Source organism: Bufo bufo, chromosome 9 (genome assembly GCF_905171765.1).
Source record: "Bufo bufo chromosome 9, aBufBuf1.1, whole genome shotgun sequence".
NCBI lineage: Eukaryota > Metazoa > Chordata > Amphibia > Anura > Bufonidae > Bufo > Bufo bufo.
The window spans coordinates 115,993,862-116,514,886 of record NC_053397.1 but is presented as its reverse complement, the minus strand read 5'-3'; the positions used below and the strand labels follow the sequence as shown (position 1 = coordinate 116,514,886).

The following is a 521,025-nucleotide window of genomic DNA, read 5'->3' as shown; positions in this document are numbered from 1 at the left end:
CCCTGACTTCTCTCCCTATGCTGCTAAGCCCACTTTCAGACCTTAATGGTAGGAATGAAGTGTCCACGTGCCTGGACTGCAAACACCCTAGAATCCCTGAGATGGTGAGAGGGGAGAAGGGGCAGAAGACACACAAATAGCCTAGACCGCAAACAACACAAACAGAAATCAAACTTATCTGAGCTGGAACAGACAATCCTTCCTTCCTTGAATCCAAGGCCAGACAGAAAGCTATAACACGCACGGCCCTCTGGGATTGAAGGCAATTTAAGCCAATGACCCCACCCAGAGCACCTGAAGGAAGGCGGATCCAGCATGATTCCAAAACAAACAAAAGGTTAGACACGTGCTGCCAATCTGACAGACCTCAGCACACCATCAGAGCCGGGCATGACAGTAACCCCCTTCTACGGGTGACCTCCGGGCACCCTGGACCAACCTTATCCGGAAGGGCTCTGTGAAAAGCCCTAACCAGTCGGCTGGCGTTGACCTCCAGTGCCGGAACCCGCATCCTCTCCTCAGGGCCGTATCCCCTCCAGTGTACCAGATACTGAAGGGAACCCCGAAGAACTCTAGAGGCAAGAATCCTGGAGATCTTCCCATCGACCAGAACAGGAGGAGGGGGCAATGGCGATGGTTCCACTGGTCTCACATATTTTTTCAATAAAGATCTATGGAACACATCATGGATCTTTCAAGTCTGCGGAAGATCCAGTCGAAACGCTACTGGATTGATCAGCGCAGATATTTTGTACGGGCCGATAAATCTTGGACCCAGTTTCCAAGATGCCACTCTCAATTTAATGTTTTTAGTGGACAACCACACCAGATCACCCACACACAGATCCGGACCAGTCACACGTCTCCTGTCAGCCATTCGCTTATATCTCTCACCCATCGTCTCCAAATTCACTTGTATCCTCCGCCAGATAGAGGATAAGGTGGAAGAAAACCTTTCCTCCTCTGGCATCCCAGAGGAACTAGTCCCAGAAAAGGTACCAAACTGAGGATGAAAACCATATGCGCCAAAAAATGGCGACTTAACCGTGGATTCCTGTCTACGGTTATTCAAAGCAAACTCCGCTAAGGGCAGGAATGAGGACCAGTCCTCCTGATTTTCCGCCACAAAGGACCTCAAGTAGGTCTCCAGGTTCTGATTAGTACGCTCCGTCTGAACATTCGACTGTGGATGGAAAGCCGAAGAGAACGAAAGTTAAATGCCAAGCCGAGAGCAGACGCCCTCTAGAACCTGGAGACAAACTGCGTGCCCCTATCAGAAACCACATCCGAAGGAATACCATGCAATCTCACGATATTGTCAACAAGAATTTGCGCAAGAGTCTTGGCATTAGGCAGACCAGTTAACGATATAAAATGAGTCATCTTGCTAAAACGATCAACTACCACCAAAATTACTGTTTTCCCCGAGGAACTCGGCAGATCCGTAATAAAGTCCATGGACAAGTGCGTCCAAGGACGAGACGGAATAGATAAAGGAAGGAGTGACCCAGCCGGTCGAGTATGAGCAACCTTAGATCGTGCACAGGTCTCACAGGCTGCCACGTAATCCTCAATGCTCCTACGTAACCCGGGCCACCAGAACCTCCGGGACACAAGGTCACAGGTGGACTTACCACCAGGATGTCCGGCAAGGACAGTATTGTGATGTTCCTTGAAAACCTTGTATCGCAGTTCTTCGGGAACAAATAACCTCCCTGGGGGACAGGAACCAGGAGCCCCCTCCTGAGCTCCCAACACCTCTATCTCCAATTCGGGATACACGGCGGAAACCACAGCCCCGTCGGCCAAAATCGGAGCAGGATCCTCTGAATCACCTCCCCCAGGAAAACTGCGAGACAACGCATCTGCCTTGATATTTTTGACCCAACAAAACAACAAAATTGAACCTGGTAAAAAACAGTGACCATCTAGCCTGTCTAGGGTTCAGACGCTTGGCAGATTGCAGGTAAGCCAAATTCTTATGATCCGTATAAACAGTAACGGGGTGAGAAGCCCCCTCCAACCAGTGACGCCATTCCTCAAAGACCAATTTTATAGCCAGCAACTCTGTATCTCCCACATCATAGTTCCTCTCGGCGACCGAGAGCTTCTTGGAAAAGAAAGCACACGGGACCCATTTGCCAGGAGATGAACCCTGCGACAGCACCACTCCCACCCCCACTTCTGATGCATCCACCTCCACCACGAATGGTTGAGACACATCGGGCTGCACCAGAATGGGAGCAGACGCAAAACACTCCTTAATAGTCGAAAAGGCCTGCAATGCCTCCTGTGACCAAACAGAGACGTCAGTGCCCTTCTTTGTCATATCAGTCAGAGGTTTAACAATGGTGGAATAGTTTAGAATAAATTTTCTATAACAGTTAGTAAACCCCAAAAATCGCATCAAAGCTTTCTGATTCTCTGGACGGTCCCATTCCAGAACCGCCCAGACTTTTTCGGGGTCCATACGAAAACCAGAGTCGGAAAGCAGATATCCCAAAAACGGAAGCTCCTGCACAGAAAACACACATTTTTCCAATTTGGCATATAACTTATTCTCCTGAAGGATCGTCAAAACCTGTCTCGCATGATCCTGATGGGTCTTCAGATCAGGAGAGTAAATTAAAATGTCATCCAAGTAAACCACCACGAACCTCCCCACCAAGTGATGAAAAATGTCATTGACGAATCGCTGAAATACCGCTGGCGCGTTCGTGAACCCAAAAGTCATAACCAGATTCTCAAAATGACCCTCGTGCATGTTGAAGGCCGTCCTCCACTCATCCCCTTCCTTGATTCTGATCAGATTGTAGGCCCCTCTCAAATCCAACTTGGAGAACACCCTGGCACCAACAATCTGATCAAAAAGATCGGAGATCAAAGGAAGTGGATACGGATCCCGGACCGTAATACGGTTCAATTCCCGAAAATCCAAACACGGTCTCAGTGATCCATCCTTTTTCTTGACAAAGAAGCAACCTACTGCCACCGGAGACTTAGATGGCCTAATATGACCTTTTGCCAAACTCTCGGCAATATACTTTCGCATGACCTCTCTTTCAGGTTGGGAAAGATTGTAAAGGCGAGACTTTGGCAACTTAGCTCCTGGGATGAGATTAACTGGACAATCATAGTCACGATGAGGGGGCAATTCCTGGGTCCCACCCTCCGAAAAGACATCCGCAAAGTCTGAGAGATATTGAGGTAGAACTGCAGTGGACACCCCTGAGATAGATGTGCCAAGACAATTCTCTGCACAAAACTCTCCCCAACAAATAATTTGTCTTGCCTGACAATCAATAATTGGATTATGTTTTGTCAACCAAGGCAAACCTAGGACCAAAGGAGCAGGCAAATTCCTCATGACAAAACAAGAAATAAGCTCTACATGTGAATCACCCAACCTCAACTGAATATTATGTGCAATATGAGTGAGACTCCTTTGAGAAAGAGGTGAAGAATCTATTGCAAACACCGGAATCTCCCTTTCCAAAGTGCACGTACTTAGACCCAGATTTTGAAGGAAAAGAAAGTCAATAAGGTTTAGCCCAGCACCACAGTCAATGAATACCTCAACAAAGAATTTTCTTGAGTCTAGAGCCACCATGGCTGGAAGGAGAAAACAAGAATTACAGGGAGCTTGCATATTTGCTTGTTCCACTACTCCATTCACGCTTCCAAGAGTCAGGACGGTTTCTCTTTCTTTCATATCATCACGTGATTTAACAAAAGGACAAGCAAAAACAAGATGGTCACTTTTACCACATTAGTAACATAGCTTATGTAATCTCCTAAAGTTTCTCCTACCAGAACGAAAAGATATCTGACCCAACTGCATGGGTTGCTCCCCTACCCAAGAGTTATAAGTAATATCACCCTGGGCAGCAGGTGAGACAAAACCACATGCAGAAGGGATACCTTGCAGGTACCCTTACACCTCTCTCTGATACGTCTATCCAACCGTATAGCCAAAGACATTGCATTCTCTAGAGTATCCGGGTACTCATGAAAAGCCAGGGCATCTTTCAACCTTTCAGATAACCCCTGACAAAACTGACTACGTAAGGCGGGGTCGTTCCACCCCGACTCAGTAGCCCACCTCCTAAACTCTGTGCAGTAAACCTCAGCAGTATGTTTACCCTGTAGTAAGTTACGCAATTTAGATTCTGCCATCGAGACCCGATCTGGGTCATCGTAAATCAATCCCAGGGCTTTGAAAAATTCCTCCACCGACCGGAGGGCCAGAGAACCAGGCGGCAGAGAAAAAGCCCAGGATTGCGCTTCCCCTTTAGGCAGAGACATGATGATACCAACCCTCTGACTTTCATCACCTGACGACAATGGACGCAGTCAAAAATACAGTTTGCATGACTCTTTAAAGCAGACAAAATCATCCGCACCCCCTGTAAATTTCTCGGGAAGAGCGACTTTAGGCTCCCCACCAATTTGACCTGCACCTGATGCCAGAACCCTCTGACACTGTGTGACCGAACCACACAGATCCGCAACCTCCAGGGACAATCCCTGCATGCGGTCAACCAGTGCATCAATTGACGCCATCACAAAATCGCTGAGTGATGGCAGTCACAGTATGGCGTGTTATAATGTCACGGCGGACAGGAACTCAGATACACAAACAAGCAAATACACAAGTGTCTAGGCTAGATGCTGGGGACAGGTCACCTCCTAGCACATCCCTGACTTCTCTCCCTATGCTGCTAAGCCCACTTTCAGACCTTAATGGTAGGAATGAAGTGTCCACGTGCCTGGACTGCAAACACCCTAGAATCCCTGAGATGGTGAGAGGGGAGAAGGGGCAGAAGACACACAAATAGCCTAGACCGCAAACAACACAAACAGAAATCAAACTTATCTGAGCTGGAACAGACAATTCTTCCTTCCTTGAATCCAAGGCCAGACAGAAAGCTATAACACGCACGGCCCTCTAGGATTGAAGGCAATTTAAGCCAATGACCCCACCCAGAGCACCTGAAGGAAGGCGGATCCAGCATGATTCCAAAACAAACAAAAGGTTAGACACGTGCTGCCAATCTGACAGACCTCCGCACACCGTCAGAGCCGGGCATGACAGGGATTGGACCACTCACTTTGCGACTCTTCAATCACCCCAAGTTCTAACATCTTTTTTACTTCTTCAGATATAGCTTGTCTCCGAGCTTCAGGTCCCCTATATGGTTTCAAGTGAACTCGTACCTGCGGCTCAATAACTAGGTCATGTTTGATAACTGAAGTGCGCCCAGGCAAATCTGAGAACACATCAGTGTTTCTTGAGACAAATTATTTTGTCTCCTGCATTTGAAACCTGGACAAGGACTCTGAAATATGCACACCTACAGTATTATTACAAGGGTTGTTTATCTTATTTGCCGACAACTCTGGGGCAACCCTGCAAGGGGAACTCACTGCTGACAGAGTCTCTCTGTCCTTCCAGGGTTTGAGCAAATTTATATGATACAACTGTTCAGGCTTTCTTTTACCAGGCTGGTAAACTTTATAATTTACCTCTCCCACTTTTTCTATTACCTCGTATGGCCCTTGCCACTTAGCTAGGAATTTACTTTCTACAGTGGGCACTAGCACCAACACTCGGTCACCGGGGTTAAAGGTTCTAACTTTAGCTGACCGGTTGTAGACACAACTTTGTGCCTCTTGAGCCTGCTCTAAGTCTTCTTTGACGATGGGCATGACAGCAGCTATTCTGTCTTGCATGAGAGCAATATGCTCTATTACACTTCGGTAAGGTTCCTGTTCCCAAGTTTCCTTAGCAATGTCAAGGAGACCACGTGGGTGTCTGCCATATAAGAGCTCAAATGGGGAGAAACCTGTTGAGGACTGCAGTACTTGCCGAACTGCAAACATCAAATAAGGTAATAAACAATCCCAGTCCTTTCCATCCTTGCTAACCACTTTTTTTTAACATGCCCTTCAGTGTCTTGTTGAATCTTTCAACTAGGCCATCAGTTTGAGGGTGATACACGGAAGTACGCAGTTGTTTAATCTTCAAGAGCTTACACATTTCTTTAGTGACCTTGGACATGAAAGGAGTCCCCTGATCCGTAAGGATCTGCTTTGGTATGCCTGTGCGAGAAAACATGTAAAAAAGCTCTTTGGCAATAAGCTTAGCAGAGGTGTTTCGTAAAGGCACTGCCTCAGGATAACGTGTGGCGTAATCTAACACTACAAGTGTATGTTGATGTCCCCGTGCAGACTTTACAACAGGGCCTACCAAATCCATGGCCACCCTTTTAAATGGTACTTCTATAATGGGCAAGGGTACCAAAGGACTTCTAAAATGTGACACAGGAGAGGTTAGTTGACACTCTAGGCAGGATTCACAAAACCTCTGTACCTCAGAAAAAATCCCTGGCCAAAAAAAACGCTGGAGGGTGCGTTCTCTGGTCTTTTCAGACCCAAGATGACCTCCCAGCACATGCTTGTGTGCTAGATCCAATATCAGTCTGCGATATGGTTGGGGAACCACCAGCTGCTCAACAATTACCCCACGTATTTTATCTACTCTGTATAATAGATCCTGGTGAACAGCCATATGGGGAAACTCACCATCAGCACCTGGATACTGTGGTACACCATTCAACACCTTCACATTTTCCCTTGATCGTGTCAAAGTGGGGTCTCTGAGCTGAGCAGTCCCAAAATTGTCATGAGACACCTCTAAATTAGGCATATCAGGAACCCCTCCCACATCTTCAGTATCACCAGCTAGAACGGCTAGAGGAAAATTATCAACTTCATCAGTGGTCACCCCTACTGCAGGAACCTCAGAATCTGGGTCATATGGTTCAGGGGTAACCTCAGTACATCCATTATCAGTCAGATTTTCTCCACAGGTTACATTTCTGCTCTGCCATAAGTCCCAGAATAGGGAAAAGTCTCTTCCCAGTATCACACTATGCATTCGTGATTTAACCACACCCACTTCATGACATGATACACCACATGGAGTTTCTATTGTGACCCGTGCAGTTGGGTACTCTCTGGTTTCTCCATGTATGCATAGTACCCCAACAGTATGTCCACTTTATGTCCCAGGGTTTACCTGAGAGCCGTGTACCAAGGTCACCAAGCTCCCAGAGTCCAACAGCGCCTCAGCTGTACAACCTCCTATGGACACAGTACACATTTGAGGTTCTAACTTAGACACAGTTTCTGCAGAATACACGGGCTGTGCAAACAGAGAAATTTGCTGGACATATTGCAATCCATTGGCTCAGTTGTGAGGGGGCAATTAGCAACCACATGTCCAAATTCATGACACCACCAGCACTGTACACGGCACTGTTCCCCATTTTGGGACCCTGGCCTGGACCTCCAGGTCCCAGCGGAATGTGGCACAGCTGGCTCCCCCTTTGAGCCATCTCTCCTTAAAGCATTTCTCATGTCTCTAGCAATTGGTACAGTCTTACCAGTAGACTTCGGTGACCTGCTGTCCCTGGGGCTGGCATACCTGGAAGATGCTTGGAGTAGGTCCTCTGTTGCACTGTACTGCTCCACGAGACTCACCAATTGGTCAGCAGTTGTAGGTCCTCCTTGTCCAACCCAGCGCTGGATCTTGGGGGGTACTGACCTGATGAACTTATCCACGACAACTTTCTCTACAATTTGACCTGGGGTACTTTCCTCAGGCTGCAGCCATTTCCTCACAAGATGGATCAGATCGTGCATCTGTGAACGGGGTGGCAAGCTCTCAGAGAAAGTCCAGTTGTGCATACGGCCTTCACGCACATGCATGTTTACTCCAAGTCGAGCAAGTATCTCACCCTTAAGTTTTGCATAATTTTTCGCATCAGGCTCACCCAAATCGTAGTAGGCCTTCTGCGGTTCCCCAGTTAAGAAAGGCGCCACCACATCCGCCCACTGGTCGACTGGTAACTTTTCACGCTCGGCTACTCTCTCAAAGACCATGAGATAGGCTTCCACGTCATCTATGGGTGTCATCTTTTGGAGTAAACTTTGTACCGCAGACCATGCTGTTGGCAACGCTCCCCGGCTTCCTGAAACGGCAACATTTTCACCGGTAAGTCGCAAAGCCGCCATTGCCTCACTCAGCACTGACATTTTCTCCATTAATTGGCGATTCATCTCATCCTGCCTGGCCTGTGCCTGGTGCTGTCGTTTGTCAGCCTGTGCAAAGGTTTGCTGCTGCTGCAAAATCAGCTGTTGCTGTTGAAGAATGGCTTGTCCAAACTGTTTGCCAAAGTCCTCCATTACACCAGCCGTGAAGTGAACTGGCAGGTCTGTGTAAAAAACTTTTTAGGTGTTTGTCTCTTTAAGACTGCATTTTTAGATCCAACTGCCCGCATCCGACACCATATGTGGGGGTCAGCTCAATAGTAGTAGGCACAGCAGTCAGAGACAGTGACACAATGGCACAGTTCACACAGGGGTTTGCCTGTTTTCTTTTATTCTCATCCACAAACAAAATATATGGCCTTTACATTCAGGCAAAGATACAAAATAAACTCCTGCTTGGCTGAGCACTAACTAAACATAAAATCACCCTTTCTATACGGGCGGCCTACTACCAGCCACACGACACAATTCAAAATAAACTCAGTGTCCTTTTTGTTGCTTTAGCAGACTTCTGTAGCAAATGGTGAAAGCCAGTCAGTTCAACCAGTCCCCACCCAGACATGCTCATAGTGCAAACCTTTATAGCCCAGAAATGAGCTGAGCTCCATCACCTGGCTGAGAGCTCTATATGAAACCTGTTCTGGACAAAAGGGAATGAGGAGCCCCGCTACCAACCTGCATCCTCATTCCATTAAAATCCAGGCCCGACAACACAATTTACCAAAGTCCTCAGCAAACTATGATTTGCTAAGGCAGATCATCTTTTCCTGGATTTCTAATATCTCACCAAGGTTTACTAGTTGAGATATCCACCTCCTGTAGCATAGTACATGGTATATGAAAGAAACCTAGGGGAAATATAACGATTCTCTACTACTTTTCCAGTCACTCTCTCACACCATGTATTCATCAACCTGCTGACAAAGAAAATATAAGTGGTTTTACATGCTAAACATTGGGAATACTATCTGAAAAGATCGTTAAAAGTCATCTAAAGCTTCTGTGGTTGTTGCTGCTTCTCCAGTATTCTTTGCGGCCTTTTTTAAATAATCGATACTCTTGAGACTTTTCAAATAGTCGATGCCTTCAAGATCGATTCTTTTGAACATTCCAACATTCTAATTGACTAATTCACATTAGTCCTAAGAGTCTATTATTATATCGATTTATACCATCAAAGTCGACTATATTATCGATTGAAAATGTATTGAATTTTGTTTTTACATAAATATGTTTTAATGTTATTTTTAAATGTTATTTTAAATGTATAATGTTAATATAAACTTTTCCGATGCAACAACTTATGATCTGAGTGCCCGTTTTCACATATATTCACTTTTTGTTCGTTTTTTAGGGTAAACATTTACGTGAGCACCTAATTCCATTCGGATTGGAGGTGAGCCGCCTTGTTCCTATTTTCCTACCTTTATGAGTTTAGTTGCTCTCCTTTGCACTTTTTCTAACTCCAGGGCATCCTTTTTCTGGATTGGTGCCCAGAACTGAACCGCGTATTCCAGGTGAGGCCGTACCAATGCTTTGTGGTAGTGGCAATATTACACCCCTGTCCCACAAGTTCATACCTTCTTTAATACAAGACAAAATTCTGTTAGAATTGCTCCTTAGAGGCTCATTTAACTAGCTCATTTAAACTAGTTAAAAACATTGGATCTAAAAGCTCACACTCCAAATGCATCACCCATTTAATCAAAATTCCCTGTGACTGCATCCATAGCTCTTTACATATGCTGTTCATATTCAGCGTTATATTGTCATGAAGCTGAACCAGTATTTAAATGGGTTGTCCACTTAGAATGCCTTAAAGGGGTTGGTCACTCTTTAAATACTTTCCACTTTTGTGTGGCAGGCAGGGAAAAAATGAAGTTTCTAATATACTTCATTAAACACATCTGCCTGCTTTTCTTTCAATTATAAGCCACGCCCCCTTAGTCCTGCTCTAGCTTGCAGCTGAGTTCGTCCATGGCTGCGACAAGGAGGAGCTTGGTCTGTAAGACCAAAAAATCCCTTTAGGGGTCTCTAACTAGTAATAAAATATATCTTTATTTCATCCAATTAAAATGTATACTCAATAAGGAAACTCTTAATATTAAAAATATCAGGGTTCCAGTGAAATATCAAAGTTTGTGAATTCCTATCTGCTGATAGTTGCTAATAGCAACTTATGGAACTAGTCCAAGATCAGCTCTTATTTTAAATAAATGTACCTCACATATGCATTAGCTATGAGCGTGTTGGGATTGGGAGACTGATAGGTGTATGGTTTATACCACTTTACAGAGCAATTTTACTCAGCCAACGTGGAATATTTCTGAGATGTAGATTTTGGTTCCTATTTTATTTTTATTTCTTATTTATTTTTTATTTCTTATTTTTATATTTTATTATTTATTTGTTTGTATGTTCATCTCATATTTATATATTTATATATTGATCGCGCGCTTCTAATGACCTCTATTTCTATGCCGCTTGTTCCCTCCCATCTTACATTCCTAGCCAATTAACACTATGCTATCCTTTGATCGACTGCTTCTTTACCTATACCTATAGAAGCAGTCGATCATATGAGAGCATAGTGTTAATTGCCTAGGAATGTAAGATGGGAGGGGACAAGCGGCATAGAAATAGAGGTCATTAGAAGCGCGCGCACGCCTAATACCCCACTACCTCTGACGAAGACACGCCAGTGGCGAAACATGTCGGGAGGGGTGCATTAGTTTAGCGCTCACCATTTTACACAGTGGCCAGTGATAGAAACCCACAAGCATTAGGAGCGATCATCAGCAGGCTACAGGCAGTGTGACTGGTGGTGTATAAGCGGATAGCTCATCCACAATGAGTTAAATAGAAATCTTACAGAGAATAGAGCGATTCTCATAGGGAACAGAGCAATTCGAAAGTAGCGCACTCACAGTGATTTGTATCGACTTGCAGAGTGTGCGTACATGAGGAGATAAGAATTGTTATTCTTGCAACATTTTGTTTATTAAATTTTTTCTTTAAAAAGGTCAGATACAACATAACAAGCTTTCCCATGATACATAAAAAAAAAAAGAGGCAAATAGTAAATTTAGACTTGAATTGTTATTCTGTTGCTCAAGTTGCAACCTCCTCAGGACACAGGCATATCAAGAGTTATTGAATGCCCTGAAAAGCTGTTACATTTGGATTGTGTGCAAGCTGCTATGTAAAATCAGCTGGTGAGATCAATATATAAATATGAGCTGAACATACATACAAACAAATAAATAATAAAATATAAAAATAATAGATAAAAAATAAGAAATAAATAAGAAATAAAAATAAAATAAGAACCAAAATCTACATCTCAGAAATATTCCACGTTGGCTGAGTAAAATTGCTCTGTAAAGTGGTATAAACCATACACCTATCAGTCTCCCAATCCCAACACGCTCATAGCTAATGCATATGTGAGGTACATTTATTTAAAATAAGGGCTGATCTTGGACTAGTTCAATGAGTTGCTATTAGCAACTATCAGCAGATAGGAATTCACAAACTTTGATATTTCACTGGAACCCTGATATTTTTAATATTAAGAGTTTCCTTATTGAGTATACATTTTAATTGGATGAAATAAAGATATATTTTATTACAAGTTAGAGACCCCTAAAGGTATTTTTTGGTCTGACAGACCATTGAGTAAATTGAATATTATATCCCGAGGTTCTCTAAAGGGACTTCAGTTTTGATTCTATAAAGGAGCTTGAGAGCAAGCTCGTTCATGCGCATGTGCAGTCTGCTCCTTTCAGTGGTGAGCTTCCTGCTTTCCGCTCCAACTCTGACAGCAATCAGCTGCTTGTTTCCTCTCTACAAACAGCTGATTCCTGTCAGAAGTTGGCTGTAATAAAAACCTTCAGAGTTCCTACTGCAGTAGCCAATCCCCATCCCCCCCTGCACTACCACCACACAGCTGACCCGCTAACAGCGATACAGATGAACGGTGTGGAGGAGCAGGGGAGAGACGTCTCCCTTGGCCCTTCCTCTGGAAGGCTACAGGCTTAGTGCGCCTGAGCCGTCATCGCGCCGCCTGAGCCATACAGAGCGGGACACAGGCCGGAAGAGGCCTGCATCGCATCGCTAAGCAGCATAAGGTAAGTATAAGCGTTTATTTTTTTTAATACAGTACAGTATGGCAAGAAGGGGGGTGGGGGCCCTATATACTGGCACAATATGGAGGGGGACTATGGGGGCCCTATATACTGACACAATATGGAGGGGGCACTATGGAGAAGAGGGAAAGCACTATGGGGCCCTATTTACTGGCACAATATGGGGGGCACTATGGAGAAGAGGGGACGCATCTACTGGGGCCCTATATACTGGCACAATATGGGGGGGACTATAGAGAAAAGGGGACGCATCTACTGGGGGCCCTATATACTGGCACAATATGGGGGGGCACTATGGAGAAGAGGGGAAGCACTATGGGGGCCCAATATACTGGCATAATATGGGGGGGCACTATGGAGAAGAGGGGAAGTACTATGGGGGCCCAATATACTGGCACAATAGGGGGGGCACTATGGAGAAGAGGGGACGCATCTACTGGGGGCTCTATATACTGGCTTTCATTATGGGGGGCTCTATGGAGAAGTGAGGGGGTAAAGGAGCACTATGGGGGCATTTACTGGGGGCCCTATTTACTGGCACGCATTATGGGGGGCACTATGGAGAAGTGGGGGAGAAGGGCACTATGGGGGCATTATATAGGGACATTTAATACTGGCAACCATTTTGGTGCCACTATAGGGAAGGGGGAGAGGAGCATTATGGGGGCATCTATGTGGGGCTGTCTATAGGGGCATTTTATACTGGCACATTATGGAGGACACTATGGGGACAGGGGAGGAGCACTATGGGGCATCTTCTGGAGGCACTATATAGGAGTATTTTATACTGTCACAAATTATAGGGGCACTATGGGCACCTAAGCTCAACTGGGGGCACTAAGTGTTTTTTCTAGTGGCACACAGTACGGGTCATTGGAACACATGAGGGCATTCTGGGAACATTGGCTCTACTGGGGGCACTAAGATGTATTTTTTTTTTTTCTTGTCTTTTTTTACTGACACACAGCTGGGCATTTTTTGCACTGGCGCACACTATAAATAGAATTATTACTACCAGGAGCATTATGGTGGGCTTTATTACAACTGGGAAACTATGGGAGCATTATTACCGTACTTCTGGGACACAATTACTGTTGGGGGCACTGTAGGAGCACTATTACTACTAAGTGCACTCTGGCACAGTATTATCACTATTGTTGGGATTTTTGGGAGCACTATTACTGTGGGGGCACCATGGCACAGTATCAGCTTAGCACAGTTGTTTTTGGGGGACATTATGGTTACACTATTAGTGTCAGGGACACTATTTGCTGGGTGCAGTTATTTTTTAGAGCATTGTGTTCCAATAATTATTGAAGGGGGCGCTATTTGTGTGTAACTAGTATTTTCAGGTGGTTTATCAGTTTATGCAGTATAGTTTTGGGGGTGCATGATGGGATGTTCAGAAGGTGGGAGGATGATGGAAAAGTAGGAAACTAAGATGTCTGTCAAACTCTGCAGAGAGAAGAGATGGCTGAAATAAATCATCATGGCAGTCTGGTCTGAATGAAGAAGATAAAGAAAGAGAACATTTACATCAAAGGAGACATCACTGGATGTAAGAGGTATGTGGGGCTGTATTAGGCTATGTCTGTGAAGGTTCTAATTTATTCTTGTACAGTCACTCAGAATTGAGAAAGCTCGTTGGAAGAACGAGTGAAACGTTTTCAAGAAATCTACAGTAAGACCAGTTGCCTTGATTTATTCTTTACAGATGTATTAGGCTACTTTCACAACTGCGTTAGTGATTCTGGCAGACTGTTCCAGCTGAGAGCAGCCTGCCGGAATTCACTGGATCCGTCACTGCAGACTGAATGCACGCCGCCCCCTTCAACTACAATGAGGTACAGCAGAGATCAGCCCACAATCGGGGAGGGACGACACTTTTTTGATGTTCGTCCTGTTGGTAAATTTCCCTAGAAACTGCCCTGTATATATATATTAGTGCTCGGATCGACTATCAGAGTGATAGTAACCTAAAATAGCAGTAGAGTAGTGGCGAAACTGCTGTAAAGGGTAGCCTAAGGGGGGTACCCTGTAAGTAAGGATGATATGAGGGTTGGGTGGGAGGGGCACAACGCTACTGCGAACGTGGTGCAATGTAGATGACAGGGGGAGGGTGAAGCAGCGCTATAAAAACGATGTGCGGGAGCCTCCCCTCCCACAAATACGGCAACTGCGTTGCATACACTTGTGCTCGGATCGACTATCAGAGTGATAGTAACCTAAAATAGCAGTAGAGTAGTGGCGAAACTGCTGTAAAGGGTAGCCTAAAGGGGCCAAAAATACCAGACACATTAGTAGAGGAAAACAAAGGAACTGTATTACAATAATTTTATAACAGCAAATTCTGAAAAGCCAATGACATCTCTAGACGAGGGTTGGGTATGTAACGAGTGTAACATAACGATTTCCAACGACCCAGTTTCTTAATAATGCAGACCGATAAATTGTTCTTTGACGTGGCGGAGGCGGCGCCTATTCTGAATGAGTGGCCGGTTATGCTTAACGGATCGACACCTAACTTGGGCAATAAAACACGTATGTACTTCAGGGATATTTGAATACATAGGGGGCCGGAGTTGCATGCTAAAAGAGGGGAATAAGGTGGAGCACATTTGATCAATTCCAACCATTCATTAAAGACTGCCACTGGACACCACTTGTTACCCGTAGGGAAGTATTTTACCTTGACAATTTCACCTGGTCGTGTGGTTTTTGTATGATCAAGTGTAAGGACGTAGTGGGAAACTGGGCATTTCAGTTGTTGTTTTTGCACGAAGGTACTACCAGCGATAGGGCACGTAAATTCCCCAGGTCGCAGGAACCCGTAGAAACATAAATAAAGGGCTGTCTTGATCAATGTGCTTGTCTTTATACCGAAGGGGTTTGCACTTAACATTACCGATATGGATTTAAACATTTCACCTGAGAATGATTTCCTGGAAATCTTACTCGCAGTTGATGTATTTTGTATTCCTTTTAGGATTGCTTTAATAGGGTGTGCTAAGTAGAGTTGAGCGAACACCTGGATGTTCGGGTTCGAGAAGTTCGGCCGAACTTCCCGAAAATGTTTGGGTGCGGGATCCGAACTCGACCCGAACTTCGCCCCGAACCCGAACCCCATTGAAGTCAATGTGGACCCGAACTTTTCTGTACTCAAAAGGCTGTAAAATAGCCCAGGAAAGGGGTAGAGGGCTGCAAAAGGCAGCAAAATGTAGGTAAATCCCCTGCAAACAAATGTGGATAGGGAAATTAATATAAAAAAAATAATAATAATTAACCAATATCAATTGGAGAGAGGTCCCATAGCAGAGAATCAGGCTTCATGTCATCCACCACTGGAACAGGCCTCTGTGAGATATTTATGCCCCGGCACCCAGACAGAGGAGAGAGGTCCCATAGCAGAGATTCAGGCTTCATGTCATAGCAGAGAATCAGGCTTCATGTCACCCACCACTGGAACAGGCCACTGTGAGATATTTAGGCCCTGGTACCCAGACAGAGGAGAGAGGTCCCATAGCAGAGAATCAGGCTTCATGTCACCCACCACTGGAGCAGGCCACTGTGAGATATTTAGGCCCCGGCACCCAGACAGAGCAGAGAGGTCCCATAGCAGAGAATCAGGCTTCATGTCATAGCAGAGAATCAGGCTTCATGTCACCCAACACTGGAACAGGCCCCGGCACCCAGACAGAGGAGAGGTTCATTCAACTTTGGGTTGCCCCGCAATATAATGGTAAAATGAAGAGGATTGAATGAGGAAGTGCCCTGGAGTACAAGAATATATGGTTAAGGGGAGGTAGTTATAAATGTCTAATCTGCACAAGGGATGGACAGGTCCTGTGGGATCCATGCCTGGTTAATTTTTATGAACGTCAGCTTGTCCACATTGGCTGTAGACAGGCGTCTGCGTTTGTCTGTAATGACGCCCCCTGCCGTGCTGAATATACGTTCAGACAAAACGCTGGCCGCCAGGCAGGCCAGCACCTCCAAGGCATAAAAGGCTAGCTCTGGCCACGTGAACAATTTGGAGACCCAGAAGTTTAATGGGGCCGAACCATCAGTCAGTACGTGGAGGGGTGTGCGCACATACTGTTCCACCATGTTAGTGAAATGTTGTGTCCTGCTAACACGTTCCGTTTCAGGTGGTGGTGCAGTTAGCTGTGGCGTGGTGACAAAACCTTTCCACATCTCTGCCATGCTAACCCTGCCCTCAGAGGAGCTGGCCGTGACACAGCTGCGTTGGCGACCTCTTGGTCCTCCTCTGCCTTCGCCTTGGGCTTCCACTTGTTCCCCTGTGACATTTGGGAATGCTCTCAGTAGCGCGTCTACTAACGTGCGCTTGTACTCGAGCATCTTCCTATCACGCTCCAGTGCAGAAAGTAAGGTGGGCACATTGTCTTTGTACCGGGGATCCAGCAGGGTGGCAACCCAGTAGTCCGCACACGTTAAAATGTGAGCAACTCTGCTGTTGTTGCGCAGGCACTGCAGCATGTAGTCGCTCATGTGTGCCAGGCTGCCCAGAGGTAAGGACAAGCTGTCCTCTGTGGGAGGCGTATCGTCATCGTCCTGCGTTTCCCCCCAGCCACGCACCAGTGATGGGCCCGAGCTGCGTTGGGTGCCACCCCGCTGTGAACATGCTTCATCCTCATCCTCCTCCACCTCCTCCTCATCCTCGTTCTCCTCGTCCTCCAGTAGTGGGCCCTGTCTGGCCACATTTGTACCTGGCCTCTGAGTCACTTCTAAGAGACTGGCCTGAAAGTGCTAAAAATGACCCCTCTTCCTCCTCCTCCTGGGCCACCTCCCCTTCCATTATCGCCCTAAGTGTTTTCTCAAAGAGACATAGAAGTGGTATTGTAACGCTGATAACGGCATCATCGCCACTGGCCATGTTGGTGGAGTACTCGAAACAGCGCAACAGGGCACACAGGTCTCGCATGGAGGCCCAGTCATTGGTGGTGAAGTGGTGCTGTTCCGCAGTGCGACTGACCCGTGCGTGCTGCAGCTGAAACTCCACTATGGCCTGCTGCTGCTCGCACAGTCTGTCCAGCATGTGCAAGGTGGAGTTCCACCTGGTGGGCACGTCGCATATGAGGCGGTGAGCGGAAAGGCCGAAGTTACGCTGTAGCGCAGACAGGCGAGCAGCGGCAGGATGTGAACGCCGGAAGCGCGCACAGACGGCCCGCACTTTATGCAGCAGCTCTGACATGTCGGGGTAGTTGTGAATGAACTTGTCACGAGGGTGTCAAGAGCCACGCCTGACTCCGTTATACCCGGGGTCAGGAAGTCGCAGCGGGTGGCTGCGCGCTCGATGTACAAAGACAGTGCTGTTTCGTAATGGTAGCTTTCTGGGTTTGCCTTGCAACCCTTTTTGGCTCACTCAGGGATCCGTAGCTTCTCCTCCTCAGCTGTTTCTTGTCCAGCAATCCCAACCTCCTTATATTCCCATCTCCCACTTCTCTGGTTGCCAGATATAGAGCTTCCTGCCTGGACTTCTATACTGACCCACTGGAGCTGTGTAGTTGTGTTCCCTGGTTGTTGTTCCAGAACATTACCCTCCGGATCCCTGTTGGGCCTTGGTGGTCTGTTGTTGTCGCCCACCTGGGATTATACACTGCTCAAAAAAATAAAGGGAACACAAAAATAACACATCCTAGATCTGAATTAATTAAATATTCTTCTGAAATACTTTGTTCTTTACATAGTTGAATGTGCTGACAACAAAATCACACAAAAATAATAAAATGGAAATCAAATTTTTCAACCCATGGAGGTCTGGATTTGGAGTCACACTCAAAATTAAAGTGGAAAAACACACTTCAGGCTGATCCAACTTTGATGTAATGTCCTTAAAACAAGTCAAAATGAGGCTCAGTAGTGTGTGTGGCCTCCACATGCCTGTATGACCTCCCTACAATGCCTGTGCATGCTCCTGATGAGGTGGCGGACGGTCTCCGGAGGGATCTCCTCCCAGACTTGGACTAAAGCATCTGCCAACTCCTGGACAGTCTGTGGTGCAACGTGACGTTGGTGGATAGAGCGAGACATGATGTCCCAGATGTGCTCAATTGGATTCAGGTCTGGGGAACGGGCGGGCAAGTCCTTAGCATCAATGCCTTCATCTTGCAGGAACTGCTGACACACTCCAGCCACATGAGGTCTAGCATTGTCTTGCATTAGGAGGAACCCAGGGCCAACCGCACCAGCATATGGTCTCACAAGGGGTCTGAGGATCTCATCTCGGTACGTAATGGCAGTCAGGCTACCTCTGGCGAGCACATGGAGGGCTGTGCGGCCCTCCAAAGAAATTCCACCCCACACCATTACTGACCCAATGCCAAACCAGTCATGCTGGAGGATGTTGCAGGCAGCAGAACGTTCTCCATGGCGTCTCCAGACTCTGTCACGTCTGTCACATGTGCTCAGTGTGAACCTGCTTTCATCTGTGAAGAGCACAGGGCGCCAGTGGCGAATTTGCCAATCTTGGTGTTCTCTGGAAAATGCCAAACGTCCTGCACGGTGTTGGGCTGTAAGCACAACCCCCACCTGTGGACGTCGGGCCCTCATATCACCCTCATGGAGTCTGTTTCTGACCGTTTGAGCAGACACATGCACATTTGTGGCCTGCTGGAGGTCATTTTGCAGGGCTCTGGCAGTGCTCCTCCTGTTCCTCCTTGCACAAAGGCGGAGGTAGTGGTCCTGATGCTGGGTTGTTGCCCTCCAACGGCCTCCTCCACGTCTCCTGATGTACTGGCCTGTCTCCTGGTAGCGCCTCCATGCTCTGGACACTACGCTGACAGACACAGCAAATCTTCTTGCCACAGCTCGCATTGATGTGCCATCCTGGATAAGCTGCACTACCTGAGCCACTTGTGTGGGTTGTAGATTCCGTCTCATGCTACCACTAGAGTGAAAGCACCGCCAGCATTCAAAAGTGACCAAAACATCAGCCAGGAAGCATAGGAACTGAGAAGTGGTCTGTGGTGACCACCTGCAGAACCACTCCTTTATTGGGGGTGTCTTGCTAATTGCCTATAATTTCCACCTGTTGTCTATCCCATTTGCACAACAGCATGTGAAATTGATTGTCACTCAGTGTTGCTTCCTAAGTGGACAGTTTGATTTCACAGAAGTGTGATTGACTTGGAGTTACATTGTGTTGTTTAAGTGTTCCCTTTATTTTTTTGAGCAGTGTATGTTTGTCTGTATTGTCTGTCCTCTCCTTGGTGTTTTCCTCTTAGTGTCAGTGGTGCGGACTAGTGATCCCACCGCCCTGTTCACTACTCAGGGCTCATCCTAGGGAAAGCCAGGGTTTAGGCACGTGATCGGCGTACGGGTGAGGAACCCGTCTAGGGACGTCAGGGCAGTCAGGTGCCAGCCGTAAGGTGAGTCAGGGGTCACCACCTTTCCCTCTCCCTTGGACAGGGCCTTCCCATTTCCCTCCCTTTGCGTGACGCCGGTCATTACAGAACTTCTGCACCACCAAATTCAGCACATGCGCCAGGCAAGAGATGTGCGTCAAACTGGCTAGTCCCAGAGCTGCGACGAGATGTCGCCCATTATCGCACACACCACCAGGCCGGGCTTGAGGCTCACCGGCAGCAACCACTCGTCGGTCTGTTGTTCAATACCCCGCCACAACTCCTGTGCGGTCTGGGGCCTGTCCCCCAAACATATGAGTTTCAGAATGGCCTGCTGACGTTTACCCCGGGCTGTGCTGAAGTTGGTGGTGAAGGTGTGTGGCTGACTGGATGAGCAGGTGGAAGAAGATGAGGAGGAAGCCGAGTAGGAGGAGGAGGCTACAGGAGGCAAAGAATGTTGCCCTGCGATCCTTGGCGGCGGAAGGACGTGCTCCAAACAGCTCTCCGCCTGGGGCCCAGCCGCCACTACATTTACCAAGTGTGCAGTTAAGGAGATATAGCGTCCCTGGTTGTGCTTACTGGTCCACGTATCTGTGGTTAGGTGGACCTTGCCACAGATGGCGTTGCGCAGTGCACACTTGATTTTATCGGATACTTCGTTGTGCAGGGAAGGCACGGCTCTCTTGGAGAAGTGTTGGCGGCTGGGAACAACATACTGTGGGATATCCTCTGTTTCATATGCCAGTAGTTTAGAAATGCTGGCATTCAGGGCCAGGGATCGAGGGTGGCTAGGTGGGAATTTACGCTTTCTCTCAAATGTTTGTGAGATAGAGAGCTGAACGCTGCCGTGTGACATGGTGGAGATGCTTGGCGACGGAGGTGGTGGTGTTGGTGGTACATCCTCTGTTTGCTGGGCGGCATGTGCCAACGTTCCTCCCGAGGCGGAGGAAGAGGCCGAGGCGGCAGCAGCAGAAGAGTTAGCAGGGGGAGCCTGAGTGAGTTCCTTGTTTTTAAGGTGTTTACTCCACTGCAGTTCATGCTTTGCATGCAGATGCCTGGTCATGCAGGTTGTGCTAAGGTTCAGAACGTTAATGCCTCTCTTCAGGCTCTGATGGCACAACGTGCAAACCACTCAGGTCTTGTCGTCAGCACATTGTTTGAAGAACTGCTACGCCAGGGAACTCCTTGAAGCTGCCTTTGGGGTGCTCGGTCCCAGGTGGCGGTGGGCAGTAGCAGGCGAACTCTCTTGGCGGCGGGTGTTCTGCTTTTGCCCCCTGCTCCCTCTTTTGCTACGCTGTTGGCTCGGTCTCACCACTGCCTCTTCCTCCAAACTCTGAAAGTCAGTGGCACGACCTTCATTCCATGTGGGGTCTAGGACCTCATCATCCCCTGCATCGTCTTCCACCCAGTCTTCCTCCCTGACCTCCTGTTCAGTCTGCACACTGCAGAAAGACACAGCAGTTGGCACCTGTGTTTCGTCATCATCAGAGACCTGCTGAGGTGGTATTCCCATGTCCTCATCATCAGGAAACATAAGTGGTTGTGCGTCAGTGCATTCTATGTCTTCCATCGCTGGGGAAGGGCTAGGTGGATGCCCTTGGGAAACCCTGCCAGCAGAGTCTTCAAACAGCATAAGAGACGGCTGCATAACTTGAGGCTCAGATAGTTTCCCTGATATGCATGGGGGTGATGTGACAGACTGATGGGCTTGGTTTTCAGGCGCCATCTGTGCGCTTTCTGCACAAGACTGGGTGGGAGATAATGTGAACGTGCTGGATCCACTGTCGGCCACCCAATTGACTAATGCCTGTACCTGATCAGGCCTTACCATCCTTAGAACGGCATTGGGCCCCACCAAATATCGCTGTAAATTCTGGCGGCTACTAGGACCTGAGGTAGTTGGTTCAGTAGGACGTGTGGCTGTGGCAGAACGGCCACGTCCTCTCACAGCACCAGAGGGTCCACTAACACCACCACGACCATGTCCGCGTCCCTTACTAGATGTTTTCCTCATTGTTACCGTTCACCACAATAAGAAAAAAATTATTTGGCCCAATGTATTGAATTCAAATTCAGGCCTTTTTTACAGGCACCTAAAACTATCTGGCTATTTATTTAGGTACCGTATTACACTAATACAGGCACAGCAGTAACCACAGATTTAGCTGAATATAAATTGTAGGCCTAATATTTAATCCCTGGATGACAGGTATCCCTTTTACGGACAGAATTAGACTTGGAAATGCACAGTAGCGTGTGAAGTTATTGAGGATGACCCTATCAGCACCTTCAATGTAATATACCCTTTTATGGATAGATTTAAACTTGGCCTGCTACAGCAATAACCACTGATTTATGGAATTGCTAATTTGGCAATTGAATTTCAACCCAGAACAAAATATATCCTTTGTCAGACAGCAGACAGTATTACAATTGGCTAGCCACAGCTGAAACACCAGATTTAGGGTACTGCTATTTTGGCAATTGTATTTCACCCCTCAATAAAATAGCAAGCACAGCCAAGCCCCTGATGTAGGATATAGCAAAAAAAAAACACACTATTGATGCGCACCACAAGACACAAAATGGCCGCCGATCACCCCAGAAAGAAGTAACAGAAAAACGGTCTGGGCAGCCTAAAAACAATGAGCAATTAACTAGTAGAAGTTGAATAATACACAGCTGTAGATCGATCACTTCATTAAGTGTTTTTGATATGTAAATCCCTGCCTAATCTCGCCCTAACAGCAGCAGCTGCATCCTCTCCCTACACTGATCAGAGCAGAGTGACGTGTGACGCTACGTGACTCCAGCTTAAATAGAGGCTGGGTCACATGCTGCACTGGCCAATCACAGCCATGCCAATAATAGGCATGGCTGTGATGGCCTCTTGGGGCAAGTAGCTTGACGCTTGTTGATTGGCTGCTTTGCAGCCTTTCAAAAAGCGCCAAGAAAGCGCCAAACACCGAACCCGAACCCGGACTTTTACGTTAATGTTCGGGTTCGCTCATCCCTAGTGATCAGAATAAAGACGACCTGTCTGGATGGAAAATATGCCAATAGTGTTGTATGCCAGCTAAATATAACTTGATCGTTCCGTGGGAAAGTTTAAGATCTGAGTGGCAAAATGCTATGAATGCTAATAGGTATGTGATGTGACCCAAACCCCGCTGCGGAAAAGACTGTTGAAACCTAGTAAAATGGGACCAAGCCGTCTCGTAAGTTTTTGCAGTGTTCCTGGATAACGACTTCTGAATAAGAAACCCTGGCTGTATCCAGGTGCCCCCTCAATCCATGACTAACAGGTTGTGCGATGATGTTGGAGTTGGTGTTGGGTCCGCTTCCGGTGAGATCTGAAAGAAAAACTGAAACTTACACCTAGACAGTGCATCTGCTGCTAAATTCACCTTCCCAGGAATGTGTACACATTCAAAATGGAATTGGTGCTCCAAAGCCAACCAGATTAACCGCCTCATGAATGACATGATTTCTCTGGACGCTGATCTACCTTTATTTAGAAGGGCGGCCAGTCCTGCATTATGAGTTAATATTAATACTGTGTGCTTCCTCCAATGAGCTCCCCATGCCTGTGCTGCTGTGACAATAGGGTACATCTCGAATAATGAGGAAGATCGGGAAAACCCAGGAATGGTCGTGACTTTAGACGGCCAAGGGCTGGCTAGCCAGTGACTGCCGTAAATGACCGCGAACCCTATTGCCGAAGAAGCATCAGAATGGAGTATCGGAGACTCGCTAGATACTGCAGGAGTGAAAAACGAAATGCTGTTCCAATTGGAAAGGAACTAGTCCCATATGATCAAATCGGCCAAAGCCTGTTGATCTAAACGCACCTGGCTATCTTGGTCTGTTGTTAATGGAAGCAGGCTAAGAAGTCTAGAGATAAAAGCCCTGCCCTGCAGGATAATCCTCATGGCGAAATTGAGCATCCCCAGCAAACTCTGAAGATCTGCTCTGGAAGAAATACCTGCTTGGGCTAACTTATGATCCGTGTCTCTAACGCTCTGTAATTTGTCTTGAGGCAAACTAATCTGTCATGTTTCTGTGTCTAGCTGGATGCCTAAGAAGGTCAATCTAGTATGAGGGCCGTCGAGTTTGTGATCAGCTACCGGTACTCTGAGATTTCTAAAGACTTCAGTTAATACCCCTAGATCCCTAGGAGGGCGAGATGGAGGTTCGATCAACAGAAAGTCGTCTAAATGATGTATTACGTGATAGGCACTGAAGGTCGTTCCGAGTGTCCAGTGCAGACTTTTGGCAAATTGATCGAACAGCCATGGGCTACATTTGGAACCGAATGTGAGACTATTAGCAAAATAGTACAGACCATACCATTTAATGCCATGCCACTGCCACAGTTGGGGGTGAATAGGTAAAAGTTTGAAAGCATCTGTGATGTCTGCCTTTGACAGCTATGAACGTTTGCCCAAAGACAGTATCATTTGGATTGCCTCGTCTATGGATGAATATATCATACCAAATTCCTCTGAGGGAATTAGAGCGTTGAGGCTTGGAATGTCTGAAGAATGTGGAGCTGACAGGTCATAAATAAGGCGTTTTTTATTTGAAAATTTCCCAACGACCATTCCTATTGGATTGATTCTCCAGCATTTGAATGGGGGCTGACGCAAAGGTCCTATCAGATACCCTTTCTCCAACTCCGACTGAATGAGACTACTAACTGCCTCTGGGTTCCTAATGTCTGACAGTAAATTCCTGCATTCATATGTAGTTTGTGGTAAGGATACCTGACCTGTATGGAAGCCTTCGGTATGACCACTGATGAGGAATTGCACCAATTGTTTGTCTGGATGGTCTGCCAAATAGGTAGCTAGCGCTTACACATTAACTCTGCCTAGTCATGCCGTATTATGGCCTTTTTGGGGGCATGCTGTCTTGGGGTGACCCCTGAAACAATTAGCACACAGATGCAATAACCGACATTGGCTATAAAAGCACCCTGCAGAGTTAAAGATATAAAAAAATCTGCGACCTAGGTATTTGATTGGCCTGCCTAACTTATCCACCCCTATCATGGACTTGGGCAATGTGCTATCGGATGAATACTTAGGCAGGGAACTGCTTTCTGGAGGGTTGTTAGTGGAACACCATTCTGCGGTATGGGAGTGGGAACCACAGGTGGAACAAGCAGGGGCTTTTAACCCAGCAAAATGGCGACAGAATAGCTCGGTGTCGATAACTGACCAGTCAACCGTGTGCCGGAACTGTGCGAGTAACGCCGCTGCCTTTGCGGAGAAAGATCTATGGTAATCATAGAATGCTGTTCCCCCGTATTTAAGGCCTAGATCCACTACTTTATACAGGTATAAATCCAATTCTTCGTGACGATTGGGAGACACGGAACAAACTACGTCCCGGTACAAGCTAAATGCCAGAATAAACTCTGTGATGCTGAGCTTGCGGTTTAACCTGACATCCCGTGACTTTAGAATAACTGATACCTCGCCACAGGCGATGGTTTTATTATCCGGTACCTCGTGTGTAGCGATGAGCAAAGAGGCTAGGTTCACATCCTTACCGTCTAGGATATCCTGCCTAATATTGGCCGGTATGAAGTGTGATGGCGCAATATTGGGGAAGTTTGGGGGAAGAGTTGCGGAGGTGGTTTCAGGGACTGACGGAGTCAGTGGTCTCTGAACTGCGGCGCTGGAGGTGGTGGCTCTGTTCTGTATGGCCTCAAGTCTAGATTGGAAACTAGACATGGAAGAAGTGATATTGTTGATCGCAGCATGTAACTGCGTAATAGATGTTTGTATAGTGTTCGTAGAAAATAATTCTTGGCTGGGCCCAGGTTCAGACTTTAACAGACGAAATAGTTCAGCTTTCCTGGCGGATGCTGGGAATGTTATCCCTCTGCGTAATAGCTCTGTCGTGATCTTAGATACAGTTAAAGACCTTAATGATGGGGCGGCATCTCTATCCGACTGAAGGTCCCCGCTTGCTTGGGACGAAGCTGATCCCAGTGGATCCTAATCTTGTGGCAGATCCATCTAAAATGACATGACCCATGTGAATCTTGTCCTAATCTATGTAGGTCAAGTGACTACTTCCCGTGCACTCAGGTGACACCTAGCATGGACGGAACTCAAGCACCGCGCCCAAGGTGACAATAAGTGCTACCTAAAAGGACAACCACCCGGTGTAACCCTTACACACCTCGTGAAGTCCTGTGTAACACTTGGGAACGAAAAGTTCAGCCATAATAGCTAACACTCTACCGTGGGGAGGTGCAACTACCTGCCCGTGGACTGACTTCTAAATGGCCATGTTTACTATGACTGAAGGAATATACCCCCGGACTGCAGACGGCCGTGACTAGCGTATTCGTGCGACAGATTGAAGCTGGGCCTAGTAATGGTGAACTAATAACGACACTGAGAATGTAGTGACTTGAATCGCCAGACAGACGTGACGTCCTTGCTTGAGACTGGAGTCGTGATGATCTATTGAACTTTCCTGAGTTCGTGATGGGACCTAAATCGAGTCTGAGGACGTGACAGACTTATCGAGTGTGCCTGAAGTCGTGACAGGACTAATCAAGTCAGCACACACGCCGGACCTACTGGTCAAGCCATCCGTTGTGGTATGTGTGCTGAGACGATTAGTCGTTGCTAACTTGCTGTGAACTGAATCTATGAGGTATATCTGCCACTAACGTGGCAAGCGACCTGATAAACTGGACCTATTGCCGAGTGTCCTTGATGTATGTATGTGTGTGCATGTAAGCGTGTATTTATACATCAATGTATACACACAGGTATACCTTGTATATGATAAGATTTATCTTCTTTTTTTTTTTTTTGGACAAGGCTTAGTGATATCTAATTATGGCTGCACCCTGTTCCCATGGTGACTGAAAGTTTTTTATTATTTTTTTTTATTATTATTACCAGATCCTAAAGGATGGTAACCTCTTGGCACTGCACTAAAACACCAAAATATATAAAGCCTGGTCAAAATCCTATTAAAAGCACAGACCTGACATGAACACAGCACCTATGTGTACCTTGCAGGGACTTTAGTGGAAGACAGAAATACAGAACCAGGCTGAACCCCAGTCCGCAGGCTGACACCTGTTTGGAACAAATAAATGAACATTTACACCTGGATAACTTAATACCAACATCACATTCTGCTCCCCCTTTTTTTTTTTTTTTTTCATCTGACTAAGCAACAACATTATGCCACCCATACTGATAAACATAAAACCAGCGCTGGTATCCCGCCGTTTGACACGTGATTAACAAAGGGAAGAGCTGCTCAGAGAGCTGAATGTGCCGAGCCGCATGTAGCGGCGCTGACCGCTGCCCAGACGTGGCGCTCAGCTGTAAGAGGGTAGAGCACCCTAACCCGATCCAGACTCACGCGCCGATGAACCGGGAATACTGCAGGCTGTGCGTCGGAGTGCTGATGACGGCGACCCCGCTCGAAACCCGGAAGTAAACCTGCGCCTGCGCACACCGCTGCTGCGAATGTGGTGCGATGTAGATGACAGGGGGAGGGTGAAGCAGAGCTATAAATACGATGTGCGGGAGCCTCCCCTCCCACAAATACGGCAACTGCGTTGCCTACACACACATATATATATCTATATACACACACTAGCAGAAGGACCCAGCTTCGCACGGGTATATTTCATCTATAGTGCCTCCAGAAGATGCCCCATAGTGCTCCTCCCCTGTCCCCATAGTGTCTATTTCATTAACAGTGACAGCTACAGCACCCCGCCCCACTGTCTGCTGAGCTGTGTATCTAATCCTATCCCGTGTGATACTGTCTGCTGAGCTGTGTATCTAATCCTATCCCGTGTGATACTGTCTGCTGAGCTGTGTATCTAATCCTTGCTGAGCTGTGTATCTAATTTTATCCTGTGTGATACTGTCTGCTGAGCGGTGTATCTAATCCTATCCTGTGTGATACTGTCTGCTGAGCTGTGTATCTAATCCTATCCTGTGTGATACTGTCTGCTGAGCTGTGTATCTAATCCTATCATGTGTGATACTGTCTGCTGAGCTGTGTATCTAATCTTATGTTGTGTGATTCTGACTGCTGAGCTGTGTATCTAATCCTATCCTGTGTGATACTGCCTGCTGAGCTGTGTATCTAATCCTATCCTGTGTGATACTGCCTGCTGAGCTGTGTATCTAATCCTATCCTGTGTGATACTGTCTGCTGAGCTGTGTACCTAATCCTATCCTGTGTGATACTGTCTGCTGAGCTGTGTATCTAATCCTATCCTGTGTGATACTGTCTGCTGAGCTGTGTATCTAATCTTATCCTGTGTGATACTGTCTGCTGAGCTGTGTATCTAATCCTATCCTGTGTGATACTGTCTGCTGAGCTGTGTACCTAATCCTATCCTGTGTGATACTGCCTGCTGAGCTGTGTATCTAATCCTATCCTGTGTGATACTGTTTGCGGAGCTGTGTATCTAATCTTATGTTGTGTGATACTGCCTGCTGAGCTGTGTATCTAATCCTATCATGTGTGATACTGTCTGCTGAGCTATGTATCTAATCCTTTCCTGTGTGATACTGTCTACTGAGCTGTGTATCTAATCCTATCCAGTGTGATACTGTTTGCTGAGCTGTGTATCTAATCTTATGTTGTGTGATACTGCCTGCTGAGCTGTGTATCTAATCCTATCCTGTGTGATACTGTCTGCTGAGCTGTGTATCTAATCTTATGTTGTGTGATACTGTCTGCCTAGCTGTGTATTTAATCTTATGTTGTGTGATACTGTCTGCTGAGCTGTGTAGCTAATCCTATCCTGTGTGATAATGTCTGCTGAGCTATGTATCTAATCCTATGTTGTGATACTGTCTGCTGAGCTGTATATCTAATCCTATCCTGTTTCATACTGTCTGCTGAGCTGTGTATCTAATCCTTGCTGAGCTGTGTATCTAATCCTATCATGTTTGATACTGTCTGCTGAACTGTGTATCTAATCCTATCCTGTGTGATACTGTTTGCTGAGCTGTGTACCTAATCCTATCCTGTGTGATACTGTCTTCTGAGCTGTGTATCTAATCTGATCCTGTGTGATACTGTATGCTGAGCTGTGTATCTAATTCTATCCTGTGTGACACTGTCTGCTGAGCTGTGTGTCTAATATCCTAGCCTGTGTAATACTGCCTGATGAGCTGTGTATCTAATCCTATCATGTGTGATACTGTCTGTTGAGCTGTGTATCTAATCCTATCATGTGTGATACTGTCTGTTGAGCTGTGTATCTAATCATATCATGTGTAATACTGTCTGCTGTGTATCTAATCATATCATGTGTAATACTGTCTGCTGTGTATCTAAGTTTATTGTGTGATACTGTCTGCTGAGCTGTGCATGTCGTCGTGTATCCCTAGCCTAAAGTTGACTTATAGCAGTGAAGAAAAATGCCTGGGTTGTTATGAAAACCTGGGGAAAAAAACTGTGTGTAAGTGGAGACTAAGAGCCTGCGAGCTTCTATTGGCTGATAAGGGACATGTGACAGTGTGCATGGCAGTTGGGGGCTTGTATTGGCTAATGCAGGTCATTTTTTGGGAACATCTCAGGAACAGTATGTCCTAGACAGCTGAGACCCGGTCTAAAACCTTCCCGGACACCTAATGTACCTGTGTGCCAAATTTGGTTAAGATCAGTCCAGTTGTTTGGTCTCGCATCCAGACAGACGTCAAGACAGACAGAAACAAATTTTTAGAATATAATATATACAGTACAGACCAAAAGTTTGGACACACCTTCTCATTCAAAGAGTTTTCTTTATTTTCATGACTATGAAAATTGTAGATTCACACTGAAGGCATCAAAACTATGAATTAACACATGTGGAATTATATACATAACAAACAAGTGTGAAACAACTGAAAATATGTCATATTCTAGGTTCTTCAAAGTAGCCAACTTTTGCTTTGATTACTGCTTTGCACACTCTTGGCATTCTCTTGATAAGCTTCAAGAGGTAGTCCCCTGAAATGGTTTTCACTTCACAGATGTGCCCTGTCAGGTTTAATAAGTGTGATTTCTTGCCTTATAAATGGGGTTGGGACCATCAGTTGCGTTGAGGAGAAGTCAGGTGGATACACAGCTGATAGTCCTACTGAATAGACTGTTAGAATTTGTATAATGGCAAGAAAAAAGCAGCTAAGTAAAGAAAAAAACGAGTGGCTATCATTACTTTAAGAAATGAAGGTCAGTCAATCAGCCGAAAAATTGGGAAAACTTTGAAAGTAAGGGCTATTTGACCATGAAGGAGAGTGAAAGGGTGCTGCGCCAGATGACCTGGCCTCCACAGTCACCGGATCTGAACCCAATCGAGATGGTTTGGGGTGAGCTAGACCGCAGAGTGAAGGCAAAAGGGCCAACAAGTGCTAAGCATCTCTGGGAACTCCTTCAAGACTGTTGGAAGACCATTTCAGGGGACTACCTCTTGAAGCTCATCAAGAGAATGCCAAGAGTGTGCAAAGCACCTAGAATATGACATATTTTCAGTTGTTTCACACTTGTTTGTTATGTATATAATTCCACATGTGTTAATTTATAGTTTTGATGCCTTCCTAGTCATGAAAATAAAGAAAACTCTTTGAATGAGAAGGTGTGTCCAAACTTTTGGTCTGTACTGTATATATTTATATATAATTATTTATACATGAATATACATACACATATGTATATATACATATTTATATACATATATTTACACACACGTGTGTGTGTATATATATATATATATATATATATATATGTGTGTGTGTGTGTGTGTGTGTGTGTGTATATACACATTGCAATGAGCAATTCATGGGCACCGAGAGCGTGTCCACTATCTACAGACGTGAAACGATTCACTTATATGGGGTCTGCAATCTGCATCCGACAGTAATTTTTCGCGGTGCAGAGGCATGGACAGAAAACCCATGGATGCACTCCATAGGTTTCCGATCTGTGCTTCCGTTCTGCTCCAAACCATATCTTTCGGATTTTAGACCCATTCACTTGATACGGTGCGCACACGGCTGGTGCCTGTATATTGCGGACCCCCTGTTTGCGGGCCACAATACAGGCACAGGCAGACTATGGTCATGTGCATGATGCTTAAAGCCTTACCTCCTTCCAGTATCCGGCAGGACAGTCCTGGATTTCAGTGGCGGTCCTGGTACGGGGGAGATATGTCCAAAAGGGATCAGTTTTGCCCTAATGCATTCTGAATGGAAAAGGATCCCCTCAGAATGCATCAGTTTACCTCCGATCAGTCACCATTCCGATTTGGAGGCGGACACTAAAACGCTGCTTGCAGCGTTTTTGTTTCCACCTGATGAAACTGAGCCAAACGGATCCGTCCTGACAAACAATGTAAGTCAATCGGGACGGATCCGTTTTCTCTGGCACAATAGAAAATGGATCCGTCCCCCATTGACTTTCAATGGTGTTCAAGGTTTTAGACCGGGTCTCAGCTGTCTAGGACATACCGTTCCTGAGATGTTCCCAAAAAATGACCTGCATTAGCCAATACAAGCCCCCAACTGCCATGCACACTGTCACATGTCCCTTATCAGCCAATAGAAGCTCGCAGGCTCTTAGTCTCCACTTACACACAGTTTTTTCCCCAGGTTTTCATAACAACCCAGGCATTTTTCTTCACTGCTATAAGTCAGCTTTAGGCTAGGGATACACGACATGCACAGCTCAGCAGACAGTATCACACAATAAACTTAGATACACAGCAGACAGTATTACACATGATATGATTAGATACACAGCAGACAGTATTACACATGATATGATTAGATACACAGCTCAACAGACAGTATCACACATGATAGGATTAGATACACAGCTCAACAGACAGTATCACACATGATAGGATTAGATACACAGCTCATCAGGCAGTATTACACAGGCTAGGATATTAGACACACAGCTCAGCAGACAGTGTCACACAGGATAGAATTAGATACACAGCTCAGCATACAGTATCACACAGGATCAGATTAGATACACAGCTCAGAAGACAGTATCACACAGGATAGGATTAGGTACACAGCTCAGCAAACAGTATCACACAGGATAGGATTAGATACACAGTTCAGCAGACAGTATCAAACATGATAGGATTAGATACACAGCTCAGCAAGGATTAGATACACAGCTCAGCAGACAGTATGAAACAGGATAGGATTAGATATACAGCTCAGCAGACAGTATCACAACATAGGATTAGATACATAGCTCAGCAGACATTATCACACAGGATAGGATTAGCTACACAGCTCAGCAGACAGTATCACACAACATAAGATTAAATACACAGCTAGGCAGACAGTATCACACAACATAAGATTAGATACACAGCTCAGCAGACAGTATCACACAGGATAGGATTAGATACACAGCTCAGCAGGCAGTATCACACAACATAAGATTAGATACACAGCTCAGCAAACAGTATCACACTGGATAGGATTAGATACACAGCTCAGTAGACAGTATCACACAGGAAAGGATTAGATACATAGCTCAGCAGACAGTATCACACATGATAGGATTAGATACACAGCTCAGCAGGCAGTATCACACAACATAAGATTAGATACACAGCTCCGCAAACAGTATCACACAGGATAGGATTAGATACACAGCTCAGCAGGCAGTATCACACAGGATAGGATTAGGTACACAGCTCAGCAGACAGTATCACACAGGATAGGATTAGATACACAGCTCAGCAGACAGTATCACATAGTGATGGGGACGCTTCAAGTTAGAATATACTACGAACTGTGTACATGACTGCCCCCTGCTGCCTGGCAGCACCCGATCTCTTACAGGGGGCTGTGATCCGCACAATTAACCCCTCAGGTGCCACACCTGAGGGGTTAATTGTGCGTATCAGAGCCCCCTGTAAGAGATCAGGTGCTGCCAGGCAGGAGGGGGCAGACCCCCCTCCCTCCCCTGTATTACATTCATTGGTGGCCAGTGCGGCCCCCCTCCCTCCCCTGTATTACATTCATTGGTGGCCAGTGCGGCCCCCTTCTCCCTCCCTCCACTGTATTACATTCATTGGTGGCCAGTGCAGCCCCCCCTCCCTCCCCTGTATTACATTCATTGGTGGCCAGTGCGGCCCCCCTCCCTCCCCTGTATTACATTCATTGGTGGCCAGTGCAGCCCCTCCTCACTCCCTCCCTCCCCTGTATTACATTCATTGGTGGCCAGTGCGGCCTCCCCTCTCTCCCCCCTCCTAATTAAAATCCCCCCCCATCATTGGTGGCAGCGGAGAGTTCTGATCGGAGTCCCAGTTTAATCACTGGGACTCCGATCGGTAACCATGGCAACCAGGACACTACTGCCACCAATGAATGTAATACAGGGGAGGGAGGGAGGAGGGGCCGCACTGGCCACCAATGAATTTAAAACTGGGGAGGGAGGGGGTCTGCCCCCTCCCGCCTGGCAGCACCTGATCTCTTACAGGGGGCTATGATACGCACAATTAACCCCTCAGGTGTGGCACCTGAGGGGTTAATTGTGCAGATCACAGCCCCCTGTAAGAGATCGAGTGCTGCCAGGCAGCAGGGGGCATGGTGATGGGGACGCTTCAAGTTAAAATATACCATCGGATTGGAGAAAACTCAGATCCGATGGTATATTAATAGGGACTCCTGACTTTACATTGAAAGTCAATGGGGGACGGATCCATTTGCAATTGCACCATATTGTGTCAATGTCAAACGGATCCGTCCCCATTGACTTGCATTGTAAGTTAGGACGGATCCGTTTGGCTCCGCACGGCCAGGCGGACACCAAAATGACTTTTTCCTTCATGTCCGTGGATCCTTCAAAAATCAAGGAAGACCCACGGAAGAAAAAACGGACACGGACCACGGAACTACAGAACCCGTTTTTGCGGACTGCAAAAAAAAAACGGTCGTGTGCATGAGGCCTTAGGCACATAGTGTCCCTCTTCCTTCTATTCTAAAGTTGGGAGGTATGCTAAAGCACTAATGAAATGACACCTAAGGTGCTGTTGTTACTATTGTATCTCAGTTGGCCAGGGATGTCATGTGAAGATTTGTTTTCCACCCTTTCTTTTAGGAATACAAAGACGTCTTGCATTATCAGCCAAATTTAGAAAGAGTCCAAGGAGGTATTGAGCATATGATACAAAAACTACAGCAGAGAATCAAGGAGAGAGATGCTGCCTTGGAGGTACATCATACGCACATTTTGGAAAATTATATATAAAATGGTTTATCTATCTCCCATGTTGAATAATATAATACCCAGTATTTACACTTAGTGAGAATTTTCTGTTATGTGTCATTATATTATATGAAACTTACTAATTTTGTGTCATCGGTACTTCCACTTCACGCCACAGTTTTTTATTATTAATGTTTTAGCAAACCTTATAGAATTTAGTCTAATTCTATTAGAAGCACAATATTCCTTTCTGCTAAGTAGGACTGAACTAAATGAGGCACATTTACTAATGTGTTGGGGGCGTTTGGGTACGACCACGTGGTCTGGTTTCTGCATGCAGTTTTGGAAGCCAAAACCAGGAGCAAATTCAGAAAAAAGGTGACAAGGTGAAGTTATATATACATCTTTGAAAACTGCGCGCAGAAACCTGACCATGTAGCCGTACCCGTTATCATGAGTCGAGATATCAGATTAATTATGTAAGTGCGCATATCAAAGTGATTCACATTCTTAATACTCCAAAGTGAAGAGGATGAAGGGGCTCCTTCAGCCAGCATACATTTATATTATGACGGAATGCAATACGGAATGCCTATTATAGAATTCCGTTATGGTCCTTGGTAACGGAATCTATTACGGAATTCTTAGATAACCCAAACACCAAACTTGCAAACTACAAGTTCGCTCAACACTAATTATGACCCATACTGATATTCTTTATGAAAGGAGACACTTGACAGATTATAAAACTGCAACCTAGTATTTTGCAGTCATAAGCAAAAAAAAAATTAAAACACACATGTGGCTCAAAGACTTTCCCCTATATTGTTTGTCCCTGTCCAATCTGTCACTGCTGTGTTTTATTTTACCCCCTTCCCATGTGTCCATATTAGCCCATTTCCTTTTCTGTCTTGGGGCTGCGTCCAAAAGTGTATTTTGTATTTCGTACCCCTTGTAGTTTTGGAGATCTGGATGTAAGAGCAGTGTCGGGTGGCTCCAGCATTTTGCATATATAGTGCAACATTGGAGATATTAAATAATAAGTTTAAAGGGACTATGTCACATGACCATAAGACATGATACCACTATGACTATAGATTATACATCATCCTAAGGCCGAATGCACACGGCCGTGTTTCACAGCCGTGAGCGGTCCGTGATAACACTGGCTGGATTCCTGCTGAGAGCAGGAGCGCACAGCATCATTGGTTGCTATGACGCCGTGCGCTTCCTGCTGCCGCCGCAGTACAGTGATACACTGGTATGATCTATACCAGTGTATTACTGTACTGCGGCGGCAGCAGGAAGCGCATGGCGTCATAGCAACCAATGACGCCGTACGCTCCTGCTCTCAGCAGGAATCCAGCCCGTGTTACCACGGACTGCTCACGGCTGTGAAACACGGCCGTGTGCATTCGGCCTTAGCTAGATCATTTAGATAAGCTGAAATTGACTGCCAACAGTCAGTTGCTCTATGTGTTCCTATGGGAGTCTCAATTTCAGTCTCATAGGAATGAATAGAGAAGAAACTGGCTTTCTGTCCTGTTTCAGTTGGAGATCAGTGTTGGTCACATGGCACAGCCAAAAATTAGAAGGGAGGTTATAACTCACAAATACAGTCACTGATTTGATTGTAGTTACATACAGTCACTGAGAACATTACATTCACTACAGATTACATCATGCGCCTTTCTAGCAGGTCAGAGAATAAGATTTTTTGGGGAGTTCTTTAAATTATTGTGGGGTTTCGCTCTGGTAGACAGGCTGGCGGACGCAGTATAGAGGCAATCATAAAGTCTTTAACTTAAACAGTTTGGTGTTTATTCACACATAAGGAAAAAACAAAATGACCGTTCACAGTCTTGGTGTTTGTTCACACCATGCAATGTCCATAGAACAAAATCTTCACCTGGTTAGCAGTTTTCCACTCGCAGTCCACAGCAGGCTTTAGGGGCCTGTTTCCCGGCATGCGGCTCTCAGCCCTTGAGCACAGCACAAATTCACAGGTCCCAAAACACAGAGACTCCCCAGCTTCTGAGTCAGATGGAGGATAAACCCCACCCACCTGAGACTGCTGGCTGGGTTTTATATAGGCCAAAAAAGACCCGGCCTGGAACGTAGGGAGAAGCCACCCACCCAGCACTTTGGCTACTCCCAGTAAGAGCCAGCCCGGATCGTCCCCTTGCGCCTTCCTACATTATGAATTAGGCTACTTTCACACTCGCGTTTGGTGCGGATCTGTCATGGATCTGCACAGACGGATCCGTTCAGATAATACAAACGTCTGTATCCGTTCAGAATGGATCCGTTTGTATTATCTTTAACATGGCCAAGACGGAACCGTCTTAACCACTACAGGACCGCCATACGCAGGATTGCGTCTTTGCGGCGGCCCTGTTTTCCTCCTGGACGCGCCGGCGCGTCCTCTCGCGAGACGCGAGATTTCGGGCAGAGCCTGCCCGCGCATGCGCATTGCGGGCCGGCAAAAGTTAAAGGAGCGTTTCGTCACCAGCCTGCCAGCCAATGATCATCGCTGGCAGGCTGGCGATTTTCAAAAAATCAAATCAGAAGCCATCTAACACCTTATATTTATAAATATAAGGTGTTAAATGGCTTCTGTGCTCCTCTGCTGGTCCTTTTCGTCGGTTGGTCCCAGCAGAGGAGCAGACATCACAGTGAGTACACCAAACAGTACACTTAGCCCCCAGATCACCCCCCATCACCCCAATTAACCCCTTGATCACCCCTTGATCGCCCCTGTCAATCACTTAGTGAAAGGGAAAAAAGTGATCAGTGTAAACTGTCACATTTTTTTTTCACTAGTATTGACGGTTAGGTTTTAGGATAGTTTAGGCCCCTTTGTTAGGTAGTTAGCGTCGGTTAGCGCCCAGCCCACCGCACCGCAGTCACTGATTCGCTGATTAGCGTATCGCTAATCAGCATTTGTACTTTTATAGTATCTGTAAGTGATCAGAACTGATCACAGTCAGAACTATAATAGTATTAGTGTCACCTTAGTTCGCCCTCCACCCAAAACGCAGTGTTTGCCCGATCAGGCCTGATCGGTCGCCCACACGTGCGTTCACCAACGCCCGCCCCGCTGCAGTGACAAAAATTATTATTTTTTTGATCACTGCACAATCACTTCACAAGCGCTGCGGCGATAAAAAAAATCTGTTTTGATATTTTTTATCAATCGCAGCGGCTTCCGGTACTTCGCTAGCCTCCCATTTGTAAGACAGGCTTGCTTTTTTTCTTGGGTAGTCTCAGGGAATACACCCTAAATTTAGTTGACCAAATGGCAAATAAGGGGTATTCTTCTGAAGAGGCCTACAGGATTCTGATCCAGTCGGATGAGGAATGGGAACCCTCATCTGACGAATCCAGCAGGTCAGAATATGAACCTGTAGAAAGCAGTGGCAGTCTGACCCAAAGTTCGGACGAGGAGGTTGAGGTCACTGATACCACCAGGCGTATCCGGCCCCGTGTTGCTAGACCACAGGTTGCGCAGGATCCGCTTCAAGGGCAGCAGAGTGGGGCTGGTGCTGTCGGATTACGTGGTAAAGCAAACACCAGCAGCGCAGCCCATCCTGGACCTAGTACCAGCACTGCCGTACAACATGGTGAAGTGGCGAGCACCAGATGGGCAGTTGAAGCTGGTACGGTGGCACGTGCATTAGTTCCCCCGTCGCAGCCACCGCACAGACAGGCCCCTAGAGTCCCTGAGGTGCTGGCAAACCCTGATTGGCAGCCCCCAACTTCAGCCGCACCAATAGTTCCCCCTTTCACCGCCCAGTCTGGAGTTCGGGTTGAGACAGCTCAGATCGGTTCGGCGCTGTTTATTTTTTAGCTGTTCTTGACTGCGGAGCTCTTGGACTTAGTCATGGCAGAAACAAACCGATATGCCACTGAATTTATAGCCGCCAACCCGGGAAGCTTTTATGCCCAGTCTTTCCGGTGGAAACCCGTCCAAGTTTCCGAATTTAAAATTTTTCTGGGACTTCTTCTCAACATGGGCCTAACAAAAAAGCATGAATTGCGGTCATATTGGTCCACGAACCCAATTCATCACATGCCCATGTTCTCTGCTGCCATGTCCAGGACACGATTTGAGACCATCCTGCGTTTCCTGCACTTTAGCGACAACAGCACCTCTCGTCCCAATGGCCACCCAGCTTTTGACCGGCTCCACAAAATTCGGCCCCTCATAGACCACCTTAACACCAAATTTGCAGATTTGTATACCCCTGAGCAAAACATCTGCGTAGACGAGTCCCTTATACATTTTACCGGGCGCCTTGGGTTCAAACAATACATCCCAAGCAAGCGCGCCCGGTATGGGGTCAAATTGTATAAGCTCTGTGAAAGGGCCACAGGCTATACGCACAAATTTAGTGTCTATGAGGGTAAAGATCAGACCCTGGAGCCAGTCGGTTGCCCTGATTACCTGGGGAGCAGTGGGAAGACAGTCTGGGACTTGGTGTCACCCTTATTTGGCAAGGGGTACCATCTTTATGTGGACAATTTTTACACAAGTGTGCCCCTCTTCAGGCATTTGTTTTTAGAACAGATTGGCTGCTGTGGCACCGCGCGACCTAGTCGCCGGGGCTTCCCCCAACGGCTCGTTACCACCCGTCTTGCAAGGGGGGAGAGGGCTGCCTTGTGTAACGAAGAACTGCTCGCAGTGAAATGTAGAGACAAGCGTGACGTTTACATGCTCTCCTCCATTCACGCAGACATGACAATACAAATTGAACGAGCAACCAGTGTAATTGAAAAGCCCCTCTGTGTCCACGACTATAATTTGCTCATGGGAGGGGTGGACTTCAATGACCAGATGTTGGCTTCTTATTTACTTTCCCGACGCACCAGAGGCTGGTATAAGAAGGTGTCTGTATATTTGATTCAATTGGCTGTATATAATAGTTTTGTTCTCTACAGTAAGGCTGGGAAAACAGGATCCTTCCTCAAATTTCAGGAAGAGATCATTGAGAACCTCCTGTATCCAGGAGGTTCCGTGGCCCCATCCACCAGTGTAGTGAGCCGTCTACACGAGCGACATTTCCCCAGTGTCGTTGCTGGTACCTCAAACCGACCGCCACCCGAAATTTTTTTTGTGTTTGTAGCAGGAGTGGAATAAGGCGTGACACCCGCTATTTCTGTCCTGACTGCCCTGACCACCCTGCCCTATGCTTAGGGGAGTGTTTCCGGAAGTACCACACACAGGTACACTTAGCATAGGGATTGTGTTACACAGGTCAGGCACACAGGGCTATTAGGGCCCTTTCACTCACAGCTGCTGCAAACCTCTCCTTTCACCTGGGACAAAGTGCATAATGTACTTCGCCACATCTCTGGGCGATTTGCGCTTTGCACATTGTCCCATGGGGAAGGAGAGGTTTGTCCTATAAAGGTAAAAAACAAAAAACAAAAAATAAATCACCGGTAAGCAAAAAAGTTAATGTTCTGTTCAAAAAGTTAAAGTTTATAAAAGTTTATGTTCCGTTCAAATGGGTATATGTAAAAATACACCCCAAAACACATTGCCTTACTTCTTCTGAGTACGGAGATACCACATGTGTGACACTTTTTTGCAGCCTAGGTGGGCAAAGGGGCCCAAATTCTAAAGAGCATCCTTAGGATTTCACAGGGCATTTTTAACACATTTGGATTTTAAAATACTTCTCACGCATTAGGGCCCCTAAAATGCCAGGGCAGTATAACTACCCCACAAGTGACCCCATTTTGGAAAGAAGACACCCCAAGGTATTTGGTGATGGGCATAGTGAGTTCATGAAAGTCTTTCTTTTTTGTCACAAGTTAGTGGAATATGAGACTTTGTAAGAAAAAAATAAATAAAAATATCATCATTTTCCGCTAACTTGTGACAGAAAATAAAAAGTTCTATGAACTCACTATGCCCATCAGCGAATACCTTAGGGTGTCTACTTTTCTACTTTCCGAAATGGGGTCATTTGTGGGATGTTTCTACTTTCTGGCCATTGTAGAACCTCAGGAAACATGACAGGTGCTCAGAAAGTCAGAGCTGCTTCAAAATGCGGAAATTCACATTTTTGTACCATAGTTTGTAAACGCTATAACTTTTGGGCAAACCAATAAATATACACTTATTGCATTTATTTTTATCAAAGACATGTAGAACAATAAATTTAGAGAAAAATTTATATATAAATGTAGTTTTATTTGAAAAATTTTACAACTGAAAGTGAAAAATGTAATTTTTTTTCAAAACATTTTGTAAATTTCGATTAATAACAAAAAGTTAAAATTCCAGCAGCAATGAAATACCACCAAATGAAAGCTCTATTAGTGAGAAGAAAAGGAGGTAAAATTCATTTGGGTGGTAAGTTGTTTGACCGAGCAATAAACCGTGAAAGTAGTGTAGTGCAGAATTGTAAAAAGTGGTCTGGTCATTAAGGGTGTTTAAGCTAGGGGAGCTGAGGTGGTTAAACACCATTGGAAGTCAATGGAGGACGGATCCGTTTTCTATTGTGTCATATAAAACTGATCTGTCCCCATTGACTTACATTGTGTGTCAGAACGGATTTGTTTGGCTCAGTTTCGACCAAGCAGCGTTTTGGTGTCTGCCTTCAAAGCGGAATGGAAACAGAACGGAGGCAAACTGATGGATTCTTAGCTGATCCATTTCCATTCAGAATGCATTAGGGCCAAACTGATCCGTTTTGGACCGCTTATGAGAGCCCTGAACGGATTTCACAAACTGAAAGCCAAAACGCCAGTGTGAAAGTAGCCTTAAAGGGAACCTGTCATGTGGATATTTGATTATAATCTAACTAATTATATACAATCATTAACTACTAAAAAGTGCCTTACATGTATTCACTTACTGGTGTGACAGATGGTTACCTCATAATATACACACAAAGATGCCACATGCTGCATGCTAATGAGCTGATTGGAGTCCAGCGTGATGTCATTGAGTCCAGCGTATATTTAATTCAGAGCTATAGCCACTCCCCTGCCCACCTGCTGCTGATTCATATGGAAACAAACTGTCATTCAGCAGCAGGTGGGCGGGGAGAGTCAGGAGCTCATGAATATTCATGACTCATCATTATCAGCTGGAGCTTTTCAATACAAGATGTTGGCAGATTGACTGGGTCAATTAAAGAAAGTGACCCAGCATTGTGCTAAGAGAATCACTTATTTATGTTGCCCTTAGTTAGGACACCATAAAACTGGTGACAGGTTCCCTTTAATGCAAATATCATAATCATGTCATAAAATATCATCATTGAAACACAAAAGTGTTGCTGCAAAGAAGGCTATAGAAGTAAATTGGTATGCATAAAAACATTGAAATGCTGAACTACTAATGAAATACGATTGGCACAGAGGAAGAGGTAAAATCTGTCTTTACACAGCCATATTTGTTGTCCATGTTACAAAAAAAGTAAACTGACTGGATCTATAGGAACTTTTAAATTGTAAGAAGAATGTATTGATCAAGAATTAAATTCCTTACTAATTATTAAAGGTAATGATTGATATATACTATCACTACAACCGGAAAACAGTTCATCAAACGGTATGTAAACTATCACTGTACTGGAAATCCCCCTTTTGATAAAATATAACTTTTATTCAAATGATTAAAAATGTACAAGAAACCACCAATAAATGATAAAGTTTAAAGTATAGCCACATAAAAATCATGTGTTGAAGTAATGGTGGTCACCATACATCTTAAGGCAGGTATGAGGCTCATGCAGAAGAAACCCAGTACCACTATGTACCTAGTTCGTCTTATTCACAGTTTGTTGAATCTGTGGCGGTCAGTAAAAGATTCACTATTGGGATTAACCTCTTCTTTCCCTGTGGTATCTCTTTGCTACCTCTGCCTACAGGCAGAGCACTTTCCCTGACATGGGCAACCCCACCTCTCGGTGGCTAAGCCCTATATCCGTCCTGCGGTGACCCTTTTTCCATACAAAATATCTAATGTCCCGAAGATATGCGTTTCTCCAACAAAAAGGCTGGTTCATCAGGGGACCAAGTAGATATTGGTGCATACGCTAAATAGTGCTACCATCCAAAGATATTTACATCTATGGATGTAAGGTTCTAAAATATTTGATAGATGCTGGCACTGAAGATGTGAGGCCTATCCTTGATACAGTATATACTTAATATGTCAATCTGTCAGGTCAAGAAGAGGGAGAACTGTGAGTATCACTGAACACATTGCTAAAAATGTTGTTATGGACAGTGGGTGTAGACCCATTGTGCCAACTAACCAGTTTGGATTTGGGCTAAGCCTAAGGGATGTTACGGATCAGGGGATGTGAACCCACTGTGCTACTCACTGGCTGTATGCTGGAGGGGCATGACTTAGCAGCTACCTGGTCTTCGCTAGAGCCTCTGATTGTGAGGATAGACTTGGGCCGTTAGGGTAGTTGCCAGGTGCCATTACAGAGCAGTCCTAGAGTCAGTAGAGTCCCAGAGTCAGTAGCAGCTGGTCCAAGTGGACCAGAAGATACAGTCCTGATCAAAAGTTTAAGACCACTTGAAAAATGGCAAAAAATCTTATTTTACATTGTTGGATCTTAACAAGGTTCCAAGTAGAGCTTCAACATGCAACAAGAAGAAATGAGAGTGAGACAAAACATTTTTTGAGCATTCAATTGTTTGAAAATAACGATTAAACTGAAACAGGCTGTTTTTCAGCTGATCCAAATTTTAGGACCACATGCCTTTAAAAGGCCAAATCTGTGCAAAGATGTGGATTCATTGTCATTTTCTGTCAGGTAGTCACACGTTGTGATGGCAAAGGCAATAAAACTCTCCCTTTCTGAACGTGGTCGGGTTGTTGAATTGCATAAGCAGGGTCTCTCACACCCATCGCTGCTGAGGTGGGACGCAGTAAGACAGTCATTTGGAATTTCTTAAATGATCCTGAGGGTTATGGAACAAAAAAGTCAAGTGGAAGACCCTAAAAAATTTCACCAGCACTGAGCCGGAGGATCCAATTGGCTGTCCATCAAGACACTGGGCGATCTTCGACCCAAATTAAGGCCCTTACTGAAGGGCTTCAAAAACAAAAAACGTCTTCAAAGACCTTGTCTCCTTGAACGCCACAGAACTGCTCGTTTGGACTTTGCAAGAGAGCACCAAACATGGGACATTCAAAGGTGGAAGAAAGTTTTATTCTCCGATGAAAAAAATATTAACCTTGATGGTCCTGATGGTTTCCAACGTTACTGGCATGACAAGCAGATCTCACCTGAGATGTTTTCTACGCGCCACAGTGGAGGGGGCGCCATAATGGTCTGGGGTGCTTTTTCCTTCAGTGGAACAACGGAGCTTCAGGAAGTGCAGGGTGTCAAACGGCCGCTGGCTATGTCCAGATGTTGCAGAGAGCATTCCTCATGACTGAGGGCCCTCGTCTGTGTGGTAACGACTTGGTTTTTTAACAGGACAACACTACAGTACACAATGCCCGCAGGACAAGGGACTTCTTCCAGGAGAATAACATCACTCTTTTGGCCCATCCTGCGTGTTCCCCTGGTCTAAATCCAATTGAGAACCTTTGGGGATGGATGGCAAGGGAAGTTTACAATAATGGACAACAGTTCCAGACAGTAGATGGCCTTCGTGCGGCCGTCTTCACCACTTGGAGAAATGTTCCCACTCACCTCATGAAAATGCTTGCATCAAGCATGCCGAAACAATTTTTTGAATTGATCAACAATAACGGCAGAGCTACTCATTACTTAGTTCATGTTTGGAAGATGGATTTCAGTTTTGGGTGGGGGTTTCGTTTTTTTGGGAGGTGTGGTCCTAATCTTTTGACCAGCTGAAAAACAGCCTGTTAGAGTTTATTCGTTGTTTTTCATTAAATTGAATGCTCAAAAAATGTTTTGTCTCACTCCCATTTCTTCTTGTTGCATGTTGAAGCTCTACTTGGAACCTTGTTAAGATCCAGCCATGCTAAATAAGATGTTTTGCCATTTTTCAAGTGGTCTTAAACTTTTGATCAGGACTGTACCTGAGATAGGTACCAGCAGTACAGGCATGGTAGATAGGCAGGGTCGTTACCAGGAGCAACAAAGCAGGAACCGAAGGAGGCAGAGGCGTAGTCAGACAGACAGAAGGTCAGGGCAGGTGGCACAGGAACAGGTCAGGTAATCCGGGTTGGCAACCGGAGAGACAAAGCAAGCAGGCAGGGATCAGACGATAAGCGGAGTCCAGGGACGAAGTATAGGTCAGGAACACAAGTGGTTATCAAGCTCTTTAGCAACAGACTAGGACCTTGACAGTCAGGCATCTGGGAAAAGGACTGAGCCCCTTAAGTATGTGTAGGAGAGCCAGGGTTGGTCAATGAGGTCACCTGACCCAACCCAGCCTAGCTCAGCAAGTGATGCGTATCTCCCTTAGAGCAGTGACACATGAAACCAGCTGAACTCATGCTGTTTCCAGGGCTGAATGGAAGCTGTGGAGCGGAATCCTCAGAAGCAACATCACTCACACAAACAGAGTGTCCCGGACTGCAGCGGTAACTGGGAAGCACTGGCCACCAAACACAGAAGAACACGGCGCCCGGGACCACGGCGGTAAGCAGGGGAACAGCGTCGCACACAAGTCACTGTTACAGTACCTCCTCCTTACGCCCCCTCTTCTTAAGTCCACGATGAGACAGAAAGCTCTTTATCAGATCGGGAGCATGAATGTTCTCCTGCGGCTCCCAAGATCTCTCCTCAGGACCAAATCCCTTCCAGTCCACAAGATAGTAGGTCTTCCTACCACATTTCTTGATGACCAGGATGTCCTTGACTTCAAATACCTCGTCAGCATTCTCTGATACCGAAGTTGGAGTAGAAGGAGCCGTTGAGAAACGATTAAGGACCACTGGTTTCAGTAAGGAGACATGAAAGTCATTGGGAATATACAGAGAGGGAGGTAGATGTAGCTTGTATGTCACTTCGTTGATCCTCCTCAATACTTCAAAGGGTCCAAGGAACCTGGGAGAAAACTTAAACTGAGGACCCTTAAGCGGATGTTTTTGGAGGAAAGCCATATCTTATCCCCAGATGAAAACTGAGGTGGTCTCCTTCTTCTGTTGTCTGCATTTGTCTTCATGCGGGTCACCGCTTTGTTGATGCAGATCTTGGTGTCACACCAAATCTTCAAAACATCTCTAAAAAAGGAATCTGCAGCTGGTACCTCGGAAGATGCAGGAACAGGAAGAGAAATATGAGGATGTTGACCAAAAACGACATAGAATGGAGAAGATCCAGAAGACTTACTAGTGTGGTTGTTATAGGAGAACTGTGTCCAAGGTAGCAGTTGTACCTAGTTGTTGTGTTGAGCAGAAACAAAATGCCGAAGATAGTTCTCCAATATCTGATTGACCCGCTCTACTTGCCCGTTGGTTTGAGTGTGACAACCGGAAGTCCAGGTCAATTTCTAGCAGTCGGCAGAGAGCTCTCTAGAGCTTGGATGTAAACTGGACTCCTCGATCAGAAAGATTGTGCCCAGGTAAACCATGCAGATGAAAGATATGTTTAACGAACAGTTTAGCAAGTTCCGCAGCCGAGGGCAATCCAGTCAAAGGAACGAAGTGCGCTATCTTGGAGAAGCAGTCCATGACTAGAGATGTCGCGAACATAAAATTTTCCGTTCGCGAACGGCAAACGCGAATTTCTGCAAATGTTCGCGAACGGGCGAACCGCCATAGACTTTCTGGCCACAATAGTGATGGAAAAGTTCTTTCAAGGGGACTAACACCTGGACTGTGGCATGCCGGGGGGGGATCCATGGCAAAACTCCCATAGAAAATTACATAGTTGACGCAGAGTTGGATTTTAATCCATAAAGGGCATAAATCACCTAACAATCCAATTTTTTTTTTGAACAACGTGGTTTAAAACATCCAGTGTGTGTATACAATCAGGTATAATGTTGTATCGATCAGGTAGTGTAAGGGTTACGCCCGCTTCACAGACATTGACAGACCAAACTCCCCTTTTAATGCAGCGCAAACAACCGCAAACAGTCCATTTGCCCAACCGCAAACTCCCCATTTGTACAAGGTTGGATACCAAGCTAGCCATGTCCCGTTGATGTCATTGAAGGTTTCTTCCTCCACCCAGCCACGTACAACACTAAGGGCAAGTCAACTATTTTCTCAGAATTTTTTGGGTTCAGGGTAGTTGGCCTCTGAACACTGGGCATTATTCCAGGGCCAGTGGAAATCACAGCACCACGAACACGACGGCGCCTGCGGCGTGGCCTGCCTCTGCCTGTCATTTTTTATTAGATAAGTGTTACTATGCGTGCAAGGTACTGTGCCACCCTATATAAGTGGTGGGCAGTGGCCACAGTACAGTCTGTGTGGGCCTGGCACACACTGGCTTGCAAATGTGATAATATCACAGAAAAATATTAAATAGAATTTTTATTTATCTGCGAGGTATTTGTGAGTGAGTGACACCCTGTAACGGTATAAGTGGAGGCCTAGCCAGTGGCCACAATACAGTCTGTGTGGGCCTGACACACACTGGCTTGCAACTGTGATTATATCACAGAAAAATATTAAATAGAATTTTTATTTATCTGCAAGGTATTTGTGAGTGAGTGACACCCTGTAACGGTATAAGTGGAGGCCTAGCCACTAGCCAGTGGCCACAATACAGTCTGTGTGGGCCTGACACACACTGGCTTGCAACTGTGATTAGATCACAGAAAAAGATTAAATAGAATTTTTTTTTATCTGCGAGGTATTTTCTTTCACACCCTGTATGAATGGTGTGCACACAGTACTGTCTGTGACTGATCCTGCAGCCTCTCACACACGGGCAGGCAACTGCAATATATATATATATAAAATTAAAAAAAAGCAGACTGATGTACCAGCCCTGAAATGGGCTTTTTGGGGTGCTGTCAGGACGCTGTCCTTACAGCAGATGAGTCTGTGGACACAGAACACTGCCCTAGCTAACGCTTTCCCTATTGAATCAGCAGCAGCACTGTCCCTCCTCTCACTGAGAATGCAGATTCTGAATGAATCTAAAATGGATGCTGTCCAGGAGGTGGGAGGGTCTGCTGCTGATTGGCTGGAATGTGTCTGCTGACTGTGAGGTACAGGGTCAAAGTTTACTCCATGATGATGTATAGGGGGCGGACCGAACATGGCATATGTTCGCCCGCCGCGGCGAACGCGAACAAGCTATGTTCGCCGGCGAACTATTCGGGCCATCACTATCCATGACCACCCAAATAATGGTACATCCTGCCCATCCATATATGTCCATATATGCAGTGCTTGTATTTCAGAAAAGGTTTCTGCTGGGATTCAAACCCACGACCTTCTGTATCAGAGGCAAAGCATCTAACTACAAGACCATAAGAGCTGCCTTGCTGCTGACTGAAAAATTATGAGACTTCTACTGTTATAGCTGGCTAAGTGTACATCTATACACATGACAGGTGCTCATATATAGAGATATAGCAGAGCTGAGTGTGCTGGGATAGCTGTCATATAGAGATATAGCAGTGCTGGGTGTGTTGGGGCAGCTGTCATATGTATAGATGTACACTTAGCCAGCTATAACAGTACAAGTCTCATATATTTTCAATCAGTTGCAATGCCTCCTTTATGGCTGTGAGGGTTAATGCTTTGCCTCTGATACACTCAGACATTGGAGGTTGTGGGTTCGAATCCCAGACACATCAGGAGACTTTAGAATACAGTGAGATTAGATCACATTAGCGAGGGGGCCTGAACATTAAGACATCGATATTTAACTAACTTGAAAATAAACTGTCGGGCCCCGAAGCAGCTGCTTCCCCGGTAGTTACGCCACCTCCTGGCTGTATGTGTGTGTTAATAAAAAATTTAAAAAAAAAAACTGAATGCGGTAGGACGGGGCCCCATAGCCGTTGCTATGGTGATCCCTACGCCACTGTATATATACATATGCACGGACTCAGTGAAAAATCCGAAATCTATGGAAATTGGGAGGATCTATTCCAGGCCAGGTTTTCATGTGAACTGTGAACCCTATAAAAGAGGGGCACTAACAGGGGGGAAATTATCCACTGATGAAGGGGTTATTTCTTTAAACCCCGAAATGCATTTGGTACTATCCCTGTCACGAGGGTGTCAAGAGCCACGTCTGACTCCGTTATACCCGGAAGTCGCAGCGGTTGGCTGCACGCTCTATGTCTAAAGACAGTGCTGTTTATTAATGGTAGCTTTCTGGGTTTGCCTTGCAATCCTTTTTGGCTCACTCAGGGATCCGTAGCTTCTTCTCCTCAGCTGTTTCTTGTCCAGCAATCCCAACCTCCTTATATTTCCCTCTCCCTTGGACAGGGCCTTCCCATTTCCCTCCCTTTGCGTTACGTATGTGATCGGCACGCCGGTCATGACATTATATATATTATTTTGTGTAGGTAGAAAGAAAAAACAAACAAAAAAAAAAAAAAACTTTTTCTTTCTGCCTACTTAGAATCCAGTATGGATCCTATTGCTGCTTTGACAAAGCAACTTCAAGGCCTGTCTTTGGTGGTGGCAGGATTGAAGGCGTCGGTCCTCCAGCAACAGCGGCAATTGCAACAGACCGCAAGCCCAGCTGTTGCTATGGGTAACCAGGTTGCTGCGGAACCCAAGGTTGTTTTTCCTGTCAGATTTTCTGGGGGAAGGGACAAATTTGTGACGTTCCGTGAGGCCTGTAAGTTATATTTTAAGCTGCGCCCTTACTCCTCTGGTAATGAAGAACAGCGGGTGGGGATTGTTACTTCCCTGCTTCAGGGGGACCCGCAATCCTGGGCGTTCTCTTTACCCACTGATTCCCAGGCTCTCCGGTCAGTGGATGAATTTTTTGGGGCCTTGGGTCTCATATATAATGACCCTGACCGAGTCACCCTGGCTGAGTCAAAATTACGTAGACTCCTACAGGGAGAGCGGCCAACAGAGGAGTATTGCTCAGAGTTTCGTAGGTGGGCTACGGATACCCAGTGGAACGACCCAGCTCTCAGGAGTCAGTTCTGCGCTGGGTTATCCGAAAGGGTTAAGGATGGTATACATGCCGGGGGGTATACATTTCCTCCATACGAACATCTCAATTTGTGTTGCCAGCGGTTGTTGTTTTTGGTGTTAAGACGGAGACTATTTCTTTCTTTCTAGAAAGTGGAGCAGGGGTACATTTGATAGATGCCCATTTTGCCCGCACTATGGGTTTGTCTCTCTGTACACTACAGAGACCTATTCCCATATTTGCTATTGATTCTGCTCCTCTGTCTCAGAGAAACCTCACTCACATTATTCATAACTTACACCTTCGGGTAGGGGACCACCATAACGAGTGTCTATCATGTTATGTTCTGGAGGGCCTTCCCACTCCTGTGGTATTGGGTCTTCCCTGGTTGGTAGCGCACAATCCAGTGGTGGATTGGCAGGCCAGGGAGATATTGGAGTGGAGTGAGCATTGCAGAGAAAATAGCTTAAATAGCAATTGCTTAGTCGCCTCCATAGCTACTCTACCTACATTTGTTTCAGACTTTGAGGACGTTTTTTCTGAAAAGGGTTGTCAGAAGTTACCACCTCACCGTCCTTATGATTGCCCGGTTAACCTGATTCCCGGGGCAAAATTACCCAAGACCAGGTTATATAATCTTTCGGGTCCCAGAGAGACAAGCCATGAAAGATTATATCTCCGAGAGTCTGGTTAAGGGACACATCAGACCCTCTTCATCACCCGTGGCTGCAGCTTTTTTCTTTGTTAAAAAGAAAGATGGGGGCCTGCGTCTTTGCCTAGATTTTCGCGAATTAAACCGGATAACCATCCGAGACCCATACCCTCTTCCTCTCATTCCTGACCTGTTTAATCAGATTGCGGGTGCTAGGTGGTTCTCCAAACTTGATCTTAGGGGGGCCTACAATCTGATTCGTATCAAGGAAGGGGATGAGTGGAAGACAGCTTTTAACACCCCTGAGGGGCATTATGAAAATCTAGTCATGCCTTTCGGTCTGACCAATGCTCCTTTTAGTCATCTTATCGGCAGGTTTGTGGTGATATACCTAGATGATATTTTAATTTATTCGTCTGATCTGAAAACACATGAGGTACATGTCAGACAGGTACTGCAGGTACTACGGACGAATAAATTATATGCGAAAATTGAAAAGTGTGTCTTCGCCGTTCAGGAAATACAGTTCCTGGGATATCTATTATCTGCTTCAGGTTTCCGTATGGATCCTAGGAAGGTCCAGGCAATTTTAGATTGGGATCTTCCTGAGAACCTTAAAGCACTGCAACGGTTCTTGGGATTTGCAAATTTCTATAGAAAGTTCATTAAAAATTATTCGGTGATTGTCAAACCCCTTACTGGCATGACTAGGAAGGGGACTGATTTTTCTAAATGGTCTGACGCCGCTAAAATTGCATTTTCCTCTCTAAAAGAGAGGTTTACCTCGGCACCTGTACTAATCCAACCTGATGTCTCCCAGCCTTTTATTGTTGAAGTAGATGCGTCAGAGGTAAGAGTAGGGGCTGTACTGTCTCAGGGTCCATCTCCTGGCAAATGGCATCCTTGCGCTTTCTTTTCTAAAAAACTATCTGCAGCGGAGAAGAACTATGATATTGGCAATAGCGAACTATTAGCTATTAAACTAGTGTTTGAAGAATGGCGTCACTTTTTAGAGGGGGCAATCCACCCCGTCACGGTGATTACGGACCACAAAAACCTTCTGTACCTCGAATCAGCTAAGTGTCTCACCCCTAGACAAGCTAGGTGGTTGCTATTTTTTACCAGGTTTAACTTTTTCATCACCTATCGTCCTGGGGCAAAAAATACCAAGGCAGATGCATTATCTCGTAGTTTCCCTGGAGGGGGTAATGTGGGTGATCCGGTACCCATTTTACAAAGAGGAGTGGTTGTCTCTGCTGTACACTCTGTTCTGGAGGGGAAGGTGTTAGAGGCCCAGGGGGACACCCCGGTCTCTTGCCCCTCAGAGAAATTGTTTGTACCGTTAAACCTGCGTCTCAAATTATTAAAGGAACATCATAATTCGCCACTTGCTGGGCACCCGGGTAGTAAAGCAACCTTGGAGCTATTGTCTCGTCGTTTTTGGTGGCCAAGGTTGCGTCAGGATGTAATGGATTTTGTGTCTACTTGTTCTACTTGTGCACACGCGAAAGTCTCTCATACACGTCCCGCAGGGTCTTTATTGGCACTTGTCATTCCCAATAGGCCATGGACACATCTGTCAATGGATTTCATCACTGACTTACCTTTGTCTGTGGGTAAAACAGTTATCTTGGTAGTAGTAGACAGGTTTAGCAAAATGGTACACTTCATTGCGTTACCCGCACTACCTAATGCTAAGACTCTTGCTCAGGTATTCATCAGTGAAATCGTGAAGCTTCACGGGGTCCCTTCCGATGTTGTTTCGGATTGGGGAACCCAGTTTATTTCTAAGTTTTGGAAAGCTTTTTGTTCCCGTTTCGGGGTACACTTGTCCTTTTCCTCAGCTTTCCATCCTCAGTCGAATGGACAGACTGAGCGTACCAACAAAAACCTTGAGACATATCTAAGGTGTTTTGTGTCTTAAAACCAAGAGGTGTGGTCATCATATTTACCGTTAGCCGAGTTTTCTATAAATAATCGCCGTCAGGAATCCACTGGCAAGTCACCATTTCTTGGTGCATATGGTTTTCATCCCCAATTCTGTACTTTCAAAGAGGGGGGGGGTCTTCTGTGGTTCCCGAAGAGGAACGGTTTTCATCATCTCTTTCATCTGTATGGCAGAAGGTGCAAGCTAACTTGAAAAATATGGGAGGTAAATATAAATGCATGGCTGATAAGAGACGGTCGCCAGGTCCGGACCTAGGAGTGATTGACTATGTGTGGCTATCTACTAGGAATATTAAGTTAAAGGTTCCCTCTTGGAAACTGGGTCCTAGGTTCATTGGTCCTTACAAAATAGTAGCCATCATTAACCCCGTGGCTTTTCGCCTGGAGCTACCTCAAACTAAAATCCATAACGTCTTCCATAAGTCGTTACTCAAAAAGTATGTTCCACCTCTAGAACCGTCACCGCTGCCACCCCCTCCTGTTGTCGTGGATGGTAATCTAGAGTTTCAAATATCCAAAATTGTTGATTCTCGTCGGGTCTGCCGCTCTCTTCAATATCTGGTGCATTGGAGGGGTTACGGTCCCGAGGAAAGAATGTGGGTTCCAGCGTCTGAGGTAAACGCCGACAGGTTAGTTCGGGCTTTTCATACCTCTCATCCTGAGATACCTAGTCCTGAGTGTCCAGAGGCCCCTCGTGGAAAGGGGGGTACTGTCACGAGGGTGTCAAGAGCCACGTCTGACTCCATTATACCCGGGGTCAGGAAGTCGCAGCGGGTGGCTGCGCGCTCTATGTCTAAAGATAGTGCTGTTTCTTAATGGTAGCTTTCTGGGTTTGCCTTGCAATCCTTTTTGGCCCACTCAGGGATCCGTAGCTTCTTCTCCTCAGCTGTTTCTTGTCCAGCAATCCCAACCTCCTTATATTTCCCTCTCTTTTGGACAGGGCCTTCCCATTTCCCTCCCTTTGCGTCACGTATGTGATCGGCACGCCGGTCATGACAATCCCCCAGTATTGGAACAAAGACAAACGTACATCGATTACCTGAGGAGGAGTGGAATTTACTATTCAGCAACATCCAGTCTCACGAACTACGCCTGCTGTACGGAGGAAATCCTCATTCATTGCGGGGCCACGTGCATAACCAGCGTTGGCGCGATATTTTCTGTTAAGCAACAGCCCTTGAGACCGGAGCGCCCAACCACACAGGAGGCACACCCTTTCGAGGGCAAGAGAAATCCACCGAAGTCCTCCCGATAACATTGTATCAGTTTGTTAAGCAAGCGATCGCATCATCTGACTAATACAGCGGGACGCCGCTGCCTCATACAAGTGAGCGGGACGCCGCTCTGTATACTACCAGCGCTTGAATGTGCTTTAGACTGGAGATAACCTGGTATATTGATCAGATTTTTAGAAGATATTTGGATGCTATTTATCGTATCCGACATATTTTTCACATTTTTTCACATTGTAGACAATTCTATACCCCTGTAGGTCTGCATGACCAGTATCTCATCTAGCCATTGGATTCTATTGATGGATTTTTGATAAAGATATTCTTTAGGAATACTGTGATGCGACATTCCATGTAATACATGGAATGTCGCATCACAGTATTCCTAAAGAATATCTTTATCAAAAATCCATCAATAGAATCCAATGGCTAGATGAGATACTGGTCATGCAGACCTACAGGGGTATAGAATTGTCTACAATGTGAAAAAATGTGAAAAATATGTCGGATGTTATACTGCTGTTAAACTATTAGTATTATCAATTATTTGGATTTTACCTACTTTTTAGATATTATCAATAAATTCTACTGTTTCCAATACTTTAGAGAGTGCCCCACTACAACTTATTCATTATTATATATTACTAGCAGAAGGACCCGGCTTCGCACAGGTATAATTCATCTATTTCATTTTATGTTTCCGTGTGTCGTAAAAAGATATCGACAGTTTCCCCCATAACAGTGACCTCTACAGTACTCGCCCCTTTAACAATGACCTTCACAGTGCCCGCTTCTTAAACAGTGCCTGCCCCTTTAACAGTGACCTCCACAGTGCCCACCCCTTTAACAGTGACCGCCCCTTTAGCATTGACCACTCCTTTAAATTATATTTTCTCTGTATCTGTAGGCACCAGATAGGTGCAGGAGCGCAACAATACTGTGCTGATATATTGAGAATGCATAAAAAAATATATATTATTTTGTGTTTTTTTCTTGTTTTTTTAATACCCATTTTTATTATTTAGGTGAACCATCAATTTTTTTGTCTTTTAAAAAACTGCATCCTAGTGTCAGAACTGCACTGTGTGCCAGCACCCTTACATGATCATTACCCCACAGGATTATTCCACTTGATCCTCACAATCTACCGGCTATACAACTTAATCACACTACTACATCACACACATTACATTCTATTGTCAGATAGCATGAGTGCCAGCTATATAGTTTATATTTGATTCTTACCTTTACTGTAAATTTTTACATACAGTTACAGTGTGTCAATATAATACTGGTATATACACTCTGCAGTACATTATATTTGATATGTACACTGATTGTGGCTCTGTACTGTGACACAGTACATATATATGTGTATATATATATATATATATATATTATATATAATATATATATATATATATATATATACACTGCTCAAAAAAATAAAGGGAACACAAAAATAACACATCCTAGATCTGAATTAATTAAATATTCTTCTGAAATACTTTGTTCTTTACATAGTTGAATGTGCTGACAACAAAATCACACAAAAAAAAAAAAATGGAAATCAAATTTTTCAACCCATGGAGGTCTGGATTTGGAGTCACACTCAAAATTAAAGTGGAAAAACACACTACAGGCTGATCCAACTTTGATGTAATGTCCTTAAAACAAGTCAAAATGAGGCTCAGTAGTGTGTGTGGCCTCCACGTGCCTGTATGACCTCTCTACAACGCCTGTGCCTGCTCCTGATGAGGTGGCGGACGGTCTCCTGAGGGATCTCCTCCCAGACCTGGACTAAAGCATCTGCCAACTCCTGGACAGTCTGTGGTGCAACGTGACGTTGGTGGATAGAGCGAGACATGATGTCCCAGATGTGCTCAATTGGATTCAGGTCTGGGGAACGGGTGGGCCAGTCCATAGCATCAATGCCTTCGTCTTGCAGGAACTGCTGACACACTCCAGCCACATGAGGTCTAGCATTGTCTTGCATTAGGAGGAACCCAGGGCCAACCGCACCAGCATATGGTCTCACAAGGGGTCTGAGTATCTCATCTCTGTACGTAATGGCAGTCAGGCTACCTCTGGCGAGCACATGGAGGGCTGTGCGGCCCTCCAAAGAAATGCCACCCCACACCATTACTGACCCAATGCCAAACCGGTCATGCTGGAGGATGTTGCAGGCAGCAGAACGTTCTCCACGGCGTCTCCAGACTCTGTCACGTCTGTCACATGTGCCCAGTGTGAACCTGCTTTCATCTGTGAAGAGCACAGGGCGCCAGTGGCGAATTTGACAATCTTGGTGTTCTCTGGCAAATGCCAAATGTCCTGCACGGTGTTGGGCTGTAAGCACAACCCCCACCTATGGACGTCGGGCCCTCATATCACCCTCATGGAGTCTGTTTCTGACCGTTTGAGCAGACACATGCACATTTGTGGCCTGCTGGAGGTTATTTTGCAGGGCTCTGGCAGTGCTCCTCCTGTTCCTCCTTGCACAAAGGCGGAGGTAGCGGTCCTGCTGATGGGTTGTTGCCCTCCTACGGCCTCCTCCACGTCTCCTGATGTACTGGCCTGTCTCCTGGTAGTGCCTCCATGCTCTGGACACTAAGCTGACAGACACAGCAAACCTTCTTGCCACAGCTCGCATTGATGTGCCATCCTGGATAAGCTGCACTACCTGAGCCACTTGTGCAGGTTGTAGACTCCGTCTCATGCTACCACTAGAGTGGAAGCACTGCCAGCATTCAAAAGTGACCAAAACATCAGCCAGGAAGCATAGGAACTGAGAAGTGGCCTGTGGTCCCCACCTGCAGAACCACTCCTTTATTGGGGGTGTCTTGCTAATTGCCTATAATTTCCACCTGTTGTCTATTCCATTTGCACAACAGCATGTGAAATTGATTGTCACTCAATGTTGCTTCCTAAGTGGACAGTTTGATTTCACAGAAGTGTTATTGACTTGGAGTTACATTGTGTTGTTTAAGTGTTCCCTTTATTTTTTCGAGCAGTGTATATATATATATATATATATATATATATATATACACAAACCTTCACTTGGCTTGATAATGGCTCTGTGAGAGAGCTGAAACGTTGCCTGTATCAACATGTGTTAAATACATTTTTTATTTTTTCACTTCTTATCTAAGGAGTGCTGCGTTACATTTATTTGGATTGTGTTTGGACCCTAGGACCCAGGGGAAAACGCGAGCACCTGAATCATTTGCATCACTTGAAGTGAGGAGTGCTGCCCTGCCATCTTTTGGATATATATATATATATATATATATATATATGTACTGTATCAGATTATAGAACCGCAGCCAGTGTATATATCAAATATAATGTACTTCAAGAGATCCGAGGTGGCAGGGCAGGGGAGGGTATGCACACGAGTCTATGCGTGCTCTCCCGTGAACCCGACCACAATAAAGGCCAGGGTTTTTTGTGTTTAGTGCGCAAGGACAACCACCGCTGCTGCATTGCAGTGGTGGCTGTAACCCCTAGAAATGAGCAGGGTATAAGCTAAGACAGTATACATTATTGAAAATTAAAGTAAGTTAGTAAGTTACTTGTTTTACCATTTTACACAAAATAAAAGCGACATGATGAGGTGAGACAACCCCTTTAAAGGGAACCTGACATCGGATATGCAGTTTTAGCTGACCACAGTACCTTATTCATGCGCTCCCTCTTGCAGTATTTTAACTATTAAATGCACTGAAAATGCACTCTTAAATTTCCCACTGTAGGGAAAAAAGTTTGATGGTTTCCCCACCCACCCTCGCCTCCTGTAGCTTGATTGACAGAGCCTGCATAAAATCTAATGGGAAATGAGGATGAAGTACCCTGCCTGAGAGAACATCAATCAAGATGTCAGTGTCCCTTTAAACAGTTGCTTCAATAAATCTGCCCCATTTTGTGTTCCTGCAGTGCAGCTGCAGTGGTGAATTTCATATTTTTATTGTGGACTACTTATCACCAAGATTAATGGAAATTCCACTTTTTCTGTATTTACTATGAGCTACCATTACCTTCATTACTTGTGATATTTATTAATATTATTTACATATTACTTATAAATACAAGAATTTTATGTCAACTCTAAACACTACACAACTTTGTAGTACGGATCCAGCTAGTGTGAAAGAAGCCTTAGCTCATTGTGGCCAAAGAGTTCTATATTAACCTCATTGGTCCACACAACTTGTTTCCAAAATGTATAAGACTTGATTAGATATTCTTTTGCAAACTTATGATGCTGAATTTTGTATAGGAGCGATCTGTACCATTGAAATGAATGGGACGGCTTGGGTGTAATTACACCTGCTCACCGCTGCAGATGCAACGGCTAGAAGGTAAACAGTGAAGGGGAGGCAGCGCTGGCACAGTGTGCTCCTTTCTCTTCGAACAGCTGATCGGCCGGGGTGTCGGACCCCAGCCGATCTAATATTGATGACCTATCCTGAGGATAGGTCATCAATAAATATAACTTGGACAACCCCTTTAAGGTATGCTCAGAAAAAAAGGGCACATAATTTCATGAAAAGAACACCTCTCCAACCATGGGGGTGAATGGATCATGCATTGATGTTGTGATGCAGCCAGTGGCACAGTTCCCTGGGTAGAAGGAAGAATGGATTCAATGAAATTCCAGCAAATTCTGGAAACAGGCACCAACTGTAAAATTGAATGGCTTCTACAAATGGATAATGATCCCACACACACCTCAAAATCCACAACTCCCTCAAAAGGTGCAAGCTGAAGGTATTACAATGGCCCCCACAGTCCCCTGATCTAAACAACATTGAAAATCTTTGGACCTCAAAAGAGCAGCTCACGAAAGACTCTTGGCTGGCTACAAAAATGTTTATAAGCTGTAATACTTGCCAAAGAGTGTGCTACTAGTTACTAGTAACTGGAGTTTTTCTTCAAACCATTTTCCTTGTTTGTTATTTAGAAAATTTGGAAAAAAAAAAAATATATACAAAGGGGATGTGTTATCTTTAATTTTATGCCTTTTGGAGATCATTTCATCTTCAACTTGCTTAAAGGGGTATTCAGGTTATGTAATTTTTTTTCCAACTCCTGTAGTGTTGTTGTGTATGTGGTGCACTTAAAGGGTTTCTGTCATCAGAAATTACGTTATGTAGCTGACTGACATTAGCGATGGGCTAATGTCAGCAGTACAGTCGTGGCCAAAAGTTTTGAGAATGACACCAATATTCGTTTTCACAAAGTTTGCTGCTAAACTGCTTTTAGATCTATGTTTCAGTTGTTTCTGTGATGTAGTGAAATATAATTACACACACTTCATACGTTTCAAAGGCTTTTATCGACAATTACATGACATTTATGCAGTGTCAGTATTTGCAGTGTTGGCCATTCTTTTTCAGGACCTCTGCAATTCGACTGGGCATGCTCTCAATCAACTTCTGGGCCAATTCCTGACTGATAGCAACCCATTCTTTCATAATCACTTCTTGGAGTTTGTCAGAATTAGTGGGTTTTTGTTTGTCCACCCGCCTCTTGAGAATTGAACACAAGTTCTCAATGGGATTAAGATCTGGGGAGTTTCCAGGCCATGGACCCAAAATGTCAACGTTTTGGTCCCCGAGCCACTTAGTTATCACTTTTTCCTTATGGTACAGTGCTCCATCGTACTGGAAAATGGATTGTTCTTCACCAAACTGTTGTTGGATTATTGGAAGAAGTTGCTGTTGGAGGGTGTTTTGGTACCATTCTTTATTCATGGCTGTGTTTTTGGGCAAAATTGTGAGTGAGTCCACTCCATTGGATAAGAAGCAACCCCACACATGAATGGTCTCAGGATGCTTTACTGTTGGCATGACACAGGACTGATGGTAGCGCTCACCTTTTCTTCTCCTGACAAGCCTTTTTCCAGATGCCCCAAACAATCGGAAAGAGGCTTCATCGGAGAATATGACTCTGCCCCAGTCCTCAGCAGTCCATTCACCATACTTTATGCAGATCAATCTGTCCCTGATGTTTTTTTTGGAGAGAAGTGGCTTCTTTGCTGCCCTTCTTGACACCAGGCCATCTTCCAAAAGTCTTCGCCTCACTGTGCGTGCAGATGCGCTCACACCTGCCTGCTGCCATTCCTGAGCAAGCTCTGCACTGGTGGCACTCCGATCCCGCAGCTGAATCCTCTTTAGGAGACGATCCTGGCGCTTGCTAGACTTTCTTGGACGCCCTGAAGCCTTCTTAACAAGAATTGAACCTCTTTCCTTGAAGTTCTTGATGATCCTATAAATTGTTGATTGAGGTGCAATCTTAGTAGCCACAATATCCTTGCCTGTGAAGCCATTTTTATGCAACGCAATGATGGCTGCACGCGTTTCTTTGCAGGTCACCATGGTTAACAATGGAAGAACAATGATTTCAAGCATCACCCTCCTTTTAACATGTCAAGTCTGCCATTTTAACCCAATCAGCCTGACATAATGATCTCCAGCCTTGTGCTCGTCAACATTGTCACCTGAGTTCATAAGATGATTACTGAAATGATCTCAGCAGGTCCTTTAATGACAGCAGTGAAATGCAGTGAAAAGTTTTTTTTGGGATTAAGTTAATTTTCATGGCAAAGAAGGACTATGCAATTCATCTGAATACTCTTCATAACATTCTGGAGTATATGCAAATTGCTATTATAAAAACTTAAGCAGCAACTTTTCCAATTTCCAATATTTATGTAATTCTCAAAACTTTTGGCCACGACTGTACATAACAGTATGCTGAATAAGTCTCTGCCTAGTAACATAGTAACATAGTAACATAGTAACATAGTAATATAGTAACATAGTACATAAGGCCGAAAAAAAACATTTGTCCATCCAGTTCGGCCTGTTATCCTGCAAGTTGATTCAGAGGAAGGCAAAAAACCCTGTGAGGTAGAAGCCAATTTTCTCCACTTTAGGGGAAAAAAAAATTCCTTCCCGACTCCAATCATGCAATCAGAATAACTCCCTGGATCAACGACCCCTCTCTAGTAGCTATAGCCTGTAATATTATTAAGCTCCAGAAATACGTCCAGGCCCCTCTTGAATTCCTTTATTGTACTCACCATCACCACCTCCTCAGGCAGAGAGTTCCATAGTCTCACTGCTCTTACCGTAAAGAATCCTCTTCTATGTTTGTGTACAAACCTTCTTTCCTCCAGACGCAGAGGATGTCCCCTCATCACAGTCACAGTCCTGGGGATAAATAGCTGATGGGATAGATCTCTGTACTGACCCCTGATATATTTATACATATTAATTAGATCTCCCCTCAGTCGTCTTTTTTCTAAAGTGAATAACCCTAATTTTGATAATCTTTCAGGGTACTGTAGTTGCCCCATTCCAGTTATTACTTTAGTTGCCCTCCTCTGAACCCTCTCCAGCTCTGCTATGTCTCCCTTGTTTACAGGAGCCCAGAACTGTACACAGTACTCCATGTGTGGTCTGACTAGCGATTTGTAAAGTGGTAGGACTATGTTCATATCACGGGAATCTATGCCCCTTCTGATGCAACCCATTATCTTGTTGGCCTTGGCAGCAGCTGCCTGACACTGGTTTTTGCTGCTTAGTTTGCTGTTTATTAAAATTCCTAGATCCTTTTCCATGTCAGTGTTACCGAGTGTTTTACCATTTAGTATGTACGGGTGACTTGCATTTTTCCTTCCCATGTGCATAACCTTACATTTGTCAGTGTTAAACCTCATCTGCCACTTATCTGCCCAAGCCTCCAATCTATCCAGATCCCTCTGTAGTAGTATACTGTCCTCATCAGTGTAAATTACTTTACACAGTTTAGTGTCATCTGCGAAAATTGATACTTTACTATGCAAGCCTTCTACAAGATCATTAATAAATATATTGAAGAGAATAGGGCCCAATACTGACCCCTGAGGTACTCCACTAGTGACAGTGACCCAATCTGAGTGTGTACCGTTAATAACCACCCTCTGTTTTCTATCACTCAGCCAGTTACTTACCCACATACAGATGTTTTCTCCCAGTCCGAGCATTCTCATTTTATATACTAACCTTTTATGTGGTACAGTGTCAAATGCTTTGGAGAAGTCCAGATATACGACATCCATTGATTCGCCGCTGTCAAGTCTAGAACTTACCTCCTCATAGAAACTGATTAAATTAGTCTGACATGACTGATCCCTCACAAAGCCATGCTGATATGGCGTTATTTGCTTATTTTCGTTGAGATGCTCTAATATAGCATCTCTCAGAAAACCTTCAAACAGTTTACCCACAACAGATGTTAAACTTACCGGCCTATAGTTTCCAGGCTCTGTTTTTGGCCCCTTTTTAAATATTGGCACCACATATGCCACGCGCCAATCCTGTGGGACATTCCCTGTCAATATAGAGTCTGCAAATATCAGAAATAAGGGTCTGGCTATGACATTACTTAATTCCTTTAGGATACGGGGGTGTATGTCATCCGGTCCTGGCGATTTGTCTATTTTAATCTTTTTAAGTCGCTGATGTACTTCTTCCTGGGTCAGACAGGACACTTTTAATGGGGAATTTATTTTTGCATTCTGCATGTCATCTGACAATTTATTTTCCTCAGTGAATACATTGGAGAAAATAATATTTAACAGCTTTGCTTTCTCCTCGTCGCTCTCTGCGACTCCCCCCTCATTACTCTTTAAAGGGCCAACACCTTCAGATTTATACTTTTTAACATTTATATAATTGAAGAACATTTTAGGGTTAGTTTTACTATCTTTGGCAATTAATCTCTCGGTCTCTAGTTTGGCCGCTTTTATTTGTTTTTTACATGTTCTATTTTTTTCCTTATAGTTTTTCAGTGCTTCCGTGCTATCCTCCTGTTTTAGTGTTTTATATGCTTTCTTTTTGTCATTTATTGCTTTCTTTACAGTTCTATTTATCCACATTGGTTTCTTTTTGTTCCTTAACCTTTTATTACCATACGGTATGTACCTCTCACAATGAGTTTTTAGGATGTTTTTAAAGATATCCCATTTTGTGTCTGTATTTGTGAGGACTTTGTCCCAGTTAGTTTGGCCTATGGCCTCTCTTAGTTGGCTAAATTTAGCTTTTTTGAAGTTTGGTATTTTTGTTCCTCCCTGTAGAAACGCTCTTTTGAATGATAATTGGAAGGTTATTACTTTATGGTCACTATTTCCCAGGTGTCCCCCAACCTGCACGTCTGTTGTTCTGTCAGGTCTATTGGTTAATACTAAGTCCAGTATGGCCGTCCCTCTAGTCGGGTCCTGAACCAGTTGGGAGAGGTAATTGTCTTTGGTTATTGCCACGAACCTGTTTCCCTTATGAGATATACAAGTTTCAGTTTCCCAGTCCATATCTGGGTAGTTGAAGTCCCCCATAATAACCACCTCATTATGATTTGCCACCTCGTCTATCTCGTTTAGTAGTAGATTTTCTGTGGACTCTGGTATATTTGGTGGTTTATAGTAAACTCCTATTAGTAATTTATTGTTGTTTTTAGCTCCATGTATCTCTACCCACAGTGACTCCACATGTTCATGTTCCTCACTTATAGCTTCTCGGACTGTGGGCTTTAGACAGGACTTTATATAAAGGCAGACCCCTCCCCCTCTCCGGTTTTGACGATCCTTTCTAAACAGACTGTAACCTTGTACATTAACTGCCCAGTCATAGCTATCATCCAGCCATGTCTCAGTTATTCCCACTATGTCATAGTCCTCCTCACACATCACTAATTCCAGTTCACCAGTTTTATTAGTCAGGCTTCTGGCATTAGTATACATACATTTGAGAGGTTTATGTATATTTTTTACCCTACACCTTAACTTCTGAACTGTTCTAGTCTCTCCTTCCATTCCTCCCCCATTCTTATTACCTTGCCCCCGGTCTCTATCTGCACTATCTTCCCCTCCTATAACGTAATTACCCTCCCCCCCAGTCCCTAGTTTAAACACTCCTCCAACCTTCTAGCCATCTTTCTCCCCAGCACAGCTGCCCCTTCCCCATTGAGGTGCAGCCCGTCCCTACGATAGAGCCTGTAGCCGATAGAAAAATCGGCCCAGTTCTCCAGGAACCCAAACCCCTCCTACCTACACCAGTTCTTGAGCCACTTGTTAATCTCCCTAATCTCCCATTGCCTTTCTTGTGTGGCTCGTGGTACAGGCAGTATTTCGGAAAATACTACCTTTGAGGTCCTTGCCCTCAGCTTTTGACCTAAATCCCTGAAATCATTTTTAAAGGACTCTCCACCTACCTCTAACTTTGTCATTGGTTCCGATATGGACCATGACCGCTGGATCATCTCCAGCCCCTCCCAGTAATCTGTCAACCCGATCCGCGATGTGTCGAACTCTAGCGCCAGGAAGACAGCACACTGTTCGGCGATCACGGTCTTTGTGACAGATTTCCCTATCTGTTCCCCTAATAATGGAGTCTCCCACTACCAGCACCTGTCTGGCCTGCCCTGCTCTACTGGAGCTGACATTCCCCTGACTGGCAGAGGAAGTGTCTGGCTGCAGCAGTGCCGTCCCCGGACTGACATCCCCCTCATCTGCCAAACGTGCAAACTTGTTGGGGTGTGTCAGATCAGGGCTAGCCTCCCTGGCACTCTTCCCTCTACCCCGCTTTCTAACTGTTACCCAGCTAGCTACCTCACTTTCCTCAGCCTCCTCTCTGTCACCCTCCCCCTCATCTACCCCAAAGAGTGCTTGCTCGGTGAGAAGCAAACTCTTTTGCAAATTATCAATGCCTCTCAGTGTTGCAACTTGCCCATTTAGAGACTCGATCTGCGATTCCAAACGGGTAATTTGCTCACATCTAGAACAAAGATATACACCCTTGAACTCCTGTTCCAGGACTGCATACATCATGCAAGATGTGCACTGGACTGCGTTGTAAATTGTGCAACACATACTAAATGGGGATTACAACAGTAAAAAAGTAAAACAGTATAAATGATTTAGATCCTGTCTGCTGTAGTCGAAAGACCACGTAAAATTAAGCTAACAACACACAAGGAAATTATATCCCACCTTAGTTTCCAAACTCCTTTTCTTAAACTCCTTGTTTTTTAACTCCACTTAATAAGAAGCCACTTAGTACAGCAAGCCTCAGAAAGAGCAGGCTCTGAAGAGTGTAAGTGGTTCAATTTATAGCACCTGGTTGCCCCGGGCACTCGCCTTAATTAAGCAGAGAGAAAAAAAAAAACTATTTTAAATGCAAGTACTAGAATACAAACACTGCAGCCTTTCTCTTAAAATAAACACTTTAAAATATGCTAATGAACCTCTAGGTGCTATGAGGGCGTTGCTTCAGCACCTAGAGGCTTGGTCTACTCACCTTTTGGCACGCCCAGGTTCAGTTGATTGACTGGCGAGTTCTCCTCTTCGTCCAGTGAATCCCGCGCCTGTGCCATTTAGTATTTGGTGCAGGCGCAGTGAGTGAAGGATGCGCTCCTGCTTCTGGCCTCACTCACTGCGCCTGTGCTGGCTTCACTCACTGCGCAGGTGCCCTTCCTTCACTCAATGCTCCTGCGCCGAATACTAAACGGGACGGCACCTGCGCAGTGAGTGAAGCCAGCGCAGGCGCAGTGAGTGAGGCCGGCAGCAGGAGCGCGTCCTTCACTCACTGCGCCTGCATACTAAACAGGATGGCGCAGGCGCGGGATTTACTGGACAAAGAGGAGAACTCGCCAGTCAATCAACTGAACCTGGGCGTGCCAAAGGGTGAGCAGACCAAGCCTCTAGGTACTGAAGCAACGCCCTCATAGCACCTTGAGGCTTATTAGCATATTTTTTAAGTGTTTATTTTAAGAGAACGGCATCAGGCAGGGAGTTCTAAAGCACATTGTTATGTACTGCTGAGATTAGCCCATCGCTAATGTCAGTCAGCTACATAACGTAATTTCTGATGACAGAAACCCTTTAAACTAACCTAATACATATTAGCCTCAGGTATGACTATTTTTAAATTTTGCACCCCACTTCTTCCAGGTCTACTTCTATTTCTTGAAACCCACAGTGGAGAGCGCATCCTCTGTCATGTGATGTTTGTGAGAAAGACAGAAAAATATATACATAAAGAGATATCGAAAATAGTCAAAACATACAGACAGGCTCAGGCTACTTTCACACTAGCGTTCAGAGCGGATCCGTTTGGTGTCTGCACAGACGGATCCGCTCCTATAATGCAGACGTTTGGATCCGTTCAGAACGGATCCGTCTGCATTATAGCTTAGAAAAAATTCTAAGTGTGAAAGTAGTTCAGAGGGATCCGTCCAGACTTTACATTGAAAGTCAATGGGGGACGGATCCGTTTGAAGATTGAGCCATATTGTGTCATCTTCAAACGGATCCGTCCCCATTGACTTACATTGTAAGTCTGGAAGGATCCGTTTGCCTCCGCACGGCCAGGCGGACACCCGAACGCTGCAAGCAGTGTTCGGGTGTCCGCTTGCTGAGCGGAGCGGAGGCTGAACGCTGCCAGACTGATGCATTCTGAGCGGATCCGCATCCACTCAGAATGCATTGGGGCAGTACGGATGCGTTCGGGGCCGCTTGTGAGCACCTTCAAACGGAGCTCACAAGCGGAGCCCCGAACGCTAGTGTGAAAGTAGCCTCAGGGTACTTACACATCAACGTTTTTTGTTCAGGTTTTGAAATCCGGCACAGGATTGCAAAAACTGAATAAAACACTTCCCTTTCATTTAATACATCTGGATACATCCTCTCTGTCCCGATCCAGTTGTATTATGCCTCATTCATATGTCAGTATTTAGTCAGTGATTTCCATCAGTGATTTTTGAGCCAAAACCAGGTATTGCTCTAAACACAGATCAGGAGCAGATCTTTCCTTAACCTTATGTCTTTATGTCTGTGTAACCTACACTCCTGGTTTGGGCTCATAATAACTGATGGGAATCACTGACCAAAACACTGACGTGTGAATGAGGCTTTAAATAGGAACTGAACAAACCAGAAAACGAAAAAAACTGATCCGTCACCATTGATTTTACATTGATTTGCATGCCGGGTCTAGTTTGTTCAGTTTTGCTGACCGGACACAAAACGCAACAAAACTGAACTTATGCATCCTGATCAGTTTTGTCCCCATTGACAATGAATGGGGACAAAACTGCCAGATCTCAAAACCAGAAACCAAAAACGCTGATGTGAAAAGTAGCCATTGCCAGATACACAGTAATTCAGAATCAGACAAATACAGACAGCTATGTAAAAGGTAGAAACATATCAGCTAGGGATGAGCGAATCGACTTCGGATGAAACATCCAAAGTCGATTCGCATAAAACTTTTTTCAATACTGTACGGAGCTCCTGTACAGTATTAGAATGTATTGGCTCCGATGAGCGAAAGTTATTGCTTTGCAAAGTCTCGTGAGACTTTGCATAATAACTTTATAAATTAATTTGTATTGTAAAAAACCATTTCCCGAACTCGGATTCGGTTCCAAGTGGTATCAAGACACAGAAAGCAGTTTGAAACAGCAAGTAACAGATGAAGCGGATGGGGAAAGGCCAAGTGACACTGAGCAAGATCTATACAGCCAAGCTGAAAAAAGAAACAGAAAAAGCTTACTGTTACATGACAGGATTATTCAGCAAGGCAGCTTCAGGTGATGTAGAGCACAGCTCCCTTACATGCCTTGTGGAATCAGCTGACAGCTCCCTCTCTCAGCAGACAGGAAGTTCAGAGCTGAGAAGCTCCAACCAGAGCTACTCCCAGGTGCAAGAGACTGCACATTCACAAAGCTGGGACTAGAGACAGAGCAGAGAAACTAAGCATGATTGACCAGCAGCACGAGAGAGCAGACAGGTCGTAACTAAGGAATGCAGGAGTGTAGACAAGGCAGAGGGAGACTAAGAAGTACAGTGCTGCCCATAATTATTCATACCCCTAGCAAATTTGGACTTAAAGTTACTTTTATTCAACCAGCAAGTCATTTTTTGACGGGAAATTACATATTGTAGGTGTCTCCCAAAAGATAATAAGACGATGTACAAGAGGCATTATTGTGTGAAAAAAAAAAACATTTCTCAGCTTTTATTTACATTTGAGCAAAAAGTGTCCAGTTGGCGTAAAAAAGGAGAAGCCTTCAACCCAGAGAACACCATCCCCACTGTCAAACATGGTGGTGGGAACCTAATGCTTTGGGGGTGTTTTTCAGCCAGTGGACCAGGGAACCTAATCACAGTAAACGGCACCATGAAAAAGGAGCAATACAGGAGGATTCTCAATGACCACATCAAGCAGTCTGCAGAGAAACTTGGCCTTGGGCACTAGTGGACATTTCAGCATGACAATGACCCAAAACATACAGCAAAAGTGGTGAAGAAATGGTTAGCAGACAACAACATTAACGTTTTGGAGTGGCCCAGCCAGAGTCCAGACTTGAATCCAATTGAGAATCTGTGGAGGGAGCTAAACATCAGCGTGATGGAAAGAAGACCCTCCAACCTGAAAGATTTGGAGCTCATTGCTAAAGATGAATGGGGAAAAATACCTGTGGAGACATGCAAAAAGCTGGTCTGCGATTATAGGAAGCGTTTGATTGCTGTAATAGCCAATAAAGGCTTTTCTATTGATTATTGAGAAGGGTATGAATAATTTTGGACTGGACACTTTTTGCTCAAATGTAAATAAAAGCTCCACAATAATGCCTCTTGTACATCGTCTTATTATCTTTTGGGAGACACCTATGTCATTTCCCGTCAAAAAATTACTTGCTGGTTGAATAAAAGTAACTTTAAGTCAAAATTTGCCAGGGGTATGAATAATTATGGGCAGCACTGTAAGTAGATATTATTAGAGAACAGTACAAAAACGTTTATTACAGTATATTAGACATTTGTAAAACCTGCACAATAGGGGTGGGCGATATGGCCTAAAATCTATATTGCGATATAATTTTAAGCATGTGCGATATGTGATATATATTGCGATATATTGTTTTCTATATTGGGGGGGTGTTTAAACTTTTTTTTTTTTTACTTTTTATTTAATAACTATTAGCCTCCTTAAAACCTTTCACCGATTATTACACTATGAACTGAGTATACAGACATGGAGAGCGGCGCCCGGGGATCTCACTGCACTTACTATTATCCCCGGGCGCCGCTCCGTTCTCCCATTATGCCCTCCGGTATCTCCGCTCAGTAAGTTATAGAAGGCAGAGATTTCAGTCACTAAGTTATGGTAGGAGGAGTCTGCCCTTGTTCTGCTCCAGCGCTGGCCAATCGCAGCGCAGAGCTCACAGCCTGGGAGGTTATTTTCTCCCAGGCTGTGAGCTCTGCAATGCGATTGGCCAGCACTACAGAAGAACAAGGGCAGACTCCGCCTACCATAACTTAGTGAATGGAGATACCGGAGGGCATAGCGGGAGAACGGAGCGGCGCCCGGGGATAATAGGAGAGAGGACCTTTGACCGATTATTACACTATGAACTAACTATACAGACATGTAGAGCGGCCCCTGGGGATCTCACTGCACTTACTATTATCCCGGGGCGCCGCTCCGTTCTCCTGCTATGCCCTCTGGTATCTCCGTTCACTAAGTTATGGTAGGCGGAGTCTGCCCTTGTTCTTCTGTAGCGCTGGCCAATCGCATTGCAGAGCTCACAGCCTGGGAGAAAATAACCTCCCAGGATGTGAGCTCTGCGCTGCGATTGGCCAGCGCTAGAGCAGAACAAGGGCAGACTCCGCCTACCATAACTTAGTGACTGGAATCTCTGCCTACTATAACTTAGTGAGCGGAGATACCGGTGGGCATAACGGGAGAACGGAGCGGCGCCCAGGGATAATAGTAAGTGCAGTGAGATCCCCGGGCGCCGCTCTACATGTGTGTATAGTTAGTTCATAGGGTAATAATCGGTGAAAGGTGCTCTTTAAGGGCTAGAACCCTTGTCATATTCACTCTAATAGAGCTCTATTAGGGTGAATAGGACTTTACACTCTCCCTGCTGCCCTGTGCTTTGTGCACACAACAGCAGGGAGCTGACCATGGCAGCCAGCCTCTCATGTGCCCCCCAGCCTCTCATGTGCCCCCCCAGCCTCTCATGTGCCCCCCAGCCTCTCATGTGCCGCCCCAGCCTCTGATCTGCCCCCCCAGCCTCTGATCTGCCCCCGCAGCCTCTGATCCGCCCCTCTGGTAACTCAAACCCACTCCCCTCTCTCCCTCCCCAGTATTAATCATTGATGGCAGTGGCCACAGGGTCCCCCTCCTCCACCTCCATCATTGGTGGCAGTGGGCAGTTCCGATCGGAGTCCCAGCAGTGTAATGCTAGGGCTCCGATCGGTTACCATGGCAGCCAGGAGTCACGCTACTGAAGTCCTGGCTGCCATGGTATGTTAGTGAGCAGCATTATACTCGCGTGCGCCATGGCCGCCGGTCGCTCCTTCTTCTCATAGGTCTGTGCGGCGCATTGCTAATCCTATAAGCATTAGCAATCTGCCACACAGACAGAAGAAGGAGCGCCCGGCGGCCACGGCGCACGTGAATATAATGCTGCTCACTAACATACCATCGCAGCCAGGACTTCAGTAGCGTGACTCCTGGCTGCCATGGTAACCGATCGGAGCCCCAGCATTACACTGCTGGGACTCCGATCGGAACTGCCCACTGCCACCAATGATAGGGGGGAGGAGGGGGACCCTGTGGGATATGGCCGGCACATTAATTGGTGGCGCAGTGGCCACAGTCCCTCCCCTCCTCCTCCTACTCTGTCCTCATTGGTGTTCAGCGGCAGCCGCACACAGTGGGGAGGGACTCCCTCCTTCTCCACTGTGCCGGCTCAGGAGAAAATGGTGCGTGCAGAGAGCGCAATCATATCGCGGTCCGGCGATATAGGCGATATGGCGAAAATCCATATCGTGGCCTAAATTTATATCGCATATCGCCTATATCGCCTATACCGCCCACCCCTACTGCACAATGCTGTCAAAGCAGAACCAATTAAGGGAACCGGAATACCCCTTTAACTGTTTACAGTAACAGTAATTTTGACCAGGGGTACCCAAACTTTTGCATGCCACTATAAATGCAATATAATATGATGTGACATTTTAAAGAAATACAGAATAAGAATTTCTTTCATTTTCTTCAATAAAAAATAGAAAGCAGTGGACGATAAATTCTGTGCTCTAGAAGAGAAAGAAAAGGATATTCAGCGGTTAAGGATGATTATCCGGGAGAGAGAACACGATTTAGAGAGGCTGAGTAATGTTCTTTCCGGCAATGAGGAGACGATAAACGTATGTTTTTGTGTTTTCTAAATATTGGAGGTACTCATGCCTGTTCCTTTATTCCCCAGTAGTAGATATTTCAGTAATATTACAATTCCTGTCCATACTTATGCAAAAGTCTAAAAAGCTTTTGAAATGTGTTTTTTGTAAGAATTTATAGGTACTATTTGCCATGTTGCCACAATAATTTAGTCATTTCTTTTATGTAACCATCATTTACAAACCATTTTAAATGTTCATCATAGCCGAGAGTAAGAAAAGAAGGCGTGGATGGGTTGGGAGTCCTGGCTCATTTATCATATTCCACCCTGTTTTTTGACATGGAAAATGGCAAGCAACAGAGCTGGCGTAGAGTTATGTCTGATGCATGGCGTGCTGGAGGAATCCCCAAACTTTGTCATATCCTTTGACAACTAGAGATGAGTGAATTCCTGCTTATTAAATTTGTTCACACTTCGTTTGGTGGTAAAAGGTGAATTGCGTTATGGATTCCGTTACCACAGACAATAACACAATTCTATCATGGAATGCATAACGGAATGCCTCTAGAGGCATTCCGTTATTCATTCCATCATAACAGAAGTCGATGGGCTGCAAAATAGATCCATTCCATTTCCGTTATGCAGGGGAGTCCACTTCTGCATAACGGAAACGGGACGGATCCATTTTGCATCCCATAGACTTCTGTGGTCCATGGTAACGGAATCCATAACGCAATTCACCTTTTACCACCAAACGAAGTGTGAATGAATTTCAAAATATTCGCTCATCTCTATTGATAATGCGGAGGGACTTGAGAATGACATAAATTAATGTCCCCCATAATGTACAGTACAGACCAAAAGTTTGGACACACCTTCTCATTCAAAGAGTTTTCTTTATTTTCATGACTATGAAAATTGTAGATTCACACTGAAGGCATCAAAACTATGAATTAACACATGTGGAATTATATACATAACAAACAAGTGTGAAACAACTGAAAATATGTCATATTCTAGGTTCTTCAAAGTAGCCACCTTTTGCTTTGATTACTGCTTTGCACACTCTTGGCATTCTCTTGATGAGCTTCAAGAGGTAGTCCCCTGAAATGGTTTTCACTTCACAGGTGTGCCCTGTCAAGTTTATTAAGTGGGATTTCTTGCCTTATAAATGGGGTTGGGACCATCAGTTGCGTTGAGGAGAAGTCAGGTGGATACACAGCTGATAGTCCTACTGAATAGACTGTTAGAATTTGTATTATGGCAAGAAAAAAGCAGCTAAGTAAAGAAAAACGAGTGGCCATCATTACTTTAAGAAATGAAGGTCAGTCAGTCAGCTGAAAAATTGGGAAAACTTTGAAAGTAAGGGCTATTTGACCATGAAGGAGAGTGATGGGGTGCTGCGCCAGATGACCTGGCCTCCACAGTCACCGGACCTGAACCCAATCGAGATGGTTTGGGGTGAGCTGGACCGCAGAGTGAAGGCAAAAGGGCCAACAAGTGCTAAGCATCTCTGGGAACTCCTTCAAGACTGTTGGAAGACCATTTCAGGTGACTACCTCTTGAAGCTCATCAAGAGAATGCCAAGAGTGTGCAAAGCAGTAATCAAAGCAAAAGGTGGCTACTTTGAAGAACCTAGAATGTGACATATTTTCAGTTGTTTCACACTTGTTTGTTATGTATATAATTCCACATGTGTTAATTCATAGTTTTGATGCCTTCATAGTCATGAAAATAAAGAAAACTCTTTGAATGAGAAGGTGTGTCCAAACTTTTGGTCTGTACTGTATATTGTTGCTGTTTCTGTGAAAATCATGGTTCGTAATTATTGTAATTTTTATATACGATGTTTTTTTTTTTTTTGCTTTTTCGTTTTCTCGCTCCCTGCCTTCCCAGAGCCATAACTTTTTTATTTTTCTGTTCACATAGCCATATGAGGGCTTGATTTCTGCAGGACAAATTGTACTTTCCAATGCCACTATTTATTATTGCATATGATTTAGCGGGTTTTTTATTTACGATGTTCGATGTACGATAAAACTGACTGGTTACTTTTATTCTACAGGTCAGTACGAATCCGGCTATACCTTATATGTATAGTTTTTCTTGCGTTTTGATAGTGATAAAAAAAATTGTCGCCATATTTTGACCCCTATAACTTTTTTGTAATTATGTGTACGGAGCTGTTTGTGGGCCCATTTTTTGCGGGGCGATCAGAACTTTCATTGATACCATTCTGGGGTGTGCATGACTTTTTGCTCACTTTTTAAAAAAAAAATTTGTAGAAAATGAAGCAACCAAAAACAGCAAATTGGCCATTCGGACGCTTTTTTCCATTTTGCTGTTTGCTGTATGGGGAATATATTTTTATATTTTTATACTATGGGCGTTTCGCACATTGCAACACCCATCATGTGTATTTTTTCATTTTTTTTTATTTTTTTTATTTTGGGAAAAGGAGGGTGATTTTGAATTTTATTTTTTTATTTATTTTTTATTTTAAAAACGTTTTTTTACACTTTTTTATAGTTCCCATAGGGAACTATAACATGCAATCATTAGATTGCTATTCTCATAGACTCCAATGCACTAGCATTGGAGTCTATGAGAAAATTGCTTTTTTCTTATGGAGCCCTATTACAGGCAAGGGCTCCATAGGAAATACTATGCAGCAGCCTCCTGTCATTCACAAAGACAGGGGCAGCTGCACACAAGCTCCGGCTTCTCCGATCGCCGCACGGGGGAGCCGGAGCACCACAGGAAGCGCGCTTTCGGTTTTCAGCGTGCTCAGATGCCGTGGTCAGGATTGACCACGGTGTCTGAGGGGTTAAATGTCCGCAATCGGCATTACTGCCAGTTGCAGACATGAGCTGTGGGTGTTTGCGATAAGAAGCAGGCGGCCAACCGCGGCTATGGCGCCCGCAGTGCTCAGGAGCAGGCGCCATCTTTAAAGACCTGGCCAGCGCAGTACTATTACGGAGCTGGTCGGGAAGGGGTTTTAAACAAAGTGAGTGGGATCTGTCAGGATTCAGTTAGAACTCTCAGATCCATCAAAACAGTCTTAGCATGATGAACAGTCCTAGTCCTAGCAATAAACCAAAGGCATTTAGTATGTACAGACCCTGAATATACTGTAACTTAGTGGGCACTGATGGGGTCATTTATTAAGACCAGAGTTTTAGACGTTGGTCTTAATACCCCTGCTCTGGCTCTTGATGCGCTTAAGTTATGTAGAGGTGCTGGCCTCTACAACTTTAGGAGCATCTGCAAACGGCGCCTAACAGCCCTAAATCTACACCCGGTCCCTTGCTGGCGTAGATTTAGATAATTTGACGCCAAAAACTGGTGTAGAAAATGATAAATGAGATGGGCCTGGCGGTCCGCCCTCTTCCCTGCCCACACCTCCTTTTTTAGAACTTGCGTGGAAGAGGAAGACGCAGCAGATACGGCCGCAAATCCCTTTTGCGACTGATTCTGCAACAGATCTACGACAAAAAGTGCCATATATCTATTCATATATGACCCCCAAATGTTCACTATGATTTGTTGAATTCAATCTTTAGATAAGCAAATACATCCTTCTTTGCTGCTTTTGTTGCAGTCAGTCCCAAATTGCAGCTATCTGTCTTGCAGAGTAAGGGCGCATGCACACTGCAGTGTAGTTTCTGTGGATTTTCCACATTAATTTTTCTGCAGATTTTGCTGTGTTTCCACACCAAAATCTGCTTGTGTTACCTGCTGCTTTTGTTGTGGATTTACCCAGAACTCATCCTTTGCATTGCAAGGGGTGAAATCTGCACTGAAAATCCACACAAATAATTGACATGCTGTGAATGTCAAAATTCGCACTGCAGGTCAATTTCCACGCAGAAAATTTCCACACAGTATAGATAAAATAAACTTGTCTGATATTGTATTACCCTGTTGATTATCTGTATAAAATACCGGTGAAAAATCCATGTGTAATACTCACCGTGTGCATGTAGTCTAAAGGTCTGAGCCTCAATAAAACAAACGTATTGCTTCTTACTGCTCACATAGAGGTCATGGACTGCAGAATAGTAGCAATTGTGCAAAAAATGTAAATGTCCATGTGCCCTTAACAAATTATACAGAATGCATGCATTTTAGAGTTTGGACAGCCTGGTGAAGGCCAAAGACATGGAACTGGACCAGATATCTGCTGCTTACAAAAATCTTCAGTGGTTAAAAGAAGAAACAGAGGAAAAGTACAGATGCTCACTGATAGAGAGAGAATCCATTATACTACAGCTGCAGAAAAATCTTCAAGAAAGGAACAAAGAAATGGAGGTGAGAACATTGCTTCACTTTTAGAAATCTGTTAGATTTTGTGATAGGGTACTTATCATTTTAACGAACTTCTGACTTAGTGATATGTCCGATGTATTAGTTGTTGGTGGTCCAGGTGCTGAGACCCCCACCAATTGCTAAAACAAAGGTATTCAGTTGAATGCTGTAGCCTGTCATTTCCATTTGCCTCTTTTGGACTTTCCTTGGAGAGTGGTGCTTTTCTGAAAGTGAGTGTGGCGAGGGCAGGGAGGGGGCGTGCTTAGCCACGCCGACAAATTTATCTTCGTTTATGGCAGTTTTCTGGTGTAAATGAAGCCAGAAACCTACAGAATCTCTAAGCTGTTGCAGATTACTGATTAGGCTCATGGACTGCAGGCAGTGGTTTATCTAGCCTTTCTACTGCCTGAGGCGCACACTGAAATGACGTCCCCCCTTTCCCCATGCCAAATTCTCAGCCCAACCCTTCCCTCCAGCCCTACTGTTAAAGCATATTTGGAAAACATTACATATACTGTAGCGCTACAAAACATACATGTTAATATAGTGCAACATATCTCTTACATCCAGTGACGTCTCCTCTGATGTAGACGTTTCCTTTTCTTATCTTCTCCATTCAGACTAGACCGCCATGATGCTATCTTTCAGCCATCACTTGTCTCTGCAGATTTGGTACACAAACATCTTAGCTTCCTACTTTTCCATCCTCCTTCTGAACATCCCATCCTGCCACCCCTAATACTATGCCAACTGTGCTCCCCAATACTATACTGCAGAAACAATCTCCCTGAAAATACTAGTACCACACAGATAATGCTCCCTTCAATAATTATTGGCACACAGTGCCTTAAAAAATAATGCCCAGCAAATACTGCACCTGACACTTATAGTGCTATAAACGGTGTCCTCCAAAAATAGTTATGCTAAGCTGATACTGTGCCAGGGCACCCCCTACTGTAACAGACCTCTAATAGTAATAATTCCCTACCAGAGTGCACTATGTGACAACAGTGCCCCCAATAGTAATAATGCCATTTATTATGCCCCAGAAGTATTAATGCCCCATAGTGCTCATACTAGTAATAATGTTCCTCGTAGTCCCCCCGTAGTAATAAAGCCAACAATAATACCCCATTAGTAACAATTCCCCCTATAATGTGTGCTTGTACAAAAAATACCCCCTTACAATTTGTGGCAGTACCAAAATGCTATAACAAAAACAAATACAGGTGCACTCTGCGGTCTTACTAACCCTCGTACTGGTGTAAAATTGAGAATTAGCCAACATATCCTACTTGGAGGACATGTCTGTACCAAAATGCTCCCTTATAATGTGTGCCAGTTAAAAAAAAAACTCCCTTATATGTGCCAGTAAAAAACATGCTCCCTTATAACTTGTGCCAGTACAAAAAAGTACCCTTTTTTAGTGCCCCTAGTAGAACGAATGTCCCCACAGTGGCCCCCTAATAATGTGTTTAAGTACAAATATGCCCCTTTTTAAATCCCCCAATGTGCTTCCCTCAATTACAAAAAATGACACATCCCCCCCCCCATTGTGGCCCAACAGCATGCTTCCAAATAAAAATAATAAACTCAAATACTGTACTTATCTCTTAGGCTCCATTCAGACGTCCGTAAAATGTGTCCGCACCCATTCTGCAATTATCCGGAACGGAGCGGGACCCATTTATGCTCTATGGGGCAGGAATGGATGCGGACAGCACACAGTGTGCTGTACGCATCCTAATTTCCGAAACACGGCCCCGAACTTCCGATCCGCGGCTCCGTAAAAAAATAGAACATGTCCCTTGTATTGCAATAGCGGACAAGAATAGGCAGTTCTATGGGGGTGCTGGCCAGGTGTATTGCGGATCCGCAATTTGCAGATTACTGATTAAATCCCCCAATGTGCTTCCCTCAATTACAAAAAATGACACATCCCCCCCCCCATTGTGGCCCAACAGCATGCTTCCAAATAAAAATAATAAACTCAAATACTGTACTTATCTCTTAGGCTCCATTCAGACGTCCGTAAAATGTGTCCGCACCCATTCTGCAATTATCCGGAACGGAGCGGGACCCATTTATGCTCTATGGGGCAGGAATGGATGCGGACAGCACACAGTGTGCTGTACGCATCCTCATTTCCGAAACACGGCCCCGAACTTCCGATCCGCGGCTCCGTAAAAAAATAGAACATGTCCCTTGTATTGCAATAGCGGACAAGAATAGGCAGTTCTATGGGGGTGCTGGCCAGGTGTATTGCGGATCCGCAATTTGCGGATCCACAATACACTACAGACGTGTGAATGGACTCTTATTCTGCTGTCAGAAATATGGTGCAGGATACAGACTCAGGCTCAGGCAGCGCGATGATGAAGACACAAACTCTAATAGGCTACAGGGACTAACACTAAATCCCATTAGAGTGAATGGCAGGGAGACATCATTCATCTGTATCACAGTCCTGAGAACAGCGATACAGTTGAATATGCAGAGATGAACACTTCCACAATGAAAGCACCTATTCCCCAAGGCCTTCCTACCTCCCCATCCCCTCTTCTTCTTCCTTACCTGATGTTGCCTGAGCTGATTGGTGGTGCACCCCTGACCGCAGGAGGATGCGCCTTATTTATCACGAGGCCTGCACCTTGTCATACATTTGGTGCATTCTCTGGCAGCGCTGGGGAAATCGAGACTGGCGTAGAAAGCACCAGTCTTGATAAATCTCCCCCTTTACTCTCCAGGAGATACTCAGTACTGAATAGTGCATTTCTAAGGACTTAGGGGGAGATTTATCATCCCCCTTCCTCTAGAAAAGTGGCTATTAAAAGGGGCAAGCTGTGTTTTTGTGACTTTTTAAATAAGACTTTGAAAGAAAAAAAGTCGCAAGTGCCTCTTTTTACGCTACTCTTGGCACTTTTCTGAAAGGGGCGTGGCAAGGGTGGGAAAAGGGGCATGGCCAACAGCAGAGACAAATTTATCTTCATTTACGCAGCGCCTCGTCATAAATGTGGTGCACCCTTCGGTAGTGCATGGGATATTAGGACTGGCACCGAAAGCACCTGTCTTGATAAATCTCCCCCTTAGTCTTCAAAAGACCTCAGTTCACTACGGTCAGAACCGTATTAGCAATTCTGATGGAATTTCAGTCCATCTCCCACCCAGCATTCTCTACTTCGTCTAAATTTGCATGGAACTTTCCCTTTTAATTTGCATTCTAGTGTAAATATGTTTTAAGGCCGATTTATTGGCCTGTATTTGTGGGAGGGGCTCTGCCCCGCTATTTAGGCTCATTTCCCCCTCCCCTGCATCCTACGTCTGCTCAACACAGATCGTGGCCATATCCGTGTGCGTCTGAACTAGTTGCCTTACTGCTCCGAAGTCTACACCGTGCGTTGAGTCTACCCCGTTTTCTCACCTCTCAGGTAAGATGCCGCCTCAGTCAGCAGCCCCCGTTGCTTATAAGTCCGGTCGGCAGCACCGGCTCCCCAGGTAAGGGGGAGTCACGCTGCACTGGAGCGAACTGCCTGGATGCATAGGCTCCCACGCGGCAGTATAGGCAGGGTGCAGGGGTCAGCGTGGTCCTGAACTCGTTCGCAAATGTCTGGCATGGGCCGCTGTGCCATTAGTGGGGCAGGGTAGTGTTTAACTACCCAACCACACACCGCTGGTGCCCTGTTAAAGTGCTACACCAATTGTTAAAAAGTATTGACAATACAACACCCCACAGGCCACTGTTGCCTTTCAACGCAGCGCATCTCACAAGCTCCCAGTTTGTTTCGCATGTTCGCTCCCTGGTGGCCAACCTAGGTTTAGACCCGGCATCTGTCTCTGGCCACTCCTTTCGGATTGGCGCCGCTTCCGCAGCATCCAAGAACCGAGTTCCTGCTCACGTCATCAGGAAATTAGGGTGATGGCACTGTTATTCCAGATACATACCTCACCCAAACATTGAGATGTCTCTCGCCTGTCAGAACCTTGTACTGTAAGTGCGATTTGTAAATAAAGTTTTCTGAATGCATATGGTCTCTTTTTGGCCTCCTTCAGTCATCCCTACGACATTGCGGTTACGGCACAAATAAAACCGTTTAGCTAACTCCTAGTTAGGGTCCCGGTTCAGGTGTAGCCCCGACCACAAGTTTTAAGGCCGATTTATTGGGCTGTATTTGTGGGAGGGGCTCTGCCCCGCTATTCAGGCTCATTTCCCCCTCCCCTGCATCCTACTTCTGCTCAACACACCCACCCTTCCCACCCTCCATTTCATCGTCACACCAGGGGATGGCCTCTTTCAGTCATCCCTACGACGTTGCGGTTACGGCACAATTCAAACCGTTTAGCTAACTACTAGTTAGGGTCCCGATTCAGGTGTAGCCCCGACCACAAATATATATATATATATATACACTGCTCAAAAAAATAAAGGGAACACAAAAATAACACTTCCTAGATCTGAATTAATTAAATATTTTTCTGAAATACTTTGTTCTTTACATAGTTGAATGTGCTGACAACAAAATCACACAAAAAAAAAATGGAAATCAAATTTTTTAACCCATGGAGGTCTGGATTTGGAGTCACACTCAAAATTAAAGTGGAAAAACACACTACAGGCTGATCCAACTTTGATGTAATGTCCTTAAAACAAGTCAAAATGAGGCTCAGTAGTGTGTGTGGCCTCCACGTGCCTGTATGACTTCCCTACAACGCCTGTGCATGCTCCTGATGAGGTGGCAGATGGTCTCCTGAGGGATCTCCTCCCAGACCTGGACTAAAGCATCTGCCAACTTCTGGACAGTCTGTGGTGCAACGTGATGTTGGTGGATAGAGCGAGACGTGATGTCCCAGATGTGCTCAATTGGATTCAGGTCTGGGGAACGGGCGGGCCAGTCCATAGCATCAATGCCTTCGTCTTGCAGGAACTGCTGACACACTCCAGCCACATGAGGTCTAGCATTGTCTTGCATTAGGAGGAACCCAGGGCCAACCGCACCAGCATATGGTCTCACAAGGGGTCTGAGGATCTCATCTCGGTACCTAATAGCAGTCAGGCTACCTCTGGCGAGCACATGGAGGGCTGTGCGGCCCTCCAAAGAAATGCCACCCCACACCATTACTGACCTAATGCCAAACCGGTCATGCTGGAGGATGTTTCAGGCAGCAGAACGTTCTCCACGGCGTCTCCAGACTCTGTCACGTCTGTCACATGTGCTCAGTGTGAACCTGCTTTCATCTGTGAAGAGCACAGGGCACCAGTGGTGAATTTGCCAATCTTGGTGTTTTCTGGCAAATGCCAAATGTCCTGCACGGTGTTGGGCTGTAAGCACAACCCCCACCTGTGGACGTCGGGCCCTCATATCACCCTCATGGAGTCTGTTTCTGACCGTTTGAGCAGACACATGCACATTTGTGGCCTGTTGGAGGTCATTTTGCAGGGCTCTGGCAGTGCTCCTCCTGTTCCTCCTTGCACAAAGGCGGAGGTAGCGGTCCTGCTGCTGGGTTGTTGCCCTCCTACGGCCTCCTCCATGTCTCCTGATGTACTGGTCTGTCTCCTGGTAGCGCCTCCATACTCTGGACACTACGCTGACAGACACAGCAAACCTTCTTGCCACAGCTCGCATTGATGTGCCATCCTAGATAAGCTGCAATACCTGAGCCACTTGTGTGGGTTTTAGACTCCGTCTCATGCTACCACTAGAGTGAAAGCACCGGCAGCATTCAAAAGTGACCAAAACATCAGCCAGGAAGCATAGGAACTGAGAAGTGGTCAGGTCACCACCTGCAGAACCACTCCTTTATTGGGGGTGTCTTGCTAATTGCCTATAATTTCCACCTGTTGTCTATCCCATTTGCACAGCAGCATGTGAAATTGATTGTCACTCAGTGTTGCTTCCTAAGTGGACAGTTTGATTTCACAGAAGTGTGATTGACTTGGAGTTACATTGTGTTGTTTAAGTGTTCCCTTTATTTTTTTGAGCAGTGTATATATATGTATATATACAGTACAGACCAAAAGTTTGGACACACCTTCTCATTCAAAGAGTTTTCTTTATTTTCATGACTATGAAGGCATCAAAACTATGAATTAACACATGTGGAATTATATACATAACAAACAAGTGTGAAACAACTGAAAATATGTCATATTCTAGGTTCTTCAAAGTAGCCACCTTTTGCTTTGATTACTGCTTTGCACACTCTTGGCATTCTCTTGATGAGCTTCAAGAGGTAGTCCCCTGAAATGGTCTTCCAACAGTCTTGAAGGAGTTCCCAGAGATGCTTAGCACTTGTTGGCCCTTTTGCCTTCACTCTGCGGTCCAGCTCACCCCAAACCATCTCGATTGGGTTCAGGTCCGGTGACTGTGGAGGCCAGGTCATCTGGCACAGCACCCCATCACTCTCCTTCATGGTAAAATAGCCCTTACTTTCAAAGTTTTCCCAATTTTTCAGCTGACTGACTGACCTTCATTTCTTAAAGTAATGATGGCCCCTCGTTTTTCTTTACTTAGCTGCTTTTTTCTTGCCATAATACAAATTCTAACAGTCTATTCAGTAGGACTATCAGCGGTGTATTCTCCTGACTTCTCCTCAACGCAACTGATGGTCCCAACCCCATTTATAAGGCAAGAAATCCCACTTATTAAACCTGACAGGGAACACCTGTGAAGTGAAAACCAAAGAGAATGCCAAGAGTGTACAAAGCAGTAATCAAAGCAAAAGGTGGCTACTTTGAAGAACCTAGAATATGACATATTTTCAGTTGTTTCACACTTGTTTGTTATGTATATAATTCCACATGTGGTCATTCATAGTTTTGATGCCTTCAGTGTGAATCTACAATTTTCATAGTCATGAAAATAAAGAAAACTCTTTGAGAAGGTGTGTCCAAACTTTTGGTCTGTACTGTGTATATATATATATATATATATATATATATATATATATATATATAATTATACCAGAAATGTTACCATAAGATTTCAGAAATCAAGTACTTGAAGTGAGTATCCTGGACACCCAATAAAAGCCTTAATTTAATACACACAGAACAGCTTTAATATCAACTGTTGTGAGACAGCTTCACTCACAATGTTTTTTACTCTGTGTATTTAGATTAACATGGAAATCACAATATATATGATACTTTCCATGACTCTACATAGATTTATTTTTAGATTTACACTTGTGATCCAAACATTTCTACATAGTAATGTATTTATTGCGTATACTCGTACCATAGGAGATCAGGACTAATTTTCTTGGGAAGTTTGACATCTGCAGTGGACATATGATCGAAGAGCTTAAAATGTCTCTTCAGCGGAAAGAGAAGATGTTGCAAGATGCTGTCTTTGCAAGAAACCAACAGGCTGAAGAGCACATGAAAGAGGTCATGGATCTCCTAGCAATGGTGAGCAATAAGTGCACAAAATTGCTACCAGCAAAATAGCAATGAACATATGACAATTTTTGGAATGTTTCATAATTTAAAGGGGTCTTCTATATTGAAGGCCTATCCTGGATCATCAATATCTGATCGGTGGAGATCAGACTCCCTGCACCTCTGCCAACTGGCTGTTTTAAGATGCCACAGTACTCCTTTTCTTAGGCCAGTGACATCGGTCACATGACCTACTGTACTTGCAGCTCAGTCCCAGTCAAGTAAATGTGCCTGAGTTCTAATACTGAGCACAGCCACTATGCAGTGGACGGCGCTGTGCTTGGTATGCTGCAAGGAGGCTGCAGCGCTCCTTTGGGTGCTTCTTCAAACAGCTGTTTGGTAGTCAGACCTCCTCCAAACGATTCTGAGAATAGCTCTTCAATATAGAAGACCTGGAAAACCCCTTTAACTTGCAATATATAAACAACAGCAAATAAACTTTTGCACCACTGCAGAAGTACAAATAATATATTGCATTTTGCTACTTTTCTTTATTGTCCCTAGCTCAAGACACCTTCCTATTAGCCAAAGTGGAGAAATGCTGCAAATAGATACTCCAGCTATGGAGAACTAGGCACTAGGACTAGGCATACATTGTATCCTAGGCATACATCGTAAATTCTTTCCTAACTATAAATATGGCCAGCAGAATAAATCCGGGACAAATTTATTAAAACCAGTGTTTTAGATGCTGGTCTTATTAAAGCCCTAAATTGGTGGTGGATCCGCCGAAGTTATGAAGAGGCGCCAGCCTCTCCGTGACTTCAGCGCATCCAGTGCCAGCTTCTGAGCGGTCTTATATTTAGACCCTTTTCTACGCCTAAAACAGGCATAGAAAATGGGGAATGAGAAGGTCCTACCAGCCTGTCCCATTGTCCACCCACGCCACGCCCACAATTTTAGACCTGGTGTGAGCTATCTGCACCTGAAATACACCTAATTTAGGTGTATTTCAACATAGTAAATGACCCCCTCCATCTCCAGAAATATAGAGGATATATCTTATTTCTAGATCATATTACTACTTTCCAGAAAGGCATCCCAGCCTCTTTTGAACTTGTTTAGTGAATCACCCACCATGACATCATTTGTCAGAGAGCTCCATAGTCTCGCTGCTCTTATGGTAAAGAATCCCTGTCTATGTTTATGGTGAAAACTTCTTTGTTCTGGACGCAGAGGATTCCTTGTAATTGTAATTGTATAAAAATATTAAAAAGATCTGTATATTGTCCAGTCATGTATTTGTACATTGTAATTAGATCTCCCCTAACCCAAGTCCGTTAATCTGTCTTTCTTCCCTTTCCCTAAATTATCTTTGTTGCCTTTGATATCGCCGTTTGCTCCTTTGTCTCGTTCTCACAACCGAAAACGGCCGCCAGAAGTACAATCGGGAAATCCTTGGTGTAGTGTGCGTCGATTTGTGCGCAGTTCCTCCGAAATAACATCACAGAGACATTCTCAAGTAGGTTCCAATAATGTGCCTCCTTACACGGCTAGGCGTGGTTTATTTATACCAGAAGATGGGAGGCGGTCTTACAATCATGGCCAATAGGGAGACAGGTTATAGTATGAAGTGATTGGCTGGAAGGCGGTCTTACAATCATGACCAATAGGGAGACAGCTTATGGTATGAAGTGATTGGCTGGCGAAGATGTGAATGATCGCGCAAATTTATGTTCGCGCGTTCGCACACTTATTCGCGCCTTTTCCGTTGCCGCGCTTATCCTCGTGGATGAAGAAACCTTTGTCCGACGGTCCCCATCCCTCCCGCCTCAGCCGGCACCATGACACTGGTATCCTGCAGTAATACTGTCACGGCTGAGGATGGAGAAAATCCTCAGCCGTGCGATGCCACGTGATGTTATGGCTGCTCGGCCAGGACAACAGGATTAGGGAGCAGGTCACCTTCTAAAGCGTCCCTAACCTGACCATAACTCCTAACTGCATGGGCCGACCTTTAAGGTAGGAGGACCCATGCTCCGGAACCTCGGATCCCTAACTCACCCTCCGACCGGTCCCTGGACTAGGAGTCAAGGTAAGACGGCCTGTTCCTACTAGACACGGAGGAACAGGGGTCTCACTGGCCAAGCTGCAGGGAAAAGGGGAACACAAACAGACTTACGGATATGGCAGGTGAACTATCAGAGTTCCACCTACCTGCCACAGCCTTGCTGACTGGATCCCTGTGCAAACAGGAATCCAGATCCATAAGCTGCACCAAACAACATAGGAAAATCCCAACAGACCATCACATAGACTTCAACATGAACATAAACTTAATGTGACATAATATTTATGAACCACAAGGGTGCTCTCACTGGCAGTTGGTAAACACAGGAGGCTGCTCCAGCTAAGCATGGCTGAAGCAACCCACATACATATGCTAACAGTGAGGCTTTATAGGCCAAGAAGCCACACCCAGCAGTCAGACACACCCAGTGAGTCACACACACACTGGGAAGGGAGTTAACCCTTTCAGCACCAGGGAAGGGAAACACAAACTTAAAGGGAAAGTGTCCAACACAACAAACACACTGTGGTTGTTGCCGCAGGCAACGACATGGGTGGCAACCGTGTCCTGGGAGTCAGCCCCAAGGCCGGGACACTGCCACCACATGTACACAACAACAAACGTTGCCACGGGCAACCACAGTGCAGGGAAGGTGTCCGTGCACACCACACACTACAGAGTGCACACAGACAAACGACAGTGCATACATACACGCACACAAACTCCAAAGGGACCGCACACATACCTGTTGTCCGCGGCAACCGCACTTGAGGCAAACAGCATCAAGCCTCAAGCTGCGGTTGAAACAACAACCCAAACCGCGGGCAACTGTATGCGGCTCCCAAGGAGTCACGGCCAAAAACCGTGGCCGTGACAAATACCAGGCCGGGCACAAATCAGCTACAAGTCGGGACGACCAGACCATTGTGCGAAAGTCTCTGCGCAGATGTGAACGCGAATGCGAACGAATCTGTGCAAATCCATAGGATAGATGGCGACCATACGGCAAACAATAATTTTTCCACAACACCTTCTTCTGCACTAGCTGTAGTTCATCTGTGTCTTTTTTATACACAGGCTCCCAAAATTGTACAGAATTTAATGAGTGGTCTGTATAGAAAAATAACTATGTTCTTATCATGAATATCTATGCCTATTTTGATATATCTCATGATCTTACTTGCTTTGGCAGCAGCTGTCTGGCATTACAGTTGTGTTCAAAATTATTCAACCCCCACTGAAATTGAGTGTTTTGGCCAGTTTGACATTGATTTTGATCATTTCAGTCATCTTGTTTACAATTAAATGAAAGAGGCACTTCTAAGTCAGACAAATATAACATAACATTTATAATGAAATAACCACAAATGTCTTTTATGTGCTCACATCATTATCAGTTTTATTCAACCCCTAAGTGACATTCAATCTTAGTACTTGGTACAACATCCTTTTCCAGTTATAACAGCTTTTAAACGTGAAGCATAGCTTGACACAAGTGTCTTGCAGCGATCTACGGGTATCTTCGCCCATTCTTCATGGGCAAAAGCCTCCAGTTCAGTCACATTCTTAGGCTTGCGCGCTGCAACTGCTTTCTTTAAGTCCCACCAGAGGTTCTCAATCGGATTTAAGTCTGGTGAATGCGATGGCCACTTCAAAATGTTCCAGCCTTTAATCTGCAACCATGCTCTAGTGGACTTGGAGGTATGCTTGGGATCATTGTCCTGTTGAAAGGTCCAACGTCTCCCAAGCCTCAGGTTTGTGACGGACTGCATCACATTTTCATCCAATATCTCCTGGTACTAAAGAGAATTCATGGTACCTTGCACACTCTGAAGCTTCCCTGTACCTATAGAAGCAAAACAGCCCCAAAGCATGATTGACCCCCCGCCATGCTTCACAGTAGGCAAGGTTTTCTTTTCTTCATAGGCCTTGTTCTTCCTCCTCCAAACATAGCGTTGATCCATGGGCCCAAACAGTTCTAATTTTGTTTCATCAGTCCACAGAACACTATCCCAAAACTTTTGTGGTTTGTCCACATGACTTTTGGCATACTGCAGTCGACTCTTCTTATTCTTTGGAGACAGCAAGGGGGTGCGCCTGGGAGTTCTGGCATTGAGGCCTTCATTACGCAGTGTGCGCCTTATTGTCTGAGCTGAAACTTCAGTACCCACATCTGACAAATCTTTTTTCAGTTCCTCAGCAGTCACACGGGGACTTTTTTCCACTTTGCACTTCAGGTAGCGCACAGCAGTCAAAGTCAGCATCTTCTTTCTGCCACGACCAGGTAGCATTTCAACAGTGCCCTTTGCCTTAAATTTGCGAATGATGCTTCCTATGGTGTCTCTTGGTATGTTTACCATTGCCCTTCCTGTGAAGAGAAATCACCTCTTCTCTTGTCTTCCTGGACCATTCTCTTGACTTCACCATGTTTGTAAACACACCAGTAAATGTCTAGAAGGAGCTGAGTATCACAGTCCTTTTAAATCTGCCTAATTGGTGCTTATTATGCTTGATTGCTGCTCCTTGACATCCACAGGTGTTTTCAATACCTGATCGAAAACACTTGAATGAACCTCTGTTCTTAAGAGTGGTAGTCTTTAAGGGGTTGAATAATTGTGTCAATGAAGAAATCACAAAAAAAACATTTAATACTGTATTACAAAAACAATTGATGTCATTTTAGTTGCATTTGGTTCTTTAAAAAGTCCTTGTAAGATTTCATTCTGAACACAATTACAAATGTACACTAAATTCCTTAAAATCCTTTACAGCATTGGGGGTTGAATAATTTTGAACACAACTGTAGTTACTAAACTTAAAGGGGTTGTCCAGGATCAAACTTAAAAAAAAAAAAAAAAACATCTTACTCACCTTTAGTAGCCGAGTCTATGTTCGTACAATGGTTTTAGGTAGCTTTTACACTGGAGCATGGCTCCTATAGTCCCCAACAGATTGTTTAAATATCTGTTTATCTGTGCGATCACTTCCTGACGCACTGCACTGTGGGTACCAGTGCAGGGCGGCATCTTCTGGTTTCTACTGTCTAACATCACGTTCCTGCACCCACCCCCCTCATACATATTCATGCCTCCTGCTGTCACACCCTGCCCTGTGGGTGTTCTGAGGAGATCTGTCAGAGTTGCTGCACGTGACTCGATCTGACAGTTTGTTTTGTTGTGGGTTTGAACAGAATCCCACCTCCTCCCAGGTGTTGTTCTTTAGGTAATTGGTGAGGCTATTCATTCCTCCCTCTCCCTATAGCCTTTTGCGGGTTATAGTCCTGCCTTGTGTGAGCTCTGGAAGTTTGGTGGATCGTCTTCTCCAACATATCTCTAGATAAGTCCTTTTCCTTCTGTGTCTGTTTTTACTAGGCCTCTTGGGTGACTCCAGCTCATTCGGTTGTTGAAGGAGCAGGGTGTCTCTTTCCCTCTTCCCTACAGATGAGGGTTTGGTACAGTGTGTTATAGTCTTAGGTACGTGGGCATGTGCATATCTACCATCAAGATATGCACATGGGCATAGCAGCTTAGTGAAAGTGTTTTAGGGATTGCTAGGAGGTGACCCCTTTGTTCCCTAGCATTTGGGGCCTAGTCAGTTGTTTTGTTTTCTTTGCCGTGTTCTGTTTCCTTCCCTTATCTTACCTACCGTGACACCTGCACATCGTCCACTCCTTCATCGATCCGCCCCCCCTCATACATATTCATCCTCCTGCCTCCATTCATTATAAAGCTCCATGCCCGGTGACGTCACCGGACTGGAGGGGTGGGGCTTAGCGTGATGTCGGCCGGCCTAGTTACCGCTCCTCCATCCTCTCTGCATAATTACCTAGGCTGACAGTGACGTCACCGGGCTCCCTGAGCAGAGGAAGAGGAGGCTTTGCTCGCCTGTCAGGGACCCAGTACGTCACTGAAGACAAGAAAATACTCACTTCCGGCCAAGAATTTACTGGATGAAAACGGGGCTTGAGAAATATGTTCAAAAGGTAGTACATGCATGTTTGTAATGTGTATGTCAATATCCCCAATCCCGGAAAACCCCTTTAAGTTTAATGACCATGACCAATTCTTTTTGCATTGGCAGTTTTACTGTTTAGTTCATAATTGTAGAACTTGTTTCCTCAGACTAAGTGCATAACCTTATATTTATCCACATTTAACTTTACTTGCAATCTTTTCGCCCAAACCTACAGCTTCCCCAAATCCCTCTATTATAATATAAATGGTCAAGTTATCATTATGAGGGGCGGAGCCTGACCTTGGAGCTGAATGGCTGCTTGTTACTGAGCTCCTCTTCCCGGCAGCCATTGTAACCTCTATTATATGCAATTTTCCTCGCCCAAATGGGGAAGACTAACAAGGAACGTCACACAGACGCAGTAGAACCGACCGTGGTTCGCTCCAAACAGGCAGATATGGAGAGGTTCCTAAAGAAACAGCCCAAGACTCCCGCCTTGGATCTGGCCAAGATGGTGCCGCGGCACTCTGAAGCAGAGGACGGCTCGGAAACAGGCAGCGCTTCGGATGTTTCGGACCGCAGACCACCGGGCAGAAACACTTCTTTCTCCAAAGCTACCCTCAGGGACCTGCTGGAAACTGCCCTTGCGCCTCTAAAGAGAGACCTCGAGGCGATAAAAGAGGACCTCCGCCATATTGGGCACTGAGTAGTGTCGCTGGAGAACGCGCAGGAAGCCATCATGAAACATGAAGGCCTGACTTGCGATGCCTTACGGGCGCACAGAGACCTGCTGAATGATGCCCTACTTCGCATTGAGGACCAGGAGAACCAGGGCCGGCGTAGAAATCTCCGCATATGCGGCCTACCTGAGTCTATAGCAGCCCGGAACGGGCAGCCTCTATCACGGTGGAACGCATTCATCGGGCCTTGCGACCTAAACCCAAACCTAACGAGCCGCTACAAGATGTGGTGTGTGGCATCCTCAGCTATGTGGACACTGCCGCTCTATTGAAAGCTGGAAGGGAATCGGAGAAGATCCTGTATGGTGAGACACCCATCTTATTTTTTCAAGACCTGGCCCTGTCTACCCTAGCTAAAAGACGCATTATACGTCCACTACTAGAAGCACTCAAGGCCTCAGCCATCCCATTCAGATGGTTATACCCTTTCGGCCTGGCCATACTAAAAAATGGCAGGCAACTGACAGTGCGCACTCTGGAGGATTTAAAAGCCATCTAGGGCCCCCTTGGTATTGCCCCTGTGGATGTACCTTCATGGATGCCAGCGGACCAAGGAGACCCACTACCAACGGCCCCAAGCGTCGAGACATGGCATCGGGTCTCTCCTAGCAAGTCAGAGAAGCAAGGGAAAGGTCGCCCTCAAGCCTGCAAGACCTGACTTTGCCATGTGAGGAGTTAAACCTTCTCTGGTCCACTACTAGGCTGATTGCCATACGGCCTCGGCCGATTCCAAGTCGGATTGTTCCTATCTGCCAGGGGCAGAACGTATCCGGCTTTTTCTGATTCCTTGCCCTTTATTACATCATTATGGGCTTTAGGTTCAGGTTTAAATCAATATGGCTGTTTCTAATGCAGATTCAGGAATTGTTTAGTTGTCTTGTTAGACATGTTCATTATGCAGGGGTTACACATATGCCCTCATGTTGGTTTTAACACCAATTTCTCACTCCACCCACTTCTTGCTGGTCCCACAGGAGCCCCCCTTCCCCCTGACAGATCCCGGCTGGTAGCCGTAATGAGAAAGGATCTAAGATGTTTCAGGTGCTGGGTGGGACCAGATGTTTTGTTTTATTGTATGTCTACTTCGTTTTTTGATTTTCCTTTTTCTATCCCTCTGTTTCATTCCTCCCCCTCTACCCTTCTACTCTTTGCTCAGATTCCCAGATCTGATTCCAGCATGTGACCAGCTAAAAGGTCTTACCCACTTCTGTTATGGCATCTATTGTAATTGCATCATTAAATGCCAGGGGTCTGAATGAGCCATGTAAGAGATCTCAAGTGTTATCTCTACTCCAAAGAGACGATGTTTCAATTGCGCTCCTGCAGGAGACTCATTTTAAAACAGGGAGGCTACCGACTTTGCACTCTAAATTGATCACGCAATGGTTTCATAGCACAAACAACACAGCTAGCAGAGGTGTCAGCGTGGCAATCCATAAACGTCTACCCTTTAAGCACTCCGCAGTGTCCTCGGACCCGGAGGGTCGCTTTTTATTCGTGAAGGGATCCATCACTGACACACCTGTCGCCCTAGCCAACCTCTACGCTCTCAATAGGGGACAGATCCCTTGGCTTGTTCAGACTCTGGCACAACTATCTGCTTTTAGAGAAGGTATGGTGAGATATTGGGTGAGGATTTTAATGTGACTTTAGAACCAGCCCTTGACTCATCCGCCCAGAGGTCAGAAACTTCTCATAGGCTTCTTCGCCGCTTGCAAACTGCGTTGAAGAAATTACAGGTTATTGATGTTTGGCGTACTATGCATCCCTCTAGCAGGGACTATACCTTCTATTCTAACACTAAGGCTTCCTTCCACAGGTTTGATTACATATTTTTATCATCCCCCCAGGTTCCCCAGGTGCTAGATACTAGGATAGGTAACAATACACTGTCAGACCACGCCCCTGTGTTTCTACGCTTATCTCTATCCTCCCTACCCAGAAAAGAACGGATTTGGCGTCTCAATGAGACTCTGATCTCTGACCCCGTAAACGTAACGAAAATATCTTGACTTATGTCAGAATTCTTCTCACTTAACACAATAGGAGATCCTCCCCCTTCTCCCTCAGTTCTGTGGGAAACACATAAGGCAGTAATCAGAGGTGAGCTAATAGCCCTGGGCTCCCATATAAAAAAAAAAGACGCTCCCAGGCAGTGAATGACCTGCCGTCACGTCTAGCACGTCTGGAACTGACCCATAAACAATCACAGGCTAAAGCTGTGGCTGCGGAATTGGTAGAGGCTAGGACGGAATTGAAAAATATGCTTAATACCAAATCTGTTAAACTTATATTCTTCTCCAAATTTAAGGCATATGCTCATGGGAACAAAGGGAATAAGCTGCTGTCCGCTATGGCCAAACAGCGCCACGCGGACTCCTTTATCCTGGCAATTAGAGATGCAAATGGCAATAAGCACAAATCAACCCACGACATAGTGAAGACCTTTAGTGCTTATTATGCTGATCTTTATAATCTTCCCACACCTAGCCGTCCTGGTCCCAAGACAATTGAGCAGGCCACAGATGAATTCCTCTCTACTCTCAAGCTGCCTTCTGTAAATCCCCTCCAGGCTTCCCAATTAGTAGCCCCTGTCTCAGAACTAGAGATTACTAAAGTTCTCTCCTCCATACCCTCCGGCAAAAGCCCAGGCCCAGATGGCCTCCCAATTTCCTATTATAAGACCTTTAAGGAAGTTCTGATCCCACATTTCCAATCACTTTGTAACTCTCTTATGTCTGGAGGCGCACTGCCCTCTCAGTCATTGGAAGCGCATATAACCATAATCCACAAAGAGAATAAAGACCCGCTGCAATGTGGCAGTTATCGCCCTATTTCCCTGCTAAATGCGGATGTTAAGTGGTGGGCAAAAATATTGGCTCAGCGTATCCAGCTGATCTTGCCGGATCTTATTGATAGTGAACAAGTGGGATTTGTGCAAGGCAGACAGGGCTGTGAAAACACGATACGCTTGCTTCATATTATGGAGTGGGCTAAGAAGAAGTCAATACCCCTGGCTTTACTGAGCACAGATGCGGAGAAGGCCTTCGAGGTTTGGTTTTCCAGCTCCGTTTATCGCTGCTATCTTTACTCTGTATTCAGCCCCGTCCCTCTAGGATTGCATGTTCAGTATTGGTCAGGGAGAAGAGATTTGGCTGCTTTGGCCTACCCGATCTGTGTCTATATTATACAGCTTTCCAATTATTTCGTGGGATATCCCTTCTTAATGATCAATATGATGCACCTTACGTGCGCTTAGAACGCTCCTTGATTACTGCCAAAGAAAGTCAGATCCTTTGGGGTATTTCCCCTTGTGCAACAGGTGGCTCTTCCTTCACACCCATATGGAAAGGTATGCTAATGGAGTGGGCTAGACAATACAAGTCCAAAGTGATTAAATTCCCAAACTCTCGTATGCCACTCCCCTCCTTACAGTTCTACATACATCCAGAGTCACGGGAACCCTCAGGGTTATGGCCTCTTTTAAGTGATATTCAGACCCCTGAGGGTAACCTTGACTGGAATATGATCTGGAATAACTCCAGAGTCAAGAATGCCTCTTTCCTCCAGGTCTTTGCCTTACAAAAAGATATCAAAATACTCAAACTACCTACTTCAGATAATTCTGGCCCTCTCTCCTGGTTAGATAACCGGATTGCGGAAACGCAGACACTTACTAAACCGCTTTCCACGATATACAAGGAGTTACTCTCATCCTCACCCCCTGATCTCCACTTCCTTAAAGCTTGGGAGGGTGAACTCTCCACCCGCCTCTCTGATCCAGAAAAAGCATTCATACTCTCTAACTCACATGGTTTTAGCCGTTGTATTAGAATCCAGGAAAATTCGTACAAGCTGCTTACTAGATGGTATAAGTCCCCCGAATTTATGCATAAACTTAACCCTGAGATTTCGAGCTTGTGTTGGAGATGTGGAAAGGATGTGGGCTCGCTCTCACACATCTGGTGGCATTGTGAGAAAATCAATCTGTTCTGGTCACACATTGAAAAATTAATAAATGAGGTCTGTAATACTCGGGTCAAACTGGACTCTAAATTAATCCTGTTATGGTGTCCCAATGAGTCGCTAACTCCCTCTAAATCTGACCTCCCCACCATGCTTATCACAGCGGCAAGATTGCTTATCCCGCTGCTCTGGAAAAACACTGAGCCTCCATCAGTACTGATGTGGAGAGTAGAGATGTCCCGAACTATTCGCCGGTGAACAGTTCCCGGCGAACATCGCTTGTTCGCGTTCGCCGCGGCGGGCGAACATATGCGATGTTCGGTCCGCCCCCTATTTGTCATCATTGAGCAAAATTTGACCCTGTACATCACAGTCAGCAGACACATTCCAGCCAATCAGCAGCATACCCTCCCTCCCAGACCCTCCCATCTCCTAGCAAAAAGCAAGGACAGCATCCATCTTAGATCATTCGGAAGCAGCTGCTGCTGATTTAATAGGGAAATCGATAGCTAGGCCAGTGTATTCAGTGTCCACTCCAGTCCTGAAAGACACATCTGATCTGCTGTATGGACAGCGTCCTGACAGCACCCCAAAAAGCCCTTTTTAGGGCTAGTGCATCAGTCTGCTTTTTTTTTTTTTTTTTTATTGCAGTTGCCTGCCAGCGTGTGTGTCAGGCCCACAGCGTATAATGTGCGCACTTGCCCAGTGCCACCACTCATATCTGGTGTCAAATTTTTTTTTTTTTCCAGTTACAAAGCAAGGGTTAACAGCCAAACAAAACTCATTATTTATGGCCCTGATTCTGTAGTTTACAGAAACATCCCATATGTGGTTGTAAACTGCTGTACGGGCACATGGCAGGGCGCAGAAGGAAAGGAATGCCATACGGTTTTTGGAAGGCAGATTTTGCTATACAGTTTTTTTGGACACATGTCCCATTTGAAGCCCCCCTGATGCACCCCGAGAGTAGAAACTCCAAAAAAGTGACCCTATTTTAGAAACTACGGGATAGGGTGGAAGTTTTGCTGGTACTAGTTTAGGGTACATATGATTTTTGGTTGCTCTATATTACACTTTTTGTGAGGCAAGGTAACAAGAAATAGCTTTTTTGGCACCGTTTTTTTTATTTTTTGTTATTTACAACATTCATCTGACAGGTTAGATCATGTGGTATTTTTATAGAGCAGGTTGTCACGGACGCGGCAATACCTAATATGTATACAATTTTTTTATTTATGTAAGTTTTACACAATGATTTCATTTTTGAAACAAAAAAAATCATGTTTTAGTGTCTCCATAGTCTGAGAGCCATAGTTTTTTCAGTTTTTGGGCGATTATCTTAGGTAGGGTCTCATTTTTTGTGGGATGAGATGACGGTTTGATTGGCACTATTTTGGGGGTGCATATGACTTTGATCGCTTGCTATTACACTTTTTGTGACGTAAGATGACAAAAATTGGCCTTTTTTTACACTGATTTTATTTTTATTTTTTTACGGTGTTCACCTTAAGGGGTTAGGTCATGTGATATTTTAATAGAGCCAGTCGATACGGACGCGGAGATACCTAATATGTATACTTTTTTTTTATTTATGTAAGTTTTACACAATGATTTCATTTTTGAAACAAAAAAAATCATGTTTTAGTGTTTCCATAGTCTAAGAGCCATAGTTTTTTCAGTTTTTGGGCGATTATCTTGGGTAGGGTATGATTTTTGCGGGATTAGATGACGGTTTGATTGGTACTATTTTGGCGTACATGCGACTTTTTTGATCACTTTTATTACCTTTTTTGGGAAGTAAGGTGGGCAAAATTTCAATTTCCTCATAGTTTTTATTTTATTATTTTTATGGCGTTCACCGTGCGGGGAAAGTAACATGACCGTTTTATAGATCAGGTCGTTACAGACGCGGCGATACCTAATATGTGTAGTATATTTTTTATTTTATTTTTTTATTCAGTGATAAATACTTTTTTCACTTTTTTTTAACATTTTTTTGACCCAGACCCACTTGGTTCTTGAAGATCCAGTGGGTCTGATGTCTGTATAATACAGTACAGTACACTATATAGGGTATTGTACTGTATTTTACTTACACTTTGTCTGAACAGATCTATGCCTTTAGCACAGATCTGTTCAGCACCATGGACAGCAGGATGCCTGAGAAGGCATCCTGTTGCCATGGGAACCTTCCCCATCTGCTCAGTTGTGACCACAACTGCGCAGACGGGGAAGGGTAAGGAGGGGGGCTCCCTTCCTCTGTCACCCCATTGTCACGGAACCATGAACCAGACGTACAACAAGAGATAAGTGAAAATAAGAAGGCTTTATTGAAAATAAAGCTGTAAAGCAAAAGTCCAAACGGATGGTGAAACCGAGCAGAGTCTTTGCGAAGCCAGAGGTCAGGAACCAGAAGGGTAGTCAGACGAAGCCAGGATCAGGAACCAGCAGGGTAGTCAGACGAAGCCAGGATCAGGAACCAGCAGGGTAGTCAGACGAAGCCAGGATCAGGAACCAGCAGGGTAGTCAGACGAAGCCAGGATCAGGAACCAGAAGCAGCAGCAGTCTTAGAAGCATGTGAACACAAGAGGACCAAGCAAGGAACTGAAGCCACAGACCTCCTATATATATGAGCTAGGCATCCAGCTCCTCCCAGGGGAAGGAGGAGCCGCAGGGTGGAAGGCTACAAGAAACCCAGAAACCAAGATGGCCACCAGCACATGTCAAACGAAGGAGAGCAGCAAGCAGGTAAGACCATGACAGTACCTCCCCCTCAAGGGCCCCTCCTCCGCGGAGCCCAAAACGGTTTCTGAGGGAAGCGTGCGTGGAAGGCTCGGAGCAAGGCAGGAGCATGGACATCTGCGGAGGGAACCCAGGAACGCTCCTCTGGACCATAACCACGCCAATGGACCAAAAACTGCAACCGACCGTGGACCAGGCGTGAGTCCAGGATATTGCTCACCTCATATTCCTCACGATTGCCCACTTGGACCGGACGAGGCCGAGGAACCGAGGAAGTGAAACGATTACACACCAGTGGCTTCAACAGGGAGACATGAAACACGTTGGAGATCCGCATGCCAGGAGGAAGCGCAAGGGCATAGGCTACCGGGTTTACCCTGCGAAGCACTCGGAAGGGACCAACAAAGCGAGGCGCCAGCTTGGGAGTGGGCACTCGAAGGTTGAGGTTGCGGGTGGACAACCATACACGGTCTCCGACCTGGTAGGAAGGAGCAGGCGCTCGTCTGCGATCAGCCTAGAGTCTCTGGCGCTGCGCAGAGACCTCAAGGGACTTCTGGATCTGTACCCAAGAAGCACGTAGGACGGAAAGGTGATCCTCCACAGCCGGAATATCCTGGGGAGAGAATACCTCCGGTAACACGGCAGGTTGGAACCCATAATTGGCCATGAAGGGAGACGTCCCAGAGGAAGAGTTCACCGCCGTGTTCCTGGCAAACTCAGCCCAAGGCAGGAGGTCAACCCAATTGTCTTGGTGATCGGAGACATAGCAACGAAGGAATTGCTCCAAGGCCTGATTGGATCGTTCTGCGGCCCCATTGGACTGAGGGTGGTAGGCCGAGGAGAAGGAGAGATGAATCCCCAACTGGGAGCAAAAGGCGCGCCAGAACCTGGACACAAACTGACTCCCCCGATCCGACACAATCTCCTTAGGCAAACCGTGCAACCGGAAGACCTCCCTGGCAAAAATCGTGGCCAACTCTTGTGCAGAGGGTAACTTCTTGAGAGGAACACAGTGGCACATTTTGGAAAAGCGATCCACAATCATGAGAATGACCGTATGGCCTCGGGATGCAGGGAGGTCCACAATGAAATCCATCCCCAGGTGTGACCATGGGCGCTCCCCGGTGGCTATGGGTTGCAGAAGGCCCAACGGAAGGTGCCGAGGGGACTTACTCTGGGCACAAACGGAGCATGCCGCTACATATGCGGCGATGTCGGAACGTAGGGAAGGCCACCAGAACAGACGTGAAACAGCCCAGGACAGCTGATTCTTTCCAGGATGCCCCGCGGTCTTGGAGTTATGGTAGGTTCGCAACAACCGAGTGCGCAACTCCTCAGGCACAAAACATCTGCCGTTGGGTCTCCCAGAGGGAGCACCAGATTGAGCCGCCAAAATCTGCTCACCCAGGGGAGAGGTCAGGCTGGTGCGAATGGCGGCCAGGATCTGATTCGGAGGTATGACCGAAGTCGGAATCGACTCCTCCCTGGACAGCTCGGAGTACTGCCGTGATAAGGCATCCGCCCTGATGTTCTTGGAACCGGGTAGGTAGGAGACCACGTAATTAAAACGTGACAAGAACAGAGCCCATCTGGCCTGACGTGGTGTCAATCTCTTGGCCTCAGAAAGGTAGGTCAGATTCTTGTGGTCCGTCAGGATGAGAACCGGAACCACCGAACCCTCGAGCAAGTGCCTCCATTCTTTAAGGGCCTGCACGATGGCCAATAACTCCCTGTCACCAATCTGATAGTTGCACTCCGCGGAAGACAGTTTCCGGGAGTAAAACCCACAAGGAAGCAGAGGACCCTCTGGTGTTCTACGCTGAGACAGAAGGGCGCCTACTCCCGTCTCAGACGCGTCCACCTCGAGGACAAAGGGCAACCCAGGGTTGGGATGCGACAGAATCGGAGCCGACACAAAGGCGGACTTTAGGGCCTCAAAAGCTCGGATGGCCTCGAGCGGCCAGACCTGGGAATTACTGCCCTTCCTGGTCAGATCCGTGAGAGGCTTGGCCAGCATGGAAAAGTCCCTGATGAACTTCCGATAATAATTGGCGAAGCCCAAAAAGCGCTGCAGGGAACGAAGACCACTGGGCTGGGGCCACTGTAAGACAGCCGAAACCTTCTCAGGATCCATGGAGAACCCCTCAGCGGAAATGATGTAACCTAAGAAGGTTACCTGGGATCGGTGAAATTCGCATTTCTCAAGCTTACCGAACAGCTTGTTCTCTCGTAACCGTTGCAACACTCGTCTGACATCCAGAATGTGGGCCTCCATGGATTCAGAATATACCAAGATGTCATCCAAATAGACTACCACACACTGCTGCAACAGGTCACGGAAAACATCGTTGATGAATTCCTGAAAGACTGCGGGCGCATTGCACAACCCAAAGGGCATAACCAAGGATTCGTAATGACCGGTCCTGGTGTTAAACGCGGTCTTCCACTCATCGCCCGCCTTGATCCTTACCAGGTTATATGCCGCCCTCAGGTCGAGTTTGGTAAAGACCGTGGCCCCTTTAAGGCGATCGAACAGCTCGGAAATCAAGGGTATCGGGTAAGCGTTCTTGATCGTGATGCGATTGAGACCCCTGTAATCGATGCAAGGCCTCAACTCACCGCCCTTCTTTTTCACAAAGAAAAATCCAGCCCCTGCCGGGGACGAAGATTTGCGAATGTGTCCGCGTGAAAGCGCCTCCCTCACGTACTCCTCCATGGCCTCATTCTCCGCTACCGACAGTGGATAGACTTTGCCACGAGGAGGAACGGCACCAGATTGTAACTCTATGGCACAATCGTATGGGCGGTGCGGAGGTAGGGCAACCGCGCGCACCTTATCGAATACATCCCGGTACTCCTCGTATTCAGGAGGCAACAGAGAGTCCGAGGAAGTACACAGCAACTTGACAGACCCATGGATGCAACTAGCCCCACACTGCGGTGACCACGAGAGGATCTCGACCGATCTCCAATCGAAAGTCGGATTATGCTTCTGGAGCCAGGGGTACCCCAAGACCACCGAGTAGTGTGGAGACGAAATAACCTGGAGGCAGACCGACTCTCTGTGAACGGCACCAATGGCTATCCCCACTGGAAGGGTCTCATGAGTCACGTGTGGCGGCAGAAGGGGTCTGCCGTCTATCGCCTCAAGAGCCAGTGGGGAACCTCGAGCCTGCAGAGGAATGGAATTGGCGGCAGCGAACACACTATCAATGAACAAACCACCAGCACCAGAGTCCACCAACGCCTGGGTCGTCACCGAGCCCCCGACCCAGGAGAGGACAACAGTGATCAGTGGTTTGTCAACACGGGAAACCGGGGACGAGGAGACTCCACCCAAGATCTGCCCCCGACAGGATCTCAGGGTACGAGCGTTTCCCGGACGGTTCGGACATGCCAACCGAAAATGCCCACCGAGACCACAGTACATGCATCGGCCCTCGTGTCTCCGGAGTGCCCTCTCCCCCTCGGACAGGCGAGCAAACCCCAGCTGCATGGGTTCACCCCCAGACAAGTCATCCCCAGGAGGCGTGGGAGGAGAGGGAGGCACGGGTGGGACAGCAAACGTAGGCACCAATCTGTTAGAAGACCTCCGCAGGTTCTCCTTAAAGGAAGGTCTCTCCCTGAGTCTGGTGTCAATCAAAATCAGGAAAGAAATAAGAGACTCGAGCTCAACTGGTAGGTCCTTAGCTGCAACCTCATCCTTCAAGGCATCCGAGAGACCATGAGAGAAAGCAGCGACCAGAGCCTCATTATTCCAGCCCACCTCTGCTGCCAGGGTACGAAACTCAATGGCGTATTCAGCTACGGATCGTGAACCCTGTCTGATGGACATAAGGAGCTTCGCAGCAGAGGCAGCACGAGCCGGCACATCGAATACCTTCCGAAGAGAAGCAACAAAACCGGAAAACTCGGCAATCACCGGATTGTTGTTCTCCCATAAAGGGCTGGCCCAGGCCAAGGCCTTGTCCGAGAGCAGCGAGATCAAGAAGCCCACCTTTGATCTCTCAGTAGGAAAGGCATGTGGCAGCAACTCAAAATAAATGCCCACCTGGTTAAGGAAACCTCGGCACTGAGTTGGCTCTCCCCCAAAGCGCTGTGGAAGAGGGGCAGAACCGGTCATACCCCGAAACACCGCAGGCGCAACAACAGGTGTCGGGGTAGACTCTGGCGCAACAACCGGAGCGGCAGTAGGAGCGAGCCCAGGAGCGACAACCGACCCATCGGCAACGGGAGCGAAATGAGCCGTGCGTTCAAGCAGGGTTTGCAACGCCACAGCGAACCGACCCAACAGGTGATCCTGCTGATCAAGTCTGGCAACCAGCGTGGGTAGCGAGGATGGCCCTGTACCGTCAGAATTCATGGCTTGGTCCTAATGTCACGGAACCATGAACCAGACGTACAACAAGAGATAAGTGAAAATAAGAAGGCTTTATTGAAAATAAAGCTGTAAAGCAAAAGTCCAAACGGATGGTGAAACCGAGCAGAGTCTTTGCGAAGCCAGAGGTCAGGAACCAGAAGGGTAGTCAGACGAAGCCAGGATCAGGAACCAGCAGGGTAGTCAGACGAAGCCAGGATCAGGAACCAGCAGGGTAGTCAGACGAAGCCAGGATCAGGAACCAGCAGGGTAGTCAGACGAAGCCAGGATCATGCTAATGAGCCTCTAGGTGCTATGGGGGCGTCATTAGCACCTAGAGGCTCCGTCTACCTTCCTAAACTGCCGCCGCCCAGCGCGTCCCTCCAGCCCGCCCATCTCCTGCTGAATGCGATCCTCTCCGTGCGCGTCTCTGTTCTGCGCATGCGCAGTGAATGTCTGACCGCTTCCCTGCTCAGACATCTCCACTGTGCCTGTTCCTTGGAGCACTATGATGTCATCGGCGCAGGCGCAGTGGAGATGTCTGAGCAGGGAAGCGGTCAGACATTCACTGCGCATGCGCAGAACAGAGACGCGCACGGAGAGGATCGCATTCAGCAGGAGATGGGCGGGCTGGAGGGACGCGCTGGGCGGCGGCAGTTTAGGAAGGTAGACGGAGCCTCTAGGTGCTAATGACGCCCCCATAGCACCTAGAGGCTCATTAGCATATAGATATAAGTTGTTATTTTAGCAAAACGGCTGCCCCAAAACCTACCATATTAGGATGGTTTGTTAGAGCAGACACTAGAGGATCGCTAGTGTCTGACACCTAAATATGTCAAACGAAGTGATAGAAACCCTTTAAGATTACAGGTCTCCATTTTTCCCCGGCGTCTCCACAACAGCACTCATAGTATGGTTACCTCGCCTCCCGGGACAGGAAACAATGTAGAAGCATCAAAAAAGGCCTCCTTTTCTTTATCTGCCTGTTGTTTCCTGTCCCTTGGGAAATGTAGAAGCATTCCTGTTCGACAGACTTATACAGCCTCTTCTTTTGTCTGGCATTCGGAAGGGATGTTGCAGGGAATGGAGGCTTGTGGGCAGTATGATAATCTCTTCCTCATTTGTGGCATAAGTCCTCCATATGGAGGCAGCCCCAGGCTTTCAGAGATGTTCCACTTCAGGAACATCTCTTCCCGAAACCCGTCACATGACCTGGTGAATTTGCAGTCTAGGGATTCCCTTAGGGCTTGGGAACTACTGGTGATATACTTCTGGTCCTGAACTTCCAGTCTCAGCGTACCATGTGCGGCTAGGAGGCAGGCTGGAGCATTTGTTTTAAAGTGGTTATCCGAAGTCTAAAAGATTTCCCCCAACGCCCAGGCACCTCGTATACATTATACTTACCTTCTCCCCAGCAGCCGCGTTGTTCTGGATCACTGCACGGGCGCCGCTGCATCTCCCAGTCACGCAGATCAAAACATCTGGCGACGGGAGGTGCTGTCTTCTTACCCTATCTCTTATGGTTATGGTATTGTATTACAGGACTTGGATGCTAAAGAGTCATCTCGCAAAAAGTGCGCTTAGTGCAGACTGTAGAAAAGTACAAGAAGCCATTATGTTCTGAGAGAGTGGTAAATGAAGAAGCCCCTTCCATTTTAGATAATCAAAGATCAATAATTAAAGAGGAAGTTAACTCTGCCATTGATAACAGACTAGCCACTTTTCCTCAAACATCTGGTTATAAAACCCAGACCCATGATCAACCTAGTCTACGGATTGATTTATAGTGAAATGTTACCCGATGAGGAGTCTGGTTTATCAGATGACAGTTCAGGAAGGCCATTGTGTTTTCTTGAGGACAGTGACTTTCTTCTAAAGACTATAAGAGCAAATATGAAAATTGAACACCATAGAGAACCTCTAACTGTTCAGGACTAGATGTTCCAGGGGCTAAGTGAAAGGAGAAAAAAAGGGTGTTCCCTACCATAAATATGTAAAGACAAGATCAGGGATTTCTACAGCCTTTAAAGGGGTTGTCAGGGTTCAGAGTTGAACCTGGACATATCCCCATTTTCACCCAGGCAGACTCTCTGATATGAACATTGGAGCATTTCATGCTCTGATGCTCTCCCTTGCCCTGCACTATGTTGCGCAGGTGAAGGGCTGTTTGTTTATGTTTTTTACACTGCTAGGCAGAGGCTTCCCGGATGAGCTTTAGTGCTGCCCTAGCCGTTTTACAGGCAAGGGCAGCATTAAAGCCCGCCCATTAGTGCTGTTGATGTCACCAGGCTCCCTGCTAGGCAGAAGCCTCCACCTAGCTTTAGCTATGAAGAACCTGATAGGTCAGGTGAGCTCCAGAAAAAGCCTTTGCTCTGCATGATTCAGCGCAGGGCAAAGGAGAGCATCAGAGCATGAAATATTCTGATGCTCATGTCAGAAGGCCTGTCTGAGTGAAAACGGGGATATGTCTGGGTTCAGCTCTGAACCCAGACAACCCCTTTAAAAGGAAATATCCCTTTGCAGAAGAGGATACAGAATTGTGGGATAAACTCCCTAAAGTTGATACACCAGTGGCCCATATGTTCAAGAAATATGTCCTTCCATTTAAAGACATGTTATTACTTAAAGACCAACTGACAAAATATGTGAGTTCGTTCTGAAGCGTGCTTGACAAACAAATACTAATGTGTTTTTTCCCAGCATTTCAGCTACCTCTACTGCTAGGTCTTCTTTTGGTATTGCTTAATAGGCTAGAAGGCCTCAAATTTTTTAGCAGATGACTCTGCTGATTTAGTTAGATAGTTTGCTTCCTTGGCCAATGTCTCCTCTGGTGAGCAATTTGGCTAAGGTCCTGGTCTTGTGAAGCTGCATCTAAAAATCATCTATGTTCCATTCCATGTGAAGAGGACAGACTTTTTGGCGCTACTCTTGATGGCATTTTGGATACATCCTCAGATAGTAATAAAAAAGTTCTCGATGCCAGTTGTCCTGTGGGAAGAAGACTAGAAGGTTGGATAAATTTGTCTCCCTGGATTCTCAACACCATAAATTTAGGATACTGTCACGGCTGAGGATGGGGGAAATCCTCAGCCGTGCGATGCCACGTGATGTTATGGCTGCTCGGCCAGGACAACAGGATTAAGGAGCTGGTCACCTCCTAAAGTGTCCCTAACCTGACCCTAACTCCTAGCTGCATGGGCCGACCTTTAAGGTAGGAGGACCCATGCTCCGGAACCTCGGATCCCTAACTCACCCTCCGACCGGTCCCTGGACTAGGAGTCAAGGTAAGACGGCCTGTTTCTACTGGACACGGAGGAACAGGGGTCTCACTGGCCAAGCTGCAGGGAAAAGGGGAACACAAACAGACTTACGGATATGGCAGGTGAACTATCCGAGTTCCACCTACCTGCCACAGCCTTGCTGACTGGATCCCTGTGCAAACAGGAATCCAGATCCATAAGCTGCACTAAACAACATAGGAAAATCCCAACAGACCATCACATAGACATCACACATAAAGATGAACATAAACTTAATGTGACATAATATTTATGAACCACAAGGGTGGCTTTCACTGGCAGTTGGTAAACACAGGAGGCTGCTCCAGCTAAGCATGGCTGAAGCAACCTACTGAGCCATGCCAAACACCAAGGCTATATAGGCCTAAGTGGCCACACCCACACAATCAGACACACCCCGTGACTCATACACACAGAAAGGGAGTTAACCCTTCCAAAACCACGGGGAAGGGAAAACACCAACTTAAAGGGGAAGTGTCAAAACGAAAGTCACACTCTGGCTGTTGCCGCAGGCAACGACATGGGTGGCTACCATGTCCTGGGAGTCAGCCCGAAGGCCGGGACGCTGCCACCACATGTACACACTAAACAAAACGTTGCTGCGAGCAGCCACAGTGAAGGGAAAGGTCTCAGTGCACACGTAACATAAACACAGTGCACACCATACATACATACACACACACCTAACAAAGCGGTAGCTAGGTGTAAGCGCATGAAGATGCCGCAAGCTGCCTAGCACCAGCTCAGGCTGCTATCTGCGACAATCTCCAACCATTTGTTGCCCGCGGCAACCACAAGTGAGGCAACACACAAGCAGCCCTCACCTGTGGTTGAACAACCAAAAACAAACTGCAGGCAACCGCATGCGGTTAAGGAGTCACGGTCATAGCCATGGCCGTGAGAGATATAGGCCAGAATTTGTCTCACTTCCTCCCAGCAGGTTTGTAGTTAATAGAGGTTTGTCTCCCTTGTAGAGTAAGCTTACTCTAGAATCCAAAATTTCTATTCTATTAAAAAAAGCAAGTTCTGATTCCAGTTCTCACATACCACAAAAGTCAGGGGTATTATTCTCAGATTTTCTTAGTTCAGAAGCTGATTGGGTCTTTCAGACTGTTGATAAATCTCAGAAAATTCTGATTAAAATCCAGGACAACTCAAAGTATTTTTGAGAGTCCTACTAGACTTCTGTCTGCGCTCATCTTATCTCCCTCTAGGAAAGCAACACACTATAGTACAAAAAATTTGCTCATTCTGGGATCTCAATCAGACTACCATAAAGAATGTATTGACTATTCTAGGACTATTAATTACCACTATTCCTTCAGTCACATGGGCTCGGGCCCACACAAGAACACTTCAAACTTTCTACTATCTTCATGGGACAAGAGCCAATGCTCTTTAGACTAAAAAGTGGGACTTCCTTACCCGGTAAAGTGCTCCCTTAGCTTGTTAATGACCAAAGGGAATCTTCAACAAGGTATTTCCTGGTGTCTCGAAAATCAGATTATAATAACTTACAGATGCCAGTTACCATGGTTGGGGGGCTCACATAATGCAGACTGTGGTTCAGGGAGTCTGGAGTCAGGAAGAAAATGAATTGTCAGCGGTTCTTCAGGCCTTAACTGTGCTTCAGGACACTCAGAAACCAACACGTAAAAATATTGTTAGACTATGTGACAACTGTGGCCTGCGTCAACGAACGGGGGCACAAGGAGCTTAGGTCAGAAAATCTTTGCTTGGGGGGAAAAGGATCCTCCATCTCAGCAGTTTATCTAAGAGGGAGACAATCAAGTGGCTGACTACCTGAGCAGAGTAACTCTAAAAGAGGTAGAATAGAGATTAAATAATAATATTTAATAAGATTCAGCCCTTAGCAACCAGTCTGCATAAAACTGCAATTTCACTATTCAGTTAAGATGTCCGCCACTGCCCTCACCCTGAGGCTAATCTCGCCTGCCCTCACTACCCACAATGCATTGAGCTCCTCACATGCACTAGCCAGTAACAATAGCCCCCAAAAGTGTCAGTAACCAGAGCCCTCCCCCTAAAGGGTTAATCTCCTGCAGCACAAAGGGGTCCTCTTACCACATGTTGCTTTCATTTATACACTGAGCAGATGGCAGATCTCCCTTCCCTGGTCTGCGCTGCTCCAACACTGCATTCTCCAGCTCTGCTGAGTGAGGGAGCGTCTGCCAAGCGCAGGGACAGGGAGAAGTGCACACAGCCTAGGCACTGTTATCAGCTGCTGAGGAGGACCTGGCTTTAATCATTTACTTACAGTCCCTGGCTGTCAGTAATATGAGCCTGCACGCTGCGTGCTCCGTCTATCTGTTGATGCCTAGCAACCCTATTTTAAGCATAGGTAAAAATAGGCAGTACAGGGAACAAAAATGTGGAATTAAGGGGTAATTGAATACACAGTGAAAAGTTGAAATAGGGCCACCAAGGTGATATCACCACAATCCAATACTCCCAAAAAATATATATGACAGTTATCCTTTAATTAAATGATTTTTGAAAGGAGCTACTAGGTTAGCTCCAACTCTTCGCTCCACCTTGGGATTTGAACTTAGTCATATCCATCCTTTCAGACTGCCCTTTTGAAACAATTACTGACATATCACTTAGTCTTCTGAAATTTAAAGCTGTTTTTCTTCTAGCCCTCTCGACTTACAAAATAGAGATCCAAGCTTTTTCCTGCAGAGCTCCGTATTCGGTTATTCATGAGGACAAAATTGTTTTGAAACACTCAGTTGCTTTTTTACCAAAAGACATTTCAAGTTTTACTGCCAACAAGAGGTCTGCCTTCCCTCTTTTTTGCTGATTGTCTAATTCTAAGAGGGAAAAAAGTTTAACTCTCTGGATGTTCCCAGATGTATTCTAACTTACTCGCAAGCTCCCAAAGACAGAAGTAAATAGTCTACAGCTTCTAAAACTACATTGCTCAGTGTATAAAAATTACTCCCTATGCTATACCCAAATGTCGCCCTATACCAGTGATGGTGAACCTCTTAGAGACCGAGTGCCCAAACTGCAACCCAAAACCCACTTATTTATAGTGATGTCCCGAACTATTCGCCGGCGAACAGTTCACGGCGAACATGGCTTGTTCGCATTCGCCGCGGCGGGCGAACATATGCAATGTTCGGTCCGCCCCCTATACATCATCATTGAGCAAATTTTGACCCTGTACCTCACAGTCAGTAGACACATTCCAGCCAATCAGCAGCAGACCCTCCCTCCCAGACCCTCCCACCTCCTGGACAGCATCCATTTTAGATTCATTCGGAAGCTGCATTCTTAGTGAGAGGAGGGACAGTGCTGCTGCTGATTTAATAGGGAAAGCGTTAGCTAGGGCAGTGTTCTGTGTCCACAGACTCATCTGCTGTAAGGACAGCGTCCTGACAGCACCCCAAAAAGCCCTTTTTAGGGCTGGTACATCAGTCTGCTTTTTTATATATATATACACTCACCTAAAGAATTATTAGGAACACCTGTTCTATTTCTCATTAATGCAATTATCTAGTCAACCAATCACATGGCAGTTGTTTCAATGCATTTAGGGGTGTAGTCCTGGTCAAGACAATCTCCTGAACTCCAAAGTGAATGTCAGAATGGGAAAGAAAGGTGATTTAAGCAATTTTGAGCGTGGCATGGTTGTTGGTGCCAGACGGGCCGGTCTGAGTATTTCACAATCTGCTCAGTTACTGGGATTTTCACGCACAACCATTTCTAGGGTTTACAAAGAATGGTGTGAAAAGGGAAAAACATCCAGTATGCGGCAGTCCTGTGGGCAAAAATGCCTTGTGGATGCTAGAGGTCAGAGGAGAATGGGCCGACTGATTCAAGCTGATAGAAGAGCAACGTTGACTGAAATAACCACTCGTTATAATCGAGGTATTCAGCAAAGCATTTGTGAAGCCACAACACGCACAACCTTGAGGCGGATGGGCTACAACAGCAGAAGACCCCACCGGGTACCACTCATCTCCACTACAAATGGGAAAAAGAGGCTACAATTTGCACGAGCTCACCAAAATTGGACTGTTGAAGACTGGAAAAATGTTGCCTGGTCTGATGAGTCTCGATTTCTGTTGAGACATTCAAATGGTAGAGTCCGAATTTGGCGTAAACAGAATGAGAACATGTATCCATCCTCTGATGGCTACTTCCAGCAGGATAATGCACCATGTCACAAAGCTCGAAGCATTTCAAATTGGTTTCTTGAACATGACAATGAGTTCACTGTACTAAAATGGCCCCCACAGTCACCAGATCTCAACCCAATAGAGCATCTTTGGGATGTGGTGGAACGGGAGCTTTCGTGCCCTGGATGTGAATCCCTCAAATCTCCATCAACTGCAAGATGCTATCCTATCAATATGGGCCAACATTTCTAAAGAATGCTATCAGCACCTTGTTAAATCAATGCCACGTAGAATTAAGGCAGTTCTGAAGGCAAAAGGGGGTCCAACACCGTATTAGTATGGTGTTCCTAATAATTCTTTAGGTGAGTGTATATATAAATATATATATATATTGCAGTTGCCTGCCCGTGTGTGAGAGGTTGCAGGCCCACAGACTGTACTGTGTGCACACCACTCATATAGGGTGTCACAGTACCTTGCAGATAAAAAAAGGTCAATTTTATTTTATTTTTTTATATAATCGCAGTTGCCAGACAGTGAGAGGCTGCAGGCTCACAGACTGTACTGTGTGCACACCAATCATACAGGGTGTCACAATACCTTGCAGATAAAACTAAAGTCAATTCATTATTTCTCTGTAATAAATATAATCGCAGATGCAAGCCAGTGAGTGTCTGGCCCACAGACTGTACTGTGGCCACTGGCCAGGCCACCACTCATACCGTTACAGGGTGTCACAATACCTTGCAGATAAAACTAAAGTCAATTTATTATTTCTCTGTAATAAATATAATCGCAGTTGCAAGCCAGTGAGTGTCTGGCCCACAGACTGTACTGTGGCCACTGGCTAGGCCACCACTCATACCGTTACAGGGTGTCACAATACCTTGCAGATAAAACTAAAGTCAATTTATTATTTCTCTGTAATAAATATAATCGCAGTTGCAAGCCAGTGAGTGTCTGGCCCACAGACTATACTGTGGCCACTGGCCAGGCCACCACTCATACCGTTACAGGGTGTCACAATACCTTGCAGATAAAACTAAAGTAAATTTATTTTTTCTCTGTAATAAATATAATCGCAGTTGCAAGCCAGTGAGTGTCTGGCCCACAGACTGTACTGTGGCCACTGGCCAGGTGTCACGAGGGTGTCGAGGACCACGCCTGACTCCGTTATACCCGGGGTCAGGAAGTCGCAGCGGTTGGCTGCACGCTCTATTTAAGATAGGGCTGTTTTCCTTATGGTAGCTTTCTGGGTTTGCTTAGCAAACCCTTTTGGCTCACTCAGGGATCCGTAGCTCCTTCTCCTCAGCTGTTCCTTGTCCAGCACTCCCAGACCTCCTTATATTTCTCTCTCACACTTCTCTGGTTGCCAGAGATAGAGCTTCCTGCCTGGACATCTATTCTGACCTTCTGGAGCTGTGTTGCTGCGTTCGCTGGTAGTTGGTCCAGTACGCTACCCTCCAGATCCCTGTTGGACCTTTTTGGTTTATTGTGGTCACCCACCTGGGTGTATGTGTTTGTATGTTTTGTCTGTCCTCTCCCTGGTGTTTCCCTCTTAGTGATAGTGGTGTGGACTAGCGATCCCACCGGCCTGTTCACTATCCAGGGCTCATATTAGGGAAAGCCAGGGTTTAGGCACGCGATCGCCGCACGGGTGAGGAACCCGTCTAGGGACGTCAGGGCAGTCAGGTGCCAGCCGCAAGGTGAGTTAGGGGTCACCACCTTTCCCTCTCCCTTGGGCAGGGCTTTCCCTGTTTTCCTCCCTCTGCGTGTCGTCGGTCATTACATTATCTCTGGCCATTATTTTGTGTAGGTAAAAAAAAAAAAATAAATTTTTTTTACCTACATAGAATCCAGTATGGATCAAATTGCTGCTCTGTCCAAACAATTTCATGGCCCGTCTTTGGAGGTGGTAGGATTGGAGGCGTCGGTCCTCCAGCAACAGCAGCAATTACAACTGACTGCAAGCCCAGCGGTTGCTACTGGTAACCAGGTTGTTGCGGAACCCAAGGTCCCTCTCCCTGACAGATTTTCTGGGGGAAGGGACAAGTTTTTGACATTCCGTGAGGCCTGTAAGTTATATTTTAAACTGCGCCCTTACTCCTCTGGTAATGAAGATCAGCGGGTGGGGGTTGTTATTTCCCTGCTGCAGGGGGACCCGCAGTCCTGGGCGTTCTCTTTACCTACTGATTCCCAGGCTCTTCGGTCAGTGGATGAGTTTTTTGGGGCCTTGGGTCTCATATATGATGACCCTGACCGAGTCGCCCTGGCTGAATCAAGATTATGGAGACTCTTACAAGGAGAGCGGCCGGTAGAGGAGTATTGCTCTGAATTCCGTAGGTGGGCTACGGATACCCAATGGAACGACCCGGCTCTCAGGAGTCAGTTCTGCTCTGGGTTATCCGAAAGGGTTAAGGATGCGCTTGCATTATATGAGACCCCCTTTTCCCTTGATGCGGTTATGTCCCTTTCTATCCGAATAGATAGACGCCTTAGGGTCAGGTTGAAAAAACCGGAGCAATTGGTAACCCCTCCCAAGCAGCAGTTAGTCTGTACGGACTTAGACGAGCCTATGCAGCTAGGAGCAACTACTCGTCAGGTCCGTCCTCCTGAGGCTCGCCGTAGGCGTGGGGTTTGTTTTTTTTGTGGGGAGAGGGGTCATTTCATTAATGTCTGTCCTTCTTTCCTCAGAAACAAAAGACCGTCGGAAAAACTATTAACCCCAGGCTGTGTGGAGGATGTCAGCCGGGGGGTATACGTTTCCTCCATACGTACATCGCAATTTGTGTTGCCAGCGGTTATTATTTTTGGTGATAAGACGGAGACTATTTCTTTCTTTCTAGACAGTGGAGCAGGGGTAAATTTGATAGATGCCCATTTTGCCCGCACTTTGGGTTTGTCTCTCTGTACTTTACAGAGACCCATTCCCATATTCGCTATTGATTCTGCTCCCCTGTCTCAGAGAAACCTCACGCACATGGTTCATAATTTACACCTTCGGGTAGGGGACCACCATAACGAGATGCTTTCAGGTTATGTTCTGGAGGGGCTTCCCACTCCGGTAGTGCTGGGTCTTCCCTGGTTGGTAGCGCACAATCCAGTGGTGGATTGGCAGGCCAGGGAGATATTGGAGTGGAGTGAGCAGTGCAGAGAAAATTGCTTAAATAGCAATTGCTTAGTCGCCTCCATAACTACCCTACCTACATTTATTTCGTTTCGGACTTTGAGGATGTTTTTTCTGAAAAGGGTTGTCAGAAGTTACCACCTCATCGTCCTTATGATTGCCCGGTTAACCTTATTCCCGGCGCAAAATTACCCAAGACCAGGTTATATAATCTTTCGGGTCCAGAGAGACAAGCCATGAAAGATTATATCTCCGAGAGCTTGGCTAAGGGACACATCAGACCCTCTTCTTCACCCGTGGCTGCAGGGTTTTTCTTCGTTAAAAAGAAAGATGGGGGCCTGCGTCCTTGCTTAGATTTTCGCGAATTAAATCAGATAACCATCCGAGACCCATACCCTCTTCCTCTCATTCCTGACCTGTTTAATCAGATTGCGGGTGCTAGGTGGTTCTCCAAACTTGATCTTAGGGGTGCCTACAATCTGATTCGTATTAAGGAGGGGGATGAGTGGAAGACAGCGTTTAACACCCCTGAGGGGCATTATGAAAATCTAGTTATGCCTTTCGGTCTGACCAATGCTCCTGCCATCTTTCAACATTTCGTTAATGACATTTTTAGTCATCTAATCGGCAGGTTTGTGGTAATATACCTAGATGATATTTTAATTTATTCGTCCGATCTGAAAACACATGAGGTGCATGTCAGACAAGTACTGCAGGTCCTACGGACGAATGAATTATATGCTAAAATTGAAAAATGTGTCTTCGCCGTTCAGGAGATACAATTCCTGGGTTATTTTTTATCTGCGTCAGGTTTCCGTATGGATCCTAGGAAGGTCCAGGCAATTTTAGATTGGGATCTTCCTGAGAACCTCAAAGCACTACAACGGTTCTTGGGCTTCGCGAATTTCTATAGGAAATTCATTAAAAATTATTCACTTATTGTAAAACCGCTTACTGACATGACTAGGAAGGGGACTGATTTTTCTAAATGGTCTGACGCCGCTAAAGTTGCTTTTTCCTCTCTAAAAGAGAGGTTTACCTCAGCACCTGTACTGGTCCAACCTGATGTCTCTCAGCCTTTTATTGTTGAAGTCGATGCGTCAGAGGTGGGAGTGGGGGCGGTGCTGTCTCAGGGTCCGTCTCCTGGCAAATGGCGTCCTTGTGCTTTCTTTTCTAAAAAATTATCTGCAGCAGAAAAGAACTACGATATTGGCAATAGGGAACTATTAGCTATTAAACTTGCGTTTGAGGAGTGGCGTCATTTCTTAGAGGGGGCAGTCCACCCCGTCACGGTGATTACGGACCACAAAAATCTTCTGTACCTCGAATCAGCTAAGCGTCTCACCCCTAGACAGGCTAGGTGGTCGCTATTTTTTACCAGGTTTAACTTTGTGATTACCTATCGTCCTGGGGCAAAGAACACCAAGGCTGATGCACTATCTCGTTGTTTCCCTGGAGGGGGTAATGTGAGTGATCCGGTACCCATTCTTCAAAGAGGAGTGGTTGTTTCTGCGGTACACTCTGTTTTGGAGGGGAAGGTGTTAGAGGCCCAGGGGGACGCCCCGGTCTCTTGCCCCTCAGAGAAATTGTTTGTACCGTTGAATTTACGTTTCGAATTATTAAAGGAACATCATAATTCGGCACTTGCTGGGCACCCGGGTAGTAAAGCAACCTTGGAACTATTGTCTCGTCGTTTTTGGTGGCCAAGGTTGCGTCAGGATGTATTGGATTTTGTGTCTTCTTGTTCTACCTGTGCGCGCGCAAAAGTTTCACATACACGTCCTGCAGGGTCTCTATTACCACTCGTCATTCCCAATAGACCGTGGACACATCTGTCAATGGATTTTATCACTGACTTACCTTTGTCTGCGGGTAAAACAGTTATTTTGGTAGTAGTGGACAGGTTTAGCAAAATGGTACACTTCATTGCGTTACCCGCACTACCTAATGCTAAGACTCTTGCTCAGGTATTCGTCAGTGAAATCATGAAGCTTCACGGGGTCCCCTCCGATGTTGTTTCGGATCGGGGTACCCAGTTTATTTCTAAATTTTGGAAAGCTTTTTGTTCTCGTTTGGGGGTACACTTGTCCTTTTCCTCTGCTTTCCATCCTCAGTCGAATGGACAGACTGAGCGTACCAACCAAAACCTTGAGACATATCTAAGATGTTTTGTGTCTGAAAACCAAGAGTTGTGGTCATCATATTTACCGTTAGCTGAGTTTGCCATAAATAATCGTCGTCAGGAATCCACTGGCAAGTCACCATTTCTTGGTGCATATGGTTTTCATCCCCAATTCTGTACTTTCAAAGAGGGGGGGTCTTCTGGGGTTCCCGAAGAGGAACGGTTTTCGTCATCTCTTTCATCGGTATGGCAGAAGGTGCAAGCTAACTTGAAAAATATGGGAGGTAAATACAAATGCATGGCTGATAAGAGACGGTCGCCAGGTCCGGACCTAGGAGTGAATGACTATGTGTGGTTGTCTACTAGGAATATTAAATTGAAGGTTCCCTCTTGGAAACTGGGTCCTAGGTTTATTGGCCCTTACAAAATTGTAGCCATCATCAACCCCGTGGCTTTTCGCCTGGAGATACCTCAGACTTTTAAAATTCATAATGTTTTTCATAAGTCGTTACTCAAAAAATATGTTCCACCTCTAGAACCATCACCGCTGCCACCCCCTCCTGTTGTCGTGGATGGTAACCTAGAATTTCAGATATCCAAAATTGTTAATTCTCGTCGGGTCCGCCGCTCTCTTCAATATCTGGTGCATTGGAGAGGTTACGGTCCCGAGGAAAGAATGTGGGTTCCTGCATCTGAGGTAAACGCCGAAAGGTTAGTTCGGGTTTTTCATGCCTCTCATCCTGGGAGACCTGGTCCTGAGTGTCCGGAGGCCCCTCGTAGAGAGGGGGGTACTGTCACGAGGGTGTCGAGGACCACGCCTGACTCCGTTATACCCGGGGTCAGGAAGTCGCAGCGGTTGGCTGCACGCTCTATTTAAGATAGGGCTGTTTTCCTTATGGTAGCTTTCTGGGTTTGCTTAGCAAACCCTTTTGGCTCACTCAGGGATCCGTAGCTCCTTCTCCTCAGCTGTTCCTTGTCCAGCACTCCCAGACCTCCTTATATTTCTCTCTCACACTTCTCTGGTTGCCAGAGATAGAGCTTCCTGCCTGGACATCTATTCTGACCTTCTGGAGCTGTGTTGCTGCGTTCGCTGGTAGTTGGTCCAGTACGCTACCCTCCAGATCCCTGTTGGACCTTTTTGGTTTATTGTGGTCACCCACCTGGGTGTATGTGTTTGTATGTTTTGTCTGTCCTCTCCCTGGTGTTTCCCTCTTAGTGATAGTGGTGTGGACTAGCGATCCCACCGGCCTGTTCACTATCCAGGGCTCATATTAGGGAAAGCCAGGGTTTAGGCACGCGATCGCCGCACGGGTGAGGAACCCGTCTAGGGACGTCAGGGCAGTCAGGTGCCAGCCGCAAGGTGAGTTAGGGGTCACCACCTTTCCCTCTCCCTTGGGCAGGGCTTTCCCTGTTTTCCTCCCTCTGCGTGTCGTCGGTCATTACACCAGGCCACCACTCATACCGTTACAGGGTGTCACAATACCTTGCAGATAAAATTAAAGTCAATTTATTTTTTTCTCTGTAATAAATATAATCGCAGTTGCAAGCCAGTGAGTGTCTGGCCCACACAGACTGTACTGTGGCCACTGGCCAGGCCACCACTCATACCGTTACAGGGTGTCACAATACCTTGCAGATAAAACTAAAGTCAATTTTTTTTTTCTCTGTGATATAATCGCAGTTGCATGCCAGTGTGTGTCAGGCCCACACAGACTGTACTGTGCCCACTGCCCACCACTTATATAGGGTGGCACAGTACCTTGCACGCATAGTACCACTTATCTAAAAATCACTTAGCTGTGATTTCCACTGGCCCTGGAATAATGCCCAGTGTTCAGAGGCCACGTACCCTGAACCCGAAAAATTCTTGACTGGCTTACACAGGACACCCAATCTTCAACAGCTTCCGCTAAGAACCTTGACGCACCATCCTCCTCCAGCTCAGCTTCGGTCACCTGCTCTCAAGTTACCACTCGCCCGCCCGCCGCCACCACCACCACTACCACCACTACCACCACAGCCGCTTCACTTGATCCGTCAGACTAGTTATTTACACATCAGTTGTATGAAATTAGTGATGTGCAACCATTATTGCCAGAGGATGTAGATAACAGGGATATGTCTCAGTCAGGCAGGATTACACACATGGACGTACAGTGTGATGATGATGATGTTGTACCCGCTGCTGCTTCCTTTGCTGAGGTGTCAGATACAAGTGAAGTGGTTGATGATGACGATGTGTCCATGGATGCCACGTGGGTGCCTGCTCGAAGAGAAGAAGAAGAGGGGGAAAGTTCAGAAGGGGAGACAGAGAGAAGGAGGTGACGAGTTGGAAGCAGGGGGATGTCGTCGCAAGGAGCTAGTGGCACAGTCAGATAGCATGTATCGGCACCCGGGGTCAGCCAGACAGCACACCAATCAACGCATGCTGTTGCCACCACCAGAATGCCGTCATTGCAAAGCTCAGCAGTGTGGCATTTTTTTTGTGTGTCTGCCTCTGATAACAGCGATGCCATTTGCAACCTGTGCCAAAAGAAACTGAGTCGTGGGAAGTCCAACACCCACCTCGATACAACTGCTTTGCGAAGGCACATGATCTCACATCACAAACGCCAATGGGATTAACACATGAGTACAAGCAGCACACAAACTCAAAGCCACCATCCTCCTCCTGGTCCAGCATCTTCAGCCACGTCAACCACTGCTGTCCTCCTTGACCCCTCTCAACCACCTGCCACTCCGCCTCTCACCTTCAGCAGTTCCATCTCATCTGCCCACAGTCAGGTGTCTGTCAAGGAAATGTTTGAGCGTAAGAAGCCAATGTCACAGAGTCACCCCCTTGCCCGGCGTCTGACAGCTTGCTTGACGGAACTCTTAGCCAGACAGCTTTTACCATACCAGCTGGTGGAGTCTGAGGCCTTCAAAAAATTTGTCGCCATTGGGACACCACAGTGGAAGGTACCCGGACAAAATATTTTTTCAAAAAAGGCAATCGCAAACCTCTACTCTGTTATTGAAAAGGAAGTCATTGCATCTCTGGCATACAGTGTTGGGGCAAGGGTCCATCTGACCACTGATACCTGGTCTGCAAAGCACGGTCAGGGCAGGTATATCACCTACACTGCGCATTGGGTCAACCTGCTGACAGCTGACAAGCATGGAATGCGTGGCACTGCAGCGGAGTTGGTGACACCGCCACGACTTGCAGGCAGGCCTACTGCCACCTCCTCTACTCCTCCTACTCCATCCTCTTCGATAACCTCCTCGGCTGAGTCCTCTTCTGCTGCGGCGTCTGGCTGCACATCAACTGAATCCCCCCAGCTCCCCAGGGGCTATTCCACATCCCGGATACGACAGTGTCACGCTGTCTTGGGGTTGACTTGCCTGAAAGCAGAGAGCCACACCAGACCAGCACTCCTGTCTGCCCTGAATGCACAGGTGGATCAGTGGCTGATCCCGCACCAACTGGAGATCGGCAAAGTGGTGTGTGACAATGGAAGCAATTTGTTGGCGGCATTGAATTTGGGCAAGTTGTCACATGTGCCGTGCATGGCACATGTGTTGAATCTCATCGTACAACGCTTTGTGTCTAAGTACCCAGGCTTACAGGACGTCCTCAAGCAGGCCAGGAAGGTGTGTGGCTATTTAAGGCGTTCCTACACGGCCATGGCGCACTTTTCCGATATTCAGCGGCAAAACAACATGCCAGTGAGGCGCTTGATTTGCGACAGCCCGACACGTTGGAATTCAACACTCCTAATGTTCGACCGCCTGCTCCAACAAGAAAAAGCAGTCAACGAGTATTTGTATGACCGGGGTGCTAGGACATCCTCTGTGGAGCTAGGATTTTTTTTGCCACGTTACTGGACGCTCATGCGCAATGCCTGTAGGCTCATGCGTCCTCTTGAGGAGTTGACAAACCTAGTCAGTCGCACTGAAGGCACCATCAGTGACCTCATCCCATTTGTTTTCTTCCTGGAGCGTGCCCTGCGAATAGTGCTGGATCAGGCTGTAGATGAGTGTGAAGAGGAAGAGGAAGAGTTGTGGTCACCATCACCACCAGAAACGGCCTTGTCATCATCGCTTGCCGGACCTGCGGCAATGCTGGAAGAGGAGTATGAAGAAGAGGAGTCAGAGGAGGAATGTGGATTTGAGGAGGAGGAAGACCAACCACAGCAGGCATCCCAGGGTGCTCGTTGTTGTCACCTATCTGGGACCCATGGTGTTGTACGTGGCTGGGGGGAAGAACAGACCGTCAATGACATCAGTGAGGACGAGGAACGGGAAATGAGTAGCTCGGCATCCAACCTTGTGCAAATGGTGTCTTTCATGCTGTCATGTCTGTTGAGGGACCCTCGTATAAAAAGGATGAAGGAGAACGACCTGTACTGGGTGGCCACGCTACTAGACCCCCGGTATAAGCAGAAAGTGGCGGAAATGTTACCAAATTACCAAAAGTCGGAAAGGATGCAGCAGTTCAAAACCAAACAAAAAAAATATGCTTTACACAGCTTATAAGGGGGATGTCACAGCACAACGGGAATCTAACTGGGGAAGAGGTGAAAGTAATCCTCCTCCTACCATGACCACAGCGGCAAGGACAGGACGCTTTACAGATGTGTTGTTGATGAAGGACATGCAGAGCTTTTTCAGTCCTACACATCGCCACAGCCCTTCGGGATCCAGCCTTAGAGAATGACCCGACCGACAGGTAGCAGACTACCTCGCCTTAACTGCAGATATCGACACTCTGAGGAGCGATGAACTCCTTGACTACTGGGTGTGCAGGCTTGACCTGTGGCCTGAGCTATCCCAGTTTGCGATAGAACTTCTGGCCTGCCCCGCTTCAAGTGTCTTGTCAGAAAGGACCTTCAGTGCAGCAGGAGGCATTGTCACTGACAAGAGAAGTCACCTCTTTCAAAAAAGTGTTGATTACCTCACCTTCATTAAGATGAATGAGGCATGGATCCCGAAGGGACTGACAGTGGGGGATACGTTTGACTAACAAAAGGCCTGATGACATGCCTTGGCCTCAAAATGGTCCCCACTCTGCTGTATTTAATGTCTGCATACCGGATGACTTTCGTGAATTCTCCGCCACCAACTAGGGTTCAAGCCGCAATGTTTTAGTCACCTTTCTGCCTGGAAAACATCTATTTTTCCGGCCGCTGCTACAACAGCGGCTGAAACAATACCATTATTTTTCAGGCATGTGTACATGCCTAATTTTTCTGTCCTCTGGTGCTGCACTGTGGCTGCAAAAAAATGTATGACAATGAAGCGATCATCACTTCTATGAGTGTGTTGGCAATGTTGCCACACCCCAGATGATAAGGCCGTTGCTTCATTATGATCAGACCAAAAACGATCGGCTGGATAATTTTTCATAGAAAAAACATTAATTATTTTTTTTTTTTTTTTTAAAGTTGTATGGGTTTTTAACCCCTTAGTGACCAAGCCTGTTTGGGCCTTTATGACCAAGCGTTTTTCTTCCTTTTTTTATGGTCTCGTTCCAAGAGCTATAACTTTTTTATTTTTTCATCTATATAGCTTTATGAGGGCTTGTTTTTTACGGGACAAGTTGTAGTTTTTAATGGCGCCATTTTGGGGTACACATAACTTTCTGATTAACTTTTATTAACTCTTTCTGGGAGGAAGATGGGGAAAAATAGCAATACTGCCACTGCGTTTTTACATTATACATTTTTTGGCGTTCATTTTTCGGTACAAATAACATAATATCTTTATTCTCTGGGTCAGTACGATTACAGTGATACTAAATACTTATAATTTTGTTTACATTTTACTACTTTTTTTGCAATAAAACACCTTTTATTAACCCCAAAAATTATTTTGCATTGCCACTTCACAAGACCCATAACTTTTTTTTATTTCTTTATATGGAATTGTGTGAGGGCTTGATTTTTGAAAGACAACTTGTTTTTTTCATGGGTATGATTTTGGAGTAAATGCCGCTTTTTGATCGCTTGTTATTACGTTTTTTTTCGGTGGAAACTAAGAATACATTCGAAATTCTGTCTTTTTTTATTTTTTACGGCGTTCACCATAGGGGATAATTTATGTAATATTTATGTAGTCCCGGTCGTTACGGACGCGGCAATACCAAACATATGGTCGATATTTTCTTTTTGCAATTTTTTTCATTGAAAAGCGTATTTTCAATGGAAAAAAAGGCATATTTTTTTATTTTATGGAATTTTTTTTATTTAATAAATGTGTATTTTTTTTCTATTTTTTTTACTACTTAATAGTCCCACAAGGGGACTATAATATACAGTATTTTGATTGCTTTTAAAATGTAATGCATTATCTCTATAATGCATTGCATTTCAATAGCAATGCTATTCAAACATTGACCAGCAGGCTGCGCCAGAGAGGCACAGCCTGCTGGAAGTAACTGAAGACAGGCTCGGGCCCTCATCGGAAGCAAGGTAAGCTTCCCAGCACATCAGCACCCCGCGATCGCATTTTCGGGGTGCTGATGGGAGACAGAGGTAGTCCGCTCCCTCTGTCACCACTTTACATGCAGCGGGCGCCATTGCGCCCGGCATGTAAAGGGTTAAACAGCCCGGATCGGCACTCCTGCCGTTCCGGGCTGTTAGAGCAGGGACCCGGCTCTCATATGAGAGCCAGGTCCGCGCTCCCCGCTGCACGGGGGAGCCGCGCGGCGCTTAAACTGGGCCGCCGTAAAAACGCGGCGGCCCAGCCTAAGGCCCCTTGGTGACCGCCGTAAAAACACGTATGGGTGGTCACTAAGGGGTTAATACGTAAAATAAAAAATATCATAATAAAGTCTCATAATAGTTTATTAGAAATAATGCAGACAATTTAAAAAATCCCCATCAATTCCAATACAAAGCAAGTACAGAGCTCAGAACAAAATTATTTCAGGATGTCGTAATGGTTCGTTAATTCGACAATGGTTAATCAATTCGACACACGTCCCCGCATAGGGGACGTAACAGGGATTAAACTGATAGGAATAGTACTACTTAACACACCACTCATAAAGGGTGTCACAGCACATTGCTCCGTGCACGCGCAGTGCCCCAACTTGGGAGTAAGAGGACCGACCAAGCTACTTTTTCCATCTCCCGGTTCCTAAAATCAATTCAGTTTGGTGTATCAGAGTTTCGTTTGTCACTGTGAAGGCAGTCAAAGGTACTAATTTTTTTCACAAAAGGCAATCCCTGATATGGGACGTAACAGGGATTAAACTGATAGGAATAGTACTAGTTAAGACACCACTCATATAGGGTGTCACAGCACATTGCTCTGTGCACGTGCAGTGCCCCAACTTGGCAGTAAGAGGACCAACCAAGCTGCTTTTTCCATTTCCCGGTTCCTAAAATCAATTCAACACAAGTCCCCAGATAGGGGACGTAACAGGGATTAAACTGATAAGAATAGTACTAGTTAACACACCACTCATACTGTGTGGCAGAGTACATTGCACGGCGCACGCGCAGTGCCCAAATTGGAAGTAACAAGAAGGACGCACACAGATAAATCATATTTCTGCAAGGAGTTTGTCAACTTTTGACAACTGTTTGCGGTTGTCTAAAATCCATTCAATACACGTCCTGATAGGGGACGTAACAGGGATTAAACTGATGAGAAGAGAACTACAGAAAATAACACTCATATCGGGTTTGAGAGTAAATTGCACGGTGCAGACGCAGTGACCGTGGATTCAAACAAAGGAGAGGGAACCAGCGTTTTTTTAACCATCTCCCCGTTCGAAAAATCTATTCAATAAATGGACCCCAGATTGGGGACGTAACAGGGATTAAACTGATGAGAAGAGAACTACATAAAATAACACTCATATCGGGTGTGACAGTAAATTGCACGGCGCAGACGCAGTGACCGTGGATTCAAACAAAGGGGGGGGTACAGCATGGTGGTTAGTACTGTTAGAAATTGTATTACTGCAAGTAACAGTATATATACACAAAGGTGTTACCTAACCCTACTACAACCCCCGCCATCTGCATGGACAACAGCTGTGGTTTACAACCCTTTGACACCCATCATTATCATACTGGTCATTCAACAAACAGAAGTCCCTAGACTCTTCCTTTTAGTTTGCTGGAATGAATATCTGGAGGATTCTAGATTGGTTAGCCAGGAAATTTCTGGAACTTTCCTTCACTGTTATCTGACTCCATTTTGTCTGCATTAAACCTCACATCTCTTCCTCTTACATAAGGTACCTGGGCAAACTCAATGACCTTTTTTTGAACATTATAAGTTTAATGTATTGGCAAATCAGGATCTTGATTTTAGGTAAGGTCTTGTCTGTTATAGTCTCCTCCTAATATATTCTTCTCTGAAAATCCTCCTATGAGTTCCATTGTGGAAGTGTGGGGGAAAAGAGAAAATTACAATTACAGGTAATTAGGTTTTCAAATAGCCTCCACAAAAACGCTGGGGATTCCCTCCCAGTATATTTTTCTTTTGTATAATTGCTATGTTTTCTCTGTGTTTTGTATAATATGGAATCTTTTTTTTTATTTTTTATTTGCCTGATATCCGATGTCCAATGCCATTAACTGAAACAGGTAAAGCGGAGAATACTTTTATTTGCTGCTTTTATTTTGTTTCTTGTCCCAGGGAGCTGGGGAAACCTTCCTATGGGTCCTCTTGTGGAGGCTATTGGGAAACCAAATTACCAGTCATAGTAATTTAATCTTTTGGTTTACCTACTGTCCCCGATTTCCCCATTGTCAGCCTTTAAAGCTGCAGTCAGCTAACGCAATGAAAAGGACTCCCGTTCACATGCACAGTAGTCCCAACAATGTATTTCAGTGCAGCCTTAAACACTGGCAGCTGCGTAATGGGAAGGGGGGATGGGCAGTAGGAAAATAGAAAGTAGTGATCTAAACGTCCGGTGATTCATACTGTAGATTAATGATTTATATGCGTATACATGTCTGGATCAGAAATCTGGATATTTCTGAAAAATAAATGACACTTTAATTGCATAATAACACTGGAGTGCACTGGTTTCTCTTAAATATCCTCAGATAGGTGATCAATATCAGATCAATACCGATCAGCTGTTTTAAGAGACCGCAGCAATACAAATAGAGAAGTGAGGCGGCACTGCCGGCGTCTCCGGCCAACTCAGAGGTGGGAACTGCGCAACTCAATCAAAAGGCGCCCTTCAGTGGTGCTCTGCTATCAGCAAAAGAGTTCACGGTATTAATGTAGGAATGAAGAAGAAATGATAGCGGCACTCACCCAGGTGTAGCAAAAAGTATCTTTAATCCAGGAAAGACAAGTACAAAGTAACAGCAGGTTGGGGCGGATACAGGCGTGTATGCGACGAGTGATCAGCTGGCGACGGCCGTTTTGCGCACCTTGCGCTTCCTCTGGCCTCTGATCACATCACGCTACCTGTATGTTCCCTTTATAACAAGTCTCCAGCTGTCCAGAAAATCTCTGACCCTGGAGCAAATCAGTAATCAAGCTAAGAAATAATGGCTGAAACACTAAATACAGGTACCGGACTAATACCATCCCTAACAAACATAAACAGTCACTACCTAGGCTAAATACGTGTTTACTACAGATACACACTTAACTCATTACGGTCATTTAACCCTAGAGGTCCCATTGCATCAGTGCGGATGATCCAATCAGCCTCCCTTTGCATTAAGAGGCGATCCCTGTCCCCACCAGCAGGTGGAGCCGGTACATGTTCCAGAGCTGCAAACTTCAGGCATTCCACATTACCACCATGCATGTTCAACACATGCTTGATCAATCTGGGACATCCTTTTCCTGATTTAACAGAATTCATGTGCTGCCTAAATCTCTCATACATAGGGCGAATTGTCTTCCCTATGTAGAAAGAGCCACAGGCGCACAACACCAGATATACTACATATTTAGTTCTGCATGTGGTGAACTGCACGAGTCCATGCTGCATGCCAGCAAAAAAGACAAACCTGCCTTTTATTATATATTTGCAGAAAGAACAATTGCCACATCTGTGGCTGCCTGTTGGGATGTTCTCAGTCAGCCAATTTTTTGTTCTCATATTCCTCAACCTTCTCCTCACTAATTTATCCCTGACATTTATCCATGGCATCTTTTGAAGGTGACAAGTGGTTTATTTCCCGTTAAGTCCTGTAATCCTTCGTCGTTTTTGAGGATCTCCCAGTTTTTGAATATAGCCTGTCTAATAGTGTCTGCTACAGGACTATACTTGAAGGCAAAAGCAAATCTCTCATTTTTACTTTTATTTTTGCCTTCAAGCAACTCCTTCTGGGTAAAGCGGCCTGCCTTTGTTAATGCCACGTCTAGAATGCTTTCAGGGTATCCCCTCCGTAACAATCTATTCTTGAGTTCTAGGGCTTGTTGTCTATAGCCTACCTCTGTACTGTTTATGCGCTTAAGCCTAATAAATTGGCCATAAGGCACTGCACGTTTTACGCTACGTGGATGATAGCTGTCATAGTGCAGCAGGGAATTTGTGGCTGTGGGCTTACGATAGCCCTTGGTGATTAATGTGCTGTTCTCAATAGTGACTCATCAAGGAATTCTAGTGATTAATCTTTTGGTTTACCTACTGTCCCCGATTTCCCCATTGTCAGCCTTTAAAGCTGCAGTCAGCTAACGCAATGAAAAGGACTCCCGTTCACATGCACAGTAGTCCCAACAATGTATTTCAGTGCAGCCTTAAACACTGGCAGCTGCGTAATGGGAAGGGGGGATGGGCAGTAGGAAAATAGAAAGTAGTGATCTAAACGTCCGGTGATTCATACTGTAGATTAATGATTTATATGCGTATACATGTCTGGATCAGAAATCTGGATATTTCTGAAAAATAAATGACACTTTAATTGCATAATAACACTGGAGTGCACTGGTTTCTCTTAAATATCCTCAGATAGGTGATCAATATCAGATCAATACCGATCAGCTGTTTTAAGAGACTGCAGCACTTGTACATGTGCCTTGTCTTCATTGTTTAACTGCTTGCAACCACAGCAGTAAGCAGGTATAATTACAACTCCACCATCCTATTCATTTCAATGGTGAGATGGCTTACTTGTAATTACACCTGTACACTGCTGCAGTTGCGACGGCGAGCAGGTATACAATGAAGAGACAGCAGCATCCTCCGCCGATCTGATATTGATGACCTATCCCGAGGTTTCCAGTCTGTAAGTTTTCAGTCTGCCTGTTTCCAGTCTGCCTATGGCATCTGCCTCTTAATAAATTAGTGTCATGCCCTGCTCTGACTATGTGCGGAGGTGCACAGGTGCAGATTAGCAGCACATGTTTAGTTTTTTGTTTTGTTTTGGAGTCGTGCTAGATCCGCCTTCCTTCAGGTGCACTGGGTGGGGTCATTGGTTTAAATCACACTCAATCCCAGTGCGGGTTATAGAAATCAGTCTGGCCTTGGAAGCAAGGAAGGAAGGATTGTCTGTTCCGGCTCAGATAAGATAAGTTTGGTTTCTGTTTTTGTGGTTTGCTGTCTAGGCTGTTTGTGTTACGTCTGTCCCCTCCATGTTCTGAGGGAGCAGGCTGCCCTATTCCCCTTTCACCATCTCAGGGATTCTAGGGTATTTGCAGCCCAGGCACGAGGACACATTCCCACCTTAAGGGTCTGAATGTGGGCTGAGCAGTATAGGGAGAGCTGTTAGGGATTTGCTAGGAGGTGACCTTACCCCAGCTTCTCGCCTAGAAACTTGTTGCTTGGTTTATCTGTGTATCGGAGATCCTGTCCGCCGTGACAATTAGCAAATAGTGGCCAAAAGGATAGAGAAAGGCGCTCATAGAGTATGTTATCAATTTTCGCAGATGACACTAAACTGTGTAAAGTAATTAACACTGAAGAGGACAGTATACTACTACAGAGGGATCTGGATAGATTGGAGGCTTCGGTAGAAAAGTGGCAGATGAGGTTTAACACTGACAAATGTAAAGTTATGCACATGGGAAAGAATAATGCAAGTCACCCGTACATACTAAATGGTAAAACACTCTGTAACACTGACATGGAAAAGGATCTAGGAATTTTAGTAAACAGCAAACTAAGCTGCAAAAACCAGTGTCAGGCAGCTGCTGCCAAGGCCAATAAGATAATGGGTTGCATCAGAAGGGGCATAGATGCCCGTGATAAGAACATAGTCCTACCACTTTATAAATCGCTAGTCAGACTACACATGGAGTACTGTGTACAGTTCTGGGCTCCTGTAAACAAGGCAGACATAGCAGAGCTGGAGAGGGTCCAGAGGAGGGCAACTAAAGTAATAACTGGAATGGGGCAACTACAGTACCCTGAAAGATTATCAAAATTAGGGTTATTCACGTTAGAAAAAAGACGACTGAGGGGAGATCTAATTAATATGTATAAATATATCAGGGGTCAGTACAGAGATCTATCCCATCATCTATTTATCCCCAGGACTGTGACTGTGACAAGGGGACATCCTCTGCGTCTGGAGGAAAGAAGGTTTGTACACAAACATAGAAAAGGATTCTTTACGGTAAGAGCAGTGAGACTATGGAACTCTCTGCCTGAGGAGGTGGTGATGGTGAGTACAATAAAGGAATTCAAGAGGGGCCTGGACGTATTTCTGGAGCGTAATAATATTACAGGCTATAGCTACTAGAGAGGGGTCGTTGATCCAGGGAGTTATTCTGATTGCCTGATTGGAGTCGGGAAGGAATTTTTTATTCCCCTAAAGTGGGGAAAATTGGCTTCTACCTCAAAGTTTTTTTTTTGCCTTCCTCTGGATCAACTTGCAGGATGACAGGCCGAACTGGATGCACAAATGTCTTTTTTCGGCCTTATGTACTATGTTACTATGTTACTATGTTCAGCAAATCAAATTTCTACTGTAAGAAATAGTTTGCTTACCTATTGAGGTTGCACCAATTGGGCGCAACCAAAATGAAGGCCAAGTAAAGAAAATCAACGGTTGGCTGCAACAGTTGGTGCAGCCTAAATTCATCCGATCACCTTTTGCAGGAGCCACCCCACCACTTGGGTAACAGTAGGAAAGAAGAAACTCTGGACTTTGCGTCAAGCATATGGAACGCAGACGGCACACTAACACAACCAGTAGTTTAAGCAATTTTTCAGTTTATTCAAGAACCCCTTTATCAAGTCTGAGGCGGGACAGCAGAGCGGGTGCCGCGGCTGTTTCTCAGCTGCACGTGAAAGACGCTGACCTGTCTTTCTTAATAAATTAGGCACATCACACCAGTGCAGCGAGATCAAGAGTGGCATATGGGTATGTCCCTCATTTTGTAAATTTTGGGGGAGATTTATCAAACTGGTGTAAAGAAAAAGTTTCCCATAACAACTAATGAGATTCCACCTTTCATTTTCCAGAGCAGCTTTGGAAAATTAAAGGTGAAATCTGATTGGTTGCTTTGGGCACACCAGTTTGATAAATATTCTTCTTTTTTTTTAACTTAAAATCCTTGTAAATAAAAAAGAAATTAAATGTAAAACATGGCTCGATGTCTATGGCTTTTAAGCCTCATACACACGGCAGAGCATTGATCATAGAGCCTGTGAAACTATATGGTCGCCCCATTGCAGCATTGATGATGGTACACAGCATTGATTTTTAAATTACAGTATGGGCCTATAAGTTTGTATTTGGGGAATTTGTAAAGTGTTATAATACATTCTAGAGATATGCCACCATTGTCTATGCTGAAAACCCCTTATTGTAGTAAGTTTCTTACCATTGCCACATTTTGAGTACGGTACAGAATAATGATTTTGTGTAGTGTTTAAAGGGGTATTCCAGTTGTGTATGTTTTTTTTTAAAACTGCACTGTTGCGCTGCAATGTGTGTCAGAGTCTTAACCCATACAGAAACAGTTTCCAGGAGTCCAGCGTTACCTTTCTATCCTACTGCTGTTCTCCTGTTTTCATCTGTAATCCGCTCTTACCTTTATGGCTCCTTTCCTTACATCACATTCTGAATGCATTGCCCATGATTCTGTTGCGTTGCCCTGGATGAAATGAGCAGGGCTAACACTTCCCCTGCTTAAGAGGAAATAAGCTTGGCAGAGAATAACTGTACATGCTCGACCATGCTGCACAGAAAACTATTGGTCGTATCCATGGAAAACTTTGAATAAACAAAAGGCGGGCTGCCCCCAAAAAAGTACTTTTATTACAGATAAAGGCAGCAAAACTGGTAATAACAGTAAATTTGTGATCCATTTGCATGGTAAAACATAGATACTACTTTGTGTAACTGGAATACCCTTTTAAATTTGTTTTTCTGAATAGGTCTCATCAGAAAAGATGGATCAAACGTCAAGCTGCCAAAACTGCTTACTGAAAGAACATAATACAGGTGTCAATCAGTATGTTGGAAATTTGTCTAACTTCATTCATCTCCAAAAACTTGTGCAAGAAAAAGAGAAAATAATTCAGGTATTTCGTTTTGTTCTTTAGAGGTTTTACTGTCATAAGATCATGATGAATTGTACATTATATACATTTTCATATTTGTTGTTTATATTTGTAATATTTCATAGTATCTCAACGTTAAAGAATTCATATTTTTACTCTGTATTTCATAGTTTTACAGTTGCTGTAGACCTATAGACCAAATCCAACAGGACTTCCAACATCTTTAGAAGGGTTGTCTAGTGGTATTAATGATTCTCTAGAGATTAAAAGTAAAAAAAAACAAGAAACAAAAGAAAAGAAAAAAGAAGTCATCCTCACCGATCCTCTGCTGTTTCATTGCTGCTTCAGTCTCTGCTGCTCCTCACTTTCTGGTCCCAGCTCAATATACCAGAAATGCCAGAATATGGCTGCTCAGCCAAACATTGGCTGAATCAAGCCACTACTATGGCCAGTGATTAGCATAACAAACATCTCCCGGCAGTCTGACAGTTTTAACCCCTCCACGACCTCCAGCATATATATGTAAGGCTACTTTCACACTTGCGTTCGGGGTTCAGCTTGTGAGCTCCGTTTGAAGGCTCTCACAAGCGGCCCCGAACGGATCCGTACGGCCCCAATGCATTCTGAGTGGATGCGGATCCGCTCAGAATGCATCAGTTTGGCACCGTTTGGCACTGTTTGGCCTCCGTTCCGCTCAGCAGGCGGACACCCGAACGCAGCTTGCAGCGTTTTGGTGTCCGCCTGGCCGTGCGGAGCCAAACTGATCCATCCAGACTTACAATGCAAGTCAATGGGGACGGATCCGTTTGACGTTGACACAATATGGTGCAATTTCAAACGGATCCATCCCCCATTGACTTTCAATGTAAAGTCAGGAGTCCCCTATTAATATACCATCAGATCGGAGTTTTCTCCAATTTGGTATATTTTAACTTGAAGCGTCCCCATCACCATGGGAACGCCTCTATGTTAGAATATACCATCGGATTTAGATCGTGAAACTCAAATCCGACAGTATATTCTAACACAGAGGCGTTCCCATGGTGATGGGGGCGCTTCAAGTTAGAATATACTGAGAACTGTGTACATGACTGCCCCCTGTATTTAACTCATTGGTGGCCAGTGCGGCCCCCCTCCCTCCCTCCACAGTATTAAATGTGACCAGTGCGGCCCCCCTCCCTCTATATTCATTGCTGGTCAGTGCGGTCCCCCCTCCCTCCCTCCCCAGTATTAATTGTGACCAGTGCGGCCCCCCTCCCTCTATATTCATTAGTGGCCAGTGCGGCCCCCCCTCCCTCCCTCCCCAGTATTAATTGTGACCAGTGCGGCCCCCTCCCTCTATATTCATTGGTGGCCCGTGCGGATTCCCAGTATTAAATATGACCAGTGTGGCCCCCCTCCCTCTATATTCATTGGTGGCCAGTGCGGATTCTCAGTATTAAATGTGACCAGTTCGGCCTCCCCTCTTCGCCCCCCCCCCTAATTAAAATCACCCCCCCCCATCATTGGTGGCAGCGGAGAGTTCCGATCTGAGTCCCAGTTTAATCGCTGGGGCTCGGATCGGTTACCATGGCAGCCAAGACGCTATTGCAGTCTTGGCTGCCATGGTTACTTAGCAATAAATAGAAGCATTATACTTACCTGCAAGCTGCGATGTCTGTGACCGGCCGGGAGCTCCTCCTACTGGTAAGTGAAAGACCAGTCACTGCACGGGCCCCGCTGTCATTATAAAAGCAGATGCCGGCCCCCAGCCTCTCCTCCCTCTCAGCTGATACACCCGTCGCGCGGCGTATCATTGAAAATTCGGAAAAATGCAGTATTCGCCACATGAGACGCACTGCTATTTTCCCCCCACTTTGGGGGGGGGGAGTAAGTCTTATAGGGCGAAAAATATGGTATATTAATGCCATACGGCAACTGGCATAATGGAAACTACATTGTATGCAACCATAAATAGTGCCATTAGAAAGTACAACTTGTCCTGCAAAAAATAAGCCTTCATAAGGCCATGTTAACAGAAAAATAAAAAAAAGTTAGGGAATGCGGGGAGTGAAAAACAAAAACACAAAAATGGAAAAATTGCAAGGTCCTCTAAGGGTTAACCCCCACTGATCACGAGAAAAACATTACCAAGCAAAGCTCCATCTAAGCTCATGCACTGTGTCTGCAGTTGCTACTTATTTTCAGCTCAACCCTTTTTACTGCAATACAGCACTAGGAGTAATAAATACATGACCAAACATGGACATTTGTCTGGTAAATACCAGATGGTCAGACACACACTGATCACATATTAATGACTAGCTTCATTATTATTATTTGCCCCGAACCCTTTTAAACAAAATATATTTGAACTTTAATATTCATTTATATTAAGGGTACTTTCACACTCGCGTTGTGAAGATCCGGCAGGCAGTTCCGTCGGCGCAACTGCCTGCCGGATCTGGAAATCCATGTGCGAACGAATAGCATTTGTAGACAGATCCGGATGCGGATCCGTCTAACAAATGCATTGAAACACTGGATCCATCTCTCCGGTGCCATCCGGAAAAACGGATCCGGTATTTTTTTTGCATTTTTAAAGGTCTGCGCATGCATTTTGAACGGAGAAAATACCCCAGCATGCTACGGTATTTTCTCCGGCCAAATACCGTAAGAGTGACTGAACTGAAGACATCCTGATGCATCCTGAACGGATTGCTCTGCATTCAGAATGCATTAGGATAAAACTGATCAGCTTTTTTCCGGTATTGAGCCTCTAGGACGGAACTTAATACCGGAAAACTTTAACGCAAGTGTGAAAGTACCCTAACACAACTACTTTCAATTAATCAAATACTCCTAAATTGTTATGTCTGTGATGGAAAGACCCTTTTAACGGTCTGGCTTAATGGTTGTTTTTAACATAATGCAGTAAAAATACCAGCCTCCAATTTTTAATATGTAAACATTTGTATTTGCTTTTCAAGACATTGACCCAAAGTTGCTCAGTTCAGCCAATGGTTATCAGCATGAAATCTGAAGATTTGGACGCTAAAGGTGAATTTCTACATTATTTCTGATTTCCTAATTATCATTGTACATAAAACAATAATTCATTAAACGTAAGTGATCTGTCAACTATTTTAGAGATTCTCCAGCATATTTTGACTAGTAATATGACCCTATGCCTATCATTTCTTTTGCTGTTTCTAAGCAGTTGCTTGGTAATGTAACCCAAACACATGTACAGTTGTGTCATCGCTAGTGCTCCTTTTTTTCGCATAACGTTACTACTGAAGCGGGAGTTCTCATCCTTCGCTATGAACGAAACAACCACTGTAACTGCAATACACAACAAAGCCAGTAGATGGCAGTGTTAACCTAAACTAGGTAATTACACTACACAATACACTATTCCTAATCCTCCTCTGCAACCTTACCGGCTACCCTCATCCCTACACTGTTATTCTTCTGATATAATGAAAATTGAAAGAAAAAAATTGCTTTGTTAAAAATTAAGAATGTAGGGTATAAAATAGTTAATCGGCAGTACGGTTCCTGGTTACATAAGTGAACTAATGTGAACCTAAGGGCAGGGCTGGTTCTAGGTGAAATGGGGCCCTGGGGCGGAAAACAATAAGGCCCCCCCCCCCCCACACACACACTGGGACGGGTGAGATGGTGCCTGGGATGGATCCGATACAGTTTAATCAACCAACCTACCAGTAACTGGCCCCCTCCCCCCCAAATGCACATTTCTCCAGTCCAACTGACTCCAAACAGAACCAGGGCGGGCTAGTACACTGGCACAGGTGAGATGATGCCTGGGATGGATCCGATCCAGTTTAATCAACCAACCTACCAGACTGGGATGGATCACGATCCAGTTTAATCAACCAACCAGTTACTGGTAGGTTGGTTGATTAAACTGGATCGGATCCATCCCAGGCACCATCTCACCCATGCCAGTGTACTAGCCCGCCCTGGTTCTGTTTGGACAGTTGGACTGGAGAAATGTGCATTTGGGGGGTGTGAGGGGGCCAGTTACTGGTAGGTTGGTTGATTAAACTGGGTCGGATCTCACCTGTCCCAGTGCCAGTATACTAGCCCGCCCTGGTTCTGATTGGACAGTTGGACTGGAGAAATGTGCATTTGGGGGGGGGGGACAGTTACTGGTAGTACCAGTAACTGCCCCCCCCCCCCCCCATGCACATTTCTCCAGTCCAACTGACTCCAAACTCAAACAGAACCAGGGCCACAGGGCGGGCTAGTAGTACACTGGGACGGCCCGGACGGGTGAGATGGTGCCGGACTAAGTAAGTCAGTGAGTGGGAAACACTGGGGATGGATGGATCATGGATCCGATCCAGTTTAATTAACAACAGCAAAACAATATAACCAACGAATTATGAACCTACCAGACTGGAACTTGGCTGGGGGCTGGCTGCCTTCTGACTGTGGGCGTCGGGCCTTCCCTGGCGCTGCTGGCAGAGTGTGAGACTGGGCTCTCTGGGCTGGGCTGTGGCTGGCTGGCTGCCAAATGCCAATGGTATCCGCTTGCTTGCTTGCTTTGCTAGTTGCTCCTTGCCTCATGCCTCCTTAAGTAGTAGTACAATCCTCCAAGTTCTCTGCTCTGGGTGGGGGGGGGGGCGGAGCCTGTGGCAACGTACGTCAGCCAGACGCTAGACGTGCCTGCCTGTGCCGTGCATGCCGCTGCTGCTCCAGTCTTGAATCTCTTAAAGAGACAAGCAGCGGCAGCGCAGGCACAGTCAGTGACCGGCTCTGTCTTTTCTGCTGCTGTTCTGTGCCTGCCCAATTCTAAACTATTATAGCACTTTCCCCTATATTTATTTTAAAGGAAAGGGGGTAAAAGGGGGTAAAAGGGTTAATGTGCAGTCGGACTGGAGGTCAGGGTTAGGGTTACTTTCAGCAGGCGTGTCAATAGCTTTCTGCTGTAACAATTGACACTGTAAAGCAGGGGTGCACAACCTTTTCTGGTTGGGGGCCACATTGTCAGCCTAAACAAATTCCAAGGGCCGAAAATAAAACTTAAAGAGGTACTACCAACTGATATACTATATTTTTTGCATATTGAACATACAGTAGATATCATAAATGTCTAGTTACACTTCTAGTGCTCCCATCTAATGGGAGAATACATGAAAAATACATGTGAGCAGCCACAAAACATAAACATACAGATCTGTTACCAGATGGTTGGGACAGCATCGAGAATGGTATTGAGGGCCACATGTGGCCCCTGGGCCGCAGGTTGTGCACCCCTGCTGTAAAGGTAATAATTCTCCGCTCTGGCAATTACAGCAGCCTGTATCTATATACTGTATCTCCACTATACTGTACCTGTAGCAGTTAAGACAAAATGTGTCCATAAATCTCCACTGTGACAACAGCATACTGTATATTTTCAAATCTCTGCTATAGCAGTTATGTCAGCAAGTATTTATAAATCTCTGCGCTTCAAGGGGTTAAAGAGCCATATACCTATTTATTTATACCTATTTTATTGCTGTTTACTACACTATAATTATGAATTAGAAATATACTATATATAATTATATTATATAACATTATAATTGTAAAAAGTCAACCTGTTAAATTACATGAATGGCATATTATACAATACCATACATGATTCAATAAGGAAATACTGTACAAGGGGAACACATATCCATGAAACATTCATTACATCGTGTATATACTGTATATTTTTATTGCACATCAGACACATCATAGATCAAATGACACATATTATAATAAAAAAAAAAAAAAAATAACATGATCACAATTAATTATATTTTATAACTATAAAAAAGGATTATAATTTTATATTGCTTAATTTAGTATATATTACATAGAGCATCATGCACTGTTATTTACAGAAATAAACTATTTTATGCTGAAAAAATCATACAAATAAAAACAAATTTACAAAATTATACTATATATACAGTATATATATATATATATTTCTGTTGCTATTATCTCACTTCATATTAATTATACTACAGTACAGTACTGTAATGTACTTCTATTTCTTTAAAAAACAAAAACATCAAAGACACAGCTCCCACAACATGTTTCTTGGAAAATGCGACATCCTCTGGGATAACAAGTGCTTGTTCCAATTTATTGTAAATAAATAATAGATATATATGAGCCAGGAAGCGGTAGTTGCGGCTGCCGAGCGGCATATACTGTATCCACAGTATACAGTATGGACAGAGTCTTACATTTACTGTACAGTAGATTCTTCAATGCGATAAGCTGCAGGGACTTCCTAAAAAATCACTGAACATGTGTTAATGTCACCTTTCTCCAGGGCACCATTGCTCACCATCTCCCTGTACCGTACTACTGTATATAAAGACCCCAGTTTAGAACTTGATGAGCGCACAATGTACCGTAGAAAGGAACAGTGCAGTAGCTGTCCATATATTACTGTACAGTAATCTACTGTACAAAGTACCAGGACTGGGGCTCACACTACAAGGGGAGGAATACTGTATGGACACCCTGAGAATTGTACAGTAGGTTCTCCCACGATGCACAATTCTCAGGGTGTCCATACAGTTTTATCCAGTGTGTGTCAATTCCAAACAGTGGGTTAGGTGTACTGTAAGTATCGTCTCTCACACCGGTTGAGAGATGAGAAACCATACAAACAGCACTTTTCGTTTTATGTTCAGTGTACTGTATATTTATATGCATGGATGAAAGGGTTAATGGGATGAAATAATGAAGAAAGGGGATAGAAGGGTTACTGTACTGTAGTATAACTAATAAGAAAGGAGATAATAGCAATGGAAATATATATATATACTGTATAATTTAGTAAATTTGTTTTTATTTTTATGATATTTTTTTTTAGCATAAAATAGTTTATTGCTGTAAATAACAGTGCATGATGTTGTATATCATATATACCAAATCAAGCAATATAGGATTATAATCCTTTTTCATAGTTTATGTAAAATATAATTAATTGTGATGGTTATTTTATTATTTTTTGCGACGCTACCGCAGCTGCTGTGGGACTTATCTGTTCTAGTGAAATGTGTGTGTATACAGTATATATATATATATATATATATATATGTGTGTAAAAAAGGCCAAGGCAGCACTCAAATATCCGTGAAAAAGGGGTATTTTAATGACCCATGTGGAAACAGCAACGTTTCAGCTCACTCCATGGAGCCTTTGTCAAGCCATAATACATAGTGCAAAGTCAAGTGCTTATATAGCATACATAATTAACAAAAGTGATTACATGATTATACATCAATTTTTACAAAAACACTATTAAAAACAGTAAATATCAAGTGTATATGATTACATAACAATAAAAACAGACCATATAACATAAAGTGCTATGTGCCAAAAAGTTCTAACCATAAATTCATCTTGTTACAGTGCATAACATCATTAATCAATATTACAAATCAGGTTTACATGATTGTGCTAATTAAAAACAAATAATTCATCTAATATAGAACTCTCACATGTAGCTTGAGACGGCAGGACTCAGTCGGCGTCCGGAATTGAGTAGGGCGTAGGCGTGGGAAGCTCCTCATCCCGCGAGACTATCTATCACATAGGACACATAGACTCCCACATCCAAGATGGCGACCCAGCACCAAACAGAGACTGAGCATGCTCGTTCCCGGAACAAGATGGAAACAGTCTGACACACACAAATCATGTGACAAAGTCACATGACCGCCATTCATAACAATGGACCGATTATACTACACCATTTCCTTAATAATAGCTCAAAAAAAGGGAGTCCAGCAGTGCAAAACGGGCCAATGGCATACCGCCACTATCACCCTTGTTCACCTGTTCCCTCATATTTATATATCAATGGTTATATCTCTAATGGTCCACAAATCATGGGCAGTCACAATTTATCTCAAATGGTGTGGCATATATATAAATCACATAAAATGTATACTTTATTTATATGTTAAAACATCAGGCTATACGGATAAAATGCACCATCCTGTAAATAGGCAGACTGTCTGTATATTGCGGTAGGGTGTGTCAATGTACACTGAATACACAAATTATAGGGGCCAGGCCGAATGTAAATCAGTTTTTGTAAAGAGCTTCTGTTTAGCTATTGTTCCGATTACACACTACTGTCGGTTTGTTGGCCCATTGCCCGCTAATAAAAGTACAGCAGTACGCCCTTTGTTAGAATTTTTCATAGAATTACATTGCTGTAGATGGATAATATGGGGGTCTGCAGCGCTTGCTGTAAACCAAAAAAAAATGTAAATAACAAACAACAGAGCCACTGTAAGTCCCAGCGTTAACTAATGTACTGTATGGGCAAATAAAAGCATGTCATTCTGGCATTAACACTGAGCTCCCCAACGCTTACAGTTCCCACGCTCACGCATTCTACTCTGCTGCATGTATACCATACCTCCCGTATCTGACAATCCCAGCTCAGCTACATCTGAAAACCTGAACAGCTAGGTCCTATAGCGGCAGCTCTGCTGCCATTCAAACAGTTCTGTGTTACAGCTGAGAAACTCAGCCACACTGTACCTGAAAACCCTGACTATGCTACATCTGATAACTTCTGACTGCTGTAAGAATGGGAATATTGTGGGAAGAAGCAGCGTTATCGCAGCATACATATACATCAGCTACACTCAAAGCCTCTACTACTGTAGGATCAGTTTGCTCAGCGCTGCAGTAAGAGGGGGAGGGGGTAAGTGCCCGACCCCCATACACCTCGACCTCCGGCTCACTCCAGCATTATCTTTGGCATTATCTAACTTGCTGTTGAAAGATATGGAGTTGTGGCTGTGATATCTATTTAGTTATACATAGTAACTAGAGACCATGCACAATTAGACTGCCTGTCCAAAAAAAAAGTCGCCACTAAAAATAAATAAAATAAAATAAGGTTTCTCAATGGGGTTAAGGTGTGGTGGCCAATTCATGTGTGAAAATAATGTCTCATGCTCCCTGAACCACTCTTTCACAATTTGAGCCCAATGAATCCTGGCATTGTCATCTTGGAATATGCCCGTGCCATCAGGGAAGAAAAAAATCCATTGCTGGAATAACCTGGTCATTCAGTATGTTCAGGTAGTCAGCTGACCTCATTCTTGGAGCACATACTGTTGCTGAACCTAGACCTGACCAACTGCAGCAACCCCAGATCATAGCACTGCCCCACAGGCTTGTACAGTAGGCACTAGGCATGATGGGTGCATCACTTCATCTGCCTCTCTTCTTACCCTGATGTGCCCATCACTCTGGAACAGGGTAAATCTGGACTCATCAGACAACATGACCTTCTTCCATTACTTCAGAGTCCAATCTTTATGCTCCCTAGAAAATTGAAACCTTTTTTACTGGTTTGCCTCACTGATTAGTGGTTTTCTTACGGCTACACAGCTGTTCAGTCCCAATCCCTTGAGATCCCTTCGCATTGTGCGTGTGGAAATGTTCTTACTTTTACTATTAAACATAGCCCTGAGTTCTACTGTTGTTTTAATTCAATTTGATTTCACCAAACGTTTAAGTGATCGCCGATCACGATCATTCAGGATTTTTTTCCGAGCACATTTCTTCCTCGAATACGATGGGTCCCCACTATCCTTCCAGTTTTTAATAATGCGTTGACAGTTCTTAACCCAATTTTAGTAGTTTCTACAATCTCCTTAGATGTTTTCTCTGCTTGATGCATGCCAATGATTTGACCCTTCTCAAACAGACTAACATCTTTTCCACGACCACGAGATGTGTCTTTCGACATGGTTGTTTAAGAAATGAGAAGCAACACATTGCACCAGTTGGGGTTAAATAACTTATTGCCAGCTGAAAGATAATCGCCCATGCACTAATTATCCAATAGGAGGCTTATAACTATTAGCATAGTTAAATCCAGGTGGCGACTTTTTTTTTGGACAGGCAGTTTATATCTTCATGTTTTTCATGTAATTTGGCAGGTAGATTTTTAAAATATATTATAATGTTATATTACATAATTATATATAGTATATTTCTAATTCATAATTATAGTGTAGTAAACAACAATAAAATAGGTAGAAATAAATAGGTATATGGCTCTTTAACTCCTTGAACGCAGAGTCTATATGTATGTATATATATATATATATATATATATATATACCAAATTAAGCAATATAAAATTATAATCATTTTATGACTTTTTATAAAATATAATTGTGATGCTGTTATTTTTTAAATTTTTATTATATGTGTCATTTGTAGAGTTGAGCGAACCCGGACTATAACGTTCGGGTTCGTACCAAACTTTTTTCGGCACCCGGACCCGAACCCGAACAATTACGTAAAAGTTCGGGTTCGGTGTTCAGCGCTTTCTTGGTGCTTTTTGAAAGGCTGCACGGCAGCCAATCAACAAGCGTCATACTACTTGCCCCAAAAGGCCATCACAGCCATGCCAATAGTAGGCATGGCTGTGATTGGCCAACTGCAGCATGTGTCCCAGCCTCTATTTGAGCTGGAGTCACGTAGCGCCGCCCGTCACTCTGCTCGGATTAGTGTAGGGATAGGCTGCAACTGCTGTGAGGGAGAGATCAGGAAGAAATCTTATGAAGAACTGCTTTTTTACTCAGCGATCTACAGCAAATGTGTTTTGCGGGTGCAGTGCACAATTTTATTAAGCCTGCCCTGTGCCAACTACTACTAAAAAAGGTAAATTTTTTACTTCAGTTTGTCAATATCAATACATAATCGGCAGCCATTTTATGCAACGATAGTGCACCAGCACAAGATATCTGCATGTCTGCAAGCCCAGAAATACAGCTTTTTGCTTACTGGGATAAAAAATATAGTGCACATCTAGGATTAGACGTGCATAAGTGAGTGTCACATTTAGGCCAGAAATACAGCTTTTTGATTACTGGGGTGAAAAAAAAAACATCTGTTTCCTATAGTGCACATCTAGGATTAGACGTGCATAAGTGAGTGTCACATTTAGGCCAGAAATACAGCTTTTTGATTACTGGGGTGAAAAAAAAACTTCTGTTTCCTATAGTGCACATCTAGGATTAGACGTGCATAAGTGAGTGTCACATTTAGGCCAGAAATACAGCTTTTTGCTTGGTGGGGTGAAAAAACCCTCTGATATACTGCACATCTGGGATTAGACATGCATAAGTGACTGTGAAATTTAGGCCACAAATACGGCTTTCGCATACTGGGGTAAAAAAAAACCATCTGTTTCATACAGTGCACATCTAGGATTAGACGTGCATAAGTGTGTGTCACATTTAGGCCAGAAATACAGCTTTTTGCTTACTGGGGTGAAAAAACCCTCTGATGTACTGCACATCTGGGATTATACATGCATAAGTGTGTGTCACATTTAGGCCAGAAATACACCTTTTTGCTTACTGGGGTGAAAAAAAAACCATCCTGTTTTATATAGTGCACATCAGGGATTAGACATTCATAAGTGTATGTCACATTTAGGCCAGAAATACAGCTTTTTGCTTACTGGGGTGAAAAAAAAACCATCTGTTTCATATAGTGCACATCTGGGATTAAACATTCATAAGTGTATGTCAAATTTAGCCCAGAAATACAGCTTTTTGCTTACTGGGGTGAAAAAAACCCTCTGATATACTGCACATCTGGGATTAGACTTGCATAAGTGAGTGTCACATTTAGGCCACAAATGCGGCTTTCTCATACTGGGGCATACTGGGGTGAAAAAAAAACATCTGTTTCATGTAGTGCACATCTAGTATTAGACGTGCATAAGCGAGTGTCACATTTAGGCCAGAAATACGTTTTTTTGGTTACTGGGGTTATAAAAACCCTCTGATATACTGCATATCTGGGATTAGACGTGCATAAGTGAGTGTCACATTTAGGCCAGAAATACAGCTTTTTGCTTACTGGGGTGAAAAAACCCTCTGATATACGGCACATCTGGGATTAGACGTGCATAAGTGAGTGTCACATTTAGGCCAGAAATACAGCTTTTTGCTTACTGGGGTGAAAAAAACCCTCTGATATGCTGCACATCTGGGATTAGACGTGCATAAGTGAGTGTCACATTTAGGCCAAAAATACGGCTTTTTGCTTACTGGGGTGAAAAAAACCCTCTGATATGCTGCACATCTGGGATTAGACGTGCATAAGTGAGTGTCACATTTAGGCCAAAAATACGGCTTTTTGCTTACTGAGGTTATAAAAACCCTCTGATATGCTGCACATCTGGGATTAGACGTGCATAAGTGAGTGTCACATTTAGGCCAGAAATACAGCTTTTTGCTTACTGGGGTGAAAAAAACCCTCTGATATGCTGCACATCTGGGATTAGACGTGCATAAGTGAGTGTCACATTTAGGCCAAAAATACGGCTTTTTGTATACTAGGGTGAAAAAACCCTCTGATATACTGCACATCTGGGATTAGACGTGCATAAGTGAGTGTCACATTTAGGCCAGAAATACGGCTTTTTGCTTACTGGGGTGAAAAAAACCTCTAATATACTGCACATATGGGATTAGACGTGCATAAGTGAGTGTCACATTTAGACCAGAAATACGGCTTTTTGGTTACTGGGGTTATAAAAACCCTCTGATATACTGCACATCTGGGATTAGACATGCAATATTGAGTGTCATATTTAGGCCAGAAATACTGCTTTCGCATACTGGGGTAAAAAAAAACATCTGTTTCATATAGTGCACATTTAGGATTAGACGTGCATAAGTGAGTGTCACATTTAGGCCAGAAATACGGATTTTTGCTTACTGGGGTGAAAAAAAAACATCTATTTCATATAGTGCACATCTGTTATGCCCTGCTCAGGTTATGTGCGGAGCTCTGCCAGGTTAGCTGCACGTGTGTAGCCTTTTGTTTTTGTTTTGGAGTTGAGCTGGATCCGCCTCCCTGTGTTCACCTTGTAATAAAATATGCAATTTAGATTCCGCCTTCGAGACCCAATCTGGATCATCATAAATTAATCCCAAGGATTTAAAAAATTCTTCCACTGACCTGAGGGCCAGAGAACCGGACAGCAGAGAAAAGGCCCAGGATTGCGCGTCCCCTTTAAGCAGGGATATGATTATCCCTACCCTCTGACTCTCATCACCAGGCGAAGATGGACGCAGCCAAAAATACAGCTGGGTGGGGTCGTTGGTATGATTTTAAATTACGCCCACTCTGTGTCCTGTGCGGGTTATAGCTTTTGTTTTGCTCAGTGGAAGGAAGGAAGGATTTGCTGTTCCTGCTCAGTAACAAGATAAGTTTGTTTTGTTTTTCTTGTGGTTGTCTGTCTAGGCTGTTAGAGAGACGCCTGCCCCCTCCAGGTCCTGAGGGAGCAGGCTGCCTCTTTCCCCCTTTCGCCATCTTAGGGATTTTAGGGAATCTTCAGCCTAGGCACGGGGACACGCTCATTCCCACCTTCAGGGTCTGAACTTTGGCATAAAAGTTTAGGGAGAGCTGGTAGGGATTTGTCAGGAGGTGACCTTTATCCCCAGCTTCTTGCCTAGACACTTGTTTGGTGGTATTCAGTTTATCTTGTACCCTGTCCAGCGTGACATTATAACCCGCCAATACTTTGACTGCTGTTTTGAGATGGAGTCAATTAATGTGCTAGTTGATCGCATGCAGGAAATATCCTTAGAGGTTGCTGATCTGCGTAATTCGGTCACACGGTGTCAGAATGCTCTGGCATCAGGTGCAATAGGAAGAAGGCAAATTTATGGGGAGCCCAAAGTCGCTCTGCCTGATAGATTTGCAGGGGGTGTGGATGACTTTATCCGCTTTAAAGAGTCATGCAAGCTGTATTTTCGGCTGCGTCTATCTACGCCTGGTGATGAGAGTCAGAGGGTAGGGATAATCATATCCCTGCTTAAAGGGGACACGCAATCCTAGGCCTTTTCTCTGCCGTCCGGTTCTCTGTCTCTCCGGTCAGTGGCTTACTGCGTTGAGTTTAGGAGATGGGCTACTGAGTCAGAGTAGAATGACCCCGCGTTACGTAGTCAGTTTTGTCAGGGGTTATCTGAGAGATTGAAAGATGCCCTTGGTTTTCATGAGTACCCGGATACATTGGAGAATGCTATGTCTTTGGCAGTACGGTTAGATAGACGTATTAGAGAGAGGTGTAAGGTTCCCTCCGCGCAAGGGATCCCTTCTGTGATTGGTTTCGTCTCACCTGCTCCCCAGGGTAATATGACATATAACTCTGGGATAGGGGAGGAACCCATGCAGATGGGTCAGGTGTCTATCCGTTCTGGTAGTAGGAACTTGAGGAGGTTGCATAAACTATGTTATTACTGTGGGAAAAGTGGTCATTTTATTTTTGCTTGTCCTTTTGTTAAACCGCATGTTGATGAGAAAGAATCACAAAGAGGTTTACTTAACCGCCTCCTGAGCGCCGAACGCAGGATTGCGGTCCGCAGGCGGTCGATTCAGGCTCCTTCACGCGCCGGCGCGTTATCTCGCGAGAGGCGAGATTTCCTGGGAATGCGCGCACACAGGCACTGCAGGTAATCTAGTGGATCTGCAGCCTGCCAGCGGCGATCATTTGCTGGCAGGCTGTAGATCCGATTTTATTTTAACCCCTTAAAGGTATATTAGACGCTGTTTTGATAACAGCATCTAATATACCTGCTACCTGGTTCTCTGGTGGTCCCTTTTGCTTGGATCGACCACCAGAGGACACAGGCAGCTCTGTAAAGTAGCACCAAACACCACTACACTACACCCCCCACGTCACTTATTAACCCCTGATCACCCCATATAGACTCCCTGATCACCCCCCTGTCACTGATCACCCCCCTGTCATTGATCACCCCCCTGTAAGGCTCCATTCAGACGTCCGTATGTGTTTTGCGGATCCGCAAAACACATACGGACGTCTGAATGTAGTCTTACAGGGGGGTGATCACCCCATATAGACTTCCTGATCACCCCCCTGTCATTGATCACTTCCCTGTAAGGCTCCATTCAGACGTCCGTATGTGTTTTGCGGATCCGATCCGCGGATCCGCAAAACACATACGGACGTCTGAATGGAGCCTTACAGGGGGGTGATCAATGACAGGAGGGTGATCACTCCATATAGACTCCCTGATCACCCCCCTGTCATTGATCACCCCCCTGTAAGGCTCCATTCAGACGTCCGTATGTGTTTCGCGGATCCGCAAAAATCACGGACACCGCGGATCCGCAAATCACGGACACCGCGGATCCGCAAAACACGGACACCGGCAATGTACTTTCCGCATTTTGCGGATCCGCACATTGCCAGATCTATTCCGATTGCGGACATGTTCTATAGGCTCAACAAAAAACGCAGTGTTCGCTCAATCAGGCCTGATCTTGTGCGCACACTTGCGTTCAGTCCACCCCACCGCAGTGACAGAATTTTTTTTTTTCTGATCACTGCAAAAACACAGTAAAATCGCTGCGGCGCTATAAAAAGATCACTTTTGAGGGGCATGGCGAGTTCATAGATTTTTTTTTTTTTGGCACAAGTTAGCGGAAATAGATTTTTTGTTTTTTTTGTTTTTTCTTACAAAGTCTCTGTCACGGCTGTAGGTGAGCAACAAGAGTGTACACAGTAAAAAGAGCTACTGACCGGACCCAAACTAGGGAGAATAAAGGGTGACCCCTGTCAGACCCTCAAAGCTCTCCCTATGCTGCTAAAGCACATGCCCGGATCCAAATGGCGGAACGAGGCATGCCCGCGTACCTAAGACTGATGACGACTGTAACCCCTACAATAGTGGAAGGGGCACGGCCACCGGTGCCCTGCTCAGTATATGGAGGGAACCGTGGCCACCTCAGATCCAGTCAGAAAATAACCAGGTACACAACAATGTCTGCACACTTAGCTGAAGGAGCTGCAGCCGCAGAGAAGACGGATCCAAGGACAGCTGGCAATATCCGGAGTGCTTGCTGCAGCAGAACACAGGTCCAGTGAACTGATAGCTACAAGTGAAGATACTCAAGCAAGAGCTACAACTGAAATGAGAAATATAATCCACGCCCTACAATAGGAGGAGGGGTGATTTAAAGGCAGGGAAATCAAACGCAGGAGGAACAGCTGGGAGGAAGGAAACAGAAAGTAAAGACTTCATCACAGGGGCGAAAAAACAGAGCAGTGAGAACTCCTCCAAGCTCTAGTAGTGACAGTCTCATATTCCACTAACTTGTGACAAAAAATAAAATCTCACATGAGCTCACCATATCCCACAACCAAATGCGTAAATTTGTCACACTTTAGGGCCCCTAAAATGCCAGGGCAGTATAAATACCCCACATGTGACCCCATTTCGGAAAGAAGACACCCCAAGGTATTCGCTGATGGGCATATTGAGTCCATGGGAGATTTTATTTTTTTGTCACAAGTTAGCGGAAAGGGAGACTTTGTGAGAAAAAAAATAATAATAATTTTCCGCTAACTTGTGGCAAAAAAAATAATCTTCCATGAACTCGCCATGCCCCTCACGGAATATCTTGGAGTGTCTTCTTTCAAAAATGGGGTCACATGTGGGGTATTTATACTGCCCTGGCATTTTAGGGGCCCTAAAGCGTGAGAAGAAGTCTGGAATCCAAATGTCTAAAAATGCCCTCCTAAAATGAATTTGGGCCCCTTTGCGCACCTAGGCTGCAAAAAAAGTGTCACACATGTGGTATCGCCGTACTCAGGAGAAGTTGGGCAATGTGTTTTGGGGTGTCTTTTTACATATACCCATACTGTGTGTGAGAAATATCTCTGTCAAATGACAACTTTGTATAAAAAAATTGGAAAAGTTGTCTTTTAGAGAGATATTTCTCTCACCCAGCATGGGAACATGTAAAAAGACACACCAAAACACATTGCCCAACTTCTCCTGAGTACGGCGATACCACATGTGTGACACTTTTTTGCAGCCTAGGTGGGCAAAGGGGCCCAAATTCTAAAGAGCACCTTTAGGATTTCACACAACATTTATTACACATTTGAATTTCAAACTACTTCTCATGCTTTAGGGCCCCTAAAATGCCAGGGCAGTATAACTACCCCACAAGTGACCCCATTTTGGAAAGAAGACACCCCAAGGTATTTCGTGATGGGCATAGTGAGTTCATGGAAGTTTTTATTTTTTGTCACAAGTTAGTGGAATATGAGACTTTGTAAGAAAAAAAAAATCAGCATTTTCCGCAAACTTTTGACAAAAGTTCTATGAACTCACTATGCCCATCAGCAAATACCTTAGGGTGTCTACTTTCTGAAATGGGGTCATTTGTGGGGTTTTTCTACTGTCTGGGCTTTGTAGAACCTCAGGAAACATGACAGGTGCTCAGAAAGTCAGAGCTGCTTCAAAAAGCGGAAATTCACATTTTTGTACCATAGTTTGTAAACGCTCTAACTTTTACCCAAACCAATAAATATACACTTATTGCATTTTTTTTTTATCAAAGACATGTAGAACAATAAATTTATAGAAAAATTTATATAGAAATTTAGTTTAAAAAAAAAGAATTACAACTGAAAGGGAAAAATCTCATTTTTTTGCAAAAATTTCGGTAAATTTCGATTAATAACAAAAAAAGTAAAAAGGTCAGCAGGAATGAAATACCACCAAATGAAAGCTGTATAAGTGAGAAGAAAAGGAGGTAAAATTCATTTGGGTGGTAAGTTGTATGACCGAGCAATAAACCGTAAAAGTAGTGTAGTGCATAATTGTAAAAAGTCGTTTGGTCAATAAGGGTGTTTAGCTAGGGGAGCTGAGGTGGTTAAAGAAGAAAAAAAACATCTCTGACTCTTGGTAGTGTGAATAGGGTGGTGGAGCAAGCAGGTATGCAAGCTCCCTGTAATACTCATTTTTTTCCTTCCAGCTATGGTGGCTCTAGACTCAAGAATTTTTTTTTGTTGAAGTATTCATTGACTGTGGTGCTGGGGTAAACCTTATTGATTTTCTTTTTCTTCAAAATCTGGGTCTAAGTACTTGCACTTTAGAAAGAGAGATTCCGGTTTTCGCAATTGATTCTTCCCCTCTTTCTCAAAGGAGTCTCACTCATATTGCTCATGGTTTTCAGTTAAGGGTGGGTGATTCACATGTTGAGATCATGTCTTGTTTTGTCATGAAGGACTTGCCCGCTCCTATAGTCTTAGGTTTACCGTGGTTGACAAAACATAACCCAATTATAGATTGGCAAGCAAGACAGATCATTGGTTGGAGTGAATTTTGTTCGGACAGTTGTCTTGGCACATTTATCTCTGGTGTGTCTACTATGGCTTTACCTCAGTATCTCTCAGATTTTGCGGATGTCTTTTCGGAGGGTGGGGCTCAGGAATTGCCCCCTCATCATGACTATGATTGTCGGCTTTACAATCTTTCTCAACCTGAAAGAGAGGTCATGTTGAAGTATATTGCCGAGAGTTTGGCAAAAGGTCATATTAGGCCATCTAAGTCTCCGGTTGCAGTTGGTTAATTCTTTGTAAAGAAAAAGGATGGATCGCTGAGACCTTGTTTGGATTTCCGGGAATTGAACCGTATTACGGTCCATGATCCATAGCCCCTTTTTTTGATCTTCGATCTTTTTGATCAAATTGTTGGAGCCAAGGTGTTCTCCAAGTTGGATTTAAGAGGGGCCTACAATCTGATCAGAATCAAGGAAGGGGATGAGTGGAAAACGGCCTTTAACACGCACGAGGGTCATTTAGAGAATCTGGTTATGCCTTTTGGGTTAACTAACGCGCCAGTGGTATTTCAGCAATTCGTCAATGACATTTTTCATCATATTGTGGGGAGGTTCGTGGTAGTTTACTTGGATGACATTCTAATTTACTCTCCTGATCTGAAGACCTATCAGGATCACGTGAGACAGGTTTTGTCGATCCTTCGGGAGAATAAATTATATGCCAAATTGGAGAAATGTGTGTTTTCTGTGCAGGAGCTTCCGTTTCTGGGATATCTGCTTTCTGACTCTGGTTTTCGTATGGACCCCGAAAAGGTCCGGGCTGTTCTGGAATGGGACCGACCAGAGAATCAGAAGGCTTTGATGCGGTTTTTGGGGTTTACTAATTATTATAGAAAATTTATCTTGAACTATTCAACCATTGTAAAACCTCTGACCGATATGACTAAGAAGGGCGTCGACGTCTCTGTCTGGTCGGATGAGGCATTGCAGGCCTTTTCGGCTATTAAGGAATGTTTTGCGTCTGCACCCATTCTGGTGCAGCCCGATGTGTCTCAGCAATTCATGGTGGAGGTTCATGCATCAGAAGTGGGGGTTGGAGCAGTGCTGTCGCAGGGTTCATCTCCAGGCAAATGGGTTCCGTGTGCTTTTTTTCTAAGAAGCTCTCGGTCGCCGAGAGGAATTATGATGTAGGAGATAGGGAATTGCTGGCCATCAAATTGGCTTTTGAGGAATGGCGTCACTGGTTGGAGGGGGCGTCTCATCCCGTTACGGTATATACTGATCATAAGAATTTGGCTTACCTGCAAAATGTCTGAATCCTAGACAGGCTAGATGGTCACTGTTCTTTACCAGGTTCAATTTTGGGGTTACTTTTCGCCCAGGGGTTAAAAACGTCAAGGCGGATGCGTTGTCTCTCAGTTTTCCTGGGGGATGTGATTCAGAGGATCCTGCTCCGATTTTGGCTAATGGGGTGGTGGTTTCCGCTCTGTACCCCGAATTGGAGATGGAGGTGTTGGGAGCCCAGGAGGGGGCTCCTGGTTCTTGTCCCCCAGGGAGGTTGTTTGTTCCTGATGGACTGTGATACAAGGTATTCAAGGAACATCACGATACTGTCCTTGCTGGACATCCTGGTGGTAAATCCACTTTTGATCTTGTGTCCCGAGGTTCTGGTGGCCTGGGTTACATAAGAGTGTTGAGGATTACGTAGCAGCTTGTGAAACTTGTGCATGGTCAAAGGTTGCTCACACTCGACCTTCTGGTTCACTTCTTCCTTTGTCTATTCTGTCTCGTCCTTGGACTTTATTACGGATCTGCCGAGTTCCTCCGGGAAAACAGTAATTTTGGTGGTTGTTGACCGTTTTAGTAAAATGGCTCACTTTGTATCGTTAGCTAGTTTGCCCAATGCCAAGACTCTTGCTCAGATTTTTGTTGATAATATTGTGAAATTACATGGCATTCCCTCGGATGTGGTTTATGATAGGGGCACGCAGTTTGTCTCCAGGTTTTGGAGGGCGTTCTGCTCTCGGCTTGGATTCAACTTTCGTTCTCTTCGGCTTTTCATCCGCAGTCGAATGGGCAGACAGAGCGTACGAATCAAAACCTGGAGACCTACTTGAGGTGCTTTGTGGCTGAGAATTAGGAGGACTGGTCCTCATTCTTATCCCTAGCAGAGTTTGCTTTGAATAATCGTAGGCAGGAGTCCACGGGTAAGTCGTCATTTTTTGGCGCATACGGTTTTCATCCTCAGTTTGGTACCTTTTCTGGGACTAGTTCCTCTGGGATGCCAGAGGAGGAGAGATTTTCTTCTGCCTTGTCTTCTATCTGGCGGAGGATCCAAGTGAATTTGGAGAAGATGGGTGAGAGGTATAAGCGAATGGCTGACAAGAGATGTATGACTGGTCTGGACCTGTGTGTGGGTGATCTGGTGTGGTTATCTACTAAAAATATTAAACTGAGAGTACCATCTTGGAAACTGGGTCCAAGATTTATTGGACCTTATAAAATATCTGCGGTGGTCAATCCAGTAGCATTTTGTAATGACCGGCGTCACGCAAAGGGAGGGAAATGGGAAGGCCCTGTCCAAGGGAGAGGGAAAGATGGTGACCCCTGACTCACCTTGCGGCTGGCACCTGACTGCTCTGACGTCCCTAGACGGTTTCCTCACCCGTACGCCGATCACGTGCCTAAACCCTGGCTTTCCCTAAGATGAGCCCTATGTAGTGAACGGGGCGGTGGGATCACTAGTCCGCACCACTGACACTAAGAGGAAAACACCAAGGAGAGGACAGACAATACAGACAAACATATAATCCCAGGTGGGTGACAACAGCAGACCACCAAGGCCCAACAGGGATCCGGAGGGTAACGTTCTGGAACAACAGCTGAGGAGGAGAAGCTACAGATCCCTGAGTGAGCCAAAAAGGATTGCAAGGCAAACCCAGAAAGCTACCATTAATAAACAGCACTGTCTTTAGATATAGAGCGCGCAGCCACCCGCTGCGACTTCCTGACCCCGGGTATAACGGAGTCAGGCGTGGCTCTTGACACCCTCGTGACAGTACCCCCCTCTCTACGAGGGGCCTCCGGACACTCAGGACTAGGTCTCTCAGGATGAGAGGCATGAAAAGCCCGAACTATCCTGTCGGCGTTTACCTCAGACGCTGGAACCCACATTCTTTCCTCGGGACCGTAACCCCTCCAATGCACCAGATATTGAAGAGAGCGGCGGACCCGACGAGAATCAACAATTTTGGATATTTGAAACTCTAGATTATCATCCACAACAACAGGAGGAGGTGGCAGCAGTGACGGTTCTAGAGGTGGAACATACTTCTTGAGTAACGACTTATGGAAGACGTTATGGATTTTAAAAGTCTGAGGTAGCTCCAGGCGAAAAGCCACGGGGTTAATGATGGCTACTATTTTGTAAGGGCCAATGAACCTAGGACCCAGTTTTCAAGAGGGAACCTTTAATTTAATATTCCTAGTAGACAAGCACACATAGTCATTCACTCCTAGGTCCGGACCTGGCGACCGTCTCTTATCAGCCATGCATTTATATTTACCTCCCATATTTTTCAAATTAGCTTGCACTTTCTGCAATACAGAAGAAAGAGATGACGAAAACCGTTCCTCTTCGGGAACCCCAGAAGACCCCCCCTCTTTGAAAGTACAGAATTGGGGATGAAAACCATATGCACCAAGAAATGGTGACTTGCCAGTAGATTCCTGAGAGACTTGCGCGCGCGCACAAGTAGAACAGGAAGACACAAAATCCATTACATCCTGACGCAAGCTTGGCCACCAAAAACGACGAGACAATAGCTCCAAGGTTGCTTTACTACCCGGGTGCCCAGCAAGTGCCGAATTATGATGTTCCTTTAATAATTCGAGACGCAGGTTTAACGGTACAAACAATTTCTCTGAGGGGCAAGAGACCGGGGCGTCCCCCTGGGCCTCTAACACCTTCCCCTCCAGAACAGAGTGTACCGCAGAGACAACCACTCCTCTTTGTAGAATGGGTACCGGATCACTCACATTACCCCCTCCAGGGAAACAACGAGATAGTGCATCTGCCTGGGTATTTTTTATGCCCCAGGACGATAGGTAATAACAAAGTTAAACCTGGTAAAAAATAGTGACCACCTAGCTTGTCTAGGGGTGAGACGCTTAGCTGATTCGAGGTACAGAAGGTTTTTTGTGGTCCGTAATCACAGTGATGGGGTGGATTGCCCCCTCTAAAAAGTGACGCCATTCTTCAAATGCTAGTTTAATAGCTAATAGTTCCCTATTGCCAATATCATAGTTCTTCTCTGCTGCAGATAGTTTTTTAGAAAAGAAAGCACAAGGACGCCATTTGCCAGGAGACGGACCCTGAGACAGCACAGCCCCCACTCCCACCTCTGACACATCAACTTCAACAATAAAAGGCTGGGAGACATCAGGTTGGATTAGTACAGGTGCCGAGGTAAACCTCTCTTTTAGAGAGGAAAAAGCAATTTTAGCGGCGTCAGACCATTTAGAAAAATCAGTCCCCTTCCTAGTCATGTCAGTAAGGGGTTTTACAATCACCGAAGAATTTTTAATGAACTTTCTATAGAAATTTGCGAAGCCCAAGAACCGTTGCAGTGCTTTGAGGTTCTCAGGAAGATCCCAATCTAAAATTGCCTGGACCTTCCTAGGATCCATACGGAAACCTGAAGCAGATAATAAATAACCTAGGAACTGTATTTCCTGAATGGCGAAGACACACTTTTCAATTTTAGCATATAATTTATTCGTCCGTAGGACCTGCAGTACCTGTCTGACATGCACCTCATGTGTTTTCAGATCAGACAAATAAATTAAAATATCAGACTAGTATCAAATAATTAGAAAAGGCTCCCAGCATGTAATTTTTATTGTATTTATTTTTATTGTATTTTTTATTGTATTTATTTATTATTTATTATTTATTATTTATTACCTATAATTTTTTATTCACAATCTTTTATTCACAATTTATCTATTTTTATCTGATTGTATTTACAATGTGAGTATTTATTTTAAATATATGTTTTTATGGAGTAATATTGTAAAACGTATGCAGCAATGTACTGGAGTACACTGACTATTTATGTACCATGGGGTAAAGGTTGAGACTGTGGGATCGGTCCAGTCTAAAATCCGACCCATATTTTCCATCAAACCTTTCTATGTTAAAACCCAGTCATTCCAGCATGTGTCATATTTGAAATGTTATTTTATTTTATTTTAACATGTAACTTACACATGTATAAATATAATGTATCAAGTAAGACACACACTGTGATACGTTTGTAGTCAAGTAATTGATTATACCATTAAAGGTGATGATTGCGGCTGTGCAGTAAGCCCAGTCCGCAATCCAACCCATATTTTATAATGAACCCAAACAGGGTATATAAAGCAACAACTTGTGTCTGTATCTAGCATTATACAACTATCTACTGAGGAAGGAACTTGTTTCCGAAACGCGTCTAGTGTGTATTGAGACCAGGCTACCGGTGCGTTTTTTTCCCAAAAACGCAAGAGGACTTTTCTTCAAACATATACCGCTGCAAAGATCTGTTCACCAAGAATCTACCAAGTGGACTGAAACTGTGCTGTTGCATCTGACACTGCCACAAACACAAGGTAAATCCTGCTGTGTTCACTCTCCCTGGCCTGACAAGCTCAGGCAATCACAGGCTCGGCTCAGCTATACCAGCTTCCGTCTGGCCTGACGGTGCAGGCGCCTACGTCACAAACCAGCGATCGACTGCTTGGCTGGACACGTGGGACGCTGAGCGAGCGGGTCTGATGGTTTGCTCCGCAAGGAACAAGTAAGTGGAGCCCCACAGATCGGAGAAAGTGTGGTAACTATCTGTCAGACGACATTTAAACACAGAGTCCCCCTTGTGGGAAATTTCAAGAAGGACAATCTTGAACTTTTGGTTCCAACTATTTGGCAAAACTGGTATTTATAATCATGGACATTTGAGCGGTTCATTAGATTATCCCTTGCAGCCTAACTCTAGCCATTAGGTATCATTCCTAGGAGTACTCCGGTTATATAGGTTTGTGCGAGAGCTCCGCACTGTTATACCTATCTACACATTCTGTTATGTTTGTATGCTGATACTGACACCAAGTCAGTTTGTATTTATTTAGTGTATTAATAAATTTTATGCAAAAATACTGTGAGTCAGCCTATATTATTATTATTAAATTAAAATATCATCTAGGTATATCACCACAAACCTGCCGATAAGATGACAAAAAATGTCATTAACGAAATGTTGGAAGACAGCAGGAGCATTGGTCAGACCGAAAGGCATGATTAGATTTTCATAATGCCCCTCAGGGGTGTTAAAAGCTGTCTTCCACTCATCCCCTTCCTTGATACGAATCAGATTGTAGGCCCCCCTAAGATCAAGTTTGGAGAACCACCTAGGCCCAACAGGGATCCGGAGGGTAATGTTCTGGAGCAACAACCAGGGAACACAGCTGCACAGCTCCAGTGGGTCAGTATAGAAGTCCAGGCAGGAAGCTCTATATCTGGCAACCAGAGAAGTGAGAGATGGGAATATAAGGAGGTTGGGATTGCTGGACAAGAAACAGCTGAGGAGGGGAAGCTACGGATCCCTGAGTGAGCCAAAAAGGATTGCAAGGCAAACCCAGAAAGCTACCATTAATAAACAGCACTGTCTTTAGACATAGAGCACGCAGCCACCCGCTGCGACTTCCTGACCCCGGGTATAACGGAGTCAGGTGTGGCTCTTGACACCCTCGTGACATGTTTCGTCTGGATCTTATGCAGACTTGGAAGATCCATGATGTGTTCCACAGGTCTTTACTGAAGAAATATGTGAAACCAGTGGAACCATCGCCATTGCCTCCTCCCCCTGTTCTGGTTGATGGAAATTTAGAGTTTGAGATCTCTAGGGTTCTCGACTCAAGAGGTCTTCGTGGTTCCCTTCAGTACCTGGTACACTGGAGGGGATACGGCCCTGAGGAGAGGATGTGAGTTCCGGCTGTGGATGTTAGTGCCAGCCAACTGGTGAGGGCTTTTCACAGATCCCACCCGGCGATGACGCCGTTATCAGCGTTACAATACCACTTCTATGTCTCCTTGAGAAAACACTTAGGGCGATGATGGAAGAGGAGGTGGCCCAGGAGGAGGAGGAGGAAGAGGGGTCATTTTTAGCACTTTCAGGCCAGTCTCTTAGAAGTGACTCAGAGGGAGGTTTTTTGCAACAGCAGAGGCCAGGTACAAATGTGGCCAGACTACTGGAGGACGAGGAGGACGAGGATGAGGAGGAGGTGGAGGAGGATGAGGATGAGGATGAAGCATGTTCACAGCAGGGTGGCACCCAACGCAGCTCGGGCCCATCACTGGTGCGTGGCTGGGGGGAAACGCAGGACGATGAAGATACGCCTCCCACAGAGGACAGCTTGTCCTTACCTCTGGGCAGCCTGGCACACATGAGCGACTACATGCTGCAGTGCCTGCGCAACGACAGCAGAGTTGCCCACATTTTAACGTGTGCGGACTACTGGGTTGCCACCCTGCTGGATCCCCGGTACAAAGACAATGTGCCCACCTTACTTCCTTCACTGGAGCGTGATAGGAAGATGCGCGAGTACAAGCGCACGTTGGTAGACGCGCTACTGAGAGCATTCCCAAATGTCACAGGGGAACAAGTGGAAGCCCAAGGCGAAGGCAGAGGAGGAGCAAGAGGTTGCCAACACAGCTGTGTCACGGCCAGCTCCTCTGAGGGCAGGGTTAGCATGGAAGACATGTGGAAAAGTTTTGTCACCACACCACAGCTAACTGCACCACCACCTGATACGGAACGTGTTAGCAGGAGGCAACATTTCACTAACATGGTGGAACAGTACGTGTGCACACCCCTCCACGTACTGACTGATGGTTCGGCCCCATTCAACTTCTGGGTCTCCAAATTGTCCACGTGGCCAGAGCTAGCTGTAACGGACCGTTTCAGCAGACAAGGGGTTAAAAATCTGTTTAGGCGATATGCCCCTTTTCTAAAAGACAGGCTCAGCTACTGCAGAACACCAAACTCCCGAACTGGATACAAAATAGCACTCCAAACTGGAACCTCACGAATAGCTGCTAGCAGACGAACAAGAATCAGCTTACACTCCTGGCAATCAGTCTCTAAGAGCATACAGGGGATCCCCCCAATAACGAAACAAGGCTCTGTGTTGAGGGTCAAGCAGTGGTCTGAGGTGCTGGCACACCCAGCCTGGTTTTTATTACAGTTGTTTGCAAATACAGGTCCGCCCACAGGGAGGTATAAAACAACCAAGCCCATCTGGTGTACAGGCCCCTAGGGGACCAGAATGAAGACTTGTGACATAGGACAGATATGCAGCACTGTAGGATACACAGAGACAATACATCCCCACAATGCATCATGGTTTCCTCCTCTCTGCCCTGGAGACACCCGAGGCGTAATCCAATTATCTCTCAAGACAAAGAGAAATCACCAATACACATGTGCAGACAACAGAACAGACATCACCCTTTAAACACACAATGGGACAATGGCACAATAGAAACACACCCAGCATTTTCCTCCCAAGCTGACAAGTTACACTTATTAGAAATTGTTACAACTTTGTGAGTTTACATTGGCCATACATATAACTTACATCAATTTAAACAGTATAACTTGGGGACAAACCTATCCAAAATTCACTTGAATCGGTTCAGGGGTTTAAAAGTTAGTATGGGCCATAATCCTGAGGCAAGAGGCCAGCAGCCATGCCCCTCCAAAACCCAGTGGCGAGGTTGGTTTCGCCACACTAGCCTTTTATGCCTTGGAGGTGCTGGCCTGCCCGGCGGCCAGCGTTTTGTCTGAACGTGTATTCAGCACGGCAGGGGGCGAAATTACAGACAAATGCAGGCGCCTGTCTACAGCCAATGTGGACAAGCTGACGTTCATAAAAATGAACCAAGCATGGATCCCGCCGGACCTGTCCATCCTTTGTGCAGATTAGACATTTATAACTACCTCCCCTTAACCATATATTATTGTACTCCAGGGCACTTCCTCATTCAATCCTTTTTTTTATTTTCATTTTAGCATTATATTGCGGGGCAACCCAAAGTTGAATGAACCTCTCCTCTGTCTGGGTGCCGGGGCGTAAATATCTGACAATGGCCTGTTCCAGTGTTGGGTGACGTGAAGCCTGATTCTCTGCTATGACATGAAGCCTGATTCTCTGCTATGACATGAAGCCTGATTCTCTGCTATGACATGAAGCCTGATTCTCTGCTATGGGACCTCTCTCCTCTGTCTGGGTGCCGATGCCTAAATATCTGACAATGGCCTGTTCCAGTGGTGGGTGACGTGAAGCCTGATTCTCTGCTATGCCATGAAGCCTGATTCTCTGCTATGGGACCTCTCTCCTCTGTCTGGGTGCCGTGGCCTAAATATCTTACAATGGCCTGTTCCAGTGTTGGGTGACATGAAGCCTGATTCTCTGCTATGACATGAAGCCTGATTCTCTGCTATGACTTGAAGCCTGATTCTCTGCTATGACTTGAAGCCTGATTCTCTGCTATGACATGAAGCCTGATTCTCTGCTATAGGACCTCTCTCCTCTGTCTGGGTGGCGGGGCCTAAATATATGACAATGGCCTGTTCCAGTGGTGGGTGACGTGAAGCCTGATTCTCTGCTATGCCATGAAGCCTGATTCTCTGCTATGGGACCTCTCTCCTCTGTCTGGGTGTCGGGGCCTAAATATCTGACAATGGCCTGTTCCAGTGTTGGGTGACGTGAAGCCTGATTCTCTGCTATGACTTGAAGCCTGATTCTCTGCTATGACTTGAAGCCTGATTCTCTGCTATGACATGAAGCCTGATTCTCTGCTATGGGACCTCTCTCCTCTGTCTGGGTGTCGGGGCCTAAATATCTGACAATGGCCTGTTCCAGTGGTGGGTGACGTGAAGCCTGATTCTCTGCTATGACATGAAGCCTGATTCTCTGCCATGAGACCTCTCTCCAATTGATATTTTTAATTTTAATTTATTTTATTTTTATTCATTTCCCTATCCACATTTGTTTGCAGGGGATTTACCTACATTTTGCTGCCTTTTGCAGCCCTCTGGCTCTTTCCTGGGCTATTTTACAGCCTTTTTAGTGCCGAAAAGTTCGGGTCCCCATTGACTTCAATTGGGTTCGGGGCGAAGTTCGGGTCGAGTTCGGATCCCGAACCCGAACATTTCCGGGAAGTTTGGCCGAACTTCTTGAACCCGAACATCCAGGTGTTCGCTCAACTCTAGTTCTGAACCTTAGCACAACCTGCATGACCAGGCATCTACATGCAAGACACGGGCTGCAGTGGAGTAAGCACATTCAAAACCAAGAAAGGGCTCATGCCCCTCTTGCTCCCTCTTCTGCTGCTGCCTCGGCCTCTTCCTCCGACTCTGAAGGAACGTTGGCACCTGCCGCCCAGCAAACAGAGGATGTGCCACCAACAACACCACCTTAGTCACCAAGCATCTCCACCATGTCACACGGAAGCGTTCAGCTCTCCATCTCACAAACCTTTGAGAGAAAGCGTAAATTCCCACCTAGCCACCCTCGATCCCTGGCCCTGAATGCCAGGATTTCTAAACTACTGGCCTTTGAAATGCTGTCATTCAGGCTGGTGGAGACGGACAGCTTCAAACAGCTCATGCCGCTTGCTGTCCCACAATACGTCGTTCCCAGCCGCCACTACTTCTCCAGGAGAGCCGTGCCCTCCCTGCACAACCAAGTATCGGATAAAATCAAGTGTGCACTGCGCAACGCCATCTGTGGCAAGGTCCACCTAACCAGAGATACGTGGACCAGAAAGCACGGCCAGGGACGCTATATCTCCCTAACTGCACACTGGGTAAATGTAGTGGCGGCTGGGCCCCAGGCGGAGAGCTGTTTGGCGCACGTCCTTCCGCCGCCAAGGATCGCAGGGCATCATTCTTTGCCTCCTGTTGCCTCCTCTTCCTACTCGGTTTCCTGGGACTAGCCGGTTTGACGCACATCCCTTTCCTGACGCATGTGCTGAATTTGGTGGTGCAGGAATTCATTCACAACTACCCCGACATGTCAGAGCTGCTGCATAAAGTGCGGGCCGTCTGTGCGCGCTTCCGGCGTTCTCTTCCTGCCGCCGATCGGCTGTCTGCTCTACAGCGTAACTTCGGCCTTCTCGCTCACCACCTCATATGCGACGTGCCTACCAGGTGGAACTCCACCTTGCACATGCTGGAGAGACTGTGCGAGCAGCAGCAGGCCATAGTGGAGTTTCAGCTGCAGCACGCACGGGTGAGTCGCACTGTGGAACAGCACCACTTCAGCACCAATGACTGGGCCTCCATGCGAGACCTGTGTGCCCTGTTGCGCTGTTTTGATTACTTCACCAACATGGCCAGTGGCGATGACACCGTTATCAGCGTTACAATACCACTTCTATGTCTCCTTGAGAAAACACTTAGGGCAATGATAGAAGAGGATGTGGCCGAGGACGAGGAGGGGGAAGAGGGATCATCTCTAACACTTTCAGGCCAGTCTTTTAGAAGTGGCTCAGAAAGAGGATTTTTGTAACAGCAGAGGCCATGTACAAATTTGGCCAGCCAGGGCCCACTACTGGATGACGAGGAGGAGTATGATGAGGAGGAGGATGGGGATGAAGCATGTTCACAGGGGTGGCATCCAACGCAGCTCGGGCCCATCACTGGTGCGTGGCTGGGGGGATACGGAGGACGCAGACGATACGCCTCCCACAGAGGACAGCTTGTCCTTACCTCTGGGCAGCCTGGCACACGGGTGCAACTACATGCTGCAGTGCCTGCGCCCACATTTTAACGTGTGCTGACTACTGGGTGGCCACCCTGCTGGATCCCCGTTACAAAGACAATGTGCCGTCCTTAATTCCCTCACTGGAGCGTGATCGGAAGATGCGCGACTACAGGCGCACACTGGTAGACTCGATCCTGAGAGCATTCCCGACTGACGCCGGGGGACAAGTGGAAGCACAAGGCAAAGGCAGGGGAGGAGGAAGAGGTCGCCAACGCAGCTGTGTCAGCGCCAGCACCTCAGAAGGCAGGGTTAGCATGGCCGACATGTGGAAAAGCTTTGTCACCTCGCCGCAACAACAGGCCCCAACTGCTGATATGGAGCGTGTTAGCAGGAGGCAGCATTTGAACAACATGGTGGAACAGTACCTGTGCATACGCCTACACGTGCTGACTGATGGTTCTCCCCCATTCAACTTCTGGGTCTCCAAATTGTCCACATGGCCAGAGCTTGCCCTGTATGCCTTGGAGGTGCTGGACTGCCCTGCAGCCAGTGTTCTCTCTGAACGTGTATTTAGCACGGCAGGAGGCGTCATTACAGACAGATGCAATCGCCTGTCCACAGCCAACGTGGACAAGCTCACGTTCATTAAAATGATCAAGGCTTGGATCCCTCAGGAACTGTCTGTACCTTGTGCAGAATAGACAGTTCTAACAGCCTCAACCATCCATCCTTGTACTCAAGTGCACTTATTCCTTTTTTTTTTTTATATGTCCCAATATTTTGTGGGATACCCCTATGTAAAAATGCAAAATAACACACATCTGTGTTGACTACCTATTCCTCCTTCGCCGCCGCTTCTACCTAGACCGCCACGTGAGCATACACGGCCACATCCACCCATTCACCGCCTCCTCAACCTCTTCCTCCTACATCATTCCTAATTATTATTTTTTTAAGGTCTTTTATGTTTTTTTTTATTCATGTCCCTATCCACATTTGTTTGCAGAGCATTTGCCGTGCTCTTAAGCACATTTTGCTACCTTTTGCAGCCCTCTAGCTGTTTCCAGGGCTATTTTAGAGCCATTTTAGTGTCTAAAAGTTCGGGTCTCCATTGACTTTAATGTGGTTCGGGTTCAGGGTCATGTTCGGGTCCCGAACCCAAACTTTTTTTTTTTAAGTTCGGCCGAACCTGCTGAACCCGAATATCCAGGTGTCCGCTCAACTCTAGTCATTTGATCTATGATTTGTCTGATGTGCAATAAAATATACAGTATATACACAATGTAATGAATGTTTCATGGATATGTGTTCCTCGTGTACAGTATTTCCTTATTAAATCATGTATGGTATTGTTTAATATGCCATTCATGTAATTTAACAGGTTGACTTTTTACAATTATAATGTTATATAATATAATTATATATAGTATATTTCTAATTCATAATTATAGTGTAGTAAACAGCAATAAAATAGGTATAAATAAATAGGTATATGGCTCTTTAACCCCTTGAAGCGCAGAGATTTATAAATACATTCTGACATAACTGCTATAGCAGAGATTTGAAAATATACAGTATGCTGTTGTCACAGTGGAGATTTATGGACACATTTTGTCTTAACTGCTACAGGTACAGTATAGTGGAGATACAGTATATAGATACAGGCTGCTGTAATTGCCAGAGCGGAGAATTATTACCTTTACAGTGTCAATTCTTACAACAGAAAGTTATTGACACGCCTGCTGAAAGTAACCCTAACCCTGACCTCCAGTCCGACTGCACATTAACCCTTTCACCCCTTTTCCTTTAAAATAAATATAGGGGAAAGTGCTATAATAGTTTAGATTTGGGCAGGCACAGAACCGGTCTCTCCGTAGATTGTTCCCCTTAGGTTCACTTTAGTTCACTTATGTACTATGCGCTCACGCGAGTCTGATGGGAGCGCTAGCGATGCTACGTCTGTATATTAGTAAAGAATTTCTATAGTGTTCTACTGGTCCTAGCAAAGTAGCCTACAAAATAGATAACTAAAATTACATACTTTGTGACAGGCCTAGATGAACAGATTTCCATATTTTCTTCCCTTGTAATCATTGATGGAAAGCACTAACCAAGCACTGACTGTGTAAATAAGTCCTTAGTCTTTTTCTTGAGGAAAATGATCAAATATGACGTCTGCGAGAGGCAAAATTTTACATCAAATTTTAGGATTAAAATATAATTTGAAGGTGATATTAGAGTCAGGTGTTTTCAATCAATGGAATAACAATCAGGTGTGAGTGGGCAACCTGTTTTATTTAAAGAACATAGATCTATATGATCTGATCTTCACAACACATGTTTGTGGAAGTGTTTCATGGCACAAACTCAGAAGAAGAGTTGTTGATGCTTATCAGGCTGGAAAAGATTACAAAACCATCTCTACAGCGTTTTGGACTTCACAGACAGATTGTGTAGAAATTAAGAAAATGCAAGACCATTACTAGCCTCCCCACGATTAGTTGACTAACAAAAATCATGCCAAAAGCAAGTTGTGTAATAGACTGCAAGGTCACAAAGAACCTAAGGTATCCTCTAAGGAACTAAAGGCCTTTCTCACATTAACTAATGTTAATGTTTATGAGCTCACCATCAGGAGGACACTGAACAACAATGGTGTGCATGGCAGGATTTCAAGGAGAAAGCCACTGGTTTCCAAATGAAACATTGCTGCCTGTCTGCAATTTGCTGAAGATCACCCGGGACAATGTTTTGTGGATGGATGGGACCAATAATATAACTTTTTGGATTAAATGTGAAGTGTTACGTTTGGAGAAAGGAAAATACCACATTCCAGCATAAAATCCTAATACAATCTGTGGTATTTGGGCCTGTTTTGCTGCATCTGGGCCAGGCCATTCTGCCATCATTGGAACAATGATTTCTGAATAATACCAGCAAATTCTAAAGGAAATGTTAGGACATCTATCCATCAGCTGAATCTCAATAGAATGCTGGTCATGCAGCAGGGCAACGAACCTAAGCCTACAAGTCATTCTGCTAACGGATGACTTTAATCCAATAGAAATGCTGTGGAAGGAACTGAAGCAAAAAGTTCATGGGAGGAAACCCATAAGCCTATCAACATAACAGAGTTTAAGCTTTTTTTGTTCAGCTGTTTTGTGAATCATTTGTTCAATTTAGTTCAATCTTTATTTACTTTTAGAACTTGTGTGAAAATCTGATGTAGTTTTAGATCAAATGTTTGCAGAAATATGACAATTCTGAAGGGTTCAGAAACTGTCAAAAACCCCTGTATAGACCCAAAGCATGCAAATGCTTTACTTAAAGTATAACTTAATTCTTAAGCATTTTACTAAGACCAAAATATGCCTGTAACAAGTCAGATAGGCAGGGTGATGGATAGTGCTCATTAGGTCACATGTCCATAGTCAGGTATGAGTTAATGACAAGAGGCGGCTGGAAGCCTCTGCATGTTACACACAGGCATCTTCTGCAGACTGAAGACAGATTCTGCTTAGCAACCCTGTTAGAACTTTGCTAAGAAGACTCTTTTGCACTGTTATCTAGTATAGAGAAACATATTTCCCTAATAAAACACATTACAAAAATGTCTATATTAAAAATAAATTGAAACAGTTACTAACAGTACTGTATTTTAATTGGGCATTTTCCATTCTATTTATGCTTGTCACATCATAATCTGGTTATTCTATGCATGGGAGGCTATAGGGGTGCAGAGGTAGCAGTTGCATCTGGGCACTAGTCTCTCTGCCACATAAGACATGGCACATGGTATGTAATTAGAGGAGATGTTACAAAGTTTGTATTAAAGCCCCAAAGCTTAAATTTACACCTTTCATCATGTCTAATTTGTGAGCATTATTTTACTCTTATTCAATAGCAGAAGTCAATCTACTCAATAAATTCCACACATATATTTAGAGGTGCATGTACATGAAGTTTACCTTTTGTAACATATTACTGGTCTGTATAAATAAACATGTACTGTATAGAATGCCTCATTCACACGGCCGTTGTTTTGGTCTGCATTCACTTCCATAAGGCTTCAAAAGATGCGTACAGCACACGCCATTCGTGGCCCTGCAAAAAATATAGAACATGTCCTATTCTTGTCCGTTTTGCAGACAAGAATAGGCATTTATATTATGGGCGGCCCGTTCTGCAAATTGCGGCAAGCACGTGTTTTGTGGATCCGCAATTTGCGGACCTTAAAACACGGTGTGGCCGTGTTTATGAGGCCTAATTGTTTTACCAGTTTTCTTTTGTAGGGTTGACTTTCTTTATATTGTAATTATAAGTATGCTTTCCACATAAAACTCATGCATGTATTTATTTATTATATTTAACTATAAAGGTGAAGAAACTGAAAAAAATAAAACTTTGAAAAGTGATCTTGCTAAAGCCAAAGAAGATCTGAGACTTGTTTTGAGGAAAATGAGGGAATATCAGGTACTAATTTAATCTCTTAATCTTAGAATTACTGTATTTGTAGTGTTAACTAGAGATGAGCGAATTTCTAAAATATTTCATTCGACCGTTTGCCAAATTTTCTGAAAAGATTTGATTCGATTTGAATTTATTTGTGGCGAATCGCATAAAAAAAAAAACAGCTATTTCGTGGCTGCAGAGAGCCTGTACAGTGGTGTAGAACACTGTTCCTTGCAGTAACATGCATAGGGAGTCTTCTGTGGTAGTGAAACAATACTGTAAGTCAGTATGACACACAGATGACAGGCGTCGCTCATAGAATCACTGCACACTTCACTTATTTGGGCAGTTATGGGGCCAAAACTGACCAAATAACTCAATTGTGAACTCAGCCTTACAGGTCAATGTTAGCGTCAAAAAGAAGCGCACTGCTTTTACACCATCGGCAGCTGATTCCACATAGATGTCTACAGAACCTGTTCTAGTAAACACTTATACAAGTAGAGCCCCCTGACAGAGTGGAGAGGGTGTCAGCAGTAAGTTTGTTTTGACATCACAGATTATTTTGCCCTTCCTCTAAACCGTCAGAACAATTACCCCCCAAAATACAGATCCTGTCTGCTGAGAATCCGCCTTCACTTGGTCAGCATTTGGTCAGCAATCCATCAGTATTGCTAAAGCCAAAAAAAAAAACAGGAGTGAGATCCAAAACAGAGGACACATAAATGGCACATTTGCAAGTCTTCTGTGTTTTGTACCCACTCCTGCTTTACCAAATAATAAGCCAATTCTGATGCAAAATAGGGACCATGTCATACAGGCCTTACAGCTACTACATAGACAGGATCCGTTGTGCGTCTAATTTTTCCTTACTTTTGACAGATCAGAAGGGTCAAATGAATGATGATGTCAACCAGGCCAAAAATGACAAAATAGTGGCCCAGTCATGGAGTGGGGAGGGTGGGAACAGCATTAAAAGTCCACATAGTGTCCCAATGACATAGTGGTGAGGTGGAAGCAGCATGAGGAGACCACAGAGTGGCCCAGTGACATAGTAGTGAGGTGGCAGCAGCATGAAGAGACCATATAGTGGCCCAGTGACATAGTGGAGAGGTGGAAGCGGCATGAGGAGACCACATAGTGGCCCAGTGACATAGTGTTGAGGTAGCAGCAGCATGAGGAGACCACAGTGTGGCCCGGTGACATAGTGGTGAGGTGGCAGCAGCATGAGGAGACCACAGAGTGGTGATTTGGCAGCAGCATGAGGAGACCACAGAGTGGTGAAGTTACAGCAGCATGGGGAGACCACAGAGTGGCCCAGAGACAGAGTCGTGACTTGGCAGTAGTATGACGAGACCAGAGTGGCAAGATGACACAATGTGGAGGTGGCAGCAGCATGAAGAGACCACAAAGTGGCACAATGACATAGTGTGGAGGTGGCAACAGCAGCATGAGGAGACCTGAGTGATGAGGTGGCAGCAGCATCAGGAGACCACAGTGACCCGATGACAGAGTGAGGAGGTGGGTTGCAATAACAGTACCCGCTGACAATGGTGGGTGTAATAAGGAGCACTTGGCATCAGATGTGTGGCATCAGGCGGGTGGCAGTATCAGAATAGTAGCTGACACAGCTACCCAGAATAAACCGGTCTCTTTTGTCAAGGTTTGGGTGAGGCAGCATGGATGATCTAATCTGATGCATCAGGCATTGGTGGGTGAAAATCCTGGCTGATCAATGCCCGATTCATCTTGACAGTCTCTCCACATTTTGGGTGGACAAGAGAGTTCTCCTTGGGGTAACTATGGCCCCTGCCGCACTAAACACCCGCTCTGATGCCACACTACTGGCTGGGCAGGACAGCTTTTCCAGGGCAAACTCGGCCAGTTGCGGCCACAAATTGAGTTTGGCTGCCCAGTAGTCCAGAGGATTTTCGATGTGGGGTGGCAGGGTGCCTGTCCAAGTATGCTACCACCTGCTGGTTCAGGTTCTGCTCCAGGTCTAGCTGCTGGTGAGTAGTTTCTTCACTAGGCGGCTGAAGAAAGCTGCTCATCAGCGACTCTAGACACAAGCTGCTACTGATAGAGCTGGTACTGCTTCTACCCCCCATCCCGCTACAGTGTAGCGGTTAGGGGAGGAAAAGACCGCAGGGCAGGATTCAAATACAGTACAGCAAACAAGGAGGCTTAAGCAGATACCGGCTTTATTAAACGGTAAAATATAATGGCCAGAACATCGGATTAACAGTATTGTGCCGATGCACCAGAGGCACAATCGACAAATGACAGAAACAGAATAAACAGGTTTACATAAATTTACAGGAAGGATAACTGAACTTTGCATCCAAACAAAATGTGCTCTAAACAGCAAACACATAAAAAATGAAAGCTACTCTCCTCTAATTTTCTGCTGTCTGCCCCTGCTAACCAAGGCACGTTTCTAAAACACACTGACTAAGTCTCCTGCTCTATTTCCTACCACAGATTAGCACCGGAGCACACTCACAGTTCTGCAGGTAGCTGCTTGTCTTGGTCTGGCATGTGAAGGCAGGTGCAGTCTGGCTCCTGATCCGGTCACTTGCTTGTCCCAGCACAGTCTTTTCCTCTCTCTCTCTAGATTGCAGGTGCAGGCATCCACCTAGTTCAGCTCTTACAGGAGTAACCCGTCCTGTCACTGGTCTCTGAATTGAACACTTTGCTCCTCTGGAACACACTTTGCAGTCTCTGATCTTTCCCACAGCAGCCATGAAAAATCACTTTATAGTCCCTGTAGCTCTGTCCCACAACAGCAGACTCTCTCTGTATACCTCAGCAAGGACACAGCACTCCAGCTCCCTCTGCCCAGGAACTTCAACTCCTCCTACATCCTCTGGAACAAACAACTTTCATTTCTCACTTACTCAACGACACAGTGGCCTCCTGTGGCCGGAGGAAGACATCACAATCTGTGTGAAACCTTATCATTAGCAGTACAGCACAATGTAAATTGGTGCTTCTAGGGGCTGACCCTTACATGCCTCCCCACTTAAAGGTGGCCGTCTTTGGCCTTGCTATATACAGTTGCAAGAAAAAGTATGTGAACCCTTTGGAATGATATGGATTTCTGCACAAATTAGTCATAAAATGTGATCTGATGTTCATCTAAGTCACAACAATAGACAATCACAGTCTGCTTAAACTAATAACACACAAAGAATTAACCACCTCCCGTCACACTGCGGCGCTCCCAGGTCATACTAACGCCAATAGGCGTCATCTCGCGTGAGCCGAGATTTCATGTGAACGCGCGCATACAGGCGTGCGCGTTCACAGGATCGGAAGGTGAGCGAATGGATCTACAGCCTGCCAGCGGCGATCGTTCGCTGGCAGGCTGTAGATGCGATATTTTTTTTAACCCCTAACAGGTATATTAGACGCTGTTTTGATAACAGTGTCTAATATACCTGCTACCTGGTCCTCTGGTGGTCCCTTTTGCTTGGATCGACCACCAGAGGACACAGGCAGCTCAGTAATAAGTAGCACCAAACACCACTACACTACACTACACCCCCCCTGTCACTTATTAACCCCTTATTAACCCCTGATCACCCCATATAGACTCCCTGGTCACCCCCCTGTCATTGATCACCCCCCTGTAAGGCTCCATTCAGACGTCCGTATGTTTTTTACAGTTCCACGGATACATGGATCGGATCCGCAAAACACATACGGACATCTGAATGGAGCCTTACAGGGGGGTGATCAATGACAAGAGGGTGATCACCCCATATAGACTCGCTGATCACCCCCCTGTCATTGATCACCCCCCTGTCATTGATCACCCCCCTGTAAGGCTCCATTCAGACGGCCATATGTTTTTTATGTATCCACGGATACATGGATCGGATCCGAAAAACACATACGGACATCTGAATGGAGCCTTACAGGGGGGTGATCACCCCATATAGACTCCCTGATCACTCCCCTGTCATTGATCACCCCCCTGTCATTGATCACCCCCCTGTAAGGCTCCATTCAGACGTCCGTATGTGTTTTGCGGATCCGATCCATGTATCCGTGGATCCGTAAAAAACATATGGACGTCTGAATGGAGCCTTTCAGGGGGGTGATCAATGACAGGGGGGTGATCACCCCATATACACTCCCTGATCACCCCCCTGTCATTGATCACCCCCCTGTAAGGCTCCATTCAGACGGCCAAATGTTTTTTACGTATCCACGGATACATGGATCGGATCCGCAAAACACATACGGACGTCTGAATGGAGCCTTACAGGGGGGTGATCAATGACAGGGGGGGTAATCACCCCATATAGACTCCCAGATCAGCCCCCTGTCATTGATCACCCCCCTGTAAGGCTCCATTCAGACGTCCGTATGTGTGTTGCGGATCCGATCTATGTATCCGTGGATCCGTAAAAAACATATGGACGTCTGAATGGAGCCTTTCAGGGGGGTGATCACCCCATATACACTCCCTGATCACCCCCCTGTCATTGATCACCCCCCTGTAAGGCTCCATTAAGAATTTTTTTTGGCACAAGTTAGCGGAAATTTATTTTTTGTTTTTTTCTTACAAAGTCTCATATTCCACTAACTTGTGTCAAAAAATAAAATCTCACATGAACTCACCATTCCCCTCACGGAATCCAAATGCATAAAATTTTTTAGACATTTATATTCCAGACTTCTTCTCACGCTTTAGGGCCCCTAAAATGCATGGGCAGTATAAATACCCCACATGTGACCCCATTTCGGAAAGAAGACACCCCAAGGTATTCCGTGAGGGGCATATTGAGTCCATGAAAGATAGAAATTTTTGTCCCAAATTACCGGAAAGGGAGACTTTGTGAGATAAAACAAAAAAAATCAATTTCCGCTAACTAAAAAAATTCTATAAACTCGCCATGCCCCTCATTTAATAACTTTGGGTGTCTTCTTTCCAAAATGGGGTCACATGTGGGGTATTTATACTGCCCTGGCATTTTAGTGGCCCTAAAGCGTGAGAAAAAGTCTGGGATCCAAATGTCTAAAAATGCCCTCCTAAAAGGAATTTGGGCCCCTTTGCGCATCTAGGCTGCAAAAAAGTGTCACACCTCTGGTATCGCCGTACTCAGGAGAAGTTGGGCAATGTGTTTTGGGGTGTCATTTTACATATACCCATGCTGGGTGAGATAAATATCTTGGTCAAATGCCAACTTTGTATAAATAAATGGGAAAAGTTGTCTTTTGCCGAGATATTTCTCTCACCCAGCATGGGTATATGTAAAATGACACCCCAAAACACATTCCCCAACTTCTCCTGAGTACGACGATACCAGATGTGTGACACTTTTTTTCAGCCTAGATGGGCAAAGGGGCCCACATTCCAAAGAGCACCTTTAGGATTTCACAGGTCATTTTTTACACATTTTGATTTCAACCTACTTCCCACACATTAGGGCCCCTAAATTGCCAGGGCAGTATAACTACCCCACAAGTGACCCCATTTTGGAAAGAAGACACCCTAAGGTATTCCGTGAGGGGCATGGCGAGTTCCTAGAATTTTTTTTTTTTGTCACCTAGGCTGCAAAAAAGTGTCACACATCTGGTATCGCCATACTCAGGAGAAGTTGGGCAATGTGTTTTGGGATGTCATTTTACATATACCCATGCTGGGTGAGATAAATATCTCGGCAAAAGACAACTTTTCCCATTTTTTTATACAAAGTTGGCATTTGACCGAGATATTTATCTCACCCAGCATGGGTATATGTAAAATGACACCCCAAAACACATTGCCCAACTTCTCCTGAGTACGGCGATACCAGATGTGACACTTTTTTGCAGCCTAGGTGGGCAAAGGGGCCCACATTCCAAAGAGCACCTTTAGGATTTCACAGGTCATTTTTTACACATTTTGATTTCAAACTACTTACCACACAATAGGGCCCCTAAAATGCCAGGGCAGTATAACTACCCCACAAGTGACCCCATTTTGGAAAGAAGACACCCCAAGGTATTTCGTGATGGGCATAGTGAGTTCATGGAAGTTTTTATTTTTTGTCACAAGTTAGTGGAATATGAGACTTTGTAAGAAAAAAAAAATCAGCATTTTCCGCAAACTTTTGACAAAAGTTCTATGAACTCACTATGCCCATCAGCAAATACCTTAGGGTGTCTACTTTCCGAAATGGGGTAATTTGTGGGGTTTTTCTACTGTCTGGGCATTGTAGAACCTCAGGAAACATGACAGGTGCTCAGAAAGTCAGAGCTGCTTCAAAAAGCGGAAATTCACATTTTTGTACCATAGTTTGTAAACGCTATAGCTTTTACTCAAACCATTTTTTTTTTATCAAAGACATGTAGAACAATAAATTTTGAGAAAAATTTATATATGGATGTCGTTTTTTTTAAAAATATTTACAACTGAAAGTGAAAAATGTTATTTTTTTGCAAAAAAATCGGTAAATTTCGATTAATAACAAAAAAAGTAAAAATGTCAGCAGCAATGAAATACCAGCAAATAAAAGCTCTATTAGTGAGAAGAAAAGGAGGTAAAATTCATGTGGGTGGTAAGTTGCATGACCGAGCAATAAACCGTTAAAGTTGTGGAGTGCCGATTTGTAAAAAAGGGCCTGGTCACTAGGGGGGTATAAACCTGTGGTCCTTAAGTGGTTAAATGTGACCATGTTTGAAGTTTACATATGCTTTACACTTTACCCCTGTAACGGGGTTCCGAAGGTACACTCGGTCCCCCATTAGCCGCAGATCTGCTGCTTAGCTTCGGGAACGAGGATCTGTGTTTTACCTCGTTCCCAGGGCGGCTTTACTAGCTGGGTGGCTCCCTGCTCCTAAGTCTGCCTTGAGCGCCGAGCTGATCACTCTGTGCTCGACTGGTTGGTCTGTCGGTCATGTGACGCTGGCCACGTCACATGACCCTCACTCCCCACTATAAATACAGGCAGCCTGCTGGCCACAGGTTGCCTGTTAATTTAGGTTCCACCTGTGATTTGGTCTTTCCTGGCGTTCTTACCTCCTGCTGAATTCCTGACGATCCTCTGCCTGCTCCTTGTGTACTTTGCTGCTCTCCTGGTATTCTGACCCCGGCCTCCTCCTGACGATCCTCTGCTGACTCCTTTGGTACTTCACGTCTTTCCTGGTATTTATGACCCCGGCTTCTCCTGACAATTCTCTGCTTGCTCCATTTGTACTTTGTAGCTTTCCTGGTATTGACTCGGTCCGTTCACGTCCTGTTGTTTGTCTGTCTGTCATCCCTGCACGTATTCCAAGTTAGGGATTGACGTCCAGTTGTCCCCTGTCATTAGGACTCGCGAGGCAAGTAGGCAGGGCCAGGGGGTAAGGGTGGAGCGCAGTGGTCACTTCCCTCCCCCTGTGTGTGTGTACGCGACCGTTACAACCCCTCTTTGGGACAACACATTTTTAAACGAGTTTTTGGCTTTCAACGAAAACAATTACTGGAGTCAGAGAGGTATCATTATGGTGTCACACATCTGCACAATAGGTAAATAAAAACTCATACTGGAATTATTTCACGATACCCCAATCACGGCTTTAAATTGTTTTAGATATGCTCAACTTAAGCACGCATTTGAACACACGAGTAATAAAACCCTTTATAAAATTGCCACGCAATCACTTCTAGATTTTTGTTACACGTCATTGGGCAATAAACTTAAAGTCTCACAAATATATGCTAGATTACAAAAGGAATTAGTTACGGTTACGAAATTCAAAAGTGTGGGAAAATGGGAAGCGGATCTAGGGACACGGAATTCACTTCAGTGTGGAGAAGCATATCAAAATATTAAAAAAGCCTCCCTCTGCAGTCAACATAGGCTGATACAGTTTAAAATTGTACATCGGCTATACTATACTACGGCGCTCCTTTCTAGAATGTACAAGAATAAAGAGAAATTTGTTGCCTGGAATGTCTAAGTCCGGAAGCCGGATATATTCATACGGTCCTGATCAAAAGTTTAAGACAACTTGAAAAATGGCAAAAAATCCTATTTTACATTGTTGGATCTTAACAAGGTTTCAAGTAGAGCTTCAACATGCAACAAGAAGAAATGAGAGTGAGACAAAACATTTTTTGAGCATTCAATTAATTGAAAATAACGATTAAACTGAAACAGGCTGTTTTTCAGCTGATCCAAATTTTAGGACCACATGCCTTTAAAAGGCCAAATCTGTGCAAAGATGTGGATTCATTGTCATTTTCTGTCAGGTAGTCACACGTTGTGATGGCAAAGGCAAAAACAATCTCCCTTTTTAAACGTGGTCGGGTTATTGAACTGCATAAGCAGGGTCTCTCACAGCGCGCCATCGCTGCTGAGGTGGGACGCAGTAAGACTGTCATTTTGGAATTTCTTAAATGGTCCTGAGGGTTATGGAACAAAAAAGTCAAGTGGAAGACCCTAAAAAATTTCACCAGCACTGAGCCGGAGGAACCAATTGGCTGTCCGTCAAGACACTGGACGATCCTCGACCCAAATTAAGGCCCTTACTTGTTCTGACTGCAGCCCCATAACCATCAGATGGCATCTGAGACTGAAGGGCTTCAAAAACAAAAAACGTCTTTAAAGACCTTGTCTCCTTGAACGCCACAGAACTGCTCGTTTGGACTTTGCAAGAGAGCACCACACATGGGACTTTCAAAGGTGGAAGAAAGTTTTATTCTCTGATTTAACCTTGATGGTCCTGATGGTTTCCAACATTACTGGCATGACAAGCAGATCCCACCTGAGATGTTTTCTACGCGCCACAGTGGAGGGGGCGCCATAATGGTCTGGGTGCTTTTTCCTTCAGTGGAACAATGGAGCTTTAGGAAGTGCAGGGGCGTCAAACGGCCGCTGGCTATGTCCAGATGTTGCAGAGAGCATTCCTCATAACTGAGGACCCTCGTCTGTGTGGTAACGACTGGGTTTTTCAACAGGACAACGCTACAGTACACAATGCCCGCAGGACAAGGGACTTCTTCCAGGAGAATAACATCACTCTTTTGGCCCATCCTGCGTGTTCCCCTGATCTAAATCCAATTGAGAACCTTTGGGGATGGATGGCAAGGGAAGTTTACAAAAATGGACAACAGTTGCAGACAGTAGATGGCCTTCATGTGACCGTCTTCACCACTTGGAGTAATGTTCCCACTCACCTCATGGAAACAAGCATGCCGAAATGAATTTTGCATCAAGCATGCCGAAACGAATTTTTGAAGTGATAAACAATAACGGCGGAGCTACTCATTACTGAGTTCATGTTTGGAAGTTGGATTTCTGTTTTGGGGGGGTTTAGTTTTTTTTTTGGAGGTGTAGTCCTAAACTTTTGATCAGCTAAAAAACAGCCTGTTTCAGTTTATTCGTTGTTTTCATTAAATTGAATGCTCAAAAAATGTTTTATCTCACTCCCATTTCTTCTTGCATGTTGAAGCTCTACTTGGAACCTTGTTAATATCCAGCCATGCTAAATATGATTTTTTGCCATTTTTCAAGTGGTCTTAAACTTTTGATCAGGACTGTATGTTATGGAGCTGTCCGGCTATTAACAGCTTTTGGCAAAGTATATTTCAGGCAATAAGGTTAAGATGTACTACAAAATTTGCACCCACGATTGAGTTTACCATATTAGGTATACTCCCCCAGGATAGTAAAAACAAGATCTCAAAAAGTGAACACTTTTGGTGGTTGAAGGGGTTATTATTGGCCAAGGTCTTAATTCTCAGGAACTGGGGTCTGGATAAGGCCCCAGTCCTGGAAGAATGTAAAAGATATACAGTACAGACCAAAAGTTTGGACACACCTTCTCATTCAAAGAGTTTTCTTTATTTTCATGACTATGACTGAAAATTGTAGATTCACACTGAAGGCATCAAAACTATGAATTAACACATGTGGAATTATATGCATAACAAACAAGTGTGAAACTGAAAATATATCATATTCTAGGTTCTTCAAAGTAGCCACCTTTTGCTTTGATTACTGCTTTGCACACTCTTGGCATTCTCTTGATGAGCTTCAAGAGGTAGTCCCCTGAAATGGTTTTCACTTCACAGGTGTGCCCTGTCAGGTTTAATAAGTGGGATTTCTTGCCTTATAAATGGGGTTGGGACCATCAGTTGCGTTGAGGAGAAGTCAGGTGGATACACAGCTGATAGTCCTCCTGAATAGACTGTTAGAATTGGTATTATGGCAAGAAAAAAGCAGCTAAGTAACGAAAAACGAGTGGCCATCATTACTTTAATAAATGAAGGTCAGTCAGTCAGCCGAAAAATTGGGAAAACTTTGAAAGTAAGGGCTATTTGACCATGAAGGAGAGGGATGGGGTGCTGCGCCAGATGACCTGGCCTCCACAGTCACCGGACCTGAACCCAATCAAGATGGTTTGGGGTGAGCTGGACCGCAGAGTGAAGGCAAAAGGGCCAACAAGTGCTAAGCATCTCTGGGAAATCCTTCAAGACTGTTGGAAGACCATTTCAGGGGACTACCTCTTGAAGCTCATCAAAAGAATGCCAAGAGTGTGAAAGCAGTAATCAAAGCAAAAGGTGGCTACTTTGAAGAACCTAGAATATGACATATTTTCAGTTGTTTCACACTTGTTAGTTATGTATATAATTCCACATGTGTTAATTCATAGTTTTGATGCCTTCATAGTCATGAAAAGAAAGAAAACTCTTTGAATGAGAAGGTGTGTCCAAACTTTTGGTCTGTACTGTATGTGCAGAATAAAGGAATTTAAACGCATTAAATATAAAGAGGGAAAGCAACGGAATCTATGGGAAAAGATTTGGTTGGGGTGGGATTGATAAGGTCGTCATGAATGAAGTACCCTCGTGCGGATTAGACTATAAAATATGGTTGGAATCGCCCAGTACCCTGACTACAACCGTGGTGGGGTGGGGGGTCGAGTAGGGCGGGATTACGGGGGGGGGGGGGGGTATAAGTATTATTATTTTTTATCTATTTTTTTTCTATGTACCTGAGATTTAAATGTTTTAGCTTTGTGTGTTTCTCGCTTTTTGATGTTTTTTTTTCTTTTTGTTTCCTCTTTGGTTGTTTTTTTGTCTTTATTTGTCAGGGTTTTGTGATATATACATGTAGACATCGAGATGTCCTGTACTTTTATATGTTATTGTCCCCTTCTTTTTTTGTAGAAAACAATAAAGAAATATAAAAAAATTAAAATAAAATGTTACCATGTTTTTATTGAACACACCATGTAAACATTCACAGTGCAGGTGGAAAAAGTATGTGAACCCCTAGACTAATGACCTCTCCAAGAGCTAATTGGAGTGAGGTGTCAGCCAACTGAAGTCCAATCAATGAGATGAGATTGGAGGTGTTGGTTACAGCTGCCCTGCCCTATAAAAAACACATACCAGTTCTGGGTTTGCTTTTCACAAGAAGCATTGCCTGATGTGAATGATGCCTCGCACAAAAGAGCTCTCAGGAGACCTACGATTAAGAATTCAGGTAAACCAGAAGACCCCTCTCCAGAGAATGTCCCAAACTGCGGATGAAACCCATATGCACCAAAAAATGGTGACTTATCCGAGGACTCCTGGCGACGGTTATTTAAAGCAAACTCAGCAAGGGACAAAAAAGAACACCAATCCTCCTGATTCTCTGCCACAAACCAGCGCAGATATGTCTCCATATTCTGATTGACGCGTTCGGTCTGGCCATTCGACTGCGGGTGAAAAGCAGAAGAGAACGACAACCGAACCCCCAAGCGAGAACAGAAGGCCTTTCCGAATCAGGAAACAAACTGCGTGCCCCTATCAGAAACTATGTCTGAAGGAATGCCATGCAATTTGACAATGTGATCAACAAATGCTTGCGCCAGCGTTTTAGCATTGGGTAACCCAGGAAAGGGAATATAATGCGCCATTTTGCTAAAACGGTCCACTACTACCAGAATCACAGTCTTCCCCGAGGAACGAGGCAGGTCCGTAATGATGTCCATGGACAGATGCGTCCAAGGACGGGAAGGAATGGGTAACGGGAGGAGAGAACCCGATGGCCGTGAATGAGGGACCTTGGCACGAGCGCAGGTCTCTCAGGCTGCCACAAAACCCTCAACCGTCTTACAAAGAGCCAGCCACCAGAATCTCCGAGCAATGAGATCCACTATGGCTCTACTCCCCGGGTGCCCAGCAAGGACAGTATCGTGGTGCTCCTTAAAAACCTTGTGTCGCAAAGCGAGAGGCACAAACAACCTCCCAGGAGGACAAAGATCAGGAGCCTCTGCCTGGGCTGTCTGAACCTCTGCCTCCAAATCAGGATAAAGAGCAGAGACGACCACCCCTTCAGCAAAAATGGGACCCGGGTCTTCAAAGTTCCCCCCTCCAGGAAAACAACGTGACAGGGCATCAGCTTTCAGATTTTTAACCCCAGGGCGGAACGTGACAACAAAATTAAACCTAGAAAAGAATAAAGACCATCTGGCCTGTCTCGGGTTCAGACGCTTGGCTGATTCCAAGTAGGCCAGATTCTTATGGTCAGTAAACACGGTAATCGGGTGTCTGGCTCCCTCTAACCAATGGCGCCATTCCTCAAAAGCGAATTTGATGGCCAACAACTGCCTATCTCCCACATCGTAATTTCTCTCTGCGGAGGAGAATTTCCTTGAGAAAAAGGCACACGGTCGCCATTTGGCAGGAGAGGGACCCTGAGACAAGACCGCACCCACACCCACCTCAGAAGCGTCCACCTCAACAATGAAAGGCAGAGAGACATCAGGTTGTACCAAGATGGGAGCGGAAGCAAAACACTCTTTGATACTAGGGTAGCCCCAACACTAGAGGAGTAGGTAATCCGCTTAGGACGAAACATGGCATATCCTCAACATGAGCATCACCCACAGTCAAATGGATATTGTGAACTATGCCCTTTAACGATTTTTGAGAAAGTGGAGCGGAATCGATAGCAAAAACACGTATATCCTTTCCCAAAGTGCATACCTGGAAACCATGTGTTATAGCAAATTGATTGTCAATGATATTGACAGCTGCTCCACTATCTACAAAAATCTCACAAACAATGTTCTTGTTATCTAGCGCCACCCTGGCAGGTAGGACAAAACGGGAACTACAAGCAAACGGCAAACCTTCAATTTCCGCATCAACCTTGCCAATAGTAACAGATGGAACGTTTTTAGAGGGTTTTTTTCTTTTTGTTTCTTTATTACCCTAAGAAAACTCCCTGAATCTCCTAGAGGGGCAAACATTTGCCAAATGATATATACCTCCACAACAGAAACAAACCCTCCTCTGAGAGCTGAATCCTCTACTATCAGAGGCAAGCAAACCCAGCTGCATGGCCTCCTCCTCAGAGGGGATTGAGAGAGACTGAGGCCCCTGCGCACTGAATGAGACCGCCCCACTGTCCTTGCACTGAATATGACAGGAAGGAGTGATCTCTCCTCTCTCTCTAAGATGCCTGTAAATACGAACAGCTCGAGACATGGCAGACTCCAATGAGGCAGGTCTCTCATGAAAGGCAAATGCATCTTTCAATCCCTCCGAAAGACCATGGCAAAATTGACTTCGGAGTGCAGTATCATTCCAACCAGTATCAGCTGCCCATCTCCGAAATTCTGAACAATATATCTCTGCGGACTGTTTACCCTGGCATAAAAGACGCAGTTTAGATTCAGCCAGAGCAATACGATCCGGGTCATCATATATCTGCCCCAGGGCTACAAAAAATTCATCCACCTATCGGAGGGGCCGTGCCCCCACCGGCAGCGAAAAGGCCCAAGACTGAGCGTTATCCCTGAGCAGCAAGATGATGATCCCCACCCTCTGCTCCTCATCAACAGAGGAATGGGGAAGTAGGCAAAAATGGAGTTTGCAAGCCTCTCTAAAACGAACAAAATTCTCACTACCCCTGGAGAACGTATCCGGAAGCGAGATCTTAGGCTCGGAACAAACTCCATGAACGCAAGCAGAACCGGTCACCTGAAACTGAGACACAGTTTTACGGAGATCTGCTACCTCCAGTGAAAGACCCTGCATGCGGTCAATGAAGGCTGAAACCGGATCCATGCTTAAGACGGTTTTGGCGGTTTATAATGTCACGGATGGTGTAGCAGAAAACTGGAAGTTATAAATAAACATCCGACTGACTTGATCCCAAACTAAGGAACATATGGGGGAGCTCTATAAAACCCCTAGAGCTCTCCCTGACTGCTATGCCCATGCAAAGACCTTTATGATAGATAATTGCATGCCCTCTTACCTAGACTGTGTGACACCTGAAAACCCTATAATAGTGAGGGGACACGACCACTGGCTCCCTGCACTTAATACGGAGGGAGTCAGGGTCACCTAGAATCAAGCCAGCACGGAAACACAAATAAAGGAAAAGACTTATCTGAGGAACCAGCAGTTGCAGCCTCTAGCAGTGAACACAATCCAGGAAGTAGTATAAACCGCAAAGTGAGGCAGTATGGGAGGGAATATAAAGGGAGGCAATCAGTATAAATAGATGATAGCTGGGAGAAGGAAAAGAGATGACAAAGTGAAACCAAAACAAAGAACATCATGCAAGAGGTACAGAAGAACGTCTGCCATAGCTTCTCAGAGAGCTGGCGGTGACAACAGTTCTGTAAAGAGGAATGGTCAAGAATTACTCCTGACCGTGGTACACGTCTGATCTGCAACTACAGGAAACGTTTGGTTGAAGTTATTGCTGCCAAAGGAGATTCAACCAGTTATTAAATCCAAGGGTTCACATACTTTTTCCACCTGCACTGTGAATGTTTACATGGTGTGTTCAATAAAAACATGGTAACATTTAATTATTTGTGTGTTATTAGTTTAAGCAGACTATGATTGTCTATTGTTGTGACTTAGATGAAGATCAGATCACATTTTATGACCAATTTGTGCAGAAATCCATATCATTCCAAAGGGTTCACATACTTTTTTTTGCAACTGTAATCTATGAGAAAGGAATGGTTAATACAACTTTTAAATGGCAGTACAACGTTGTCCACAATACATACAAGTGGACCAAATGAACTGATCGGCAGCATACCTGTTTTGTGGAACCCCTGCAGTAAGCCTACTGTATCTCCAGAGGTCTTTTACTATCTATTAAGACCAGACTTTCCCCACTGGGAGCTGCCAACCTAGATTCATTCACTGCAGTAGGATATTCAGTGGTGGTCGAGGGTTCCTCCTCATTGCAAGCCGGTACTGGTTCTGTGGCAGGAGCTTCATTACCTGCGGCCTGGGAACTTTCCTCAGTGTTAGGAACGGCCCACCAGTCTTCACTATCGTTTTCATCGGGGATAATAAAGTCTGAGGACAGGACAGAAGGAGGTGTCCTCTGAGCAGGTTTGGGATCTTCAGACTGGCATGGCCATAGTATATTCCTATGTAGAGTCCTTGAGGCAAACTCCTAATTTTCAACCTGTACTTCGTAGACCGGACCATTGGGGTACACTCTCTTGATCACTTTGTTTGGCTGTACTTCCCAACGCTCGCTCAACTTGCCTCTGGGCCATTTCTCTCGCACCAGTAACCGGTCACCAGGCTGCAATGGAACCTCCTGGATTGGAGGATGGTCATTATGAGTTTTCTCTTGTAACCGCTGACCTGCTAATCGGCAGATGGTTTGGAGCCATCGACTATGTTCTTTCACCCATGAGGGGGTCGATCCTTCTATTAGGTCTTCTGGTTGTTCTAAATTCAATTCAACGATTTCCCGACCAGCTTTCCCGGTTTAGCCGGTGATACTGTGGACCCGATTATTGTAAGCCCAGACCAATTCAGGTAGATAGTCAGGCCAGTGTGTCTTCTTGTCTTCTTCTAGCTCCCTCAGCATTTGAAGCAGTGTCCGGTTAAAGCTCTCGCAGGCCCAATTCCCTTGGGGATGATATGGGGTTGTCGTGCATTTTTCAATGCCATACAGTCGTGTAGCTCCTCCATCACTTTCCCTTGAAAACACGCTCCTTGATCTGAGTGAATCCGCTTCGGACACCCGTAGACCCAGATGAAGTACTGACAGACAGCCCAAGCTGCAGACTCAACTGTCTGGTCCCAAGTTGGGGTGACCACTGCAAACTTGGAGAAGTGGTCAATAATGACCAGGTAGTAGTGTAGGCCTCTGACTGATTGTCCCACGAGGAAATAGTCTATCATTAATACTTCCAGCGTTTCTTTGGTCTGTATGGCCTATAGAGGTGCCCTCTGTTCCGTGCTTTTAGTGAGTTCACACACTTGACACTGTCTGCAAACTTTTCCAACCGTGGCCTCCAGTCGCGGACAATATACATAACACTGCAGGCACTGGTAGGTCTTGACTGGCCCAAAGTGAGCTCCAAATTCATGGGCTTCTTTGGCTATCTCCTGTGCCACGCTTCTGGGAATTTCTCCTTGCCACCTCGCCTCTAGGTCAGCAGGCTGCTGCCACTTTTGGTACAAAACAGCTCCGTGAACTTCCAGTCTGTCCCATTGATGTAAAATGGACTTCATCTCGACATCTAGGTCAGTCCTTTCTTCTCTATTGGGTTTCCTTTGCTGGTTTACCCAGCCTTTCATTTGCCGCAGTCCAACATCTTCATCTTGTATTCTGCCTCATTCTTCATTAGTCCTGCCTAATGCCTTGGGTAGAGCACGGACCTCCCCACTTGTCTGCACCGTGACTGCTGGGGATATGAACTTGTGGAAGTTTGGAGTTTTATCCTCTTCTTTTTGATCATTGAGATCCCCTACCGGAGTTTCAAAAGTAACCCTCGACAGACCATCGGCATTAGTGTTCTCTGTAATGGAGTGGTAGCGAATCGAGAAATCATACTTTGCAAGGCGAGCTGCCTAACGTTGTTCCAGGGCTCCCAGCTTGGCAGTGTCGAGATGAGCCAGGGGGTTGTTGTCAGTCTGTACAAAGATCTTAGCCCCTGTCAGATATCCCGCAAACCTCTCAGTCATGGCCCACACCAGGGCAAGGAGTTCCAGCTGAAAGGAACTGTAGTTATGGGGGTTTCGCTCTGTATCCCGCAGGGACCCACTGGCATAGGCGATAAACTCTTTTGTGTCCATCTTGTTTGTACCTGCGACAGGACTGCCCCGAGTCCGTAGAGGCTGCCATCAGTAGTCAAGAGGAATGGTTTGTCGAAGTCGGCATAAGCCAAGATGGGGGCCGATGTCAGGGCTTTTTTCAGGGTCTGGAAGGCCTTCTCCTGCTCCTGTCCCCAGGGAATACTTTTGCCCTTTGGTCTTCCAGCCGTTCCTCTCATCAACTCATTCAGAGGGCCCGCTATCTTTGCGTAGTCTTTGATGAACCACCGGTAATACCTGGTCAGTCCAAGGAAGGCCTTCAACTCCCACAGTGTTCTGGGCACTAGCCATTGTCGTATTGCAGCCACTTTGTCTTTGGACGGCAGCACTCCGTTTTGGGACACCGTATGGCCCAAGTACTTGATCTCCCTCTTGAAAAGATAACACTTCTTTGGCTTTACCTTCAGGCCATGGGATTGCAGTCGCTTGAGTACCTACCCTAGTCGATTCAGGTGTTCTTGAAAAGTAGTGGAGTACACAATAATATTGTCCAGGTATATCAGAGTGGCTTCAAAATTCAGGTCTCCCAGACATCTCTCCATCAGCCGCTGGAAGGTGCCAGGAGCATTTGACAGCCCGAATGGCATCCTGTTGAATTCAAATGGTCCAATGGGGAGTATGAATGCTGTATTTGCCTTGTCCCACTTTGCCACCGGTACCTGTCAGTACCCGCTTTCTAGATCCAGGGTGGAGAAGTATTTTGCCCGTCCTAGAGCCGTCAGAGACTCCTCGATGCGAGGCAGAGGGTATGAGTTCACGCGTTCAACCGCCGGTAATCCACACAAAATCAAATAGTGCAGTCCTTCTTCTTGACAAGCACCACTGGGGCTGCCAAAGGGCTCTGGCTACCCCGCACCACTCCGGAATCTATCATCTGTTTCAACAACGTCGTCACTTCTTGGTACAACTCTTCGAATTGAAGGCGTGTCCCCCGTCGGTATCTCATGCCTGATAGCATCTGTGCAGCCAAAGTCATCGGCATACTGGGCAAACGCCATCTGGTTCTCCCACAGCATGGTTGCAACTGCTCGCAAGCAGTCGGAACTCAGAGCCTTCACATCTATCTCCATTTGGTCCAAGATGGTTATCCTGTTCCATTCTGGGGTCAGCGCCTCTTCTGTGCTGGCAGTAACTGCCAGGGTCCAAACAGTGTCACCTACCGGAGCCAGAATCACTTCTCTCCGATACATTTTTATACCCTCCACTATGTATAAGGATCACCTTATCATTCACAACAACTTTATACTAGTACTGCACTCAATTTATCTGTGCCCAAAACATTTTATCACAACAAAGGTTTCTGAAATTAGCCTAATACAAGCACCGTTTGTTTTATACTTCATTTTGTAGCACTTACAAGGTCACTACAGTATAAAATAAATCTCACTGATCCAGCTCTCTCTCTAACTGTACAATATGAATGAACGGACTGCCCTCCTGCAAGCCGATTTCACACTCCCCCTCTCTGACGTGGCATCAGCGTTCGGTTGCCGAGAGACGGGGTGTGACGCTTGCAGCTGCCAGACCTCGTGACCGGCCGTTGGATCATGTGACCGGCCGTTGGATCATGTGACCGGCCGTCTCCTTATGCGGCCGCACTTCCACTGCGCTCGCTGCCTCCCTCTGACGGCGGTCACATGTTACAGGTCATGTGATCACATGACTCCCCAAGGTCCTGCGCTTACACAGGTTCCTTGAATCACTATACTTACGTTTCACCTAGAATTAGAAATCGCATCGCTGTAAAGGTGGATCCTATGAATAGGGACTATAGAAGACTGATTAAAAGCAATTTTGCCAGTCAGCTAACGATTTCCCCCTTCTGTTTGCTGAGCTCTGAGAGCTCACCCAGTACCGCCCACTGACCCGCCCCCTTCCCGCCCCCTTTGATTTTGGCGGTTTTTTACATTGTATTTAAATGTATGTAATTTTACTTTTGTGTATGCAAGTCAATTGTACCTGAAGAAGGGGTAAATCCCCGAAACGCATTGTACCACTTGCTTAAATAAAAAAGAACCCTCATCATTCCAACCACTGGGTGGTTTTTGTGCCGTGGGATATTCCTTTCTTTTGCTGAAATTTTAGTGCATAGCACTCAGGGAGCTCTGCAAGTCTTGTACCACCCTTACCAAGGACCTCTTCATTCTTTGTAACCCCGAGGGGTGTGACGGTCTGGGTCCGTATCACTCCGAAAGCATAACTTTCTTCTTTGCTTCGTGCCTCAGCCTCTGTCAATATTTGTTGAAAGGTTAGGGTAGAGTCCACCCTGACTCGTTCCTGCAGGGCCTGTTTCAGGGGAGTGCTGTAGAGCTCGAGAATGAATTGTTACCGCAGTATCTGATCCACAGGTCCCATGCCGGTTACTCCATCTGACTCTTTTTTCTGTACCTCGGCCAATACTTCCTGTAGCGGCATCGCATATTGGGAGACCCCTTCGTCTTCACGCTGAATCCGGTAAAATAATTTTGCCCGGAGGGACCCTGCACTAGCTGTTTCACCTTTATAATTCCTCCAGAAATCACACAATCTCTTTCAACGTATTGCGTGTGGCTTCTGGTTGTAGGAACACATTTCTTCGGGCCTCACCCTCTAGAGCGGCCAAAGCGATTTCTACTTGTAGTTCTGAGCTGACATTGTAAATCCTAGCAGCGCTCTGTAACCTTGTCACCCAGTCTGACAGTGACATGTTCTGGCTATCAAATTTGGGCAGCAAGTTAAATAGCATGCCCATAGGGAGGGCTCTTGCAGGGGTTCCACCATTGCCTAAGGTACTCACATTAATATCATGCACATTGCCTTCAGCCGCCTCCATCTCTGTGACTGTACCCTGTTTGCAGCGCCTCTTGTAGTGGTCAGGGGAGGAAAAGACCGCAGGGCAGGATTCAAATACAGTACAGCAGCCAAGGAAGCAGATACCAGCTTTAGAGAGTGCTAGCACTATTAGTTTTCCATGTAGTATTAACCAGGAAAACTGCTCAGCAGTATTAACTATATTCTATTGACTAGACCTCTTGTAGATTATAATATTATTGGAATGCAACCAGGTCACCGGTGCACACGCTGCTTAAAACATTTCACAAACTGCCCCTTGACATGTTTCGCCAACTCATTGGCGTCTTCAGGGGTTGCAGGCAGTCATGGCTCAGCCCTCCTTGATGAAGCGCCGACTCCATGTTCTTCCCGTTGTCGGTCACCATGGTTCTGATTTTTAGTTGTTGAGGAGAAAGCCAGGATTTGATTTCTGGATGAAGGACGCAGAGAAGTTCCTCCCCTGTGTGACTCAGGTGCAGAACAGCGTGACACCACCGTGCCCTGCACATGTGGTATGCTGGAGGGGCACTGTGAATTGTCCCTGCAGTGGAGGCTGAGGACACTGTGGAGGATAAGGAGGCAGAGGCGGACATTGTTGCAGGACCAACAGCGTGAGAAAGTGGAGGCGGAAGCAGCGTCATCTGGCCAAGTTGCTGGTGTGGCTGGCAGGAACCACATTCATCCAGTGGGCCGTAAAGGACATGTATTGTCCCTGACCTTAGTTACAGCCCAACATATCGGCACTGCCGTGCTCTTTGGCAGACACCGACAGGCTCAAGGACTGGCCCACCCTCTGTTCTACATATTTGTGCAGGGCTGGTACTGCCATTTTCGCAAAGAAATGATGGCTTAGGACTCTCAACCTCTGCTCGGCACAAGCCATCATTTCTCTGAAAGGTGCAGAATCCACCACTTGGAAAGGGATGGACTGCAGTACTAGCAACTTGGCCAGGAGCACGTTCAGTTTCTGTGCCATAGGATGACCACACGTGTATTGCTGTCTATTGGCAATCGTTCGGTGATTGACTGCTGATTAAATGAGTGACGAGGAGTAGGAGGACAAGGAGCATCAGGACCAGTAGATGATGGGAAGGACAGACCGCTCCTCTAGGCTGAAGTGGTGGAGCCTTGACTGCCTCAGGGTGCGTGTCACTGGGTGATGCATCGGTTGCTGCGGCAGGCTGGACCACCACATCGGAGCCACGGTTATCCCAGGCCACTTTATGGTGATGCTGCATATGTTGATGCAGGGCTGTGGTGCCAAAATTGACACCCTGGCCATGCTTTACCTTCTGCCCAAAGATTCAGCAAATGGCCATGTCCACCTCCTCTGGCGGCTTAACAAAAAACTGCCACACCACTGAGTAGATGATTTTACCCCCAACACTCCGCACTGACTGACTGCTACGGCCGCTGCCTCCGTGAACCCCTGCACCACTTCTTTCTGGGCAGGTAGACTCCTGTGAAGCAGGTGTTCTACCCCGGGCACGTTTGGCTCCCAACCTCCCACTGCTGACTCCCGACCATGCTACCGACTTGCTGGCTTCACCGCTGCTTCACGAGCAAGCTGCCACCCTCTTCTATCGATCGGCTACATCATCATCGAGTACAGTCTGCACATCGCTGATGTCCTCCTCAACTGTTTCTGAGCCAGGATCCTGACCGCTCGCAACACCCGCTTCCACGCCACTCTCCTCATCACTACTTGCCAGCCTACAGGATGAAGTGGTGGATGTCTCCTCCAAATCTTGGCTGGGCAGTAGCTGCTATCTGTCCTCTAGTAGCTTGTCCTCACTGTTAAGGACATATGAGAGCACAGGGCCTGCTCCCGGCCCATGCCAACTAAGGGTTGTGTCTGACGAATCCACTGACTCTTGGCTGGGGGTGTCTGTCACTTGGGACGAAGTGGAAGACAGAGTCAATCATTCAAGAACCGCTGAGTTGCTGGTCAAGACGCGACTGCTAGATGACACCAGGAGCTCAGGCCTCTCGAAGTGACCCCTGCTGCCACGCCCCCTTACTCTGGCCACCCTAGCGCCAAGACCGCCGCCTCACGACATGGGGTGGGTGGCATATTTATTTGTTTGTCTATGTGTACTACACCCACTACCCCTGATGAGCTTATTTACAAAGCGAAATGCGTAGAGTAGATTCCAGGGTATAGCTAGTTGTACACAGCAAGCTAGGTTTATGTAACTATTGCGGCGCAAGTTGTATTTTCCACAATGTTGTGTGAAGGCAAATATAAGCAAGGGCGATTTGATACTATGGGCAGAACCGCCCAGAAATAGAATTTGCAATATAGTCTCCATAACAGCTTCATTAACTGCAACATTGTAGCGTTTGCCACTACTGAGCATTTGTGTGATACAGCGGCTGAGTAGCTTGAGGGCTATAATGCGCTACAGCAGATAACTGAAAAGACTGCATTCTACAGCCGACCGCTTTACACAGCAGTACATGTTGTTCAGCAGTTAGTAATTATTTACCTGGTTACTTGTATGAGGGGTGTGGGGATTCGCTCTGGTAGCAAGGGTGTGCGGACACTGTACACGCTGTAAACTTCCGTGTTTATTCACACATAAAGCAAAAAAAAAAGTCAATTTGCAGTCTTGGTGTTAGTTCACACACAATGAAAAGTCCACATAGCAAAAATCACCTTGTTGACAGTTCTGCCTCCAGCAGTCCATAGCAGGCTTTTAGGGGGCCCATTTCCCCTACACGGGTCTCATCCCTCCAGCACGGCACAAGCCTCAGAACCCAGCACACGCACAGCTCCAGTGTCGGAGAGAAGTAATTCACCCACCTGACCATGCTGGCTGTTTTTTATAGGCCTGTCAAAACCCGGCCTGGACCGTGGGGAGTAGTCACCCACACAGCACTTTGACTACTCCCATTAAGAGCCATCCCGGATCAACTATTTACAGCCATACTATATAGCAAGGTGTCAAATAGCAACTGCTGCTAACACAGAAAACTGGCTCTTACTCCACCGAGGCCAGGAACCTTGGTGATGCATACCTATCATCTATGATGATTCCTTAAAGGGCTTCTGTCACCCCACTAAAGTGATTTTTTTTTTTTGGGCTAGTTAAATTAGTTATATAGCGATATATGAAAATATAATTGTGTTCCTTACTTTGATCCAGCAGTTTATTCAAAAAACGAAGTTTTATCATATGCAAATTCGGTCTCTACCAGCAAGTAGGGCGGCTACTTGCTGGTAGCTGCTGCAGAAATCCACCCCCTCCTCTTGTTGATAGACAGGGCCAGCCGGGACCTCCTCCTCCGGCCAGCCCTGTCGGCGTTTCAAAAATCGCGCGCCTGTGTTGAATCGGCGCAGGCGCTCTGAGATGAGGAGGCTCGTCTCCTCAGAACTCCCTCAGTGCGCCTGCGCCGATGAAATCACCGAAATAGAAGACGTCATCGGCGCAGGCGCGCGATTTTTGAAACGCCGACAGGGCTGGCCGGAGGAGGAGATCCCGGCTGGCCCTGTCAATCAACAAGAGGAGGGGGCGGATTTCTGCAGCAGCTACCAGCAAGTAGCCGCCCTACTTGCTGGTAGAGACCGAATTTGCATATGATAAAACTTCGTTTTTTGAATAAACTGCTGGATCAAAGTAAGGAACACAATTATATTTTCATATATCGCTATATAACTAATTTAACTAGCCCCAAAAAAAAAAATCACTTTAGTGGGGTGACAGAAGCCCTTTAACAATGATAGAAATGGCTGCAGCTCTCACCTCTGACTTTAATCCACAAAGCACGGAAAAAAGGCCAGAACTGGGCCTAATAGAATAACTAATAGAAAGAGAGAATCCAGCATCTTGTGGAGTAAAAAATAGTTATTTATTGGCTCATCATATAAAATCCACCAAAATCACAGGAAAAAGGTGTAGTAACATGTTTCGGGCTACAGAATCCAGCCCTTCATCATGATGATTCCTTGTACCTTCTTACATACCTCCCCCCTTTGTTCAACCCTGAGGGGGTGAACACACGCCAGACAGTGCACTCGGGTCAGGGCATCCGCGTTTCCCTGCAAGCGGCCTGCCCTGTGTTCTACGGAGAACTTAAAGTTCTGTAAGGACAGGAACCACCTGGTGACTCAGGCATTTCTCTCTCTTTGGCCCGGCTCATCCACTTGAGAGGGGAGTGGTCAGTCACCTGGCAGAACTTTCTCCCTAACAAATAGTAGTGGAGAGACTTGAGTGCCCACTTGATAGCCAGGCACTCTCTCTCCACTATACTGTACCTGGTTTCGGCTGGGGTAAGCTTGCAGCTTAGAAATACAACAAGATGCTGCTCCCCGTTAACTTCCTGAGACAGTACAGCACCGAGGCCTACTTTGGAGGCGTCCGTTTGTACTCTGAATTCCCACTTGAAGTCGGGCATCAACAAAACCGGGGACCGACACAGGGCTGACTTCAAAGTGGAGAACACCTCTTCCGCCCGATCATCCCAGCAAACCATCACCGACCTGCGTCCTTTTAAGAGCCCTGTCAATGGTGCGGCCACTGTAGCAAAGTGGGGAACAAACCTCATGTAATAGCCTACCATTTCCAGGAATGACTTTACTTGCCTAGTGGTGACAGGTCGGGGGCCAATTCTGAATCCCCTCTATTTTGTTCACTTAAGGTCTGATAACTCTGCACCCAATTACATACCCCATGTACTTGGTCTCTTCTAACCCTATCGCAGATTTTTTGGGATTAGCAGATAGCCCAGCCTTCCTAAGGGAGTCCACTACAGCCTGTACTTTGGGTAGGTGACTTTCCCAGTCGGTACTGTGGATGACAATAACATTCGCTCATTTGCATACCAAGATGGCCACCGATGCCTCCCGATGTGTAACACAGCTGCGTAACAGAATTAAACAGTTCCAATGGAATTCATGTGATCTCTACTCCCAACGCAATGGTCTGGACATGCGCCGGTGATTACAGCGCGCGTTCCAAGCGCGAGGATAGGAGCGGTCATGTGACCCCTTATCACATGACTCTGAGGGATCTTGCGAGATTGGGGGCGCGGAATCGCGGCCCGTTGGGCACTGTTTAATGCTATTACGCAAAGGAGCGAACACCCAGCACACAGGTGTGGAGCATTGAGGACCCCATGATCGGAATCTATTTTAGTGGGTGTGGGGTATATATATGACTGTTTGGTGAGGAGAAGGGACACGCCCCCTGAAGAAGCGAGGCGAAACGCGCGTTGGGTTGGTGCCATCATCCTCTCTCCTCTCCTGGCCAGTATTTGCTTGCTTTATGCCTATTCTTATCAATTGCCCTTTGTTTTATGGTTGCATCTATGTTAGCACACTTGTGATGCACTGGGAGATTCCTACGCAGACTCCATCTAACTTGTATGCAATGACATTACAATGGGCAGGATTGGGCATTACGGCATAAGGTCTAGGTCTTAGACTTTCTCACTACTTACCTGTATATGTGATTTCCACAAAACTATTGAGTTAACTGTAGATGTGCAATCTTTCCATTGACTGCGCAAAACATACCATAGGAGTTATTATTGTTGGAGGGATGGTGGTTTTATACTTGTTGCAGTACATTCCTGTACTGCTACCACTATATGCAATTCTTTTTTTCTGTATTATGTATTTAATTGTTCTCTTTTAAACAATAACATTTCAGTTGTACTATATGTGTGCAATATTAATTGGTTATCTGTCTGAGTTACACACATATTCTACCATTGACATCAACGTATTGGCTGAAATTTTCTTAGTCGCATCCCACAGCAAAAGCCATGGTCCACAGAGCGCTTCCAAAGCATCAGAGGGATCTCATTGTTAAAAGGTATCAGTCAGGAGAAGGGTAAAAAAGAATTTTCAAGGCATTAGATATACCATGGAACACAGTGAAGACAGTCATCATCAAGTGGAGAAAATATGGCACAACAGTTACATTACCAAGAACTGAACGTCCCTCCAAAATTGATGAGAAGACAAGAAGAAAACTGGTCTGGGAGGCTACCACGAGGCCTACAGCAACATTAAAGTAACTGCAGGAATATCTGGCAAGTACTGGCTGTGTGGTACATTTGACAACAATCTCTTGTATTCTTCATATGTCTGGGCTATGGGGTAGAGTGGCAAGACGAAAGCCTTTTCTTACGAAGAAAAACATCCAAGCCAGGCTACATTTTGAAAAACACATCTGAAGTCTCATGTGGGAAACAGTCATCTGAAGCATGTGGGAAAAGGTGTTATGGTCTAATGAATGATAAAAAAAAGTTACAGGATTTTATCCTGTGACCCATCACTGGTGTTTTTCTCACAACTTAAATCCCTCCTCCAACAGGGTCTTGAGCAAAAGGTAATCAGCAAATCCGAATATTCCTTCTTACTCCCGAATACCCCGCAACTGGGCTACCAAAGGTCCATAAGGGACTAAATCTCCTTAAAAGCTGTCCAATTGTCTCCGGAATAGGCTCCCTTACCCACCACTGTGGAGAATACCTGGACAAAGTATTACGGGATTTTGTGTCATGCTTACCCTCATTCACCCGAGACACAATGGATTTCTTGCGCAAAATAGAGACCATTCCGATTGATCTGGATGTCTTTTTGGCTACTATCGAATCATTATATACGTCGATAACATATGATAAGGGATTGGCAGCAACTATGCATTTTCTCTCGTCTAGGGGAATACAATTTCAAAATCACAACCAATTCATTATAGGCCTGTTGGAGTACACACTCACACATAATTTCTTCTTATTTAATAGTTCCTTCTATCACCAGCTCAGGGAGACAGCGATGGGGAGCCCCTGTGCCCCGACAATCTCCTCCTGGGCTGGTGGGAAGATAAGTTTGTGTTCCCGGATCATGAGGTATGGTGGAATAACAATATCGTGTTTTGGACCAGATATATCGACGATATATTCTTGATATGCAGCGGCAGTAGAGATGACGTTGGCAAATTTATTAACATCCTTAACCATAATGATGTCACGGATGGTGTACAGGAAACAAGACAATGCAATACAATAATGACCCACTGGATCCACAACTAAGGAACAAAAGGGAGACCCCTACATGAGACCTGCCACTCTCCCTAATTGCTCAGCCTATGCGAACACCCCAAAGGTGGATGGGCGCATATCCACGTACCTCGGCTATCTAATACCTGAAGACCCTACAATAGTGAGGGGACACGACCACCGGCTCCCTACACTAGACACGGAGGGAGTCAGGGTCACCTGAAAATCCAGCAGACAGAAAATCACAAATAAAGGAACAGCACTTATCTTGCAGAGGACTGGGAAATAGAAACAGCAAGCACACACACTCCAGGAAGTTGTATAAGCCGCAACCTAATGCATCATGGGGAGGAACTTAAAGGGAAGCAATCAGTCCAACTGCATGACAGCTGAGATAGACTAACGAGATGAGGAACTTAACCAAAACAAAGAAACTCAAGGAGGAGGATCTGGAAAGCTCCTGTCAGAGCTTCTCAACTGTCTGGTTGTGACAGTACCCCTCCCTCTACGAGTGGACTCTGGACACTCAGGGCCCACCTTCTCAGGATGGGACCTATGGAAAGCCCTGATGAGACGAGTGGCCTTAATGTCCGTCACTGGGACCCACATCCTCTCCTCAGGACCATAACCCTCCCAATGAACGAGGTACTGGAGGGAACCGCGGACAAGACGAGAATCCACAATCCTAGAGACCTGAAATTCAAGATTTCCATCAACCATAATCGGAGGAGGAGGCAAAGGCGAGGGTACAATAGGTTGAACATAAGGTTTCAATAAGGACTTATGAAAAACATTATGGATCTTCCAAGTCTGAGGAAGATCAAGACGGTAGGCAACAGGATTGATGACAGACAGGATCTTGTAAGGCCCAATAAACCTAGGACCCAACTTCCAGGAGGGAACCTTCAATTTGATATTCCTGGTAGACAACCACACCAGATCACCAACATTCAGGTCCGGACCAGGCACACGTCTCTTATCTGCCACACGCTTATATCTCTCACTCATGCTCTTTAGATTATCCTGAATCTTTTGCCAGATAGATGACTAAGACGAGGAGAATCTGTCCTCATCAGGTAAACCAGAAGACCCCTCTCCCGAGAAAGTCCCAAACTGCGGATGAAACCCATATGCACCAAAAAATGGTGACTTATCAGAGGACTCCTGATGACGGTTATTTAAAGCAAACTCAGCAAGGGACAAAAAAGAACACCAATCCTCCTGATTCTCCGCCACAAAACAGCGCAGATATGTCTCCAGATTCTGATTGACGCGCTCTGTCTGGCCATTCGACTGCGGGTGGAAAGCAGAAGAGAATGACAACCGAACCCCCAAGCGAGAACAGAAAGCCTTCCAGAATCTGGAAACAAACTGCGTGCCCCTATCAGAGACTATGTCTGAAGGAATACCATGCAATTTGACAATGTGGTCAACAAATGCCTGCGCCAGCGTCTTAGCATTGGGCAAACCAGGAAAAGGGATGAAAAGCACCATTTTGCTAAAACGGTCCACCACCACCAGAATCACAGTCTTCCCCGAGGAACGAGGCAAGTCCGTTATGAAGTCCATGGACAGATGTGTCCAAGGACGGGAAGGAATGGGTAACGGAAGGAGAGGACCTGATGGCCGTGAATGAGGGACTTTGGCACGAGCGCAAGTCTCGCAAGCTGCCACAAAACCCTCAACCGACTTATAAAGCGCAGGCCACCAGAATCTCCGAGCGATGAGATCCAGTGTGGCTCTTGCCCCCGGGTGCCCAGCAAGGACCGTATCGTGGTGTTCCTTAAAAATCTTGTGTCTCAAAGCGAGAGGCACAAACAACCTCCCAGGAGGACAAAGATCCGGAGCCTCTGACTGGGCTACCTGCACCTCTGCCTCCAATTCAGGAAAAAGAGCAGAGACCACCACACCTTCAGCGAAAATGGGACCCGGGTCTTCAAAATTCCCACCTCCCGGAAAACAACGTGACAGGGCATCTGCCTTCACATTCTTAACCCCAGGGCGGAACGTGACAACAAAATTAAACCTTGAAAAGAACAAAGACCATCTGGCCTGTCTCGGGTTCAGACGCTTGGCTGACTCCAAGTAGGCCAGGTTTTTATGGTCAGTAAACACGGTAATAGGGTGTCTGGCTCCCTCTAGCCAATGGCGCCATTCCTCAAAAGCCAACTTGATGGCCAACAATTCCCTATCTCCCACATAATAATTTCTCTCTGCGGAGGAGAGTTTCTTCGAGAAAAAGGCACATGGTTGCCATTTGGCAGGAGAGGAACCCTGAGACAAGACCGCACCCACCCCTACCTCAGAAGCATCAACCTCAACTATGAAGGGTAACGAAATATCAGGTTGTACCAGGATGGGAGCGAAGCAAAACTCTCCTTGATATTAGAAAAGGCCTTACGCGCCTCTACCGACCAGGAAGAAAAATCTACCCCCTTTCTGGTCATATCAGTGAGTGGTTTAACAACAGAGGAATAATTCAAAATAAATTTCCTGTAATTGGCAAAGCCCAAAAAACGCATCAGCGCCTTCTGATTCTCAGGAAGCTCCCACTCAAGCACAGCGCGGACCTTCTCGGTGTCCATGCGAAAACCAGAAGCGGAGAGAAGAAACCCCAGAAATTGAATTTCTGGAACCGCAAACACAAATTTTTCCAGTTTCGCATATAATTTATTCTCCCGCAGGATGAGCAAGACCTGACGTAAATGTTCCTTATGAGTCTTGAAATCAGGAGAAAAAATCAAAATGTCATCCAAATACACTAATACAAATTTTCCCATTAAATGATAAAAAATGCTGTTCACGAAATGCTGAAAAACGGCTGGGGCATTCATCAAACCAAAAGGCATAACCAAATTCTCAAAATGGCCCTCAGGGGTATTGAAAGCCGTCTTCCATTCGTCTCCTTCTCTGATCCTGACCAGGTTGTATGCCCCTCTTAGGTCTAATTTGGAAAAGACTTTAGCCCCAACAACCTAGTTAAACAGGTCCGGGATCAGAGGAAGCGGATAAGGGTCACGAATAGTGATACTGTTCAGCTCCCTGAAATCCAGACAAGGTCTTAAAGAACCATCTTTTTTCTTAACAAAGAAAAAACCAGCGGCAACAGGTGACTTCGAGGGTCGTATGTGTCCTTTTCTCATACTCTCAGAGATATAAGCACGCATAGCGACCCTCTCAGGTTGGGAAAGATTGTATAAACGAGATTTAGGCAGCTTGGCGCCTGGGATGAGATTAATAGGGCAATCGTACTCCCTGTGAGGGGGCAAATCCTGAACTCCACTCTCAGAGAAGACATCCGAAAATTCAGAGAGGAAAGGTGGTACAGTCTTAGTAGAAACCTCAGAAACAGATGTCATGAGGCAATTCTCTCTGCAAAAGTCACTCCAACCATTTATTTGCCTCGCTTGCCAATCAATGGTGGGGTTATGTTTAGTGAGCCAGGGTAGCCCCAACACTAGAGGAGTAGGCAAACCGCTAAGGACGAAACATGACACATCCTCAACATGAGCATCACTCACAATTAAATGGATATTGTGAACTATGCCCTTTAATGATTTCTGAGAAAGTGGAGCGGAATCAATAGCAAAAACAGGAATATCCTTTCCCAAAGTGCATACCTGGAAACCATGAGTTATTGCAAATTGATTATCAATGAGATTGACAGCTGCTCCACTATCCACAAAAATCTCGCAAAAAATGCTCTTGCTCTCTAGCGCCACCCTAGCAGGCAGGACAAAACGGGAACTACAAGCAAACGGAAAACCTTCAATTTCCGCCTCAACCCTGCCAATAGTAACAGACGGAACATTTTTAAAAGATTTTTTCCTTTTTGTTTCTTTATTACTCCCAGAAAACTGCCTGAATCTCCTAGAGGGAAAAACATTTGCCAAATGATTTATACCTCCACAACAAAAACAAACCCTCCCATGCGGGCTGAATCTTCTATTGTCAGAGGCAATCAACCCCAGCTGCATGGGCTCCTGCTCAGAAGGGGCTGACAGCGACTGAGACCCCTGCGCACAGAAAGAGACCGCTGCACTGTCCCGGGACTGAGTATGACAGGAAAGAGAGATCTCTCCTCTCTCTCTAAGACGCCTGTCAATACGAACGGCCTGAGACATAGCAGAATCCAAGGAGGTAGGTCTCTCATGAAAGGCAAATGCATCTTTCAATCCCTCTGAAAGACCATGGCAAAATTGACTTCGGAGTGCAGCATCATTCCAACCAGTATCAGCTGCCCATCTCCGAAATTCTGAGCAGTATATCTCTGCGGATTGTTTACCCTGGCATAACAGACGTAGTCTAGACTCAGCCAGAGCAATACGATCCGGATCATCATATATCTGACCCAGGGCTAAAAAGAATTCATCCACTGAACGGAGGGGCCGTGCCCCCTCTGGCAGCGAAAAGGCCCAGGATTGAGCGTTACCCCTGAGCAGCGATATAATGATCCCCACCCTCCATCCTTCATCACCAGAGGAATGGGGAAGAAGGCGAAAATGGAGTTTGCAAGCCTCTCTAAAATGCACAAAATACTCACTACCCCCGGAGAACGTATCCGGGAGCGAGATCTTAGGCTCAGAACAAACTCCATGAACGCAAGCTGAACCGGTCACTTGAAACTGAGAAAAAGTCTTACGGAGATCAGCTACCTCCAATGAAAGACCCTGGAAGCGCTCAGCCAAAAGTGAAACCGGATCCATGCTTGAGACGGTTTTGGCGGCTTATAATGTCACGGATGGTGTACAGGAAACAAGACAATGCAATACAATAATGACTCACTGGATCCACAACTAAGGAACAAAAGGGAGACCCCTACATGAGACCTGCCACTCTCCCTAATTGCTCAGCCTATGCGAACACCCCAAAGGTGGATGGGCGCATATCCACGTACCTCGGCTATCTAATACCTGAAGACCCTACAATAGTGAGGGGACACGACCACCAGCTCCCTACACTAGACACGGAGGGGGTCAGGGTCACCTGAAAATCCAGCAGACAGAAAATCACAAATAAAGGAACAGCACTTATCTTGCAGAGGACTGGGAAATAGAAACAGCAAGCACACACACTCCAGGAAGTTGTATAAGCCGCAACCTAATGCATCATGGGGAGGAACTTAAAGGGAAGCAATCAGTCCAACTGCATGACAGCTGAGATAGACTAACGAGATGAGGAACTTAAACAAAACAAAGAAACTCAAGGAGGAGGATCTGGAAAGCTCCTGTCAGAGCTTCTCAACTGTCTGGTTGTGACAAATGATGTGGGGCTTGGGTTCACCTATGACCTACAGCCAGTGTCCATTACATTCTTAGATGTGGAAGTTAAAAAGCAAGGTGGGAATCTTACCACCACGGTTTTCACAGATTGAACATAGTCCTGTTCAGGGAATTCTATAGTAGAATGTGATCATAGACATAAGGATTCACAGTAATACCATCATTCTAAAATATAACTTTTAATATTTACGTATAATATAGTCAATACACCCTTCAAATATATAGATGATAAATAATAAGAAGAAAAAAGAAAATAATAGTCTAGGGACAGATTGATGTTAACTTGTACGATGTTTATAATCTGGTTAGTAAATGTTAATAAAACCTGCTAGGGGCAGTAGCCCTAGTCCTGACCCTAGTGTAGGAGCCCTGCCTAATTACGAAATGGCCGCCCCGATAGGGGCGATCCCGTCTCACATGCCTCCTGGTGTCCCTGGTTAGCCCTCTCACGGGGTATATATCTATCTAATGGGGGACCCTATAGGTACGCCTGGGCTATTCTACACAAGAAAAAATAATAAATGTATATAAATACCCAAGATAGGTGACAATCAGCACCCAATTACTATATGTGATATATATAAGAAAAAAGATAATAGTTAGAGAAGTCAATTGTCCAATAGCGTCCCTACGCGTTTCGCCTGGTTGGTGTCAGGCTCATCAGGGGACATATTTGACAAGGAATACCTATCACCATGAAAAATTACAAATATTATTAAACATATATAAATTTATTTTCTTTTTATATTTTATATATTTTTTCTCTATAAAGATATTCAGAGAAATATTGGAACATGTAGTAAAATAGGCCAGTAACTAGAAAATACTGATCAATCAATTTGATAAAATGATCAGGTCAGATAGTGTTAGCAAAGGATGATAAATGAGTAAATGAACGAAACAGGTCTCAATACTCTTGGAAGAAACCCAAAAACATTCACATATCTCCTGCTAATACGTTATGGCCAGACTGGGATATACCACAACATATATCTAGGTATATAGCCCTCAGTTTATTATAGTAGGACTGTGCCTAAATATTCATACCAAGCCAGAAGTTATGCCAGTAAGCGTATCAAATATGGGATACAAGTCCATATTTATGATATAACAATATTGACTGTTCAAATCATAACTACCGATCCACATCACAAGAATATAACATCACTGATAAATATGCGATGATGAGTGGTATCAGATAGTTTCCATCGCTACTACTTGCGTGCCCATTAGAAGTTAAATAGGTCGGTGGTGGTCTCCACAACTCAAGATGTTAGTAGCAGTGGTAGCATCGTGAATGACCGGCGTCCGGTGGAGAAGCGGCGAGGTACTGCCGGCGTTCCTACCTTTTAAAATGCTACTTCCGGTTGTCGGGTCACATGGGGAACCCACGTGGTGACGATGCGTCTGACGTCAGACGCTGACACATAGTCCTCAGTGGGAGGTGAAATAACTAGCGTCTGTCGTCAGACGCACACACGTGACCACTGTGCCGGTCATGTGATTGATCTTACCAACCCGGTCACATGATTCTTGGATCAGGCCGATGACAAGATGTTAAAGCCATCAGAGAGAGGCAGAGCAGACGCATAGGGGACACTGGCTGTGAGGCTTTAATATAGATGTCCTACTATATATTTTTTACAGCCACATTTGAATGAAAATATGCAACAGTAGCCAACCAAGGTACCTGAATCGGCATCTATTGTGATATATTGAACTAGTGACTTAGTGTTTCTGTAACCAATTTAAGTAATTAAAGGGTGATTGGCAATAATGTATATTCGGGGTACATTATAATAAAATTAGTCCCCTGATTGATATTGATTATGATATAAGGAATATAATAATCCCAAAAGATAGATCGAACGTCTTAAATGAAGCACGCAAAGTCTATGGACTCATTTAAACCAGCTGGTGTAACAGTATTTAACCTAAAAATCCACCTTGATTCTTTCTGTTTTAACAATTTATCCAAATCGCCACCTCTTTTGGACATTTTTACAACCTCAATCATCAAGAAATGTCTGCTCCACACATGTCTAGAGATAGGTTTATCCCGTTTATTACGAATATCGCCGATGTGTTCAAGGATTCGTTTTTTTTTTAATCCTTTTGTTCTTGCCTATATATTTAAGTCCACAGTCACATTGAGCCATGTATATAACGCCAGAGGTATTACAATCGGCAAAATTACGGGAATGAAATGTCTGATCTCCCGTGCTGTTGGAAAAGGTGTTTCCTAGAGCTATAAATGTACAGGCTTTACATTTGCCACATTTAAATGTGCCCATCTGTCTATTGGATAACCACGTGTTCCTTTGTGGGGGCTCAAAGTGACTGTGGACTAACGTGTCTTGTGATGTGGATCGGTAGTTATGATTTGAACAGTTAATATTGTTATATCATAAATATGGACTTGTATCCCATATTTGATACGCTTACTGGCATAACTTCTGGCTTGGTATGAATATTTAGGCACAGTCCTACTATAATAGACTGAGGGCTATATACCTAGATATATGTTGTGGTATATCCCAGTCTGGCCATAACGTATTAGCAGGAGATATGTGAATGTTTTTGGGTTTCTTCCAAGAGTATTGAGACCTGTTTCATTCATTTACTCATTTATCATCCTTTGCTAACACTAACTGACCTGATCATTTTATCAAATTGATTGATCAGTATTTTCTAGTTACTGGCCTATTTTACTACATGTTCCAATATTTCTCTGAATATCTTTATAGAGAAAAAATATATAAAATATAAAAAGAAAATAAATTTATATATGTTTAATAATATTTATAATTTTTCATGGTGATAGGTATTCCTTGTCAAATATGTCCCCTGATGAGCCTGACACCAACCAGGCGAAACGCGTAGGGACGCTATTGGACAATTGACTTCTCTAACTATTATCTTTTTTCTTATATATATCACATATGGTAATTGGGTGCTGATTGTCAACTATCTTGGGTATTTATATACATTTATTATTTTTTCTTGTGTAGAATAGCCCAGGCGTACCTATAGGGTCCCCCATTAGATAGATATATACCCCGTGAGAGGGCTAACCAGGGACACCAGGAGGCACGTGAGACGGGATCGCCCCTATCGGGGCGGCCATTCCGTAATTAGGCAGGGCTCCTACACTAGGGTCAGGACTAGGGCTACTGCCCCTAGCAGGTTTTATTAACATCTACTAACCAGATTATAAACATCGTACAAGTTAACATCAATCTGTCCCTAGACTATTATTTTCTTTTTTCTTATTATTATTTATCATCTATATATTTAAAGGGTGTATTGACTATATTATACGTAAATATTAAAAGTTATATTTTAGAATGATGGTATTACTGTGAATCCACCACGGTTTTCAGAAAACCCACAGCTACGAACAACATCCTCCATTGGACCAGCCATCACCCTCCAGCTGTCAAAAGAGGGATCCCTAAGGGTCAGTACCTGCGCATGCGCAGGAACTGCTCTAACAACGAGTCATTCCACCATGAATCCAAAAAGCTCCAGAATAGGCTCCTACAAAGAGGATATCCCCAAACAATTCTGAGAGATGCTTTTAAAGTAGCTGCACAAAGAAATAGAAGCGATCTACTGGTACCTAGACAAAAATAGCCAAATGACAACCTTATTCTGATCATTTTGACTTACGATGCCGCAAACAAAGACGTAAGAGCTATACTTAAGACCTACTGGCCCATCCTTACGATGGATACTGATCTCTCCAAGGCTATAGCTCCCTATTCACTTATTACATATTGTATAGGGAGAAGCCTTAAGGATAGATTAGCACATATATACATAGCCACTATACCGGTCCTGCAAAAGAAGGCACTTGGCTTGATAGAAAACCGATGGGTGTTTTTAAGTGCGGTACCTGTAAGGCATGTAACTATATCCATACCACCAAGACGGTGACCTGTTCAGCAACTAACCATACTCATACAGTGAGAGATTTTATCAATTGTAAAATCAAGGGTGTAATCTATATAGGACAATGTACTTGTCCTAAGGATTACATTGGTAAAACTTTCAGAGAGATGTGCGAGCACATAACCGATATAGCCAAGCGCAAGGACACACCCATCGCCAACCATATTAATGAGCATCATAATGCCGATCTGAAATCCATTGTTTTCTCTGCACTTGAGACTGTTCCTCTACCTCTGAGGAAAGGCGACTGTAAAGGGGGAATATTACTCACCAATATTTATGTAAATATCGATAATTAATATTCATAAATGGGAGGAGCCATCTATTGATGACTCCGCCTATTTATGCCTTTATATAATAATAACACACAATACCTTTGCTATACTTTACACTGATCACTATGCTAGCTGCATGCGCCTTACTAAACTGTCGCCAATAACCACACGCCACACAGATAGTTATAAACCAAACACAGTATTTATTACTAACAATACACTACGCACGCAATACTAACAATACAGCACTAAATATACAATCCTAAACTACACTACACATTCCCAATTCCACCCATCAACTAACTACACAGTTCACACATACAAGTAATATTAACAATATCCCACCCATCTGTACTCACTGCCCCTACGGGGTTAACGGTGGCACTGCAAGGGAGTGCAGGCCACAGACACTATAGATTCAGCACTGCAAGGGTTACTTGCAAGTGAGTGCTGAGGTTTACCAGGGGTACAGCAGGGATCAGGGACACAGCAGGGAGTGGGGGTAATCAGGGGTACTAATAGGGCCACAGGATCAGGGGTACAACAGGGGAATACAATAAGGCAAGGGTTTGGGGGATCACAGGATCAGGGGTACAAACAAGGATACAATAAGGCAAGGGTTTGGGGGATCAGGGTGTCCAGTAACCAGTGGCACAGGATCAGGGGTACAAACAAGGATACAATAAGGCAAGGGTTTGGGGGATCAGGGTGTCCAGTCACAGGATCAGGGGTACAAACAAGGATACAATCAAGGGTTTGGGGGATCAGGGTGTCCAGTAACATGGCAAGGGTAAACCAGGGCCCAGGGTCACATCACATCAAGGACACAAATATAGGGGTTACAGGACCAGGGGTTATACTTAGGCCTTATCCAGGTGGTCATCATGGAGCTCCTCTCTCCTATGCGTCTCTGAATCTAGTCTGGTTGCAAGAGAGGGCACCTCTGGCCGGTTCGGGGTTTTATAGCCCAAAAGCAACCCCCTCCTCCTTCCTCAGGCATGTGACATCATAGTGTGCCTTAGTCCCCCCTCCTAGTCCCAAAAATGCTGGGAGTAATGAGCATGGCCATGGGGCAGAGGTGTGGAAAAACAGGTCTTTGATGTCTCTGATTAGAAGGTCCCCTCACAACGGTGCCACAGAGTCTGATTGCTTTGGGCCTGAACAAAAGGGGACTAGATGCTAATCAGCTGTTATCCTACAGGCTATCAGCACAAGTTTTCCTCTAAACAACTCTGCTGATAACAGTTGGAATTGCATATATGCATATATATATCCACAGATGCTTGGGGGCTCATCTATAAACACATACAAAACCGGGGGTATGAATGGGCAGCAATAAGCCCACATACATACTGTCATGCTGACATAAGTGTATATACATAGACACGTGTGCAAATACATACACACATATCTATATATACACACACCCTCGCATATATCTGGGGCATCACATACAGGGGACATATATAAGGGGGCACATATATATACTAATATAAGGGGGATTATAAGGGGGCACAGCTTCCAGGGACCACATATTTCCCACAGGGGCCACCATGAGCCCCTGGGTATCACCATGGGCATCACCCCATGATGCGGTGGTTAATGTATGCATATATATACCATACATGCCCGCACGTGTTTGCAGGCATGCATGGATATATATGCACACGTCTCAACCGTTCCTCAACAGCGACTGGGAATGAAAAATCTTGCAAAAAGAAACAGAATGGATATACCGCTTTCGGTCCCAGTCGCCAATTGGTCTCAATGAGAGATTAACGTACACCTGTTTTTTATGACCTGTTCCCTCTCCCTATCTTTCAATCCTGCCTCGACCTCTAGTATTAAGATGAGTCCAAAGCTGTACCGACTGGCACATGAAGCACCGTATTTTTTGTGATGGCATATACCAGTCATCATTTATCCTTTTTTGGGCTTGACCCGGTCATCCACTATAATGTGGAGGGCCCGCTCCTCTCCCACCACCAATGTTTATATATAACAGTACTTATCACCTTCTTGTTTAACTATTTTCACAAAAATACAAAAAATATATTCGGCTGTTACCTAAATTAACGTTTGGTGCGCCTCAGCAATAAGTTTATTTCTCTATGTTTATATGCATGCATGAATGCATGAATCGTCTCACACCTTTATATGTAATACATGCACTTTAAATCTCGAAAGGCATGTATTTACCTCTGATCGTATCTACATAGCGACATGTGCGCTCCAAATTCCGGATGTGACGTAACTATGCGTCCCAAATCACCGGAAGCGACGTTTCTATGCGTTCCAAATCCCGGATGTGACGTCTTCTTGATCGTCACATTACCGGAAATGACGCCGGGCAGGTATCTAAGGCGCCAGTCTTTAAATAAGAAGCGCACCTAAACCAACATCAGCCGTGTTAGCTCCCTCACCTGGCGGCGTACGCTCGGTCCAAGTTCCCATCAGTAAGTAAACATGTTTAAGATGGATGTATTTAACTGTGAGGAGTATACTGTGGGTGATGTTTATTTTATACTGTGACCTTCAGGTATATATCACTCTGATGTGGAAACGTGTATCTGGACCATAATCATATGGGAGCTAAGTATTCTCTTTTTCTTTGACTATTATCCACTATCTATGTTACACATCTTTATTACTACCCCCTGATGAGCCGCTGTTGCGGTAGAAACGCGTCGGGTTCTGTGTGTTTCTCTATATATATATATATTTAGTATCCTCCATAGGCATCGTCAGAGACTAATTTATTAGTCTAACCTATAATATGGGATATAGGGCTGCTCTAGGTGTGCAATAGGTTTAGGTACGAGGACAGGGCACTCCCACCACTAGGAGGTGTCCCTGGGCTGAGCAAGCCATAGGGTCGTAACTAGGGACAAATTTCTTGATCCCTTTTACATCAATGACCCACATGCCTGCACCCGCATTGCCTATATATCTCCTCTTGTAATCCGGCCCTCGATAGGAAAAACCTCTTTATTATTTTTTGTTTTTTTGTGGAGTTAACTAGCACGGTATTAGTCTGTGTAAGTGATTTTCACTAGGGCTATTTTAACCTATTACCCATTTATGAAATTAAAGGTATTTTTAACTGAGCACGTTTAATTAAGAGATTCTGATGAAACCAAGGTTGAACTTTTTGGCCATAATTCCAAAAGATATGTTTGGTGCAAAAACAACACTGTACATCACAAAAAGAACACCATACCCACAGTGAAGCATGGTGGTGGCAGCATCATGCTTTGGGGCTGTTTTTATTCAGCTGGAACTGGGGCCTTAGTTAAAGAGGACCTTTCACAGATTATGACATTGTGAACTAAGTATACAGACATGGAGTGTGGTGCCCGGGGATCTCACTGCACTTACTATTATCCCTGGGCGCCGCTCCGTTCTCCCGCTATGCCCTCCGGTATCTTCGGTCACAAAGTTATGGTAAGCAGAGATTTCAGTCACTAAGTTATGGTAGGCGGAGTCTGCCCTTGTTCTGCTGTAGCGCTGGCCAATCGCAGCGCAGAGCTCACAGCCTGGGAGGTTATTTTCTCCCAGGCTGTGAGCTCTGCAATGCGATTGGCCAGCGCTACAGCAGAACAAGGGCAGACTCTGCCTACCATAACTTAGTGACTGAAATCTCCGCTTACCATAACTTTGTGACCGAAGATACCGGAGGGCATAGCAGGAGAACGGATCCGCGCCCAGGGATAATAGTAAGTGCAGTGAGATCCCCGGGCACCGCTCTCCATGTCAGTATACTTAGTTCACAATGTCATAATCCGTGAAAGGTCCTCTTTAAGCTAGAGAGAATTATGATCAGTTCCAAATACCAGTCAATATTGGCACAAAACCTTCAGGCTTCTGCTAGAAAGCTGAACATGAAGAGGAACTTCATCTTTCAGCATTACAACGGCCCAAAACCAAATCAACAAAGGAATGGCTTCACCAGAAGAAGATTAATGTTTTGGAATGGCCCAACCAGAGTCCAAACTTGAATCTCATTTGTGGGGTGATCTGAAGAGGGCTGTGCACAGGAGATGCCCTCGCAATCTGACAGAGTTGGAGTGTTTTTGCAAAGAAGAGTGGGCAAATCTTGCCAAGTCAAAATGTGCCATGCTGATAGACTCATACCCAAAAAGACTGAGTGCTGTAATAAAATCAAAAGGTGCTTCAACAAAGTATTAGTTTAAGGATTTGCACACCTATGCAACCATATTATTTTATTTTTATATTTTTTCTTCCCTCTATCTAAAAGATTTCAGTTTGTTTTTCAATTGAGTTGTACAGTTTATATGTCACAATAAATGTGGAAAAAGTTATGAAATTTTTTATCTTTGTCTCATTTTTTTTACATCACAGAAACCTGACATTTTAACAGGGGTGTGTAGACTTTTTATATCCACTGTATGTAATTTTCGAAAGACACTATTACCCTTCCTCATGAGTTTTAATCTAAATATTTTATAAAGAGTTAGTCTTTTAGCCTTCAACATTCCTAATTGCAGTGATTAGTAGTTTTTCAGTGGAGTGTAAATCATACCAGTACCCTTCACAGTGATTTGTTCCTTTTTTTCCCCACTAATACACCCCATAAAAGGCTTTAGAACATATAACTGCACCACTGAACGGCAAATAAGCCCTTTTTTCCCCTAATACACCCCAAAAAGGTTTTAGAACATATAACTGCACAGCTGAACGGCTAATAAGACTTTTTTTTTTCTACTAATACACCACAAAAAAGGCTTTAAAACATATACCTGCACCGCTGAACGGCTAATAAGACTTTTTTCCACTAATACACCCCAAAACAGGCTGTAATTTTGTCACTTCACCGCACCAAGGCTAATAAGTCCTTTTTTTCCTAATACACCCCCAAAAAGGCTTTATTATTCTTGAATTACAGAGGTATTATCTATTGCAAACCTAAAAGCAGCAGTATAATGGCATTTTGGATCCCCAGTCAGTGCTGCAAGGTGTGATAGAATTGCTCCTATTACCCAGGCTGTACACTCCCCTATTGAACCCTGTTCTCCTTTTATAGTGTGGAATAATTCCTCCCTATCCTTCCCTACACTTGTAATGATCTTTACCTGAACTTTTATTCAGCCCCCCAAAAGTTTTATAGTCTTTTCTACCACTTTCCTTAGCGCCCTGTCACGTCTTTCCCTGCACTAAGTACACTGGAAAATGGCTGAATCCAAGATGACTGAGGCTATTTATAGGGCTGTGACATCACAGAGGACCATGCCTCCAGCTTTCCCTGCAGCACTCATTCGCTGAAAAATGATGATTGCTAGTGAACCTCAAAAACATTTTGAGCAAGGTCCTGCTGATCTGACCATCTAAAACTTTAGGGGCTAGGGACTGCTGCCACATTAGTGACTCTAGATAACCTCTGGGCGATTGCATGTCCCCGTGACAATCCATTTGGATGTCTGCCCTATCAACTTTCGATGTTCTTTTCTGCGCCTACCATGGTGATCACGGGTAACTGGGAATCAGGGTTCAATGCCGGAGAGGGAGTTTGAAAAAAGGAATACCACATCAAAAGGAGGTCAATGGCTGAAATCTGATTGGGTGATGTTGCCTTGCCCCTTTTTTTTCCTAATTGTGAACCGCCCAGAGAGGGTGGGTCAAGTTATTAAAGCTCAAGCATCCAAGGAAGGCAGCAGGCACGTGGCAATTATCCACTCCCGACTCGGGGAGCTAGTGACGATAAATAACAATACAGCGGCCCTGGTATTGGAATGAGTACACTTTCAATTAAAGAGGATCTATTGGAGGGCAAGTCTGGTGCCAGCAGTCAACTTTATCCCAGCCTCCACAACGTTCACCCAGTGTGCCATCATGGTGAGGATTGTGTTGATCAGACTCTTGGCTACTGAGATTGAACTTGTAGGTGATGGCCTTCTGCTGCTTTGTTGACTCTAGATAACTTAGAAACATAGAATGTGTCGGCAGATAAGAACCATTTGGCCCATCTAGTCTGCCCAATATACTGAATACTATGAATAGCCCTTGGCCCTATCTTTTATGAAGGATGGCCTTATGCCTATCCCATGCATGCTTAAACTCCTTCACTGTATTTGCAGCTACCACTTCTGCAGGAAGGCTATTCCATGCATCCACTACTCTCTCAGTAAAGTAATACTTCCTGATATTATTTTTAAACCTTTGCCCCTCTAATTTAAAACTATGTCCTCTTGTATCAGTTTTTTCTTCTTTTAAATATTCTCTCCTCTTTTACCTTGTTAATTCCCTTTATTTAAAAGTTTCTATCATATCCCCTCTGTCTCGTCTTTCTTCCAAGCTATACATGTTAAGGTCCTTTAATCTTTCCTGGTAAGATTTATCCTGCAATCCATGTACTAGTTTAGTAGCTCTTCTCTGAACTCTCTCCAATATCCTTCTGGAGATATGGTCTCCAGTACTGAGAACAATACTCCAAATGCAGTGGCGTAACTACCAGGGGGCCCGGGCTGACAAGGGGCCCGGAGCAGTAGTAAACAGTCAGACTGGCCACACCCCCTCTACACTCACTTCACTGCTGCTTTAGAATGTCCTCGGAGCAGAGTAGGGAGCTAAGCCCCGCCCATCAGCACGGACCATTAATAGAGGAGCCTGGCTGCTTAATAGTGCAGCCAGGGCTCAGTACAGTGTGCTACAGGGAGATCCTGTCTCCCCTCCCTCTCCTAACTATTAGTACAGCCCAGCTTCTGCTACAGAGACTGCTCTGTAGTCGGCAGTAACAGGAGGGAGAGGGGAGACGGGAAGTGCTGCAGAAAGAAGATGCTGTGCCTGTCACTATAGGAGCCATACATTCCAGGCTTATCCCTGCCAACCCTAGCTGTCCTGCAGCATCTCATGTAGCCCCCCCCAGCTGCATTCATCTGCTGTCCTTTCAGAAGCCCCCCCCCAGTCCTGTCCTGTGGGCCCCCTACTTATCTGATGCCATGCCCTCTGGGCCCCCTATCCATCTGATGCCACTCCTCTGGGCGCCCATGTGCAGCTTGGGGACACAAGTATGAGGCCAGAATGGGGACTGGAAGATCACGGAGCGGCGAGGAGCAGGCGAGTATGGTACAACTGTACAATGCACTGCTAGTCCACATCACATTTTTGTCCCACATTTAAGGCTGGGTTCACATCACGTTTTTCCCATCCGTTTAATATATACAAAAAAAAATTATTCGGATGCCTCATACTGATGCCATGACGGTGACATCCGTTCACCATAGAGTTTCATTGCAAAAAAAAAAAAGTATCCATTTTTTTTTACCGGATTGTGCAGGATACAAGAACGTGGAGTACTGCATTTTTGTATCGTGTACGTCATAGTCCAGTAAAGACACATGTATGTTAAAGAATCAAATGCCACTGTATGAAGCCTGCCTGCCCGTTTAAAAATTTGCTGTGGAGCCCAGTCATTTCTAGCTACTCCACTGGTTACCAGGGGCTCAGACCATGGGGATAGACTACAGTCGGTGTCAGCCCAGCAATACATAGAATGGGCGCCTCTCCTACAGCAGGGGTCATACTGTGCTGTACATACAGTGTAGTGTGATGTGTTAAAGCAGCCCTAAATTAGGGCATTTTAGATACACTCTGGTGTTCCAGATCATTGTACCCCCCCCAGGGGTTAATATCCACGCGTGGCTGAGAGACTGAACACTGACACAGAAGTTGGTCAAAGCAATCTCTAACTTTATTTAAATCAGGTAAGCCGTATTATACATCTTCAGAAGAGGGCAGTCCTCACTGAGGCTTAAACATTGTTTCATTGGTCAAAAAGGAAGAAGAGATAAGAGAGAGGCGATAATACCCTGGCATTTGCGCAGTGAATACCACTTTGGAATGTGAACTAATGTAAACATCTCGTTACCATCGCCATTTTGTAATGGCGGACAATCTAACAATAATACTGCATACGTCATATGTGACACTTCAAAGAGGTGCTTCTCTATAGGCAGTGAATAATATATATATCATCAAGCCATATGATTGGTCTATGCATCTCCACCACACTCTATGGGACACCTGCAAGAAGATGAGAAATCAGACACTGCCCGCAGCACTTTGCCCCCCCCTCTCTTCTACAGTCTTGAAACAAAGAGAGGGGTGGGAGGGAGGCACTTGGAGAAGAAAAAGTTTAACTCATTACAGTCCTAGATATACAAATATAGAATAAAATTCACACATCTTTAACAGATGTCATGTTCACCTCTCCGGATATATTACCCAGGAAAGCACAATTCTGCAAAAAGGACATGTTCTATCTTTTGGTGGAACGGAAGTGCGGAATGGAACCCCACGGAAACACTGCGTAGTGCTTATGTAGTGTTCTGTTCCGTGATTCCGTTTCGCACCCTTCCACATCTCCGGATTTGCGGACACATTGAAGTGAATGGGTCCACATCCGTGATGCGGAATGCACACGGAAGGGTGCCCATTTATTGCTGATCCGCATATGCAGTCCGCAATACGGGAATGGCTGGCCCCTTTCACACAAACGATACGGGTTGGCTCCAGATGCGTTCAGGGTGCATTCAGTGAAACTCGCACCTTTTTTCAAGCAAGTTCAGTCAGTTGATTGCGTTCAGTTTTTTCTGCGCAGGTGCAATGCGTTTTGATGCGTTTTTCATGCACGTGATAAAAAACTAAAAGTTTACAAACAACATCTCCTAGCAACCTGGTGGTGAGCGTGGTGACGTCGGCGCAGGTCCTGCTGAATGAAGATAGAAGATTTCTATCTTCATTCAGCAGGACCTGCTCCGACGTCCCCACGCTCACCACGTTGTGAGCGCGGTGACGTCACCAAAGGTACTTTTCCTGCCAGGTCCTGAAAGAAGACGAGCCGGGCTGCGCGATCAAGTGGATGAGGTGAATAATTAAATATTTTATTATTTTTTAACCCCTCAAGCCACATGTTACTTAGCGTTCTGTATTAAGAATGCTATTATTTTCCCTTATAACCATGTTATAAGGGAAAATAATAAAGTTCGGGTCCCTATCATCTCCTAGCAACCATCCATGAAAATCACATTGCATCCGCAATGCTTGCGGATGCAATGCGATTTTCAAGCAGCCCCATTCACTTCTATGGGGCCTGCGCTACGTGAAAAACGCAGAATATAGAGCATGCTGCGATTTTCACGCAACGCACAACTGATGCGTGAAAATCACTGATCATGTACACAGCCCCATTGAAGTGAATGTGTCCGGATTCAGTGCGGGTGCAATGCGTTCACATCACGCATTGCACCCGTGCGGAAAAGTCGCCCGTGTCAAAGGGGCCTAAGACTTTGACACGGCCCCCACATCAGTATGATAGAATGACACTAGATGACAGATAGAGTGTGTGTGTATGTATATAATATATATAATAGGAAAAGGATGGCGTGGCAGCCTGTTCTGGTCTAGATCGTGCTGAAGGAGCGAGGTTTACACGGGGAAGGGGGGGGGGGGGGGGTGGAGGGTGTCTATACAAAAATTTGCTGTGGGGCCCAGTCACCTCTAGTTACGCCCCTGTCCAAATGAGGTCTCACTAGTGCTCTGTAGAGTATCTCCCTCTCCCTATACACCCAAGCAGTCTGCTAGCATTTCCTGCTGCTCTAGGACATTGTCTGCCTATCTTTAAGTCTTCTAAAACAATGACCCCTAAATCCCTTTACTCAGATACTGAGGTTAAGACTGTATCACTAATTTTATATTCTGCTCTTGGATTTTTATCCCCCAGGTGCATTATCTTGCACTTATCAACATTAAATTTTAGTTGCCAGATTTTTGACCATTCCTCTAGTTTTCCTAAATCCTTTTCCATTCGGTGTTTCCCTCCAGGAACATCAACCCTGTTACAAATCTTTGTGTCATCAGCAAAAAGACACACCTTACCATCGAGGCCTTCTGCAATTTCGCTGATAAAGATATTAAGCAATATGGGTCCCAGAACAGATCCCTGAGGTACCCCACTGGTAACAAGACCATGGTCTGAATGTACTCCATTGACTACAACCCTCTGTTGTCTGCCTCTCAGCCATTGCCTAATCCATTCAACAATATGGGAGTCAAAGCACAAAGACTGCAATTTATTGATAAGCCTTCTATGGCTATCAAAGGCCTTACTAAAATCTAGATAAGTGATGTCTACTTCACCATCGCCATCTATTATTTTAGTCACCCAATCAAAAAAATCTATAAGATTAGTTTGACATGATCTCCCCGAAGTAAACCCATGATGTTTTCCCATATCATCACCATGACGGCCACAAGGAGATTGACCCATGACCTCTGTGGGGGCAGGAAACAGAGAAGAGGTTAAATTGCCCCCTCCCACCACCACACCTCAGTGATTTTAGGAACCAGGAGATGGGAAAAGATGCTTGGTCGTTGCTCTTACTTCCAATTTGGGGCACTGTGCGTGCGCCATGCAATGTACTGTGCAATCCCAATATGAGTGGTATGTTAAGTAGTACTATTCCTATCAGTTTAATCCCTGTTACGTCCCCTATCAGGGGCCGGTGTATGGAATAGATTTTAGGAACCGGGAGATGGAAAAAGATGCTTGGTCGGTCCTCTTACTTCCAATTTGGGGCACTGTGAGTACGCCTTGCAATGTACTGTGCCACCAGATATGAGTGGTGTATTAAGTAGTACTATTCCTATTAGTTTAATCCCTGTAACGTCCCCTATCAGGGGACGTGTATGGAATAGATTTTAGGAACCGGGAGATGGAAAAAGATGCTTGGTTGGTCCTCTTACTTCCAATTTGGGGTACTGCGCGTGCGCCGTGCAATGTACTGTGCAATCCCAATATGAGTGGTGTAGAATGTGCTCTGCTTTGCGGGTACCTTAAATTACTGAAGAACAACTGTATCTTAACTCAGTGTTGCATTTATTTACAAATAGGGATATACCTACATTCTAAATACAATTAAGGGAATGGGAGAGGGGATTGGAGGGGGTCAGGATCCTTGAGCTAGCTACACCATTCTCACTCTCAGTCACACATGCCATGTGTTTTACTATGTACTCAGAACACTCTCTCCAGCAGGTCTCAGCGAATCACATTCTTGATTGTAGAGGTCCAGAAAGACTTGTCTTGTCCAGAGGTCACCAAGGTCACCATTGCTCCTACTTGTGAGCTAGGTTAGTGCATATAATTACACAGGAAGAAAGTTCTATCATATACCCCTGCCCCCATCCCAGCATGTATGTCCTTGCTGACACAGGTGTGGGCAGTAAATACCAGCAGGGGGTCGGGCTTTTCCCAGGATGTGATAGTCCTGGCAGACCTTCCTTTCTTTGATGGTCCTCATTTGCATATCAAGCAGACCCGGGCTGATTCAGTTCAAGATATCAAGGAACATCTTTGCATCAAAGCTGTATCATAGATGTCAATTTTATCGGTTCCAACATTCCCTGGTCTTGTGCCTATTGGCACACAGAATCAAAAAAATAAACCACAGAAAATTGATATCTGCATTACTCCAGTCCTGCGAACTTTCCGGCATTGCGGCCTTTCTTCTGAGACAGTTTCTTCGTCAACATGGGCAGGCATAGACAGAACAGGAACCCATTCATTCAACAGTCACACGCTATTAATTATGGATATTAATAAATAAATAACAAGTCACCAATATCCCTCATGATAATCACAGGAAAATCTACTTATCCTACATTGATATCACATACAGTATATAACATTACACCATGCTAATTGACTCGATCCCTTAACCAGATTGCCATTTCACTACCAACTAGTCATGCTCGTCAGCTGCCTTGTATAACTGGAATATGGGCAAGCCCACTTTAGCAATATGTGACAGTCTGTGCATTGCAAAAATCCAATCCAGCTGAATTCTACTTCTCACAAGATCTCATAAAATAAAAATAAAAAAATAAAAAGATACATGATAGATGTATATATATCTAATACAGGTGAATCTAATGTACGTTGTTCTCTATATTGGCCAATAAGCATAAAGTGAAACCTTGGACTGTTACCCATAATGCCCTACTCTGCATGATTTTAAACTAAACATGTGAAAATTCAGGCCTCATTCATGATAATCGAGTACACCATTTGAGTAAATTAATCACCAACCACATGCTACAAATGTCTGGCATACACATTAACAATTTCCAGAAGGCTGAATAATTTTTCTTCTTGGTCATTCTGCCTTCTTACCCCTGTATAATAGGTGCTGCAAGAGACCTATTATCTGGCAATTCAAGAAGATTGAATAGACATGGCCATATCAGACTACGGACAATAAGTTTTTAGAACTTCAATATGGCTTATATATTGATAGGAACTTCTGCTTCCTTCATTTTCCACTCACTGATTTAATGGTGCAAGTAAGAGGAAACAAGAAAAAAAAAAAAAGAACTCAGCAATATAGTGAATTTATGCAAAACAACCACGTGTTCTTCTATTGTCCATGGCAGATCTTCCCCCATGCAGACTTCTAGCTGATGTCTGTGCGCATTTAAATGGGGCACTGTCATCTTGTTTCAAAAAATCCCTGTCACTCTTTTTTGCTAAGCAGTGTCTAAGATCTATCAATAACTATGTGCAAGATGAACGCTACGAATGTAGTCCAATTGCCACCACAATATTGGGCTGCTGCTACTTCTCCAGTCGACGCTACAGTGTTTGGGGTTTGAGCAGTTCCCCCATATTTGCCACTATATTTCTGTGATTTTGTTTTATATGTAGTGTATGTGTCTTTACCTGGCATTTAAACATTCTTTTGCACCTGGTAACCTCCATCACATGGTCTGATATGGGTGTGGCTTACAGTCTGGCTTTGTTCACATTGCACTAGTTGTCCTGCTAGGCGGTTGTGTGTAAGCTTGGCTGTGAGCTGGATTTCATCACCTTCAGACCGTGTTCACACCATGGTTAGCGTAGTGGTAGGACCCCTTGCCATGCTGAGTGACCGTGACGTGGTGCATGATGGGCTCCGATATTTTCCTGACAGGAATATATTGGCAAAAGTCTCAGCTCTTAATATCTGCTTGTATGACTAGCTAGTATAGTCGGTGGCATATCCGTTTGGTGCATTTTTCTGTGATTTATACTTCTCCAGGGTCCCAAATTTGGATATGTAATTTCACCTCATTATGGATCCTGGAAATAAAAATCAAGAGCAGTATCATTATTCTTAGCAGTCAATACCTTTCTACACTACATGTAACATCACTAATATGTCTAGGTTCAGACCAGGCGGTAATCTAAATCCATCCTAGCTAGGGGGGTATTTGTAAACCACACAAAAACAAATAAAAACAAACAAAAAAACATGGCTTCTTAGTGTAACTATAATTCTTTTAAACACATTCCCCCAATTGGTACCATACTACACTAGTACCATACTAACTAGAAAATGAACAATCTGGTAAACAACTTTGAAGTTTAGTGCCTACCCAAGCAGTAGGGTCTGTATATATATATATATATATATATATATATATATATAAAAAAAAAATACAAAATACTTAAAAAAAAACTTGTTAATTTAAAAATGTTAACAAGGAAAACCAAATGCACAGGTAGGAAAAAAAAAATCACATATGAAAAAAAAATTCTGCTGGCCCTTAAACACATCGCACACAGACAGACAGACACATACTAACACCATCTCCAACTCAACTTTGTTCTGGTGTGTGAACAAAGACATCTTCCTGTGAGGTCCATTGAAAGAGCAAATGCTATTTACACCTAAAACACAAAAGGTCATGGGGGGGGCGACAAAAAATACATTCACATCACAAAGGTACAGTATACGATTGTTTTAACCAACAAATGCCTGACTGTTATTTAATTGTTTGCAAAAAATTACTAATTATTGAGCTCCTGATACTACGTGGTAACTATGAAGACCTTTTTAAATTGATCTAACTAATGCTTGACTAAATGTAGTCAGTACCACTCCACTAAACCCTGTGAACAAAACAAAAACATTAGTGTTTAGCCAGCTTGACTAAGCTGCCTTTAGTGGCTCCTGAAAAAGAAACACAAAGACAATTATTACACACAATTATTATTACAGTCAAATCCTTATTCTCTAAGCCTTGCCCTGTTATCTGTATGGCTAGAATATAAGTCCCATATTCTTCCTAAACTAAGCAGGCATTGCTCACAAAGTTTGCCATATTTTTTATGAAAAATGGTAATGCTATTTGGGACCAACTGCATACCAGCCAAAATGGAAGATTAGCCCAGGGTGCAAACATTGGTATGCTCGTCCCCCATGGCTATTGGCTATTCGGAGGGTGGGGGCCATTGTTATCTGTAATCTCCTCCTTTTGCCCCTCAGCATTTCCTGACTCCCCAAGGCTGTTATCCATTACATCAGGCGCCTGTATTATGCTTTCCTTGTCCTGGGTGGATATACTTTTATCATCCGGTATCAGGCTGGAAATATCGGGGGTTCTACAAAATCTCTAAATGTGCCCTGGTCTGTGACATTTGTAACACCTGATGAATTTCTTCCTTCTTGTACCTCTGCTCACTACTGATATATCTGCATCTGATCTATAACCATCACTGGATTCTTCACACCAGTCTCTAAGTATATTGATAAAGCTCTGGTATGAATTGGCATTTCTGAGGGCAATCCTATTAGGATAGTTCACATAACATATATTGGCCATTGAGTATATGAAGCTTGAATCATCAGCAGACATACCAGGACAGTTATACACGCATTTGTACAGTGAAAGATATTGGTTACAGAACAATATAGGGTCATCTCCTCTTCTAAATCTCATTCTTTGTAACGCATTTATCCCTCTATCATCACGACTCTTTAACACACGCTGCAGTTCTTTCATCCTTCCCTCTGCATATAAGTTGTCATTCTCATATGCAGATACCTGGGCTGCTAGAGGTGCTGGCACCCAAGCCCTTAGAAGAGAACATGCATCTTTATCAGTCAAAGTGTATTTCTGTACAATAGCCTCAAATTTATTAGACAGGCACACGGGTGACTCCAGTGTATTAAACTCACCCAGAATCTGGCACAATGTAAGTTTTTCATTAATTGTGAGTACACTAGTGCCCTCCCCTAAATATCCAGGAGCATTTGCTAATGCCACCTCATTGGATGTATTCACATCAGTAACAATACAGATATTGGCTGATGGACACTTTTTCTTCTGTTCATTGAGGGATAATATCCATTGCTCCTTTCTAAGTAGCTGGGAGTTTGCATCTTCCAATTTCCTCTCCAAAGACATTACCAGTTCCTCCATATGAGATAATTTTAGTTGCAATGAACCAACAAGCCTACTCTTCATATCAAAGTTTGCATTGCATTGTTCCAATTTTTCTTGGAGCTCACAATTTCTTTCGGATAAATTGCACACCGTAGCCCTCAAGTCATTCATTTCAACACTGGAGGCAGTTGCAATGCTCCTAAGATTATCTCCAATTTTCTCTATCTGCTCTCCAAGTTGACTCCTTTCTGCTCTCCATTGCTCCCCCATTTGCTCAGAAATTTCTGTGATTCTGAGCAATACCGCAATTTCGTTACCCAATTTCTGTTTGTTACCTTTTTTTGTAAGCGGTCTACTCTGCAGCTTGTCATTATGTTGCTGACACTGAGACAACAACACATTAACTTGACTCTTAAGAGGTTCATCTGCGCATGAATGATACTTGGCAGAGGCATATTTCTTAACATAACTATAGGCCAGTTCCATTTCACCAATGTACACTCAACACAAGCTACGACTATTAATATAAAAGCTATTGTACTGCCAATACACACTCACATGTGAACAAAACAAAGAACTAAACTTTTCGGTGTTCCCACAATGTCTTTACATATATGCACACACTCCGTCTGAAATCGTCAAGATTCAAAACAATCACAAATTGTTCCTCTACAGAAAATCCACACTTTCCTCTGCTTTAACGCTCATTAACATACAGAATTCAATACTTTATCCACTATTACAACTCCACATACACTCAAGGACAACAAACAATTAGAACTTTTGCATATCCAATGAATAACTCACCACACTTACAATCCTTCTACGAAGTCCAAGATCCAGCTAACTTCACCACGGAATCTGTGCAACAGGTCTGGTCTGTTCTTTCAGCAATTTGAATTAGAGCAATTCCGTCTTATAGGTTCTATGTGGTTTTAGGAATTTCCACACTCTTTCTGGGGTGCCAAATGTAGAATGTGCTCTGCTTTGCGGGTACCTTAAATTACTGAAGAACAACTGTATCTTAACTCAGTGTTGGATTTATTTACAAATAGGGATATACCTACATTCTAAATACAATTAATGGAATGGGAGAGGGGATTGGAGGGGGTCAGGATCCTTGAGCTAGCTACACCATTCTCTCTCTGTCACACATGCCATGGGTTTTACTGTGTACTCAGAACACTCCTCTCCAGCAGGTCTCAGCGAATCACATTCTTGATTGTAGAGTCCAGAAAGACTTGTCTTGTCCCAGAGGTCACCAAGGTCACCATTGCTCCTACTTGTGAGCTAGGTTAGTGCATATAATTACACAGGAAGAAAGTTCTATCATATACCCCTGCCCCCAGCCCAGCATGTATGTCCTTGCTGACACAGGTGTGGGCAGTAAATACCAGCAGGGGGCCGGGCTTTTCCCAGGATGTGATAGGCCTGGCAGATCTTCCTTTCTTTGATGGTCCTCATTTGTATATCAAGCAGACCCGGGCTGATTCAGTTCAAGATATCAAGGAACATCTTTGCATCAAAGCTGTATCATAGATGTCAATTTTATCGGTTCCAACAAGTGTTATGTTAAGTAGTACTATTCCTATCAGTTCAATCCCTGTTACGTCCCCTGTCAGGGGACGTGTATGGATTCGATTTTAGGAACCGGGAGATGGAAAAAGATGCTTGGTTGGTCCTGCTACTTCCAATTTGGGGCACTGCGCGTGTGCCGTGCAATGTACTGTGCCACCAGATATGAGTGGTGTGTTAAGTAGTACTATTCCTATCAGTTTAATCCCTGTTATGTCCCCTATCAGGGGACGTGTATCGAATAGATTGAAGACAACCGCAAAGAGTTGTCAATAGTTGACACACTCATGACATAAATATTATTCCTCTATGCGTCAATCTTGGTGTAGTGATGACTGTGCTCGTGCGCATGTTTGGGAGATTGCAGGCGATGGCAGTTTTTCAAAGCCTATGGTCGTGCTGAGCTAGTTCAGTGACAGTTAAGTGACCCAGAAAACAATGTTTCTGCATTGTGGGACCATTGTTGGCCTAGTAGGCTTTAATGATCACCTTAGATGATCACAAAAAAAATTAATGTTTTTTCTATGCAAAATTATCCAGCTGATCGCTTTTGGTCTGTTCACAATGAAGCAACGACCTTATCATCTGGGGTGTGCCAACATTGGCATTGCCAACACACTCATAGAGGTGATCGCTTCATTGTGATACGCAAGCCCCTTCACCACAACAAGGTAACGATCACGAAGGGGAATTGACACATGTATGTGCCTTTTTTTTGTTTTGTTTTTGCAGCCACAGTGCAGCACCAGAGGCCAGAAAAATTAGGCATGTACACATGCCTGAAAAATCAGGTATTGTTGCAGCCGGTGTGACTCTCTGCTTTCAGGCAAGTCAACCCCAAGACGGCGTGACACTATCGTATCCGGGATGTGGAATAGCCCCTGGGGAGCTGGGGGGGTGCAGTTGATGTGGAGCAAGACGCAGCAGCAGAAGAGGACTCAGCCGAGGAGGTTAGCGAAGAGGATGGAGTAGGAGGAGTAGAGGAGGTGGCAGCAGGCCTGCCTGCAAGTCGTGGCGGTGTCACCAACTCCTCTGCAGAGCCACGCATTCCATGCTTGGCAGCCGTCAGCAGGTTTACCCAATGCGCAGTGTAGGTGATATACCTGCCCTGACCGTGCTTTGCAGACCAGGTATCAGTGGTCAGATGGACCCTTGCCCCAACACTGTGTGCCAGACATGCCATGACTTCATTTGCACAATAGAGTACAGGTTGGGGATTGCCTTTTGTGAAAATAAATTTCAGCCGGGTACCTTCCACTGAGGTGTCCCAATAGCTAAAATTTTTTTGAAGGCCTCAGACTCCACCAGCTAAGAGTTCCGACAAGCCACCTGTCAGACGTTGGGAAAGGGGGTGACTCTGTGACATTGGCTTCTTACGTTCAAACATGTCCTTGACAGACACCTGACTGTGGGCAGATGAGCAGGAACTGCTTAAGGCGAGAGGCGGAGTGGCGGATGGTTGAGAGGGGGCAAGGAGGACAGCAGTGGTTGACGTGGCTGAAGATGCTGGACCAGGAGGAGGATGGTGGCTTTGAGTTTGTCTGCTGCTTGTACTCGTCATCATGTGTGGATCCCATAGGCGTTTGTGATGTGAGATCATGTGCCTTCGCAAAGCAGTTGTACCTAGGTGGGTGTTGGACTTCCCATGACTCAGTTTCTTTTGGCACAGGTTGCAAATGGCATCGCTGTTATCAGAGGCAGACACACAAAAAAAATGCCACACTGCTGAGCTTTGCAATGACGGCATTCTGGTGGTGGCAACAGCATGCGTTGATTGGCGTGCTGTCTGGCTAACCCCGGGTGCCGATACATGCTGTCTGACTGTGCCACTAGCTCCTTGAGATGACCTCCCCCTGCTTCCAACTCGTCTCCTCCTCCTCTCTGTCTCCCCATCTGAACTTTCCCCCTGTTCTTCTTCTCTTCGAGCAGGCACCCACGTGACATCCACGGACACATCGTCATCATCAACCGCTTCACTTGTATCTGTCAACTCAGCAAAGGAAGCAGCAGCGGGTACATCATCATCATCACACCATACGTCCATGTGTGTAATGCTGCCTGACTGAGACATATCCCTGTTATCTACATCCTCTGGCAATAATGGTTGCGCATCACTCATTTCTTCCAACTGATGTGTAAATAACTCCTCTGACAGATCAATTGAAGCAGCTGTGGTGCTAGTGTTGGTGGTGGCGGCAGGCGGGCGAGTGGTAACTTGAGAGGTGCCCGAAGCTGAGCTGGAGGAGGATGGTGCGTCAAGGTTCCGAGCGGAAGCTGTAGAAGATTGGGTGTCCTGTGTTAACCAGTCAACTATGTCCTAAGAACTTTTCGAGTTCAGGGTACGTGGCCTCTGAACACTGGGCATTATTCTAGGGCCAAAGGAAATCACAGCACCACGACCACGACGGCCCCTGCGGGGTGGCCTGCCTCTTCCTGTCATTTTTTTTAGATTAGTTATACTATGAGTGCAAGCTACTGTGACACCAGATATGAGTGGTGGCACTGTGCACTGGCAGTAGTTGGCACAGTACACGCTGACGCTGTAGGCCTGACACACACGCTTGCAGCCAAGTAACTGCAATTATATTACGGTCAAAATTGCATTTTTTTTTTTTAAATGTAATCTACTGTAACACCAGATATGAGTGGTGTCACTGTGCACTGGCAGTAGTTGGCACAGTACACGCTGAAGCTGTAGGCCTGACACACATGCTTGCAGCCAAGTAACTGCAATTATATTACAGTCAAAATTGTAGTTTTTTAAAAAAAATGTAATCTACTGTGTCACCAGATATGAGTGGTGGCACTGTGCACTGGCAGTAGTTGGCACAGTACACGCTGACGCTGTAGGCCTGACACACGCTTGCAGGCAACTAACTGCAATTATATTAAAGTCAAAAAAGTTTTTTGTTTTTTTAATGTAATCTACTGTGACACCAGATATGAGTGGCACTGGTGGCTCTGTGCACTGGCAGTAGTTGGCACAGTACACGCTGACGCTAAAGGCCTGACACACACACTTGCAGGCAACTAACTGCAATTATATTACAGTCAAAAAATTATTATTTTTTTTTTAATGCAAGCTACTGTGACACCAGATATGAGTGGTGGCACTGGGCAAGTGGGCACAGTATACGCTGTGGGCCTGACACACACTCTGGCAGGCAACTGCAATTAGATTACAGAGGAAAAAAATAAATAAAAATAAGACTGATGTACTAGCCCTAAAAAGGGCTTTTTGGGGTGCTGTCAGGACGCTGTCCTTACAGCAGATCAGATGAGTTTTTCAGGACTGGAGTGGACACTGAATACACTGGCCTAGCTATCGATTTCCCTATTAAATCAGCAGCAGCTGCACTGTCCCTCCTCTCACTAAGACTGCAGCTTCCGAATGAATCTAAGATGGATGCTGTCCTTGCTTTTTGCTAGGAGGTGGGAGGGTCTGGGAGGGAGGGTATGCTGCTGATTGGCTGGAATGTGTCTGCTGACTGTGATGTACAGGGTCAAAGTTTGCTCAATGATGACAAATAGGGGGCGGACCGAACATCGCATATGTTCGCCTGCCGCGGCGAACGCGAACAAGCGATGTTCGCCGGGAACTGTTCGCCGGCGAATAGTTCGGGACATCTCTATTGAGGGCCTGCAGTTGATCTGACCTTATAAAAATATTTTAGTTGAGGGCCTGCAGTTGAGCTGACTCTATTAAAAAAAAATTAGAGTGGAGGGAGTATATACAATCTGGATAAGGAGGAAGAGGAGGAGGAGAAAACAAGATTCAACCATATACTCTTTTATTGTGGTGGAAAATGTGCATGGGAATACACTACAGTAGATTGAGTACATTATAAATGATAGATTGAAATTGCCTTTATGTTCATCATCAGCTCAGCTCTCCTTTGGTGGAGTTCAGAAGTCAGGGGCAATCCAGGCCTTGTTCATTTTTATCTGAGACAACCTGTCAGCATTGCCAGTGGACAAACGTATACGCTTATCTGTTATAATACCACCAGCAGCACTAAATACAGGCTCAAACAAAACGCTGGTGGCAGGGCAGGCCAGCACGTCTAAGGCGTAGAGCGCAAGTTCGTGCCACGTGTCCAGCTTGTACAAACAGTAGTTGTAAGGCACTGAGGGATCATTTAGGATCGCTGACACAGTCTGCTATGTATTCCTTCACCATCTTCCAAAACTTTTCCCTCCTTGTACCACTAGGCCACGCTTTAGGGTGAGGTTGCTGGCAGGGTGTCATGAAAGTGTCCCATGCCTTGGAGAGTGTTGCCTTGCCTTTGTTGGAACTGCTGTGTGTTCCCCTTGTCTCCCTTCCTCAGTTGCCTAAGGAAGTACGGACTCTGCCGGCCGCGTTGTCAGATGGAAAATTTTGGAGCAATCCCTCAACAAGGACCTTCTGGTATTGCACCGTTTTAATCGTCCTCTCCACCACAGGAATGAGGATGCCATGTGGCGGATCCTGCTGGTGGTGGTGAGGTTGCTAGTGTTCACGTCCCGGCTCATTTTGGTCCGGCACAGGTTGCAAACTACCACTCTTTTGTCGTCTGCACTTTTCTAAAAAAAGCGCCAAACTGCAGAACACCTACCCCTTGGCAAGGTAGATTTATGCATGGGGGTGCTCGGTGTAACGGTTGCGGGCCTGTTTAGTGTGGGCCGACCTCTCCCTTTTGCAACCCCACTACCTCTTCCAGCCTGTTGCGGTGCTGCGGGACCCTCCCCTTCTGTACTGCTGTCCTCACTTGGCTTTTCACCTCCCATGTTGGGTCAGTGACCTCATCGTCCACCACTTCCTCTTCCACTTCCTCACTCTGCTCATTCTCCTGACTTAACCTAACCACAACCTCAGTGATTGACAACTGTGTCTCATCATCATCCACCTCGTGAAGGAATGATTGCCGTTCACCACCATCATCTTCTTGAGACTGTGAAGGCTCAAGAGGTTAGGAATCAAGGCACAATATCTCATGTCCCTTTTCAAGCATGCTGGGCGCGAGGGCCAAATGTAATAGTGGCGCTGGAAAGAGCTCCTCAGAATATCCGAGTGTGGGATCACTTGTTTGCCAAGCCTCTCCATGGTGGGAGGAAGGATGATCAGAGTGAGGATTCGGTTGACCAGACACTTGCTACAGAGACTGGACTTGGGGGAAGAGAGGGTGGTGCTTAACCCCTTAAGGCAGTGTTTCCCAACCAGTGTGCCTCCAGCTGTTGCAAAACTACAACACCCAGCATGCCCGCACAGCCAAAGGCTGTCCGGGCATGCTGGGAGTTGTAGTTTTGCAACAGCTGGAGGCACACTGGTTGGGAAACACTGCCTTAAGGACACGGCCATATATCACCTTAAAGGGAGTCTGTCACCAGATTTTGACCTAATAGACCGCTTACATAGCGCTCTAGCATAGCAGTCTATGATTCTAATGGTACCTTTGATGTTTGCTTGTGAAGTTCCCCCAAGGCAAAAACGTACTTTTATTCATATGTAAATTAGGGCTCGCAAGTGCCAGGTTCACCTCGTTGGAGCCCAGGCTGTTCTGCCTCTTTTCGTCATATCCCCGCCCCAGCCTCTTCCTCTGCCCGCCCCGCTCTTCCTTTGCGTCCTTCTTCTCTGCAGCGAGATCCCGCACCTGCGCTATCCATTGCTTGGCTGGGGCATGCGCACTGCGATGCCCATTGTGGGTGTCTCTGGTCCACCTCCTCGCCGCTGTTTCTCGCCGTTGGCCGGCGCATGCGTAGTAGCTACTGCGATGCCGTGCCCACAAGGCCAAGCAATGGATAGTGCAGACGCGGGATCTCGCTGCAGAGAAGGAGGACGCAAAGGAAGAGCGGGGCGGGCAGAGGAAGAGGCTGGGGCGGGGATATGACGAAAAGAGGCAGAACAGCCTGGGCTCCAACGAGGTGAACGCCACCCTGGGCACTTGCGAGCCCTAATTTACATATGAATAAAAGTACGTTTTTGCCTTGGGGGAACTTCACAAGCAAACATCAAAGGTACCATTACAATCATAGACTGCTATGCTAGAGCGCTATGTAAGCGGTCTATAAGGTCACAATCTGGTGACAGACTCCCTTTAAGGACCAGGCCATTTTTAGCAAATCTGACTAGTGTCACTTTATGTGGTGATAACTTTAAAAAGCTTTGACTTATCCAAGCCATTCTGAGATTGTTTTTTCGTCGCATATTGTACTTCATGACACTGGTAAAATGGAGTAAAAAAAAATACCAAATTTGCAAATTTCCAAGTTTCAATTTCTCTACTTCTATAATACATAGTAATACCTACAAAAATAGTTATTACTTTACATTCCCCATATGTCTACTTCATGTTTGGATCATTTTGGGAATGACATTTTATTTTTTGGGGATGTTACAAGGCTTAGAATTTTAGATGCTAATCTTGAGATTTTTCTGAAATTTTCAAAAACCCACTTTTTAAGGACCAGTTCAGGTCTGAAGTCACTTTGTGAGGCTTACATAATAGAAAGCACCCACAAATTACCGCATTCTAGAAACTACCCCCCTCAAGGTATTCAAAACGGATTTTACAAACGTCGTTCGCTCTGTGGTTTTTAGAAGGCAGATTTTGCTGGACTGGTTTATTTACACCATGTCCCATTTGAAGCCCCCCTGGTGCACCCCTAGAGTACAAACTCCATAAAAGTGACCCCATCTAAGAAACTACACCCCTCAAGGTATTCAAAACTGATTTTACAAACTTTGTTAACCCTTTAGTTGTTGCACAAGACTTATTGGCAAATGGAGATAAAATTTGAGAATTTCAATTTTTTTACAAATTTTCCATTTTAATAAATTTTTTCCAGTAACAAAGCAAGGGTTAACAGCCAAACAAAATTCTATATTTATTGCCCTGATTCTGTAGTTTGCAGAAAAACTACTGTTCGGGCACACGGTAGGGCGTTGAGGGAAAGGTGCGCCGTGTGGTTTTTGGAAGGCAGATTTTGCAGGACTGGTTTATTTACACCACGTCCCATTTGAAGCCCCCCTGATGCACCCCTAGAGTAAAAACTCCATAAAAGTGACCCAATTTTGGAAACTACAGGATAAGGTGGCAGTTTTATTGGGAATATTTTTAGGGTACATATGATGTATTTGTTGATCATTTTTGTTTTCTCTATATTACATTTTTGTGAAGCAAGGTTACCAAAAATAGAAATTCTGAAATTTCATCTCCATTTGCCATAAACTGTTGAGGAACACCTAAAGATTAATAAAGTTTGTAAAATCAGTTTTGAATAACTTGAGGGGTGTAGTTTCTTAGATGATGTCACTTTTATGGAGTTTCTACTCTGGGGGTGCATCAGGGGTTCTTCAAATGGGACATGGTGCCCAAAAAAAAGGCAATCAAAATCTGCCTTCCAGAAACCATACGGCGTTCCTTTCCTTCTGCGCCCTGCCGTTTGGTCATACAGCAGTTTACGACCACATATTGGGTGTTTCTGTAAACTGCAGAATCAGGGTAATAAATATTAAGTTTTGTTTGGCTGTTAACCCTTGCTTTGTTACTGGAAAAAACTGTTTAAAATTGAAAATTTGCCAAAAAATAGCTTTTTTTTTTTGACCGTGTTCATCTGAGGGGTTAGGTATTTTTATAGAGCAGAGTCTTACAGATGAGGCGATACCTAATATGTCTACTTTTTTAATTTTATTTAGGTTTTACACTATATTATCCTTTTATAAACAAAAAAAAAACATTTTAGTATCTCCATAGTCTAAGAGTCAGTTTTTTTTTGTTTTTAGCTGAGAGGACGGTTTTATTGGCACTATTTTGGGGGGCATATGACTTTTTGATCGCTTGCTATTACAATTTTTGTGCTGTAAGGTGACTAAAAAATACCTTTTTTTTGCACCGTTTTTTTGTTTTGTTTTTGACCGTGTTCATCTAAGGAGTTAGGTCATGGGGTATTTTTTATAGAGCAGATTCTTACAGACATGGCGATACCTAATATGTCTACTTTTTTTATTTATTTTAGTTTTACTAAATAATATTTTTGAAAAAATAATATTTTTTGTTTTAGTGTCTCAAGTCTGAGAACCATAGTTTTTTTTCCGATTGTCAGTGGCTAAATTGGGGAAGGGGAATATAAATTTAGTACTCCATGGAAGTGTGGTACTCCCTGAAGCAACCGTCAATGCAGAGGCCCGGATGATCGGGGTACGTGTCACGCTGAGTGGTGGTGTCCTTCCGTATCCCCCTCCTGTGACACACTCTGCACTTCTTTCCAGTATGGGGGACCACACCTGGAAAGTGTTAGCCAGGGACGATCCGGGCACCTCCAGTTCCTGAGGTACTCCGGCCTGCTCTTTCCCGGTCAGAAAAGATCAGGGCCTTGAGGACTGCCTCATAGAACTGAAGGAATATCCCTGTGTTGCCAGCACTCTGAGACAGCACAAAAGAGTTGTACATGGCAACCTGTACCAAGTAGACCACAACTTTTTTTTGTACCATGCCCGGGTTTTGCGCATGGCATTATATGGCGTGAGGACTTGATCAGAGAGATCAACTCCTCCCATATACCGATTGTAGTCGACGATACAATCGGGCTTGAGGACCGTTGCCGCGGTACCTCGCACAGGGACAGGGGTGATGCCGTTACTGTAAATTGTGGACAGTACAAGGACATCCCTCTTGCCCTTATATCTGACCAGCAACAGGTTTCCACTGGTAAGGGCACGGGTCGCACCCCTGGGGATAGATACCTGGAGAAGGTGGGTAGGGAGGCCGCGTAGATTTTTCCGCACGGTCCCACAAGCGGACGTGGATCTGGGACTGGAACAAGGGTTTACTATTATAAAAGTTATCCACGTACAGGTGGTAACCCTTATCTAGCAGTCGATCCACTGTGTGAATCTGGATTCCTGGTTGGCCTACAAAATCAGGAATCGCAGGCTCAAAATTCTCTGGGGTACACCATGCAAGTTCACCGGTAGGGGGGTTCGGTGGACTTAACTGGAGGGTCGGAAAACTAGTACGAGCCCCAGAGCTTCTCGTACTAGTGTGGGCCACAGGGTCCCTAGCATGGCGGTCCCCTTGCTCCGCCTGGCGGCATCTCTGCCGCTTTGGGGGCTCATCATCATCGCTAGATGATGAGGAGGACGCGGATGACAAAAGGAAAGTGGGTCATCTTCGTTCCCACTGGGACTCTCTGAGTCGGAAGCAAGCTGGGCGTATGCCTTCTCGGCCGAGAACATCCGGCGGCCATAGGGGAGAGTGTGTGTGCGTGTTTGTGTGAGTGTGAAATCTTTATTTGGTGTGCGTGTGTGTGGGGGCACGGGTGTTCACGTACTTACCCTAAACCTAACAGAAAAATAAATAAATAAATTTAAAAAAGGGCAAAAAATGTGAAAAAAATTAAAATAAAAAATTCAAAATCGCTGATCAGCTGTCCGAAGCTGATCAGCGGTGGGGTGTGCAATGCGCTAACAGTGGTCGGACGCTAAGAGTGCCGGCCACAGTTAGCGTACGCCAAAAAAAAACAACTGCTTGCACCCCACAAGAAGTTGTGGGGGGGGGGGGGCATGGGGGCAAGCTGCAGCACCCCTGGGGGGGTCTAGGGTCACACAGCTGTGCTGTGGACTCCAGACACCCGATTTAAGGTGATGCAACCAAAAACTATTTATTTATATTTTTTTTCAACTAAACTTTCCCTGAATATCCCTGCTTAGCCTAACCTAACCTGTTCCTAACCTTTCCCTAAATACCTTTTAGTGAAGGTGAAGGGGGTGCTGGGCACAGATGGGGGTGCTGGCTCTGGAGATCCATGCAGCGCTCCTCTCTCCTCGGCTCCCGGACACAAAAGGAGGAGGGGAGGAGAGCTGCACTAATTTGAACTGCCCGCCCCTGTAGCCAATCAGAGCCGATCCTGAGAGGTGATGTTACCATCACCACTCAGGATTGCAGGATGGTGATTGGTGGTGTGTTATCACACCACCGATCACCATCCTGTTCCGGGTTATCGGGGCCCCAGAGACCCGAATAACCCGGAAACGCAGCAAACCGCAGGTCTGAATTGACCTGCAGCTTGCTGCGATCGCCGACACGGGGGAAGGGTCACAGGACCCCCCTGCGCATTGTCCCAGGGTGCGGTGATCGGAACTACACAGTACGTACAGGTATGCCCTGTGTCCTTAAGTACCAGGACATCAGGGCGTACCTGCACACCCTGTGTCCTTAAGAGGTTAACCGACTGGAAGCATTATCTTCAGCAATCCAACCGACCAACTGTTCGCACTAGTCCGACTTGGACAGTGTTGTCCTGTGCCGCCCAGCTAAGTTGAACATGAAGCTGGGTAAGGTGGATGTTTTTTTTTTTTTTTCTGGTGCTCTGGCAGCAGGCACAGTTTCATTGCTCCCAGTTCCACGGCCTCTGCGTGCACCATTAGCATCACGCCCACTTCCCCGTCCCTTAGTGCTCACCGTCTTCATATTAATGGTTTTGTCACTAGATGTGGTGCAGATTGTGTTACTTTCCACTAAGGACACAGTTTTCGGAAGCAGGACAGTATATGTCACAGAAACCCACAGATTATGGACACTATATTAGGCCTAGATTATTGGAATTTGCAATACAGAAACAGTTTTTGGATGCAGGATAGTATATGTCACAGAACACCACAGAATATGGACACTATATTAGGCCCAGATTATTGGAATTTGCAATACAGGCATTGTTTTCTGATGTAGTACAGTATTAGTTACAGAACACCACAGATTATAGACACTATATTAGGCCTAGATTATTGGAATTTGCAATATGGACAGTTTTTGGATGCAGGACAGTATATGTCACAGAAAGCGACACACTATGGACACTAGATTAGGCCTATGCCCAAACTACCGCCCGATTTCCCTCTTGAACAACGACCTCATAATTTATGCTAAAATACTGGCCAATAGACTGCAAAAAGTACTTACCGAAATTATTAACCCAGAACAGGTGGGATTCACCCCTGGCAGGGAGGCCAAGGACAATATAATGAAAACTTTATTTGCCATAGAATACAGCAAAAAACATCATATACCAACAGTATTGATTTCCACTGACGCTGAGAAGGCGTTTGATTGCCTCAACTGGAAGTTCCTTATGGCCTCTCTGGACAGGTTTGGTCTTCCTGCTCCATTCATACAAAAAAATCAAAGCTATGTATACTAACCCTTCCGCATCTGTATTGACAAATGGCCTCACCTCCAAACCTTTTCAAATTTGAAATGGAACAAGACAATGTTGCCTCTTGTCACCCCTCCTATTCATACTTTCTCTTGAGCCCTTCCATGCAAAAATTAGACAAAACACACACATAACTGGCATAAAAACAACAAACATAACCCATAAAATCGCAGCTTATGCCGATGATATACTTTTTCTGGTCACTGACCCATTTTCCTCAATCACCCCAATATTAAAAGAACTGGAGATTTATGGCAAGCTATCCTCTTTCAAAGTCAATTTTACTAAATCCACTATATTCAATGTAAATGTAGACAACCACACATGGAATAACATAACGACTTTAACCGCTTGCCGTCACACTAACGTCGAAAGGCGTCAGTGCGGCGGCTCTCTCAGGTCTCGATGATGCCAATAGGCGTCATCTCGTGAGACCCGAGATTTCCTGTGAACGTGCGCTCACAGGAGCGCACGTTCCCAGGATCGCGCAGTTCAGAAGTTCAACTACAGCCTGCTGGCAGCCATCATTGGCTGGCAGGCTGTAGATTTTTAAAAGATCCAATGAAATGGGTATGTCAGACGCTATTTTGTAAATAGCGTCTGATATACCTGCTACCTGGTCCTCTGGTGGTCCCTTTTGCTTGGATCGACCACCAGAGGACACGGGCAGATCTGTAAGTAGCACCAATCACCACACATACACTACACCCCCCCGTCACTTATTAACCCCTTATTAACCCCTGATCACCCCATATAGACTCCCTGATCACCTCCCTGTCACCCCCCCTGTCATTGATCACCCCCCTGTAAGGGTCCCTCATCACCGTCAGGTAGTTAGCTACATGTTAGGTAGTTAGCGCCCAGCCCACCGCACCGCAGTCACTGATTAGTCGCTGATTAGCGCCATCACTGTCGTTAATCAGCACTAGTACTATATAGTATCTGTAAGTGATCAAGACTGATCGCAATCAGATCTATATAAGTACATTAGGGTCACCTTAGGCTCTACAAAAAACACAGTGTTCGCCCGATCAGGCCTGATCTTGTGCGCACACTTGCGTTCAGTCCGCCCCACCGCAGTGACAGAATAAATTTTTTTCTGATCACTGCAAAAACACCGTAAAATCGCTGCGGCGCTATATAGATCACTTTTGAGCTTTTTGGATCTTTATTAGCGATCGCAGCTTTACTTCACAAGCACTCCTTTTTACTAGGCAGGTTTGCTCTTTTTCCTGGGTAGTCTCAGAGGAATACCCCCTAAATTTAGTTAGTCCAAAATGTCAAACAAGGGGTATTCCGCTGAAGAGGCCTACAGGATTCTGGCCGTGATGGATGAAAGCGATGGGGACGCCTCACCCGCTGAATCCAGTGGTTCAGAATATAAACCTGTATACAGCAGTGGCACTCTATGACGAGGCAGTGGCACTCTATGCACCTCGATGACGAGGTTGAGGTCCCTGCTAAGGTCAGGCGTACCCGATCCCATACCCCGCATGATGAGCCTCATTTTCAGCAGAGTGGTGCTAGCGCTGATCTTTTTTATGGTGCGGCATACACCAGCAGCGCAGCACATCCTGGACCTTCTACCAGCACTGTCGTATTCCCTGGTGAAGTGGCGAGCACCAGAAGGGCAGTTCAAGCTGGTACGGTGGCACATGCAGTAACTCCCCCGTCGCAGCCACCACGTTCACAGGCCCGTAGAGCCCTTAGTCTCCCAGAGGTGCTGGCAAACCGTAATTGGCACTCCCCTGCTTCCGCCGCACCCGTATTGCCCCCTTTCACCGCCCAGTCTGGAGTTCGCATGGAAACAGCTCATTTAGGATCGGCCCTTGAGTTTTTTGAGCTGTTCTTCACCGTGGATCTCTATGACTTAGTTGTGGCAGAAACTAACCGCTACGCCACAGACTATATAACCGCCAATCCGGAAAGCTTCTATGCCCAGCCTTTCCGGTGGAAACCAGTCCCAGTTTCCGAATTTCAAATTTTTTGGGGACTTATCCTCAGCATGGGTCTAACAAAAAATTTTTTTTTGCGGTCCTATTGGTCTAAAGACCCAATACATTACATGCCCATGTTCTCTGCTGCAATGTCCAGGGCACGTTTTGAGGTCATCATGTGACCTGTCACTTACCAGTAGGAGGAGCTCCCGGCCGGACCTGTCACTTACCAGTAGGAGGAGCTCCCGACCGGACGCAGACATCGCAGCTCGCAGGTAAGTATAATGGTTCTACAAATTGCTAAGTAACCATGGCAACCGGGACTGCAGTAGCGTCCCGGTTGCCATGGTTACCGATCGGAGCCCCAGCGATTAAACTGGGACTCCGTTCGGTACTCTCCGCTGCCACCAATGATAGGGGGGAGATTTTAATTAGGAGGGGGAGGGAGGGGAGAAGGCCCACTGGCCACCAACGAGTTAACTACAGGGGAGGGAGGGGGGCCGGCCGCACTGGCCACCAATGAGTTAACTACAGGGGGGGGGGGGGCCCACTGGCCACCAATAAGTTAACTACAGGGGAGGGGGGGGCCGGCCGCACTGGCCACCAATGAGTTAACTACAGGGGAGGGAGGGGGGGGGGGGCGGCCACACTGGCCACCAATGTGTTAACTACAGGGGGGGGGGCTGCCCCCTGCTGCCTGGCAGCACCTGCCAGGCAGCAGGGGCAGTCATGTACACAGTTCTTTTAGTATATTCTAACCTGAAGCGTCCTCATCACCATGGGAACGCCTCTGTGTTAGAATATACTGTTGGATTTGAGTTTCACGATGTAACTCAAATCCGACGGTATATTCTAACATAGAGGCGTTCCCATGGTGATGGGGACGCTTCAAGTTAAAATATACCATCGGATTGGAGAAAACTCCGATCCGATGGTATATTAACTCCTGACTTTACATTGAAAGTCAATGGGGGACGGATCCGTTTGAAATTTCACCATATTGTGTCAACGTCAAACGGATCCGTCCCCATTGACTTGCATTGTAATTCAGGACGGATCCGTTTGGCTCCGCACGGCCAGGCGGACACCAAAACGACTTTTTTTTCATGTCCGTTGATCCTCCAAAAATCAAGAAAGACCCATGGACGAAAAAACGGTCACGGATCACGGAAAAACGGAACCCCGTTTTGCGGACCGCAAAAAAATACGGTCGTGTGCATGAGGCCTAAGGAGAATAGCAGAAACTCCAAATGCTGGCCATACATGTAATGATTGTGGAGACCCTCAAATGCCAGGGCAGTACAAACACCCCACAAATGACCCCATTTTGGAAAGAAGACATCCCAAGGTATTCGCTGAGGGGCATATTGAGTCCATGAAAGATTGAACTTTTTGTCCCAAGTTAGCAGAAAGGGAGACTTTGTGAGAAAAAAATAAAATAATCATTTTCCGCTAACTTGTGCCCAAAAAAATATATTCTAGGAACTCGCCATGCCCCCTCACAGAATACCTTGGGGTGTCTTCTTTCCAAAATGGGGTCACTTGTGGGGTATTTATACTGCCCTGGCATTTTAGGGGCCCTAAAGCGTGAGAAGTAGTTTGGAATCCAAATGCGTAAAAAATGCCCTGTGAAATCCTAAAGGTACTCATTGGAATTTTGGCCCCTTTGTGCACCTAGGCTGCAAAAAAGTGTCACACATGTGGTATCACCGTACTCAGGAGATGTAGGGCAATGTGTTTTGGGGTAACTTTTTACATATACCCATGCTGGGTGAGAGAAATATCTCTGTAAATTGACAACTTTGTATAAAAAAAATGGGAAAAGTTGTCATTTACAGAGATATTTCTCGCACACAGTATGGGTATATGTAAAAATACACCCCAAAACACATTGCCCAACTTCTCCTGAGTACGGCGATAACACATGTGTGACACTTTTCTGCAGCCTAGGTGCGCCAAGGGGCCCAAATTCCAATAAGTACCGAGAGGATTTCACAGGGCATTTTTTACGCATTTGGATTCCAAACTACTTCTCATGCTTTAGGGCCCCTAAAATGCAAGGGCAGTATAAATACCCCACAAGTGACCCCATTTTGGAAAGAAGACACCCCAAGGTATTTCGTGAGGGGCATGGCGAGTTCATGTCAAATTTTATTTTTTGTCACAAGTTAGTGGAATATGAGACTTTGTAAGAGAAAAAAATAAATAAAATCATATTCCGCTAACTTGTGCCAAAAAAAATATATTCTAGGAACTCGCCATGCCCCTCACGGAATACCTTGGGGTGTCTTCTTTCCAAAATGGGGTCACTTGTGGGGTATTTATACTTTCCTGGTATTTTAGGGGCCCTAAAGCGTGAGAAGTAGTTTGGAATCCAAATGCGTAAACAATGCCCTATGAAATCCTAAAGGTACTCATTGGAATTTTGGCCCCTTTGTGCACCTAGGCTGCAAAAAAGTGTCACACATGTGGTATCGCCGTACTCAGAAGAAGTAGGGCAATGTGTTTTGGGGTGTATTTTTACATATACCCATACTGTATGTGAGAAATATCTCTGTAAATGACAACTTTTTACATTTTTTTATACAAAGTTGTCAATTTACAGAGATATTTCTCTCACCCAAATACACCCCAAAACACATTGCCCTACTTCTCTTGAGTACGACGATACCACATGTGTGACACTTTTTTGCAGCCTAGGTGCGTAAAGGGGCCAAAAGTCCAACAAGTACCTTTAGGCTTTACAGGATGGCTCACAATTTAGCCCCGCCCAAAATGCCAGAACAGTAAACACACCCCACAAATGACCCCATTTCGGAAAGTAGACACCCCAAGGTATTCACTGAGGGGCATACTGAGTCCGTGGGAGATTTTTTATTTTTTTGCCAGAAGTTAGCAGAAATGGAAACTTAATTTTTTTTTTTTCTCAGAAAGTGTAATTTTCCGCTAACTTGTGAAAAAATATTAAATCATACATGAACTCACCATGCCCCTCCGCGAATACTTTGGTGTGTCTTTTTTCTAAAATGGGGTCATTTGGGGGGTATTTATACTATCCTGGCATTCTAGCACCTCAAGAAACATGACAGGTGCTCAGAAAGTCAGAGCTGCTTCAAAATGCGGAAATTCACATTTTTGTACCATAGTTTGTAAACGCTATAACTTTTGCGCAAACCAATAAATATACACTTATTGGATTTTTTTTTATCAAAGACATGTAGCACAATAAATTCTGACACAAACTTGTATAGAAATGTAATTATATTTGAACAATTTAACCAGAGAAATTAAAAAATAAACTTTTTTGAGAAAATTGCGGCCTATTTTGATTGTAATTTTTTCCAATATTAATCTCTGACATGAGCTCGCAAGTAATGTGCACTTCTCATTTATGTTCCCAATGTAATCACCCACGAGTTTGGCTTATTCTTGTACTTTTGGGATCTCTTATCGCTGTACAGAACCTTCAACTGCACTGTTTTGTAACAATTATTACCTATTTCTATGAAAAATTTAATAAAAACAGAATTTACTCAGATTGGTAAATTTGCCCTAAAGAAACTGTTTTTCGGATGGCGTACTGTATATGTCATAGAAAACATCACACTATGGACACTAGATTAGGCCCAGATTATTTTAATTTACGCTAAAGAAACAGTTTTCGGATGGAGTACTGTATATGTCACGGATGTGTATTAAACGCACACTATAGACAATAAATGTGGCGCAGATTATTTGAATTTACGCAAAAAGACACAGTCTGCGGATGATGTACAGTATATGTCACTAATAGGTATTAAAGAAAAATATCTTGCTGCTGTCAAACACACACACACAGTAGTCCTTAAAAGGACTTTGGGGTATTTGAAAAGCTTTTGGTAGTAAAAACAGCAAATTTCTCTCCCTGCACTATTTGTCCCTTCCTCAGCACGGATGTCCCTGAGACTGATCAATTTAGGGCAAGTAAAAATATATTGCTGCTCTAAAACACACACTAACACACAGTAGTCCTTAAAAAGACTGTTGGGTCTTTGAAAAGCTTTCTTAGAATAATAACTGTGAATTTTGCCCGCCGCACTGCCTTTCCCTTCCTACGCTCGGCTCTCCCTGACTATGACTGATCCGAGCTATATAGTACCCGATGACACATTCCGGCCAGCCAATCACTGTAATGCCAGCAGCCAACATGGATACTGGCATTACAGTGAGGCCAGTACTTACCTGTACCTGGCGCTCGAGCACATACGGTACTCAGACGAGTACCGCCATATGCCAAGCATAGCGATGCTCGAGCCGAACCGGTATTCGGCTGAGCATGCTCGCTCAACACTAATAATATGTCATTAGTTGGCATCACACTAGCTTGTGTCACAAAAAGATGCCAATGCACGGCAGAGAGTGATGTAAGAATAATCTATTCTAATATCCTTAGTGTATGGCCACTATTAAAAGCAGCTGCAGAGCTGAAATTGTTGTATCAAGCAAATGTATTAAAATGAATAGGAACATTCCTGACCACATGTAAATTTATTATTTTGGCTAATCGTTAAAAATCTGCTTTTTTTTCTTTTTAACAGCTTGAAGTTTCTGTTCTGCAGTCTATTATTATGAAACAGAATGAGCAGTTGCGTGAACAAGCTACAGACATCGATACTCTCACTAGAAAAAATCTGATGAAAGAAGAATTAATTAAGGTAATTGATAATTTACCATAGTTAATATCAGAATTATTTTTTACTTTCTTGATTCAATCATCTAAAAACCTTGTAAACCCCTTATCAGTCATATAATAAAGTCAAGGCTTGCAGGTTGTTCCCAGTGCAACATCAGTGGTCTCTGTCCCTCGAAGGTACTGCCTCAAGAATGTGCTCACCCGGTCCAATGCTCAATGGTCCCAGTGGTTGGCACACCAGTAACCCTTTTTTCATTCCCAGCGGACACCTCCGTAGCGCTGCTGCCTACTCCTTCCTGTTGTGCCTTCCTCTGCCCATAAGGGGCATTCATGCACACTCTCTGGCTCTGGAAGGGCCAGTGTGCTCACTTCCTAATCAGTTTTAGTCAATGGTAGACCTCCTCAGTGTAGGGCATCTTCACCTGTGGGAAGATACATGAGTAATAGTGTTTCTAGTTAGCTAGTGTCCTGTGAAAGTGCACTATATATGTTCCTGACCTCTGCCTACCAGATTTTGCTGCATGACCCGACATCAGTCTGACTCTTGTACTGACTCTGTGTTGCCTTCCCTGACCTTTAGCCGATTATCATATTGAACATACTCTGCCTACCCTGAACTTCGCTTCTTCCTTGACTACAATTTGACCTGATCCCTTGGTGCTCTCCTGACCCCATGGGTCAGCAGTCACTTTAACAGAGACTACTCTATAGATGTAGCGACCTGGTACAGTAGTTCTCCTGCAGCAGAGTCCAGATCCCTGTACATGGGGCTAAACGGTGAAAACCAGGAGGCCTAATTTGACAATGCCCTTAGGAGTAGCCCGAAGTCAGATTTGTTCAGGTGACACAGCAGATCCACATCCGTTTCCGTTACACTCCGTATACAATAGTTTGTATCTGCCAAGATTGGTCAAAAGAAGGACAATCAAAAATCCCACAACATGGTCATGGCCAGTGGTGTACCTTCTGTGGAGACAGACAATGTGACTGCTATGGGGCGAGGGGGAAGGTGGACCCAGCAATTAGATTTTATGGATTTAATTGCAGTCATTGGTAACTGTTTAAATTCTGGTGCACAAAGGCACCCCTAGTGGTAGCTTCAGTCGGATAGTTTCATAATACACATATGAAGTAACATAGTGACATAGTTTATAAGGCTGAACAAAAACATCTGTCCATCCAGTTAAGCCTGTTATCCTGCAAGATAATGCAGATGAAGGCAAAAAAAAAACCTATGAGGTAGAAGCCAATTTTCCCCACTTAAGGGGAAATAAATTCCTTCCCGACTCCAATCAGGCATTTAGAATAACTCCTTGGATCAATGACCCATCTCTAGTAGCTATAGCCTGTAATATTATTACACTCCAGAAATACATCCAGGCCCCTCTTGAACTCTTTTAGTAAACTCACCATCACCACCTCCTCAGGCAGAGAGTTCCATAGTCTCACTGCTCTTACCATAAAGAATCCTCTTTTATGTTTGTGTACAAACCTTCTTTCCTCCAGACGCAGAGGATGTCCCCTCGTCACAGTCACAGTCCTGGGGATAAATAGATGATGGGATAGATCTCTGTACTGACCCCTGATATATTTATACATACTTACTAGTCCTCCCCTTAGTTGTCTTTTCTCTAAAGGGAATAACCCTAATTTTAAAATCTTTCTGGGTACTGTAGTCCACCCATTCCAGTTATTACTTTAGTTGCCCTTCTCTGAACCCTCTTCAGATCTACTACTGTATGACCTTGTTCACAGGAGCCCAGAACTGTACACAGTACTCCATTTGTGGTCTGACTAGTGATTTGTAAAGTGGCAGGACTACAGTATGTTATCATGGGCATCTGTACCCCTTTTGATGCAACCCATTATCTTATTGGCCTTGGCAGCAGCTGCCTGACACTGGTTTCTGATGTCCACTAAGTCCTTTTCCATGTCCGTGTTACCCAGTGTTCTACCATTTAGTATGTACGGGTGACTTGCATTATTCCTTCCCATGTGCATAACCTTACATTTGTCAGTGTTAAACCTCATCTGCCACTTTTCTGCCCAAGCCTCCAATTTTTCCAGATCCATCTGTAGCCGTATACTGTCCACCTTCCGTCATCAGCAAAAATTTATATTTTATCGTTAATAAATATATTAGAGAATAGGACCCAATACTGACCCCTGTGGTACCCCACTAGTGACAGTGACTCAATCTGAGTGTGTACCGTTAATAACCATCCCTGTTTTCTATCACTGAGCAAGTTACTTACCCACAAGTACGTTTCAGACACATTGCTGTATGAGGGGGATTTATCAGTAGTATTTAGCCCAGTAGTGTGGTATAAATGTATTGAAAAATGGTGTTCAAAATGAGTGCGATATTTATGAAGCACCTTTTCTACTTTTTCCGACATAGAAATCGGAAAAAGAAGGCAAGACATTTTTTTTTTTAATTACAGTTATTTTCTCTAATTAAAATTTCTTCCGCTAAATAAAAAAAATACAGTATTTTTTCGCCCTATAAGATGCACCTAAGTTTTTGAGGAGGACAATAGACCCCAATAAGACCTCAGATCAGACCCCTAATCAGATCTCAGCTCAGACCCCAAATTGAACTCATAAGAGTCCCAATATAAATGAGACCCCCATTCAGACCTCAGATCAGCCCCCATGTCTCTCATCAGCCCCCTAGCCTCTCATCAGCCCCCATGCCTCTTATCAGTCCCCCTAGCCTCTTCTAAGCCCCCTAGCCTCTCATCAACCCCCAGCCTCTCATCCTCTCATCAGCCCCCCAGCCTCTCATCAGCTTCCAGCCTCACATCAGCCCTCATGCCTTGTACACAGGAGCAAGTAGTAGAATGGAGAACCGCACTAAATTCAGTAGTCTCTGGTGCCAATCAAGGGCTGGGAACAGAGGCACACAGATTTAAAGTGTTGCAATCAAACTATTTTTATTTTTAAGTTTTGCAGTAGTTTGCATGTGTAGGAAAGCCTGCTCTGCCCCCTCATCTGCCTGCTCCCACCAGCATTCTCACTGCAAATCTGCCGGCCGGTCCCTATCAACCAGCACCACACAGGGCCAGCTGGTCTCTACCACCCAGTGCCCACTGCAGCAGACCTTTCCCTACCACCCAGCGCACGCCGTGGCCAGACCCCATCAGCAAGCACACGCTGCAGCTGCTGGGCTCTTCCTCTTCAGGTAACTCATATGTGATGTCTAGTACATCGCAGGCTGCTGTTCCTATGCAGCGCAGCCTGCTATGTACTGAGCATAATCAATGCGCCGCACATTTTATATTTCTTTTCCCTGTATTCACCCTATAAGACGCACTAGCAGTTTCCCCCCATTTTAGGAGAAAAAGTGCTTTGCCTGAGAGTGTTTGATGCATGCATACTAGGAAACTGGATTGGCTGGGGTTGTCATACTAAATGTTGCTATGGAGCCCTATGTGACCTCTGTACAACCCTTGTCATGGTGGCCAAGGCACACCTGATTTGTGGATGTCCCACCTTGTAACTTACAAGATTTACAGGTTCTGTTGCTAATATCTTGGTGCTGGATCCCAGAGTGCACCTTCAGAAGCTTTATGGAGTTCATGCCTCCCTCTACGGGTCAGAGCTGATTTATTGGCACTAGTGGGACCTATACAATATTATAGTTTTAACCCTTTTTAATTTTTGCGTTTTCATCTTGTGCTCCCTGCCTTACAGGAGCCATAACTTTTTTATTTTTCGATTCACATAGCCATATGAGGGTGTATTATTTGTAATGCCACCATTTAATATTGCATAGGATATAGTGTAAAGTGGGGAAAAAAATCCAAAATGGTGATTCGGCTATTTTGACACTTTTTTTGTTTCACTTTTTTCCATATGGGATAAATACTTTTATGTTTTGATAGTTGATGATTTTCACACATAGCTATTCCCATGTTGTGTATTTTTTTTTATTTTTTTATTCTCATTTTGGTGAAATTATTATATATTTTTTTTATTTTTAAATCATTAGATTGCTATTCTCATAGACTCCAGTGCATTAGCATTGGAGTCTATGATGATTTTACTATATTCCTATGGAGCCCTGCTACACTCTGTATGATAGGGGCTGCTGCATACAAGCGCCGGCTCCTCTAATTGCCATACAGGGGAGCCGGAGCATTCCCGGATGGACGATCTTCTTGTAATACACGCACTCAGATACTGTGGTCAGGTTTGACCATGGCATCTGAGAGATTAAATATCCACGATCAGCGTTACTGCCGGTCACGGACTTTAGCTGCTGGTGCCTGCTGTATGAAACAGAGAGTCTGGAACAGAGCGGGCGCCATCTTTAAAGACCTGACATGTGATGTTCTATTACATGTCGCTGACCAAACATTACTCTGTGGTTACTTCCCTGTCGTTGTTCAGAATGGTCTTATGCAGGACAGATAAATCCTTCACAGCCAGGTTTTGTCTTACGTTTAATGTATTAAAACTATGTCTACATTAAACTGATTATTCCGACATATGCAATACAATGGCATCAGTGCTACGCATTTGTATCCTATAGCCAAATTTTCTCAATTGGCAGTGAGTATTTCTGTGACTTTTGAATGATATAAATATGGCATGGACACATACCTCCAGTATTTCACAAATGTGACAGACTTACACACATAATTTAGCTTTTGTTGCGAATCAAAGTTTTCCTAAACATCAGACAGAATTCTGCTTCAAATGCTTATCTTAGCTCAAAACTAACTTTGTCAAAGCGATTCTGAGATTGTTTTCTCGTGACAGACCATGGTAAACTTGGGTCATTATTGTCACCTTTATTTATTTAACCCTTTCGCTACCAGCACCGTACAAGTATGGTGCTGAAGCAGTGGGTGCCATGGCTGGCGGGTCTCCGCTGTTTTAAATATCAGAGTAAATGTACTCCATGTCAGTGGTAAATTTGAGTCAATATGTTTTACTAGAGTTGAGCGAACACTTGGATGTTCGGGTTCGAGAAGTTCGGCCGAATTTCCCGAAAATGTTCGAGTTCGGGATCCGAACTCGACCCGAACCCGAACCCCATTGAAGTCAATTGGGACCCAAACTTTTCGGCACTAAAAAGGCTGTAAAATAGCCCAGGAAAGGGCTAGAGGGCTGCAAAAGGCAGCAAAATGTAGGTAAATCCCCTGCAAACAAATGTGGATAGGGAAATTAATAAAAAATAATAATTACCAATATCAATTGGAGAGAGGTCCCATAGCAGAGAATCAGGCTTCATGTCATAGCAGAGAATCAGGCTTCATGTCACCCACCACTGGAACAGGCCACTGTTCAGATATTTTTAGGCCACGGAACCCAGACAGAGGAGAGAGGCCCCATAGCAGAGATTCAGGCTTCATGTCATAGCAGAGAATCAGGCTTCGTGTCACCCACCACTGGAACAGGCCACTGTCAGATATTTTTAGGCCCCGGCACCCAGACAGAGGAGAGATGTCCCATAGCAGAGAATCAGACTTCATGTCATAGCAGAGAATCAGGCTTCACGTCACCCACCACTGGAACAGGCCACTGTTCAGATATTTTTAGGCCACGGAACCCAGACAGAGGAGAGAGGCCCCATAGCAGAGATTCAGGCTTCATGTCATAGCAGAGAATCAGGCTTCATGTCACCCACCACTGGAACAGGCCACTGTTCAGATATTTTTAGGCCCCGGAACCCAGACAGAGGATAGAGGCCCCATAGCAGAGATTCAGGCTTTATATCATAGCAGAGAATCAGGCTTCATGTCACCCACCACTGGAACAGGCCACTGTGAGATATTTTTAGGCCCCGGCACCCAGACAGAGGATAGAGGTCCCATAGCAGAGAATCAGGCTTCATGTCACCCACCACTGGAACAGGCCACTGTTAGATATTTTTAGGCCCCGGCACCCAGACAGAGGCGAGAGGTCCCATAGCAGAGATTCAGGCTTCATGTCATAGCAGAGAATCAGGCTTCATGTCACCCACCACTGGAACAGGCCATTGTCAGATATTTTTAGGCCCCGGCACCCCGACAGAAAAGAGAGGTCCCATAGCAGAGATTCAGGCTTCATGTCATAGCAGAGAATCAGGCTTCGTGTCACCCACCACTGGAACAGGCCACTGTCAGATATTTTTAGGCCCCGGCACCCAGACAGAGGAGAGATGTCCCATAGCAGAGAATCAGACTTCATGTCATAGCAGAGAATCAGGCTTCACGTCACCCACCACTGGAACAGGCCATTGTCAGATATTTTTAGGCCCCGACACCCAGACAGAGGAGAGGTTCATTCAACTTTGGGTTGCCCCGCAATATAATGGTAAAATTAAAAAAAAGAGGGTTAAATGAGGAAGTGCCCTGGAGTACAAGAATATATGGTTAAGGGGAGGTAGTTATAAATGTCTAATCTGCACAAGGGATGGACAGGTCCTGTGGGATACATGCCTGGTTCATTTTTATGAACGTCAGCTTGTCCACATTGGCTGTAGACAGGCGGCTGTGTTTGTCTGTAATGACGCCCCGTTCCGTGGTGAATACACGTTCAGACAAAACGCTGGCCGCCGGGCAGGCCAGCACCTCTAAGGCATAAAAGGCTAGCTCTGGCCACGTGGACAATTTGGAGACCCAGAAGTTAAATGGGGCCGAACCATCAGTCAGTACGTGGAGGGGTGTGCATACGTACTGTTCCACCATGTTAGTCAAATGTTGCCTCCTGCTAACACGTTCTGTATCAGGTGGTGGTGCAGTTAGCTGTGGCGTGGTGACAAAACTTTTCCACATCTCTGCCATGCTAACCCTGCCCTCAGATGAGCTGGCCGTGACACAGCTGCGTTGGCGACCTCTTGCTCCTCCTCTGCCTTCGCCTTGGGCTTCCACTTGTTCCCCTGTGACATTTGGGAATGCTCTCAGTAGCGCGTCTACTAACGTGCGCTTGTACTCGCGCATCTTCCTATCACGCTCCAGTGCAGGAAGTAAGGTGGGCACATTGTCTTTGTACCGGGGATCCAGCAGGGTGGCAACCCAGTAGTCCGCACACGTTAAAATGTGGGCAACTCTGCTGTCGTTGCGCAGGCACTGCAGCATGTAGTCGCTCATGTGTGCCAGGCTGCCCAGAGGTAAGGACAAGCTGTCCTCTGTGGGAGGCGTATCGTCATCGTCCTGCGTTTCCCCCCAGCCACGCACCAGTGATGGGCCCGATCTGCATTGGGTGCCACCCCGCTGTGAACATGCTTCATCCTCCTCCTCCTCATCCTCGTCCTCCTCGTCCTCCAGTAGTGGGCCCTGTCTGGCCACATTTGTACCCGGCCTCTGCTGTTGCAAAAAAACTCCCTCTGAGTCACTTCTAAAATGACCCCTCTTCCTCCTCCTCCTCCTCCTGGGCCCCCTCCTCTTCCATCATCGCCCTGTGTTTTCTCAAGGAGACATAGAAGTGGTATTGTAACACTGATAACGGCGTCATCTCCACTGGCAATGTTGGTGGAGTACTCGAAACAGCGCAACAGGGCACACAGGTCTCACATGGAGGCCCAGTCATTGGTGGGGAAGTGGTGCTGTTCCGCAGTGCGACTGACCCGTGCGTGCTGACCCGTCTGTCCAGCATGTGCAAGGTGGAGTTCCACCTGGTGGGCACGTCGCATATGAGGCGGTGAGCGGGAAGGCCGAAGTTACGCTGTAGCGCAGACAGGCGAGCAGCGGCAGGATGTGAACGCCGGAAGCGCGCGCAGACGGCCCGCACTTTATGCAGCAGCTCTGACATGTCGGGGTAGTTGTGAATTAACTTCTGCACCACCAAATTCAGCACATGCGCCAGGCAAGGGATGTGCGTCAAACCGGCTAGTCCCAGAGCTGCGACGAGATTTCCCACATTATCGCACACCACCAGGCCAGGCTTGAGGCTCACCAGCAGCAACCACTCGTCGGTCTGTTGTTCAATACCCCACCACAACTCCTGTGCGGTGTGGGGCCTGTCCCCCAAACATATGAGTTTCAGAATGGCCTGCTGACTTTTACCCCGGGCTGTACTGAAGTTGGTGGTGAAGGTGTGTGGCTGACTGAATGAGCAGGTGGAAGAAGAGGAGGAGGAGGCTACAGGAGGCAAAGAATGTTGCCCTGCGATCCTTGGCGGCGGAAGGACGTGCGCCAAACAGCTCTCCGCCTGGGGCCCAGGCGCCACTACATTTACCCAGTGTGCAGTTAGGGAGATATAGCGTCCCTGGCCGTGCTTACTGGTCCACGTATCTGTGGTTAGGTGGACCTTGCCACAGATGGCGTTGCGCAGTGCACACTTGATTTTATCGGATACTTGGTTGTGCAGGGAAGGCACGGCTCTCTTGGAGAAGTAGTGGCGGCTGGGAACAACATACTGTGGGACAGCAAGCGACATAAGCTGTTTGAAGCTGTCTGTGTCCACCAGCCTGAATGACAGCATTTCATAGGCCAGTAGTTTAGAAATGCTGGCATTCAGGGCCAGGGATCGAGGGTGGCTAGGTGGGAATTTACGCTTTCTCTCAAATGTTTGTGAGATGGAGAGCTGAACGCTGCCGTGTGACATGGTGGAGATGCTTGGTGACGGAGGTGGTGGTGTTGGTGGTACATCCTCTGTTTGCTGGGCGGCAGGTGCCAACCTTCCTCCCGAGGCGGAGGAAGAGGCCGAGGCGGCAGCAGCAGAAGAGGTAGCAGGGGGAGCCTGAGTGAGTTCCTTGTTTTTAAGGCGTTTACTCCACTGCAGTTCATGCTTTGCATGCAGATGCCCGGTCATGCAGATTGTGCTAAGGTTCAGAATGTTAATGCCTCGCTTCAGGCTCTGATGGCACAGCGTGCAAACCACTCGGGTCTTGTCGTCAGCACATTGTTTGAAGAACTGCCACGCCAGGAAACTCCTTGAAGCTGCCTTTGGGGTGCTCGGTCCCAGGTGGCAGTGGCCAGTAGCAGGCGAACTCTCTTGGCGGCAGATGTTCTGCTTTTGCCCCCTGCTCCCTCTTTTGATACGCTGTTGGCTCGGTCTCACCACTGCCTCTTCCTCTGAACTCTGAAAGTCAGTGGCACAACCTTCATTCCATGTGGGGTCTATGACCTCATCGTCCCCTGCATCGTCTTCCACCCAGTCTTCCTCCCTGACCTCCTGTTCAGTCTGCACACTGCAGAAATACGCAGCAGTTGGCACCTGTGTTTCGTCATCATCAGAGACGTGCTGAGGTGGTATTCCCATGTCCTCATCATCAGGAAACATAAGTGGTTGTGCGTCAGTGCATTCTATGTCTTTCACCGCTGGGGAAGGGCTAGGTGGATGCCCTTGGGAAACCCTGCCAGCAGAGTCTTCAAACAGCATAAGAGACTGCTGCATAACTTGAGGCTCAGACAGTTTCCCTGATATGCATGGGGGTGATGTGACAGACTGATGGGCTTGGTTTTCATGCGCCATCTGTGCGCTTTCTGCAGAAGACTGGGTGGGAGATAATGTGAATGTGCTGGATCCACTGTCGGCCACCCAATTGACTAATGCCTGTACCTGCTCAGGCCTTGCCATCCTTAGAACGGCATTGGGCCCCACCAAATATCGCTGTAAATTCTGGCGGCTACTGGGACCTGAGGTAGTTGGTTCACAAGGACGTGTGGCTGTGGCAGAACGGCCACATCCTCTCCCAGCACCAGAGGGTCCACTAACACCACCACGACCATGTACGCGTCCGCGTCCCTTATTAGATGTTTTCCTCATTGTTACCGTTCACCACAATAAGAAAAAAATTATTTGGCCCAATGTATTGAATTCAAATTCAGGCCTTTTTTTTACAGGCACCTAACACTATCTGGCTATCTATTTAGGTACCGTATTACACTAATACAGGCACAGCAGTAACCACAGATTTAGCTGAATATAAATTGTAGGCCTAGTATTTAGGCCCTGGATGACAGGTATCCCTTTTACGGACAGAATTAGACTTGGAAATGCACGGTAGCGTGTGAAGTTATTGAGGATGACCCTATCAGCACCTTCAATGTAATATACTCTTTTATGGATAGATTTAAACTTGGCCTGCTACAGCAGAAACCACTGATTTAGTGGATTGCTAATTTGGGAATTGAATTTTTGCCCAGAAAAAAATATATCCTTTGCCAGACAGCAGACAGTATTACAATTGGCTAGCCACAGCTGAAACACCAGATTTAGGGTACTGCTATTTTGGCAATTGTATTTCACCCCTCAATAAAATAGCAAGCTAAGCCAAGCCCCTGATGTAGGATATAGCAAAAAAAACAACACACTATTGATGGTTAGATGGGACTTGGTGGCAGCTTGTGCTGGCGCACCACAAGACACAAAATGGCCGCCGATCACCCCAGAAAAAAGTGACAGAAAAACGGTCTGGGCAGCCTAAAAACATTGAGCAATTAACTAGCAGAAGTTGAATGATACACAGCTGTAGATCGATCACTTCATTAAGTGTTTTTGATGAGTAAATCCCTGCCTAATCTGGCCCTAACAGCAGCAGCTGCATCCTCTCCCTAAGGGTGCCTACCCGAAACGCGTCAATGTCATGTCATGTGGAAGGTGGTGATGTCTGTCAATCTTATGTGATTATTAAAGTAAAGCTGATAGAGGAACCTCATGTGTCTCTAGGACCGTCTCTCTTCATTTACCTGCAGCCTGCTACGGGAACACTCCCCAAGGGCCTCTGGAGCCGGGACTATATATTCCATTACGGAGGTGAGCTGGATAAAGTGTTTCTATGCATCCTCTCCCTACACTGATCAGAGCAGAGTGACGTGCGGCGCTACATGACTCCAGCTTAAATAGAGGCTGGGTCACATGCTGCACTGGCCAATCACAGCCATGCCAATAGTAGGCATGGCTGTGATGGCCTCTTGGGGCAAGTAGTATGACGCTTGTTGATTGGCAGCCTTTTAAAAAGCGCCAAGAAAGCGCCGAACAACGAACCCGAACCCGGACTTTTACGTAAATGTTCGGGTCCGTGTCACGAACACCCCAAAATTCGGTACGAACCCGAACTATACAGTTCGGGTTCGCTCATCTTTATGTTTTACCTTTAAAAAAAAATTCACAATTTTTAAAATTTAACCCCTTAGGGACGCATGACGTACCGGTACGGCATGTTTCCCGAGTCCTTAAGGACCCATGACGTACCGATACGTCATGAGTTTAAAATAAGATTACGGCGCCCCGGGGGTTAATCCGAACGGGATGCCGGCTGAAATCATTCAGCCGGCATCCTGTCACAACGCCGGGGGGGGTCATGTGACCCCCCCGTATCGGCGATCGCAGCAAACCGCAGGTCAATTCAGACCTGCGGTTTGCTGCGCTTTTAGCCGATTCTGATCCCCGCGGTCTCTGACCGCGGGATCAAACTTTAAAATGCCCGAAATAAATATTTATTAACCCCCCTGCACACCTGAATGATATTATGTGGGCGGGTGATGCAGGGGGGGTGTCGCGGGAGGTGCGATCCCCCGCCCGCCTCCCCTTGAATAATCGTTGGTGGACAGTGGTTATACCAGGGTGTCAGCACATTGCTGACACCCTGGTATAAACGGCTGACATCGGTGATGCGATGTCAGCCATTTAACCCCTTTCCATACAGCGGTCCGTACGGATCGTTGTATGGAAAAGGTTAACAGCTCAGGGAGCACCCTCCCTCTCCCATCAGGGGGCTGCTGTGCTTTTGCAGCCCCCCGATGGGAGAGGGAGAGAGCCCCCAGACAGCCCCCCGACAGCCCCGTCTTTACCCTTCCCCGTCTGCGCAGTTGTGGCTACAACTGAACAGACAGGGAAGGTTCCCATGGCAACAGGACGCCTTCTCAGGCATCCTGCTGTCCATGGTGCTGAACAGATCTATGCTAAAGGCATAGATCTGTTCAGACAAAGTGTAAGTAAAATACAGTACAGTACCCTATATAGTGTACTGTACTGTATTATACAGACATCAGACCCACTGGATCTTCAAGAACCAAGTGGATCTGGGTCCAAAAAAATAAAAAAAAAGTGAAAAAATACATTTATCACTGAATAAAAAAAAAATACACTACACATATTAGGTATCGCCACGTCCGTAACGACCTGATCTATAAAACGGTCATGTTACTTTCCCCGCATGGTGAACGCCATAAAAAAAAATAAAAAAATATGAGAAAATTGAAATTTTTCCCAGCTTACTTCCCAACAAAGGTAATAAAAGTGATCAAAAAAGTCGCATGTACGCCAAAATAGTACCAATCAAACCGTCATCTCATTCCGCAAAAATCATACCCTACCTTACCCAAGATAATCGCCCAAAAACTGAAAAAACCATGGCTCTTAGACTATGGAAACACTAAAACATGATTTTTTTTGTTTCAAAAAGGAAATAATTGTGTAAAACTTAAATAAATAAAAAAAGTATACATATTAGGTATCTCGCGTCCGTATCGACTGGCTCTATAAAAATATCACATGACCTAACCCTTCAGGTGACCACCGTAAAAAAAGCAATTTTTTGTCATCTTACATCACAAAAAGTGTAATAACAAGTGATCAAAAAGTCATATGCACCCCAAAATACGGCCAATCAAACCGGCATCTCATCCCGCAAAAAATGAGACCCTACTTAAGATAATCGCCCAAAAACTGAAAAAACTATGGCTCTTAGACTATGGAGACTATCATTGTGTAAAACTTACATAAATAAAAAAATTGTATACATATTAGGTATCGCCACGTCCGTGACAACCTGCTCTATAAAATTACCACATGATCTAACCTGTCAGATGAATGTTGTAAATAACAAAAAAAAACGTGCCAAAAAAGCTATTTCTTGTTACCTTGCCGCACAAAAAGTGTAATATAGAGCAACCAAAAATCATATGTACCCTAAACTAGTACCAAAAAAACTGCCACCCTATCCCGTAGTTTCTAAAATGGGGTCACTTTTTTGGAGTTTCTACTCTAGAGGTGCATCAGGGGGGCTTCAAATGGGACATGGTGTCAAAAAAAACCAGTCCAGCAAAATCTGCCTTCCAAAAACCGTATGGCATTCCTTTCCTTCTGCGCCCTGCCGTGTGCCCGTACAGCAGTTTACGACCACATATGGGGTGCTTCTGTAAACTACAGAATCAGGGCCATAAATAATGAGTTTTGTTTGGCTGTTAACCCTTGCTTTGTAACTGGAAAAAAAATATTAAAATGGAAAATCTGCCAAAAAAGTGAAATTTTGAAATTGTATCTCTATTTTCCATTAAATCTTGTGCAACACCTAAAGGGTTAACAAGGTTTGTAAAATCAGTTTTAAATACCTTGAGGGGTGTTTCTTAGATGGGGTCACTTTTATGGAGTTTCTACTCTAGGGGTGCATCAGGGGGGCTTCAAATGGGACATGGTGTCAAAAAACCAGTCCTGCAAAATCTGGCTTCCAAAAACCATACGGCGCACCTTTCCCTCTACGCCCCGCTGTGTGGCCGTACAGTAGTTTACAGCCACATATGGGGTGTTTCTGTAAACGGCAGAGTCAGGGCAATAAAGATACAGTCTCGTTTGGCTGTTAACCCTTGCTTTGTAAGTGGAAAAAATGGGTTAAAATGGAAAATTAGGCAAAAAAATGAAATTCTCAAATTTCATCCCCATTTGCCAATAACTCTTGTGCAACATCTAAAGGGTTAACAAAGTTTGTAAAATCAGTTTTGAATACCTTGAGGGGTGTAGTTTTTAGAATGGGGTCATTTTTGGGCGGTTTCTATCATGTAAGCCTCACAAAGTGACTTCAGACCTGTAGTGGTCCCTAAAAATTGGGTTTTTGTAAATTTCTGAAAAATTTCAAGATTTGCTTCTAAACTTCTAAGCCTTGTAACATCCCCAAAAAATAAAATATCATTCCCAAAATAATTCAAACATGAAGTAGACATATGGGGGATGTAAAGTCATCGCAATTTTTGGGGGTAGTACTATGTATTACAGAAGTAGAGAAACTGAAACTTTGAAATTTGAAAATTTTTCAAAATTTTGGGTAAATGAGGTATTTTTTTATGCAAAAAAATTATTATTTTTTACTTCATTTTACCAGTGTCATGGAGTACAATATGTTACGAAAAAACAATCTCAGAGTGGCCTGGATAAGTCAAAGTGTTTTAAAGTTATCAGCACTTAAAGGGACACTGTTCAGATTTGCAAAAAATGGCCAAGTCCTTAAGGTGAAATAGGGCTGAGTCCTTAAGGGGTTAAATGTCTCTTCTTTTAATGCAGATTGTGATCCCTCATAAAATAGTTGTTACTGTACATTTCCCAGATGTCTACTTTATGTTTGCATCCTTTTGAAAATGTCATTTTTTTAGGACTTTAGAAGGCTTAGAATTTTAAAAGCAATTAGTAACATAGTAACATAGTATATAAGGCCGAAAAAAGACATCTGTCCATCCAGTTCGGCTAGTTATCCTACAAGTAGGGTTGAGCGAACCCGAACTTTAGGATTTTTGGACCCCGGACCCGAACCCGAATATTTCCGTAAAAGTTCGGGTTCAGTGTTCGGCGCTCTCTTGGCGCTTTTTGAAAGGCTGCAGAGCAGCCAATCAACAAGCGGTTAACTGTCTGACCTTAGAAGCCATTACAGTCATGCCTACTAATGGCATGGCTGTGATTGGCCAGAGTAGCATATGACCCAGGCTCTATATAAGCGCTGCACGTCACTCTGCTGTTTCAAGTGTACGGAGAGGATGCTGCTGGACTTGTGATTTCAGGGAGAGAATAAGAGAGAATCTAAACGATCTATAGAGAAATAGTTGTGTGGGTGCAGGGCACAATCGTTTTACCCAGCCCTGAGGCCATTGACTAAAAAAACTATAACTTTTATAATTCTGTTAGTTAGGTGGGCAGCGGCGGTGGCCATTTTATGCAAGCTCAATGCACCAGCACTGCATCAGAGCTTTTGGGACATTGCAAATCACCACTTTTTTGGAAATCTACAACATCTTAATTAGTCAGTGTGCAATTTAAGCTAAAAATACACCCATCATTTTCTGGGGTTTGAAAAACACACTATTTTTTTGTTCAAAAAACTGTATTTTCCTGATCTGCAAGTGTTAAATTCAAGTTTAATATATACAGCTTTCATATTCTGTTACCAAAAAAACACTTTTTTGGCAATCTACAACATCTTGATTAGTCAGTGTGCAATTTAAGCTAGAAATACAGCCATCATTTTCTGGGGTTTTAAAAACCCACTTTTTGGAGAAAAACCCCCCCACTATTTTCAGGCCTTGCAGCATCAGCACGTGTGAAATTACATGCTTATATACTGCTGTCAAATTCAGTTGTTAAACAAACACTCATTTGGGCACAAAAAATTTAGTTGGCAGCCTTTGATGCAGATGTCATTGTGAGATACACCCTTAATACAAGTCCTGATCAAAAGTTTAAGACCACTTGAAAAATGGCAAAAAAAATCATATTTAGCATGGCTGGATCTTAACAAGGTTCTAAGTAGAGCTTCAACATGCAACAAGAAGAAATGGGAGTGAGACAAAACATTTTTTGAGCATTCAATTTAATGAAAACAACGAATAAACTGAAACAGGCTGTTTTTCAGCTGATCAAAAGTTTAGGACCGCACCTCCAAAAAAAAAAAAAAAATCCCCTCAAAACAGAAATCCAACTTCCAAACATGAACTCAGTGATGAGTAGCTCCGCCGTTATTGTTTATCACTTCAAAAATTTGTTTCGGCATGCTTGATGCAAGCGTTTCCATGAGGTGAGTGGGAACATTTCTCCAAGTGGTGAGGACGGCTGCACGAAGGCTATCTACTGTCTGGAACTGTTGTCCATTTTTGTAAACTTTCCCTGCCATCCATCCCCAAAGGTTCTCAATTGGATTTAGATCAGGGGAACACACAGGATGGGCCAAAAGAGTGATGTTATTCTCCTGGAAGAAGTCCCTTGTCCTGCGGGCATTGTGTACTGTAGCATTGTCCTGTTGAAAAACCCAGTCGTTACCACACAGATGAAGGCCCTCAGTCATGAGGAATGCTCTCTGTAGCATCTGGACATAGCCAGCGGCCATTTGACGCCCCTGCACTACCTAAAGCTCCATTGTTCCACTGAAGGAAAAAGCACCCCAGACCATTATGGCGCCCCCTCCACTGTGGCGGTTAGAAAACATCTCAGGTGGGATCTGCTTGTCATGCTAGTAATGTTGGAAACCATCAAGGATAAAAAAAAATCATCAGAGAATAAAACTTTCTTCCACCTTTGAATGTCCCATGTTTGGTGCTCTCTTGCAAAGTCCAAACGAGCAGTTCTGTGGCGTTCAAGGAGACGAGATCTTTGAAGACGGTTTATGTAGCCCTTCAGTCTCAGATGCTGTCTGATGGTTATGGGGTTGCAGTCAGCACCAGTAAGGGCCTTAATTTGGGTCGAGGATCATCCAGTGTCTTGACGGACAGCCAATTAGATTCTCCGGCTCAGTGCTGATGAAATTTTTTAGGGTCTTCCACTTGACTTTTTTGTTCCCCTAACCCTCAGGATCATTTAAGAAATTCCAAATGACAGTCTTAGGCTACTTTCACACTAGCGTCGGGGCTCCGCTTGTGAGCTCCGTTTGAAGGGGCTCACAAGCGGCCCCGAACGCATCCGACCAGCTACCAATGCATTCTGAGTGGATGCAGATCCGCTCAGAATGCATCAGTCTGGCAGCGTTCAGCCTCCGCTCCGCTCAGCAGGCGGACACCCGAACGCTGCTTGCAGCGTTCGGGTGTCCGCCTGGCCGTGCGGAGGCAAACGGATCCGTCCAGACTTACAATGTAAGTCAATGGGGACGGATCCGTTTGAAGTTGACACAATATGGCTCAATTTTTAAACGGATCCATCCCCCATTGACTTTCAATGTAAAGACTGGACGGATCCGTCTGAACAACTTTCAGACTTCGAATTTTTTCTAAACTATAATGCAGACGGATCCGTTCTGAACGGATCCAAACGTCTGCATTATAGGAGAGGATCAGTCTGTGCAGACCCCAGACGGATCCTCTCTGAACGCTAGTGTGAAAGTAGCCTTACTGTGTCCCACCTCAGCAGCGATGGCGCGCTGTGAGAGACCCTGCTTATGCAGTTCAACAACCCGACCACGTTCCAAAAGGGATTTTTTTTTGCCTTTGCCATCACAACGTGTGACTACCTGACAGAAAATGACAATGAATCCACATCTTTGCACAGATTTGGCCTTTTAAAGGCATGTGGTCCTAAAATTTTGATCAGCTGAAAAACAGCCTGTTTCAGTTTAAAGGGAGTCTGTCATCAGCATTTCACGTTTGTAACCCTTCCCATAGCTTTCAAGCATGCTTACAGTTAATAAAAATGTTACCTTTAGCATCAATCCTGGACTTATAAAACCGTCAAAAAACATCTTTGTAGCATATGCAAATGAGGGCTTGCAAGTGCCCAGGGGCGGCGTTACGCTCGTAGGTGCCCTGCTAGCTCAGCCTTTTCTTCGCTTCCCCCCGCCCCATCCTTCCCTCCGCCCGCCCACCCTTAATGCGCATGAGCCGTCTTTGCGCCGTTAGCCGGCGCATGCGCAATAGTTACTGTGATGCCGTACAAGGAACGGTCATCGCAGTGCGCATGCGCCGGCCGACGGACTGACTGCGCAGGCGCGGGATCTCGGCGAAACAACAAGTTAGTAGATAGGCGGTCAGAGGGAAAGGATGGGCGGGCGGAGGGAAGGAAGGGGCGGGGGGAAGCGAAGAAAAGGCTGAGCTAGCAGGGCACCTACGAGCGTAACGCCGCCCCTGGGCACTTGCGAGCCCTCATTTGCATATGCTACAAAGTTGTTTTTTGACGGTTTTATAAGTCCAGGATTGATGCTAAAGGTAACGTTTTTTATTAACTAAGCATGCTTGAAAGCTATGGGAAGGGTTACAAACGTGAAATGCTGATGACAGACTCCCTTTAATCGTTATTTTCAATTAATTGAATGCTCAAAAAATGTTTTGTCTCACTCTCATTTCTTCTTGTTACATGTTGAAGCTCTAGTTGGAACCTTGTTAAGATCCAACAATGTAAAATATGATTTTTTGCCATTTTTCAAGTGGTCTTAAACTTTTGATCAGGACTGTACATTTGGGTTACATTCAGAGATTTTAAATACTGCCATTTGGTGCACCAATATTGAATTCAGGCCTACACTGGTTCAGGCCCTGTGAGATACCCCCTCTACATACAGGGGTTTGATTCAGGCATTTGAAATACAGGCATTTGAAATACAGCCATTTTGGGCAAAGAAATATTTTATTTAGGCCTACACTGGTTCATGCCCTGTGAGATACCCCCTCTACATACAGGGGTTTGATTCAAGCATTTGAAATACATCCATTTTGTGCAAAGAAATATTTAATTTAGGCCTACACTGGTTCAGGCCCTGTGAGATACCCCCTCTACATACAGGGGTTTGATTCAGGCATTTGAAATACAGTCATTTGAAATACATCCATTTTGAGCAAAGAAATATTTAATTTAGGCCTACACTGGTTCATGCCCTGTGAGATACCCCCTCTACATACAGGGGTTCGATTCAGGCATATGAAATACAGCCATTTGAAATACATCCATTTTGTGCAAAGAAATATTTAATTTAGGCCTACACTGGTTCAGGCCCTGTGAGATACTCCCTCTACATACAGTAGTTTGATTCAGGCATTTGAAATACAGCCATTTGAAATACAGTCATTTTGGGCAAAGAAATATTTAATTTAGGCTTACATTGGTTCAGACCGTGTGAGATACACCCTCTACATACAGGGGTTTGATTCGGGCATTTGAAATACAGCCATTTGAAATACATCCATTTTGTGCAAATAAATATTTAATTTAGGCCTACACTGGTTCAGGCCCTGTGAGATACCCCCTCTACATACAGGGGTTTGATTCAGGCATTTGAAATACAGCCATTTGAAATACAGCCATTTTGGGCAAAGAAATATTTTATTTAGGCCTACACTGGTTCATGCCCTGTGAGATACCCCCTCTACATACAGGGGTTTGATTCAAGCATTTGAAATACATCCATTTTGTGCAAAGAAATATTTAATTTAGGCCTACACTGGTTCAGGCCCTGTGAGATACCCCCTCTACATACAGGGGTTTGATTCAGGCATTTGAAATACAGTCATTTGAAATACATCCATTTTGGGCAAATAAATATTTAATTTAGGCCTACACTGGTTCATGCCCTGTGAGATACCCCCTCTACATACAGGGGTTTGATTCAGGCATATGAAATACAGCCATTTGAAATACATCCATTTTGTACAAAGAAATATTTAATTTAGGCCTACACTGGTTCAGGCCCTGTGAGATACTCCCTCTACATACAGTAGTTTGATTCAGGCATTTGAAATACAGCCATTTGAAATACAGTCATTTTGGGCAAAGAAATATTTAATTTAGGCTTACATTGGTTCAGACCGTGTGAGATACACCCTCTACATACAGGGGTTTGATTCGGGCATTTGAAATACAGCCATTTGAAATACAGCCATTTTGTGCAAATAAATATTTAATTTAGGCCTACACTGGTTCAGGCCCTGTGAGATACCCCCTCTACATACAGGGGTTTGATTCAGGCATTTGAAATACAGCCATTTGAAATACAGCCATTTTGGGCAAAGAAATATTTAATTTAGGCCTACACTGGTCCAGACCGTGTGAGATACACCCTCTACGTACAGGGGTTTGATTCAGGCATTTAAAAAACAGCCATTTTGGGCAAAGAAATATTTAATTTAGGCCTATACTGGTACAGACCGTGTGAGATACACCCTCTACATACAGGGGTTTGATTCAGGCATTTGAAATACAGCCATTTTGGGGAAATAAATCTTTAATTCAGGCCTACACTGGTTCAGGCCATGTGAGATACACCCTTTACATACAGGGGTTTGATCCAGGCATTTGAAATACAGCCATTTGGTGCAACAATATTGAATTCAGGCCGACACTGGTTCAGGCCATGTGAGATACATCCTATACATTCAGGGGTTTGATTCAGGCATTTGAAATACAGCCATTTTGGGCAAAAAAAAATTTAATTGAGGCCTAGTCTGGTCAGGCCGTGTGAGATACACCCTTTACATACTGTCGTTCATTTCTACTATTAATTAAACACCCATTTAGGGCAAGATCCTAAATTCGAAAAATATGAGGAGAGCGTCAAATAAGAGACGTGGCCCAGGTCGTATTGCTGCTGGTGGAGCTTCTGTTGCAGGGAGAGTACGTGGACGATCTGTGCCAGCTACACGCACAAGTAAAACCCCTTCCTCAGGTAGGCGACAAAACCTGCAGCGATATTTGGTCGGGCATAATGCTGCTCTTCGAATGGTTAGGCCTGAACAAGTAGATTGGGTTGCTGACAGTGGATCCAGTTCCTTCACATTGTCTCCCACTCAGTCTCCTGCTGAAAGACCACAGTTGGCACCTGCAGCCGATGTTCATCAGTCTTTCACCTCACCGCCTTGCAAATCAGCCAAGCAGTCTGAGCCCCAAGTCATGCAGCAGTCTCTTCTGCTTTTTGATGACTCTGTTAGCAGGGTTTCCCAGGGATATCCACCTTGCCCTGCCCCAGAAGTGGAAGAGATTGAGTGCACCGATGCCCAACCACTTATATTTCAAGATGAGTACATGGGAAGACCATCGCAGCATGTCTCGGATGATGACGAAACACAGGTGCCAACTGTTGGGGCTTTCGAAAGTGTGCAGACCGACAAGGAAGTCAGGGGCGAAGACTGGGTGGAAGATGATGTGAAGGACGATGAGGTCCTCGACCCCACAAGGAATCAAGGTCATGCGAGTGACCTATGTAGTTCGGAGGAAGAAGCGGTGGTCGCACAGAGCCACCAGCACAGCAGAAGAGGGAGCAGGGTGCAAAAGCGGAGCGGCCGTCCTCTAGACAGTACGCCTGCTACTGCCCACCGCAGCAAGGGACCAAGCACACCAAAGCCAGCTCCAAGGAGTTCCCTGGCGTGGCAGTTCTTCAGACAATGTGCTGACGATAAGACACGAGTGGTTTGCACGCTGTGCAATCAGAGCCTGAAGCGAGGCATAAACGTTCTCAACCTAAGAACAACCTGCATGACCAGGCATTTAAGTGCAAAGAACAAGCTGCAGTGGAGTAGACACCTCAAAAACCAAGAAAGGTCTCTGGCTCCTCCTGCTTCCTCTTCTGCTGCAGTCTCGGCCTCTTCATCCACCTCTGGAGTGACAGTGCCACCTGCCACCCCGCAAACAGAGGATCTGCCAGCAACACCAACACCTGGGTCACCAAGACTCTCCACAATGTCCCACGGAAGCGTTCAGCTCTCTATCTCCCAAATGCTCGAGAGGAAGAGGAAGTACCCCCCTACCCACCCGCGAGCCCTAGCCCTAAATGCCAGCATTTCTAAATTACTGGCCTTTGAAATGCTGTCATTCCATCTGGTGGAGACGGATAGTTTTAAAGGCCTTATGGCGGTGGTTGTCCCACAGTACGTCGTGCCCAGCCGCCACTACTTTTCAAGGTGAGCCATCCGTTCCCTGCACAACCAAGTAGGGGACAAAATCAGGTGTGCACTGCGCAACGCCATCTGTGGCAATGTGCACCTGACTACGGATACGTGGACCAGTAAGCACGGTCAGGACCGTTATATCTCCATAACAGCACACTGGGTAAATGCAGTGGCGGCTGGGCCTGAGGCGGATAGCAGTTTGGCGCATGTCCTTCCACTACTGAGGATTGTTTAACCAATATTAACCGGACAGAATGATATCAAAACATCGGACCCCCAAGGAGTCATAATAATCACCAAAAAAAAATGAAACTAACTTTCGTATGTATCTCTCGGCCAACTTCCGGGGAAGAAGCCAGATCTACTGGCGAAACGGCGTTGGGTCAGGAGTTGGCCGAGAGATCTTTGCACCATTCAGGGTATGTTTAATTGTGTTCCTTTGTGTTCCTTCCATCTTAACCTCAGTCTCCACAATCGCCTTCTGTTGCATTGTGTTTGGGGCGTTGCTGCTATGAGGTTCTGAGGTATGCTCTTTCAGCTAGTATTCTTTTTCCCTGTATTTTTGTGCACTGATCTCCCGGCCTCTCCTTTGGTCCTGCTCCTCATTTGTGTGTCCCGCCTTGTGCTCCCTGTTTTATAATACATGTATGTACTGTTTATATATATTTACAATAAAGCTTTTTGGATTTTCATACAATTGAAAGTTAGTTTCATTTTTTTTTGGTGATCACTACTAAGTATTGCAGGGCGCTTCAGTTTGCCTCCTGTTGCTTCCACCTCCTACTCTGCTCCTCATCCTCTACCAGCTCCTCATCCGGTCAGCTTAACACCTTCACCACCAACTTCAGCACAGCCAGGGGTAAACGACAGCAGGCAGTTTTAAAACTTATCTGTTTGGGGGACAAACCCCACACCGCGCAGGAGCTGTGGACGGGCCTTGAACAACAGACCGATGAGTGGTTTGTGTCAGTCAGCCTCAAGCCCGGCCTGGCAGTGTGTGATAATGTGCGAAATCTCGTAGCAGCTCTGAGACTAGCCGGTTTGACGCACATCCCTTGCCTGTCGCATGTGCTGAATTTGGTGGTGCAGAGATCCCTTAAAAATTACCCCGATATGTCAGAGCTGCTGCATAAAGTGCGGGCCGTCTGTGCGCGCTTTCGGCGTTCTCACCCTGCTGCTGCTCGCCTGTCAGTGCTACAGCGTAACTTCGGCCTTCCCGCTCACCGCCTCATATGCGACGTGCCCACAAGGTGGAACTCCACCTTGCACATGCTGGCCAGACTGTGCGAGCAGCAGCAGCAGGCGATAGTGGAGTTTCAGCTGCAGCACGCACGGGTGAGTCGCTCGGTGGAACAGCACCCCTTTACCACCAATGACTGGGCCTCCATGCGAGACCTGTGTTCCTTGTTGCGCTGTTTCGAGTACTCCACCAGCATGGCCAGTACCGATAACGCCATTCTTAGAGTTACTATCCCACTTCTATTCCTCCTTGAAAAAACGCTCCTGGTGATGATGGAAGAGGATGTGGCACAGGAGGAAGAGGAGGAAGAGGGATCATTTCATAGGGTTTCCGGCCAGTCATTCACAAGTGGCTCCGAGGGTGGGTTCCTGCACCAGGTACACAATTGTCCACACAGTTCTGAAGGATGACGAGGTGGAGGATGAGGAGGAGGAGATGGAGGAGGAGGAACCATGTTCACAGCAGGGTGGCACCCAGACCAGCTCATGGCCATCACTGGTGCATGGCTGGGGGGATACAAATGACACAGACGATACACCTCCCACAGAGGACAGCTTTTCGTTGCCTCTGGACAGCCTAGCACACTTGAGCGATTACATGCTGCAGTGTCTCCGCAACGACCGCCGAGTTGCCCACATTCTAACTTGTGCTAATTACTGGGTGGCCATGCTGCTGGATCCCTGTTACAAGGACAACATACCGTCCTTAATTCCCTCACTGGAGCGTGATCGTAAGTTGCGCAAGTACAAGCGCACGCTGGTAGACGCACTGCTGGTGGCATTTCCACCTGACAGCGGGGGCACAGTGGAAGCACAAGGTGAAGGCAGAGGACGAGGAAGAGGTCGCCAACACAGCTGGGGCTCCGCCAGCACCTCAGAAGGCAGTGTTAGCATGGCCGAAATGTGGAAAAGCTTTGTCAGCACGCCACAACTACCAGCACCACCAGCTGATATGGAACGTCTTAGCAGGAGGCAGCATTTCACCAACATGGTGGAGCAGTATGTGTGCACACTCCTACACGTACTGAATGACGGCTCTGCCCCTTCAACTTCTGGGTCTCCAAATTGGGCACATGGCCTGAGCTTGCCCTTTACGCCTTGGAGGTGCTGGCCTGCCCTGCAGCCAGTGTATTATCTGAACGTGTGTTTAGCACGGCAGGGGGCGTCATCACAGACAAGCCCAGCCGCCTATCCATAGCCAATGTGGACAAGCTCACGTTCATTAAAATGAACCAGGCATGGATCCCTCAGGACTTGTCCGTACCTTGTGCAGAATAGCCATGTATACCGGCACTAACCAGCCATTGTTATACTGCAGCGCAATGGCTCATTCTTGTATTTTGGATATTTCACACTCTTTTAGAGTGTACCCTAATTTTAAAAATTAAAATTAAAACCAAAAACCTGTGTTGGCTACCTTGTCCTCCTCCACCGCCGCTTCCACCTACACCGCTACGTCCACCGCCTCCTCAAACTCCTACTCCATATGGAACTCCACCTCATAAATCAATTTTTTTATTTTTTTTTATTTGTACGTATTTTATTTTATATCATTTCACTACTTTGTCAGTTACATTTTCTGGTGAAATTCACCAATTTTTGGGTGTGATGTACCACTGCTATACCTAGTAGAGAGGTAAAAAAAATTCAATAATTTGTCTGTTACATTTTCTGGTGAAATTCACCAATTTTTGGGTGTGATGTACCACTGCTATACCTAGTAGACAGGTAAAAAAAAATATAACATTTGTCAGTTACATTTTAGGGTCAAATTCACCAATTTTGGGTGTATTATATCCCTCCTCTACCTAGTTGACAGCTTAATACATTTCAATAATTTTTATTTTACATTTTCGGGTGACAATAAACAATTTTTTTCTGTCATAAACCCCTGCTCTACCAAGTAGACAGGTTAATAAATTTCTGTAATTTTTCTGTTACATTCTTGGGTTGACATAGGTAACAGGGAATAAGGTGACAGGGAATAAAATTTATGAAATGCTTCTTTAATTGATGCGTGCCACCTCCTTTGATTCAATGCTTAAACTTAAACAAGTTGTACCACATTTGCACTTCAATAATTTGTCCCACATTTCCGCTATACTCTTTTGGCCAACATTTGCGCCTCAATAGCTTTTCCCACATTTCCGCTTGACTCTTTTGGCCCACATTTGGGCTTCTGTAATTTGTCCCTCATTTGTGCCTCAATAGCTTTTCCCACATTTCTGCTCGATCCCAATTTTTTTAAATAAATTTATCTCCCTTAAATTTGGTCTCTTTTTCTCACGCTCCCTCTCCGGCGTGGAACCCCGATTCGCCGATAACCGTGATCAACATGGTAGGCTCAGAAAAGAACATCGAAAGTTGATAGAGAAGATATCCAAATGAATAGTGAATGTCACTGGGGCACCTCTACATAGGTGACAGGAACATAAATAAATAAAAATCGTCAATTACATTGTCAGGTGACATTTATCAAATTTTGCCGGATAGAAACACCTGCTCTGCATAGTTGACAGGGAATAAAATTTAAGAAATTCTTAATTTGTGGTAGGGGCTGAGGTGTACATTGGCGTGGAGTTGGGAGGGATGCCTAACACCCTCCATGATCTATCTGGCTGAACTGTGCCCGGAGCCAGTGCGGGGTAGGCCTGAATAAGTGGGCCACCCAAGAGAATGGAATGAAAGAAAGAAGGGTCGGGGCATGAAGCGACCGTCCTCAGGGTGAGGTCGCGTGAGAATATATAGCCAGCAGCCCCGCCCACAAATACAGGCTGTAACCAGCCTTAATACTTGTGGTAGGGGCTGAGGTGTACATTGGCGTGGCGTTGGGAGGGATGCCTAACACCCTCCATGATCTATCTGGCTGAACTGTGCCCGGAGCCAGTGCGGGGTAGGCCTGAATAAGTGGGCAAAAAGACTACCCACACTGTTAGGAGGGAAATAGTTATTTGAACCGAACGACACGGGAGGTAATAAGGGCCTGAGCGATACAGGCAGGAGCTGGGCTGTTAAATGACCTGAACGATTCGGGAAGGCACTGGGTAGTTAGTAAAGTGACGGTCCAGGATGACAGAGGAATAGCGAGCCTGGGCAATCCAGGATGAGAGAGGCAACGTGGGCCTGGGTGATCCAGGATGAGAGAGGCAACGTGGGCCTGGGCGATCCAGGATGACAGGATGTAATGACCGGCGTCACGCACAGGGAGGGAAAAGGGAAAGCCCTGCCCAAGGGAGAGGGAAAGGTGGTGACCCCTGACTCACCTTGCGGCTGGCACCTGACTGCCCTGACGTCTCTAGACGGCGATCACGTGCCTAAACCCTGGCTTTCCCTAGAATGAGCCCTAGATAGTGAACGGGCCGGTGGGATCGCTAGTCCGCACCACTGACACTAAGAGGGAAACACCAGGGAGAGGACAGACAATACAGACAAACACATACACCCAGGTGGGCGACCACAGCAGACCACAAAGGTCCAACAGGGATCCGGAGGGTAACGTTCTGGACCAACTACCAGAGAACGCAGCAACACAGCTCCAGAGGGTCAGTATAGAAGTCCAGGCAGGAAGCTCTATATCTGGCAACCAGAGAAGTGTGAGAGGGGAATATAAGGAGGTTGGGAGTGCTGGACAAGGAACAGCTGAGGAGAAGGAGCTATGGATCCCTGAGTGAGCCAAAAAGGGTTGCAAAGCAAACCCAGAAAGCTACCATAAGGAAACAGCCCTATCTTACATAGAGCGCGCAGCCAACCGCTGTGACTTCCTAACCCCGGGTATAACGGAGTCAGGCGTGGGTCTTGACACCCTCGTGACATAGGAGCAGAGCGAGCCTGGGTGATCCAGGATGACAGAGGCAGAGCGAGCCTGGGCGATTCAGAATGATAGAGACAGAGAGAGCCTGGGCAATCCAGAATAACCGAAACAGAGCGAGCCTGGGCGATCCAGGAAGACAGAGGCAGAGCGAGCCTGGGCGATCCAGGATGACTGAGGTAGGGCGAGCCTGGGAGATCCTGGTTGACAGAGGCAGAGCGAGCCTGGGCAAACCAGGACGACAGGGGCAGAGCGAGCCTGGGCGATCCAGGATGACAGGCGCAGAGCGAGCCTGGGCGATCCAGGATGACAGAGCGAGCCAGGGCGATCCTGGATGACAGAGGTAGAGCGAGCCTGGGCGAACCAGGATGATAGAGACAGAGCGAGCCTGGGCCGGCCAGGATAACCGAAACAGAGAAAGCCTGGGCGATCCAGGAAAACAGAGTCAGAGCGAGCCTAGGCGATCCAGGACGACCGAGGCAGGCGAGCCTGGAGGATCCTGGATGACTGAGGCAGAGCGAGCCTGGGCGATCCAGGATGACAGAGACCGAGCAAGCCTGGGCAATCCAGGATGACAGGTAACAGAGCGAGCCTGGGCGATCCAGGAAGACAGAGGCAGAGCGAGCCTGGGCAAACCAGGGTGACAGAGGCAGAGCGAGCCTGGGCGATACAGGATGACAGAGACCGGGCGAGCCAGGGGACCTCAGATGACGTGAGAGTGTGTCAAGAAGCAGGGAAGACAGACAGAAGACGTATGCATGATACCTGAAGAATTCGGGAAGCTGATGAGCAGCTACTTGGCTGATCGGGAGGACTGAATATCAGACAGTACCGCAGCCCTGTTTGTTTTAAGAAAAGATGCCCAAAATGGTACATTAGGAAACCGGAAAATAGCACGGCAACAAAACCCCACTACTAAGACAACATTCATGGAGTTAGCTACACTAGAGGGGAAAACTTGTGTTACATCTGGTAGCAGCAGTGGAAGGTGCAGTTTCTGGCCCCAGTCGAGGAGGCATAGAGCGAATGTGCAGCAATTGATTGGCACTGTGGGTATAGGGGTCCACTGGAGGTTCCAACTTAAACTTGACCTGGGCTAGTGGTAGTATAGGTGATGGGAATCAGAGCAGCAGTCCCTGACCCCGCAGCAGTGTCCGCAAGGCAGCACCTTACTGATCACACCGGTGCCTGGTCTCTCCACTGCGTTCTTGAAGCTTTTTTTTTTTTTTTTTTATCTCATTTTCTGTTCCCAGGAATAGAAGCTCTGGCATACGCTCCCTCCCCTCTCTGTCTCCATACTTGAACTCCCCCCCCTAGCAGAAGCAGGACAAGCCCACTCCCACCGGAATGGAGAAACAGGCCTGCCAGCCCCATGCCTGCCAACTGATGCCAACCATGGCTTCTCGGCTGGAAAGTACTGCCAAATAAATGGAAATAGAAAACAATACATGCAATTATACCTAATTACAGTTGTAGATACCCCCAGGTCCGGTGTACTGAAGAAGTACTGTACCAATTAGATTTTATTATTATTATTTTAATAAACACCGCTTTAGGAGAGCCGGGAAGAGAAGGAAGATGAGGGAACGGAGGACCGTGCAAGGAAGGATGACAGAGGCAGCGTGGGCCTGGGTGATCCAGGATGACAGAGGCAGAACGGGCCTGGGCGATCCAGGATGACAGAGGCAGAACGGGCCTGGGCGATCCAGGATGACAGAGGCAGAACGGGCCTGGGCGATCCAGGATGACAGAGGCAGAACGGGCCTGGGCGATCCAGGATGACAGAGGCAGAACGGGCCTGGGCGATCCAGGATGACAGAGGCAGAACGGGCCTGGGCGATCCAGGATGACAGAGGCAGAACGGGCCTGGGCGATCCAGGATGACAGAGGCAGAACGGGCCTGGGCAATCCAGGATGACAGAGGCAGAACGGGCCTGGGCAATCCAGGATGACAGAGACAGCGTGTACCTGGGGGATCCAGGATGACAGAGGCAGAACGAGCCTGGGCGATCCAGGATGACAGAGACAGCGTGTACCTGGGGGATCCAGGATGACAGAGACGGAACGAGCCTGAGTGATCCAGGATGACAGAGACAGCGTGTACCTGGGGGATCCAGGATGACAGAGACGGAACGAGCCTGAGTGATCCAGGATGACAGAGACAGCGTGTACCTGGGGGATCCAGGATGACAGAGACGGAACGAGTCTGGGCGATACAGGGAGACTACAGATGTTGTGTGAGAGTGAGACAAGAAGCATGGAAAACAGAAATTCGGGAAGCTGAGCAGCTACTTGGCTGAGCGGGAAGACTGGATATCAGACGGTACTGCAGCCCTGTTCATTTTGGAAAAATTTATCAGCACCTAGGTAAGGACAACAAGCTCATAAAGACAGCCCTGAGCCCGAAATGGCACATAAGACAACCGGAAAACAGCAGCTCCACCTGAGAAAGGAAGGGCCCGTTTAAGGGTTATCCCGCCCTCCCCCATACACGTGACAGGGCGGTATAACACGGCGGTGCCACACGCATGTGCACAGGAGGGCGGCACAAAACAGCTGTGCCAAGTACCCGAGCATGGAGGGTGGCACAACACCGCTAAGCCGTGTAATGTGCCCAGAAGGGTGGCACAAGATAGCGGTGCCGAACACGTGTGCACAGGAGCGCGGCATCACACCACTGCGCTATAAACAAGTGCACAGGAGGGCAAGATGACATGCGGTGTGAAATATACATGGGTACAGGAGGGTGGTATAATACAGCGGCGCCATACACCTGTGCACAGGAGGGCGATAAAATACAGCTGTGTTAAATGGATGTGCACAGGGGGGCGGCACAACACAGGGGAGCCAAACCCATGCGTACAGGAGGGTGGTGGAATACCGAGGTGCAATACACATGCGGACAGGAGGGAAGTGTAACACGGCTGTGCCATAAACAAATGCACAGAAGGGCGGTATAACGCAGCTGTGTTATATGCGTGCACAGGCGGGCGGAGACAGCGGTGTTATGTACATGGGCACAGGAGGGCAGCATAAGACCACGGTGTGATATACATATGCAGGGGAGGGCGGTATAATACAGTAGCGTTATATACTTGAGGCCGCAGACCGAGCCCAGCGAGAACGGTCAGCGCTACCTGAAATGCCGAGGATGATGGACCTGCCGAACCCTAAACCGCAGACAAGAAAAAACGCACATTGTGAGGAGGCTCCCCCAGGGGCTGAAGGAGAGAAGAAGACCGGCCGAACCCAGCCAGGCATGCCGGACGAACGCTGCCCCCAGCCGAGGAAGCTTGGAGAGGCGTGACTTACCCGGAAGTGACGAAGGCAGGGAACCGGAAGTGACGGAACGGACTGACGAAAGGAGCATGAAGCGACCGTCCTCAGGGTGAGGTCGCGTGAGAATATATAGCCAGCAGCCCCGCCCACAAATACAGGCTGTAACCAGCCTTAATACTAATTGATGCGCGATACATCCTTTCATTAAATGCTTAAACTTTAAAAAGTTGTCCCACTTTTACGCTTTGATACTTTGTCCCATATTTCCGCCCTATGATTTTAAATGTAAAAAAATGAATCCTCCCTTGTATGTGGTCTCTCTTTCTCACGCTTCCTCTCTACCCTGGAACCCTGATTTTCCGCCACCCGTGATCACTATGGTAGGCGCATAAAAGAACATCGAAAGTTGATAGAGCAGATATCAAATTGGATCGTGAACATCACGGGGACGTGCGACATGGTGGGGCAGTAAGTATGCACACGCCTACACGAACTGACTGACAGGGGTCAGCCCCTGCAACTTCTGGGTCTCCAAATTGGGCACATGGCCTGAGCTTGCCCTTTACCCCTTGGAGGTGCTGGCCTGCCCTGCAGCCAGTGTATTGTCTGAACGTGTGTTTAGCATGACTGGAGGGTTATATTTCCCAATGTTTTGGGGTGTACCCTAATTTAAAAAAATAAAAAATAAATTTAAAACAAAAAGCAGTGTAGGCTACCTCCTCCTCCTCCACCGCCACATCCAGCGCCTCCTAGATCAAGATTATTATTTTTTATTTTTACGTATTTTATGTTATTTAAAGTCATTTCCCTATCCACATTTTTTCCAGAGCACTTGCTATGCTCTTAACCACATTTTGATGACATTTGCTGCCCTCTAGCCCTTTCCATGACATTTTTACAGCCATTTTAGTGCTCAAAAGTTCAGGTCCCCATTGATTTTCAATGGAGTTCGGGTTCGGGCTCAAGTTCGGGTCCCGAACTCAAACTTTTTTCTGAAGTTCGGCTGAACCCGCCGATTCCATCCAGGTGTCCGCTCAACTCTAGTTATGATAGATTTGATGGTGTTCCTGGGCATCATCAAAGATTTGGAAGGTAATTAGTTGCATCAGAGCTTTTTATGGGCTTCCTAACAAAGGGGTCTGAATACATACCCACATGCCAATTTTCTGTTTTCTATTTCTAAACAATAGTTTTATTTATATATTTTTCTTATTTCACTTCACCAACTTAGACTATTGTGTTCGGATCCATCACATAAAATTCTGATTAAAAAAACATTGAACTTAAGGCTGTAATGTAACAAAATACGAAAAAAGTCAAGGGGGGTGAATAGTTTGCAAGGCACTGTAAATAGGGACCACTAAATAGCTAATGAGCAGAACCTGTGGGGAGGTGGGATCCTGCCTAAAACTACAACAAAGAGAAACAGAACAATCTGTCAGATAGACTCACGTGTAGCAAGTCTGTCAGATCTTCTCAGGCCTCTCACACGGCAGGGTGTGACAGCTAGTTGTTTTTGAACAGGTAGGCTTCTGAGTAGCAGACGGTCTACCTCGGGCATGTTTGCCTCCAGATCTCACACAGCTGCCACCCTGCTGGCTCACGGCCACGCTTGCACCCTGCTGGCTCAACCATACACTGCCATCCTGCTACAGTTTCACAGGCAAGCTGCCACCCTCACCCCTCTTCACCCGGCTCCCATATGCAATTGGCTACATGATCATCAACTACTGTCTGCTCATCACTTATTTCACTCTCACCAGTCTCATGGCATCGTCGCTACTTGCACGCCTACAGGAAGAAGCAGTCGACCTCTCCTCCAAATCTGGGCTGGGCAGTAGCTGCTGACTGTTCTCAATAAAATCTTCCTCTCTTAAAACTGGGCAGAGCAGGCGGCACTTGCCAGGCAGAAGAAGCAGCAAAGGAAAAAGACAGGTTCAGAACAGGTGAAGGCACAGAGCTTGTTCCTGGGCTATGCCAACTGAGTTTGGTGTCAGAGAAACCCACCAACGCCTGGCTGTGGGTGTCTTATTTTGAGTCAACCATTCCAGGACAGTGGGATTGGTCATCTAAACACGACCGCTGGATGACAGTGACAGCAATGTGCTGTTGCTGCTGCTACCACCACCCCTTCTTCTGCTGCTACTCCTGCTGGCTAAAGCAACATTTTTGCCACTGCCTGTTCCTTTGGAGGGGCCTTGCAACTCTTTGTTGGACATACTGTACAGTAACTGTACATGTAAAATAAGTTATTTAATGTCAATATGGACATCACAATAACAGTAGTATTATACAGCGTATTCAAACCAATTTGAGAATCAAGGCCTAATGGAATTGCTCATCTATGAAACAAGGTGGGCACCCTAATAACAGTAATAATAGACAGCTTATTCATCCCAATTTGAGAATCAAGGCATAATAGAATTGCTTATTTATTTAACATGGTGGACACCCCAGTAACTGCTAAATTAGAAAGCTTATTCACCCCTATCTGAGAATCAAGGTGTAATAGAATTGCTTATCTATTTAACTGTTATTGGGGTGCCCACCTAGTTAAATTACACAGCTTAGGCCACTTTCACACTAGCGTCGGGGCTCCGCTTGCGAGCTCTGTTTGAAGGGGCTCACAAGCGGCCCCGAACGCATCCGTCCAGCTACTAATGCATTCTGAGTGGATGCGGATTCGCTCAGAATGCATCAGTCTGGCAGCGTTCAGCCTCCGCTCAGCAAGCGGACACCTGAACGCTGCTTGCAGCGTTCGGGTGTCCGCCTGGCCGTACGGAGGCAAACGGATCCGTCCAGACTTACAATGTAAGTCAATGGGGACGGATCCGTTTGAAGATGACACAATATGGCTCAATTTTCAAACGGATCCGTCCCCCATTGACTTTCAATGTAAAGTCTGGACGGATCCGTCTGAAGCTACTTTCACACTTAGAATTTTTTCTACAATATAATGCAGACTGATCCGTTCTGAACGGATCCCAAGTCTGCATTATATGAGCGCATCCGTCTGGGCAGACCCCAGACGGATCCGCTCTGAACGCAAGTGTGAAAGTAGCCTTATTCACCCCAATTTGAGAATCAAGGCATAATGGAATTGCATATCTATTTAACAAGGTAGGCAACCCAATAACAGTAGTATTAGACAGCTTATTCACCCCAAAGAATTTCTTATCTATTTAACAAGGTGAAAGTCACAATAACAGTTAAATGAGAAAGCTTATTCACCCCAATTTGAGAATCAAGGCCTATTAGAATTGCTTATCTGTTTAACAAGGAGGACACCACAATAACCGTTAAATTAGACAGCTTATTCACCCCAGTTTGAAAATCAAGGCATAATAGAATTGCTTCTCTATTTAACAAGGAGGACACCACCAATAACAGTTACATTAGACAGGTCGTTCACCCCAATTTGAGAATCAAGGCCTATTTAACAAGTGGTACATTGTTCAGTAAGATAGCTATGTGCCCTACACAGGGATTTATGCAAAGTGGGCTGTCTCCTATGGATCCCTTCAGCTTCAGATTACAGAGTCTGCACTGTCCCTGCAGTCTCCCTATGCTCACCCTACAGTGAGTAAAAACACTCCCTATGATCTCCCTACACTGTCCCTATCTTCCTATCCAATATTCCACAATTAAAGGCTTCTTGAACACTATCCCTACCATTTGTCAAGTCTCTCACTATGCTCAGCTCACAGTGAAATGTCTGACATTGCAGAGGATGAGGCTTTTTATAGGGCTGTGCCATTACAGGGGCTGGGTAGCTGCTGATTGGCTGTCTGCATGGCATTATGGGTGATCTAGCGACTTCTTACTTTCACTGTGTAACACGTGTAGCCGCCATTTTAGGGGGAAAAAAATCTGTTACTACAAAGCGCAAATTAATTCAGATTCGTTACAAACTTAATTTTTCCCAAACTTACAATTGAATTCCACTTCGGGTGCTTTGCATCGATCAACACTAGTTGACATAGTCAGGAGAAAATGGGTAACTAAATTCTTTGGAATGCCTGTTGGGCCAAAGTGTTCACTACATATTTGAATCCTCCAATGTACTTAATACTTTGTAAAAGGTGTCATAATGGATGAATTTATACTGGGGAGACTGTACAGAAACTGATCTTCAATGAACTTACACAGACACACTATAAAACACAAGGTCAATACAACTGTTGGAAACCATTCCTCTGGACCAGGACACTCCATGGACAACCTAAAGGTTTGAATCTGTCACCTCCCAAAACCATCCCAAGCCGCCAGCAGTACCTGCGTGTAGCCAGCAGTGTGTTTCTGATGATGCCTTTCTTCCTGAAGTCAGATGCAGAAAAAGTACTAAAAATTTTTTTTATAACCCTGCCCGGCGACCTCCTTGCTTCAAGTCACAGTAACCAGGCCCCCTTCCCTGCCCCTTTGCTGTGACTGACAGCGCTTATGCACGAGAGTTTGGCTGCCTTTGCCAAACAGCCGGCTGTCAGTCACAGCGAAGGAGCAGGGAAGGGGGCGTGGTTACCGTGACTTGAAACAAGGAGGCCGCTGCCTCCTTGACTTCAAGCATGTGTGGAGAAGCGTGCCAAGCAGCGGATAAAAAGTTTTCAGTACTTTTGCTGCATCTGCCTTCAGGAAGAAAGGCATCATCAGAAACACGCTGCTGGCTACACGCAGGTACAGCTGTCAGCTTGGGATAGTTTTGGGAGGTGACAGGTTCCCTTTAATTCTCAAAGAGAATTTTAAGAATGATTAAGACAGGAAATCTTGGGAATTTAAGATAATAACTGAATTCCAGTCATTGACCCAAAGAATGAATCTAGCATCTGGTTTTATGAGCCGCTATTTGGATAAAATTCACACCTCCCTCAGTATGGCTCCCTATCCCTAATCTGAATACCCTTTGTCTATGCTGAACATATCCACTTATAACACAAACACTGTTTATTATCTTAATTTTCCATCTTCCCATGTACAGGTGTTGTTTTAACATCCTCTTAATGTTTTGCTTGCTTCTCAGTCTTCCATTTGTAATTCAGCCGGAAGAAGGAGCATTTGTGCTCTGAAAGCTTGCAGTATGATTTTTTCTGGTTAGCCAATAAAGCTATTATATGTTTGGATTTATTAACGCAAAAGTATTCCATGTCACATAGATTTTTTTCTGGTACTGTGCACTTCTTGATACACATTACTACACCTCTTGAAAAATTCCAAGAAGTTTCCAAAATGGGGTCATTTCTTTGGGGTTTCCAATGTAGGGGTACCTCAGAGTGTTTTCAAATGCAACATGGCACCCAAAAAACATTTTTAGCAAAATTTGCCTTCGAAAAGCCATATGGCTCTCCTTCCCTTCTGAACCCTGCTGTGTGCCCATACAGAAGTTTATGACGACATAGGAATGGGATATTTCTGTAAACTGGAGAATCGGTGTAATCAATATTGAGGTTAACTTTGCTGTTCAATGGGTTGTGTCAGGTTTATAAGTTATCCACTATGTGTTGTAGGAATCAATTATGTTTTAAAATTTCACCTCCATTTTGCTTTAATTCCTGTTGAAAATCTTAAGAGTTAATAATAGTTATAAATTCAGTTTTGAATAATTTGAGGGGTGTAGTTTCTAAAATGAGATCATTTATGGGTGATTTTGTTATATAACTTCCTCTAAGTCACTACAATAGAGTTGGTCCTTTTTACAAAATGATGCTAAAATAAAGTAAACATATGATGAATGGTATAACTATTTTGTGAGGTATTAGGGTGAGGTATCTGTCTTGAAAGCAGAGAAATTCAGTTAGAAATTGAAAATTGTTAAAAATATGCTGTACTTTTTTAACCCTTTAGATACCAGATGTTTTTTTGTTTTTCCATTTTTATTTTTCTATCTTCCTGAAGCCATAACTTTTTTATTTGTCCGTTCATGCACCATGTTTACTAATCGCTCCATCGCTGTACGGCGCTGGTAGAGAAAGGGTTAAGACACTTTTTACATTTCATCTACCTAATTTAAAAATTCTGGCAAGTGTCACTTTATGTGGTAATAACTTTGAAATGCTTTTACTTATCCAAACAACTCTAAGATTGTTCATTCGTGACACACCATGCAGCATGCAGCGGGTGCCATAGTGGGCAGGTCTCTGCTGTTTCAAACAGCAGAGACCTGCGGCCAATGACCATGACCGCAAATAATGCAAATCTCGGTCATTAAAGCCTTTAAATGCCGTGATGAAGTGTGATCACGGAATCTTAAAGCTCAAAAATCCGTGCACTTCTGGGCTTCTAACCGGTAGGCCAACATAAGAAATGAGCAATTCTGCTCTCATCATGGAAACATGATGGTACAGAATAAAATTAAAAAAAAACTGAGCCTTGTAGCTTGAAACACAAGCTACAAAACCATAAAAAGTAAAAAAAAAAAGTTGAATACATGAAAATTTTTTATAAATTAAAATTTGAATCACCCCCCTTTCCGTAGAATAAAAAAATAATTACATAAATAACAAAAAATATAAACATCACGGGCATCACTGCGTCCAAAAATGCCTGTACTATTAAAATATAGAGACAATTTTCCAATACAGCGAATGTCGTAGTGGAAAAAAGGGTAAAAATGGCCGATTTGCCATTTTTTCATCGCTTCTCTTACCCAAAATCAGTTAAAAGAATCTGAAGAAAAATTCAAACACACTATAAAACGGTATCAATAAAAACTACAGATCGTCCCACAAAAATGATCCCCCACACAGCTCAGTACATCTTACTATACAAAAGTTATTTGGGTCAGAATATAGTGATGTAAAAAAAATGTTTTTCAAAGTTTTTATTTATTTTTACAGTATTTAGACATTAACCCCTTAAGGACACAGCCTTATTTCACCTTAAAAACCAGGCCATTTTTTGCAAATCTGACCAGTGTCACTTTAAGTGGTGATAGCTTTAAAACACTTTGACTTATCCAGGCCATTCTGAGATTGTTTTTCGTCACATATTGTACTTCATGACACTGGTAAAATGAAGTAAAAAAAATCATTTTTATTTATAAAAAAATAAAAAATTTACCCAATTTTTTTTAAAAATTGCAAATTTCCAAGTTTCTATTTCTCTACTTCTATAATACATAGTAATACATATAAAAATTGTTATTACTTTACATTCCCCATATGTCTACTTCATGTTTAGATCAATTTGGGAATGATATTTTATTTTTGGGGGATGTTACAAGGCTTAGAAGTTTAGAAGCAAATCTTGAATTTTTTCAGAAATTTTCAAAAACCCACTTTTTAGGGACCAGTTCAGGTCTGAAGTCACTTTGTTAAGGCTTACATAATAGAAACCACCCAAAAATGACCCCATTCTAGAAACTACACCCCTCAAGGTATTCAAAACTGATTTTACAAACGTTGTTAACCCTTTAGGTGTTCCACAAGAGTTAATGGCAAATGGTGATAAAATTTCAGAATTTAGATTTTTTGGCAAATTTTCCATTTTAATCCATTTTTTTCCAGTAACAAGGCAAGGGTTAACAGCCAAACAAAATGCTATATTTATTGCCCTGATTCTGTAGTTTGCAGAAACACCCCATATGTGGCCGTAAACTACTGTACGGGCACACAGTAGGGTGTAGAGGGAAAAGTGCGCCGTATGGTTTTTGGAAGGCAGATTTTGCTGGACTGGTTTTTTTGACACCATGTCCCAATTGAAGCCCCCCTGATGCAACCCTAGAGTAGAAACTCCATAAAAGTGACCCCATCTAAGAAACTACACCCCTCAAGGTATTCAAAACTGATTTTACAAACTTTGTTAACCCTTTAGGTGTTGCACAAGATTTACTGGAAAATAGAGATACAATTTCAAAATTTCACTTTTTTGGCAGATTTTCCATTTTAATATTTTTTTCCCAGTTACAAAGCAAGGGTTAACAGCCAAACACAACTCATTATTTATGGCCCTGATTCTTTAGTTTACAGAAACACCCCATATGTGGTCGTAAAAAACTGCTGTACGGGCACACGGCAAGGTGCAGAAGGAAAGGAATGCCATAAAATTTTTGGAAGGCAGATTTTGCTAGACTGTTTTTTTTTACACCATATCCCATTTGAAGCCCCTCTGATGCACCCCTAGAGTAGAAATTCCAAAAAAGTGACCCCATTTTAGAAACTACGGGATAGGGTGGCAATTTTGTTGGTACTAGTTTAGCGTACATATGATTTTTGGTTGCTATATATTACACTTTTTGTGAGGCAAGGTAACAAGAAATAGCTTTTTTGGCACAGTTTTTTTGTTGTTATTTACAACATTCATCTGACAGGTTAGATCATGTGGTATTTATTGGCACTATTTTGGGGTGCGTGTGACTTTTTGATCTCTTGCTATTACACTTTTTGTGACGTAAGATAAATGGCTTTTTTAACACTGTTTTAATTTTTTTACGGTGGTCATCTGAGGGGTTAGGTCATGTGATATTTTTATAGAGCCGGTTGATACGGACGCGGCGATACCTAATATGTATACTTTTTTTTTATTTATGTAAGTTTTACACAATGATTTCATTTTTGAAACAAAAGAAATCATGTTTTCGTGTTTCCATAGTCTAAGAGCCATAGTTTTTTCAGTTTTTGGGCGATTATCTTGGGTAGGGTATGATTTTTGCGGGATGAGATGATGGTTTGATTGGTACTATTTTGGCGTACATGCGACTTTTTTGATCACTTTTATTACCTTTTTTGGGAAGTAAGGTGGGCAAAATTTCTTGAAGATCCAGTTGGTCTGATGTCTGTATAATACAGTACAGTACACTATATAGTGTATTGTACTGTATTTTACTTACACTTTGTCTGAACAGATCTATGCCTTTAGCACAGATCTGTTCAGCACCATGGACAGCAGGATGCCTGAGAAGTTGCCATGGGAACCTTCCCCGTCTGCCACAACTGAGCAGACGGGAAGGGGAAGGAGGGGGGCTGTCTGGGGGCACCCTCCCTCTCCCATCGGGGGGCTGCAAAGGCACAGCAGCCCCCCAATGGGAGAGGGAGGGAGCTCCCTGACTGTTAACCTTTTCCATACAGCAGTCCGTACGGACCGCGGTATGGAAAGGGTTAAACGGCTGACATCACAGCACAGATGTCAGCCGTTTATACCAGAGTGTCAGCAATGTGCTGACACTCTGGTATACCCACTGGACACCAATGAATATTTAAGAGGAGGCGGGCGGGGGATCGCGATCCCGCCTGCCGCACCTCCCGCACCGCCCGCACCGCCTTCAACCCCCCCCCTGCACCACCTGCCGGCATAAAATCATTCAGGGGTGCAGGGGGGGGTGAAAAATCTATAATTTCCGCACATTAAAGTTTCTGATCCCCGCGGATCAGAAACTGCAGAAAGCGCAGCAAACCGCAGGTCTGAATTGACCTGCGGTTTGCTGCGATCACTGACACGGGGGGGGGGGGGGTCACGGCACCCCCCCGCGCATTTAGCCGAGGTGCCTGCTCAATGATTGAAGCAGGCACCTTGTTCTGATCACCGCCCGCCGGGTGGTGGTGATCGGAACAACACATGACACGTCATGTGTCCTTAAGGACTCGGGAAACATGCCATACCGGTACGCATATGTGTTATCATTGTAAGAATGAAGGGCACAGAGAATGAAGGGCACAGGTCGGTTTTGCAGCAAAGGGAATGCCGCAGGGACAAAACCCATAAAACGGTAGAGGAACATTATGTTCCATATTAAATGGTGGCATTAGAAAGTACAACTTGTCCCGCAAAAAATAAGCCCTCATATGGATATGTGAACGGAAAAATGAAAAAGTTATGGCTCCAGGAAGATAGGGAAGAAAAATGAAAACGCAAAAATGAAAAACACATACGGTATCAAAGGGCTGAAAAGGGAGAAACTGAAGTAAATAAATCTATAATTGCTTATGTTTTGAACTCAGGACCTGCAAGTCAAGCTGGCGGACCCAGAAGAGATACCAACTGTGGAACTTTTAACCCAGCAGATTTTCACTTTAAAGGAGAATATGGCAACACTGAATTTGGCAAGCCATGGTCATTTAACACATACTCAGAAGGTATTTGGGGGAAAAGATTTTATATGTGTGTTTTGTTTTAAAAAATGGTTTCTGAATTATATATTCAGTTGTCAAGATAGTCTTACAGTAAAATTAATAAAAAAGGGTTGACCATTTTAACATTATTTACCCACCAGGTGACAAATGCCAAACGTTTACGGCATGATTGCTCTAGAGCAGGGTTTCTCAACTCCGGTCCTTGGGACCCACCTACCGGTCAGGATTTGAGAATATCCCACAAAATGAATACCTGTGGTAAGTCCTGATGCATGGACACTAATTATATCACCCGCTCAATACTAAGGAAATCCTGAAAACATGACTGGCATGTGGTTCCCGAGGACCTGAGTTGAGAAACCCTGCTCTAGAGTAATATGGGCTAGGCTAGTGAGCTGACTCCACACCTTTATGCAGTAACCTGATAGTGATCTGAACTTCTTATCTTCAGTACTAGTCATGTATTACTATAGATAATAGCCCAAAATCAGGGTGACAGATTTCCTATAAACATGCCAGGCATGAACACCTGTCTAAGATAAATAATACATAAAGACTAGATGGACCATGTGGTCCTTTTCTGCTGTCAGTCTTCTATGTGCTGATCGATTGCTATAGCATCGTAGGGTCGTTGCAAACTGCTTAACCCCGTCCCGACATCTGCTGTACATGTACCGCGCAGTGGGAATCGACATTCTGACAGCCGCTTTACAGGTACAATGTGCTTATTGGGCTGGTGCAGGAGCTGCGCACTCCTGATCAGCAGCAGGGGCCCGGCTGTTCCAATTTCTGATATTTACAGACTCTATACTGACAGGGAGTGTTCCACAGGAATGGCGCATAGCAAATGTGGTGCCAATATTCAAAAAGGGTGCAAAAACAGACTCCGGAAATTATAGGCCGGTAAACCTGACAAAACAACAGATGTGCAGATTGGGGGAAACCTGGGAAATAGTGACCATAAAGTAAGAACCTTCCAATTGTCATTCAAAAGAGTGTTTCTTCAGGGAGAAACAAAAATACCAAACTTCAAAAAAGCAAAATTTAGCCAAGTAAAAGAGGCCATAGGCCTAACTAACTGGGACGAAGTCCTTTAAAAATAAAAATACAGCCACAAAATGGGATATTTTAAAAAGCATCCTAAAATCTAATTGTGAGAGGTACATACCTTATGGGAAAAAAAGGTTAAGGAACAAGAAAAAAAACAATGTGGATAAATAGAACTGTAAGGAATTCAATAAATGAAAAAAGAAAGCATTTAAATCACTAAAACAGGAGGGTAGCGAGGAAGCACTGAAAAACTATAAGGAAAAAAATTGAATATGTAAAAAATAAATAAAAACACCCAAACTAGAGATCGAGAGATTAATTGCTGAAGAGAAAAACGAACCCTAAAATGTTCTTTAATTATATAAATGGTAAAAAGTATAAATCTGAAGGTGTCAGCCCTCTACAGAGTAATGAGGGGGGAGTTGCGGGGAGGAGAAAGCAAAGCTATTAAATATTTTTTTCTCCACTGTATTCACAGAGGAAAATAAACTGCCAGATGAAATGCAAAATGTAAAAGTAAACTCCCCATTAAAAGTGCCCTGTCTGACCCAGGAAGAAGTACAGCGGCATCTTAAAAAGATTCAAATGGACAAATCGTCAGGACCAGATGGCATACACCCCCGTATCCTAAGATAATTAATTAATGTCATAGCCAGACCCTTATTTCTGATATTTAAGGACTCTATACTAACAGGTAGTGTTCCACAGGATTGGCGCATAGCAAATGTGGTGCCAATATTCAAAAAGGGTCTAAAAACAGAGCTCGGAAACTATAGGCTGGTAAGTTTAACATCTGTAGTGGGTAAACTGTTTGAAGGTTTTCTAAGAGATGCTATCTTGGAGTACCTCATCTTGGAGTAAAATAAGCAAATAATGCCATATCAGCATGGCTTCATAAGGGATCGGTCATGTCAAACTAATTTAATCAGTTTCTATGAGGAGGTAAGTTCTAGACTTGACAGCGGCAAATCAATGGATGTCGTATATCTGGACTTCTCCAAAGCATTTGACACTGTACCACATAAAAGGCTGGTATATAAAATGAGAATGCTTAGACTGGGAAAAAATGTCTGTATGTGGCTAAGTAACTGGCTCAGTGATAGAAAACAGAGGGTGGTTATTAACGGTCCACACGGTCACTGTCACTAGTTGGGAACCTCAGGGGTCAGTATTGGGCCCTATTCTCTTCAATATATTTATTAATGATCTTGTAGAAGGCTTGCCCAGTAAAATATAAATATTTGCAGATAGCAATAAACTGTGTAAAGTAATTGACATGGAAGAGGACAGTATACTGCTACAGAGGGATCTGGATAGATTAGAGGCTTGGACCCGGAAGTGGCAGATGAGGCTTAACACTGAAAAATGTAAGGTTATGCACATACAGTAGGAAGGAATAATGCAAATCACCCGTACATACTAAATGGTAAAACACTGGGTAACACTGACATGGAAAAGGAATTTTAGTGAACAGCAAACTAAGCTGTAAAAACCAGTGTTAGGCAGCTGCTGCCAAGGCCAATAAAATAATAGGTTGCATCAAAAGGGGCATAGATGAGAACATAGTCTTACCACTTTACAAATCACTAGTCAGACCACACATGGAGTACTGTGTACAGTTCTGGGCTCCTGTGAACAATGCAGACATAGCAGAGCTGGAGAGGGTACCGAGGAGGGCAACTAAAGTAATAACTGGAATGGGGGGACTACAGTACCCTGAAAGATTATCAACATTAGGGTTATTCACTTTAGAAAGCGGGAGGGGAGATCTAATAACTATGTATAAATATATCAGGGGTCAGTACAGAGATCTCTCCTATCATCTATTTATCCCCAGGACTGTCTCTGTGATGAGGGGACATCCTCTGCGTCTGGAGGAAAGAAGGTTTGTACACAAACATAGAAGAAGATTCTTTATGGTAAGAGCAGTGAGAGCTGCTTTATGGTAAGAGCAGTGAGACTATGGAACTCTCTGCCTGAGTAGGTGGTGATGGTGAGTTCACTAAAAGAGTTCAAGAGTGTATATGGATGTATTTCTGGAGTGTAATAATATTACAGGCTATAGCTACTAGAGATGGTTCGTTAAACCAGGGAGTTATTCTGTTGATCCAGGGAGTTATTCTGGATCAACATTGGAGTCGGGAAGGAATTTTTTTTGCCTTCTTCTGGATCAACTTGCAGCATAACAGGCTGAACTGGATGGACAAATGTCTTTTTTCTGACTTATATACTATGTTACTATGTACTGAAATACGTACGCCACTAAACACTTTCACCACATATAACTGCACAAGTGAACTGCGTATATATTTTTCTTTTTCCACAGATATAAGCCACTAAAGGCTTTTCAATATAGGACTTGCAACCCAAGAACAAATTGCTGAAATGACAGAGCTGTATAATGGCTATTTGGATCCCCAAATAATTATTCCTTGCACTTGTAAATCGCTTTTCTAGCACTGTCCCTAGCGCCTTCTAACATCTCTCCCTGCACTAAGAAGCTGTGAATTTTTTGTCACAATGAGTTTTTTCCTATTGCTGTCCCTAACGCCTTTTCACGTCTGTCCCTGCACTCCGAACGCTGGAAAATGTCTGAATCCAAGATGGCCGCCGTATTTATAGGGCTGTGACATCACAGGGCTGGCTGGCTGCTGATTGGCTGCATGCATGGCATTATGGGTCATCCCGCCTTACCAGAGTTTCTTGCCCCATGTCCTCACGCGTGTAACCGCCATTTTAGCGCGAAGCACGAGGAAATTCGCATTCGTTGTAGATCAAATTTTTGCTGAAATTCGGATCGAATTCCACTTCGTCAGCTTTGATTCACACATCTCTACTGATCACCACTGCAATTGCAGCGTCCAGCAAATATAGCAGTGCTCATATAAGTGCTGCCTTCTCTTCAATCAGCTGATCAGTGGGGGTGCCAGGAGTTGGACCCCCGCCGATCTGATATTGATGACCTATTTTGAGGAGAGGTCATCAATAGTAAAAAGCGGGCAGCTCTTTTAAGTCTACTTTGTCTTTTCCCTTTGGTTGAAGAAAATGCATTAAGTTAAGAAGGCTGAAGCTTCAGCCTGTATTTGTGGGAGGGGCTTGAGCCTTTATCAGCCCTACTCACCGCTACCCAGCAGGCGATCCGGTCGTCACTTCCGGTTAGGAGGAGTCGCGTGTTTGCTCCCCTCTGCCATCTCATCCACTCCTGCACGCTGCAGCTCCACTTCTCTGGAGGGTAAGTCGGGGCTTCCCCCTCTAAAGGCTTGTTTGCGGGTTCCCCCGCTGGTCGTGTCCATGGCGGCACCCACCTTCCGCAGTTTAGGCACCGCCGATCCTCCAATGCCTTGGCCGGCGAGTGCGTTTCACTGTGGAACGCAAACGCGGCAAGCCTCCTTCACCTAGGAAGGATTCAAGGACGGCAGCCACAATGCTAAGCAGAGGCCTTCCTTATACTCAGCAGGGACAGATATTTTCTGGACAAGTTGCACTCACTGTGCCAGCTAGATCATTTCAAGGGGTTGTTCATAGGACATTTAGAGGGGTGCCCATAGAACCCTCTCTATAAGGCACGGACGACCCTAGATTGAATAGGAATATGCAGGTGTTCATGTGGTGGGATCGGCAGGTCAGGAAGGGTCTTACGCATGGGCCCACCGGCCTGTTTTCTGTAGGGGGCGAATCACGGACTTCAGCTACGTCTCAGTGTCACCCATCTTGTTCACAGACCATGCGTGCGCAGGTGTAAAGAGACCGTCATCGGAAGCATGTCACACAGTGCCAGCCGTGAGTCAGCCATGTTCGCACACGCTGACTAATCCGCATTGTGTTGAATAACCCCATCACGGGTCAGGGGCAACGGGTCCGAGCTAGTATGCTCCTAGGAGCAATAGCAGCTGCAGGCCATGTAAGCCTGTGTAAGCTTTTTTGGGGGGGGCCAGTTCCGGTAACATTAGCATTCCTGCACTCCTCAGGGCCTGGGATTTCTCGGTCAGAGGTCCGCATTGGGCGTCCCCTTTTTCCCTGCCGCATGATGCATGTCTAGTCATGCGGCCTTGCTGGCGCTGGCTCCAGAAAAGGAAAAAAAAAAGGGAAAAAAAAGAGAGAAAAAAATATATATAAAAATCCCTGATACGCTCAGGTCGTCTCTCTCTTGCCTGGTCACCCAGGCGCCCCCTTTTTTCTATATCTTTTCTCTCCTCCTGGTTACGCCCAGGCCTGTCATCGTTTGCCTGGTACGCCCAGGTCACTGTTGTCCTTGTGTCCTCATCCACTTCTTGAGCCCGGATTGTTCACCTAGGCACGGTCGCTTGTCTTGTCTTTATGTCATTGTCGTCCCCTTTTTCGCCCAGGGCACAGTTCCCGTTCCTGGTACGCCCAGGTCCTCCTGGTCTCCTCACCTGCTATTGGTACTTGGGTCTCCTTGCAATTCCCACCTTCCCGCTAGCTGGCAGTGTGCTTTCTGATCTAGCACAGCCCACGGGGCCACTTTCCCGCCTGGTCCTCAGGTTTTTAGCACTCTTGTCCGCCTGGCTCACAGGTCCGTCATGTAATGTCGTCCGGCCCTCCACGGGCCACTGCTACGCGCAGCTTCTGTCTTGTCATGGCAACGCACCATCTCTTTCTTTCCGACCACCTGGTATGTTCAGGTTGCCTTTTTCTGTCAATAGCCAATCTGATACGCTCAGTACGCCTGACTCAAACAGGTCTGGGGTCATTCCTTATACAGCGCTCTCAGGTTTTCGCTTGTTTCTTTTTCTATTTTCCCTTTTCTTTCAGGTTCTAGCCTGTTTCCAGGTTCCAGTCAGTCCTGTCCAGGTAAGTGCTCACTGAAATCCTCTGCGACCCCAACGGTTCAATGTTTCACGGTTAATCAGATTCTTCATCTATCCGGACAGGTCGATTTTCTCTTTCTAGTCCGTGTTATGGTGTTCTGTATTCGGGTACGTTCATATCTCTGTTTTCTCGCACCTTCTCGGTTCTTTTCTCCATCACCCCTCCTGGCTTCTCTTTTTTCACAGGTCAAGCATGTCTCGAGCCTCCGATATAGATGACAGCCTTTCTGTCCCTGAAACGTTTGTTTCGGGCCAAGCCGGTCCTTCGTCCCTAAGGAATTGGACCATTCCAAAATTACTTGCGGAACTTAACAAGAGGGGCATTCCGCACCCAGCCTCCGCCAGAAAGGCAGAACTTTCTAAACTGCTCATGACCGGCCCTAACCCTTCCAGGGATCAGCCGGGCACGTCATCCATCCAGCTCTCGCTGGTTCGGCTACAGTCCACCATGAACACACTGGTAGACTCGGTGGCTGACGTCCAAGCTAGAGTAACGGAACTGAAATCATGGGCCTCCTTGGCGCCCCCTGCACTCGGCCCACTGGCCACCGCCTCCACTTCCATTTGCCTGACGCCAGGTACACCCAGCTCTATTCCCCAAGTGGCCCCCTCACATTTTATCCCAGAAAATCTCAAACGAGACATCCTGGCAGGGAAGGATGTAAATCTTGCGTCAGTTCTCATTGCCGCCCAAGATGGACCCGAAAACAGGGTGATCAATTGTGGAGATGTGTCCGTGGTCCTTAGGGCCAAGTTATCCATTCCCGAGTTTGTCCTTGCGTTCAGCCTTTTTAGGGACATTGTCTGCACCGCACAACCGGAGAGAAGGGAAGAGCTGGATACCTATTTGTACCTGGTCACCGACCTGGGGCACAAGTATGGGGGTTCAGCCTTCTACGATTACCATTGATCTTTCTCGGCAAAAGCGGCAGCAGCTCTGGCTCAATTTCAGAGAGCTCCTGAAGAAGCGTTGTAGCGAAACCCGGGTCGGGCGTCTGTGCAGGCTGATCTGAATGCTTGTTATATTTTTAACTTTGGATCTATGAGAAGATTTAGGAATACCAGAGAAGGTGTTTGATGAAGCCTATGGAGATGTGGGGACACAAGTGGTGATAAATACGCACACTGTGAATGGAATCTTGTGAGTATATTTCTTCCTTGCGGTTGTAAAACACAGTGGCAGTACTTCACCATATGGAGTTTCTATTTGCACTCTGCAGGCACTTGTAGATCTGAGGAGGATTTTGTTACAACCTGTGAACCTGGTGAAAACCCAGCTTTCTTCCCTTTTAATCCGAGGAGAGAGGATAAGAAAAGAAAAGAAAAGCAATATTCTTTCTGCAGCGCAGTCTCTTTTTTGTTTGAATCAATTTCAGTATGTCACCAGATGGGCTAGTATTGATACAGAACTATTCTGCTGTCACTTCGCGGGGCTCAGGGCACCCACTTGCGCGGTGTGTCAGTCTATATTTTATACCTCCGAGTGGTGTCCAAACACCGCCCATACCGCGCAGGACCGAGCTCTCCCGGGGGTCTACGGGACCCAAGATGTCACCCCTTCAACCGACAAGCTCGGTCGCCCCATTAGGAGCCAAGTCTGTAATAATTTCAATACAGGTGGTTGCTCCTATTGCAGTTGCAGAGCCCTCCACGTATGCTCCTTGTGCTTTAGGGCCCACCCTCGTTCCTCCTGTCCCAAGAGGACGGCTAAACAATCCTGACTAGCCCACATTAACGTGGACCTCCTGGCAGCTCTCCTCCGAGGCCACCATGACGAGCACTTTGTGGCGTTCCTGTTGGCAGGCTTCTCGGAGGTATTCCACACCGGGCTCGTCGCACTACCGCAGGTCTCTTGGGAGGGCAGGAATTTTCTGTCAGCCACCGGGGATCCAGTAGCAGCGAGGGATTTAATACAGTCCGAAGTAGATAAAGGTTTCCTTATAGGTCCCTTTCTATCCATACACTTTCATTCGTGGCGTATCAACCCTATCAGCCTGGTCTCCAAAAAAAACACTAATAAAAAAAGGTTGATCTCTGACCTGTCCGCCCCTCATGTTCCTAGCCTTAATTCACTCATTCCTTCAGAGGAGTTCTCCATGAAATATTACTCCATAGACGAGCCCATACGAGCCATTCTGTTGTATGGTAGAGGAGCTTGGTTGGCAAAAGCGGACATCGCGGATACATTCAAGCTCCTCCCCATCCAACCTCAGTTATGGCAGTACTATGGCATTAAGTGGGCTGGCCATTATTACTTTGCCAACAGGCTCACTTTCGGCTCTAAAAGCAGCCCTTGGTTTGTTCGACCAGTTCGCCAAGGCACTCCACTGGATCCTGGTCTATCACGGCAGACTGCAGACGGTCATCCATTACCTGGATGATTTTCTGATCATTGAGGGCCCACAGGACAGATCAGGCAATCTCGCCACCCTCCTAGAGCTATTCTCTAGTCTAGAGGTTTCGGTTTCGCCCAGGCCAAAACTGAAGATCCCGCCACTAGGGTCACATTCCTGGGCATCGTTCTCGATTCCGTCTGTTTGGAAGCCAGCCTCCCAGAAGAGAAGCTCGCCCAATGCCGAGAGGTTATTGCCCACGCTGCCTCCTCCGGGTGCCTTACCAAAGTCGAGTTACAATCTCTTCTGGGCCGGCTCAATTTTGCCTCTAGGATCATGCCCCAGGGCAGGATTTTCGTATCAAGGCTACTCCAGCTTCTTCCCTCGGCGCCCGAGGACAGCGTCATCCGATTGGACAGCCACGCCATGGCAGACCTGGCCATGTGAGAGTTGTTCCTCTCCCGCTGGAACGGCATTGCCCTCTTCGTTCCTCCATGGTCGCCCTCCTTCACTACTATCTTGTCGGATGCTGCCGCTTCCTGAGGTTACGCAACCATTTGCGGTCGCCATTGGCTGGTTGACCGTTGGCCCACGTCCGTCCTGGCGGATGCCGAATCAATCAGCACCTCCTCCCTGTTGGAATTGTACCCCATTGTCGCAGCCGCACAGGCCTGGGGTCATCTGTGGGCCAACTCGCCGGTGATGTTCGTCACCGACAATCAGGCCCTAGTGGACATCATAACCAAAGGTAGGGCTAAGTCTAAAAAATAATGTCACTTTTACGCTGGCTTGTCTGGCTTTCCCTTTCTCACAATTTCCATTTACACTGCAGCCACGTTCCGGGCCAGCAAATCATTGCGGCAGATGCATTGTCCCGATTAAATTTTCCCCTCTTTTTCCAGGTCATGCCCGAAGCTCTCAGATGTCCGACCCCGGCATTCAGTTCCCTGACCATGGTCTGAGTGCTCTCCTCTCCTCAGCAAGGGGCCTGGCGCAGCAGTCCCTCGCTCCAAATACGGCCAGGAACTAGCAATCTGGCCTAAGAACCTTCCAGAATTTTTCCAGGCTCCACCCGCAGGGCGATCTAGCTGATATCTCGTACATCATGGCCTTCATCGCTCATTGTCATTATCACCTAAATCTCTCACACAACACCATTAAGTTGTACCTTGCGGGCGTCCAATGCCACGTCATGCTCCATTTGAGGGGATGCGGTTAGGGCCACCTTGCATGGGGTCCAGAAAAGCAGGGTCAACCCCCCCTTCCCGTAGACAGGGGGTCACGGGTGAGATGTTTCAGAGGATTTCATCCGCCCTTGATGGCAACCCTTTTGGGCCCGATCCGGTCGTTGACCCTCCCTCCCATTCCCCTTTTTCTAATCCTCTCACTTAGGGCACCCCTCTTATAGGCTGCCCTCGTACCCGGCTCCAGGCGCAACTCAGCCGGTTAGGTGTCAAGACGGGCACGCCTGCCTGGGGCTAATTTCAGCCACGACCACAAATGCATGTATGTTATTGCAAAAAAACGCATAGGTTTTTTTTTTTGTGTGTGCATTTTTTGCCACACGAAAAGCGCAGAACACCCGCAGCTTGTGACATCATCTTAAGGTCTGGGTCACACATAATGGAACATGCAGCTGAAAAATCCATTGTGTTTTATGGTGCGTTTTCACAGCAAATAATGCAAAAACAAAAGGCATGTATTACATGCGGGTTTTGCTGTGGAAAAGCCAGCAGATTTCACCCTCTGTGAAATCTGCTGCATAAATTGAAATGCTGCAGATTTCTAATTTCCAATATTGCAGCTTTTCTGCTGCATTTATTTTATGCAGTCTGTGGATAAGAATTCTGAAATTTTTTCCACTTAGCCGACACTGTACAATGCTGCGGATTTGCTACATGTGAATCCACATCGGTAAATGGTTATTCAGTCACGTGTGACCCCCGCCTAAGGGTGCTGCCACAAAATGCAGATGTGATGCAGTTGGCAGCATGAAATGACTGCATTAAAAAACATGCACATTCACAACTCAGTTAGGACTCATGCACACAAACGTAAGGGCTCCATGCCTGTGCTGACTACTGAAAGTAGCAGTCCGCAATGCATGGGCACTGGCCAAGTGCACTCCTTCCAGCGGATGCTGCAATCTTGTCTGCATTCCACAAGATACGGCAAGATATAGGACATTGCTGAGGCACGGACCAAAAAGATTCTCTACTTCACTGCCAGATCTCTATTGATTGAAATTAAGGCCTGTCGGTGATCCAGCCACTTTCTGGCATCAATGCTGGCTTTCGGCCGGACAAAAACGATGCATGCAAAGTATTTTTGTCTAGCGACAGCTGGCATTTATGCCGGCTCAGGAAGCCAGATATCCTTGACAGAGAGGTGAACGAGGCCTTATAGAATTTAGCCAGTTTGGTAGCCTATTTAAACTGTGGTGTTCTGCATAGCAGAAACCATCTAAATGATTGAATTAATTGAAGCTGGCTTCACCACTTTCTGAAAGCATGTTTGTTGATAAAGTATCTGCGTCACAACTACATTCCAACTGCGCTTTGTGGCTGGGTTCACACGGGCGTTGCGGGAAAATGTGCGGGTGCGTTGCGGGAACACCCGCGATTTTTCCGCGCGAGTGCAAAACATTGTAATGCATTTTGCACTCGCGTGAGAAAAATCGCCCATGTTTGGTACCCAAACCCGAACTTCTTCACAGAAGTTCGGCTTGGGATCGGTGTTCTGTAGATTGTATTATTTCTCCTTATAACATAGTTATAAGGGAAAATAATAGCATTCTGAATACAGAATGCAAAGTAAACTAGCGCTGGAGGGGTTAAAAATAAATAAAAATAATTTAACTCACCTTAGTCCACTTGATCGCGTAGCCCGTCATCTCCTTCTGTCTCCTTTGCTGAACAGGACCTGTGGTGAGCATTAATTACAGGTAAAGGACCTTTGGTGACGTCACTCCGGTCATCACATGATCCATCACCATGGTAAAAGATCATGTGATGGATCATGTGATGACCGGAGTGACGTCACCAAAGGTCCTTTACCTGTAATTAATGCTCACCACAGGTCCTGTTCAGCAAAGGAGACAGAAGGAGATGCCGGGCTGCGCGATCAAGTGGACTAAGGTGAGTTAAATTTATTTATTTTTAACCCCTCCAGCGCTAGTTTACTATGCATTCTGTATTCAGAATGCTATTATTTTCCCTTATAACCATGTTATAAGGGAAAATAATAATGATCGGGTCTCCATCCCGATCGTCTCCTAGCAACCATGCGTGAAAATCGCACCGCATCTGCACTTGCTTGCGGATGCTTGCGATTTTCACGCAACCCCATTAACTTCTATGGGGCCTGCGTTGCGTGAAAAACGCAGAATATAGATCATGCTGCGATTTTCACGCAACGCACAAGTGATGCGTGAAAATCACAGCTCATCTGAACAGCCCCATTGAAATGAATGGGTCGGGATTCAGTGTGGGTGCAATACGTTCACCTACCGGATTGCACCTGCGCGGAAATCTCGCCCGTGTGATCGCAGCCTTAGGGTGCTCGCACATAGTGCAGTTCAGACATGCATTCAGGATGCAGTTTTTATTGTAGCTAGCTGAAATTTATAAAATAATTTCCACTATGCAGAACACTAGGGTTTAAGGTCGTCTGGTGTAAAAATAGTTGCAAACTGCATTTTTGCAACTATTTAAATGCCAGTGCAACAATAGTTTCTTGGGGGCAAATGCATGCAGGACTTTTTTCTGTCTAAAATAATGCAACAGAAATGGCTAAACAGATATAAAATGTGTATAACTGATGCTTAAAATACAGCGTCTGTTTTTTTTCTTTACTTTTCTGTTCTTCTGATCGATCAGAAGAATGGAAAAATAAACGGTGATGTGAACCTGACCTAATTTCTTATTTTATTTTTGGAGGGGGGGTTCTCTTTGCTGTCTTCTGTAGTCTGCATCAATTTTCATACATTGTAGGCTGCTCAGTCCCGTTCTTTGTACATTCATCAGTGAAACTCCTTGATGGTTTGGTCTCCAGCCACTTGAGGCATTTACCAAATGCTCATCTAACTAATATTCTGATCAACTTTGATGTGATCAGAATGTGGTATGGCTGCACATTGAGGAGCCTGGACTGACTGCATCTTCAACGACTAATTTTTCACCGCACAAAATGCAGTACGCAATGTGAGCTGCAGTTGAGAATTTTTTAATTTTTTGTAAAAAAAACAATTGAAGAAATGTTTCTCTTTTCAAGCATAAAATAAGTGTAATGCCATAAAAAAGGTGTCCAAAACCTTTAAGTAAAAAAAAAAAACACCATATCCATACGATCTGTATTATAAAACCTATGCATTATGTATTCCGAATGATGAACTCAAGATGTACAAACAATACCAGAATTGCTATTTTTTTATCACCTTGCCTCCAGAGTAGTAGCAAAACTCCATCAGTGTCACGGATGGTGTTACAGAAAACTAGAAGACACAAATGAAGATCAGACTGACTTGATCCAAAACTAAGGAACAGAAGGGTAAGCCCTGTAACAAGCCTAGCTCTCTCCCTAACTGCTCAGCATATGCAAAAATCTCAATGGTAGAAAACTGCATACCCTCGTTCCTCGACTGAATGACACCTGAACACCCTATAATAGTGAGGGGACACGACCACCGGCTCCCTACACTTAATACGGAGGGAGTCAGGGTCACCTATGATCAAGCAAACAGGAAAACAGGAATAAAGAAACAGACTTAACTTGTGGGTGCAGCAGAAACAGCTTCTAGCATCAGCACACTCCAGGAAGTTGTATAAACCGCAAAGTGATGCGGTATGGGAGGGGATTTAAAGGGATGCAATCAGTGCAACTTGATGACAGCTGAGAGAGGGAAACGGGATGACAAAATGAAAGCAAAACAAAAGAACCTCAAGCAGGAGGTTCTGAAGGACGTCTGTCAGAGCTTCTCAGATGTCTGGCGGTGACAATCAGAGGCAGACCTTGCAGCTGCAATGGAGCCCATGAGCGAAGGGGGCCTGGCCATGAATGAAAGGCTCTGCCCCTAATTACACTTAAAGGGGTTATCCGAGTTATTTTTTTGTTCTTTCTATGTTCCTAACTAAGCAAATGTAACAGCTTTCCAATTAACTCACTTTATCTCCAGTGGCTGGTTTCTCAGATTTCACTGAGGGTCACATGACCTGTGATGTCAGCTTCTCTCCCTGTTCTGATAAAGGTCGTTTACAAGCCTGTAAACCGAGACGTCACTGTGCTGGCCACGCCCCCCCTTCACTGCCATCTGCTCTCTCTCTCCTAAGATTCTTAACCCCTTCAGCTGCACATACTGGCTAGCTGCATTAGGCAGTGAGGAGACAATTCTGGGCACAGGATCTGACAGACTAGAGAGAGCATTGCACAAAAAGGTAGGGTGAAGATCCTGTGTGTATTAGCAGTGTCATTATACAGGTGGGACTTGTAGTTCTACACTTACAAGTTGCTGTTGATTCTCTCAGCACTCAGGGCAGCCCTTGTAACCACTCCCTTAGCAGTGCAGGGGGAGGGGCAGAGAATATTTTTATTGCATGTAAACAAAGGGCCAGAAAAGGACCAGGGAAATGAGGAAATATATATATTTTTTGCATAAAACTTGCTTAGCTCAGTTATATATTGCTGCTCATCAGATTTTCAGTGCTATATTATTTTTCTTTCATAACTCGGACAACCCCTTTAATACAGGCTCAGAGTCCTGATCTGCCCCAATTCCCTGTCTGGAGCTTGGTCCCCGCCTTCTGGCTTCCTGCTGCCTTAATGCTTGTTGGGCCTGGCCCCTTTCCTCCTTATCCAGTACATCAATAGCTGCCTTGGCCCAAGTAATGATAAGCACTGGCTCTGTGTTGTTTTTCTGATGAGCGCTGGGCTGTCCAATCAGCATTAGCAGTGAAACTTTAGTGAGATTGGCCATGCCACAGAAGTCCCTCTGCCAGCAGGTCCTGTATACAGCAGGTCCTATGAATATCTGCCCATGCCCTGACTGTTGCGCTCTAAGGCTACTTTCACACTAGCGTCGGGGCTCCGCTTGTGAGCTCCGTTTGAAGGGTCTCACAAGCGGCCCCGAACGCATCCGTCCAGCTACCAATGCATTCTTGCATTCTGAGTGGATGCGGATCCGCTCAGAATGCATCAGTCTGGCAGCGTTCAGCCTCCGCTCCGCTCAGCAGGCGGACACCCGAACGTTCGGGTGTCCGCCTGGCCGTGCGGAGGCAAACGGATCCGTCCAGACTTACAATGTAAGTCAATGGGGACGGATCCGTTTGAAGTTGACACAATATGGCTCAATTTTCAAATGGATCCGTCCCCCATTGACTTTAAAAGTAAAGTCTGGACAACTGAACAACTTTCAGACTTAGAATTTTTTCTAAACTATAATGCAGACGGATCCGTTCTGAACGGATCCAAACGTCTGCATTATAGGAGAGGGTCCGTCTGTGCAGACACCAGACGGATCCTCTCTGAACGCTAGTGTGAAAGTAGCCTAAGAAGGCCAGGAGAGGTAAATAAATTCAGGACTGCTACTTAAGTTTCAAATAAATATTCATGGGGCTTGTGCCCAAGGCTGTGGATAGTGGATGAGGAGGCAGAGTTTATGTTACATGGTTCATGGGGGTATGGTACACTATATATTACACAGCACGCACAAATCATGGGGGGTATGGATCACTATATAATAAACAATAGCAGGCACACTATATATTATGCAGCAGTAGGCACAGTTCATCTTGGGCATGGTAATCTATATAATATGGAGCAGCAGGCACAGTTCATTGGGAGAATGGAACACTATAATATGCAGCAGTAGGCGCAGTTCATGGGGGTATGGGTTACTATATAATACGCATCAGTAGGTACCATTCATGGGGGTATGGTACGCTATATAATATGCAGCAGGTACAGTTCATGGGGGTATGGTACACTATATAATGCACAGTAGGTGGAGTTCATTTGAGGTATTGTACTGTCAAGGTGGGGAGTGGAGAAAAACGCCCCACGGTGCGATGTCAAAGGGTAAAAGGGAATCAGCCTGGCCAAAAGGAGTAATAAGTGAGCAGGTCACCTCCTACAGCGTCCCTAATCCTCTCCCTGACTCCTCACCATATGAGCGGACCCCGATGGTAGGACGACTCATACTCAGGATTCCTAGAGACCCTAAGTCACCCTGGTAATCCCTCACCAAGGAGCAGGGAAGACCTGTTCATCCCAGTAATGGATGAACGGGAGTCTCTATCAGAGGCCAGGCTACAAGGAGAGGGGAACACATACAGCATAAGTAGATGGCAGGTAAGCAAAACCAATAACACACTTACCTGCCACAGACACGCTGACTGGAACCCGTGCACTAGTGCTGCTGTCCACACCAACATTAAAGGACACAGCACACACCACAAACCACACAGGAACCCAGGACAGCTATAGCTGCAATAAACAAGAGACAGGGGAATGTCTAGTAAACATGCTGGACATCAAACACCACCAGACATGTAACACCAAACTAGACATACAAACACCCTGAACATAACCCACTCCATACAAATAGGGACAGGAAGGGAAGGAGACACCGGGATAACATTGATGACCACAAGGGAGGCCCTCACTGGACAGATGGAACACCCTGGACTGGAGCAGAGCGCCAGCACCAACAACAGCTGAAGTACAACTGACTCCAGCCAGGAAACCACAGAAGATATAAGCCAAGTGACCACACCCAGTCAGGGAGTTAACCCTTACAGCACCAGACAGAGGGAGGCTACAACTTAAAGAGGAAGTGCACACACAAGCAAACACGTAACCACCGGCAACAGCATGCGTGGCAACCATGTCACGGCAATCACCCAGAAGGCCGAGAAACTGCCACCGCATGCTCTCACAGCAACACTTTGCCGCGGGCAAATACACATCAGCAGGCACAGATCATGGGTTGTATGATACTATATAATATGTAGCAGTAGGCACAGTTCATTGGGGGTATGGTACTCTATATTATTAACAGCAACAGGAACAGTTCATTGGGAGTGTGGAACGCTATATAATACACAGCAGTAGGCATGGGTGTTATGGTCCACTATATAATAAACAGCAGGCATAGTTCATGGGGGTATGGCATACAATATAATAAGCAGTATCAGGCACAGCTCATGGGGCAGGAGGACGGACCCAAGAGGGTAGTGGGAGGAGCTATGGATGGAGCATGGGGGAAGTCAGATTCTTCTATGGTGTTCAATGATTTGTATGTATGCCCCTGGTCATAGAAATAAAAACTGATCAGAAATAGTCAAGATGATGGAAGGGGAGCAAGTCACCACTAGAGATGTCGCAAACATAAAATTTTCCATTCGTGAACGGCGAACGCGAATTTTCGCAAATGTTCACGAACGGGCGAACCGCCATTGACTTCAATAGGCAGGCGAATTTTAAAACCCACAGGGACTCTTTATGGCCACAATAGTGATGGAAAAGTTGTTTCAAGGGGACTAACACCTGGACTGTGGCATGCCGGAGGGGGATCCATGGAAAAACTCCCATGGAAAAATACGCAGTTGACGCAGAGTCGGTTTTTAATCCATAAAGGTCATAAATCACCTAACATTCCTAAATTGTTTGGAATAACGTGCTTTAAAACATCCAGTGTGTGTATACGATCAGGTATGATGTTGTATCGATCAGGTAGTGCAAGGGTTACGCCTGCTTTACAGTGACAGACCAAACTCTGACAGACTAAACTCCCCGTTTAACGCACCGCAAACAACCGCAAACAGTCCATTTGCACAACGGCAAACTCCCCATTTGCACAAGGTTGGATACCAAGCTAGCCATGTCCCGTTCCTTATCCTCACTGACGTCATTAAAGGTCTCTTCCTCCACCCAGCCACGTACAACACCAAGGGTCCCCGAAAGGTGACAACAAGCCCCCCGGGACGCCTGCTGTGGTTGGTCTTCCACCTCCTCAAAGCCACATTCCTCCTCTGACTCCTCTTCCTCAGACTCCTCTTCCAGCGTTGCCGCAGGTCCAGCAAGCGATGCTGATAAGGCTGTTTCTGGTGGTGATGGTGACCACAACTCTTCCTCTTCACGCTCATCTAGTGAACTGGTGAACAGATCAAAACACTGACAGAATCCATGGATGGCAGGCTTTTGAGTGTCCTTGCAAAGAAAGGTGGCTATATTGGTCACTGATTTGTTTTTGTTTTGTTTTTGAATGTCAGAAATGTATATTTGTGAATGTTGAGATGTTATATTGGTTTCACTGGTAAAAATAAATAATTTAAATGGGTATATATTTGTTTTTTGTTAAGTTGCCTAATAATTATGCACAGTAATAGTCACCTGCACACACAGATATCCCCCTAAAATAGCTAAAACTAAAAACAAACTAAAAACTACTTCCAAAAATATTCAGCTTTGATATTAATGAGTTTTTTGGGTTCATTGAGAACATGGTTGTTGTTCAATAATAAAATTAATCCTCAAAAATACAACTTGCCTAATAATTCTGCACTCCCTGTAGGTTTGTCACCTCCTCAAAAGGACGCATGAGCCTACAGGCATTGCACATGAGCATCCAGTAACGTGGCAAAAAAAATTCCAGCTCCGCAGAGGCTGTCCTAGCACCCCGGTCATACAAATACTCGTTGACGGCTATTTCTTGTTGGAGCAGGCGGCCGAACATTAGGAGTGTTGAATTCCAACGTGTCGGGCTGTCGCAAATCAAGCGCCTCACTGGCATGTTGTTTCGCCGCTGAATATCTGAAAAGTGCGCCATGGCCATGTAGGAACGCCTGAAATGGCCACACACCTTCCTGGCCTGCTTGAGGACGTCCTGTAAGCCTGGGTACTTATGCACAAAGCGTTGTACAATCAGATTACACACATGTGCCATGCACGGTACATGTGTCAACTTGCCCAAATTCAATGCCGCCAACAAATTGCTTCCGTTGTCACACACCACTTTGCCGATCTCCAGTTGGTGCGGAGTCAGCCACTGATCCACCTGTGCGTTCAGGGTGGACAGGAGTGCTGGTCCGGTGTGACTCTCTGCTTTTAGGCAAGTCAACCCCAAGACGGCGTGACACTGTCGTATCCAGGATGTGGAATAGCCCCTGGGGAGCTGGGGGGGTGCAGTTGATGTGGAGCAAGACGCAGCAGCAGAAGAGGACTCAGCCGAGGAGGTTAGCGAAGAAGATGGAGTAGGAGGAGTACAGGAGGTGGCAGCAGGCCTGCCTGCAAGTCGTGGCGGTGTCACCAACTCCTCTGCAGAGCCACGCATTCCATGCTTGGCAGCCGTCAGCAGGTTTACCCAATGCGCAGTGTAGGTGATATACCTGCCCTGACCGTGCTTTGCAGACCAGGTATCAGTGGTCAGATGGACCCTTGCCCCAACACTGTGTGCCAGACATGCCATGACTTCCTTTTGCACAATAGAGTACAGGTTGGGGATTGCCTTTTGTGAAAAAAAATTTTGGCCGGGTACCTTCCACTGCGGTGTCCCAATAGCTACAATTTTTTTGAAGGCCTCAGACTCCTCCAGCTTGTATGGTAAAAGTTGTCGGGCTAAGATTTCCGACAAGCCAGCTGTCAGACGCCGGGCAAGGGGGTGACGCTGTGACATTGGCTTCTTACGCTCAAACATGTCCTTGACAGACACCTGACTGTGGGCAAATGAGCAGGAACTGCTCAAGGTGAGAGGCGGAGTGGCGGGTGGTTGAGAGGGGGCAAGGAGGACAGCAGTGGTTGACATGGCTGAAGATGCTGGACCAGGAGGAGGATGGTGGCTTTGAGTTTGTGTGCTGCTTGTACTCATGTGTTGATCCCATAGGCGTTTGTAATGTGAGATCATGTGCCTTCGCAAAGCAGTTGTACCTAGGTGGGTGTTGGACTTCCCATGACTCAGTTTCTTTTGGCACAGGTTGCAAATGGCATCGCTGTTATCCGAGGCAGACACACAAAAAAAATGCCACTGCTGAGCTTTGCAATGACGGCATTCTGGTGGTGGCAACAGCATGCGTTGATTGGCGTGCTGTCTGGCTGACCCCGGGTGCCGATACATGCTATCTAACTGTGCCACTAGCTCCTTGCGACGACCTCCCCCTGCTTCCAACTCGTCTCCTCCTTCTCCCCTTCTGAACTTTCCCCCTCTTCTTCTTCTTTTCGAGCGGGCACCCACGTGACATCCACGGACACATCGTCATCATCAACCGCTTCACTTGTATTTGACAACTCAGCAAAGGAAGCAGCAGTGGGTACAACATCATCGTCATCACACCGGACGTCCATGTGTGTAATGCTGCCTGACTGAGACATAACCCTGTTATCTACATCCTCTGGCAATAATGGTTGGGCATCACTCATTTCTTCCAACTGATGTGTAAATAACTCCTCTGACAGATCAAGTGCAACAGCTGTGATGCTAGTGTTGGTGGTGGCGGCAGGCGGGCGAGTGGTAACTTGAGAGGTGCCCGAAGCTGAGCTAGAGGAGGATGGTGCGTCAAGGTTCCGAGCGGAAGCTGTAGAAGATTGGGTGTCCTGTGTTAGCCAGTCAACTATGTCCTCAGAACTTTTCAAGTTCAGGGTATGTGGCCTCTGAACATTGGGCATTATTCTAGGGCCAAAGGGAATCGCAGCACCAAGACCACGACGGCCCCTGCGGGGTTGCCTCCCTCTGCCTGTCATTTTATTTAGATAAGTTTAGTTGTACTATGCGTGCAAGCTACTGTGACACCAGATCTGAGTGGCACTGTGCACTGGCAGAAGTTGGCAGAGTAGACGCTATAGGCCTAACACACACGCTTGCAGAAAACTAACTGCTATTATATTACAGTCAAAATTATTGTTATTTTTTTTAAAATGCAAGCTACTGTGTGTGACACCAGATATATGAGTGGCACTGGCAGAAGTTGGCAGAGTAGACGCTGTAGGCCTAACACACACGCTTGCAGAAAACTAACTGCTATTATATTAGTCAAAAAAAAATAAAAAAAATTTTTTTTATTGTCATATATCTTCTATATGAAAAAGAATCTTCATATAAAAGAGATGATAAAAAAAAAGTATAAAAATTATATTATCCTTCAGGCGGACATAAAAAACGCCTCTAAGTTATTTTTATCAAGTATCTTAATTTGATTTGTGCAAGCAGTAAAACAAAGGAACAATTGTATATGCAAAAATATATAATCGTTTATTATAAAAACAAAGAATATAAAAACAATACAATTGCAAAACAAATGATGAAGTTACAACGTAACACCCAAAGTGTACCACACGGTGGTGTTAACACACCCCTATCTGATCAGCACAGTATGATTTATTGATTTATGACAACCAGTGTCATATTTTTAACAAACGGACTCATATACCAAGAAAAACTTAGGATCTTCTGTTATCAAACAGGCTATAACAATAAAACACGGATTATACAGGAAAATAACTGTTATCCCTTGACTGTTTTCCTATGACCAATCAAAAATATATGATATTAATATGATAAAATATTCAGCTCGGCAATCAGAGTAAGGAAAATAACTTTCCAAGGGTTTAGTCCTCTTTTCAAATAATGTCAGATCTTCCATTAACAATATGCATCTTTGCTAAGAGAATAATCAGCATTATGGAGGCACCTAACACTATATACAGTCGTGGCCAAAAGTTTTGAGAATGACACAAATATTAGTTTTCACAAAGTTTGCTGCTAAACTGCTTTTAGATCTTTGTTTCAGTTGTTTCTGTGATGTAGGGAAATATAATTACACGCACTTCATACGTTTCAAAGGCTTTTATCGACAATTACATGACATTTATGCAAAGAGTCAGTATTTGCAGTGTTGGCCCATCTTTTTCAGGACCTCTGCAATTCGACTGGGCATGCTCTCAATCAACTTCTGGGCCAATTCCTGACTGATAGCAACCCATTCTTTCATAATCACTTCTTGGAGTTTGTCAGAATTAGTGGGTTTTTGTTTGTCCACCCGCCTCTTGAGGATTGACCAGAAGTTCTCAATGGGATTAAGATCTGGGGAGTTTCCAGGCGATGGACCCAAAATGTCAACATTTTGGTCCCCGAGCCACTTAGTTATCACTTTTGCCTTGTGGCACGGTGCTCCATTGTGCTGGAAAATGCATTGTTCTTCACCAAACTGTTGTTGGATTGTTGGAAAAAGTTGCTGTTGGAGGGTGTTTTGGTACCATTCTTTATTCATGGCTGTGTTTTTGGGCAAAATTGTGAGTGAGCCCACTCCCTTGGATGAGAAGCAACCCCACACATAAATGGTCTCTGGATGCTTTACTGTTGGCATGACACAGGACTGATGGTAGCGCTCACCTTTTCTTCTCCGGACAAGCCTTTTTCCAGATGCCCCAAACAATCAGAAAGAGGCTTCATCAGAGAATATGACTTTGCCCCAGTCCTCAGCAGTCCATTCACCATACTTTCTGCAGAAGATCAATCTGTCCCTGATGTTTTTTTTGGAGAGAAGTGGCTTCTTTGCTGCCCTTCTTGACACCAGGCCATCTTCCAAAACTCTTCGCCTCACTGTGCGTGCAGATGCGCTCACACCTGCCTGCTGCCATTCCTGAGCAAGCTCTGCACTGGTGGCACTCCGATCCCGCAGCTGAATCCTCTTTAGGAGACGATCCTGGCTCTTGCTGGACTTTCTTGGACGCCCTGAAGCCACAAGAATTGAACCTCTTTCCTTGAAGTTCTTGATGATCTTATAAATTGTTGATTGAGGTGCAATCTTAGTAGCCACAATATCCTTGCCTGTGAAGCCATTTTTATGCAACGCAATGATGGCTGCACGCGTTTCTTTGCAGGTCACCATGGTTAATAATGGAAGAACAATGATTTCAAGCATCACCCTCCTTTTAACATGTCAAGTCTGCCATTTTAACCCAATCAGCCTGACATAATGATCTCCAGCCTTGTGCTCGTCAACATTCTCACCTGAGTTAACAAGACGATTACTAAAATGATCTCAGCAGGTCATTTAATGATAGCAATGAAATGCAGTGGAAAGTTTTTTTGGGGATTAAGTTAATTTTCATGGCAAAGAAGGACTATGCAATTCATCTGAGCACTCTTCATAACATTCTGGAGTATATGCAAATTGCTATTATAAAAACTTAAGCAGCAACTTTTCCAATTTCCAATATTTATGTGATTCTCAAAATTTTTGGCCACGACTGTATATTCCCACAGTATGGGAACTCTTGGCTATATACCGAGAGAAATATCTTATTAATATCATGAGTAGTAAACAAAATATACGTTACCGGGTAAAAGGTAGACAGAGTCCAGATGGGATCAGTTCTGAATAACTTTCCTAGTAATCCAAAAAGAATAATCTAAGTTTCTTCTGGTAAAGTTTTTCTTTTTGATTGAATGAATGGATGGATCAATGGATATATGGATCTTTATGGCTTTTTGATCTCTCCCTCTAGCTCTTCCTTTGCTACCCCGCACACGAGTAATTATTCCCCCCCTTATCTAAGAATCATCCCCTTTAGATTAGGGATTCCCAACCAGGTAAGGTGGGTGTATTCGTATGCTAATAACACCATTATGTCATATCAACTCCTAATATGGTATAGAACAAATAATTAAATAATATAATATTGTCCATCTGCCTCCAGGTGGCACTGCAGTACTGTAGATGAACATCACAACTTTTAAGCATTAAAATTAAATATCTAATAATATGTTCACATGAACTCGTTGACCTTTCTTACGGTAAATCATTGAGGAAGGTCTTTCCCTGACACTTTTAATTACCTATATCCTGGACTTGTTGGAGTTGACTGTCTTCTCCTATCTTTTTGAAATATAGGTTGACTTGATGAAAATTTTATATAGCGGCTTTGATGCTTGGCATCGGAACTTGTACATTTCACTTATCTACATCCATGAATAACTATTGTTTTGAAATAGCATTTTTTATATCCCAGAAATCCAATTAACATAAACTCACTTGTTTCTGTACCTTCTACAATACCTTCTAAATGGTAAATACATGGTATGACATATATATAAATCTGTCATTGTCTTACCTGCTTGCTGCTCTCCTTCGTTTGACATGTGCTGGCGGCCATCTTGGGTCCTGGGTTTCTTGTAGCCTTCCACCCTGCGGCTCCTCCTTCCCCTGGGAGGAGCTGGATGCCTAGCTCATATATATAGGAGGTCTGTGGCTTCAGTTCCTTGCTTGGTCCTCTTGTGTTCACATGCTTCTAAGACTGCTGCTGCTTCTGGTTCCTGATCCTGGCTTCGTCTGACTACCCTGCTGGTTCCTGATCCTGGCTTCGTCTGACTACCCTGCTGGTTCCTGATCCTGGCTTCGTCTGACTACCCTTCTGGTTCCTGACCTCTGGCTTCGCAAAGACTCTGCTCGGTTTCACCATCCGTTTGGACTTTTGCTTTACAGCTTTATTTTCAATAAAGCCTTCTTATTTTCACTTACCTCTTGTTGTACGTCTGGTTCATGGTTCCGTGACATTAGGACCAAGCCATGAATTCTGACGGTACAGGGCCATCCTCGCTACCCACGCTGGTTGCCAGACTTGATCAGCAGGATCACCTGTTGGGTCGGTTTGCTGTGGCGTTGCAAACCCTGCTTGAACGCACGGCTCATTTCGCTCCCGTTGCCGATGGGTCGGTTGTCGCTCCTGGGCTCGCTCCTACTGCCGCTCCGGTTGTTGCGCCAGAGTCTACCCCGACACCTGTTGTTGCGCCTGCGGTGTTTCGGGGTATGACCGGTTCTGCCCCTCTTCCACAGCGCTTTGGGGGAGAGCCAACTCAGTGCCGAGGTTTCCTTAACCAGGTGGGCATTTATTTCGAGTTGCTGCCACATGCCTTTCCTACTGAGAGATCAAAGGTGGGCTTCTTGATCTCGCTGCTCTCGGACAAGGCCTTGGCCTGGGCCAGCCCTTTATGGGAGAACAACAATCCGGTGGTTGCCGAGTTTTCCGGTTTTGTTGCTTCTCTTCGGAAGGTATTCGATGTGCCGGCTCGTGCTGCCTCTGCTGCGAAGCTCCTTATGTCCATCAGACAGGGTTCACGATCCGTAGCTGAATACGCCATTGAGTTTCGTACCCTGGCAGCAGAGGTGGGCTGGAATAATGAGGCTCTGGTCGCTGCTTTCTCTCATGGTCTCTCGGATGCCTTGAAGGATGAGGTTGCAGCTAAGGACCTACCAGTTGAGCTCGAGTCTCTTATTTCTTTCCTGATTTTGATTGACTCCAGACTCAGGGAGAGACCTTCCTTTAAGGAGAACCTGCGGAGGTCTTCTAACAGATTGGTGCCTACGTTTGCTGTCCCACCCGTGCCTCCCTCTCCTCCCACGCCTCCTGGGGATGACTTGTCTGGGGGTGAACCCATGCAGCTGGGGTTTGCTCGCCTGTCCGAGGGGGAGAGGGCACTCCGGAGACGCGAGGGCCGATGCATGTACTGTGGTCTCGGTGGGCATTTTCGGTTGGCATGTCCGAACCGTCCGGGAAACGCTCGTACCCTGAGATCCTGTCGGGGGCAGATCTTGGGTGGAGTCTCCTCGTCCCCGGTTTCCCGTGTTGACAAACCACTGATCACTGTTGTCCTCTCCTGGGTCGGGGGCTCGGTGACGACCCAGGCGTTGGTGGACTCTGGTGCTGGTGGTTTGTTCATTGATAGTGTGTTCGCTGCCGCCAATTCCATTCCTCTGCAGGCTCGAGGTTCCCCACTGGCTCTTGAGGCGATAGACGGCAGACCCCTTCTGCCGCCACACGTGACTCATGAGACCCTTCCAGTGGGGATAGCCATTGGTGCCGTTCACAGAGAGTCGGTCTGCCTCCAGGTTATTTCGTCTCCACACTACTCGGTGGTCTTGGGGTACCCCTGGCTCCAGAAGCATAATCCGACTTTCGATTGGAGATCGGTCGAGATCCTCTCGTGGTCACCGCAGTGTGGGGCTAGTTGCATCCATGGGTCTGTCAAGTTGCTGTGTACTTCCTCGGACTCTCTGTTGCCTCCTGAATACGAGGAGTACCGGGATGTATTCGATAAGGTGCGCGCGGTTGCCCTACCTCCGCACCGCCCATACGATTGTGCCATAGAGTTACAATCTGGTGCCGTTCCTCCTCGTGGCAAAGTCTATCCACTGTCGGTAGCGGAGAATGAGGCCATGGAGGAGTACGTGAGGGAGGCGCTTTCACGCGGACACATTCGCAAATCTTCGTCCCCGGCAGGGGCTGGATTTTTCTTTGTGAAAAAGAAGGGTGGTGAGTTGAGGCCTTGCATCGATTACAGGGGTCTCAATCGCATCACGATCAAGAACGCTTACCCGATACCCTTGATTTCCGAGCTGTTCGATCGCCTTAAAGGGGCCACGGTCTTTACCAAACTCGACCTGAGGGCGGCATATAACCTGGTAAGGATCAAGGCGGGCGATGAGTGGAAGACCGCGTTTAACACCAGGACCGGTCATTACGAATCCTTGGTTATGCCCTTTGGGTTGTGCAATGCGCCCGCAGTCTTTCAGGAATTCATCAACGATGTTTTCCGTGACCTGTTGCAGCAGTGTGTGGTAGTCTATTTGGATGACATCTTGGTATATTCTGAATCCATGGAGGCCCACATTCTGGATGTCAGACGAGTGTTGCAACGGTTACGAGAGAACAAGCTGTTCGGTAAGCTTGAGAAATGCGAATTTCACCGATCCCAGGTAACCTTCTTAGGTTACATCATTTCCGCTGAGGGGTTCTCCATGGATCCTGAGAAGGTTTCGGCTGTCTTACAGTGGCCCCAGCCCAGTGGTCTTCGTTCCCTGCAGCGCTTTTTGGGCTTCGCCAATTATTATCGGAAGTTCATCAGGGACTTTTCCATGCTGGCCAAGCCTCTCACGGATCTGACCAGGAAGGGCAGTAATTCCCAGGTCTGGCCGCTCGAGGCCATCCGAGCTTTTGAGGCCCTAAAGTCCGCCTTTGTGTCGGCTCCGATTCTGTCGCATCCCAACCCTGGGTTGCCCTTTGTCCTCGAGGTGGACGCGTCTGAGACGGGAGTAGGCGCCCTTCTGTCTCAGCGTAGAACACCAGAGGGTCCTCTGCTTCCTTGTGGGTTTTACTCCCGGAAACTGTCTTCCGCGGAGTGCAACTATCAGATTGGTGACAGGGAGTTATTGGCCATCGTGCAGGCCCTTAAAGAATGGAGGCACTTGCTCGAGGGTTCGGTGGTTCCGGTTCTCATCCTGACGGACCACAAGAATCTGACCTACCTTTCTGAGGCCAAGAGATTGACACCACGTCAGGCCAGATGGGCTCTGTTCTTGTCACGTTTTAATTACGTGGTCTCCTACCTACCCGGTTCCAAGAACATCAGGGCGGATGCCTTATCACGGCAGTACTCCGAGCTGTCCAGGGAGGAGTCGATTCCGACTTCGGTCATACCTCCGAATCAGATCCTGGCCGCCATTCGCACCAGCCTGACCTCTCCCCTGGGTGAGCAGATTTTGGCGGCTCAATCTGGTGCTCCCTCTGGGAGACCCAACGGCAGATGTTTTGTGCCTGAGGAGTTGCGCACTCGGTTGTTGCGAACCTACCATAACTCCAAGACCGCGGGGCATCCTGGAAAGAATCAGCTGTCCTGGGCTGTTTCACGTCTGTTCTGGTGGCCTTCCCTACGTTCCGACATCGCCGCATATGTAGCGGCATGCTCCGTTTGTGCCCAGAGTAAGTCCCCTCGGCACCTTCCGTTGGCCTTCTGCAACCCATAGCCACAGGGGAGCGCCCATGGTCACACCTGGGGATGGATTTCATTGTGGACCTCCCTGCATCCCGAGGCCATACGGTCATTCTCATGATTGTGGATCGGTTTTCCAAAATGTGCCACTGTGTTCCTCTCAAGAAGTTACCCTCTGCACAAGAGTTGGCCACGATTTTTGCCAGGGAGGTCTTCCGGTTGCACGGTTTGCCTAAGGAGATTGTGTCTGATCGGGGGAGTCAGTTTGTGTCCAGGTTCTGGCGCGCCTTTTGCTCCCAGTTGGGGATTCATCTCTCCTTCTCCTCGGCCTACCACCCTCAGTCCAATGGGGCCGCAGAACGATCCAATCAGGCCTTGGAGCAATTCCTTCGTTGCTATGTCTCCGATCACCAAGACAATTGGGTTGACCTCCTGCCTTGGGCTGAGTTTGCCAGGAACACGGCGGTGAACTCTTCCTCTGGGACGTCTCCCTTCATGGCCAATTATGGGTTCCAACCTGCCGTGTTACCGGAGGTATTCTCTCCCCAGGATATTCCGGCTGTGGAGGATCACCTTTCCGTCCTACGTGCTTCTTGGGTACAGATCCAGAAGTCCCTTGAGGTCTCTGCGCAGCGCCAGAGATTCCAGGCTGATCGCAGACGAGCGCCTGCTCCTTCCTACCAGGTCGGAGACCGTGTATGGTTGTCCACCCGCAACCTCAACCTTCGAGTGCCCACTCCCAAGCTGGCGCCTCGCTTTGTTGGTCCCTTCCGAGTGCTTCGCAGGGTAAACCCGGTAGCCTATGCCCTTGCGCTTCCTCCTGGCATGCGGATCTCCAACGTGTTTCATGTCTCCCTGTTGAAGCCACTGGTGTGTAATCGTTTCACTTCCTCGGTTCCTCGGCCTCGTCCGGTCCAAGTGGGCAATCGTGAGGAATATGAGGTGAGCAATATCCTGGACTCACGCCTGGTCCGCGGTCGGTTGCAGTTTTTGGTCCATTGGCGTGGTTATGGTCCAGAGGAGCGTTCCTGGGTTCCCTCCGCAGATGTCCATGCTCCTGCCTTGCTCCGAGCCTTCCACGCACGCTTCCCTCAGAAACCGTTTTGTGCTCCGCGGAGGAGGGGCCCTTGAGGGGGAGGTACTGTCATGGTCTTACCTGCTTGCTGCTCTCCTTCGTTTGACATGTGCTGGCGGCCATCTTGGGTCCTGGGTTTCTTGTAGCCTTCCACCCTGCGGCTCCTCCTTCCCCTGGGAGGAGCTGGATGCCTAGCTCATATATATAGGAGGTCTGTGGCTTCAGTTCCTTGCTTGGTCCTCTTGTGTTCACATGCTTCTAAGACTGCTGCTGCTTCTGGTTCCTGATCCTGGCTTCGTCTGACTACCCTGCTGGTTCCTGATCCTGGCTTCGTCTGACTACCCTGCTGGTTCCTGATCCTGGCTTCGTCTGACTACCCTTCTGGTTCCTGACCTCTGGCTTCGCAAAGACTCTGCTCGGTTTCACCATCCGTTTGGACTTTTGCTTTACAGCTTTATTTTCAATAAAGCCTTCTTATTTTCACTTACCTCTTGTTGTACGTCTGGTTCATGGTTCCGTGACAAAATCGATACATTGTTACACATAGATAACACATTATATGAATTATTAACATATGTTGTAAACTAAATATACCATGCATAGATATATATATAATATAATTATGAATATATAAATTGAACCTCATACAGCAGGTGTGCCTCAAGGATATGAGTCCTTATCAAGTAACCTTGTTCCCTCCAGACAGACATGTCTTAGGGAGTTGACTTACTCCTTACAGATGGTCCCATATCTTTAGCAATAACTTTTAAATACAATGTCCATTTATGTTCACAATTATTATTTTATATAAACTGAACTTGCCATGAACTCATCTTGGCTTCTTCAGCAACATAATAGAACTTTGGTTCAGGCTGACTTTATTCTTAAAGGCAATGAGATGAGCATTCATTTTGATTATAATGTCATTAGATAATATTGTATACATATGAAAATGCACAGCAAAATGCAAGCTACTGTGTGTGACACCAGATATATGAGTGTGTGGCGAAACCAACCTCGCCACTGGGTTTTGGAGAGGACTGGCTGCTGGCCTCTTGCCCCTGGATTATGGGCCATATACTAACTTTTAAACCCCTGAACCTATTCAAGTGAATTTTGGATAGGTTTGTCCCCAAGTTATACTGTTTAAATTGATGTAAGTTATATGTATGGTCAATGTAAACTCACAAAGTTGTAACAATTTATAATAAGTGTAACTGGCTGGGATGCATTAAGGAAAGGCATCTGGTACCAGGCCCTGGATAGTGTACAATACCAGCGGGGTGAGAGTCTCCCCAGTGAAGAGCAGCGGTTGCAGAAGCAAGTGGCCCTTCGGATGCCCTTCCTGGGAGAGCAGCCCCTGGAGGAATGGGTGAAGGATCTAGAGCACCGGGTATGGCAGGAGCTATGGCTGGAGGATGCCTACCAGGCGCTTTGGTGGTATATGGCACAGTATATACCCTGGACAGCCGAACATGACAAGCCAGAGGGAGAGGCGTTTGATGGTCCTGGCTTGTTATGGGAGTCCTTTGCAGAGCCTGACTTCGGGAGCCCTGCACAGTCCAGACTTCAGGACATTTTCTATGAGAGGGAGGCTAGGCATGAGTGGGATGACCCCCATGAGGTAGAGCAAGACCTGGCTCACCTAGCAACCCTGGAGTGGGAACTGGAGCAGGACTACCGAGATCTCTTCCACTCCATTGAGAAGGCTCAGCAGGACGGGATGGTGACAGACCCAGATCCAGACCCATTCAGCTGGGCAGATATTGTAGAGTGTTACTGGGAAGGACCCCAGGTGGCCGGTAGAGATGGGACCGAGGTCTCTCCACCGGTCCTGCAGGGAATTGGGAGCCCAGTCTCCATTCCCCAGCGGCAGTGTGAAGTGCAGGGAGAGGAGAGCAGCGTCCTCCCTCCCCAGCGGCAGGCTGAGGTACAGGGGGCAGAGGTAGTTGTTCCTGCCCCCCAGCAGCAGAGTGATATGCCGGGAAGGCAGTGTGAAATGCAGGGAGAGGAGAGCAGCGTCCTCCCTCCCCAGCGGCAGGCGGAGTTACAGGGGGCAGAGACAGTCGGTCCTGTCCCCCAGCGGCAGAGTGTCCAGCAGGGAATAGAGAGCCCAGTCTCCTTTCCCCAGCAACAGGACACTGTATTGGGAGCGGAGACGGTCGGTCGCCCTCCCCAGCGGCCGGAAGTATGTATGGGAGAGGAGCTTGTTACCCCCTCTCCCCAGCGGCAGCTTAACACACCAGGGGGAGACAGCAAGCCCCACAACAGTGCAGATGGGACCGTGGTCTCTGCACTTACAGCACAGGGGGTAGAGACAGTCGGTCTCCCCTCCAACAACCAGGCTCCAACCAGGCTTCTTCCGTGGTAGCGCTGGCACCAGGGCAGAGTACCGCTGATACCTGCCCACAAAGCAACCTCCACTCCAAGCCAGGGAGCAACACAGAGACCGGGAGTACCAGCTTCCAACATAACCTTGGTGGACTCACTGGACAGAGACAGGCTACTAAAGTCAACAGGTCCAGTATTTGGTTGTGGGTGGGCTGCCAGACTAACTCAGGTACCGACCGGCGTGAGGTCAGGTATCTGGTTAGTCTTCCCTGGGGGGGGGGGGGGGAGATGTGTGGCGAAACCAACCTCGCCACTGGGTTTTGGAGAGGACTGGCTGCTGGCCTCTTGCCCCTGGATTATGGGCCATATACTAACTTTTAAACCCCTGAACCTATTCAAGTGAATTTTGGATAGGTTTGTCCCCAAATTATACTGTTTAAATTGATGTAAGTTATATGTATGGCCAATGTAAACTCACAAAGTTGTAACAATTTAAGTGTAACTTGTCAGCTTGGGAGGAAAATGCTGGGTGTGTTTCTATTGTGCCATTGTCCTATTGTGTGTTTAAAGGGTGATGTCTGTTCTGTTGTCCTCACATGTGTATTGGCGATCTCCCTTTGTCCTCAGAGATAATTGGATTGCTCCTCAGGTTTTCTCCGGGACAGAGAGGAGGAGACCATGATGCATTGTGGGGATATGTTGTATTTGTCCTATGTCACAGTCTTCATTCTGGTCTTCTGGGGGCGTGAATGATTGGTTGCTGTAGTTACATTGTATGTGTTGTAAATTACTGATTGGTTGTATTTCAAACCCCTGTGGGCAGTACTATGTTTGTGGTTTATGAATAAAAGAGGCTGTACGTGAAGTACAGTCAGACCACTGCTTGACCCTCAACACGGAGCCTTGTCTCGTTATTGGGGGGATTCACTGTATGCTGATAGAAGACCGATTGCCAGAAGTGTAAGCTGATTCCTGTTCGTCTGCTAGCAGCTATTCGTGAGGTTCCAGTTTGGAGTGCTACTTTGTATCCAGTTCGGGACATTGGTGTTCTGCAGTAGCTGTGCCTGTCTCTCAGAAAGGGGCTTATCGCCTAAACGGATTTTAACCCCTTGTCTGCTGAAACGGTCTGTTACAGAGTGGAACTGGCAGAAGTTGGCAGAGTAGATGCTGTAGGCCTAACACACACACTTGCAGAAAACGAACTGCTATTATATTACAGTCAAATTATTATTATTTTTTTTAAATGCAAGCTACTGTGTGTGACACCAGATATATGAGTGGCACTGGCAGAAGTTGGCAGAGTAGACGCTGTAGGCGTAACACACACGCTTGCAGAAAACTAACTGCTATTATATTACAGTCAAAATTGTGTTATTTTTTTTTTAAATGCAAGCTACTGTGTGTGACACCAGATATGAGTGGCACTGGTGGCACTGGCAGAAGTTGGCAGAGTAGACGCTGTAGGCCTAACACACACGCTTGCAGAAAACTAACTGCTATTATATTACAGTCAAAATTGTAGTTTTTTTTTTAAATGCAAGCTACTGTGTGTGACACCAGATATGAGTGGCACTGGCAGAAGTTGGCAGAGTAGACGCTGTAGGCCTAACACACACTCTTGCAGAAAACTAACTGCTATTATATTACAGTCAAAATTGTTTTTTGTTTTTTTTAAATGCAAGCTACTGTGTGACACTAGATATATGAGTGGAACTGGCAGAAGTTGGCAGAGTAGACGCTGTAGGCCTAACACACACGCTTGCAGAAAACTAACTGCTATTATATTACAGTCAAAATTTTATTTTATTTTTTTAAATGCAAGCTACTGTGTGTGACACCAGATATATGAGTGGCACTGGCAGAAGTTGGCAGAGTAGACGCTGTAGGCCTAACACACACGCTTGCAGAAAACTAACTGCTATTAAATTACAGTCAAAATAGTTTTTAGTTTTTTTTTAATGCAAGCTACTGTGTGTGACACCAGATATGAGTGGCACTGGTGGCACTGGCAGAAGTTGGCAGAGTAGATGCTGTAGGCCTAACACACACGCTTGCAGAAAACTAACTGCTATTATATTACAGTCAAAATTGTGTTGTTGTTTTTTAAATGCAAGCTACTGTGTGTGACACCAGATATATGAGTGGCACTGGTGGCACTGGCAGAAGTTGGCAGAGTAGACGCTGTAGGCCTAACACACACGCTTGCAGAAAACTAACTGCTATTATATTACAGTCAAAATTGTTTTTTGTTTTTTTAAATGCAAGCTACTGTGACACCAGATATGAGTTGCCTGACACACACGCTGGCAGGCAACTGCAATTAGATTACAGAGGGAAAAAAAAAAGCAGACTGATGTACTAGCCCTAAAAAGGGCTTTTTGGGGGGATGTCAGCACGCTGTCCTTACAGCAGAGATCAGATGAGTCTTTCAGGACTGGAGTGGACACTGAATACACTGGCCTAGCTATCGATTTCCCTATTAAATCAGAAGCAGCTACACTGTCCCTCCTCTCACTAAGATTGCAGCTTCCGAATGAATCTAAAATGGATGCTGTCCAGGAGGTGGGAGGGTCTGGGAGGGAGGGTATGCTGCTGATTGGCTGGAATGTGTCTGCTGACTGTGATGTAAAGGGTCAAAGTTTGCTCAATGATGACAAATAGGGGGCGGTCCGAACATCGCATATGTTCGCCCGCCGCAGCGAACGCGAACAAGCGATGTTCGCTGGCGAATAGTTCTTGGACATCTCTAGTCACCACTGCAGTCGGTGATTGGCTGTGACATGCCCACTTGCTAACAGGATGTTGATTTCACGGCAGCAAGTAGATAAAGAGCCAACCATGGAGCAATGGAGTACGAACCATACAAGCGGGGACCAGATAAGTATGATCACCACCGTGGGTCTACCACTCTGTGAGGTCTGTTATAGTTTTAAATGGGTCTTCTCTCTTCAGCAAACAGCATTTATCATATAGAGGAAGTTAAAACAAGCCACTTACTAATGTATTGTGATTGTCCATATTGCTTACTTTGCTGACTGGATTAATTTTTCCATCACATTTTACACTGCTCGTTTTCATGGTTACCACCACCCTGTAATCCAGCAACGGTGGTCATGCTTGCATGCTATAGGAAAAAGCCTCAGCCTCTATGGTGGCTGGGACCATGGGAGTGCAAATAGGCTAGTGCTTTTTCTTATAGTCTGCAGGCACAGCCACCACTCATGGATTGCAGGGTGGTCGTAACCATGGAAACGAGCAGTGTATAATGTGGAAAGGAAGCAATATGGATAATAACAATACATTAGTAAGTGGCTTGGGTTAACTTCCTCTACATAATAAATGCTATTTGCTGAAGTGAGACAACCCCTTTAAGGCTCAGTGTTTTTTTGTTTTTTCCGTTGACATAGTCGTATGAGGACCATTTGGGTACATAAGGTCATTTGACTAAACTAAACATTTCTGGCGTTGACAGTTTGAAAAAAAACACAGCTCCCAAATGTTTGTGGGGTTTTGTTTTTACGGTTTTCACTGTGTGATAATTACATTTTGCAAGAGAGTACAATTATGGAGGTACAAAATTAGTTTTGTTATGTTTACGACTTAAAAAAAGTAAAATGAGCTTTATTTTAACAAAGTTTTTATTGAAACCATTTTGGGATATTATAATTTTATATTAATAATTTTAAAATGTTATCATTGTTTTTATTTGGATTGTGCATATGATTTTAATAGATTGGGTTGCTGCAGACATCAATATCATTTATATTGATATCAGGATGTATTAGCGGCTGAGACATGGCAAGTCCAAAAGGCCCCAAGCTGCCATGCCAATTACTTAACACCTTCCGATTGTGATCATGGGATCACCATCGGAGAACAGACCGTGCTCCCTTTCTGTCTCTGACCATGCAGATGCTGCGAGTGGTCATTTGAGTTAAACTGCCAGGATCAGAGTTACACTGACGAGTAAAAGGGTAACAATGTTTTGAACTTTTGACTTTCATGCTAGATATCCACTACACCTTCGAGTGTAAGACTACCATCATTTTATAGGCAATCATCTTAGCTATCTGATACATAAATTAGACTTGCAACTTTTTAGAATATGATTAGTTATGCAGATTCTTGTCATGTAACTGCACTGTTGCCGTTTTGCTCCTGGTGGTGGATCAATCTTTTTCTTGTTGTATACTACAAATTACAACCTGTTCTCACATTCTCTAATAGCTCAGTATGTTATTAGGTTGATGTCACTTCTTTGTATCCAGGAGCAGCCATGAAGATTTCCCAAGAAAAGAGAAACAGCATCATCCAGTTCATTGATAGCATTAGCAGTATCTCGGGCCAAAATTGCCAAACTACATCATGTGAGTGCTATGACAGTTGGAAGAACACGAAATGAAGTCCGTCCATCCATTACAAAGGCAAGGGGTGGACATCCAGGCAAAATATCGGAGACAACAAGTCGGCTCATCACGCGGTCTATTACTTCTGGCGTGACAAACACAACACTGGAGGTGGCTCGTATGCTTCATAATAGTCAGATCACAGACATACATGCAAGCACTGTGCGACGCGCGTTACATAGGTCTTGAATGGTGGCCTCAAAATAAGGTGAAGAGGCCTCAACTTTAATATCGTCATAAGAAACGTCGGCTCGAGTTTGCAAAAAAGTACCAACAGTGGAAAATAGAAGAATGGAAACGTGTGATGTGGAGCGATGAGACAAAAGTCAATAGACTGGGCTCTGATGGGTGCAAATGGGTCTGGAAGAAGCAAGGGAAAAGGGGGCTAATGGATCAAGAAATTGAAGGAACTGTCAAGTTCGGTCCAGGAAGCCTGATCATTGGCTGTGAAACAATCCCATATCTAGTTGGATACTTGACCAGGATCGATGGTGGTCTCAATGCTAAGCTATATGTGAGTATCCTACAAGATATTATTTACTCGAATACTATGAGTATGAAAAGAATGACATAGTGTTCCAGCAGGACAACGACCCGAAGCATAGGTCGAGAGTGATGAATAAATGGTTCAATGACAATGAAGTTGAGGTGCTGGATTGGTCTCCACAGTCCCCAGACCTCAACCCAATTGAACACTTGTGGGCAGAGTTAAAGCAAAAGCTGTATTTGTACCCAAGGATACACCAACATTGGCAACTTGTAGAAGAGACCTGGGAACAGATTTTGGTCGAGACATGCTTGAATCTGATCAAGAGAAGACCCAGACGGATTCAGGCCATGTTGAAAGCCAAAGGTGGATTTACAAAATACTAACAAAATAATAAAAATAAAAATTTAGAATTTTAGGAGCAAAACAGTAACAATGCAGTTACATGACAAGAATCTGCATAACTAATCATATGCTAAATAGTGCAATTTATGTTTTAGATAGCGAAGATGATTGTCTATAAAATGATGGTTCATGTTCAAAGCTGTAGTGGATGTTGAGATATGGAGTCTGAAAGTCAAAAGTTCAAAATATTGCTACCCTTTTGCTTGTCAGTGTATCTTCAATCCTGACAATGAGAGCAGAGAGCCTCCTGTACAATACAATCATGAATAATTATATAGAGATAGCGGTCAATCAGAAATTTATCTTTTCTCCTCCTGCTCTATAACATGCTGCCTGCATATTGTACTCCATTTTCATGGTGACAGGTTCACTATATAAGCAACATGAATAAATATCTGAATACTGGTCTAATGACTCCCATCACACTGTTAAAACGGTAGGTCAGTTTCCTATATTGATGACCTATTCTCAGGATAGGTCATCAATATCAGATAGGCGGGGGTCCGACTCCCAGCACCTCCCGCTGTTTGAAGTGGACGCAGCGCTCATGCGATTGCTGCATTCTCCTCACTGCTTAACTGCTTGCCGTCAACATCACAGAGGTCTTTATTCACTTCAATGGGAAGGAGCAGTTACACTTCATCTGCTCCTTCCCATTGAAGTGAATGGGGATCGAGGAGCTGCAATGACATGCGCTCACTGCTCTGATATAGACGGCAAACAGGAAAACAGTGAAGAGAACACAGCACTCCCATAGCGTTGCATTCTCTGCAAACAGCTGATAGGGCATCAGTATAGGAAACTGGCCAGCCCCTTTAAACCTAGCCACAATAGAGAAGAGCATTTTCATAGAGATGGCTGTGCATGCTAGCTCCCTTACCGGTTTTAACTATTTTCACATGGACTTTAATATTAAATCCGCAGACATGCATGGCCCAACTCCCTCTTGTTTCTTCCTATTGAAGCTGGTCTGGGATTGCAACAGTGGTCACTGAACGTCTTTTCTGTCCACAAGTGCGGTCCCAGACAATATCCTACATTTACTTTGTCTACTCATTCTTAACTATTCTTATACTCTCTCATAGATATTTAAGTTTCTTGAAGAACTCGCCGTGAATAAAAGCAGACTGAATGAGGCACTGCAAGCTGAAAAACAGCTTTATAGTTGTTTAGTACAGCTTCATACAGAAACTGACAGGTAATTCAAATACTGGTTTATATATTTTCATGTTAATAAATGTGATTTTTATAACTAATTAACACTTACTATAAACAGGTTTGTCTGCTGCTGCAAATTATGCAATCACAGCATGGGAGTAAAACTTGATTAAAACTCAGCTCAGACTGTTACTTACTTTATATACAATAAGTACAAAGACTCCAGTTAGACAGTATCAGATGCAACTTGTTTATTTTGTTCAATGTGGGTTGCTGCGGCAAGGTAACGTTTCGGCAACTATGTGCCTTCATCAGACTGCAGCAAAATAAAATAAAAATGGTATCTATATCAATAAATATGACAGCAGATATTTGGTATACATAATTGCATATAGAAAAATAAGAAAACAAAGAAAATGTCCAAAGGAATAAATAAAAATTAAGGAAAATAAGAAAACATAAGAAATAATAAGGTAAAGGGGTGGGAACCCTACTCCAGCAAAAATACCCACTGAGTGCTACAAGGTCTCTGCTTACTTTATGTACAGAAATGACTAGATAAACTGATCACAGGAGTAACAGAAATAAGTTGTTCTCATCTGCATTAAACAGAATAAAACTGAAAGACAGCAATACAAGAGAAGTATGTATTTAAAGGGTTTGGCCGAGTAATTTTTTTTGTTCTTTGTATGTTTCTAACTGGGCAAATGTAAAGGCTTTACCATACACTTACAACGTCTGCAGTGGCTCCTTTCTCAGATTTCATGACCTGTGATGTCAGCTTCTCTCCCTGCTCTGATGATGTTTAGTACACAAGCCTGAGAGAGCTGATCTGTGACTGTACACCAGATGTCATTGTGCTGGCCACGCCCCCTGCACTGCCATCTGCTGCTGTGTCTCTCTCTCCCTGGATTCTTCAGGAAACTTTATCCCCTTCAGCAGCACACACTCCTGGGTGGGGGCTTTCCTGAGTGAAGAGACATAGGATCTTCCCTCCTCATCCTGCAGACACAAAGCTGACAGACTGAAAGAGTTCTGCAGAGCATTGCACAAGAACAGGTAGGGGGAAGATCCTGTGTGTATCAGCAGTGTCATTGTACAGCTGGGACTTGTAGTCCTACACGTACAACATGCTACTGAGCATCCTAGCAGTCAGACATTTTACTCAGGGCAGCACTTTTAGGCCCCTTTCACACGGGCGTTGTGGATTGGGGCCGGATGCGTTCAGGGAAAATGGTGCGATTTTGACACTAAAACAAGTCAGTTTTCACTGCGATTGCGTTCCATGTTTGCGTTTTTTCCGCGCGGGTGCACAACATTGTAATGCGTTTTGCACGCGCGTGAGAAAAGTCTGCATGTTTGGTACCCAGACCCGAACCCGGACTTCTTCACAGAAGTTTGGGTTTGGGATCGGTGTTGTGTAGATTTTATTATTTCTCCTTATAACATGGTTATAAGGGAAAATAATAGCATTCTTAATACAGAATGCATAGTACAATAGGGCTGGAGGGGTTAAAAAAAATAAAAAATAATTTAACTTACCTTAATCGACTTGATCGCGCAGCCCGGCTTCTCTTCTGTCTTCTTCTTTGAGGAATAGGACCTTTGATGACCTCACTGCGCTCATCACATGGTCCATCCCATGATCTTTTACCATGGTGATGGATCATGTGACGGACCATGTGATGATCGCAGTGACGTTATCAAAGGTCGTTTTCCTGTGCACAGCAAAGAAGAAGACAGAAGAGAAGCCGGGCTGCGCGATCAAGTGGATTAAGGTGAGTTATATTATTTTTATTTTTTTTTAACCCCTCCAGCCCTATTGTACTATGCATTCTGTATTAAGAATGCTATTATTTTCCCTTATAACCATGTTATAAGGTAAAATAATAATTATCGGGTCCCCATCCCGATCGTCTCCTAGCAACCATGCGTGAAAATCTCACCGCATCCGCACTTGCTTGCGGATGCTTGCGATTTTCACGCAGCCCCATTCACTTCTATGGGGCCTGCGTTGCGTAAAAACGCAGAATATAGAACATGCTGCAATTTTCACGCAACGCACAAGTGATGCATGAAAATCACCGCTCGTGTGCACAGCCCCATAGAAATGAATTCAGTGCGGGTGCAATGCGTTCACGTCACGCATTGCAGCCGCGCGGAAAACTCGCTCATGTGAAAGGGGCCTTATGCACTCTATTTTCAGAGCAGGGTGAGGGGCACAAATATTCATGAGGAAACTCCAGAGATTGTTGTTATTGCAGGTAAACAAAGGGCCAGAAGAGAACCAGGGAAATAAGGAAATATATTTTTTTTGCCTAAAATATGCTTAGTTTAGTTGTATATTGCTGACCATCAGATTTAGGTCGAATGCACAGGGCCGTGTTCCGCGGCCGTGAGCGGTCCGTGGTATGCCGGCCTGGATTCCTGCTGACAGCAGGAGCGCACGGCACCATTGGTTGCTATGACGCCATGCGCTTCATGCCGCCGCTGCACTACAGTAATACACTCGTATGATCTATACCAGTGTATTACTGTAGTGCAGCGGCGGCATGAAGCGCACGGCGTCATAGCAGCCGTGTGCATTCGGCCTTACAGTGCTATATATTTTTTTCATAACTCGGACAACCCGTTTGAAGAGTTTCTGTCAGCAAAAATATGGGCATTAACCTGGCTGACATTAGCGATCTGCGTAACTATCTGAGCCCCATCTCACTACATGCCCCCGTTATTGAGAAAAAATAACTTATTATATGCAAATGAGCCTCTAAGAGCTGGGGGGGGGGGATGTTCCTGCTCCTAGAGGCTCTGTTCTCTCACCTCTGGTCACGCCTCGCTGACTTGATTGACAGGGCCCTGCGTTCGGGTGAAATCTTCAGCCATTTAATATGCCTGGCCCTGTCAAGCAGGGTGTTGCCAGAGGGGAGAGAACATTGGCTTTAGGAGCAGGCGCAATGACCCCCCTCTCCTAGAGCCTCATTTGCATATAATAAAAGTTATTTTTTCTCAATAACAGGGGTGAGATGGGACTAAGATAGTTATGTTCATCTGACATTAGCACATAACTAATGTCAGCCAGGTTAATGCCCATGTTTCTGCTGACAGAAGCCATTAAGGATACTGGTTACCAGTAAACTAACAAGCAGCTCTCAATGCCAAGCAGCAACTGCAAAAGTAAGCTTTATTTTAAAATATAAAAGCAAAATTAAAACCTATTATACAAATGTAATATTGTCCACACACATTAGGTGAAAGTTGGCTAAACCCACTACCTTCAGCAAAATTGGATGACTAATGTGTATGGATTTCAGCATGCCTAGTACCTTGTTCCTATGGGAGAACTGAAGCATTGGCTTATTCTCCACTTTGAATTCACATGCACACCAACATGCGCATAGCTAGAACTGTCTGGGCCCCACACAAAAAATTTGTATAGGGCCCCCTGCACACTAACACTTCTTTGCAACCCCCTCCTCCTGTACAAACCCCAGTGATGTGGCTAGTCAAGATCGCTCTCCCACACCAGGCCTGCCAGTCACTCCATCCATTTCCTACACATACACTGAACAAAAATATAAATGCAACACTTTCAGTTTTGCTCCCATTTTGAATGGGCTGAACTCAAGGATCTGAAACATTTTTTACATACACAAAAGACACATTACTCTCAAATATTGTTCACAAATCTGTCTAAATCCGTGTTAGTGAGCACTTCTCCTTTGCCGAGATAATCCATCCCACCTCACAAGTATGGCATATCAAGGTGCTGATTAGACAGCATGAATATTGCACAGGTGGGCCTTAGACTGCTCACAATAAAAGGCCACTCTGAAATGTGCAGTTTGATCACACAGCAATGCCACAGATGTTGCAACATTTGAGGGAGCGTGCAATTGGCATGCTGACTGCAGGAATGTCTACCAGAACTGTTGCCCGTGCAATGAATGTTCATTTCTCTACCATAAGCCATCTCAGAGAATTTGGCAGTACATCCAACCGACCTCACAACCGCAGACCACGTGTAACCACACCAGCCCAGGACCTCCACATCCAGCATGTTCACCTCCATGATCATCTGAGACCAGCCACCCGGACAGCTGTAGCAACAATTGGTTTGCATAACCAAAGAATTTCTGCACAAACTGTCAGAAACCGTCTCAGGGAAGCTCATCTGCATGCTCGTCATCCTCATCGGGGTCTGGACCTGACTGCAGTTCGTCGTCATAACTGACTTGAGTGGGCAAATGCTCACATTTGATGGAATCTGGAACCTTGGAGAGGCGTTCTGTTCATGGATGAATCCCGGTTTTTACTGTTGAGGGCAGATGGCAGACAGTGTGTGTTGCGGTGGGGTTATGGTATTGGCAGGCGTATGTTATGGACAACGAACACAGTGCATTTTATTGATGGCATTTTGAATGCACAGAGATATCGTGATGAGATCCTGAGGCCCATTGTTGTGCCATTCATCCAAGACCATCACCTCATGTTGCAGCATGATAATGTACGGCCCCATATTGCAAGGATCTGTACACAATTCCTGGAAGCTGAAAACATCCCAGTTCTTGCATGGCCAGCATACTCACCGGACATGTCACCCATTGAGCATGTTTGGGATGCTCTGGATCGGCGTATACGACAGCGTGTTCCAGTTCCTGCCAATATTCAGCAACTTCGCACAGCCATTGAAGAGGAGTGGACCAACATTCCACAGGGCACAATCAACAACCTGATCAACTCTATGCGACGGAGATGTATTGCACTGCGTGAGGCAAATGGTGGCCAAAACCAGATACTGACTGGTTTTCTGCCCCCCCCCCCACCCTCCCAGGAAGGCAAAATTATGCACATTTCAGAGTGTCTTTTTATTGTGGGCAGTCTAAGTCACACCTGTGCAATTTTCATGCTGTCTAATCAGCACCTTGATATGCCACACCTGTTAGGTGGGACTGAATTATCTCAAGGAGAAGTGCTCACTAACACAGGTTTAGACAGATTTGTGAACAATATTTGAGAGTAATGGGTCTTTTGTGTATGTAGAAAATGTTTCAGATCTTTGAGTTCAGTTCATGCAAAATAGGAGCAAAACCGAAAGTGTTGCATTAATATTTTTGTTCAGTGTATATACTGTATGGCATGTCATTGAATATAGTGTCATTGTACAGCATAACACTGTTGTGGGAGCACTGCCAATTGAAATTTTTTAGCCCTCCTCCTGGGCAACCTCCACTTTTGTGGCTGGTCAGGATTGACCACACTTCCCTTATAACCACTTTACATTGGGTAGGGAAAAAAAATTATGAAAGGTTGAAATACATATAACTAATACTGGAAAGTCTTTATTGCCAGGAACAAAATGTATGGCATTTCCAAGACTACTGTACACCATTGTACAGTTACAAATTCCTGTAAAAAAAAAAAAGTCAGTGTAAGGCATGAAATTGGGAAAGAAGGTGATTTTAATTTTTAATGTTCTTATGTTTTACATAGAAACTTTTAGAGCCCTTTTGGGGCTAGAACCAACTGTCTTCTGATCACTTGTCCTGTAGACCATAATAGATTATTATTGTGGTCTATAGGAATATAATGCTCTGCCTGCTGAGCCGTGCACGACTTTATAGGCAGTTTACCATGACAGGAATGGGAACCTTCAGCAGGCCCTAGGCTGTCATGGTAACCGATCGGAACCCCACAATTTCACTGTGGAGGCTCTGATTGGAAGGCAGAGGGAGCCCCTCGTGCTTATTGACCGCGGTATCTGAGGGTTCAAATGCCAATCCCAGTCATTACAGTCAGTTGCCTGAAGTATTATACAACCGCCACCCACCATGTATGCAGCAGGTTCAGACCAGCAGCCTGCTCCACACATTCCCACACAGGGGTGCACCACCAATGAGGCCTCAGGCAGCACCAGAAAGGGGTAAGAGGGGGGCATCAGAAGGGCCATGGGCAATGAGCACTTTCATTGTGGCAAAAGGATTAGGTTAAGAAATTGGCATGGGTGGCACCGTTTTAGATGTCGCCTCAAGCAGCAGAAAAGCTAGGTGCACCCCTGTTCCCACAGCCAGAAAGATGTAAAGGTACATCATTGTGGCTGAAGGGGTTAATAGTTCAGACATTTTAAGAGACGATACATATTATGTTTTTTCTTGTTTATTTTTATACATGAAATTTGGGGTGGTTTAAAATTTGTGCCCCTGCATCCCTAAAATAAATAAATACAATGCATTGCATCCCTGAAATAAATAAATACAATGCATTGCAGCCCTGAAATAAATAATACAATGCATTGCATCCCTGAAATAAATAAATACAATGCATTGCAGCCCTGAAATAAATAATACAATGCATTGCAGCCCTGAAATAAATAATACAATGCACTGCGGCCCTCAAATAAATAATACAATGCATTGCAACCCTGAAATAAATAATACAATGCATTGCAACCCTGAAATAAATAATACAATGCACTGCAGCCCTGAAATAAATAATACAATGCACTGTGCCTTGAGAAATAAATAATACAATGCACTGCATCCCTGAAATAAATAATACAATGTATTGCAGCCCTGAAATAAATAATACAATGCACTGCGGCCCTCAAATAAATAATACAATGCATTGCAACCCTGAAATAAATAATACAATGCATTGCAGCCCTGAAATAAATAATACAATGCACTGTGCCGTGAGAAATAAATAATACAATGCATTGCATCCCTGAAATAAATAATACAATGTACTGCATCCTGAAATAAATAATACAATGCATTGCAGCCCTGAAATAAATAATACAATGTACTGCATCCCTGAAATAAATAATACAATGCATTGCAGCCCTGAAATAAATAATACATTGCACTGCATCCCTGAAATAAATAATACAATGCACTGCGGCCCTGAAATAAATAATACAATGCACTGTGTCCCTGAAATAAGTTATACAATGCACTGTGGCACTGAAATAAATAATACAATGCACTGCGGCTCTGAAATAAATAATACAATGCACTATGCTGTAAGAAATAGATAATACAATGCACTGTGTCCCTGAAATAAATAATACATTGCACTGCGCCCTAGAAATAAATAATAGAATGCACAAATAAATAATACATTGCACAGGACCTTGAAATAAATAATACATTGCACTGCACCCCTGAAATAAATAATACAATCCACTTTTTCCATGAAATAAATAATATAATGTACTGCATCCCTGAAATAAATAATACATTGAACTGTGCCCCTGAAATAAATAATACATTGCGCTGCACCTCTGAAATAAATAATACATTGCGCAGGACCCCTGAAATAAATAATACATTGTGCAGGACCCCTGAAATAAATAATACATTACACAGGACCTCTGAAATAAGTAATACAATGCACTGCGGCGCTGAAATAAATAATACAATGCACTGCGGCTTTGAAATAAATAATACAATGCACTGTGTCCCTGAAATAAATAATACATTGCACTGCGCCCCAGAAATAAATAATAGAATGCACTTCTCCCCCGAAAAAAATAATACAATGCACTGCATCCCTGAAATAAATAAAACAATGCACTGCATCCCTGAAATAAATAATACAATGCACTGCATCCCTGAAATAAATAATACAATGCACTGCTCCCCCGAAATAAATAATACATTGCACAGGACCATGAAATAAATAATACAATCCACTGTTTCCATGAAATAAATAATACAATGTACTGCATCCCTGAAATAAATAATACATTGCACTGTGCCCCTGAAATAAATAATACATTGCGCTGCACCTCTGAAATAAATAATACATTGCGCAGGACCCCTGAAATAAATAATAGTGGCCTGAGGAAGCGCGATCACTCGTGCGCGAAACGTTCGTCGCCGCTTGCATGTGAATATGGCAATCTGCTACCTAGCCGCATGAAATTTGTTTACATTGAATAAAAGAAGCAAAGAACAATGGGTGAGTGCTGCCTATTTTCTTCATCTTGTACTTGGAACATAAGGATATAGGTTGGTGGATGCGGGTGATAGCTTCAGTCAGGACGGGGCAGTCCTTTCCAGGGGGCACCGAGGTTCTGGGCAATCGGAGCGCTCGGCGGCCTTGCAAAAGGAATTATGTTTCCAGTTTACAAGGGTGGATGCTGGTATGGGGATAGGTGCAAATTTAAGCATGAGTGTTCCTCATGTGGGGGGAATCATGGAGCGCAGCAGTGCTTCAAAGGTCGTAAAAGAAAAGGGGGGGTGATGGGTATGGAAAAGGGGTGGATGCCAATTCGGGTAACCAAGATGGTGCCCTTTCTAAAAAGGTACCCTAATGTGAATGCGGCTGTGTTTTTGTTGGGGGGTTTGAGGGAGGGTTTTCAGATTCCGTTTGTTGAGGGTGAGTTTTGGCAAGGGAGAAAAAAAATTGAAGTCAGCAATGGAGCGTCCAGGGGTGGTAACTGAGAAATTGCAAAAAGAGGTGGAGTTAGGTCGCATGGCAGGGCCCTTTCGGGACCTGCCGATGGAGGATATGCAGATGTCACCATTGGGGGTTGTGCCAAAGAGGGAGCCTAATAAATGTAATCTTAACCGAACCCCCTTTTGGAAATGAAAGGTGATGGATAACGACGGGATTGCGCTGGAGTTGTGTTCGGTGGTATATACATCGTTTGATGAGGCGGTTCGTTGGGTTCGGTCTTATGGAACGGGAGCGTTGTTGGCTAAGGTGGATATTGAGGCGGCTTTTCGTCTCTTACCGATACACCCGGATGATCAGCACTTTGCTGGGTTGTTTTTGAGACTTTTTTTTTTTTGATCGGTGTTTGCCTATGGGCTATTCAGTGTCTTGCGCTTATTTTGAGACATTCAACTAGTTTTTTGAATGGGTGGCACGTGAGTGGTCAGGTTGGGGCTCGATATCCATTATTTGGATGATTTTTTGTTTATTGGGCCGCCAAGTTTGAATGGAAGCTCCATGATGTTACATTCTTTTGAAGCCATGTCGGAATTTTTTTGGGTTCCCTTGGCACGTGAAAAAATGGAAGGTCCTATGACGGCGCTGAGTTTTTTAGGTATCGTCATAGTTACTGGGGCGATGGAGTGCAGGTTGCCTGAGGACAAGTTGGATGATCTTCAGCGTGAGGTGTCGGCAGCGGGTGGGCGTAAAAAGTTGCGGTTACTCGAGTTGCAGTCTTTGTTGGGTAAGCTGAATTTTGCGTGTCGTATTATGCCTATGGGGATTATTTGTAGGAAATTGGCCAGGGCGAGAGCGGGGGTTCAGGGCCCTCATCATTTTGTGCGGCTTAATCAGGAACTGCGGGATGATTTAAAGATGTGGGCTTCATTTTTGAAGAGTATAATGGGCGGTCTTTATGGATGGTGGATGGAGTGTTGGCGGCAGAGCTGGACTTGTTTACTGATGCGGCGGGTGGGCACGGTTTTGTGGCGTATTTACAAGGTCGGTGGTGTGTAGGGGAGTGACCGCTGAGATGGAGGGAAAGAAGGCTGGGTGAAGAATTTAGTTTTGCTAGAGCTTTTTTCCCAGTGGGGGGAATTTTTCCAAATCAGGAAGGTGCAATTCCATATTTTGACAACTTGGGGGTGGTGGAGGTTATTAATCACATTTCGGCTTCATTTACGCCAGTTGTGTGCTTGCTTCAGCATTTGGTTTTGGGTTGTCTATCACTGAATGCTTGGATAGTAGCAACTCATGTGCCCCGCGGTAAGTAACTCAATTGCGGATGCATTGTCTCGTTTTCAGTGGGACCGGTTTCGGGTGTTGGCACCGGAGGCGGAAAAGCAGGAAGCGAGCTTTCCCCAGGAGCTGTGGAATCTGTGGAATCTTTGGTCGGTTGGAGAGTTGGTGAGGGGATCCTTGTCGGCAGAGACCTGGGTGGCATATGATAAGTCATGGGGGTTTTGGTGTCAGCGTTTTCAGGGGCACGGCTTAGAAGATGGGGTTCTGTTGTTGTTGGTGGGGCATTGCAGAGAGGAGGGGTGGTCGGTGTCCAGAATAGGGAAGTTTATGGCGGGAGTGGCTTTTGGTTGTAAGTGTCGGGCTAAATCGGATGTGACAAAATCATTTTGGGTGTTGCAGGCATTAAAGGGTTGGAGGAGGCAGTCTCCAAGGGAGGATCAGCATAGACCTATTTCCTTCACGCTGTTAGCGGACTTGATGGAGCAGTTGGGTCGGGTTTGTGTGTCGGTTGGGGAGGTTAGGTTGTTTCAGTTAGTTTGTTCTTTGGCCTTTTTTGGGGCATTGCGCATTGGGGAATTGGTAAGTCCCATAGAGGATGTGGAGTTATTTGCTGACAGGGTGGAATTTTTTATTGGCTGGGCTAAAATGGATCAGTTGGGTCAGGGTTGGCGGGTTGTTTTATACCAGGTCGTGGGATCGGTCACGTGCTGGGTTTGGTGTCTTAAAGAATTTGGGGGGGCACGGTTGGGGGTGATGGGCCACTGTTGGTACATGAGGATGGGTCTTTTCTTTCACGTTTCCAGTTTTTAGCAGTGCTATGGGCTTGTTTGGCAAGGTTGGATAGAGATCCCTCGCTGTTTGGGGATCACTCTTTCCGGATTGGCGCGACTACGGAGGCCGCTAGGAGGGGGTTGGGGGATGACGTCATTCATCGCATTGGGCGATGGAAGTCTATCCGATTCCGGTCCTTTGTTAGGCCTGCGTTGTTATAAGAGGGGGAATTGAGTTTTGTCAGGGTCGGGTGGCATGTGAGGGACGTCCTTGTTGATATGTTGTATTTTGTGTTTCCTTCAAGTGGTTCGGCGTGCCTGGTGTGGATCAGGGGGCACTCGTACATGTTCTGGGGAGCGTTGCGGGCAGCAGTTAGGCTGGATTAAAGGCAACTGGGTTTTCTGAGAGAGGTGGCAGTGATTCGCTGGTTGGGGATGATAGGACTGCTGTGGAGTCGAGTTCTTGCAGAATTCCATAGATTTGCAAGGTTAGATGTTGCCCTGGGGGTATGGGTGTTACATGTGGGGGAATATGAAGGATATTAAATTTGATTTATTGCGTTTGTGGGCTCAGTTTTCAGGTTTGGTGACAGTCTGGTCGGATATGGTGCCACCGAAGCAGTGGAGGGACGCTAGGTCGGTGAAGAGGGTCAACAAAGTCAGGATCAAAGTTAATAGGGCGGTAGGGCGTTTTGTGTTGAGGAATGGCGGTTTTGCAGTGCGTCATAGGGATTTGGAATTTGCAGAGGGGGGCGTTTTGGAGGGGGGATGGAGTACACCTGAATGGGGTGGGGATTGATATATGGTGTTCGGGTTTACAGGACGGGATTTAGTTGGCTTTGCGGGTGTTGCAGGACGCAAGGAGGTGAGGTGGGGTTGTGGGCGGTGGTGGGCCCTTGTAGTTGGTGGTTATGGTGGATCTGGCGTGGTGGGGAGGGAGCCAAGTGGGTTCAGGATTCCCCAGGTACTGGAATTTTGGGCGTGATACGGTGGGTATCTGCCCACGTTTGTTGCCCATGGTTACCATTTTCTGCCTCTGAGCTGGTGTTTATTGCCTGGAGGTAATTAAATGTAATTGAGGGGCGGGGCAGATACCATTCAGGTTTGCAGGGCTCCAAGGACCCTCCCCGTGTTTTAGGTTTCCCTTGGGCGGGCCTTCAGGTGGGAAGGCCTTTTAAGGTTGGTTATTTATAGGGATGTCCCGATACCGATATCAGTTTCGGTATCGATACCGGACATTTGCACGAGTACTTGTACTCGTGCAAATGTCGCGGATACCTTGGCCGATACCTCATGGCCATGCAGCGGTGGGTCCCGTGTCCCAGATGATCAGCAGTGGGGGCTGGTCCCATGTTGACTTCCGGGCGGCGGCGGAGGCGCTGCTCCCAGCCGATCAGCGTGGGGACAGCAGCGTGTCTCAGCTGATCGGCTTGGGGGCGGGACTTCTGTGCGACAGCTCCCAAGTCCCTTGCGGTTAAAGCCACTTCCTCCCAGTACACTGGTGCATCTGCATGGGAAGGATTACAGCAGGCCAGGTGGGTATGGTGCATGAAATGGAGGAGAAATTCAATTAATTTCTCTCCATTTCATGTTAAAACAGACAAACAGTGAATAATAAAATAAGGTGGGGGGGGGGGAATAGGCATATAATAGTGATCCCCAACCAGCGTGCCTCCAGCTGTTGCAAAACTACACCTCCCAGCATGCCTGCACAGCCAAAGGCTGTCCGGGCATGCTGGGAGGTGTAGTTTTGCAACATCTGGAGGCACGCTGGTTGGGAAAAACTTTATGCCCATTCTCTCCCTTCATATGCCCATTCCCCTCCTTATATGCCAGTGTTTCCCAACCAATGTGCCTCCAGCTGTTGCAAAACCACAACTCTCAGCATGCCCGCACAGCCAAAGGCTGTCCGGGCATGCTGGGAGGTATAGTTTTGCAACAGCTGGAGGCACGCTGGTTGGGAAATGCTGTTATATGCCCATTCTCTCCCTTCATATGCCCATTCCCCTCCTTATATGCCAGTGTTTCCCAACCAGTTTGCCTCCAGCAGTTGCAAAACTACACCTCCCAGCATGCCTGCACAGCCAAAGGCTGTCCGGGCATGCTGGGAGGTGTAGTTTTGCAACAGCTGGAGGCACCCTGGTTGGGAAAAACTGTTATATGCCCATTCTCTCCCTTCATATGCCCATTCCCCTCCTTATATGCCAGTGTTTCCCAACCAATGTGCCTCCAGCTGTTGCAAAACTACAACTCCCAGCATGCCCGCACAGACAAAGGCTGTCTGGGCATGCTGGGAGTTGTAGTTTTGCAACAGCTGGAGGCACATTGGTTGGAAAACACTGTTATATGCCCATTTATTAATTTATTAACCCTTGTACAAGGAAAAGTACAAGGAAAAGTAAAGCAGTCCATAGCAACCAAATTCCAGCTTTAATTTTTTTCATTGCTATCAGCAACTGCACCACTGTTATAATTGGTATCGGTAATTGGTATCTGTGAGTACTTAAATAAAAGTATCGGTACTCGTACTCGGTCTTAATAAAATGGTATCCGGACATCCCTAGTTATTTATATTATTTATTGTATGTTTGTTATTTAATAAATGACTGCTGTGGCCAATAAAATCCACCTGTGGTGTTGCATCTTTATTTGCTTGGGAATAGGGGGGACATAGGGGAACGACTCGACAATACACTTGTCAAGTACAGGCCGGACATAGGGCTGCAAGCCTGGAGGGAGGCCTGGCTTGACAGAGGCTTGAAAGGGGTGGAGCTGTTTGGGAGTTAAGGGGTTAATTGGGAGGTTAAAGAGGACCTTTCACCGATTCTTACCCTATGAACTAACTATACATACATGTAGAGCGGCGCCCGGGGATCTCACTGCACTTACTATTATCCCTGGGCGCCGCTCCGTTCTCCCGTTATGCCCTCCGGTATCTCCGCTCACTAAGTTATAGTAGGCGGAGATTCCAGTCCCTAAGTTATGGTAGGCGGAGTCTGCTCTAGCGCTGGCCAATCGCAGCGCAGAGCTCACAGCCTGGGAGGTTATTTTCTCCCAAGCTGTGAGCTCTGTAATGCGATTGGCCAGCGCTAGAGCAGACTCCGCCTACCATAACTTAGGGAACGGAGATACCGGAGGGCATAGCAGGAGACCGGAGCGGCGCCCGGGGATAATAGTAAGTACAGTGAGATCCCCGGGCGCCGCTCCATATGTCTGTATAGTTAGTTCATAGGGTAAGAATCGGTGAAAGGTCCTCTTTAAGTGTAGGCGTTGCATTTGGGGAGGGGGTAAGGTTTTAAAAGGGGTGGTAGGAGCAGGAAGAGGGGCCATTTTGCAGGGAACAGCCGATCTGCAGCAGCCCCCAACCACCCACCCTCCCTTTGGGCAGCTTTTTTCAAGCGGTGGTTGTTTTCCTGGAAGTGATGGTGGTTCTTGGATTATGGCAGAGTGGTTATGGGTGGATTTTTGGTTTGGTCAAGCAGGAACTGTTTTTTCTAATGTCATAGCGGCCGGGGCGGTGGTGGGTCCTTCGAGTTGGTGGTTATGGTGGATCTGGCGTGGTGGGGAGGGACGTATTACACTGCCTGAAGAACGTATTTAAAAGAAAAAAATAAAGTATTTATTAATAACTGGTTAAAACTGGAAAAATTCTGTGCATCACTTTCGTAAATTTCAGGCACCAGACTGGACTGATTTAGTCAAGGATAAGTATTGACCCGCTACATCTAAAACAGTCTGGACTAGATCCTAATCCTGCTAGCATGTTGATACTGATAATCCGCAGGAAAAGGAATAAGGACACGGTTCATGTGTTAAGGGTAGGCACAGGTGCGCTAGATTGCAGTCCTACCTATCTCTGTGCAGCCTAGCAGCTTATAATGTATTAGAGATTAGAGGTGGATGCCCTGTTAAGAGTCTTAGTCTATGTCAACATCAGATCTCACAGTCTGCTATATGTGGTGTAGTTCACACACGGCACCAGGACATCCATACAGCATGCAGCCCCTCAATAAACGCTATACGTACGAGTGCACGCTAAGCTGCCTCAATGTGCACCCCCACTCATGCGTAACCACACTGGGACTAGGTTTCAGACCGCATTCACACTTGTATTCAGACTAGCTGTTGAACTGCCTTACAACATACATACACCCTGCCTATAGAACCGTGTCCTAAACAGAGATCAATGGCTTAACGCGTTTCTACGTGACATGTTAAGCCCCGTGTCATCAGGAGCAAAGGTCTCTCAATTAAGTAACCTGTAAAGGGAAAAGTGCCCCACACTGTTGCGTGTTAAGGCTCCGGTGCTATGACGGCCGTGCGCGGCTGCATGAACACCGAAAAGATATCACAAAAGCCCCGCCTTGGGGGACGTGTGTGCTGGTGCCACCGCGAGTCAGAGAGGAGCGCGTCATCTGACATCCGCCCATTGACCCGTCGAGCACCCAGGTAAGCTAATACACTCCCTAAAGATTGCGCACTAAGCGCTATTGTATTGAGGGAATCGAAAACTGCTGCAATATGTCACTCGCCTAGTGCTGATGTGGATACAGGTATCGAACCATCAGGGGAAATAAGTCAGAAATATTATTGTAACATATATCGAACCACTGAATCAAGGAAAACTCTGACAGTTATCCAACAACCCTCCCTAGATATCATCTAACCAAATATATATAAAGCCCCAATTATTCCTCCCTGCGATCAATATTAAGTCATAGGAAGGGAGGGTGAAGGGGGGCAACGGTCATATTTTAGATCACTTCTGTATGTGCATATAGACCATAATTGGAAAAGGTGGCTATTGGGGTATTAAACCCCCACTTTTCTGCCTAGGTTAAATATTAAATGAAGCAGGCATATGAGATGGCTTCATTCAGACCCTTTGGATAGACACTTGATTCAGATTCCAAACACACACTTTTTTCCAGCTCACCTTTTATCTGGCCTTTATGCCCGTATTCAGAAGCCTTTGGGTGAGTCCCCAGGTACGGTAAAGTAGAAAATAACGGAAAAACGGCTCCAAAAAGCAATGTTCGTCCTCTTTAAAAACTTCTCCTTTATTTCTCAATTTTCAACAGCAGACACAGTCACTTCATATGCAGTGTTTGTTTACGCGTTTCAGACAATACGTTCTTAAAGGGGTTGTCCGGGATCAAATTTTTATTTTATTTTAAAGAGTACTCACTATTAACAGCTGATTAAAGTTTCCCAAATATGTTTTTAGGTATTTTCACCACTTCTACAGGGCTCAGACGGTCCCCCACGCATTGTTTACATCTATGTTTATCTTTGCCTAACTTCCTGCCGCACTGCCCTGTGGATCCCAGCGCAGCGCGGCATCACATGGTTACAGCTGACTATTATCTCTGCCGTAACTCCGCCCCCTCATTAATATTCCGCCTCCTTCATTCATTAGAAAGTGCCTTGCCCGGTGACGTCACCGGAGGGGCGTGGCTTAGCACGATGTCTTCCAGCTAAGTCACCGCCCCTCCCTGCGATCTACATAATTACTGAGGCCAATGATGACGTCACCGGGCCGGAGGGGGCGTGGCTTAGCGTAAGGTCTTCCTGCATAGTTACCGCCCCTCTTTGCGATCTGAATAATTACTGAGGCTGTTGGTGACGTCACCGGGCTCCCTGCGAAGCGGAAGAAGAGGCTTTGCTCTGCAGCAAGGGACCCGGTACGTCACTGTCTATGAGAAAATAGGCACTTCCAGCTGAGAATTTGCGATATGAAAACGGGGCATCAGACATGTGTGGCAAAGGTAGGACAGGCATGTGTGTAATATTTGTGTCACTGTTGTACCCTTAGAACAATGTCCCCAATCCCGGACAACCCCTTTAATCGTAACATTGTATCACGGTGGAGAGCATGATTTAAATGTTAACTTGCCCCTCCTCCCTAGAGGAGGCGAGGGGATGAAATGTTTCATTGGTCACACCATCGTGATAACACCTGTTACCTATTTTCATACTAGATTTCATGTGCCCTTCACACTGGGATTTCATCCTACGCCCTATTAACTCTTGCCAGTCCTAAATCTCTGGATAACACTAGGAGGGCTTGACAAATGCACTCTGGTGCATGGACAGGAAAGGAAAACGCACAGTGTGAACGGCCACATGTTACATTGAATTAAAATCACAAATAGTAACAAACCACTTATGGTCCACCTCCACGCTATATTCAACTACATTAAGATCTATCATAAATACTTATGCACTGGATCTATACCAAGAATTACATTTATTGGTATATATACATTAACTCTTTCTTCAGGTTCAGGCCCACAGGAACTCTTGTGTTTAAACTGAAAATCCAGTATGCTTCGCGGAGGAGAAGTTTTTTGCGGTGGTCTCCTCCACGTATGGGTGCACTCACCTTTTTCACCCCAAGAGCACAAAAGGATCTTGTTCGGCGGGCATGAACCTGAACAAAGTGTCTGGCCACATTAGAAATATTTACCGCTGCAGGGTTTGCAATGTATTAAGGCTGGTTACAGCCTGTATTTGTGGGCGGGGCTGCTGGCTATATCTTCTCACGCGACCTCCCCCTGAGGATGGTCGCTTCATGCAGGCTTTCCTCAGTCCGTTCCGTCACTTCCGGTTCGCTGCCATGTCACTTCTGGGTAGGTCTCGGCTCTCTATGCTTCCTCAGCTGGGGGAAGCGTTCGGCTGGCTCCCGGTCGGGCTTCCTCTCCCCTCCAGCTCCGGGGGGAGCCTCCTCACAGCAGGTATGTTTCTCTTGTCCGCGGCTAGGGTTCGGCAGGACCGGCATCCACGGCACTTCAGGTGGGGCGGACCGTTCCGCTGGGCTCAGCCTGCGCCAAAGGTTCCTTAGCCCCTACCATCACTAATTTACGCACGCCTCGTTTCTTTTATGCCGCCGATCTGACTCGTCCGACACAGAGCTGAAAATATTAACCCAAAAAAAAAACAGCATGCCTTCTAGGCTCTTGTTCACACGAGCCAGTCGACTAGTTTGATGTCATCACGTATCAGAGATCACTATAACTCCCTGTGCCATCATAGAAGGTTGAAATAGTGGATGTAGCTACATAGCGTAATTTATTGACTTGGCCAGCTCTTTTGCCTCGGTATGAATTAGTGTTCTACCAAGCAGGCATGTGCATCGCATCACATTTTATACGGCACGGCCGTGTTGTGCTGCCCTCCTATGCCATGTCAGTGACACCTATTATGCGCCCTCCTGTGCACAGGTACATCACACCGCATGTCATCCCGCCCTCCTGTGCACTTGTTTATGGCGCAGTGGTGTGATGCCGCCCTCCTGTGCACACGTGTTCGGCACCGCTATTTTGTGCCACCCTTCTGGGCACATTACACGGCTTAGCGGTGTTGTGCCACCCTCCATGCCCCGGTACCTGGCACAGCTGTCCCGTGCCGCCCTCCTGTGCACATGCGTGTGGCACCGCCGTGTTATACTGCCCTGACGCGTGTATGGGGGAGGGCGGGATAACCCTTAAACAGTCCCTTCCTTTCTCAGATGGAGATGCTGTTTTCCAGTTATCTTATGTGCGGGCTCAGGGCTGTCTTTATGAGCTTGTTGTCTTTACCTAGGTGCTGATAAATTTTTCCAAAATGAACAGGGCTGCAGTACCGTCTGATATCCAGTCTTCCCGTTGAGCCAAGTAGCTGCTCAGCTTCCCGAATTTCTTCAGGTATCACACACACGTCATTTTGTCTATTTTCCAGGCTTCTTGTCTCGCTCTCACACATCATCTGTAGTCTCCCTGGATCACCCAGGCTCGTTCCGTCTCTGTCATCCTGGATCCCCCAGGTACACGCTGTCTATGTCATCCTAGATCGCCCAGGCTCGTTCTGCCTCTGTCGTCCTGGATCGCCCAGGCTCGTTCTGCCTCTGTCGTCCTGGATCGCCCAGGCTCGTTCTGCCTCTGTCGTCCTGGATCGCCCAGGCTCGTTCTGCCTCTGTCGTCCTGGATCGCCCAGGCTCGTTCTGCCTCTGTCGTCCTGGATCGCCCAGGCTCGTTCTGCCTCTGTCGTCCTGAATCGCCCAGGCTCGTTCTGCCTCTGTCATCCTGGATCGCCCAGGCTCGTTCTGCCCCTGTCATCCTGGATCGCCCAGGCTCGTTCTGCCTCTGTCATCCTGGATCGCCCAGGCTCGTTCTGCCTCTGTCATCCTGGATCGCCCAGGCTCGTTCTGCCTCTGTCATCCTGGATCGCCCCCAGGCTCACTCTGTCTCCGTCATCCTTCCTTGCTCCCCGTCCACGGCCCTCTGTTCCCTCATCTTCCTTCTCTTCCCAGCTCTCCTAAAGCGGTATTTATTAAAAAATAATAATAATAATAATAAGTCTAGTTGGTTTAAGTACTTCTTCAGTACACCTGACCTGGGGGTATCTACAACTGTAATTAGGTATAATTACATGTACACTGCGTGCAGAATTATTAGGCAAATGAGTATTTTGACCACATCATCCTCTTTATGCATGTTGTCTTACTCCAAGCTGTATAGGCTCGAAAGCCTACTACCAATTAAGCATATTAGGTGATGTGCATCTCTGTAATGAGAAGGGGTGTGGTCTAGTGACATCAACACCCTATATCAGGTGTGCATAATTATTAGGCAACTTCCTTTCCTTTGGCAAAATGGGTCAAAAGAAGGACTTGACAGGCTCAGAAAAGTCAAAAATAGTGAGATATCTTGCAGAGGGATGCAGCACTCTTAAAATTGCAAAGCTTCTGAAGCGTGATCATCGAACAATCAAGCGTTTCATTCAAAATAGTCAACAGGGTCGCAAGAAGCGTGTGGAAAAACCAAGGCGCAAAATAACTGCCCATGAACTGAGAAAAGTCAAGCGTGCAGCTGCCAAGATGCCACTTGCCACCAGTTTGGCCATATTTCAGAGCTGCAACATCACTGGAGTGCCCAAAAGCACAAGGTGTGCAATACTCAGAGACATGGCCAAGGTAAGAAAGGCTGAAAGACGACCACCACTGAACAAGACACACAAGCTGAAACGTCAAGACTGGGCCAAGAAATATCTCAAGACTGATTTTTCTAAGGTTTTATGGACTGATGAAATGAGAGTGAGTCTTGATGGGCCAGATGGATGGGCCCGTGGCTGGATTGGTAAAGGGCAGAGAGCTCCAGTCCGACTCAGACGCCAGCAAGGTGGAGGTGGAGTACTGGTTTGGGCTGGTATCATCAAAGATGAGCTTGTGGGGCCTTTTCGGGTTGAGGATGGAGTCAAGCTCAACTCCCAGTCCTACTGCCAGTTTCTGGAAGACACCTTCTTCAAGCAGTGGTACAGGAAGAAGTCTGCATCCTTCAAGAAAAACATGATTTTCATGCAGGACAATGCTCCATCACACGCGTCCAAGTACTCCACAGCGTGGCTGGCAAGAAAGGGTATAAAAGAAGAAAATCTAATGACATGGCCTCCTTGTTCACCTGATCTGAACCCCATTGAGAACCTGTGGTCCATCATCAAATGTGAGATTTACAAGGAGGGAAAACAGTACACCTCTCTGAACAGTGTCTGGGAGGCTGTGGTTGCTGCTGCACGCAATGTTGATGGTGAACAGATCAAAACACTGACAGAATCCATGGATGGCAGGCTTTTGGGTGTCCTTGCAAAGAAAGGTGGCTATATTGGTCACTGATTTGTTTTTGTTTTGTTTTTGAATGTCAGAAATGTATATTTGTGAATGTTGAGATGTTATATTGGTTTCACTGGTAAAAATAAATAATTGAAATGGGTATATATTAGTTTTTTGTTAAGTTGCCTAATAATTATGCACAGTAATAGTCACCTGCCCACACAGATATCCCCCTAAAATAGCTAAAACTAAAAACAAACTAAAAACTACTTCCAAAAATATTCAGCTTTGATATTAATGAGTTTTTTGGGTTCATTGAGAACATGGTTGTTGTTCAATAATAAAATTAATCCTCAAAAATACAACTTGCCTAATAATTCTGCACTCCCTGTATTGTTTTCTATTTTTCATTTATTTGGCAGTACATTCCACCCGAAAAGCCATGGTTCGCATCAGTTGGCAGGAACGGGGCTGGCCGGCCTTTTTCTCCATTCCGGTGGGAGTGGGCTGGCCCTGCTTCTGCTTGGGGGGGAGTTCAATTATGGAGACAGAGAGGGGAGGAAGCGTATGCCAGAGCTTCTATTCCCGGGAACAAATGAAAAAAAAAAAAAAGCTTCAATAACGCAACGGAGAGACCAGACACCGGTGTGATCAGTAAGGTGCTGCCTTGAGGACACTGCTGCGGGGTCAGGGAAGGCTGCTCTGATTCCCATCACCTATACTACCACTAGCCCAGGTCGGGTTTAGGTTGGAGCCTCCGGTGGACCCCTGTACCCACAAGTACCAATCAATTGCTGCGCGATCGCTCTATGCCTCCTCGGCCGGGGCCAGCGACTGCACCTTCCACTGCTGCTGCTGGATGTAACTCAGTTATCCCCTCTAGTGTAGCTAACTCCATGAATGTTGTCTTAGGTAGTGGGGTTTTGTTGCCGTGCTATTTTCTGGTTTCCTAATGTACCATTTTGGGCAATCTTTTCTTAAAACAAACAGGGCTGCAGTACTGTCTGATATTCAGTGCTTGAAGTGGGCCGGAACGCGGCGGTACTCAGTACCGCCACTTCCAAAAATTGCCCTGGAGAGTACCAGCACCTCTCCGTGCGCCCAGTACGTGGGTTTCCGGTACCGGAGCGCAGCGGAGAGCTGGCAGTATCTCCTCCCTAATGTCGTTGGCTGGGAAGCTAGTGGAGGGGGGCGGGTCGTTGCAGAGTACGGCTCAGGCTGGCGCAGGCAGGGAGTTGACCTCACGTTAGGTGACGTCAACTCCTTCCCGCGCGCCTGTGACTGAGGAGCTATCAGTGCGGCGACCAGTGACTGGTCCTCCTTGGAGTCAGGAGTCGGACGGTGCAGCAAAGAACATCGACTTTGCTTTGGAATCCAACTTCTGAAGAGTACTGGTGAGTGACAGGCACCCCCCCTCCCCCCACACACATTAGTTCCTCTCTGTACCAGTACCCCCCCCCCCCCCTGGCAGGGGGGTACTGGTACAGAGAGGAATTAATGTGTGTGATGAGGGGGGGGGGGGGGTCTGATGTGCAGGGGGGTACTGGTACAGAGAGGAACGAATGTGCGGTGGTGGGGGGGGGGGGTACTGGTACATAGAGGAACTAATATATATGTGTCTGATGGGTGGGTCTGATGTGTAGGGGGCCCCTGCACATCAGACCCCCCCATCACACACATATATATTAGTTCCTCTATGTACCAGGACCCCCCCCCCCACCACCGCACATTCGTTCCTCTTGTACCAGTACCCCCCTGCACATCAGACCCCCCCCCTCATCACACACATTAGTTCCTCTCTTTACCAGTACCCCCCCCCCCCCCACCACCACCACACATTAGTGCCTCTCTGTACCAGTACCCCTCTGCACATCAGACCCCCCATCACACACATATATATTAGTTCCTCTATGTACCAGTACCCCCCCCCACCACCGCACATTCGTTCCTCTCTGAACCAGTACCCCCCTGCACATCAGACCCCCCCCTCATCACACACACACACACATTAATTCCTCTCTGTACCAGTACCCCCCTGGCAGGGGGGTACTGGTACAGAGAGGAATTAATGTGTGTGTGTGTGATGAGTGGGGGGGGGTCTGATGTGCAGGGGGGTACTGGTACAGAGAGGAACGAATGTGCGGTGGTGGGGGGGGTACTGTACTGGTACATAGAGGAACTAATATATATGTGTGTGATGGGGGGGTCTGATGTGCAGGGGGGGGGGAGCACCGGCGCCTAATAGAGTACCGGCACCTCTTTTGGCCCACTTAAAGCACTGCTGATATTCAGTCCTCCCGATCAGCCAAGTAGCTGCTCATCAGCTTCCCGAATTCCTCAGGTATCACGCATACGTCTTTTGTCTGTCGTCCCTGCTTCTTGAAGATAAAAGAGAGATAGGAGGCAGCGCCTCCTGTGTGGTGTAGTATAATAATTGGTACAAGAGGTAAATAAAAACTCTTACCAGACAATGTTGTGAAGAGTCACATATATATGAAGCTTGTGCTGATTTTCCCGATCAGCGTGCGGGGTGTCTGCGCTGCTGCCTAGGTTCCAGCCCTGTGCCTTGGAAGCATTCGTCGGGGAGAAGTTCGTTGCAGAAGAAGAAAGAAAATGAACCTTTTGGATGGCGCTGTCAGCAGGAGTCAGAAGCAGGTAGGTATTGATAACACAATACTTTTTATTTTCAGTCAACGCGTTTCAGGGGCTGAGAGCCCCCTTCATCAGGACAGTATACAACATAAAACAGCATTCACATGTGGCGGTTATTTAAACTCAAAAAAGGCGGGTGAGGCCAAACAAAGGTGGAGCGAGCGGAGGGGAGGGGGGCGGGGAGTGAGTTTGTGTATCTCAAACTATAGAGAGCTGTCATCGGGCATTCAGCTACTTGCTGATCCCTTTAAAAATATATATAAAATGAACCCGATTTATTTTAGGAAAAAGAAAATAGAATGATTATATTTTAAGATGCTCTGGAATATAGCAATACTGCAATGGTTAAATTTGGCCGTATTTTAAAATGCTTGTGAATGGATCAGTCTAGTGTTAATGCTTTTTATGAGAAAAGACTGGGCATGGAGTGGTATAAAGCATGGTGGTTATATTGAAAATAAAAAATATATATATAATAAAATATATAATAATAAAAAAAATAATAAAAAAAAATTATATTAAAATGAATGAATAAAATGTAATAAAAGGTACAGGGGGTAGTGTAAAGCATGGTGGTTATATTGATTAAAAATAAGAAAATAAGGTATGTATATCTTAATAAATAAATAAATAAAATATATTATATATATGTATATATACACACATATACACAAACATATACACACATATACATCAGCATATACATAGAATTATACCATAATTTATATGAATATATATAAAAGTCCTACTGTACATAAAATTACATATATTAGTAGATAAAATGGTGGGGGGGATGTTGGCCGATTTTTAATATTAGTGGGGAAGAATTTCTGTTGGATAGAGGAGAGCAATCCCAGGAGATTAACCTCATTAGAATCCAAGGGTAATGGCTACTGATACAATGTTGTAATTATTTTATGAAGCTGTATCAATTGTCTGTCATCGACACAGTTTCACAAATGTAGCTAGCAGAGATTTTTTAGGCAGTAATGTAGGACTGCAGATGTTTGTTACATAAAAATAGTATTAGGGGTATAAAACTGAGGCCGCCCTTAACCCCGGTCTACTCCAACACTCAGAGAAATGTATAAATGTAGTAACCTAAAGTATTGTAAAATATTCTGTTGCATGGGCCCCTCGCATAAAAAAACTTTAAATATTCATGGTGGAATACCAAGCGACGAGATGTTAAAAGTTTTCAGAGGATGTCCTTTAAAAAAGTTTATACTAGAAGATGGTCTCATATTTTTCATTCAACCCTTGGGGCGCAAGGGTATCCAATTGGTACATCCAGTAGACTTCTCGTCGCTGTAAGGTACTGAACCGATTGTATGGGTTTTCTGGTATGTAATCAATTGGTGTGATCCTGATAGGATGTTTTTCTTTCTCTGATGTGGAGGCACAATGTCTGGAGAGGCTATGTTTTTGATAATGTTTTCGAATGTTGTGCCTATGTTGGTTTAGTCTACAGTGTAACTCCTGGGTGGTGCGGCCTACGTATTGAAGGCCGCAGCTACACTCAATTAAATAAATTACATAGCTAGACTGGCATGTCAGATGATGCTTTATCATGAAGGTGGTCCCATTTTTATTAGACAAAAAATATGTACATTTATTGGTTATAGTCTTACAGCATAGGCACCGACTCTTTCCACATTTGTAGCTGCCTAGTTTTTTAGGTGGTAACGGTGGGCCAGCAGAACTGGCTTTTTTATGTTGTTTCGGCTTGCTGGGGGCAAGGAGGTTCTTAAACGTCGGGGCTCTCCTGTAGATCATTCTAGGCTTAGGGGGTAAGTGTTTTGCAAGGTATGGATCCTGTAGTAGGATATACCAGTGTTTTGAAAAAATTGTGCGTATATTGTTGTTTGATGTATTGAACTGTGTGACAAAGTTTATATTCATTTCTGTGTGTGTCCCTTGTCTGTTTGTGGGCTGTAGACAGATCTCCTGTGTGTCAGTGATGGTTCTACCATAGGCGTTTTTTATAAGTTTCCTCGGGTAGCCTTTCTCGATAAACCGTTTTTTGAGGATTTTTGCCTGATTTTTAAAATCACTATCAAGGGTACAGTTTCGTCGGATCCGTTTGTATTGACTATATGGGATGTTTTCTAACCATTTTTTATTATGAAAACTTGAAAAATGTATATAACTATTTGTGTCAATGGATTTAAAGTATGTTTGGGTGGCTAGTTGATTGTTTTTGGTGGAGATAATGATATCTAAAAATTCGATCTCACTTTTACTGTATTTCGGGGTGAATTTAATTCCCCAACCTGTATTGCTTATATTATTACAGAACTGTAAAGCGGTATTTTCATCCCCGCCCCATATGATAAAAATGTCATCAATATACCTTTTGTAGTACACGAGTTGTTGGATCCGGGGTGTGATGTTTTGGATGTGTAGCCTTTCAAATTCCCCCATAAAAAGATTTGCGAAAGATGGCGCCACTTTCGTCCACCATTGCGGTACCTCTGCGTTGATGGTATGTTACGCTATTATAGATAAAAAAGTTGTTCTCCAAAATGAAGCGGAGACTGTCTATAAGAAAGGTTACTTGGGGTGGTTTCAGGGTGGGATCTCCCTCTAAAACGGTTTTTATACACTGCATGCCCAGGTTATGTTGAATATTGGAATAGAGGGCTGTGACGTCCATGGTGAATAGTGCGTATGAATCTTTCCAGGTGATGTTTTTTAATTCCCGAATTAGCTGACTAGAATCGTGAAGATAACTGGGTAATGTGCGTACATAGGGTTGCAAAAAAAGATCCAGATAGTGTGAGAGATTGCTTGTGGCGCATTTTGTGTTTGACATAATTGGTTTGCCAGGCGGGTGTGTTGCATTCTTATGTATCTTAGGAAGGTGATAAAAATAGGGGGTGCATGGGGCTCTTGGCATTAAAAAGTTTTTTTCTTTTTTGTTTATATAATATCTATCATAATACCTTTATTATTTTTATGAGATCTTTATTTATACCTGGAAAGGGATTTTCTGACACTTTTTCGTAGTAAACTGTATCACTGAGGATATTTAGTGCCTCCTTCTCATAGTCCGCAAAATCTTGGATAACTATCCCACCCCCTTTATCTGCTGGGCGAATAATTATATTTTCATTTACACTGAGTTTTTTCAAGGCATTTTTTTCTGGTTTACTAAGATTATCTTTTCTATTTGGCATGATTGGTATAGCAGTCATTGTTTTGATATCAGAAGATATAAGGTCAAAAAAAGTGGGGATGTGGTGTCCCTGACTTTGGAGGGGAAAGAAATTAGACTTTGGTCTAACATCTTGGTGTATAAATGAGGATAATTCCGTCTCTATTGGTTGATCTATTTTTTCCTTGGGGGGAAATTTAATATGTTCAACCTCAAAATGCCTTTTGATTGTAAGATTTCGCCTAAATTTTTGTATATCTAAAAACAACTCAAAGAGATTGACAGTATTGAAAGGGCAGAAGGATAATCCCTTCTCTAGCACCTTGGTTTCTGTTGCAGTGAGTATATGGGAAGAAAGATTAAAGATTTTTATGGTAGAGGTGGATTCATGTTTAGTTTTCTCTAGTGCCTGGACGATTTTCCTTTTTTGGATACCTCCCCTACAGCCTCGTGTTCTAATTTTCTTTTTCCAGGGATTGGTCTGAAATATTGTGTAATCTGGTGAGAAAATACCAGGCGCTCCTGGGGGATTTCTCCCCTCCGGTGCAGTTAGTTGCACTACCCCAGCCCCTATACCTTTGACCCATGAAGAGAAAGGCATTGGGCTGACCTCCATCTCACAGGACCCCTCGTTATCCCAACACTGGTGTGAGAACACCCTACCGCGTCTCCCCATCCCTCTGCACCAACAGATCAGGATTAGTACCTTACTAAGTTAGGACATCCAAGGGGAGCTGTGGATGAGGCACCATCTAGTAATTGATGGCACCATATCCCTGTCCACTCATGTGTAGAGTTGAGCGAACACCTGGATGTTTGGGATCGAGAAGTTCGGCCGAACTTCCCGGAAATGTTCGGGTTCGGGATCCGAACCCGACCCGAACTTCGTCCCGAACCCGAACCCCATTGAAGTCAATGGGGACCCGAACTTTTCGGCACTAAAAAGGCTGTAAAACAGCCCAGGAAAGGGCTAGAGGGCTGCAAAAGGCAGCAAAATGTAGTTAAATCCCCTGCAAACAAATGTGGATAGGGAAATGAATTAAAATAAAAATAAAATAAATAAAAATTAACCAATATCAATTGGAGAGAGGTCCCATAGCAAAGAATCAGGCTTCATGTCAGCAGAGAATCAGTCTTCATGTCATAGCAGAGAATCAGGCTTCACGTCACCCAAAACTGGAACAGTCCATTGTCAGATATTTAGGCCCCGGCACCCAGGCAGAGGAGAGAGGTCCCATAACATAGAATCTGGCTTCATGTCAGCAGAGAATCAGTCTTCATGTCATAGCAGAGAATCAGGCTTCATGTCATAGCAGAGAATCAGGCTTCACGTCACCCAACATTGGAACAGTTCATTGTCATATAATTTAGGCCCCAGCACCCAGACAGAGGAGAGAGGTCCCATAACAGAGAATCAGGCTTCATGTCAGCAGAGAATCAGTCTTCATGTCATAGCAGAGAATCAGGCTTCATGTCACCCACCACTGGAACAGGCCACTTTCAGATATTTTTAGGCCCCGGCACCCAGACAGAGGAGAGAGGTCCCATTACAGAGATTCAGGCTTCATGTCAGCAGAGAATCAGTCTTCATGTTATAGCAGATAATCAGGCTTCATGTCACCCACCACTGGAACAGGCCACTGTCAGATATTTTTAGCCTCCTGCTAACACGTTCCGTATCAGGTGGGTGGTGCAGTTAGCTGTGGCGTGGTGACAAAACTTTTCCACATCTCTGCCATGCTAACCCTGCCCTCAGAGGAGCTGGCCGTGACACAGCTGCGTTGGAGACCTCTTGCTCCTGCTCTGCCTTCGCCTTGGGCTTCCACTTGTTCCCCTGTGACATTTGGGAATGCTCTCAGTAGCGCGTCTACCAACGTGCGCTTGTACTCGCGCATCTTCCTATCACGCTCCAGTGCAGGAAGTAAGGTGGGCACATTGTCTTTGTACCGTGGATCCAGCAGGGTGGCAACCCAGTACTCCGCACAAGTTAAAATGTGGGCAACTCTGCTGTCGTTGCGCAGGCACTGCAGCATGTAGTCGCTCATGTGTGCTAGGCTGCCCAGAGGTAAGGACAAGCTGTCCTCTGTGGGAGGCGTATCGTCATCGTCCTGCGTTTCCCCCCAGCCACGCACCAGTGATGGGCCCGAGCTGCGTTGGGTGCCACCCCGCTGTGAACATGCTTCATCCTCATCCTCATCCTCGTCCTCCTCGTCCTCCAGTAGTGGGCCCTGTCTGGCCACATTTGCACCTGGCCTCTGCTGTTGCAAAAAACCTCCCTCTGAGTCACTTTGAAGAGACTGGCCTGAAAGTGCTAAAAATGACCCCTCTTCCTCCTCCTCCTCCTCCTCCTCCTGGGCTATCTCCTCTTCCATCATCGCCCTAAGTGTTTTCTCAAGGAGACATAGAAGTGGTATTGTAACGCTGATAATGGTGTCATCGCCACTGGCCATGTTGGTGGAGTACTCGAAACAGCGCAACAGGGCACACAGGTCTCGCATTGGAGGCCCAGTCATTGGTGGTGAAGTGGTGCTGTTTCGCAGTGCGACTGACCCGTGCGTGCTGCAGCTGAAACTCCACTATGGCCTGCTGCTGCTCGCACAGTCTGTCCAGCATGTGCAAGGTGGAGTTCCACCTGGTGGGCACGTCGCATATGAGGCGGTGAGCGGGAAGGCCGAAGTTACGCTGTAGCGCAGACAGGCGAACAGCGGCAGGATGTGAACGCCGGAAGCGCGAACAGACGGCCCGCACTTTATGCAGCAGCTCTGACATGTCGGGGTAGTTGCGAATGAACTTCTCTACCACCAAATTCAGCACATGCGCCAGGCAAGGGATGTGCGTCAAATCGGCTAGTCCCAGAGCTGCAACGAGATTTCGCCCATTATCGCACACCACCAGGCCGGGCTTGAGGCTCACCGGCAGCAACCACTCGTCGGTCTGTTGTTCTATACCCCGCCACAACTCCTGTGCGGTGTGGGGCCTGTCCCCCAAACATATGAGTTTCAGAATGGCCTGCTGACGTTTACCCCGGGCTGTGCTGAAGTTGATGGTGAAGGTGTGTGGCTGACTGGATGAGCAGGTGGAAGAAGAGGAGGAGGAAGCTGAGTAGGAGGAGGAGGAGACAGGAGGCAAAGAATGTTGCCCTGCGATCCTTGGCGGCGGAAGGACGTGCGCCAAACAGCTCTCCGCCTGGGGCCCAGCCGCCACTACATTTACCCAGTGTGCAGTTAGGGAGATATAGCGTCCCTGGCTGTGCTTACTGGTCCACGTATCTGTGGTTAGGTGGACCTTGCCACAGATGGCGTTGCGCAGTGCACACTTGATTTTATCGGATACTTGGTTGTGCAGGGAAGACACGGCTCTCTTGGAGAAGTAGTGCCGGCTGGGAACAACATACTGTGGGACAGCAAGCGACATGAGCTGTTTGAAGCTGTCTGTGTCCACCAGCCTAAATGACAGCATTTCATAGGCCAGTAGTTTAGAAATGCTGGCATTCAGGGCCAGGGATCGAGGGTGGCTAGGTGGGAATTTACGCTTTCTCTCAAATGTTTGTGAGATGGAGAGCTGAACGCTGCCGTGTGACATGGTTGAGATGCTTGGTGACGCAGGTGGTGGTGTTGGTGGTACATCCCATGTTTGCTGGGCGGCAGGTGCCAACGTTCCTCCAGAGGCGGAGGAAGAGGCCGAGACGGCGGCAGCAGCAGAAGAGGCCGAGGCGGCAGCAGCAGAAGAGGTAGCAGGGGGAGCCTGAGTGACTTTCTTGTTTTTAAGGTGTTTGCTCCACTGCAGTTCATGCTTTGCATGCAGGTGCCTGGTCATGCAGGTTGTGCTAAGGTTCAGAACGTTAATGCCTCGCTTCAGGCTCTGATGGCACAGCGTGCAAACCACTCGGGTCTTGTCTTCAGCACATTGTTTGCAGAAGTGCCATGCCAGGGAACTCTTGAAGCTTCCTTTGGGGTGCTCGGTCCCAGATGGCGGCGGTCAGTAGCAGGCGGAGTCTCTTGGCGGCGGGTGTTCTGCTTTTGCCCACTGCTCCCTCTTTGTCTTTTGCTACGCGGTTGGCTCGGTCTCACCACTGCCTCTTCCTCCGAACTGTGAAAGTCAGTGGCACGACCTTCATTCCATGTGGGGTCTAGGACCTCATCGTCCCCTGCATCGTCTTCATCCCTGTTCAGTCTGCACACTGCAGAAAGACGCAGCAGTTGGAACCTGTGTTTCGTCATCATCAGAGACGTGCTGAGGTGGTATTCCCATGTCCTCATCATCAGTAAACATAAGTGGTTGTGCGTTAGTGCATTCTATGTCTTCCACCGCTGGGGAAGGTCTAGGTGGATGCCCTTGGGAAACCCTGCCAGCAGAGTCTTCAAACAGCATAAGAGACTGCTGCATAACTTGAGGCTCAGACAGTTTCCCTGATATGCATGGGGATGATGTGACAAACTGATGGGCTTGGTTTTCATGCGCCATCTGTGCGCTTTCTGCAGAAGACTGGGTGGGAGATAATGTGAACGTGCTGGATCCACTGTCGGCCACCCAATTGACTAATGTCTGTACCTGCTCAGGCCTTACCATCCTTAGAACGGCATTGGGCCCCACCAAATATGGCTGTAAATTCTGGCGGCTACTGGGACCTGAGGTAGTTGGTACACTAGGACGTGTGGCTGTGGCAGAATGGCCACGCCCTCTCCCAGCACCAGAGAGTCCACTAACACCACCACGACCATGTCCGTGTCCCTTACTAGATGTTTTCCTCATTGTTACCGTTGACCACAATAAGAAAAATATTATTTGGCCCAATGTATTGAATTCAAATTCAGGCCTTTTTTTACAGACACCTAACACTATCTGGCTATCTATTTAGGTACCATATTACACTAATGCAGGCACAGCAGTAATGACAGATTTAGCTGAATATAAATTTCAGGCCTATTATTTAGGCGCTGGGTGACAGGTATACGTTTACGGACATAATTAGATTTGGATTTGCACAGTAGCGTGTGTGTGAAGTTTTTGAGAATAACCCTATCTGCACCTTGAGTCTTATATACCCTTTTAGGGATAGATTTAAAGTAGGCCTGATACAGCAGAAACCACTAATTTAGAGAATTGCAAAATTGGGAATTGTATTTCAACCCAGAACAAAAACTGTGCTTTGATGGACACTAAATAACTTGAACAGCTAAAGCAATAATGACAGATTTGGATGAATATAAATTTGAGGCCTATTTTTTAGGCGCTGGGTGACAGGTATACGTTTACACAAAGAATTAGACTTGGAATTGAACAGTAGCGTGTGTGTGAAGTTATTGAGAATAACTTGGTGATAGGCTCAGCTTGACCCTGATGTAAGATATAGCCAAAAAATAACCACACTAATGATGGTTAAATGCACTTGGTGACAGGCTCAGCTTGCTCCTGATGTAGTATATGGCCAAAAAATAACCACACTATTGATGGTTAAATGCACTTGATGACAGCTTGACCCTGATGTAGGATATAGCCAAAAAATAACCACACTATTGATGGTTAAATGCACTTGGTGACAGGCTCAGCTTGCCCCTGATGTAGTATATGGCCAAAAAAATAACCACACTATTGATGGTTAAATGCACTTGATGACAGCTTGACCCTGATGTAGGATATAGCCAAAAAATAACCACACTATTGATGGTTAAATGCACTTGGGTGACAGGCTCAGCTTGCCCCTGATGTAGTATATAGCCAAAAAATAACCACACTATTGATGGTTAAATGCACTTGATGACAGCTTGACCCTGATGTAGGATATAGCCAAAAAATAACCACACTATTGATGGTTAAATGCACTTGGGTGACAGGCTCAGCTTGCCCCTGATGTAGTATATGGCCAAAAAATAACCACACTATTGATGGTTAAATGCACTTGATGACAGCTTGACCCTGATGTAGGATATAGCCAAAAAATAACCACACTATTGATGGTTAAATGCACTTGGTGACAGGCTCAGCTTGCCCCTGATGTAGTATATGGCCAAAAAATAACCACACTATTGATGGTTAAATGCACTTGATGACAGCTTGACCCTGATGTAGGATATAGCCAAAAAATAACCACACTATTGATGGTTAAATGCACTTGGGTGACAGGCTCAGCTTGCCCCTGATGTAGTATATGGCCAAAAAATAACCACACTATTGACGGTTAAATGCACTTGATGACAGCTTGACCCTGATGTAGGATATAGCCAAAAAATAACCACACTATTGATGGTTAAATGCACTTGGTGACAGGCTCAGCTTGCCCCTGATGTAGAAGAAAAAAAGGAGAAGACCCCGGATATACCAGAAACAAATGAAGGACAGTGCCTACACAATGTAAATGTACTGGGGTATCCGAAAAAAGGATAACTCGGTACAAGCTCCGAGTACAATGGCAGAAAAAGGAAGAAAGGAAGCTCAGAGTACCAAAATGATAATAAAATAAATATTTTATTAAATCAAGAACATAATAAAAACACATATACAGTTGATGCCAAAGACAGGGTGGGGGGAGCAGGGAAAGGAGAAAACAAGCGCCACCCTGGATGAACACACAGGTCACAAAGTACATAGGTAATAATGATAGAGTCATGAGAAATAGATGTATAAGGTACAATGACCAGCTCATGAGCCAAATACAAAAAATGTGCATATGATGATATAAGGTAAGTAGAGATCAGTAAGAAATCCAACCGCGGCAGTAGTGCATAATATGCTGACCTGGATGATAGTACAAAGGTTATGTGGAACCAGCAAAGGGATAAAGAGAAGCCAAGTGAGGAGTCTCAACCTCGGCAGCACAAAGCCGTGGGAGGATGACTACGACCTGAAACTTACCTAGAGGTGGACCTAGTGTGGACAAAAAGAACCAGGATGGCGCTACCCCAACGCGCGTTTCGGCGTTGCCTTCTCCGTTCCCTGCTCCCCCCACCCTGTCTTTGGCATCAACTGTATATGTGTTTTTATTATGTTCTTGATTTAATAAAATATTTATTTTATTATAATTTTGGTACTCTGAGCTTCCTTTCTTCCTTTTTCTGCCATTGCCCCTGATGTAGTATATTGCCAAAAAATAACCACACTGTTGATGGTTAAATGCACTTGATGACAGCTTGACCCTGATGTAGGATATAGCCAAAAAATAACCACACTATTGATGGTTAAATGTACTTGGTGGCAGCTTGTGCTGGCGCACCACAAGACACAAAATGGCCGCCGATCAACCCAGAAAAAAGTGAATGAAAAACGCTCTGGGCAGCCTAAAAACAGTGAGCAATTGAATAGCAGCAGTTCAATGATCCACAGTTGTAGATCGATCACTGTCTTAAGTGTTTTGGAGGAGTTAATCACTGCCTAATCTGGCCCTAACAGCAGCTGCAACCTCTCCCTACACTGATCAGAGCAGAGTGACGTGCGGCGCTACGTGACTCCAGATTAAATAGAGGCTGGGTCACATGCTGCACTGGCCAATCACAGCCATGCCAATAGTAGGCATGGCTGTGATGGCCTCTTGGGGCAAGTAGTATGACGCTTGTTGATTGGCTGCTTTGCAGCCTTTCAAAAAGCGCCGAACACCGAACCCGAACCCAGACTTTTACGAAAATGTTCAGTTCGGGTTCGCTCATCCCTAGTGATGACCTATTGCATGCCAGTCATTATCTGGGACCTTACAGCAACCTCAGCCTTCAATTTGTCCGCTCCTTGAAGGCCTTGACCTCAGTATAAGACTGAGTCAACTTAGCCTCAATTTCCTCCTTCTGCCTCTGCAGCTCTACTAAATGTGACTATCCTAGCCACCTGCGCATCCCGGTCAACAGTAGACTGCACATTCTCCGCCAGCTGTGCCCGCAATGCCGAAACCTGGTCCGAATTACTGGTACAGCACTGGCAGTGAATGGTCGGAGGAATTGTCTCCGTTGACCGAGACACCAGCGCAAATTCCTTTGGCTTGCAGATGCTAGCCTTAAACGTATGAACCAGTTTGGCTAGCATCTGAAGTCGCTTTGTGGATTTATTTAACATCGTCCGTTTGTTAACACATAGCTTGTCATAGCTAAAAGCCTGTGCTAACAAATCGGACCACAGCATTTCTGCTGACTTATATGTGGTGGGGAGGATGGGATTGAAAGTGCTGTGTCTGCTCAAGTGTTGCAGTGTGGAGAAGTCCATACTCACTTTTTGCTGAGCGTCCATCTTCTCATTGGTGCCGTACCTCTTCGTCCTATGCAGCTGCTTGGAAGAAGTCCTTTGTTTCCCGGATCGCCTCTTCCCGACCAGCCGGACTTGTACGCTGCTCCAACGAAGATGGATCTCTTCCAGTGACGTGTCCCCTTCTCCCTTGCAACACTCGAGCGATGCAGTGACCGTGTAAAGCAAACAGCAAAATATTACTACAGATAGATTATAGATTCTCTGCTAGAGATTTTGATCTGCGTTTGGTACTATAAGGAAGTATCGCGTTACCTGTCCGAATTAAAAGGTCCTAGACACTCAGACAGCTGACCGTGTCTCTCTTGCCTGATAATTCACAGTATAAGCGATCTCTAGCCTCAAGACCAAATACAGATTTCAAAATCTAAGCAGTGGGCCTGGCTCGCCAATGTAAAGGGGGAATATTAATTACCAATATTTATGCAAATATCAATAATTAATATTCATAAATAGAAGGAGCCGTCTATTTATACCTTTATATGAATAACACTTTCCCTTTACCTTACGCTGATCACTAAACTAGCTGCAAGCGCCTAACTGAGCTAGCTACCGCCAATAATCACACGTTACACAGTAGGTATAATACAAATAATACAAGATATTTATTATCACCTACAGTACACAATACAATACCAATAATACAGCACTAAATACACTGTTCAATCCCAAGTTCCACCCACAAACTATACAATACACTTACATACATTCATTAGCGGCAACCCACCCGCCTGGCTACTCACTGTCCCTACGGGGTCAGGCCAGGAATGTAGCCATGAGTACAGGTTCAGGGAATACAGGGTCAATACAACCCAGCAATGCAAGGGTTAAAGCGGGGCTGTAAACCATACAATCACTGCAATGTAGGGATAATCACAGTGCAGGGGATGATGGACATAAAGGGGTAAACCCAGGGTTACCTGGGTCAGGGGTATTGGAGCTATTGCAGGGGACCAGGATATCATGGCTTAATACAGCCCAGCAAAGGTATGCTGGGGCTGCACACAGGGAATGCAGGAGCTTAATGCTGCAGGAGGTCAGCAGCAGGGGTTACTGCAGGAGTTCAGCAGCCAGGGTTAGGGGATGGTTGGTGGAGCAGGGGTTATGCAGCAGGGGTATACTTAGCCCTTCCAGGGTTACTAGGCCTTCTCCAGGGGCACGTCATGGAGCTGCTCTCTCCCATGTGTCTCTGTTTGTAGTCCAGTTCCAAGAGACCCCTGTTCCTGGCTTGAGGCTCATGTATCAGCCTAAGAAACAGCTCACCTCCCCCCTCCTCAGGGATGTGACATCATACTGTGACTGTGACATATGCCTGCACTCAGGACTCCAGTTGGCCCCCTGAGGCTAGCAGCACCACACGCCCAGCCATGTCACAAACACAAGGTGGGGGAGAGCATAGTAACTAGGCTGATAAGCTGGTGAAACTCAACAAAAGGTCTCAGATCTATTGATCCCTTAGCCTTTGAAGTCACCAGCCACCTGGAGGCATAAAATTGGCCGCATTTAAGTATATATATGTATATAGATACTTAGGGCGCATCTATATACACATATATACTCATTATAAACCTGGGGCATACATGGGCAGTTATAGGCATTATATATATATATATATATATATATATATATATAATTTTTTATTTTTTTTTGTGGTCGGATCAGCTATCAGAAAGGTGAACCTAACCTATCTAATCTACAACAAGCAGTGGAGTTATGCCATAACTGCCGTGGTAGGGCAGCCTAAAGGGGCCAAAAAGAGCAGACCTTAGTTTAGAGTAAATATATACATATCGTTACGACACCCGATTTTGAACGGAAAAGACCTTTCACTATGAATGTGCGGAATATACTGTATATATCAGTGACTTCCATCTACCTTACCTCTTTGTCATGTGCACCGCTACATCGTTCTTGGAGATGGTTAATGCTGATGCGATTGAAAGAGTGGCTGGTAACCAGGAACGATTTACTCCTATGTTGACTAACATATGACCATATTACGAGAAGGTCTGAATCCTGAGAGCTGCAGACTGAAACAAAGAAACAATGGTGAATCTGTCGGAAGGGCCTAGATGAACTCCAACCATCCGCCAAGGGCCCTGATCGGGCACCGACTGTTCCTGGTGGCAAAATACTTCACCTCTACTTATTCCCCAGGCCACACTTTCTATTAAGGGCCCAAAAGTCAGAACATGGCGTATGCCGTCTTACTGTAGTAGTAAATTAAGTGAAATGTGTGAACTCACCAGGCCTGGGGAACCATCCACAGGAATACATGGCTATTTCGATTAACGAGCTAATGTTGCCTGTAATAAGGACAGAACGTACACATAATACCTGCAGTTGTGACAGAAAATAAGCTTAAGGTCGTGATAAACTATGTATGCTGCGCCTGTAGTCGTGATAGGACTTGTCGTGTCTGAAGACATGACAGACTTCGTAAACTGCTCCTTATTACTGTACCTCCTACTGGAAGACGGACTGATACCCAGGACTTAGGCCGGACACCAACATCCTCGGCAAGTTTGTAGATGAAGTAAGCATGCCTGGGAGAAGATGATGTCCGCAAAGGCAGGCTTGGGATGACGGCTTATAAAGAAAACAATGAAGACCCAACAACCTAGAAAATAAAAGTCAGGGAAAACAATAACGCGAGTAAGACTCTAATGGCACAAGCCACGCGTGCGAGCCACCACAAGAAAATTGTATTGCGAGCCACAGATGATCGAGCCATAAGAGCGGGTCTGAAGGCAGAAAAAGACATGGAACCTACTTGTTGTGGGACCACGCAGCCGTCCTCGAATGGCGGAGTTAAGTGTGTAAAATTTAAACAGAGAAGCCATGCGTGAGAGACTCTAATGGCGGAGCCATATGTGTAACATTAAAACGGAGAAGCCATTCGTAAGAGACTCTAATGGCGGAGCCATGCGTGAGAGACTCTAATGGCAGAGCCATATGTGTAACACTAAAAGGGAGAAGCCATGCGTGAGAGACTATACTGGCGGAGTCATATGTGTAACACTAAAAGGGAGAAGCCATGCGTGAGAGACTCTACTGGCGGAGTCATATATGTAACACTAAAAGGGAGAAGCCATGTGTGAGAGATTAATGGCGGAGTCATATGTGTAAAACTAAAACGGATAAGGCATGCGTGAGAGACTCTAATGGCGGAGCCATGTGTGAGAGACTCTAATGGCGGAGTCATATGTGTAACACTAAAACGGAGAAGCCATGCGTGGGAGACTAATGGCGGAGCCATATGTGTAAAACTAAAACGGAGAAGCCATGCGTGAGAGACTCTAATGGCGGATTTTTTATTTTTTTTCCTATATAAACCACTTATGCAGCACCAGTATGACTTGGGGACTCGCATAACCATGACCCTCTCCGACAATAAACCTAGGACGCTAACCAGCCTGCAACCATATTGTACCCCTAACTAACAACATGAAGAACGTCATCGGGTCCCCGAAGCCAAGAGACTGACCTGCATGACCTTACAGTGACGATAAGTAATTAAAACGTGAGCCAGACCTAATGGAAAATGCATAGACATTAGTGATCCGAACCACGTGCATAAACGAAATATTGAACCAACCGCGAACCGTGAAATTGAAACAGATGGGAGAAAAACAAGAGCCAGACGCATTGCAGTTCGCTAAGAAAAGACCCTTGTCGTGACAAACGAATGAACTGTGAAAACATAGTAGGAACTTACTCCTATTGGCCCACTGACCGCTAGGGAGCTATTTGGTGGGGCGAGAGATCAATCTGAGTGAATGCAAACCAGGACTAAAGAACACCCCCCCCCCCAAGTGAACAGAAAAAGGTAGGCCTAAGGAATGTAACAAACCACCGAGGAAAGAAACGTAAGCCTGAAAAGAAAGCAGCTATGTTTATCGGAAGAGCAGTATCAGAGCGGTGTGCTGATAGCCCTAGTAAGAATACTGAGTAACCATTATGTAGAAATGAAAAGAAATGCAGCTTTAAGTGGAAGCAGAGTATAACACATGATGTAAGAACAAGTGGGTGAATGCCGCTCTGGATGTGAGTGGTGCCCAAAAACATGGTATGGGCACAGCTATGAGTATGAGGAGCATGGTATAAAGCAGCCGTATGAATGCAATCTGAAAGTGAGCAGAGTATTAATGTAATGCAACAGCGGACGCATGAACGCAGCTCTAGTAGTGAATGGCGTATATGACAAAATGTAAATGCAGACACGTGGACGTAGCTTTGAAGGTAACAATCCTAACCATGATCATTTGACCATTAGCACCCAACCCCCTTCGCCCCAGAGCGCTACAAGCCACGGACCGTGTAACCAAGTCTGATCCTACCGTGAATGCCAGCACTCACTGGCACCTTCTGCCATTGCCCAGGCACAAACGAACCTCCGCATGATGCTGCAGGAGTTTTATTTTTTTTTGACCATTGATCCACATTTACCATCACTAAAAACCCAGCACGCGTAGCTTGAGCCAACTGCAGACACCCGCCCCGCATGTAAACCAGGTATCAGAAAACATACAACCATGCCCACTCTAAGCACATGCTACCCCAATAACTATATGCACTGGCCCCACCAGGCCTCTGAATAGCCGGACAAACCATACAAACAACCATGGTTCGACCATTAGCGCCCAAACTCTGCTTCATCACAGATCGCTACATGTCGCGGACCGCAGCGTGGGTCCCGTGCAAACAACTCCGATCCTACCATGAATACCAGCACCCTTCTGAGACATTCTGCCGTCGCCCAGCCGTAAGGAGCCTCCACACCATGCTGCTGTATCCTAGAGCTGACTCAGAGGTAGTGAAATCAGCGTTAGCCTGGGCCCACAGGTGCCTATAAGTGACGCGTTTCGGTGCTACCGCACCTTCATCAGACTTATCATCATACAAGAAACATTTCATGTTTAAATAGACCGCCCAAATGTTTTGGCGGTCTATTTAAACATGAAATGTTTCTTATATGATGATAAGTCTGATGAAGGTGCGGTAGCACCGAAACGCGTCACTTATTCCCTGTATATGTGACTGAATAAATACAAGATTGATCTACAGCGAGTGCCGGTCTTTTCTGCAATACAAACATGGAGGTGTCATTAGGATCTGGAGTTGTTTCTGGGGTACTGCATCGCTGCTGCCACTGAAAACATTGATCCAGAGGGTTGTGAAAGACATTTACTGTCCCTGACCTTATTTGCTTCTCCAGTTGTCAATAGTGGCTTGCAACTTGCTCAACAGAGACAATTCCTTTTTTGAGAAACAGTGGTGACAAGGTATCTGCTATCGAGGCTGAGCACATGCCACCAGTTCTCTAAATGCAATATAATGCACTAGGTGGTATGCCAGCAACTGCACTGTCAGCAGCTTGGCCATGTGGGAGTTCAGCTTGCATACAAGCAGATTTCTGGGCACATATAGTCATTTCCTAGCTACACATTTCAATATGGATTGCTAACAATGGAGCTGAGGAAAAGGAGGAGGAATCTGATCGGGAGAATCAGGAACTGATGACAGTGACAAAGACATTGTACTTCTTGTGGGTGCTAGAAAGAAGATCTGGAGAATGGCGGACAATCTTGTTCCAATTGCTGGCCAGTTCTATTTTTCCACTGGTTCTGCTGATGGTGACTTTTTTGCTGCAGTAGGACCATTGTGCCATAGTTTGTGTTTAAGCTCCCACGGCTTATGTTCATCCTGCAGATCTTGCACAGGGCAGAGGAAAATAATTGCCATAAGGGAGGTACACGTTATGATATTAGTGGCATCACAAGTTCCTGAGCTGACCACAATAGAAGCAGATCTGGCTCTGCCAGTTGTTTTGTATTTTTTTGGCCATACATTATTTCAGGGGTTTTTTCCGCCACCACCCTCCTCTGATGTTGCCACCTCCTAATCACCCTAATTCAGTTTCCAGGTCTCGTCCAACACACAATCATCATCATACTCCTCTCTGCCACTTTTATGAAATATATGTCATCATAAGCTTTGTGGCCCTCTTCACAATTCCCTCCTCTGGATGTCACTGTCAACATGGCTACCAGTGTCCTTACAGCCACCATCATGGCTTCAAATGTCATAATTAATATCCCCACCACTTACACAGCCATGTATTTAAGTCATCAGGTCCCCCACATTTGCCTGAGCCCCCTAATCATGGCAGTTCGAATCCTGACTATTGTCACAAAACTCAGCAACAGGAAGACTATATTGAGTATATGTTGTTTGCCTTTCTTAGGAAAAAAAAAACAAAGTGCCACTCTAGATCAGTGCAGGGAAGACATAAATGATGCAAATGCTTTTCTGGGGCTTGAGGAATGTGTTGAACCTTGTCTCAAAGGCAGGGTGTGAGAAGTGACATCAACATCTTGCTGTGATTGAGATGATGATTGAGACGATCCAGTCACAATGTCATCCTTTTTGTGGTCGTAATAATCTGTTTGCCTACCAGAAGTGATGGAGAACTGTGGCCTGATGCCACTTACTATTGGCTTGTAAGGCTGGTGCCGACTGTTCGGCTCGGCTTCTGCATTTTGAAACACCTCAGCCACTCAAATTCTCACTAGACATTTTATTTTGAAGCGTATTTAAACAATGACATGTCACAGGTTTGGTGCACTGATTTTTAAATGGGGAAAAGTTGCAACATGTTTTTTAGAAAAAAAGTTGCAATTGGACAATTTCCTGAAACCAAAATGCACGCATGCTGTTTATACACAAAATTATTTTTCTTGCAATATTATGTATAAACTGTAGAACATTTCACAGGTTTAAAAAAACAAATAGGAGCAATTGGATGGCCCTAGGTGGTATCAAATTGACTGCTGTTGATTGGATAAAATATGCTTTATTTAAGTTCTTTGTACACTTATAAACTGTAGAAAGATTGCAACAGGTTATTTTTTATAAAAAAAAATTTTGGGGGGGGGTCACAACACAACTTTCCCTGGTTGCAACCAAAAATATACACTGCCTTGACACATTGAAAAATGCCTGTTACAATATGTAACTGTATAAAACTGATTTTTTGGGGAAAAACAAGCAAAACTGGATGTCCCTCCGGTGTTCGACAAAAATATATGTTACTACCCTGCTGTTGACTAACGCTTATATGCTTATTGCACTCTTTTATAAACTTTCGAAGCTTTCCAACAGGTTTTTGTAAAAAAGCTGAATTGTGCAGTGTAATTCAGAAAAAATAATGCTGATGGTATGCTGGAAATATACCCATTGCACACTTATGAACTGTAGAAGTCTGTAACAGGATTATAGAAAAAAAAAGTTGGTTCCTGCACATGAAAACAAATAGTGTACTGTCTCTTTAACGATCTCTGTGCGGAGTGGAGCAACTTGTATGCATGTGATTTGTGACCAGCTCCAGCAGTCCCGACTGTAAGACATACAACTAACTCCCCCTAATTCTGCCCCTAATAATAAAACCTTTTCTACCTATTAATTCAATCTACCTACTAAATATATCTTTTTCACTGTCGCTTTAAAGGGAACCTGTCATCAACTTTATGCTTCCCATACTAATGGCAGCATAACGTAGAGACAAGCAAGTTGATTTCAGCGGCCTGTCATTTAAAAGTTAAAAGTAAGTGGTTGCCGAGAACAACATCACAATTATAGCAGACTGGCCTGGAAAAGATTCACGGCCACCTGAGAGAAGTCATGGTTATTCGTGAACAGTTATGGTCAGTTCGCAGTGTTTCGCCAGTGAACACATGCAGGCTGCCATCTTGACTCACCCGTCCGGCAATGCACAGGTAAGTCCTTACCTGTGCCTGTGCCGGGAGCCGGTCTGAAAATCAAATGCGGTCACCGGGAGCAGGCAGTTTGCGAGAACAGCCCGGTGTAGGCCCCCGGCGGCTGTTCTCGGAGTGTTCAGGACTCGAACCCATGGCCCGGTCATGTCCCAGGCGGTAGCTCTACCCTCTAGGCTACCGTCTCTCCTTGGACTGTTTCTCTAGCTAACTTCTAACTACCTCTCTTGTTCTTGCCTTGACCTGCTGATTATTCCAATCTCTTGCACCTGCTACTTCCCTATAAAACCCAGCCCTTTGCTGGTTATTGTGCCTCCAAGCCTGTAGCAAGCTTCCCTCTCTGCTCCTCCACCACTTTGCTGATCTACCAACGTTGCAACCCGGATCGTTTTGACCTCGCTGAATTGCCGCCTGCATTGACTCACTGCTTACCACCGACCACGCCTCCGTCTACTCCTGCTGTTATCTCGCTGCCATCTCTGCTGCCAACCCAGACTGATCGACCACGCTACCTGCCTCCTGCTTCTGTGGGCCTTTGCCTCTGGACTCCATACTTCCAGCTTCGGGTGTCCTCAGACTCAGGTGAGCCTGGATTGATACTACCATCCTGTAACACAGAGCGTCCTGCTCCCGGTGACCGCATTTGATTTTCGACCGGCTCCTGGCACAGGCAAGGGCTTACCTGTGCATCGCCGGACGGGTAAGTCAAGATGACAGCCCGCATGTGTTCTCTGGCGAACACTGCGAACTGGCCATCACTGTTCATGAAATTCTGCTCTCCCTGCCCACCTGCTGATGACTGACAGTCTTCTACCTAGTTTTCTCCCTTTCTATGTCGGAGAGAACTGCCAATCATCAGCAGATGGGTGAGAGTGTAGGAGATTATAAATAACCATGACTCTTCTCAAGTAGATTTGACTCTTTTCAAGGCCTGGGCTGCAATGATTATGATGGTGGTTCTTAGCAACCACTTACTTTTAGCTCATGAGTGACATACTGCTGAAATCAGTATTTTCATGCTTGCCCTCAGTGAGGTCAGCAAAAAGTTGATGACAGGTTCCCTTTAAGAACCTCAAATAGCTGTGCTTGTCACATATAAGAAACGTCCTATCACTTCAGTGGCTGAGCTCAAAATGGCTTCTCTACTTCAGAGCTAACACAGTGCCTGATACACCATGCCAATATCCTCCTCCTGATTGGATGTCAGGCTGACTGCAAAGAAAGAGAGAGTTTGAGGGTTTACAGGGATCCAAAGGACCAGAGGTAACTGGAGGCGTCAGAGGATGGAGGGGAGGATGAGGATGTGGGGGAGGGGGGAAAGGCTGCTTTAGAGGGTCGGCCCTGCAGAAGAGTCTGCAGGTAATTGTAGATAAAAGGGGGGGGGGTAGGGTGTGAGGACACACCCAATCTCCCTCCAAGTAGACCCTGGAAAAGCGCCAATCCAAACAAGCGGCGGTGGGAAAGGTCAATTCTGTGTGTGACCTTTAGCCATTTTTTGGGGTGTGGGGCCGGTATATTTCTCTACTCTGCCATATAAGACATAATAATCTTGAGCCAGTAGGTGGAGGAGCGAGTGAAAGAGGAGGTGGACGTTAGTTTTTTTTCCATGTGTCCGTTCAATTCTGTGTCAGGTTCTAAGGGCCACAGCGTGATGGTTTGGTGCTTGTATGTCCTTGGTTAAAACTGGGTAAAAAAAATTGTCTCAGTTATAGATCTCATAAGTCCCCTATCTGGGGACTGTAACGCTCCAAACTTTGGGCCAAACTTGCGAGCGGAATCTAAGTGTTCCCCTGGTTTTCACCCTTTATCCCGCTCCAAGATGCAGAAGCTGGTCTTGGCTGTAGGGGGAGACACCAGGTCGCTACCGCAAGAGTGGTCCCGGATAAGTGGCAGCTGGCCTAGCAGGTGGAGCGAGCTGTCACTGGATGGAAGGAGCGCAGCAGCAGAGTCAGATGAAGAAGAGCTGAGTTAGTGATTTAGCAGGGCTGGAGCTGTTAGAACAGCAGCGCTGAATAGCTCAGGTGCAGCAGGTGAAACAAGCTGAACAGCAGACAGAGGCGTGGTCGACAATCCGAATCATACACTTGAGAGCAGTAAGGTACAGGAGGATCAGGCAGAGATGAGGTCAGGATACAGGCTAAGGTCGGAAGCATGATAACAACACATGAACAAACAAGCTGGAACCTTCACTGTAGAAAACTACAATATTGCTTATGGCATCACAGGAAGGGGGAAGCACCATTATAAAGGTGGTGCCTGGCTGGGGATTGGAGAGAAGGCGGAATCAGGGGCGTGCACGAACCCTTAAAGAAACAGGACGCGTGCGGCTCCTACAAGGTGCAAACTGAAAGCGGTTCTGGAGCCTGTAGCGGAGAAGAGGAGCCTTGTGTTCAGTTCAACTGAGGTACATAGCGAGGATGCGCTGCACGCTGCGGCTGCCAGCTGCCAATGTTATAGTATTCCCCCTCTCACGTCCCTTTCTTCTTGGTCCTGATTGGTTCTTGGTGCTGAAAAAATCTTTTAAGAAGATTCGGTGCATGTACATTTTCCTCCGGCTCCAGAACGTTCCTCAGGACCATAATCTTCCAGTCTACAAGGAAGTACCTCTTGCCACCAACTACTTTGAAATCGAGGATGTTCTGTACTTTAAATTCAGATTCTTCGCCAGTAGGAACGGAAGTAATTGTGGAGGTGGTTCTGGAAATCGAGATGAGGACCAATGGTTTCAAGAGAGATACATGGAAGGAGTTTGGAATCTGGAGGCTAGGAGGCAACCGGAGTTTGTAGGAAACAGGGTTGATACGCTCTAGGATTTCAAACGGGCCCAGAAACCGGGGAGCAAATTTGTAACGGGGTACCTTCATGTGGATGTTCCGGGAGGAAAGCCAGATTTTGTCACCAGGAGAGAACTGAGGAGGTGGTCTACTTCTGGTATCAGCATTCTTCTTCATATGGGTAACTGCCTGAGAGATAGAGTCCTTAGTCTGTCTCCAGATGCTGAGGAAGTCTCTGAACAAAATTAGCAGTTGGTACCTCAGAAGATGCAGACAGGGGTAAAGGAGCACAGGGATGAAGTCCATACAGTATATAGAAGGGAGAGGAGCCCATAGATTCTCCGGAATAGTTGTTGTAAGAGAATTCCGCCCAAGGCAGGAGCCGAACCCAGTCATCATGCTGAGCAGAGGACAATGTGACGTAGGGTAGTTCTCCAAGATCTGGTTAATTCGTTCAACTTGCCCATTAGACTGAGGATGGTAACAAGAAGAGAAATCCAACTTGACCTCAAGTAGTCCACAGAGCGATCAACAGAATTTGGAATTGAATTCTACCCCGCGATCAGACACAATGTGCAGAGGTAGACCATGAAGGCGAAAGATGTGTTCTATAAACAGACAGGCCAATTGAGTAGCAGAAGGCAATCCAGGAAGCGGAATAAAATGTGCCATCTTGGAAAATCTGTCTACCACTACCTAGATTATGGAAACAGCCATCAGAGGACGGAGATCTGTGATAAAGTCCCATAGCGATGTGCTGCCAGGGAACTTCAGGAATGGGTAACGGTAGTAGCAAGTCCATGGGTTTGGTTCGGGAAGCCTTGTTGCGGGCACAGAAGTACAGGCAGACACAAACTCCCGGACATCTTTGGGTAGGGTCAGCCACCAATAGTGATGGGACAGCAAATCAAGGGTCTTACGCACCCCCAGGGTGACCAGCATACTTGGAGCAGATGTCCCAAGAAAGAATTTTCCTCCTCTTGGCCTGCCAAAACAAAGATCTTCCACGGAGCAATATCTCACACACGGACTGGGCCGCACAGAACCTGTCGAAAGATTGGGAAAGTGCATCAGCCTTTACTTTTTATCAGCCGTTCGGAAATGCAGAAGAAAATTGAATCTGGCAAAGAAAAGTGCCCATCGAGCCTGACGTGGATTTAGACGCTGTGCAGACTGAAGATATGTGAGATTCTTGTGGTCAGTGTATATCGTCACGGGATGCAGAGCCCCCTCCAGAAGGTATCTCCATTCTTCCAAGGCCATCTTGATAGCCAGCAGCTCTCTATCGCCGATGGAATAGTTTAATTTTCCGCAGAGAGAAGAGACTTGGAGAAGAAACCACATGTGACAAATCTCCAGTTGAAGCATCCACTTCAAGGAAGAACTGTTTGGAGGTATCCGGATGACAGAGAACAGGAGAAGCGGCAAAGCAGTCTTTGAGATGCAGGAAAGCAGACTTAGCTTCAGGGATCCACTTCTTTGCATCCACCCCTTTCTTTGTCAGAGCAGAAATAGGAGCTGTGAGGGAAGAGAAGTTTGGGATGAACTGTCTATAGAAGTTGGCAAACCCCAGGAACCTTTGAATGGCTCGGAGACCTTGAGGACTAGGCCAATTCAGGACGGCTGAGACCTTGTCGGGGTCCATTTGCAGACCAGAGCAGGAAACAATGTATCCCAGGAAGGGTAAGGTGGAGCTGCTCAAAGACACATTTTTCAAGCTTGGCGTACAGACTTTCTCACGTAATCGCTGCAAAACCAGGCGCACTTGCTTCCGGTGAGTGGTCAAGTCGGGGGAATAGATGAGAATATCATCGAGATACACCACTACACAGTTTGTACAACAGGTCCCGAAAGATATCGTTCACAAATTCTACAAAAACTGCAGGAGGGTTGCATAGGCCGAACCAGCATGACCAGGTACTCATAGTGGCCATCACGGGTATTGAACGCCGTCTGCCACTCGTCGCCTTCACGGATTTGGGCTCAGTTATACACATCACGCAGATCCAACTTAGAAAATATCTGGGCACCTCGGATACGGACGAACATTTCAGAAATGAGAGGCAGAGGGTACTTGTTCTTGACCGAACTTGTTCTGGCCACGAAGAAGAAGCCGGCTCCCGCCGGAGAGGTAGGCTTTCGGATAAGCTCCCTCTGGAGGTTTTCCTTAATATACTCGGCCATAGCCTGAGTTTCGGGCAGAGATAATGGATAAACCCTTCCGCAAGGTTGGAGAAGTTCCCAGGAAAGAAGATCGAGTCGGGCAGTCATAAGACCTGATGAGGTGGTAAGGTCTCAGCCCTCTTCTTACAGAAAACGTCCTCAAATGCCACATATTGTGGAGGCAGACCAGACAGTTTCATAGGGACCAGATGAGGAGATGTTGGGCCGAACCACCGACAGACAGGAAGAATGGCATTGAGAACCCCAGCGGAGAATATCCCCCGTACGCCAGTTCCAAGATGGAGAATGCTGCTGTATCCAGTGCAAACCCAGAATCACTGGGGTCCTTGGAATCCTCAGTACATAAAAAGGATATTACTTCAGAATATAGCACCACGACATGGAGTTTAACAGGAGCGCGTGATTGAACTGAATAGGTCTTGGCAGGGGTTGACCATTAACAATAGTTTGCCACCAGAGGCTTCGCCAAACGAGTGGTTGATAACTGGGCACTAGATCACCAGGGCTTGATTAACAAAATTTCCAGCTGCACCGGAATCCAGTAAGGCATGTACAGATATACTGGTTTTCCCAGATGACAATAGAACAGGAACAAGAAGTTTGGGAGAATTTGTCTCTTTTGCCTATGGTCACTTATCCCATTTGAGGCCTAGGCGCAGAAGTTTTTTTCCGCCTTCTGGGAACAGGTACGAACAACGTGACCCTTTCCACCACAGTAGAGGCACAAAATTTCTGCTCGTCGCCGCTGGTGCTCTGGGTACGAGAGCCTTCAAGCGTTCCACCCTGCATAGGCTCTTCAGGCGGAACCGCAGCCGGAGTCTGAAACAGTCCCTCTGGAAGACAGGTTGTTAGTCCTAGATAGTCTACACGTCGTCACATCCCTTGCGGCTTGAGGTGAAACGTTCTCGAAAGTGCACGTTAATACGTGTGTCCAATTGTGGACCCAGAGCGTGCTCAGGAGAGAAAGAAAAGATCCCTTCTGGCAAGTTCATCTTTAATACGGTCGACTAAGGACCCTCCCAGTATAGCGGCTTGTTGGGCTTCAGATCATTCCAGGTGACAGTTCTGAGTGACAGAGTACAGAACTGAATTGCTTATTGTCCCCTCTGTCATTGACGCCTTGACTTCAGACAAAGAGCACAGAGGCAGCAGACGAGGCACAACTCTGGTTCCTTTAAACACGCGTGACGTAAAACAGTTAGGAAGGTCTGGAGGTTTGCAGTCTCATGGTCTGCTTCGCTCCAATAAAGGATTAGCCCAGGCTAGAGCCTCCTCTAGAGGAGCAGAGAAGACTATGAAAGCTACTTTCGCTCGGTCAGACTGGAAACTTGTCTCTATGTAGCTCAAAGTGGATCAAGCACTGATTTAGGAACCCACTGCAGGCTTTCGGATCGCCACTGTAGCATGGAGGTCAAAGGCAGCTGGATAGCAGTTGTGCCATGATGTGAATACGATGCAACAGGATTTGCAGGAGTTGCTGGGACTTGTGTACGGCAGGAGCGGGTGTAGATAGCGCGTCCAGACGGGCAGATATCGGTTGATTCAGACACTGCAGCAGAACATCTTGGCGTTTGCTCTGGCGTTTTAGATCTTGGTATACATCTTGCACCACAGGCTTGGGCTTGCCAGCGGGGTCCATGGCCTGAGCAAACGTAACGCTCCAACGGGTTGTGGTACCCGCTGTGCCACTTACCGGTTTGGCTTTGGGCCCAACTTGGGAGCGGAATCTAAGTGTTCCCCTGGTTTTCACCCTTTATCCCGCGCCAAGATGCGGAAGATGGTCTTAGCTGCAGGGGAGACACCAGGTCGCTACCGCAAGTGTGGTCCCGGTTAAGTGGCAGCTTGGCGAGTCGGATGAAGCAGAGCTGGGTTAGTGGAGCTGTTAGAACAGCAGAGCTGAATAGCTCAGGTGCAGCAGGTGAAACAAGCTGAACAGCAGACAGAGGCTTGGTCGAAAATCCAAATCATACACTTGAGAGCAGCGAGGTACAGGAGGATCAGGCAGAGATTAGGTCAGGATACAGGCTAAGGTCAGAAGCAGGATATCAACACAGGAACAACAAGCTGGAACCTTCGCTGTAGAAAACTACAATATTGCTCAGGCATCACAGGAAGGGGGAAGCACCCTTATAAAGGTGGTGCCTGGCTGGGATTGGAGAGAAGTCGGAATCAGGGGCGTGCACGAACCCTTAAAGAAACAGGACGCGTGCGGCTCCTACAAGCTGTCGCCACCCGCGACAGTGCAGGAAAGCTGGTCCCGAGCCTGCAGCGGAGAAGAGGAGCCTGGTATGCAGTTCGACTGAGATACATAGCAGGATGCGCTGCACGCTGGCGGCTGCCAGCTGCCATTGTTACAGGGACTATATATTAAAATAATTTTTCTCCTACTACAGTAAGACGGATACCAAGAAGGAGTTCTAAATAAAATAAAAAAAAATTTAGTGTCACAGACACACTCCATAGAATTTCTTATCCCACAATAGTTAGATGGATGAAGGGGTGTGTTCCTAATTTTTTTTTTTTTATTCATGATTTTCACAGACACACTCCACAGAATTTCCTTTCCTACAACATTTAGATGAATGAAGGTGGTGTTTCAATTTTTTTATTTTTATTAGGACTTTTGGTAACTGTTGACCACTAAACATTGGGAAATGGCAATAAGAATGCACAAAGTGCGCTGCAGTATAACAATAGCTGGGTGTGGCCGGTATACTGCTCTACTCTGCCAATAAAAGATGTAATAATCTTGAGCCTGGAGCGGAGGTCCATGTGGAGGAGGAGGCAGATGTAGCGGTGCAGGCGGAAGAGGCAGACGTGGTGGTGCAGATGGAGGAGACGGATGTGGCGGTGCATGAAGAAGAGGCGGAGGTCACCACCTTTTTTTTGTTTTTCATTTTTATTCTTTTTCTTTTTTCTTTATTGGAGGCCCCAAAACATTGGGAAATAGCAAAGAGAACGCACAAACTGTGGTGCAGTATAACAATGACAGGGTGCGGCCGGTATTACATTTTTCTTGTTGTTTTTTTGTTTTTTGAAAGCCCCAAAAACATTGGGAAATAGGAAAGAGAATGCACAAACCGCGCTGGAGTACAATGGCTAGGTGCACTCTTATACTCCTCTACTCTGCCAATATAAGACATAATGATCTTGAGCCTGGAGGCGGGGGTTCCAGTGGAGGAGGAGGCGGATGTGTCGGTGCAGGCAGAAAAAGCAGACATGGTGGTGCAGACCGAGGAGGCGCATGTGGTTTTGCAGGCGGAAGAGGCGGAGGTCACCACCTTTTTTATTGAAATGTTTTTTTTTTCTTTTTTTTTTTTTTTTTTTTTTCTTTGGAGGCCACAAAACATTGGGAAATAGCAAAGAGAACGCACAAACTGTGCTGCAGTATAACAATGACTGGGTGCGGCCGGTATACCTCTCAACTCTGACCAAGGTATGGACAAGTCCTGTGGGATCCATGCCTGGTTTATTTAAATGAACACGAGCTTGTCCATGCTGGCTGTGGACAGGCTGAGACACCTGTCCGTGATCACCCCCCTGCCATGCTAAACACACGTTCGGACAATACACTTGCTGCAGGGCAGGCCAGCACCCTCCAAGGTGTAAAGGGCAAGCTCAGGCCATGTGCCCAATTTGGAGACCCAGAAGTTAAATGGGGGAGACCCATCGGTCAGTACATGCAGATATGTGGACACTGTTCCACCATGTTGCTGAAACGCTGCCTCCTGCTAAGACGGTCCGTATCAGATGGTGGTGCTGTATATTGTGGCATGCAGACAAACCTTTTCCACATCTCGTCCATGCTAACACTCCCTTCTGAGGTGTTGAATGAGTGCCTATGCTGCATTGACGACTTCCTCCTCCTCCTTGTGCTTCCACTGAGCCCCTGCTGTCAGGTGGGAATGCCATCAGTAGCTTGTACTAACGCATCTTCGATTCATGCTCCAGTGACGGAAGTAAGAATCGCACGTTGTCTTTGTAGCGGGGATCCAGTAGGGTGGCCACCCAGTAATGAGCACCGGTTAGAATGTGGGCAGATCAGCGGTCGTTGCGCAGGCACTGCAGCATGAAGTCGCTCATGTGTGCCAGGCTGCACAGAGGCAATGACAAGCTGTCCTCGGTGGGAGGTGTATCGTCTGTGTCCTCTGTATCCCCCCAGGCATGCTCCAGTGATGGCTGTGAGCTTATTTGAGTGCCACCCTGCTGTGAACGGAGATCCTCCCCCTTCTGCTCATTATCATCATCATCATCCTCATCCTCCAACATCATCCTCTGCCTGGACAGTTGGGTACCTGGCTGCTATTGGTGCAGGAACCCACCCTCTGAGCCACCTGTAGATGACTGGCCTGATAACCATGGGAATGATCCCTGTTCCTCCTTTTCTTCCTCCTGTGCCACATGCTCATCCATCAGTGCCTGAAGCGTTTTTTCAAGGAGACATAGAAATGGTATAGTAAGGCTGATTGGTCGTGTTGGTGGAGTACTCAAAGCAGAGCAACACAGAAGTTTCGCATGAGTCCCACTAGTTGGTGGTGAAATGGTGCTGTTCCGCAGAGCGAAGAGGGAGCGGTAGAAGCCTCTGATCTTTCGTGGTTATTGAGGTATCTACTCCACTGCAGCTCATGCTTTGCAGTTAGATGCTGGATCATGCAGGTGGTGCTCAGGTTTAGAACATTTATGCCTCACTTCAGGCTCTGACTGCACAGCGTGCAAACCACCTGTATCCTGTTGTCAGCACACTGCCTTAAGAACTGCCACACCAGGGAACTCCTTTGCGTTGAATTTGGTGTGCTATGTCTCTTGGTGCATTGGGCAGTAGCAGGCGTACTGGCTGGGGGAAGGCCGCTCTGCTTTGGCACTTTGCTCCCTCTTCTGCTGTGCATCTGGCACTGCGTGCCCCCCTCCTCTTCCTCTGAACTGCACATGTCACTGGCATGACCTGGATGCCATGTAAAGTCTAGGACCTCATCATCCTCCACATCATCTTCCACCCACTCCTCACCCCTGCCCTCCTGGCCGGTCTGCACACTGCAGAAAGCCCCAGCAGTTGAAAACTGTGTTTCGTCATCATCATCAGAGACATGAAGCGGTGGTTTTCCCACATCCTTATCCTCAAACATAAGTGGTTTGGCATCGGTGCACTCAATCTCTGTCACTTCTGGGGCAGGGCTAGGTGGATGGCCCAGCCAACATAGTCATCAAAAAGCATAAGTGACTGCTGTATGACTTGGAGCTCAGACTTCTTGGCTGATGTGCAGGGGGTTGAGGTGGAAGATGGAGGCCCGTGGGCCACCAGTGACAACCCTGCACTTTCAACAGTGGATCAGGTGGAAGACAATGTGAAGGAACTGGAGGCACTCTCAGCCATCCAATCTATTACCACCTTTACTTGTTCTGGCCTCACCATTCCTAGAGCAGTATTTGGGCCTACAAAATGATACGGAACATCCTGTCACCTGCGTGCACCGGAGGAAGGTGTTTCATTTGAGCGCGAACCTGGCACAGAAAAGGTCCTTCCCTGCAGCAGAAGCTCCACCAACACCAGCAGAACCACGACCACTGCTATGTCCCCTAGTTGATGATGTTCTCCTCATTTTGTTACAGTCACCCACAAAATTGGCTGACAGTCTCACCGCCCAATTAACTGGCTGATTAACTATTATATATCCCTGTGACTGTAGCAAGTACAATGTTTTTTCACAAAAAAAAATAGGTAGATCTCACCGACCCAATTAACCAGCTGAATAACTATTATATATCCCTGTAACGGTGGCAAGTACAGTGTTTTTTCACCCAAAAAAATTGGTAGGTCTCACCGACCCAATTAACAGACTGATTTACTATTATATTTCCTTTTGACAGTGGCAAGTAAAGGTTTTAATTTTTTTTTTAAATAGGTGTGTCTCACCCACACAATTAAAAGGGTTGTCTCACTTCAACAAGTGTCAATTATCATGTACAGAAAGTAAATACAAGCCACTTACTAATGTATTGCTATTATCCATATTGCTTCCTTTGCTGTCTGGATTAATTTTTCCATCACATTATACACTGCTCGTTTCCATGCTTACAGACCACCCTCAAATCCATTAGTGGTGGCCATTAGTGTTGGGCGAGCATGCGTGGCCAAACGTAAATTTCACTCGAGCATTGCGATGCTCGGCACATAGCGCGATGCTCGAGTCTCCTCCCCGCACTTTTCTTGGCTGCTATGCAGCCAATAAACATGCAGGTAAGTACTGTCATTCACTGTAATGCCATAGCCATGTTGGCTACTGGCATTACAATGATTGGCTGTCTGGAACTCTTCATCGGGTGCTTAATAGCACCCGATGAGACGTGTTCGGCTCAGTCTTAGTCAGGGAGAGCTGGAGAGCAGAAGGGAGAGATAGTGTAGGGAGTGAAATAGGAATATTTTAGTTTTTATACTTGTTATAGACCAAAAAGTCCTTTTAAGGCCTATTGTTGTGTGTTGCAGCAAAATATATTTTTAGTGCAACCTGCACTAAATTGCTAAAACTTGTTAGAGACCCAAAAGTCCTTTTAAGGACTATAGTTGTGTCTATCAACAATATATATATTTTTAGAGCAACCTGCGCTAAATAGCTTGCAATTGTTTGGCCGCTACAGACAGCGACATTATCTGCTCTACATCTCCTGTCTAACTTGTGTGCGGCCTAAAAATATCTGTGACATCCAGTGTACTTTTTCTGTAGACGGTGTCCGCTACGGACAGTTACATTATGTCCTGTATAACGTTTGCAAATCCGAAATATCTGTGACATTCAGTGTCATTTTTTTCTCCGCTGGTGACAGCGACATTATCTGCGCTACATATCCTGTGTAATGTGTGTGCAACCTAAAAATATCGGTGACATCCAGTGTACTTTTTCTGTAGACGGTGTCTGCTGCGGACACATTACCTGTGCTTCATCTCCTGTATAACGTTTGTGCATCCGAAATATCAGTGATATTCAGTCAATTTTTTTTGCTGCTGCTGGCAGTGACATTACCTGTGCTACATCTCCTGTATAACGTTTGCCCATCCTAAATATCAGTGACATTGATTCAGTGTAATTTTTTATTAGCCGTTGGTGACAGCAACATTACTTTATACCTCCTGTATAACGTTTACGCATTCTAAAATTATCTGTGACATTCAGTGTACTTTTTTCATAGACGCTGCGGACAGCGACATCATCTGTGCTACATCTCCTGTTTAACGTGTGCACATCCTAAATATCAGTGACATTCATTCAGTGTAATTTTTTATTAGGCGGTGGTGACAGCGAAATTACTTGCGCTATACCTCCTGTTTAACGTGTGCGCATCCTAAAAATATCTGACATTCTGTGTACTTTATTTGCGCTCACACTTACAAAACCTGCGCTACTGTACGTGTGACATACTTGCAAGCATATAGACCATTTAATATGCGCAAGGCGAGCAGTAATGAATGGGGAAGTGGCCGTGCTGCTGATGGTGCACGCAGAGGTCGTGGCCCTGGGTGCGGTGAAATTGTGCCTGCTGCCAGAGCACAAAAAAACACACGATACCTAGCTTCATGTCCCAGTTTGCAGGGCGGCACAGGACACCACTCTCGAAGTCAGACCAGTGTAACCAGGTGGTCAGTTGGATTGCAGCAGATAATGCTTCCAGTCGGTTAAGCACCACCCTGTCTTCCACAAAGTCCAGTCTCAGTAGCCAAGAGTCTGGTCAACAGAATCCTCACCCTGATACTGCTTCCACGCACCATGGAGAGTCTTGGCAAACAAGTGATTCCACACTCGGATATTGCGAGGAGCTGTTTTCATCGCCATTTCTTAATTTGGGCTTCTCGCCAAGCCCGTTTGAAGAGGGACATGAGGAAATCTTGTGCCCTGATTCCCAAACTCTGGAGCATCCACAGTCAGAAGAAGATGACGGTGGGGGAACGGCAATTAGTGTTTCACGAAGTGGATGATGATGATGAGACACAGTTGCCAATAAGTCAACCGCAATTAGTGTCTTAAGAGGTTCATGATGAGGATGAGACACAGTTGTCAATAACTAAGGTTGTTGTTAGGTCAATAAGTCAGGAGGATCACCAGAGTGAGGAAGTGGAAGAGGAGATGCTGGACGATGAAGTCACTGACCCAACCTAGGAAGGTGGCAAGCCAAGCTAGGACAGCAGTACAGAGGGGCAGGTATCCGCAGCACCGCAACAGGCTGGAAGAGGCAGTGGGGTGGAAAAAGGGAGAAGGCGGGCCACACCAAACAGGCCTGCAACTGTTCCCTGGGGCACCCCCTTACAGCAATCTCCCTTGCCAAGGGGTAGGTGTTCCGCAGTCTGGCACTTTTTTGAGGAAAGTGCGGACAATAAAAGAATTGTCATTTGCAGCCTGTGCCATACCAAAATGAGCAGGGGCGTGAATACTAGCAACCTCACCACCAGCATGATCCGCCACATGGCATCAAAGCACCCTAATACGTGGGCCGAACGCCTGGGTCCACAACCAGTGTCTGCGAGTCACACCACTGCCTCCTCTTCCCCTGTATTACATGCTGGCCAATCCCCTGTCCAAGACACATGCCCGGATGCCTCCTGCACCTGGACCTTCGCAAGCACCATCAGCTAGCACATCCACTTTTGTGTCCCAGGACGGCGTACAGATGTCTATAACCCAGGCCTTTAATGAAATCGCAAATACCCTGCCACAGACCATAGCACTAAATGCGCACCTTTTCAAATTGCTGGCCCTGGAAATGTTGCCATTTAGGCTTGTGGACACTGAGGCTTTCTGCAGCCTGATGCGGCTGTCCCGCTGTACTCTGTCCCCAGCCGCCAATATTTTTCATGGTGTGCAGTCCGAACCTTACACCAGCATGTGTCCCGTAACATCAACCAACGCAGTTATTGGTAAGGTTTACTTAATGACTGACACATGGAGAAGTGCTTTTGGCCAGGGACGCTACATTTCCTGACGGCACACTGGGTGAACGTTGTGGAGGCCCGGAGCGAGTCGTACCTGGGATGGCACAGGTGCTACCGACGCCAAGGATTGCCCTAATTCCATCAGTGTTTCCTCTGCCTCCTCCTCGACTTCCATCTCTGAATTATAATCTTGCAGCACCAGTCAGCCATCAGTCATTAGCTGGAAGCATTGTAGCACTGCAGTGGGGAAGCGGCAACATGCCGTGCTTAAACTGATCTGCTTAGTTGATAAACAGCACAGCACCGCAGAGCTGTGGCAGGGGATAAGGGACCAGACTGAGCTGTGGCTCTCGCCACTCAACCTACAACCAGGCATGGTTGTGTCTGATAATGGCTGTAACTTGGTGGCGGCTTTGGAGCTCAGCAAACTCACACACATACCATGCCTAGCCCACATGTTCAACCTAGTGGTTCAGCGGTTTCTCACAACCTACCCCAATTTTACTGAGCTACTGGTGAAGGTGCGCCGCGTTTCTGCAAGTCATCAACAGCTTCTGCCGGTCTGGCAGTGCTGCAGCAGCGCTTGCAGTTGCCAGCTCACCGACTGTTGTGCGACGTGAGCACATGCTGGAACTCGACGTTCCACATGTTGGCTAGGCTTTGTGAGCAGCAGAGGGCAGTAGTGGAATACCAGCTGCAACATGGTTGTCACCTTTCCAGTCAGCTTATGCTCTTTAAAAGCAACTGTGAGGTTTTACGCAACTTTGAGGAATCAACACAGATGGTGAGCGTGCTATTATCAGCATATACCATCCCACTTCTGTGTCTACTCAAACGCTCGCTGCTCACAATTAAGGTGGACGCTTTGCATGTGGAAGAGGTGGAAATGGGGGAAGAAAGTACACAGGGTGATAGCCAGACCACCCTCAGTTCGTCTTCTCAGCGTGAATTGGATGATGAGGAGGAGAAGGAGGAGAAGGAGCAGGATACGGTTGCCTCTGCTACAAAGGGTAGTACCCATGGAAGTTTTATTCCATCTGTTCAGCATGGATGTGTAGAAGAGGAAGAAGAGAATGAGGAGATCTAGAGTCATCCTCCTGATGAGGACAGCGAAGTCTTGTCTGTTGGGACTCTGGCACACATGGCTGACTTTGTTAGGCTGCCTTTACCATGACCCTCGTGTTGTACGCATTTTGGCCAACACCGATTACTGGTTGTTCATTCTTCTCGACCCCCGCTACAAAGAGAACGTCTCATCTCTCATTCCTGTGGTGTAGAGGATGAACAAAATGGTGCAACACCAGAAGGTCCTTGTGGAAAATTGCTCCACAAATTTCCAGCTGACAACGCTGACTGCAGAGTACGTTGTTCCTTGGCCAACCAAAGAGGGGAGACGAGGAGAACACACATCAGTTCCAACAGAGGCAGGGCAACACTCTCCAAGGCCTGGAACAGTTTTATGACCCCCCGCCAGCACCCTCAACCTGATGCGCGGCCTAGTGTCACAAGGAGGGAAACATTTTGGAAGACCGTGTCAGCATCCTCAATGATCCCTGTGTGCCTTAAAACTATTGGTTGTCCAAGCTAGACACGTGGCAAGATCTGTTGCTCTACGCCTTGAATGTGCTGGCCTGCCCCTTGTCAGAGCGTCTATTTAGTGCTGCTGGGGGCATAATAACTGATAAGTGCATCCGCCTGTCAACTGAAAATGCTGACCGATTGACTCATCTAAATTAACAAGGCCTGGATTGCCCCTGACTTCTCTACTCCACCAGAGGTACTCTAAATGTGGCTTTTATGGTGTATTGAATACACTGTATTCCCATACACCCCTTCCACCACTAAAAAAGGTATATGGTTCAATGTTCCTTGTAATTTTTGGCAGCCCTTTCACTTAGTGCATAGGCTTTATGAGTGTAGGAGTCCCACAACCTGAACAATTGTACCACAATGTGAACGAGGCCCTCCTTTATGTGATATACAGGTTGTATCGTAGTGCCTCTTCCTTGTAATTTTTGGAAGCAATTGCACTTTATATACAAGTAAATATACAGGAAAGAATGTTTCCTAACAATTTTTCCTCTAAAATAGATTTTATCTTCGGTTTGGTGCGTATTATTGTCAGTCTGTAAAAGTGGCATACTACTAGGACAACATCGTTCCCAGCAGCGACCTGGGAGTCCAAGAAGCATCCAGACATCCTCCCCATGCTGTTCCCAAACAATTTCAGTGGTGTTTCCATCAATTTCTGACCTTTTCCTATGAACTAGACACCCTCCCCTCTTCAGAGCAGGGGTTGCCTGGTTTAATGCTCAGGTTCTCCCATTGACTTCCATTGTGCTCGGAAGCATCCCGAGGTGTTCTACTCATGCACCCGAGCACTTTGGTGCTCGACCAACACTAGTGGCCATGCTTGCACACTATAGGAAAATGCGTCATCATCTCTGGTGGTCGGGACCATGGGGGCTGTGAGGCAGTGACCTGCCTCATAGCTGCTAGGGGAGATTCATAGCAGGAGTTTGTGTCTTCCCCGTCAGTCATCAGGTCTGAGGCAGCACTAGGTGATGCAATCAGTCTGGGATAAGAGCCCAGCCCAGACTGTCAGTCAGAGAGAGAGAATCTTGGTGCAACAGAGGCCTGCTGGAGGCTCTGGAAGAGTGGTCTCAGCTGGGCTGGCTGAGGGGCCATGGGGCTAGGTGTTCGCTGGAACATTGGGAGACGCCGTGATGCCTGGTCGCAAGGGTCACGAGGCCGGAGTCGGGAGGACTACTGGACTACACTCCCCATAAAAGTACTGGACTTGAGACCGTGTGTGAACGGTGCTCTTTACAGTAAGGAGGCTGATGGACATTGGGCTGTGAAAGCCGCATGTTATGACTATGTGCGAACGGTGCTTTAGGTGAGTCAGGGACATGATCGTGTTTAGGTAGAGCCAAGATGGGCAAGGTGTTTATTTATTATTGTTTTGTTCTATTTTTGCTGGGGTGCCAAAATAAATGCACTGTTTGGACGTTGAACCTGGTGTCCTGAAGATAACTGTGAGAATGACCCCCGAAAAAGAGCTAATCCCCTACAGAGCATACATAGGCTAGTTCTTTTTTCTATATTGTGCAAGCACGGCCACCGATGCTGGATTGCAGGGTGGTCTGTAACCATGGAAATGAGCAGTCTATGATGTGATGGAAAAATAAATCCAGCCAGCAAAGGAAGCAATATGTATTATAACAGTATATTAGTAAGTTGCTTGTATTATCTTTCTCTACATGATAAATGCCACTTACTGAAGTGAGACAACCCCTTTAACAGACTGATTAACTATTATATTTCCCTGTCACTGGTGCAAAGTAGTAGGATTGCCCCGAAAAAAATGGCAACAGTAAACCCCCAGACTGAATAGCACTATTAAGTATAGTATTTCTGTCTCACTGGTGCAAAGGAGCTGTATTGCACTGATCAATAATGCCTACAGGTTACCAGCACACTTTTTAAAAATAATAAAGGCCTAACACTCTCCCTGCCTACAGCAGTGTCCTGTCCCTACACTAGTTAGCGCAGAATGGTGGTGCATCATGTGATCCAGCATTTATGCATGCATGGTCACACGGTGTGCCTACCAATCACAGCCATGCCATTCCTAGGTATGACTGTGATGGCTTCCAAGTGCCCAAGTATGAACAACAAACCCGGACACTGACTTTGGTGCCAAAATCTGTGTTCAGGTACGCGGACACCAAAATCTCCTGTACGATCCCAAAAGCAGTCTGAGTTCGCTCATCACTACTGATAACATATCGTTAGGATAGTTTATTAGTATCTGATCAGTGGGTGTCTGACACCCGGGACCCCTGCCGAACAGCTGTTTTTAGAAGGCACTGGCGCTCCTGTGAATGCTGCTGCCTTCTCTCAGCTCACCAAGCACAGCGCCATACATTATATAGCGGCTGTGCTTGGTATCACAGCTCAGCCTCATTCAAGTCTATGTGGCTGAACTGCTCCTAGGCCACGTGACACATCCATGTGTTATCACTCGGCCTAGGGAAAGCAGAGAGAAGGCCGTGGCACTCACAGGAGCGCTGGTACCTTCTCAAACAGCTAATGGGGGGGGGGTTCCTGAGGATAGGTCATCAGTATAAAAATCTCGGTAAACCCCTTAAGTGTCGGTTACCAGAAAAACCCTCTCACATTTTCCACATTCAAACAGTGCCTGCACCTATTCCCATACTGAGGCTAAGAGCCGACAGCTGTGGCACACACAACACTAGATACTTTTCTAGGCCTGCTAGGATTGAATGGACCAAATAAACATTACAGTGTTTAACACCCTGTTGTGGCCCATTCATCCTGATACAAGCAGATTCAATGCTGGAGTACCTCTCCTCTGCATCCACTAGTGGTGTCCTTGGTCACCCAGCAACACGGCCGAGACGGCCACTGGTCATAACTTGTCACTAGAAATGAGCGAATATTTCAAAAAATTTATTTCATCGGTTCGCAGAATTTTATGGAAAAACTTTGGTTCAATACAAATTTATTTGCGGGGAATCGCGTTTAAACAGCTATTTCCTGGCTGCAGAAAGCCTTTATAGTGATGTAGAACACTGTGCCTTGAAGTAACACCCATAGGGAATCTGCTCTGGTAGTGAAATATTACTGTGAGTCAGTATGACATGCAGATGACAGGCGTCGCTCTTAGAATCACTGCACACTTCACTTATTTGGGCAGTCACGGGGCCAAAACTGACCAAATAACTCAAGTATGAACTCAGCCTAAGGCCTCAGGCACACGACCGTTGTGTGCATCCGCGGCCGTTGTTCCGTTTTCTTCCGCGGACCCATTGACTTTCAATGGGTCCGTGGAAAAATCGGAAAATGCACCGTTTGCCTTCCGCGTCCGTGATCCGTTTTTCCAGTCCGTGAAAAAAATATGACCTGTCCTATTTTTTTCACGGACAACGGTTCACGGACCCATTCAAGTCAATGGGTCCGTGAAAAATCACGGATGCACACAAGATAGTCATCCACGTCCATGATCCGTGTCCGTTTTTCCTATCATTTTCAATGCAAATTTGACTTCGTTTTTTTTTTCACTTTTCATGTCCGTGGATCCTCCAAAAATCAAGGAAGACCCACGGAAGAAAAAACGGTCACAGATCACGGAACAACGGAAATCCGTTTTGCGGACTGCAAAAAAAAACGGTCGTGTGCACGAGGCCTTACAGGTCAATGTTAGCGCCAAGAAGAAGCGCACTCCTTTTACACCGTCCAAAATATAAAAGGATTCTTTTGATTAAAATAATGTTCTTGGCAAGACTTTTGATTGCTAGGGTTTGGTTTTCTCGAAATACTTCAAGTATTACTTCATGGGTTAACCTGGTTAATAATATATGATATTAAGAGATATGAAAACATTCTATATAAGCAAAGAAATACTGAGGTAAAATGGACTAAAATTTGGGGACAATGGAAGTTTTTAGGTTTTCCTGCCGACACTCCCTCATTATCCTCCCCCTTTTTCGCTTATTTATGGGGTTGGGAGGCGGATCACAAGGGAGAGGGTTGGTTGGGTATGAACAGGGGGGGTAGGGTTTATTAGGGGAAAAATAATATAATAATGGTGAATTGTATTGTTTGAATTTCTAATAAAATAAAAAATGAGTAGCATATCACACACTGAGAGTGAAAGGAGCAGAATTCCTCAGCAGTTCAGAGTATTTAAGGAGAGGCATGTGCTGATCTTGTTGAAGATTGTGGACTAAGAGTTACAAGGTAGAAAGAGCAGGGTCCCCAGCAGCACAGAGTATTTCAGGAGTGTGACGGTTTTGTTGGAAAGGACAGACCGGATTACTGGTTCTCAAAAAGCTTACAATCAACTTTGAAAAATAAATGGCATCAGAGGTGTGTGAGGACGACATCACGATAGGACAGGTACTCCATCGAGGGCAGATTGTATATGTGGGCGACATACAGAATATAACCAGGAAACAGATTGAAGAATGGGGACAATTGGATCTGATAATTGGCGGCAGTCCTTGGAATGACTTATCTGTAAATAAAACACGCATCGGAAAGGCATTTATGTGGGCAGTGAACAACTGTTTTTTAACTTTCCACGATTACTCAATAAAGTGTTGCCTAAGACAGGAGAGAATCGGCCAGTCTTCTGGTTATTCGAGAATGTGGTTGCGATGGAGAAAGTATTCCAAAAAACAATTTGTCTCCACTTGGAGACAAATCTTGTCAAGATTGATGCAAGTGTGGTATCAGCTGCTCATCGAGCCAGATACTTTTGTGGGGAACCTGCCTGGTATGAACAGTCCTCTAGTAGCTACAGACAATAAGAAGACAAAGCTTCAATATTTCTTGGAGCCCAGAAGAGTCACGAAGTTCATCAAGATTCAAACAATAACTACCAGCCCCTGGTCTCTTCGTCAGGGAAAAAATCACGAGTTCCCAGTCATCATGGATGGGAAGGAGGACATCCTGTGGTGCACGGAGATGGAGAGGGTCTTCGGATTCCCCCGCACTATACGGACGTCTCAAATATGAACCGCTGCTCCTGACAGAAGCTCCTGGGAAGGTCATGGAGCGTCCCGATCATCCGGCATCTATTCGCCCTGCTGAAGGATTATTTTGAAAGTGTATAGAAGCCACACGGGGCCGCCACACTGCAGATTTATCATGGAGACATTGGATTGCATAATATTACATTATAATATAAAGAAAAGAAAAAAAAAATCCCCTTCGTCACCCTGCTCCCAAGTGCGATCAGCTACTTCATCATCATTAAGTACTGTCTGCATGTCACTCATGTCCTCCTCAACCGTCTCTGGGTCAGGATCCTGACTGCTCCCAACACGAGCTCCCACGCCACTCTCCTCATCACTACTTGCCGGCCTAGTGGAGGAAGCGGCAGATGTCTCCTCCACATCTTGGCTGGCCAGTAGCTGCTGACTGACTTCTAGTAGCTCGTCCTCACTGTATACAATACTTCTCTGGCTCTGAGAACAGAAAAGGACAGAGGCAAGTTGAGGACAGGTGAGGGCACAGGGCCTGCTCCCGGGCCATGCCAACTTAGGGTACTTTCACACTTGCGGCAGAGGATTCTTGCAGGCAGTTCTGTCGACGAAACTGCCTGCCGGATCCGGCAAAACGATGTAAACTGATGGCATTTGTCAGACGAATCCGGATCCATCTGACAAATGCATTGAAATGCCGGATCCGTCTCTCCGGTGTCATCCGGAGAAAGGGATCCGGTATAAATTATTTAAGCATTTTTTTCAGTCTGCGAATGCCGGATCCGTTTTGCTGGAACACTTATGTGAATTATTAAATGAATTCCGGATCCGGCATTCTGGCAAGTGTTCAGTCTTTTTGACCGGAGAGAAAACTGCAGCATGCTGCAGTATTTTCTCTGTCCTGAAATGGCAAAAAGACTGAACTGAAGACATCCTGATGCATCCTGAAAGGATTGCTCTCCATTCAGAATGCATTAGGATAAAACTGATCAGTTCTTTTCCGGTATTGAGCCCCTAGGACGGAACTTAATGCCAGAAAAGAATAACGCTAGTTTGAAAGTACCCTAAGGGTACTTTCACACTTGCGTTAAACTTTTCCGGCATTTAGTTCCGTCCTAGGGGTTCAATACCGGAAAAAAACTGATCAGTTTTATCCTAATTCATTCTGAATGGAGAGCAATCCGTTCAGGATGTCTTCAGTTCAGTCTTTTTGCCATTTCAGGATGGAGAAAATACTGCAGCATGCTGCAGTTTTCTCTCCGGCCAAAAAGACTGAATACTTGCAGGAATGCCGGATCCGGCATTAATTTACATAATTCACATAAGTGTTCCGGCAAAACGGATCCAGCATTCGCAGACCAAATAAAATTCTGAATGGAGAGCAATTCGTTCATTATGCATCAGGATGTCTTCAGTTCAGTCGCATGCTGCGGTTTTTTCTCCGTCCAAAATTCCGGAACACTTGCCGGAATGCCGGATCTGGCATTGTTTTCCATTGAAATGCATTAATGCCGGATCCGGACCCAAGTGTTCTAGAAAAACGGATCCAGTTTTGCGGTCTGCGCATGTGCAGACCTTTAAAAATGTGAAAAAGATAAATACTGGATCCGTTTTTCCGGATGTCAACCGGAGAAACGGATCCGGTATTGTAATGCTTTTGTTAGACGGATCCGCATCCGGATCCATCTACAAATTATATCCGTTTGCATACAGATTTCCAGATCCGGCAGTCAGTTCCGGCGACGGAACTGCCTGCCGGAATCCAACAACACAAGTGTGAAAGTACCCTAAGGGTTGTGTCTGACGAACCCAATGACTCTTGGCTGGGGCTGTCTGATGTCACTTGCGACAAAGTCGAAGATCGAGTCAACACTCAAGAAACCGCCCTGGGTTGCTGGTCACGACGCGGCCGCTACCTGACACTTGGAGCTCAGGCCTCTCGAAGTGACCCCTGCGGCCACGGCTCCTTACTCTGCTGTGACCTGTGCCTGCACCAGAAACATTTATGCCTCTGCCACTACTCTGTGCAGGGGCCTGGCACTGCTCTGTCTGACTACTGTTAGATCAAATAAAAATAAATGAAAAGGAAATTTAAAAGCCGCAAAAAAAAGTCTGTAATTTTCTCACTTCACCACACAATGGCTAATAAGCCCTTTTTTCCCACTAATACACACCACAAAAGGCTTTAGAACAGATAACTGTACCACTGAGTGGCAAATATATATTTTATCTTTTTCCACTAATACATGCCACAAAAGGCTTTAGAACAGATAACTGCACCGCTGAGCGGCAAATTATATTTTTTCTTTTTCGCTAATACACGCCACAAAAGGCTTTAGAACAGATAACTGCACCGCTGAGTATCAAATATATTTTTTTCTTTTCCACTATATACACGCACAAAAGGCTTAAGAACAGATAACTGCACTGCTGAGCGGCAAATATATATTTTCTTTTTACACTAATACACACCACAAAAGGCTTTACAACAGATAACTGCACCACTGAGCGGCAAATATATTTTTAATTTTTTCACTAATACACACCAAAAAAGGCTTTAAAACAGATAATTGCACCTCTGAACGGCAAATATATTTTTTCTTTTTCCGTTAATACACGCCACAAAAGGCTTTAGAACAGATAACTGCACCACTGAACGGCAAATATATTTTTCTTTTACCACTAATACACAACAAAAAAGGCTGTAATTTTAGCACTTCACCACACAATAGCTAATAAGCCCCTTTTTCCCACTAATACAATCCAAAAAATGCTTTAGAACATATAACTGCACTCCACAAGGGCAAATAAGACATAGAAACATTTCCTTGTAATAATCCCTGTTAATGCCTGTATCAAACAGCACCCTAATAAAAATGGTTTGCTGGAATTACAGAGCTGTATAATGGGAATTTGGATCCCCAGTAATTGCAGCAAGGTATAATCGGATTGTTCCTATTACCCAGGCTGTAACCTCCCCTACTGAACGCTGTTCAACATAAATGTTGCAGAATGATTCCTCCCTATCCTTTCCCTACACCTTGAATAATCTTTTCCTGCACTTGTAAGTAGTTTTTTTTAGCACAATGACGTTTTTTCTACCACTTTCCCTAGCGCCTGTAGACATCTCTCCCTGCACTAACTACACTGGTAAATGGTAGAATCTAATATGGCTATTTATAGGGCTGTGACATCACAGGGCTGGCTGGCTGCTGATTGGCTGCATGCTTTGCATTATGGGTGATCCTGTCTTCCCAGGGTTCCTTTCTCCATGTCCTCACACTTGCAGCAGCCATTTTAGGTTACCACTGAGCGAGGAAATTCAGCTTCGGTGCGAATCAAATTTTTCCTGAAATTCGGATTGAATTCCAATTCATCAGCTTCGATTCGCTCATCTCTACTTGTCACCATATGGGTTTTGCTAAATTTAATCATTTCACCATTTTCTACAAAAGACCCCATTTATTTTTAAATTAGTGAGCCAGACGTAGTTTAAGAACATGCATTTTCAGAAGCACAGCAGAGCTAGTAATTCCTCCCCTTCAGTTGAAGCCTATCCCGCCAATGTATTTACACAATTATCATGTGTATAAAGTTGAGTGTTTGTTTTATATCTAAATTTATCTGAAGGAGCTGTTCCTGAAACACGTCATTTGTAGAGTTGAGCGGACACCTGGATGTTCGGGTTCGGCAGGTTCGGCCAAACTTGAAAAAAAAGATGGGGACCCAAACTTTTGGCCACTAAAATGGCTCTAAAATAGTCATGGAAAGGACTAGAGGGCTGCAAAAGGCATCAAAATGTGCTTAAGAGCATGACAACTGTTCTACAAACAAATGTGGATAGGGAAATGACTTAAAATAACATAAAATACAGAAAAATTAAAAATAACAATCTGGATCTACGAGTAGGAGGTTGAAGAGGTGGTGGATGGGTGGATGTGGCGGTGTAGGTGGAAGCGGCGGTGAAGGAGGAATAGGTAGCCAACACTGATTTGTGTTATTTTTTATTTTTAAATTGGGGTATCCCCCAAAATATTGGGACATATAACAAAATAAAACAAAGAATAAGTGCACTTGAGTACAAGAATGGATGGTTGAGGCTGGTATTAATGTCTATTCAGCACAAGGTACGGACAAGTCCTGTGGGATCCATGCCTGGTTTATTTTAATAAACGTAAGCTTGTCCACATTGGCTGTGGCCTGTGATAATGCTCCCTGCCGTACTAAACACACGTTCACACTATACACTGGCTGCAGAGCAGGTCAGCACTTCCAAGGCTGACAAAGTTTTTTCCACATTTTGGCCATGCTAACCCTGCCTTCTCAGGTGCTGGTGGTGCCCCAGCTGCGTTGGCAACCTCTTCCTCCTCCTCTGCCTTTGCCTTGTGCTTCCACTGTGCCGCCGCTGTTAGATGGGAATGCGATCATCAGCGTGCGCTTGTAGTCGCGCATCTTCCGATCAGTAACAGACGTTTTCACTAAATTTAGTTCCCTGTCAGCAATGCAGAGCAGGGGTTCATTCACGGCAAAAGGGGGTTCATATCACCCAGCAATAGAACAGAGGATTTTGAGAGATTTAGGCCCCTGTCAGCAATGCAGAGCAGGGGTTCATTCACGGCAAAAGGGGGTTCATGTCACCCAGCAATACAACAGAGGATTTTGAGAGATTTAGGCCCTTGTCACCCAGGCACAGCAGGGGTTTGATGTCACCCAACAATTGAAAATAAGAATTTTTTCAATTTTGAATTAAAATGGCTCTAAAATAGTCCTTGAAAAGTCTAGAGGGATGTAAAAGGCAGTAAAGTGTGCTTAAGAGCATGGCAACTGCTCTGCAAACAAATGTGGATAGGGAAATAACTTAAAATGAAATAAAATAACTAAAAATGACAAATTATTAACCTGCAACTCAGAAGGAGGTGGATATGGAGTCGGAGGTTGAGGAGGCGGTGAATGTGGTGTTGTAGGTGGAGGCAGCAATGGAGGAGGAACAGGTATCCAACAATGTTTTTTTTTTTTTATTGGGGTAGGTAGCCCCCAAAATATTGGGACAAATAAAAAAAAAAGAAAACAAAGAATCATTGCACTTGACTTGAGTACAAGAATGTACGTTTGATGGTGGCATAAATGTCTATTCTGCACAAGGTACAGACAAGTCTTGTGGGATCCAAGCCTGGTTCATTTTAATGAACGTGAGCTTGTCCACGTTGGCTGTGGACAGGCGTCTGCGTCTGTCTGTAATGACGCCTCCTGCCGTGCTAAATACACGCTCAGAGAGTAAACTGGCTGCAGGGCAGGCCAGCACCTCCAAGGCATACAGGGCAAGCTCTGGCCATGTGGACAATTTGGAGACCCAGAAGTTGAATGGGGCAGAAACATCAGTCAGTACGTGTAGGCTTGTGCACAGGTAATGTTCCACCATGTTGTTCAAATGCTGCCTCCTGCTAACACGCTCCATATCAGCAGTTGGGGACGGTTGTTGCGGCGAGGTGACAAAGCTTTTCCACATGTCGGTCATGCTAACCCTGCCTTCTGAGGTGCTGGCACTGACACAGCTGCGTTGGCAACCTCTTCCTCCTCCCCGGCGTCAGTCTCAGGAGCGCGTCTACCAGCGTGCGCCTGTAGTTGTGCATCTTCCGATCACGCTCCAGTGAGGGAATTAAGGACGGCACATTGTCTTTGTAACGGGGATCCAGCAGGGTGGCACCCAGTAGTTAAAATGTGGGCAACTCTGCAGTCGTTGCGCAGGCACTGCAGCATGTAGTCGCTCATGTATGCCAGGCTGCCCAGAGGTAAGGACAAGCTGTCCTCTGTGGGAGGCGTATGGTCTGCGCCCTCCATATCCCCCCAGCCACGCACCAGTGATGGGCCAGAGCTGCGTTGGATACCACCCCACTGTAAACATGCTTCATTCTCATCCTCCTGCTCCTCCTCCTCATCCTCCTCCTCCTCCAGTAGTGGGCCCTGGCTTGCCAAGTTTGTACCTGGCCTCTGCTGTTGCAAAAATCCTCTTTCTGAGCCACTTCTAAAAGACTGTCCTGAAAGTGTTAGAGATGACCCCTCTTCCTCCTCCTCGTCCTGGGCCACATCCTCTTCCATCATCGCCCTAAGTGTTTTCTCAAGGAGACATAGAAGTGGTATTGTAACACTGATAATGGCGTCATCGCCACTGGCCATGTTGGTGGAGAACTCGAAACAGCGCAACAGGGCACACAGGTCTCGCATGCAGGCCCAGTCATTGGTGGTGAAGTGGTGCTGTTCCGCAGTGTGACTCACCCGTGCTTGCTGCAGCTGAAACTCCACTATGGCCTGCTGCTGCTCGCACAGTCTCTCCAGCATGTGCAAGGCGGAGTTCCACCTGGTGGGCACGTCGCATATGAGGCGGTGAGCGGGAAGGCCGAAGTTACGCTGTAGAGCAGACAGCTGAGCGGCGGCAGGATGAGAACGCCGGAAGCGCGCACAGACGGCCCGCACTTTATGCAGCAGCTCAGACATGTAGTTGTGAATGAATTTCTGCACCACCAAATTCAGCACATGCCCCAGGCAAGGGATGTGCGTCAAACCGGCTAGTCCCAGAGCTGCAACGAGATTTCGCCCATTATCGCACACCACCAGGCCGGACTTGAGGCCCACTGGCAGCAACCACTCGTAGATCTGTTGTTCTATACCCCGCCACAACTCCTGCGCGGTGTGGGGCCTGTCCCCCAAACACATCAGTTTCAGAATGGCCTGCTGACGTTTACCCCTGGCTGTACTGAAGTTGGTGGTGAAGGTCTGTCGCTGACTGGATGAGGAGGTGGTAGAAGAGGAGGAGGAAGCCGAGTAGGAAGAGGAGGCAACAGGAGGCAAAGAATGATGCCCTGCGATCCTTGGCGGCGGAAGGACGTGCGCCAAACAGCTCTCCGCCTGGGGCCCAGTCGCCACTACATTTTCCCAGTGTGCAGTTAGGGAGATATAGCATCCCTGGCCGTGCTTACTGGTCCACGTATCTGTGGTTAGGTGGACCTTGCCACAGATGGCGTTGCGCAGTGCACACTTGATTTTATCCGATATTTGGTTGTGCAGGGAGGGCACGGCTCTCCTGGAGAAGTAGTGGCGGCTGGGAATGACGTACTGTGGGACAGCAAGCGACATGAGCTGTTTGAAGCTGTCCGTCTCCACCAGCCTGAATGACAGCATTTCAAAGGCCAGCAGTTTAGAAATGCTGGCATTCAGGGCAAGGGATCGAGGGTGGCTAGGTGGAAATTTACGCTTTCTCTCAAAGGTTTGTGAGATGGAAAGCTGAACGCTTCCGTGTGACATGGTGGAGATGCTTGGTGACTGAGGTGGAGTTGTTGGAGGCACATCCTCTGTTTGCTGGGCGGCAGGTGCCAACGTTCTTCCAGAGGCGGAAGAAGAGGCCGAGGCAGCAGCAGAAGAGGGAGCAGGAGGGGCCTGAGCCCTTTCTTGGTTTTGAAGGTGCTTACTCCACTGCAGCCCGTGTCTCGCATGTAGATGCCTGGTCATGCAGGTTGTGCTAAGGTTCACAACGTTAATGCCTTGCTTCAGGCTCTGATGGCACAGCGTGTAAACCACTCGCGTCTTGTCGTCAGCCCATTGTGTGAAGAAGTGCCATGCGAGGGAACTCCTTGAAGCTGCCTTTAGTGTGCTCGGTCCCTGTTGACAGTGGCCAGTAGCAGGCAAACTGTTTTGGCGACGGCTGCTCTGCTTTTGCACCCTGCTCCCGCTTTTTCTACGCTGTTGGCTCGGTCTCACCACTGCCTCTTCCTCCGAACTCTGAAAGTCAGTGGCACGACCTTCATTCCATGTGGGGTCTAGGACCTCATCGTCCCCTGCATCGTCTTCCTCCCTGACCTCCTTTTCGGTCTGCACACTGAAGAAAGACGCACCATTGGCACCTGTGTTTCGTCATCAGAGACATGCTGAGGTGGTATTCCCATGTCCTCATCAGGAAACATAAGTGGTTGTGCGTCAGTGCATTCTATGTCTTCCACCCCTGGGGAAGGGCTAGGTGGATGCCCTTGGGAAACCCTGCCAGCAGAGTCTTCAAACAGCATAAGAGACTGCTGCATGACTTGAGGCTCAGACAGGTTCCCCGATATGCATGGGGGTGATGTGACAGACTGATGGGCATTAATTTCAGGCGCCACCTGTGAGCTTTCTGCAGAAGACTGGGTGGGATATAATGTAAACATGCTGGATCCACTGTCGGCCACCCAATTGACTAGCGCCTGTACTTGCTCAGGCCTTACCATCCTTAGAACGGATTCTGGTGACTACTGGGACCTGAGGTAGTAGGTTCAGTAGGACGTGTAGCTGTGGCAGAACAGCCACCTCCTCTCCCTGCACCAGAGGCTCCACCAACACCACCACCGCGACCATGACCGTGTCCCTTATTACACTGCGTGCAGAATTATTAGGCAAATGAGTATTTTGACCACATCATCCTCTTTATGCATGTTGTCTTACTCCAAGCTGTATAGGCTCGAAAGCCTACTACCAATTAAGCATATTAGGTGATGTGCATCTCTGTAATGAGAAGGGGTGTGGTCTAATGACATCAACACCCTATATTAGGTGTGCATAATTATTAGGCAACTTCCTTTTCTTTGGCAAAATGGGTCAAAAGAAGGACTTGACAGGCTCAGAAAAGTCAAAAATAGTGAGATATCTTGCAGAGGGATGCAGCACTCTTAAAATTGCAAAGCTTCTGAAGCGTGATCATCGAACAATCAAGCGTTTCATTCAAAATAGTCAACAGGGTCACAAGAAGCGTGTGGAAAAACCAAGGCGCAAAATAACTGCCCATGAACTGAGAAAAGTCAAGCGTGCAGCTGCCAAGATGCCACTTGCCACCAGTTTGGCCATATTTCAGAGCTGCAACATCACTGGAGTGCCCAAAAGCACAAGGTGTGCAATACTCAGAGACATGGCCAAGGTAAGAAAGGCTGAAAGACGACCACCACTGAACAAGACACACAAGCTGAAACGTCAAGACTGGGCCAAGAAATATCTCAAGACTGATTTTTCTAAGGTTTTATGGACTGATGAAATGAGAGTGAGTCTTGATGGGCCAGATGGATGGGCCCGTGGCTGGATTGGTAGAGGGCAGAGAGCTCCAGTCCGACTCAGACGCCAGCAAGGTGGAGGTGGAGTACTGGTTTGGGCTGGTATCATCAAAGATGAGCTTGTGGGGCCTTTTCGGGTTGAGGATGGAGTCAAGCTCAACTCCCAGTCCTACTGCTAGTTTCTGGAAGACACCTTCTTCAAGCAGTGGTACAGGAAGAAGTCTGCATCCTTCAAGAAAAACATGATTTTCATGCAGGACAATGCTCCATCACACGCGTCCAAGTACTCCACAGCGTGGCTGGCAAGAAAGGGTATAAAAGAAGAAAATCTAATGACATGGCCTCCTTGTTCACCTGATCTGAACCCCATTGAGAACTTGTGGTCCATCATCAAATGGGAGATTTACAAGGAGGGAAAACAGTACACCTCTCTGAACAGTGTCTGGGAGGCTGTGGTTGCTGCTGCACGCAATGTTGATGGTGAACAGATCAAAACACTGACAGAATCCATGGATGGCAGGCTTTTGAGTGTCCTTGCAAAGAAAGGTGGCTATATTGGTCACTGATTTGTTTTTGTTTTGTTTTTGAATGTCAGAAATGTATATTAGTGAATGTTGAGATGTTATATTGGTTTCACTGGTAAAAATAAATAATTGAAATGGGTATATATTTGTTTTTTGTTAAGTTGCCTAATAATTATGCACAGTAATAGTCACCTGCACACACAGATATCCCCCTAAAATAGCTAAAACTAAAAACAAACTAAAAACTACTTCCAAAAATATTCAGCTTTGATATTAATGAGTTTTTTGGGTTCATTGAGAACATGGTTGTTGTTCAATAATAAAATTAATCCTCGAAAATACAACTTGCCTAATAATTCTGCACTCCCTGTAGATGTTTGCCTCATAGTTAGGGTTCACAAATAGAGTTGAGCGAACACCTGGATGTTCGGGTTCGAGAAGTTCGGCCGAACTTCCCGGAAATGTTCGGGTTCGGGATCCGAACCCGACCCGAACTTCGTCCCGAACCCGAACCCCATTGAAGTCAATGGGGACCCGAACTTTTGGGCACTAAAAAGGCTGTAAAACAGCCCAGGAAAGAGCTAGAGGGCTGCAAAAGGCAGCAACATGTAGGTAAATCCCCTGCAAACAAATGTGGATAGGGAAATGAATTAAAATTTAAATTAAAAAAATAAAAATGAACCAATATCAATTGGACAGAGGTCCCATAGCAGAGAATCTGGCTTCACGTCAGCAGAGAATCAGTCTCTTCATGCCATAGCAAAGAATCTGGCTCCATGTCAGCAGAGAATCAGTCTCTTCATGCCATAGCAGAGAATCTGGCTTCATGTCAGCGCAGAATCAGTCTTCATGTCATAGCAGAGAATCAGGCTTCACGTCACCCACCACTGGAACAGGCCACTGTCACACATTTAGGCCCCGGCACCCAGACAGAGGAGAGCGGTCCCGTAACAGAGAATCTGGCCTTATGTCAGCGCAGAATCTGTCTTCATGTCATAGCAGAGAATCAAGCTTCACGTCACCCACCACTGGAACAGGCCACTGTCACACATTTAAGCCCCGGCACCCAGACAGAGGAGAGAGGTCCTGTAACAGAGAATCTGGCCTTATGTCAGCACAGAATCTGTCTTCATGTCATAGCAGAGAATCAGGCATCACGTCACCCACCACTGGAACAGGCCACTGTCACACATTTAGACCCAGGCAGAGGAGAGAGGTCCCGTAACAGAGAATCTGGCCTTATGTCAGCACAGAATCTGTCTTAATGTCATAGCAGAGAATCAGGCTTCACGTCACCCACCACTGGAACAGGCCACTGTCACACATTTAGGCCCAGGCACCCAGGCAGAGGAGAGAGGTCCCGTAACAGAGAATCTGGCCTTATGTCAGCGCAGAATCTGTATTCATGTCATAGCAGAGAATCAGGCTTCACGTCACCCACCACTGGAACAGGCCACTGTCACACATTTAGGCCCAGGCACCCAGGCAGAGGAGAGAGGTCCCGTAACAGAGAATCTGGCCTTATGTCAGCGCAGAATCTGTATTCATGTCATAGCAGAGAATCAGGCTTCACGTCACCCACCACTGGAACAGGCCACTGTCACACATTTAGGCCCCGGCACCCAGACAGAGGAGAGCGGTCCCGTAACAGAGAATCTGGCCTTATGTCAGCGCAGAATCTGTCTTCATGTCATAGCAGAGAATCAGGCTTCACGTCAGCCACCACTGGAACAGGCCACTGTCACACATTTAGGCCCAGGCACCCAGGCAGAGGAGAGAGGTCCCGTAACAGAGAATCTGGCCTTATGTCAGCGCAGAATCTGTATTCATGTCATAGCAGAGAATCAGGCTTCACGTCACCCACCACTGGAACAGGCCAATGTCACACATTTAGGCCCCGGCACCCAGACAGAGGAGAGCGGTCCCGTGACAGAGAATCTGGCCTTATGTCAGCGCAGAATCTGTCTTCATGTCATAGCAGAGAATCAGGCTTCACGTCAGCCACCACTGGAACAGGCCACTGTCACACATTTAGGCCCAGGCACCCAGGCAGAGGAGAGAGGTCCCGTAACAGAGAATCTGGCCTTATGTCAGCGCAGAATCTGTATTCATGTCATAGCAGAGAATCAGGCTTCACGTCACCCACCACTGGAACAGGCCACTGTCACACATTTAGGCCCCGGCACCCAGACAGAGGAGAGCGGTCCCGTAACAGAGAATCTGGCCTTATGTCAGCGCAGAATCTGTCTTCATGTCATAGCAGAGAATCAAGCTTCACGTCACCCACCACTGGAACAGGCCACTGTCACACACTTAGGCCCCGGCACCCAGACAGAGGAGAGAGGTCCTGTAACAGAGAATCTGGCCTTATGTCAGCACAGAATCTGTCTTCATGTCATAGCAGAGAATCAGGCATCACGTCACCCACCACTGGAACAGGCCACTGTCACACATTTAGGCCCAGGCACCCAGGCAGAGGAGAGAGGTCCCGTAACAGAGAATCTGGCCTTATGTCAGCGCAGAATCAGTCTTCATGTCATAGCAGAGAATCAAGCTTCACGTCACCCACCACTGGAACAGGCCACTGTCACACATTTAGGCCTCGGCACCCAGACAGAGGAGAGAGGTCCTGTAACAGAGAATCTGGCCTTATGTCAGCACAGAATCTGTCTTCATGTCATAGCAGAGAATCAGGCATCACGTCACCCACCACTGGAACAGGCCACTGTCACACATTTAGGCCCAGGCACCCAGGCAGAGGAGAGAGGTCCCGTAACAGAGAATCTGGCCTTATGTCAGCGCAGAATCAGTCTTCATGTCATAGCAGAGAATCAAGCTTCACGTCACCCACCACTGGAACAGGCCACTGTCACACATTTAGGCCTCGGCACCCAGACAGAGGAGAGAGGTCCTGTAACAGAGAATCTGGCCTTATGTCAGCACAGAATCTGTCTTCATGTCATAGCAGAGAATCAGGCATCACGTCACCCACCACTGAAACAGGCCCCTGTCACACATTTAGGCCCAGGCACCCAGGCAGAGGAGAGAGGTCCCGTAACAGAGAATCTGGCCTTATGTCAGCGCAAAATCTGTATTCATGTCATAGCAGAGAATCAGGCTTCACGTCACCCACCACTGGAACAGGCCACTGTCACACATTTAGGCCCCGGCACCCAGACAGAGGAGAGGTTCATTCAACTTTGGGTTGCCCCACAATATAATGGTAAAATGAAATTAAAAATAGTATTGAATGAGGAAGTGCCCTGGAGTAGAATAATATATTGTTAAGGGGAGGTAGTTAATATCTAATCTGCACAAGGGATGGACAGGTCCTGTGGGATCCATGCCTGGTTCATTTTTATTAACGTCAGCTTGTCCACATTGGCTGTAGACAGGCGGCTGCGTTTGTCTGTAATGACGCCCCCTGCCATGCTGAATACACGTTCAGACAAAACGCTGGCTGCCGGGCAGGCCAGCACCTCCAAGGCATAAAAGGCTAGCTCTGGCCACGTGGACAATTTGGAGACCCAGAAGTTGAATGGGGCCGAACCATCAGTCAGTACGTGGAGGGGTGTGCACAGGTACTGTTCCACCATGTTAGTGAAATGTTGCCTCCTGCTAACACGTTCCGTATCAGGAGGTGGTGCAGTTAGCTGTGGCGTGGTGACAAAACTTTTCCACATCTCTGCCATGCTAACCCTGCCCTCAGAGGAGCTGGCCGTGACACAGCTGCGTTGGCGACCTCTTGCTCCTCCTCTGCCTTCGCCTTGGGCTTCCACTGGTTCCCCTGTGACATTTGGGAATGCTCTCAGTAGCGCGTCTACCAACGTGCGCTTGTACTCGCGCATCTTCCTATCACGCTCCAGTGTAGGAAGTAAGGTGGGCACATTGTCTTTGTACCGGGGATCCAGCAGGGTGGCAACCCAGTAGTCTGCACACGTTAAAATGTGGGCAACTCTGCTGTCGTTGCGCAGGCACTGCAGCATGTAGTCGCTCATGTGTGCCAGGCTGCCCAGAGGTAAGGACAAGCTGTCCTCTGTGGGAGGCGAATCGTTATCGTCCTGTGTTTCCCCCCAGCCACGCACCAGTGATGGGCCCGAGCTGCTTTGGGTGCCACCCCGCTGTGAACATGCTTCATCCTCATCCTCCTCCACCTCCTCCTCATCCTCGTCCTCCTCGTCCTCCAGTAGTGGGCCCTGTCTGGCCACATTTGTACCTGGCCTCTGGTGTTGCAAAAAACCTCCCTCTGAGTCACTTTGAAGAGACTGGCCTGAAAGTGCTAAAAATGACCCCTCTTCCTCCTCTTCCTCCTGGGCCACCTCCTCTTCCATCACCGCCCTAAGTGTTTTCTCAAGGAGACATAGAAGTGGTATTGTAACGCTGATAACGGCGTCATCGCCACTGGCCATGTTGGTGGAGTACTCGAAACAGCGCAACAGGGCACACAGGTCTCGCATGGAGGCCCAGTCATTGGTGGTGAAGTGGGTCTGATCCGCAGTGCGACTGACCCGTGCGTGCTGCAGCTGAAACTCCACTATGGCCTGCTGCTGCTCGCACAGTCTGTCCAGCATATGCAAGGTGGAGTTCCACCTGGTGGGCACGTCGCATATGAGGCGGTGAGCGGGAAGGCCGAAGTTACGCTGCAGCGCAGACAGGCGAGCAGCGGCAGGGTGTGAACGACGGAAGCGCGAACAGACGGCCCGCACTTTATGCAGCAGCTCTGACATGTCGGGGTAGTTGCGAATGAACTTCTGCACCACCAAATTCAGCACATGCGCCAGGCAAGGGATGTGCGTCAAACCGGCTAGTCCCAGAGCTGCAACGAGATTTCGCCCATTATCGCACACCACCAGGCCGGGCTTGAGGCTCACCGGCAGCAACCACTCGTCGGTCTGTTGTTCTATACCCCGCCACAACTCCTGTGCGGTGTGGGGCCTGTCCCCCAAACATATGAGTTTCAGAATGGCCTGCTGACGTTTACCCCGTGCTGTGCTGAAGTTGGTGGTGAAGGTGTGTGGCTGACTGGATGAGCAGGTGGAAGAAGAGGAGGAGGAAGCTGAGTAGGAGGAGGAGGAGACAGGAGGCAAAGAATGTTGCCCTGCGATCCTTGGCGGCGGAAGGACGTGCGCCAAATAGTTCTCCGCCTGGGGCCCAGCCGCCACTACATTTACCCAGTGTGCAGTTAGGGAGATATAACGTCCCTGGCCGTGCTTACTGGTCCACGTATCTGTGGTTAGGTGGACCTTGCCACAGATGGCGTTGCGCAGTGCACACTTGATTTTATCGACACTTGTTTGTGCAGGGAAGGCACGGCTCTCTTAGAGAAGTAGTGGCGGCTGGGAACAACATACTGTGGGACAGCAAGTGACATGAGCTGTTTGAAGCTGTGTGTGTCCACCAGCCTAAATGACAGCATTTCATAGGCCAGTAGTTTAGAAATGCTGGCATTCAGGGCCAGGGATCGAGGGTGGCTAGGTGAGAATTTACGCTTTCTCTCAAATGTTTGTGAGATGGAGAGCTGAACGCTGCCATGTGACATGGTTGAGATGCTTGGTGACGCAGGTGGTGGTGTTGGTGGTACATCCCATGTTTGCTGGGCGGCAGGTGCCAACGTTCCTCCAGAGGCGGAGGAAGAGGCCGAGGCGGCGGCAGCAGCAGCAGAAGAGGCCGAGGCGGCAGCAGCAGAAGATGTAGCAGGGGGAGCCTGAGTGACTTCCTTGTTTTTAAGGTGTTTACTCCACTGCAGTTCATGCTTTGCATGCAGGTGCCTGGTCATGCAGGTTGTGCTAAGGTTCAGAACGTTAATGCCTCGCTTCAGGCTCTGATGGCACAGCGTGCAAACCACTCGGGTCTTGTCGTCAGCACATTGTTTGAAGAAGTGCCATGCCAGGGAACTCCTTGAAGCTGCCTTTGGGGTGCTCGGTCCCAGATGGCGGCGGTCAGTAGCAGGCGGAGTCTCTTGGCGGCGGGTGTTCTGATTTTTCCCACTGCTCCCTCTTTTGCTACGCTGTTGGCTCGGTCTCACCACTGCCTCTTCCTCCGAACTGTAAAAAGTCAGTGGCACGACCTTCATTCCATGTGGGGTCTAGGACCTCATCGTCCCCTGCATCGTCTTCCACCCAGTCTTGATCCCTGACCTCCTGTTCAGTCTGAACACTGCAGAAAGACGCAGCAGTTGGCACCTGTGTTTCGTCATCATCAGAGACGTGCTGAGGTGGTATTCCCATGTCCTCATCATCAGGAAAAATAAGTGGTTGTGCGTTAGTGCATTCTATCTCTTCCACCCCTGGGGAAGGGCTAGGTGGATGCCTTTGGGAAACCCTGGCAGCAGAGTCTTCAAACAGCATAAGAGACTGCTGCATAACTTGAGGCTCAGACAGTTTCCCTGATATGCATGGGGGTGATGTGACAGACCGATGGGCTTGGTTTTCATGCGCCATCTGTGCGCTTTCTGCAGAAGACTGGGTGGGAGATAATGTGAACGTGCTGGATCCACTGTCGGCCACCCAATTGACTAATGCCTGTACCTGCTCAGGCCTTACCATCCTTAGAACGGCATTGGGCCCCACCAAATATCGCTGTAAATTCTGCTGGCTACTGGGACCTGAGGTAGTTGGTTCACTAGGACGTGTGGCTGTGGCAGAACGGCCACGTCCTCTCCCAGCACCAGAGGGTCCACTAACACCACCACGACCATGTCCACGTCCGCGTCCCTTATTAGATGTTCCCGTTCACCACAATTTTGAGAATGGCAAATTTGGGAATGCTTTTTCAACCCAGAACAAAAAGTCTGCTTTTACGGTCACTACAAATAACTTGACCAGCTAAAACTGCAGATTTGGTTGAATAGAGATGTGAGACCTGTTTTTTTTTGCGCTGTGTGACAGTTATAGGTTTAATCACAGAATGACACTTCTATCAGCACGCTAGCGTGTGTCTTAGGTTTTTCTGAATGATACTATCAATAACTTCAATGTAAGATTTTCTTTTTGGGATAGATTTCAAGTAGGCCTGAAATACCACAAACTAGTTATTTTCAGAATGGCAAATTTGGGAATGCTTTTTCAACCCAGAACAAAAAGTCTGCTTTGACGGTCACTACAAATAACTTGACCAGCTAAAACTGTGGAGATTTGGTTGAATAGAGATGTGAGACCTGTTTTTTTTTGCGCTGTGTGACAGTTATAGGTTTAATCACAGAATGACACTTCTATCAGCACGCTAGCGTGTGTCTTAGGTTTTTCTGAATGACACTATCAATAACTTCAATGTAAGATTTTCTTTTTGGGATAGATTTCAAGTAGGCCTGAAATACCACAAACTAGTTATTTTCAGAATGGCAAATTTGGGAATGCTTTTTCAACCCAGAACAAAAAGTCTGCTTTGACGGTCACTACAAATAACTTGACCAGCTAAAACTGTGCAGATTTGGTTGAATAGAGATGTGAGACCTGTTTTTTTTTTGCGCTGTGTGACAGTTATAGGTTTAATCACAGAATGACACTTCTATCAGCACGCTAGCGTGTGTCTTAGGTTTTTCTGAATGACACTATCAATAACTTCAATGTAAGATTTTCTTTTTGGGATAGATTTCAAGTAGGCCTGAAATACCACAAACTAGTTATTTTCAGAATGGCAAATTTGGGAATGCTTTTTCAACCCAGAACAAAAAGTCTGCTTTGACGGTCACTACAAATAACTTGACCAGCTAAAACTGTGCAGATTTGGTTGAATAGAGATGTGAGACCTGTTTTTTTTTGCGCTGTGTGACAGTTATAGGTTTAATCACAGAATGACACTTCTATCAGAACGCTAGCGTGTGTCTTAGGTTTTTCTGAATGATACTATCAATAACTTCAATGTAAGATTTTCTTTTTGGGATAGATTTCAAGTAGGCCTGAAATACCACAAACTAGTTATTTTCAGAATGGCAAATTTGGGAATGCTTTTTCAACCCAGAACAAAAAGTCTGCTTTGACGGTCACTACAAATAACTTGACCAGCTAAAACTGTGCAGATTTGGTTGAATAGAAATGTCAGGTCTATTTTTTAGGCGCTGGGTGACAGGCTCAACTTGCCCCTGATGTAATATATGGCCAAAAAATAACCAGACTGTTGATGGTTAAATGCACTTCGGTGACACAGGTTCAGCCTGCAGCTGATGTAGTATATGGCCAAAAAATAATCAGACTGTTGATGGTTAAATGCACTTGGGTGAAACAGGCTCAGCCTGCAGCTGATGTAGTATATGGCCAAAAAATAACCAGACTGTTGATGGTTAAATGCACTTCGGTGACACAGGCTCAGCCTGCAGCTGATGTAGGATATAGCACAAAATAACCACACTATCGATGGTTAAATACACTTGGTGATAGCTCGTGCTGGCGCATCACAAGTCACAAAATGGCCGCCGATCACCCCAGAAAAAAAGTGATCTAAAAACGCTCTGGGCAGCCTCAAAAAAGTGAGCAAGTCAATAATAGCACTTCAATGATCCACAGCTGCAGATCGATCACAGAATGAAGTCTTTTGGAGGAGTTAATCTGCCTAATCTCGCCCTAACGTCGCAGCTGCAACCTCTCCCTATACTGATCATAGCAGAGTGACGTGTGGCGCTACGTGACTCCAGCTTAAATAGAGGCTGGGTCACATGGTGCACTGGCCAATCACAGCCATGCCAATAGTAGGCATGGCTGTGATGGCCTCTTGGGCCAAGTAGTATGACGCTTGTTGATTGGCTGCTTTGCAGCATTTCAAAAAGCGCCAAGAAAGCGCCGAACACCGAACCCGAACCCGGACTTTTACGAAAATGTTCGGGTTCGGGTCCGTGTCACGGACACCCCAAAATTCGGTACGAACCCGAACTATACAGTTCGGGTTCGCTCATCCCTATTCACAAAGCAAAGTAAAAATTGGTTAAGTATGTTAAAAATATATAACCGCCAATATAAACCCTGATGTAGGGTATTGCACTAAATTTTGGTTTTAAACTCTATATGACAGCGGTATTTGTAGCCTAAATGTGGCTGTATTCGATGTATGTTAAATCCAAAATGATCATTATATGAACACACGGTTTATTTCAACCGCAGTAAACGAATGGCCGTATTTGTGGCCTGAATGTGACTGTATTCTATGTACGTTAAATTCAAAATGAGCAGTATATGAACACACAGTTTATTTAACCTCCTCAGGACCGCCGTACGCAGGATTGCGTCTTTGCAGCGGCCCTGCTCTTCTGGGTGGACGCGCCGATGCGTCCTCTCGCGAGACGCAAGATTTCCTGTGAACGCGCGCACACAGGCGCGCGCGTTCACAGGATCGGAAGGTAAGCGAGTGGATCTCCAGCCTGCCAGCGGCGATCGTTCGCTGGCAGGCTGGAGATGTGATTTTTTTAACCCCTAACAGGTATATTAGACGCTGTTTTGATAACAGCGTCTAATATACCTGCTACCTGGTCCTCTGGTGGTCCCTTTTGTTTGGATCGACCACCAGAGGACACAGATAGCTCAGCAATATGTAGCACCAAGCACCACACTACACTACACCCCCCCTGTCACTTATTAACCCCTTATTAGCCCCTGATCACCCCTGATCACCCCATATAGACTCCCTGATCACCCCCTGTCATTGATTACCCCCCTGTCATTGATCACCCACCTGTAAAGCTCCATTCAGACGTCCACATGATTTTTACGGATCCACTGATAGATGGATCGGATCCGCAAAACGCATACGGACGTCTGAATGGAGCCTTACAGGGGCGTGATCAATGACTGTGGTGATCACCCCATATAGACTCCCTGATCACCCCCCTGTCATTGATTACCCCCCTGTCATTGATCACCTCCCTGTAAAGCTCCATTCAGACGTCCGCATGATTTTTACGGATCCACTAATAGATGGATCGGATCCGCAAAACGCATACGGACATCTAAATGGAGCCTTACAGGGGCGTGATCAATGACTGTGGTGATCACCCCATATAGACTCCCTGATCACCCCCCGTCATTGATTACCCCCCTGTCATTGATCACCTCCCTGTAAAGCTCTATTCAGACGTCCGCATGATTTTTACGGATCCACTGATAGATGGATCGGATCCGCAAAACGCATACGGACGTCTGAATTGAGCCTTACAGGGGCGTGATCAATGACTGTGGTGATCACCCCATATAGACTCCCTGATCACCCCCCGTCATTGATTACCCCCCTGTCATTGATCACCTCCCTGTAAAGCTCTATTCAGACGTCCGCATGATTTTTACGGATCCACTGATAGATGGATCGGATCCGCAAAACGCATACGGACGTCTGAATGGAGCCTTACAGGGGCGTGATCAATGACTGTGGTGATCACCCCATATAGACTCCCTGATCACCCCCCGTCATTGATTACCCCCCTGTCATTGATCACCTCCCTGTAAAGCTCCATTCAGACGTCCGCATGATTTTTACGGATCCACTGATAGATGGATCGGATCCGCAAAACACATACAGGCGTCTCCCTGGAGCCTTCCAGGGGGGGTGATCACCCCATATAGACTCCCTGATCACCCCCCTGTCATTGATCACCCCCCCTGTCATTGATCACCCCCCCTGTCAGGCTGCATTCAGATGTCCGTATGATTTTTACGGATCCACGGATACATGGATCGGATCGGCAAAACATATACGGACATCTGAATGGAGCCTTATAGGGGGGTGATCAATGACAGGGGGGTGATCACCCCATATAGACTCCCTGATCACCCCCCTGTCATTGATCACCCCCCTGTCATTGATCACCCCTCTGTAAGGCTCCATTCAGACATTTTTTTGGCCCATGTTAGCGGAAATTATTATTTTTTTCTTACAAAGTCTCATATTCCACTAACTTGTGTCAAAAAATAAAATCTCACATGAACTCACCATACCCCTCACGGAATCCAAATGCTTAAAAAATTTTAGACATTTATATTCCAGACTTCTTCTCACGCTTTAGGGCCCCTAGAATGCCAGGGCAGTATAAATACCCCACATGTGACCCCATTTCGGAAAGAAGACACCCCCAGGTATTCCGTGAGGGGCATATTGAGTCCATGAAAGATTGAAATTTTTGTCCCAAGTTAGCGGAAAGGGAGACTTTGTGAGAAAAAAATAAATAAAATCAATTTCCGCTAACTTGTGCCAAAAAAAAAAAATTTCCATGAACTCGCCATGCCCCTCATTAAATACCTTGGGGTGTCTTCTTTCCAAAATGGGGTCACATGTGGGGTATTTATACTGCCCTGGCATTTTAGGGGCCCTAAAGCGTGAGAAGAAGTCTGGGATCCAAATGTCTAAAAATGCCCTCATAAAAGGAATGTGGGCCCCTTTGCGCATCTAGGCTGCAAAAAAGTGTCACACATCTGGTATCGCCGTACTCAGGAGAAGTTGGGAAATGTGTTTTGGGGTGTCATTTTACATATACCCATGCTGGGTGAGATAAATATCTTGGTCAAATGCCAACTTTGTATAAAAAAATGGGAAAAGTTGTCTTTTGCCGAGATATTTCTCTCACCCAGCATGAGTATATGTAAAAAGACACCCCAAAACACATTGCCCAACTTCTCCTGAATACGGCGATACCACATGTGTGACACTTTTTTGCAGCCTAGGTGGGCAAAGGGGCCCACATTCCAAAGAGCACCTTTAGGATTTCACAGGTCATTTACCTACTTACCACACATTAGGGCCCCTGGAAAATGCCAGGGCAGTATAACTACCCCACAAGTGACCCCATTTTGGAAAGAAGACACCCCAAGGTATTCCGTGAGGGGCATGGCGAGTTCCTAGAATTTTATATTTTTTGTCACAAGTTAGCGGAAAATGATGATTATTATTATTTTTTTTTCCCTTACAAAGTCTCATATTCCACTAACTTGTGACAAAAAATAAAAACTTCCATGAACTCACTATGCCCATCACGAAATACCTGGGGGTGTCTTCTTTCCAAAATGGGGTCACTTGTGGGGTAGTTATACTGCCCTGGCATTCTAGGGGGCCAAATGTGTGGTAAGGAGTTTGAAATCAAATTCTGTAAAAAATGGCCAGTGAAATCCGAAAGGTGCTCTTTGGAATGTGGGCCCCTTTGCCCACCTAGGCTGCAAAAAAGTGTCATACATGTGGTATCCTAGTATTCAGGAGAAGTTGGGGAATGTGTTTTGGGGTGTCATTTTACATATACCCATGCTGGGTGAGAGAAATATCTTGGCAAAAGACAACTTTTCCCATTTTTTTTTATACAAAGTTGTCTTTTGCCAAGATATTTCTCTCACCCAGCATGAGTATATGTAAAATGACACCCCAAAACACATTCCCCAACTTCTCCTGAATACGGAGATACCAGATGTGTGACACTTTTTTGCAGCCTAGGTGGGCAAAGGGGCCCACATTCCAAAGAGCACCTTTCGGATTTCACCGGCCATTTTTTACAGAATTTGATTTCAAACTCCTTACCACACATTTGGGCCCCTAGAATGCCAGGGCAGTATAACTACCCCACAAGTGACCCCATTTTGGAAAGAAGACACCCCAAGGTATTCCGTGAGGGGCATGGCGAGTTCCTAGAATTTTTAATTTTTTGTCACAAGTTAGTGGAAAATGATTATTTATTTGTTTTTTGTTTTTTTCTTACAAAGTCTCATATTCCACTAACTTGTGACAAAAAATAAAAACTTCCATGAACTCACTATGCCCATCAGCGAATACCTTTGGGTGTCTTTTTTCCAAAATGGGGTCACTTGTGGGGTAGTTATACTGCCCTGGCATTCTAGGGGCCCAAATGTGTGGTAAGGAGTTTGAAATCAAATTCTGTAGAAAATGGACGGTGAAATCCGAAAGGTGCTCTTTGGAATGTGGGCCCCTTTGCCCACCTAGGCTGCAAAAAAGTGTCACACATCTGGTATCTCCATATTCAGGAGAAGTTGGGGAATGTGTTTTGGGGTGTCATTTTACATATACCCATGCTGGGTGAGAGAAATATCTTGGCAAAAGACAACTTTTCCCATTTTTTTTATACAAAGTTGTCTTTTGCCAAGATATTTCCGCTAACTTGTGACAAAAAATAAAAAGTTCTATGAACTCACTATGCCCATCAGCGAATACCTTAGGGTGTCTACTTTCCGAAATGGGGTCATTTGTGGGGTGTTTGTACTGTCTGGCCATTGTAGAACCTCAGGAAACATGACAGGTGCTCAGAAAGTCAGAGCTGCTTCAAAAAGCGGAAATTCACATTTTTGTACCATAGTTTGTAAACGCTATAACTTTTACCCAAACCATTTTTTTTTTTACCCAAACATTTTTTTTTTTTATCAAAGACATGTAGAACAATAAATTTAGACCAAAATTTTTATATGGATCTCGTTTTTTTTGCAAAATTTTACAACTGAAAGTGAAAAATGTCATTTTTTTGCAAAAAAAATCGTAAAATTTCGATTAATAACAAAAAAGTAAAAATGTCAGCAGCAATGAAATACCACCAAATGAAAGCTCTATTAGTGAGAAGAAAAGGAGGTAAAATTCATTTGGGTGGTAAGTTGCATGACCGAGCAATAAACGATGAAAGTAGTGTAGGTCAGAAGTGTAAAAAGTGGCCTGGTCTTTCAGGGTGTTTAAGCTATGGGTGCTGAGTTAAACCGCAGTAAAGGAATGGCTGTATTTGTGGCCTAAATGTGACTGTATTCTATGTACGTTAAATTCAAAATGAGCAGTATATGAACACACGGTTTATTTCAACTGCAGTAAACGAATGGCCGTATTTGTGGCCTAAATGTGACTGTATTTTATGTACGTTATATTCTAAATGAACAGTATATGAACACACGGTTTATTTCAACCGCAGTAAACGAATGGCCGTATTTGTGGCCTAAATGTGACTGTCACCTATGCATGTGTAATCAAAGATGACCAGTATATGAACACACGGTTTATTTAAACCGCAGTAAATGAATGGCCGTATTTGTGGCCTAAATGTGACTGTATTCTATGTACATTAAATTCAAAATGTGCAGTATATGAACACACGGTTTATTTAAACCGCAGTAAATGAATGGCCATATTTGTGGCCTAAATGTGACTGTCACCTATGCACGTGTAATCAAAGATGACCAGTATATGAACACACGGTTTATTTAAACCGCAGCAAACGAATGGCCGTATTTGTGGCCTAAATGTGACTGTTACCTATGCACGTGTAATCAAAGATGACCAGTATATGAACACACGGTTAATTTCAACCGCAGTAAACGAATGGCCGTATTTGTGGCCTAAATGTGACTGTATTCTATGTACGTTAAATTCAAAATGAGCAGTATATGAACACACGGTTTATTTAAACCGCAGTAAAGGAATGGCTGTATTTGTGGCCTAAATGTGACTGTATTCTATGTACTTTAAATTCAAAATGAGCAGTATATGAACACACGGTTTATTTAAACCGCAGTAAATGAATGGCCATATTTGTGGCCTAAATGTGACTGTCACCTATGCACGTGTAATCAAAGATGACCAGTATATGAAAAAAAGTTAAATTTAAGCACAGTCAGCAAAAAAGCTGTATTTCTGGACTAGCAGACATGCAGATAGATAATGCTGGTGCACTATATGAATTTTTTTTTTTTTTTAAGCACAGTCAGCAAAAAAGCTGTTTTTCTGGACTAGCAGACATGCAGATAGATAGTGCTGCACCAGCATGTCTGCATAAAATGGCTGCCGATTAGGTATTCAAAGTGACAAACTGAAGTTAAAAAAAAATGCGTTTTCAATAGAAGTTGGTTCAGTGCAGGCTTAAAAAAACTGTGCACTGCACCCAAAAAACACATTGGATTGAGATCGCTGAGTTATAAGGCAGTTCTTCTTAGTATTTATCCCTGATCTGTCCCTGACAGCAGCAGCATCCTCTCCCTACACTAAGAATAGCAGAGTGACGTGCAGCGCTACGTGACTCAGCCTTATATAGAGGCTGGGTCACATGCTGCAGTTGACCAATCACAGACATGCCAATAGGGCACACAGTTAAACGCTTGTTGATTGGCTGCTTTGCAGCCTTACAAAAAGTGCCATAAAAATCGCCGAACACCAAACACGAACCCGAACTTTAACGTAAATGTTCGGGTCCGGGTCCCAAAAAAGCTAAAGTTCGGTACTAACCCGAACTTTACAGTTCGTGTTCGCTCAACTCTAGTCATTTGTTGCATTTATAAAATCACATCCAGCTGGCACCTGTGAGCTTCTTTTTGACCCGTTATTCCCTGCATTACCTCAACATCCATATTGTTCAGGGGCAACTATTGAGCATCCTCTGATGTGATCCATATATGCCCATCTTACGACAACTCGGCCTAGTTTTTCAAATTTTTTAAATCCACTTTTTAAAATATTTAACTGATGTCTTTGCCCAGCAACAATGTTTTGTAGCTTGAATTCTCAAGAATTTGTTAGTTCTATTGCCTAGATAGGGCTATGCAGTTGTGTGATTTTGATTGACAGACTGCTGAATGGCTTACTAGGTGAAGAATTACTTGGCCTAAATTATTTGATAGGAATAATTATGTTCTGCTACTCAATCTAGGGGAGCACCACCCTGCACTGAAACCAGCAAAAAAAAAAAAAGTTTTGTCATTGCATGTAATGGAATGGGAGCCTTACAGATAAATGTTAAAGTGATTTCATCATATACTAGAATAGCAAAAACATTACAGTATTATAAAAATATTTTAAAAATGTCAGCTTCTCAGTTAGTTTGTAGATTTAACATATTGGGGGAGATTTATCAAACTGGTGTAAAGGAAAACTGGTTTCCTTTTATTCTGTTTTATTCTCCAAAGGAGCTATGAAAAATCTAAGGTGGAATCTGATTGGTTGATATGGGGTGGTTTTCTTTACACCAAGTTGATAAATCTCCCTCATTTAGCTTATTCTTTTTGTTTAATTTATTTTCACATATATTATAATTGTGTGTATTTTTACATGTTGAAATAACCATGTTGAAATATTTAAATATGTAACTTGTTTAACAGTTTCAGTTCCAGTTCAGCACTTCACAATGAGCTGTTAGCTGTACAGACTCTTAGGGCTCAACTAGAAGACACTCTGATGAGGACAATGGAGCAACTAGTCACACTTCAGTCCGAGAGCGAGGTTCAAGCTTGTTTTGGAGGTGTGGAAAAAGGGTGTTTGGATTTTCCTCACAAGCATGCTTTCTAATTCTTATGAGATTTCTTGAGTTTTATTTATGTACTTTTTTTTTAATTAACATTCTAATGCTATGTTCACCAATATGTGACTAATAACTGACTGATTAATATAGTACTTTGCTGTGTTGTGTATATTCTTTAGAATTTTTTTAATTGATTATTGTTTTGATATTGATATTTTAGTAAACAAAGTTATACTCCACTATTTGGCTGTTAGGCTAAATTAAGTATTTCCTATCTAAAATTGAGGTGTTCTTTTATTGTTTATACATTTAAGGGTACTTTCCCACTAGCGTTATTCTTTTCTGGCATAGAGTTCCGTCCTAGGAGCTCAATACCGGAAAAGAACTGATCAATTTTTATTTTAATGCATTCTGAATGGAGAGCAATCCGTTCAGGATGCATCAGGATGTCTTCAGTTCAGTCTTTTTGCCATTTCAGGATGGAGAAAATAACGCAGCATGCTGCAGTTTTCTCTCCGGCCAAGAAGACTGAACACTTGCCGGAATGCCAGATCCGGCATTAATTTACATTGAAGTGTATTAGTACCGATAAAACGGATTCAGCAAAGCGGATCCGGAATTCTGCGCAGACCGAAAAAAATAAAAAATAAACATTATACCGGGTCCGGTCTGTCGGATCTGGCATTTCAATGCATTTGTCAGATGGATCCGCATCTGGATCTTTCTGACAAATGCCATCAGTTTGCATACATTTTGCCGACACTGCCTGACGGAATCCTCTGCCGCAAGTGTGAAAGTACCCTAAAACACTGCATAGGGGAAATTAAGAAGCTATCACTGAACAAGAAACCCCTAAAATTTTACTTTTATTTATATGCAGATAAAATAACAAACCCCAAGCTTATATCTATTATAAGTAAGTATGATGACCTATATCTGATGCCTGCACTGAGGATGCAACATCAGCACAGTAAAAATAATATGATATCAGCAAGGAAAAGTAACTAGCCTATCATCTGCATGTATGATAGACCCTAAATAGATGCAAAGAATAACCAGCAGTTGTTCGGTAAAAACTCACGGTTACTTGCATACAGATGGTCTCAGGATGTTAAGAGACTCACGGTTACACATCACCAGGTTGTCTGTGGGCCTGCAGTCGAGAAGATGGGGTGGGGAAGATCTTATTTCCCTGGGTTATCTCTGCCGGCTGTCCCTGCCTAAAAGCAGAGCACCCACCCCGAATGGGGCGACCCCACTTCTCGGTGGCTAAACCCTCAAATTCCCTAGATATCCCTGCTAAATAAACAATCTTCCTGACTCATTTCCCCAAAAGGAGATATCTAAATGGTTCATCAGGGGACAGCGTTTTGTTGATGCATAAACGCTGCAAATAATATATAAGGCACATATGATAAGGGCACCAAGATAGAAAGGACCGCTGGTTACTTTTCCTTGCTGATATTGTATTATTTTTACTGTGCTGATGTTGTATCCTCAGTGCAGGCATCAGATATAGGTCATCATACTTACCTATAATAGATATAAGCTTGGGGTTTGTTATTATTTTATCTGCATATAAATAAAAGTCAAATTTTAGGGGTTTGTTCAGTATATAGTTATCAAGTAATATATCATGGACATTGAACACCATTAAAACAAATGGCATAATTTTGCTTATTTGACATGAAAAAAATTAATAAAAAGTAACATAGTAACATAGTACATAGTTGTACAAGTGATCAAAAAGTATTATGTACATCCAAATGGTATCAATGAAAACTACAAAAATCCCCAAAACAATGCCCTCATACAACTCTGTAGAAGGAAAAATAAAAAAAAGTTATTGGTCTTAGCATGCGGCAATGCAAAAACTATATTTTTTTTAAGTTGTTTTTTGTTGTTGTACAAAAGTAGTAAACGCTGAAAAAAAACTGTATGTAGTTGGTATCACTGTAGTCGAACTGATCCAGAGAGTAAAGTTATGTTATGTATGCATCTCAAAATTTACAGTGTAAATATTAAATGGCGGTATTGTAGATATTTTCCCCATCCCTCCCAGGAAGAATTTTAAAAAAATTAACCAGTAAGCTGTGTGTACCCCAAAATGGTGCCATAAAAAAAACTATAACGTTCCACAAAAAAACAAGCTGTCATACAGTTACATTGAAGTAAAAATATAAAAGTTATAGCTCTTATAATGCTACAATGAAAAAATAAAAAAATGGCTTGGTCACTAAGGCCCCTAATACATAGAGGGAAAGTAATTAAGTTCAGTTTTGTTGAATATTTTCCTACAAACTGTACATGTATCTCCCCAGCACCTCCTTCTCTATAACATTCTGCCTGCAGATTGCACTCATTTTGTGGTGACCTCTTTAATGCATTTCACCATTGTTGGTAGCAAAAATCAAGTTAAGGTGGAGTTCACACTTTAGTTATTTGATCAGTTATTTCCATCAGTTGTTGTGAATAGGCTTGAGCAAATTGGGCTTGAACAATGTGTTCAAAAACTATGTTTCAATGCGATTTCCATACAGCATTACAATGTATTGGCTCCGTGTAGGCATAGTTTGTCTCGCCTCAAGTTGCGAGAGACTTAAGTGAATTACTACAGTATTCCTATCTACATATTTAAAAACATTTTAAAATAGGAATCCAAAGTGGGCTTTGGTACTGGCTGGTGCCTCGGTACCAAAGCCCACTTTGGATTCCTATTTTAAAATGTTTTTAAATACGCAGATAGGAATACCGTAGTAATTCACAGAAGTCTCAAGCAACTTCAGGTGATATGAGGTTTACCTACACAGAGCTAATACATTTTAATGTTCTATGGAAACAGCTTTAAAAATGACGTTTTTGAACTGATCCACTTCAGATCTATGATACGAAGCTTGATTCGCTCAAGCCTAATTGTGAACCAAAACTAGGTGCAGGTCCAAAACACAGAACAGGTGCATGTCTTTCCATGATAGCTTATACCTCAGCAGGTTACACCTTTGGTTTTGGTTCACAATAACTCATGGAAATAGCTGATCAAATAACTGGTGTGAACTTGTTATAATATAGAACATATGCTGGTCTGCACATTTTCTGTGTTGTCAAGCTTCCTCTATTTGATAATCTTCCCAAGTGAACCATCATCAGATCTGACAGCAAAAAGAATACAGCATGCAGCGCTGTTGGCATTACAATGACATATACAGCAGAACTTTCAAGTACTGTATTTAAACAGAGCTTTAATGACTAAATTGTGTGTGTTAGTTTCGCTGTAACATTTAACATTGAAGAGAACCATTTTTCTTTCTTTAAAATTTTAGTACTGTCTTTTCATAATAAATATTTTGATTATACCACATATGTTTCTGATTACATTACTTTTCACACCATTTTCCTGAATTTTCTTCTGTAACTGTCCATGGTGTTGAAGGCATTACTTACTCAGATCTTCGAGATTCACGTTTCTTGTATTCTCCTTCTTCTGTAATGGCAATGTTACTGTATATATTCAGAGGCTCTACTTTTTAAACATAGATGTATTTACTGTAAGTTGCAAAAATGCCTCTATCACATTAGGTACAACTTTATACATACATTGTCAGCCCTATACAGAGCAATGAGGGGGGAGTTGCAGAAGCGACGAGAAGAAAGCAAAGCTATTAATTTGTATTTTTCTCCACTGTATTCATTGAGGAAAATAAACGGTCGATAAAATGCAGAATGTAAAAGTAAATTCCCCCATTAAAAGTGCCCTTTGTGACCCAGGAAGAAGTACAACTGCGACTTAAAAAGATTAAAATAGACAAATCGCCAGGACCAGATGGCATACACCCCTGTATCCTAAGAGAATTAAGTAATGTCATAGCCAGACCCTTATTTCTGATATTTACAGACTCTATACTGACAGGTTCCACAGGATTGGCGCATAGCAAATGTGGTGCCAATATTCAAAAAGGGTGCAAAAGCAGAGTCCAGAAACTATAGGCCGGTAAGTTTAACATCTGTTGTGGGTAAACTGTTTGAAGGTTTTCTAAGAGATGCTATCTTGGAGGATCTCAATGAAAATAAGCAAATAACACCATATCAGCATGGCTTCATGAGGGATCAGTCATGTCAAACTAATTTTATCAGTTTCTATGAGGAGGTAAGTTCTAGACTTGACAGTGGTGAATCAATGGATGTCGTATATCTGGACTTCTCCAAAGCATTTGACACTGTACCACATAAAAGGTTAGTATATAAAATGAGAATGCTCGGACTGGGAAAAAACGTCTGTATGTGAGTAAGTAACTGGCTCAATGATAGAAATCAGAGGGTGATTATTAATGGTACACACTCAGATTGGGTCACTATCACTAGTGGAGTACCTCAGGGGTCAGTATTGGGCCCTATTCTCTTCAATATATTTATTAATGATCTTGTAGAAGGCTTGCCCAGTAAAATATAAATTTTTGCAGATAACACTAAATATAGAAGAGGATTATTCACAGTAAGAACAGTGAGACTCTGCCTGAGGAGGTGGTGATGGTGAATTCACTAAAAGAGTTCAAGAGGGGCCTGGATGTATTTCTGGAGTGTAATATATTACAGGTTATAGTTACTAGAGATGGGTTGTTGATCCAGGGAGTTATTCAGATTGCCTGATTGGAGTCGGGAAGGAATTTTGTTCCCCTAAAGTGAGGAAAATTTGCTTCTACCATAAAGGGGTCTTTTTGCCTTCCTCTGGATCAACTTGCATGATAACAGGCTGAACTGGATGAATAGATGTCTTTTTTTCAGCTTTATAAACTACGTTACTATGTTACTAGTACTGAAAAAAAAACTAAATCTGAACATAGAAAAAAATTATGAAGAAAAAAAAACTACCATAAACATAGAAACATAGAATGTGTCGGCAGATAAGAACCATTTGGCCCATCTAGTCTGCCCAATATACTGAATACTATGGATAGCCCCTGGCCCTATCTTATATGAAGGATGGCCTTATGCCTATCCCATTCATGCTTAAACTCCTTCACTTTATTTGCAGCTACCACTTCTGCAGGAAGGCTATTCCATGCATCCACTACTCTCTCAGTAAAGTAATACTTCCTGATATTACTTTTAAACCTTTGCCCCTCTAATTTAAAACTATGTCCTCTTGTAGCAGTTTTTCTTCTTTTAAATATTCTCTCCTCTTTTACCTTGTTGATTCCCTTTATTTATTTAAAAGTTTCTATCATATCCCCTCTGTCTTGTCTTTCTTCCAAGCTATACATGTTAAGGTCCTTTAATCTTTCCTGGTAAGTTTCATCCTGCAATCCATGTACCAGTTTAGTAGCTCTTCTCTGAACTCTCTCCAAAGTATCAATATCCTTCTGGAGATTTGGTCTCCAGTACTGAGCACAATACTCCAAATGAGTAATTCCTCTCCCTATACACCCAAGCATTCTGCTAGCATTTCCTGCTGCTCTTGACATTGTCTGCCTACCTTTAAGTCTTCTGAAATAATGATCCTAAATCCCTTTCCTCAGATACTGAGGTTAGGACTGTATCACTGATTTTATATTCTGCTCTTGGGTTTTTACGCCCCAGGTGCATTATCTTGCACTTATCAACATTAAATTTTAGTTGCCAGATTTTTGACCATTCCTCTAGTTTTCCTAAATCCTTTTCCATTTGGTGTTTCCCTCCAGGAACATCAACCCTGTTACAAATCTTTGTGTCATCAGCAAAAAGACACACCTTACCATCGAGGCCTTCTGCAATTTCGCTGATAAAGATATTAAACAATATGGGTCCCAAAACAGATCCCTGAGGTACCCCACTGGTAACAAGACCTTGGTCTGAATATACTCCATTGACTACAACCCTCTGTTGCCTGTCTCTCAGCCACTGCCTAATCCATTCAACAATATGGGAGTCCAAGCCCAAAGACTGCAATTTATTGATAAGCCTTCTATGTGGGACATAGGAAAAGAGAAATGTAGCAGCTCTCACCTGCCCTTCCTTTAGTTGTGAGCACGGATGGCCCATGTCAGGTGCGGGCAGCAAATGCAGAAAGAAGTTGAGAAGAATCCAGCTCCACTTTAAAGGAATATACGTTTATTCAGCTTGCGGTTAAAAACTCATCCATAAAATACAGAATTTAGCAGTCTTGTCTTGTCTACATGTTTCGGGCTATCAGAGACATTTCCAGCCCTTCTTCATGACACAGAAAGACATTAAAAGTGAGACCTTTTAAAGGGGAGGGTGCAGCTGTGTTCACTGATCGTCTCCACATGCCTGTAACCGCCCCCCAGGTAAAGGTGCCGCACTTTCAGTTAACTCTTCTCATGAAAATTAAATGAAAGAAAAAACAAAAATATAACCATATGTATGTATAGAGACAATAAAAGTATAATAACTATGAAAAAAAACTATGTCATACAAGGGTGTACATATATAGAGGATACATGGGGTGTGAGCCGGATATATAGCAATATTTTAGCAAACTATGGTGGAATGTAATGGAAATCAGATCATCAGAAATGTGTTGTAGCATTCTCAGGAAAGGAAGAAATCACATGCAAATTGATTAGCATGAGAATTATTGCTGCAAAATCAGATCTAGTCGTTTATTGAGCCCCTCAGGTTGGCGTGTATTCAGTGAAAAATCCAAAAGGATTCCCTGTTTAATAATTTTCTCTATGGTCTCCTCCACGTTTGGGCAGAAAAACTTTTTCTATTGCCTTGTACTATCATATCTGATGTGTCCCCACCCATGGCAGACAGCAAAATGCAGACTAGCTGCAGACACATTGCGACTGCCATGGTGGGGCACATCAGAGATGTGTTTGCGTATCCTAGAATTTTATTGCTTTAATAGTACAACCCACGTATTGCAGTTTGCACTTTGTGCAGGTAATCAAGTATACAGCGTGGGTTGTATTGCAATTTAAGATCCGCTTTCATTGGAAAAACTCTGTTGTTTGCAGTTGAGGAAAGGTTTTGGATTTCATCATATGTGTGCAGCAAATTGCATCTGTGGTGTCCACACCTATAACGGCTACATTCACACGTCCGTGGTGTGTTGCGGGACCCGCAAATTGCGGGTCCGCAACACACCAGACCGTCACCCCCATAGAAATGACTATTCTTGTCCGCAAGCTGCGGGAAAGGAATACTGACATGCTCTATCTTTTTGCGGAGCTGCGTACCAAAATCGGGGGCGCGCTCCGCAATTGCGGCTGCAGACAGCACACTGTGTGCTGTCCCGCCATCCATTCCGTCCCCATAGAGAATGAATGGGTCCGCACACTTTCGCAAACTTGCGGAAAGGATGCGGACCCATTTTTGCGGACGTGTGAATGGAGCCTTACTCCCCTTGGTCCTAAGCCACACTGGTTGCGACTTTTTGTCTTCTTGGTATAGGCTAGGGCTGACAAAGTTTGCAATTGTGGGCGCCCTTCTGGCTGCGCATTTAACCCCATCTGCAACTATGTCAGTCCATTCTCTGTCATAAGACAGGACAGGAAAATGTTTTTTTATAATGTGACATATCTGTTGGTACTCTGTACTATATTGTGTTACAAATAGATTCCTCCTGTCCTTGTCCTTGATGATGTTATTTGTGTTTCTATTTTTGTTTTCACTATTAGTGCCTATATCCAGTAGTGGAACCTCCTTATGCAAAGGATTTTGCTGTTTAGGATAAAGGAGGGATCCCCTTTCAATGGTTGAGACCTGAGCTATAGCATCTTTTACATGTTTAGTGCTATAGCCTCTTTTACCCAGTCTATGGCAAATATGTCCAGCTTCCTCCATAAAGCTAATTTCTTCCGTGCAATTCCTTTTTGCACAGATGATTTCCCCCCTGGGTATATTGGCAGTTACATGTTTAGGATGACATGATGTCGCATGTAATGTGGTATTACCTGCCATAGGTTTCCTATATGTGCAGGTGGATACCCGACTGGTGGCGGGGTCCCCCCTCAGGCGCAAATCCAAAAAGGCCACCTCCAGCGTGTCATGATGGACACTAAAGGAGATGGTATCCACACAGGAATTGATGTAGCCACAAAAGGATGGTATGGCCGCCACATCGCCCGTCCAAATCAGGATCAGGTCATCGATGTAACGGCCATACCACCTGATGTGGTGCCAGAAAGGGTGGGTGTCGATGAAGAGAAAACACCTCTCCCACCATGCCACCAAGATGCTATAGCTCAGGTCTCAACCATTGAAAGGGGATCCCTCCTTTATCCTAACAGCAAATCTTTGCATAAGGAGTTCCACTACTGGATATAGGCAACTAATAGTGAAAACAAAAATAGAAACACAAATAACTTTATCAAGGGACAAGGACAGGAGGAATCTATTTGTAACACAATATAGTACAGAGTACCAACAGATATGTCACATTATAAAAAACAATTTTCCTGTCCTGTCTTATGACAGAGAATGACTGACATAGTTGCAGATGGGGTTAAATGCGCAGCCAGAAGGCGCCCACAATTGCAAACTTTGTCAGCCCTAGCCTATACCAAGAAGACAAAAGTCGCAACCTGTGTGGCTTAGGACCAAGGGTGAAGTAAGGCTCCATTCACACGTCCGCAAAATGGGTCCGCATCCTTTCCGCAATTTTGCGGAAAGTGTGCGGACCCATTCATTCTCTATGGGGACGGAATGGATGCGGACAGCACACAGTGTGCTGTCTGGCAGCCGCAATTGCGGAGCGCGCCCCCGATTTTGGGTACGCAGCTCCGCAAAAAAGATAGAGCATGTCCTTTTCTTGTCCGCAGCTTTGCGGGACAAGAATAGTCATTTCTATGGGGGTGACGGTCTGGTGTGTTGCGGACCCGCAATTTGCGGGTCCGCAACACACCACGGACGTGTGAATGTAGCCTTATAGGTGTGGACACCACAGATGCATTTGCTGCACACATATGATGAAATCCAAAACCTTTTCCTCAACTGCAAACAACAGAGTTTTTCCAATGAAAGCGTATCTTAATTGCAATACAACCCACGCTGTATACTTGATTACCTGCACAAAGTGCAAACTGCAATACGTGGGTTGTACTATTAATGCAATAAAATCTAGGATACGCAAACACATCTCTGATGTGCCCCACCATGGCAGTCGCAATGTGTCTGCAGCTAGTCTGCATTTTGCTGTCTGCCATGGTGGGGACACATCAGATATGATAGTACAAGGCATAGAAAAAGTTTTTCTGCCCAAACGTGGAGGAGACCATAGAAGAAAATTATTAAACAGGGAATCCTTTTGGATTTTTTCACTGAATACACGCCAACCTGAGGGGCTCAATAAACGACTAGATCTGATTTTGCAGCAATAATTCTCATGCTAATCAATTTGGCATGTGAATTTCTTCCTTTCCTGAGAATGCTACAACACATTTCTGATGATCTGATTTCCATTACATTCCACCATAGTTTGCTAAAATATTGCTATATATCCGGCTCACACCCCATGTATCCTCTATATATGTACACCCTTGTATGACATAGTTTTTTTCATAGTTATTATACTTTTATTGCCTCTATACATACATATGGTTATATTTTTGTTTTTTCTTTCATTTAATTTTCATGAGAAGAGTTAACTGAAAGTGCGGCACCTTTACCTGGGGGGCGGTACAGGCATGTGGAGACGTCAGTGAACACAGCTGCACCCTCCCCTTTAAAAGGTCTCACTTTTAATGTCTTTCTGTGTCATGAAGAAGGGCTGGAAATGTCTCTGATAGCCCGAAACATGTAGACAAGACAAGACTGCTAAATTCTGTATTTTATGGATGAGTTTTTAACCGCAAGCTGAATAAACGTATATTCCTTTAAAGTGGAGCTGGATTCTTCTCAACTTCTTTCTATGTGGGACAGTATCAAAAGCCTTACTAAAGTCTAGATAAGCGATGTCTACTGCACCTCCTCCATCTATTATTTTAGTCACCCAATCAAAAAAATCAATAAGATTAGTTTGACATGATCTCCCTGAAGTAAACCCATGCTGTTTTTCATCTTTCAATCCATGGGATTTTAGATGTTCCACAATCCTCTCCTTAAGTATGGTTTCCATTAATTTCCCCACTATTGATTTCAGGCTTACTGGCCTATAGTTGCCCGATTCCTCCCTACTACCTTTCTTGTGAATGGGCACAACATTTGCTAATTTCCAATCTTCTGGGACGACTCCTGTTTCCAGTGATTGGTTAAATAAATCTGTTAATGGTTTTGCTAGTTCAACGCTGAGCTCTTTTAATAGCTTTGAGTGTATCCCATCAGGCCCCTGTGACTTATTTGTATTAATTTTAGACAGCTGACCTAGAACCTCTTCCTCTGTAAAGACACATGCATCAAAAGATTCATTAGTCTTCTTTCCTTACTGAGGTCCTTTTCCTTCATTTTCCTTTGTAAAAACTAAACAGAAGTATTCATTGAGACAGTCAGCTAGTTCTTTATCTTCTTCCATATACCTTCCTTCTTTTGTTTTTAATTTTGTAATTCCTTGTTTTAGTTTCCTTTTTTCATTTATGTATCTGAAGAATGCCTTATCACCTTTTTTCCCTGACTGAGCTAATTTCTCTTCTGCCTGTGCTTTAGAAGCTCTTATAACTTGTTTGGCCTCTCTCTGCCTAATCTTATAAATTTGCCTGTCATCCTCTTTTTTTTATAATTCCAAAATGCTATCTTTTTGTTTTTAATGATTTTGGCCACTTCTGCTGAGTACCAAAGTGGTCTCTTCCTTTTTTTGCTTTTACTGACAAGCCTAATGCAATTTTCTGTTGCCTTCAATAGTGCCACTTTTCTCCTGGACTCCAATGAAACTGTTCCAGTCTGATAGGGACTCGTATACCACTAATCTAATTTTAGAAAAGTCTGTTTTTCTAAAATCTAAAACTTTTGTTTTTGTGTGGTGTGACTCAGTCACTGTACTTATAGTAAACCACACTGACTGGTGATCCCTAGATCCCAAGCTTTCCCCTACAGTAATATCATATACCAAATTCCCATTTGTGAATACTAAATCTAAAATGGCCTCCTTCCGGGTTGGCTCCTCAACTACTTGCTGTAGAGATAATCCCAGTAGGGAATTTAGAATATCTGTACTCCTGGCAGAACTAGCTATTTTGGTTTTCCAGTTTACATCTGGAAGATTGAAGTCTCCCATAATGATAACTTCCCCCTTCAATGTCATTTTAGCTATTTCCTCAACTAGTAGATCATCTAATTCTTTGACTTGGCTAGGTGGTCTATATATCACACCTACCCGAGTTACCTTATGATTATCAAGCTGCAAGGTAACCCAAACTGACTCTAAATTGTTCTCGCTAACTTGTATCAAATTAGATTTTATGCTATCTTTCACATACAGGGCCACCCCTCCCCCTTCTTGCCTTCTCTGTCTTTCCTGTATAGAGAGAACCCTGGTATTGATATATCCCAGTCATTACTCCCCTTGAACCACGTCTCAGTAACAGCCACTACATCTATATTCTCAGATGCCATTATAGCCTCAAGTTCATTGATCTTATTCCCTAAACTGCGAGCATTTGTAGACAAGAATCTGAGCTTGTCATTTCTTAACCTTTGTGCTACTGGCATCTTCTGGCATTGTTCCGGTGGGCAGTTGGACTGCTGGATTATCACTCTTTCGCCCCCCTTTCCTACCCTATATGTTTTTTTTCTGTTTGTGTACCAACTTCTGCCTTTCTTCTGCACTTGGCCCTTTTATTGCCTGTCCTAACCACTACCTTATTTCTGTTCTGACTCTAAGCTGCCCTCCTCGACATTGGACTATTTCTCAGATTGCATATTCTCTGTCTGCCTTGAGCTCGGCCTACCCCTACGGTTTTGCCTGATCCCTACTGCAGGGGGTAGCAACCTGGTGGTTCCCCTGCAGCAAAGTTCAGATCCCCGGGTGAATACCAGAGGAATGCCAGGTTAACGTCTTAAGAGTAGCTCTGAGTCGAATCTGTTGACACACTGGTTTTACACCCACTGAGTAACAGTTTGCTCAGGCCATGGATCCCGTTGGCCTAACATGGGTATGCCTGAAGTATATAAGACACTGACTAGTAATTGTCACCAGTAGGAAATTCTTCTGTATCTGAACACCATCTCATGGACACTTTGATCACTGTCACTCCGTTACCACCACCTCCTGCCACTGTGACTGCACCTCCTCTTGTTACTTTGTGCTCTGCACCTTGCTCTTGCGTCATGCCATAAGGGATGCCTTAAGTCATGATGTGGATTCTTGAATCAGTGCACTATTCACTTTGAGTTACAGTCCCATCAGTTTCCCACAGACCAGTCCAAAGTAGCATTTCTAGTTTCCCTCCTGTCCGAAGAGACTCTAGTGTGGGAACACTCTGGAATCAGTAAAATAGGTCAACATGCCTATGTCAACATGCCTATGTAGCTTCAAGTGGGAATTTTGTACACAGAAAACATCTCCTATGTCCTGCCTGTGTCTAATAGTCCTTTTCTATTGGGACTTCTCTGGATCAACATGCATAGTCCTGTCATAAATTAGAACTCGGGGCATATTTTGCATTTTCATTCTGATTGTCATTCCCGCTGTCTGGCTTCTGTATGACCTGCTCAGGCTCCACAGGTTCCTCAGTATCTACAGGGCCTACCTCCCACCTATTCAAGCTACACAGATGTCTTCAATAAGAAGGAGGCTGAAACTCTGCCACCACTTCATCTCTATGATTGCTCCATCAATCTAGTGCCAGGATCTACACCGACACATGGCCATGTCCACCTGCTTTCTTTGCCTGAAACTTAGTCCATGACTAACTGTATCAAAGATAACCTTGAATTAGGCTTAATCTGTAAGATCTCCTTGCTGGCAGGTGGCGGTTTCTAACTCATTAAGCTAAAGGATGGTTCCCATCAGCAGTGTATTGATTACTGCAGCCTTAATAACATTACTGTCAAAAATAAGTATTCTCTGCCATTGATACCTTAATTCTTTGATTGACTCCATATTGCCAGTTATTCACAAGGAAGAATCTTTGAGGGGCATATAATTTGTTCTGCAAAAGTGAAAGCCATGGCTGAAAAACAGTTTTAACACTCATGATGGCTATTATGAATATCTTGTTATGCCCTTTGGCCTATCCAGTGCTCCTGCTGTCTTTCAGGAATTCATTAATGGCATCTTCCATGACTTTTTCCATATCTGTGTTGTAGTATACACTCGTGGCCAAAAGTTTTGAGAATGACAAAAATATTGGAAATTAGAAAAGTTGCTGCTTAAGTTTTTATAATAGCAATTTGCATATACTCCAGAATGTTATGAAGAGTGATCAGATGAATTGCATAGTCCTTCTTTGCCATTAAAATTAACTTAATCCCCAAAAAACCTTTCCACTGCATTTCATTGCTGTCATTAAAGGACCTGCTGAGATCATTTCAGTAATCGTCTTGTTAACTCAGGTGAGAATGTTGACAAGAACAAGGCTGGAGATCATTATGTCAGGATGATTGGGTTAAAATGGCAGACTTGACATGTTAAAAGGAGGGTGATGCTTGAAATCATTGTTCTTCCATTGTTAACCATGGTGACCTGCAAAGAAACGCGTGCAGCCATCATTGCGTTGCATAAAAATGGCTTCACAGGCAAGGATATTGTGGCTACTAAGATTGCACCTCAATCAACAATTTATAGGATCATCAAGAACCTCAAGGAAAGAGGTTCAATTCTTGTTAAGAAGGCTTCAGGGCGTCCAAGAAAGTCCAGCAAGCGCCAGGATCATCTCCTAAAGAGGATTCAGCTGCGGGATCGGAGTGCCACCAGTGCAGAGCTTGCTCAGGAATGGCAGCAGGCAGGTGTGAGCGCATCTGCACGCACAGTGAGGCGAAAACTTTTGGAAGATGGCCTGGTGTCAAGAAGGGCAGCAAAGAAGCCACTTCTCTCCAAAAAAAACATCATGGACAGATTGATCTTCTGCAGAAAGTATGGTGAATGGACTGCTGAGGACTGGGGCAAAGTCATATTCTCTGATGAAGCCTCTTTCCGATTGTTTGGGGCATCTGGAAAAAGGCTTGTCCGGAGAAGAAAAGGTGAGCGGTACCATCAGTCCTGTGTCATGCCAACAGTAAAGCATCCTGAGACCATTCATGTGTGGGGTTGCTTGTCATCTAAGGGAGTGGGCTCACTCACAATTTTGGCCAAAAACACAGCCATGAATAAAGAATGGTACCAAAACACCCTCCAACAGCAACTTCTTCCAACAATCCAACAACAGTTTGCTGAAGAACAATGCATTTTCCAGCATGATGGAGCACCGTGCCATAAGGCAAAAGTGATAACTAAGTGGCTCGGGGACCAAAACGCTGACATTTTGGGTCCATGGCCTGGAAACTCCCCAGATCTTAATCCCATTGAGAACTTGTGGTCAATCCTCAAGAGGCGGGTGGACAAACAAAAACCCACTAATTCTGACAAACTCCAAGAAGTGATTATGAAAGAATGGGTTGCTATCAGTCAGGAATTAGCCCAGAAGTTGATTGAGAGCATACCCAGTCGAATTGCAGAGGTCCTGAAAAAGAAGGGCCAACACTGCAAATACTGACTCTTTGCATAAATGTAATGTAATTGTCGATAAAAGCCTTTGAAACGTATGAAGTGCATGTAATTCTATTTCACTACATCACAGAAACAACTGAAACAAAGATCTAAAAGCTGTTTAGCAGCAAACTTTGTGAAAACTAATATTTTTGTCATTCTCAAAACTTTTGGCCACGACTGTACATGGATGACAACTTGGTTTTCTCTCCTGATGTGATTACTAGATGAGCGAATCGAAGTTGATGAAGTGGAATTCGATTTGAATTTCAGGAAAAATTCAAATCGTCCCAAAGTCGAATTTCCTCGCGTGTGAAAGTAAGAAGCCCGGGAACAAGGGAGCACCCACAATGCCACGCAGACAGCCAATCAGTAGATGGCCAGCCCCTGTGATGTCACAGTCTTATAAAAAGCCTCCTCATGCCCGGTCTCCAACAATTTACAGTAAACTTAGTGTATGGAGAGACGTTACAGGTACTAGGGAAAGTTTTTAGAAAAAACAAAAAACTATTGAGATGTTCAGGGAAAGATTATTCATAGTGTAGGGGAAGGTTAGGGATGCATTATCCACACTGTAGGGAGAGATTAGGGACCAATAGGAGAGTTTAAAGGCTGGGTAATAGGACTATGCTATTACACCTTGCTGCACTAATTGGGGTTCAAAAGTGATCCATTACTACAGATTTTAGGCTGTTTTAAACAGTAATTGCAGTAATCCTAGCATCTGTTATTAGGTTGAAAGTACTGTTTGATACAACCAGCTTTGGAGTGTACAGGGAGTGCAGAATTATTAGGCAAATTAGTATTTTGACCACATCATCCTCTTTATGCATGTTGTCTTACTCCAAGCTGTATAGGCTCGAAAGCCTACTACCAATTAAGCATATTAGGTGATGTGCATCTCTGTAATGAGAAGGGGTGTGGTCTAATGACATCAACACCCTATATTAGGTGTGCATAATTATTAGGCAACTTCCTTTCCTTTGGCAAAATGGGTCAAAAGAAGGACTTGACAGGCTCAGAAAAGTCAAAAATAGTGAGATATCTTGCAGAGGGATGCAGCACTCTTAAAATTGCAAAGCTTCTGAAGCGTGATCATCGAACAATCAAGCGTTTCATTCAAAATAGTCAACAGGGTCGCAAGAAGCGTGTGGAAAAACCAAGGCGCAAAATAACTGCCCATGAACTGAGAAAAGTCAAGCGTGCAGCTGCCAAGATGCCACTTGCCACCAGTTTGGCCATATTTCAGAGCTGCAACATCACTGGAGTGTCCAAAAGCACAAGGTGTGCAATACTCAGAGACATGGCCAAGGTAAGAAAGGCTGAAAGACGACCACCACTGAACAAGACACACAAGCTGAAACGTCAAGACTGGGCCAAGAAATATCTCAAGACTGATTTTTCTAAGGTTTTATGGACTGATGAAATGAGAGTGAGTCTTGATGGGCCAGATGGATGGGCCCGTGGCTGGATTGGTAAAGGGCAGAGAGCTCCAGTCCGACTCAGACGCCAGCAAGGTGGAGGTGGAGTACTGGTTTGGGCTGGTATCATCAAAGATGAGCTTGTGGGGCCTTTTCGGGTTGAGGATGGAGTCAAGCTCAACTCCCAGTCCTACTGCCAGTTTCTGGAAGACACCTTCTTCAAGCAGTGGTACAGGAAGAAGTCTGCATCCTTCAAGAAAAACATGATTTTCATGCAGGACAATGCTCCATCACACGCGTCCAAGTACTCCACAGGCTGGCAAGAAAGGGTATAAAAGAAGAAAATCTAATGACATGGCCTCCTTGTTCACCTGATCTGAACCCCATTGAGAACTTGTGGTCCATCATCAAATGGGAGATTTACAAGGAGGGAAAACAGTACACCTCTCTGAACAGTGTCTGGGAGGCTGTGGTTGCTGCTGCACGCAATGTTGATGGTGAACAGATCAAAACACTGACAGAATCCATGGATGGCAGGCTTTTGAGTGTCCTTGCAAAGAAAGGTGGCTATATTGGCCACTGATTTGTTTTTGTTTTGTTTTTGAATGTCAGAAATGTATATTTGTGAATGTTGAGATGTTATATTGGTTTCACTGGTAAAAATAAATAATTGAAATGGGTATATATTTGTTTTTTGTTAAGTTGCCTAATAATTATGCACAGTAATAGTCACCTGCACACACAGATATCCCCCTAAAATAGCTAAAACTAAAAACAAACTAAAAACTACTTCCAAAAATATTCAGCTTTGATATTAATGAGTTTTTTGGGTTCATTGAGAACATGGTTGTTGTTCAATAATAAAATTAATCCTCAAAAATACAACTTGCCTAATAATTCTGCACTCCCTGTATTTAGTTGATATCTAACTACAGTACTTGCTTCTATACATCTTTGCTTCTATACTGAAAGAGTTGTCTAATACAACCAGTTTTGGGGTGTATATATTTTAAATATAAAAAATATGTCCATTAATTCCTTGCTTTTGGGGTGAATTTGTGACCTGATACAAACAGTTTTAGGTTATGTTTATTTTAAATATATAAAAGTATGTCCATTCTCTCATGGTTTTGGGGTGAATTTGCGGCCTGAAACTGTTTTTCTGTGTGTTTATTTCATATATAAAAGTACTTCCATTCATCCTTGCTTTTGGGTTGAATTTGCAACCTGATACAAACAGTTTTGGGGTGTGCTTATTTCATATACAGTGCCTTGCAAAAGTATTCAGCCCCCTTGACTTTTCTCGTGTTTTGGTGCCTCACAACCTGGAATTAACATGGATTGTTTGAGGATTTGCATAATTTAATTTATAGAACATGCCCATAACTTTGAAGATGTTTTTTTTTTTTATTGTGAAGCAAACAACAAATAGGACAAAATAACAGAAAAGGTCAATGTGCATAACTATTCACCCACCTAAAGTCAATACTTTGTAGAGCCACCTTTTACGGCAATCACATCTCCAAGCCGCTTTGGATAAGTTTCTATGAGCTTGCCACATCTTACCACTGGGATTTTTGCCCATTCCTCCTTGCAAAACTGCTCCAGCTCCTTCAATTTGGATGGTTTGCGCTTGTGAACAGCAATCTTTAAGGCCTCTTTCACACGTGCGTATCGTGTGAGGGCCGGACAAGATGCGGGTGCGTTGCGGGAAAATGTGCGATTTTTCCACGCGAGTGCAAAGCATTTTAATGCGTTTTGCACGCACGTGAGAAAAATCGCCTTGTTATAAGGGAAAATAATAGCATTCTAAATACAGAATGCTTAGTAAAATGTCCATTGAGGGGTTAAAAATAATAAACAAATTTAACTTATCCCATCCACTTGATCGCGTAGCGGATCTCCTCTTCTTTCTACTTTCTTCAGGACCTGGTTAAAGGACCTTTGATGACGTCACTGCGCTCATCAAATGGTAACCTCCATCCTAGCCTCAAATCACGCACAGAGTGGGACAGGTTTTGCTCAAGAATATCCCTGTATTTAGCACCTTCCATCTTTCCCTCAACTCTGACCAGTTTCCCAGTCCCGGCTGCTGAAAAACATCCCCATAGCATGATGCTGCCCCCACCATGTTTCACTGTGGGGATGGTGTTCTTTGGGTGATGTGATGTGTTGGGTTTGTGCCAGACATAGCATTTTCTTTGGCCGAAAAGTTCAATTTTAGTCTCAACAGACCAGAGCACCTTCCTCAATACATTTTGGGAGTCTCCCACAAGCCTTTTCGCAAACTCACAATGTGCCTTTTTGTTTTTAGCTGAAAGTAATGGTTTTATTCTGGCCACTCTGCCATAAAGCCCAACTCTATGAAGCGTACGGCTTATTGTCGTCCTATGTACAGATACTCCAGTCTCTGCTGTGGAACTCTGCAGCTCCTCCAGGGTTACCTTAGGTCTCTGTGCTGCCTCTCTGATTAATGGCCTCCTTGCCCGGTCCGTGAGTTTTGGTGGGCGGCCGTCTCTTGGCAGGTTTGCTGTTGTGCCATGTTCTTTCCATTTGATATGATATGATAGATTTGATGGTGGTCCTGGGGATCATCAAAGATTTGGATATTTTATTATAACATAACCCTGACTTGTACTTCTCAACAACATTGTTCCTTACTAGTTTGGAGAGTTCCTTGGTCTTCATGGCAATGTGGAGGTCACTGTTAAAGGGGAGGGCACTGTGGATGTTACTGTTAAGGGGACAAGATTCTGTGGAGGTTACTGTTAAAGGGCGGTGTACTGTAGATGTCACTGTTATAGTGGATACTATTGGTATCTTTAAATGACACACACAAACATTAAATTAAATAGTTGAAATGTACCCGTGCGAAGCCGGGTCTTTCTGCTAGTATGTATATATATACAGTATATATATAAATTGGAGGAAGGCACAAGGGACCATCGTTGTTGGTAGACACGTGTCACCGAGGTACCTGGCCTTGGTGAAGTAAGCGCCAGTATTTCAGGTGTGTCAGCGGCAGTAGGTGGTTAACATTTATTTTATTTAGTAAAGCTGTGAATAGCTGATCCGGGACAGCTCTTACTGGGAGTAGTTATAGTGCTGGGTGGGTGACTACTCCTCATGTTCCGGGTCTTGACTGGCCTACAAAACAGCCAGCAGTGTAAGATGGTGTTGATTACCTCTCTCTGACAGTGGAGTGCTGTGTGGGGTCAGAGGCTAAGCTGGAGTTGAAAGACTGAGGACAAAGCGAGGTCCACATATACCCCGTGGAGTTACGGTACTATGCAATACCATACCTGTGTTATTCTATAGATACGGGACTTTGTTGTTTCTTTATGCCGGCTGGAGTAAGCCAATCCCTGCCTTTTACAGCCTTATTGTTTTGTCAAGAATAAAAGACAACTGTTGCTTTGCTTTCACCGCTAAAAGGCTGGTGCTGTAGTTTTACCCGAAGTCTACCATTGAGGCAGAACCCTACTAATATATATATATATATATATATATATATATATATATATATATATTAGCAGAAGGACCCGGCTTCGCAAGAGTATATTTCATCTATTTCATTTAATGTTTCTGTGTGTCGTTAAAATATATAAACATTATCCCCCATAACAGATACCTTTACAGCACCCTGACCCTTAACAGTGAACTCCACAGTCCCCCACCCCTTAACACTGACCCCCCCACAGTGCCCCGCCACCTCAAAATGGGACCTCCACAGCAGCCCATCCCCTTAACTTTGACCTTCACAGAAGCCTGCCGCTTTAACAGTGAGTTTCACAGCACCCCACTCCCTTGACAGTGACCTCCTCGGGGCCCGCCCCCTTAATAGAGACCTCTACAGCAGCCATCCCTTTAACACTGACCTACACAGTACCCCGCTCCCTTAACAGTGGCCTCACAGTACACTGCTACCTTAACAGTGACCTCACAGTACCCTGCCCCTTTAACAGTCACCTCCACAGCAGCTTTCTTTTAACCGCCTCTGGACCGCCTAACGCAGGATCGCGTTGCGGAGGCGAAAGCCCTGCGCACAGTCACACATATATGCGTCATCTCGCGAGACGCGAGATTTCCTGTGAACACTCGCACTTTGGCGCGCGCGTTCACAGGATCGGAAGGTAAGCGAGTGGATCTCCAGCCTGCCAGCGGCGATCGTTCGCTGGCAGGCTGGAGATGCGATTTTTTTAACCCCTAACAGGTATATTAGACGCTGTTTTGATAACAGCGTCTAATATACCTGCTACCTGGTCCTCTGGTGGTCCCTTTTGTTTGGATCGACCACCAGAGGACACAGGTAGCTCAGTAATATGTAGCACCAAACACCACTACACTACACCCCCCCCCTGTCACTTATTAACCCCTTATTAACCCCTCATCACCCCATATTGACTCCCTGATCACCCCCCTGTCATTAATCACCCCACTGTCATTGATCACCCCCCTGTAAGGCACCATTCAGACGTCCGTATGATTTTTACGGATCCACTGATACATGGATCGGATCCGCAAAACACATACGGACGTCTGAATGGAGCATTACAGGGGGGTGATCAATGACAGGGGGTGATCACCCCATATAGACTCCCTGATCACCCCCCTGTCATTGATCACCCCCCTGTCATTGATCACCCCCCTGTAAGGCTGCATTTAGATGTCCGTATGTTATTTACGGATCCACGGATACATGGATCGGATCCGCAAAACACATACAGACGTCTGAATGGAGCCTTACAGGGGGGTGATCACCCCATATAGACTCCCTGATCACCCCCCTGTCATTGATCACCCCCCTGTCATTGATCACCCCCCTGTAAGGCTCCATTTAGACATCCGTATGATTTTTACGGATCCACTGATACATGGATCGGATCCGCAAAACACATACGGACGTCTGAATGGAGTGTTACAGGGGGGTGATCAATGACAGGGGGTGATCCCCCCATATAGACTCCCTGATCACCCCCTTGTCATTGATCACCCCCCTGTCATTGATCACCCCCCTGTAAGGCACCATTCAGACATTTTTTTTGGCCCAAGTTAGCGGAAATTATTATTTTTTTTTCTTACAAAGTCTCATATTCCACTAACCTGTGTCAAAAAATAAAATCTCACATACCCCTCACGGAATCCAAATGCGTAAAAATTTTTAGACATTTATATTCCAGACTTCTTCTCACGCTTTAGGGCCCCTAGAATGCCAGGGCAGTATAAATACCCCACATGTGACCCCATTTCGGAAAGAAGACACCCCAAGGTATTCTGTGAGGGGCATATTGAGTCCATGAAAGATTGAAATTTTTGTCTCAAGTTAGCGGAAAGGGAGACTTTGTGAGAAAAAAAATAATAAATCCATTTCCGCTAACTTGTGCCAAAAAAAAAAATATTTCTATGAACTCGCCATGCCCCTCATTGAATACCTTGGGTTGTTTTATTTCCAAAATGGGGTCACATGTGGGGTATTTATACTGCCCTGGCATTTTAGGGGCCCTAAAGCGCGAGAAGAAGTCTGGGATCCAAATGTCTAAAAATGCCCTCATAAAAGGAATGTGGGCCCCTTTGCGCATCTAGGCTGCAAAAAAGTGTCACACATCTGGTATCGCCGTACTCAGGAGAAGTTGGGCAATGTGTTTTGGGGTGTCATTTTACATATACCCATGCTGGGTGAGATAAATATCTTGGTCAAATGCCAACTTTGTATAAAAAATGGGAAAAGTTGTCTTTTGCCGAGATATTTCTCTCACCCAGCATGAGTATATGTAAAAAGACACCACAAAACACATTGCCCAACTTCTCCTGAATACGGCGATACCACATGTGTGACACTTTTTTGCAGCCTAGATGGGCAAAGGGGCCCACATTCCAAAGAGCACCTTTAGGATTTCACAGGTCATTTACCTACTTACCACACATTAGGGCCCCTAAAATGCAAGGGCAGTATAACTACCCCACAAGTGACCCCATTTTGGAAAGAAGACACCCCCAGGTATTTCGTGATGGGCATAGTGAGTTCATGGAAGTTTATATTTTTTGTCACAAGTTAGTGGAATATGAGACTTTGTAAGAAAAAATAAATAAAAATAAATCATCATTTTCCGCTAACTTGTGACAAAAAAAAAAATTCTAGGAACTCGCCATGCCCCTCACGGAATACCTTGGGGTGTCTTCTTTCCAAAATGGGGTCACTTGTGGGGTAGTTATACTGCCCTGGCATTCTAGGGGCCCTAATGTGTGGTAAGTAGTTTGAAATCAAAATCTGTAACAAATGACCTGTGAAATCCTAAAGGTGCTCTTTGGAATGTGGGCCCCTTTGCCCACCTAGGCTGCAAAAAAGTGTCACACTTGTGTTATTGCCGTACTCAGGAGAAGTTGGGCAATGTGTTTTGGGGTGTCATTTTACATATACCCATGCTGGGTGAGATAAATATCTTGGTCAAATGCCAACTTTGTATAAAAAAATGGGAAAAGTTGTCTTTTGCCAAGATATTTCTCTCACCCAGCATGGGTATATGTAAAATGACACCCCAAAAAACATTGCCCAACTTCTCCTGAATATGGCAATACCACATGTGTGAAACTTTTTTGCAGCCTAGGTGAGCAAAGGGGCCCACATTCCAAAGAGCACCTTTCGGATTTCACCGGCCATTTTTTACAGATTTTGATTTCAAACTACTTTGCACGCATTTGGGCCCCTAAAATGCCAGGGCAGTATAACTACCCCACAAGTGACCCCATTTTGGAAAGAAGACACCCCAAGGTATTTCGTGATGGCATAGTGAGTTCATGGAAGTTTTTATTTTTTGTCACAAGTTAGTGGAATATGAGACTTTGTAAGAAAAAATTAAAATAAAATCATCATTTTCCGCTAACTTGTGACAAAAAATAAAAAGTTCTAAGAACTCACTATGCCCATCAACGAATACCTTAGGGTGTCTACTTTCCGAAATGGGGTCATTTGTGGGGGTTTTCTACTGTCTAGGCATTGTAGAACCTCAGGAAACATGACAGGTGCTCAGAAAGTCAGAGCTGCTTCAAAAAGCGGAAATTCACATTTTTGTACCATAGTTTGTAAACGCTATAACTTTTACCCAAACCATTTTTTTTTTTACCCAAACATTTTTTTTTTATCAAAGACATGTAGAACAATAAATTTAGAGAAAAATTTATATATGGATGTCGTTTTTTTTGCAAAATTTTACAACTGAAAGTGAAAAATTTCTTTTTTTTGCAAAAAAATCTTTAAATTTCGATTAATAACAAAAAAAGTAAAAATGTCAGCAGAATTGAAATACCACCAAATGAAAGCGCTATTAGTGAGAAGAAAAGGAGGTAAAATTCATTTGGGTGGTAAGTTGCATGACCGAGCAATAAACGGTGAAAGTAGTGTAGTGCAGAAGTGTAAAAAGTGTCCTGGTCATTAAGTGTGTTTAAGCTATAGGGGCTGAGGTGGTTAATAGTGGCCCCTGCCCCCTTAACAGTGACCTCCACAGCGCCCTGGCCCCTTAATGCTAGGGCTACACGACGACATGTGTTGCTCTACATTTTGTCTCAACAATTTTTATAATATTAGGCTATGGTGTCACACTGCGACATGCTGCGACTGCAACACGACAGTAGCAAAAAATCCGTCCAAGATGGATTTTTCTGAGACTGTTGCATCACCGCATGTTGCATGTCGCAGTGTCGCAGTGCAACACCATAGACTATCTTTATAAAAATTGTCTAGCGACACTAAACTCCCTTTTCTGTGTCTTCCACTGTTCCCTGCCCCCTTAACAGAGACCTCCACAGCACCTGCCCCTTTAACAGTGACCTCCACAGTACCCCGCTCCCTTAACAGTGACCTCAAAGTACCCTGCTGCATTAACAGTGACCTCCACAGCAGCTGCTGTCCCCTTAACAGTGACCTCGACAGTGCCTGCCCCTTTAACAGTGACCTCCACAGCGGCCTGCCCCTTTCACAGTGACCTCCACAGTGAATGCCCCTTTAACAGTGATCTCCACAGTGCCCGCCCCTTTAACAGTGACCTCCACAGTGCCCGCCCCTTTAACAGTGACCTCCACAGCAGCCTGCCCCTTTAATAGTGGCCCCTGCCCCATTAACAGTGTCCTCCACAGCACCCTGCCCCTTTAAGGCTAGGGCTACATGACGACCTGTCGCGTCACATTTTGTCGTACCAATGTCGCGCAACAATTTTTATAATGATAGGCTATGTGTCACGAGGGTGCCAAGACCCACGCCTGACTCCGTTATACCCGGGGTCAGGAAGTCACAGCGGTTGGCTGCACGCTCTATGTAAGATAGGGCTGTTTCCTTATGGTAGCTTTCTGGGTTTGCTTTGCAACCCTTTTTGGCTCACTCAGGGATCCGTAGCTCCTTTTCCTCAGCTTTCCATCCTCAGTCGAATGGACAGACTGAGCGTACCAACCAAAACCTGGAGACATATCTAAGATGTTTTGTGTCTGAAAACCAAGAGTTGTGGTCATAATATTTACCGTTAGCTGAGTTTGCCATAAATAATCGTCGTCAGGAATCCACTGGCAAGTCACCATTTCTTGGTGCATATGGTTTTCATCCCCAATTCTGTACTTTCAAAGAGGGGGGGTCTTCTGGGGTCCCCGAAGAGGAACGGTTTTCGTCATCTCTTTCATCGGTATGGCAGAAGGTGCAAGCTAACTTGAAAAATATGGGAGGTAAATACAAATGCATGGCTGATAAGAGACGGTCGCCAGGTCCGGACCTAGGAGTGAATGACTACGTGTGGTTGTCTACTAGGAATAATAAATTAAAGGTTCCCTCTTGGAAACTGGGTCCTAGGTTCATTGGCCCATACAAAATTGTAGCCATCATCAACCCCGTGGCTTTTCGCCTGGAGCTACCTCAGACTTTTAAAATCCATAACGTCTTTCATAAGTCGTTACTCAAAAAATATGTTCCACCTCTAGAACCATCACCGCTGCCACCTCTCCTGTTGTTGTGAATGGTAATCTAGAATTTCAGATATCCAAAATTGTTAATTCTCGTCGGGTCCGCCGCTCTCTTCAATATCTGGTGCATTGGAGAGGTTACGGTCCCGAGGAAAGAATGTGGGTTCCTGCGTCTGAGGTAAACGCCGACAGGCTAGTTCGGGCTTTTCATGCCTCTCATCCTGAGAGACCTAGTCCTGAGTGTTCGGAGGCCCCTCGTAGAGAGGGGGGTACTGTCACGAGGCTGTCAAGACCCACGCCTGACTCCGTTATACCCGGGGTCAGGAAGTCACAGCGGTTGGCTGCGCGCTCTATGTAAGATAGGGCTGTTTCCTTATGGTAGCTTTCTGGGTTTGCTTTGCAACCCTTTTTGGCTCACTCAGGGATCCGTAGCTCATTCTCCTCAGCTGTTCCTTGTCCAGCACTCCCAACCTCCTTATATTCCCCTCTCACACTTCTCTGGTTGCCAGATATGGAGCTTCCTGCCTGGATTTCTATACTGACCCTCTGGAGCTGTGTTGCTGCGTTCTCTGGTAGTTGGTCCAGAACGTTACCCTCCGGATCCCTGTTGGACCTTGGTGGTCTGCTGTGGTCGCCCACCTGGGTGTATGTGTTTGTCTGTATTGTCTGTCCTCTCCCTGGTGTTTCCCTCTTAGTGTCAGTGGTGCGGACTAGCGATCTCACCGGCCTGTTCACTATCTAGGGCTCATTCTAGGCAAAGCCAGGGTTTAGGCACGTGATCGCCGAACGGGTGAGGAACCCATCTAGGGACGTCAGGGCAGTCAGGTGCCAGCCGCAAGGTGAGTCAGGGGTCACCACCTTTCCCTCTCCCCTGGGCAGGGCTTTCCCTTTTCCCTCCCTGTGCGTGACGCCGGTCATTACACTATGTTTCACCCTGTGACATGCTGCAACTGCGAAACAGTCTCAAAAAATCCATCCAAGATGGATGCATGTAGCAGTGTAGTTGTGCTCTATCTGTCGTGCAGCCCTAGCCTAAAGAAGACCTACAGAAGTGAAGAAAAATGGTTGGGTTGTTATGGAAACCTGGAGTAAAACTGTGTGTATGTGGAGACTAAGAGCCTGCAAGCTTCTATTGGCTGATCAGGGACATGTGACCATGTGTATGGCAGTTGGGATATGAAGAGAAAGACTTGAAGGCTTGTACTGGCTAATGCAGGTCATTTTTTGGGAATATCTCAGGAACGGTACGTCCTAGAGAACTGTGACCCCCACAAGATTTCCTTTCAGGTTGCAAGGGATGTGTATACCAAGTTTCGTTAAAATCTATGGTTGGGTTTTTGAGTGATCGCGGACTATACATACATGCGTCTTTATATAACTAGCAGAAGGACCCGGCTTTGCATGGGTAAATTTCATCTATTTAATTTCATGTTTTCGTGTGTCGTAAAAAGATATCGACAGCTTCCCCATAACAGTGACCTCTACATTACCTGCCCCTTTAACAATGACCTCCACAGTGCCGGCCCCTTTAGCATTGACCTCCACAGTGCTCACCCGTTTAACAATGACCTTCACAGTGCCCGACCCTTTAACAGTGTTAGCGGTTTTTCTTCAGGCAGGTTTATGATGATTAGATGATGAGGCATCAGACCTCCAACCCGTGTGTAACGGTCACGTCCACACACACACAGGGGAAAGGGTAGTGACCACTGCGCTCCACCCTCACCCCTGGCCCTGCCTACTTGCCTCACGAGTCCTGATGAGAGGGGACAACTGGACGGCAGTCCCTAACTTAGGATATGTGCAGGGAAGACAGACAAGACAAAATACGGAACATGAACGGACTGGGTCAGAACCAAGAGAGCTACGCAGTACAACGGATTAAGCAAAGAATGGTCAGGAGAAGCCAGGGTCAAATACCAGGAGAGTAGCGAAGTACAAGAGGAGTCCTAAGAGAGTAGGTAGGTGGGAGCCGAGGTCACAATACCAGGATGGATGCGCAGTACAGGAGGAGCAGGCAGAGGATCGTCAGGGAACAGGATCAGGTAAGTATTCAGTAGTCCAACAAATTGCCAGGAACCTAGAAATTAACAGGCAACCTGTGGCCAGCAGTCTGCCTGTATTTATAGTGGGGAGTGAGGGTCATGTGATGTGGCCAGCGTCACATGACCGACAGGCCAACCAGTCGAGCACCGAGTGATCAGCTCGGCGCTCAAGGCAGACTAGGAGCAGGGAGCAACCCAGCCAGCAAAGCCGCCCTGGGATTGAGGTCAAGCACAAATCCTCATTCCCAAAGCTAAGCAACAGGTCTGCGGGCAATGGGGGACCGAGTGCACCTTCGGAACCCCGTGACAGTACCCCCCCTTTTACGAGGGGCCACCGGACCCAAGACTTCAGGCGATGGCTTTTCAGGGTGTTCTAAATGAAATTTACGAACAAGTCTAGGAGCATGAACCTCCCTAGCAGGTACCCAAGATCTCTCTTCAGGTCCATACCCCTTCCAGTGAATCAGGTACTGCAAGGCATTACGCACCTTCCTGACATCCACTATTTTAGACACCACATACTTGACAGCATCATTAACAAGAACCGGCGGAGGCGAGGCTTTTGATGGTACTACCGGGTCAAAATATTTTTTAAGCAGAGACTTATGGAACACATTATGAATGTGGAATGACTCGGGCAGCTCCAACCTAAAAGATACTGGGTTAAAAACCATGGTTACAAAAGAAAGGGGAGACCCCAGCAGAAGAATTTACACGGTTATTCAAAGCAAATTCAGCCAACGGAAGGAATTTGACCCATAATTGCTGGTCATCAGCAACATACAACCTCAAAAATTGTTCCACAGACTGATTAAGGCGTTCAGTCCGCCCATTACTCTCAGGATGGTAGGCAGAAGAAAAAGACAATGAAATTTTCCATCTTTGACAGAAGGCCCTCCAGAATTTGGACACAAACTGCACACCCCTGTCAGAAACAATGTTTTCCGGGATGCCATGTAAACGAACAATCTCTCTCACAAAAATAGACGCCAGGGTTTTAGCATTCGGAAGTTTAGACAGGGGAATGAAATGAACCATCTTGCTAAACCTATCGACCACTACCCAAACCACAGTCTTACCCTCCGCCAGCGGTAGGTCAGTTCTAAAGTCCATCGAGATATGGGACCAGGGTCTACTGGGAATGGGTAGGGGTCGTAGGTTACCAGCAGGGCGAGTCCTAGGTGTCTTAGACCTGGCACAAACCTCACAGGCTGACACGTAGGACTTGACATCCCTGGTCAGAGTGAGGCCACCAATAGGATCTAGAAACCAGATCCTTAGTGCCCTCAACACCCGGATGTCCACAAAAGGCAGAATCGTGACACTCCCCCAACAGCTGGAGACGAAATTGTACGGGAACAAACAACTTATCTGTTGGGGTGGATGCCGATGCCAGATGTTGTTCAGCCTTAATGCGAGCCGAGATATCCTGGGTTAGAGCTGCTAAGAAGATGTTTGCTGGTAGGATGGATTCAGGCGGCTTAGCAATTACAGAAAAATTCATGATAAATTTACGATAGTAATTAGCGAAACCCAAAAACCTGGTCAGAGTGGGCCACCAATAGGATCTAGAAACCAGATCCTTAGTGCCCTCAACACCCGGATGTCCACAAAAGGCAGAATTGTGACACTCCCCCAACAGCTGGAGACGAAATTGTACGGGAACAAACAACTTATCTGTTGGGGTGGATGCCGGTGCCAGATGTTGTTCAGCCTTAATGCGAGCCGAGATATCCTGGGTTAGAGCTGCTAAGAAGATGTTTGCTGGTAGGATGGATTCAGGCGGCGTCTCAGTGGGTTGAAAGGCATGGAAGCTCCGGGATAATGCGTCTGCTTTCACATTTTTACTTCCCGGCCTGAACGTAATGGAGAAATCAAAACGGGTAAAAAACAGAGCCCATCGGGCTTGTCGGGGATTCAACCTCTTAGCCGACTCGAGAAACATTAGGTTTTTATGATCAGTGACAACAGTTACTCGATGCCTTGCCCCCTCCAAAAAATGCCTCCACTCCTCAAATGCCCATTTAATAGCCAGCAGCTCCCTATTCCCAATGTTGTAGTTTCTCTCCGTGGGAGAGAATTTCCTGGAGAAGAAGGCACACGGTCTCAGGTTAGTGAGGCTAGCAGGACCCTGTGAAAGAACTGCTCCTGCGCCGTCCTCGGACGCATCTACCTCCACAATAAAGGGTCTCTCCTGATCAGGCTGGATCAGAATGGGAGCACTACTAAATGCCTTTTTTAATGTTTCAAATGAAGAAATGGCCTTGGTAGACCAATTCTCCAAATCCGCCCCTTTCTCAGTAAGGTCGGTCAATGGCTTAGCAATTACAGAAAAATTCATGATAAATTTACGATAGTAATAAGCGAAACCCAAAAACCGTTGTAAAGCCTTTAAGGATGAAGGCCTTACCCATTCCTTAATTGCTAAAACCTTACCAGGATCCATCTTAAAGGCGTGAGGAGTCAAAACATGCCCTAGAAACAGTATCTCCTGTACACCAAAGACACGTTTCTCTTGCTTAGCGGATAGCTGGTTCTCCCTCAACACCTCTAATACTTGTTTGACATGAGACACATGAGATTCGAAATCAGGAGAGAATATCAAAATGTCGTCAAGATAGACAATAATAAATTTACCTAAAAACTCTCTAAGAATATCGTTCATTAAGTTTTGGAACACAGCTGGGGCATTGCTGAGTCCAAAAGGCATCACCTGATATTCAAAGTGTCCTATCGGAGTATTGAACGCTGTCTTCCATTCGTCTCCCTCCTTGATTCAGATTAGATTGTATGCCCCTTTCAGGTCAATCTTGGAAAACCAGGTTGCCCCCAGAACCTGGTTAAATAAATCCGGAATCAATGGGAAAGAGTATCTATTTTGGACAGTGATCTTATTTAGTCTCCGGTAATCAATACAAGGCCTAAGACCACCATCCCTCTTTTTAACAAAGAAAAACCCTGCTCCCATAGGAGAGACTGAAGGTCTAATATGCCCATTAGCAAGGCTCTCCTTAATATAATCTTCCATAGCCTTGCGTTCGGGCCCTGATAGATTATAAATTCGCCCTTTAGGAAATTCGGCACCCTCTATTAGCTCTATGGCGCAATCATACGGTCTATGGGGCGGTAGAACCTCTGGAATAGGGGATGAGAATACATCAGAATATTCTTTAATAACTGAAGGTAATGTATTAGACCTTACTGAAACCCCAGCCTGGACCACGGACAAGCATGAGTCACACTTAGGTCCCCATTTCACCAACTCTCCTTTGAACCAATCAATTGTGGGGTTATGTAAACGGAGCCAAGGCAACCCTAGTATCACCTCAACCGGTAGGTTCTCCAAGACAAAAAGAGAGTGGCACACACTCTCAGAGTGGCACACACCCACGGTCAGAGAAATTTCAGAGGTACATGACCTCACCGTACCACCAATCAGGGGAGTAGCATCAATAGCCATGACATGAATAGGTGTAGGTAAAGCAAACATTGGAATACCCAATTTACTAACAAATTCTAAGTCAATAAAGCTGGCCGCTGAACCGGAATCAATAAAGGCCTTACCCGGCCACTTATTAACCCCCAGAGAAATTGTTATGGGTACCAAAAGCTTATATTTAGAAAAATCAGGGTGTACCTGGTCTTTAGGTTGTCTTGCCTTAGGAGACTTGTCAGAGAGGACCCTCTTAGGACACTTGTTGATCCAATGGCCAGGATCTCCACAGTAGAAGCACTCTCCGCGTCTGTGACGAATATTACCCCGGGTCATGCCAACCTGCATGGGATCCTCTGTGAAGACCTCAGTGTTGTCCCTGGAAAAGGCCTCTGGCTGGACCACCATCTGAGAACAGAACTGTCGTTCCTGTCGTCTCTCTCTAACTCGTCGGTCAAGTCGGACAACTAGGGTCATCATCTCCTCTAAGGTCTCTGGAACTTGATAACTGACTAATAGATCTTTTAAAATATCAGACAGACCAGACCTAAACTGACTCTTCAGGGAAGGTTCATTCCATCCAGAGGGGACACACCACCGTCTGAATTGAGTGCAATACTCCTCCGCAGGGAGATGGCCCTGAACCAGTGCCCTAAGAGCCGTCTCGGCTACCAGAGCCCTGTCTGGTTCGTCATAGAGGGTACCCAGGGCCTGAAAAAAAACCTCCACGGAAGTCAGACAACTGGCCCCAGGAGGTAACGAGAATGCCCAGTCCTGGGGATCACCCTGTAGTAGAGAAATAATAATCCCCACGCGTTGGCTCTCGGGACCGGAGGACACGGGGCGCAAACGGAAGTAGAGTTTGCAACTCTCCTTAAAGGAGAGAAACCTCCTCCGGTCTCCAGAAAAGGGTTCTGGGAGCTTGATCTGGGGTTCAACATGTGGACTGGGGGGCAGAGGAGTGGAAGAACCTTGCCCTAACTCAAAAGAACTGAGTTTCCCTCCTAGCTCCTGCACCATCTGTGTCAAGTTAGAGACATGGTCAATCGGGGTAATAAGAGGATTCATGATACAGTGATTGTTGGTCCCGTTAATCTGTAATGGTCACGTCCACACACACACACAGGGGGAAGGGTAGTGACCACTGCGCTCCACCCTCACCCCTGGCCCTGCCTACTTGCCTCACGAGTCCTGATGACAGGGGACAACTGGACGGCAGTCCCTAACTTAGGATATGTTCAGGGAAGACAGACAAGACAAAATACGGAACATGAACGGACTGGGTCAGAACCAAGAGAGCTATGCAGTACAACGGATTAAGCAAAGAATGGTCAGGAGAAGCCGGGGTCAAATACCAGGAAAGTAGCGAAGTACAAGAGGAGTCCTAAGAGAGTAGTTAGGTGGGAGCCGAGGTCACAATACCAGGATGGATGCGCAGTACAGGAGGAGCAGGCAGAGGATCGTCAGGGAACAGGATCAGGTAAGTATTCAGTAGTCCAACAAATTGCCAGGAACCTAGAAATTAACAGGCAACCTGTGGCCAGCAGGCTGCCTGTATTTATAGTGGGGAGTGAGGGTCATGTGATGTGGCCAGCGTCACATGACCGACAGGCCAACCAGTCGAGCACCGAGTGATCAGCTCGGCGCTCAAGGCAGACTAGGAGCAGGGAGCCACCCAGCCAGCAAAGCCGCCCTGGGAATGAGGTCAAGCACAAATCCTCATTCCCAAAGCTAAGCAACAGGTCTGCGGGCAATGGGGGACCGAGTGCACCTTCGGAACCCCGTGACACCGTGAATATTTTCCTGTACAACTAATATCCGGTTTGCTTCTGGCCAGGAGATACGACAGCCCAGACTCAACTTAGGTTGTCAAATATCTGAAATCTTTATTTCACAGCACATACTTATAGGGCTTTTTGGGGTGGGAACATAATGTTTGGCAAGATATAACTGAAACAATACTGGTATTCTTAGGAGGCCTTGTTTGGCAAGATACAACTGAAACTTTGTTAAACAATACTGCTATATACAATACTGCTATATACAATACATGAAAGGGTTATTTTACATATTGAACAGTTTTACTCTAAATGCTAATACATTGAAGGATTGTCATAGGTTGCTGTCATTGTATGTGAGGTGTGATTTTAAATAGCCTTTTGTTAAGGGAGGCTGCTATTGTGTCCAGCAACTGGCAAAGGGTGTGAGATGTGCTAATTCAGGGTACTGCATTCCACAAGAGATGTGGCTTGTATATCTTGTATAATCTATGATGTTTAAATATTAAAATTCTGAAAAATCCCTTTCAACCAAACCATTGATCCCAACTTTATATACAGTGGGATGCGAAAGTTTGGGCAACCTTGTTAATCGTCATGATTTTCCTGTATAAATCGTTGGTTGTTACGATAAAAAATGTCAGCTAAATATATCATATAGGAGACACACACAGTGATATTTGAGAAGTGAAATGAAGTTTATTGGATTTACAGAAAGTGTGCTATAATTGTTTAAACAAAATTAGGCAGGTGTATAAATTTGGGCACCACGAAAAAGAAATGAAATCAATATTTAGTAGATCCTCCTTTTGCAGGAATTACAGCCTCTAAACGCTTCCTGTAGGTTCCAATGAGAGTCTGGATTCTGGTTGAAGGTATTTTGACCATTCCTCTTTACAAAATATCTTTAGTTCATTCAGGTTTGATGGCTTCACCCACACACCACACATTTTCAATTATATTCAGGTCTGGGGACTGAGATGGCCATTCCAGGACGTTGTACTTGTTCCTCTACATAAATGCCATAGTGGATTTTGAACAGTGTTTAGGGTCGTTGTCTTGTTGAAAGATCCAGCCCCGGCGCAGCTTCAGCTTTGTCACTGATTCCTGGACATTGGTCTCCAGAATCTGCTGATACTGAGTGGAATCCATGCGTCCCTCAACTTTGACAAGATTCCCAGTCCCTGCACTGGCCACACAGCCCCACAGCATGATGGAACCACCACCATATTTTACTGTAGGTAGCAGGTGTTTTTCTTGGAATGCTGCGTTCTTTTTCCTCCATGCATAACGCCCCTTGTTATGGCCAAATAACTAAATTTTAGTTTCATCAGTCCGCAGCACCTTATTCCAAAATGAAGCTGGCTTGTCCAAATGTGCTTTAGCCCACATAAAGCGGCACTTTTTGTGCTGTGGGCGGAGAAAAGGCTTCCTCTGCATCACTCTCGCATACAGCATCTCCTTGTGTAAAGTGCGCCGAATGGTTGAACGATGCACAGTGACTCCATCTGCAGCAAGATGATGTTGAAGCTCATCAAGAGAATGCCAAGAGTGTGCAAAGCAGTAATCAAAGCAAAAGGTGGCTACTTTGAAGAACCTAGAATATGACATATTTTAAGTTGTTTCACACTTGTTTGTTATTTATATAATTCCACATGTGTTAATTCATAGTTTTGATGCATTCAGTGTGAATCTACAATTTTCATAGTCATGAAAATAAAGAAAACTCTTTGAATGAGAAGGTGTGTTCAAACTTTTGGTCTGTACTGTATATATATACACTCACCTAAAGAATTATTAGGAACACCTGTTCTATTTCTCATTAATGCAATTATCTAGTCAACCAATCACATGGCAGTTGCTTCAATGCATTTAGGGGTGTGGTCCTGGTCAAGACAATCTCCTGAACTCCAAACTGAATGTCAGAATGGGAAAGAAAGGGGATTTAAGCAATTTTGAGCGTGGCATGGTTGTTAGTGTCAGACGGGCCGGTCTGAGTATTTCACAATCTGCTCAGTTACTGGGATTTTCACGCACAACCATTTCTAGGGTTTACAAAGAATGGTGTGAAAAGGGAAAAACATCCAGTATGCGGCAGTCCTGTGGGCAAAAATGCCTTGTGCATGCTAGAGGTCCGATGAGAATGGGCCGACTGATTCAAGCTGATAGAAGAGCAACGTTGACTGAAATAACCACTCGTTACAACCGAGGTATGCAGCAAAGCATTGGTGAAGCCACAACACGCACAACCTTGAGGCGGATGGGCTACAACAGCAGAAGACCCCACCGGGTATCACTCATCTCCACTACAAATAGGAAAAAAAGGCTACAATTTGCACGAGCTCACCAAAATTGGACTGTTGAAGACTGGAAAAATGTTGCCTGGTCTGATGAGTCTCGATTTCTGTTGAGACATTCAAATGGTAGAGTCCGAATTTGGCATAAACAGAATGAGAACATGTATCCATCCTCTAATGGCTACTTCCAGCAGGATAATGCACCATGTCACAAAGCTCGAATCACTCCAAATTGGTTTCTTGAACATGACAATGAGTTCACTGTACTAAAATGGCCCCCACAGTCACCAGATCTCAACCCAATAGAGCATCTTTGGGATGTGGTGGAACAGGAGCTTCGTGCCCTGGATGTGCATCCCTCAAATCTCCATCAACTGCAAGATGCTATCCTATCAATATGGGCCAACATTTCTAAAGAATGCAATCAGCACCTTGTTGAATCAATGCCATGTAGAATTAAGGCAGTTCTGAAGGCAAAAGGGGGTCCAACACCGTATTAGTATGGTGTTCCTAATAATTCTTTAGGTGAGTGTATATATATATACAGGGAGTGCAGAATTATTAGGCAAGTTGTATTTTTGAGGATTAATTTTATTATTGAACAACAACCATGTTCTCAATGAACCCAAAAAACTCATTAATATCAAAGCTGAATATTTTTGGAAGTAGTTTTTAGTTTGTTTATAGTTTTAGCTATTTTAGGGGGATATCTGTGTGTGCAGGTGACTATTACTGTGCATAATTATTAAGCAACTTAACAAAAAACAAATATATACCCATTTCAATTATTTATTTTTACCAGTGAAACCAATATAACATCTCAACATTCACAAATATACATTTCTGACATTCAAAAACAAAACAAAAACAAATCAGTGACCAATATAGCCACCTTTCTTTGCAAGGACACTCAAAAGCCTGCCATCCATGGATTCTGTCAGTGTTTTAATCTGTTCACCATCAACATTGCGTGCAGCAGCAACCACAGCCTCCCAGACACTGTTCAGAGAGGTGTACTGTTTTCCCTCCTTGTAAATCTCACATTTGATGATGGACCACAGGTTCTCAATGGGGTTCAGATCAGGTGAACAAGGAGGCCATGTCATTAGATTTTCTTCTTTTATACCCTTTCTTGCCAGCCACGCTGTGGAGTACTTGGACGCGTGTGATTGAGCATTGTCCTGCATGAAAATCATGTTTTTCTTGAAGGATGCAGACTTCTTCCTGTACCACTGCTTGAAGAAGGTGTCTTCCAGAAACTGGCAGTAGGACTGGGAGTTGAGCTTGACTCCATCCTGAACCCGAAAAGGCCCCACAAGCTCATCTTTGATGATACCAGCCCAAACCAGTACTTCACCTCCACCTTGCTGGCGTCTGAGTCGGACTGGAGCTCTCTGCCCTTTACCAATCCAGCCACGGGCCCATCCATCTGGCCCATCAAGACTCACTCTTATTTCATCAGTCCATAAAACCTTAGAAAAATCAGTCTTGAGATATTTCTTGGCCCAGTCTTGACGTTTCAGCTTGTGTGTCTTGTTCAGTGGTGGTCGTCTTTCAGCCTTTCTTACCTTGGCCATGTCTCTGAGTATTGCACACCTTGTGCTTTTGGGCACTCCAGTGATGTTGCAGCTCTGAAATATGGCCAAACTGGTGGCAAGTGGCATCTTGGCAGCTGCACGCTTGACTTTTCTCAGTTCATGGGCAGTTATTTTGCACCTTGGTTTTTCCACACGCTTCTTGCGACCCTATTGACTATTTTGAATGAAACGCTTGATTGTTCGATGATCACGCTTCAGAAGCTTTGCAATTTTAAGAGTGCTGCATCCCTCTGCAAGATATCTCACTATTTTTGACTTTTCTGAGCCTGTCAAGTCTTTCTTTTGACCCATTTTGCCAAAGGAAAGGAAGTTGTCTAATAATTATGCACACCTAATATAGGGTGTTGATGTCATTAGACCACACCCCTTCTCATTACAGAGATGCACATCACCTAATATGCTTAATTGGTAGTAGGCTTTCGAGCCTATACAGCTTGGAGTAAGACAACATGCATAAAGAGGATGATGTGGTCAAAATACTCATTTGCCTAATAATTCTGCACGCAGTGTATATATATATATATATATATATATATATATGGGATCACTGTATAGGCAGGTGCAATACACCTTGCCTTGACCAATAGAAATACTTTTTAGAACTGGAAGGTACACATTCGCACATTTCCCGAGAGTGCCGGTGGGTGGAGCTCAAACATGCTCACCATCCACTACCACACCCAGAACATGCGCAAATGCTCCCAAATTAATCAGCCTTTTTCTTAAACAGATGTGGCCCTAATCGGACAACATCCATTTAATCTGGTCCAAATATGCTACTAACCCAAAGTGAACCTCTGTTAGACATGGTTCCGAAAGGGGGGATCAGTCCCTGAGGAAGGTCTTTTAAAACAGGATCGACCAAAAAAGGTGATATAGCATTCACATGGACACCAGTCCCACCAACCAATGTTTCATGTTGGGACACCCATGGTTCAGTGAGACCGGCATCAGTGTGCTATACCCCACCGTTGCTGATGAGGACCCGCTGGTAGCTTTCACTAAGAACATTGCTCTCTATTCCAGCAGCCATTAGATCCCCCTCAAACCAATGGTGGTGGCTTTTACATGGGGAGTAGTGACCAGAGTGCTGATCTATAGAATTTTTCTTGCAACGTCGTGACCCGACCACGCTCCTTTATAACTGTAATCTGGTCAGACCCTACACAGGGAGGCATATACAAAATAAACCTCCATAACATTTCTAAGCTAAAAAGAAAGTCCACTATAGTCATCCTATGCTAATAAAAATTTCTATGACAGTTCACTCCTCTTTGTAATATGTCCCCTGTGTTCTTTGAATCTCTTGCTGAATCTTCGGTTTCCTCAGATTGCCCTCGTCGATTGTGGTGCTCCTTGGGTGTCATTGCCTCCATGATGATGCCCCATCCCTCGGCTCAATTCTTCAGGGAGTTGACTCTGAGGGAGGTCCTGATGTGGGGAGGTATGGCGTGGCGACGAACGATTAGTTGGACATCCTTTCCATCAAAGACATAGGTTGATCCGTGGTATATCTGGGAGCTGCGATGAGGATGTGATCATCTGCACGTGCCTGGGCGATCCGATCGATCAAACAGCAGGAACATCTCACCAGGATATATAGAATAAAGAGAAAAACAAACTTCAAACAGTTACCTATGGAAAACAGGAAATCTCCAAAACCACCCAAAGCTGTAAAAGGATTCCATCCCTCATTAGCAATAGCCCTAGTTCTGCCCTGAATTACTATGACCTTATCCGTATGGGCCTGGACGTTATCACTGGTATCTGCGATCCAAGTACAGCAGTCCTTTCCTATAAACTCACAGAAACCCCCCCTTAGAAGCTAAAAGATAATCTAGCGCCATCTTTTCCTGTAAGACAAGATGCACCTGTTGGCAAAGGAAACATGAGCGAAATATCATCATAATCAATGTTTAATTTCTCAATCAGTTTTGCCACATATTCCTCTTGTATCTGCTGCAAGTCTCTAGGCATCAGAATTAATGGACTCATTTGTCCATGGGGTTGGGAAGGGTCTCCCCATCAAAATATTACTCTATTTTTCCCTTTGACCATAGACCGCTAGCGTCTTTGGTCAACCCTTGAACCTCCCAATAAGCTATGTCTGCTGATGTTGCAAATGTTTAGAGCTGGGAGAACATTATGTTATATTTAGGCTTGAGCGGCACTAGCGGGGAATTTACAAAAACTTTGGTTGCACAATTTTTGTGTGACACAGGAGGCTGCTTTTGCGTGTCTGTCTGCTAACCTGTTCCCCTGGGCAACTAGTGTCTAGTGTTGATCACGAATATTCAAATTTCGAATTTTTATTGCGAATATAGGTACTTCGAAAATTCGCGAAAATTTCGAATATAGTTATATATATTCGAAATTTCGAATATTCGAATTTTTTCCGTTTTTTTTTTTTTTTTTAAAATCAGTACACATGATCCCTCACTGCTTCTAGCTTGTGGGCCAATAAGAAGGCTGCAATATACTTGACTTTAGGAGTAGTAGTGTTTGCGAATTTTGCTCTATATTCGTTTTTTTTTAATATTCGCTAGATTGCTATATATTCTTGTTTTAGAATATTACGAATATTCTAAAAAATGAAGTTATAGCAATATAGAGAATATTCGAAAAAAATCGAATAGAGCAATTTAGCTAATATAGTGATATAATCTTCTTTGTCTAATAGTTGTAAATTGAAAAATTCGCAATAAAAAATTAGAATCTGAAAATTCAAATTCCGAAAATTCGCATATTACACAATCATTACCTTTCCGATTTTTTGAGTAAAAAAAAAAATCGTGAATTTTCGAATTTGCGAATTTTCGACGAATATTCTACAAAATATTCGCGAAATATCGCGAATTCGAATATGACCCCTGCCGCTCACCACTACTAGTGTCATTGAAGTTGTGTGTGCCTTACACTTGATGACTACAATGACCTCTGGGAGTTGAATTGCTGCAAGGAGATTTGAAAGGATTTGTGCATGGGCATTTTTACTTCTGCAGTGCAGGTTAGATAATAAATGGCGGTCGGAGTTTGGGCACCTTCATTGTGGGTTTGCTGTATTCCCCACTGAATGGGATATTTAATCTGTGTTTGTCGAGTCTGTATGGGTATTTGCTGACCCTGGTCTGGAGCAGGTAAGGGCAATCTCTAACAAAATGCCCTGGTTGTTCACATCTAAAACATACACTTGGGGTTTGTCTAGGTCCTGTGTGCTGCTGGAAACCGTGCTTGTCTGTATATCTACCCCTATTGTCATGCGCTGATGATGTGAAGGTCTGCCTTTGGACCTCAAAACATCCTGCTGAGTCCTTTGCTATGGCTTGCCTCATGGTTTGTGTAGGGGTTAATGTTGGCCAACTATCAACAATCATTTTATAAGTTTTATTGACTTCTGGCAGCAAATTTGCAACAAATTTCTGTGTATACACTAATCCCATATCATCTGCATTTGCCAAATCTGCCTCCTCTATCCATATATGTCTAAATCTGACACACTTTCCCCAGGTTTCTGTTTACACGCTGTGGCTATTCCAATATCTTTCCTATCACCATGCATCTTTTTTAATTGCGCCAATACTTGAGTCCACATTGACTCTATCTGGACAGAAGTCCGTAAAGGATAATTGGCAGGTGTGATGTCTGCACTGGGTATTACAAGAGTGTCACATGTTTTCAAAATTAACTACTGGGCTGTGTAGACTTTACAATAGGTTGATTAGCATGCTCAGAGAAAACCTGTACTTCAGGTTCTGTAACGCCATGAACCTGTGGTACAGTCAAGTGTGCGCAGATCTCATCATCTGATTCTGTTGTTAATTTAGTTAATACAGGGTACAATGGCACATATGGGGGTGGGACAGGAGTTCCAATGGGGGTTTTACTTTGCTGTCTTGTATTTGAACTGCCAAAGTCAATCCAAAACGTTTGCATTGATATCCAAGCTTGTCCACAAGTTTTCATATATATTTTATCCCAGTGAGAGTCTCCTTTGTACCATGGAAAAGTATCTATGTCATTCAGACATAGGCCCTTGATCATGGCCATATGAAAATCTGAAAAAGACCCTTCCTTTGGGAACGGGTCAGTACATTTCATTCCTTCTGTCCATTTACACATATTATCAACCCAAGGATCAGTATAAAATGGACCTAAACACCTCTGGACAAACATTTTTGGACTTTCCCCCAATAAATTTTTAGGAGACAGTTTTACCATAGAGTGATTTGCAGCAGACTTAGGAACATCATTTTCAGTTCTAAATTTAAAATTCAGTTTCTTTTTGGGATCCTTCTTACCATAAGAATTGCCCATCTTACTTAAAAATATTGTACAAACCGGATTCCAAAAAAGTTGAAAAGTGAATAAAAACTGAATGCAATGATGTGGAGATGGCAAATGTCAATATTTTATTTGTAATACAACGTAGATGACAGATCAAACGTTTAATCCGAGTAAATGTATCATTTTAAAGGAAAAATTTCACGGTGTAAACAAATCCCCAAAAAGTTGGGACAAGTAGCAATAAGAGGCTGGAAAAAGTAAATTTGAGCATAACGAAGAGCTGGAAGACCAATTAACACTAATTAGGTCAATTGGCAACATGATTGGGTATAAAAAGAGCTTCTCAGAGTGGCAGTGTCTCTCAGAAGCCAAGATGGGTAGAGGATCACCAATTCCCACAATGTTGCACAGAAAGATAGTGGAGCAATATCAGAAAGGTGTTACCCAGCGAAAAATTGCAAAGACTTTGCATCTATCATCATCAACTGTGCATAACATCATCCGAAGATTCAGAGAATCTGGAACAATCTCTGTGCATAACGGTCAAGGCCGTAAAACCATACTGGATGCCCGTGATCTCCGGGCCCTTAAACGACACTGCACCACAAACAGGAATGCTACTGTAAAGGAAATCACAGAATGGGCTCAGGAATACTTCCAGAAACCATTGTCAGTGAACACAATCCACCGTGCCATCCGCCGTTGCCAGCTGAAACTCTACAGTGCAAAGAAGAAGCCATTTCTAAGCAAGATCCACAAGCTCAGGCGTTTTCACTGGGCCAGGGATCATTTAAAATGGAGTGTGGCAAAATGGAAGACGATTCACGATTCGAAGTTCTTTTTGGAAATCTGGGAGACCATGTCATCCGGACCAAAGAGGACAAGGACAACCCAAGTTGTTATCAACGCTCAGTTCAGAAGCCTGCATCTCTGCTGGTATGGGGTTGCATGAGTATGTGTGGCATGGGCAGCTTGCATGTCTGGAAAGGCACCATCAATGCAGAAAAATATATTCAGGTTCTAGAACAACATATGCTTCCATCCAGATGTCATCTCTTTCAGGGAAGACCCTGCATTTTTCAACAAGATAATGCCAGACCACATTCTGCATCAATCACAACATCATGGCTGCGTAGGAGAAGGATCCGGGTACTGAAATGGCCAGTCTGCAGTCCAGATCTTTCACCTATAGAGAACATTTGGCGCATCATAAAGAGGAAGGTGCAACAAAGAAGGCCCAAGACGATTGAACAGTTAGAGGCCTGTATTAGACAAGAATGGGAGAGCATTCCTATTTCTAAACTTGAGAAACTGGTCTCCTCGGTCCCCAGACGTCTGTTAAGTGTCGTAAGAAGAAGGGGAGATGCCACACAATGGCCTTGTCCCAACTTTTTGGGGATTTGTTGACACCATGAAATTCTGAAATGGTACATTTTCTCAGTTTAAACTTTTGTTCCGTGATTTATGTTCTATTCTGAATAAAATATTAGAAGTTGGCGCCTCCACATCATTGCATTCAGTTTTTATTCACGATTTGTATAGTGTCCAAACTTTTTTGGAATCCGGTTTGTATATAGAAATATACAATGAGATCAGCTGAATTTGAAGGTTTATCTAAGGATGATTATGTTTGTGTTTAGTGCGAGATAGTTACTGACAAACCTTATGCTTATCAGTTCATGTGTTTTTCATCCTATTTCTTCTAATCCAGGCTCATAACTACTCCTGAATTTATGGCAGTGTCATGGTCTTACCTTCTTGCTGTTCTCCTTCGTTTGACATGTGCTGGCGGCCATCTTGGTTTCTGGGTTTCTTGTAGCCTTCCACCCTGCGGCTCCTCCTTCCCACTGGGAGGAGCTGGATGCCTAGCTCATATATATAGGAGGTCTGTGGCTTCAGTTCCTTGCTTGGTCCTCCTGTGTTCACATGCTTCTAGACTGCTGCTGCTTCTGGTTCCTGATCCTGGTTTCGTCCGACTACCCTGCTGGTTCCTGATCCTGGTTTCGTCCGACTACCCTGCTGGTTCCTGATCCTAGCTTCGTCTGACTACCCTGCTGGTTCCTGATCCTGGCTTCGTCTGACTACCCTTCTGGTTCCTGACCTCTGGCTTCGCAAAGACTCTGCTTCGGTTTCGCCATCCGTTTGGACTTTTGCTTTACAGCTTTATTTTCAATAAAGCCTTCTTATTTTCACTTATCCCTTGTTGTACGTCTGGTTCATGGTTCCGTGACATTAGGACCAAGCCATGAATTCTGACGGTACAGGGCCATCCTCGCTACCCACGCTGGTTGCCAGACTTGATCAGCAGGATCACCTGTTGGGTCGGTTCGCTGTGGCGTTGCAAACCCTGCTTGAACGCACGGCTCATTTCGCTCCCGTTGCCGATGGGTCGGTTGTCGCTCCTGGGCCCGCTCCTACTGCCGCTCCGGTTGTTGCGCCAGAGTCTACCCCGACACCTGTTGTTGCACCTGCGGTGTTTCGGGGTATGACCGGTTCTGCCCCTCTTCCACAGCGCTTTGGGGGAGAGCCAACTCAGTGCCGAGGTTTCCTTAACCAGGTGGGCATTTATTTCGAGTTGCTGCCACATGCCTTTCCCACTGAGAGATCAAAGGTGGGCTTCTTGATCTCGCTGCTCTCGGACAAGGCCTTGGCCTGGGCCAGCCCTTTATGGGAGAACAACAATCCGGTGGTTGCCGAGTTTTCCGGTTTTGTTGCTTCTCTTCGGAAGGTATTCGATGTGCCGGCTCGTGCTGCCTCTGCTGCGAAGCTCCTTATGTCCATCAGACAGGGTTCACGATCCGTAGCTGAATACGCCATTGAGTTTCGTACCCTGGCAGCAGAGGTGGGCTGGAATAATGAGGCTCTGGTCGCTGCTTTCTCTCATGGTCTCTCGGATGCCTTGAAGGATGAGGTTGCAGCTAAGGACCTACCAGTGGAGCTCGAGTCTCTTATTTCTTTCCTGATTTTGATTGACACCAGACTCAGGGAGAGACCTTCCTTTAAGGAGAGCCTGCGGAGGTTTTCTAACAGATTGGCGCCTACGTTTGCTGTCCCACCCGTGCCTCCCTCTCCTCCCACGCCTCCTGGGGATGACTTGTCTGGGGGTGAACCCATGCAGCTGGGGTTTGCTCGCCTGTCCGAGGAGGAGAGGGTACTCCGGAGACGCGAGGGCCGATGCATGTACTGTGGTCTCGGTGGGCATTTTCGGTTGGCATGTCCGAACCGTCCGGGAAACGCTCGCACCTGAGATCCTGTCGGGGGCAGATCTTGGGTGGAGTCTCCTCGTCCCCGGTTTCCCGTGTTGACAAACCACTGATCACTGTTGTCCTCTCCTGGGTCGGGGGCTCGGTGACGACCCAGGCGTTGGTGGACTCTGGTGCTGGTGGTTTGTTCATTGATAATGTGTTCGCTGCAGCCAATTCCATTCCTCTGCAGGCTCGAGGTTCCCCACTGGCTCTTGAGGCGATAGACGGCAGACCCCTTCTGCCGCCACACGTGACTCATGAGACCCTTCCAGTGGGGATAGCCATTGGTGCCGTTCACAGAGAGTCGGTCTGCCTCCAGGTTATTTCGTCTCCACACTACTCGGTGGTCTTGGGGTACCCCTGGCTCCGGAAGCATAATCCGACTTTCGATTGGAGATCGGCCGAGATCCTCTCGTGGTCACCGCAGTGTGGGGCTAGTTGCATCCATGGGTCTGTCAAGTTGCTGTGTACTTCCTCGGACTCTCTGTTGCCTCCTGAATACGAGGAGTACCGGGATGTATTCGATAAGGTGCGCGCGGTTGCCCTACCTCCGCACCGCCCATACGATTGTGCCATAGAGTTACAATCTGGTGCCGTTCCTCCTCGTGGCAAAGTATATCCACTGTCGGTAGCGGAGAATGAGGCCATGGAGGAGTACGTGAGGGAGGCGCTTTCACGCGGACACATTCGCAAATCCTCGTCCCCGGCAGGGGCTGGATTTTTCTTTGTGAAAAAGAAGGGCGGTGAGTTGAGGCCTTGCATCGATTACAGGGGTCTCAATCGCATCACGATCAAGAACGCTTACCCGATACCCTTGATTTCCGAGCTGTTCGATCGCCTTAAAGGGGCCACGGTCTTTACCAAACTCAACCTGAGGGCGGCATATAACCTGGTAAGGATCAAGGCGGGCGATGAGTGGAAGACCGCGTTTAACACCAGGACCGGTCATTATGAATCCTTGGTTATGCCCTTTGGGTTGTGCAATGCGCCCGCAGTCTTTCAGGAATTCATCAACGATGTTTTCCGTGACCTGTTGCAGCAGTGTGTGGTGGTCTATTTGGATGACATCTTGGTATATTCTGAATCCATGGAGGCCCACATTCTGGATGTCAGACGAGTGTTGCAACGGTTACGAGAGAACAAGCTGTTCGGTAAGCTTGAGAAATGCGAATTTCACCGATCCCAGGTAACCTTCTTAGGTTACATCATTTCCGCTGAGGGGTTCTCCATGGATCCTGAGAAGGTTTCGGCTGTCTTACAGTGGCCCCAGCCCAGTGGTCTTCGTTCCCTGCAGCGCTTTTTGGGCTTCGCCAATTATTATCGGAAGTTCATCAGGGACTTTTCCTTGCTAGCCAAGCCTCTCACGGATCTGACCAGGAAGGGCAGTAATTCCCAGGTCTGGCCGCTCGAGGCCATCCGAGCTTTTGAGGCTCTAAAGTCCGCCTTTGTGTCGGCTCCGATTCTGTCGCATCCCAACCCTGGGTTGCCCTTTGTCCTCGAGGTGGACGCGTCTGAGACGGGAGTAGGCGCCCTTCTGTCTCAGCGTAGAACACCAGAGGGTCCTCTGCTTCCTTGTGGGTTTTACTCCCGGAAACTGTCTTCCGCGGAGTGCAACTATCAGATTGGTGACAGGGAGTTATTGGCCATCGTGCAGGCCCTTAAAGAATGGAGGCACTTGCTCGAGGGTTCGGTGGTTCCGGTCCTCATCCTGACGGACCACAAGAATCTGACCTACCTTTCTGAGGCCAAGAGATTGACACCACGTCAGACCAGATGGGCTCTGTTCTTGTCACGTTTTAATTACGTGGTCTCCTACCTACCCGGTTCCAAGAACATCAGGGCGGATGCCTTATCACGGCAGTACTCCGAGCTGTCCAGGGAGGAGTCGATTCCGACTTCGGTCATACCTCCGAATCAGATCTTGGCCGCCATTCGCACCAGCCTGACCTCTCCCCTGGGTGAGCAGATTTTGGCGGCTCAATCTGGTGCTCCCTCTGGGAGACCCAACGGCAGATGTTTTGTGCCTGAGGAGTTGCGCACTCGGTTGTTGCGAACCTACCATAACTCCAAGACCGCGGGGCATCCTAGAAAGAATCAGCTGTCCTGGGCTGTTTCACGTCTGTTCTGGTGGCCTTCCCTACGTTCCGACATCGCCGCATATGTAGCGGCATGCTCCGTTTGTGCCCAGAGTAAGTCCCCTCGGCACCTTCCGTTGGGCCTTCTGCAACCCATAGCCACCGGGGAGCGCCCATGGTCACACCTGGGGATGGATTTCATTGTGGACCTCCCTGCATCCCGAGGCCATACGGTCATTCTCATGATTGTGGATCGGTTTTCCAAAATGTGCCACTGTGTTCCTCTCAAGAAGTTACCCTCTGCACAAGACTTGGCCACGATTTTTGCCAGGGAGGTCTTCCGGTTGCACGGTTTGCCCAAGGAGATTGTGTCGGATCGGGGGAGTCAGTTTGTGTCCAGGTTCTGGCGCGCCTTTTGCTCCCAGTTGGGGATTCATCTCTCCTTCTCCTCGGCCTACCACCCTTAGTCCAATGGGGCCGCAGAACGATCCAATCAGGCCTTGGAGCAATTCCTTCGTTGCTATGTCTCCGATCACCAAGACAATTGGGTTGACCTCCTGCCTTGGGCTGAGTTTGCCAGGAACACGGCGGTGAACTCTTCCTCTGGGACATCTCCCTTCATGGCCAATTATGGGTTCCAACCTGCCGTGTTACCGGAGGTATTCTCTCCCCAGGATATTCCGGCTGTGGAGGATCACCTTTCCGTCCTACGTGCTTCTTGGGTACTGATCCAGAAGTCCCTTGAGGTCTCTGCGCAGCGCCAGAGACTCCAAACTGATCGCAGACGAGCGCCTGCTCCTTCCTACCAGGTCGGAGACCGTGTATGGTTGTCCACCCGCAACCTCAACCTTCGAGTGCCCACTCCCAAGCTGGCGCCTCGCTTTGTTGGTCCCTTCCGAGTGCTTCGCAGGGTAAACCCGGTAGCCTATGCCCTTGCGCTTCCTCCTGGCATGCGGATCTCCAACGTGTTTCATGTCTCCCTGTTGAAGCCACTGGTGTGTAATCGTTTCACTTCCTCGGTTCCTCGGCCTCGTCCGGTCCAAGTGGGTAATCGTGAGGAGTATGAGGTGAGCAATATCCTGGACTCACGCCTGGTCCGCGGTCGGGTGCAGTTTTTGGTCCATTGGCGTGGTTATGGTCCAGAGGAGCGTTCCTGGGTTCCCTCCGCAGATGTCCATGCTCCTGCCTTGCTCCGAGCCTTCCACGCACGCTTCCCTCAGAAACCGTTCTTTACTCCGCGGAGGAGGGGCCCTTGAGGGGGAGGTACTGTCATGGTCTTACCTTCTTGCTGTTCTCCTTCGTTTGACATGTGCTGGCAGCCATCTTGGTTTCTGGGTTTCTTGTAGCCTTCCACCCTGCGGCTCCTCCTTCCCACTGGGAGGAGCTGGATGCCTAGCTCATATATATAGGAGGTCTGTGGCTTCAGTTCCTTGCTTGGTCCTCCTGTGTTCACATGCTTCTAGACTGCTGCTGCTTCTGGTTCCTGATCCTGGTTTCGTCCGACTACCCTGCTGGTTCCTGATCCTGGTTTCGTCCGACTACCCTGCTGGTTCCTGATCCTGGCTTCGTCTGACTACCCTGCTGGTTCCTGATCCTGGCTTCGTCTGACTACCCTTCTGGTTCCTGACCTCTGGCTTCGCAAAGACTCTGCTTCGGTTTCGCCATCCGTTTGGACTTTTGCTTTACAGCTTTATTTTCAATAAAGCCTTCTTATTTTCACTTATCCCTTGTTGTACGTCTGGTTCATGGTTCCGTGACAGGCAGATTTTAAACTATTCTGGGTGGCCAATTTTATACCTTCAATTTTAGCATGAACTCACATACAATCTATACATAATCTATACACAGTCTATACAGTAAAATTCAACCTTATATATACAGTTGCAAGAAAAAGTATGTGAACCTTTTGGAATTATATGGATTTCTGCACAAAATGTGATCTGATCTTTAAGTCAGAGCAATAGACAATCAAAGTCTGCTTAAACTAATAACACACAAAGATTTAAATGTTACCATGTTTTTATTGAACACACCATGTAAACATTCACAGTGCAGGTGGAAAAAGTATGTGAACCCCTAGACTAATTACATCTCCAAGAGCTAATTGGAGTGAGGTGTCAGCCAACTGAAGTCCAATCAATGAGATGAGATTGTTGGTGTTGGTTACAGCTGCCCTGCCCTATAAAAAAACACACACCAGTTCTGGGTTTGCTTTTCACAAGAAGCATTTCCTGATGTGAATGATGCCTCGCACAAAAGAGCTCTCAGAAGACCTACGATTAAGAATTGTCGACTTGCATAAAGCTGGAAAGGGTTATAAAAGTATCTCCAAAAGCCTTGCTGTTCATCAGTCCACGGTAAGACAAATTGTCTATAAATGGAGAAAGTTCAGCACTGCTGCTACTCTCCCTAGGAGTGGCCATCCTGTAAAGATGACTGCAAGAGCACAGCGCAGACTGCTCAGTGAGATGAAGAAGAATCCTAGAGTGTCAGCTAAAGACTTACAAAAGTCTCTGGCATATGCTAACATCCCTGTTAGCGAATCTACGATACGTAAAAAACACTAAACAAGAATGGATTTCATGGGAGGATACCACAGAGAAAGCCACTGCTGTCCAAAAAAAACATTGCTGCACGTTTACAGTTTGCACAAGAGCACCTGGATGTTCCACAGTAGTACTGGCAAAATATTCTGTGGACAGATGAAACCAAAGCTGAGTTGTTTGGAAGAAACACACAACACTATTTGTGGAGAAAAAGAGGCACAGCACACCAACATCAAAACCTCATCCCAACTGTGAAGTATGGTGGTGGGGGCATCATGGTTTGGGGCTGCTTTGCTGCGTCAGGGCCTGGACGGATTGCTATCATCAAAGGAAAAATGAATTCCCAAGTTTATCAAGACATTTTGCAGGAGAACTTAAGGCCATCTGTCTACCAGCTGAAGCTCGACAGAAAATGGATGTTGCAACCGGACAACGACCCAAAGCATAGAAGTAAATCAACAACAGAATGGCTTAAAAAGAAGAAAATACGCCTTCTGGAGTGGCCCGGTCAGAGTCCTGACCTCAACCTGATTGAGATGCTGTGGCATGACCTCAAGAAAGCGATTCACACCAGACATCCCAAGAATATTGCTGAACTGAAACAGTTCTGTAAAGAGGAATGGTCAAGAATTACTCCTGGTCGTTATGCACATCTGATCTGCAACTACAGGAAACGTTTGGTTAAAGTTATTGTTGCCGAAGGAGGTTCAACCAGTTGTTAAATCCAAGGGTTCACATACTTTTTCTACCTGCACTGTGAATGTTTACATGGTGTGTTCAATAAAAACATGGTAACATTTAATTCTTTGTGTGTTATTAGTTTAAGCAGACTGTGATTGTCTATTCTGACTTAGATGAACATCAGATCACATTTTATGACCAATTTGTGCAGAAATCCATATCATTCCAAAGGGTTCACATACTTTTTCTCGCAACTGTATATATAATGACTAAAAATGCTTAAGCAACATACAGTTTTAGCAAAGGATATTCATTGCACACAATACTGTTTTTCAGATTAGGGGACTCCAGACCCCATTTTTTTATTTACGAATATCAGATTACTGGGGGACTCCAGATCCCTCATTTTCTTTAGGAATATCAGATTCATCTGGACTTTAGATCCCTCTTTTTCTTTAGGAATATCAGAATCCTCAGAGACGCTACAGAAGCGCTTATCGGGTTCAAATAATCCACTCTTACAGTATAGGGTAGTAATAATATATATAAAAAAATATAGAATCACTTACCTGATACTGTTTTTTTGGCTGATTCCACCTTCTGACACCAAACTGTTAGCGTTTTTTCTTCAGGCAGTTTTATGATGGTTATATGATGAGGCATCACACAGGTAAGTTTCCATGTGTCGTAAAAAGATATCGACAGTTTCCCCATAACAGTGACCTCTACATTACCCACCCCTTTACAATGACCTCCACAGTGCTCGCCCGTTTAACAATGACCTTCACAGTGCCGACCCTTTAACAGTGTTAGCGGTTTTTCTTCAGGCAGGTTTATGATGATTATATGATGAGGCATCAGACCTCCAACCCGTGAATATTTCCCTGTACAATGAATATCTGGTTTGCTTCTGGCCAGGAGATACGACAGCCCAGACTCAACTCAGGTTGTCAAATATCTGAAATCTTTCATTCACAGCACATACTTATAGGGATTTTTGGGGATGGGAACATAATGTTTGGCAAGATATAACTGAAACAATACTGGTATTCTTAGGAGGCCTTGGTGGTGGGAACATAGTGTTTGGCAAGATACAACTGAAACTTTGTTAAACAATACTGGTATCTGCTATATACAATACATGAAAGGGTTATTTTACATATTGAACAGTTTTACTCTAAATGCTAATACGTTGAATGACTTGTCATAGGTTGCTGTCATTGTATGTGAGGTGTGATTTTAAATAGCCTTTTGTTAAGGGCTGCTGCTATTGTGTCCAGCAACTGGCAAAGGGTGTGAGATGTGCTAATTCGGAGTACTGCATTCCACAAGAGATGAGGCTTGTATATCTTGTATAATCTATGATGTCTAAATAGTAAAATTATGAAAAATCACTTTCAAACAGTGACTTCCACAGTGCCTGCCCCTTTGACAGAGACCCCCACAGTGCCTGCCCCTTTAAAAGTGACTTTTACTGTGACCTACCTTTGACAGTGACTTTAACAGTGACTTTTACAATGACTACAGCTTCAATAGTGACTTTCACAGTGACCGCCTTTTTAACAGTGACTTTCACAGTAATTGCCCCTTTAACAGTCACTTTCACAGTGACCGCCACTTTAACAGTGACTTTCATAGTGACCGCCCCTTTAACAGTGACTTTCACAGTGACCTCTTCTTTAACAGTGACTTTCACAGTGTCCGCCCCTTTAACAGTGACCGCCCCTTTATCAGTGACTTTCACAGTTGCTACCCCTTTAACAGTGACTTTCACAGTTGCCGCCCCTCTAATAGTGACTTTCACAGTGACCGCCCCTTTAACAGTGACTTTCACAGTGACCGCCTCATTAACCTCTTAAGGACCAGGCCATTTTTCACCTTAAGGACCGGACTGATTTTTGCAAATCTGACGTGTCACTTTATGTGGTAATAACTTTAAAACGCTTTTACTTATCCAGGTCATTCTGAGATTGTTTTCTCATCACATATTGTACTTCATGACAGTGGTAATCTTGAATAAAAATATTTTGTTTTTATTTATTAAAAAAAAAATACCAAACTTACCAAACATTTGGAGAAATACTCAACTTTCCAAATTTCTATTTCTCTGCTTTTAAAACAGATAGTAAGACCTCCTAAAATTGTTATTACTTTACATTCCCCATATGTCTACTTCATGTTTGGATCATTTTGTGAATGCCATTTTATTTTTTGGGGACGTTAGAAGGCTTAGAAGTGGGGACTTCCGGTTTCGGTGCCTGCATGTGAGCAGCAGAAAAAGACAGCTCCGGATTCCCTGACCGAAATCTGTGTCATACTGCCAAAGAACACTTTCATTAGGAGCAAAGCAGAGCTCCGTTCGATTACTAAGGTCCTGGGGCGTTGAATGGACCGATTTGTGATCGCTATGGGCAAGAAAATAAAGACCAAGACCTCGGCTGATATTCCTGCCGATCGAGCCAGAGATGAAGACTCCTTCACCTCGTGTTGAGGATGATGAAAGCGTACCCTCCATAATGCTATGACAAGAAGTGAGTACAGCAGGGGGAATCGATTACAAATTACTGGCGATAGAAGTGGCATCACAGCTAGCCACTGATTTACAGGCCACGCTAGAAGCATCAGTTAAAACTTCCATGCAGCAAATTCATGAGGCGCTGCAAAAGCAAGACACACACGTGACAGAGATAGAAAATAGGGTACATACACTGGAATTATACTCTGAAGTGTGTATCACGCAAATTCGTGGACTTATACAAGAAAATAAAAAATTATGGGATCGGGTGTAAGATCTTGAAAACCGGTCCCGAAGGAACAATTTGCGGATTGTTGGCCTGTCATAAGAAATCTCTGTGAAAGACTTGCACATCATATGCAAACAAGAGCTACCTAACTTATTAGGTGTAAATGGCCCGTGCAAAGTCGGGCGTGCCCACAGAATGGGCCTGGATCTGAAAACTTTGATTTCGAACACTGAAAAAAGCAATGCGAGATTTAGCCGCAAACCGAGACAGGTGATAGTGAAATACCTAGATTTCCAAGATAAAACAGCTATTCTACGTAACTTTAAGAAATGCACTGAACCCGTGGAGCTGAGAAATTCAAGGATTATAATATTTGGGGACTACTCTGCAGAAGTCACTAAAAGAAGGAGAGCCTTTTCATTCATTTGCTCTGAATTATACCAAAGGCATATACGATTTGCGCTCCTGTATCCTGCAATGTTGTATATTATTGCTACATTGTTCTTATAAATTGTATTACTTGTATTTTATGGGGATTTATTAAATATTTTCTGCATATGTCAATCTGGTTGCCAAGTATATGAGTGCCCGCTCATTTTTCTATTGTTACATTTGCCTTTTAAGAGAGGGTGGGGTGATTCCCTCTATATGAGCTTGTAGCACCATACCGTAACTACTTGCTAGTGAGCATCCACAACCTACCACTATGTTTTTTGTATTGTTGGTAGGATTTTTGGGCATTTTGGGAATGTTATTATCTGGATGTGTATTGCTATGTCCTGCATACACCTTTTCCATGTGGAGGTCCCATGATGCGCATTGTATCCTGGAATGTTAAAGGATTACGATCTCCAGATAAACGTAATCTGATTATTAAATACCTACAACGATCTAAACCTGATATTGCTATGTTGCAGGAGACTCACTTAGCCAAAGGAGACTTTATCCGCATGGAAAAGATGTGGGTTGGAAAAGTGGTGGGTTCGCCCTCAATAGCTAGGAAGGCAGGTACACTTATTCTGTTAAGTAAACATCTGGATTATAAAATACTTAAACATGAGACAGACAAAGAGGGTAGATACCAAAAGCTGAGTATACAATCTCCTGTAGGGGATATCTGTTTAGCAAATGTGTATGGTCCAAATGGGGAGAATGGAATCTTTTTCAAAGGTCTCAGTGTTTTGTTGGGAATAAATTCCTCATCACATTATATAGTGTGAGGGGATATGAATGCTGGTGTGGATAGTAGGGAGGACAGACGAGTTCCTTCCAGGAAAATTATATCACAAAGAAATAGGGACTCAGTCTTTATACAAGACGTTTATACAAGACAATAACTTGGAAGACCCTTGGAGACTAGAAAATCCGGAGGGAAGAGAGTTCACGTTTTATTATTTCCCAAACGATTCATGGTCCAGAATTGATCATATTTTTGTGTCAGCTTCTATTCCACGCATGACCCACCATTCTAAAATCTTAGACATTACATTTTCTGATCATGCTCCAGTACATAAAAGAACAGATGCAGAGGGGATCTGATTTTATCTGGTGATTCCCTTCTTTTCTTTCAGGAAATGACAACTTTACTGATTTACTAAAGGGTTGGATCACAGAAAACTTGTATGACAATGCAGAACATAAAGACAATCTCTCCCTACTTTGGGACACAGCGAAGGCAGTAATACGGAGAAAGATCATATCTTATGTGCATTCTCTAAAATATAAGACCAAGGCAAAGTTAGATGAAGTAACTCTGGCATTACGGAAAGCATATGTAACATTCTTAGCCTCTCCCACAAGCGATAATAAAATAATTTGGGGGGTAGAAAAGAAAGATTTCGAGCTATGGTTCATGAGGTGGGAAGATATGTACAAATCCCAAAAGGAATCTAGGTTATTTAAATTTGGAAATAAGTCAGGGAGACTTCTAGCGAGATTGGCTAAAGGCGCTCGGGGTCCCATCCAATTGCCGATTCTCAAGGACTTCTTCAAAAAGATCCTAAAAGAGTAGTGGAAATTTTCAGGGAATACTATCAGACCTTATTTACTAGAGATCCAGAGGCCCAAAACTCTTCCGTGCATACAAGCAGAGCAGTTAGCTACACTTAATCCGACTATTACGATTGAGGAAGTGATGTCAACTATACGAACACTGAAATCAAGGAAGGCTCCAGGACCAGACGGATTCTCGGGATTAGAGTTGAGCGGACACCTGGATGTTTGGGATTGACGGGTTTGGCCGAACTTCACAAAAAAATTCGAGTTTGGGACCCGAACTTGACCCCGAACCCAAATCCCATTGAAGTCAATGGGGACCCGAACTTTTGAGCACTAAAATGTCTTTAAAAATGTCACGGAAAGGGCTAGAGGGCTGCAAATGGCATCAAAATGTGGTTAAGGGCATGGCAAGTGCTCTGCAAACAAATGTGGATAGGGAAATGACTTCAAATAACATAAAAAACTTAAAAATTAAAACTAATAATCTTGATCTAGGAGGATGAGGTCCATATGGAGTAGGAGATTGAGGAGGCGGTGGGGGTGTAGGTTGAAGTAGCGCTGGCGGAGGAGGAGGTACCCTACACTGCTTTTTGGTTTTATATATATATATATTTTTTATTCAGGGATACCCCAAAACATTGGGAAATATAACCTGTGATAATCCCCTCCAGTCGTGCTAAACACACGTTCAGACAATACACTGACTGCAGGGCAGGCCAGCACCTCCAAGGTGTAAAGGGCAAGCTCAGGCCATGTGCCCAATTTGGAGACCCAGAAGTTGAAGGGGGCAGACCCATCATTCAGTACGTGTAGGCGTGTGCATACATACTGCTCCACCATGTTGCACGTACCCGTAATGTTCACGATCCAATTGGATATCTGCTCTATCAACTTTCTATGTTCTTTTCTGCGCCAACCATGTTGATCACGGTTAGCGGCGAATCAGCGTTCCACCCCGGGGAGGGAGCGTGAGAAAGAGAGACCACATCCAAGGGAGATCAATGCATGAAATTTGATTTTTGATTGATTGAAAATTTTGGAGAAGCTATTAAAATGGAAGAATTGAAGGAAAGGGGGCGCGCGGCATTTACCCACTCCCGACTCGGGAAGGTAGTGACAATAAATAACAATACAGTACTCTTAAGATGCCCTGTTATTGGAATGATTAATAAAAAATTATAGGGACTGTCACTGTGGTATTTTGGATTTGGAAACGTTAGCCAGGAGAGGCCCTGCTGCCGCTTTGTTGACTCTAGATAACTTCTGCCTGATCGCACGTCCCTGTGACGTCCACCATCCATTTGGATATCTTCTCTATCAACTTTTGATGTTCTCTTCTGAGCCTACCATGTTGATCACGGTTATCGGCGAATCAGGGTTCCACACCGGAGAGGGAGCATGAGAAAGAGAGATAAGGTAGATAAATGGATTACATATTTTTTTGATCAAGCGGAAATATGGGAAAAGTTATTGAAGCGTAAATGTGGGACAAATTATTGAAGCACAAATGTGGAACAAATTATTAAAGTGCAAATGTGGGACAAATTATTGAAGCACAAATGTGGGACAACTTGTTAAAGTTTAAGCATTAAATGAAAGGAGGTGGCACGCATGAATTAAAGAAGAATTTCTTAAATTTTATTCCCTGTCACCTATGCAGAGCAGGGGTTTCTATCTGGCAAAATTTGAAAAATGTCACCTGACAATGTAACAACAGACGATCTTTTTGAAATGTATGCTCTGTCACCTATGCAGAGGTGCCCCTGTGACATGTGGTAGGCAATTAAGAGTGCCGTGTTTGTGTGAGGGGAGGCGGGGCTTTAATTATTTAAACCTGGCTCTCCTGCCCCCACTTGTCGGTTCGAATGCTTTCGAATCGGCTCGTGGGTTGGCTGTCCTTCCAGAGAGGTTGCGTGTCTCGTTGTTAGTTCGTGCGGTCGGCGGCGCCGGGCTCATCGCTGTGGAGAATAGGTAGGCCGGGTGGCTGCACACCCGTCTCGTTATTTATGTCATGTCATGCTGCCGGGCGTGCCCGCCGGTCCCCAGCCGCACCTGTGACTGCCCGCACTTCCGATCCGCTCCAGGCACCCCGCTCCCACATGCAGCGTCCCCCAGGCTAAACTGTACAACAGCCTCCTCACCTGTGGCTCCGTTGCGGCGAGTCACACTCCCGCTCTCATACCATCGCGCGCAGCACATCGGTCACGCCGGCCATCGGCTCCACAGTGCGGCTCACTGCCCTTCGGCGCTCTAGCAGGTCCTGGTCTGAGAGAGGGCGACACCTACAGGCCATGCTGGTACTGCAGTTCAGGTACTGGGCTCCTTGCTCAGCACCAGTGGCTAGGCACTAAGGCAGGCGTCAGTTGAAAAAAAAAAAAAAAAAAAAAAAAAAATTATATTTTTTAAGTATTAAATAAAAGAGGGTTCAAGGAAGGAGGATGGCCACTACGCCTTGCGCACGCAGCCTGGCCGCCCATAGCCCATATGGTACATCGGGAGTCAGTGGGTCGGTTTCGGGCGCAGCCGCGACAAGCCGGTGGTTAGCTAGGGAGCGGTTGCGTGGGTGAAGGGTCACTCAGCCGAGGTTCGCTCACTCACATGTCTGTCCTTGTTTATTCAGGTCCACAGGTGGTTGGCTACTTTGCGATACTGTGGGGTTTGTGGCTGTTATGGCCGCCAGGTGAGTCAGGTGTGGTGCGCATGCGTGGGCCACCCCCCTTTTTACTCCTGCGTGGGCTTGGGGGACTGGGTATGGTGGCCTATCAATGCTCAGGCCACTGGCGCATGTCTTGCCTACAGTCGTGGCCTTTGGTGGGAAGTTGAAAAAAAAAAATATATATAAAAAAAAAAAAATAGATAGATATAAATTTTGTTTTGCCAGGTCTGTCACGACTACAGACTCGTTATAAAGCCCTGCCACGACTGCAGGCATTTAGTCTGTCACGACTACAGACTCGTTATAAAGCCCTGCCACGACTGCAGGCATCAGTCTGTCACGACTACAGACTCGTTATAAAGTCCTACCACGACTGCGGGCATCAGTCTGTCACGACTACAGACCCGCTCTAAAGCCCTGCCACGACTGCAGGCATCAGTCTGTCACGACTACAGACCCGTTATAAAGCCCTGCCACGACTGCAGGCATCAGTCTGTCATGACTACAGACTCGTTATAAAGTCCTGCCACGACTGCGGGCATCATCTGTCACGAATACAGACCCGTTATAAAGCCCTGCCACGACTGCAGGCATCAGTCTGTCACGACTACAGAACTGCTCTAAAGCCCTGCCACGACTGCAGGCACAAATCTGTTATGACTACAGACTCATTATATGGGCCTGCCACGACTGCAGGCATTAGTCTCATGTCAACAGACTCGTGAGGTAATACTACCACGTCTGCAGGCGATGGTCCGTTACCGCTACTCTCGATGTAGGGTCCCCTCACGACTACAGGGGCTAGTCGGTCACATCCACAGACTCAGTCGCACTCCCATTGACTACAGGCACTGGGTGGGCATCTACGGGTAGTTGCGTCACGACTACGCACGCTGGTCAGCCACGGCCTGGGAGGTCAGCCTTCACGGTCACAGGTAGGTCCAGTCAGGCTTCAGTCTCCCAGCGGGTTCCAGTCACAATAAACCAGCCCCTAGGTGAGGGGGGGCACTCCCGAACCGGCGCACAATGCCAGAGAGCTGTGCGGCTCCTCACGCGGCACACGGTTCAAACCAGCGGGGGCCGGGGCCCACGGTAAAGGAAGGGCTCCCTCTGATCCGGTGCACATTGCCAGGGAGTGGCGCTGCTCCCCACGCGGTACGAGTGTCCAGCCGGCGGTGGGTCGGCCCTAGCTGAGGAGGGGGGCTCCCCCGCACTGGTGCATTCTGCCAGGGAGCTCCCCACGCGGCTGGGGGGTAAAGGCTCCTCCTCTTCAATAAAGTCTGGCACGGGCTGCCGTGCCGTTAGGTAGGCAGGGATCAGGGGAAGGAGTACTAGGCTCGGTCAGGGGGAGCAGATCATAGGCGGTGGCTGGCTTCCTGCTGCCGGCCGTACATAAGGTTCCAAGGGGGTTATTTAGGCACAGGATGTTAGTTAGTCTGTGCAGGTGATCTGCGTTATACCATGCTCTTCATGCTCGTACTCAGAGCTGTGCCCATACGGGAGCTGCTTAAGTGGTTTATAGTTTAAAAAAATATATATATATAAAAAATAAAAAAAATTTGAGTCTCTCACGCATGGCTTCTCCGTTTTAGGTTACACATATGACTCCTCCATTAGAGTCTCTCACGCATGGCTTCTCCGTTTAGGTTTACACATATGACTCCGCCATCTGAGTCTCTCACGCATGGCTTCTCTGTTTTAGGTTTACACATATGACTCAGCCATTAGAGTCTCTCACGCATGGCTTCTCCGTGTGAGTTTTACACATACGACTCCGCCATTAGAGTCTCTCACGCATGGCTTCTCCGTTTTAGGTTTACACATATGACTCCGCCATTAGAATCTCTCACGCATGGCTTCTCCGTTTTAGTTACACATATGACTCCGCCATTAGAGTCTCTCACGCATGGCTTCTCCGTTTTAGGTTACACATATGACTCCGCCATTAGAGTCTCTCACGCATGGCTTCTCCGTGTTAGTTTTACACATACGACTCCGCCATTAGAGTCTCTCACGCATGGCTTCTCCGTTTTAGGTTTGCACATATGACTCCGCCATTAGAATCTCTCACGCATGGCTTCTCCGTTTTAGGTTACACATATGACTCCGCCATTAGAGTCTCTCACGCATGGCTTCTCCGTTTTAGTTTTACACATATGACTCTGCCATTAGAGTCTCTCACGCAGAGCTTCTCCGTTTTAGTTTTACACATATGACTCCGCCATTAGTCTCTCACGCATGGCTTCTCCGCTTTAGGTTTACACACATAACTCTGCCATTAGAGTCTCTCACGCATGAAAAAAATAATAAAAAAAAATAAAAAAATTGATTCCTCACCAGGCCCAGCTGAGCTGGGACTAGTCTCTCATCTCACCATAGCTAAGAGACTGATGGCCAATTCCTTGGCCAGTAATACTCTGAGGGCTTACAAGACAGCTTAGCGCCTGTTTCAGAGATATGAGAACACCTACCCGGCCGCTGGCCGGGGGCCTATCACTCACCTATTGGGCTTCGTCGGGGTTTTGCCACTCTCAATTAAACCTGCCCTATAGCATTGTTAACTATACATGGCAGGTATTCAGCACCATTGGTACATGCTACATCCGGACCTACCGTCACTCTTCTCCGCCCACCCGATCAAAGCGGCGTTGAAGGGTTTGCGCAAGATGTCTGTTGTGAAACGACATGTGCGTCAGCCATTTACCGGTAGCTTGTTCAGGCCATGATAGACAAACTGCAGGGTAAACCATTCGGGCCGCAGGTTAGCGCTCTGGTAGAAACAGCCTTGTACCTGGCCTTCCATGGATTCCTCAGGTCAGGCGAGCTCATGGGCACCAATACGCTGGCTGGGTGCTTGCGGAAAGGTCAGCTCATCCGGCGCATGTCCATCTATGTCCTCACCTTGGCCTCGTCCAAGACGTCACGGCCGGGGGAATCAGTGGCGGTCAGATACTTTCCCACGGACAGCAGATGGTGTCCAGTGCAGGCCTTGAAGGCTTGGCTGCGTAGTATTTAGTCCAAGCGGCATGTTCTCCCGTACTCAAACTAGGCAATGCCCGGCTAACCACCGCGGCCTTTCTTACGTACATTCAGGTTTAGTTGACAGGTTCAGGGGTCGGTCCTCTCTGGATCACAGGACATTCCTTCCGCATGGGCGCGGAAGCTGCGGCGTCCATGCATAAGGTGCCAGTACATGTCATCAAACGGTTGGGTCGTCGCAGTTCCGCGTGTTCCATGCGTTATATCCCGGATCCTTATACGAAATATCACTGGCTTTCGAGTTTTGGTTTGTAGTTTCTGTTATCAAGTTTTCAAACTCCTATGCATGGTTCTTTTGGCCCCTTTAGGCTACCCTTCGATAAGCAGTTCCGGCATAACTCTGCTGCTTCTAGGTAGGGGGGGTGGAGTATAGGCTTAGGTAGGGGACCCTCTCATCATGAGCCGATCCGAGCACAACCACCATTAATTTCAATGTTCTTCTCTATCAACTTTTGATGTTCTCTTCTGAGCCTACCATGTTGATCACGGTTATCGGCGAATCAGGGTTCCACACCGGAGAGGGAGCATGAGAAAGAGAGACCACATCCAAGGTAGATAAATGGATTACATATTTTTTTGATCAAGCGGAAATATGGGAAAAGTTATTGAAGCGCAAATGTGGGACAAATTATTGAAGCGCAAATGTGGGACAAATTATTGAAGCGCAAATGAGGGACAAATTATTAAAGCGCAAATGTGGGACAACTTGTTAAAGTTTAAGCATTGAATAAAAGGAGGTGACACGCATCAATTAAAGAAGAATTTCAGAAATTGTATTCCCTGTCACCTATGCAGAGCAGGGGTTTATTCAAAATTGTAAAATGTCAACCCAAGAATGTAACAGAAAAATTTGTGAAATTTATTAACCTGTCTACTTGGTATAGCAGGGGTCTATGACAGAAAAAAATTGTGTAATGTCACCGGAAAATGTAAATGAAAAATTAGTGAAATTTATTAAGCTGTCAACTAGGAAGAGGAGGGGGATATTACACCCAAATATTGGTGAATTTCACCTTAAAATGTAACAGACAAATTAGTGATTTTTTTTAACCTGTCTACTAGGTATAGCCGTGGTACATCACACCCAAAAAACTGTGAATTTCACCCGAAAATGTAACAGACAAATTTGTGAATTCTTTTAACCTGTCTACTAGGTATAGCAGTGGTACATCACACCCAAAGATTGATGAATCAGACAAAGTAGTGAAATGACATTAAATAAAATACGTACAAATAATAAAAAATAAAAAAATAGATTTATGAGGTGGAGGTCCATATGGAGTAGTAGTTTGAGGAGGCGGTGGACGTAGCATTGTAGAAGGATGAGGTAGCCAACACTGGTTTTTGGTTTTAATTATTTTTTTAAATTAGGGTACACTCTAAAAGAGTGTGAAATATCCAAAATACAAGAATAAGCAATTGCGCTGTAGCATAACAATGGCTGGTTAGTGCCGGTATACATGTCTATTCTGCACAAGGTACGGACAAGTCCTGTGGGATCCATGCCTGGTTCATTTTAATGAACATGAGCTTGTCCACATTGGCTGTGGACAGGCGGCTGCGCTTGTCTGTGATGACTCCCCCTACCGTGCTTAACACACATTCAGATAATACACTAGCTGCAGGGCAGGCCAGCACCTCCAAGGCGTAAAGGGCAAGCTCAGTGTCACGGGGTTCCGAAGGTGCACTCGGTCCCCCATTTCCCGCAGACCTGTTGCTTAGCTTTGGGAATGAGGATTTGTGCTTGACCTCATTCCCAGGGCGGCTTTGCTGGCTGAGTGGCTCCCTGCTCCTAGTCTGCCTTGAGCGCCGAGCTGATCACTCGGTGCTCGACTTGTTGGCCTGTCGGTCATGTGACGCTGGCCACGTCACATGACCCTCACTCCCCACTATAAATACAGGCAGCCTGCTGGCCACAGGTTGTCTGTTAATTTCTAGGTTCCTGGCTATTTGTTGGACTACTGAATACTTACCTGATCCTGTTCCCTGATGATTCTCTGCCTGCTCCTCCTGGTATTGTGACCTCGGCTCCCACCTGACTACTCTCTTAGGACTCCTCTTGTACTTTTCTACTCTCCTGGTATTTGACCCCGGCTTCTCCTGACCATTCTTTGCTTAATCCGTTGTACTGCGTAGCTCTTTTGGTTCTGACCCGGTCCGTTCATGTTCCGTATTTTGTCTTGTCTGTCTTCCCTGCACATATCCTAAGTTTAGGGACTGCTGTCCAGTTGTCCCCTGTCATCAGGACTCGTGAGGCAAGTAGGCAGGGCCAGGGGTGAGGGTGGAGCGCAGTGGTCACTACCCTTCCCCCTGTGTGTGTGTGTGGACGTGACCGTTACACTCAGGACATGTGCCCAATTTGGAGACCCAGAAGTTGAAGGGGGCAGACCCGTCATTCAGTACGTGTAGGCGTGTGTACACATACTGCTCCACCATGTTGGCGAAATGCTGCCTCCTGCTAAGACGTTCCATATCAGCTGGTGGTGCTGGTTGTTGTGGCGTGCTGACAGAGCTCTTCCACATTTCGGCCATGCTAACCCTGCCTACTGAGGCGCTGGCGGTGCCCCAGCAGCGTTGGCGACCTATTCCTCTTCCACTGCCTTCGCCTTGTGCCTCAACTGTGACCCCACTGTCAGGTGGGAATGCCACCAGCAGCGCGTCTACCAGCGTGTGCTTGTACTCGCGCATCTTACGATCACACTCCAGTGAGGGAATTAAGGACGGTACGTTGTCCTTGTAACGGGGATCCAGCAGCGTGGCCACCCAGTAATCAGCACAAGTTATAATATGGGCAACTCGGCGGTCATTGCGGAGACACTGCAGCATGTAATCGCTCATGTGTGCCAGGCTGCCCAGAGGCAACAATAAGCTGTCCTCAATGGGAGGTGTATCGTCTGTGTCCCCTGTATACCCCCAGCCATGCACCAGTGATGGCCATGAACTGGTCTGGGTGCCACCCTTCTGTGAGCAAGGTTCCTCCTCCTCCATCTCTTCCTCCTCATCCTCCACCTCGCCATCCTCCAGAACTTAGCCCTGGCTGGACAATTGTGTACCTGGCATTTGTGGGTGCAGGAACCCACTCTCGGAGCCACTTGTGAATGACTGGCCGGAAACCCTACAAAATGATCCCTCTTCCTCCTCCTCCTGTGCCACATCCTCTTCCATCATCGCAAGCAGCGTTTTTTCAAGGAAGCATAGAAGTGGGATAGTAACGCTGAGAATGGCGTTAGCGGCACTGGCCATGTTGGTGGAGTACTCAAAACAGCGCAACAAGGAACACAGATCTCGTATGGAGGCCCAGTCATTGGTGGTGAAGTGGTGCTGTTCCGCAGAGCGACTCACCCGTGCGTGCTGAAGCTGAAACTTCACTATCACCAGTCTGGCCAGCATGTGCAAGGTGGAGTCGCATATGAGGCGGTCAGCGGGAAGGCCAAAGTTACGCTGCAGCGCTGACAAGCGAGCAGCAGCAGGGTGAGAACGCCGAAAGCGCGCACAGACAGCCCGCACTCTATGCAGCAGCTCTGACATATCGGGGTAATTTTGAAGGAATCTCTGCACCACCAAATTCAGCACATGCGCCAGGCAAGGGATGTGTGTCAAACCGGCTAGTCCCAGAGCTGCTACGAGATTTTGCCCATTATCGCACACTACCACGCCGGGCTTGAGGCTCACTGGCACCAACCACTCATCGGTCTGTTGTTCAAGGCCCGTCCACAGCTCCTGCGCGGTGTGGGGTTTGTCCCCCAAACAGATAAGTTTTAAAACTGCCTGCTGTCGTTTACCCCTGGCTGTGCTGAAGTTGGTGGTGAAGGTGTTACGCTGACCGGATGAGGAAGCGGAGTAGGAGAAGGAAGCAAAAGGAGGCAAACTGAAGCGCCCTGCAATCCTCAGTGGTGGAAGGACATGCGCCAAACTGCTATCCGCCTCAGGCCCAGCCGCCACTGCATTTACCCAGTGTGCTGTTATGGAGATAGAATGTCCCTGACCGTGCTTACTGGTCCATGTATCCGTAGTGAGGTGCACCTTGCCACAGATGGCATTGCTCAGTGTACACCTGATTTTGTCCCCCACTTGGTTGTGCAGGGAAGAGATGGCTCGCCTGGAAAAGTAGTGGCGGCTGGGTATGACGTACTGTGGGATAGCCACCGCCATAAGGCCTTTAAAACTCTCCGTCTCCACCCAGACGGAAGGACATCATTTCAAAGGCCAGTAATTTAGAAATGGTGGCATTCAGGGCTAGTGATCGTGGGTGGGTAGGGGGGTACTTCCTCTTCCTCTCCAGTGTTTGGAAGATGGAGAGCTGAATGCTTCCGTGGGACATTGTGGAGATGCTTGGTGACCCAGGTGGTGGTGTTGCTGGCAGATCCTCTGTTTGCGAGGTGGCAGGTGGCACTGTCACTCCAGAGGTGGATGAAGAGGCCGAGACTGCAGCAGAAGAGGAAGCAGGAGGAGCCAGAGACCTTTCTTGGTTTTTGAGGTGTCTACTCCACTGCAGCTCATGATTTGCACTTAAATGCCTGGTCATGCAGGTTGTGCTCAGGTTGAGAACGTTTATGCCTTGCTTCAGGCTCTGATTGCACAGCGTGCAAACCACTCGTGTCTTGTCGTCAGCACATTGTCTGAAGAACTGCCACGCCAGGGAACTCCTTGGAGCTGGCTTTGGTGTGCTCGGTCCCTTGCTGCGGTGAGCAGTAGCAGGCGTACTGTCTAGGGGACGACCGCTCCGCTTTTGCACCCTGCTCCCTCTTCTGCTGTGCTGGTGGCTCTGTGCGACCACTTCCTCCGAACTACATAGGTCACTCGCATGACCTTGATTCCATGTGGGGTTGAGGACCTCATTGTCCTCCACATCATATTCCACCCAGTCTTCACCCTTGCCCTCCTTGTCAGTCTGCACACTTTCGAAAGCCCCAGCTTTGGCACAGTTGGCACCTGTGTTTTGTCATCATCCGAGATTTGCTGCGATGGTCCTCCCATGTACTCATCTTGAAACATAAGTGGTTGGGCATCGGTGCACTCAATGGGCCAGATTTATCATTATCTCAGGTGAGAATAATGAAGTGAAAAAGTCCCCAAAAAAGTCCCAAACGCTAAAACTGCGCACAAATTTGTGACTTTTTTCTGCTCTGCACTATGCTCACCAGTTTTCTGAAAGTGGGCGTGTTTTTTATGTAAATGAATCTCTAGACAGATTTACTATTGGGACTATTTAAAAAGTCGCAAAAAAGTCGCAATTTCACACCAGTGAGGACCATGCTTATCTTATGAGACTTTTTAATAGAACATGCGACTTTTTCATAAAAACGTGCGACTTTTTCGTAAAGATGTGCGACTTTTGTAAAGCTGCTTACTGACGGATAAACTGCTACCGTCAAACCACATTTATTACAGTCTTAAAGGGCCGATCATAAATCTGACTTGGCTAAAGCTGACTTTAGCCATATGTGAAAGTGGAGTGAGCTGTCAGAGTAAAGATACATCTGGCCCAATATCTTCCACTTCTGGGGCAGGGATAGGTGGATGGCCCTGGGAAACCCTGCTAACAGAGTCATCAAAAAGCAGAAGAGACTGCTGCATGACTTGAGGGGGTGAGGTGAAAGACTGATGGACATCGGCTGTAGGTGCCAACTGTGGTCTTTCAGCAGGAGACTGGGTGGGAGACAATGTGAAAGTACTGGATCCACTGTCAGCAACCCAATCTACTATCTCCTGTACTTGTTCAGACCTCACCATTCGTAGAGCAGCATTAGGCCCGACCAAATACCGTTGCAGGTTTTGTCACCTACTCACACCCGAGGAAGGGGTTTCACTTGGGCGTGTAGCTGGCACAGATCGACCACTTCCTCTTTCTGCAACAGGAGCTCCACCAGCAGCACCATGACCTGGGCCACGTCCCTTATTTGACGCTCTCCTGATATTTCTCAAATTTAGGATCTTGCCCAAAATGGTTGTTTTTCAAATAACTGAATAGAACCACAGTATGTAAAGGGTGTATTTCACACGTACTGATCCAGACTAGGCCACAATTCAAGTTTTTTTTTACCAAAATGGTTGTTTTTTCAAATAACTGAATAGAACCACAGTATCTAAAGTGTGTATCTCACAATGACATACAGTACAGACCAAAAGTTTGGACACACCTTCTCATTCAAAGAGTTTTCTTTATTTTCATGACTATGAAGGCATCAAAACTATGAATTAACACATGTGGAATTATATACATAACAAACAAGTGTGAAACAACTGAAAATATGTCATATTCTAGGTTCTTCAAAGTAGCCACCTTTTGCTTTGATTACTGCTTTGCACACTCTTGGCATTCTCTTGATGAACTTCAAGTGGTAGTCACCTGAAATGGTCTTCCAACAGTCTTGAAGGAGTTCCCAGAGATGCTTAGCACTTGTTGGCCCTTTTGCCTTCACTCTGTGGTCCAGCTCACCCCAAACCATCTCGATTGGGTTCAGGTCCGGTGATTGTGGAGGCCAGGTCATCTGGCGCAGCACCCCATCACTCTCCTTCATGGTCAAATAGCCCTTACTTTCAAAGTTTTCCCAATTTTTCGGCTGACTGACTGACCTTTATTTCTTAAAGTAATGATGGCCACTCGTTTTTCTTTACTTAGCTGCTTTTTTCTTGCCATAGTACAAATTCTAACAGTCTACTCAGTAGGACTATCAGCTGTGTATCCACCTGACTTCTCCTCAACGCAACTTATGGTCCCAACACCATTTATAAGGCAAGAAATCCCACTTATTAAACCTGACCGGGCACACCTGTGAAGTGAAAACCATTTCAGGGGACTACCTCTTGAAGCTCATCAAGAGAATGCCAAGAGTGTGCAAAGCAGTAATCAAAGCAAAAGCTGGCTACTTTGAAGAACCTAGAATATGACATATTTTCAGTTGTTTCACACTTGTTTGTTATGTATATAATTCCACATGTGTTAATTCATAGTTTTGATGCCTTCAGTGTGAATCTACAATTTTCATAGTCATGAAAATAAAGAAAACTCTTTGAATGAGAAGGTGTGTCCAAACTTTTGGTCTGTACTGTATGCAGCAAAGGCTGCAAAATTAAGTTTTTTTGCCCAAAATGGGTGTTTGTTTAATAACTGAATATGACAGCAGTATATAACCCTTGAATTTCACACGTGCTGATGCAGCAAGGCTGTAAAATTGCGTATTTTGCCCAGAAAGGGTGTTTTATTAATAGAAGAATATAACCACATTATCTAAAGAGTGTATCTCACACATACAGATCCAGGCTAGGCCGCAATTTAAGCTTTTTGCCCAAAATGGCTGTTTGTTTAATAACAGAATATGACAGCAGTATATAACCCTTGAATTTCACATGTGCTGATGCAGCAAGGCTGTAAAATGGTGTATTTTGCCCAAAAAGGGTGTTTTTAAGAAAATTATAGGTGTATCTCTAGCTTAAAAGTGCACACTGACTAATCCTGCAAAGGCACCAGATGTTGGATATTGCCAAAAATGGGTGCTTTTTTAAAGCCAGAAAATTATTTCATTTTTTAAAACTTGTTTTTAACAATTAATGTAAGATTGGCACACTCATACATCCGGAGCCCCACAGAGTTTAAACAATTTATTATAACTGTACTTAGTTAAAATATAATAAAATACAATAAAATACCTTTATGAATAAAATATATAGGAAAGAATTAAACAGTGGATTCAGTTATTTCTATATTGTTATGGTTTACTTATTGCAGATACTAATGATATCCGAAATAAGTATAAATGCCCTGGATATGACTTGGTTACATATGAATATATCTCTTGTGGACCTATTAGTTCTGTGTCTGGATCATATAATCACATATCAGGCTCAATAGTAACTGTCTGCTGAATTTCAACAGTAAATCACCAACATACATATATAACACTTCTTATTTGCTGATTAGAGGTAGGTGTATGCAAAAAGCCTCTTTCCTTTGTTATTAACAGTGCACTGTTTGATCGGGGTTCAAGTGTCACAACCAGACAGTTGAGAAACTCTGACAGGAGCTTTCCAGATCCTCCTCCTTGAGTTTCTTTGTTTTGGTTAAGTTCCTCATCTCGTTAGTCTATCTCAGCTGTCATGCAGTTGGACTGATTGCTGCCCTTTAAGTTTCTCCCCAGAATGCAGTAGTGTGCGGCTTATACAACTTCCTGGAGTGTGTGTGCATGCTGTTCCTAGTTCCCAGTCCACAGTCCCCAGTCGTCTGCAAGATAAGTTCTGTTTATGTATTTATGATTTTCTGTTTTCTGGATCCAGGTGACCCTGACTCCCTCCGTGTCTGTGTAGGGAGCCGGTGGTCGTGTCCCCTCACTATTGTAGGGTCTTCAGGTGTAAGATAGTCGAGGTACGTGGATATGCGCCCATCCACCTTTGGGGTGGTCGCATAGGCTGAGCAATAAGGGAGAGCGGCAGGTCTCATGCAGGGGTCTTCCTTTTGTTCCTTAGTTGTGGATCCAGTGAGTCATTGTTTATTTTGTATTGTCTTGTTTCCTGTACACCATCCGTGACATTATAAGCCGCCAAAACCGTCTCAAGCATGGATCCGGTTTCACTTTTGGCTGAGCGCTTCCAGGGTCTTTCATTGGAGGTAGCTGATCTCCGTAAGACTTTTTCTCAGTTTCAAGTGACCGGTTCAGCTTGCGTTCATGGAGTTTGTTCTGAGCCTAAGATCTCGCTCCCGGATACGTTCTCCGGGGGTAGTGAGTATTTTGTGCGTTTTAGAGAGGCTTGCAAACTCCATTTTCGCCTTCTTCCCCATTCCTCTGGTGATGAAGAACGGAGGGTGGGGATCATTATATCGCTGCTCAGGGGTAACGCTCAATCCTGGGCCTTTTCGCTGCCGGAGGGGGCACGGCCCCTCCGTTCAGTGGATGAATTCTTTTTAGCCCTGGGTCAGATATATTATGATCATCCGGATCGTATTGCTCTGGCTGAGTCTAGACTATGTCTGTTATGCCAGGGTAAACAATCCGCAGAGATATACTGCTCAGAATTTCGGACATGGGCAGCTGATACTGGTTGGAATGATGCTGCACTCCGAAGTCAATTTTGCCATGGTCTTTCAGAGAGATTGAAAGATGCATTTGCCTTTCATGAGAGACCTACCTCCTTGGATTCTGCTATGTCTCAGGCCGTTCGTATTGACAGGCGTCTTAGAGAGAGAGGAGAGATCTCTCCTTCCTGTCATACTCAGTCCCGGGACAGTGCAGCGGTCTCTTTCTGTGCGCAGGGGTCTCAGTCGCTGTCAGCCCCTTCTGAGCAGGAGCCCATGCAGCTGGGGTTGATTGCCTCTGACAATAGAAGATTCAGCCCGCATGGGAGGGTTTGTTTTTGTTGTGGAGGTATAAATCATTTGGCAAATGTTTGTCCCTCTAGGAGATTCAGGCAGTTTTCTGGGAGTAATAAAGAAATAAAAAGGAAAAAATCTTTTAAAAATGTTCCGTCTGTTACTATTGGCAGGGTTGAGGCGGAAATTGAAGGTTTTCCGTTTGCTTGTAGTTCCCGTTTTGTCCTGCCTGCTAGGGTGGCGCTAGAGAGCAAAAGCATTTTTTGTGAGATTTTTGTCAATCTCATTGATAATCAATTTGCAATAACTCATGGTTTCCAGGTATGCACTTTGGGAAAGGATATTCCTGTTTTTGCTATTGATTCCGCTCCACTTTCTCAGAAATCATTAAAGGGCATAGTTCACAATATCCGTTTAATTGTGAGTGATGCTCATGTTGAGGATGTGTCATGTTTCGTCCTTAGCGGTTTGCCTACTCCTCTAGTGTTGGGGCTACCCTGGCTCACTAAACATAACCCCACCATTGATTGGCAAGCGAGGCAAATAAATGGTTGGAGTGACTTTTGCAGAGAGAATTGCCTCATGACATCTGTTTCTGAGGTTTCTACTAAGACTGTACCACCTTTCCTCTCTGAATTTTCGGATGTCTTCTCTGAGAGTGGAGTTCAGGATTTGCCCCCACACAGGGAGTACGATTGCCCTATTAACCTCATCCCAGGCGCCAAGCTGCCTAAATCTCGTTTATACAATCTTTCCCAACCTGAGAGGGTCGCTATGCGTGCTTATATCTCTGAGAGTCTGAGAAAAGGACACATACGACCCTCGAAGTCACCTGTTGCCGCTGGTTTTTTCTTTGTTAAGAAAAAAGATGGTTCTTTAAGACCTTGTCTGGATTTCAGGGAGCTGAACAGTATCACTATTCGTGACCCTTATCCGCTTCCTCTGATCCCGGACCTGTTTAACCAGGTTGTTGGGGCTAAAATCTTTTCCAAGTTAGACCTAAGAGGGGCATACAACCTGGTCAGGGTCAGAGAAGGAAACGAATGGAAGACGGCTTTCAATACCCCTGAGGGCCATTTTGAGAATTTGGTTATGCCTTTTGGTTTGATGAATGCCCCAGCCGTTTTTCAGCATTTCGTGAACAGCATTTTTTATCATTTAATGGGAAAATTTGTATTAGTGTATTTGGATGACATTTTGATTTTTTCTCCTGATTTCAAGACTCATAAGGAACATTTACGTCAGGTCTTGCTCATCCTGCGGGAGAATAAATTATACGCAAAACTGGAAAAATGTGTGTTTGCGGTTCCAGAAATTCAATTTCTGGGGTTTCTTCTCTCCGCTTCTGGTTTTCGCATGGACCCCGAGAAGGTCCGCGCTGTGCTTGAGTGGGAGCTTCCTGAGAATCAGAAGGCACTGATGCGTTTTTTGGGCTTTGCCAATTATTACAGGAAATTTATTTTGAATTATTCCTCTGTTGTTAAACCACTCACTGATATGACCAGAAAGGGGGTAGATTTTTCTTCCTGGTCGGTAGAGGCGCGTAAGGCCTTTTCTAATATCAAGGAGAGTTTTGCTTCCGCTCCCATCCTGGTACAACCTAATATTTCGTTACCCTTCATAGTTGAGGTTGATGCTTCTGAGGTAGGGGTGGGTGCGGTCTTGTCTCAGGGTTCCTCTCCTGCCAAATGGCAACCGTGTGCCTTTTTCTCAAAGAAACTCTCCTCCGCAGAGAGAAATTATGATGTGGGAGATAGGGAATTGTTGGCCATCAAGTTGGCTTTTGAAGAATGGCGCCATTGGCTAGAGGGAGCCAGACACCCTATTACTGTGTTTACTGACCATAAAAATCTGGCCTACTTGGAGTCAGCCAAGCGTCTGAACCCGAGACAGGCCAGATGGTCTTTGTTCTTTTCAAGGTTTAATTTTGTTGTCACGTTCCGCCCTGGGGTTAAGAATGTGAAGGCAGATGCCCTGTCACGTTGTTTTCCGGGAGGTGGGAATTTTGAAGACCCGGGTCCCATTTTGGCTGAAGGTGTGGTGGTCTCTGCTCTTTTTCCTGAATTGGAGGCAGAGGTGCAGGCAGCCCAGTCAGAGGCTCCTGATCTTTGTCCTCCTGGGAGGTTGTTTGTGCCTCTCGCTTTGAGACACAAGATTTTTAAGGAACACCACGATACGGTCCTTGCTGGGCACCCGGGGGCAAGAGCCACACTGGATCTCATCGCTCGGAGATTCTGGTGGCCTGCGCTTCGTAAGTCGGTTGAGGGTTTTGTGGCAGCTTGCGAGACTTGCGCTCGTGCCAAAGTCCCTCATTCACGGCAATCAGGTCCTCTCCTTCCCTTGCCCATTCCTTCCCGTCCTTGGACACATCTGTCCATGGACTTCATAACGGACTTGCCTCGTTCCTCGGGGAAGACTGTGATTCTTGTGGTGGTGGACCGTTTTAGCAAAATGGTTCATTTCATCCCTTTTCCTGGTTTGCCCAATGCTAAGACGCTGGCGCAGGCATTTATTGACCACATTGTCAAATTGCATGGTATTCCTTCAGACATAGTCTCTGATAGGGGCACGCAGTTTGTTTCCAGATTCTGGAAGGCTTTCTGTTCTCGCTTGGGGGTTCGGTTGTCATTCTCTTCTGCTTTCCACCCGCAGTCGAATGGCCAGACAGAGCGCGTCAATCAGAATCTGGAGACATATCTGCGCTGTTTTGTGGTGGAGAATCAGGAGGATTGGTGTTCTTTTTTGTCCCTTGCTGAGTTTGCTTTAAATAACCGTCGTCAGGAGTCCTCTGATAAGTCACCATTTTTTGGTGCATATGGGTTTCATCCGCAGTTTGGGACTTTCTCGGGAGAGGGATCTTCTGGTTTACCTGATGAGGACAGATTCTCCTCGTCTTTGTCATCTATTTGGCAAAAGATTCAGGATAATCTAAAGAGCATGAGTGAGAGATATAAGCGTGTGGCAGATAAGAGACGTGTGCCTGGTCCGGACCTGAATGTTGGTGATCTGGTGTGGTTGTCTACCAAGAATATCAAATTGAAGGTTCCCTCCTGGAAGTTGGGTCCTAGGTTTATTGGGCCTTACAAGATCCTGTCTGTAATCAATCCTGTTGCCTACCGTCTTGATCTTTCTCAGACTTGGAAGATCCATAATGTTTTTCATAAGTCCTTATTGAAACCTTATGTTCAACCTATTGTAGAAAAAGGTTACAGCCAGCTCACCTTCCGATCCTGTGTAGCGGTGCACGGGGCGGACTCAAGCCAGTCCGGCGGTAAATAGACAAAGTAGAAAAAGGCTCCGGCACCAAAGGACGTTTTGTGAAAAAATCCCGGTCTTTATTAAATTCTTCACCAAAATACAGGTACAGACAGCAACAGTGACACAGGAACCCACTGCTCCCCACGATCTACGCGTTTCAAACGGTGTCGTTCTTAGTCATGATCTAAGGCGTCTGGCGTGCACCGGGCTGAAATAAGGCTCAACCCCGAGACACCCGCCCACAAGGAGGGATCTCAAGAAACCAGGGTAAGTCAAAAATCAGTCCGGTGGACGCGAGACACCTGTGCAAACAAGTTCACCTGTGGCATAAACATTTCCATACCCGAAGTGCTACAACATATAATACTATATATAATACAATGAATAAAAATAGCAAAGTGTAATTACTCTACTCCAAAACAAAGAAAAGAAAAAAACATATAGTTCTGACAAACATATATACATATGATTCATAATTTGACAGCCCAGCATGGTATAAATGCACTAATGTTGTTCATTGGGAACAGACAAACGATATATATCAAGGAAAAACATATCAGAAGAGAGAACTACATGTATATATATGTGTATATACAAACATATATACAGTATGCACACACGCAAGATTGATATAGAGTGAAGTTGATAGTATTCCATAGTCCTATGTCAGTGAGGCCCAGATCCACCAAATTCTTCATGAAAAAATGAATGAATGAAATATTCAGCTAATCACTCTCAGCGAATTAACGCAAGGTGTGAACAGGCATCAAGGTTCATATGCAGAAACCAATCTGACATATTGTAATAATTATGGTGTATTCGGGAGTCACTGACAGGACTACCATTTCACCCAGAGTTTGTCTTCTATCCTTCAGATCCGTCTGTTAAGAGGACGCTCCATGTGAACCGCGTCACACTCTCCAAAGGACGGACTAGTCTATAAGGGAGGACTGGGCATGCCATTCCATTATAGTATGAACTTATGTAGCCCGACGATAGTAAAAAAGGACCACATAGTATAACTGGGACAAAATCTGTAAGTATTATATATACTTTTTTGGAAGCAAACAAACAGTGTATTTTATTATTGTTATCTATGATTTTAGTCTTAGTATGGTTGTATTATCATCCTGATATATTATATTTAAGACAGACATTTATATATCAATAGTTTTTATACATTTTTTATATATTATTATTTGTTGTTACTGCTATCATCTGCTTTTTATTGTCCCCATGTTCATGTGCGCATTCCCATATATCATTCGAATATTTCAATGTTCTCAACATCTGTCCAGATATAATTCTGGGGATATTATACAGAGAACATGGGGGAAGGAAAAGATAAAAGAAAAAAGCAGTAACATACAATGTGTCTGTCTTTGAATTCACCATTTGACATGGTAAGTTCCCATATGTGTTGGAACACATGAGTCAATTGTAATGCAGGGCAGCACAAATGTAACATCACAACATCGGTGTCTTATATGGATCATACATAGTTCATTGATGAAAAATCCTCATAGTAATATATATGTCAAAATCACATGATAATCATAGAGCGGTCAGATCATAAGTATCGGAGAGAGTGCATACAATTAATTAAAATTGACTATAAAATAAAATATGTGTGGGTAAGTATAAAAACAAGGCAAAACCATGGTTATGCTGCATATAGATATTAGTACAGGTACATTAATTCCCTTTTGAGATTAAGACTGTATGGGACTCTGGTATTGAGTCTCCAGATCCAAAATGCTTCCCTGAGGAGGATTTTTTGTTTAATATCACCGCCTCTCTGGGGTAAAGTGACACGCTCAAAGGCAAAGGTACTTAGTGTGTCTATATTGCGGTTATGTATATGTATGAAATGGATTGCCGCATTAGATACTCCTGTGGCTGTTGGATTATGTATGTAGTTGAGATGTTCACGCAATCGGTCCTTAAATTTTCTGATAGTGCAGCCTACATATATTAAATCACAGGTGGTGCAAATAATAATGTAGATGACTCCCATCGTGTTGCAATTTATGAAGCTCTTGACAGGGAAGGTTTCAGTATGCGTAGAGTTGTGGAATTGTTTGGTATTTTTAGCGACTTTACATGTTTTACATCTCGTGTGTCCACATTTCGAAAAACCAGTATATTTTAACCATGTAGATGGATTTTTGGGGCACATTGAGGTGTACAGGGAGGGGGAGAGTGTTTTTCCCAAAGTGTCAGGTCTTTTATATACTACCCGGCAACCTAGTTTTAGAGTGTCCCTCAAGATGTCATCCTCATACAAAATAGGTAAACATCTATGAATGATGTTCTTGATTTCAGCAAACTGTCTGCTGTATGTGAGTACTATTGTTGGTATGATGTTATTATTTTTTTTATTTTTTTTATTTTTTTCACAGGTGGTTTCAAATTTGACACTATTTTTATTTTTATGTCCATCCCTTCCTCCATTAATGACCGGATTTATTAATTCTCTCTTGGTATTAAGGTTTAGAAGTTTGGCTCTGGATTTATTTTTCGCAATTTTAAAGCCCCTATGGAGCATCCATTGGGGATAGCCTCGCATTTGTAAACGTCTCCACACTTCAATACATTCCCTGTCAAAAGCCTCATCTGTGCTGCAATTTCTCCTAGCTCTTGTGAATTCACCAACAGGAATACTTTTAATAGTATGAAGTGGATGATGGGAGTTGGCTTTAAGGATAGTGTTGCCAGACACCTCCTTACGGTAGGTCTCTGTCAACACCACCCTATCCGCCACCCCAATCAATGTCAAATCCAGAAAATGAATGGTTGTAGGATGATATACGTGTGTGAATCTCAAATTGTATGCATTCTGATTAAGGTAGTGAGCGAAGTCCGGTATGGCAGACACATCGCCCCCCCATATGAGGAGCAAATCATCGATGTATCTGCCATACCAGACAATACACTCAGAGAAGGGGTTGTCAACTGAGAAAACATACTTTTCCTCCCAGAACGCCATAGCTATATTAGCTAGAGATGGGGAGAATTTGGCTCCCATAGAAACACCTGAGATCTGGACATAAAAGACCTCATCAAATACAAAATAATTATGTGTTAGCAGATACGAAGTAACTTCCAACACATAATCAATGAACATGTCAGAGTAACCACTATATTTATGCAGGCTATACTCCAAGGCTAGGAGAGCATATGAGTGGGGAATGGAAGGATACAGCGCTACAACATCCAATGTGATCCAAGTGTATTCTTTGGACCAAGTACAATTATACATATACCTAAGTACATTATTTGTATCTCTAATGTATCTAGGTGATCTTTTTACTAAGGGTTGCAGCACTGAGTCCAACCATTCTCCTAATTTCTCCGTTAAGGATCCGATGCCAGACACTATGAGTCGTAAAGGTGGGGGGTTGAGCCCTTTGTGCATCTTAGGAAGGGCGTGGATTATGGGAGTAACGGGATATTCTACATTCAAAAAGTCAAATTGTTTTTGAGTTATGTGTCCCTTTTCCAGGCCCTTATCTAAGATGAGAGTCAGTTCTTTTTTATATGTTATAAGAGGGTTTTGTTTTAGAATATGATATGTGGTGATGTCAGACAAGAGTCCCAACATCAGTGAGTGATAACATGTCTTGTCGAGCACCACCACAGACCCTCCCTTATCTGCCATCTTTATTATCAAATTTTTGTTATCTTCTAATTGTTTTAGGGCAGTTCTCTGCAGTGTATTCAGATTGTGTTTTTTGACAACAGGGATCGAATCCTGGACCTTCAGTAATTTTCTTTCTATTACTTCCTGAAATATGTCCATGCTGGTAGTACGGAATTTCAGGGGGTAGTAGTTTTTATTAGAAGTCTTAAAACTATGCTGTTTATTCTGGTCAGATGGTTCTCCTCCCTCCCCATGAAGATCCACAAGACAAAGTAAGGACTGTTGTTCTTTAAAAGACAGATTGGTATATATATTGTCATCTGTCAGTTTATCCTCATTTGTCGCTGTATCTTCATGTGGAGGGGGGGCTTCAGAAAAACACCTTCGCAATGTAAGGTTCCTAATGAATCTATTCACTTGTAAAATAGTAGTGAAGGGATCAAAATTGGTATTAGGTACAAAATTCAAACCCAAGGAGAGTACATTCTTTTGGTCAGGGGTTAATTCCTGGCTAGACAGATTTATCACATCTAACATTATATTACTCTCCAAAGATCCAGCATTCATTTGTTCTGCAGGCGGGTCGACATCTGGTGGGGTCTTTTTGTGTTTGCGACCCCCCCTTCTGCGCCGTTTTTTGGTTGTTCCGGTTTGTCCCTATTATTTCTACTTTTTTGATAGTAGGATAATTTGGGTTGATGGGGTTCACGGATTCGTGATTCATTGATTATATCTTCCCCTATAGATTCACAGGATTCAGATGTTTCAAGTTCCGAATTGCTGAAACTAACCCTGCGGGGTAAGTCCTGTTTAATGGGGGTTTTCTTATTTTTGATGTATTTTTTATTGATGTATTTCTTTTTTAAGATGGATTTAGGTGTGCTATGCGGGTTTTCTCTTCTCCCCCATTCATATACTTGGTTGTTATTATAGTCATAGAGGTCCCTTTGGAATTTGCGGTGTTTCATCTCCATTATGCTGTCTTCCATTTCTTTAATAGATGTCATAATCTCCTCTTCTTTTTTGGCAAAATCTCCACATGTTTTATATTTTTCAAGAGCATCTCTACATGTATCCATTTCTTTTTGTATGTGGATGAGTCTCTCTGCCTCATGCTCTATAATCAGAGACATCAGCTGCAGTGAGCAATCACTAAGTGCTTTGTTCCAGTTTAACACAAATGAGTCCGAGAAAATTGTGGTTGGGATCTTTTTTAATCTCAGACCTCGTGGTATCATTTCTCTTTCCACATATTTTATCAAGGTCGTATGATCCCACCAGACTTTGATCTCATGGGTTAAAAGTCTTTCCAGTTCTTGTAATTGGAATTTCATGCCACTTTCATCACTCAATATTAGTTCACATGTTGAGAAGACTTTGTCCGCTTTGGACTTGCGGTCTAATCATGCAGCAAAAGCCATGTTTGGCTCGGAATACAGTGGGTCAGCGTTCACACTGTGCTATTTCAAGTACGGGATATAATGTTTGTCCAATTAGAATGTGTACAATTATAACTTGGGATCAGGTGAGCACGAGCGCTTGTAGCAATATATAGTAGAAAAAGGTTACAGCCAGCTCACCTTCCGATCCTGTGTAGCGGTGCACGGGGCGGACTATCCTTTTCCTTTCCCCATGTTCTCTGTATAATATCCCCAGAATTATATCTGGACAGATGTTGAGAACATTGAAATATTCGAATGATATATGGGAATGCGCACATGAACATGGGGACAATGAAAAGGAGATGATAGCAGTAACAACAAATAATAATATATAAAAAATGTATAAAAACTATTGATATATAAATGTCTGTCTTAAATATAATATATCAGGATGATAATACAACCATACTAAGACTAAAATCATAGATAACAATAATAAAATACACTGTTTGTTTGCTTCCAAAAAAGTATATATAATACTTACAGATTTTGTCCCAGTTATACTATGTGGTCCTTTTTTACTATCGTCGGGCTACATAAGTTCATACTATAATGGAATGGCATGCCCAGTCCTCCCTTATAGACTAGTCCGTCCTTTGGAGAGTGTGACGCGGTTCACATGGAGCGTCCTCTTAACAGACGGATCTGAAGGATAGAAGACAAACTCTGGGTGAAATGGTAGTCCTGTCAGTGACTCCCGAATACACCATAATTATTACAATATGTCGGATTGGTTTCTGCATATGAACCTTGATGCCTGTTCACACCTTACGTTAATTCGCTGAGAGTGATTAGCTGAATATTTCATTCATTCATTTTTTCATAAAGAATTTGGTGGATCTGGGCCTCACTGACATAGGACTATGGAATACTATCAACTTCACTCCGTATCAATCTTGCGTGTGTGCATATATATGTTTGTATATACACATATATATACATGTAGTTCTCTCTTCTGATATGTTTTTCCTTGATATATATCGTTTGTCTGTTCCCAATGAACAACATTAGTGCATTTATACCATGCTGGGCTGTCAAATTATGAATCATATGTATATATGTTTGTCAGAACTATATGTTTTTTTCTTTTCTTTGTTTTGGAGTAGAGTAATTACACTTTGCTATTTTTATTCATTGTATTATATATAGTATTATATGTTGTAGCACTTCGGGTATGGAAATGTTTATGCCACAGGTGAACTTGTTTGCACAGGTGTCTCGCGTCCACCGGACTGATTTTTGACTTACCCTGGTTTCTTGAGATCCCTCCTTGTGGGCGGGTGTCTCGGGGTTGAGCCTTATTTCAGCCCGGTGCACGCCAGACGCCTTAGATCATGACTAAGAACGACACCGTTCGAAACGCGTAGATCGTGGGGAGCAGTGGGTTCCTGTGTCACTGTTGCTGTCTGTACCTGTATTTTGGTGAAGAATTTAATAAAGACCGGGATTTTTTCACAAAACGTCCTTTGGTGCCGGAGCCTTTTTCTACTTTGTCTTTCAACGTATTGTACCCTCGCCTTTGCCTCCTCCTCCGATTATGGTTGATGGAAATCTTGAATTTCAGGTCTCTAGGATTGTCAGGTCTTCTCGTCTTGTCCGCGGTTCCCTCCAGTACCTCGTTCATTGGGAGGGTTATGGTCCTGAGGAGAGGATGTGGGTCCCAGTGACGGACATTAAGGCCACTCGTCTCATCAGGGCTTTCCATAGGTCCCATCCTGAGAAGGTGGGCCCTGAGTGTCCGGAGTCTACTCGTAGAGGGAGGGGTACTGTCACAACCAGACAGTTGAGAAGCTCTGACAGGAGCTTTCCAGATCCTCCTCCTTGAGTTTCTTTGTTTTGGTTAAGTTCCTCATCTCGTTAGTCTATCTCAGCTGTCATGCAGTTGGATTGATTGCTGCCCTTCAAGTTTCTCCCCAGAATGCAGTAGTGTGCGGCTTATACAACTTCCTGGAGTGTGTGTGCATGCTGTTCCTAGTTCCCAGTCCACAGTCCCCAGTCGTCTGCAAGATAAGTTCTGTTTATGTATTTATGATTTTCTGTTTTCTGGATCCAGGTGACCCTGACTCCCTCCGTGTCTGTGTAGGGAGCCGGTGGTCGTGTCCCCTCACTATTGTAGGGTCTTCAGGTGTAAGATAGTCGAGGTACGTGGATATGCGCCCATCCACCTTTGGGGTGGTCGCATAGGCTGAGCAATAAGGGAGAGCGGCAGGTCTCATGCAGGGGTCTCCCTTTTGTTCCTTAGTTGTGGATCCAGTGAGTCATTGTTTATTTTGTATTGTCTTGTTTCCTGTACACCATCCGTGACATCAAGTCTTTCAGGGGTGAAACTTACGCCAGACGCGTTTCGGGGATAACTCTCCCCTTCCTCAGTGGCAGTGATGCCACTGAGGAAGGGGAGAGTTATCCCCGAAACGCGTCTGGCGTAAGTTTCACCCCTGAAAGACTTGAACCCCGATCAAACAGTGCACTGTTAATAACAAAGGATATCGTGGAATCAAGAAAGAGGCTTTTTGCAAAAACCGACATAGCAAAGACCGGGACGCCGGCCTGCAATCGGAACTAACTACTCGAAAAAAAACAGCTGAACAAAAAGGAAAGGTAAGCCCACAACTGTGGGTTATTGGTATTGACTATAACTCTAACGTACATCTTGCGAAAAACATCAGCACAGTTTCTGCTTATGGAGAATCTTTGCATGTGATCTTTTATACTGATTCTGTGATGCCGTTTTTTCGAATGCCAATATAAATGAAAGTCTGGGTAGAAAAATCTTTCGGATAAAACCCTTTTTTCGGATATTTTCTCATGAGAAACTGACCACAGACTATCTGGGAAGTGTATGGACTACGCAAATAAGAAGTGTTATATATGTATGTTGGTGATTTACTGTTGAAATTCAGCAGACAGTTACTATTGAGCCTGATATGTGATTATATGATCCAGACACAGAACTAATAGGTCCACAAGAGATATATTCATATGTAACCAAGTCATATCCAGGGCATTTATACTTATTTCGGATATCATTAGTATCTGCAATAAGTAAACTATAACAATATAGAAATAACTGAATCCACTGTTTAATTCTTTCTTATATATTTTATTCATAAAGGTATTTTATTGTATTTTATTATATTTTAACTAAGTACAGTTATAATAAACTGTTTAAACTTTGTGGGGCTCCGCATGTATGAGTGTGCCAATCTTACATTAACAGTTATTTTAATTTAAAGGGTGAATCATCAGATTGTGCACCTCCTGTGGTTGTGGGGTCGGTGAGCTATTTCCAAGACATTTGTTTGTTTTTAACAATCACAGATGCAGCAAGGGCTGCAATATTAAGTATTTTGCAAAAAAGGGTGTTTTTTTTACTAACAGAATATGAAAGCTGAATATAACGTTTGAATTTTACACGTGCAGATGCAGCTAGGGCTGTAAAATAGTGTATAAAGGGTGTTTTTAAAATCCAAGGAAATTATGGCTGTATTTCTAGCTTAAATTGCACACTGGCTAATCCTGCAAAGGCAACAGATGTTTTATATTGCCAAAAAAGTGTTTTTTTTACTAATAGAATATGAAAGCTGTATATAACGATTGAATTTCACACATGCAGATGCAGCAAGGGCTGTAAAATAGTGTACTTTGCCACCTAACTAATAGACGGATAAAAGTAATTTTTTACTGTCACTGGGCTCAGGGCAGGGTAAAAAGATTGTGCACTGCACCAACACAACTAAATCTATGTAGATCGCTGAGTTCAATTGGAGTTCTGATAACAGATTCTGTCCTATTCTCTCCCTCACAGCAGCAGCAGCATCCTCTCCCTACACTAAGAACAATTTATTTTACTGAAATGTTCGGGTTTGGGTCCGGGGTCCAAAAATCCTAAAGTTCGGTACGAACCCGAACTTTACAGTTCGGGTTCGCCCAACCCTACTCAGGAGAATTCTTTAACCTCTTCCGGACACAGGGCGTACAGGTACGCCCTTATGTCCTGGTACTTAAGGACACAGGGAGTACTTGTACGCCCTGTGTATTTTCGATCACCGCCGCGCGGCGGGCGGTGATCGGAACCCGGTCCTGTGCCTCTGTCCCCCCCCCCCCGTGTAGGCGATCGCAGCAAACCGCAGGTCAATTCAGACCTGCGGTTTGCTGCGTTTCTGGGTTATTCGGGTCTCTGAGGACCCGATAACCTGGAACAGGATGGTGATCGGTGGTGTGTTTTTACCCCACCAATCACCTTCCTTAGAACCTTTGACATCACCTTTAATTGTGACATAACCTCTCAGGATCGCCTCTGATTGGTAGGAGGACGGGCCAGCGGGAGATTCAAATCATAGGAGCGCTCCTCTCCTCCTCCTTTTGTGTCCGGAGCCTGCCTGCACATGTCGAGCATCACCCCATCTGTGCCCCCAGGACCCGATCTATTTTCCAGCACCCCCATCTGATCAGCAGGTAATTAGGGAAAGTATAGGGAAAGGTTGGGCTAGGCAGTGATAATAAAGGGAAAGTTAGTGTGAAAAAAAAGTTTTATTGCATCACCCTAAGTAGGGTGTCTGGGGTCCACAGCACAGCTGTGTGGCCCTAGACCCCCCAGGGGTTCTGCCGCTTGCCCCCCTCCCCTTCCACAACTTTTTTGGGGTGCAGGCAGATTTTTTTTGTGTGCGTACACTGACTGTGGCCAGCACTCTTAGCGTGCATCGCACACCCCACCGCTGATCAACTTCGGACGGTTAAGCAGCGTTTTTTATTTATTTAATTTTTTTTTCACATTTTTCCCCTTTTTTTAGTTAGTCTTTTTTTTTTCTGTTAGTTTTAGGGATAAGTACGTGAACACCCGTGCCCCCACACACACGCACACTGAATAAAGATTTACATGCACGCACACACACATGCAGACACACACTCCCCTATGGCCCGCCGGATGTTCTCTGCCGAGGAGGCATACGCCCAGCTTGCCTCTGAGTCCGAGAGTCCTAGTGAGGACGAGGGTGACCCCACTTTCCTGTTGTCATCCGCGTCCTCCTCATCATCTGGACCCCGGTCATTGCAGCCGAGATGAGGACATTTTGGGGCCTCGTGCTGCACATGGGCCTAGTCAAGAAACCTAGTGTCAGCCATTACTGGAGTGGGGACGTCCTCTACCAGACCCCACTTTACAGTACGGCCATGACACGTACCCGATTTGAGGCCATCTGGAAATGCCTGCATTATTCAGATAATGCAGCATGTCCCCCCCCCCCCCCCCAGGTGATCCTGCCTATGACTGTCTGTATAAGATACGGCCGGTCATCGATCACTTTGGGGCCAAATTTGTACAGGCCTATGTACCTGGAAGGGAGGTCGTGGTTGATGAGTCTCTCATTGCGTTCAAGGGAGACTCATTTTCCGCCAGTATGTTCCCTCTAAGCGGGCGAGGTATGGCGTGAAGCTGTACAAACTTTGTCAGAGTACCTCAGGGTACACTTACAAGTTTCATGTGTACGAGGGGCGAGATTCCCGTATTCAACCCCCAGAATGTCCCCCCACTCTGGGTGTTAGTGGGAAACTTGTGTGGGACCTTATGCACCCACTGCTAGATAAAGGTTATCACCTGTATGTGGATAACTTTTATACTAGTATCCCCTTGTTCCAGTCCCTCCCCGCCAGATCTACATCCGCTTGTGGGACAGTGCGGAAAAATCAACGAGGCCTCCCTGACCACCCCCTCCAGGTACCTATCCCCAGGGGTGAGACCCGTGCCCTTACCAGTGAAAACCTGTTGCTGGTCAGATATATCGACAAGAGGGATGTCCTTCTACTGTCCACAATTCATGGTAACGGCATCACCCCTGTCCCTGTGCGAAGTATCGCGGCAACGGTCCTCAAGTATATGGGAGGAGTTGATCTCTCTGATCAAGTCCTCAAGCCATATAACGCCATGCGCAAAACCCGGGAATGGTACAAAAAAGTTGCGGTCTACTTGGTGCACGTTGCCTTGTACAACACTTTTGTGCTGTCCCGGAGCGCTGGCAACACAGGGACATTCCTTCAGTTCTATGAGGCAGTCCTCAAGGCCCTGATCTTTTCGGACCGGGAAAGAGCAGGACGGAGTACCTCGGGAACTGGAGGCGCCAACACTTTCCAGGTGTGGTCCCCCATACTGGAAAGAAGGGACGAACCCAAAAAAAGTGCAGAGTGTGTCACAAGAGGGGGATACGGAAGGACACCACTACTCAGTGCGACACGTGCCCCGATCATCCGGGCCTCAGCAGTGATGGTTGCTTCAGGGAGTACCACAATTCCATGGAGTACTAAATTTATATCCCAATTTAGCAACTGACAATCGGATAAAAAAACTGGTTCTCAGACTTGAGACACCCAATTTTTTTGTAAAAATTGTAATAATTAAAAAAAAGTATACAAATTAGGTATCACCGCGTCGGTAATAATCTCCTCTATAAAAATACCCCATGACCTAACCCCCCAGATTAACATGGTCAAAAAAACGGTGCCAAAACAGCTATTTTTGGCACTTTTCCATTTCAATCCGTTTTTTCCGGTAACAAAGCAAGGGTTAACCAAACAAAACTTAATATTTATTACCCTTATACTGAAGTTTACAGAAACACCACATTTGTGGTCGTAAACTGCTGTATCACTAAAAGGCAGGGCGCAAAAGGAAAGGACCGACATGGTTTCTGGAAGGCCGGTTTTGATGGCCTTTTTTATTGACACCATGTCCCTTTTGAAGCCCCCCTGATGCACCCCTAGAGTAGAAACTCCCTAAAAGTGACCCCATCTAAGAAACTACACCCCACAAGGTATTCAAAACAGATTTTACAAACTTTATTAACCCTTTAGGTGTTCATCAACAGTTAATGGCAAATGGAGATGACATTTCAGAATTTCAAGTTTTGGTAACCTTACCTCACAAAAATGTAATATAGAGCAACCAAAAATCAAATGTACCCTAAAAATAGTCCCAACAAAACCGCTACCTTATCCCGTAGTTTCCAAAATGGGGTCACTTTTAGGGAGTTTCTACTCCAGGGATGCATCAGGGGGGTTGAAACAGTACACGGTGTAAATAAACCGGTCCATAAAAATCAGCCCTCCAAAAACCACACGGCGCTCTTTTCCCTCTATGCCCCGCCTTGTGGCCGTACAGTGGTGTACGACCACATATGGGGTGTTTCTGTAAGCGGCAGAGTCAGGGCAATAAAGACACAGTCTTGTTTGGCTGTTAACCCTTGTTAGTGGAAAAAATGGGTTAAAATGGAAAATTTGGCAAAAAAATTAATTCTCAAATTTCATCTCCATTTGCCAGTAACTCTTGTGCAACACCTGAAGGGTTAACAAAGTTTGTAAAATCAGTTTTGAATACCTTAAAGGGTGTAGTTTCTTAGATGCGGTCACTTTTATGGAGTTTCTGCTCTAGGGGTGCATCAGGGGGGCTTCAAATGGGACATGGTGTAAATAAACCAGTCCAGCAAAATCTGCCTTCTAAAAACCATATGGCGCACCTTTCCCTCTACGCCCTACTGTGTGCCCGTACAGTAGTTTTCGGCCACATATGGGGTGTTTCTGCAAACTACAGAATCGGGGCAATAAATGTTGAGTTTTGTTTGGCTGTTAACCCTTGCTTTGTTACTGGAAAAAATAGATTAAAATGGAAAATTTGCCCAAAAATCTAAATTCTGAAATTTTATCTCCATTTGCCATTAACTCTTGTGGAACACCTAAAGGGTTAACGACGTTTGTAAAATCAGTTTTGAATAGCTTGAGGGGTGTGGTTTCTATTATATAGGCCTCACAAAAAAGTGACTTTAGACCTGAACTGGTCCCTAAAAATTGGGTTTTTGAAAATTTCTGAAAAATTTCAAAATTTGCTTCCAAACTTCTAAGCCTTGTAACATCCCCAAAATATACAATATCATTCCCAAAATGATCCAAACATGAAGTAGACATATGGGGAATGTAAAGTAATAACTATTTTTGTAGGTATTACTATGTATTATAGAAGTAGAGAAATTGAAACTTGGAAATTAGCAATTCATTTTTGGTAAATTTGATATTTTTTTATAAATAATTTTTTTTTTATACTTCGTTTTACCAGTGTCATGAAGTACAATATGTGACGAAAAAACAATCTCAGAACGGCCTGGATAAGTCAAAGCGTTTTAAAGTAATCACCACTTAAAGTGACACTGGTCAGATTTGCAAAAAATGGCCTGGTCCTTAACCCCATAGGGACACAGCCTTATTTCACCTTAAGGACCAGGCCATTTTTTGCAAATCTGACCACTGTCACTTTAAGTGCTGATAACTTTAAAACGCTTTGACTTATCCAGGCCGTTCTGAGATTGTTTTTTCGTCACATATTGTACTTCATGACACTGGTAAAATGAAGTCAAAAAATGTTTTTTTTTTTGCACAAAATAATACCTAATTTATTAAAAATTTTGAAAAATTAGCAAATTTCAATGTTTCAGTTTCTCTACTTCTGTAATACATAGTAATACCCCCAAAAATTGTGATGACTTTACATTCCCCATATGTCATGTTTGAATTATTTTGGGAATGATATTTTATTTTTTGGGGATCTTATAAGGCTTAGAAGTTTAGAAGCAAATCTTGAAATTTTTCAGACATTTACAAAAACTCCATTTTTAAGGGACCAGTTCAGGTCTGAAGTCACTTTGCGAGGCTTACATAATAGAAACCAGCCAAAAATGACCCCGTTGTTAACCCTTTAGGTGTTGCACAAGAGTTATTGGCAAATGGGGATGAAATTTGAGAATTTCATTTTTTTGGCAAATTTTCCATTTTAACCCATTTTTTCCACTAACAAAGCAAGGGTTAACAGCCAAACAAGGCTGTATCTTTATTGCCCTGACTCTGCCGTTTACAGAAACACCCAATATGTGGCCGTAAACTACTGTACGGCCACACAGCGGAGTGTAGAGTGAAAGGTGCGCCGTTTGGTTTTTGGAGGGCTAATTTTTATGGACCGGTTTATTTACACCGTGTCCTGTTTTAACCCCCCTGATGCACCCCTGGAGTATAAATTCCGTAAAAGTGACCCCATCTAAGAAAGTACACCCCTCAAGGTATTCAAAACTGATTTTACATACGTCGTTAACCCTTTAGGTGTTGCACAAGAGTTATTGGCAAAAGGGGATGAAATTTGCGAATTTCATTTTTTTGCCTTATTTTGCATTTTAACCCATTTTTTCCACTAACAAAGCAAGGGTTAACAGCCAAACAAGACTGTATCTTTATTGCCCTGACTCTTCCGTTTACAGAAACACCCAATATGTGGCCGTAAACTACTGTACGGCCACACAGCGGGGCGTAGAGTGAAAGGTGCGCGTTTGGTTTTTGGAGGGCTGATTTTTATGGACTGGTTTATTTACACCGTGTCCTGTTTCAACCCCCCTGATGCACCCCTGGAGTAGAAACTCCCTAAAAATTACCCCATCTAAGAAAGTACACCCCTCAAGGTATTCAAAACTGATTTTACATACGTCGTTAACCCTTTAGGTGTTGCACAAGAGTTATTGGCAAATGGGGATGAAATTTGAAAATTTCATTTTTTTGCCTTATTTTCCATTTTAAACCATTTTTTCCACTAACAAAGCAAGGGTTAACAGCCAAATAAGACTGGATCTTTATTGCCCTGACTCTGCTGTTTACAGAAACACCCAATATGTGGCCATAAACTACTGTACAGCCACACAGCGGGGCGTAGAGTGAAAGGTGCGCCGTTTGGTTTTTGGAAGGCTGATTTTTATGGACCGGTTTATTTACACCGTGTCCTGTTTCAACCCCACTGATGCACCCCTGGAGTAGAAACTCCCTAAAAGTGACCCCATTTTGGAAACTACGGGGTAAGGTGGCATTTTTTGGGGGACTATTTTTAGGGTACATATGATTTTTGGTTGCTCTATATTACATTTTTGTGAGGCAAAGTTACCAAAAATTGAAATTCTGAAATTTCATCTCCATTTGCCATTAACTGTTGAGGAACACCTAAAGGGTTAATAAAGTTTGTATAATCAGTTTTGAATACCTTGAGGGGTGTAGTTTCTTAGATGGGGTCACTTTTAGGGAGTTTTTACTCTAGGGGGCATCAGGAGGGCTTCAAAAGGGACATGGTGTCAATAAAAAAGGCCATCAAAATCGGCCTTCCAGAAACCATGGCGGTCCTTTCCTTTTGCGGCCTCCCTTTTACTGATACAGCAGTCTACGACCACAAATGTGGCATTTCTGTAAACTGCAGTATCAGGGTAATAAATACTAACTTTTGTTTGGTTGTTAACCCTTGTTTTCGTTTTTGGCACTGTTTTTTTTTTTTTTTTTTTTAACCGTGTTATTCTGGGGGGTTAGGTCATGGGATATTTTTATAGAGGAGATTTTTAAGGACGCGGCGATACCTAATAAGTCTACTTTTTTTTACAATTATTTAGGTTTTTGACTATATTATCCTTTTTGATACAAAAATAAACTTTTTGTATCTCTAATGTCTAAGTGTCATTTTTTATTTTTATTTTTTATCCGATTATCTTATGTGGGGACGAGCGGACGGTTTTATTGGCACTATTTTGGGGGCTATATGACTTTTTGATCGCTTGATATTAAACTTTTTGTTATGTAAGGTGACAAAAAAAAATCTTTTTTTGCACCTTTTTTTTTTTTTTTTCTTGACCGTGTTAATCTGGGGGGTTAGGTCATGGGGTATTTTTATAGAGGAGATTATTACCGACGCGGCAAAACCTAATAAGTCTGAGAACCAGTTTTTTTATCTGATTTCAGTGCTAAATTGGGATATAAATTTGGAAGCGTGATACTCCCTGAAGCAACCAATAATGCAGAGGCCCGGATGATCGGGGCACGTGTCACATTGAGTAGTGGTGTCCTTCCGTATCCCCCTCCCGTGACACACTCTGCACCTTTTTTGGGTTCGTCCCTTCTTTCCAGTATGGGGGACCACACCTGGAAAGTGTTGGCCAGGGACGATCTGGGCGCCTACAGTTCCCGAGGTACTCCGGCCTGCTCTTTCCCTGTCCGAAAAGATCAGGGCCATGAGGACTGCCTCATAGAACTGGAGGAATGTCCCTGTGCTGCCAGCGCTTCGGGATAGTACAAAAGAGTTGTACATGGCAACCTGTACCAACTTTTTTGTACCATGCCCGGGTTTTGCGCATGGCGTTATATGGCTTGAGGACTTGATCAGTGTTGTGGCTTCACAAATGCTTTGCTGCATACCTCGGATGTAACGAGTGGTTATTTCAGTCAACGTTGCTCTTCTATCAGCTTGAATCAGTCGGCTCATTCTCCTCTGACCTCTAGCATCCACAAGGCATTTTTGCCCACAGGACTGCCGCATACTGCATGTTTTTCCCTTTTCACACCATTCTTTGTAGACCCTAGAAATGGTTGTGCGTGAAAATCCCAGTAACTGAGCAGATTGTGAAATACTCAGACCGGCCCGTCTGGCACCAACAACCCTGCCACGCTCAAAATTTCTTAAATCACCTTTCTTTCCCATTCTGACATTCAGTTTGGAGTTCAGGAGATTGTCTTGACCAGGACCACACCCCTAAATGCATTGAAGCAACTGCCATGTGATTGGTTGACTAGATAATTGCATTAATAAGAAATAGAACAGGTGTTCCTAATAATTCTTTAGGTGAGTGTACGCAGGGTTCTAGCTGTGCTGGATCATGTTAACAGGAAAGTAAATACTTTGATATCACCAGCCTTAATAACAATTGATGCTGAAAAGGCATTCGATAATATAAGTTGGAATTAGTTGGGGACTGTAATGGATAGAATGTGGATTACAGATGCTTTTAGGTCACATATTACTGCTTTTTATAAATCTCCTAAAGCACAATTTGCATTACCAGGATTTTTGTCCACCTCTTTTTCACTTCTAAAAGGGACGAGCAAGGGTGCCCCTTGTCCCCCCTACTATTCAACATAGCAATTGAACCGTTAGCTAGGCTTTTAGAATCAACAAATGTATTTGAAGGTATTAAAATAGGTAAACAAGAGGTCAAACTGTCATTGTTTGCAGATGACATCATTATGTTCTTGTCAGACCCACAAAGGGATATTAACAAGATTGTTAATATCATGAGGGAATTCGGTTCTTTCTCAGGCTTTAAGGTAAATCAAGGTAAATGCGAGCTACTGACTATAGGGGTGGGAAACCATAGGAGAGATGTCATCTTGAGAGATTGCTTGCCCGGTAGCTTTAGTCACCTCTCATATCAAGTACCTAGGAATAAAAATAGGGCGTACGCCTCATTCCTTATACACTTATAATTATCTGCCATTATTCGCACAAATAAAACAAGAATTAAAGAGATGGCAAAATTTGCCTTTGTCAGTGATGGGTAAATGTCATTTACTCAAGATTATCAATTTCCCAAAACTATTAGATCCTATGCAGACTATGCCAATTTTACTTTCGACATGTAGATGTTTCTCTAAACAAGGCTTTTACAAATTTTATATGATCTGGGGAACACGTATAGCACTGAGATCATTATGGGCCCCTATAAATAAAGGAGGGTTAAGATTAACAGATGTAAGGAGGTATAACTTAGACATCACATTACTCTAATTGCAGTTTGGAAAGAGTTGGCAGAAGGATGGGATCTTGGATCTCTACTCCATTCCAAATTAAGTTCTTTACATCCTACTTTAAAAAAATTCAATAGTGATCAGGGATACGGTGGTCACCTGGAAGGAGATTCGGAAAATGTTTAGTCTCTCATTTTTAGCATCTAAGCACATGCCTTAATGGAATCACCCGGACTTTAATTTAGAGAAAACAAACAAGTTGTTTCAACCTTGGAAGTCGCTAGGTATCTACAAAATGTCGCACATTATACATGAGGCAGAACCTAGATATTTATCATTAAAGGAACTTCATGATGAATTTGGGCTTCCCATGGGGCAGTATTTACAATACTACCAAGTCAAGAATTTTTGTGGGTTTAGATTGAGAGACTTGCAGAGAGAATATATTCCCAACCCCTTTGATACTTTGCTGAAGCAGAGAGAAAATAAATTATCACTTTCTGATATATATAAGAGCCTAAGAGAAAAGGATAATAATAACTTGTTCACTAAAAGATTCCAGGGATGGAAATCACTTTTGGGATCTAATGAGTGGAATGATAAGATTATGACAGGGTGGGATAGGGTGAGAAAAGCAGTCCCTTGTGAAAAATGGAGGGAATCTCATTTCAAACTACTACATAGGGCAATTTATGCCTTTAACATCCCTCTCAATCTAAACCCACAAAAATTCTTGACTTGGTAGTATTGTAAATACTGCCCCATGGGAAGCCCAAATTTATCATGAAGTTCCTTTAATGATAAATATCTATGTTCTGCCTCATGTATAATGTGCGACATTTTGTGTATACCTAGCGACTTCCAAGGTTGAAACAACTTGTTTTTTTTCTCTAAATTAAAGTCCGGGTGATTCCATTAAGGCATGTGCTTAGATGCTAAAAATGAGAGACTAAACATTTTCCGAATCTCCTTCCAGGTGACCACCGTATCCCTGATCACTATTGAATTTTTTATAGTCAAGACTAACCTACCTGATAGGATAACGGAATGCCCTAAATGCCATATATCCAAAGCGGGATTGGATCATTGTATTTGGGAATGTCCACAAGTATGTATATTTTGGATAAATAAAATATGGCAGGTAGACCTATCGTGGCAACCCCTGGTAGTTTTGTTTCACAGCTTTCCAGATAAATTGGTAGTACCTAGGTTGGTAGATGGAGCCTTATTGGTGGCACTCAGATGTTTATTATATTCATGGTTACAACCGAATGTTCCCTCAAATGCAGAAGTTCAATTACAAATGAGATATTTCCTATTGATGGATCAATTAGAAACAGAAAAACAAAAGTCATGTAAAACTTCACACTTTTTTGACAAATGGAAGGTATTTATCAGTAAGCAGCTACCGGAAGCTGAAATCCAGAAAATTATGAAAAACTTCCAATATACAGAATGGTATCTGCTTACTGACTTAAAAGGGAAACTGGGCAATTTGAAAGTAACCTAATCTTTATAGAAGATAGTCTCTTGCAGTCTTTACAATTCTAATGGTATTATTTGGGACGGATACACATCCAGATGGGGGGGAGGGGGGGTAAGTTTATTTTGGAAGGGGATTTCTTTTGTATGGAGCAAAGAATATGTTATTCTTCATTTGTACAAAAATGTTTCAGAAATGTGTAACCATTATGATTTTTCTTTTGTACTCAAATTGCATCGAGATTGATGCTTTGCTCTTAAAAAAAGAAGAAAGCTTAGAATTTTTCAGAATTTCCAAAACCCACTTTTTATGGACCAGTTCAGGTCTGAAGTCACTTTGTGAGGCTTACATAATAGAAACCACCCAAAAATGACCCCATTTTAGAAACTACACCCCTCAAGGTATTCAAAACTGATTTTAAAAATGTTATTAACCCTTTAGGTGTTCCACAAGAATTCATGGAAAATGGAGATGAAATTTCAGAATTTCACTTTTTTGGCAGATTTTCAATTTTAATCATTTTTTTCCAGTTTCAAAGCAAGGGTTAACAGCCAAAAAAAACTCAATATTTATTGCCCTGATCCTTTAGTTTACAGAAACACCCCATATGTGGCCGTAAACTGCTGTATGTGCACACTGCAGGGTTCAAAAGGCAAGGACTGCCATATTGCTTTTGGAGGGCAGATTTCGCTGGAATAATTTTCAGGTGCCATGTCACATTTGAAGACACCCATTGGAAAACCCCAAGAAGTGACCCCATTTTGGAAACTACCCACCCCTAAGGAATTTTTCAAGGCATGTAGCGAGCACTTTGACCTAACAAGCGATTCATCAAATTTTTAAATATTTGGCTGCAAAAAACGAAGATTTTTATTTCTTACAAGAAAATGGCTTCTTAGGTCCACATTATTTATTTTCACAAGGGGTAACAGAGTAAATTACACCCACAATTTGTTACCCATTCTCTCCTGAATATGGCAACACTTCATATGTGGCCGTAAACTGCTGTATGGGCACACTGTAAGGTTCAGTGTACTGATAAGCAACAGCTTATGTATTTGTTATCCTACAAATTTTATATATATATATATATATATATAGTAGGGGGATCAGCTCTCTTTCGGGGGTCATTCTCACAGATATCTTCAGGACACCAAGTTTAAGGTCCAAACATGTGCTTTATTGTGGCACATCCACATAAACATAAACAATAATACAAAATAAGAAACACTCGCCCGGCTGGGCTCTAACTAAACAAACAGATCCCTGACTCACCTAAGTCCCTGTGAACACCCTGTGAACACATACGGCTTTCTGATCCAATGTCCCACAGCCTCCTGGCTGTACAGAGCACAGTACGCCCACTGTCTCCAATCCAGTGTCACTTGGGGAATCGTGGTCTCTCAGCCCTCCTGGCTTGGACCACACTGACAGAGCCTCCAGGCCTCTGTTCACAGGTAACACACTCCCCCCTTTCTGACACCCTGGGAGGTGCTTTGTGCCAGCCTGATTACTTCCAGCTAGTCTCGCCTGTGGTGGTATAGGGGTGTGGACCCAACTATCCACCCCTTCCTTGCCTCTACCCTGCGTGAGACCTGTCACTGTCTCACTATATATATATATATATATATATATATATATATATATATATACTTTATATGGTAGGGCATAGTCGCCAAATATAGCAGCTAAAAGAAACAAGGGTCTCAAATTATATCAAAGAAATATGTTGTATAATATATGTCATCACATTGCAGAGGCACTGAGCTACCAGAACATACAAAGTTCTAGTCCCCTTTTGTAAAACAGCACCCGTCAAGGTATTCATCTAGGGGTTTAACGAGAATTTTTAGCTTTGTTATGGGCTTTATTAGAATGCCAATTGAAAGTGGAGAAAAGGGAAATTAGAATTTTTACCAGCATACAGTTTCAAGGGGGTGTTTTATAAAATGATCAAAGGGGGTTTAGTTAAAAGTCAACAGAGGTGTGGTAGATTCTAAAACAATCATTTATGAAAAGACCCAGCTTTGAGGGACATGTCTCACAACGATGAATTGTGTCTTTCCTGATTCCAATTCTGGAGCATACCCGACACCTTTTTTGTGGCCTTCTCCGTGTCTCTGTGGGGGGAACTACCCCAGGAAAATGCTGTTCTCGTATTATTCTGCTTTCACTTCATGTGGCCCTGCTCCCTTCCCCTTCATGTTCCCCAATTAAAAATGTCTTTATTACTTTTTCTTGAAAGTGCAGGAATTTTCCTCTGTTTCCTGCACTTCTGTATATTACAAAAGCATTATAGAGGGCAATTTGCGTCAGGTGCAGTGCCAATTTTTTATACCATGCCCGAGTTTTGCGGAGGGCAGTGTATGGTTGCAGTACCTTGTCTGTAAGATCCACCCCTCCCATAAACTTATTATAGTCCTGGATGCACACAGGTTTGATGACTGATTCTGTGGATCCACGAACTGGAACAGGGGTGGATCTGTCAGCATGTATGTTAGTAAGTACAAAGACGTCATGCTTGTCTTTGTACTTAACAAGCATCATGTTATCACTGCAAACTGCCCTGCTTTCCCTCACTCTTATTCTTTGGTCCAAAAAAATTTTAGACACATGTTTTTGGTTTCGTCTGATAGTTCCGCGTGCAACAGGCATTTCAGTAGTGGGACACTTGTGTAGAAGTTGTCAAGGTACAAGTTGTACCCTTGACCTAGCAGGGGGTGAATCAAGTCCCATACTATTTTGCCTGCTATTCCAAGGAGAGGGGGGCACTCTGGGGGTTACATTTTTGAATCTTTTCCCTCATAAACTCTAAATTTATGTGTATAACCACTTTAGCTTTCACATAGTTTGTAGAGTTTGATGCCATATCTGGCACATTTGTTGGGCAGGTATTGGCAAAAATGCAGTCTGCCCTTGAAGTGCACAAGGGATTCATCAATGGACAGATGCTTTTCGGGGGTGTATACCTGGCCAAACTTCAGATTATAATAATCTATAATGGGCCGAATTTTGTATAAACAATCGTATCCAGGATCATTAGGGGGTGGAGAATCTGCATTATTGTTATAATGTAGAAATTTCAGGAGACCTTCGAATCGGGTCCTGGACATAATGGTGCGGTATATTGGCGTGTGATGTAAAAGGTCATTACTCCAATATGACCATAGTGATGTTTTTTTAATTATCCCCATATTAAGTATTATACCCCATTTTGTTTTTTGTAATTATGTTTGCTTCATGGATATGCACCTGTGATTCTGAAGGTTTTAGTCTAAATTTTCTTGCAATATATTGGGGGTGGCACCCCTTTTAGACTGGACACGCCCATCTACCTGGGACTTCTGAGCAGAGTATGTTTGTTGCTGGTTCCTACACTGCCCTGAATATTGTAGGCTTAAGTAAGTCCAAAGTGAGGCAGTATATTTATTGATAGGGACCCATCTGCAGAAGCCACCTTGACGCCTGGTAGATGGGCCTGACACGTATGTGCGCTAAGAGCTTCCATTATTCATTTATACTCATTTATAGTCGGTATTGTACCACTTTTATCTAGAATGACCCCCATTTCTTAGCTCTATTGTTTATATATATAATGGTGTGCAGCCATTTTGTTTTTTGTAAGTATTATACCCCTACATTTTTTCATTTCCAAAGGGGTCCTGGGAGTCCACTGAAGGGGTCTTGCATAGTATGAGTTGGGGTGGTCGGCTAAAAATTGATTGGCATAAAGATTAGTTTGCTCCACCATCATGTATATCAATTCATCAGAAAAAAAAAGTGGAAAAAATCAGCTTCCGTGAACACTGCAGTTTTTTACATGAATGCCTGTAGTGGCCGTAAAGTCCTGCACCTGAGGTACAAAGTTAGTAGCAGAAGTCCAGCTGGGGTCATTTGTAGAAGCTGATGCGCTGCTAACAGTACTGCGTCTGTGAGAGGGTTCGTCAACTGATGAATCAGAAGAAGAGCTTTACATAAGAAAAGATTATTCTTCTCCACTGTCAGTTAGACTCTGAGGCTAGTATGGCATAAGCCTCATCGGCGCTGTACACCTGTAGGAAGGCGCAGGGGTCCGTCATTGACGGAAGCTACGTGTCACGAGGTTCATGGCCTTGGTGAGATAAGAACCGGTCATTTTGTTTGTCAGCGGCAGCTATTGCTCGCTGACACTGTTTTGCTTAGTGTGGCTGTAAAGCCAATCCAGGCCGGTTCTTATTGGGAGCAGCCAAAGAGCAGGGTGGGTGGCTGTTCCTCACGTCCAGGCCAGGTTTTGGGCTGGGGTTTAAAAGCCAAGCCAGCAGCTCAGCTGGGTGTGAAATGAACCTCCAGGTGATAGTGGAGCTCTGTGTTTTGGGAGCTGAGGAGTTCTGCCATACTGCAAGGCTGAGAGCTGCCAGCTGGAAGCCAGGCGCCCTAAAGCCTGCTGTGGACTGCCAGGTGACGTGTTTTTGAGTTCTGTGGACTTTTGCTGTGTGAATTAACACAAGGATTCCTGTGGTGTGAATTAACACCAGGGCCCTGCCAAGTATTGTGTTTCTTTTCTGCCTTTTTGTGGGAATAAACACTGACTTTTTAACCGTGGTTTTGCCTCTGTATTGCGTCCGCTTATCCTGCCTACCAGAGCAAATCCCTACAACCCGTTGAGACATTTTGTAGCCCTAATACTAACTTGGAAAGTTTTATATATATATATATATATATATATATATATATATATATATATATATATTTTATTCAGAAAAAAAAAGTGCTCCAAAAGCAGTGGAACTTTATATTACTGGTGACAGAAATTTGTCACTGCTGGCAAAATGAGTGACAAGGACTGGTCACAGATAGAAGACAGAGGTTCAGAGGTATGGAGGGGGGTTTGAAACTGAGTATTTATATTCGGAGACAAGTACTGACGTCCCTATTTTTATATATTTTTTTTTTTTTACAATAAACGTTAGTCTAACTTACCCTAAAACTAGAGCTCTAACCCTGATAACTACCAAACTAACCCTACTGAATTTCCAAAAAGCTTTCTCTTTTTCATATCTCTTGCGCCTTTGTTAGAGAAACATTGTCAGTACTTGTTATCTTTTTGGGGGTAAGAAGAGAGGTGCGGTCACGGGCCTTTGCAGCCTGATAAGCTGATGTTAACGTGCCAATAGGGTAACCCCGATCCATGAATCTTTTTTTCAAGGTGGCTGCTTGTTTTTGAAATTCTGCGTCTTTGGAGCAATTCCTCCTTATCCTTAACTACTGACCCCGAGGGATCCCCCTCCTGAGGGGGAAAGGATGACAACTGTCCCACCTCAGGAGGGAATTCGTCGAGGTCGGCTTGCAGAATATTGTTGTCTCAAGACTACCGTCTTGATTTTTGGTAATGAGAATGTCCAAAAATGGCAACTGTTTCAAGAATTTCAAAAACAAGCAGCCACCTTGAAAAAAAGATTCATGGATCGGGGTTACCCTATTGGCACGCTAACACCAGCTTATCAGGCTGCAAAGGCCCGTGACCGCACCTCTCTTCTTACCCCCAAAAAGATAACAAGTAGTGACAATGTTTCTCTAACAAAGGCGCAAGAGATACGCCTGATTAGTACATTTAATGAGGCCTCTACTGGCATAAGAGAAATAATTGCGAAACACTGGCATATAATTAGAATGGATCCTGACCTTTGTGCTACCATAAAAGAACGTCCAAGCATAACATATAGGAGGGGTAAAAGTGTACGTGATTGGACGGTGAATAGTCATTTTTCCCCAATACCAGCACCTAAAACTTGGCTTGAAAGAGGAATCCATGGTAATTACAGATGCAGTGGATGCGTAGCCTGCAAGTACATGCAATGTGGAAAATCCTTTAGGAGCAGTAATACGGGGAAAACGTATGTCATTAGAGATCTGATTAACTGCAAGACTACAGGAGTTGTCTATAAAATCACATGCACCTGTAACAAGGAATATATTGGCAAAACAAAGAGGGAACTAAGAAGGAGGATCGGGGAACATATAGGCGATATTAATAATTGTAGGGACACCTCTGTCTCGCGCCATGTAAGGACTGAACATGGTGGGGACTCGAGGTGCCTCTCCTTTATGGGCATTGAAAAAGTGAAACCACCACTAAGATGTGGAGATTGGAATAAGAAAATCCTTCAATGCGAGGCAAGATGGATTTTTTATTTGAAAACTGTATACCCCAATGGCCTCAATGAGCAACAGAGCTTTACCTGTTTTATCTGAGTAGCCACTGATGACGTAATCCTGAATGGTCTAATGGATGTAAGACTATAGCTATCTGTTTTTCATATCCCTTCCATCTGCATCCCACAACTAACCTTGTGAGGATATATGTACTGATGAGAAACCTGTCAAACAAATTCATATTAAATGATTGTATTGAATAAATCTGCCGTCCGGCATTGGAGATGGCATACGAGCGTGCAGTGTCTGGACGTCATCCGGTTGCTTGGCAACGTGGGACGCACAGACACAGACGCACGGAGCTTCCGGCAGCCAGCTTCCGGTGGAAATGGAGCGCACAGTAACAGCGTGCGTTCCACATGCGTGCCACCGCGGTGAGTAGGCGGAAAAAAGGGGGGTGGTAACTGCCTGAGGTGCCGGATTTAAAAGGCAATATGGCGCATCATGCTGTATCTCCGCACTCCTTGCATCTTGCGGTGAGACGAGGGTATTTTTGGGGACACTTTCCCATACCCTGTAGGGACGAGTACCACTGACCGTCTGTACACCCTCCAAACTACAAGGAAGGAATACTTGTCCTGAAGTAGTAAGTAGAGGATACATACTCAATAACTTCTTTTGAATGTCTATATGATTAAGTACACTTAGTGACCGCGGTCTTTTTGCGTGTCCTTTTCATTTTTTTTTGTAGAAACCCTTTGACTTCAGTAAGCCCCTGATGAGTTCCAACTCTATGGAATAAAACATGGCATGTAGGGCTATATAGTAAGGGCTTTACAGGACTAGGCCCCATTATAGGGACAGGTTCCGTATGGGTTCACCCCTGTCGGGGCGGGTGCTCTGTGTTGGTGAGGCAGGTCAATGAGGATAGCCCCTTAACCACCTATACAGGGAGGGCTCTAGACCAGGGCACAATAGGAGTGTCCATACTGCCATTCCCACAGAAGCACCGGTCACCAGTGTCCGACTGTCATACCAGGGCACTGACGCCACCCACTGTTTACTGGTCGTGTGTCTACAGGACGGGGTAAGATCTACCCATAACTATCCTACCGCGGCCCCAGATGGTGGCAATATATGTGTATATATGTATGTATGTTTTTTGTTTCGTCTCACTGCTTTTAGAGATTTATTAGTAAAATATTTAAGACCAAGAAAAATCCAGCTTCCAAGATGCAAAAGGTGGAATCTTTATTGTGCGTTTAAAATCCAAATGCAAGACATCACAGGTTACAGTAACGCGTTTCAGACCGCAAGTAAATCAGGGTCCTTCATCATGACAATAAACTTGTGTACAAAACTCAGTTTAAAAAGGCTAATCCACACCTGCCACCCCAATCATTGAGTCACATGACCTGATTAGACTAACTCAGAGCATGTGTCAATCATGAAGGGAGGGGAGGGAGGAAAAGACACTTGGAATACACATGAAAAGATACACATGAAATATATAGAAAAACATAATAACAATGTTTAAAATTGGCAATGTGTAAAAAACATCAATGGCAGGCAAACATGAAATTAATATTGTAATATGAGATCATGTCTCTTGTTCAGACCTTCAGGATATCGCGTGGCGAGTAAAAACATCCAATAAGCCTCTCTATTAAGCAGCTTTCTCCTCAGGTCGCCACCTCTGGCTGGAATAAAGACCCTTTCAATACCTTGGGCTCTCAGATGGGTCACATCACCACCATGTATAACTGCAAAATGTTCACTAACTGCAGATACGTTGCGATTTCTGTAATGGGGAATATCCGATATGTGCTTACGGATTCGCGATTTTATTTGGTTGAAAGTGCAACCTACATACTGCAACTTGCACATTTGGCAGGTCACTAAGTAGATGGCATTTTTTGTGTTGCAATTCAAGTAGCTATTAATACTGTATTTTTTACCATTAGCCATAGAATAAAAAAACCGGCTTACTTGAAAATAATCACAACAAATGCACCTACTGTGCCCGCACTTATAGCTGCCCTTCGTTGAAAGCCAGGTCGGTGTCACATTGCTTTTCTCTTCATATAAACTGGGACTGATGAGACTGCCCAATGTGGGAGCTTTTTTTGCAGCACATCTAATGCCTCCCGCTATTATTTCTGACCACTTTTCATCAAAGCTGAGGACTGGTAGATGTTTTTTAATAATTTTGCATATTTCCCTGTATTCGCCACTGTACTGGGTGACAAACGTAATGGGAGTGTGGCTATTCACTTTGCTGTTGCCCGCTGTATCCGTGGGGTTTGTATCAGGAAAGATCAAAGATTTGCGGTCCAAACTCTGAACAGTTTTTTTGCTATTTAGCATATGATTCCGTGAATAGGCTCTAAGAGCCAATCTATTCACAATCTTATTACTTTCCTGTTCAAAGGACGAAATGTCCGAACAGTTACGCCTGGTACGGATCAGCTCGCCTCTTGGAATATTGTATATTACATGCGGTGGGTGGCATGATGATGCATGCAAAATAGTGTTACCAGCTAGCTCTTTCCTAAAAGTGGAGGTGTTCAAACTAGAACTAGCAGAATCACCGCTCAATTTTAAATCCAAAAAGGAAACCGACCTGGTATCAAAGTGCAACGTGAAAGAAATGGAGGGCACACATAAATCCATGTATTCGCCAAACAGTGGTATGGACGCCACATCCCCAGACCATACAAACAGCAGGTCATCGATGAAGCGCCCATACCACTGCAGGCGATCGCAGAAAGGGTGGGTGTCGATGAGGAGGAAGCTCCTCTCCCACCATGCCATGAATATATTAGCAATGGAGGGAGAGAACTTATCCCCCATCGAAACCCCAGATACCTGCAAATAATAACATCCGTTGAACATAAAAAAGTTATGTTTCAAGAGAAAGCTGACCGACATCTCCAAAAATTCTTGCAATTCACAGGTATAGTTGCTATAGGTATTAAGGAACCGACACAGAGATCGCAGCGCCAATTCATGTGGTATATTCGTATAAAGTGACACCACGTCTGCAGTAATCCAAACATAATCCTCTCTCCATTGGAAAGACGACATGGCCTGTAACACAGATCCAGTGTCTTTTATGAAACCAGGGATGAGATGAATGAGAGGTTGCAATAGCGAATCTACCCATTCAGATAAACGTTCTGAAAAGCTACCTATACCCACCACAATGGGCCGCATTGGTGGAGGAAACACATCTTTGTGAATTTTCGGCAGAGCATGAAAAATAGGGATGACCGGGCAGGTAACATAAATGTAATCCCTTTCTTTTTGCAATAAGCAGCCAGAAATAAGGCCAATGGATAATAAATCTGCAAGTTTCTTCTGAAAAGAGAGGAGCGGGTTGCCCTGGAGTGCCCTGTATACATCCGGATCACTCAGCATTAGTAATATTTAGGACTTATAAACGCCACTATCCAAAATGACAACCGCCCCCCCCTTATCAGCCTGCTTGATTACCAGGTCATCCCTATCTCGCAAAGCCCGTAAAGCAGCCATCTCTCCTTTCTGGAGATTAGAAAAAGGACTAATGTGCAGACCATCATGCATTGCATTCTCACTACGGTGAAGTTTAATATCATTATACAATGCACATAAATCCCTCTCTACCATTTCTTGGTACCTATCCAAAGAAGGTGAGCGAAACTGCAATGGATAGAAATCTCTATTATTAACTTTAAATGTGACAGAATTGTTCACCAAACAAAGATCATCATGTCTAGCGTGCATCTCCTGCAGTGACACTAGATGGGTTAATTCCCCAAAGGAAACAGCAGGTGGACCACGCAAGACAGAACAATCGTTGAGTGGAACAGCAGGATCAACCCTACCGGCAGCAGGACCAACCATCCAGACAGCCGGATCAACCCTACCGTCAGCAGGATCAACCCCGCCAACAGCAGGATCAACTCCACCCACAGCAGGACCAACCCTACCGACAGCCGGATCCACCCCACCGACAGCAGGATCCACCCCACATTGGGCAATCTCATCAGTCCCAGTTTATATGAAGAGAAAAGCAATGTGACACCGACCTGGCTTTCAACGAAGGGCAGCTATAAGTGCGGGCACAGTAGGTGCATTTGTTGTGATTATTTTCAAGTAAGCCGGTTTTTTTATTCTATGGCTAATGGTAAAAAATACAGTATTATTAGCTACTTGAATTGCAACACAAAAAATGCCATCTACTTAGTGACCTGCCAAATGTGCAAGTTGCAGTATGTAGGTTGCACTTTCAACCAAATAAAATCGCGAATCCGTAAACACATATCGGATATTCCCCATTACAGAAATCGCAACGTATCTGCAGTTAGTGAACATTTTGCAGTTATACATGGTGGTGATGTGACCCATCTGAGAGCCCAAGGTATTGAAAGGGTCTTTATTCCAGCCAGAGGTGGCGACCTGAGGAGAAAGCTGCTTAATAGAGAGGCTTATTGGATGTTTTTACTCGCCACGCGATATCCTGAAGGTCTGAACAAGAGACATGATCTCATATTACAATATTAATTTCATGTTTGCCTGCCATTGATGTTTTTTACACATTGCCAATTTTAAACATTGTTATTATGTTTTTCTATATATTTCATGTGTATCTTTTCATGTGTATTCCAAGTGTCTTTTCCTCCCTCCCCTCCCTTCATGATTGACACATGCTCTGAGTTAGTCTAATCAGGTCATGTGACTCAATGATTGGGGTGGCAGGTGTGGATTAGCCTTTTTAAACTGAGTTTTGTACACAAGTTTATTGTCATGATGAAGGACCCTGATTTACTTGCGGTCTGAAACGCGTTACTGTAACCTGTGATGTCTTGCATTTGGATTTTAAACGCACAATAAAGATTCCACCTTTTGCATCTTGGAAGCTGGATTTTTCTTGGTCTTGAATATTTCACAGCAATCAAGTCCAGAGGTTGCCATCCGTGCTCAAGGCAGGTGGACGGTGGGTGAGAGCTGCTTACTTTCCCTGTTTATTAGTAAAAGTTACATTTTATATGCTCAGTCCACAAGTGGAAATAAGTTAATTGGAGGTGTGACGTATATCTCTGCACATACACACCGAGTGCATAGAGGTATTTTTTGTATGTAAGGGGGAAGGTCCCTGAGGAGGTCACTGTCAAGGGAGTAGAGTGCTTTGAAACTCACTGTTAAAGGGGCGGGCTGATGTGAAGGTCAAAGTTAAGGGGATGGGCTGCTGTGGAGGTCCCATTTTAAAGTGGCGGGCCACTATGTGGTGGAAGTCAGTGCTAAGTAGTGGGGAACTGTGGAGTTCACTGTTAAAGGGGCGGGGTGCTGTAGAGATCACTGTTATGGGGGATACTGTCGATAATTTTTAACGACACACACAAACATTGAATGAAATAGATGAAATATACCCGTGCAAATCCGGGTCCTTTTGCTGGTTTTTATATATATAAGAGACTAGCAGAAGGACCCGGCTTCGCACGGGTATATTTAATCTATTTCATTTAATGTTTCTGTGTGTTGTTAAAAGATATCGACAGTATCCCCCATAACAGTGACCTCTACAGTACCTCGACTCTTAACTGACACCCCACAGTGCCCCGCCTCCTTAAAATGGGGTCTCCACAGCAGCCTATCCCCTTAACGTTGACCTTCTCAGCAGCCCGCCCCTTTAACAGTGAGTTTCACAGCACCCCACTCACTTGACATTGACCTCCTCAGGGGCCCGCCCCCTTAAGAGTGAACTATACAGCACCCTGCCCTTTAACACTGACCTCCATAGGGAATCGTCCCCTTATCTGTGACCTTCAATGTTCTCTGTCCCCTTAACCGAGACCTCCACAACACTCATTCGTCCCTTTAACAGTGGCTGACACCTGATGTACCTGTGTGCCAAATTGGGTGAAGATCAGTCTCGTCGTTTAGTCGCGCATAAAGAACATACAGACAGACAGAAACAAATATATATATATATATATATATATACACTCACCTAAAAAATTATTAGGAACACCATACTAATACGGTGTTGGACCCCCTTTTGCCTTCAGAACTGCCTTAATTCTACGTGGCATTGATTCAACAAGGTGCTGATAGCATTCTTTAGAAATGTTGGCCAATATTGATAGGATAGCATCTTGCAGTTGATGGAGATTTGAGGGATGCCCATCCAGGGCACGAAGCTTCCGTTCCACCACATCCCAAAGATGCTCTATTGGGTTGAAATCTGGTGACTGTGGGGGCCATTTTAGTACAGTGAACTCATTGTCATGTTCATGAGCTTTGTGACATAGTGCATTATCCTGCTGGAAGTAGCCATCAGAGGATGGATACATGTTCTCATTCTATTTACGCCAAATTCGGACTCTACCATTTGAATGTCTCAACAGAAATCGAGACTCATCAGACCAGGCAACATTTTTCCAGTCTTCAACAGTCCAATTTTGGTGAGCTCATGCAAATTGTAGCCTCTTTTTCTTATTTGTAGTGGAGATGAGTGGTACCCGGTGGGGTCTTCTGCTGTTGTAGCCCATCCGCCTCAAGGTTGTGCGTGTTGTGGCTTCACAAATGCTTTGCTGCATACCTCGGTTGTAACAAGTGGTTATTTCAGTCAACGTTGCTCTTCTATCAGCTTGAATCACTCGGCCCATTCTCCTCTGACCTCTAGCATCCACAAGGCATTTTTGCCCTCAGGACTGCCGCATACTGGATGTTTTTCCCTTTTCACACCATTCTTTGTAAACCCTAGAAATGGTTGTGCGTGAAAATCCCAGTAACTGAGCAGATTGTGAAACACTCAGACCGGCCCGTCTGGCACCAACAACCATGCCACGCTCAAAATTGCTTAAATCACCTTCCTGCCCATTCTGACATTCAGTTTGGAGTTCAGGACATTGTCTTGACCAGGACCACCCCCCTAAATGCATTGAAGCAACTGCCATGTGATTGGTTGACTAGATAATTGCATTAATGAGAAATAGAACAGGTGTTCCTAATAATTCTTTAGGTGAGTGTATATAGTGATGGACGAATCAAATGTTTGCGGCAGGTCCTATTCACTTTAAAGACAGGCGAACCTTAAAAATCTTCCGGCCATATTTGCAGCTAGCAGAGGGGAATCATTGGCAAAAATTCCCACAAAAAATATGTATTTTATTCAGGGACCATTTTTATTCTTAAAGGGAAACTCTCAAAAAAGTGCCCTGCTGGAGCCTAAATATTTTTTATCCTGTCGGTTTGATGTATACAAATGTGCAGCATTAAAAAAAATGCATACGTAAACATACAGTTTTTTTCTACCATGGAACTGTATGGTGAACGGACGCCACTGTACGGCATCAGTCTGAGGCATCTGTTAACGCATACATTTTTGGTATGCCTTAAATGGATGTCAAAAATAGGATGTGAATCCAGCCCTAGTGTCAGAATAAGCACCAGTACACAGCGGAGCAACGTGGCAGAGAGGGAAGGCAGGGCGCTACCTGGTCCTGGTGGTCAGGGATGAGGACTGTGTTTTCCAAGGATCATTTTTCTACTAGAAATACACGGCACAGTATAACTGTCGGCCAGTACAGACCCCAAAAATTAGGCAATGGGCATTCACCTGACAGCAAAGAACTTTGGATTCTGTGGCTGAAGGTACATTAGGCAGTCACAGGATAAATATGTAACTGTCGGCCAGTACAGGCCCAAAAATTAGGCAATAGGCATTCACCTGACAGCAAAGAACTTTGGATTCTGTGGCTGGAGGTACATTAGGCGGTCACAAGATAAAAATGTAACCGTCGGCCCCAAAAATTAGGCATTTACCTGACATGTAAGGCCTTTTATGCTGCTGTATATACATAAGGCAAGGACCATTCTATGTTCTGGGTGGTGGCGGATATGTGTGAGCTGGCATGAGGAAATTCAATGACACATGGTCATCACAGGTGTTGAATTCCTCTGAGATCCATGCCTCCGAGATCCATGCCTCATGAGGTAGTCCTCACTGTCGAGAACTAGGCGAGTACGCTTATTGGTCACGATCCCCCTGCTGCGCTGAATGTCTTTTCGGACAGGACACTCGACGAGGGGCAAGCCAAGAGTTCCATGGCAAATTGTGCCAGCTCTGGCCACAGGTCAAGCCTGCATACCCAGTAGTCAAGGGGTTCCTCGCTTCTCAGAGCGTCCACATCGGCCGTTAACCCGATGTAGTTGGACACCTGTCGGTCTAGGCATTCCCTGAGGCTGGATCCGGAGGGTGGCTGTCGATGGGTTGGCTGCAAGAATGATCTCATATCCGAAGTGACCAGCACATCTTCAAACCGCCCTCTTTTTGCAGGTGCGGTAGAATTGGTACCCACACCTGTTTCTCTATGGGTGGAAATTCCTCTGCCAGTGCCCACAACAGCAGAATGCAGCATCTCTCGCAGCAAGGCTTGGAAATGCTGCATTCTGACAGCCCTTTGTGATGCTGGTAACATGTCCGCCATTTTGTGTTTATACCGAGAGTCTAAGTACGTTGCCACCCAGTACAGTCCCTCTTCAAAAACTGGAACATGAAGGCCCTTATTTGCACTAAATTGGAAGCGGTGGAGCGCCCTGGCTCCTGCTTATCGCCCTGGAGAATGGCGACCTCGGTCTCCTCCCTCCAGCCATGGACAACACCAGGAATCCCTGAAAAGTTTAAAGCCTGCTCTTCTTGCTCCTTCTCCTTCTCTTCCCCCCAGCCACCATCCTCCTCTGACTCCAATTTAGTCTCCTGCTGACTTGTCTCAGATGGAGTAGCCCCCGGTCGGGCAGTCACAAATCAGACGTCTGATGGGCAAGTGGTGTCGCCGCTGAACATCAGCAAGGCGAGCCATAGCCTTGTAAGATCTTCTGAAATGGCCAGACATTTTCCTGGCCTGCCGCAAGACTTCCTGGACCCCGGGGTATTTGGCAAAAAATCGCTGCACGCTGAAGTTCAGGATGTGTGCCATGCATGGCACGTGTGTCATTTTGCCCTGTTTCAGCGCGCTCAGCAGATTGGCTCCGTTGTCGCACACCACTTTACCAACTGTCAAATTGAGCGGGGTTAGCCACTGATCGGCCTGTGACCGCAGAGCTGAAAGGAGTGCAGGACCGGTGTGGCTCTTGGCTTCCAGGCATAACAGCCGCAGCACAGCATGACAACATCTCACCTGGCATGTCGAATAGGTTCTGGGGAGTTTGGGGGGTGCAGCGGAAGGAGCGGTAGCAGTGGAAAAGGAGAAGTCAGCCAAGGAGGAGACGGAGGATGGAGTAGGAGGAGGAGAAGAAGAGGCAGGCCTGCATGCAATCCATGGCAGTAATACCAAATACACACAGGTGCCACGGGTTATATACTTGATGGCCGTCAGAAGGTTCACCCAGTGGGCAGTAGAAGTTATGTACCTTCCCTGCCCGTGTTTGCTAGACCACGTGTCTGTGGTCAGATGTATCTTGGCACCGTCACTGTGTGCCAGAGATATATTAACTTGCCGCTAAACGTGGCCATATTCAGGGATGCTGTGTGCCAATGGCCACCAATTTATATGGCAGTAGTTGGCGGGCTAGCAGTTCTGACGAGTCAGCGGTCAGCCGTTGGGCAAGAGGATTATCCAGCGTCATTATTTTTTTTTATGCTCAAACATTTGGGCCATGGAAGCCTGCCTTCTGCCAGATGAAGCGACGATGGCACGGTGGAAGGTGGAGTGAAGGACAAATGGGAGGAGAGAGGAAAAGGAGAAAGAGGCAGGACGCGGAGCACCGTGAGTGTGTCTTTGTGGGTTCTGACGGCGTTGCTCCCGCTGGACTCAGTGATTGGAGGCCAGGTGCCTTCTTAAGGTGGTCGTCCCTAGGTGAGTGTTGGGCTTAACACGACTTATGCGTTGACAGCACAGGCTGCAGATGGCAACACTATCGTCAGCAGCTGACACGTTAAAAAAGCCCACACTGCGGAGCCATGTGCCGGCGTCCTGAGATCGCAAGATGTGACCGTGCATGGTGGATGGCTTGCTCCAGATACATTTGCAGTCTGCTTTTTGCCTCCTGTGCACTGCAAGTTCTGCCTGCCTCTCCTCCTTCTCCTCCCTATCTGCTGCACCATCTCTCCCTCTGGACTCCTCCTCTTCATCTCTTGAGGGCACCCACGTGACGTTCATCGACACGTCATCATCGTTACCTTCACCACCACTGACATTTGAGATCTTGGAGTAGGCAGCAACAGCGGGGACCTCCCTCCTTGGGCTGATCTGGGTACTGTCGCCAGACCGCTGGGTGGCGGCCGTTGCTACCTTCTCTTCCTCATCTGATGCCAAGAATGGCTGCGCATCAGTAAGGTCTGGGAATGGATGGGAAAATAATTCCTCTGACTTCAGTGGAGGGGCTATGTGTCTTTGGGGTGGTGTCTTTGGCGGTGCACACAGCAGAGAGTGAGGAGGTTGCAGATACAGTGGATGAGGAGGGTGCAGAAGCGGAAGGCTGAGTGAGCCACTCAACCAACTCTGGGGCGCCCTTTGAAGTTATCGCACGCGCCTTCTCCAACTTCCCACTTAGGCTCCGGCCTGGTGCACCTACTTGACCCCTGAGACAGCTACTGAGGAAGGGGTACTTCTAAACCCCGAAAACGCGTCTAGCCTAGACAGGACCCAACATTTGGACCACTTGGGAAGCTGGAAATTTGACTGGAAAGTCGCAAAGTAAGAACCATCTGTCACACAAAAGGTATACTTGGAAAAGAATGTGTAAGGCCTGATTCCATGGTGAAGGCCTGAACACATGTGCCAAACAATTGCCGGTGTGCGAGTTTACTACAAGATATGGGCTGCAAACTCAGAGGTCCATAACTGCATCTTTGTTGACTTATCAAAGGAGACGGTAAGACCGTACGATTTTATACAGCAACTATTTTCCAGCGATTTAAATACTGCATTACTATTCCAGTGGGACGCTGCTGGTGGATGCTATTAGCGGGACGCCGCTTGAGTTTGTTCTTTGATTGCGCATTGGGACTTTGCTTATTTTCAGATATCCCTGTTATATATAGAAAGGGACGTATATAAAGGACATTGGATTATCGCCAAAAATTTTAAATATTAGACTTTCCCATAAGAAATATCTGCCGAATATTCGTACGAATTATTGAATATTCTATTTTATTCCTCGAATTTTAGTATTTTATATTTTAGTATTTGCCATATTAAACCACTGCATATTGTGTTTTATGGTGTAGTGGATAGGTATTTTAAATCACAGTTTTATATTATCATTGTCAGTAAGTACAGTTATTCATGCTATTATATGTTAATAAATTTAAAATGGTCCAGATATCCTGAGAGTGCCCAGTTACTTTTGTTCTATTATATTTCTCTTTTTGAGTGGACTGGGTTAGTCCACTCGACTGAGTGCACCTCTTGGGTCAATAGTTGGGTCAATATTCTCTTTTTTCATATATATATATATATATATATATATATATTTACTATTTGACAGATATATACAGATATTTATATATGTGTCATATATAAGCATCTGTATATTTATTGAGTAGGTGCTTATTATTCATATTCGTTGGTGGTATAGTGTTAATAATTGTACTCTTTATAAAATCATTTATTATTTTTTATTCGCATTTCGTTGGTGGTTTTTGGGCAGCATGCTTATTACCTACATACTTACCTGATTCGAGCATCCAGCGACGTCATCCAGACTCTCCGCCTCCTTCCAGCGATGCCGGCGTCTTCTCTTCCGGGTGTATGCGATGACGTCACCGACGCAGGCGCATTGAGGATGGAGCGGTCGAGCCAGCGGCCGCCTCTCAATGCGCCTGCGCCAATTGAAGACATGAACGGCGCAGGCGTGAGATTTGAAATTCTAACAGAGCCAGCAGAGAACGATTCCGTTCCCTGGCCCTGTCAATCACAATGCCGAGGGGGCGTCATTTCGATCGGAGGATGCGGCTGCTACCAGCAAGTAGCCGCCCTACTTGCTGGTAGCAAGGTAATTTGCATATTTTAAAAATCGATTTTTAGCAAATTCTACTGAACGAAAATCATTATTTTGCTTATGTATGCAGAGACCGCAGTGTAGGGATTATTAGTAACCAAAAAAAAAAAAACGGTTTAGTGGGGTGACAGAAGCCCTTTAAACAATGTAATAGAAAAAGAATCCTTTTCACTAAATTATAAAATACTGTGGTGAAAATTAAGACGTTTATGGTGTTAGGGTCAATTCTGACCCAGTTATAATATAGGATTATAGGACACTAATAAGTGCCAAAACTGAAATCATAAACACTCTCTCTGCTTAGTAACACTGACAGCCAATCACCTCTCAACCCTGTGAGCTGTAGTTAGGGAGGGCCCTATCTCTTTGCCTGCTTGTCTGCTTCTCTAAATAAAGTAAATATTCTATTGAGGTTTATTTTACCATTTTTTAAATTTGAAAATGAGAGGTATGCTATCAAAATAAAGGTCTAAGGGGTCACACCAAAAATATTAAAACCAATCTTTTCAAGGATAAAGCAGCCTAACAAGGTAACCAAGAGGTAAGAAACAAATTGGATGATAAATAATTGTTCAGAGGGTATTTTATGGCTGATTTAAGACACGGGTCAAAACCGACCCGTTAACATCATGGATAGTAACAGAAAGCTAACATAAGAGGAGGGTTAAAACAAGTCAAAATGAGGCTCAGTAGTGTGTGTGGCCTCCACGTGCCTGTATGACCTCCCTACAATGCCTGTGCATGCTCCTGATGAGGTGGCGGACGGTCTCCTAAAGGGATCTCCTCCCAGACCTGGACTAAAGCATCTGCCAACTCCTGGACAGTCTGTGGTGCAACGTGACGTTGGTGGATAGAGCGAGACATGATGTCCCAGATGTGCTCAATTGGATTCAGGTCTGGGGAATGGGCGGGCCAGTCCATAGCATCAATGCCTTCATCTTGCAGGAACTGCTGACACACTCCAGCCACATGAGGTCTAGCATTGTCTTGCATTAGGAGGAACCCAGGGCCAACCGCACCAGCATATGGTCTCACAAGGGGTCTGAGGATCTCATCTCGGTACCTAATGGCAGTCAGGCTACCTCTGGCGAGCACATGGAGGGCTGTGCGGCCCTCCAAAGAAATGCCACCCCACACCATTACTGACCCAATGCCAAACCGGTCATGCTGGAGGATGTTGCAGGCAGCAGAATGTTCTCCACGGCGTCTCCAGACTCTGTCACATCTGTCACATGTGCTCAGTGTGAACCTGCTTTCATCTGTGAAGAGCACAGGGCGCCAGTGGCGAATTTGCCAATCTTGGTGTTCTCTGGCAAATGCCAAACGTCCTGCACGGTGTTGGGCTGTAAGCACAACCCCCACCTGTGGACATTGGGCCCTCATATCACCCTCATGGAGTCTGTTTCTGACCGTTTGAGCAGACACATGCACATTTGTGGCTTGCTGGAGGTCATTTTGCAGGGCTCTGGCAGTGCTCCTCCTGTTCCTCCTTGCACAAAGGTGGAGGTAGCGGTCCTGCTGCTGGGTTGTTGCCCTCCTACGGCCTCCTCCACGTCTCCTGATGTACTGGCCTGTCTCCTGGTAGCGCCTCCATGCTCTGGACACTATGCTGACAGACACAGCAAACCTTCTTGCCACAGCTCGCATTGATGTGCCATCCTGGATAAGCTGCACTACCTGAGCCACTTGTGTGGGTTGTAGACTCCGTCTCATGCTACCACTAGAGTGAAAGCACCGCCAGCATTCAAAAGTGACCAAAACATCAGCCAGGAAGCATAGGAACTGAGAAGTGGTCTGTGGTTACCACCTGCAGAACCACTCCTTTATTGGGGGTGTCTTGCTAATTGCCTATAATTTCCACCTGTTGTCTATTCCATTTGCACAACAGCATGTGAAATTGATTGTCACTCAGTGTTGCTTCCTAAGTGGACAGTTTGATTTCACAGAAGTGTGATTGACTTGGAGTTACATTGTGTTGTTTAAGTGTTCCCTTTATTTTTTTTGAGCAGTGTATATAAGAGACTAGCAGAAGGACTCGGCTTCGCATGAGTTTATTTTATTTATTTAATTTCATGTTTCCATGTGTTGTAAAAAGATATCAACAGTACCCCTCATAACAGTGACCTTTACAGTACCCGCCCCTTTCACATTGACCTCCACAGTGCCCGCCCTTTAATAGTGATCTCCACAGTGCCCGCCCTTTTAACAGTGACCTGCACAGTGCCTGCCCCTTTAACAGTGACATCCACAGTGCCCGCCCCATAATAGTGACCTCCACAGTGTCCGCCCCTTTAATTGTGACCTCGACAGTGCCCGTCCCTTTTACAGTGACCTCCACAGTGCCCACCCCTTTAACAGTGCCAGCCACATTAACAGTGTCCTTCACAGTGCCCACCCCTTTAAAAGTAACTTTCACAGTACCCGCCCCTTTAGCAATGACCTCTCTACAGTGCCCACCCCTTTAACATTGACCACCCCTTTAACAGAGATATCAACAGTGCCCACCCCTTTAACAGTGACTTCTACGGTGCCCGCCCCTTTAATAGTGACCTCCACAGTGTCCGCTTTTTTAACAGTTACCCCCACATGACCTCCACAATGCCCGCACCTTTAACAGTGACCACGACATTGCCCGTCGCTTTAATAGTGACCGCCCCTTTAACAGTAACCTCCACAGTGCCCTCCCACTTAACAGAGACCTCACAATACCCTGCTGCCTTAACAGTGACCTCAACAGCAGCTGCTCCTTTAATAGAGGCCACTCCCCCTTAACAGTGACCTACACAGTGCCCACCCCTTAACAGTGACCTCCATAGTGAATGCCCCTTTGTCAGTGACATCCACAGTGCTCGCCCATTTAACAGTGACCTCCACAGTACCGGCCCCTTTAACTGTGACCTCCACAGTGCCCCCACATTAATATTGACCACCTCTTTAACAGTGACCTTTATACTGCCTGCCCCTTTAACAGTGACTTCTACAGTGCCCGCCCCTTTAACAGTGACTTCCACAGTGCCCACCCCTTTAACATTGACCAACCCTTTAACAGTGATGAATGGTTTGTGTGCTAACACACGGTGTGGGTACCTCTTTGGCGCACAGAGACGACCTCGAAAATTCGAAACCAAATTGATATCATTCTGGACAAATAATGATGCAACATCCGTACCTCCACAGTCTGAGGAAACTCCAACAGAGATGACGCCAAATATTGAAAGTAGAGATCTTCTCCATCTATTCTTTGGCTTGGAAAAATCACTAAAGGAGGAGATCCAACACCACATGGACTGGTTACTTCTCGAAATTTACCTTAAAGAGAACCTCATGCCTAGAGGCCTAGTTTTGTGAACGACCCTGCGTTTTCTAAGGAATGGGATGAGTATTTACTGAAATGTGCAAGTGGCATGCTCATTATGCTACTGACTAAAAGGAAAAAACTATGTGATACTCTTAAGGTACAGATTGATGAAAAAGCATGTAACCCACATAGATTTCACCAAGTACGACCGGTTAATCACTACAAGAGTACTCCAATATGAGAAAGAAATAATAGAAACCAAATTCACCAAACTTGATCATGACAGGACTGATTTCAGCACCAACAACATCAAATTTTGGCTAAACAGATTGGACAATCAGCCTTTGCCAATCCGCATAACCATCAAGGTACAACACCGTGACCACCCACAACCATAACAGGTAACATCACCAGTGGCCAATCCTGCCAACACCCACAGTTCACCAGGCAATCAGAGGCAGCTCAGTTTACAAATAGCTTACCTCACCCATTAACAAGACCCCCCCCCACCCATATCCCACTAGTAAACGATACCATAGAAACACGTTTCACAACAGCCATAGGTCAAAACCACCCAACCTAAACAATAAACCTAACCATCAAGCTGGAAGGGCTAACACCCCTCCCAAGAAACCGTTCTTACATCCCGCACCCATTAACAACCCTCACTCCATATCCCCCAGCCAGACTAGTCATCCCGAACCAGAACACCCTATCTCTCTCATTACTCAAAACCACATACAAAAAGGTCCTTTGGACCTGAGCCATAGACCACCATCCATCCAATGGTTCATTCCCAATGACCGTGGTCCAACCCCTCCCCTGGATTTATACCACCTATCCACCAATCGCCTACAATTTCCCCCTACCACTTTTTGTTCTCTACCAACCACTGCACCCCTGCCTCCCAATTCCAGCCCTCCGCCCTCCTCCAATACCGTATTACCCACCTCTAAACATGCAATTTTAATCCAAAACCACTCAGTTCTTTCTGAAGACTCTAATCACTATCCACAACAACAGTAATCATGGTATTACTGAACCTTCTGACCACCAGCCGAACGATTCTTCAATTACTGTCCATAACACTAGTAATCAGGACATCACCAAATCAATTAATCACCATTCTTTTTCTTTTTTACCCCTCCCCGGGGCCCTGACCCCAGAAGCAACATATGCCTTGAGGCATCCTTCAGGGACTACGATGATAACCGTTTTTTTCAGGCCAGTTCCGAACAAAGGAATCAAAAGACAAATAAACTTAGAAGAGGAAGAGAAGGAGGAAGAACAATAAAAAAAAGAAAAGAAATCCGGGACCCCTCAAAAACAGACCCTGAACCGGTTGAGCCCCAAAAGAAACAAGATGAAACATCAGTAAGGATTTTCAATCTTTCCTCACATAAACTGAATGAAGCTGAAAGGAGTCTCCTACGAAAAGGATTGTCATTCTGTCCGAGTGGAAAGTTCAACGAATTTGATGTTTTCGTCGACCTCAATTCCTATATCCGGAAACTAACACTAGAAAGGCATTTTGAAATACAGACCTCAAAACCAAAGATCACTGAACAATCAGCTACCGATATTATACAATCCGATGAGACCACGAAAGCCATCAATACGGGACTAAAACCTAAGTCCACCTTCAACCCAATACACCATAGGGGGAGCCACATTGAAACTTTTTCTGCCCTTGTAACAAAGGATCTCAGAGCCATTAATAAAGATTTTAAATTCCCGAACAACCTAAGCAAAAAAGAAAAAACTGCCCTTAAAGATCTCATGGATAACCATTCCATCGTTATCAGAAATGCTGATAAGGGAGGCGGCATCGTGATCCAAGACCGTGATGACTATTTGGCCGAAGCATGTAAAATCCTAGGGGATAAAGACTACTACCAGATCCTGACTCAGAACCCCCTAAAAGATGACATCAGAAAATTAATGACCTTTCTAGAAACGGCTGAATCTTAGAAAATACTAACCAAAAAGGAGAAGGACTACATTACCATGGACCACCCTAACCTAGCATTGTTCTACCACTTACCCAAAGTACACAAATCTATCAATAACCCACTAGGGAGACCTATTATTTCTGGAATTTCCTCATTAACATGCAATTTATCCCATTACATTGATATTTTTCTACAGAAATATGTGGTCCAGCTACTATCCTACCTTAAGGACTCCACCACTTTAATTACCCTCCTCAAAAAGGTAAATTGGAAAAAATCTTACATCTGGGCCACACTTGATGTTGCCTCATTATATTAAAACATCCCACATACAATAGGGATAGATGCTATGCAACATTTTCTACAACAAGATGTGAACCTCCTGGCCTCACAGGGACAATTCATTTTGGATGGCATTGACTTTATTCTTAACCATAATATCTTCACCTTCGATAACACAATTTACAGGCAGATAAGGGGACCGCAATGGGGACACGATTCGCGCCTAGTTTTGCGAATTTGTATATGGGGATTTTTGAAGAGCAATTCATTTACAACGAACACCCTTGGAAAAATAAACAGGTTTTCTATAAACGCTATATTGATGACCTATTACTAATCTGGGATGGCAGCCTAGATGAGGTCAACGATTTCACTGCCCACCTGAATAATAATAGTTTCAACCTCACCTTCACAGCCAACTACTCCATGACATCTATTGAATACCTGGACTTAGTCCTCTCCACCAGAAATAACGCCATTGAAACTAAGACCTATTTCAAAAAGGTAGATGGCAACAGCTATCTGGACTACGGGAGCGCGTACCACAAGAAGTGGAAAAACAACATCCCTTTCAGTCAGTTTAAGCGTATCCGCCGGAACTTCACAAAGGACGAAGATTTCAAACTACAAAGTCAGGTAATTGAAAAAAGGTTTTACAACAAAGGGTACCCAGGTGGTGTCGTCAAGGCAGCACTACGGCAGGCACAGGAATATACCCAGGAAGACTGTCTACCACCAGGAACTAAACAATCAGTGACTAAACAAACTAATCCAGATGTCACCAAGAAGTATAAGACTTCCTTCATAACCACGTTCAACACCAACCATACGATTCTGAGAGATATACTCAAGAAAAATTGGCAGATATTACAAGAGGATCCTTTCCTAATAAAACATATACAACCAGAGCCACACATAACCTTGAGAAGAGCGCAAACAATTAAGAATCTCATCGCCCCCAGCCGTTTGCGCTCTCAGAAGAAACATCCCTCTCCCAGTTTGAGTCTATTTCCCAAAGTGCTCGGCAGTTATAAATGCGGACATCGCCAATGTAAGTGCTGCCTCAACATTTCAACTCGGGTTACCAAGTTCTCCAGTAACGTGACAGGAGAAAACTTTGAAATAAAACACTTTTAAAATTGCTCATCAACATTTGTCATTTACTTATTAGAGTGCACTTGTGGACTGCAATATATTGGCCGTACCACCCTCACCTTAAGAGAGAGGATGAACAAACATCGCTTGAACATCACAAATGGCTTTCTTAAACATGGGGTTTCCCGACACTTCGTCCAGGCACACAATAAAGATCCAGGGGAACTTTCCCTGTTACCCATTGAAGAAATTCCAGTTACCCATGGAAACAGTTACCAGAAACTGAGGAGAAAAGAAATGTACTAGATATTCAAACTATAGAACCATACGGTTTAAATGAATCTCTAGAGACCAACTGTTTCTAAACCCCAATTTGCAGTTAATCTTCATCTTCTTCACTATACACTTCTACCAATCTCTCGATCTACATTTTCACTCATACCTGTCCAGTTAGGAAGCCCCTCTCGCCATCCCTCTGGTTAAGCTATTGGGATATCCAATCCCATACCCAAACCCCCCTTTGCCTTTTCACACGTGATCATACACTGACTCTTATCCCTTGACTCTTACCTAATACTCATCTACCTCACCTACTTCATTTGGTAAGTCCCCAACCTATCCATCCATCCAATACCTCCATTATCCCTTCATTCACCCGTTCCTATCAAGCCGTACTCCCCCACATTCAGCATCATTCCCTATGGCTCCCCCCCATCCACCCCCCATAGTATCAATGCTTTATTTCCCCTTCCAATCCTTCAGTTCATTTCCCCCAGCCACCTTGTCCACATAAAGATTATTATGTCATTTCAAAACTAAATGTCCTCAATCCCTATAATCTTTTATTTATTGTTTTATTCCACATATTTCCTCTGCCTGTCCACTGACTTTTCTCCTGCCATACAGCTCAACTACATCCCCTCAGTCCGTCATGCCCAATTGCGCTGTCTCAGTGCACCAGCCTTAAAACTTACAGCACACCACTCTTAGTACCGCAAATTCATAGCCCGATTAGATCCTGTCAGCCTGTCATGCCCAACTGCGCTGTTTCAGCGTATCAGCCTGAGAATCCCAGCGCACCAGCTTGACAGCGCTGCAGAGAGAGGATCCACTCTGACGTCACTGACCCTGCCTCCGCCTCCTCAGCTTTAGATAGCACGCGCGCTTACACATGTGGTGAGCGGCGCCACACACAGCAGCACGCACCAGAGGGAGTCTCCAGGTAAGCCGTCCACCAGCCTTGTACAGTATACATCACTGCCAGCCTTGCATTACACAAATTATTAATTTTTTTTCTGCTGCCAGCCATCAGTTATATAATTATTTATTTATTTATTTATATATTTCCTCCTGCAGCCATCTGGCCACTCTTGCTGTTGGCGTCCCCAAGGTAAACCCCATATTTCCTTTTTTCCAGTACAAACTAACACTAAAAGGCACAGACTGGTTCAATGAATAATTAAAGGCACAGACTGGGTTAATGAATCTTAGAAGCACCACCAATTTACTCTATTAATACCCATATTCACGCGCAACAATCTACTATACGTTGCTATACTATATTATACTACATAAGCATCATGTCCTACCATTTCAGGGACATCAGGATGATTTTAATGCATATCATGGTCCAGTAATTGGACTTCTTTTATGCTATATATCTTTATGAAAACGTTGTTCAATTAGGACATATTGGAGTACGCTAATTTTATGCCAGTAGAATTTATTGGAATACTCGTTTTACTGAGAATTTATTTTTGGGCTATTACTAGGTTTACTAGCTGCCCATGAAGTGTAATATTTAACATCAATTGACTTTATTTTAATTGATTTATTTATTTTATTTGCATTTTATTCTCTTCTATTTATCACAGTCCTCTTTTTTTGTATATATATTTCCCTCCAACTGTGTGGGGATCCATTTGGCTTCGGCCTTCTTGTTGTATCTTTTTAGACTTGACAAAGGAGTTATAAACTCCAAAACGCGTTGTCCACTGAACAATAAATAGCATTTATACCAAAAGTCTCTGAATCGAGGTCGTCTCTGTGCGCCAAAGAGGTACCCACACACAAACCATTCATCACTTCCTCAACAGTCCTCAGGAATTTTGGCAACTTCATCCAAAAGGATTGAACAGGTACTGGCAGCACCGACCCCCTCCCCTTGTGTGTCTGCCCTTACGGACGTTGTGCCCACACACGCACAACACCAACAGGTGAGCATACTCCATCCACTACACTAAGCTTACTACCCTATGAGCGCCTCTCCCTATTCTCTCTCTTGCCATAATTGCTGCAACCCTTTAACAGTGACCTTCATAGTGGTCGCCTCTTTAACAGTGACCTCCACAGTGACTGCACCTTTAATAGTGACCTCCTCAGTGTCTGCCCCTTTAACACTGACCTCCATAGAGACCTCCACAATGCCCGCCCCTTTAACATTGACCAACCCTTTAACAGTGACCGAAACTTAGTGGCTGCCTCTTTACAGTGACTCCACAGTACCCGCCCCTTTAACAGTGACTTCCACATTGCCCTCCCCTTTTACAGTGACCTCCGCAGTGCCTGCCTCTTTAACAGTGTCCTCCACAATGCCCACCCCTTTAAAAGTGACATCCACAGTGTCTGCCCCCTTTAACAGTGACCTCCACAGTGCCCGCCCCTTTGACAATGACCTCTACAGTGCCCACCCTTTTAACATTGACCACCCCTTTAACAGTGACTTTCACAGTAACCGCCCCTTTAATAACAGTGACCTTCACTGTGCCCGCCCATTTAACAGAGACTTCCACAGTGCCGGCCCCTTTAAAAGTTACTTTAACAGTGACTGCCCTTTTTAACAGTGACTTTCACAGTGACCAACCATTTAACAGTGACTTTCACAGTGACCACCCATTTAACAGTGACTTTCACAGTGACCGCCCCTTTAACAGTGACTTTCACAGTGACCGCCCCTTTAACAGTGACTTTTACAGTGACCGTCCCTTTAACAGTGGCTTCCACAGTGTCCGCCCCTTTAACAGTGACTTTCACAGTGACTGCCCTTTTAACTGTGACTTTTACAGTGACCGCCCCTTTAACTGTAACTTTCACAGTGACCATCCCTTTAACAGTGATTTTTACAGTGCCCGCCCCTTTAACAGGGACCATCACAATGCTCGCCCCTTTAATAACAATGGCCTCCACAGTGCCCGCCCCATTAAGCAATAAAGAAAAATGGCTTTGTTGTTATGGAAACCTAGAGTAAAACTTTGTTGATGGCATTTGGGATTTGAAGAGAAAGACTTGCAGGCTTTGCACGGGTATATTTAATCTATTTCATTTTATATTTCCGTGTGTCATAAAAAGATAGACAGTTTCCCCCATAACAGTTACCTCTACAGTACCCGCCCCTTTAACAGTGCCTGCCCCTTTAGCATTGAACACCCCTTTAAACAATGACCTTCATTGTGTCTGCCCCTTTAGCAGTGACCTTCACAGTGCCCGCCCCTTTAACAGTCACTTTCACAGTGCCCCCCGTTTAACAGAGACCTCAATATTGCCCGCCACTTTAAAAGTGACTTTTACAGTGACCGCCCCTTTAACAGTGACTTTTACAGTGACCGCCCTTTTAACAGTGACTGCCCCTTTAACAGTGACTTTCACAGTGACGGCCCCTTTATTAGTGATTTTACCAGTGACTGCCCCTTTAACAGTGACTGCCCCTTTAACAGTGACTTTTACAGTGACCGCCCCATTAATAACAGTGACCTCCACTGTGCCCGCCTATTTAACAGAGACCTCCACAGTGCCCGTCCCTTTAAAAGTGACTTTAACAGTGACCGCCCTTTTAACAGTGACTTTCACAGTGGCTGCCCCTTTACCAGTGACTTTCACAGTGTCCGCCCCTTTAAGTGTGACTTTCACAGTGACCGCACCTTTAAATGTAACTTTCACAGTGACCGCACCTTTAAATGTAACTTTCACAGTGACCGCACCTTTAACTGTGACTTTCACAGTGACCGCCCCTTTAAATGTGACTTTCACAATGACCGCCGCTTTAACAGTGACCTCACTGTGCCCGCCCTTTAAGCAGTTAGGAAAAATGGCTGGGCTGGAATCCTGGAGTAAAACTGTGTTCATGGCAGTTGGGATTTGGAGAGAAAGACTTGCAGGCTTGTAAACGCCCCTTTAACAGTGATTTTACCAGTGACTGCCCTTTTAACAGAGACCTCCACAGTGACCTCCCTTTAACAGTGAATTTCATAGTGCTGCCCCTTTAACATTGACTTTCATAGTGACCGCCCCTTTAACAGTGACCACCTCTTTAACAGTGACCGCCCCTTTAACAATGACTATCACAGTGACCCGCCCCTTTAACAGTGACTTTCACAGTGACCGCCCTTTAACAGTGACTTTTACAGTGACCGTGACCGCCCCTTCAATAGTGACTTTTCAGTAGCCACCAATTTAACAGTGAATTTCAAAGACACCGCTCCTTTAACAGTGACTTTTACTGTGACTGCCCCTTTAACAGTGACTTTCACAGTGACCTCACCTTTAACAGTGACTTTCACAGTGACCGTGACCGCCCTTTTAACCAATGACTTTAACAGTAACCGCCCATTTAACAGTTGCCGCCCATTTAAAAAAAACTTTCACAGTGACCGCCTACTTAACAATGACTTTCACAGTGACTGCCGCTTTAACAGTGACTTTTACAGTGACCATGACCGACCCTTTAACAGTGACTTTCACAGTGACCGCCTTTTTAACAATGTCTTTCACAGTAAACACCCCTTTAACAGTGACTTTCACAGTGACTTCCCCTTTAACAGTGATTTTACCAGGGACCGCCATTTAACTGTGACCTTTAACAGTGACTTACATAGTGACCGCCCCTTTAACATTGGTCGGCCCTTTAACAGTGACTTTTATAGTGACGGCCCCTTTAACAGTGACTTCCACAGTGACCTCCCCTTTAACTGACTTTCACAGTGGCTGACCCTTTAACAGTGAATTCAAAGACACCGCCACTTTAACAGTGACTTTTACTGTGACTGCCCTTTAACAGTGACTTCACAGTGACTGCCGCTTTAACACGGAGACCACACAGTGCCTGCCCTTTTAAAAGTGACTTTAACAGTAGCCGCCCTTTAACAGTAACATTCACAGTGACGCCCCTTTAATACAGCGACCTCCACAGTGCTGCCGATTAACAGAGTTCCACAGTGCCCGCCCCTTAAAAGTGACTTTAACAAAGCCCGCCCTTTTAACAGTGACTTTCACAGTGGCTGCACTTTTTAATAGTGACCTTTAACAGTGACTTTCCAGTGACCGCCCCTTTACCAGTGACTTCACAGTGATTCCCCTTGTAACAGTGACTTTCACATTGACCACCCCTTTACCAGTGACTTTCACAGTGATTCCCCTTGTAACAGTGACTTTCACATTGACCACCCCTTTGAACAGTGACTTTCACAGTAACCACCCCTTTAACAGTGACTTTTATAGTGATCGCCCTTTTAATAGTGACTTAAACAGTGTCCGAACCTTTAACAGTGACTTTCAGTGTCCACCCCTTTAACAGTGGTCGCCCCTTTAACTGTGACTTTCACAGTGACTGCCCCTTTAACTGTGACTTTCACAGTGACTGCCCCTTTAACTGTGACTTTCACAGTGACTGCCCCTTTAACTGTGGCTTTTACAGTGACTGCCCCTTTAACTGTGACTTTCACAGTGACTGCCCCTTTAACTGTGACTTTCACAGTGACCATCCCTTTAACAGTGACTTTCACCATGACCGTCCCTTTAACAGTAGCCGTCCTTTTAGCAGTGACTTTCACAGTGACCGCCCATTTAAAAGTGACTTTTACAGTGACTGCCCATTTAAAAGTGACTTCCACAGTGACCAGTCCCTTTTACAGTGACTTTCACAGTTCCCGCCTCTTTAAAAGTGACTTTTACTGTGACCGCCTTTTAAAAGTGACTTTTACAGTGGCTGCCCCTTTTCACATTGACTTTCACAGTGACCGCCCCTTTAACAGTGACTTTCACTGTGGCCGCCCCTTTAACAGTGACTTTCACAGTGATAGCCTTTTTAACAATGACTTACACAGTGACTGCCCCTTTAAACAGTAATTTTACCAGTGACCGCCCCCTTTAACTGTGACTTTTACAGTGACCGCGCTTTTAACAATGACTTTCACAGTGACCGCCCTTTTAACATTGGTCGCCCCTTTAACAGTGACTTTTACAGTGACCGCCCATTTAACAGTGACTTCCGCAGTGACCTCCACTTTAAGAATGACTTTCACTGTTACCGCCCCTTTAACAGAGACCTCCACAGTGCCCGCCCCTTTAAAAGTGACTTACACAGTGACGTCTCTTTAACAGTGACTTTCACAGTGACCGTCTTATTAACAGTGACTTTCACAGTGACCGCCCTTTTAACAGTGACTTTCACTGTGGCTGCCCCTTTAACAGTGACTTTCACAGTGACCGTGACCGCCCCTTTACCAGTAGCCGCCTTTTTAAGTTACTTTCACAGTGACCGCCCTTTTAACAGTGACTTTCACAGTGACCGCCCCTTTAACAGTGACTTTTATAGTGACCGCCTTTTTAACAGTGACCGCCCCTTTAACAGTGACTTTCATAGTGACCGCCTTTTTAACAGTGAGTTTCTCTGTGACCGCCCCTTTAACCACCTCAGCTCTCCTAGCTTAAAGAGGACCTTTCACCGATTATTACACTATGGACTAACTATACAGACATGTAGATCGGCGCCCGGGGATCTCACTGCACTTACTATTATCCCTGGGCGCCGCTCCGTTCTCCTGCTATGGTTTCTGGTATCTCCGTTCCCTAGGTTATGGTAGGCGGAGTCTGCCCTTGTTCTTCTGTAGCGCTGGCCAATCGCATTGCAGAGCTCACAGCCTGGGATAAAATAACCTCCAAGGCTGTAAGCTCTGCGCTGCGATTGGCCAGCGCTAGAGCAGAACAAGGGCTGACTCCGCCTACCATAACTTAGTGACTGGAATCTCTGCCTATTATAACTTAGTGAGCGGAGATACCGGAGGGCATAGCAGGAGAACGGAGCGGCGCCCAGGGATAATAGTAAGTGCAGTGAGATCCCCGGGCGCCGCTCTCCATGTCTGTATAGTTAGTTCATAGTGTAATAAAGCGGTAAAGGTCCTCTTTAAACACCCTTAATGACCAGACCACTTTTTACAATTCTGCACTACACTACTTTCACGGTTTATTGCTCGGTCATACAACTTACCACCCAAATGAATTTTACCTCCTTTTCTTCTCACTAATAGAGCTTTCATTTGGTGGTATTTCATTGTTGCTGACATTTTTACTTTTTTTGTTATTAATCGAAATTTACTGAAATTAGTGTAAATAAATGACATTTTTCACTTTCAGTTGTAAAATTTTTTAAAAAAAACTACATTTCTATATAAATTTTTCTCTAAATTTATTGTTCTACACGTCTTTGATAAAAAAAAAATGCAATAAGTGTATATTTATTGGTTTGGGTAAAAGTTATAGCGTTTACAAACTATGGTACAAAAATGTGAATTTCCGCATTTTGAAGCAGCTCTGACTTTCTGAGCACCTGTTATGTTTCCTGAGGTTCTACAATGCCCAGACAGTAGAAAACCCCCACAAATGACCCCATTTCGGAAAGTAGACACCCTAAGGTATTCGCTGATGGGCATAGTGAGTTCATAGAACTTTTTATTTTTTGTCACAAGTTACAAAGTCTCATATTCCACTAACTTGTGACAAAAAATAAAAACTTCCATGAACTCACTATGCCCATCACGAAATAACTTGGGGGGTGTTCTTTCCAAAATGGGGTCACTTGTGGGGTAGTTATACTGCCCTGGCATTTTAGGGGCCCTAATGCGTGAGAAGTAGTTTGAAATCCAAATGTGTAAAAAATGCCCTGTGAAATCCTAAAGGTGCTCTTTAGAATTTGGACCCCTTTGCCCACCTAGGCTGCAAAAAAGTGTCACACATGTGGTATCGCCGTACTCAGGAGAAGTATGGCAATGTGTTTTGGGGTGTATTTTTACATATTACCCATGCTGGGTGAGAGAAATATCTCTCTAAAAGACAAGTTTTCCCATTTTTTTTTATACAAAGTTGTCATTTGGCAGAGATATTTCTCTCACTCAGCATGAGTATATGTAAAAATACACCCCAAAACACATTGCCCAACTTCTCCTGAGTACGGCGATACCACATGTGTGACACTTTTTTGAAGCCTAGGTGCGCAAAGGGGCCCAAATTCCTTTTAGGAGGGCAGTTTTAGACATTTGGATTCCAGCTTCTTCTCACGCTTTAGGGGCCCCTAAAATGCCAGGGCAGTATAAATACCCCCATGTGACCCCCCATTTTGGCAAGAAGGACACCCCAAGGTATTCCGTGAGGGGCATGGCAACGTTCATATAAGATTTTTTTTTTTTGCACAAGTTAGCGGAAAATGATATTTTTTTGTTTTTTCTCACAAAGTCTCCCTTTCCGCTAAACTTGTGACA

The 521,025-nt window shown here is 45.2% G+C and overlaps 1 protein-coding gene across 1 annotated transcript; it reads left to right on the top strand.

The window, feature by feature from the left end:
* The first annotated feature begins 33,662 nt into the window (after positions 1 to 33,662).
* LOC120979810 (myomegalin-like) lies at positions 33,663 to 278,662 on the top strand. Its single transcript, XM_040408766.1, has 13 exons — positions 33,663 to 33,674; positions 33,749 to 33,862; positions 69,836 to 69,973; positions 74,077 to 74,256; positions 81,494 to 81,661; positions 126,454 to 126,600; positions 129,549 to 129,618; positions 160,928 to 161,022; positions 231,898 to 232,014; positions 271,742 to 271,876; positions 277,697 to 277,735; positions 277,835 to 277,860; positions 277,939 to 278,662. Exons 1-13 carry the CDS (start codon positions 33,663 to 33,665, stop codon positions 278,660 to 278,662), a joined length of 1,965 nt encoding a protein of 654 aa, XP_040264700.1.
* The last annotated feature ends 242,363 nt before the right edge of the window (positions 278,663 to 521,025 follow it).

Bases quoted from the DNA above. Each gene is read 5' to 3' on its own strand.
- LOC120979810 (XM_040408766.1), top strand. The intron at 81,662-126,453 runs GTGAGCAATAAG...TTTTCTGAATAG, and splicing joins TCATGGATCTCCTAGCAATG to GTCTCATCAGAAAAGATGGA. The intron at 277,736-277,834 runs GTAAGTGCTCAC...TTCTCTTTCTAG, and splicing joins TTCCAGTCAGTCCTGTCCAG to TCCGTGTTATGGTGTTCTGT.